Below are 576,716 nucleotides of genomic sequence, written 5' to 3'. Positions count from 1 at the left end.
AGATGCGATAATTGACCAAGTATATTTTCCTGTTTTAAATTCAAAGTCAGCTTATCCTATTTCTGGTAACATCCTAAAATATTTGCAGTTAGTTATTTGTGATTACATTCCCACTTTCAGGTAAGCTCTAAGTCTGAGAGCGTGGATTCGCAATAGTGAGATAACTCCTGAATTTAGAGAAAGAGTCTCAAAAGACAAAAGTTCGTTTAAGAAAAAAGAACATATTTTCTGCTAGTATATATTAACATTTAAAGTATGACAAATAACAAGTCAAAGCTGGTTCCCTGTTACAATTTGCAGTTCCAGGCTATGTCAGAGAAAACAGCTGAGGTCTTTGAAAGAAGCTGAGTCAAGGAAACAGAGAAGCACTTCTTGCTTTGGCATTCAAACAATGGAGCAAGGAAAAAGTATCAAGGAATGATGCTTTAGAACACAAGGAAAGCAGTTAAGGTTATAACACTACACAAGTAATGAAAATACGTTATCCAGATGAAAATAGTACCTTTTTATCAGTGCTAAAAAATAAGTTTAAAAGATGAAGTATTCAGTGCAAAAAAATTAGGCAATTTCTTCAATGGAGAAATTGTTTTATTGTCTTGTAACCTTAAAAATAATTATAAAAACCAAGCAGTACAAATGTCAGCACTGTCTGTAGCTCATTAGGTTACCTGAAACAATGGGACAGATTCTGATAGAATTCCTGTTGGATATAAACCTAAAATAAGTTCCATAATGCCATCACAGTTTTTTTTACTGCCATGGAGAACAACCAGCAAGCAGAAAGTCCTTTTGCTTTCTTTCCAACACTGTCCAGGGAAAATGCACATCCTTGTTTAAACCCTTTTGGTTACTTCATGAAGCCAGTGCCAGGGTTTGTATGAAATGAATAAATGGGTACAGCTCCCACCACAGAAACACAGAGAAACAGGGCTTCTCATCTCATCCTCTCTTGCATGCCTCTTGCCAAGTCTGACTTGGGATCCATCACATTAGAAAATTCTACCAGACTAGTGCCCCTCTGAGATTAATATATTTGAATAAAATATAAGGCAGTGAAAATTTTGTCTCTCTGCAGCAAATCAGTAAGTCTGTTTTTAAAGCTGATCTGCAGATTGGATGTCTTTCACAAAGGGCATTTGTTCCAGGGCATTATTTCTTAGCAGGGAAGAAAACAAAATCAAGATGATCAATAACCAGCTTTTACTATTTCCCTTTGTATCTCTTTTACTTACTATCTCTAGAAAGAAGCCTTGTTTGGGGGAATTCAGGTTAAAAGGCATATAGATTAAAAATCCCTGGAATATTCTACCATATTGCCTTAGATTTAGAGTTACTTTTCTTCAGTATTCAAGATACTGCTCATTTACTATCAGACTTATTTTTATTTCAAATCAATATGCTGCAATTTATCTTGGAGAGAATAATGGTAAAACTGGAAACTTTCTATCCCTAGTTTCACTTTTGCCCTAATTCTGTGGTCCGTGGTCTCCGCTGTCTCTGTGCTGTCCCATGGGAGACAGACATCTCCTCTTTTAAGTGGCACTAGCTGTCAGCTGGTCCACATGAGTGCACATAATCCCATTCTCCTCCTATTTGAGGGGCAAATAAATTTTTGAGATTAAGATGACACAAAGTTGCAATTCCACTCAGGTCTTCAGATGTGTGTTTTCCATGCCATTCACCTCCTATCACTGATTTTCAGCAATTCTTGCAAGGAGATTTAACTGTGCATATGATTAAATGAGTAAGATTTTGGAGTCTTCCTCTGTTCATTTATTTTTCCTTCTCAAGTCACAGGGAGAGCAGAGTTTAAATAGCAAATTGACATCTGCCACGCAGTCGCATGGGGCCTGTCTATATTTAGATTGACAGCTACACTCATCAGGACCATCCTTAGTCAGAAGGACTGTAATTACACCACCAGAGTCTTGCTTTCCTCCTGGACTGAATCTGGAGTCACATCACAGAACCTGCCTGATGGAATAAAAAGTAATCATTGCTTCCCACTGCTCCAGCAGAGCTTCCAGTCAAGTTTAAGCCAGGTTGGAAGAGTTCCTGGGTGAACATGGAGAAGATGGCTTCCATGTATAGCTAGTGTGTTGTCACATAGCAATGGAATATAAAGTTGATACAGCATCTTTGTTCAGAATGATTGAAAGAACAGGGTTTTGGTACATGAGTGTTTCCTGAAATTTTGAAAAGAAATGGCTAAGTGCAGAAGACATTAGGCCTTTTAAAGACTTTTCTTTGATAGACTTATGTCTTAGCTTGCTTAGAACTCAGGGAAGAAAGCTAAACTATAAAAAGAAATATCTGAAAGTGTGTCCCAAACTAAGACAATTTTGGTAGCAAAATTCTCAGTGTTCAAAAAGCCTGCAGGCTGAGATGGTCAGCAAGAGCTTCTGGCACCTGAAACACATTTAAAACTGGCCTAAACATGGCAACTTCTGGTTCAAAGGCATCATCTGGAAAATGTTTTGATTTGCTGATTTGTGCTGGTTTGAAAGTAAACCAGCAGGAGAAATGAACCCCACACAATTACCTTGAAAGGGATTACAGGTCGGAGTTACAATTTAATAGAAAGATTACATTAAATGCAATGATACATGGAAAAACTGGTTTAAACCCACAAATTCACAGTACAACCTGGCACCCTGTTGGTCAGAGTGGTTGCTGCAATCTGATCAAATGGTGGTTGCAGTCAAAAGCAGTGGTCTTTTGAAAGTTTTCATCCTCTTCTGGATCCATCCCATGGTGGTGGTGGTATCCCAAGGCCTCAGTTATATATGGTCAGGTTCAGGTGGGAACGCTCAGTACCTCTGCCAGGGTGGGGAGTTTCACAACGGAATGATGTAATATCGTGAGTCATAGGATATTTTTGGGAGTTCTTGATGGTCTTAAGTTGTTGCAGCTGCTCATAATGCTGGTGCTGTTGAGCAATTATGGCCCATTAGCAGAGATGACCCCCCTCAGCATGGGTAACTGGGCTGGTACTTCCTGGGAGGGAGTTACCATGTCTGAGTCGTTTGTGAAGACAAAGAAACTCACAGGGTTTGCCTCTTCTCCCTTATCTCATTTAACAGCCAGCCTGTAGCCTGAGGGGTAGGGTGTGCACTGGGCAGCTACTGTGAATGACCCATCATTAACAGTTTGTCAGAAATGGCATAGAGGGGAGTAGAATACACGGTTTGGTTACACCCACATTGGCACTATCCTTCTGTAACCCAGGACGTAATTGTATATGAATAAATTCACATTGACATCACACCACATTGCATGAGGTGGGGGGTGCTGCCAACCACAACCCTGACCAAACTCCCACTGTGATGCAGCTACTCTTTGGCTTGAGGGAACACAAGCAACATGGTTGTGCTGGCATGTGAAAACATGCTCTGCAGTGTGCACAAGGCTTTCAGGCATTGCTCCGATCCCACTTTGGTTGTATCTGCCTTTTTTGGGTCAGAGCCTGAAATGCCCTTCACATGCTCCTCGAAGGGACCAGTCCTCTCACAAAAAGAGGAAGATGTTTTGCCAGCTGAGAAGCACCTGACTTTCTGTGACACCACACAAATGTGGAGTGCAAATGGCAGGTACAGCTAATACATTTTGAAAAGGCTTGTGCTTTCACCTGGTTGTACTGCAGTACTCCAGGGCCAGTCCTGAGCCCCTCTTTGTCTGGTGCAGTGCCCAAAGGTGGAGAGAGCAGGTGCCTTCTGTCCCTGCCAGTCTAACCACAGCGGATAGTGTTGTCTCAAATGAACATACAGAAAAGCTTTTGTAATTCTCCTGCCTGTTCCAGTGATGCAGAAACAAAAGTAAAATGTCCTTGGTAGGGCATTATGATATTCCAAGGAGAGGATTTGAGAATTTCTCACTTGGTGGTGGTCAGTGATGCAGCATTCTCTAGGGCGTAATCAACTGACAGGAAATGCTCACTCACTCATTTCTGCAGAGAAAATGAATAAGAGAAATGGCTTGTATATTCTTAGTTTGGGTTTTTCTTTTTTTTCTATTTTTATTTTATTTTAATAAGATGGCCTGTACCAGAGAAAAGAAACTCTTTTTTTTTCACATTTCTAATCTCTCAATGTGATATAAATACCATCCCACAGTTTAGCATTGTTAATTAATATGTACTTTCCATTACCTTCCCTTTGGAGAGCTCATTATCTCAAGGAATGTAACTCTTCATTCAAACATTTCATTTTGTAGCAGGAGAAAGAGACAGAGGCATGGAAGAACTACTTTAACTGGATTGTGTAACAATGGCTGTGGTAATAATTGTCTGGGAGAATTATCTGGAGGTAACAAAAGGACTCACAAAATGAATACATTACAAAGACACTTTTATGACTGAAAAATACTGATGTCCTTAAAAGAGAGAGAGAGAGAAATAGGAGCTGAATGATTTTGTAAGAAAATGCAAAGATTATGCTGAAGTTCATCCTGGCACAGGGAAGGTGTTTTCTTAGGATTGCTGGAGGAAAGCCTACACTCTGTTCCGTTGTTTCCTCACCCCTATTTCCACAGCACAAGTTCCTTGTCCTGCCCTAGTAGCAGTGAGAGGCTAGGCTGGTCAGCCTAACCTGGGCTCCAACAATTCTGCTGCCACTGAGTACTCATCAAGCAGAGCAGCTCTGTGAGTGCCTTGGCTCCTGTGCCAGTCTGATTTATCTCTGCACAGAGAGCTCATGCCTAGTTAATTTTGGTAGTTGAGGCTCGCTGCCAGTCACCTTTTAGGATGCAGTTGTGCAAGCAGGGTAATCCAGAATGGGGTCAATAAGTGGGAGGTTAAGAGGAAGGCAGAGAGGATAACTAGTTATTCTGGGCACCCATCACCATGACAGCTATCTATTTCTAGATCTATCATATACACACTTATTTCCAGAGCATGCAGGGGACTGGTCTCCTAGGTAAAAGATGGGGGTTTGCCCCTTTAAAAATTATGAGAGACTCTTTATTGGACCAACTTGACAAGTGGATACATGCTTGTTAAGAGTTCTCTTAACTCTAAGTTATAATAATGAGAAGTCTGTTTTTCTTATCACTTATTTCAGCTAAAAGGTTGCACTTGCTGTCACCATTTGGAACACTGTAGATGTTTGTACTGAACACTGTGTTCAGAAATTTTTATTTTTGTCACGAAAGTACAGCTGTATCTTGAAGGTGGTACAGAATTAGAATACAGTATAATGAGGTACTGTACGTTGCCAATACACGTTACACTCAGCAGCACCTTGGCATGTGGAAATATGCAACTTTACTATCTGGTTAACAGGAAACAACAAAAAAAAGATCGAAATTCTTTTAATGTTAACAAGGGAAATGTCATCTTCAATGAAACAGGTTATTTCTTTCTGTAGTTGGTGACTCCCCAGATGACCACCTTTCCATGGCTAGTGTTCATGTTAAGCACTTCAAAGGCGTGGGAATGTGGGAGGGGAAAAAATCTGCTTTAAAAAGCAATTTCTTTTTCTGAAGGGGTAGTGGCTGGCTGGATCAGTTTCTGACTTGGCCAGACACATAACCATGAGTGCCACTGGTGCAGAGAAGGTGGTGGTGGGGAACTGGGGGTGTGAAGGGAAGCAGGAGAAAAAGCAGAGCATGGACATTCCAGCATCATCTCTGTGGTCAAGGGGGCTCTCTGAAGTGCAGCCATTCCTCATTTCTGCAGACCCAGTACAGAGTGGAATTTTCAGCCTTTTATGCACAATGCTGGGTTAACAAACTGTCATGGTTTGACGCTGGCCAAATGCCAGGCACCCATGACAGCTGCTCACTCACCCTCCCCTGCTACAGCTGGGCAGATGAGAAAAAAATTTAATGAAGGGTTCATGAGTTAAGGACTGAGAGAAAACACTCCAAGGACAAAACAGGCTCAGCTTAGAGATAGTAAGTGAATTTATTACTAACAAAATCAGAGGAGAATAATGACAAGTAAAATAAGCCCTTAAAACACCTTTTCTTCCCCTGACCCCTTCCTCCTTCCCATCAACAGCACAGGGAGACAGGGCATGGGGATTTTGGTCAGTTCATCACCTGAGGTTTTCTTCCGCTGCTCAGGGAGAGGAGTCCTTCCCCTGTGAGACTGTGGGGTCCCTTCCCATGGGACACAGTTCTCCGTGAACTTCTCCAGAGTGGTTCCAATCTCACAAGCAGCAGTTCTCCCAAAACTGCTACAATATTAATTCCTCCCACAGGCACACAGTCCTCTCACAACTGCTGTAATGTGAGTCCCTCCCACAGGCAAGCAGTCCTCCCAAAACTGCTGGGGCATGGGTCACTCTCCCACGGGGTGCAGTCCTCCAAGGACAGGCTGCTCCAGCCTGGGAGCAGGGCCCCGTCTCTCCACCAGGTCTCCCACTGCATCACAGCCTCCTCCAGGCATCCACCAGCTCTGGCATGGGCACCTCCCCCAAGGCCTGCAGGTGGATCTCTGAATCCCCCGTGGATCCCCGTGGGCTGCAGGGGCACAGCTGCTTCACCATGGTCATCACCACGGCCTGCAGAGGCATCTCGGCTCCGGTGCCTGGAGCACCTCCTCCCCCTCCTTCACTGACCTTGGTGTCTCCATGTTGTTTCCCTCACACGTTCTCACCTCCTCCTCTTCTCTAGCTGGAATTTTGATTTTCTTTTGTTTTGATTTTCTTAAATATTACCACAGAGGCGTTACCACCATCTCTAACTGGCCCAGCCCTGGCCAGCAGCATGTCCATCTTCAGAGTTATCAGGGACTGGCTCTGCTGGATATGGTGCAAGCTTCCAGCAGCTTCTCACAGAAGCCACCTCTGTGGCCCCTCCATTACCAAAAACCAGGCTGTGCAAAACCAACTCACAAAGGTTAAAGAACAGCCAGCAAGCCAAGCAGTCTGCTGAAGGTTAACAAGAAGCTCTGAGTAGAATCTGAGTTCAGGATGTCTCAGGCAGCATTAAGTATCCTTTAGACTTCAATTTGGAAGTGTCCCACTCAGGCAGACATCTAGAGTCTCTCTTTGATGCAACTGTGGATGATAGAACTACTGAAGTCCATTTCCCTATGGATTTTGTGGCCCGTCCTCTCCCACAATCCCACTCCAATGACCCTCAATTCCTGTTCTGTTTCCCTGCTGCAATATGGATTTCTCCCCATAGGGAAATGATTTCCCAGTTGTTGGAGCAGTGTGGTAACTGCCACGTCCCTATACTCCACAGGCAGGCCCTGTCTTTGGTGTGACTGATTGAAACTGAGTCACTGAAGTTGGCTGGGAAAGAGAAGAAAGATTAGGGATCATATGTATTATCATAGAATTACTTAGGTTGGAAAAGACCGCTAAGATTAGCAAGTCTAACCTGTGACCGATCACCACCTTGTCAACCAGACCAGAGCACTGAGTGCCACGTCCAGTCATTCCTTGGACACCTCCAGGGATGGGGACTCCACCACCTCACCTTCCAAAGCCTGACAACCCTTTCCATGAAGAAATTCCTCCTGATTCCCCCAACATGAACCTTCCCTGGCAGAACTTGAGGTGCCATTTCTTTTTGTTCTGGGAGCAGAGCCTGAGCCCCACCTGGCTGCACCCTCATGTCAGGGAGCTGTAGAGAGAGAAAAGGTCTCCCCTGAGCCTCCTTTTCTCCAGGTTGAGCCACCCCAGCTCCCTCAGCTGCTCCTCATATGCCTTAGTCTCTAGACTCTTCTCCAGCTTTGTTGCCCTGCAGGCAGGTGAACAACAGGAAGAGTGTCTAAGAATGCATTTCAAGCGCCAGTAGCGGTTTTTATAGTGTGTGTGAAACTGAGCAGTCCTAATCCTAATCTCACTTTGACTATAAGGTTTGCAATTCCTGTAAAATCCGGGCAGTCCTGGAACGGGGGCAGGTAGTGGTCCCACACACCCAGGGCAGCCTGCTGGGTACTCTTGGGAGCTCTGAGTGGGCCTGTGGGGCTCAAAGTCGGTGGGACTCCTCACGGCTCCTTCCGAGCAGGAGACTCCGAGCCTAGTGGTGGCCTGAGCAGTGCGGGCAGCCCGGCAGTGACCGAGGGGCTGAGCTGTAGAGGATGCTTGTTCAGCCCCCCTTCAGGGAGCACAGGGCACAGCCACTTTTCCAGGACTGCCTGTTCAGCTCGACAGATGCTCCTTCCTTAACCCTTCCCCTTTCTCCCTCCCCCCCCAAACAGATCCTTTCCCCAGTCAAAGCCGGTTTTCCCCAGCCAGTCACTAAATCAGCCGGATGTTGCTCCCTTCCCCCACCTAACACGGGGACGAGGAGTGCCTGCTGATCAGTCCTTTCACGTAGTCTCTGCCGATTGCTGCTTCGGCCACTAAAAAAAAAAAAAAAAAAAAAAAAATTTAAAAAAAAAAAAAAAGAGAGAGAAGGACAATGCCTCAAACCCATCAGTGGCTGTCCCCTCATTCCTTGACGTTCGTGGCCGGAGCGGAGCCCAAGCCGAGCCGCGACCGCGCAGGGTGTGCCGGCCCCGGGGGAGACGCGGAGATGGCGGGGCGAGTAGCGTACGAGATTCCTGCGGACCTGGGACGAGGTGGAGCTTGCTTTTCTCGGCTTTTTTTGAGCCGCATGAGTCCTGAGCGAACCCAGGGCTGAGGTGCCGATGCGTAAAGGGGGCTGAACTTAGGCCGGCCTCGGGTGTAGGACGAAGCCCCGTCCTACGCCCCCGTCCTGTGGCCGCGTCCTGCGGCACGGCAAGGAGAGAAGCTGAAGCATCCTTCCCCTTCCTCCAGCCGCTTGCCTGGCATCCCCCTCTGGCTGTACGCGCTGGCTGTCCTTCCTCTTCCTCTCATCCCGCGAAAATACGCACGCCCAGCGGCTTCAATGTGATAAAAAGGTCTTGAGGAAAGTCAAAAGCATGTGGGGAAGGAACATGTTGGACATGTAAAGAGAAAAAGAGCTCTAGAGTTTCACCAGTGAGCCATGAAATGAAAAGTAACAGCTGATGTACAGGAGGGAAGGAGAGAGAGTCGTCATCGGGAGCTATGGATCCAAGGTTAACGGTGGGGGGGAAGGGGAGCTGGAACTTAAAGTAATTACCCAGGCAAAGGAGAGAGCGAAAGAAGGAGATCTAGGCTATTGCCTTGTGCTGCAATAGCCTGGAAGGAATCACCAGGAAAACTGGCAAATATTAGCAAAAGCATGTCGAGACGTGGTGGAGAGCCACTTCCCCTCTCCTTCTAGCAGCATGAGACTGAGCACCTGATTTACTTTAAAACAAAACAACAACAACAAAACAAACCAAACCAAACCCCAAACAAACGAAAAAACCCAAACCAAACCGATCCCAGAGGACCTCCAAGAATTTGCATTTTCTATCCCCACATTTGCTTGCCCGGGAGGCTGAAAGGAAGAAACCATTTCACTTCTCTCCCCCCCCCAGTTAGAATATAAATACAGAAATAAAGAGCTAAGGAGTGGCAATAGAGGTTAGAGGTGTAGGGGATTATCGTGCATTGGGGTGTAGGTTAAAAATACCAACACCACTGGAGAAAGAACACCCCTTAATTTTTCATTTAGAAATATTACAATGAACGGGTTAGATGTTGAGAAGAACATTGTGTTGTCCTGGTGAGGTGTAATGTTGAACAGTATCAAATCGAAGGAATGATTTTTCCTGCTCCTGTTTCACGACCTTATATACAAACACAAAGCAGGGCATAAGTTTTCCAGCTTGGCAACCCAAAGCTGAGGAGCTGCAATTCCCATTGCCCGAGCCCTAATGCACCGAGAGGGGTGACATGTCCGCTCCCTGTCCCAGTTCATCCCACAGCACGTGCGGACAACGCTTTTACACGAAGTTGGCCAATGCCCAAGAACAGTGAAGCCAAGGGGATTTGCGGAAGTGAGCTCTACTGTGGGGTTCTCTTTTGCCCTCCAGCCACTCCCCTTACCACGGTGCCCTTGCAAGTTGCCCTTGGCCGGTTGCCCTGCACAAGTACCCCCGGGAGGGTCTCGCTGCTGTAGCCCCTTCCCGCAGCTGCCGCGTTCCTTTGTTCCACGGCAGTTGCGGCTTGACTACATCTCCCAGCAGGCTGCACTGGGGAAGGGGGGGAGAAAAGCTTTCCCACCCTTTTCCCTCCCCCATTACATTCCTCCTCAGTGAGACGAAAAAACCGTACTCACTTTGCTGACACATCATGTGTTTTGAGAAGAGAAGAGGTGCAAGGGCAGAAGAAGTCAGTTAAATCCTGAAGAAGGAGGGATGTAGCCCTGAGCTTTGAAATCTTAATAAATACATAGAGGAGAGATTTTTTCTTTTGTGTGCAGGGCCAACGGCTGCCAGTCTCTCTGGATACACAACTTATGCAACTGTTTCACAAACTAAAGCACACGCATGTCTTGCATAATGTTGTTTGCCCCCATAAAAATATTTCTTTTCTGGTCCCTGTGGAGCCTACAGATTGCTTTGCTGATCTTCTGCATCAGATGGCTTTATCCTTCTGGTACTGCCTATATGCATATCTGAGGTCTATGTAAATATATATAAACAAAATGCATATTTTGTAACAGATTTATTTTTAGTCCCTATATTTTTATGCTAGGGATAAAGAAGTTTGTTTAATTGGTATCATTGGTGTAAAAGTGGTAGTGCTAACAGTGGAAGCTGAAACCTTATCAGGGCTTTTAGAATTAGAATTGCTGGTTGTAAGTAGTCTCCCTACCCTATAAACACTGTTCTCTTAGTTATTCTTTTGATTTCAGCAAAGCAATGCTTGTTTAAATGAAGAGGTATCGGTCTCAGGTTTCTAAGGAATCCCAGCAAGAGAGTTTCTCTTTAAGAAGAGCTTGGAAGTGGTGATTATAATGAACTCCAGGAGTGGCGTGCCAAGCTTCTGCTCCTCGGAGAGATGGTTCCACTCTCCCACTGAGTGCTGCCCTGTATACATGTGTTTGGAAACCACATTTGAATAACTAAAGCAAGCTGAGGAGCAGACCTGGCACTCAAACGTGTGTTTGAGCATATATGTGAGTGTCTTCTGTATGCATGTAGACATAAATAGCTTTATAAATACTGCATATTCACTATGTAACAATTGTCTGTGTGATATCATGTCAATATACACAGCTGTCTGTGTGATAAGAGACAAATATAATGTCAATATATAGGATTAAATTTTATTTTGAATTGTAAATTGGACTAACTTCTCTGGCTGATATGGCAGAGCAAATTATTATTGTTCCACTGCAGATTTCATCACAATATTTGTCCTCGGCATCCTAGGATATTTTGCCATGATTATTTTATTCTAAAGATCTTGACATGTATGTATTAAAAAAATATTCACCTGTGCTGCTGATAGTATAACCATTCTGTACAGAGTAGTTTTAAATCTGTAAGTTTTACATTAATTGTTTTCTGTTCCTGTCTGAATTGTAACAAAGATAACAGTCCAAGCTGTTCCACTCCATTATACCATCACTTTCATCTCTGAAGTCTGTGCTTCAAACTTTCTGAGGATTGCTAAAATCTGTTAACAATCAGTGTTGTTTTCACTGAAATTAAAAATTATATCAAGGTGGTAGTTTTGTATCAACTAAGTAGGGCTTAGATGATTGTTATATTTTTTTTACACATTGTATAACAGTTTTGAGCCAGATTTGTGATTTCAAGCCCCAGCCATAAGAAAGAGGTGGTAAGGAGGCACCACCACCTCAGATGGGCCTCTTGGAGTCACATTTTCTTCACAGATCCATTTTGTTCCTAAGAACAAGTGCCCATTTGCTCCCAACAACATTTTGCTACCTCCTTCCTTTTCCAAACACCTTCTGGTACCTTCCATTAAGTGGTGGAGGGATGGTAGCAGGTTGTATCAATCCTCACCTTTCCACTTGTTTCAGTGAAGAAATATCTGGTCTTTCTGTTTTCTGTTTGAATTCCAAGTTCTGGTGTGTTTTCTGTCTGTGTGCCTTGAGTTTGCTCTGATTTCTGTGGCTGAGCTGTCGTATCGGTCCCAGTCTGGTCATCTAAACAAATCTCTGTCAGGACGTTTGCTGGGATAGTGGCCCTTTATATGCCATTTTTTAATCCATCTGGATGCTGGCATTAAATACACCCTTGCTCTTGGACAGTCTCAAGGGCTTCTTCAGCTCTGGGATAGGAACTATGGATTAGAGCCAGATAAAGGATATTTTTCCACATTTGGTAGATGTCAAAGATGTTCTTGCCCACAGCAAGAGGATTGGACTAGATGACCTTGAAAGTCCCTTCCAACCCAAACTATTCTATGATTCTATAGATAGACTGATATTTAGTTGCCTTCAGATTATATATAAGCAGGAAGGAGGACACATTTTCTAAACCATTTGTTGATCTGAATGGATTCAAATTTATAATACTTTGATCTCCCAAAGCTGAATCCATAACAAAGTAGAAGTTGAGTTTCTCCACTGCAAGCTTCTATATTGCAAGAATTAATGAACTTGGTTTAAACAGTTTCTTTTGTGACCTCCTGTAACACCTTTGCCACATATAATTTTTCTGCAGTTCTTCTATATATCTGCAGCCTGTCAAGACAACTGTTCTGTATTTGTGCTCACTGACTTCCTCCCAAGCTCAGTGAGAATATGATATTTCTAAGATATTGAAGGCTGGTCTCAAATATATTATTTTTCCTTAAAACATGTGGTTAGTGAAAACATTGATCTTCTTACCCTGTCCTTACTGAACATCTCTCTAGTTCTGCAAGCATTTTACTGGTATTTTTGTCATTATATAGAATCATCACAGAATCCTGGAATGGTTTGGGTTGGAAGGGGACTTAAAGCTCTTCACATCCTATCCCCTGCCATGGGCAGAGACACCTTCTACTAGACCAGGTTGCTCCAAGCCCCATCCAACCTGGCCTTGGACACTTCCAGGGATGGGGCAGCCACAGCTTCTCTGGGCAACCTCTGCCAGGGCCTCACCACCCTCACAGGAAATATGTAAACTAACCCTATTCTCTCCCAGTATTAAGCCATTTTTCCTTGTCCTGACACTCCAGGGCCTTGTACATAGTGTCTCTCTGTCTTTTTTGTTGGCTGCAGAATTCTGTTTCAAAACTGAAGGTATTTCATACTGTAAAACAGATGCCCATACCTGAAGCAAGATCTTTGGTTGCTATTCTGCTGATGATTACTGCTGGATTCCTGTTAGTGTTTTAGGTATAACATTTGCACCAATAACTGAAGGTGGTTTACATCAGGTAGATACAAAAATATTGTTAATGGCAAATACATTTTGTAATTTCCTATGGCATTTGAGCAAATGAGTGTGGAATGTTTTCAGCAAAGTCAGTTGTGTGTTTCAGAGCCTAACATTAAAAAGGAAAGAAAAAAAAGATTAACACAAAGCATTGTATCACTGACATCATAACAGATTGACAAAAATTAAGAAATAGAAGGAAAAGACCCATGGGCTCACTTCCAGTCCTGTGGAACCAAGGGAGGCAAAACTTGAACCCCAGTAAAACTTGTTAGCTTGTTTAACTTGGTTGTTGCAAAGTGATCCTAAAGGGACTCATCACTGATGGAAAGTGAGGACAGAAAGTTGCTGGACCAGCCCTTTTAATAAGATCACATTTATTTTTGTGATGTGTTTTTGCAATATATATTTGCAACTGGGAATTTGAAGGAAAACCTTTAGGAACAGAAGGCAGGCAGTACAGGAGACACCTTTCCAAGTCATGTTATTTAGGTCCAAGCTATTTTTCATTATTTTTCACCTTTAACTTTTGTAATCATGTATTTCCCCAGTAATGCAATTCAGCCAAGGGTGAGATGAAGAAGTGTGGGGACCAGAGGACACAGACGTTCCAACAACAAACCCAGAATTGCTGAGCCAGGGCACTCAAACTTCATGAGTCAGACTGTTCCTGGCTAGTCATGAGACTGAATAAAAAAATCATGAGCTGTTCTCAAAGCTTTTTGCTTGCTCTTGGATTCTGGTTTTGTCCTATGCCTGGGATATGTTTGCAAGTTTTTTCCCATAGATAAAAGGACTAGAAGGGGATTTAAGTCCCAATTAAGGGCATTTGAAAAGCAAGTCAAATGCTAGTCTTGCAAGAATGGGCCAATGTGTAAAGAAGGTTTCTGCAGAGACATAAAGAGAATAAAACAGGCATCACAGAACATAGTAGGATGAGTTGCTTGGCATCCTTACACAACTCACCTAGTATTTAACTGGGACAAGGACAGGGAGGCTGACATTTATCCCAGAAAAAGACATGGAAAGCATTTAGGCTGGGACTTTAGTGTGGAAAACAGGAAATATCATGACATCAGCGGCCTTTTTGGCTAACTTTCAAAAAGGCTTTGGTAGCTTGGAGATTCGCATTCATTTTGGGGCTCTGTGTCACTCAATCTGCTTGTTCTGACTAAGGCAGTGTGGCCATGGCTGGGGCACAGGATCTCTCATGGGAGACACCGCTACACCTGAGAGGTTTCTGTGTTCACCTGGGGAAGCAGCACGGACACGTTGTGTATACCCAGTGTCCATCTCCCTCCTTTATTTTGACAGCCCTGGCAACTTTTGGAAAGCACTCAGAAGCCTTTTGTTTTACCGTCTTTTGGGAGAGAGCTCATGAGCCAGGTGAGAATACTTTAATGCCTTACTAGAATGTTAGTGGTCAGGAGAGAAAGCCTAATGCAAGGGTTTAATCTATTTTTTCTGATGGCCTGTTGTGTTTTTTCTTTGTACATCATTCATTGCACTTATGCTTAGTGCAGACAGGACTATTTAAGGAACCTCACTATGTTTATTTAAAGAAGAGAAAAAAACCCTGAGAATGCAAAATGTACTTTTTAATATTCTTTGGAGCTGTTCCCCATGATTACATGTTAAGTAAGACACAACCAATAATTGCATTGAACATGGAGACTTTCTATCATAAGCATTTCATTTCATTTCATTTCATTTCATTTCATTTCATTTTTTTAACCTCAGCTTGTACAGCTCCTAGCACAGTTGTCATACTGGGGAGCCCATGTGTGTGCTGCTGCAATATTAGGAGATAATTAGTGTACCCTGCTCCAGAGAATGAGTGTATGGACTGCACGAACAATATTCTGTTGCTCGACACTTCTCATTTGACTTGCTCAGACCCCCTATTTTGAAGATGATATTCCCACAGCCTCACTCTGTGGTGCTCTGCAATGCTGCTTTCCAGTGATATTAACAGGAATGTTATTGATCTGAATATACTCCCAGAGTGATCCTTGGAGCAAAATTTGTTGAACAAGTATTATGTACAAATTCACCTCAATGTACAAAAGAAATTCAATTCTCTTCTTCAAAGCAGAATGGTAAAAGGATTCTGGGGACTGGATCAGCCTTGCAAGACAGTGAGGCTGGAAGTGAAGGACAACAGCAGCAACAACAAAATTGAAGAACAGGATGGGGATGAAGAGAGGAAAGACGTACAATATCTGAAAGGTTTCTGTAATTAAAACCATGTTAAATATCTGTGCTCTGCAAATGATACAAATTGATATAGTTTCAAAAAGCCATTACTGGGACTCCACTGTGGGAGTTCAATATATTTTCTGCCCTAGGGCTTTGTTCAGCAGAAATGTTAAGCAAGACTTCTGTGTGCAGGAGCCTGCTGAATACAGTGAAATGGGCCACTTCATCTTTTCATCCCATCCAGCAGAAATTTGACTGTCCTGTGAAAATATGTCTCAGTACTGCTGGGAACTTTTGCATCGAGCCAAAGAGAGTGAAGGCTTCATTGTAAATGTTCCTCTCACTCCCTGCTGGGTCACTGTCTGTTCATTGCACTACAAAGCCCTGTTGCTTTCTGCCACAGAAATTAATTTAATATTTTCCTTTGGAGTAAAAGTGCCTTTGGTTTAAATCCCATATGGGAGAACAAAACCTTGGGAAAAGCTGTGCATGCACTTTTTGTAAGAGAAAAATGTGACATCAGGCAGTTGAGTCAATGTGATGGAGCTAAGGTGACAGGTTCTTCTTCTACGCCTGACCATGAAGAGATGACAGATAACAGAAAGTTTATGGCCTCTGCCAGAGCCAGGCCTGATGTTTAGGGTAGTAGGACAAACACAGATTTCCCCAATGACAGATGACTTATTTGGTGGAGTGAAGATATTAGTGGCACAGGTACTTCTTCCATAAGTGTGGCTGAATTGTGAATCAGGCTTGGGCTGATAGCTGCTTATTCTCTCCTACCTTTCCCTACTGAAAAGCTTAAATAAAGGATTTTCTAATCTGCTAAAGAGATTTAAATTCATAACTCTTTTTTGAAAGAGGCTTCTAAATCTCCTTGGCAACTTGGGAAACCTTAGGCCTAGCATGAGACATTTTTTCTATTACTGTGCTTTTCAACCAGGTTTGTTGTATCAATCTTACCAAGTTTTCCCAGGTGCCACTGGGAGATGAAACTGTTCAGAAAGCATCCTGTAGAAACAGTTGGCTCATTACTTCCTTCCTGAAAAGGAGGTGAAGGCATGCTCTGGAAAGTGATGCTGGAAGGGATGGACTGCTCATTTCTGAGGAAGGAGTCAGAAAAGGAGAAAACTTGCTTTGAACTTCAATATCCTGTTAAATTCTTCATTAATGTGAAATGCCTGGGAATAAGTGATACTCAGATGAGATAGGATTCTTTTCTCAAAGGAGATGAGCAGCCCAGTTTCAAGGACTCGGTGGGGCTCAAGTATGAGTGTACACATTCTGGAAGGGTTGAAGCATTGCAAATCCAAGTGACTTGGATTGATACGCATTTCTTTTCTGAACCTTTTACACTTTGACACAATGTTATGCTGTATTACCTAGTTCTTACGCTTCTACCCTAAATTAAAAGAAGGGAGGGAGGGAGGAAGGCAGGAAGGCAGGAAGGCAGGAGAGTGAATTTGTCTGCTCCTTGTTTTTATGTGTCTAATTTGGTACATCTCAAATTGACTCGATTCTCCAGAAAAAAAAGTTAGCACCCTTTCCAATGTGAGAAGAGAAACATCCAGAAATTGCTGATCAAATTTAACAATATTCCTTTAGCATCAAGGTCATGGGAGGGATTTTCAGAAGTGTTCAGTGTTATTATATCTCATTTGAATTTTACTCCTCACTTCAAAGTTAGTTAACCCAGCATGAGAGCTTTAGGAAATCACACTGCATTGATTTAGATCTCACGGGCAGTGATTGCCCTGCACTGACATCACAGATGTGAATCAGGGCTGGGTTACACTCCCAGGACTTGCCTCAACCCAGGCACAGCTCCTACTCGGAGTAAGGTATTGGGAGTTCTTTCTGCACTGACTGTACAGAAGCAGTAGGAGCCTTTTCCAGACAGAACCATTTTCTTGAGCAGCTTTTCCCAAATGTCCAAGACTATGTGGAGTTTAGCTCCCTTTCCATACAGGCTGCACTATCATATGGGGAACATACTAGAATTTGAGTTTTCACAGGAGTACACTTTGTATGTAATTTACATGGATTTAAAAGTGTGTTTAGAGAGATTCAAAATGTTCTTTCAAAACAAAAATAATTTACTCAGAAGAAAACTCTTTTGTTTTAACTCTTCCCAGGGAAAATGATTACAAAAATTCCGTGTAGTGTAACATGCTTCCAAAAAGCAGCTCATTCCCTTTACCAGACACTGTGGAGTAGGTGATATGTGAGCAGCAGCACACAAAAACTGAGTTTGGTATTTAGAATAAAAATAAATTGGGTAGGGAATGGAAGTGACTTTACTTCTTTGCCCCCAAATAAGGTGTGTGCACCTAGCATTTGAGTATGGGGGATAAGTAAAAGAGCTTCAGTCAATCCTTCCTGTTTTCTCCTGACTAGAGAGGAATGTATTGTGTGTCCCTTTTACCGGAAGTTCTACGTTATACTTACTGATACAGCTGTTTTCAAAAACTCAGGATGGGGGCAGTGCTGCTGGGCTTGAAAATGTGCCAAGATGTTTGATTTGAACAGATTTTTTTCCTTGCGTTGGCATGTCTGCATTTTTCAGAAGTCCTTTTACCTGTGGGTATGACAACACAGGGAGGGATTTTTCAAGGTCTAAAACAAAAGCAAAAGCTCAGCTGACGGTTTACACTGGCACTTAACCCACTGAAAGTTTGTCAAATGCACAAAAATGCAGGTAGCATTTTGCATTTAAAGGGCCAGATCTTTTTGGCAGATGGAATCAGGCATTCTCCACTGAAGTCAGTAAGAGTTGTTAATACATAGAATAGAATTTTGTCCATCTTGAGAGTCAGAGTCTGCTTGGGAGGTCTGATTCTGTGATTCAGACAGAAGGCTAAAATGAGAGAGCTGGGAAAAATCAGGGGAAATAGAGAGATGAAAAGAGAGGATGAAAGGCAGAACAGGAAAGTGCTTATAACACAATGAGAGAATAAGGGAGATGGTTATAATTAGAGAAATTCTCAGAGCTGACAATGGGAAGGAAACAGTTTACTTGCAAACAATGGACTTGAGACCGCAAGAAGAAGAGCTCCTACCTCAAGAGAAAAGCCGGAATATAAGCTTAACACCTCCTGAAATCAAAGAAATTGATGCTTTGGAGGACAAGTCAGATCTCTAAAGTTGTTTGGGATCCAGTCAGAGGTATAAATATCTTTACAGATTTAGTCCTAAGGCTCTCAAACCTTCAGTGTTGAGGAAATCTGCATTTCAGAACTTGGCTGCAGCTGATGTAAGTGAATGTAGAATGACAGAAAAGTCCCATGAGTCAAATCCTGAATGCCTCACTAGAACACAGAGAAGGAAATTTGCCTTCAATAATGATAGGACAAAGACTGCAGAAAAGCCTCAAGATTTTCTGTTAAAAATGCCAGTTTTGCAACAGTAAGTTTTAGGGACAGGCTGAAGTGAGTCTTTTGGTTGCACTCTAAAATCTGTACCTGCTTTTACATTATGGCAATATCCTAGAACAGCATCCTGGCTCCTGTTAGATTGGTACTGCAACTTCTACAGTTTTCAGTGTAATCCTTTTCCTATAAAGAAAGTCAGGAGAGTGTGTTTATATCTCTCTAGAGTCTTCAAGTTAGGAAGGATCTCGTGCTTGTCCTGACTGTTACTAAGAGTATTTCTGAGAAGTCAGCATGTGTGAACCATTTTGGTGGATGTGGAAGAAGTAAAGCAAGAAGATAAACATGTTTAGAAAAATCTTGATACTTCTTTAAAGCCTAGCAGTATTGTAAACTTCTTTTAAGTTCTGTTTTACATTTGGAAGATAGTTGCACATAAGGAATAATAGTTTAAAGAATTCCAGTTAAGAGGGGATTGCCAAAATTCAGCAGAGGTTTTTTTCATGGTTGAAAGGGTAAGCTCTCTTTTCCCATGCTGAATGTCCAAAGGAATTGCAATGCAGTCTGGTCTTGTTCTTGCCTAGCAATGTGTCATTAATAGCTGGGGTCCTCTCAGCTTTCAAGTGCACGATGCTTCTATGACCCTGATTTTACTCCAGTAAAGGAGGGGAAAGGACACAATACCTCTTGAAACTGCACGCAAGACCTACCTTATAAACCTGTGAAGAATAACTGATTCACAATTCTGGTGAAGGAATTGTGGGAATATGGACACTCATGGTAATGAGACAGTGAAGATGTCAAAGACTTAGAAAAGAACCCAGAGGATCAGATCTTTAGACAAATGTTTTAGCCTCCTGCATATGTTGGACTTCAGCATTTCATTGTTCTTCATATCCCTTCCCTCTGATAATCACAGGGAATTAGTGAATTTCCTGACTGTTTTTGCCTCTCTCAAAGGTTTTTCCACCAGAGACAAGAGCTGGCTACATCTCTCAGTTTCACCGAGATGACTAACCATTGTCTCTAGTCTCCAGATAAATCTTTTAAGAGGAAAAAGTTACTTCTATAAAATAATTCCTGTTCTCTAAAGCAGCTTCTCAGTTAAGGTGGAGAGATGATCCTAAAAGGGGAAGAAATATAATGCAGGATGGAGGTATCCAGAAAATAGAGGGCAAACTACAAATCTTGTACAGATTGGACAGCCTTAAGCCCTTCAGTGGGGCTTCAAGCTCTGCTCTAGTTTTCTTTTTGCCTTGCTGGTTCTGAAGTTTTATTACCACTGGCTTCCACCTTGTTGGGGTTTTAGGAGTTCCCCTTCTGTTTTTTTCCCTCTTGAGGAATTTTCCCCGTATATGTTGCCAGGGCGACAAATTGCTGGGTACTTAGGGAGGACAAAGGACCTAGCCACTGAGGGTGTGGTCCAACAGGCTACTCTCTTTCAGCTGGGTGTGGGCAGTTTGTGTTCTCGGTGTTCAGATGGAGGGAGAGGCTGCTGCCATCTCGTTGGCACTGCAGGCTTTCTGCTTTTCGGCTGCCTTCTTTCTACCGGAGAAACCCCGGGATTCCCAAACCCGCATTTCCCTGCCCCTGCTGTTCCTTCGAGCCTTCGCTACTCTGCCTGCTGAGACCTCCCAGGGTTCCCACTGCAGCTCCGGAGTTTGATACATCTCAGCTGCCACCCGGGATTTGTGCTCGTCCCTGCCATTCCAGCCTGCTGTTCCAGCCTGCTGTTCCCGAGGGTCTGGCCGGACACCGGGATCGGCTGCCCAGGGGGTTTGTGAAGCCTTTGTTCCATCCCCTCCCCTGGACCCCAAGCTGCCATTGCCGCGTGCTCCCCGAGCTCACTCCGGAGCGCCCCCTGCAGCCGCGGGGGAACCATCGCACCCGCCCTGCTCACCGGGAGCTGCCACCGCCCCTGCCGGCTGCGAGCGGAACTGCACCCGAGGGGAAAGGGCCCGACAGCCGAGAAGGGATGGACTGGGTTTGTGGTTCTGTTTGCTGTTACTGCCATAGTTATTGCTGTTTGTTTGCCTTGTTATACACATATATACATACACATAATAGTAAAGAACTGTTATTCCTATTCCTCATACCTTTGCCTGAAAACCCCTTAATTTCAAAATTATAATAATTTGGAGGGAAGAGGGTTGCATTTTCTTTTTCATTTCAAGGGAGACTCCTGCCTTCCTTGGCAGACACCTGTCTTTCAAACCAAGACACACCTGTAGAAAGAGCCCCTGCTCTTGCAGAGAGGTCAACTGTGGCTTGTACCAAGACAAGGTTCTGTGGTACATTGCTAGTCACTTCAAGGACTTTCCCAGGGCAGCCTGTACTCAAGAAGCTACTCCCTTCTTTCTCAGCTCCTCATGATCTTACTGTTTTCAGACCCTTTTCCTTACCAGTTTGGGAAGAGGATTTGAAGTGCATGGAATTTGCAATGTCATTAATTCATTAGTTGCCTTTACATATAACTGCTCAGTACTTTATTCCTCCATATCTTTGTAGCACTTTCTGTAGGAAAGTGAGACTATTGCACAATGGTATGTGGGAACATGAATTTCCAAGTTAACTGTTATGAAAGACAGTATGACTAAAAAGAATTAAGTGCCTTGCTCTCCTCTGTAAATTTGCAAGTCTTGTTCTGTATCAGTTATAGTATCTGATAAGGGAAGAACATCATCAGCTCTTGTCAGGACCTGAAATGTGAGATTTGACTCCCAGGTGTTGGATTCCTGGCTACCTGTAATTAGATGCATTGGAAGAAAAAAGTTTTATGTGTCTTGTGTTCTTGATACAATTGGTCCTGAGTCTCTGTATGCAGGAAATACTGTTACAACAAGTGTTATTTATTGGTCTACTATTGATACCATACTGTGCCTTTTTAGGTAATCCCATCAGATAGGTCAATCTGTCAATACATTTTGTAGATACAAAAATGCTGCTAGCAAGGATTTTTCTTGCTATTTTCTAAGTCCGTGAGAGACTTTTCTCTCTCACAGAGGGGTAGCAGAGTATGTAAACAACCAAGCCACCTGCAACCTTGAAAAGTCTTGTTTATGGTATAGTAGAAAAATATTTTGACAATGGATGTTTTAGGATTTTAGCCAATCACCCCAAGGGGTGACTGATCCTTTGTCCAATTAGACTATGAAGAAAAAAGTCTCAAAAAGAGTTTGTAAAATAATTAATCAATATTGCTGCACAATTCCTGCCTGCTGGATCTTCTCTCCTCCTCCTCCCTATGGCTGCGGGACACAGTGATATACCCTAGGGCCCAGGCCAGCGGTAATAACATTTCTGCAATAACTTTTAGCAGATAAAGGTTCTGATTTAGAAATGTTTGTGCACATAAGTAACATTATTATCAAAGACTGTGAAAGTGATACACATCCATTAAACTTTTCATGAGTGGAAGTGCTTGTAAAATTGGCCTCTTGGTTCTCATCCAATGTCATACAGAAACAAAAATATCTTCTGGCAATTGAGAAGCTATGTTTATATTTTGCTGTAGAACACATACACCTTTTCTCCAGCAATGCAGAGTAGTTTTGTTTGTAAAAGTCCCTTTCCAGGCTCTGAATGGTATCTCCACCACTCCAGAAGAAAGGAGAGGTGCAGTTTCTTCTGGAGGAGTCCTGGAGTCCCACAACTTCTAAGAGCAAGGATAATCTTTTCAGGAGACAATGAAAAATGTGTTTAATCACATGACATATGACACTTCATTCAAAATTACCTTTTTGTGTTTAGCACCGACCATAAATTTCTATGCTTAAACAAACCCACCTGCAACACTGCCAGGCATACTACTCACCCCACAATTCACTTTGCATTTCCCAGCTAAACTGCAGCTGTTTCTTATGCAGAGGAATAGGTTGAAGGGAAGTCCACTGAGCTTTTGCAAGCAGGATGATTTTTGCGATCATAATCCTCAAGTAAATTGCATAAAGCTGTTAACATTTTCATAGGTGACTGCATGTATTTGTCAGATTAATGTATTTTACACAACTTCCCTAGAAAACAATAGTAGCAGCATCAATAAATGAAAAGCAATGCAACTAATTATGGGTTATAATTAATGATTTATATTTATATTAAAATGTGTGGCCCATCATAGTAGCATTGAAGATGTATACACCAATTTTTAATGGTGGGAAGGTTGAACAAGTTTCTAAACTTTTCCTGTTGACATCTCAGTGCTGTGGGGAGGATGACATGATAAACCTCACCCCTTGCAGTTAAAGTCAAATTGTCAACTTCATGAACCCGTACACATCTTTGCAGGAAGTCAGGCTCACAGGAATCACTAGTTTTTTTCTGGTCAGCAAGTGACTACTTAATAATGGAAAGAAAAAGGTTCTTTGCTCTACCAATGGAATATGCATTAAAACAAATCAACTAGCATAATGTCAATGAATTAACCACTAACACATAAAGAAATGATACTTCACTAGAATCATTTTTAGTTGATGGCTGAACTCACAGAAGCTTTGCTCTGCTATAACCAGAGGTTACAAAGGTAACCTTCACAATTGACAAAATTACTTGGCAAAGCCCTGCTTTTGTTGTGTCTAACACTACAAAATACCTTTGTACAGAACACGAGAAATAACATTGTTTTGACATTGAAAGATTTTCATACTTATCAGTATCTGCAGGATTGACTGATTTGTCTACAAATGTGAGTAGAGTTTAGATTTTAAAAGTCTCCCATCAGTTAAGCCATTTTATTGTTTGAGAATTAAAAATCCCTTTGATATTTTAAATCCAGACATCAAGTACACTATGGAAAACAAACTGGCCTAGATATTATCTTGAGAGAAAGAGTGAAACTTCCTGCTTTCACTTGTTCAAGCTGTGTGCCAGCACAAACAAATGCTATAAGTGTAGCCCATTACATTTAACAAATCTTACTAATGCAAATAAGGCTCTTCTAAAATAATTTATTTCATTGTAAGGTTAATAGAAAATTTCAGTTTAGATTTTACCCTTAATTTTGGCAGGCTATATCACCATGAATCTTCAAATTATCTTAGTGTAAGAAGTCCTATGCTTGAACAGAATATGTCTGAGAAGTTTAATGGAACTTGGATACATTGTTTTGGACTCACAACACATTATATCTCAAACCAGTTTTAATTAGAGCATAGTTGATTGTTGCAGTGGGGATCCTGCAACATACATATATCAAACCAGGAGTCCCGTGGAAAGCGAAGTATATATGGACAGGTTCGTGGTCGATGTTTCAGAGATGTTTATTTCTCCAGCCGCATGGCCGGGGCTCTGCCGAGGAACTGTTACAGTCACCAGACCAAAGGTCCTTCTGCCCGCACAGGGGAACACAAACCAACCAATGGGAACGAGGCTGAGCAGGGGCAGGGAAACCCCGTCCCCTCAGGGCCCCTCTCCCAGGGCTACACAGCCAACACCTCACCCATTTTTTTTTTAATAAAAGGAGAATGAAAACAACTGGATAAACATAACAAGAACAGTTTCAAAACAAAACAAGCCACCCTCCTGAGCCTTTAAATGTCCAAACAGATTCTGTGGAACATCTTAGGGCTGACAGAAGGGAGACAGGACTCTCTGAGCATGCTTTGTGGGGAAACTGAGGCAGGAGTGGGTTTAATTTCTTCCCTCCCGCTTTTCATCCCCCACTCAGCATTGGAAAGGGATTTTTGGGGAAACAATTGGCAAAAGCATGGTTTTGTGAGGGAAACCATGGATGAAGAAACGGATTAGGAATACACTGGGGGTAATAGGACATAGGGTAAAAGGGAAAGGTGGGATTAGGAAAGGGAGACTGTAGGGGGGGCTTACAATGGAGATATTGTCTAACATGACTACGATTTTTTGCATATATACTGCCTTTTACAGGAACACCATCAGGCCCAGTGACCTGCGATGCTTGTAACCCTTTTCTACCTCGTATAATTTTGAATTCCACCACCTCTCCATCTCCCAAGCTTGGGATGCATTTTTCAGGGTTATTCTTTTTAATAGCAGTTCTATGCACGAATATGTCTTGCTGGTTGTCACACCTTGTTATAAAACCATAATTTTGCTTAACATTGTACCATTTTACTATCCCTAAGATCTTAGTTACTATGATCTTTTCCTTTTTCCGAGTAGCTGCTGTTTTCTGTCTCGCTGCGTCTTTGCGCTCTCTTTCAGTCGCTCCCGTGTTGGAATTGTCAGAGCTGCTGGTGCCTGCGCGCTCTTCCCGGGGTCGCGTTCGAGGCTGCGCGGGCCGGGCCGGGCCGCGCCGCTCAGTTCTCCGTGCGTCGCCTCCTCTGGTCGCAGCTTCACTGCCAATGCCAGGCGCTGCACCCACGTCTCGGCTGGGCCCCCAAGCGACGACTCCCCCGCGCCCTGCTCCAGCGCGCGTCTTGGCTGGGCGCGGCTCCATTCTACCGCCGCCCGCCGCCGCCTGCGCGCCGCCCCTCTCAGTCGGGCATTCACGGAGCTCGCTCCACCACACGCTGTGCGGAGCCGGGCGGGCACCGCCGGGTCCCGCCGCTCCTCGCTCCGCTGCCGACACTGCGGCTCGCTTGGCTCCGCCTGCACGCGGGAACTGCCTTGCTGCTGCTCGCAGAGTACTCGGTGCACGTGGCCTGGGCCGCACAGTCCCTGCGCCAGGCTTCCCTTCGCCAGGACACAGCTGACATTGCTCAACAGTCTCGGTAACTAAATAATATTCACGAAAATATTCTTCCATCGGCATATATTTTGACTCCAATATTAACTGTGTCCAAACGGTTTTCCAAAAGCCCTTGGTAAGAATTAAATCCCAAGAAACATAGAAAAAGTTCTTAAACAACCATGCCAGGAAGTGTTTCAGTTCTTTTTGAGCTTGAATCAAGCTAAAATTTACAAATCGTTGTTCAAGAATCTTTTAAAGTTTAAGATAAATGTCCATATGCGGCTCTGAGAGCCAAGAGTCTTCCCACGGTTCCTCCATAGTTTAGATATGGAATAGCAAAGCAAAACCAAGAAGAGGAATCCAAAGTTTCCAGGGTTTACTCACACAAATCAGTCGCTTAGGGATCGGAGATCGTTCTGCTCACAATTCTCTACCATTATGTTGCAGTGGGGATCCTGCAACATACATATATCAAACCAGGAGTCCCGTGGAAAGCGAAGTATATATGGACAGATTCGTGGTCGATGTTTCAGAGATGTTTATTTCTCCAGCCGCATGGCCGGGGCTCTGCCGAGGAACTGTTACAGTCACCAGACCAAGGGTCCTTCTGCCCGCGCAGGGGAACACAAACCAACCAATGGGAACGAGGCTGAGCAGGGGCAGGGAAACCCCGTGTCTGTCCCCTCAGGGCCCCTCTCCCAGGGCTACACAGCGGGGGAGGAGACCCCAACAGTTGATGTAAGTTGGTTTTGGTATATATTGGTGTCTTTAAATAGTTTTGAGATGAACTTGGTTATTAAAATTGGCATCCAAGCACAACTGCAGCACAGCAGTATTTTAAATACTGTCTTGGTTTGAAAGACAGGTGTCTGCCAAGGAAGGCAGGAGTCTCCCTTGAAATGAAAAAGAAAATGCAACCCTCTTCCCTCCAAATTATTATAATTTTGAAATTAAGGGGTTTTCAGGCAAAGGTATGAGGAATAGGAATAACAGTTCTTTACTATTATGTGTATGTATATATGTGTATAACAAGGCAAACAAACAGCAATAACTATGGCAGTAACAGCAAACAGAACCACAAACCCAGTGCCAGCCTTCTCGGCTGTCGGGCCCTTTCCCCTCGGGTGCAGTTCTGGTCACAGCCGGCAGGGGCGGTGGCAGCTCCCGGTGAGCAGGACGGGTGCGATGGTTCCCCCGCGGCTGCAGGGGGCGCTCCGGAGTGAGCTCGGGGAGCACGCAGCAATGGCAGCTTGGGATCCTGGGAAGAGGTGGACCAAAGGCTTCACAAACCCCCTGGGCAGCCGATCCCGGTGTTCGGCCAGACCCTCGGGAACAGCAGGCTGGAACGGCAGGGACGAGCACAAATCCCGGGTGGCAGGCGAGATGTATCAAACCCCGGAGCTGCGGTGGGAAACCTGGGAGGACTCAGCAGGCAGGACATGGTGGGGCTACAGAGCAGCAAAGACTGGAAACAACAGCAGGGGGGTAGAGTGGCAGCAGCCCGGCTCCCAGCGGGGCAGGGAAAGGCGGGCTTGGGAATCCCGGGGTTTCTCCAGTAGAAGGAAGGCAGCCGAAAAGCAGAAGTCTCCAGTGCTGATGAGATGGCAGCAGCCTCTCTCTCCATCTGAACACCGAGCACTCACTGCCCACACATCAAGGTGAAAGAGAGTAGCCTGTTGGACCACACCCTCAATGGCTAGGTCCTTTGTCCTCCCTAAGTACCCAGCAATTTGTCGCCCTGGCAACATATATGGGGAAAATTCCTCAAGAGGGGGAAAAAAAACCAGGAGGGGAACTCCCAAAAAAGCCCAACATTATCCACCCCAAATTTTTCCCATACTAACGTGTTACATCAAACTTAACCTTTTTAACCATATACATATGTGCATCACCCGAATTATATACATATATACATGCAGATACTGATACGAGTACAGAGCCATGGGTAGTTCACCCTAAAACAAGGTCCCCTTGAGGTATGCATTGGGTCTCTCCATCCCTTTGCATTACCCACCAGGTGCAACCTGGTCCCTGAGCAAAGACAACCCCACGGATGGGTTTGTCTTTGCTCAAGGCAGACTTTACCCAAACAGTTTTTCCAAGCATACCTCTCATGTGCACCACTGGAAACTTATCCCCATCTGTTGTTTGTAGGGGTTCAGATTGGGCAGGGCCTGCTTGGTTGGTGGAGCCTCAGGTGTTAACTAACCAGGTGGCTTTTGCCAAATGCACCTCCCAGTTTTTGAAAGTCCCCCCACCCAGTGCCTTCAAGGTGGTTTTAAACAATCCATTACACCGCTCAACCTTCCCAGCTGCTGGTGCATAGTAAGGGATGTGTACACCCATACAATGTCATGTTCTCTCGCCCAGGTGTGTATAAGGCTGTTCTTGAAGTGAGTCCCATTGTCAGACTCAATTGTCTCGGGGGTACCATACCTCCAATGGATTTGCTTTTCAAGGCCCAGGATGGTGTTCCGGGCAGTAGCATGAGGCACAGGGTAGGTCTCCAACCAGCCAGTGGTGGCTTCTACCATTGTGAGCACGTAGCGCTTGCCTTGGTGTGTTTGAAGTAGCGTGATGTAATCAATCTGCCAGGCCTCCCCATACTTGTATTTGGACCATCGCCCACCATACCACAGGGGCTTCATTCGCTTGGCCTGCTTGATCACAGCGCATGTCTCACAATCATGGATAACCTGGGAGATACTGTCCATGGTTAGATCCACCCCTCGGTCTCGTGCCCACTTATAGGTGGCATGTCTGCCCTGATGGCCTGAGGCATCATGGGCCCATCGAGCTAAGAACAACTCTCCTTTATGTTGCCAATCCAAGTCTATCTGGGACACCTCTATTTTTGCAGCCTGATCTACCTGTTTGTTGTTACGATGTTCTTCATTAGCCCGACTCTTGGGAACATGAGCATCTACGTGATGGACTTTCACAGACAGCTTCCTTACCTCCGTGGCAATGCCTTTCCACTCCTCAGCAGCCCAGACTGGTTTTCCTCTATGCTGCCAGTTGGCCTTCTTCCACCTTTCCAGCCAACCCCACAGAGCATTGGCTACAATCCATGAATCAGTGTAGAGGTAGAGCTTTGGCCACTTCTCTCTTTCAGCAATGTCCAGGGCTAATTGGACGGCTTTAAGTTCAGCAAGTTGTTCGATCCACCCTCTCCCTCGGTAGCTTGTGCAACTTGACATGTGGGACTCCATACAGCAGCTTTCCATTTCCAGCTAGCGCCTACAATTCGGCAGGAACCGTCAGTGAAGAGGGCATATCGTCTTTCAGTATCTGGTAGCTCATTATATGGTGAGGCTTCCTTGGCACGTGTCACTTGCTCTTCTTCTTCTTCAGGTAATCCAAAGATCTTACCTTCTGGACAGTTCGTAATTATTTCCAAGATCCCAGGGCGATTTGGGTTTCCAATATGGCTGCTCTGTGTGATGAGGGCTATCCATTTGCTCCAAGTAGCGTCGGTGGCGTGATGCGTGGAGGGAACCTTTCCCTTAAACATCCAACCCAGCACCAGTAGTCGAGGTGCCAGGAGGAGTTGTGCCTCTGTGCCAATTACTTCTGAGGCAGCTTAGACTCCTTCATAAGCTGCCAAGATTTCTTTCTCTGTGGGAGTGTAGTTGGCTTCAGACCCTCTGTAGCTTCGGCTCCAGAATCCCAGTGGTTGGCCCCGAGTCTCCCCAGACACCTTCTGCCAAAGGCTCCAGGACAGACCCTTGTTCCCGGCTGCAGAGTAGAGCACATTCTTCACTTCTGGTCCTGTCCTGACTGGGCCAAGGGCTACAGCGTGAGCGATTTCCTGCTTGATCTGGGCGAAGGCTTGTTGTTGTTCAGGGCCCCAGTGGAAATCGTTCTTCTTGTGGGTAACCAGGTAGAGAGGGCTCACGATCTGGCTATACTCAGGAATATGCATCCTCCAAAAGCCTATGGCACCTAGAAAAGCCTGTGTTTCCTTTTTATTGGTCGGTGGAGACATTGCGGTAATCTTATTGATGACCTCAGTGGGAATCTGACATTGTCCATCTTGCCACTTTACCCTGAGGAACTGGATCTCCCGGGCAGGTCCCTTGACTTTGCTCTTCTTGATGGCAAAGCCGGCCTCCAGGAGAATCTGGATGATCTTTTCTCCTTTCCCAAATACCTCAGATGCTGTGTTCCCCCACACGATGATGTCATCAATGTACTCCAGATGTTCTGGAGCCTCACCCTTTTCCAGTGCAGTCTGGATCAGTCCATGCCAGATGGTGGGACTGTGCTTCCACCCCTGGGGCAGTCGGTTCCAGGTGTACTGCACACCCCTCCAGGTGAAGGCAAACTGAGGCCTGCATTCTGCTGCCAGGGGAATGGAGAAAAAAGCGTTAGCAATGTCAATAGCGGCGTACCACTTTGCTGCTTTGGACTCCAGCTCGTACTGGAGCTCCAACATGTCTGGCACAGCAGTGCTCAATGGTGGAGTCACTTCATTCAAGCCACAATAGCCCACAGTCAATCTCCATTCCCCGTCAGACTTGCGCACAGGCCAGATGGGGCTGTTGAAGGGTGAGTGGGTCTTGCTGACCACCCCTTGGCTCTCCAGCTCACGGATCATCTTGTGGATGGGGATCACAGCATCCCGATTTGTCCGATACTGCCAGCAGCGCACTATCGAGGTGGCAATTGGCACTTGTTGCTCTTCTACCTTAAGGAGTCCAACTGCAGAAGGATTCTCTGATAGTCCAGGCAGGGTGTTCAATTGCCTAATGCCCTCTGCCTCTACAGCAGCAATCCCAAATGCCCACCTGAGTCCTTTTGGGTCTTTGTAATAGCCGTTCCAGAGGAAGTCTATGCCCAAAATGCACGGGGCCTCTGGGCCAGTCACAATGAGATGTTTCTTCCACTCATTCCCAGTCAGGCTCACCTCAGCTTCCACCAGGGTCAACTGCTGTGATCCCCCTGTCACCCCAGCAATAGAAACAGTTTCCGCCCCCACATATCTCGATGGCATTAGAGTACACTGCGCACCAGTATCAACCAACACTTCATATTTCTGTGGCTCTGATGTGCCAGGCCATCGGATCCACACTGTCCAAAAAGTCCGGTTCTCCCGTGCCTCTTCCTGGCTAGAGGCAGGGCCCCTCTAGCCCTGGTTATTATTCCCTCCATGGGCATACATGGTAGAGGTGCCTTCAAGGGGATTTGACATATCATCTTCCCTTCTGTAATAACTGGCAGCTTGGTCACGGGAAGCTGAGGCTACTTTCGCTTTAGCAGAACTCCTGCAGTTAGTGTCTTCCCCTTTGAGTTCACGCACCCGTGCTGCCAGGACAGAGGTGGGTTTCCCATCCCACCTTCTCATGTCTTCACCGTGGTCACACAGAAAATACCACAGCTCAGCTCGTGGGGTGTACCCTCTCTCTCTAGCTGGGGGACGACGGGCTCTGACTTGGGGGCCTGTGACTCGCACTGGTGCCACAGTGATCTTCCTCATCTCCTCTCTCAACTCCTTCAACTCCTCTTTGAGGTCCTGGACCACAGCAGAGACAGGAGCTTTCAGCGGGCCATTGACCATACTGTCATAATTCCTGAGCCTGTTGGCGAAAGAGCCCACTGTTTCTCAGTTGATCTTGGCATCAATCGTTGCAATGAAGGTGCTAGGTTCCACATCATCTGTCCTATGCACTTGACCTTGTTGGGGTCATTATCATGCTGTCCATTGCTCCAAAAGAGTACCTCTAATACTGCCAGCTCTCTTAGCTGCTGGATCCCTTCCTTGAGTGTCTTCCACTGCATTCTATGACGGTACTCCTGCATTCTTTCTTTGTGAATGAACCTTTCTCTCACACTTGTTAAAAGCCACTCCCAGAAAGGGGCCCTGGCTCCCTGTCTTGGGGTGACTTTATGATGTGTATCCCGTATCGCTGCCCTATGCCCAGAAATTAACTTTGTGCCTTTCTATGCCTCTAAATCGAGCCTGAGAGGGGGAAGGAAAAACTGAGCAAAACTTTTTCAAAGCAGTTTGCAGCTTGTTCAAGGTCACACAGAGATAGCAACTTTTGCCCAGCTGTGTCAGGGGAGGGAGGAAGCACCCGGCTTGTTTCCCGAGTCAGTTTTTGGCCAGTTGCTCAGCTTCTTTTTCTCTGGAGAGAGACTGAGAGTTGAATTTTTTTCCTTCCCTGGAATTTCGAGTTTTCTCCCTTTTCCAGTGGACTGCTTCAATATTAGAACACATCGGGAGGACTTTCCACCGAGCGCAGACAGCCTGGCCCTGGGCCAAGCCCCAGCTCCGAGGAGACCAAAGGGAGGACTCTAGCACTTTCCCAGGTTTTTTCTCCACAGCAAGAGATTTTATTATTTAGCAGTATTATCCTTTCCCCGTGTGTTTGTTAAATAAATAGCTTTTATGTTTTTCACTTTCCTTTGAGGAAAATTTATTTTCCGCGAACCTGGTGGGGGGAGGGGTGGTGACCTGCCTTCTCTCAGAGGATATATTTCTAAATTTGGCCAAACCAGAACACTCCCTCACAAATATCTGGTCCACACCCAGGTCCTGGGTCAAGGAACCCAAATACCTTGCCTCACCACTATCCAGTTGCACACCTGTGCCCATAAGGTCCCAAAACTGAAGCAGCCAGGTTGTATAAGGCTCGCACCCCTGTCGCACAATGTCTTTTCACATGTTATGGAGACTGTTGTACAAAAGGGACTCAGTGATGATTTCCGGCTCTGGCTCTCCTGCTGGTTGTGAGGGCCCTGGTTCCCCATCATCATTAACTGGTCGTACTGATTTGGTCTTATACTTCCTCCTTTGCACAGGGGCGACTGCTGCTGGCTGTGGTTGCCCTTGTGGTTCAGCTGAAACCTGGACGGTTGTAACATCCATGGGTTCCACTGCTGCACCATCGGACTCACCCTCTTTGGGGCAGGGAGAGGGTTTTGCACTAGCTGGGGAGGTGTATTCCCTTAGCATATCTCCTGGTGCATCTCCTGCATCCCCTTCACCAGTACCCCCATCCAGTTTGGGTGGTCCATTTCTGAGGTGGACTGTTGGGTGGTATCAGGCTGTGGGACAGGATCTCTAGTCTCTGGGGCCGTATCACTAGTGTCTGGGGCCATGTCAGGTTCTGGGGCAGCATCCCTAGACTCTGGGGCAGGTGCCTGGGTACTTATACAAGTCAATTTCACCTTATCCCTGAGTGCTAAATAGAGTAGAACTATCGACAACACCAGATAGAGTATCAACAACACTTGGCTACTAGCTAGGGGAAATCTAAACCCTTTGAAAACTGGTGGGGTAGGCCCAAAGAACTACTTGAAGGGTTGGGAGAAAACTTCCCTTGGGGTTATTTCGTCACAGAAGGTACCATTGTTAATGTAACCCCAAAAACATATGCTTAGTGTGTGATAGCTTTTTATCCATGTGCCCACATTCAAGAGGAAATTAAAAACCCATGAATTCCTCACCTTATCAACCCATAGCACTAACTGGATAACAGCCACTGCAGCCTTAGTCAGAGGACACATGTTTAGATAAGGAGATGCAAAGGGGAGAAATACAGCCACGAACATGTGACACCTGAGCCAGGGTAAGCTAGCCCACATGGTGCCACCTAATGAGGTTGCTATATCCAGCACACAGAATTAAGTTACCCAGGAACTGTTATTCCTTTTTCTTAATGCCCTCGAGCCCCACATTGGGCACCAAGATCTGTCTTGGTTTGAAAGACAGGTGTCTGCCAAGGAAGGCAGGAGTCTCCCTTGAAATGAAAAAGAAAATGCAACCCTCTTCCCTCCAAATTATTATAATTTTGAAATTAAGGGGTTTTTAGGCAAAGGTATGAGGAATAGGAATAACAGTTCTTTACTATTATGTGTATGTATATATGTGTATAACAAGGCAAACAAACAGCAATAACTACGGCAGTAACAGCAAACAGAACCACAAACCCAGTGCCAGCCTTCTCGGCTGTCGGGCCCTTTCCCCTCGGGTACAGTTCTGGTCACAGCCTGCAGGGGCAGTGGCAGCTCCCGGTGAGCAGGACGGGTGCGATGGTTCCTCCGCGGCTGCAGGGGGCGCTCCGGAGCGAGCTCGGGGAGCACGCAGCAATGGCGGCTTGGGATCCTGGGAAGAGGTGGACCAAAGGCTTCACAAACCCCCTGGGCAGCCGATCCCGGTGTTCGGCCAGACCCTCGGGAACAGCAGGCTGGAACGGCAGGGACGAGCACAAATCCCGGGTGGCAGGCGAGATGTATCAAACCCCGGAGCTGCGGTGGGAAACCTGGGAGGACTCAGCAGGCAGGACATGGTGGGGCTACAGAGCAGCAAAGACTGGAAGCAACAGCAGGGGGGTAGAGTGGCAGCAGCCCGGCTCCCAGCGGGGCAGGGAAAGGCGGGCTTGGGAATCCCGGGGTTTCTCCAGTAGAAGGAAGGCAGCCGAAAAGCAGAAGTCTCCAGTGCTGATGAGATGGCAGCAGCCTCTCTCTCCATCTGAACACCGAGCACTCACTGCCCACACATCAAGGTGAAAGAGAGTAGCCTGTTGGACCACACCCTCAATGGCTAGGTCCTTTGTCCTCCCTAAGTACCCAGCAATTTGTCGCCCTGGCAACATATATGGGGAAAATTCCTCAAGGGGGGGAAAAAAATCCAGGAGGGGAACTCCCAAAAAAGCCCAACACTGACTAATGATTTAGGCTGAGTTTCAGCTTTGTGTTTTAGTGCAGATTAAATAAAATATCACTGTTCAATCAGTGCAGGAGTGGGAGTGTGTATACACTCAAGTTCTGGTCCCTAGCACTCCATCAGCTAACTGCTTGGTAAAACGTGCCCTAAATTTTGACTGTCATCCATAAAATTATTCTGAGGACTGTTTTTGGCTTCCAACCTTACTCCGGCCATGCATCAAGACAACAGTAAATCTAACTGCACAGCTCCCATTACTGCATGGAAAATACTGCATGGAAAATACTGCAGCTGCATGGTGAAACACTGATTTTGTATACACTCATGCTGCTGATTTGAATCTATTTTTAAAAAGTTGAGAGCTGGCTTGATGCTGCATCAGGTGCAGTCTGTCTGTAGGACCTGGAGCCTTGTCACACATTCATGGAAGAGAAGTGACATGAAGGTGATGTGTTTCTGTCCACACCTGATCTGGAGCACATTTGTGGTGCCAGGTGACCTAGTGGTACTTGGATTCCTTACTGACAGCTGCAACCATGACCTGACTTGGCTGAACTGGAGCATCCACTTGAGCCAACCCTTCTGGGCCAATTTAAAGTATCACTGCTATTATTTATTAACTAAACAAAGTCAGAAGGTCTGCACTGCCATCCCTCAGCAGCATGTTCATTTGAGCAGGTGCTGCGTCCAAATGTCCCACCCTCCCTTCCCTTTCCCTTTGAGCTGCTACAACCCCTTATGCTCTCCCGTAGCTGCAGACCTGAAAGTATCTCATCTGCCAGAAGACTTTATGTCCCCTAGTTACATTTTGCTTTTTTATGTGTCTCAGGTTTGACATCCCACTTTGGAGTGTGAGGACACCAGCAGTGGGGTACAGAAGCTTGTCCTGGTGAGGAGCAGGTAGATGGGGTGAGTGAGGGACCACGTAAACCGGATGCGCTGCCCTATGACTCTCCCATACCCTGTGACCCTCCACTACCTGGATCTCTGCCTAAAGCAGGTGACACTTCCCGGGATCCTCGGAATAGCCGAGCCCGGGTTGCTAGGGGGTTCCCTGGGGCGGGCAGGGCCCCTCACGGGATGGGGGAGGTACCGCCGGGACGGGGCAGGACAGGGCGAGGTGCGGCTGCCCCCGCCTGCTCCCTCCGTGTGGACAGGGACGGGGAAGGACAGAGGAGATCCAGCGGCTGGAGAAGGAGAACGTGGGTCGAATAGAGTGGGAGCGCGTGGAGCAGAGGGAGGGGGGGCTCCCTCACCCCAGGGCAGTCCCCAGCGAACATGCTTGGGGCGGGCAGGGAAGGGAAAGGAAAGAAAGCCGAATCCCTTGTCCCTGTTCCCGTCCTTTCCTCTGTCCTTTCCCCCTGTCCCTTTGCCTGTCACTACCCTTATCCCTGTAGCAGCTCCCCACTGGCCCAATCCCTATCCCCATCCCTATCCAAATCCCTGTATTTGTCCCTGTCCCTATCCCTGTCCTTATCCCCTATCCCTGTCCCTATCTCTACCCCTATACCCTATCCCTCTCTGTATCCCCTGTCCCTGCCCTATTCCTGTCCCTATTCCTATCTCTGGCCCTGTCTCCTATCCCTCTCCCTCTCAACTATCCCTATCCCTGTCTCTATCTTCTACCCCTCTCTCTCTCCTTCTCCCCATTTCTATCTCCTATCCCTATCCCTGTCTCGTAGCCCTACCCCTGGATGTCTCCCGAGCCCCGGCCCTGGCCCCGCCCCTCGTCCCCGCCCCTTCCCGCCCCTCTCTCGCCACTTTGTTGTGGCGGCGCTGGTGGCAGCAGGAGCCGCTCCGCGCACGCGCGGAGCCGCGAGCCCCCCTGCCCCCCGCTCCATCCGGGCACCCGCGCGCGCGCGCGCGCCAAAGCCGTGTCACAACTCTCTCCCCCCGGGCGGCGGATCCCGGCGCGCGCGCTCTACCAGGAAATATAGTCCCTGCCCGGCCCCGGCTCCCGGTCCGGCCCTGCTGGAGCGGCCCGCGGGGGCCGGCGAGGGGCGGCGGGGCGAGCGCGGGGCGGGGCGGGGGCGGTGGAGGGCACGCGGGGGGGCGCGCGGGCGGGGGCGCGCGGGGAGGGGCCCCCCCAGTTCGGCGGAAAGTGAGTGATGAGTCCGTGTCCCCAGCAAAGAGGCGAAGAACTTGCCGTGCACACCGAGTACTTGTGTCTGCCGGTTGTCCTGCCGCTTTTCCTTAGTATTGTTGTTCTTGGTGCCGCCACTCCTTTTTTTAAAAATTTTTTAAATTAATTTTTCCTGTTTGTTTTTTTTTTTTTTTTGGGTTACTTTTAAAAATTATTTTCTTCCATTTTTCTGCCGAGGGAGGGGTGGCTGCCTGGCTGGCTGGCGGGTCGGTTGCAAAAAGCGAGAGAGAAAAAACAAAACCAAAACAAAAAAGCCAAAAAAGAAAAAAAAAAGGAAAAAGAAAAAGAAAAGAAAGGCAGTGGAAAAAAAAAAAAAAAAGCCAAACCAAACCAAAAACCAAGCCAAACAAAAAAAAAAAAACTTCACTCGGATCTGAAAGTGGCAGGAAAGTGCCTGGCAAGTTGCAGGGATGGAACTACACAGCTTGCAGGAGGCGTTAAAAGTGGAAATCCAATGTCACCAGGTAAAAAGAATGAAATGCTGAGGCAACCAGCCGTGCTCTGCCTCTGATCGGGGCTCACAGGACCGGTGTTGCATGTTCGGCGAGAGCCTTCGTGCCGCAGCGACCAGGGGAGGGGGCGTGGGGGGGGGGCGCGGCGGGGACCCCCGGCTCCCCGCCGCAATGGCGAGCACTTCCCCAAAGTACTTTTGCGGATTGTTTGGCTGAGTTTTTTGTGTGTGTGTGTGTGTTGTGGAGATGCGGAGTCAACGCTGCAGTCGGTGCTCGTGTGAGTGTGCGTGAGCGTGAGAGAGAGAGAGCGAGTGTGTGTGTGTGTGTGTGCGTGCGTGTTGGAGAGATTAGGACGAGACTTGAATATTTATGAGCTTTGCTTGAAACTGACTCGCAGTGTTTACTTGCCTCTTTGTTCCTTACCCCCCTCCCTCCCCCGTCCACACACATACATACATTTAAAAAAATCCATTAAACTTGAAACAGTTTCTAATTCCTCCTTTTTTGGGGGTGATTTTTTTTTTTTATAGAAACTAGTTGCACAGATGAAGCAAGATCCACAGGTAAATGCAGATCCTTTTTTTTTTCTCTTCTTCAGTATTTTATCCCTGCCGTAATAAGCGCAGTTGTGCTGGGACAGCAGGATGAGAAACTTTATCAGTAAGAGATCTCATTTTGTAGTCTGCACTGAGCTTTCTTGCTAAGGAGGGTGTTTTGTGTGCATGCTTCCGTACGGCTTCGGTGGAATGGTTTTGCCTTTGAACAATTTTTAGCTCGCAAGTTTATTCATTACAGGGGTTACTTTGCACTTTGCCTTTAATATGCGTCTTGTTGCCGTTTTTGCAGAACGGGGATCTTAAGAAACAAATCCATGAAAGGCAATCAAGAATAACAGCTCTTAATGAGAAACAAGTAAGGAACAGATCGATTCAGTTGTGTTTGGTTTTTCTTCTTGTTTTTACGATGCACTAGCTAAACATCCGAAAAGTGTCTGCATTAGCTGAAAAATACGGCAGGGGATATAACATCCATTTTCTTTTGCATAGAGTCAGAAAATGCATGTTTTTATAATGAGGTCGGATTCTCTGATGTCTTGCTGGGGGGAAGAATTATTTCAGTGCTAGTAGTAAAAAAATAAGCAGTAGTTAAAACATAAAAAAAAAAAAAGAGGCGTCCATTTTGAGTTGGTCGACATGTTTTAGGAATATGGAAAATTCTGTCTTGGGCTACTTTGTGCACTTCTGTGTAATGTGCAGAGCAAGAGTTGGGACGGAGGAGGCTGGAGCCCCGTTCAGAGCCATTTCTGGGTTTAATTACAAAACTGATTTTTATTGATGACTTTATTTCTTTTCTTTTTGTTTTCTTCTTCTTCTTTTCCCTCCCCATTTGCCTTTCTCTTGCCTTGGTCTGATCTGACGTGTTGGCTTTTGATTCGAGTTCACTTAGGCACTTTCACTTTTTTCAACTCTTTCCAAAAATACGAATAAAATCAGATTAACCTGTTTCAGCTGCCGGGGGGAGGGGGAGAAAAAAACCACCAAAACGGAGGAGGGAAACAAAACAAACCAGGGACCTTCCCCCCTACCTCCTCCCCTCCACGCCCCCCCCCCCCCCCCCCCCGCCCGCCCTTCCCAAAGTTTCTCATCGCTGTTTTTGGGCCGGGTGACCCCCGGGCCGCTGCTCTGCCCGAGAGGAGCCCGGAAGGAAAGTTTTGGTGCGGGGGGCGGCGGGGGCGCGGGCGCTCAGCACCGCGGACAGCGCCGCTCGCATTCCTTCTCGCAATCCCACTCGCCCAACTCCCCGCGCCCCTCGGCCTCTCTCCAGGCACTTCGAGCGCGGGAAAGGCAGTTGGAAAAGCCAGCGGGAGATCTGCCGGCCCAGGCCCCACTCTGCGCCCCAGGGCTGAACTTTCCGGGTCTCCCCCGGGCCCTCCGCGGCGGTGACGGGCTGCACTACTCCCCGGCCTCGAGCGCGGCTCCTCCGTTCAGCACCGGGGCTGGGGACAGCGCCCGCCAGCTCAAAGCCGCCCCCTCCCTCCGTCCCTCCCTCCCTCCCTCCCTCCCTCCGGACGAGGGGACGGGGAAAGGGGCCACGTGTGCCGATCCCCCGCTTTTCCCTGTCCCTTTTTTAAAAAAAGAATTTTTTTTTTTTTTGGTGTGTGTTTTGTTTTGTTTTGCTGGAGTTGTGGTTAAAGTTGCAAAGTGCCTGTGTGATGCGTGCCTGCGGGCGATGGCTGCACGCCACCCTTTTCCTCCCAGTTTATTGTAATGAGAATTTGTCTGCACTCTCAGTTTGGTAGTGGAAGCTTCCATTTTGTGAGGAAGGGGTGTTGGTTTCTCCTAACATGGAGAAAAGTCTGCGGAGTTTGCCAGTGGGGGATGGGGCCCCATTCATGCTGAACATTACCATTTTGATTGCTTTGATGCCATTTTTGGAGGGGGGAGGGGAGAGAATACCCTACTCAGCAGAGCACAAAGATGTTTAATCATTGTATAGAGTCAAATCACATACTTTCTTTTTTAAAGCAAATCTGACACTACATCATATGTAAGGGCTGTTAGTCCTTGTTTTGCAGTGTAAAACAGCAAATTGTTGACTCTAATACTACTATACTGGGTAGAAGGTTTTTTTTTTTTTAAATAAGGTTAACAGCCTTTCCTGCAACAATGCATGTTTATGTATTGTTTCTTCGATGTCAAAATAGTTTTACTGTTCTAAGTGGGTATTTGGAACATAGATTTGATCTTTTCCCCCTATATGGTAGCAACTATTTCAAGGCTGTTTAAATTTTTATGATTATAGTAAATGAGAAGCTATTTATTATATGTCATGTTGGAATTTAGATAAGGCAGAGAAACACATTTGAAAATACAGTTTGAATATTCTGATTCAGCTTGGGGAAAAAGGTTTTTGCTAAGCTTGTACAGCATATTTATGTATAATCCAAACTAACTAGTAAGCAATCGTCATATATTTATGACTTGCCATCCTCATAATCTTGTAAATAAATCTATAGACAGTGAAGTAATTAAACATAAAATAACTAAATTCTGTAAACAGCAAGTTTGGCCTAGCAGGAAACCTCCTATTTTTAGGCAGAACCCTAGATTTGTTTTACTGTTTTCAACATCCTGTGCAATAAGAGCTCATAATTAAGAGCCTGGCTGGTGGTGTGGTGTCCTCGTGCTACAGGCTGCCACCTCCAGTGGTCTACATTGAAATCTTTCTCAGGTCACAAGTGAAATGAGTTTGGAGGTCTTAGCTTGTGACCAAGTCACAAACCCATCATGTAACTGTGCAGATTTGCTATAATTAGTAGTTGCTCCTTAGGTAATGGCTTATAAATCAACTCTGCATCCTTGAGGGTATAGAGAAGAAGCACTGAGGACTCCTGAGACAACAGATGGGATAATGGTGGAGCTATTTGATGGTTTCAAGCCCTCACTTTCATGGGAACACCAGTGTAAACTTAAATAGGCAGTTCAAGTAGGGAGGTTATTTTTACATATGTATTTACATTCCGTCCTCCTTTACCCCCCCTTCCCCCCCCCCCCCCCGATTTGTTTAGGCACAACTAATTCATAATTCAGTAATGTATACCTTTGATTGTGCATGCACTGAATAAAAAAGAGCCTAAAATTGCATTTCAATTCAACTGTACATGTTAACGATGAAACAGTAAAACAAACAAAAAAACCCCATCTACACCTGTTAGAAACATAGCTGGAGTGAGTGTTATCTCTCAGTGCCCATATTCATCACTTTTCCATTTTAGACATTGGCATTTGTGGCAATGTGTACTTTTCTTGAAAGTTACAAATGAAGACAAGAAAGAACTGAATGACAAACTCAGCTTTTGAGGGAATCTTATGAAGTAGACTTTTATGCACAGCTGGATTTAAAGTTGCATCCTAATTAAGGTTCCCTGGCTAGTCATCAATGTTTCTTTTATGTTGGTGGGTTAGAGAGCTAGAGAATTTAGCATAGTTTTAATATTTTTCAGTGTCTTCAAATAAGTAATGTAGATCCATTATTTTCATTACTGGAAGGCAACAGCTTTAATCAGTTCTTAATTTGGCATCCAACTCAGAAAGACAAGTTAGAATTCTGTCACAAGTACATCCTTCGGATGCTGTAGTTTTGATTAATTGTTATCACCTTTGAGAGTGGGTTACTTCTTCTTTAACAAGATATGATGTATGAAGACTCCATTAGTTAGTCCAGTGGTTTTACACCTTCAATCTACAGCACATGCAGAGCAGCAGTAACATTTTTTATCTAAATTGTCAAGCAACAAGCACTTCTATGTAAATAAAAGAGCCATCAGGAGAGCCAGCATTGGCCTTAATAGCACAGCAGAGGTGCTCTGCTGCATGTGTTTCTTGCTCTTTATGTCCTTAAAGAGTTGTTAAGGGTATTTTACTTCTAGAAAGTTAATTATTTATTAATTAATATTATTAATTAATAAATCAGGATAAACAAATAAACAAATCTTTAACCTCCATTGGAAGTTCCTTGTTACTTGTTCCTACTTGCTGATCTAAGAGTTAGGTGGCAAGCCAGGTCTTAAAAATTAACAATGAGCATGTGTGGGCCACAATATTTTTGATTGTGATGATCTCTGAATTCAGACAGCCTGTCTTGGAGCACAGTAATAAAATATGCCTTCCTGAAAGACATTATGCCATTCACTTGTGCACTGCCTCATTTCTTTACCATAATTTACTATCTATGCAGAAAATCAACATTAGTTTCAGGCAGACTCTCCCAGCCTGTGTTATTGCTGGTTCAGGGTTTTTTTGGGTAGTATATCTGAAATTAAATCTGACTGTATTTTGCCTGTGATGGTCACCAGCAAAACCTGTTTGTGGAAAGTGTTAGACTTCTTAAAATTCAAGTACAGTTCTTGTCCAAGTTGTTGGAGATGGTTTAACTCAAGACATCTCATTGTGCTGATGTTGTCTCTTTGTTTTGGGGAAGAGGAGGAAGTGGGTTTTGTGTTTGTTGAAGTTCGTATTGGGCTGTGCCTGGAAATGGCAGCATTGTTTACATGAGTTAAAGAGTAAATTATTGATATTGCCAGAATAGGGAAAAATAAGGGTTATAAGCTTCAGTGAAAACTCAGGTAAAATCTGAAAGGCATTTCCAGATTGAGGTCAAGCTGATGTCAAACTCTGACCCAAGGTATGCACAGCCCTCCCTATTGCTGTGACAAGAACTGCATCCATGTCTGGCTCTAGATTTCAGGGGAGGCAGTGTGATGGGCTCCCAGGTGGAGTATTAAACTTTTCTGTCACTGCACTGAGTCTATAAACACAAAGACAACAGGTATTAAATATCAGCTTGACTTTGCCATTCTTCTGCACATTGAAGTCCTGCTGACGTTGCTGGGAATCCTGAACAATTGCAAAATAAAATGAACTGGATCAGAGTAAAGATTAGTTCTGGATTGTAGTTCAGAAAGCTTCAGTTCCTTTTTTTTCTTTTTCTAATTGCAAAATCAGGTGGCAATGTATTGCTTGTTTTGCCATCTGCAGAAAGAGGGAAAAAACTAGAGAAGGATTTACCTTCAGGTCCTTGGAGGAGAAGCTTAGGAATGTAGTTTGCATAATGACAATCCTAGCATTCTGTTTGTGCTTTCAGTAACAGCATATTGAGATTCCCTGTTCATATTGAAGAAAAAGGGTAATAAAGGACATTTTCATGGAGGAATGGACATACGGCTTTCAGCCTGCCATTGGGTTGCCCTTATAAGATCCATGGAATTTGCACATCCATAACAAAAATGTGTCCTAGAACCCCATTTTGTTTGATAGCTGCTGGACTGGCATGGGAAATGCTATTTCATTCCAGCATTTTTCTTTGACTGTACACTTTTCTGTACTCGTACAGTATCACTTGGCAGGGCTAAGAGTTGAAAAGAGAATGTTACATTCATTCTAACTATTTTAAAGAGTTCACTTTGATATTTTAGCCACTTAAAACACCTGCTGTCAGAACAGTACAATTGATTTCAATTAACTTTGAATTTCTTCAATAAGATGACTCTTATAATAACTCTAGTAATCCCATGATGCCTCATTAGAGGAGCTGGCTATGATGATTATCCCTGTGATTTAGCAATTTTTTCCTTACTATGCCTTTGTCTCTTCAGAAAAAGAAATTACGCCAACAATACCTTTTAATTTCAGTTCTGGTTTTACACTAACAACACTTGCTACCTGTTACACACTGTAAAATACCTAATTTATACTTGCAGCAAACAGGTATTTGTTCAGATATACATAATCCTTTAGTAGGGGGACTCTTTTAAAGAAACTTTAGTTCTATGTAGGAACTCTGCGTCTTGGAGTTAGAATTTTTTTAAATTTTTCAGTAGATACTTGGGCAGTGGTTAAGTGGTGCTTCTGCAGGAGTCTTTGTCAGGAGCTCTGGTTTGATGGAATCAAATCTCCACTGGTTCATGCCATGTGTGTGGCTCATCCAGAACAGTATGTCATGGCAGATGTTTAAACCAGTTCATCTTGTTTCAGGATCCGGTGCACAGACTCCTTGTATCTGTGGAAGAAAGGGGAATGTCTCCTTTCCATAGAATGATGCTAGAGAAGGGTTTTGAATGGTGGTTTTAAATGACATTTCCGTGGGATACTGCATCAGACTTCTCCTATGTTCAAGCAGAGAAAATCCCTTTTCATCTCATTGTAGATTTGATTTTCAAGTTGAAAGCATGAAGGCATATAATGACATGTTCACACAAAGTTACTTTTAATTTTTCTCTCTATGCCTTTCTCTTTGTGATCAAAGATAAATTTTTGTACTTGATTGTAAAATGATACCTCTCTCTTCCCTCCACCCCAAAACAAAAATCTGAAGCACCAACAAAATTTTTAAGCAATAGAGTTAAAGGGTAGAAATTTGCAAATTGATAAGACAAGGCCGTGGTAAATGGTGTATGTGTGGCCATGATGTCAAGGAGGGCAACTGGTACAGGCAGAAGAGTTGGAGGTAAGGGAAGTATGAAAACAGGCTGCAAGTTTAAGATAAGAACAAAGAAGAACATAAAAACCCCAGAATTGGATTAACTAAAATGCAAATTTGTCATTCTGCTATTAGACAGTTATTTCAGTGTAACAGACTCATGTTTGGTCTATCCAATCCTCATCACACACTTCTCTTATATGTCTGTATATACATGTATTTTATATATTTTTACAAGTTTTTTATTTTTTTAAACTTTAGGTGGTACTACTATTTTATTTGTAATTGTTCTTCTTGAGTCAAAATGTACTTTGTGAAAAATGTTTTCTCCCCCACCCCTCTCTTTTTTGAATCAACTGCTTATTGTTATGCAGTAGCAATTTCCAGAGTGTCATATGAAATTGCTGATGCAGCTTAGTTCTCGCTCCAACCTGCAACTGCCAATAGTAAGCATCTATTGAAATCTAATATGTACCACAGGGCTTTATGCACATGTACAGGCAGACCCTTCTGATTAATAGACAGAGGACTAGGAAATAGGAGCATGTATTTTTCTTTTTTAACCCATGGAGAACTTAAATATATGTTCAAGTTTAAACTATGAAACAGTCCTTTGACTGAATTAAAGTAAATCAGAGGACTGACCGTAAGTGCAGCTGCAGTAAAATCAAAACAATAAGTACTTGAGAACTCTGTAGATATCATGGGTGGTGTTAATTTAGGCTTTTGAGAGGCAATCTTATTTTCAGAGTTGTAATTCAGATTTAGGAGCCTGGGCACTGAGGCTCTGGCCAGAACAGTGTGTTCACTTGAAGGTTGGTCTGATTGCTTGTGTTTAATTGAGAGAAGCATATAATTGGCCTTGAAACAGAAGTTAAATCTATATTGTGTATAAGTTATTTTCGTTTCCACGTTGATTTAGCTTGATCCTGTTTGTACTTTGTGATGTAGCTTACCTCTTATCCAGGAAGAAGGAGTGGAATTGCCTTTCTGCGCAAGTCAGCTATCAATGAGAAATCTTACAAGGTTGCAGAAAGTGAAATTGTGTATTACATTTCGAATAATTGAGTCAAGTGAGAATCATTGATACTTTTGACATGCAGCAGAGATTAACCTGCATTTTCTGTAATATTCTGTTTTTCTAAAGCACTTCAAATCAGCTAAGAGTGCCTAAAGATTTATTGGTGAGTCAAAGCTTTTCTAAGAATGAGGAGGAGAGAAGCTCCCATTCTCAGAAATTTACAGTGTCTCTGTGTATAAATGTGCTTCTCTGTGTGTGTGTGTGGTTGGGTGTGAGCATAAGGTCTTTCTCTTTGATATCATTCAGGCAGAAAGCCAATATGCGCATGTAAATGAGCCTGAAAATGTAATTAAAAATAAATACATACTGGAGACTGCAATACAGAATTTAGTATGAGATGCAGGTTACAAAGTGACAAGTAAGATTTCTTATATAATCACTGATACTAACTCTCATCTGTTATTTATGCATCTTGTGTGTTATTAAGTGCCAAACAGATAAATGCTGAAATTATTTCTTTAGATATCATTTCACCATGATGACTGAAAGCAAAGTACATCTTTCCCATTCTCTTCCCTTCAACCAAAACAAAAGCCAAAATACACCTACTATGCAAGTGTTACTAGGGAGAGTAAAAGTATTTTACATAAAGTCAGATAAAGACCTATTTGATAACATATCTTTCCTGGCAATAAAATGCGACAAAATAGATTACTTGTGAATATATTAGATCAAGGAAATTCTGCAAATCATTAACACGCATCTAGGAACTTGTATACAGATGGAAAAATAGAAGGATTGCCAGGGGAAAGACATAAACAATTTTGTCCTTTATTTCAGTGTAGATAACAAAGGTTCTTACATAAAAGCCTATATGAGAGGCACCTCAGAAACTCCAAACTTTAGTCAAGAAGCCAATTTTCTTTGCTTAAAAGTATTTTCTAAAAGTTAGGTCACAGTGCTGGGTGCAGAAGCTAATGTTTCTGCTCTCCAGCTTAGGGAAAAACTACTTGGAAAAGCATTTATTTTGCATTTAAAAATGCAAGTGGAGTCTAGATGCATTTCTGTCAACAGCTCCACAGCCCATAAATATATACAACCTAAGCCAGTGCCTTATTTACATTATTTTATTAACATTCTTTGCTGAGTGGGCTTGAATGGAACGTAATCTCTCATAGAGAGGATCTAATTATAAACACAAGGGACAGAACCAAATAAGCAGTCTTTAAAGGGAAAAGAGTCTGGCAGCTTTGTTTAAAGTGTCCTTTAATGAACTTCTTTAGCAGCTTGTATCTTAGCAACACGTTTTATTACATACCAGTGCGGGAGAAGCAGTTTGCAGATGGAGTTGCACACAGTAATTTATTTCCCCTTTTTTTCTCTTTCTTTTTTTTCTCCTCTGTGGTGACTCAACTGGAATGTGCAGTGTAGCTTTTCTAACACTGATAGCTCACTTGAAATCCCTGATTGGTTCATTTGTATCTGTTCTGTTTTGTTAGTTGATGAAAAAGGCATTTATTGTGGCAAATGCATAGTGCTTTTGCATGCTCTTAGAAATTCAGATATGACTGTTTTAAATAGGCATGGATTTAAATGGAAAACAACCCCAGCTTTTTTCACTGCACTTTTGTTCCATGGATGTGCTGCACTCAGCATCGTCCTCATTGCACACACCGATGAGTTTCCAGATTTGAAGGTTATTTACTCTTCATGTTACATGGAGTTGTTTTAATCTCTCATCTTTCACCCCTCCAAAACTAATTTGAATATAGGAGTGACAGAAGCATTTGCAATCTTCTTTTTTGTCTTCTTAGACAAAACTTGTCACTTAAACTGCAAATATATTTTATAAAAGCTGCTGTTTCAAAAACCAGTTGAAATTCTGCTCTACTGTCCCTCCTTCAAATGACCTACAGGGCTTATCTTTGTTGAAAGAAATACTTTTTGTTCTCTCCACTACTAATTGCAGACCAAGTTCTCCTCATATGTTTTGAGTGAAAGAGTGAGTAGCTTTTTTCAATAGGGTCTTTGGAGGAATATGCTATTATTGAAGATGAGTATGAGCAATACAATCTAGACTTCATTATTTTTTTCTTATAAATTAAAGGGGAAAAATGCCTTTAATGAGCAAACTAAATACTATTCAGCTCAATTTACATTTTCTGCTGGCTAGGCAGGTGTAAGTCCAGAAATATATTTCCCTGGAGTTCACTGGAGTTACCCAGAGTTTGCACTGGTGTGATAAAAATCAGAATATTACCAGAGGGAGAAAAGCAGGTGAGGAGGGGAGAGGGTAGATGAAGGCAGTCCAGAGTGTTAGGAGAACCCACAGAAGATGGAGATTGTTGGCTTAAAGATTCTGCTCTTGGGGATGGCTTCATTAAACTTCAGTTAAGAGCTAATATATTAGGGGTTGATATTAAAAAGAAAAAACCCATCCATTTCATAAAGCCCATTGATATTTGCAAGTAGACAGGAGAAGGTTTTTGAAAGAGATGGAATTGTTCCTTTACTTAACATTACTGAAATGTAAATGCATTTCCATTCACTGGCAAACTATTACATTTCTGGAGTCCTTAGTTCAAAAAAACTATTTCCTTTCACTCCAAAATATGGATGATCTCTCCAGTTTTCTGGTTTCAGTATGTCAGGTGACAGCCTGCCTGTTACCCGTTTTGGATCTGCAATACTCAGCCTTAGTAGCAGCATAAAGAAGTCCTTTGAACTTTAAAGCAGTAAAAGAGGTAAAGAATGGAGAGGTAAAGGATACAGTCCCACTCCACTTTAAACCATGGTGATACTGGTTTTAAAACAGAAGGATGTCCTCTGGAACCAAAAGTGATTCAGTTGTCGTGTGATTAACTTAATTTTTTCTTTAACAATTCAGCCCACTGTTTATTAACTCAATTTGGATTGAAAAAACTCTAAGATGGGGGAATGCACTGGGATCTTGCACAATCACCAGGGTTAATGATGACAGTCCAAACTGTCGAACAAGCTAAATCATGAAATTTGCAATATTGCTAGACAAAGGCTTATATGTTTTTCTGCAGCTGTATTGGCCCTAACAAAAGCGACCTGCCGTTACTGGAACAATTCATATCCTGTCATGAGAAATAGTATTTATGCCAGGCACAGCATTTGAACACCATGTCTTAGGTTAATTTTTTTTAATGGGACAGAGCTGGGAATATTTAAGTGAGGTATAAAAACAAGAGTCTTAACATACTAAGAAATTTCATTCAGAAATGTTGCAGTAAGAGAGAACAAAATGAAGAACTTAATTATTTTCTGAAACATTTAGGAAGGAATTAGGAACCTGTGTATCAGATTGACTAAAACAAATCAGCAAGATTCATTCAGTGGTTCATTTTTCCTTCCATAAAGGAAAAAAATACAGGTTTTTTTTCAGAAGCACAAACATTTCCAGAAACTTCTTTAACCCTCTGAGTGCTAGCACTGTACCTCATTACAGAAATACTTTTAGTAAAGGAAACTTAAAGGAACTTCCATCCCCAGATGAAGCAAAGACTCATTTATAAATAATGAGAGCAGGAACAATAGAAAGTTGAGTACATTCTGCATGAATAATATAAGTGAGGATTGTGAAAAGCCTATGATTTTTGTATGCCAAACTCAGTTTGGAAGTGCAGCATTCAGCTGATTTTTTTGATATTGGAGAGTCATCCCTTCTCCCCACCATTTGTATTTGCAAACAGACACACACAGAGGCCTAGCACTGATGATTAAAGAGGGGAGGCATCAGCAGCTCCTAGAGGTGATGTTGAGACTCAGGTGTAAATTCATAAAACTGGTGGAAGTTGAGTTGAGATCTAGGCCACCACTGAGCCTGAGGTAGGTGGAGGAAAGGTGGAAGACTTGTTTTAAGAATACAGTCTGAGCTTCAGTCTGTATCCTTGGCTGGGAGGCCGATTCTGTTTGCATTTCTGCATTTTTAAGTCAGAGAGTTTATGAGGCCTTCAATATGAACTCCTATTTCTGGCATCTTTAGATAGATTATTTTTATTTATGAGACTATATCTGGATTTAAGTTCTGGTTTTCAGGCCATTTGGTTGAAAAATTTTGGCTGTAGTTGGTTATTTTAACTTTTTTTCCTCTTGCACTTTCTTAATTAAAGTCATTCTCCTAAATAGCTGAAGCTCTTTGGGTCTGGGTCTGTCTTTGTCCTGTGTGTATTTAGGGTTTGGCTTAATGAGATTCTCCTCCAGGATTCACAGACCATAAGGTAATGCAAACAGTGAAGGCAGTAGTAGCTGACATTTTCCATACACAGTGGAAGAATAAACTTTGAAGAATCATCTTTGAGTGACTTCACCTGCTGTTACAAACACAGAGCAAGTAAGTTGGAATTTTCCTGACTTGGGCTGCCTGAGGTGGTCCATTTCACCCACTGTTATAAACTTGCTATCCTATTTTATAGGAAAATAGCATATAGTTATGAACAAGATGTTCTTTCCAACCTAAGCCGTTCTGTGTTTCTATGGTTCTCTCAAAGTTGTTTGGTTATTTTTGTTAGTTTAGTCTCTGGTTGCTCTTTGAAATTGCCACCTATTAAACTGAGTGCTGCCAAATGATAATGATATATTTTGTAAAATGATGCAATGTCCTGAAAGCTGGACGGAAATCCACTAATGTGTTTTCTAAAGATCTTTCTACTGTATGGTCCGTATTAGTTCTACTAGTGTTAGCTAGGCAAGGTGGCATGCATAAGCTCTATCCATAATTACAATTTCTGATATTCTTATATTTTGCTTCAGTGTTTGGGGGGGAAAAAAAAAAAAGAAAGAAAAGGTCTGACATCTGTCATGTTAAGATTTTGTAGTTTCGTTTGGTTCAGTTGAGGTGGGCCTGTTTATACTTCCCAAAAATCTGGGCCAGGTGGACTTAAGTTCCCTCACCATCCCCAAACTACAAAATTGGCCAATCACTGATATATTTGTCTTGATCTCCCAGGTTCTTCCTCTTTCATTAAGCTGGCTTCAGTTTAGCTTAGCATCAGCCACTGGTTTGCTGATGGTCTTTCTCTAAAAGCTGTGGCTAAATCTTTAGATTTTGGTATAAAAAAATAGCTTTAAAAATGTTATTCCAGAACGAAGTCTGAATAATAACTGGCTGAAAAATTGCCACATATTTACTTAATGGTTCACTGTTTCTTGAAAAAGATCTTTTGATCATCAGATAGTTATGTATTCGTCAGCTGGGCTGTTCCAACCTATCATGTAAATACAGAAAGTTTTCAAAATGCAGAGTTCTCAGCAGATTAGACACGTATGTGACCTGGTGTTTATTAAAGTGCAGTTTCTTGACATGACTGAACTCAGCACTCCTGTTATTATCCACTGAAGGAATTTTACCTTCTCTGGTTAAGGATCCACTAGGTAGGTGCAATTTCTTCCAAGTTCTTACACTATGTTCAACTTAGAAAATCTTGAAATTGGTGACTTTTATGGGAATTTGATTTGCTATGTTGAATGTGCAATGAATCAACCGTAAACAAAAATGATCTGGTTGCTTTACATGCCTGTCCAATGTTGTTCTGAGGGAACTGACTGTTGTCTGAGAGCATCCCAAATTTTTTTAGTGGAAATGGCTTAGAAGACAAAGTAGACACAGGGATTTATGTTTCAAGGGTCAGATTCTGTCAAACACAAGGGTGTTGGCACCCTTTCTTTTTAAAGAGAAAAATCCCCTCCGCCTGGTAGAAGAGGTGTACAGTGTATACAGAGATCAAAACACACAAAGAGCATGAGAAAAGAAATTTGAAAATTTTGAAAAGAAATCTAGGAACAAAGGCATTAAAGTTGAAACTTACAGGTTCTTTGTGAACACAGCAGGGAGGTCCCAGTATTTGCATGAGAAATAAGGAGGGATAGGTCAAAGTTTGAGATGGGAAGATGATTTTCTTTCCTGATTCCCAGCAAAGTGGAGGCTGTGGAGCTTCTGTGGAGGAACTGTTGGCAGGCACACTGTGACTTTATGGATGCCCACAACTGGCATAGGTCTGAGCAGTCTCCTTTTCCCACATTTCCTGATTTCCCAGGAGAAATAGAAGAGAACGTTTTAAGATTTATTAGCTAATGATGATAGGCAGGAATTCTCTTCTGCAAGTTTGATGCTAGAAGGGGTGTTAAGATGAGGATTGATATTCCTGTGCACACTTTTCACTCTTTCTTTGTTTATTTGCTTGAAGTTGATACAGTCTTTCATGGAACAAGCTTTTGCTGAATGTGTACCCAGGAAGTGTGCAGGAAGCTGAATTTTAATGTGATTCAAATCAGTAATGTCAAAATGCCAATCAGTAATATCAAATCAGTAGTTGTCAAAATGCTGTGCATTTTTATTTCTCTAGGCTAATAAACTACATCTATTTTTAATCACCAGCTATAACTGGAGGTGTGATTGGCTTTCCTCTACTGGAGTGTCATTACTAGCATTTCTGTATTCAGTTGTCCATGTTAAAATGTTTGAATAAACCTCTGTTTAGAGTGACGATGTCCCACCTCAGAGTGGTAATTTCAAGCTCAATAATTTAAATATTGAAATAACTTACTTTTAACTCCCAGAACGGATGCATCACTTTGCTTCCCTCACTTGTGTTCCAGGAGGTGTAACATAAAGCTGATCTAGCAAAATGCATGAGGGAACCTCTCTTTCTGTTTGTTTAGGTAGGTAAACCCACCTCAGCTGGGCAAGGAGGAAAATACAAATTGCTGAGAGATGGTGGCATCTAATGCAGTCACTTCCTTAGGACTAAGATGATCTGCTTTTAGTGTGGATGTTCATAATGCTCTCCAAGTAGGACAGGTAGTTGTACAGTGAGAACTGAGCTTCTGCCAGTCACTGGTAGCTGTACTGGCTTCTCTCTGGCTTCTGTCTTTTGCTGTGTGCCTTTGGCTCCTTCACCCTGAAGGATTTTTAGATTGAAACACAAAGAGACGCTTTCTTTGGTCTTTTGGAGTTCATAGGAGGGTAGTGGTTATGCCACTATGCAGTGCAGTGGAAGGTCTGGAGAGCAGAACAGTGGGTGCCGAGAACACTGTACCCATCCCAAAGGTTCAGGCTAACCATCCCATGTCTAATCCCAAGGACTGAATGGCTGTTATTGTGTGGAACGTTACATGTTCTCCAGAAGTGTGCTCTGCTGTTGAGTTTAATCCCAACATAATCCACTTGGTCCACTCCTGAATTACTTTGCACTGTGATACAAAGTATAGGATCTGCCTTCATCAAGTCACAGGGTGATCTGCTTCAGAAATAAGCTCTTGACTTGAAAGCAGTGATTAATGTGGATTTACCCAGTATGTGTTCCTTGCTGGTGGGTTCCTCTGATAAGCACTACTCAACTCTGGCCATTCTGTTTTAATAATGATATCCCAGGCCATGAACAGAGGAGAGGGAGGAAGGCAGTTTCCGTGCTTGTGGGCATGGGTATATCAACTGCATTCCTCCGTATTCTGCATAATGAGAATGAAGAACCCACCCCTAATATCTTTTCCCACATTATTCTAATCCTTAAGATCTGGGCCATTTCAGGTCTAATGGAATTCTGGAATCCTACTTAATGCTTTTATTTTTTTATTTCAGATATAAGACCTACCTCCCCCTATGGCTGGGAACAGGGTCCCTCAAGGTGAAAGTCTCTTCCATGGCATTATAGTATTTTGGGTTGCAGTCTGCACTTAATTTGCCTGTGTTAATAGAAGTTTGTGTCCATTGATTTTGATATCTTGCTTGGATAGAACATTAGAGGGGCACTTTTGGACTTCTTATATTTCTTAAGAAAATACTACTACTTCCCTTTTTCAGTAGGAATTATTGCCTCTCCTTTCAGATTCCTAATGTTTGTAGTATTATCCAGTACACAAGACCCAAAAAAATCAATGGTGTTCATAAACACAGTTGAAACTTACTTGTCTTAGTTTACTCTGAATGTTTTGCTCACGATAGAAAAGTCAGCAAGTATAATTGAAAGAGAGCATAGTAGTGCCGTTTTTAAATGTTAAATAATATTGGCTGTTATGAAACAAGGGAACAACTGAGTGGTCTTGCAAAATTCTCTTTAAAAAGCCAGTAGCGTTCTTTCATCCAGAACTTTACCACTGCTGACCTTCAGTACTACAAGGAGCTGTGTAGCAGCCAGGTAGGGGAGCAAAATGCCAATGGTGCTTCCTCTCACCAGGCTGGGTTCGGTTGTGACCTAATGGTTAGGTTGCACAGGTTGGGTTGTGACCTAATGGTACAGGGTTTGTGCTGTGAGCAGCAGGGGAGGGAGGATTCTGCCCTGCTGCGGAGCTGCCTCCAGCATGGGGGCCCAGCACAGGAAGGATATGGAGCTGTTGGAGCAAGTCCAGAGAAGGCACCAAGATGATCAGAGGGCTGGAGCAGCTCTGCTTTGAGGAAAGGCTGAGAAAACTGGGATTCCTCAGCCAGGAGAATAGAAGCTGTGGGGTTACTCAATTGTGGACTTCCACCTGAAGGGAACCTGCAAGAAAGATGCAAAGAGGCTACAAGGGCCTGGTGTGACAGGACAAGGGGGATTGGCTTCAAACTGACAGAGTAGGTTTAGATTAGATGTTAGGAAGAAATTCTTGGCTGTGAGGGTGGTGAGGCCCTGGCACAGGTTGCCCAGAGAACCTCTGGCTGCCCCATTCCTGGAAGTGCTACAGGCCAACTTGGACGGGGCTTGGAGCAGCCTGGGATAGTGGAAGGTGTCCCTGCCCATGGGAGAGGATGGGACAAGATGATCTTTAAGGTTCCTTCCAACTCAAACCATTCTGTGCTTCTATGATAATAAAGTGACTGGTTTTTACCCAGCAATTCCTCAGTTGCTGCAGGTATAGCTGATCTTATACAATTCTCACCTGGCACACAGCCATAATTTCCTGCTGTCAGCATGTTTTTCAATGGCATGACACTCTTTCTCCAGAGTGAAGAGTCTGCATAGAAACACATGGCTACATCACAGAATTAATGGAGAACTGTGGATGCCGACAGATTAGTGTGTAGTGGGGTTCTTGTGGAGTAACAAACATTTATTTAAAACTTAGGAGGTACAAGGTGTGTAAAGGTAAAGTGGTCCTCTTACTACAACTACAGTAGGAATGAAGGCTGGACATTGTGTTAGTCTCAAAGTGACAAGAAGAATGAGGTTCTGGAACAACTTTCCAATAGAGAAAGTGGAAGCAAATGACCAGATTATTCATTATCCAGGGGAATCTGTGACTTGCAAAGATGTTGAGGAGCCCTGGCTGTCTGCAGGAGAAGAAAACACATAGCAGCTACTTGCTACTTGAGCCATAATGTTTGGAACTATTTCTGCAGGATACAGAAAAAAAAAAGTTAAGGAATGAAAGGGTAGCTGAACATATTGGCCAATCTCTATTTATGTGGGGAGCCACTTCCAGCTGTCATAAAGTTCTTGATGTACAGATGTTTTTGTCATACTAAGAAATTGATTTCAAAATTATTTTCTGTTCTAGTTCTTACGGCATCAGTCATAGGAGTGTTTTTATAATAAGTTGAATACAGAGACTTTCAAAGCACAGATTGCTCAGTTTGTAGGACAGAGTTGTTATTTCACAGTAAAGCAGACTCCTTCTGGTACTTCATTTTTCCTTGGGATTGTGGTACCTGAAAGAGCCATGAGGAGCCATGAAACACCTGAAGAGCCATGAAAGATTTTTTTCGGAGCCTCAGATACAGGCTCATAAGGAGAGGACTCCCTACATGGAGATGGAGGTGACAGTGTGAGTTCTGACACTGGTATTTCTTTTTTAGCTGCCAGGAAGCACCAGAAGATGGCATGGTTTGTACAGATGCGTGCTGGAAAGTGAATGAGTGAGCTTGTGAAACTGCTATTAATAATCTTGGGTAGAGTGTTTAACACTGTCATAAAGAAAAGCAGCAACATGCAGTATTTTAATCCTTATTTCTTCTTTCTGCCAGTAAGGGACAGAAGTAAAGTCCAAGTTACCCGTCTGTGTATCTGTCTGTCTGTCTATCTATCTCTCTGTCTGTCTATCTATCCTTCTTTGAGTTCGGATGGCAAAGAAAATGGGAGGGAAAAAGTTAAAAGAAAGCAAGTGTGATGTAATCTTGGTGCAACATACACTGAAAGGTCAGCCTGACAAAAAGGAGTATTGATGGTAACTGAAAAAGATGACACCTTCCCTCAATAATTTTGATGAAAATTTTCTTTATCTTCTCTGTGTCTGTAGGTTCAAGCCTGAGAGTCTAGACTTATCCCTTTTACTTTCCTGTTCTCCCCTCTCAGTTCCCAGAAAAAATGTGATGAACACAGGGTATTAAGATACTGTTTTACCCTCTGAACTGGAGTGCCAGAGTCTGCTGGCTTTGGAGATTCAGGGTTTAAAGATATTTCATCTTAACATTCCTAATGTTGGAAGAAGTAGGAGTGTATTTTAAAAGCTGTGTTTGTGGGATTCTGCAGGACTCTGCCTAGCCTCCCATCATTTACTGGATCCAAAGTTTTCTTTCATGCAGGTGAAACTGGTGAAGGTTTTTATCAGTTTAATGAAAAGTGCCTCAGTGGAGTAGTGTGAGATTTTGGACTAACTGGTTAATATTTCTCTAGCCCTCCAAAAGTGTAAAGAACCACAAAAATATTAAAAAATATTTGTTAAAAATAGTACAGGGGAAGAACCTGCTGAAACTATCTCCCCTACCATAATTGTTTCAGCATGTGACATGCTTTGGCTGATAATCATAAAATCATAAAATCATATCATAGGTTGGAAAACAGCTCCAAGATTATTGAGTCCAACTTTTGACTTGTCAACACCACCATGGCATGAAGTGCCACATCCAGTCGTTTCTTGATCACTGACACTGTATTGTAAAATTCACCAAACTATGTGGTTAGGGTTTATAGTAGACAGTTGCTTTGATTTTTGGTTTGGGATTTTTTTTTCATTGGCTATCTAGGCACTGGTACTGCCTTTTTAAGGACATGTTGAATTTAACTCTGTGACTTGGTCTTTTATGAATTTTTGAGGCAAAGAGCTTAATATAGAGACTGATTCTGATGTATGGCAGGAATAACTCTACAGAAGTTGGCAGAGTGCTGTAATGTGGAACTGCTTGTAGACTGACCACAGTATTTACAGGGGTTGGGGGTACTTGAAATTTGCTCTTTGCCATCCTGTAATCTTGTTTTTACCAGTGGGACACCTGAATCCACGAGGACATCTCAGGGATGGGTCATATTTTCTGCAGGTTTAAAATGTTGTGAAATCTATACATTTATGCTCGTGGAGAACTTGGTCAGTATGAGTAAAAGGGGGATTTTAACAGAACTCAGTTCACTTCTTTCACAGTCTGAAAGAACTGAAAGTAGGTTTGCATCAGATTTTTTTTTCTTTGTTTTTCCATCTGATTTTATTAGACTAGTTAGTAGTTAGAAGTAAACATTCTGTTTCATCATTCTAGAATTTTGTATCTGTGCAGTATGATGTGAATCGCTTTGGAGGCAGGATACTTCCAAGTATAGATAGTCTATAGATGATGCAACAGAATGTAATTTTCAAGCTTAAACTCCACTAACTTCAGCAGGGGGTAGGAAATGCTGTGCTTGTATAAAGCTAACATTCCAGGATTACGGTCAGAAGCTTGTAAGGAATACAGGGAATCAGGGTTTCAGTGCAGTTCTACATCTGTAGATGCCTTGTCTCTCCAGTGTGCTCATTGCTGTGTTCTTTGTGGCATAAGGAGCAGTTCTATGAAGTGCAGTTCTGCTTAGAGAAGAGTCAGTGTATTCAGGCACACTTTTCTGGCTCAACACATCTGCATTTTGCTGTGGAACAAATGATGCAGAATTGGATTTTCAAAAGCTCTCGACAGTGTCCCAGTGTTCCTGAAAAAGCAGGCTAAGCTTCTGTTGAAACCTGTCTGTAACTACAATCCCATGTGTGTGTTGTCCCAGAAGGGACTGATCACAACAGCACCCCTGGTCCCTGTCCCCAGGTCCTTGATCAGGGAAGTTCCTGTCTTCAGGGTTGGCCTTAGTCCAGCAGCCTCTAGGGTTTTCTTGTTGGGAAGGGACAACAGATAGTAGGACAGGTGCTCATTAAAATTCAATACATTTGTAGAAACTGCCCAATGAACATATTCAGAAATGACTTTTTTGCCCAGTTACCTTCACCCTGTTCCTCTTTCCTTTTCAGATTTAGTCAGTGGTATTGTCACCAGTAAAGACAGGGCCAGATCCAAAGCCATTTCAAGTCAGTGGAAAGGTCTCTGGCATGCAGCCTGGATTTGGCTGGAGTTTGCTGGATTTCCTTACCAGTTAGACTAGTTCTCACTGCCTTCAGTGGGCTACAGATCAGTCCTTGGCAGCTGAGAGAGTATGGGTTTACAATGGGAAAATGTGTTTCCATCCGCTCTGGGAGATATTCAAATATACGAAAGAGTTTGAATTAGATTAAGAAAAGCCCCAGTGGTAAAGCCAAAGGTCAAGCAGTGACCTGGAAAGTTTCAGATGAGGGTAAAACATTGGTGCTGCAAAGCAAAGGAGAGCAATGAGGTGTTTCATCTGCTTGGGAACCTGGAGTCAGAATTAATTCTGCAAACAGGTGTTTCCAAGGCCAAGTTCTGCATGTGTGGAAATTGGATTATAATAGGTGTTGTTTTGCTTTTTTTAACAGAAATTGCAAAGTTTTTCTGTATTGTTGACCTTCAAAACATTTTAGAAACATGGCTTAGTTAAGTGAGACTACCAAAATGGTGTGGGTCTCAACTTGCAAATGCAGAGCAGGTGATATTTAGGCCTTATGTTCCTGTGGCAATTTTACTTTCTTACATACGTTGTTCTGTAAGCATAAATACTGTGAACACTAGAGTTTGATGGGTTTGTGCCTTATATTGGTGCTTAAGTAAGAGACACACTCTGGTTCAAGGTTTTGCAGAGACAGGGGCATACAAAGGTGTTCTCAAATATTAATTCTCTAGAGTCTGTTGAGAAGTCATCTGTGGTGCCTGACCTTCAGTTAGTCCAAATAGTGAACCTCACATTTTTGTGAAGCTTGCTGATAACTTAATATCCTCAGGATATTAGCTCTTCTTTCTGTCCAGTTTTTTTGAAATTGCACAGACGGTTCAAAGTAACACACAAAGGTATTGTAAAACTGTATTTTGCATTTTAAACTGGAATTAGCACAGAATGGTAAAATTTTGAAATGGAACAGGTTTTTAATTCCCCCCTGGGGTCTGAGTAACAGTGGCAATGGAAACCCCCCCATATTGACTGGGCCAAGCACCCCAATTTCCTCCCCTCCAAAGCTCCAGGCTGACTTTACTTCTTGGAGGAAGCCATTCTGAGAACCTCATGAATGAAACAAATGTTTTCTGGAACCTGCAGGACTTTGGTTTGGTTTTATTATTTACGTGTAGAGTGATTTGCCAGCCAAAGTTAAGGCCACAGGTGTAGTGTGCTGCAGATACAGGTCTAAAAGACTGTCTGTTGTTCATGAAGTTTACTATCTATGTTCTTCATCCAGCTACTAACTGAGTAAGAGCAGCAGAGCAACTGACCACTTGGTAGCTATGCAAAAGATTAATTTAACTGTGACAATGACAAAGAAAGGGAGGAACAAGGTATAGAAGGGGCCCAGTGTTGATGTGACTTGGAAAGAATATTCTGGTTGCTGGCTTGTTGGCTTGGGTCTGTAAGACCTCTTCATTATTTTGGTGGTTTTATGCCATGTGTACTTCAGCTGGTTGCCTGAGGCATCTCAGCCTCCTTTCCCATTTTTAAATGGATGAGCTGGCTTAGGGAGCTGAGTCACCCAAAGCTAACTTCACAAAAAGAAGTTATTTGTTCCCTCTGGCCATGGATTGGCAAATCAGACCTGTGCAGGATAAGGGCTTTCATTCATCCCAAACTATTCTTTAGGAAAGCAGAACTGGGCCCTATTTAATTTTGCAGCATATGGTGCACAGATCAGCAATGTCCCATGTAATGCAATGGCAGCTTTGTTACAACCAGCAAACACCTGACATCCTGGTATTTTACTGATAAGTTTGCAGCATGCTGCAGAATGAATAAATCCCACAGATATGTCAAGTAAAATCTTTCCATTTGGTTGCTTTCTTTCACACAGTGTTCTGTAGCAGTTAACTATTTATAACTGTGTTAGTAACTAATATTAAATTGCACTTCAATTTTTACATGAATAATCACCAAAAAAAAAAATCAAATTAGCCGTATTACCCATATTGTGTCTCCCAGAAATAGGGATTTTTATGTACAATTGGTACAATCAGTGTGGTAATTTACAGTTGCAAAGACCTTCAGCAAGTCATGCAAAATCCATGGGGTATCTATTGATGCTGGAGTTCTAGCTGAAGTCTGATAGAGCTGACAGATGTGGGAGCTCTTGTTCCTCCCCGCACAGTTTCTTCGTACCTACTGATCTGTGAACTCTCATCCACAGCATTGGTTCTTCCTCAAAGCCAGAGTAGCTCTAGTTGTTTCTCACATCTTAGGTTAATGTCATTCCTGATGGAATGCATGATTGTCCACTAGAGAAAGTTTGACTTTTGTTTTTTATTTGGCTCTGATTTACATAGTTGAAAGGGTTCCTTGATAAAATTCTTGAATCTCAACTCTACATAGTTAGGTGGTGTTAAGATATAAAATCTATGTAAAAAATACTCATTTTCTGGAAGTTACGTGATTTGCTCAAGTGTACTATTGCTGTTGTGGCTTGTTTCATAGACTTTGATTTTGGTGGGCTGGAAGCAATGAATTGATGCCCCAACGAAGTGCTGTGAAGTTTTGTCTTTACCTCGGTAGTTCTGGCACCAGTACTTGGGTGTGTGGCACTGACCACACACCCAAGTGCCTCTCTGTAACAACCAAGGCACTGACTCAGACGAGCAGGGAATCTGAGACATTTATTGAGAGAAACGAGCTGCTTTTATACACTTCTTCAAGACACTATTTCCTGATATGGTGTTTTCACTGAGTGACCTATCACACATTGCTCCATCAGCAGCACACTTTCTCAATGTCCTTATATGGGGGTGATCACGCGCTGTTCAGGCGTCTATCAGCTTCCAGCAGGCTCCTCTCCACAGGGCTTTGCGTGTGGCATTTCCTCCTGACAGGGTCAGGCAGAGACAAGCTTCTCTGTGCTGCCATGGCGTTCTGCAGGTGCGTCCCACAGCCAGTAGCTCAATTCTATCTTACCTCTCGCCACACCTCTCTGAGCTTCAGTTCCTTCCTAAGTGTGTTCTGGTAGCACAAGAAATTTTCTGCTTCCTAGCTGGAAACAGCAGGTAAGTACAGCTGGAGGGTTGAGCTGTACACTCAACTAATGTGACACTTTAGAAAGACTTTAAATACACGCTGCATCTACAAATGGATGCTCAGTCTGGCACTCCAAAGTGCAGGATAGATCTGTCCACAACCCCAGGTTTGGTCTTGTCCCTGTCAAGCATCAGGAAGATGATCACATTCTCATTCTTCTGTGGACTGCAGGAAGCTGGGTATGTGTAGCACCTCTTAGGAAGTGCCTACAGAAGACCTACAGAACTTATCTGCATTTTCTGCTCTGTGCAGTGCCAGTGCCTCTCGAGCACACTCAGGCTTCCTCAGAGATTTCAGATCCCGAAACAACTGTTTTAAGTTAATTTAGGGGAGAATATATCAGGCTGTGATTTCTGAGCATACTGAAGTCTTCTTAAGAAGGTCAGGAGGTTTTTTTTATTACTATATTGAGCTAATTTTGATCATCTTGTCACAGTTTTAAATCTTTGTGATTACTGTTTGCTTCAGTAGCCTCCAGGTGCTTCTTCTTCTATGTGGAAAACCTGGCAGTTATGAATGTTTACTGCTAATGAGTTGCCTTTTGTGAAAGTACATTGATTTCTCGATCAACACCACAATTTTAAATGGCCTTTGTAAACTCTGTTGCAAGTAGCTGTTTGCAAAGTTCAAAGTCAAAAAATTAATTAAAATCTGAGGCCTTCTTTGGTATAAAATATTTAGTTGTTTTCTTTCTTTTTTGTTAGGAGTGTCAAATGTTTGTGCTAAGCTGGCAACTAATGGTAGCTGCAAGTTAATTTGGTTATTGCTTTTTAGGCACCGCTGAATATTGAAATCCTGTTCCATTGTTACATTAACTGTGGTCTTTTCTGGATTTGAGTTTGCAAAAATAGTGGCTAAGGTTTTGGAGCAGGACTGGTTGACAGCATTTTGAGGATGTGTTTCTGTTGTGACACAAAACAAAATACTGGCTTTTGATCTTCCCTCAGAAAGCGATCGGCTTGTGTTTCATTCAGTGGCAGTGGAAGGAGTGGGTGTGGGAGGAGCTGGCGCAGCTGTTATGGTACCAAAAGTGTCCTTCACGTCTCCGGGTGCTGCATTTGCCATGAATGCCTTGTGCACAGTCCTCCATGGACGCAAAAGCTTTGCCAGCACATGGAAGTGGTTGGATTTAGGATGGGAGAAAGTCCCCAAAAACAAGGAAGGGTCTTAGAGTCTGATCTTTCAGGAATCTTAAAGATTTCCCAGAGCTATATTGGTAATTTGGAGAATAAGCTCCAACATTATGTCAGTGTTCAGTGTGTGCCTGTAGCAAATTTTCCTCTGTGTTGTGCAGGACTCTGGGTGGAATAGTTGAGTTCACTTCAGTCCAACAGCATCAGTACTCTGGAACTGCCTCTTCACCTGCCTGAAACTCCTTTCCAGAACATGCAGATCTCTGGCACACATGAAAGTCTCCAGTGGAATGGGAACCTATTAAAAATGTATAGGATGGTGCAGTTTTAAAAGGAAGAAGTTCCATTAGTTTCTCTTTTTTCTGTGTGAAGGAAAATCATGTAATTGCAAATGTAATTGCAGTTTTGGAAACCACATGTCAATTATTTTCTATTAAAGGAGCTTCCAGAAAACTTTTAAGAGTCTCTTGGTGTTAATCTAGGCACAGGAATGCAGGGGAGAACCTCTGTCTGAAGAGCTTTCAGTTTAGACAAAGACAGGTTACAGTTCCACTTCCACAGAGTGGCAGCTGAGGCTCAGAGGTATTTAGCAAGGCAACTGAGGTTGTGCTGGGAATTTTGCAGCAGAGCTGGAAACTGAATCCAGGGCTTCTGTGTCTAGTTTATCAGTTTATCCACACAGGCACCCTGTAAAGGTGCTGCTCACCTGCACTTCTTCTGGGAAGGATGTGGGCATGCTCTGGCTCCTAAATGAAAACATTCAGAGTGCCAAATAGTCTTCCTGATGGCATTTTCTAGTAGTTTTGTTGCAGTGTGAAAGAAATGAAAAAAAGGCCACCAGCTTCTCCAAACAGCCATAACAACAACAACAAAAAACCCCAAACAAACAAAACCCCCCACCAACCCCCCCAAAACAAACAAACAAAAAACCACTCCAAAACTAAACAAACAAACAAAAAAACCAACTTCATTTTTTATCCCTGCTGAAACGTTTATTTGGAAGGAGCACAGCAAGTTGGAATAGTTTGATATGATTAGCAAGTCTAAATGTATTAGCAGCAAGACAGAAACTATATTACAATTAGTAATAATTAGTTGCACTGATTACTTCAGACTGCAATGCTGTTTGACAGACATGTTTCTGCACTATGTGGAGCACTATTGAAATAGGAGCGTGCTTTACCCTTGTGGTGGTTCTTGGCTTTCCGTCTTGTGGTATCTTCATCCCGTCATTGAAATGGATGAAATCTCCACTGTGGTTACTGCAATTTGTGGCTTGGCAAATACAAATACTCTCTTAAAATTAAAGTTTAAACTGGGAAATAGTGATGCATGTGCTCGTATTGATGCTTGACAGTTCTAGAGAAGGCCTCTTGTTTTCCATGGAAACAGTCACAGCCCAGCCCATCCTTGCTACTGCCTGTCAGCCCTGTCCTTCCAGTCTGATCCAAGCCCCATGAAATACCACAAGAGCTGCTTCTTTGACTGGAGAAGACTTTGAATCAGATGCCTTCACTGAGAGAGGAACCTGGCTTCCCTGCCTGCTCAGCCCTCAGTCTCTGTAACACACAATAGGGACTACTAGTGTCAGGATTTGTAGCAAAGAGGCTCCTTGGGGTTAGATCAGGGAGAATAAAACCCTTTGGGTGGACCATTTCCCACAGGGAGGAAACAACGTCCTCTACTGGCTCACTCAGCCCTGCCTGTGGCAGGGAAACATGGAAACCTAACTGCTGTTGTCTGACTGAGGAGCAAGCAGGAAGGAGAATGAGCATTCCAGAACTACAGTTCATGGTCTATAACCCACGTCAGATTCACTGCTCTGTTAGTCACGGTCCTGAAACATCCCTGTGAATTGCAGGTGCTGCTTCAAAGAGAATCATTTCTCAGATTGGGTGTCCCTTTTATAGACAGTTGCTCTGTGGAACGCTGACTGTGGATCATGTGACACAATCATATTCTCCGGGAACTGTATCAAGTTAACCTCTCTGGCTCAGCCTCATGTTGATGAACGCATTAGGCTCTGACAATCATTCTCTTCCTTAGGAATAAACAGATACAATTTTGGATGTCTTGCTTTTGGTGTATGAGCAATAATCTCATTATCAGTCATCCAGAATAAAGTGCATGATGGTATGTATTAATATAGACCTATGTGCTGTCTATGAGCTGTTTGGGGACAGATAAGCTAGAAATAGGAATTTATGCAAGCCAAATGTTTTCCAGGTTTCTCTAAAACATACATCTTATGCTACTGTGCATGAGTTTTGCTTGTTGCTTCAAAATGCTGGTTCACAGACTCTACAAAGTGCTTCTATCACTAGGTAGACATGATAGGTCACAGAAAAAGGGATCATTTGAATGTGTGACACAGTTACTGGTTAGTATGGCAGAAAAAGCCAGAGGTTAAACATTTGGGATTGCTCATGGAAAACATTTGAAGATTGCTGGACAGCTAGCTCTGTAAGAAAGGTCTTGGTTGCTAATACTGCATGAGTGGACATGTCATGGCCATCAACTCTTCTAGAAATATGTATGTATTTCCAGCTGGATGAAGTTATGAGGCAAACTTTAAATAGGAAAGATAAAATGTAGAGTCTGTCTTATCATTCTAGAGATGAGATGTGTATGTCCTTTGCCACTAAGGCTGTATTTCTGGATGTTTCTTTTGGCAGATCACCTATCCTTAGTCACTGCTCTGATAACACTGAGCACTGAAGGATTTTCCTGTATTGTGATGTCCTGGACATCACTGTGTTACTTGTACCTTGTACGGTTCTTAGGGCTTGTAGTTAGCTTGAAGTGTAAAATCAGGGTAACTGTATGGCAAGTCAGGAAGGATCAGCTAACCTAACTTGTGAAGAAATGTTAATAGAGATTTGTTTGCTGAGTTTTTTTCTGTGATGGTGGGATTCTGCCCTTCTGCAAAACTCTGGGTTGGTGCTTGCTGGCTTCTCTGGCTGTGGAGCATTTCCCAGGGGAGCTCAGCATGTGTCAGGACTGAGCCCAGAGCTTGCAGTGAGCAGAATTCAAGAGAACAATCACAGAGGTTGGGGCAAGAATGGCACATGAAATAAATTTGAGGAGTACATAAGAGAGAGTGGGGGACTGTGCAGAAGGCAGGAATGGAGGAGGCTGAGTACTTACAAGCCTGATGGCAACTCCACCATGGCTTTGCTTCCCATGGGCACTGCCTCCCTCTGAACACCCTTTCCCAGATGGGAGCCCTCCTTCAGGATTACAGAAGGTGTCCCACTTCTTGTCTTCCAACTTCCTTTAATAAAAAGATTTTGCTTTTGCATTTCCCTCTCTTCCTCAGCTCTCCAAGCAATTAATAAGCACAAATTAATACCAAACTCCCCAAGCCCTTGTTGCAGATAAGGCTTGTCCCCCTTTCCTCTGTTCACACATGGGTGAAGAAAAGGATGGGGTTTAAGTGTTATGACAGAAGTCACAATAAGCATTTGTGGCAGGAGTGGGAAGAGATTTTCTTACTGGTGTGCAGACCCACAGAGCCTTTTTGCAGTTAATAGGCCCTTGAAATCAAAAGCTTATAGATATGTTTATGGATCTGGACCTTATTCTGAACAGCTGCACTGTCTTTGTGGTATCTACCTAGTCAGCAGAAGACATTTCACTGAAATAATTATGCCCATGTGGTTTTGCAGCTGTAGCAAAAAGGAACTACACAGTATCTCTTTAAATAGTATACGAGCTCTGCATGTTCCCAGTGCAAATGGAATACTTTTCTCTAGCTTGAGCCTTACAGGCTTATAACTGATCTGGTTGTCATAATGAGTGGAAAGCCATCTGTGAATGCATGGCTTCCTTGGAGCATTTGTATGTAAACTACAATGTCATGACAACAGTCCATAGGAAACTTCCTTTAGGGGAATTATAGAAGGTGGCAAATTTATTGGTCAACTGAAACAGGAAGTATAAGCGAAGGAGAAAAAGAGTAGGTGAAATTAATCATGCTATGAAGAGCTTTGAATATAGAAAAATTGGATTTTCAGAATTAAATGCAACTTAAATAAGGCTTTAGAAGAGACATAAGGTAACCTGGCTGTCACGCTCAATTTGCCTCGATTTTGGCAGGTCATCTGCATAGGCCATTAAACCGATTGTCTCAGAATATATGCTAGAGATGGAGTAAACTACCTGATATTAATTTAAGAAAAGGTGATAATGGTATCATGCTGACAGTGTACATTTATAGCGATCAACGCTGGCAACTGTTTTCTTTGAAAGCTATGAAAGCTAAGAGCATGAATTTTCATTATCGAAAAAAAAAAATTAAAGACATGCCTAAAAATGAAATTAGGACAGCTTTATACCAAGCTATTAAAAACTGTGTTTTTAGAAACCATTACTTGGTTTCTTGCACTGATCAGAATGTTGCATTAAGGGCCTGTCATGACCTGCTGTACTTGTTGCAGAAAGCTATCAGAAAGCCTGGAGAAATCAAATCAGCTCAGAGCCCAACTTCACAGCTATATCTTTTCTTAGTTACTTGGCCAAATGACAGTACCTTTAGTACTCAGGATGGTATCAACAACCAAAGTCTGAAGTTAGATTGCACTTTGTAGTTTGATTATTAACATCTGTGTATACACATATGTATATATAGGTATGTAATCTCTATGTATATATGTATGTAATTTCAGCATGAGCACAACAGAGCTTTAGCATCCCTGCAAATTTTTGTCTTTGAAACTGACTTACAGAACATCCTTAAAATAAAATAAAAATGGAGTTATTTTAAAATATGTAATTTTAAAATATAAAAGCTTTATTCTACATCCCCACTGATGCTTCTAAGAGTCTTTTGCCAAGAGGAAGTAAATGGATATGAGCGTAACAACCCCAGAGAGCTGCTGCCTGAGACAGCTAATCAAAACCAAAACTCTGAACCCATCTAGACACAAGCTGCTGTCAAAAGAACGTACAGCAAAGCTTACTTAAAAAAGGACAGTTTTCCATTTGCTGCTGTCGTTCGGTTGTAACAGTTAGTCGCCATTTGTACCCATAACAGATACAGTAATTTCACTGTTTTTTGAAGCTGGTAATGTTTCTTTAACTGCAGTATTGCAGGTCACACTGTCTCTTATACAGCTGGTCACCCTCAATAAATCTGTTTTGAAAAATCATGTGGTAGTTGTGGAATATATGACAAGTGTCTTATTAGACCTAATCTTTATACAAAACATACTTAGTGGTGTTCACTATATAATACTTGCCCGGTTGAATTTCAATTACTATCATAGTTAGGAAATTCTGATTTAAAGTGCCCTTCTAGAGTGGGATGGTGCCTGTATTTAAAAGAGTCATTTTTTTTTCTCTTGCACTTTCTAGTGTTGTTTGATACCCAGTGTCCTCTGCTAGGTCACCCTGGGTGATATCACAGACCAAATGACCACAGACATAAGGGGGTGCAGCCAGGTGCATTATGGTGCCTGTGTGCAGCTGTATTATGAAATTGAAAGGTGCTTGTAGACAGTGCAGCTTTGTCTATCCGTTTGGAAATGAAAAATTCCCTAGAAGTGCCTGACCTTACCTCTTGGAGTAGACATTTGCTGCTGTTCATGGATAGGGAATGTAGCAATGGTGATTGCTTTTTAGACTTGTTACCGCTGTGCTCAGAATTATGCTCCCAAAGTCATTGGAAGTAATGCAGTTGTGTTTTAGCACTGTGAATATCCAACTACATACCCCAAAGACTGGTCTATATAAAAATGTTAGCAAAATATAGCTGTGTTTTTATATGTTACACCTGAGCAGTTCCTTTCTGGATGCTGTGCACTGGAAACTTCTGGAAATTCCCTCTCCTTTTGTAGGAGAGTCGATCTGCTGGCTTGCTTTCTTAGCACAATGTAGCCGCATAAAGCATAACTGGCTTCAATTTCCTCCTGGACCTCTTTAACTTTAATCTTGCAATCTCCTGCCCTCTCTAGTACTACTTCCCAGTTATCAGGCAAGAGCAGGGGGTCACTAGGCTTTTCAGAATTTGATTAGCGCTGTTGTTATGAATAATTCAGATTGTTTGGTACCAGCACAAGTGATCCAAGCAGCAATTTGAAAAATCTGATTTAGGATTTAATATCACTGAAAAAAAAAAAAAATTAGTGCCACTGTTGAGGGCTCTTGACTTTGTCTATTCATATTGATGAATTTAGTGCCAGTGAAAAACAAGATTGAAACAATCCAGCAAAAACAAGTGTTTCTGTGGCAGAGCCCATATTCTGTTACACCCAGGGTGCACATGCTCCTTCCTCCTTGTTCCAGTCCAGCTCTTTCACTGTGTGCCCTTTTCCTTCTGGAGAGCAAGTTCCTGAAAATCCATGTAGCTGTAGTAACATGCTGCTGTCAGTAATGGAAGGTGTTCCTCAAGTGATCATGTGCATGATGTGATTATATAGTTTTTTGTGATCCTACTAAACAGTAATTAACAGAACATTCTTCTTCCTTTGTTCTGTAAGAAATTGGAACTGCAGCAATTAACATTTGTGAGCAGAGCCTAGTTAATGACAGTGGGCTTGTCTCTGATGTAAGTTGGTGCATTTAACTCTGCCATCAGTTTGACACAAGCCTTTGTAATACTTCACCATTTGAACAAGACCTCTGCATGTTTAGGACAGTTTTGCCCTGCTTTTGTTACAGAAATAGTTGGGGGCCACTGCAGTTACTGTACCTCTTCTCTTTTTCTACCTTGTCTGAACTTTGCAGTCTCCCAGGCAGTAAGATGTTACTGTTTTACACACTGAGGCATGAGAAATCAATGGAGAGATTTTCAGGAATGCCCAACACCCTGCTCTTATCAGTGGGAACCCTTGGCTACTCTGGAAGATGAAGCTTCATGTCAGAAGCAAGCACAGCACCCCTTGCCTTGAGTCCCAGAGTAACCTCTCAAGGATGAGCCAGTGTCAGTGTGCTGTAACTAAGTACAACTTGGAAGCTTTCATGCTACGAAAATGTACCAAAGTCCAATTGGTAGATCTTTCCAAGAAAATAAGAACCTGCTCTTCATGTTTGAGCATCTGGCTGCTGACTGTGTATTGTCTCAGATCTTCCCAGGCAGCGTTAGTTGTAGGTGCGATCTGGTACAGGCCCATCCTCAAAGGGTCCTTGCCTCCCACCTGAAAGAGCCCCAGACATGTTGGAGCCTCAACTTGGATTCTTTTGGGTGGGACAACCACAAGACAATTTCTAACTTTGTGGAGGCAGCAGTGTTTTGCACAATGCCTGTTTGCTGTGCCTCTCTTTGCTCTGTTGGGTGTCGCAGTGGCAGCTGCTGAGGAGCCCTCTGTCCTGGCTGGTGTTGGTCAAACATTCCCTTGGCAGTGCCTGCACTGTGCACACCCAGCAATGTGCCAGGCTCTATCCCTGTCAGCTGTATGCAAATCCTCGGCACTGATGTTAATGCCAGTTTGGTTTTTATAATATGGTGACAGCAACAGCCCTCAATATTAAACACAAGAACACATACACAGTTACAGCAATGATTACTCTAGATGTTCAGCTAGTCATAATATTTGCCCTTGGCATGATAAGGAGCTTTGAATGGTAATAGCACTATAGTAGAAGCTTGTTAAAGTGACAGTAACCCTGGTGTCAATATGGAGTGGTGCACTGGCACGTGCGTTCTACAGCTTTCTCACAGACTGCCCCTCTCCGTTTGCCATATGCAATGTGTAGAAAGAGAAAGTGCTTGAGGATCCTGTGTGTAACCCTCTAAACTTCTTTCAGAGTTTCATCTGCTCTAAGGCAGCACTGAGACATCAGAATGAGTATAGTCATGAGGGACCTTTTTCTAGGTGAGTCTTGTTTCATTAAAATAATCCAGTCCTGATGTAGCATAATCAAGTCTCCATAGATATTGCTTTTATTTACTGACAGCATTGAGGCTCTCAGCTCCCATTCCACTTCTTTCACTAGTACCAGCTGCAAAGGGGAGCAATTAAGAGCCATGCTGTCACGTCATGGCAGCATTTTGTGTTTCGTCTTTTTGTTTTGGCTAAAGTGAAAATTTATCAGAGGAGTAACAGCAACCATCCCAAACCCTGTGCCTTTTTCCAAAATGTAACCATGCAGACTGGCTTTTATTTTAGCAATTCAGTTGTGTCAGTAAGACCCAGGATACGTCTCCTGCTGTCAAGTGGGCAGAGGCCAACTCCTCGAATTTGCTGGAAAGGTCAGTGTCGTGGTTTGAAGCTGGCTAAGTGCCAGGCACCCACGAAAAAACCATCTACTTATTTTCCTCTGCTATAGCTGAGCATAGGAGGGGGAATTGAAAACTTCGTTTTCATGAGTTGAGATAAAGATTATTGAAAAAAAAACCACTTTAAGGCAAAACAGGTTCAAAACTTAAACAGTATAAAGAAGATTTATTATTAACAGAATTGAAAGTAAAAAGGGTAATGAGAACCAAAGCAAATCTTCAGAACACCTTTCTTTCCCAGTCCCTCCCTCTTTCCACCAACCGCAAGGAAAAAAAATGGGATTTTGGTCAGTATTTCACTTCTTAAAAATCTTTCTTCAGTATCCTTGAGGAAAAGAGTTTCTTCTGCTGTGCCATGGGATCTTTCCCACGGGAAATAGTTCTCTGCGAACTTTTCTAGCGTGCTTTTAACTTCCACAAGCAGCCGTTCCACCTGAACCTGCTGCAATGTGAATCCCTCCCACAGGCCAAGCAGTCTTCCCACAACTGCCTAGTGTGGGTCATTGAAGTTCATGGGGTTTAGTCTTTTAAGGATGAGCTGTTCTAGTTTGGAAGGGAAGGCTCTCTTCCTCTGTCTCTAAAAGTAAGGGTAATCTCTCTCTGAGTTCCTTGCTAGATTACAGCTTTTCAGCATCCACACACTCCAGCATGAGTACTGTTCTTCACGGGCTGCGCGTGGATCTGTGCACCCCTCCATGCACCTCACAAATTACAGGGAAACAGTTTGTTATATTATAGTCCTCACCACGGCTTGCAGGAGAATCTCAGCTCTGGTGCTTGGAGCACCTTCTCCCTCTCCTTCTTCTTCACTGACCTCGGTGCTGCCATGTTGGTTCTCCTCATGTGTCCTCATTTTTCCTCTGACTTGGAAGAAAGTTGGTGTTTGTAAGTTGCAGTTGAGAGGTTGATCTCATCTGGGCTCCGCACTGGGGAATTGCTTGCCATGTCTCTTGCTGCTGGCCACGTGGTCCCTGCCGGCACCGCACAGCCAGCCCTGGCCTCGTGGTTCTCACCGGTGCCGCACGGGTGGCTCCAGCCTCAGAAGGGCCCTGGCCACACAGTCCTGGCCTTGGGAGGGCCCCAGCTGTGAGGACCCGGCCTCGGGAGGGCCCTGGCCACGCGGTCCTAGCCTCGGGAGGGTCCCCGCTGGGATGGGCCCCGGTGGCTGCCTCACCACCCCTCAGGAAAAGAAAGAGAGCTTCCCGTGGTTTTTCCTTTCTTAAACATGTCCTCACAGAGGTGTTACCAACTTGTTTAATTGGGCTAGTAACCTGCCCATCGTCAGAGCCTTCAGCAATTGGCTCTGTGCCAGACATAGAAGTTTTGAGCAGCTTTTCTCCTGCACCCACCAAAAACCAGGCTGTTTTAAACCAACACAGTCAGTGCTTGGGTGCCATTGCACCCATGGGTGTCATTCAGTAAACCCAAGCCAACAATCCTCCACTTCCCAAAGCGTCATGGGCTAGTCAGAGTTCTCCTGGTGCTCTAGGTTCTTTGTCAGCTTCCAGAACTCTGATGCCTTGTTAATGCAGGGTTGTCTTTATACAGTCACTGTTACAGCCAAGTCTGTCAACACCTGAATGCCCCTCTTATCAGGGCTTTCTTTGCAAAAACTTGTGCTGTACTTGGGAAACATTCAGCCCATGATAGTGTCTACTGGCCCTTTGGATTTTGGAAAGAGATGAAACAAAATATGTTTCAGTGGCTGAAACATTGTAATAGCTGTGCTATTGCCTTCAGGTTCTGCCAGCATGGTGTGAGGATGATCTGCAGAAGCACTGGGTTTTAGTAGACCCAGATTTTGCAGTCATGCACTATTCCTGTCTGCTGGGCATAAGGGAGACTGACTGCAGTGCTGGGCAACAGAATGTGTAAAGAGAGCTCCTTAGAAAAAAAATTTAAATACATGCCTGAAAACATGTGAATAACTACAAAAATATCAAAAATATATTAATATATGGAAGACTGATAAGTAAATGCTCTTGAATTTTTTTAAGTGCCTTTTTGTATCGAAGAGACTTCTCTGGTAAGTAACAGGCACTTCTGAATTAGTCTTTAATTTGACCCATCTTCAGGAAAGCTCTTCCCATGCATTAATGGAGCCCCATGGATCATTCAAGCCATTTGTCAGGGATTGTAACACCCGTGTCTCCTCTTCCATGGCCACTTTTCTGATGCTATTAAGACAAGAGGGATGCAGGAATCACAGGACTTAGCCCAGAACAAACACTAATGAAACAAATCTAGTGATTTCAAATGGGTTTCTTGTTAAAGCTGATGTTCTACAAGTAATAATCACATTTGGAGCAGGCTGTATTGGCAGATAATGTGCCTTTAATGCCATCTTATGACTTTGTCTTCTTTTCATCATGAATAACTGAGATTAGAGCCCATTATTTGCCCAGGAAACCCACAAAAGTCCCTAACTAAATGTAGTCACCTGAGTATCTTCACCCAGGAGAAAAGAGTTGCTTCCTTGAAGCCATTTTGTTGAATATTTAGTGTGTATTTTTATTCCATTCTGTGTTTAATATGCAATATTTCAGTTTCTAAATATATTGATATGTGCTTCTTTTAAAGGTTTGGAACAGCTCTTTTTAAAATTGAGTTTCAATTTTGTTTTACTTTTGAAAAATTAATGGCCACTAGGCAATTCATTTATCTTAAAAAAGAATATGTGAGGGGTTTGAATAATTTGACAAAAGACAGAATTTTCTGATTTGAGACTATCATGTGCATAGTTTGTTGTGAAATTTGAAAAATATGCAGCAGTTAAACTCTGAGCCAGCAGATATTTCTTTTTCTAGACATAAATCAAATGAGACACTGACAAGATACTTGTTTTATAGTCCTTTACCATCTTGAGTGCATGTGTCCAGCTACTTAACTAATGCTAGAGGTTGTGAGTGTCTATTAAATGTCACAAAGTTCAGTGTGTTCATGCAGATTAGTTATGTTAGTATTTTGCAGTTCAAGTTCATACATGCTATAATCTTATGCTTATTTCAAAATCACTGAAGCATTACAGGGTGATTGTAATTATCCCAGAAATAGCTATTATGCATGCACAGAAATAGAGTTAAAATATTAAAGTTTGGAAGTGTATCAAGCATGTCTTAATATGGAATTGCAACATTTAGCCACATTTAACTCTGTATTCAAGTGATGTCTGGCCTTAGCCATCCAATTGTAATTTCCAGTTTCCTGTTCGTAGCACTAGTTTTGATTGATCTAGTTTGTTTCAAAACACAGGAGGGCTTTTGTCCTTTCTTATTTTCATATTTGTGTTTGTGCTATCAGTTCAGGCCAGAATAAGGGTGACCTGGTTTTCTTTCACACACCATACTAAAATGTACAAGAGAAGTTGTACCACCTGCAACAGCTGCGATAGCATCAGCTGTGGCATTTTAAGACGAATAATGGGAGCGCAAAATCACTGCTTCCTTGCTGTAACTTCATAAGAATTGTGATGGATGTCAATCACAACTCAAGATTCTTTCTCCTGCTTTTTACAGAAATGCAGATCAGAAAAGGATGTATCCAGTCCCAAGATATTACAGTCTAAGTTACCTTAATTTATAATAAAAATAAGCACACAGGGTTATTATGGTCTGGTATAATACAATGAGGTACTTTTAGAAGGAACTGACTTCTAGACAAGTGTGATAATATATTTTTATATGAATAATAAAATTAATTTTAAATTAAGAAAAGTGAACTTGGTTATTTGCAGTTGTGAAACACCAGTACTGAAACTCCAGTAAAGCCTTGGGTATTCTGGAGTCTTTTGTTAAGGAGTAGTAGCTTGTCATGAAAACCCTGACTGGTAATTGTGCTGTGTGACTTTTTATCATCCTGTCTCTCCACTGGGCAGTTTGCCATCAGTGTGTGCTACAGCAAGCTCTAGCTGGATAAGCTTAGTGGAAACAGCATGTTTTAAGCAAATTTGTCCTGAGCACAATGTTCTTTAATACCTTTCCTGTATAATTAGTAGTAGTTTAAAAGGGGTACTGCACTGGATGGGCAAGATTCAAAGCTCGGGGAAGCCAATCCTATTGATTGCAGAGGTTCACATCTGTCATGTCTGTTTCTTAGAAAAGGGTCTCAACAGATCTGTCTCTCATTTCCCTTCCTTCAGGGCAGAGTGAATGTCTCACTCCTGCGGCCTCACCTCGAGTACTCTGGGCAGTTTAAGGCACCAGAATATAAGAAAGATAGAGAGTGCTCGAAGGAGGGTACAAAGATGGGGAAAGGCCTGGAAGGGCCACACGCGGCTGAGGCACTGTGTCTGTTCAGCTGGAGAAGGGGAGACTGAAGTCAGACCTCACCAGGAGCTACAGCTCTTCCAAGGGGCAGTGGAGGGGCAGCTCTGATCTCTGTGACCAGGGACAGGACCCGAGGGAACAGCTGGAGTTGGGTCAGGGGAGGTTTAGGTTGGATATCAGGAAAAGGTTTTCCTTCCAGAGGGTAGCAGGGCACTGAACAGGCTCTCCAGGATTTGGTCACAGCCTCAAGGCTGCTAGAGCTCAAGGAATGTTTGGAGAACACTCTCAGGCATAGGATGAGATGGTTGGGGTGTTGTGGGCAGGGCCGAGAGCTGGACTCAATGATCCTAATGGGTCCCTTCCAGCTCAGGACATTCTATATTATATGATTCTAAGTGTCCCACTCCAGGATCATCTGTGCCAGAACCAGCACATTAGTCAGATCCATGCTTTGCTGCTCAGCTGGCTGGGGCAGAGGCTTGCAGAGCTGAGGCAGCTCAAGACAGCAGTGCTGCTCGAAAATGCACTGCCTGACAAGGGTGCTTCTCCTAAAGACTTCCTTCATCTGGCTTGTGATTCAGACTGGTGGTGAAATCCAAGGAGTGGATTTCACTCCAGCTAGGAGTTTTTGCTAGGTTTTGAAAATATTGCTCAGTATTGCTATGTTCCCGTTGGTGTCAGGACCTGAAATGGATACTAGGATGCTGACTGGAGAGGAAAGTGGTGGTGTCACTACAGATGCCAAGATCTGTAACTTTCCTTGGGAGGTCAAAAAAAGTTGGGATCAGCTAGGAAATTTTATGTAGAAACATTGCTGTTTTCCAGAGACACAACTCCCAACATTCCTTGAAGATTTATATCTCTTTGTTTACTGCTGCCTTTGTATCCAGCTTTTGGTAATTTCTGACATCTGTGTGTGGTCAGCCCAGTGACAGCAGTCTGTGATTATTATAGCACCCTTCTCAGCATGCAATATCCACAGGAGGTTTTCAGTGGTGTATTATTGTGTAAGTGCAAAAGGAAGTACAGCTTTTGAAGGGGAAAGCAGGGAGAGAAAGAGATGTAAATTGTACCAGCAGGTTAGGCTTAGAGCCATTGAATGGTGGGTGTTTGTGGACAGGTGATGAGGAATCAGTCAGTGGCTAAAATTCCTGTGGAAGGAAAAAAAAGTCATGATGCTGTCATTTCAGTGCCTCTCCAGTTACAGTGTGCCCTCAAGTCTGTTGTCCTGCCTGTGCATTGTCTCCCCTGAATAGCCTGGCTTTTCTTACTAAGGAGGGCCTTGGGGCAATGGACAGCCTGGTGCTGAGTTTGTGCAGTGTCTCTGATGTGGGGCTTGGTCTCAGTTGAGGTCTCATAGATGTAGTGTGTGGGGCCAGCTCCAGGCTCAGGCATAGCTCCCCAGCCCCTCCTTGGCCCAGCAGGACCAAGGTGGCACAGTGGTGGCACAGGGATGCTCATTAGGACAACGTCCCTCATAGCATGCTTTAAGTGTTGGTCAGCCCTGAAGTGGTCAGGTAGTTGAACTAGATGACTGTGAAAGGTTCCTTCAACCAAAATAATAATATTCTATTCTATTCTATTCTATTCTATAGGTGTTGTTGAATAACCCCTTATTCTGTGGAACACAGAGTGAGAGAAGATGCCCATTTCCCATACATCATTTCTAGAGGGGTCATGCTCAATTTTGTGAGCAAAACTCATGTTAATCTTTTGCTTAAGCATGAAGACAAATGTGTGTTGTATGTATGTGAAAGGTGGGGCTCTCCAGTGGCTCTTATAGTTCAAAGAATACCACAAGCAAAACACTGTACAGCCCAACACTGTGTCCAACTTCAATTTTCTCGTCAGTAGCTGTGGGCAAATCATTACATGTTTCTGGCCTCCATGTCCCCATCTGCTGCTGAGGATAGTGGAGCTCTACTTTAATGTGATAGTGTGCAAATGCTTTGAGATGCTTGTGTGGGAAAGGCTTCCACTCAAGTTATTGTAGCATGCTCTACTTTCCCTTTAAATATGGGAGTATGCCTAGTGTATCACAAGTTTTTGTGGGCACACCTTTTTCTGTAGGTAGTCAATTCCATCTCTTCTACAAAAGAACGTGTTATGGCTGGGAATCTATTGATTGAAAGGGGAGCTAGGTCAGAGCACTTATGCTTTTATTAATGATCCTGACAGCTCAATATGAATGGAGAATGGCTTGTAATTAGGTTTGCAACCGTTATTGATTGTTGTCATTTTCAGCGTCAATTATCTTACTACTTGGGAGAAAAATAGTCCAGAAGCTCCTCAGGAATGCCGAGCAGAGCCTCTGGCCTGCCTTTCTGCTTCTGCAGGGAAGATTGAGCTGATTCTCATGATCAAATGGAGGCCTGTCAGCTGTGTGGGTTGGACTTTTAGTTCAGTGATGCTGGCTGTGCTCTACCTCCTGCATGGCATCTGAGTTCATTGGCTGTCATTCCAGAAAGGATACACCCATTTCTTTTCTGAACTGCTTCCCAATATAAATTTCTGAAAGACATGGGGCTAAATCCCTATGTCTTAGATGGAGAGCCAAGATTAATGGTAGTTATTTGTCAGCTGATAACCACTGAAAAGAAAACATATTTGTCTCTCACCCCTACAATCAATGTTGTATAAAGCCATGCATATAATGACTTGGAACAAATGAGAATATCATGGTATGAGCTGACAGAACTGAGACACAAAATACACAAAACTCCTTTGAAAAGTCTCTGTGATTTCAACAGCCAGCAGTACTGATCACTCGACACATCTCTAAGATCAAGGTTGTTTACAAACAGATTGGGGAGCAAAGGAAAGGTGTGTTTTAAAAACAGCAGCAAAGTCCAAGTCGCTCTTCAGTTGTGGTGACATGGCTCGTAAAGGAATTTTGTGGGTGGTTGTTTCAGAGGAGAAGAAAATCCGTGTGGTTTGTGTTTGCTGGGGTCACTGCACCTCCATCAGCACCCTGGGAGAGCAAAGCTGCTGGAAGCAGTGGCTTTGGAGGTTTAGAGGGCATTCCAATGACTGGGAAATATTGTTCCTTTGTCTCCTGCATTCAAAACAAAACAATAAGAGTTCTGGAGAAAAAAAAATTCCTCAAATGCCTGGGATTTTTCAGAGCCTTTTGCAGCAAGGGCATTTTGCTGAAGTGGTGCTGAGTATAGAATTTTTTCCAAATGGAAGTTTCCTTGAATCCAAGAAGATAAAGTGTTTCCAGTAAATAGTAAGAGAAACAAAAGCAACTGATTTTTCCCTTTAGTCAACTTCTGCTAGATCTTAACGTTTTTGTTTTTCTACCATTTCTGTTTTGATTAGTATGGAGCATCTCATTCCACAGTTGTATTGGGTTGACCCTGAGTTGATGGACAGTCTTTAAGACCAATTACGCTTCTCACAATTTACATATTTAAACCGCACGGAAAGGCGGGACTTCCCCTTTTTTGTCGGAGCTCGCCTGCTGGAAGGTGGGGGGGGCTCCGAGCCTCCCGGCCCCACCGGGCCGGGGCCACTGCCCCTTTCCCCCTTTCCCAACGCTGCGGCACGGACCCTGGATCACTGCGGGGGGACTGTCCCAGAGCCGCAGGCAGCTAAAACCAGCCATGGACTGCTCACAGCTAAACCCATCCAGCGCGGCTTCTGGGGACAGGTGGGTCCCTCTCCTCTCCATGCGGAGCCGGCGGAGTCAACGGGAGCCGGCAGAGCCTCCTGTCTGCAGCCAGCACACTTCGTGCTGAACTGAAGAGGACACCATGCAGCCCGCAGCACAGAGGGAGCGAGACTTTCCCCACCATAAAGCCTGAACAAGAACACTCTTCAACATGGCGGCTTCAGAGTCAGAGAGAAAGAGAAGTGAGTCACGTGGGACGGAGCTGAGCATGGCGATGGGAGAAAAGAGGGCGGTGCCGCGATTCTGGCGCGCAGCTTAAAAGAAACCTTCTTGCATGCCGTGGTAAGAAACTGTAATACCACAAACTGTTTGTCTCTTTAATCCATTTGAAGAACATGGGGGGATGGAGTATCTTCGTGTGCCTGTGAAGATTGTGAAGAATGCCCATGCCAGGCTATACAGAAGTAGTAAGAGGCTGTTAGAGACTTGTGGCGAAGAAAAGCCTTTGTGTGCAGGCCAAAATAACTTATCCTTAAAAAGATGAATAACCCCATGTGATGGCCCATGTTTTGCAGTGTGAAGGAACTGTGAGATTTTTCATGGGAGACATGTTCTACACACAGCAGATTGATTGTTTCCGGGCGGATCTGCTGTTAGTGGCAGTTTGGGAACCACGTGCAACTGAAGGAAAACCCTTTTTTCCTTAAGCATAAGAGAGAGACATTTCAAGAACTGGAACACTGACTAACATCCCATGTTCTGTTATCCCTTGTGTGAGCTGGGTAAAAGGAGAGAAGTGCTGGAAAGAGGGGGGGGGGGGGGGGGGGGGGGGGGCGGGATTTGCTTTAATTTTGTTTTGTTTTTTTCTCTTTACTTTTAATTCTATTAGTAATAAAACTCTTTCATTGTACTGCAACTGTTTAAGTTTTGTGCCTGCTTTGCTTTTCTCCTAATTCTTATCTCACAGAAGGAAAATAAATAAGTAATGAATATTTTGAACCAAAACCACTACATTTAATTGGTGTTTCTGCCTGGTTTCGAACTCAACCCGCTACAACAGTGGATTTTTTTTTTAAGAGCAAAGACCCCCTCTGACCTGGATTTGGATGCATCTGTGACAGCTGACTTCACTGGCTGCCAGCTGAGCATAGTGCATTTAATTGATGAAATAATAATGATGTACCATGCCTGAACTTGCTGCGACGACCACTTGAAGCAGAAGCCACAGTAAATCAGGCCAGTGCTGCAGCATTCCAGTGGTCACAGTCCATCCGCTGACTTGGTGCATGGAAGATACCAACTTCCCAATCACATCCCCACAGGCTTGCTTCATTCTCGTGTAATATTCTCCTCTCCTTCCTTTAAATAATAGCCAAATTAAAATCTGTAACTCTTTTGTAAAGAGCAACATTTTTATGCATCCTCTTAACTGCCCAGTGCATTAGGGTGATTAAAACAGAGCTTTCCTTTTCTAAACTGTCTCAGTGGAGAGACAGGCTACAGTAGAACTGCTAAATAGATACATTGGCAGAGCAATCTCTGCCCTGGCAGTTCTTAAGTCTGATTACTGGGGCATGTTCCCTCCAGGAGCCCGAACCTGCATCTCCTTAACTTCCAAACTGCAATTTTCATTGATAACTAGGGCTTCAGCCCTGCAATTTTTAAATGGGGAAAATCTCAGCAAACTTCATATCAAGACTCAGCCTTTTTGTGTATATCATAAAGATTAGTGGAACATAGCAATGGTTTGTTGTTGTAGTGGTTTAATGAGGGGAATAGATTTGGAGGGGGTTTTGTATGGCTTAATTAATATTACATATTGGTTTAATGTTGCAAAAGGGGACTTTAGGAAGATAAATATTTTGCCTCTAAAGTCCCCCTAGGTGTCCTTTGCCTTGAAAATCGGGGTTTTGTTTTCAGGACCAGTGTGGAGTAAGTACAGGACATGGAAGAAGAAATGGCTTTCTTAGGCCTTTGTTAGAATTTCAGGCTGTTTGTCTTTTGGTTTTTATTCCTCCCCCCCACCCCCTCCTGCTCAGACATGACAAAATGTATCAGTTAACTGCAGCAAAGAGATCAAAGCAGTTCTTACTTTGCAAAAAGGAATATTTATGCTCAAATAGTGTCTTTTAGAGCTGATAGTTTCTTTCTAAAAGTATTACAATGTCCTTTTTTTTCTTTTAAGAAAATACTTAATCTCACCCACTGGTGATAATTAAATGAGCAAATGAAGTTCAAGAAAGAGTATTTTTTCCTCAACACAAGACACTTGGTAAATTGCATGGAGTAAGACAGCTATGTACATGTATCAGTAATAATTACCATGGTTGGGTGTGCAGTTTATTCCAAGCAGACTGGTAGTGGAAGGACTTGAGCAGATGTACTGAAGACCTTGATACTTTATCGTGATGGTCAACTGCTGCAGGAGTTTTTGTAAACTGTAAGGAATTTTGCAAGCATTGTGAGGTGTAGTATTCCAGGAGTTGAGGATCACTTAGAAGTTCATTTGATTTGCTTGAGACTGTTTTGGGATTGGTAACCTTGGCTTTACAAATTCTATTCCACAGAATATTATTTTCCCTTAGTCGTCCCATACAAACCTTTTAAATGTCAAGGAAATAAAACCACCAGGTTGAGAGATGAGGACTTTGCTGTGAGTTTCAATTGTGCAATGTTTTGCTGTTTACTGATTTTACCTTCCACTCTAACCAGGGTTTGTGCTTGTAGACCTGCAGCTGGAATGCTTTAAATCTTCTGTTCACAGTTGCTTATAGAAAATGCTGTTTGAGCAGTAGAGTATGGGGTGGGAACCAGGACTCTTGGATTCTTCCTGCAGCCATGTGGGTTTTTCACTGTGGTCATTATCTGATTCTTGGAGAAGGCATTCCCTTAATCTTCAGCAAGAAGTCACATATGGCTTTGACTGCATCATTCTGTTTATTGGCATTTTTAAAGAAGGATCCGAAGTGCTGAAAGCACTAATTTATGTTTCTGAGACATCAAAGATACGAGAAGGAAGGAGTTCCCTAGAACACTGTGTCACAGTAGTTACTGTTGTCTGCATTTTCTGCCTCTCAAAACTGAGGTGTGCTGCTCCACTCAGATGTTTTGGTTAAGGCGCTCATGTAGTCACATAAGCAACTTGGTAGTTGTGGCTTGTCTGTGTTACAAATGTGGTAAAGCTGTTGGTGTTTTGGCTGTGATGCTTGAGCAAATAAAAGTCCAGCTGCGCTCTTGTGAATAACTGTACTAACTGAGTAACTTCTGGACTTTCAAGACCTCAGAGTCACCTCTCAAAGCTCGGTGCAGATCTTCAGGAGCTCTTCAGTGGCATCAGCAATTATAAATACATACTGGCATGATTTCATGAACTTTAACAATTAGGAGTTGGCTTTGTCTTCTTTTCAGTTTGCCACACACCATATGTGACCTCTTCGCTGCTTAAGAACAGTTGTCTTAGGACCATAACAGAATGCATGGTTCTGGTGTCAGTTCTATTAAATTAGGAGTGGCCCTGTTGACAACAGTAATTTTACCCATGCAAACCAAATGCTAGGGGAGAAAAGTTGGGTCAGCAATCTTAGAATTCCTTTTTGAGCTGTGTAAGTCCTCAAAAATGGGCATGAGTGAGATGTTACATTGTAGGTAGATATTACTCAAATTATTTCAAAGTGATCAGATGTTTAGAGTCAAGGCTTTGTTTGCCCTTTTTCTTATATCATGATCTTTTGGAACGGAAATGTCACTTAACTGCCAGAATTGACATGTCTTCACATGGCTTTAGTGCTCTGTTCCAGTGTCCAGCAGCATTATGATAGCATGTCAGTAGCTGGAAATTGATCTGTCAGTGCTTGAACTGAGTGAAATAGAAGCAAACGGTAGGAAGAGTGAGTATTATTGACTTAAAATTTATTTCTTATTGGCCTTGGTATCTTAGACAGTGTATTAGGATGAATGAGGCATTCCCCATAACGACGCAGCTTTCAGTTAATGGTATTTGTTTTGCAAATGTAATCTTATATTACAAAGAAATACCCATGTTACTCCATTACTTTTAGTTCCATACACATCCTGTAAAAATGCCAAGAGCATCCTAATAGGGACTAAGTTCCATCTGGCATCAAGTCTTGCCCTTCACACAAACTCTCCAGCCTGGGCAATCTGCCTGCTAGGACATCCCTTAGCAGAGCATCTTGCTTATTTATTATTATTATCCACTCAGCACTGTGGTTCTCTGAGAGCACAGAATGAAGTCAGAGGATTTTGAGATGCTGCCTCAAGACTGGCTGATTTTCTGTCAAGCTAAGGAATTGTGACAGAAATGTAGGTTACTTTGACACTCCGCTTCTCCCCGGCTTTCAGGCTGTGGTACAAGTTCAAGCAGCCTTCAAGCCACTGTCCCAGCTGGAAATTGAAAAGGGTACAGACTCTGCCTTGCTGAGTGTATGTATGAGCTGGAACTGTGATGAATTGCATTTTTCAAAACACAAAATAAGTTAATATTTGGTGGAAATATCACAGGATTAATAATGCTTCTGTAGCGGGTTGGGTTTATAACCAGGCGGAAACACCAATTTAGTGTAGTGGTTTGGTCCAAAATACTCCTTACTGTTTACCCTCTGTGAGATAAGAATTAGGAGAAATGCAAAACAGGCACCAAACTTGAAAGAGTATAAAAAAATTTATTAACAGACCTAAAAGAAGAAAAAAAAAAATCATACCACACCTCTGAAGGTTCTCCTCCCCCCACCTTTCTCCCTTCTCCCAGTGACAATGTAAAAAGACAACCCTTGAGGTATTCAGTCTATTTGCCACTTCCATAATAACCTTGTTCAGTCCATTTAGGAAGAAGAGTCTCTCTTGTCCATGCTGTGAAAACATTATCACAACAAGACAGCCACCCAGGTTGGTTCTCTGCTCGCATGTGAGTCCCTTCCCACGACTTGCAGCTTTCGAGGGTCCACTCTTGAATTACTGGGGTAAAATTTTAAGGTTGAGCTGTTCAGAAAAAAAAGTTCTCTTCACCCATCTCTGGGAGCATTTCATCTCTAGGAACAGAGGCCCTCCTCCTTCCCTGGGAGCAAAGGGTCCTCCTCATCTTCATCTCTAGGACTACCTCTGGGAGCATCTCTAGGAACTGAGGTTTTCTCCTTTTCCATTTGGAGCAAAAGTCCTTATCGCTTTCATCTCTCCCTGTCCAAACTTCTCATGAAATTACAGCTGTTTCAGCATCGGCTTGTCTCAGCACAGGTGCTTTTGCTTACGAGTTGAACACTCCACCCCCCATATCTTCATGAAATTACAACAGGATACTCTGATATATCATAGCTTCACAACAGACTTTCAGCTTTAAGCATCTCCTGTTTCTCTTCCCTCAGGTTTTCAGCTCTTCACAACACTAAAAGGGTTAATCTCACCTCGGCCTTGCAGCTGGAATGTGGCTTATCGCTGTTGGTCACATGATCTTTTGCCGGATAACAGGGCAGCTTTAGCTGAATCTTGGCCGAACTGGAGAGGAGGAGCTGGGCTGTTCCAGCTGCCCACAGCAGGGCTGTGGGTAGGGTTCCGCGGGTGGAACAGAGCCCATCAGCTCCAGGATGGCCATGGCCTGGCCCGGGCCCGCTGGCCCCCGCACGGGGCCCGCAGCCAACTGTCCCAGCACCGGAAACGAGAGAGGGCTCTGCCCAGGGTTTGTCTATTCTTAAGCGTGGATCACAGAGGCGGTCACAATTTTAAGTGGCTCAAAGAATTGTCCATATTCAAACTGGCCAGCTGATAGGTTCTGTCAGGTCACAGAGGAAGCTGTAAGCACCCGTTTGCAAGAGCATCACTTCCGGGACTATGCTTGCTAACCCATGACAGCTTCCCCTGTTTTCAGCTCTGAGAAGTCTGTTTTTAAATCAGCTGAAATAGAAGTTTCAGTTTGGAAAAAGAGAGAGAGTTTGGAAGTGAAAGGCTGGCAGAGTTTTGACAATGGCCTTAGCATGGAGTTTAGCTTTAGCTATTACAAAAAAGGACCGTATTGATGAGTAGGTGATAGGGAGCAGAGGTAACAAGATGGTGCAGGAAACAGCAAGGTATAAACACCTCCTCACTGGAGAGGATACTCACAGAGGTTCATGTCTCACCTTCTGATGGTATGGAATTATCTGTCTGGAACTGAGGACCTTAGAAAGCCAGTTTTTGAAGTTTCTATTTAGTGTTCATGCTATATTGTTGAGTAATGGAGAATCAGGGAAAGCAACAAAATGTCTTTAAACCCCTTCCATGGTACCTGAAGCGATTCTTCCCTGCTTTCCTTCATATTAAGCAAGGATGTGCCTCTCCAGTGACTGAACAGGATTCTAAAAATGTACAACCTGTCTTAGAATGCCCAAGGGACGACAAAAATACAGAGAAGCAGATAGAAAAGCTCTAGTCAGATTGAGATAACACAGGAGAGAGACGGGGCTTGGGGGGGGGGATGCAGGGAGGGAGGGGGGAAGAAAAGGAAAGCACCTACTAAAATTGTACCTTAAATGTGAAGAAGTGGTGCTTATATGAAGTGTCAAGGGATCCATATCCACAAGTTACAATAATGCAGTTTTTAAATTGAGTTTCTGTGGCAGACCAGCTGAATAAAATTGCAAAGCTGTGCTTCAGTTGTGTAGTAAGTGGTGCATGTGGTGTGAAAGGCAAGCTGCAGCATAACAGACTCCTCTATGCACAAAGAGTTCTGTATTCTGATCAACTCAACAGCAGGTGATGGTAAATATTGGTCCAAGATACCTGATCATTAGAATTTAATGTGTTCGTTAATCATACTGAGTTTAGCCATTCTTTCTACTGAATTTATTGGTTTACTTTTGGAGACACTCCTATGGAATTATTATCCTGTGTCCTACTGGCATGAGTTGCAGAATTACTGGGGATTCTGATGAGATATAAGGGCATGAGCGAGAGATTGGCATTGGTGAGAATAGAATCAGCTTTTGCTTCCTTCTGGACTTTCAGGGTCAGTTCCAGAAGTGAGCACCTCTAATCTGAGTTTTTGGCAGGACTAGGAACGGAACAAATTCTGCCATGGTTCATTGGTCACCCCAAATTCATTTGGAGAACTTTTGGCTTGTGTTTGTCACAGGGGTGGCTCCCCCATGGCTCCCCTCACCCCTCCATTCTGTGGCAGAGCTGCCCAGCTATGAAGGAGCAGCATGACCTCAAGATCAGCTGCTGGAGTGACTTGGGCAGTGGTGCTGCTAGGGTTCTTGTTGTGCACACCTAAAGCATTGCCTGTCATTTTCAGGTATTTGCCCCATGGTTTTTCCTACTATAGTTTACAGACATCAACAAGACCTTCTGAGTTTTTTTATTTTGCTTTTAAATTTTGTTTTCACTGTAAAGTCGCTTGGTTGTTGAAGTGAAATAGTGGAAAAGTCACATTTACTTTGGACACAGCTGCATGTCCAGTAAGTGTTCTGGGCTGATGTGAGCTCAGACATCCTGTTATTGCAATTCCAAGAGTTGCTTGGGGAGATACTCCAAGTTGTCCCACCATGTTTTGGGTGATGTGGTTCAGTGATTTAGGGGTTACAGTGGCAGTGATCACTGGGGACTGGATACAGGAACTGGATGGTCTTAAAGGTCTCTTCCAACCTTGATGATTCTGTGAATGGTTTTATCACAGATCTTACAGTGGTGAATACTTTTCAGATTAAGGCTCATCTTTTGTCAGCAAACATTAAACTTTCATGCTAAACAAAGAAAAGTTTTTAGCTTGTCTGATGGTGGAGAGAAGCTCAAAAACTCAATTCATTTACAGGACCCCTCCTGTAAGTATTTTGCTCATATCTTACAGTTTTCAAGCTCGTTTCTGTTCCTCTGTGTGTGTGGGAAGGGGCTTGGTCTTGCATTTCTGAATGTTTGGAGCTGCCAGTGTTGCTTTTTATATACCAGTGCAAGACTGTAATCTGAGGTTTTTAGGCTTTTAACCCTCAATGAAATTGAAGAGAGGACAAGCACCTTTCAAAATCTGATCTCTATCTTCATACCAGCTTGTTCCTTCACAGCCCATGCAATGATTCCTTTGAAAGCAATGTAAGGGGTAAGATTCTTTTGAAGGGAAAGAAAAGTTTCTAAAATTCCTGAAAGAATTTAAGATCATCTATGTTGTCTATTCTGAAGGCTTCCCTGAAGTGGAAGTAAGTTAGTGAGAAGACATGAACTGAAGCTTTTTATTTTCAAATTGCAGTCACAGCCATAGCAATTTACTGCATCCAGCTTGCTATTTTTGCCTGTGATGTTTGGAGTAATAAACTCCTTTTAAGATGTAATTTCCAGAGTACTCTTTGTAGTATCCGCAGTGATTCTGGCTCTGGAAATGCTAGGAAAATTTGGAAAGTTAAGGTTCGGCATTCTTTCTGGTGCCAGTCAGATGGGAACTTACTGTCAGAGTTCATAATGTCCCTGCCAAGTTGGTGGTTTTTATTCTGGTGATGGTAACTTGAAACAGTATTGAGGATTAAATTTTTCCATCCTCACTTCTTACTTGTGCTGCCTTCTTAAAAGCAAAACTGTTCATAAGAATTTGGGAGTGGAGTGGCCCATAACAGGTCCGGGGAAGGGCATTAGAGCAGGGCAGGGAAACAGGGAAACTCCACTCAGCCTCCCACAATTTGTGGCTCAGGGACTTCCTGAGCGAGAGGTGGTCTTTCTGTAACGTCTCTGTACTAGTCCTTAGCAATGCCTTTATTTAAAATTCAAGTAATCATTTGCGTACTTGGACTGGAAATAATTTTGGAGGCATATTTATATTGAAGGCAGGGATAACTTAGAATATATTTCTATGTGTGAATCACCACAGGTAGCATATCTAGTTGTGCTCAGAAACACAAACCCATATCTGCTGCCTTCATTACAGTATTACACTTGAGGGGAGAAAGTGAGATGAAGAAATTAAACTCCACAGCCAATTAATGAAACAAATGGAATTATCTGTGGATTTACAGCCAGTTTTTCCAAAGCAGTCAGTACTCAAAGCTCTCACTGAAGAGGATAGTTGGATTTTCTAAGCAGCTCGGTGCCCGCTCTGTGAAGCCTTTTTAAAAATTTGCCTTAGACCCTTAGTGAGGGGTTTCTGAAGGCTTAGCCTGTAGGTTTGCAGGCTGAGGAGCCCTGGCAGATGCTCAGGAGTAATTTCTTGTGCTCTTTAGCCTCTTACGATGAGCCCCATGTTGTGATGATGCGGGTGGGTGGCAGAGTGGGGCAGAGCAGGGTGAGGGAGTTGAAGGCAGATGAAGTAAAGCCTTGTGTGGGATTGACCCACACAGGGCATGGGGCCTCTCACCGGCTGAGCAGGTTACTGCTGCGACTTTCCCAGCCCTCGTGCTTTTCCTAACCAAAGGCACACTGTTTCTGCTTGGAGACTTGTGGTCTCCTCACAGTGGGGATTTTCTTGTTATCCATGGCTAGAAGGTAGAAGAGCTGGCTGATAAGTTACAGCTCACTATCCTCAAAGCACTCTTCTGCCCAACTGTTTTCACATCTCCTACACTTCTGTGCAGCATTTGCTTGCCTCAGGACTTGCTGAGGGATTTTCCAACCATTTGCAAAGTATGGGTGCATGTTGGAGCAGTTTGAGGTGACAGAACTCAGCCAGTGGTACAGTGAATGTAAACATGCAGACAACCTGTGGGCCAGCACCAGGTCAGGTTGGAAATGCACACGTGATAAATGTAGAGCAAACCCTTGCTAAATCATCACTTGACCTACAAATCCATGGAGCAGTGCTTCTATCCAGCCATGCAGGTGTGGTGCATCTCCTCCGGTCTCTTCCCGTGGCTGTGATCAGATGGATGGAGGAGTGGGGCTTTCCTGGGTCACCCAATGTGCTCAGGCAGTGGGACTGGTGCATTGTGATTTACTGCTGCCCTAGATCAGCAGCAAATTACTAGCCGTGAAGGGGAGGCTGAGATTTGATTCTCTTCCAACACTGATGCTGAGGAGTATCCATGGCGCTTGGGGCAAAGATCCAATTTGGCTCTCCATTGTCAGAGCTGGGGTTTCCACATGGGATCATTAACACGCACATAAATGTAAACAACAAACCCAGGATTTATAGGGACTCACATGCGAAGTGCAGGTAAATAAAAATTGATCTCTAAGCAGAAAGAAAGTTCTTCAGCTATGGGCACAATCTTATTTTCAAATAGCTACAAATATGAAATTACTCATTAATTGACTGTGCAGCTTTATGAGGATGAGCATATGGCTACAAAATCTTTCTCCCTTATTCTGCAGTATGCCACACCCCCCCCCCCCCCCCGCCCCAGTGATAATCAGTCTGTGTTTAGACCTGGAAATTCAATGCACCATAAAAGCTATTAGAATCCTCTGGTGTTGTGAAGCATAAAATCTTTGCAATATCAAGCTTGTTATTCCACTATATCAATTTAATAAAGATTAGAACCAGTTCTGGTCTGGTTCAAAAATCTGAAGAGAGAAATTTCTAAATGAAGACCAGAAAAGTTTCTTGTTTGGCACAAATGCCTGTGACAGGACCAATGGATTGAAGGGATTGTGTTGGAAAATGGAAACAAAATTTCAGAGATATTTTTGTTAAGTGTGCCTGTTTTTCAACCAGATCTTTACACATTAACAGAAAGCAAAGTATGATAACTCTGTGCTCTGCAATGGCATACACAACACATGGATTTCCAAACAAGTATGTGCAAACACATGATTAACAAAGCAAATTGTTACTCAAATTAATCCAAAAGCAGATTTTTCACTAAACCTCTTACAGGAAACAAAAGTACATTTCATAAAACTTCCTGTATCAACTGTGTAATTGCACAGGTTGTACTGTTGTCTTGGGGCTGAGCTGTTTCTGGCTGTGCAAGCAGGTGGAGGGAACACTTTTTTGCGTGCTCGCATCTGTGTTTGGAAGCCGTGGCTGCAGTCAGTGGGGATCAAGGAGGGAGGGATGTGCAGATGGTTGGAGGAACCCTGAGCAGGGCAATGGAGGAACAACTCTGCTGCATTTTTCTGCGGGCAGAAATTCCCAGCAAACTAAGGAGTGGAAGAAGCCATCCAGAGGCATACGCCTACAAAGCTGCCCTGGTCCCAAACCACAGATGAGCTTCTGTAGCTTTTCATGGGGAGAAAGGCTGAAGTCTTTGTGCTCACCTGCTGATGCTCTGTTCCAACTTCCAGTGGGTGCTCACTTGCCTCCCCCTCTCCTGCAAATACTTCCTCACTCACCTCCTGCTTCAATGCAGGTCTTTATACAACTTTGAGTTGTGTGGCGATTAAGGCAGGCTTGGCCCCCAGTTCCCTCTCAGCATGAGAAGGAATGAGAGATAGTTGAATACTCAGCCTAGTTGTACCATTTCTTTCTAATTTCTGACCTTTAAGCGAAAGCTGAGCTGTCCATGGCAGGACAGTAATGAGGTTTCCTATATTTCAGTAATTGCTGATATATGGAGAAGCCCTGTTTTTCAGGGGGAATGGGTTTCAAAGTAAAGTCTGTCTCATCAGGGAGTTGAAGTGCATATTTTTGTTCACCTCAAACAGTGCTAACAAAAAGCAAAAGATTGTAGCATGACCATTAAAAGGGAGCTATAACATTGCTGCTTATTTTCTCCTCTAGAAATAGGGCAAAAAATACCTGTCTTCAGTTGATGAACTCTTGTGTGGTGAAAAAGGCAGAAATAAATGTCACCAAAATGTTTCTGGTTGGCCCCCCTCTATCTGTGTAATACCTTTTATGTAAGTAAGCAGCGAGGTCAAAGGAGTGGGAATTAACACTCATTGCCCTGGACTGTCACTGGTATATCCGGTTCTCCTGAATCCAAATGTTCTGCACCACTAGCTAGGCCGTGGGTGCTCCTAGAAAAATAGAAGTTTCACAATTACCTTACTGGGTCTCTGGAAACTCACACAGTCCCCTTGCAAGCACCCAGGAAAGCAGGGAAAAGGAACTGGTCCCTGGTGTTCAAAATCCACACTTTGAGAGTGACACATGACTTAAAGCTGCATGGACATTTTGCCTAATGAAGGAACCCCATATCTTCTGAAGAGTCATAAAAAGTGATAAATACCAATATTTCTGTCACTAAATGATATCATAACTGGAGCTAAATCGCCACATGCAATGAGTAAATTAAATATTGACTATTTCATTGACTGTTAGATTTAATTTGAAGCAGTCATACAGAAGGTATAATGGCACAGAAGGTGAGTGACTATTTAATCTTGTCATCCCTGTTAAGTGTTGAATAATGAGAAAAATACCTACTTGACAGAATAAGGGAGTTGACTTCATCTTGGGTTTCTGTGTCAGGACTTCCACTTCATACATTTATAACAAAGCTGTTGGGAACAGCTGTTGCTGCAGGCTTCCCCCTGGTAACATGGCAGGATTTGGGGTCCTCAGTAGTCTGTCTACATGACATGCAACCTGACTCCTTCCAACAGAAATATTTGTCTGAGCTAGCCAAGGCAATCGGTGCTTTTCTGAGAGCCTGTGCTCTGCCACAGGACAGCTGTGCCCAGGAGCCAGGTGTAGCTCCCATTAACTAAGTAGTCTTCTCAAGCTTAGCTTAGAAAGTAAAAGGCCCTGTTGGTTTTCCCTGGAATAGTATGATTGGCAGCTCAGATATACACACAGTGTCTTCTCTTTTTCCTTTTCGCTTCCTACTTTGCCAACCCCATTAAAACCCTCACCTCCTTAGCAGAAATCTGTTGTTTCTTGGGAAGCGGTCTCTCATTTAAAAAGGAAAAAGCCTAGTTCCCATGGAGTTCTGAGCCTTTAATCTTCCAGTGAAATCAGTGGCATTTTAGGTGCTCAGCACTATTTAGCATCCAAACAAGTCATGTTCACAACCATTTCCCAGTTTTTGCTCTTTCAGAATTGTTGGATTTCTAAGGGACAGCAAAGGACATTCTTTACAAAGAATAGGAACTTCATTTTATGCCATGCTTAAAGCCCAGAGATCAGATAGAATTTTTTTTTTAATTGAACTTATTTTTTTAAATCTTCTTGTCCTTCTATTTGAATGGATATTTCTGGAGCGTGGAACAGACAAAGGTTCTTGTTTGCACGATGCTGACATTTTTCTCCCTTGCATTCACATTTCTTCATGAAATAAATGGTCTCTCAGCACTGCATTCAAACTAGAAGCTCTCTGCAGGTGAATGCCATCATTACTTTGTATGATGAAGTCTGCTCTAAGATGGTTAAATTGAAAAAGTGGCTGTCATGTACAGGCAAGCACAGAAAGAGCTGTTTAAAGGCAAACAGAACCATTTTACACCTTCTGAGTTTTAAACTGGGCTGCAGTATTTAATTGTTTTCTCCTGCAAGTAAGATTTTCAGTTCTAGGTGGTCAATTCCTGACATCTCTTTGCATGCTTCCATAGGAGTCCAGTCTTCAGCTACACAGAAAAGATTGGGATGAATTTAATACAATTAGTGAGGTCTCTGTGCTAAACGACCTATGATTTGGTGTTGAATGTAATTACAGGCAGTCTGCATTGCTATACACCATCCAGAGGGTTTTAAGGCTAGGTCATTAGGTCTGTAGTATTTTTGCTATGTGCTCTCAATCCATGAGAAATTACAGTGAAAGTAAAAGGCAACTGGCTCTAGAGTGGACAGTGACACTGGTATTCCTTGGAGTCAGCATTGAGTTAAACTTGGTTGCCACTAGCCCCAGTTGCTACCTTTAGTTTTGGTTTGTATTTTGCAAAGGAATAGCTGCAGACTGATTTTCCATCTCTATTCATATATCCAACAAAGTGACCTGATATGGAAAGTTCTCTGCTTTGCTCTTTTGAGGGTGGGATCACCTGTGGGTGAGAGAGGTGGAAACAAATCCCACATTGGGGTTTGCAGTTTGACTGTAGCTGCTCCCACCTGCCATCCCAAGGTCTGTAAGACACAAGGAGGTTCCTCCAGCCCCACTGCTGCACAGGAGGCTGATTTGTACAGTTTGCTGGTGGCAGACAGCAAGTTGCCACTGGCACAAAACACAACCTCACGTGGCTGGACCTGCTGGACTGAGCACAAGTAGGTTGCTGCAATCAAAGCGGCTATCTTGATCTTGTGCTCATGGTGTCCTGCATGTGGTGTCTCCCAAACAGGGAGTTCTACTTTGTGGAGACCCAAAGCTGTTTCACACAAGGCTCAGGCCAGGCAGGTCTGATGCTGTGTTGGCACATTTCTCTGGAAGTCGTGTCTGCACCTGAGCTTCCAATTTTGCTCTTTCCAGTGGCAGAATTTGGCCTTTGGGATGGGTTTGGGAAGTGTTTTGTAACTGTAGCCCTATACTCTAGGGATAGTCCTTCATGTACCACCCTGGCAGCAAATTCAGCAGAATTGTGCCTGGTTTAGACAATGTTAAGGACCTCAAATTCAGGCCCTCCACATCCTCTTTAGACTGAAATTTACACTTTCAGTGGTGGAGGAAGTGGCAAGCAGTGATTGTTCACCTGTGCTGGGCACTGGTGAAGCCGCATTGCAAATCCTGTGTTCAGGAGCTGGAGAGTGTCCAAAGAAGGAAACGGAGCTGGGGAAGTGTCTGGAGCACCAGGAGCAGCTGAGGGAGCTGGGGGAGCTCAGCCTGGAGAAAAGAGGTTCAAGGGAGACCTTCTGGCTCTCCACAACTCCCTGACAGGAGGGTGCAGCCAGGTGGGTGTTAGGCTCTGCTCACGGGGAACAAGGGACAAGGAACAGGATGAGAGGAAATGGCCTCAAGCTGTGTCAGGGGAGGTTCAGGTTGGACATCAGGAGGAATTTCTTCATGAAAAGGCTTGTTGGGCATTGGCAGGGGCTGCCCAGAGAGGTGGTCCCCATCCCTAGAGGTGTCCAAGGAACGCCCGGACGTGGCACTCAGTGTTCTGGTCTGGTTGACAAGGTGGGGATCGGTCACAGGCTGGACTTGACAATCATAGAGGTCTCTTCCAACCCATAAAGTTCGGTGATTATATGATTCTGTGTCATGCTGCTAGTTAAAACTAGTGAAATATTTAACATTATCCCCTTGTGTCAATTAAACTAATATGTTTATCATGGAGGTACCATGCTGGAAAGTTTTGCATGTTCCATTGAGTGCACTGAAGTGTCCAGTGTGGGAACCTCATCCCAGTCTATGAGCAAAGGTGCCAAATGAACTCTGTACTTCTGTTTTCCCAGGTGGGTTATGAAATAAGGAATGTGAATCTGAGATCTTCAAATAACTGTCGTGTGCTTTCTGTAAAGCTGCTCCTGGCAAATGTTTAATAAGCCTAGAGAGAAAAAAAGTTTGAAAAGACCCAGTAGATAATTTGCTAACTAAATGAATTATGTTTGCAAAGGTAGGCATTTAAATGGAACTTAGTGACAACTGCAGGAATAAAATAGAAAGACAGAAAGCTCATGAGTGTAACAGGTAAATAATTCATGCATCTAACAAAAGATGGATCAGACTGTCCCCCTACCCCATATTTAGCAGTCTAACTGAATCTTCTGCAAGTTGGACTTTTGAGTTTGATCACAATGGCACAACTTGGATTTTTTTTCAAAATGATAATCCAGCTTCTGTAGAGAAAATGGTAGATTGAAAATTGAGTGGCTACAAAAATAATATGCTAATCATACCTGTGGTTTTCTAGAATATGCCTTCCTTGTCTAGAACAGGTTATACGTATGAAACAATGTGAGGCAATTTCAAAAGCAGCCATTCTGAGACTTAGTGATGCCTGGGAATGAAAAGATCTACTGTTAAACCAATTCAGCTACTGGCTGACAAGAAACAAAGTGTGACCCTGTCAAATATCTGTTTGCAGTGTAAGTAAAGACTGTGCAAGCCCTGATTTGGAGCAGCAAGTTGAAAAGCTGCAGATTTCTGCACGTTGGTATAAAAGGTTTATTTTTATAGGTTCATTTGTGATCTTGGATAAAAATGTCCTCATTTTAATGAAAGCAGGGTTGGGCTTTCTGGTTGCTGCAGTCTATGAGTGTGGTGGTAGCCACAGGTCAGCTAATTGCATCTGAAGCTCATTTACGACCTGGTGACTCATAATAGGGAAGCCAGAGACAGAACAAATGTACCTAGTGCATGACTAGTGCATCTTTATCTTTTATCTTACCTTCTTTCCCCTCTGTACTTCACATCTTAATCCTGATGTTTATTATTATACAACTGAGGCCCAAACCCTCTGTTTATGGCATTATCTGAACTCTCTTAGCAGATGTGATATTACAGTGTTTTGCTGTATTGATGAGTATCTCAAAAGTCCTTGGCTTTGTCTGGATAAATGCTCATGATCTTTTTAAAATTTCATTTGATCATGGTCCCTCAGTTAAGGGAACTTAATGATATTTGTTTCATATGCCTTTAATATAGGCCTCAAATCCACCACTCAGTTTCAATTTAAGATAGAATTTGAGGGCTGGAAGTGGACTGACATAGTGAATCAAGTTGAGCACTGGCCTCCTGCATGTGCTGAATTTCACTGTTTCCTTATTTATCTGAAATGCCTTTGAAATCCTAGAGAATTTGCTTGAGTGCAAATTGAGACGGAAACAACAGACTGAGGACTTTGGGGAACAAGTTCAGTGAAAGATTTACTCAATGACTGAGTAAAGATTTTAGAATTTTGTCTTGCCCAGAAAAGAGCTTCTGTATGGGAAAAGTATCGACAAACAAAATTACCCATCAGTAAGTCTGCTCTCCTCTGGATTACATTGCTCCAAATTGTTCAACAATTCCCAGAGGGAAGATCTACTCCATTTGAGAAACATTCCCTCCAGAAAACATTCAGGGATTTTAATTGCATTAAATGAAATGCAATGTGGCTGGATTATGTTTCAAGACAGTTGATAAATTAATAAATTAGACCAGCTAAAAGGAAATGAAAGTGAATATGAAAATAAAGCACTAAAAATATGAACTTACCATAGAATTAGAACACAATGAAATACATTTACTGTCTTAATTTGCATAAAGTGAGACTGCTGAGTTTTGTCATTAGTCTGAAATACATGGATTATGGTGAAATACATGGAAGGTGATGACAAACAGTTCAGTCATTGGCTGCAGCTAGTTTCAAATAGCCACAGCTGAGAAGCAGAAGCATTTCTGGCAGGATGAGAGAACCTCAGTTCAGAGTGCATCAATAGCCAAATAAGCCAAAACTCTGGGTCCCTCTCTTCTGTGAGCAAAGACTTCTCTCTCTTTCAACTCTGACTGCAGGATGAGGTGTTTACACCTCTGAACATTGCCTTAGAGACTGAACATCTTCCTAAAAATCACTTTGTTTGACAGTGCTCCCTATACCTTACTGTCCCACCTACTATGAGGAGCCCTAAGCATTTTGGGGCTTCAGCAGATAAAAAACTTATTGTTGTTTTCTAGCTGAAAACACATTTCAGACGTATGATTTCCAGAGCAGCTGTGGATTGCTAGTGCAACCAGGGAACCATGAATTTGGGCCAATTGCTTGGGACTTAGAGCCAGAGCCCAATCAGAAGTTATTTAGCAGATATAGGAATTCTTTAGTGGGACTGATGCTTGCTCAGATGGTAGAAGGTGAGAATAAACAATCCCTGCTGACCATGAAATCTTTGAACTTCAGACACTTTTCTGTCTTGTGACTTCTTAGAACTATGACTTTGTAGGAGACAAGAGATTTTTTGTTTCCAGTAGGATGGACAGCTGCATGTTTGAGAGGAACTCTGGAATGGTACAAGTATTGATCTGCTGGAGGGCAGGAAGGCTCTGCAGATATGGACAGGCTGGATGGATGGGCTGAGGCCAGTGGTCTGAGGTTCAACAAGGCCAAGTGTTGGGTCCTGCCTTTAGGTCAGACCAACCCCCTGCACCTCCAGGCTGGAGGATGAGCAGCTGGAAATCTGGGAAAGGCCCTGGGGTCAGCAGCTGGACATGTGTCCAGTTCTGGGCCTCTCACTACAAGAAGGACACTGAGGGGCTAGAGCATGTCCAGAGAAGGGAATAGTGCTGGGGAAGGGTCTAGAGAGTAAATCATGTGAGGAACAGCTGAGGGGGCTCAGCCTGGAGAAAAGGAGGCTCAAGGGGGGGACCTTCTCGCTCTCCACAACTCCTTGACAGGAGGGGCAGCTGGGGGGTCAGGCTCTGCTCCCAGGGAACAAAGGACAGGACAAGAAGAAACAGCCTCAAGCTGTGCCAGAGGAGGTTTAGATTGGATATTAGGAGAAATTTCTTCATGGAAAGGTTTGTCAAGCATTGAACAGGCTCCTCAGGACAGTGGTGCGGCCACCATCTCAGTAGGCACTTATAACTGTGGATGTGGCACTTGGGGACATGGTTTAGTGGTGAACATGGCAGTGTTCTGTAAACAGTTGGACTCAATGATCTTAGAGATCTTTTCCAACATAATCAATTCTATGATTCTGAGTGGCAGCCAAGACCAGACAGCATAGGACCAAATATACAAAACAATCTGTGAGAAGAGAAGCAAAACCTATAGCCAGCTTTTGAAAAAGCTGAGGATACACAGCCAACAAATGGAAGACTTCATATTGATAGTCTTCTTTTAAACAGCTTCTTTAAAAATCCTACCTTTATTGATGATAGAGAATGAAGAAAAACCACTATGTCTTTGGGGTAAAGGTAGAACTGGCTCTTGCTCCTTTCCAAACCTTTTAAAGCTGGGGTATAATGAGATACTCCTTAAAAATGATGCTATGTGTGAAATGCTGAAAATACCAAAGATCATCAAATACCACAGAAAGCATGCTATTGAGGAAAAACACTGATATATTCCCAGGGAACCTATTCAAGAAGATGAATATTCCAACTCCTTTCAGACATTCCTGGCAGGAAGTAATAACTTTAGACCTAAGCAGGTTTTAAGATTTTAACTGTAACAGTTGAAGCTATTTTAAGAAAACATGCTGATCTGTAAACAGAAAAAAATAAGGATAGAGTGGCTTTGCAATCTTGGAGCTCTGCAATAAGTTATTAAATAAACAAGGGTCCTAATTTAAAATGGCGAACCACATCCTGATCTGGTGTAAATTATGCAATTCTTTTTGAGTGAATGACATTACACTTATTAATATAATCTGAAGCCTTGTCTTCCTGTTTCTCAGAGGAAATAGATTTTTTAAAAATTCTGTAACAATTTTTTGCATTTTAATAGTTGGCCAGATATGAATCTCAGTCAACAAATGCGTGTTTCCTCAAAATAGTTAATAAAGCTGCTAGTGTCAAGAAAGAAAATATAAAACAGGTCCACCAGAGAGAGGAGGAAAAAGTAGATAATTACAATATTTCATTGGGGTTGTTGTTGTCAGTCTTCTTTTCTTGGTAGTAGATAACTAGATTCAGACATTCTGAAATGATGACTTTAGATTAATCTTTCTTTTATTATCTTCACACAGGGTATTTTGTTCAATGTGGATGACTGTTGCAAACCTTTTTGTGTTGTGTTTGTTGTTTGTTTGGGGTTTCTTTTTGGGTTTTTTTTGCCATGAAGTTGTGTTCTATCTGTGTAATAGTAGTGAGAATGAAATTACAGTTGGAGATCTCAAAACTGATGATTTTTGAAGGATAGAAGGTGTTTCTGTACATGTGAGCTAGGAGTGAACAGACAGCACAACTGAGTCTTGAGGCTCAGATCAAAATCTCAGTCATGGTTTGAGAGGTAGTTACTGGAATGGTGAAATGTCAGGAGCATAAAACTCTAAAATCCTGTGTACTGAATAGTTCTCATGATAAATGATGCCTAGGATAGAAATGCAAATAAAGAGATACTTGAAGTACAGTTGCTTGTGGATTAGATATTCAGGACTCTGTTACCCTGGAGTAAGATGATAGGACGCACAATTCAAATCAGTAGCATTGAGCAGGGATGGAGCTAGTGTGTTCACGGTGGGAGCCAGTGCCCTGTGCTCTTAGGAGGGCTGCCAGCTGCTAAGTTAAGTCCATGAGCTGTAAAACACTGATCATTTTCAATCTGGTACCCATAAAATGCCTCAATTGTTCCCACTGACTTCAATGGCGAATGAGTGCTCAGGATACAACAGCAAGAGGCTTGATCTGTGCCTCCACAGGCCTAGCTTATGCCTCTCTTATGCTTAAGGGTCTGATCCCACTCTCCCTGTCTTCATTCCCAGAGTCATTACTGCAACAGCTATTGTGTGAAAGGGGTGCAGGATGAGGCCCCATCTCCTTCATTCTCCAGTTGCTAATTTTTATAATATACTGAAGGAAAAATAATGTGACTAATTAATTATACTTCTTCCCTTGCAATTTTTTAAGTATAAGGTCAGATCTCTAATGAAAATTCCCATTGAGAATTACTCAAGGAAAACCCAGCCAAACAGTTTTCCTCCACTATAAGATTCCTCTTAGATGAAACATTAGAAACAATTAAAATGTTTAAAAAGTTAATAAAGACCACTCTGAAGTGGGAAAAGGAAAGCCATGCTTATTTATTGAAGTGTTCGGAAAGAATCATAGCATCTTCCAGTGTGTCCTTTAATATTAATGTACTTAAGAGTGGAATTTTGCACCAATTCATTCTTGGAAAGTTGTTCACTGAGATTTTGTGTCTTTTACTTCCCTTCATGCATTTTATTCTTCTTCAACCCAGAGGATGAATTCTCAAGCTGGACAGCTCTAGAAGGAATGAAGTGAAGAGGAAGGGGAAGCATAATGGAGAAAAGGCAGAGTGCTAGTTGTGTTGCTGCTGCAGCAGAGTCCCCGTGGCAGGTGGGATTTGCTGCCTGGGCATTTCTTCACCAGAACAAGGCCAGGCTGCTTTGTTAAAGGGATGCCTTCTTGATCACCTCATCTTCCTCATGGCTGCACATGCATACATATATGTGTATGTACAAGGATCTTCTCCTCCTTTCCACTCTCTCCTTAAGGATAACTGGAGGATGAGTCAGAGAAAGGAACAGCTGGCAGGTTCTACAAATGGTTTTAGGGAGGGGTCACCAAGGGGGCTGTGTTTGTCCTTGCTCACAAAATGTCAGCCTGCAAAGAGATTTACCAAACACATTCTGGCAGATGGACTTCTGTTCCCAATTACCAAGGACAGATGCAACTCTACACTACAAATCCACAAGCACTTGTGATTTAGGAACTTCACTGTGCTCATAATCAAACAGAAGAGTCCCCTAAATGCCTGCATCCTCCTTACCCTCATGCAGATAGAACTCTGAATTTCATCTGTATTGCCTGGAACTTCTTGAAAGACAAGTGCATTTAATGGTGCAAAATGTCAACCATCCTGCAGCAGGAGTTTTAACTGGGTTCTTTAAAGATACATTTGGAACATGGCTTTCCATCTGATTCAGAAGAGCTTATTGTGGAATACTACAGACTGAAACTCTTGCTGAACTTAAATTGTGAAACATCTTAGAGGTAGTCAAGGACTGTCTGTGTATATTTTCACAGCCCTGGGTCTAAGTATGGTGCCAGGGGAGTGATTTATGGCTCAAACAGGTAAGGCTTTGGGCTCTAAGGAAGCTGAGTGTGCATTGCATGTGCAGTAATACCAAACTTATTTGTGTTCTTCTTATAACTGAACTCAGCAAGACCTGCCCTGCCTGCTAATCACATCTTACGCTTACAGGAAAACTGTAGCAGGCAGTACCTTGAAATGTGAAAACATAGTTCATTCGCTTATTGCTAATGTTGGCACTTGTGTTGCAGTCTGCTGTGTATTTAGGATCCATTTGTTATTGTTTTGGGTTTTTTTTATTGAAAGTTGACATTTTCCCACTCATTCAGCAGCTATCAGGAAACTTGGCCAGACTACCTGGGAAGCTCAAAGCTGAGTTGGTTTAAGGAAATTCTCATTTATAGCCTCAAGGAAAGCATTCATTTTCCAAGGGGTAATATCTCTCTTTAATCCTATGTTTGGAAAGCCTTGGAGTAAGACTGAAATTTGGAGAAAGAGTATTTCTTAGATGAAGTAAATTACATATTCTTTGTACTAAATGCTGTGAAAAGAAATGTAAACTTAGTGTAATTCCCAGATAAGTAAAAGTCATCATGGCAATCATGGAGAAGTTCCTGTGCCTTTGGTGTTTCACATATGGATTGCAGGCTGGTGTGCTTAGGGAACAAGAACTAAGCAGCATAAATAAACTACATTGTCTTTTTCTGATGAGGACACTGCATTTTTTTAATCCCCTCAGCTGCCCTTCCTAGGACAAGGTGTTCATAGAGAAGTGAGAGTTTCTTTAAGTTCTTTTAAAAGTTCTTTCACACTGTTTTCTGTCTTCCTTGTTCTTGGTGATAGTAAAACTGTGTTGTACCTCGCTGACTCATCCTTAAGTCTTTCACATTGTTTCAGTTGCTTTGAAGGCTGTTTGGACCAAGGCTTGCTTTTGTGTGCTGGTGGGGACCTGCATGTCCTCTTCAACCAGTCCCTCAGGAGCATGGAATTAATTCTTGTCCTCAGTCAAGTGTGAAAACAATAGTTGTAAAACCAGCAGCAGCGTTTAGTTGTTAAATTCATGCCACTGAAATGTTGTGCCTATCTGGAAATAGTCTTGGCCACCACATGAGAATATGATGACAGAAACTAAATGTGAGCCTCCTCAGTGTGACAGTACACTGAGTGTGTGTGTCCCATGCTGCTGAATTCCACAGGCCAAATGCAACTTTTTGTTTATAGATCAAAATTCAGGTGGCCACCAATTTCCGTCTTATTAGGACAAAGAGAGGAAAGCCAGAGAAGTAAACAACCATGGTACTTACCATTGATATAAGAGTTCCTTTCATTCTCAACATGCTTTGTAAACTTTAAGTAATTAATCAGATCCTTGAAAAGCAGCAGGACAGCAGAATATATTGAGCATTCAAGACACATGGCAGCCACAAACACTGCAGATCCTGGGATAAGTGCCTGGGAGGTGCGGGGGATGAAGGAAACAGCCTTGGCACCTGACTTGCATTGAAAAGAATATTTGGAAAGATACAGTGCCTGAGAGGAGGAAGAAGAGAGGCCGGTGGAAAGGAGAGAGGGAATGTTGTGACTGATGGGAAGAGCTGTTCCTCTCTAAGACTGTCCTAGAGCTTGTCGAGAAAGCCTTGCATTTTCTAAATGTGGCAGTCAAAAAAGTTCCTGCAAGAGAGGTGAGAACCTTGAGCAAGGAGCAAGACCCACTTCTCTCTCTGAACCTAGAGACATTGCATGTGCTCACAACTCATGTCTACCTCCCTCCCCAGGACACAGAGCCATAGTCTAATCTCTCCATGAAAAGACCCATCTGTCCAGGCCATTCAAGTGACATTTACACTTCAGTGGCCTCTGATCATCACTGTTCAGTGACTTCCTGTATAGTATGGATAAAGAGGTACAAAATTAGTTTTTCTGCACTTGCTTCCAATTTCCTGGTAAGAAATGAGTTGAAGGCCTGGGGACGGTGGGGCAGTGTTTCACAGAAATGTCTTCTTTCTCATAGATGACATCATGATTTCCTCCCAGTGACCAAAAGAAAAGAAAAGGGCTTTCTAATCTGGCTATTTTCTGATATCCTCCAGATCAAACAGCATTTTCCCTCTCTTCAAACTAAGGTCACTCTTACTAAGGGGACTGCCTTCATGTCAGGAAACTTGAGTTCTGCCTTTTGCCTGGGAATTAGCACTGGAAACTTTTGAATGTCGTTCAGTTTACACACATTGTCAACCAATACTCAGATGCCTTTAGCTGGCTGTGGAGGATTAGGATGGAGGGGGAGCCATGTCAATCTTTTATCACCACAGAATTAACCAATCTGTAGGTTTTATCTTGAAAATAAAGGACTACTTTCTTAGCATGCCTATTGACATAAGTAAGCATTAAATTCTTCAGACACCTAAAATGAAAGGGGAAAAAAAGGTTGCAAATGGAAAGTGAAGGTTTTTGTTTCCATCCATGTTGCAATAGAAGTAAAAATTAGCAATAATCACAATATCCCCAAGATGTTTAAATGTATTTACATTTTAACATTTTCACACTATGACTGTAATACAACAATGACATTTCATCACTAATGGCGTAACAGCTGCCTGGGGAAAACTATCATGTAAACAAAACACTGTTGTTGCATGTGTGTTGTTCATTAACAAATGGAAACTTTATTCAAACTATTTCCTTCTTTACTTTCTGAGAGCATTAATACCAACAATTAGTGTTGCATTTTGCAGTTTGCCCTTGTCTCTGTAGCCTGGCCTACACACAAATAGTACTGGTTGAAATAAATTGGCTTCTAATCAATTTAATAAAATCATTGCGATCCTGTTGTGCAGACATTCTTTAAACTGAACGAAGCTAACATGATATTAGCTATTCTTAAACCAATTTATGTGTTCTCACTTGGAAGCTGCTCCAGTTTAACTAAATTGATTTAGAAACTGATTTAGTTAAATCAATGTGATTTCTGTGTGTGTAGACCAGACTTAAATTAATCATAAATTAGTGAAAGTATCTGTTGATTTAGTCAGCATGCATTATCAAATGTTCATGGTTGTGAGGATAAACCAGGATCAGAGGTAAGAATTATAGGTGAGAAGTTTCTGTGAGATAATTGATCAAAAGAGAGTAAACAGGGCACTGACAGGTGTAAATTGGTGTATCAGTGGAGTTGTATTGTTTTATTCAAGTTGAGGACAGTAGCAAGGTGCTGTGGAAAACACTAAGTATCCTTAAATGCTGATAATGTGATTCTGTTCTCTGATAGTATGTCTGACTTTATACAAATCAGATCTTATATCCTTACTTTGTCACGGCTACAGGTGTGTCTATCCCATGTGAGGATACAAAGAACAAGTACAGGAGATCTGTGTTTCTTGTGCTTGATTTTGAGGTGTTCATGCCAAAATATGCTGAAGGGGATGTGAGTCCTTAGGTCTTCAGGTATTCGGTGTTTAAATAAAATCCCATTATGCAAGCAGTCTGGCAGCAATGTTTTATCTCATCAACCAGCGAAGAGCAGGGTCAGATATCTGTTGTTGGGTGGCCATCACTCAAAAGTAGAAATTATACATCAGGATATGAAAGCCTCCTTTCCAAACCTTAATGTCATAGGAAGATTAATACCTTTCCAGACACTTCATAGCATTCTCTGGTTTTTTTTAGATTAAGACAGTTACTGACCCTTATTTTCTTTGATAAGAAGAAATGTGAATCTACATGTCAGTAGTCTGAAATAAGAAGCCAGTAATACTTTCCTCATGAAAGTGATGAAATTAATGCAATAGAAGTAGCCACTTATTTCTGTCACTTAGGTAAACAATTTACAAATAACTGTGATTTTTACTGATTTCATTAGGGAGCATGTATTTAGTTATAGCACAAGAAACTGGCTACAGTAGTATGATCAACATTTATGAGTCCAATCATTCAGACCAAGGCAAGTTCTCAATGGCACTCAGGAGTTTTTATTTTAAAAAAGAGTAGAGTGATTGGAAATAGTGCTTTCATTAGATCCATGTTTGCTAAAGCCCTTGTCTTTGAGATTGTGTACAGAATCCTGCCTACCAGTGACAGCACAGCTGAGATTTACCCAACTTCCTGCATGTTAGGCCCTTGGCTTATTGTGATACTTGAACAAGGCTTACTATGGACAAAAAAAATAGGTTTTATAGCACAGCCTTGAGTCCAGTGCAAATATGGACCTAATGGGCTTGCCCAGGATGTTAAGAGTTTGACTTCTAACTTCTTATGGCCTTGCTGACAGCACAACTGGTCCTTTTTTACATTAGAAACAAAACTCAGAAGCATTTAGACTTTCCTGCAACATTATGCTCTTTGGCAGGAAAACTTACAGATGCATAGATTCTGTTGTGAGTTTTTCCTCAAAAGCAGCTTGTCATCATATTAAAAAAGTAAAGTGTTCCTTTCGTGAAAAAGGTGGACAATTAATACATATATTCTCTTTCAGATCTTTTGTCTCTCATTGGAACAGGGTTTTTTTTTCTCTACCAAGAGGAAAGTCTTTTTAAGAAAGGACTAATTTAGCATTAGAAGTATTTAGTGTCAGGGCTTAATAGAATGAGTAAATCATTATCTAATACAATAATATCTTAGGCTAGTTAGAAAAACTGTCAGAATGTGAAGAAAGCATTGATATAGTGAAATCCCAGCAGAGAGCATCTAATATGAAAAGTTAAGTAATAAAATTCCTAGTTTGGCTAATAATTTTTCAAAGTATTAATACTACAGCTAGTGTGTGGAGTCTTTCACTGTTAGCACCATGAATTATTGGAACTCTGAAAACACATTGTAAATAAGTTATAAATGTGAGTGTGTTCACAAGGATCTTTGTGTTTCCTTTCATTACAATGAAAAATTTCATATAATTAAGAACCTGACTTCAACTGCTAAAGAGGAATAATGGTTAAAGGTGGATATGAAAAATGATGCTGAGTGTGTAAACATGGAAACATACTTTGAGATAAATCTTACTTCCAAATCTACCCTGTCAGCCACCATCTGAATTCATGTTGCATAAAGAGGATATATCAAATGCTGCATCCATTTTCCTGGAAAGCAGAGAATATAATGTACAAGCAAGCCCAAACCTCATTAGCTATTACAATTTCTTCTGAAGGCATGCAGTGTCTTAGGAAAGTGCATTATCTGTCAGGTTTTTTGAATGCCTCGTAATAAAAGTGCCAGCTGCCAACAAGCCTCTCCTCCCCCTCCTCAGCATGCAGGCTTTACAGCTGCTAGCACAGGTTTTATTAAATATTCCAGTTTAACTAGAAGAAATTAACATGGCTAAGTTTTGAAAATCTGACAGTGGGAAACAAAGAGGTCAGCATGTGCTGCTGCGTCTTTAGCTCCAAACACGAAGTGAATGTAGCCATGAAGCCTCTCAAAGACAGTCAGGGCAACGTAGCTACACTTTTTAGGCAGCAAGGAGCAAGTAGAAAAAACAGCTTTAAAATCATGTAAGATATTTTACTTTTTAAATGGCTGTGCAGGTATTATTTCAGTTGTAATTTTGAACATCTAAAGTAAAAGATCCTCCACTGGTGTTGCTTTGCTTATAGCTATTATAGGCAGTAGATTTACATGATCTTATTTTGGCTGAAGAAAACACTCCTTTTCCAAGCTCATTTGTCTTTCCAGTGACGTTAATAGAAGCTGTGTTGTTATGCATGTGATCGAGAATGGGACTGTTGTAATTCACACACTTGTATATCCAACTAGAGCCCAGAATCATCTCTGATTTTGCATAACAGTAGAAAAATCAGCTTTCACTCATTAGCCTTCTGACTTAAGGCAGGGAAAGCACAGATGTTTAAAGATCCTTTCAGGACAATATTTAAATAACTGAAAAGTGTCTAGAAAAGAAGTTGGAGTGAATTTCAGTTTATTTCTTCTGATCCTTTGCCTTAGTTAAGATACATTGGCAGCATTTATCCCACTTGAGATTTATTAAAATTATAGAATCACAGAATATCCTGAGCTGGAAGCGACCCGTCAAAATAATTGAGTCCAGTTCCTGGCCCTGCCCAGGACACCCCAACAACCCCACCCTATGCCTGAGAGCAATGTCTAAATGCTCCTGGAACTCTGGCAACCTTGGGGCCGTGACCATTCCCTGGGGAGTCTGTTCAGCACCTCACCACCCTCTGGGGGAAGAACCTTTTCCTGATATCCAGCCTAAACCTCCCCTGACACAGCTTCAGCCATTCACTTAACTTGAAGAGTTTTGTAATTCCCAAATCTGTCTATGAGTGAAACAGTGTTGCAAAAGTATCCTTAGTTCAATAATGTCTTCCACTGGATATTTTTATTTCCACTGTATATTTTATGTTTCCAGATCCATTTTCTATAGTGTATTTCATATAAATTAACTTCTCAGTAGTCTTGGCTCAGTTCCTGCCTCTGACACCAACTTTTTCTACTAGGCTGGAAAACACATGTATGGCTACACAGTGCCAAATCCTGCTTGATTCAGTAGCTATTCAGGACATGTTTTGTCAAAGACATACATCTTAGCCTATGCATTGTCTCTGTTGATATTCCCAAGCCTAGTTCTCTGTGTCATCTACAGAAATAATAATCATAGTAATAGCTGGGTACTTTATAAAGGAAGAGGTGTGATATAATTCATTAGTGGTTCAGAAATTCTTTGGGATTCCAGGAAGAAATGGGCATCATTAGGACTCTGTTTATTAGTGGTGCTTTATGGTGACTAGTGCTTCCACTTCTCCATGGAAAAGAATATAGCTAGATCAATGGCTTTCAGCATGACCTGAGGGGTCTGGGAGAGGTAGCAAGAGGCTCAGAAGGTCTGAGGAGGCTTGTCATATTATTGCTATGCTCGAATATATAGTCCTGATGTTCACAGTTGCATGGGAAAATTTGAGGACTGCACAAACAGGAAAAGCTCTGTTGCTTTGAATTAAGGTTTTAAGAGCATGTAGTGGTATTGCAGGCATTGTTAGTTAAAACTGGGCACTTAGAAAATATGTTTCTTTTATACAAAGGGCTGCTTTACCACCCTCTGTAAATGATCAAAAAGGTCTTCAAACCTTATTAAAAGACTGTTATATTGGAGTTCAAGCCTCTTTTCATTATCAAAGCAAATTCCTTCAAATTTCAGTCTGAAGTGGCAATGGGTGACTTTTGGGAGCTTCCTGAGAGCTAGGTGGCTTAGTCTTAAGTGAGATTTCTTTAGGATGAGAGAGGAATTCTCCGAGCCAATCCAAGTGGCACCTGGGTAAGCAATATACTTTGCAACAGACTTTACTACACAGAGCCCTGCTGTTTTACTGCCATCCTTATTGCCTCCAGGCATGTCCCACTGGGTTTTTGTGTGCCTGGGCCCTTGGCACAGGCAGAACAAAGAGTGATGTGAAGTGGGAAAAGAGAGAAGGAAGAGGAATATATCAGGGGAAGACAATGCAGTGTAAATGTTGAACAGCAGTGTCCATGTGACTCCCTAATAACAATTGGAGGACAAAAACCCAAAAATCCACCTGGCATAATAGGCAAACAAAGTGCCGGTGAAAATCAAGCTCATTTGGAAGATGATTTGCTAGTGTTATTTGTGAATAATGATTTAAAACTTCTGTGTACTTTTTCTTTGTGTTCTTTGTGCTCCTTTTGTTTGCGTGAGCTGGAATATGTTATACACCTGTGACAATGTTAGATCTTACAGGCAGAGGAAAGAAATGAGATAGGGGACAGGAGGGACACCAGTAGACATCATCATCATCATCATTATTATTATTATTATTATTATTATTATTATAAGAAAGATGGAATTTGGACGTATTCACTGTTTTTATCAAGAATTTTGAAATGTAAATTTTCTCCCTCTGTTATTCCTTTACAGATGAGAATAGTAAAGTGGTTTAAATCTTGAAAGCATGTGTAAGTAATCTTGAAGTCATGATATTGCTTTTAGAAAATAGGACCAATAAAACTGAGAACTCCAAGGTCAACTCAAAGAATACCTAAAGCTTTATTTAGTTACAGATGTGCCCAATTAAAACATGTCAAAACAGCCTTACCTTATCCCTCCCATTCAGTAATTGTATATTAACAGGGTGCATGAGTCAAATGAAATTACACAGATATACTTCCCCCCAGTTTTTCCTCCTTCTCTGACATCACGAGAGGTCAGTTTCCTCATCTTCTGGACTGAACTTCCTCTCTTGGGTTGTCAGCTGCGAGATGGGTGGTTCCTAAAGGCAGCACCCAGGGTTAGTCCAGGATGAGGCCCCAGGTATGACTTGTGTAAAGCTGCTTTAGTGACTGAATATGCGGTTCCAGTGTTTGAAATCACTTCAGTGAGGACTGAAGCAGGGTCAGGACAAGCAAGTAGGTATGTTTTTATCCAGTGTTGCCTGTCCCCAGAGGTGGCTGGGTCACCTTGAGTTCTACAGGTGGGGAGTAGAAGTGGAAGCATTGTTCCTAAGGTGTCTGCAACACAGAGGCACTGCAGAACCTCTCAGTTCCCTCCCAGTTCAAGTAGGTGTGTCATCAAAGGATCAGGCATTTCTCTCTTGTTGATAATGGAGGATTTGGCCAGTTCCTTTTCACAGGTTCTCTTCTTTCCTCTCTGAAGGACAATCTCATTGTTATGTGCCCTCTCAAGGATGCCTTTGATCAGTGCTGTGTACAGGGAGGTGCATGAGTGTACACTGCGTGGATGTTACACCTGCCACTCACTGCAGCATTCTGACCTTAATAATTTTGGCACTCCAAATCCACAACCCAGCATTGACATATTAAAACATTTTTCCTCTTGTCAGGCTGTATTTTACTCATGTGAAGTATTATTTTCTGCTGTTCCTCTTCCCCACTGTATAGGTTTTTTGCTTTATAGATTTAAAAATTAGTCATGGTGCATCTTTTTTCAGAGAGATATGGAGATGTAATGAAAGGAGCTTGCCAAGGTAAAAAAGGAGCAAAATTACCTGGCCTTTTTGTTTTAGAAAGAACTTTAACAGTTCACTAAGACAAATTCAGCCATGGATTAACTGTGTAATAACATTAATATTCTCCCTGCAGTTAGATTCTATTGATTTGTGCCAGAGTTAGATTGCATTTCCCTTACTGCATTTTCATACCATGAGGCTTTACTGTCACAAATTCAAAAGTACTTTATGCTTTCTGTTCCATATCACTTCATTGTCTGTTGGGTTTGGAAGTACCTAAAAGCTGGTGTGAGTGTCTCTTGAGTGGTATGCAGACCACTCCAAAGGCTGGCAAAGAGCAGGGAGCTCAATTATAGGGGGTATGTTTTATTTATTTTAGTGGCACTCTAGTCTCTATGTTTAATCCAAATTTGTTGGTGACCTTCCTTCCTTCCTTCCTTCCTTCCTTCCTTCCTTCCTTCCTTCCTTCCTTCCTTCCTTCCTTCTGAATTCCTTCCGAATTCCTTCCGAATTCCTTCCGAATTCCTTCCTTCCTTCCGAATTCCTTCCTTCCTTCCTTCCGAATTCCTTCCTTCCTTCCTTCCTTCCAAATTCCTTCCTTCCTTCCGAATTCCTTCCTTCCAAATTCCTTCCTTCCGAATTCCTTCCTTCCTTCCGAATTCCTTCCTTCCTTCCAAATTCCTTCCTTCCTTCCTTCCTTCCTTCCTTCCTTCCTTCCGAATTCCTTCCTTCCTTCCTTCCTTCCTTCCTTCCTTCCTTCCTTCCTTCCTTCCTTCCTTCCTTCCTTCCTTCCTTCCTTCCTTCCTTCCGAATTCCTTCCTTCCGAATTCCTTCCTTCCTTCCTTCCTTCCGAATTCCTTCCTTCCTTCCTTCCGAATTCCTTCCTTCCTTCCTTCCTTCCGAATTCCTTCCTTCCGAATTCCTTCCGAATTCCTTCCGAATTCCTTCCTTCCTTCCTTCCTTCCGAATTCCTTCCGTATTCCTTCCTTCCTTCCTTCCTTCCTTCCGAATTCCTTCCGAATTCCTTCCGAATTCCTTCCTTCCTTCCTTCCGAATTCCTTCCTTCCTTCCTTCCTTCCGAATTCCTTCCTTCCTTCCGAATTCCTTCCTTCCGAATTCCTTCCTTCCGAATTCCTTCCTTCCTTCCGAATTCCTTCCGAATTCCTTCCTTCCGAATTCCTTCCTTCCTTCCGAATTCCTTCCAAATTCCTTCCTTCCCGTTCCTTCCTTTCCTTCCCGCCCTCCCTGTTCCTTTTTCTTTCTTCCTTCCTTGCTTGCTTGCTTTCCTCCAGCTTCGGTTCTTTGTTGTCTGATCAGAAAATCTCAGTACTTTCAGATAGCTGCCTATGTTAAGCCCAAATTAGTTTTCAGGTGTCCCCCACTACTAAAAAGCCTTAAATTTAAATTGAAATTTATTATCACCCTACTCAGACCTACTGTTATCCTCCAGTTTTGTTATTCTAGTTTATAAATATTTGAACGCCTGAGAAGAATGCAGTGAGATAACAGCAGGCCTTTAATGTGATGACTCAGATGGAGGCAGAGGTTCAGGAGACTAGAAATGGTAATACTTGTAATTAGAAATTCTGCAGTCAAGTAATGTTAGTTAGGCACTTGCAAGCACAATTTAAGTACTCAGATTAATCTATATGTTGTGAAAATAATTATGCCAAGCCAAGTGTTTCCCCATCAGGCTATCTGGGATCAGTCCCTTGGATGGATCTTCGTTTTGAATTCTAGTGATGCGGACACAGAGTGTGAGGCATCAGTGAGCCAGGTGTAGATTTGACACTAAATCCAGTATGTAACTGCTCTCCTCCACAACTGTAAGGGACACAAAACTTACCAATTTTGGGTTTATGGGGTGCATTTCCACAATCAGCCCATCATTGTAATCCATGCTCAAAATGCTGCAGGATTGAAAAAGCACTGGGCTGGGCAGAGGAAAGTTTTACAAATGAATACCCATTTTTTCCCAGCAGACTGGTAAATTCCCTTATCATTACGTAACTATGTTTTAATTTTCTTCCGTGCTGAGTGCATATATTTCCTATCTGTGTTTCCAGGAGAGTTGGGGGCATTGAACACCTTGTTTACTATTTCTCTCTTAGGGGATTTGTCATTGTAAAAAGCAGTAAATGTCGATTTTGTAAGGATCATAAAAGCATTTATCTTTTAACTAGCTTTAGAAATATAAAGGTTTTGGCAAAATAATGAATTCATACAATTTTTTTTTCCCTTGGTTCAGTTCTCTTTCTGCTCTTGGATATTACTTAGCAAGTCAGGGATCCCTGTGCCTTGGTGTGGTTTGCTTTCTGATGGTATTTTTCTTCACCTGTATCTGCAGTTTCTCTGGTTTTGGCAGTATGACCTTGCTCCACAATATGCTCACGCTCATGTGCTTCTCAGGCTAATTTTCTGAACTCCAGCTTTTACACTGGGAAGACTATAGACAGCCCCATAACCAACCCCTTCAGTCAATCCTCTGTAGATACTGTGTGGTCAAGCTGATTTTCTCAGTCCTTGGCCATACATCACGTACAGTGAAACCACTTGAGGTGGAACCATCAAGACATATCATCCATTTCTTGCCTGCAGGGTGAAAGACGCATGAAAAAGTGCTGTCAGGCTCTATATACACCAAGGTGCTCCATGACACAGCAATCCCGTGATGGAGCCCAGAGTTCTCCATAGCTGTCTCCTGCATCATCACACACACAAGTGCTTCTGTACATTTTAGCATTTAGAAATCAGTGGCTTCTTAAGTTACAGCAATAAAAAAAGGCTGCTGCACAAGATCACTCAAAAAACAGCCTTTCTAGAACATGGGAAATTAGGGATATCAGTTCAGAAGCAGAGGTGAAAAAAGTGGTGGATTTACTTTAATGGGTATTAAAAAGCGTCAGTTATTTAAATGTGACTGTAGACTCAATCTTTCAGTGACTGGGTTGAACAAACACCCGTTGGGAAAGTCTGGATATACTGGGATGGATTTGAGCCTGCCTCCGAGCTGGAGTGAGATGACTGCCCAAGGTCCCTGGGACCCAACATTGTTGTGCTTCTATTTCTTTATTTGCATAAAGAATGTATTTTGAGCTGAAAACTGCACTGGAATAGATCCAGAATACTGGGTTATGTCATTGTTTCACTTCCACTTTAGATCATTATATTTTTAATACTGTAATTGACATAATTAGAAATATTGATTCCATTACAAATAAAGCAATTTAACTGTAAATGTGCCAAGAGGCCAAAAAGTAATCAATCTGTTGTTACCTTGCATGCATGAGTGAATTGTGATTCAGAGTCAGCAGGGGTTTTTTTTCATTTTTTGGTTTGGATCAGTTGCCACTAATTTAGCATTGTCCCCAAGTCATGTACTTTTTTGATTACTTGGGTCAAAGTGGTGCTAAAAGGCATAAAATGAGTGTGTTAAAATAGTCTCTGATAGTATCATTAGAAGAACACAGCACATTTAAATTGTGAAACAATTTCTAGTTCTAGTGTAGGTTTCTCCAGTGGGAGATCAGATGGTGAGATTTAAGTGTGAGTGTAATCTGGGACCTGGAGCACAGAGCAGAGTGACATTGTGCATGAGATGAGAAAATTAGAATTTACATTACTTTTTGTCTAAATAAGGCAGAAAAGTGAAGTCTTTATATTGCATCATTTGCAAAATGCACTGTCTCACTAGATGCATGTTTCTGAAACAATAAACGTAAATAATGCAGAAAGGAAGTCTTGTTGGTCTCCACAGTGGAAGGAACAGATTCAAGTCCAAAGTTTAAAAAAAAAATTCACAAGGCATCTTTTAATCAATATATCGATTACTGAATTCTCTGTTTATATCTCTAGCACAGTGGTGTGATTTTTTTTCTCATAAAGCTTTGGGAAAGTTCCTCGATGACATTTCTATGCAGTATTTGAAAAGAGTGGAAGAATCAGCCATTGCGGCTCTATGTCTCCCTGGAGAAAATGCCAAATGAATTCATTCTGGCAGAGGGAAAACCAAGGTGTTTGTTTCAGGAGAACTGTAAAAGTAATCTTTAACTATATTTCACATTGTAAGATCTTTTTTTCCTGGTTAGCTAAGAATCTGAAGCTGATTTTCGGCTTACTACAGATTTTCAGTAAAGCACATTGTTCTTTCTAAAAATACAGGTTTGGAGGAAAACAGAATGTTTGGTCCCACTTGACCAGGACCTGGCTTCATGTACAACTCCTGCTACTAATGTAACTTCTGTGGAGGCTGTTTGAAACTGGTTATATAGTTGGATTTACGGCTCTACAAAGGTTCAGTGTTAGACTCTTAAATGAGCTTGTGCCTTTTCATGGAGTAAGGCTTAAAATAATGGATGAATGCTGAAGGAGGAATGTTACAGTGCAGATAGGCAAAGGACTTGTGTGTGACTGCCCTGACACTGCAGCTGCTTTTGCAAAACTGTTGCATATGAACTTGGTATTTTTCTTGGTGTTATATCTGGAGGCTACTTTCCCCCCTTCCCTCCCCTTCCTCACTACATTTATATGAATTTATGGCCAAGGAGAGATTTAAAAGGGCAGAGGGACACTCCATCATTCTTTAAAATCAATCCCTTTAGTTAGATACACTAGCAGTAGTATCCAAAGGAGGACTGGGAAGTATAATGACGTACTGCATTTCCTATTTTTGTGCCAATTGTTTTCCTGCATTTGAATATTCTTATGATTCCAATGTGCAGTGCAGTTTCAAAACACTGTATAAGATCTGAGTCAGAAATAACACATACGTTGGGTCCTTTAGAAAGTGGTGGCTTGGCAAAGAGGAAAGTCAAGAGTTTGTTTATCCTCTATTTTTTTGTGATCTTCTAGTGGAGACATACATAGAAATATGAAACATTTCCTCCATGAGTCTCACTGGTTTATTCCACAGATCCAAACACTGTACTTCTAGCAAAATAAACTTGGAAAAAATATTTTTATTTGAAGACCAAGTTTTTGTTTGCTTTCAGTTTCCTTTCATATGAATGCTCTTTAAGGTGCTTGAGCAAGAAATTAGTATCAGAAAATCAGCCAAAGACAAACTGAAGAGACATTTGTTGAGGAACTGGTGCAGTTATTACCTAATTACTGAAATGATACTTAACACGTCAAGCTCCATTGTACAAATTGCTTGTAATACAGTAGAATAAGAAGTACTTAAAACAATAAATCCCTATCATAGTACACATCAGTCAAGTGGTTCATTTTAGCATTTACTTTTATGTATATACATACATACACATAAGTATATGAAAATTTGTATGTTCTCATATATATGTGTGTGTATGTATGTCCTTGATTTCATTACTGGTGTCTGTTACATCTTGTGTAAAGAAGGATGTAAATTTAAGTTGCCCCAGGTAACTGGAGTGGTTACAAGTGTAGACAAGTCTTTTGTTTCCAGGAGAGATATTATGAGAAACATCCTGCAAACTTTTTCATACTTTTCCATGAATTTCTCTTCTTTCACTTTCTGGAAGTCATTTTACCTCACAGGTATGTACTGATGTTTGATGTGACTACATCAGATGAGCACATCAGATGCTGCCAACTTGTCTCTTCTTGGCATGGCTGTTAATGATTATATTGCCTAAAAACACAGGATCTTGAGAGTATTTAACTACTAGCCAACACTCTAGGGATAATATCTGTTTGCTGTTTCATGTGGAACATTCAAATCTAATAAAAACTTATTTAAATAACTTTTTAATGGAGTAAAGACTGACCCTGAAGTGTTAGATTTTTAACCACCATGGTGCAGAATTAGACCATGTCTAATGACCATTGAATGATCACATGTATCACTGTATGGGAGAAAAAAAAAGCACGTAACTGGGGAAGGTGCCCATCTAATAGCAGTTATTGATTGAATTCTGACTTCAGCAGAAGCAGAGCAGAGTCCTACAGCAGGATATAAAATATACCCAGTGCTTTAAGTGATTACAACCTCCCAATTCAGCAAAAGTCAAACATTGCAGTCTTCCCTGAGCTTGATTTAATTTGTTTAAATGTTGTGTGCAGGAGTGGGGGGACTTTTCACTTCTTGACACTCTTGTTAACATTTGATCAAAGTAGAGTGTTGCTTGCATTCACCAGAAGAAAAAAAAAAGACGAAAAATGGATTATTCAAAGATAGATGTTGTGCAGGAAATGTTACCATTTCCTGTGTAGTTACAAAATTACCACATCCCACCTGCACTGTGTCATTTAACGCCAATTTAAATGAAGAAGATCTCTGATCCCCCAAATGCATAGTCCTGAAAGGACATTCAGTTTATTTGTGCTCAAGGACTATGTGGACAGCCTGCTATGTTTTTCACTTCAGCTTCTGCCAGTCACGTAGGAGAGAAAACAGTGACCCCAGGCAGGCTGCAGAAAACACAGAATGGCTTCAAAATTTTTGCCAGCTTACAGCCACTTTCACACCCTCAGTTCAGAAAGCACATGCTGGGAGAATGGTTCAGTCTCCTGCCAGACTCTTGCTTTTTAAAATTTTCTTCAGCTCTGCTCACTGAGGCTAGGCTGAAGCAGCACAGTAACCAATGAGATAAAATACAGATAACTCAGCATTTGCGTGAAAGGGAAAGATTTTTCAAAAGGAATTCAATTAGTTAGAAAACAAAGGTCTTCCTTAAAAAGAAAATTACTCATTGTTTTTTTTTTTTTTCTGATTGACCATAATCAGAAATAACCCCTTCTGAAAACTGCAGCTGTTGTTCCATTGACTCCTAAAATATTTTTGATCTTATTTTTTCATTGTGAGGAAGGACTGAACTCTTCTTCCTCCTCATAAGACTTTCAAATACCCACATTTTAATACTTGGAAAATGTTTCAGAGTAATTGGCACCAGGAACTCCCCTACTTACCTAGCTCTTACTGATTCAAAATCAGGTTTGCAGTTGAAAAAAATGGCGTTCTTAAACATTACAACCTCAAAGCCATTCTGCTTTCTGGAAACCAAGTCCTTCTCAATTACATATCGTTCATGAAAATCAAATTAAAAACCAAAAACCTGACTACTGTTACAAGAACATAATAATGGTTGCCCTGGGTCAGACTGGATGTCCATCAGCATTGTGTCTGTGTTAGCAGCCAGAGGCGGATGTGTAGGGACAAATCAAAGAGCAAGACAGTTATATGGGATATTTTATCAAAGACTCTTCTGACAATGATTTCATTTCAGGTTTCCTGATCCAAACATAGTCTCCATGTATTTAGACACCCTCGGTGGCATTCTTTTCCATGATGATCGCTAGTCCTCCCCTGATCCCATGAGAGCTTTCAGCACCCACAGTGTCCTTCTGAAAGACTTTTTTATTTTGAACTTGGCTTCCACAGGTTTAATTGGATTGCCTTTGCTCTTACTGGATGAGTCATAAACAATCAATCTTCACCTACTTTGTCTGAGCCACTTAATTTAGCAAACCTCTTTCACATTCTGTGTCAGTTCCATGCAAATCTGAAGCAACGTAATTCTAATAATTCCTTTTGTCTAAGGTTTTGCTTATCTTTGGTCATCATATGAAGCTATTTCAGTACCTTATGAACCTCTGGAGCTTTTCCTGGTCTAACAGTAACCTTTTGCAATGGTGGGGTCAGAACACTGTTCAGGGTGCAGAATGTCAGGACATGCTTCTCTAATCTATATTCCGCATCATTTGTGTTTGTCCATCAGAGAAGAATGATGCTGATTACACCAGAACCTTCAGTTTAGTTGTTTTTCTACTGAGAAGGATAAAAAACCCACCAGTTAGAAAATATGGTGAACTTTAGGATTAAAACTGTGGGACTTAAAAGAAGGAAGATGGATTCAAGAATCCCTAGGAAGAAGAGGGAGGAGAAAGGCATGGTAGAAGAGTTGAAAAAAGGACAAGCAGAGACTGCAGATGATTTACTGTTGTATTACTATTAGTGTATTACAATATATTGTTTCTCTTCTCTTTCTTCTTTGCAACACTTACATTTGGCATAGAAACAGTCTTTAGAAACAGTTTTTCTTGAGGTTCTTCTTTTAAATTTGTCTTTCACCTTAACCTTTTTCTTAACATGGAGGACCCTTTTTATCTAGATATTCAGAAACTGGGATCTGTAGTTTTTCTCCTAGTATGCATCTTTAAAAAGCAGATTAAAGTGCCCATTACGTAATATGAAATTTAGAAAGTTAGAATCTGAACGATTTGTTAAAAAAAAGGAAGAAAGATGAAAAAAACCCTCATCATGCTCAAATTGTTAATACATTCCAAGATGGACTCAGTGAAAGAAGAAGGCAAATGAAAAAGTGCTTCAGCTCTGCACAGGCATATGAAACCTAGGCATATCAGAATTCTCCAAGGAATCTGTTACAGCACAGCTCCCTGGAGCAAAGCTGTGGCTCTGTGCTGTGAAAGGGAACCATATAGCTAAATCTCCTGCTAAATGGATAAATCCTCAAAGATAAAGACACACTTCTAGTTCGGTTTGCTGAACTTACTATTTTTCAGTTCCACTCTCTGTCCTCATTTGATGTATTTAGTAATGTGAGATGTTCCTCCTGATGTCTGGCCTTCCCTACCAAGTTTTCAGAATTAGGGCCACAGTTGGAAGTTATAGAAAAAATCTTAGGAGATACACAGATCCAATCTAGAGCAGAGACGGAACTATCTAAATTATCTACTCTGCTTCAATTTATTTTGTACTTGTCCAGTTTTTTTCTGAAAAATGTTGAGAACCTGTCACCAGAACCAAAAGCTCCCTGTGCTATTTATTAACTGATTCAGCACTTCTCATAAAGCCTGGTCTTGTGCAGTGACTATTCAGCACTGAAGCTGTTCGCTTTCAAACAGTGCTTGGAGAGTTCCCAACAGAAGCAGTGCAGCCACTTCCCCTGATTTTATAGTTCAGGAGCTGATATTGTTTTTGATAAGTGCAAAGCTGAGAAGGAAAACCTAGAACCTAAAATATTATTAAACCGGATACAGTGAAGCATTCACTCCTCCACCCTGATTCCAGCATCCAAATAAATATCTTTTCAGATGTGATGTTGTGAGGTGTGATGTTGTGAGATGTGATGTTGTGATCTGATTCACTGTATTCCAGACCCCCAAATCTAAGATGTTCAGAATTTTACAGCTGGACTCAGTGACCCCAAAAGTCTTTTCCAACCTTACTGATTCTATGATTCTGTGGCATAGGGGCACTTTAGTCCCAGCAATTGTCTCTGGTGGCTGAAAGACACACGGAAAAAGATACCTGCAGTTCTGTCCTCTGAAAGGACAACACTGAGTGCTAAAATTCACCAGTATATTCATATAATTAAAGGATATTGATTAATTTAGTTTAGAGCCTTTGAAATGGATATAGTGAGGAGAAAAGGGAGAGCTTGAAAATCATTACCAGTCTGCTGTAAGCAGTCATCATTAACTACTATTATAAAAAACAAAACAAAATACATGAGACTGTACAGTGACCTGAAGCTGTCTGAAAGACAGTGCTCATATTTCTTATTGATTTGCATTTATGTGCGAAGTGTATTGCAAGGCAGCCCAGTGCTTTCAAATATTTCATTACAGACCAGTCACTAAGACAGAAAGACCTACATGGATGCCATCAAGGGCACTTATTAAACATGTGTTTGTGTGTACTTGTGTTAACAATGGGCTATAAATAAAATAAAATAAAATAAAATAAAACAAAATAACAGGAACAAACCAGATACTTTCCTACCTGGTGGCTCCAAGTTCCCTGTTGTGGATGTTATTGTTTTCTTGGAGAGGAATTTTAAAAACTGTTTGGTATTATTTCTGAGCTCTGCTGCAGTTAGCAAAATCCTGTAAAACATAAAATCGGGCAATATTATATCTCTGTAAACAAAAGGTCATTACTACCTATGTTTTCTTTTATTGTTGCAGTTTGGTTCAAACAAACAAGCAAAACCCCCTCAAGTAAATAACTCTACCTCTGTGTTACTCTGTGCTTCTGGTGCAGTGCTGTGTGGGTGTCTCATAGCAAAGAGGTGATTCAAACTGAGGGGTTTTTTTAATTACATAATATGAGTATTTTGTAACAGCACTAACACGTAAGTTCCTGGATTAAGCACTATAAGAAAACTTAGGCCCCGAGTCACAAAAGCACTTAGCGCTTTAGAATTCCAGATCCCATCAATGTGAATCCAGAACACAGTGTCCTTGTCATAAGCTGACAAACATTGCCAAAATAGTACCTAAAATCATGAGTAGTGTTTGAGTATTTATCCTTAGGAGGTGCAAAATTGGCTTCAGAGCACTTAATTGACTTAATATTCACAATTATACCCAATCCTTAACCCTTGTGCAGAGTCCTTCAAACATGGGTGTGGTAATGATGATTCAGAGGAACACTGATGCCTTGTCACTGCTTAGAGTAACTGAAGTTCTGGCCTAGTTTGATACACAAATGTTAGAAGCTTGAAAAGCTTTGACTCACCAAGAATTAGTAAGGACTGAAATGTGAGCTTTGAACAGCAGCATAAGGTAAAATGGTGCTGGAAAATTTCATTGCCCAGTTTGAGTTTATAGCATATAAATGGAGCACCACCAACCCTAGCAGGGATATTGTGTGTCATACAATGCTTGACTTTATTTTTAAAGCCCTAGCTGTTGGAATGATATGATTGCATAAATTCTCCACTTTAATTTGTACAAATAATTGAATTTCTAGTGATTATTTCTGAAAGTTTGACCACACTACTCCTACAAAATTATTAAAGGTGGCAAACCTCCATAATTTATTGCTTTTTTATAGTCCCATATTTTTTAAGTTGCTTCTGTGATTAGTTGGGGCTACAGCATTTGAATGCATTACTTTTGTCAATATTCTGAATGTAAATGGTAAAAAGTTTTTTGGGTTTGATTGGTTTTTAAATTTTGTTCATTTGCAGTCAGTGACCTGTTCAGAAATATTTGAACAATGACATTACTGGTGCTGTCCTACTGAAAATGATGTGTAGCCTTTACACTGTGGTGCGTAAAGGTATCCTAAAGTTAGCGACAAGGCCAACGTAAAGGTATCTTAAGGTTAGAGAAATGGGTGGAAGGCAGGCTATGAATTTCTTTCTCATCCCTCTCTGGTGAGGAATGATGCAGTTGTAGGTCTGTAGCAGGTTTAGTTCGGAAATCAGGCAGAAACACTAATTAAGTGTAGTGGTCTGGTTCAAAATATCCATTACTTACTTATTTTCCTTCTGTGAGATAAGAATTAGGGGAAAGCAAAGCAGGCACAAACCTTAAACAGTTGCAGTACAAAGAAAGAATTTTATTACTAATAGAATTAAAAGTAAAGAGAAATAACAAGAAATTAAAGCAAACCCCCTCCCCCTTTCCAGCACTTTCCTCATTTTACCCAACTCAAAAAAAGGGTAACAGAACATGGGGTGTTAGTCAGTGTTGCAGTTCTTGATAAATCTCTTTCATATGCTTAAGGGAAAAAGGGTTTTCTTCAGTTGCACATGGTTCCCAAACTGCCACCAACAGGAGACCCGCCTGGAAAGAAACAATCTGCTGTGGTGTAAAACATCTCTTCCGTGAAAATCTCACAGTTCCTTCACACTGCCAAACATAGGCTACCACATGGGGTTATTAATCTTTTTAAGGATGAGTTACTTTGGCCTGAACACAAAGCCTTTTTTTCTCCACAAGTATCTAAAAAGCCTCTCAATGCTTCGATACAGCCTGGCATAGGCACTCTTCACAATTTTCATGGGCCACATGTGAATTTTTCATCCCCCCATGTACTTCAAATGGATTAAAGAGACAAATAGTTTGTGATGTTCCAGTTTATTACCACGGCATGCAAGAAGTTTTTTAAGCTACGCGCGAGAATCGAGGCACCGCCCTCTTTTCTCCCGTCGCCATGCTCAGCTCCGTCTCACGTGACTCACTTCTCTTTCTCTCTGACTCTGAAGCTGCCATGTTGAAGAGTGTTCTTGTTCAGGCTTTACGGTGGGGAAAGCCTCGCTCCCTCTGTGCTGCTGGCTGCATGGTGTCTTCTTCAGCGCCGAGTGTGCTGGCTGCAGAAAGGAGGCTCTGCCGGCTCCCGTTGGCTCCACTGGCTCTGCGTGTGGAGAGGAAAGGGACCTGCCAGTCCCAGGAAGCCATGCTGGATGGGTTTAGCTGTGTGGCAGTCCATGGCTGGTTTTAGCTGCCTGCGGCTCTGTATTGGGTTGACCCTGAGTTGATGGACAGTCTTTAAGACCAATTACGCTTCTCACAATTTACATATTTAAACCGCACAGAAAGGCGGGACTTCCCCTTTTTTGTCGGAGCTCGCCTGCTGGGAGGTGGGGGGGGGCTCCGAGCCTCCCGGCCCCATCGGGCCGGGGCCACTGCCCCTTTCCCCCTTTCCCAACGCTGCGGCACGGACCCTGGATCACTGCGGGGGGACTGTCCCAGAGCCGCAGGCAGCTAAAACCAGCCATGGACTGCTCACAGCTAAACCCATCCAGTGCGGCTTCTGGGGACAGGCGGGTCCCTCTCCTCTCCATGCGGAGCCGGCGGAGTCAACGGGAGCCGGCGTAGCCTCCTTTCTGCAGCCAGCACACTTCGTGCTGAACTGAAGAGGACACTACACAGCCAGCAGCACAGAGGGAGCGAAGCTTTCCCCACCGTAAAGCCTGAACAAGAACACTCTTCAACATGGCGGCTTCAGAGTCAGAGAGAAAGAGAAGTGAGTCACGTGGGACGGAGCTGAGCATGGCGATGGGAGAAAAGAGGGCGGTGCCGCGATTCTGGCGCGCAGCTTAAAAGAAACCTTCTTGCATGCCGTGGTAAGAAACTGTAATACCACAAACTGTTTGTCTCTTTAATCCATTTGAAGAACATGGGGGGATGGAGTATCTTCGTGTGCCTGTGAAGATTGTGAAGAATGCCTATGCCAGGCTATATAGAAGTAGTAAGAGGCTGTTAGAGACTTGTGGCGAAGAAAGCCTTTGTGTGCAGGCCAAAATAACTTATCCTTAAAAAGATGAATAACCCCATGTGATGGCCCATGTTTTGCAGTGTGAAGGAACTGTGAGATTTTTCATGGGAGACATGTTCTACACACAGCAGATTGTTTGTTTCCGGGCGGGTCTGCTGTTAGTGGCAGTTTGGGAACCACGTGCAACTGAAGGAAAACCCTTTTTTTCCTTAAGCATAAGAGAGAGACATTTCAAGAACTGGAACACTGACTAGCACCCCATGTTCTGTTATCCCTTGTGTGAGCTGGGTAAAAGGAGAGAAGTGCTGGAAAGAGGGGGGGGGGGGGAATTTGCTTTAATTTTGTTTTGTTATTTTCTCTTTACTTTTAATTCTATTAGTAATAAAACTCTTTCATTGTACTGCAACTGTTTAAAGTTTGTGCCTGCTTTGCTTTTCTCCTAATTCTTATCTCACAGAAGGAAAATAAGTAAGTAATGAATATTTTGAACCAAAACCACTACATTTAATTGGTGTTTCCGCCCGGTTTCGAACCCAACCCGCTACAGGCTCTGAGATAGTTTCCCCCCCAGCGGCCCAGGGTCTGTGCTGCAGCGTTGGGAAAAGAGGAGTTGGGTAGGGGCCCTGGCCCGGCCCGGCCGGGTGGAGCCCGGAGGCTCCGAGGCCTCCTCCACCTTCCAGCAGGCGAGCTAGGACAAAAGGCAATTCCCGCCTTTCCATGTGGTTTAAATATGTAAATTTTGAGAACCGTCATTAGTCTAAAAGACTGTCCATCAACTCAGGTTCAACCCACTACAAGGTCCCACACTGTAGTTTCCACTACGGCTCCAGAGTTATGATACACAGCAGTGGGAAGGCATGTCACAGCAACAACAGATCCTCAAGCTGTTCTAGGAACAATTGAAATAACTCCATTTACTCATTGAAATGTCCTCATCAGATAATCTGATTGTGCAACTTAGTCTCCTCTGCCTTTAGGTTCTTGAAAGCCATCCTCTGTTTATCCAGGTTAGGGCAGAATTTTGATTATTTGTTGAATAACTTCCCTGGCTCATATTTTCACACATGCAAAACACGGGGACAGGAATGCGCAGTGTAGCTCATCTTTTCTGCAGAGGACCAGCTGGGTAATAATCCAGGATGCTGATCTCTCCGATTAAAAAAACTAGTTGTTCACAGTGAGGGTTGGATACTGGGCATGTTTTTTAAATCTTGTTATTTTTTGAAAAATAATTTTATTTGGGCATCATAACTGACACCAAAATTGACTGAAACATGTACAGTGAGAGAAAAAGAGGGGACAAATTCTGTGGACCTTGAAAGGACAAATAAATTTTTGGTTCCCATCCCTCTGGAGAGCCCCAGCTTATTTAAAGGCTGAAGTGAGCTGTGGGACTGCTTAGCTTGTTTTTAACTTCAGAGAGCTGGAAGAAGCATTGAAGGAGTAGGACTTCTCTGTGTAGCAATGAGCCATATGGGGAGTTTGTGTAATATCTCCTTGAAGGGAAAGGAATGAAACACAGTCATGATTCTCTGTTTCTTCTTTAGAAAGTTCCTCATTATAGGACTTCTGCTCCTGGAAAAGGCTCCACCCTCTGACATGCAGAACCAACCACATTCTTAATAGCATACTCCATTGTAACACATACACACACAATGCATGGCTCCGTGCCAGGCTGTAATTTGTTTTTGTCATCTATCTACTGACTAATGTGACAACCCACACAAGTATTTATTTCCAGAAGGAAGAATGCATAATGAGAGCTGTAGCTCTCCCAAGTTCTGAAAAGCTGTTTAATGAAAAGGAGGGGGAAAGAGCAGCCTCCCACCCTTCCTCCCAAATGACAGGTTTTCCAAAGCCCAAGCACCAAATTCAACAACTTTGAAGTTGGCCTTATGCAGTTTTTTAGCTATCATTTTCTCTCTGCTGTAGCTTCAGAGAAGCTGGTATTTGTTCTTTGTTGGGCTGGGGGTATTTGGGGACTTAAAGTGAGATGTTGCCAGAATGCGAATGGCTGGGAGCTGGGATGGCAAAAGGCTGGATTGCATGCTGCATTGCACATGAATGACACATACTCCTGCACACTCAGCCCACTTTGGCTCCCTAAATCTGATTAAAATACAAAAATCCTAGCACAGCAATGTGCCCATCAGAAATTCTGGCTATGTCAGAGGCCCTTGCAAGACAGCTGCAGGTAAAACTCCTGAGCAATTCAAATCACAAAATAGGCTGAAGGCTTTAAGGGGAGGAGATTTAACTCTTTCAAGGGCTGATGAAAGGAAGCAGAGGATTTGCTGTTTCATGGGAGCCTCATCCCAGAGCAGGATACCGTCTCTAGAAGGTCAAGCTTTACCTGAAAATAAGTTATTAGTCTCTAATTAGTTGAATGCCACAGTGGTGTTCTATGAGATGTCAAACTAGGTGAACTGCCCCATCCTTTGGAGCCTGAGGATGAATGGCAACGTGTAGGGTCTTCTTCCCTTCAACTGTACTAATGCTACTCCTAGGTCTTTGCTTGGATGGCAACTCATTTCATCTCTGCACAGGTCTGTTGGTGCACTGTTGAACCATCGCACCTGCACACTGTGATGTTACAGATACCTGGTTGAAATGCTCATGTTCTTTTCATTTACTTCTAGTTATTACTATCACCTTAGGAGGTTTGAAAGCAAAGCCAGTGATAAAAGAGTTTGCAAAGCTATTTTACCAAAGACCAGTGCATCTTAGTGGAAGTTTAACATAGCACCATAGGTGGCCTTTCCTCTGACTCAGCTCTTTATTAGGAATAACAGTTCTTTGAATATAGATTTAGTGTAACTGAAATGGGTTTTATTTACACACAATTAGTTAATATAACGGGTTAATTTTATGTGAGGCGATTGTCTTCTGGGAAAATCCCCTGACCTGAATCAAGAGAATTTGACTTCAGTGCACAAAATACTGAAGATAAAATATAAATTTCTGGTGGATTCTCTGGCCCTGTTCATTTTTGGCCTAGTACTGAGCTGGGTTCAGGGACCAATAGAGCAAGCAGTGAGTTTCCCAGGAACACGAGCAGCTGATTTGGCCCAAGACATAATTTGAGGCTGTCAAAAGTGCTCCCTTATATTCTACCCCAAGCTTGGTGCCTGCTGTGGGTATGGAGAAAACCAGAATCATTGTCCCTGTCTCTCAGGAAAGGAACATCTGAGGCAGGCAGCTATTCCTTGTAGCTGGGAAAAAGGTATAAGTGGCTGGAAGCTAAAGCGGGAAGTAAAATGAGGATTTTTCAATATTGAAAGCCATGAACCTAGTAAAATAGTAGGTGCTATTACTTGAGATACTTAAATTGAGGTTTCACTTTGGTTTCAGAATGGCTTCCAGGAAGAAATTGTAAACTTCATGCAAGAATTCCTGAATTAGGTTTTCTGAGCGGTGCAAAGTGATCCAGTAGCCACATAATCCTAAAGTTGCCTTAAAACATTTCGCTCTGCAGATAGTCATGTCCTGACCACTCTGTGATAGCCAGCAGGATGTGACAGCCCGTGAGATGGAAACCAGTGGTTCTCCAAAGGAATTTTGGTGTATCCAGACGCAGGTTTTCTGGTAGACCTGAATTACTGTGCATGCCTGGTTAAGCAGCTTTGGGCTGGAGCTTGATTCACACCCTGTGGCTTGAGGCACTTATGGAACTGCCCTACAGATCTGACAGGCTTCCTCTAGCAGTCATTGCAAATGCTTTTTCAGAGGAGCCTGTCCACAGAAAAATGGAACCAGGTTTGGAATGCTTGGGCCAGTCTCCAAGGTAAATGTAACTGCTTTTCAGGGACAGCAATTCCTCAAGGTGCTAGTGAAAATGTGCAGCCCTCATTTGTTCTTGCCCATGTATGAAGAAATATAGCAAAAGACCAAGGAAAATACAAATGTCTTGTAGCATTCTATTGTTGGAAGTCAGGCGTGGTGGCAGTCAGTGGTTAAATACATCCCTATTCCTGCTGATGCTGTGGAAAGTTTGTAATTGCCCTTGAAGGGCTTGTCTTTTTCATAAACAGTGTATTTTTCATGGTTGCTTCTGGCTCAGCTGACACATGCCTCTTGATATTTTAATATAACACAATGTAGAGTGATTGTCCTGAAACTCATGTATCATTTTTTCCCGGTACTATCCTATCAGTTAGTAATATTAACAGCTCCTGTCCTTGCAGTTATTGGCCAGTTGAAAGAAATCAGGCATTGTGAGAACTTTCTTTTACTTCAACATAAAAATAGGTTAAAAATCACTTTAAAAGTATTTCCGTATGAAATTGTAGGACGTTTCCACTCATTTTGCCAGCCCTTAAAAAGAATCACAAGTGATTTTAAAAAAATGGAGGTGTCTAATTATAGTTAAGTCACAATGATGCAAGGGCAGCTTTCTACTGCCATGAGTCAACTTTTGCTTGTTCTTGTGCTCTTTGCCAGGACACTGAGTTTGTCCAGGTCATTTAGCTTTGTCTCCTGCATAGTTGTAAAAATCCTTGTTGATAAGGTCATATCCAAGCTTCATTGCTCAGCATGATCAATCTTAGCAGTATCAGCCTCCTTCCTAGCCAAAACTGCTCTTACATTATATTGCAGTCTCTCAAGGAAAGCCAGAACTTTCCAAGGCAGGAGGACTTATATGCAAGGCTGTGCCCAGAAGACCGTGCATGTTGCCAATGTACCAAGAAGAGCATGTATTAGGAGCTGTTTTTAATTTAAAAGCAGGAGCAACTAACTGGCAGTCTTGGAAAGGCAGAAGAATGTGTCCCTACATTGGGGAATGCTGGCTAGTCAGCAGCCCATCTATGGGGGGAAGATGGTTGCTGCAGGTGCATGGTGACAGCACATCCTGTTTAGGGATGGCAGGATATTTTGTCAAGTGGCAAGTTATGACCATCCTGACTGTGTCTGTCTGGTTCGTGAACACCTGGAGGGAGATGTCTCTACAAAAATGGACTGTTCCTGACAATACACAAATTCTCCTGCTTGTGTCATTCAGACTTAACATTCTTAACATGTTTGAAGCCAAATTAAATGCTAACAGCAGCTATTCAGGAGCTCTCTCTGAACATCAGGAGATGTTCAAGGTCTAAGGCATAAAGGCCTGACTAAGGCCAGGTGGGTCCATTTTGTGGTTTAGGAACAGAATTCCTGCAGCTCACTCACCACTCTTATCCCACTATCCTAAAACTGGGATAACCCCCCACTGAGACATTGCAATTTTATACTACCACATCTTTCAAGATAAAGAACAGTGCACTTGCATGACTAAGCTGTTTAATTTTCTGGGCTCTAATTCTCCAAATTTCATCACCCAGTAGGGATATTTAATGTAGAAGCCAACATGCCCAGTGGCAGTGAAGAGAGACAGACCTCCTCAGAGGAGAGTTCACTGATCAAGTGGGATGATGTTTCCATCTGTCTCTTTCCATGTAAAGGCACTCGTAGGATGCTCCCAGGGAGACTGTAGGGTCCCCACAAGGTGAGTGAGGATCCTCATGCTTTGATCCATTTGAGCTAGTTCTGACAATTGACACTGGAGAAAGCACCATGGAGCTGGTCTGGCTTGTTTGTATTTACTCTCTATGAAAATCAGAGCAGAAAGTAGCAGAATCACTTAAATACGTTCCATTGGATTTCTTCCTACTCTTATACCAGTCAGAACCAAAACTAATTCTGCTGAAGCTGACAGGTGTTAGTCTGCTGTAGGAGGGAAGAATAAAGTTCAGTGAGTACATAAACTAAAGGAGAAGTGCTGGGGGTTAGGATTTTTCCTATTGTTTCTTTCTCTCCTGGAATTTTGTCCCATCTGTTGCTAAGAGATAATAACAACCGGTACTTAAGAGACAAAAGAAATCGCCAATGTGGGGGAAGGGTGCAGCTGGCTACTCTCTTACCTGAGGGCTTTTCTCTTTGGAAGGGCCAAGATACTGCGAGATTTTCAGATTTTCGTGGGCGCTGAAGGTCTGGGCTTGGCTCCTCTCGCTCTCTCTCACTCTTGACATTGGAGGGGGAGACAGGCTGCAATTGCTGTGACGGGAATTCACCACTGCTGTGGGGTTCCATCTCCGCTGTCTTCTTCTACCATGAATGCAGCTCCTAAGAGCAGCCATTGAACTGGGACCTTATTAACATCTTACCTCACTAGAAAGGACTCTCACCATCTACTCTGGTGCCTCAGGGGAAAACCCCGGGGCCCTGACCCCCTCCGAGGGAGCCTTTCCCGGCCGTGCTCAGGAGCCAGGCTGCTGCTGCCCAGCCCCACCGCTTCTCTGTTACTGCTCCAGGTTTTTCGCTACACGGTAACCCCACACCCCCTGCCTGCCGGGACACCCTGCAGCTCCTGCTACAGCTGTGGAGTTTCTGATACATTTCATTTGCTCATCCCTGCCATCCCAGCCACCGCTCCAAGGTTCCTGCTGCAGCCCATTGTCACCACCCAGCCCGCCCGCCATTACCACGTGAGGGAGACACAACTGAACTCGCTCCGGAGCGCCCCCTGCAGCCGCGGGGGAACCACCGCACCGGCCCTGCCCGGCCGGGAGCCACCAGCGCCCCTGCCGGCTGTGAGCGGAACTGCACCCGAGGGGAAAGGGCCTGCGGCCGAGAGAGGGCTGTCACTGGGTTTGTGGTTCTGTTTGTTTGCCTTGTTATACATATATACACTAGTAAAGAACTGTTATTCTTTGTCCCATATCTTCGCCTGAAAGCCCCGTAATTTCAAAGTTATAGTAATTCAGAGAGAAGGGGGTCATATTCTCCATTCCAAGGGAGGTTCTCGCCTTCCTTGGCAGACATGTGTCTTTCAACCAAGACAAGAAGTTGCTTCTGACTCTGTAGTCCAGAAGTGCCCTGACCTAAAGGTATGCCAGTTATAGATCTGCAGTTACTGAATTCACTGAATGGGGAACTAGAGAGGCATAAATCTTGGAAGATTTATCTCAAAATCTGAAGGCCTCTTTTCATCTCCTTTGTCCAACAGCCATCTTGCTCTACGAGTGGGCGCCTCTCCTCCCCTCACTGGTGAGCCAGCAGTGAGGCTCATCTGGACGTGTACATGAGCCAGTCTAAAACAGTTGGGTTGAATTTTGTTTTCCTCAGACCTAGAGTTGCTCTTGAAACAGCGTAAGGACTGCACTACCTGCTCTGAAGCCACAACTGTCAGCATCAAAAGCCTGTGTTTCCCCCCCTGCCCATATTCCAGTCCTTCCAGACTGGACTTGCCCTGTTTTCTGCAGGTTATGCATAGATGGCAGTTCAAGTCCTATTATACTCACAGACTATATGGTGACCGGCAAACTGTCTTAGGAAATTGATCACATGTCTTAGAGCGCATCAAAAAACAATAAACCAAATCTCTCAGCTGAGAACATTTGTGCCCTGTTTCAACATATGTACCATCTTCTGTTCATCCACACCATCCCCAGATAAACAATCGACTAATAAACGTCTATCATGTTGTAGAGTGGAAATCCTAATAAGCCCGAAAGTGCAATGATGTTAATGGATGATACTGATATAATGAGTAGCAGGAGATTCAGTCATGCTCACTGCTAAAATACTTAGGAACTTTACTTTCATTCCAGCTTGGAAAAGTTTCCATTTACAGATTGCTTAGCCTATTTATAGACTTAGCTACTGCCGAATTCAGCAGTCTTTGTCTCTCGCCATTTTGTCCACCTTCACATTAGGAAAGCATCTCTGATGCTGTAGTTACTTCTTCCTGAAACTTCTAGTCATGAAAACTGAATGCATCTGCCTTTACCACAGCACTGCAGCCCAGCTTGCTTTTGGTTTTTGGAAAGAATGCTGTCAGGAAATCTGAAGTTTTGAATGCCTTTCTCTCAACATCCTGTTTCTCCCTTGCCTCCTCTCTCCCTCTGCATTTGACTGATTTCTTTTTCAATAATTTCTGTTGGGTTGCTTTTTTGATGGCTCCTTTTCCTGTGATTTATTTCTTATTCATTATGTCAGCATAAGACTGGGAGTAATGTCTGGTAGGTGGATGTGCCTATGTGGGGATGTTAGTGTCTATTTAGCTGAGGTGTCAACTTGTAGTGCATAAGCTCTTTTGGTGAAGGTTGTTTGTCAGTAGAAATTGTTATCAGAATTATTAAGTATAAAAATATAATAATTTTTGTAATAAAGGGATTTATTTTCTTTGAAATGGCTATTGAATATACAGAACATATTCCCTGACAAACTATAAATGCTTTAAAGCAGGTCAGATTTTTGATCTAAATGACTTAATGGAGACCTATAAACTTCTGAGAGTTGAGAAGATAATTTATTCATTGTGTCCATGCAGCCTTTAGTCTCTCTACTGAGTCTACATATTATCATTGGTTGTGTTGTAGGCAGCACTCTGCTGGAAATGCACGTTTCCACGCAGGCTGCTTGACACATAACTGGAGAAAGTGAGCATTGATTACTACTGGAAGTAGTGTTACTAAACTTGTTGGCCTAGCAGTGAAACGTACAGTGGCTCTGTACTTGTTTCCTTTGGCCAAAGTGCATTGTCCTCATAGGCTCTTGCATGTGTTCTTTCTTTGATTCTTTAATCCCTTCTTTTCTTTTTCCCACTTTCCTTACAATTCATTGTGAAATTGCCAAGCTTGTGCCCATTGCTGCCCCAATACCATGCTAGCACTCTCCTGGAATGCTGTTTTTTCCTCCTCCTTCCCTCTTCCTCCCCAGTGCCTCCTTCTACCACTTAGGTTCAGTTGTTTTTGCACAAAGGGTGTGATCTGAGGTGGGAAATCCATCTGTATTAAAAGCTAGGTTTTTTTTCCTTTGCCAGATTAACTTTAATTGATAGAGCTACTGGTTTATTGCATGGCTATCTGAATGCTGGTGCAGTCACATTAGTCGGGGTGTCACAGGAGGAGGATTAAAGGGCCAGGAGATGGTTTCCCTTGGAAGAACTGGGAATTCACACTGGTGTACCACGTTTGGTAAAACATGGCCTGTTTCCCTCACCTCCTGGAGAAGGACATCACTACTAAGCTTCATTTTGCTTTTCCACAATTCCTTTTAAAGGCTTCGATCCCTTAGGAAAGAAGAAATAAAAGTGGGAAAAGCAGGAGTGAAATGATACGGGGCTGGCTGTAGTCACAGTATCTATAGACAGAATGTGTAAAGAGCTACTGTTTCCACACTGAGTGTTAACACCTCCTGAACAGTTGGAAGCCACTGGAATGAGCAAACTTGATATTGCTACTTATTTGTCCCATTCTTTTTCTACATCGTGTCTTTACAGTTCACACAATTGCAGCCCAATCTTATTCCAAGTTGGGAGTTACACCACAGATGATTTTGAAACTGGAACAAGGTCTTTCTTTTTCATTCCTACTTATTACTTGTCCTGTATTTGAACTCAGATTTTTGGGGGCTTCTGCACGAACCTGCCACCTAATCCTTGCTTTGTGCTCTGAAGGGTGTTCCACTCTTGCAGAAGAAAAGGTTAACTCAAGTGGGAATATAAAAAAAATTGGGTGCACTGCAGAACTGGAGAGATAGAGCATCAGTTCTTTCTGACCACCTTGTCGTTTTTTGTATTCAGCATCTTTGCAAAATTACTTTTATCAGAAGAAGAGCTATCAGCTGGGATAAATGTTCCAGGCAAAGGATTGGGTTGACTGATGGAGGTTGGTATTAAGTGCTTGTGATGTTTTGCACTCAATGGGAAATGTTTATTCTGATTCTGAAATGTAAAAAAGTAAGGGAAAAAGTTTGCTGAAGCTTCTCTCGATCTCTTCTCAACTTTCTTTTGTGTCCTTGAACCCTTTCTGAGTATGCACACAGATGAGTGTCACTCTGCAGCTCCCTGTAGAGTTCTCATGGCTAAAATATCCAAGTGCTTGCCACTACCATAGCAAAAAGCTCAACATACAAATGTCTTTCTTTCTCCTGTCACTGTGCATGGAAGTAGTTTAGAAATTAGTTCAGACACAACTGTGGACTAGGGACTAAATTTTGCAGATAATTTCCATTTTATCTGTGCATTATATAATCATCTCCATCTTGATGTGTGAAGGCAGTGGCAATATAGTGTGTCACTGCCTTCTCCTTAGCCATTGTGCTCCTCTCCTGTTGTTGTTTTGAAGTGGGCCCAGTCTGTTCTATCTCATTCTCTCTTCCACATTCCATTTTATTTACGGTCATTGGCACGATCTGTGCTATTTATTGCTTGTTACTCTCTCTTTGGCCTCTGGAATAATGGCTGTGTAGTGTCTTAGTTTCAAGGATCTACACAGTCCTTCATTAGCAGCTCTTTTTAATATTCTTTCCCAACCCTGCTGTATACCTTTCTTTCCCTTTAAGCATTGTCTTATGGTTTGCATTTCCATTAAGTTAGAATGAAAGCATATCATTCCCTTGTTTCTTAAATTTACACAGTGTTTTCTAAATCTGCTAATGTATTTGTACAGTTCAGTCATTCTAAATAGTTTTTTCATGCAGTCTCTGAAGTCTCATTAACAGAAAAATATTGCATGCTGTATCCACTTCTTATTATGACTGATCAATTATCTGTATCTAGTCAAGTGGTATTCCTTGGGATTCTCGAACTAAGTTGGCTTTTGATTTTTCACGTGTGTACTCACACAGCATTCTTTGTCATGCGGGGGAGGATTAGGGAGGGGAAGTTAATTTTTTTTTAATCTGTCTAAACCACCAATGTCCCTAGAGGAACTAGGCCATGATATACCCCCCCCCCAAAAAAAAAAAAAAAGTAATGCATTGAATAGTGGTCTGAGCAAAGACAGAGGGCTTGGAGTTCCCAATTTTCTGTTTCTCCCACTTCTGTAAGAGGTGATATTTGATCAGCTGGTACTTTATGTTTTTGGTAAGACATTATTTGACAACCTACCTCTTTGATCACTCCCTGCTTGAAAGGTAGAAAATCTCTGCAGTGCTGTTACTGCCTGTGTGCAGTGGCAGCCAGCCTGCCTGCACAGTCAGCCCTCAGGTTGGATAAAGAGGGCAATGTGATCATTCACATTGTCCACAGTTATGTTTTGGATACTCCATGAGGCAAATGAAGTGGTGCAACTGATGAAAAAATTAAATGAGGAGTGAAGGTGCTCTCTCAGTAACTAAAGTTTTGTGTTTGTGATGTTGAGGTTCAGTTTCCAGCTTTGACTTGATTCATCATGGGAGTGTGTGCTGGGGTTTTAAGAGGTCTAGTTTTTTTCTATTAAAGGAATTTTTCCCCCATACTGTTACTAAGACAACAAATCGCTGGATGCTTAAGAGAGACAAAAGACCTGGCTGCTCCTTTTGTTTCACCTGGGTGTGTGGTCAGTTCGGGCTCCGGCTTTCGGACAGAGAGTAGTCAGCTTGCTTCGGCTGCTTTTCCTTGTGCTGGAGAAGCCCCGGGATCCCAAGGCCGCATTTCCTGCCCCACTGGAGGCCGGGCTGTGGCCGCCCTGCCCTGCCTCTGCTTCTAGCCTTCGCTACGTTGTAGCCCTGCTTGCCCTGCCAGCCCAGACCTCCGGGGGGTTCCCTACTTGGATACATCGCGCCTGCCACCCGGGATTTGTGCTCGTCCCTGCCGCTCCAGCCTGCTGCTCCAGCCTGCCGTTCCAGCCTGCTGTTCCCGAGGCTCCGGCCGGACACCGGGGCCAGCTGCCCAGGGGTTTGTGAAGCCTTTGTTCCATCCTTCCCCGGGACCCCAGGGCACCGGTGCCGCGTGCTCCCCGAGCTCGCTCCAGAGCGCCCCCTGCAGCCGCGGGGGAACCATCGCACCTGCCCTGCTCACCGGGAGCCGCCAGCGCCCCTGCCGGCTGCGAGCGGAACTACACCCGAGGGGAAAGGGCCTGACAGCCGAGAAGGCTGGCACTGGGTTTGTGATTGTTTGCTGTTACTGCCATAGTTACTGCTGTTTGTTTGACTGGTTATATATATATATATATAATACTAAAGAACTGTTATTCCTATTTCCCACATCTTTGCCTAAAAGCCCTTGATTTCAAAATTATAATAACTCAGAGAGAAAGGGACTACATCTGCCATTCCCAAGGGAGGCTTCTGCCTTCCTTAGCAGACACCTGTCTTTCAAACCAGTGTGTTTCAGTGTGTTTCTGTGACTTCAGTTTTAGCTCCTGCAGCTTCCTTCCACACGTATACTCAGAGTTCCTGCCTCTGGAGGGGTTTTACTGGATCATAGGGATTTCTTTGAATGATGTACAGATGCTCAGAGATCCTGGGAAGGGACAGAGAAAATCATTGAGATTGTCATCCTCTATATATTGTGTATGAGAAAGTAGGAAGTCTTGAGATGGAAGTCCATTGTCAACTCATCCTTCTGTGTCCTTTACTTCTGCAAACACCTGCACAACTGTTTATAATTCTCATTCCGTAGTTTGTAATAAACAGTTTTATTTTATGATGCAGGAGGAGAATCTCTCTGAGGTTTACTACTTCAACTCTTTTCTGTCCATTGACAGCAGAACTGCAAGAGTGCTGTTGAGAGAAATTTGGTTCCGTATGTCTCTTCTGCCATTCCTTCCAGCTTCTTTGAACACCTTTCTTCTTCAGACCTGTAGCACCTGTTTTTCAAGGGGCAGTTACCAGTTGTGTGTTTCCCATCTCTGGCCATGGGCTTTACTACAATTTTTGGTCTGTAGATTGCTTTTTATGCAACCTGTGGAAAGAAAAGTATATGAAATTAAGTTTGTGCCATCAGCTTAGTTCTTTTCATGGCCAAGCCTGCATACACCCAGGAAAATGCTTGGACCTGTGAAGTCTCATCTTCATCTCCACAAGGTTTTCTTTGGAGGAGATGAGAAAATATTGGCAGGCAAGATTAGATAAACAGGGCGGTAGTTCACTACCTTTGATTTGACAGACATAATCCTGTGGCTTAAGATAAAATCATATGATTTGTCTTTAATAACAAATAAACAACATTTAATGGATGCTAACAAGCTCATTTTCATAATACCTCAGCGAGGAAAACATGTTACCAAGTTGAGAAACTAAGGAAAAGGGATTTCTGTAGATCTTGAAAGACAGCTCTGATTCCACCTCAGTCCTGGTATGCTTAGCCAGAAGCAGACTCAGAGGCTGGGGTGGAAGGACGCTCCTCTTTGTGCTGCCAAGCCACAGGGTTTTTCATGAGTAAAGTGTGCTAATGGCTGATGGCTTTTGCAAAAAAACTGTTCATAAAGTTGCCTTCATCTTTGTCCTCTGAACAAAGTGCACTCTTCAGGTTCCATGACAAAATCAGCTTCCTTCATGTACACTCTTTTTACCAGAAAGAGTGGGATCCCCCTGGGCTTGGGGGGCAGGAGCACTGGGTGACTGTTCCTCTGGCTGCTCCTGCCCTTGTGTTGGCAGTGACCCATGTGGACACAAGAGCCTGGATTTGGAATGAGGAGGTGTCTAGATGTAAGCACTCAGTTTGGGCTCTTTATTTCCCCTCCTGCTTTGTTTGCTTTCACCAAAACTGTACTTGGGAGTGATGGAAAATTGAAAGGTTGCTCTGAGCAGTTTCATGTGTACCATGCAAACATGCCTGCACTTGAAAAACACTAATCACTTCAGAGTCATCCTAAAAGATCATGCTGTTGGGATGAAATGTGCGTATGAAGAATTGCTGTGGAAATATCCACACCAGGTCTGGAGAGAAGGCAGGGATTTTTTTCTTTTCTTTTCAACTTATCCAAAATTTCTGATGGGAATACTTCACAACTGAAGCTCTGCCTTCCCTTGGGCGAAATGCAACCATTTAACTTCTATCTTCTTTCTGATAGAAAACTGATGGTTTGATCCCATAGGAAGTCTGTATCTGCTCACATTTACATTTGTTCATTTCAGGAGGATTCTGTGTTATCTAGGAAAAAGCAGGGGGGCAGGAGGGGAAAGGATTTGGCTTAGTTTATTGTACTGCTGGTTCTTCCTGCCACTCCAAAGAAGATGTGCATTTCCAAATTTGATTTTAAGCTGGGTTGAAGAAGGGAGAAATAGAAATGATTATCAGGTTGGAGTGGGGCTTGGGTTGGGACTGGTGGGAGGAATGTGAATCAGGAGGCAGCAGCTTCGGAACTGGATACAATAAATTACTCTAATTTATTGTTAGTTTTTCTGATTGCATGCAGTTGCATCTCCTTTTGCAGTGCTTGGTCATAGCAAACAGTGCCTTTTTAAGCAAAAATGAGAAGCCCCTGAGTTCTGGACACATAGAATGCAAAGTTTAATGACATTCACGCAGAGGAGAAGAAAAGAGTGAGGCAGAATACTGAAACAAAGGGGAGGCAGGTTATCAAGAAATGTGAGCTTGATGCCATTTAGAAAGGGTCTGGGTCCCATGATTTATCTAAAAATGACAAGATGCCACTCTAGAAATGCAAATGTCTGCCCTGCATCTTATAGCTATAATGAATGAGTTTCACACAATGGAAACATTCAGCTTGCTCTAGGGCACTTACTGGGGCTCCATATGCTAACTGCATGTTCCTGGCCTTTAATCACTCTGCCTTTGTTTTCTCAAAACTTAAATTAGAAGTACATTAGTGTTTATACCGGTGTGCACCCAGGGTGTTTTTGTGTGTTTGTTTGTAGAGAGTTGGTTTTGTTTTTCACCAACAAACAAGCCATATGGATGTAGTCCTCTTGAATGCATGGGATGAGGCAAATCATGAAAAACTGAAGCTGGCAACAGCAAAAGAGTGTGAATTTTGAGCTGTTAATGGAAAGTAGGACTCTGGCTTTGGGGCTGGGGGAGAACCCGTGTTAGACAGCAGGGAGCCAGTTAAACCCTCCCCTGACCTGCCAAGAGGATGCCTGTGTGCTTTCTGCTTTATTCATAGTGAGATCAAGCCGAAGTTTTCCTCTGTGGTAAGTTAGGGTTTAAAAAAAGCATATTTAAAAAAGCATATAAAAAAAGGCCTTGCAGACCTCCTCCAGAACACAGTGCACCCTATCTAAAGGCTGTTATTACTGGGGGCTTCAGCACAGGCTGTGTCTTCCTATTAGCAGTATTGTACATTTTAAACTTGGGATTAAGTGAAAGAATTAGAGATCCATCCATAAAATAAAATGGGAAACCAACTACTATTGCCTTGAAGATTTTTTGGGGAGGACTTTATCCCACACACATAATATTTAATTTTCTGGATGCATATATGCAGCATGTGTGTGAGTGGGCACACATGTAACTCCACTGCAAGTTTTAAAAGCTCTGTTTCTGACAGAAAACTGGTCTAATTAATAGGGGTAGGAGACAAAATGCCAGCTTGTAGATTTGTTTCCTCTGCAGAAATCGGCTCCTCCCTCCCTGTTACACTCCTTCTTGATCTGATGTAACAAGAAGAGAGAGTCAGCTGTGGATCAAGCGCCTTGTTCTCATTTCCTTGATCATTGGCATGGTTTGAGAGAGAGAAAGGAGGAGGGATTATTTGTGAGGTTCCCCTTCCTCCTCTCCTTCAAGATGCACAGGTACTTCCAGAATGTTCCATAATATCAATCTGATTTTTCTCATTAAATAACATCCTCTTCCTCCCTATTTTGTGTTAGTTTAAAAGTGCTGTTTACACTTCACTAAGCTACTAATTCCGAGCTTTGATGAGTGGATTGCCAGTTAACAATACCATTTAAAACGCATTGGTTTTTGCAGCAAGCTGTTCAATGGGTTCAGAAATTAAAGGCAAAATGCACTTGACTGAATATGTGCATTTCTAAGCCCACAGTTACCATTGCTGGAGTATTTACCAGTTTGGAAAAATCTCTCTTTACATAAATCTGTCAGTTCTTCATTGCTGCACACTGAGAGTTTGGCCACTCACGCTGACAAGCTGGGGTGGGGTTTTTTTGAAGCAACTTTAATCGTCATCTGGTGTCACATTTCTGCACTATGGTTTTGCTTGGAGGATTGTACAAATTTGTTCCCATAACATTCAGGTTGTATATGATCCCTTGTGAAAGAAAATGGCATGTTAGTATTCTCATTACGATATCAAGGAGACAAGGAACTAGATTGTCTTGGGAGAATAAGCGAGAAATACAAGGGTAGAATTGGAAGCGGAAAAAGTTTAGCTGTTGTGCGCTGCAGTATATAAAATTGTTGATGTGTGGAAGAGCTTGTGAATGCTTCTAAACCAGATTCTTAATAGTAATAACATTAATGGAAGCCTTTCCTGGAGAATGTGGCAGGTCAGAAAATCAAAAGCCATTTTGCTCCTTAGTAGAGAGACTGTTTCAATATTTCCTGGCATGTGCTTTCCTTCTAATTAATGTCATACACAGAAGGGGTAACCATTCAGCCATCTTTCCAGCTTTAAAAGAGTCAAAGATTAAAAAAAAAAAAAATTACACAATGTAATAATTGGAGAAGGGATTTTGGGGGGCATGTCTGGGGGTGGTGGTGTTGTGCCTTGTTCCTCTCTTCTGTTTCAGGCAGTGTTTGTAATTCTTTGGCAGGAGTGACTAATTTATTGTCTGACTATCCTATCTGGATTCATACAGGGTGGCTTTCAATCCCTTCCACTCCCCCTCCCCCCCCCCCGCCCCCCCGCCAAAATTCTTCTGATGTGCTGAGTATTTGTTTGGGAAGGGAAGGAGGAGGGGGAAAGGGAGAAGGTTATATGTTTCTGATCTGCTTTACTGCTTTTCAACTGCAAGTAAATTAATGCACACACTAGCTTCCCCTCTGCTGTGCTGATTGGATCCTTGTACCGATTAAATATTTCACACTGATAGAGGGTGCTGAAAGCACTCAGCTGGTAATGCAGCATGTACATCAGTGATACAATAACTGAGTCTCAGGTTAAAGTCAAACAAAACCCCCAGTTTGCTGCAGTTTTGATTGGAATGAGTTTCACTTTGAATTTAAATCCTTTAGCCTGCTGCAGCGATGGCTAATTAACTGAGATCTGATAGAGGCAAAGAAATACGTTCTTAGTTCTAATGACAGACAGGCAGGAAGTTGTCAATAAAAAAAAAAAAAAAGAGAGAAAAAGAAAAAGAGAAAAAGGAGAAGAAACCAACAGACAAAAGAAGTCGCAAAAACACCCCCAACCAACTAATGCTGAGACTGTACTTCAGCACATGTAAACCTTCCTGCCCGTGTTTCACACTCAGCTTCCTTTGGCTAAAAGTCTGGCCCTGGAAAGGCTCTTTCCATCGAGTCCCAGATTTTCTTCAGCTTTTTTTTTAATCCCTCTAACAAAAACTAACATTCGAGTTGTACCTAGTCGGGCAGTCGCTACCTCCTTGTTTATTAATCGTGCTTTCGGGGGCTTCCTTTAGGAAAGGGCAGGGAGACGGGAGCAGCCATACTGGGGGGGAGGAAGGCAGGAGGGGGAGGAAGAGGAGGAGGAAGGCTGCCTGCCCCCGGGTACCTTACGTCAGCCTGCGCCACGGTGACGTCTCCCTGGGGGTCATTAAAAATACTTCTGTCGAGCAATTTTCTTCTTCCTCCCCTCCTTTCTCCCCATCCCTGCCCCCGCCCAAGCTGGGGCGTCGCAGGGAGAGCGTTTGCATCAAACTGACAGGTCATTTACTGAGCGAATGGCAGGAGGAACCCGACCGTCTTTAAAACGCTTCTCCTCCTCTTCCTCCTCCCCCTCGGTTGCACGTCTTGAACACCTTTACATCGAAGTACAGCATTTTTGGAAACTGCATAAAACCTTCCCTTGTGACAATCTTCATCCTTGTTTGTATGAGAACCTTTTTAATGTCTTCTCTTTGGGCACAGGCAGCCTGGTGCCCAAGGCCTGTATGCAAGAGGAAGCTTTTTTTATGGGAGGCCAGGGATAAAATACAGACTATGAAGCCTTCTGCCTCCATAAGCATCCACCAAACTCCTCTGGGTGCCTGTGCGTACACATGTGCTTGGCTGAAGCCCTGCTCATTTCTGTTTCAGTGGGTAAAGTTATGAGGGTGGTTGGCTCATGACTTAAGGTGCAGATCAGGCAGGATCAGCCATGTATATAAATAGCAACTTGGAAATATATGAGAAATACATGGAAATGCATATGATTGAACCAAAATCCTAAGACGAGGTACTAAAGTGCTGTAGCTGGTGACTGTTTACCATGCACTTGTGTATTGTCACTCTCTGAATATTAAATATTCTGTTGTTCAAGAGAATTTTATTGTGACTATTGGGTAAACGAAGAGAGGCCATGGACCTCATTGCTGAAGAAGTCTGTTCAAATGGTTTGCATGCATGGCATTATATTAGTGTGGAATGTTAAATTATTAATTGACAAGACATCATTTTGGTTTTAAAGTGGATTGCCAGTGTTCTGCAAGCTAAATAAACTCTCAGGGTTATGCCAAATATTTTCTCGTAGCCATGGGGCCACTAAGGAAAAAACCTGATATTGCTCTGAAAACAGTTGCAGTTTTTCACAATCAAACTGCTTTGTCAGAGCATCATTCTAGAAAGATTAATTGACTGAGGTCTCTGTCTACAGTGTGTAGGCGTTAAAATACAAATGTGATGGACAGTGGATTTTAGGTCCTTTTTAAACGGATCTCATATTTTACTACGAAAACATGGAGGTTTGCTGAAAGACGTGTCTGTTTTAAATCACTGCTGTGGCAGACAGCAGCCAGGAGCTGAGAATTCCTCCCTTGTAGAGCATGACCATATTCTTATTTGAGATGCATGTAGGAAGTAATGTTGACATCAGATCAGTAAGGATTTGAAGACATGATGTAAACTGCAGCAGAGTGACGATGAAGGAGCCAAAGCCTTGCACCAGAAGCAGCGCCATGTATATGGAGCCTGGCTGGAGCCTGCGTGTGCACATATACATGCCCCATTGCTCAGTGTGTCGATCACAACAGAACAGCCAGCTGCAAACACTTTCTCGCTTTGCTCTTTCCGTTGCTTTATTCACTGAACAGAATGATTTGTGGTTTGTGATAGCAGAAGTAGCATTTGAGTAACCAAGTTTGAGGCTAGAACTGTTGGATGGCCGCCTTCTCACATGAAAACCTTTACAGCACAGACCTCGCTAGAAAGGAGGGGACAGGGAGAAGGCTTACATGCACTAATAAATAGAAAGGCCAGAGTTATTTTGATACATATGGAAAAAATATTAACTCTGCTCTAAATAGTTGAGACCATGCCATGTACAAGATGGGAAATCATAAACAAGTGGCAGATTTCCAGCACATTGTGGCGTGTTTGCATGTGACCAGCATACATATTTCAAACTCCAACTGCCTGTGGCATCCTGCAGTGAAAATGAAAGTTGTGTTGCTATTGAAAAGGCGCTGCTTCAAAATTGGTGCATTGTGTGGGCTATTATGCTGTGGATGAGAAGCAGAGACCTGCTTTCCAGCATTTAAAGCCAATATTTTTTTTCTTGTTTTCCTCTCTTTTGGCTCTTCCATTGTATCAGCATGTGTTTTCTGCTGCGGTGTCTAAAGCTTGCTTAGTTTCTTATTGTTCATTATTCCAAAAGTATCAGATAATATGTTATGCTGACTGATTCTCAAAATGCAGATTTTCTTTTTCTTTAAAAACTAAGATTATTCTTGTAAATAATCTGGCAGAAATAGAATACAGCAGATGTAGGTTTTGTTGAGGATTTTTTTTAATCTCTTGTATCATAATCTTTGTTTCTGTCAACACTCCTTTACCAACATCTTCTCAGGGTTATAATGTAAAAATGGCTGTTACAAAGGAAAAAACACAGAATAGTTCACCTCTTAACTAACACAGTTTGATTAAAGGGGCTATTTTTACAGTTTTGATTGGTACATTTTAGAAAATTAATAAAAGAGATACAGAAGAGATGATGTTGCTGCTTTTCCCTAAATAAACAGTTTTTCTGTAAGTCTACTTTGGAAGCTAATCTTGAGCACCTGATCCTTTGTATATACTTCCATATTTAGTTTCTAAAATTTTCAGTTATTTAAATAAACTTAGTATAACATTGTATCCTCAGGAGGTGACAGATGTGGGCCAATTAGTCTTTGCAAGCATACCGCAAAGACATAATATTTTCCCTATATTTACTTAGAAAAGCCACAAAACCTATATTCAAATGAAAGTTTTCCAGTTTTACAAGCATTTCATATTTATCACAACTTAGACTGAAACAAGCAGTAACCTTTATTTCTGTAGCTCTTTCGGTTGCATGCACATGAACAGACAGGATTGTGAGATTATTAGGAAAAATGTTAACATGCATCACATGCAAAGACCCGAAACTGACTCACTGATAATGCATGTAGGGAGAATAAGTAGGAATGGGATGGATGGTAGTTTGAGTAGCAAAATTTTTTTGTTGGTTTACAGAATTTCTGCTTTTGTACTTCTCAGCTAATTTGCTCCTTTGAAACAAGACAAAAAGCAATTAGTTGCTATTGAAGTTTGTCAAGAAAGTCATAATCTACTTCTACTTAATTTACTTGTTTCTTCCTCTGAGCTACCAAGGATTGTCTCTCTTTTGGTGTCAAGAAGTTTTATTTGCTTAGATGTTTTCTGTTGCTGACCCGCCTGAGAACAACATAAAGCTGTACTAATACCACTAGATTATTACTTATTAGAAATTTCAGTGAAAATATGAAATCAGAGTAATGCTGAGTGTTTCTGTAAGAAGTTTTTCATTCAGTAACCCACACGTTCATGTCTGAGGACAAACATTAAGACACTTCATCAGTACACTGGTCAATCAGGAATAGCAAGTGCTCCTAGGGCCACAAAAGAGAATTCCCAATGCTACTGATGTCAGCAGCAAACCTCTGGTTGCCTGCAATAGATCTAGGATTTCCCTCATGGACTAACTCCAGATAGGCAATGGATTTCTAGCACTGTAACCAAGGACAGCATTTTCAGACAGTCTTACGTAAGTGAACTTACATTTTACATAGGTCACAAAGCAAAAATACAACCACAGAGCTGAACTCTTAGTCTGAGAGCTTTATGTCACTGTAGGGGTTAATAAGGTGCTGAGCAGTGAAATATTCTGTAGAGCAGGAGAGGTGGTGGTCAGCTCTCCCACATGCTGTCCCAATTCTGTTTGGCATCTGCAGCAGCATACCATGGGGCATAGAAGCAGTGCAAGGAACACCAGTGGAAAACTGTGCTACAACAAACCAGAGAAATAGAGTTTTATAGAATTTTTTCATAAGCAACTTTTTCCCCCCTACATAAAACACATACCTGACCTTCTTGTCTTTCACTTGAGCACTCTTAAACTGTCAGACAGGTATATTTCTGTGTTGAAGGAAAAGCTCTTTTCTCTTCAAAACTTCTATGACACACAACAGCATAGAGAATAAGGAGAATATTGCCTATGCTTCCTTGGGATGATTGTCAGGATAATGGAGAATGAAAGGTAAAGACAAAAATGAAGAAAGCTCAAAACAATTTATACAAAGTCATGATTACTAGAGTAATACTGACATTAGAATCACAGAACCACAGATTCAATAAGGTTGGAAAAGACCTCAAAGATCATTGAATCCAGCCTTTGACCAAAAAGAAGTAATTTCTGTATATTAAAATCTGAAGCAAGTATCTCTGGTAAAGCATATGCTTGTGATTTCATATAAACACAAAAACTACAGTTCCTGGAGCAAACATATTTGTCCACTAAGCCTTTCCAGTCTTAAAATGTATGATGGGTTTAAAGGTAAGAAGGGATGTATTTTCCTAGAAGTCACTTAAGTTTTATGCTACAGGGCTTCTACTTTATGCCCAGTAGTAAGGTTTTCAGCCTTCATTCTGGCAAGAACTAAGCATGTTTGTGACTTCATACACACACTCACACATATATACACACACCATATTTTAAACAAAGTTGACAACAAAACTCTTACGGGCTTTAACAGTAGAGCAGCAGTTTCCCAAAGGCTGTACATTAGATGTAATTGCATTAGAGTCCAAAGTTATGGTCAGTGCATAAAGTTAAACACGGGCAGAACTGTTTCCAGGATTAACTGCCTTTGATGTCAACTCTAGTAAAAATGAGATGTTTAATAATTAAAGGTATCAAAAGAGGCTTGAACCAGCATACTTTTTCCACATATACCTAACTTGCCTAAATGGCACAAATAAGAAAAGCTTCCAAAATTACTCAAAGTGCAAAAAGTTTATAGAAGTTATTTTTCTTCCCAAAAGTGAGCATTTTATGCACACACTATTATTTACCGTATGCATCTTCACAGTACCTACAGAAATCTCAAATACAAGTCTTGTAAGAGATCCTATAACAAGGTCATAATCAAAATATTCCTATTACAGATGATGGAATAGCCACTCTGTAGCAATATAAAAGAACAACTATTAAGAAAAACAGAGAACCGTTAGTTAAAATGGTGCTATGGAGAAAAGTTAGCTTGGATGATGTTAATGATGATGATAATAATAATAATAATTGTAATTACCGCCACAGGAAAAATAGTGGAAGTTTGTGAGGAAAAGAAAACTTTAAAGGGAAAGCAGCAAACTGACTCCAAAGTCAGGCAGAGTGAAAGAACACAGGAAGTCGCTAAGCACAGGGGTGCGGTGGGCCCGCAGAATGGATATTCAGACCAATGGAAGAGAAAACTGAAAATACCCTTCTTTAACCTTTTATTATTAATTGAAGCTGCAGTATTGCCTAGACTTATATCGCGATCAGGATATTGGCTCGAGGCAAAACCCAAAGGGAAAAAAATCCAATCCAAAACCCCAACTTTGGTAGCCCAGAGTGCAACCCGCGAATTCCCGAGCAAGGAAAGGGAACCCAGCCCTTCCCCTGCCAGGAAGAAAACTGTAACCTCATCCAAACCCCAAATCCGTGCTGCCTGGGGGCCGGCGGGCCGTGTGCGTCTGCATCCCTGCGGTGATAATGCCGCTTCTCTCTCCCCCTCTCCCGGCAGAAGCTGGCGGTGCTGGTGGGCAGCGGCACCAGCGGCAGCGCCAAGCCCGGCGTTGTCCCGGCCCTCCTCAAGGCTCCAGGCGGCGGGAGCCCCGGAGGCAGCCCCGGGCACAACCTGCCCATATCCGCGCTGCCAGCCCGGGCGCCCATCGTGATGGTCACGGCGACCCTGCACGGCGGGATGGGCGCGGAGCCCCCGCAGAGCGCGCCCGTCAATCTGCAGACCACGGCCAAGGTGGTGGGTGCCCGCCGGCCGCTCGAGCTCGGCTCCAGCGCCCAGGTACGGCCGGGAGGGAGAGAGGGAGGGATGGGGGCCAGGAGGGCGGGGTGGGAGCCTGAAGGGAAGGAGGCAGGGAGGGATGGGAGCCGGGAGGAAGGGATGAGGGCCGGGCGGGAGCGGGGCAGCGCTGCGGGCTCTGCCGCGGACGAGTGGCCGCTGGGCGGGGGGTGTGAATGGGCTCCGGGCTGGGGGAGGTGCCGGCGGGGCAGGGGGATACCTGTCCTTCCATTCCAGTGCTCTCGGGGTGCAAGAGCAAGGGGAGATCTGTCCCTTCATCCCGGAGCCCTCGGAGTGCGGTTCTCGTCCCGGCGCCCTGCAAGGGGAGGGCTTCCTGCTCTGGTGCTGAGCGCTGGGCAGTTGGGCACCTCGTGTTGCTCGCCCCCAGTTTCCCCACCTTCTGTCGCCACGTCTCTGATTCAGAAACAGTTCTTAAATCTCACGAAGTTTACGTAGAGAAATGCTTGCGGGGTGGAGGGGCTCCTGGCTATGCTGGCGTTTCAAGCCCCCGCAGTACGGTGCTCTCGCTTAGGCACGGGGGAGCTGGCAGGCTGTTGCCTCCAGGGTCAGATGCGTATACATATTTAATGCTTATGTTCACGGTAATTAAAATACGAAATAAATGGACTTAGTGAAAGGAGGTCGGAAGGTGCAGGGGCGCTGTTTGTTTGCTGCTAACCATGTTTTGTGCAGTCTATTAACAGAGAAGATTTGACTCCAGTCATGCTGTGTCAGAGAGAGAGGGAGATGATGCTGATGAAGTAAAAATGTGAAGAAAGTGACAAAGCCTTTCCAAAACTTTGTAGCAGAGGGTGTAAAGTACTATTGGTCACATGGGAAATGTGGATTTCTATTCTGCTTTCTGCACATAGGGGCTGTGTTAGTCTGGGGTTTTTTTTATACTCTGATTCCCCTTCACAGGCTCAGGATATGAATCTCAAATAATCAGGAAAGGAGAACCTGGTATGGATAAAGGCAACAGGCAAACTATACCTGAAGATTTTTGTAAGTCAAGGTTATATTGGAATGCATGAGGCTTTTTAGTACCCAGGGAGCCCCTTCCTAAACACCCTATGGGGCGTGACTGTCATCTACTGCACCCACGATTTTGTATTTCATACTGGGTAATTTCCTTTTTAGAAAGTGTTGTTTATGCTTTATTGAAAAGATACTTGATGGCATACTAGTAGATATTTCTTAGAATCCTGGAAAATAACTATAGAAATGATAATAATATGAAAGATAAAAGTTAAAAGTCAATATTACAACCATCAATCATTTTGTGAAGGACTATCTTTTACTTTCACTGTCAGGAGCCATTGGAAGAAAAGAATCAAAGCAGTGAGGGAAGAAGCTTGAAATATAATTTAATATGTTTAGACCAAATAGTGAAGAAACAGTCCCAGGTGCTGGAGAGCAGTATGAGTTAGAGCATTTGGCTGCAAACTTTTCACTTCTTCAAGTGTTCTTGGAGAAAGACTTTCTAACCTGCTGTGGTGTTGAATAATCCATGCTCCTTCCCATTTATCCTTTTAAAAGGGCAAATGGGTTCCACTCCCACCTTTCACATCCCCAAGCATACTGGGCTCAGTGGTGTAGTGCAGCCTGCTGGAGCCAAGCACTAATGCTCCTGCAGGTTTCTATTTTATATGCTCTCAAACCTGAAACAGTATTTGTCCTGGCATTGCAACTTTTGCTTGCAAAGAGCAGCTTCATTTCAAGCAGAGGCTTTCTGTTGTTGGAATAGCATGGGAATGTTGACCAGCATTTGGGGTTTGCCTTGGTTTTGCTAGAGGAAAAGGTCTAGTGTTTTTATTTAGAAATGTCTTCACATTACAAATTTTCAACAACTGTAGTTGATCTAGTATCTCTGATTATGTTTGTAATTTATGAAGGAAGAAGCTGAGGAATGGCAAGTTTCTAAACCAGAGGACTATTACGGTTTTATTTTTTTGAGAATAGTCAACAAGCATGAATAGAAACAGAAATATTGAATTACAAAAATAAAATTGCAAGCTGACCATTGGTCCTAAATTGTCATCCAGCTTAGTGCTGGATTGAATGTTAATTATTACTCCTCTACCCAAATTAAATTTGTTTTGCAAGAATTATTTTTCTGGGAAAATTTTAAAAAAAGCTATTCTTGCTTCATGCTCAGTATTCTTTATTGCTCTTCGGAGTGTTAACCATTAATCAATAACAGTAACACCTTAGCTACAAGCTCTGTAATGTCAGAGGGAAATTTAATTGCTGACATTTATTAATAAGCATTTACTATGTCTTCTTTTTGGGTTCTTTTGTGGTGTTGGTACTGCTCAGTAAAGTGTTTGGGTTTTTCTTTCTACAGAAATGTATGAAGTTTGTAAGATGGAGGATAATAGCTCTCTGCAAACTGGGCTAAGGTGGCAAGCTGATGGTTGTAAGTGAGATACTGGTGTAGTGTAGCCTCTTCCTCTGCATCTGCAAAGGGAGAGAAAGGGCTAGGGCATAAAATGTAATGTTACAAGTTTCTGAACAGTGGTTTCTGCTTGAAAGCATTTAGAGGATCAGGATGTGTATATGGTCATCTCACATGGTACCCAGCAGGAAGAATGAAATGCTAAATGAAACTCAGCAGAAAAAAATAGGGCATCAAACATTGTAATCTAAATACAGAACTTTCAAATACAGATAGGATTAAATGTAAATTTGTTTAAAATTTTTCATTTGGGCAGCTGCAAGTCAGCACTTTCATTTTAGGCTGTTGTTTACCCAGCAGATTTTTAAAGTGATTTTGAAATGTTATTGACTTAATGGAAGTCATATCTGCATTGGAAAAAGTTTCTGAGTAAAGAAATGCATAATAGATGCTAAAGGATTGTTTAGATATATATCACATGGTTTATTGGAAGCAGAAGACATTGTAAGATTAAAAAGGGTTGAAATGTGTAAGCATCGGAAGTAGTGAGCTGCAGGAATGAGTTCTGGGTCTACACTATTCCCTGGCATCCTTTTAGTGTCAATCCCATGTGTGAAGACATGACTGTTGGAGCTACACTGATGCAAGTGTACAGACAGGGATATCACAAATGGAGCTCTTTGTCCCACTTAGAGAAATAAAGCTTAAAGCTTCATTTGGATGATCTGGAGCAAGTTATGTTGGCTAAAGCAGAATTTTGCTGCCATAAGCTGAATTTTGCTGGTATATGCTGTATATATGGTAGATGTGCTTTCACTTCAGAGAATTGCTAGTGCTGTTGTGTAGAGAGAATGCCCTAGAGCTAGTCAATGTATGCCTGCACCTACAACATACTTTGGTATAAAGAGATTTTGATATAAGCCTCTCAAATTTTGTTTTTATTGTAATGATATTTATGTGGTATTTGCCCTTTCCTATCCTCACCACCATTTCCTGACTGAAAGCAAGATCGGAGGTTGCTTTTCTGAAGGATGAAGTCCCATCTGCTGTGCTGGAGCAACATACCTTGTAAAGAAATGCCCCTCTGCTGCCTCTTCATTCTCTTGTAACTAGCAAAACTGTGGGCAAACATCCCAGGGTCTAGTTTGGGGAAATCAGAAAGCCTTTTGGCTGTTGGGAAGACAGTTGGATCAGGCAGTATTGGGAGTACAAGCAGAGAGGGGGAACACAGCTGTCAGACCTCTTGGCTGCCTGTCTTGGGGTGACTTTATGATGTGTATCCCGTATTGCTGCCCTATGCCCAGAAATTAACTTTGTGCCTTTCTATGCCTTTAAACTGAGCCTGAGAGGGGGAAGGAAAAACTGAGCAAAACTTTTTCAAAGCAGTTTGCAGCTTGTTCAAGGTCATACAGAGATAGCAAAATTTTTTTTCCCCAGCTGCGGCAGGGGAGAGAGGAAGCACCTGGCTTGCTGTTTCCCGAGTCAGTTTTTGGCCAGTTGTTCAGCTTCTTTTTCTCTGGAGAGAGACTGAGAGTTGAATTTTTTTCCCTTCCCTGGAATTTTGGATTTTCTCCCTTTTCCACTGGACTGCTTCAATATTAGAACATAGTGGGAGGACTTTCCACCGCGCGCAGACGGCCTGGCCCTGGGCCAAGCCCCAGCTCCGAGGAGACCAAAGGGAGGACTCTAACACTTTCCCAGGTTTTTTCTCCACAGCGAGAGACTTTATTATTTAGCATTATTATCCTTTTCTCGTGTGTTTGTTAAATAAATAGCTTTCATGTCTTTCATTTTCCTTTGAGGAAAATTTATTTTCCTCGAACCTGGTGGGGGAGGGGTGGTGACCTGCCTTCTCTCAGAGGATGTATTTCTAAATTTGGCCAAACCAGTACACTGCCTTTCAAGATCTGTTGTCAAAGACAAAAATGCTGGAAGGGCACATAAGGACTGGGCCACAGAGCACCAGGACACACACACACACAGAGTGTCTGGAACCCTCTGGGATCTCTGTCCCCTGTTACTCTGTGCAGCTCTTAGAAAACACCTTAGCAAGGCCCTGACTCCCTGTCCATCACAACTTCACAAACAGCATCAAACCTACCTCCCACTCCTCTCTGTACTTCCCTTCCCACACATGTATTCCCTGGGTCAGCTGGAGAAAAGTTTGACAGCTTCCCCATGCTCATGTACTCTTTCATCTTGGGGCTTGTCTATACAGGGGGATTCTTTCAAAGCAAAATACAGTATGAGGATTTATAGTGCTATAAATTCTTGGCAAGAAATAAACTGTTCTCCACAAACGCTTCATCAACTCCACAGCTCACAGAACTACTTGTGTCCCTGTTTAGATTGTGCAATCTACATGAGTATCCATTTCTTTTTTTCAAGAAATGTGGCTTTTATACATGTAGGAGGATGCTCATATATACCTGTTAGTTATCTGTATATTCAATTAACCAGAAAATAATGCATCCCAGAACTTTAGGAACATGTTCCTGACTACAATGGCCATTTTTCAGAATAGTTTATTTGTAGAACGATTTATTGCCTTTCTCTTCACCATCCTACATTATGTGCTTCACTATGCTCTTTGTAAAAGTACTTCCTCCATAATTGGAAATCCACCTGTGCGTATGACTAAGTCTTTTTGGTTTTTGTTTATTATTTGTATTGCATCAGTACTTACAGGTTTTATTTATAGATGTATTTACCTGTACTGGTTGTGTGGCAATATAGCTTTTTCTTTTTAGAATCCATGTTACCACAGTGCCTGAAAACACAGCAATAGTTAATTTATTCTCCCAATATGGAGTTATTATGACTAAGGTGTTATTATTCCGTGTTTTACTGTGGGAAAACTGAGAAAATAAAGGATCCACTTATCCTGATCTCTTTATCCTTCTCCGTAGGAAGCTTACAAGTGCTGCCTTAGGCAGGATCCCTGTATTGCCAGCCACACTACAGGCCTTTTTGGTAATTGTGAGAATGCCTCAGACATGTCCATGCTGCACACGGCATCCTTGGGAATGAGAACTGTCCCACAAGTCCTTGGATCATGCTACAGCCCCCTTTAGCATTTCCTGCAGCTCTTTGTGCATCTGCCTCATACTTCTTCCTCATCTATGTGGATCCATGTGCTGAAATGCAGGTGGAAATGATAAGTAGTGAGCACAAGTAAGGACAAAAGAAAGATCCAGAGGCTCCACTCAGATCTAGGGGAGAGGAAAAATAAAGACATTTTTCTACGGATTATAACAGCCTTGGTCGTGTTGGCCATCGCTGGAGCACCAGCATCTCACTGGCATCAGAGATATGCCAAGTTGTCTGTGATTGCCAAAAATTGGTTGCATTTCTGGAGTCCACGGCTCCTGCTCTTAGTGTAACATGAGTTGTATTTTTCTTCAGATCTGGATTGGTCAGTGATGGCTGATGAATTTCAAGATATTGAAGAGATTTTTTGAGGCCTTACTTGAGCTTTGTTTTATCAGTCACTGTATTGGTTTCTGGATGTCTGTCCTGGAGGAACAGAGCAATGGTTGTTCTGTGTGGCTAATGGTTCCTGTTGACTTTCCCTAAATTGTTCTGTTTTTTACAATTTCCTCAAATGTGAAACAGAAGCTGGGTTTCCTGCTGGGGCCAAACTAGGGCTCTGAGCTTTCTGCTTTTGCTGGTCTATGAGAGCAACGTGGCATGGAAACAGCGTTCTGCTAGAAATAACAACAGAGGAGAAAACTCCACAGAAAGCCTGTGGCATGGAGATTTTGAACAGACAATTTAAAATTTGTATTCTTGCTAAATAGCATAAAATTACATCCTTTCAGGTTAATTAAACCATTTCTCAATGCTGGTTGCTGTTGATGGGATATTTAAACATCAGATTCAGAATTAGCACTTATGTTTCCTGATGATAAATGGCTTCCTTTTAAATATCCCAGATATACGTATATGGTTGATGCATCTAAAGCATGTGGATTTCTGCTCTGTTCAATCTGCATTTCTATTTGATCTACATTAGGGTTCAAACACCCAAAGATTGAATAAAGACTCTCAGGATCTGAATAAAATCTCATTAGGCCCTATACCATATTCCTTACACAGCCAAAATTTTCCGATGAAGGCAGCAGAATATTCAGCAGGAAAGGATAAGCAGAAGTGGACTCACACTGACTGTCCGATGCTTTGTTGTAAGAATCTAAGAGCAACTTTTCCAAATTTGTTTCTGTGGGAACTGGCAAACAAACACCCTGCTGGAAGAAAATTAATGAGCAGGGAATAATTATGAGTCCCAGTTTTTGCACACCAGACCATGGTTGCTGTCTGCAGCGTTTGTGTCACTGAACATCCCATCTGCAGGTCCATGTGCAGTGGGATGTAGGAATGGATATGCTGCTTAAGTGTTTATGGAATGGATTTTCTTCATGTGAGTGTCTGGGAAGTGTCTCTACTGAGGAACACAAGCAGAAGGAGATTAAGTGAAAACTACTTTAGTTTTGTCAATGATTCCTGGTCCTGCAGAAGAATGATAGAGCTGTCAGTACATTTGTATGTCTAGTCCTTATAGCCAGAGGTACTTCATTGTCCTGTCTATAGAGAACCATACAAAAGAGACCAGGTTAAAGGAGGGAAATGCAATTGCTCCAATTTCATGCCTTTTCTTAGGCTCAATTTTAACTGCCTGAAAAAGAAAGTCTTAAAATTTAGGAATATAAAAATTTAGAAGTGTAGGCAGCAGGGGAGGAGGGTATTCTGCCCTTCTGCCCTGCTCAGGTGAGATCCCACCTACGAAGCCTCCTCCAGCCCTGGAGTCCCGGCACAGGAAGGACATGGAGCTGTTGGAGCAAGTCCAGAGATGGCACCAAGATGATCAGAGGGATGAAGCAGCTCGGCTGAGAGGAAACCCTGGGAGAATTCGGATTGCTCAGTCTGAAGAGAAGTTTTGGGGTGACCTAATTATCTGAAGGACTCAACAAGGAAGGTGAAGACAGAGTTTGGACAAGGGTCTGGAGTGACAGGACAAGGGAAAATGGCTTCAAACTGACAGAGGGCAGGGTTAGATGAGATATTGGGAAGAAACTTTTCCTGTAAGGGTGGGTGAGGCCCTGGCACAGGCTGCCCAGAGAAGCTGTGGCTGCCCCATCTCTGGAAGTATCCAAGGGCAGGTTGGATGGGGCTTGGAGCAACCTGGTCTAGTGGAAGGTGTTCTTGCCCATGGCAGGGGGTAGGATGGGATGAGCTTTAAGGTCCTTTCCAACCAAAGCTTTTCTGGGATTCTGTGACTATGAATATATAGACAGTCCCCTTATGGAAATTTCTGTGATATTTTAATATGTCCTTATCCATACAAACAAAGTTCTGGGTCCCTTGTTCTAATGCTGAGAGTTTTGACGCTAATCAGAGTAGCTCCCATGTAGAGATTTGATTCACTTCAGAAAAGCAAAGAATGCTCTAAAAATGATAATACACTGTAACTACTTCATTGTAATTGGAGGCTGTCTCTGCTTCACAGAAATTACCAGGCAAGCATTATTGAAAATGCCAGAATTTTCAAGTTAGTTCTATTTGAAATGGGAGAACAAGAATGTGAGGGGATGGATAGAAAATTTGAGGGCTGTGTGATTCAAACTTGAAGTGGAGTTTGTAATAGCAAAAGATGTCTTGGGGTGATTTTATGTTAATACTGTATTTCCCTATCATTTGCTTTATGCCCAGAAATGGGTCCCGCAGCTTTAAGCTGGGTCCGAGGAAGAGGGGGGAGAGAAGCCAGGCGAATTCTTCAGTGTGATTGGTGTTCAAGGACTCACACACTCCCCCACGTTCTCACCACTGCAGAGCTGAGGGAGCACCTTCCTGCTTTTTAGCTAGCCTGTTGGCTGAGGCCAGAAATTTTCCCATACTGGCATACTGAAATCCTCCAGTAATTTCTTCTTCTGGAACTATTCGGCCTAGCTGTGATCCAAGAACCAGATCATCGGACCCCGTGGACCAGCGCGGAGACTGCGGGGACATCGCATCCCAGCACCAGGCCTTGGGAGGGGCTGAGCCAGCTACAGAGGGAGCGCTAAATCCACCAGCTTCCTCTGCATCGAGGAGGTTTAATATTTTAACAGTTATTTATTTTTCTTGTGCCCTGCTGGCACTTTGTTAAATAAATAGTTTCTTTCACTTTCCTCCAAGAAATTCCTTTTGTATTGGTGGGGGAAGGACTACTGAAACCTGCCTTCTGTGGAGGAGATGTTCCTTCCAGAGCATTTCCCCCTAAACTTGTCTCAAACCGAGATAGAAGGTGATCAACTTTGAGGCTGGAGAAATCATCCTCTAAATCTTTTTCTAAATGATAGGATGCATAAACAGATCTACTTATTCTACATGTGCTGTTACTTTAATAAGAGGTACCGCTTTAAGAAATGAAAGGCTTTGGATTATTGCCAAATGTCTTAGTTTTATTTATTGTCTAAAGGTGGGATTTTTTCATTATCTACAGTTTGTTGAATAGTTGAATAATTTGCAGGAATCTGTTTCATACCAGACTGCAAACTCTGTATTTATCTTCTTTCAATGTTTGCATTGCAAATACAGGCATGATAAGATTTCCTGTTGGTGTTCTAACTGTATCAGGACTTGGCAATTGTTCTGCTACTAATCTCACAATGCGCATTTGTGTCTATATTGAAATTAATTGGAAAACTGTATCAGGAAGTATTGCTCTTCAACTATTTTATGTAGAAATGTGGAGGGGTTGGTCAGAGAGATGGAGAGAGAGTAGATGCTGTAAATACAGAGTGCTGATGAATACTCAAGTAGTAAATAGAAATATCTTAAAAGTCATTTCTGACAGTAATAAAGGCAGAAATTTGATTTCATCTGTGGATAGTAAACGTATTTCACATTACAATGTAAGTGGTACTTATATTAATATTTATTAGTACTTATTGATGTTAGGGTTTAGTTGTTCTCTTTTCCTCACATCACAGCCATTTCATAAAAATTCAAGTTAAATTGCTACACAACAAGCAATTAAAAGTGTTTGTGTGTGTGTGAGAGAGAGAGAGAAGAAAGTAATCTGTGTGTGGAGATATTCCTATAGAGAAGGACAGACCCTCCCTGATGAGGAATCTAGAGAGTTTTGCTCAAAGTGATGGAGTTCTGTTTGCACTTGTTAAAGATGTAGCTCTTTGAATGCATATTTCAACCCACAGGCACTGTTTTGCTGTTCATATCAGGGTGGTTTGCATGGGTTTCCTGCCTTTTAACAGGGTGTTTGTGTATCTCTTGTTTTGACTGTGGGCAGTGCCTCTTCAGGAACGAGATTGTGCACTATGTTCAATGGCCTTTTTATGTGACGTGAAGGATTGCCAACTTGGAGGATAATGTGAGTCATAAAGTGCCTGATCCACATTTAACCAAATTTGTTCATCTCTAAATTTAGAGCTGAATGGCAAGACGGATATATTTCAATTTCCATCAGTGACAAGGACAGTGTTGGCGGATGCCTGTTAACAGCTATAGTGTGTGTTTTTGATACTCATATATGTGTGTATGAGTGGGAAAAGACTAGTTGCTTTTACTTATCATGAGCCTGTTTCTTCTTTGACCACTTTTAAATCACTCTTGGGCTTGATGTTCCTTCCATGAAGATAATTCTTGTGCAGAAGGTGTGCTGTGGTCTTGAGTCACGTTTTTGCCCTCTTGAGTAGAAAGACTTGTATTGGACTTGGATTTTTGTCATTATGAAAACTGAAATAGAGACCCTTTTAAAATAAGACAGGTACCAGGCAAGGTAAGACAAACCAAAATTCTTTTTGTTAATCTTACAATCAGGCTTCAATATCAATAATTTCAGAAAATGGGTTCAAGTTCATCCTCTATTCGAGCATAATGCTGAGTTAACATATATATAATTCACATGTATTCAACAGGATTAATCATATCCATGTATCAGTTTGTATTTACCTGCTTAGCTGTGCTGGAGTCTTAATCTTTTTGACTGTTCTAATTCTTTGGCCAAATATTTTCCTTGGAGATTTGACCAGTGAAAGCAAGACCATGTCCCCACTGCTTTTGTGCAAGGCATTTTGTTCATGGGTATGACTGTTTGTTTGAGGGTTTTTCTCAGTGAGATCTTTATTAAGATAAGACCTCTGTTCAGTCTTTTTCTTGTTTTATTTTATTAGGACCCCAGTTCAGTGACTTGTGTCATCAAATTTGCACATGTAGTGATGGATTGTGATATTACAGACAATTTGATTGTTGCATCCCTCACTGAATCAAACAATGAGATTGGCTGGATTGGAGATATGTTCATTTTTATATATAGGATCACTGAAATAGCAGTGACTGAATAGGTAATACCAGAATGTGCATAACAGCTTTGATAAGATTTAAGCAACATTGTGCTTCCTGTAGCTTGCTGAACTGGTAATGATGATTTAAGGGTCTTACCTTAAATGTTTTCTATACTTCTGGATGTGAAATAAACCCACAAGTTAGCATTTTTTCATTTCATATAGTATGAATTTTTCTTTGAAACATCAGTACACTAAGGTATTTTTAAAAGACAGATATTGTAGCATAGTAGTAATAAGAATACTGTAGAAATTTGGCAGGGATACTACAAGGATACTATGATTTTAGAAGACTGTATATGGGAATTAGTTAGCGCTTGCTCTAATAAAACCCCACCACTCTATTTGCTGATTTCACTTTTTTTTAAGAGTGAAGCATTACTATATTCATTTTCCCTCACACTTTTCTTTTCAAAATACAAGCCAATCATCTATATTCTGTCAACTTGTGTCATTTTTTAACCTTTCTTGTAATATGGCAAATTAGATATTGCATATGTTATTATTGCTAGAAAAGGACAGCCCAACTTCCCTAATAAGTATGAGAAGACAAAAAAGCTTCAGGTTTCTGCTATATCTGTGTTCTTAAGTAGGTTTCAAAGCCAGAGTAACTGAGTTTGAAACATCACTATGATGGCTCAGAGTTGTCAAGTCTTGAGGAATATGAGCTCAAACTCTCATTCTTCTAGCTTGAGTCCAGAAATTGGTTTTGAATTTAGAAGTTATTACAAAGAACCACAATTAATTTATATCTTGGTGTATCATGGTGTGTTTACACTTAAGTAAGTTTAAAAGTGTTAATAACAAAGTATTTCTCAGCAAATCCTATGAGCATTGTCAAATGTGTGAGTTTGGAATATGTCCACTGAAGTCAGGTCTAAGGAAGCTTGATTTGTACTAGAAGACTTAATCTACATCACTAGCATATCTTTAACTATTTTCCTAATGACTGTACAATAGGCTTGGCAAGTGATTGTTGTTATTATTATTATTACATTTACTTTGAAAAGGGATGTTTGATGAGAAGAAAAATCCACCAGCTTTTTGACACGTTCATCCTAATTTTTACATTTTTTCAATTTGCAGTATGAGGGTGTGAGTGTACAGAACTTACGTATCTGCATGTGGAAGGTAACTGAGTAGCTTCCCTTACCAACATTCAGCTTTTGTGACCAATGGCATGGTATAAATAACCCTGTTTGAGTAAGAGCCACTCAGTCTAAAAAATTATTAGCCATTTCATACTGTAAGAGTTCTCTTTGTAGCTTCCTGGCAATTATTTTGGATTTAGGATATCTTTTTAAGAAAGATGGAGTGAAACTTTTTACAAGGTCATATAGCGACAGGACAAGGGAGAATGGCTTCAAACTGACAGAGGACAGAGTTGGATGGGATATTGGGAAGAAATTCTTCCATGTGAGGCTGGTGAGGCCCTGGCACAGGTTGTCCAGAGAAGCTGTGGATGCCCTATCCCCAGAATTGTCCAAGACCAGGTTGGATGGGGCTTGGAGCAATGTGGTCTAGTGGAAGGTGTTCCTGCCCATGGCAGGGGGTGGAATGGGATGATCCATAAGGTCCCTTCCAATCCAAACATTTCTGTGATTCCATGGTTGTCCAATTAAAAAAAAAAAAAAAGAAAGAAAAAAATTCCTCCATTTTATCTATGGGAATGATGGGGTTGAAGTCCTGTTCTCTTCAATGGTATCTCTATGGATACACACACAGCCTTTCATTGGGCTAAGACTCATAAATCTCCATGGCTCTGCCTTCATGAAGACTTTATTGTTGTACCATCTAATTTGCACAGTAGGCAAGCTCAAAACACATCATATTTTCTCTCTGTGTCTTTTATTTCTAGCAAAAGAGATTTAGACTAGATCGTTGGAAGAACTTCAGTGCTGAAGAGCATCTGGCTGCCTGAAGCTCAAAAATCCTCAATCTCTGTTCAGTAGTGTTCAGCTCTGGGCCCAGGTGAAATCCAGGGATGCCTCTATTTCTACCAGTCGTATTCCAAAAAAATGCTTGCACTGGGCCATTGTAGGAACTGCTGTTACGTTAACAAGGGTGAACAACAAGGTGGCCAGAGCATTGATCGGAATTGTTGGTTCTCTTTTTCCTCAAGTGTTCTCTAAACCACTGGGCCACGACACCATGTCTTTTCTTCTCTCACTGACTAATTTAGCAGAAAAGCTTGGAAGAAGAGTCCTTCTCCCAAGTATGTTCTGATAATTAAATGATTCACAGAGCCATGTGTGAGTGTAGGAGCTGAAATATTCCTTCTCTGGAGTAGGTGGTTGGACTCCCAAGAAACTAGTTGAAGAAAGAGATGGGAAGGAGAAGGAAAGGAAAGCACAGCTTTTATGGAATATGTTTTGAATGAAACTGGTTAACCACAGATTGGTTGTCAGAATGGGGCTCACGGAGGTGAAACTCAGTGGGAATGAAGCAGGTCTCCTCTTTCAGAGCAAAGTACAAACACCTGGAATCAGTAGTGCAGTAAAACACATCAATGCAGCATCTCAGGAAGGTAAAGAGATGTTCTACTTACAAGTTCTAAAATTGCTTGGCTCTATCATTGAAGGGAAGAACTGGTGCTCACTTTGGTATATTATAACTCTGGAAAAGTATTATTTGTAATATATTGTATTCTGAAATGTATGTTTATGTAGTCACATATATACATATATAGAAATATATCTGTATATATTTATGAATTTATTTATATAAGCATAAAGTTACCAAATCCTTTTACTATCTGAACATAAAAGAACAGCCGTTTTATTTGGATCATCAAAGAACCAATTGCATTTGTAAGCGAATACTATAGAGTTTATCATCCTCTGAAACTAAATATAGCTATTTTCTTTTACTAGAAGACAGCACCTGTTACAGCGGGGATTACTGTAACAAGCATATATCAAACCAGGAGTCCCGTGGAAAAGAAATATATACGGATTGATTCTTGGTAGATGTTTCAGAGATCTGTATTTCCCCAGCCGCATGGCCGGGCCTGTGCTCAGGAACTCTGCAGTCACAGGACCCGAGGGTCCTTGGCCACACCGGGGAACACAAACCAACCAATGGGGGATGAGGCTGACCAGGGGCAGGGAAACCCCGTGCCTCCCCCCCAGGGCCCCTCTCCCAGGGCTACATGGCAGGGGGGGAGATCCCAACAAGCACCTATCTGCTATACCTACCAGATAGCAGTATCTGCAATGACTTTTCACAGCTGCAGTCTTAGAGCTGTGGAATACCAAAGTTAGGAATTCAATAGCAATGGTAATTCCTCCATATTGTACTAAAGCAATATTTTCCACTGGGTTTTGTTGAGAGACAAGTAGCTCAATATTGCTGAGCAGTCTGCCTAAAAAGTATATAATGCACACTTATGGGATGTACTGCACATCCAAGTTAACATTTGATAAGAAAGTTGCTGCCTCCTTTTTTTTTTCCTAACAAACTATATTAACTGCATAATTTTAAAATCAGTCATATTTATACACAATTTATATGGAAGTCAGGCAAAATTTTATGGTACTTTCCCCAAGTTCTATTCTCAAGGAAATAACTTTTGGTACCAACATCTAGTTATTATGGCTGAACTGATATAATTGCTTCTTTTGTCAAAAAGGGTTGGAATTGTCATTCCATTTTCTTTGTGGGTTTTGTCTCCTCCCCCCTTCCTCTGCCACCTTAGCTAAGAAGCATTGTTTTTCCCCTTGTCTTTATTCTGTTGCTTGTTGGATACTTTCCTAAGCAAATTCAACTTTCTTTCTCCCACTCAGCAAGCTGGATTAGCTTAGCTCAGGCCTGACAAAAAGGACTGTCTGGCAGCAAGCAATTCAGTCACCTCAGGCTGTCACTTCCCTCATGTTTTCCAGGTCTTCCGAGTGACTGAAGAACACCTAACACTCAGAGGAAAGAGTACAAAAGCAGCTCTGAACCCTGTGGGTGCTAAGGTGGAACCATATGGAATTCTTATTTTTCAGCAGCTGCTAGTAGGCTGCATGGGCCATGCTGATAGGTGAGGATTCCTAAATCACTAAGGGATGATGGTATTTTCCTCCTTTATTTTTCATCCCCTTGCCTTCCCTTTTCATACATTAATCCTCATGTCCTGCAGCTGGGTAGGGTAGTGGCAGGAGTAGGGCTTTAGCAGCTGCTGGGTCTGTTGAAGATTTTCACTCCTGCCTGAGCTCACTTGAGGGAGAGGCTTGAAATGGCTTTGTGTGACACTGGTCATGCATTTTCCCTTTACTCAGGAATATTTCTGCAGACTGAACAGAGACTAAGTAATTTAAAAACATTAGTCATAAAAAACCGTATCAACCTGGAACAGTTGAATAGTTAAACAGCAAACCTTTTATGAATCATCTGAGCAAGAGACTATAGGTGTGATCACAGCTGCTGAGTTTTGCTGCAACTCATTGACATTATGCTCATTTGTGCAGGAGGTGGAGACTTAATTAGTTTAATATGGTTTCTGAATAAGGCTACAAATCACAGAACAGGTATGTGCATGCTAATGCAGTTCACACACCCAAACTTTCTTTTTCTTTTTTCTTTTCTTTCAATTCAGAAATTTAGAGTATGATCTAATGCCTGCGGAAAAAATCCTAATAAAAATAATTTTTACATATATATATAATTTATTTTTATAATATATGTAGAAATAATTTATAATTCTTTTGATAAAAATAATGGTGCATTGAAAAAACTACTGACCAGTAAATAATATGGTGGAAATTGTGTTTAGGAATAGGCATTTGGCACAGCTGTCTCCTTGTGTAAGTAATTAGTGGGATTTCTGAAATGGGGAAATATGTGGACTGTATTCATTGTGTTTTCCCTTAGTTAGAATACATACCTACAGTGTGTTCAGAGTTTGTATTTTTCAGTGCACCCTGATGGCAATGTGCAAGTGGCAAGGAGTAGAGATAGTGGTCTGAAAATCCTATGGTCAAAGGAGAGATAAATTGGGTGGTGCTCTGAAAAGCCTGAGAGCCACAGGAAAAGCAGAACATTGCTTGCTTCATCTCTGCATATTCTCTTCTGATACCTGCATGAGCTGTAATACCACCTTGGGCTTCCTTGCAAATGAGTGGTGATAAAAGAGATGAGTACAAAAACCTCAGCAACAACTACGAATTTGGTTTTCAAAGCAGGTGTGGAATTTAAGGTGGTACTTTGCCTCCTACTGCTTGTGGCTACCCCTATGCAGAGAGAGCTGTTCCAGGGCAAAAGTCCAAGTCATTGTTAATTGGCTATAAGGAGAGTTGTTTTAAATGGTATTTTTGATACACAAAGAAAGGATGGATTCAAAAATATTGGTATTTTGAAAAAGCAACAGGACATGTATTTCCAATTGTCTACTTTGTAACCATCATAAATTGCATATGAAAGCATGGATAATGAATTCTGAGTAAAGGGAGAGGAACTGGGGAGAACAAACGCTTTTAAAACCTGTAAAATAAATCTTTACATTTCTATGAAATTCCAGTTAAATTACTGTTTACACAAAATATGCATCTGAAATAACCGCCTCTTTAGGATACAATTAAATGTGAAGCTGATACCTTATTCCACCAGTTTATTGGAAATACCATGCACAGTGATTTTATCATATTTTTGAAAATGAAGAATGATTTCCACAGATTTTTATGCAAGTTGAGTCTAGAAGGAAAGAAAAAATATGTATCTGAATATGCATTACAGGAGCCTCAAAGTTATGTCCAAGGGCCCGGTGCTTTTTTTGGTGGACTCTATGGAAAAATGATAGTGTTCAGATGTTTAGGTGCGCTAGAGGACAGCAGTTATTTGGGATTTGTGAGGGAAGGGGCAGCAACTTTTAGATCAAATCAACTTGGAGGCTGCATATAGTACTTGGCATTTATATAAAGCAAGCTCAAGGTTGAATGAAGCATTCAAGTTGTAAAATGGATGTAGAAAGGGTAAAAAATCCCTGCAATTACTTCAGTGATGATCCATTCAGGTTAAGAATTTTCATCTTTGCTGTTGCCATAGCAATCTGTTCCCCTGTCACTAGCACATTAAAAATCCTTTCTGTAAAACTGTTGTTGCCAATATTGAACACATAACAAACAAAACCATTTTTTTAATAGCTTAGGTGCAACACGAAGAAGACCTAGATCTTAGAGAGATGCATATGTTCTTTAAAAAGATTAGTATTTCCATAATTCATTGCAGGAACACAATATTTGTGCTGCAGTATTGATGTCAGTATAAAATAGTTTTCAAATAATCCAGCAATGCAGTGTCAGCTGAGCTCAAATAATTGAACTGTTCAGCTGAGATACAACAGACCCATATGTTCCTGAGTTAAAATCTAATGCAGTTCTTGGTGCTCGAGGCATGAGCTCTGGCATGCCCCAGGTCAGAGACAGTCCAACTGCGTTCTTCTGTGCGTTGCTGAAGCGACTTGGGCATCATCATCAGGAAAAGAGCTGCTGGCTGAGCTAGCTAGCTGGCTTCTCTGCAGAGGGAAACACGGCAGGAGCTGATGGGATCGGCTCACGTTAGCTCAGAGACAAAGGAAGAGAGAGGCTGTTCTGGTCTGACTCCTAACAGGTTTATTGTTAGAAGTTTCACAACCTGAACAAGCTTGGAAGGGATGGAATGCGATGGGATCCTCCCCTGAGGCTTGTCCTCAGTTTTATAGGGAATTTGAAAACCGCGGGGAAAGGGTAAAACAACCAATGAGTTACAAGCCATGGGGAGGATACAATGTAACATGAACCACTGGGGGAAACCAAGAGGCGAGAGTTATAACAGAGAGCCAATGAACAACCGAGTAACCGAGAATTTTCCCGAACCAGGGAAGGCGGCTTGTACCCAGGCGCCGCCCGGGGGGGTGCGGCTTAGGCTTCTGAGCCGCCCTTCGACCCACCCTCTGAGTCTGCCTCTTCGGGAAACTTGATCCAGGGGATGGGCTGGGATTGATTGGCATCACGCTGCCCCAGCCCCACAGTGGGATGGGTCACACCAACAAAGCTCTTATTTTGGTAATGTGCTGTAGAACTATGGGTCTCTTTAACCTTCTGTTACTGGATGAGTCTGATTCTCTTCAGTGACTGATTGGAGTGATTTTACTTATCCTGGTGTAATTCTGGAATGGGAGGACAGTTATGTCCCCTAACAGCTTTACATCTGTGTTCTAATCTTAAACTGCTCATGGACACAAGCTCTGCAATGAGTTTGTACAGATACTGAATTGTAGCAATAAGTCCTTAAGCATTTTTTAGTACATCCAAAGGAGTGTGGAAAGCAATTTGTAATTCAAAGCAAGCATAGCAATCGTTTGACAAATGTATGTACCCAAACTGAGTAAAATGCAAATACTTCTCAGTAGAGATACACATCTCTAGATACATACGTATATATGTGTGTGTTTGTGTATGTGTTTGTGTGTGTGTGTGTATTCATTCAGGACTGAAAGGCAGAAGTTTGCTTAAATCGCAAATAGTCCCAGATTTGAAAACTCAGGGATTAACGATATAAGTCATAACATAATAGCTGGAAACCGAATATATGGCCCATAGTCTGATCACTGACAATGTAGGTCTCATGCTTGTTTCTGCCTCAGCATTCTTTTATCCTCTGACCATCTCTAGACTTCATCCTTTGAATACTTATTCTCTGTCCATGCCATACTTCTTTGTTTCACTTCTTATGTCTTCTACTTGCTGTTCTCCCCACACTTCTGTCCTTCAGTTGTCTTTGAGAGCCTTTGTCCTGGGATGGTGTTGATTTAATGCAGGACAATCATAGGAGGTTCACAGAATATACTGATTTGGAAGGGACCCACAAGGATCATTGAATCCAACTCCTGTTGGTTACTCCTGTAGTTACAGTGCAAGGTATTAATAGAAATGATGGTGATAAGTGATTTTTTTTTAACTGCACTTGGCAATATTGCCCAAACTTTTCATTTTCTTTTGGTTGAATGGGAGGAACTGCTTTTTTTTTTTTTTTTTGTCTTTTAATGCAACTGTGTCCTCTTGCTTGGGGGCTTGAGTTGGTGTTCCTGTTTTAAGTTATTACTATTTTCTTAGTGAGTAAACTGACCAGTGAGAAGGATTTAATTTAGATCCCTTCACCTGTTTTTGCAATTTGAAGTGTGACCCTTTGGAATGTGCTGCTGGATGATACTTATCCAATGGAGATTGCAGGTCCCCTCCACAGTGGGCCTGCTGCATTCCCCTCTGAGAGCATCTGTGGATTGCTCAACCAAAACTGTGTCCCTGACATGCCAGATCCCTGTCTGCCTGTGGAGGTCACTGAAGATGGGAGTTGGGAAGTGTCTCGTGTCCCAGGCCACGTGTTCATTATCCAATTGTAGAGGGATTCCTTATGGAACAAGGGCATATGATACCCCTGGAAAGATTGGACAGCCCAAGGTTGCTGAGGAAAAGCCCCTGAACAGGCCCCTGCCTGCAGGCAGGCCTGGAAAGCACCTGGCTGCAGGCAGCCCTGAGAGTCCTTGGCAAGGTATAAAACTGGCCGGCTTCCACGCTGATTAGAGGCCATCTAGAGGGACTGGGCGTGAATCTTTGCAAAAGTAGATATGAGTTGGCATAGTTGAACAATAAAGGGAGAACGATGCTTAATCGTATCGGTGTACGTGCCATTTATCTGGCCAGCTCTCCGGACTCAGTCCCTAACGCCTGGCGCCCGAGCAGGGACTCGAGTGATCTTACTTGCTTAAATACAGTTCATTTCGCTTAAATGCAGTTCGTTTCACTTAAATGCGGTTTGCCTAAACACAGTTTGTTTTGCTTAAATGCGGTTTGCCTAAATGCGGCAAGACTCCAAATCATCGCACCGGTGGTGAGGAGCCTGGAGAGCTTGAGCGGGAGTGTCCTGGCAAAAAGCTGAGTGGTGCCGGAGACTGGAGCTCGTGCGGCCGAGCGAGCCCCCGCAGGTAAGACAGCTATGGAGTACGAGGCTGCAACTCGTCTCCTAGCCGGTATCCTCTCTAAGAGAGGCGAGACTGTAAAAGATTGAGATCTCTATGCCCTAATAACATGGGCCCAGGAACGAGGGTTTTTGAAATGCACTTCGCTTTTGTTTTTGACTGAACAATGGTGGGAAGTTGGAAACAGACTATGAGAGTTCACAATTGAGGGTAGAAAGGAAGGTAAAGAAGCTAAAGCTCTTGGATTAACATGGAGAGCTTTGACTAATACCCTCTCAGAAATGAAAGCAGAGAGGAAGGTGGCCGCAGCAGCCATGGAGGCGCTGGGGGGTGGTGGCCTCAGAAAAGAAAGAGGAGAGGGGTTTCACAGAGCGGCGGCTGGAGGCCAGGGCAGAGTCCAGGGTTGCGCGATTCTTTGGGCTGACCGCGGGTCGACCGATGAAGGGACATCAGCGCCTGTACGCTTGCTGCGGGAGCTGCTGGACCCGGCGGGGAAGGAAGTTACCCCGCAGAAGCCTGAGGGAGAACTGCAAGCAAAGGCAGAAGCAGAGCCTCCCGACTCTGGGGGCAGGGTGCAGGCGAGCAGAGGAGAAGCAAGCGGTCCTAGCTGCTGGCTGAAAACGGCAGCACACTACCCCCCTCTGCTGGACAGCGGATCATCATCCGACTGTGAAGCAGCCTCTATGGCTTTGTCGCCTGCAGAGACAGAGCCAGCCAGGGCTGCCGGGGGTCAGCCCCAAGAGGAGGAGAAGCACCGAGAGATGATGCATGAAGTAATCAAGAAGCTTGCTGAATTGTCTACACGTCAGGACGCGCTGGAGCCTAGGGCTCGCGAAACCACACCATCAGTACTGTGGCATCCCGTGGACCCACCGGTCAAGACGGCCACCAGAATTCCTCCGTTCCCATTGGGAGAACCGGGCACAGGGCCTACAATCCTTCCCTCCCAGCAAGAGGACATGCAGCTATTGCCTCCGTCAGCCCCGACGGTGAGGACTGATCCATTGCAAAGGAGATGGAACGGAGTTGTCCGTAACGCAATCATTGAAGGAGATTGGCAAGCTGTAGATGCTCTAGCCTGCCCTGTACTGATACAGGGGCACACCGCAAGGTGGGAGCCCCATGACTGGAAGATCTTGCAGCAAGTGAAGCAAACGGTCACCATGCACGGCTTCCAGTCCGAAGCTACACGGAGCATCATGCAGTTTATCGTTACAGCAGATGTCCTGTGTCCTAATGATTGCATCATCATCGCACAGTTGTTATTAATCCCTTCACAGTTCCTGCTCTGGGAGCAAACATGAAAGCAGCTAGCACAAGAAGAAGCTAGCAAACACCAAGGTGATACTCAAGACCCACTGCATGCAATCCAAGCTGACATGCTAACTGAGAGTGGGGCTTATGGAGCGACGGTGACGCAGCTGACCCTGCCCACAATCATTCATCACTTGTCACAGACTCTTGCCCACAAAGCCTTGTTGTCAGTACCTGAAAAGAAGAAGTCTCCTCCATACGCGGCAGTCCGACAGGGGCTGTCGGAGCCATATGGTCAGTTCATTGACCATCTGTCAGCAGCCTTGAAGGACACAACTGAGCTCTCTGAAGAGCTCCAAGAGCAAATGTTCCAGACCCTTGCCTTTGAAAATGCTAATAAGCAAACTAAGACAATTCTTGCCATGCTGCCCCAGGGAGCAGGAGTAAACGAGATGCTTGTGCATGCTAGCTGTGCGGAGCAGTCATCTCAAACATCTGCATTTACCACAATGCTGCAGAATGTCCTGCAAAAGCAGGGACAAGTCATCGCCACAGCGCTGACAGGAGGGGCGCAAAGTAAAAGGGGGGCGAGGGCTGCTGGCCCATCTCCTGGTCCCCGGATGGGCAGAGTAGCCTGTTTCCAGTGTGGTGAAGAGGGACGAACTAAACATAACTTAGCAGATGCTTGACGAGCTAAGTGCAGATGTTACTGGTGTTAGGCATGCGGTATTACAAAATAGGGCAGCCATTGATTTTCTACATTAGCCCACGGCTATGGCTGTGAAGATTTCCAAGGTATGTGCTGTATGAATCTTTCTGACCACTCTGTCTCAATTCACAAGCACCTCTCTGACCTCCAGAGGGGCCTGCACAACCTTTGGGAGACAGACAACCCTATTAGAGATTGGCTTAAGGGTCTGGGTATCACCGGATGGCTGTGTACCTTGGTAATAGAAGGCTGACGATTGCTATTTGTAGTTATAATAGGCTTGATAGTATTTGGGTGCATTTTTTCCTGCGTCAAAGCAGGGCTGCAAAAGATTATCAACCAGGCCTGGGTTGCCCAAAAAGAAAACAGGGGATGTGTAGAGGGATTCCTTATGGAACAAGGGCGTATGATACCCCTGGAAAGATTGGACAACCCAAGGATACTGAGGAAAAGCCCCTGAACAGGCCCCTGCCTGCAGGCAGGCCTGGAAAGCACCTGGCTGCAGGCAGCCCTGAGAGTCCTTGGCAAGGTATACAGCTGGCCGGCTTCCGCACTGATTAGAGGCCATCTAGAGGGACTGGGCGTGAATCTTTGCAAAAGTAGATATGAGTTGGCATAGTTGAACAATAAAGGGAGAACGATGCTTAATCGTATCGGTGTACGTGTCGTTTATCCGGCCAGCTCTCCGGACTCAGTCCCTAACATCCAATAACTCCTGCACTGAGGGATGGAGGGGTTGAGCTGTCTGTTCCAGTCCAGGGCTGGAGCTTGAGGTAGGAGTTAGCAAAAGATCGTTAGCTCCCAAAATGCTTCTGGATGTAAAGTTCAGTGAATTAGACAGTAGGAAATACACCTGATGAATTTGTTCTTATTTGAAAAAAACCCCAACTGTATAAAGTTAGTAAGTCTGGCTTAATGCGTACAATCAAACTGAAGCCAACTGAAACTAAGCTCTTCACTTTCCCTCATCCCTTCACATTGTAGGTGTTTCTGGGTCTCGCCAGAAAACCCAAGTAGATTTTAGATAGAGGAGATTCAGAGCTATCTTTGAATTTTATTGACCTTTTTCATTAAAATGCTTAGAGTTGTAAATGTAGAAATAAGAAACTCATCTTTACAAAAGTGCTGCTATTCAGCACTCATAAAATAATCTTTTAAATTATTATTTCTGCTTGTATCGATTAATTCTTACAAAATGCTTAAAGATCAGACATTTCCAGAAAAATGTCTTTTCAACTTGTTAATTAGAGGTTTACAAGAATGTGCACCAGCTTGCTCTTTGGATAAACTGGAAAAAAAAAGGAGCAAAGAAAAAGGTCCTCATGGATAAAAGCGATAATGTGGAATTGGTGAGTAGCAAGACTTTGATCCACCAGGCTCACCATGGCCTGGACAGTCAGGGCATGAAAACAGGTTGCTCTGCTAACAGGACGAACAAAAGTTAATTTTTCTGTTTGTTGAGGAGGTATCTTGATTAGTCACCTCTTGAAGCCCACGGGCTTGAGCTGAGGGACCAGCTTGGGCTGATGTATGAAGGGGAGTGTGAGCAAGATTTGACCTGGTGTAGCTTGAGCCATGGGAAATTTGTCCAGTTCTCATTGCGTGGCCAAGGGCATCAGATAAGGATGCTTCCATTTTTATTTCCCAGGCAAGTGGTTTTATCTTCTTGTTTATGTACAGTTTGAACAAGAGCAAAGCAGTGTAAATTGTACCCAGAGACAAACTACCCAATCACCCATTCTGGCACCTGCGCCTCCTTCATTGCAGAGACCGCAACTGGGATTCCCTGTTTCATACTTCACTTCTTTCACCCATTGTCATGGAGACATCCTGGTCTGCCTAAAAATTAGGCCATTTGGATGGAGCTCTCCATGCACCGATGAGATGAGGTTAATCAGTCACATGGATAAGACACTGGAAGTCTGGCTTACATTTCCACCTGCCCAACAGTCTAGCCTTAACCATACCATTTTACCTCTAAATCTAGGGTTTTTTCATGAATAAAAGGGAGACAATAATACTGACCTAGGCGAAGTACCCTGACATAACAGATGAAATGTGTTACAGGGAAAGTACAGACGTTATTGAATTCTGCTGATAAAATAGCTTGAGCTATTTATGCCCAAGCTGGGAAACAATAACAAAACAATGTAAATAGTGAAAAATAAAATAGTTTCTTAGATGTCTCTCTATCTGAACATACTGTAGTGTTAATACTAATGTGAGATGGAAGTTCTGATTTTTTCCTTGGCCATATGATTTCTGTGATTTTCTAGTTGAGATTTTTTTCCTTGAATATTAAATAACAGATCCTTACTATGAAACCATTTGTCAACAGAAGGCTGCGTCTTTGTCACTGGAAATTTCATAACTTAAGAATGCCATTATTTGGATTTGTACTTTTAAGTTCTCTGCAGAACTCCTACTTTAGGAAAATAAATCTGATTAAATTTTTGAAAGTGCAGGTGACAGAACTAATGGTAGGTCATTTCTCAGCTACCCACAGACGGTTCATCCTGACTTTGCCGTCAAGTGAAGCTGAGAGAACAGTGCAGAGTAGTTTCATCGTGTTTCTTGTTTGTTTTCTCATTCCCATTTCTTTTGTCTCAATCATTCGCTGTTTTGAAACTTGAACCAGAATTGGCCTAGCAGTGCACCCAGGGGCTGACATGAGCTCCTTCCTCATAGGACAGAGTCATTTTGTTCTAGACACGGTTGCTTGGTTGGTTTTTATTCCCTGGAGATATTTGAAGAATTACAAGAGAAGAGCTTTGTTGCTTAGACATGGAGTTTTTTGTGCATCTTAACAACTGATAACTCTATCTTATTTAACAGCTCAGTAATTTGATTCTTATCTTTATAATCAGTTTCCAATTTCATTCAGTATCAGCACTTTGTATTTTAATGGAATCACAGAGTCATTAAGGTTGGAAAAGACCTCCAAGATCATCAAGTCCAACCTTGGACTGACCACCATGCCAATCGCTAAGTATTTTGTTGTCCAGTTTGAAAATCTTTGCAAATCCTTGTGTATCTATAGGAATAAGAATATTAGGATGTGTGTTTGCAAGGTTGGAGGCAGCAGTCTTTAAGGCTCAACTTTCCAGAAGGAAGAACTTCTTGTTTTAACTTTCTGTAGAGGGTATCTATACAGCCCAGGAGAAGTTGTGGTGCCCCTGATGTTTCCAGGTAAACCTTGGACTTCACTGCGTGGTGAAAGAAATCTCATTTGGGATAGTAGGAAAATGTAGATCCTACTTGTGATAAGCTTTCTGTAGCATGGGTTGGAAAGTTCACTTTAGTATTTACCCTAAAAATCTGAATCTGGGCTGAATTGATTACAGTTCATGCTAATATTAAGCAGGAAGTTGTGATAAGTCTAATAAATGCCCATAGCAGCAGGTGGCAGCTCAATTTCTCCTTCTCCCCAGACTACAGTGGTTCATCACATTATTCTTGCCAATGTGTGAGGGTGTGATAGGGTAGCCAAGGCAAAGAAGTTGTTCAGTCAGATCCTTCCCATTGTTTTTAGTCCATGTGTCACCCTATAAGGAAACTGTGGCAGAAATACCCCCTTCTGTTCCTCATCCTGCTGCCAGAACCTTTATTTCTAAAGGAAGGTATAACTTAACTTGTTCTATCATCCATGGATGGACATGCTGCTCTCTCTTCCCCCTTTCCCCCTTCTCTTGGCTTGAGATAGAATTTTAATGGAGTATATTTTCCCATGGAAAATCCAGGGTACTGGTAATCCATGAGTACTCAAGAAAAATTGTCTTGCATGTTCATTACTGTTCAGCTCTCCTTGTTGTTTCATTCAGGCAATTTTTCTTCAAATGTTAATCTTTGCTGAATATGCAACATCACACCCCCAAATGTCTCTGACAGGAGTAGCAGAGGTGAAAATATAAACGTTTTAGGAGGAGTTTGTTACGAATATTCTGCCTGAAAACACTTGTTATTTCTTATCAAACACTGGAGACAGAATGAAGAAACTGTTTTGCCACTCTGTGGCTGAGGTCTGAGGAGAACATATCAGCATGGATATGACAGTTTCACTTTCCTTGAGCTGATTATATTATAGTGTCTTTTCTACTGACAGATTTCATTACCAGATTGGGGTAATAATAGCATATTTTATCATGCTAACTGTGATCAAAAACCTTGGTTTAGAGCAGAGTTAAATTTAGAGAAATTCAGTTGAATCTGTATTTTTTACCTTATTAGGTATTTCTAACAGCCTGATAAGTTTTTGTGTTCGGTGACTACGTGTCTCTCGCTGTTATAATGACAATCATCTGCTTGCTTATATTGCCATGTTGTCCCAACAGCAATAAAGAAGTGCTAGATAAAAGTTACAAGTTTGCCTTAAGAATATTGGCCAGTTAACCAAAGTATGAAGTTTTGGTTAGAGGCTGTGGTTTCCCCATCCCTGGAAATGTCCAAGGCCATATTGGATGGGGCTTGGAGCAACCTGGTCTCGTGGAAAGTGTCCCTGCCCATGGTGGGGGTGAAATTGGGTGATCTTTAAGGTCCCTTCCAATCCAAGCCATTCCATGATTCTATTAATTGAAATCAGGGATGAAGGAATGAAAGAGGTTAAATAGGAAAAGTTAGCTATCTTCTTTACGCATATGGCCCAATCATAAATTTATAAGCCATCCATTTATTCCATCCTATCTTAAATAAGCTTTGAATAAATTTGGTATACAACTAAGAAAAGGGTAATGAAAATAAACATGGATAGTAATAGGTGCTGTGTTGGCCCAAATGGATGTCATCTTAGCTGAATGTTGTGTGGCAGTGTGCTGTAGTATATTTATAGGCAGCTTTCCATTTTAATAATTCAGTATTCACTACTTCCTGAGGCACAGCAAACATCTTTTTGTGACCCTGGCTACCATGAAATGCATCATCGTACCCATGCACGTCCCTGTGGTGCATTTCAGATCTCTTTCGAAAACAGTCTGGTGCCTACAGAGCCTGCAGTCATGGTAGCTGGGAAGAGAAAAAGAGCTGGAAGGGAACTTCTGGCTCGGAGAGATTGTGTCTGGGAAAGATTTGCAATTGTTTTAAGCTCTGTTCAAATGTTTTTCTTCCAACAGACTTTGGGAACTATCACTGCAGTGCCCATTAAAGTTCCTCAGGTCAGCTCCTTGCAGAGGTTGGCAGGACAAGGACCAGCAGTGCTACCTCAGGTACATAATACAGCTTCAAAGAGGGGGTTGTGTCATTTTGTACATATTCTCTGCTTCTGTCTAGTGCCTAGGCCTGGGTGTGTCAGCACATTGATTTTGCAGAGTTGAGTTTTCTTCAATCCAGGAAAAAAAATTCTTCTGGGAAGCTACTGATAGCACAGTGAAAAGCCATAAAAAATCAAATAGAGTCATTGTGGAAGAACAAAATACATATGGTGGAATGTAAATTTATGCTTTAAAGATGAATCACAAATCACAGAAGTGAAAATCTACAATTCTGTAAGTAAAAGAACTGGTGGAAGTGTTAACCTTCCTGCTCAAGATTTAAACCCACGTTCTGTTTCACTGACTTACTTGCCTTCAAATCCCAATACAAAGTTTTGGCCCAGCTAACCCAGGTACCAGACCGAGGAAAGACTCTCTGGGTAAGAGTGAAAGGGGAGTTGCACTCACTGGTTTTTAAAATGTTTTAAACTGTTTTCTTTTCTGAACACCCATCGCTGTTTCTACAACTATACACTTTATTCCCCATTTCAACCCTCTTTCTCAAAATTTTTGGATGTCATTTTCAACAAGTGGTTTGCTTTTCACATTCATGATTATTAAGTATAAATATATTTCTCCCACTGTGGCCCTTAGAGCTCTCTTTCTCATATATGAACACTAGAAAAGTGTTGATGACGTATATTCTTCCTATTGTTCCTTTCTTTTTTTCCCATTTTTTTTTAGTGGCAGAATCTAGTAGAAGATCTGTGAGCTAAATTTACTTGGAGGAAGAAGTATTTGCAATATAAAGTTCTTAAATTCTCTCTTTACATATTGTGGAAGGCAGAGTTGGGAACATAAAGTGAGGTTATAGTTTTCTTATCAAGTTCAAGACTTTGCTTTTCAGTTGTTCTTACCTTGTAATAACATTTTGATTTCTGCCATTTTGGGGTGTCAAAGATGAGCAGATTGCTCCTGAAAATAGATGAGGTCCAAGAGCTGTAACAGGGCCTAAATTATCACTTAGGTTGTGCTTCAGCAATGGTGATGGCATTGCAAATGCTGCACTTAGAGAAGTACCAATGCTCTATGCTTTTATTAAATAGAAAAAAATTTCATTCAGTGCTAGATCCAATTTTGAAGAATTGGAAAAAGTGGAGGAAACTGATTTCCTCAGCTTTTTGAAAAGAACACATCCTTTCTGTCTTGCTTTTTAGCTCATGGCAATATTTTTGTTTGTATCCCGCTTTGTTTCACTCCCTTCCTGGTACAGTTTCCATTTCAGACCTGTTTATGCAATCATACTTAATACTAATGAACTACTAGTGCTTTCTTGGCTGCCCTGAGCCATAGTTCACTAACTTTTCTGTTTAGTGAATATTTCATATGGATAGAATGGGCAATAACTACCTAGCAACCTCATTTCTGACAAAATTGAAAATGAAGTAGGCAGCTGTTATGTATTACCATGTTATTGGGGGTATGTCTTATGCCCTGAGCTTTTTCTGCCTTTTTCACAGGCCAGCAACAGGCCAGCTTTTTCAGCAACAGCCTGTCCCATTTACACACCAGTCCTCTTTTGCACATCTTCATGATCCATATGTTCCTCTCCCCCTCCAAGCTCACAGAGAAGTTTAAAATTTCCATATAGTTTCCTAGTGGGGAACTCCCTCCATCCATCAAAACTTTGTGCTTGATGTCTTCAGAGATACCAGGTTTTCATCTACAAGTGGAAAGTTTGGCTTCTAATTAAATAGTCAGATGTCTTGAAAATAGATTAAATATAGCCATTAACCAGAGTGGTGTCAAGCTGTCATTCCCCAGGTAGAGCTGGATGCAGGTGACCTGGGAGGCTACTGTAAGTCATCTGCAGCACTGTGTCACTGTGAAGGCTGTCCTTTGTAAGAACTGTAGCATGAATGCGTAGTCACCTCTGCTCCAGGAGAACTGGAAACTTCAGATGGAAATATAAAAATTCCAGGAAGCAAGGCCATGTGATACCATACAGGTGTTATGGTAAAAAACATCTCCTTCACTCTTCTTCCTTGTAGTTTTGTGAAGACAAGCACTTAATTAAAAATTATTTTGGAAATTAAGGGGTGTATATTATCTTCCAGTAGGAGCTGGAAATTGTTCAGAATTAAACCTCGTCACAGACCACGTCCTCAGCTTTTTTTCATCAGACTTGGTCTGATGCTAGATAAAAGTTACAGACCAGGCTGGCCACTAACCTCCTTTTGTCCCTGTGGATGACAGGCAAGGCCCCATACCGTGCTGTGAGTTACTGGCACAATCCTGCCATTCTAGGACTGACTTTCAGAGACGCAAATTCCTGTCTCTCAAGCATACCAACAAGCGGAGTCCAGCTGGGTTTGGCATCTGCTAAAACCTTTACTTTGGTTGCCCATGTATCAGCAAATTACTGGGATAGTAGAACCATATTCATCAGTTCTCTACCAAGAATTTGGAGTATTTCACAGGGAAAGAAAGCAGTGCCGTATCCAGACTCTGGGATGTTACCTATGGCTCAATCTTGTTCTGGAAAGGATGGAACCTTCCCCGATCTCCATCTCTGCCAAATCTAGTTGTGACAGTGAAGTGTGTAGAGCCCTACAGTGATGAAACCAGAGCAGCAAAGGCTTCTGTGCTCCAGCAGCTGTGTCCATTTACTCAAGCAGGTGAGTGCAGGTGTAGCTTGTGCAAGTGCAGTAGCAGGTACAGTCGCACTCACCTAATCTTTTGGGCTGCATGTGCTGCTTCTCTGCAGGTCTGTGGAGGGGTGGAAGGCCTGGGTGGAGCCCTTTTGGGATTCCTGCCATTTTAGGAGCCTACTTATCTCTGAATCATCCTCTATGAGTGGCTTTCCTCTAAAGTGGACAGATTGCACTTCTATCTCAGGTACATGTAGATAACTGGGTAAAATCCAGGTCAGTATCTGCATTCCTGGCAGCACACCAACTGCTCCCTGGCATTTCTCCTTTTGGCCAGTCTCATTATTTCTTTGGGATTTCAGATTCCCTTTAGATTTACAGGTAGGCATAAATTTTACCAGGCTGGCTGGACAGAAAGAGGGGACTCCTCCATTTTGAGCGTCCTCATCATGTCTAAAGGAGTTTGATATATTTGACACTTTCATGCTCCTCATCTTGACAGCCTCTTTTGATTTACCCTTATGCAGTCAAGCAAAAACATACCACACAAGTAAACCGAGGCATTTAACAAGACTTACATAAAACAATGCATACAGCGCCCTCATTTTCCAGATTTGTACAGATACTTGTCATTTGTTTTGTTCATTTGAATGGGTTTATGATATGACCCCCTGGGAGCTTTTCCATCTGGGGAACGAAGTTTCAAAATTTGCACATTCACAAATGGCAGCAAAATCCCATCACTTAGAACCGCTAATTAAGTGGTGAGCAAACAAACATTACTTACAAGTTCATTGTACAATACAAACAATATTGTTTAAGCATTCATTATTTGCCAAAACAAGCTTCTTTGGCGGACATTTGTTCTTTTTATTTTTCTTCCAGAATATGAAGTTATTTTTTGCTTTCATCAAATAAAGGAGCTGTGATGTTTGAGAAGCTAAGTCCAGATAGTCTTTCTCTTCTTACTTTGGTCTTTGAGGTTTCCAGCTGGGTGAGATGCTTTGAAACTGCAGACTCTCTACTGCACTTTAAGAAGAGAATCCTAGACGTCCTCTACTCAAACACTGTGATAATCCTGAGCTACTCCTCTTCTTTATGGCACCCATCTGCTCTACGGAGGGGATGGCATTCTGTCAGGTTGAGTTCCAATTTCCAGCTGCAGAGCAAAGATTCTGTCTATTTTGAACTGGTTTACAGACAAATATAAGTTGTACTGTAGCCACCTGGAGGTACATGTGAAATGTTATTTTCTGTTCTTCAACAGGAAGATTTTAAATGAAAAAGTAAAGATATTAAAATAAATTTTCTGTTTTGTTGTCAGTAATTTGGGCCCAGTCCAATCCTCATTCAAATTAATGGAGAGACTGTGACATTTTGAATGGCAGTTAAATCAGATTACAATGCTATTTCCGTGACCTATCTTTCCAGTGCTGGTTGAAGGCACAGTTTGGGATGGCTTTGCTCATGACACTGCTGCTTAGAGCAGAGCAGTGTCTGCATTGGAGAGATCACACAGGCTAGTGGTGAAAACAAACAGGTACTCACAGGGCCTTAGGTGAAACATGTATGTTTCAATCGACCCTACCCAGTTCTGCTGTCAGATACTGCTTAGTTTTTATCTTCTGTAGTGACTTTAATGTGTAATTCAGTAGGGTCTGAATGTGGTCACTGGGCTGGCTGCCTTGGGACAGGCTCTGTTATCTTAGAGTGCATTTATTCTTCACTGGGTACCATGTGAGCCCAGCCAGAGTCTCAAAAGTTAAACACACATTCCTATTTTAAAATTTCATGTCATAGTTCTCATGAGCACATTTCTACTGGTAGCTGCTGCTTCTCTTCACATGTGTAGCAAAGCCAGGCACTGCTCCTGACTTTCTCAGTGGTAGGGCTTCTGGAAGATTTCTTGATAGGAAAATAATTCCTTATAGACAGAACTCAAATTTTGGGATGCCACTGTGTACTGTAGAAGAAATAGGCTGGTCTGTGGCAAAGTCTCTCTCTGTTTGCATCATGAGTTTAAAAAAAAAAACCCTATTATTTTTAAGTGTAATGTGTTAAAACTACATAGCCATTGGAAAGTGGAAAAGTATTACTAAATGCAAGTCAGTCTTTCATGAAAATAGAAAAGAAGCTCACAGACATACATGTTTGTATAAAGTTATGGCAGAATCATGCAGTGGAGAGACAAGTCTACTGTTTGATTGAGAAAGGAATAATGGAATTGGGTAAAGTTGTTTTTACAATAGCAGGGGGAAGGGACTAAACCTAAGGGATGTTGTGAAACTTTCTGGTATATAACTCTCAGCACTTCCAGAGGAATTTGTTGGAATGCTACTGGAGGAGGAGCTAACCTGATTGAAGGTAACTTAATCAGTGTGGTAAGCAACCAAGCAACAGTATTTAATATTCATTGTATGCATGCAGAAAACAAGCAAAAAAGGTTTGCAGAGGCCTGGCTGAACCTGTAGCTCTTAATAAATATAGTTATTAATCTGTTTTATTGTATATAAGCTCTTATACCATGCTTGTCACTGTAATTGAAGCACCTTCTGGTAATGTGTTAAGCACCAAGATGAATATCTGTTGTAAGCTATTTCTTCTCTCGTCTTTTCCTTTGGGGAGAAGCACATACAGCTGAGCATTCTGCTTAGGTTTTCTTTTTATCAATTTGCTTATTTTCAATGGTCATGCTACTATTAATTGCATGCCACTATAGAAAACATTTAGTATAGAAATTGATGAGGTTTGTGCTCGTAATTCTTAGAGAAGAAGGTTGAGACAGCTGCCTCCCCATTGTTGTAGAGAATCCCTGCACCAGGGATGCATGGCTAGCTTGGCCTTTCATATTAAGTCTTTACAGGGAGAGCTTTGAAGGTTGGGATGGAAACACAGTATAGTATTGAAAAGTCTGTGGGAGTCTCGGTTCCACACTAGTGGATGTTTGGTAGGTTGCCTGTGCTTCTGAGAAAGGCAGTGGCTTGCTGTAGCACCTTCTAGGTATGTATTTTACACTGCTGCTGTGCAGCCAAGACAGGTGAAGGAGTGACTAAGGTGGTGCCGTGAGAACATTCCCTGTGGATGGTAGCATGCCAGAGCTTGGCAGTGGCAAGAAATCCAGTCTTCTGCAGTAAGGTCAAGGATGAATGTGTAGGGTGGATCAAGGGGGCCTACACTCAGATGCACCTTTTCCAAAGGACCTCTCTCTGTTTCCTCTGCCTTTCTATTGGTGTCAGTTTTCAGTTCTTAACAAGAGAACTGATTCAGAGTGGTGGGGAAGGAGAAGTAGAACTGGTTGTTCCTGATGCTTGAGACCTTCAGATCTGATCAGTGTTGTAAGCACTTTGAAAAGGACCTCCACAGAAGTCAACTCTCCATGATAGTCTTCACACAGAATCCTAAAGTATCCATGAAAACCTCAGGAAATATTCAAGCCATTTTTACACCTGGCATGGTGCCTTTTTCCCAATTGAAAACTCTCATGTTACTCCATGTCAAGTCCTGCTTTGCGGAGTAGCAGCAAATGAGAGGGTAAGAAATTTTCCCTCTCTCCACTGATGCCATTTGTATCCATGTGAAAGATGTGGCTTCTGATCCACATCTGGCCTGGATCTGGACTATGCTGTGTCTCTGAGCCTCAACGCCAGTTGTACGAGCTTGCATTAGAATTCTGGGTGAATAACAGGTAGACAGGAAGGCTTTCTTTCTTTGCACGACTTCAGCAAAGGCTTGGAGGAAGTAGCTATGCTGCTGTCTGACCCTTCATTTTCATCTCCTGGTGTCTCAACATTCTGTGTGTTTCCATGTTGCTTAGGCTGTCAGCAGACAGAAACTATTTTTGTCCTTACTTTTATTATTATTTTTGTTTTTCTTTTTTTATTTTGGCTAGTAAATTAATTGGGGCTGGTCGAATCATCATAATGTGATGTTATTGTTGTCTAGAAGCAGGACAAGCTCTTAAAGTGGTGGACAGTACAAAGCAGTGATATCCATGGTCTTTAATATGACACCAGATTTTGAATCCAGTGAATGCCAGCTGTGTGGGTTAGTCCAGAGCTTGCCTATGGAAGTATATGGACAGGAGGAAAGCAGACAGGTCTTCTCTCATTTGTGCCTAAGGGCTTCATGGACACTTTAAATTGAAGGAAGTTAATCATAGATGAGTATCTGTGAGAGAAGCAAGCTAACTTGTAATGCTGAGAAGAGTGGAAATGGAAGTAAGTTATTGACTGGTGTGTATAATCACAGTCTATCTTTTATATTCCCATTGTAATCCTAAACAATAAGGATTAAATTTTTTCCTCAGAGGCCCAAAGATAACTGAATGTTCAAGGACAGAATTGTTGTGCAGAAGGTAAAAAAAACCAGAAGTCCTTTTCAACTTCAACCTCTGGTTCTTATTTTTTTGAATAATATTGATTTTTATTTGCTGGTTTAATGGTAGTTTTCCCCCTTTGCAAATGGAAAAGAGCCACTTAATGAATCATCCATTCAATGGTGGCAGTGCCAAACCAGAAAATATAGGCAGAAAATACACAATTCATTAGCAAAAGTCAGTCAAGTTCCTGTGAAAATACAGCTTTGTGTTCAAAACATTGATAACATTTTTAATAAAAAACTCCCACCTGACTACCTTACGGCAACATCCACAAAAAGCAGAGCTGGCAGATTCCCACTCAAACATCCCTCTCAGCAAAACTTCCATTTCTGTAGTATTGGGCAAAGCTGAAGGAGAAGAAAAACTAAATTCAATTGTTTTGCCTTCTTAGAAACCGCACAGGAGTTCTATTAGCTACGTGTCATCTGTACACTAAAGTTAGCTGTCCATGACTAACAATTGAAATACCAAATCATGGCAGGTACACAGCACCTGGGAAATTCCTAATTGAGTGTGTGCAGTTTTAACACGTGTGAAAATACTGCTGATTGACTCCTGGCTTTTGTTGCGTGTAAACTGAGAGACCAGGGTTTGTTTTGAGGGGCTCGTTGCAGTTCTGGTCTTGCTGAAGTCTGCTCAATTTTGCTATAGGTTTTGATCAGATTAAGGTTTCTTCCCTGGTCTACTCCATCCAGAGTAGTATTGGAAATGTGGGCTGGAGGAGCTCCTTGGGTTTTGCCCTGTATTTCACACCATCCTTCTTTAGGTTCCCAGGCTAGTATTCCAGGGATATGCTAAAGAGAGAGTTACGTTGTATGTGAACATAGGATTCACTGATCTGGGTCATCTTGCCTGGGCTTTCCACAATGAAGAGTAACTTCTTTTTTGTGTAGCCCCATCAAAGGGAAGAAAGAAAAGAAAGAAATCTTCCCCCTGTGGGAAGAAAATAGTGTTTATTTTGATTTTGACTGTGGTCTTAGACCAGGCTGACAATAATAGGAGCTTATTGGGAAAGGAACTAAAAATGAACCAAGCTGCAAATACTTGTGTTTGAGTGAGCGGGGCAACCTGGATTTCAGGGAGTGTCATTGCTGTAAAGTTATGCTAAACCTTTTTTTTTGCATAATTTTTATTGATTAAAAAAGAAGAGGGAGAGAGTTGGTCCTCAGCTGGCATAAATAGACACAGCTTTACTGAAGTAAATGTGCATCTGTTCGCTCTGGTGAAGGATATAATTACCCCATATTGCATTCATTTTATCAGCCATTGCTAACATTTTCTGTGTGATCCTCTAAAGCTTTTCAAGAATGAAAGCTCTGTTTGCTGCTCCCAGCACTTTGTCTATGTGACATATGAATTGTGCCAAATCCATTTTGAGTTTTTGTTTTTAAGCTCTGAGTACAAGGGTGAAGTGAAAATAAAGTGTGAATAATGGTCTTTCTCTCAAAGGCAATGTGATATTGTGTTGAGCTGAAAAACTTATTTTCATACAGATCAGCCCTGCCAGTATGAAGGGCTGATGGATGCTGAGCATGATCCAGCTGATATCTGATACAGGGGAAGGGGAGGGCTCTTCAGTGTTGCTGACAGAGCTATAACAACATCCAGGGACTGGAAGCTGAAGTTAAGCAAATTCAGCCTTGCAATAAAATGCCAGTCATGAGCATAAAAAACCATTTTAACAATTTACTGGAGCTCATCATTAAGAAGTCTTTAGTATTTTCTTTTAAAATCAGTCTTCAGTTTCTGGGAGAAATTATATGGCCTGTGAACTGGAGGATCACAGTGATCCCTTTTGGGTTTGTAATTGAGGTATGCTTGTTAACTTCCCTTCTATCCTATAGGCTTGAAGGAGAACACATTTACCAGAAATGCCCTTAAAAATTCTCATAACACCTGCAGATCAGCACAGATGTAACTGTTCTAATTAAATCCTGTTCTTTAGGACTACATAGGATTGCCCACAGAGATTGGAGGAATTGTGTGATTTTCTTCCCTTCTCCTTTTCCCCCATACTTGTTTGGGTTGGATCTTGAGGACTTCTTTTGTAAGAGGTTTTCTTTCTTATCTTATTTTTCTTTACTACAACAGGTGAGTGGCTCACCTGGTGGGATGTACCTCAGGAAACAGATTGCCCATGATCACATTTGCCTTTGTCAGTGGTGACACACAGCAGGTTCTTCTACCTCCACCACTCAGCAATTCATTCACCTCTGCAGTATTCAGTGATTTGTGCTCTTGAGAGCTTGAATGACATTTTGGTGAATTAGAAGCCTTTGAGCTTCATATAGGGACATCTGGATGGAGCTTAATAATACGGGATATACAAGAAATCATGTTAGTCACAGGAGCTAATTCTTTCCTGATCTGAAAGTCTTTAAAATATATTAAATTAGAGGTTGTTGAACAAAAGAGCACTCTGTACATGTCACAGGATTGGGGTCTCTTATTTCCCTCTCTGAAAAGCAGACAGCCTCCACCTAGTGAATGCTCAGGTTTGAGAATATCTCCTTGAAAAGTGTGCTCACCTGCAGCTATCTGAGAAGTACCAGTCTGAACACTGCCACAGGAAATTAGATGTTTCTGTCATTGTGGGTATTGAGGAAACTCAAGAATAACACGGGCTTAGGAAATCATTATATTCAAGAAGCAGCTCTCTCTTGCATTTTGAGCCCTGGTAGTATCACATTCTGTTTTGACAGCTGTCAGAAGTTAAATGAAAGATACTTGGGGAAAGAAGGGTTGAGCTACAGAGAATTGTTTGTTACTTGCAGCATTCACCAACAGTTGAAGTGTTCTCTTGGTAACATACGGGCTGTCTCTTTTTCTTTCTTTTTTCTTCTTTGCTGAACTTTGGTGCCTTTTATTTCTGTGGCTCTTGTGACAGGGACTGGTGCCATCCAGCCTGTGCTACTTTCAGTAGAAAATTACTCTTTGATACTGTGCATGTGCAGTGCAGTCCCTGTCCTGCCCTAGTTTTATTCTACCTCTTCTTCAGTGATTGTCAGCTTCCAAACTTTTGCTAGTGCCACTGTCCTACTTTCATCTCCCAAATTTAAGCTACAGTTTTGCTGTGAGGAAAAGGAATTTATGCTACCTTTTTCCTTCTTATATTTTCTCTTACTAGCTGACACCATTTATCTTCACAAATTACTGTAGCAGTTTAGGGTTTTAGGTGACACTCTGTCAAAGGTCTTTCATGTAGCTGTTTATTAATGTTTGCGCTTAGTGTTTATATCCCGAGGGCAACATTCATAGGTGTTGGAGCACAAGGGGCTTTTACATTTCCTTTGTGTTTTGGATTCATCCTTGCAGGCCCTAGAAATAAATGTTATTTTCTCTTTAAATTATTTTAGCTCTAACTCAGGAGCACCTGAAACTTTTGTTTCTGTAATCAACCCTTTTTATTGTTCTGTAATTGGAGATAAATATGGTCTCCCAAGGTTGGGTGAACTTGGCAGGGAGTTTGCAGAAGCTTAGCCTGTGAAAACAGCTATTCCTCCTCTGTATCACACGGTGGCAGATAGTGCCCAGCATATGTTCTGTGCTGTACCAGTTTGGTAAGTCCTATCAGATAATTTCAGCATGCAGCACTTTATAAAGAATTTAGTGTTTTGGAAAATTAAGTTTGTTTAATTGTCTGTGCAGGAAGAGCTTATTTTATAGCAAAGTAATATGTGTTCATCCACAACTTGCAGGATGTGTATTATGGGTGTGTGTAGGATTCATTGAGGTATTACATCTGACAGTCTATATATATATATATATATATAAATGCTATAAATGCAGTAGAAAAGATAATTATATAGCTGGAATATATATAGGCACTTAATTTTAATTAGGTTTTTGATTAAATATAAAAGTGCAATTAAGAGTGACAGATACAGTAGATCCTGGTAGACTACATGACAGTTTTTGTCTAGAAAAACTCCTGAACTGATTGGTTTAAACCAGTGCTTTGTGCACTACTTTTGAAAAAAAGACCATTAACTAATCATGGATATGAAGCTAATTACAGAGTCCTCCCTTAAACTACTTGACCAAGGTATTTGTGTGGTATCTTAACTAAGTCAATCAGATAATCGTTACACAAAGTGATTCCATAAAGAAAATGAGCAAAGAACCGTTTAGTTACATTCAGAGTATTTTGACTATGGTTTGTTGGCGTTCTGTGTAGTTTTGCATCATTTCACAGCAGGTCTCTGAGGCTTTCCAGTGTCACCTCAAAGCTGTGAGCTGAACACAGTGGCTTCCTGGCTCTGGTGCAAGTCTGCAGGACCTTGGGCAAACCTCCTCTTTACCTTTCCATCTACCATAACTGCTGGAAATGTGAATGTCCCAAGCAGAACTGTTGTCTGATAACCGTTTGCACAGCTCATGGGTGTTGGGGTCCTGCCAACATTTGAGGGACAAGTTACCGAGACACAAAGAGCTCACAACATGTGTGTTGCTGCACTTAGTATTTGCTTTGGGGACAAGTGGTACGGTTCCTTCTTGACACGATACAGAATGATGGCCAGCCTTGAGAGATGGTTTTCTGCAGATCAGTAAATCACTGCATTTTCATTAACTTGCTTACTTAGGCTCAAGATTGAAGTTGGTGCCATTTGAAAGGCTCCTGTAGACTCCAGCGTGGTGACACAGACAGCTGTTTCCCATGTCTGTCTGTTAGAACTTGTCATTTTGTTTCACAATATGGAAGGTGTGAGAAGTGACAGGACTAAATAAGCACAGAGGGAACTGACTGTTTTATCTGGCTGTGTTAACAAGTAAGCTGGGAGTGAAATTAACTCCATGTGAAGCAGTTTAAATTATTTATTTTCAATCCTGGAACTGTACTTAAGATGTTGTTAAGGCAGAGCCATACTGACAGGGTGACGTTAATTACACCACTGGAAACACACCACATTAGCTGAAAACAATTGATTGCAGCTATCATTCATGGCTCTGGGTACAGTCACAGCTGTTGCAAAGCTGGGCAAAGTGTCCTCTTCCATTCATGGAAGTTCCTCCTGCATCCACCTGCAGCTGCAAATTAGCTCTTTAATTACTGCAACAAAATATGATGTTTGATGGTTTTGGGTTTCTTGTATCCCTCTCTTTATTTTATTTATTTTTTGTAAGCTAAGTGATTGTGTGACTGATCTCCTCTCCATTTGATGTCTTAAACATCTGAGGATGTTCATTGACCAATCCACCAGTATAAAGGCATATGCTTTACTGTCCCTGTAAATGCTTTCCCACACAACACCCTTAATGATTCAGCGCCCACTCCTTAATTCATAACAAGAGTGTTGTGTCCTTCAAAACAGGAAATTATTGCATGGATTTTCCATTCTTTGCAAAGGCTTTGGCTTACACATCCCTACTGAGAACTGGATGTGACTTGACTAGCATTTGTATGGATGTGTGCTAATCAAAATGAGGATTTAACTTTCTCTTCCCTTATTGTTTAGCACTGCAGTGATTTAAGAACTTCAAAATGACCTAAGTGAGAAGTGCTGGGAATATATGTAGAAGTAAATTAATGGTTGGCTACTTGCAGTTGCTACATTCGGTTTTTCTAGATGCTCCTGGTCCGTGGTTAATGCGATTAGAGATTCTACTGGACAAATGCATGTGTGCAGTGTTTGTTCATGTGCCTAATAACTCCTGACTCTCTGTTTGTAGGTTAGGCCAAAGACCCTGATTCCAGACAGCCTCCCAATCTCCCCATGCAGAGACCAACCTTCCAAGCAGCCTCCCACCTTCCAGAAGGCAACCATAGTAAGCATCAAAAACCCTAGCCCTGCCCTCCCAACTGCCAACAACACCGTCAACCATGTACAGACACCCAACAGCCAGTCACAAAGTGTCACCGACCCCGCAGCTCTTTCATCCCCTCTGAGTGGTGCTGGTGTGGCCTATGCCATCATTTCCACCTCCCCCAGCAATGCAGCTCCGATCAGCACCAGTGCCACAGTCTCAGTGGTCAACGACAGCATTAAAGTGCAACCGCTTCTCATCAGTGCCGACAGCAAGGTGAGTTCCTTGGGTAGTGTGCCAGTTTGGACAAATTTGGAGGAAAAATATCCTCTGATAGAAGGCAGGTCACAACCACCCCTCCCCCACCAGGTTCGGGAAAAGAGAAATTTTCCTCGGAGGAAAGTGAAAGAGATAAAAACTATTTATTTAACAAACACACAGGAAAAGGTTAATAATGCTAAATAATAAAACCTCTCACTGTGGAGAGAAACCTAGGAAAATTTCGGAGTCCTTCCGTAGTCTCTCTCCCCCTCCTTGGAGCTGGGTCCTGGTGGGCCCACCTCTGGAGCCTTGATGAATAATTCTCCCTATGTGTTCTGATGTTGAAACAGTCCAAAAAAGAAGAAGGGATAAAACCAAAGTCCTGGGAAAACAAAGTTCAACTCTCCATCTCCCCCAGGATAAAAAAAGAGCTGAAAAACTGGCTGAAAAGCAAGAAGGGTACTTCCCCTGCTCCTCTTGCCGGTGCACTGTGCTGTGTCCTTGAAACAATTGCTTGAAAAGCTTGCTCGGTTTTTTTTTCCTCTCCCCCCTCTCAGGCTCAGTTTAAAGGCGCAGAAAGGCACAAAATTAATTTCTGGGCATAGAGCAGCGATAGGGGACATGCATCATAAAGTCACTCCAAGACAGGTAGCAAATGCAGGAGCTGTGCTGCAAGTATGAGCAGAATATTCCCCTGGGAGTGCACAGCCCTGTGCAGTGATGTTAGTGGTTCTTCTCAGAGAAAATAGTCAGAAAGCAATGGGAAAAATTTTACAGGGACACATAGAGGCTAGTAGACTTTTATCTGTGTGCAAGCCTGTTTTTTAGAGGGAACAAAACACATTATTATGTAGACTGACATTAGCAGGACCATATGAACTCCTCTTTCCTTAAGCCAATCCTCACTAATAAAATCCCTGAATTCTGTACAGTCTCAAATTTCCTATGGACTCCTTCTTCAATGATACAGTGATACTAGTTCTATTGACTGACTCCATGGAGTACATAAAATAATCAGAGATTCCCTTCTGCTCTTCCAGGAGAAGACCAAATGAAATGAGAGCTCAGAGTTTCAGAAATGACCAGGAGATGAATCAGTAGAAAGAAAAAATTCAAGCTATGAATTACTTGTTTCATCTTTGTACTGCTTTTAGCATTGGAATGCAAGAACTTCACCACTCTTATACCAGAGACAGATTCCATACAGGCTGCCAATGTACCCAGCAGACATTCACTGTAATTTACTACTGGGATTCTGCTACTTTTGGTCTTGTTGGCAGCACAGCTTGTCATACAGTGCTAAAAAAATACAAGATGTGGGCTGGCTTTTGAGGTAAATAAAAGCAGACATCTCTTCCCCACTTCTTTGACATAAATTATTTTTCTCTTACTTAAAATGGCTGCTGGCTCAGAAAACCATCTCTTTTTATGCTCTTGAATCTTCTAGAATGACTGAGTTGAGAAATGTATCTAACACTTAAATGACATTGACTGAAAATGAACAATAAAATAGATGGAAAAGGCCCAGTGTTCAAATCTAATAGTCTTTATCTAGAAGGTGATAGTCCTTGGGAAGTCCTTTTGAAGCTTCCGCAGTCCTTTTGATTATAGGTATGAAGTCACATGTGTAGTTCTCTGGGCAGAAATTGTCATTCATTCCTTTTAATTTATTAGCTTCTAGAGAATGTGACCTACATTGTGTAAATCTTCATGTGGTAATTCAAATATGAGCAACTGGATATACTACCATAAATGTGTGTATGAGATCTGTGTCCTAATTCCTATAGGTTCTAAACAAGACCTAATTTTAATTTAAAACACATATAGTTTATTTAGTTTACAGAAAACTGGACATCCACTGCTTATAACATGTAAAGGCTGAGGACTGAAGTCTGATCTCAGTTGAATGAGGAGTACCTGTCACACAGTACCTTCTTTCCCATTCCCACGTACTTACTCTGAAATAACACTCATACAACTGAGATCAGACTGGGTTTGAATGTTTAGTAATCCCATCTCTTCTACTTGTATACAAAATAAAATCAAAGGAGAGACCTTAAAATCACTGACACCACAAGTGCTAAAGCATGGCTGCTCAGCCACCTTCACAAGTCCTCTAAACAGAAAGTGTCCTAATTTTCAGAGGCACTGATCAAGTGACCTAGGCTGCAGTAGGTTTATAATGCACCAATAAGAATTAATTTTTAGAAACTTAAATATGGATTTAGGACCCTAAACCTAGGTATCCTATTGTTTTATGCTTTTGACTTGTGACTTACATTTCTTATTTGTAGGGTATCAAGTAACCCTTCAAAGAGGACTCAAAGGTTTCAGGCAGAAAAATCCAGTTTCGTATAGTGAATTCTCTGATTTGTACATTGTCTTTTAGGTTATCATTATTCAACCTCAAATCCAAACCCAGACAGAAAGTAAAGTGGAGACAAAGAAACCTCCTGAAGAGTCAGCTCAGGGACTGCCTGCTACCAAAAAGAAAAAGGAGCAAAATCCAGAGGTGATTTTTTTTTATTTTTGATGTTTAATAAATGAGCTACAATATGGTTGTTATAGGGGCTAAATCTAAACATTCTTCTGTATGCATACACGATTACTTTATTCGTGCTTATCGTTCTGCCAGCTGTTCATCTCTCCTCCCAATCTCTGCAATCAGGGTGGTTTTCCTGCCAGTGAGTGCCCTGATAAGTTAGGTTTGCATCATTCAAATCTTCCACTGTCACAAAATATAAGACTTTAAGGTCTCGTAATACTTAGAGGTCTCATAATAATCTAGGCACCTTGTGGCTGTAGCTGGATTTCTTGTGAAAGGTGTGTACAAGCTTAAGCTATTTTCTTTCATGTTATCAAACATATAGCATCAGATTTAGAGGCTGCGTATGAGGTGGAATTAACATTTCTTTTTCAAACTGAGCTTTTAACATCTTCTTTGTAATGAATCTTGCAATTTTTATATTGTATTAATAGTTTCCTGCATTTGCTGTGTACATGTCTTCCCACATGTACACAGATTCTAGTCTGAAATACATTAAAATCCTTTAAATTGAGTAAGAATAGAAAGCAGGTAATAAGACTAAATCTCTTTCGGGAATTATCCTTTTGATTTAAACTAGAAATATAAAGTGCAAGTCCTTGTAGAAATGGGGTCTCTCTAATAGATATTTTGGGTTTTGGCTAGATATGTTCACATTAGATTGGTTGTAATTTTAGGGCAATTTGAGAAGTTATACAAACCAAATTGACTTCTTTTGTGGAAATGCTCAGCTCCTATGAAATCTTAACCTCACTAGTCTAATAAATGTGTGGCATGAAAGCATCCTTGGAGCCGTAGTTTTAAGAGGATTAATACAATATAAATGTATGTTACTTGAGGCACATGGGTGGTCATTTGTTTTACCATTTTAAGAGGTTCATATAGTTAAAACAGTGTTAAGGATAAATATTTTAGCCCAAAATATCACAGCTCTATGTAGAAGCTCTGCAGAACTACAGTTGGGAAACCTCCCAGGTTTTAAATCTGAAACACTTATATAAATCTTCATTACCACTGAAGGATGGGACTATAGAGTCCTGTTTTGTTTAGGCAGATTATTTCCAAAAATTTATTTTGTAGCGCCTCACAGGCACAAATGCCAGTAGGCCCTGCTTAGAAACAGAATGCTAGGAAAAAACAATAATTTTTCTTTGCCTGTAACTTATCCCCATGGAAAAAATATTGAATAAAAGTCTTCCAGAAAGATGCAGGAAGAGGCAATGGGACTGGCCACACTTTTGGTATTGGATTCATGAATGTAAGAGATTTTCATTACATTGCTAACTAGAGTATCTCTACAACCTTATTCTAACCACAGACACTGTTCCTACCCTGTTTACTGGAGGTCTCAAAAACCTTTATTTTCTGGGTAGGGTGCTGACACTGTGCCCTAAAGTATGACAGTTCTTTTATTTTCATAGATTTGTTGCACAGCCATAACTAGGTAGGTCTAGAGTTAATTTCTTTTGTTCTTTGAAAGTAAACGTTAGTTGATTATCATGTATTTATGCAATTAGTGTAATTAGAACTAACAGCATAATTAGTATAAATACATGTAATGACATAAATAGAACATGTAATTACAAAATGAAATGCTTTTGTGAAAATCTTTGTTTTGCTTCATGAAAAGACATACTGTGTATTTCTAAAAGCGCTCATGGCTTTTAAGCAGATGATTAAATTTGAAGGAAAGACAACATGGTATTTTTTAAAAGAAAATAGGCCCTCAATGCACTTCTCACTTTTATTTATCTTCAAAGCACAAAACTGAGGCAGGAACTCCAATAGGGCTCTGTACAGAACTTAGTTGGGAGAGACTGGGATTTAACAAATTACACTGACAATTTGAAACAAGTTAACCAGAAATAACCAGACTTATCAGTAGCCAGGAATCCAACATGCAGTTATGGAGTGTACCAGAACAGAGTGAGGATAATTACTGTCTTTAGTTCCTGGCTTGGTTATTCTGCTGGTAAGTCCTGAAGCTGGTCATGGACTGAGGAGGAGGAGGCCACCAACTCATTCCCATCAGCAGGGCTCAGCTGGGCATGGAGGACAATGATGATGGATCCAGTAATGGGCCTTCTCCCACCAGGGAGAAGAAATGGAGGAATGTCTGTACAGAAATAGAGGAATTACAAAAGGGAGCTGCTCCTCTGGGGAGAAAATCTCTGGATGTTGTTTTTTGGGTTGGTTTGTTCGGGGAGTTTTTGTTTGGGAGGGGGCAAGGGGTGTTAATCTTTTTTTCTTGAAGAGACCTGAGTTCAACACATAAAGAAACAGAATTCTGCCGAAAAACCTTTTACTCATTTAAAAATTCATATTAGCAAACTATCTGGCAACATTTTCATTCTAAAATTTTTTAATCTAAAAGTAAAATTACTGCCATAAGTACTGGTTATTTAGTTACTGATGTTCTAATCCCTCCTAAGAAGTACAAGAGAGACATACGGCAACTGTGAACTAAATGCTAATGTTAGGCCTGGATTGCAAATCTGGAGAAAATGAAGTCTTGGTTTTGCAGCTTCCTGCACAGAGGAGAAACTCTGTGACATTTGAAAGGAAGGTTTTGCAGTGGAAGTCAGAATTTGAGTTGAATCCAATGAGCTACTGGGGTGTGAAATAGCAAAACCCATAAAAACAAATAGCCTGTTAATATAATATGCTTGCTAAAAAGAATACAGGTTGAACTGGGATTTTTAAAAAGGAACCATCTTTCAAATCTGTATAGTAGCTAAAACTTCCTGTGTTTAATCATGAGATAATTATCAAGTCCACTTGTGATGGCTCTTCATATTTTAAGTATGTTGTCATTACATTTGGTTAGATACGTATTAAAACAATTTCAGCACGAAGAGAGGAAATTGTTTAGCAAACATTCCAGTACACAAATAGTTTCAGTTGAGGCATGAGAAAATGTGTGCTTTCCCTACAGTTCAATGTTGGGGTAATGCAGGAATTCTGCACTCCATTAGGAAAACACGCATTAACCATTCCAGATTTCTGGTTCTATCCCTAAATGTTGTTCTTACTTTTGCTCACAGTGCTGAGAAGTATCCTGCCACCATTACTTTTTGATGGGGCTGAGATGAAGCTTGTAATTCTAAGCAGTTGACTAATTTTCTTCTCAGATCTGCACAGTGGATCAAATAAAAAAGATTTTCCTTCAGGTGTGGGGCTACCACTGTCCCTGGCTGGTGTTTGAGGCATATAAGGAGTGAAAACTACTGAAATCAAGGTCTGACATGCTAATGAACACATGTGTAATTATCACAGATATGGAAGGCAGAAATACAGTGTGAATATATCGAAACTGCCAGTGAAGAAATTCTACACCACCATTTTTTAATCTACCCGGAGAGTGGGAGTCTCCCGAGGCTGTGGAAAGGAAATATTCCTGTCTTGTGTGGGTGTTAGTTCACCTGTTTGACAAAGGTATTTTCACAGACACAAGTGGTAGAGATGTCCAATCCTGACCCTCTGATTACCCAAGAGTTAGATCTTTTCATCTACAAAATGAGAATGTTTTTGCTTTCACAATTTCACTAAGTGAAAGTCAGAATTGCAAAGGAAATTGTAGTTCTGGTGACTTACTAGTTGATTTTATCCTGAACTGAAATGAAATGTTGACTCATCAGGCTTTTCACAAAACAAGAAAGTCAGACTAATTTTGACTTGAAAGTGTTGAAATGTTCTCCTGACACTCTTTGAATGAAACAGAACATTTTGACCTTCTGCTGCTTAAACACCGTGTTTTAGTTTGACCTAAATCTAAACATTTTATTTGGGGTACAATAATTGCATCTTCCTATGGTCTTTGTACACTTCCTCAGACTTGGATTGTGGGCTTTGCTTGCTTGGATTTCCCAAGAGCTTGAGTTTTGTAGTCAGATTTTCTCTCCTGTGGAAATGAACCTCATGAAAATACCCCTTGGGTAACCTGATCCAACAAGATTGTTCAGCAGAGCAGAAAGTGGAGGCCCCCAAAGCCCCACAAGTACCACAAATGTGACCGAAAACCAAAGAGTTCTGTTCAGTCTGGGCTTGGAACAACACAGTGTAATTTCAGTTTTCATCAAAAACATGCAAGAAAAACTTCAGCAAAACCTTTCTGCAAGGAAAAATTTTCCAGTGAGAAATCACTGACAGTAAATTTAAAATCTGCTCTAATACTTGTCCTATAACTGCATCAGCATGTTTTGGAGATTTTTTAGTATGAAGATATGTTTTGTGCATATATAGTTTAGATGAGTTGTGAGTAATATTTTAGATCGATTCCTCACTTAAAATGAATTCACCAGCATCCGTGGGAGATGTTTGTTCACTCCCTATTGAGGAAAAATGTTGGATCAGTATATATCTTCACAATCCATGCACATGATGTTATTTTTGTATCTTGGGAAGAGAAATTTCTAATTTTTTTTTTGAGGGGAGGGGACTTTCAATATGTTTCTGATGTCTTGTTTAGTGTTGTACAGTTCATACTTGTTGCCCTTCATACAGCTTGCTCATATCCTATAAAAGCAGTGCCATGTCCAGATCGTAATAACAATACACAATTACTTCATTAAAGAATGGAGTAACAATCCAGCTAGCAATGTGAAATTGAATAGATTAAATTGACTGAATAGTGGCCATGTGCTGTGTAAGATCAGTAGTCATTGAGCATTGGCTTCAAAAGTCTTTGAACTGCTAGAGTTTATATAGTCATACAAGGAGAACCAGGCGTATCTGAAGCAAATCTTCAGTTAAAGTTCTTCACATTACTTTGCAATCAAATAAGATACATTTCTAAGAGACTTTCACTGGGTTTATTCTGTCAATGCTAATTTTATTTATTTTCTTACCATGATTATTAGAGAAGAAAATCTAACCTGTTTATTTTTTCCTTAGAAAATTGCCTTCATGGTAGCACTAGGACTGGTTACAACAGAACATTTGGAAGGTAAGATGGCATATGTTGATTTACAGTTCAGTTTTTGAGTGAAATTTTTTCTGTTGGCTTCTATGCCAGAGCACGTTACTGAGGATTGTGGTCAGATGGCTTTTGAATCTCTCCAGAGAAGGAGATTCCACAGCCTCCCTGGGTAATCTGTTCAGTTCTGTTCTGTTACCTTTCTGGTAAAGAAGTTCTTCCTCATGTTCAGGTGGAACTTCCTGGGCATCAGTTTCTGCGAATGGCTTCTCGTCCTGTCACTGGGCACCATGGAGCACAGCCCGGTCTGTGCTCTGACCCCTGCCTGCAGATAATTATACACATCAACAAGATTTCTTCTCAGTTTTTCGTTATCCCATCCTCTGAAGGGCAATGAAAACTGAAAAAATGAAAATTAAAAAATCAGATGAAATGTTACCTTCGCACAATTGTGCCTTTCAGTCTCACAATAGTGGGTGACCTTACTTAGCTCTGCCTCCCACCCCATGGCATGGCTCAAGGGGCACAAGGACTGGCCCTGCAGCCAGCACCAGCATGCTTGGCACAGGCTGGTATTTGGACTCACTCAGTCATCATGGTCCTTTAAAAGACATTAATAACTGGAGGAAATAGGGAAACAAATACCCTGCAAAGGCTCTGACCACCACTGATCTGGTTGATGGATCTCTGAGGTTCAAAGATGTTTGCCCAGATACGCAGCAAGTGCCCCCTGCTCTCTCCCATGTGAGATGGACTTCCAGTTTCTGAGTTGATTGTCTGTCATCTCTAGAGGTGCACAGAATAATGTGTAAAGTATGGTGAAAATCTGGCATTTGTTTAATAAGATTTTACTTACTTAAGACTACTTCTCACAAGGAATTCCTTCCCTCCATTTCCCCCACTTAGCCAAAAACTTAACAATCTTCCCATCTAATCCTGTGTTTGCGTGAGAGCCTCTAGCATGCCTTCCCAGGCTCCTGAATTTGACTTCAAACAAATATTGCACGTAAGCTAAATGCAGTATTACATAGTTTTCAGTTTCCTTCTCCAACCTTCCAAAAATAGCTTGCAAAAGTTAGCAGATTTGTATCTTTCTTTGCCTCAGCTCTGTTGTTCTGAAGTCATAGATGAGAGGGGGAAAAGGAGTGTGTTTAGCAAATCTGCCAGTGATGTGAGACAAGCTGGGGTGGCAGAATAGTTCTCATGGACAGAGATGATGAAGATATTTTTAAGAAAAGGTCTGTACCCTGATGGTTTTAGTTACAAGCTCAGCCGCGACAAGTTGGTGTGATTCCACCAGTAAAAGGAGAGAAAGCTGGTATCTGTGTCAGGTGACAGTGAGTCTTGATCACAAAAAGTGTTAATGGCAACTGATATTAACCACCCATCCCATAGACCATAGCCAGTAAAATACTTAGGAATTTCCAGTGCATTAAGTTTTATGTGCTGTAGACTTAGGAACATGCTTAGCTACCTTGCTGTCTCAAAAGGTATCTACCATTTTTAGCTTGATTTCTTTTTACTAAGATTTCCAGTTCCTTGGTTTTAAGACAAGTTGTGAATTAGTGAGAAAATACATCTGAATTGTAATGTCTCCTCAGTATATGCAGCAGGTTTCCTGTGGGTCTTGTTGCCATTTTTCAGTGTTTTTCATCTTTAAATTTGCATTTTAGAAAATCATTTAATGTCCCAATGACTGAGAATTTGAAAGCAGTTTAAAGAAATTTTAAGCCTTCATCATTTTTAATCCCTTAATGGTAATGGGTTGAAATGGAAATAAAAAAGCTACAACAATCTGGGGAGAAGATTTCTAACCCAAAAAGTGCAAATGATGACTGGTTCTTGTTTTCTCTGTCTAAGGAAAATAGGACAACATTTGAAATTATCCTGAAGAACAAATTATGCTTACAACAGAGTGGACTTAATTTTGAATAATTCTATACCCTTTGGTTTTATTGGAACTAATAAATTGTTTGTATGGATTTATTGCTTATATTCAAAATGCCAAGCAGTGCTCCACTTTGTTCTACATCAGGTGTGGAAATGCACATTTTAAACCAAACTGCTACAACACTCATCACGCAGAATCAATTCTTGAAGACAATTTCACTTTCTATATTCCTACTAGCATTAAATAGATGGTTCCAACCAAGAGCTATTTACTATGGAAAGGGTATTTCTTTATCAGAATTGGTGATTACAACTGTCAAAAATGCCCTTATAACTTTCACATACTAAAGGTTATTATTTTACTGCTCTGTCATGTTTACAGTTATCAGTCACTGCTATTTATCAGGAAGCAGTGGTTGTTACACAGTTCAGTTTATTTTAATACTTCTAATGTATTTCTCAATTTGACATTTTTGGAATTTAACTTGGGTCATTAAAAGCTTATTCATTTGGTATCATTAATTTAAAGTGTTACTGTTTTTCTTCATTTTATTCATTAATTTTTTGGTGAAGGGCTGTGATCCACTTCTATATGGATTTCTCTATCTGCCTAGAAGCCTTCCCACCTAACCTCCACAGGAGCATTCCCTGCCTGGGAAAAGAACTCTTTTCTGCAGAGAGTGTGAGGCATCTTTACCAGTAAATGAACACAGGTGCTTCCACTGACTGACAGTCTACAAGGTACAGCTTTCCCTGAAGATAAATTGCTATCATGGGCCTCATAGAATGACCATGCAGAGTTTTTATTGGTGAAGGCAGCAGCTCATTGGAGTTTGGCCTCCAACATGAAACTATCTTCAAATTCATTCATCTTTGTCAAATGTATTACAGTTTAATTTTTCCTGTTTGGTTTCTATTTTTTTAATTAATTGTGCTAGTTTGAAAACAAACCAGTGGGAGATCACAAGTCAGAATTATAACTTATATAGGAAAATTAAAATAAATGCAATAGTATAAGAACACTGACAGAATCCGGATACAACCTGACACACAGGTTGTCAGGGTGTATCCTAGGTCCTAGTCAGGGTGGTGGTAGCAGTCCAGATGAAGTGGGCCTGTTGAAGCAGTGATCCTGTAGAATGGTCTGGTCTTCACCTGAAGGTCCAGTAGTGTAGCTCTTGTCCTCTGAAGGTCCCATAGGAAAGGGCTGCTTGTGCTGTTCCAAACCCCAGACTATATCCAGGTGGGAATGCTTGGCTCCTCCCCCTGAGTGGAGCATCTCACAATGGGCTGATGTAATTCTGTGGGTCATGTGGGTCCTTGATTGCCCATTAAACAGAGATAGCTCCCAGAGGGAGTTATCAGGGATGAGTCATGGTAGGAGATAACAAACACTGCCTCACCTGCTTTAACAGCTTGTGAAGATGATAATAGAATGCATGCTTTTGGTTACATCTTACATTGTAACCTAGGACATTAATAAATGAAGGAGTAAGATAGCTCAATTCTGTGATGCAGTGCATGGTTGTAACATATTGAATCTTTCTCTAGGCTGTTAGAACACCTTCTAGCATTACAATTGCGTTAAAAAAAGGTAGTTAGAAAGCAAAACTTTAAAAGAAGGACCTTTAGTTCAGGTCATTCTAAAAATGCATATCTTGGTCTATCTAGATTACTGGAATATTTATGATTTAATAAATTGAAACAAATTTAATTTAACTTTATTGCAACCTGTTCTGAAAGGTACACAATACTTTTTTAGGAGAAGTAACACGTAACAAAAAATAGCACACCAGTATATGCTTTTGCTCTGTCTAGGTGTAATTATTGACAGAACCACTCTAGATGTACATAGATGCATGGTATTTTTGTTTCCATAAAGAAAGTGCTCTCCCTCCCTGATGGCTGCATTGGGTGGTGTACATCTCAAGCTGTTTCAGTTCATTACTCTCTCTCTTCATTTCCGTCTATTCCCACTGCTGTTACTTTTCCTCACAGCCAGCCAGCCTGCCTTTATCTCTGTACCATATCAATGCCTCTTCCAAAGCTACATTCCAGGTATCTGCCATATGTGTGATTCAGACCCCATCAGATACTTTCTGTTGCCTTGATGACAGCATGTACCAAAGAAATTTTCTCTTTAACTTGGGACCAAGAAGGGCAGAGAGTAACAGATCCATCTCTGTCCTTTTATGAGATGCTTGGCCCAGTTGCATGCAAAGAAAACTCTGCTGTATTTAATTCTTTGTTTCTTTTTCTGGGCCATTGAAAGTCACAATCTTGTATCCCTGTGATCACTTCTGGAAGACCAAGCCTGCCCTAACTCCAGTTTTTTCTCTGCACTGCCATGGCTGTGCTGAGGTGCTGCAAGCGCTGAATTCACTGCCTGGGGTCATGAGCCTGGCTGCAAGAGCTGCAGCTCTAGCTCACACTGCTGAGACCAAAAGAAAGAGTCAGCCAAGAGCCACTTCCTCTCTTTTATGGCTGCACCAAGGTTCCTCAGTTGTGACGTCTCTGTTACCTTTGGGCCTTGAGAGCATTTCTGTTGTAAGAACTGACACTGACATCAAGAACAACCATCTCTCTTCTGTGGCTTTGACAGGCCACTGGATCTGTGTGTAGCACTCACCCTGCTGCTGCTGCTGAGGCATGATTCCCTTTAGATGCTCCCTGGGAGCTTTGGGATGGATATTTCAGCATAGACACATGAGCATTTAATAGGAAATACTTTCGCAGTAGGACAGAACTGTTTTCCAGACAAGATCCTGTGTTTTGGAATCTGCATAGCATGGAGGATGTTAACATGATGTTACAGTGGTTACAGCCGAGGCATTTATCTCACATTGCAGTGCAGCTTTGGATCACACTTTTCTTGGTGGTGAGATTCTCTGCAGCCCTTTGAGTCACATGGCAGCATGTGACAGGTTGTGTCACACTGTGAATACAGGTCTGCCTGTGCTATTTGAACTGCCCTAGGAGAAGACACCTTCTGAACATGAGAGGTGACATGTCCCTGTGCCATAGGAAAACCCAGATAGTAGTTGCTCTCCTGTTTTTCTTGTCCATCTAGTTTCCTTCTGATGCAACCATCACTCCAAGAACAGCGACTTAGCCAATAGTCTCTTGTGAAGGAAGTTTTAAATCCATATCTTAGAAGTTAGGCCAGTACAAAATCCATGCAAAGTGTTGGCCTCATCTCTACGGACACTGTGTCCAAGACACAACCAACAACACTGACGCCCTTGTATTGTAGCAATGCTTAAAATGGTATGTGGGAATGATCAACACTTGAAAAGCATGCTGGCAACCAGAACTAAGTGTTGGGAATCCAGTTCCTGAGTATCATAAACACCTTGAAAGCTCAGCTGTATCTTACTGTTGGATTACAGGCGGGAGATCTTGCTCAATACCCTGAAGACTGGTGCTGCAGGTGTTCTGAAATAGACCTCTTTAGTTCAGACATTGAGGAAAGACACCAGACCTCCTGCATAATCAGATGGTGCCCTTCGTTTCTCTTGGGTGTGTTCTGGGGCCTCTGGGCTGAGGAACATGCTCCTGCCAATTCCTCTCCTTCTGAGATAGAGCAAGACAGAACAGAGGTATCACCACCGTGGGGGCATTTAGACTAACAAGATCGCTCTGGTACCTCAGCGCAGAGTCTAAACTTTACCTTACAATATTCACAAAGGAAATATTTTGGAATAGAGCACACACTTGATGTCATGGGATGGATGCTGTGTGGCTCTCCTTTCTAAAGTGTGTCTGGGGTTTATAATCAAAATAATAGGTTCTATGCTTGTAATAATCTCAGCATTCTGAACTGGCATCAAGAGATGGAAAAAGAAATTCCATATGACGTAAACAAAATCCTAGCTCAGATCAAAGTAGCATTAAACCTACAGATTTCTGTGGCCAAGTAATCTGCTCCCTCTCTCTGTCTCTACAGACTTGTGCACATGGCTAGTGGTTGCTAAACACAGTCGTCAGCATGTGCCATCTTCAATAGGTGTCACCATTTAGTGGAAGGGAGTTGTAGAAGTTTAGTGGAAGGGAGAAATGGGCTGCAGTCCAAAGAGCCCATCTGTGTGCTGGTGTTTGCAGTGACACATATATACACATATGGCTCGTAATGACATTTTGCATGCTCAGGATTATGAAGTTGTATGCTTCTGGGTGGATAAATCATCACACTCTGGTTAGAACTGAATCAAGCTCTGCCATTTCAACTATGTTTTTTCTAGCCTCCATGGAGGAAAAGTAATGTAAATTGAATTTAGAAGGTTCTCTGTGCTTTCATATGATATGAACTAAAGGCTTAAGTGCTTTAAATGCTTCCTTTTTGTTAACAGCAGACATTGAGAGTACTTTGAAGGCTCTCTGATGATGCTTGCTGAATATGTCTGAAGGGATCATAATGAAAATCTTATAGGGCAACCGAAGTCTACCTTGAAGGAAGGAAAAAATAAAAAATGCCTGTGTTCTGAATATCACAAGGAAAAGCTTATTAATGTCAAACCTTGAACTGCAGCAAATATCAATGCTAATGCAACCCAATTACACTTTAGAAACTGAAACTGAACACAAAGCTCAAGGGGCTGAGGGTAAGATCATCTTGCTTAACAAGTTATATCTACATTTTTCCCTGATGAATGAGAAATATACAGTTCATGTTCCTTTCCATGGTTACAGAAATCCAGAGCAAGCGTCAGGAAAGAAAGAGAAGAAGCACAGCAAATCCAGCCTACAGTGGACTCTTGGAAACAGAGGTACTTTATCATTCACTTTGTTTACTATGGTTCTATTTCATGTCAATAAAAGGTCTAAGTGTTTCTTACTACAAAAATATATATGAATGCAGAACCATAGTTACTTGTAAAGAGATACTGATGTAGAAAAGAAAGAAAAGATCTCATCTCAGTAACTATGCAACAGGTTTTCACCCTACAACATCAATTGCTCCAAACTAGAATTCATCTTAGTTTTAATAAAGGCCAAAAGGACTAAATTAATATGGGACCTAATTACTCTTTTACCTACAAAGGCAGTCCCTTTAGATTATAACTGGAGAACAGAAGCATTATATTCAAATGTGCATTGCTAATTCTCTTTTCCTGTGTGCCAAATAATAAATGGAGAACTTTGCTTTTTTTCTAGTGACATTCATAAAAGGGGTGCGTTGGTTTAAGAATCAGTGTGCTCTGCAGGAGTATAGAAGTCAGCATAATAAATATAATAATGCATAACTAAAAATAAAATGCTCTGGATAATCTCTGTTTTCTGGTACACTTACACTGTTGCATTTATAGTGGTATCAGATTTTGGTCCTGCACAATACAGGATTGCAAACTTGGTGTAAAAGCAGGATATAAATAGGCTCAACTTTTTCTGAAATTTTTTTCTTTGTTTCTAAACAAACATATATGCATTTATTCAGCTAATTAAAATTTCACCTTTAAAATTTCAGCACAGTTTATGTTTACTGTCTGAACTTTCTACTGAAATGAAACTCAGTTGCAGCCAGCTCTCCATTTAAGCAATAACATTTCTCTGTGTTCTGAGTTCTTTAAGCCTAAAGAAAGGGATTGTTCTTTATTTAGGCCCAAGTGAATTTTTGGTATGCCAGCATTTCAGATTTCTGTCTTTGTTGGCAGATAGCAAACACGTGAGGCTAAGAAGAAGCTCACTGCTGCAGTCAAACTGCTGAGTCGCTTGATTGTTCTTTTTTTTGAAAGCATTGGAGATTTCTATACTCCAGAGCAGCTCTAGGCACTTGAGTTCTTCAGAATTCCTCAGCTATTTTCTTTAGTGCAAATACTGATGTCTATACACTCAGTATTTAACATAGTAGGAACTTTAGCCTTGCTAGCATCAAATATGTAGTGCCTTAGACCTTTTTGTCCTGATTATTAAAATACTTGCAGCAGAGTTTTGTGGCTGTAGCCAGACTGATGTTTGTGACAAACTCAGTTACTCTGGAGCAGAGGTGGAAGACAGGATGGCCTAGGTCTGCTGCACCCCTAGTTCATACTTCTCATCATATCTATTCTCAAAAGCATATGCTGAAATGAAGGATGGCATGGAGAAAGAAATGTCTGTGAAAGAGTCCTGTGGCTGATCAGCTGTGTCCTCATTAGGAGCTGTCATTAAGTACTGACCATGGGGAATGTCATTTAAGTAAAATGGAGGCAGATGGTTTTTCTCTGATCAATTAGCTGCTCAGACTGATTTGCTAATCAGTGAGTTGAGGTATTTGTGGCATTTCAGGCATTTTGGTGCACTTTAATTTAGTCTACTGAATGATCTTTAATTCATGATTGTTTAAATTGAAATTGCATATAAATTAGTCTTTTTATTTGCCAACACCCCTCAAAATGGCAGGAGCTCAGCATTTGTAGTGGTGATACTAACTTTGATTGCAAAAATGGGATCATGGTCTTATGTCTTCACTTGAATGGTGTGCTTTTTCTTTTCAAAGCTTTGTTCTTAAAAAAATGAGATACCGTTTTATTTTCCTACTCTCAGTAGCCTTTTTTTTTTTCGTAAGAAAGGGTTACATTTCGGGCTGGTTATTTTTTGAAGAAAGAAACATCTATTCAAAATTTATTAACAGCCTAGCAGGCACCCATCTATAAGAGAATAGTTTTCTCACCGCAGAATAAATTATTTATTAGCAAAACCCCTCTAATTTTCTTCCAAGCAGAATCTAACAACATCTAATGGAGGAAAATGGTGCTGTTTCCAATCCTGCTGAACAAGTATTGGATGGCTTACAGGAACAATTCAGGGTTGTCTAGACTATTAATGAAGCCTGGCTTGCTACTGACCGCAGCTTGTGCCATCAGACAAGGCTGGCCATGGGCTGTGTTAGATGAGTTAAATATCTCAGACAGATTTGTGGTGCTCTGTGTTTGTAAGTTTGGTTATCTCAGCAGATTGAAATCACTGCCAGCTCCTCAAGATCCTGCACATTCACTTCTGAAAGGCAAATATTTTGCTAAGGGCCTCACTCATTGCTTGCAAATGCAGTATGTTCCTCTGAACTGTAGGCAGGTGTCACAAAGGTAGCAACGTTTTTCCTGCAGGTGAGAAATCTATCACCATTTCTAGATATGTAAATAAAGATGTCATCTCACAGCAACAATTTTCCCTTATGGACACTTTTGGGCTTGGAGTTAGTTTTGCTGTAGCCTTGCTCTTACCAGCCCATGCAGCATATCCTGTAACCCCATCAATAAGATTTGCAATTTGTATTTCTCTCTTCTTAATAAAATCTAATGCACAATAAACCACTCTATGAAGAACTTGTTAGAAAGGTAAATCATGCAACTGTTTGTCTGTCTGTGTCAGTGGTCAGTCTAAGTAGCTTTTGGAGAGCTGGTTAAGTATGAGGGAAGCCCATGGAGATTGTTAATCTGAAATGTAAGAGACAACCAGAGCACTTTGCAATGACATGGGGGTTGGTTTCTTTTCCCTTGTAGCGGAAACGCCTTGCATCGAATTGTTTGAATAACCCCTTGTTCCTTTCAACGAGAGGTAAGTGTATTTTTAAATGGATATACTACTGTTCTAATGACATGTTAAAAATTTATTCGTAGGATTTCATATGAGTTACTGTTAGGATACCATAGGACATTACTTTGTGCAATGTCCCTGCATTTTTTAGTATGAAGTGAAAATAGATTGTTTTCCTGCAAGAACAATGGAAAGATAAGGCTAAAGGTCACAATTGTGTAGAAACGGATCCAAAGCCTCTGCAATCAGTGGAAAATCTGATCTCTGGCACTTTAAGCACCATGCAGTGAGAGAACTTATGGAAGAGTGTTGCCAACCCCAAGTGCTTAAAAATATATATGGAAAAATAATTACTATTTTAGGCTTATCATTTGCCTCTTTCCACCAGCTTTAAGAAACTGCTCTCCATCCTCAAGTCCTAGAAATTTCCCACACCTTTTGCTTCAATAACAAGTACTGAAAACCACAGTTTTTCTGATTCCAAGAGGTGGAGCCATAAATCTAGACCTGATGACCTTGAAGATGCCTTCCAGTCTTGTATTTATAAGAACTTCAAATCTAAAAAATTTAATGGTAAATGTCTTGAGAATTAACAAGTCAGAGGAGCTGTTTGGGGATGCTGATGATTAACTCATGGGAAGAAGTGCATTTCAGGAAAAAATGTGCAACACACAGAAGACAAAGAGTTGGGACATGTGAGATGAAACACAGAGAATGCTGAGTATAGTTTAATTCTCCAGACAAGGCCCAGGTAGTATTTTAGGGAAGAAAGTGAGAAGCTTGAGTTGTATTTCAGAAAAGAAAACAAAGCTAGTAAAGAAATTTGATTCTGTCCTTGTCCTTGTTTTGCCTTTATAACTTACTCTCTACTGAGGTTCATTAGAGGTAAGGGAAGACAGAACTTTTTCTAAGTTAAATATTATTTCAGTATTAGGAGCATTTACAGGGGTAATTATAATTGAGACATGGAGTTTTGACAGTTTTTCAGTATTTGCTTGATCTCGCTGTCAAGTGTCATATTTAGTGCTTGAGATTCACCATTCTGCCTCTGCCTTGACTTCCTGCACCACAGGAGCACTGACTGAAAAGCAGCAGTGCTTCTCTCTACCTTCAAAACTTCATGTGCCAGATGCAGACACTTGGCCTACTTACCATATGCCTCTAATGCGTTTGGTCTCAGAGGACAGGAGAGGTTATTACAGGAAACAGTTATGATAGCATGCCTCTTAGCAGGAGGCCAGGCTCATGTGAGCCCCAGTGGAAATAACATTATTCCTGGCTTAGTTTTATCTTCAAAATTAAATTTGTAATTTATTCTTTGTCTTATAATAGCACTTGTTTTTCCCATGTAAACACATGTGAGAAACCGGGACAGAATGGCATAACAATGCAGCAAGCTGTGCTGCCAGCCCCTTGGTGGGTTTAAGTTAGGGTCTGATATCCCAGACATTCCTTTTGTGACATGTTTCCCATTTTATTTGCAAGGAAGCAGGCAAGTGACAGAGTTCTACTGATTCAGCTGTCTCAGAGCTTCCTGGAAATCAGCAACCTCTCGCCTTAATCATTAATTCCTCTTTGAGTCCTCTATCTTTGCTTTTTCCAGGATCCAGAACATGTGCTGTAGTTCTGCATATTCTAAGAATGTTAAGATGGACTTCTTTATAGCAGAATTCCCCACCTCAGCAAGGGTTTTTTTGGCACCAGCACTGTTTTGCTGGATGTTGTGCAAGCTCTGAGCTGAAGGCAGGTGCTGTCCCAGATTGTTTGGCTCTGCAGTGATGTCGTTCTCCAGCTTCAGTGCAGAGATGGCTACCCCTTCTCTTATAAAGTGCTTCTTTAAAAATATTGTCTTCAGTTTAATTTTTCAGCAAGTAGAAGAGGGAAGGGGACATGTTTAAAGAAGTTTAAAACTCTGTAGCAAAAGTGAGCTGAAAAGACAAATAAACAAACTAGAAAAAAATCCCCATGATGTCCAGGAAACAACTGTCATTTCTGGAAATACAGAAGAGGACAATTCTTGTAAATTTTGTTCAAAATGTCAATTAATCAGGATTCATTTATATGAAAATGTCTTATCTGAAATGAGGTCACATCTTCTGACATATATCATTTGTACAAAAGACTCATCAATTATGAAGCCTCTGTTTATTTGAGTAACATTTATATCCCCTGAGTAATCGTGATGTCATATAGTGGTGGATATTTGGGTGTGTATTTTTGGATATGAAGTAACATCTACAGATTTTTTAAGTGTGATTATTTCTAGAACTCATTGCCAAAGTATACTACGATTCTTGGGAAAACTAGAGAAATTTATGGAAGAAAAAAATCTGTCAAAGACTGTTAAATATAAAAATGAGTGTGCAAGCTCAGGGTTGGGGAAGCACATAAAATGCCAGCATGAGAAGGATGGTTCAGGAATAGAAAGGTTTACTCAGTTCTTGCCCTGTTCTTGCACTCTGCAGGAATGGCAGCACTGTGCACTGTTAGCAAAGATCACAGAGATTTACAGCCTGTGGTCCAGGTTAGGGAAAGCTGTTTCTTTATTCTCAAGTTCCTCTTCCTACATGTGTGTGAGGCCTACTCATGTGTACATCTTCACATGTATGCACACATCAGTGTGTAAAACCAACGGCAGGGGACTTCCAGGTGGGTCTGATATGAGGGATCACAATGGGACAGCTATATTCCCATTCTGATGAGAGAGGGAAATGAAGGAGGACAACAGAGAAATATCAGTTTGGTTGTCTCCACTTTAACCCAAAGAAAGGCCTGTCCATTAAGCATTTTTCACTGGGACAGTGTGCTCCAGCCCCTTGCAAGGACCCAAGGGAACAGCTGGAGCTGTGTCAGGGGAGGTTTAGACTGGATATCAAGAAAAGGCTCTTCCCCCAGATGGTGGTGGCGCACTGGACAGGCTCCCCAGGGAATGGTCACAGCCCCAAGGCTGCCACAGCTCCAGGAGATTTTGGACAACGTTCTCAGGCACAGGGTGGTATTGTTGAGGTGTCTGTGCAGGGCCAGGAGCTGGACTCCATGATCCTGATCGGTCCCTTCCAGCTTAGGATATTCTGTGATTCTATGAAATCAGCAGCAAAAATTACAACCAACTGTGCAGTTCCCATAAAGCTCTTAATGTTTTCTGGCTTTTTATTTTTGGACCAAAGTGTGTTGAATTCCACAATTTTTTTTTTTTTATGGAAGGCTTGGCCTGCTTTCCAGCAAGCTCTGTTGGTTCTTGTTCATATCAGGTTGTGAATACAATCACTACAGATTCATTCATCCAAAGGTCACTGGTGTTCTGGGCGGCAGCTGTTTGATGAGAAGGAGTTGATGATACCATCAGGCTCACTCCCACAAAGAGCTGACCATTTTGTTCAGGAATCAGCTCAACATTTAAACCTGTGTTTAATGATTAGTCAGAGGCACCTATTTAATACTCCACATTATGTTCAGGGCCAGCCTTTTCAACACCCAGAACACTGAGGTCCTCTAGGAGGACTTTTTGACTACTGGCATGTGGAGAGGAGTTCTGCATGAAAATTTCTGAAAATTTCAAATACCATGACCTTTTAGCATCAGACCTTTGGACATGGGATTCTTGCAAATGTGCATTTTTAATTCTCAAATGCTAATGCTTGCTGTTACATTCTTTCCTGCCAGCATTAATTTTGGCAATGTCCTGATCTCCTATGCCACATCTTGACTAAAATTACTCCTATAGCTGAGAACTAGCAACCGCTGCAGCAATGTATTTTCCACTAATCTGTTTTCTGCCCTTCTTTTATATGCTAGCAAATGAGGATCCATTCTGGAAGGTATGTGTGGCAAAGTTTATGTATTAGCAAGTATCTTTCTCATCACTGTGTATTCAGTGCTTGCTTCTGATTATTGTAGTCACTTTCAAGGTACCTAATTGCAGTATTCTCTTTTCCCACTTAACTAAATCTTAGCGTCCCTAGGCTAGAATTTCAGAGATGAACTCTTGGGCTTTCACATGCAAGGCTTGAGTTTAGTCCCTTTGTTGATTCCACTGACTGAAAAATTACTAGTCCAGATTTGTGGGTTTAATGAAAATTTTATAAGAAAAATGAGTAACTATTCTAGTTTGTAAAGATTAAATCTCCTTACATTGAGGTTAAAATTAAGATCCTTTGAGCAGGTAGTCTAAAGAGTAACATTTTAGAGAGTGATTTTTTGACAGGACTGGTTCAGAATTCAAGATACAAGCCATGAAACTTTTTAATTACTACTCCTAAAGATGAAAATATTCTTTTGGAATTAAAAAACATATAAAATTACTATTCTCCTTCCTGGGAAACCAGCAGGAAATTTTTGATTTTTTATAATGATTCACAAGCCATGAGAGTTTCAAAATCATGTCTCCTTTATTAAAATGCACTTAATTATAAAAAGAGTAATTAATGTTGCCACCAGATTAGCATAGCAATCTACTACATGACATTGTAACTTTGTTGATGAGTCTTAGTTCATGTAATGAATTGCTTCAGACAAAGCACTAATCAGTCTTGTTGGAGAAAGGTTGTCAGCAAGCCTGAGCAGAGAACAATTAGTACCAGGGAGAAAGAGGCCAGAGGAGTTCGCAAAAGAGGGTACATAGCCTAAGGGTGTGCTCCAGCCTCCTGTTTCCCCAGCTACCCTTTGAGGCAATGGGCATGAAACATGGAACTGTGCTTTTTCCCCAGAACCCTTTTCTTGCTTGCTTCCTTCTGCTTAGGGCATGAAGGACAAGTGATCCCCACATTAACTCTGACTCAAGATAGAGCCATGCACGGGGATACATGTGTTGTAGTAACACACTGGGAAAGAAAAAAATGAAATAATTCCTGTGTCACAAACTGGCTATATTAGTTGACTCTCTCCTGTGTTTCATTAGTTGGGTTTTATGTTTCTGTTTCAATTTATGGAACTTGCTTCTGGCTTTTTTGTTGTTTGTTGCTATCATACATCTATTATTTCTATCTTCTATGTCTGTCAGGGTCCTTTTGACAATTAGATTTCATGTTTGAAGGACTCTGTCTGCTGCAGTAGAGGCTTTGAATGCTGTATAGAGAGATGTTCTCAATGGATTGACTTTACCCAGGGCATCCTTCTCTTGCAGAACGAGATTCACCACGATGAACACTGCGCTGCTTGCAAGCATGGAGTTAACTTGCAGCCCTGTGGCACATGTCCTAGAGCATATCACCTCAACTGCTTGGACCCACCCCTCAAAACTGCCCCCAAAGGGGTCTGGGTCTGCCCAAAGTGCCAACAGAAGGTAAGCTAGATGGAGCATGGAATACCAAGAAGGGAAAATGGGAGACACCTCAAATTTGTGTACCCCTAAACTAATCTAACCTATGGTCATAGCTCAGTGGACTACATTAGATAAAGAAATACTGAGAGGGTTTTAGTGGAGTTAGCAGTATTTATTTCTGGTATTTTCATCATCCTAGAGTTAGAATATACACAGAGTGCTGTAGCTTGCCTAAAATTGCTAAGAATTGTCCTCTTAAAATGTCTCTTCAGTTCTTTCGGCTCCTTTCTTTACAGTAACACCACTAGCATGTAGCCAGACAAAGAATGTAAATCTTAGAGATGACAGAGGCAGTGTCAGAAGGAGACACTGTTCACCAGTGGATCTGAAAGGTGTGAGGAGAAAACTTCCTTTTCTTTAAATCATGTTTGTTACACACAACTGTCCATCACAGTTATGCTAATCTGTTAGCATAATCTGTTAGTTATATGCTAATCTTTCTAGTTGCAGTGAATAATGCTGATTGCACAAGCAAGAAGAAAATTACTAAAACACTAAGGTGTCACTAAAGTGTAGATTCTGTGCCACAGAGTTCCTTGTGCTTAGCCTTGAGATCACTTTTATGTTCTGAGACAAGGACGCAAGTTCTGGTCCTGCCGCACTGTAAGGCTGGAGCAAACATTAATGTGTGTTTTTTGGAATCCTAACCATTTATTGTTTCCTGGGCTTATAGGTGTTAAAGAAAGATGACAATGTGCCATGGACTGGAACTCTGGCTATTGTTCACTCCTATGTTACTCATAAAACAGGTAGGGGTTAACTCAGCCACTGACAAGGGATTCCCTGCTCATGATGGGCAATGTCATTTGAGTCCTTCTTAGCAGAAATATCAAGGTGATGTTATAATGATGCCAGGTCTGATGGTATAGGTCATAGGGCCGTAAGTGACTGGGGAGAGCAGACTTTTTCTCTCCCATTCCCTTTGGTCTGCTCCTTTGCCATCTTCTTCCTGTAAGGAAGTTGGGAGTGATCTCTCAGGAACTTCATTCTCTGGAGGAAGCTGTCATCAAAGTGGTGCCTTCTCTGGAACAGGGCTGGAAACAAGATTTTGAGGCAGCATCATTGTTTGTGAGGCACAGTCAAGCTAAGCAGAGCCACGTAATCGGGTGTGTAGCACACTGCCAGACTAGTGTCTCAGACACCACAGCAATACCAGCTTCTAACTGTTTCAGTATTATTTTTATGGCAGCTACTAGGGTCATATGCTGTTTGACAGCTGTGCATTGAGCATTATTCTTTTTTGGTTCCCTGATGCACTCTTACAATAATGCTGTTTGGGGCATTAGATCATATTTGTAAGGAGCTTTACGGAGGTCTGGCACAGTTACAATTGTGCTTTTCTGCCAGAGTCACTATTGCCATTCACGCCCCAAGAGGGGCTGGCCTCTTCTAAATACCATTCACCTCTTTCTTGGAGACCTCCAGGATCACATGTGGTCTAAGGATGAATTTTAATTAATCCTAAAGGTGCACTGTAGCTTTTGGGTTGTCCTCCTGTGTGCTAACCGTTGACATAGACACATGCATAGAATCCCAGAAACATTTAGGTTGGAAAAGACCTCCAAGTTCATTGAGTCCAACCGGTAATTGATCCCACCTTGTCAACCAGCCCAGAGCACTGAGTACCATGTCCAGCCATTCCATGGACACCTCCAGGGATGAGGACTCCACCGCCTCCCTGGGCAGCCCCTTCCAATGCCCGACCACCCTTTTTGTGAAGAAATGCCTGCAAGCAGAAACTCCAGATTTCTGTGGCTGTACCTGCTGACAAAACTCACAATGCAAAATACCGGCTTCTGCTTTCTATCCTCAAGTGCACATTATGTCCTTTTCTTAACCTCTGCATCCTTAACCTTACTGTTCCACAGTCAAAGAAGAAGAGAAGCGAAAGTTGCTAAAGAGAAGCAGTGAGCTGAAGAGTGAGCATAGACAGTTAGAAGAAAAAGATCGACTTCTCAACAATGCAATGAAGGTAAGACACCTGACTGGGGACACAGTCTCCTGAAGAGATGTTTATAAAGAATTTAAGCCCCCCAAAAAATGGTATTTTATGGCTAGAAAATTATTCAAGCTCCCAAGCTATAGATTTTCAAGTATGAATGTGTTTCTCTCTGAGGAAGTACATGTGCATTTCCTTTATGCACAAAAGCAAGCCACTCTGGAGCGGCTTGAGGAGGAGAGATCACTTGAATTCCTGTGGCACACACACAAACAAAACTTCCCAAATAGCCATGGCTGTCTTCCTTGTAGTTGCATCCATAGCTCTGAGCTACCCAATGACTTCAAGGCACTTCCATCCTCTAGGTGAAAAGTTTAGTCACAAGTGTGTCCTCTGCTGGTAGCTGCTTGTCCATTAGTTCAAACCTCTTTATATTTATATAATATAATAAATATAATACTTTATATTAAGTAGAAATAACCATCTTTACTGAATGTTGTAACATCTTTCCATGACTGGAAATGGATTCACAAGTATTTTGTCTCTCCAAACTTACTTCAAAACTAGATGTTGTCTGTTGTCTGGAGGTGTCTCCCACACATATTGTGCCATTCTGGCTGAATGGGCTGAATTCAAAGCCATAATTCCTACCCTTCATGGCTGAAGGAACTGATTTGGGGCTACCTCCCTCCTAAGAGGTAGCTGTTAGTTTGCATGGCAGTCTCAATAAATATTTGACACTTCCTTACTGGAAAAATCAAAGTGGCAGCTGCAGGAGTAACTGGTCACTGCTTGTTTTACCACTCCAGTTATTCAGAGGAGGCATGTTAAAATATTTATCACATAAAACAGAGTGGAAGAAAAAGCAGTAACTTATTAAAAGACATCACTCTGGGGAATATTCCCTGTACATGTTTATAGCACTAATGGAACCACACGCATATGTAGTAGGTAGGAGAGTGCAATGGGCTGAGAAATTTGGAAAAAGAAAAGCTGTCAGCTATCAGGTGTGTGTCATGGCTATCAAAATCAGTAAAATTTCTACCTAAGCAGAATCAGGTTTGTTCAGTGGGCAACACTGTCTTATTTAAATGGTAATATCAACCAATGATTATATTTATTGGAAATGTATCCACTTGAAAGGAGAAAATAAATTAAAAGTGTCTCAGCACAGAGCAGTTTCATTCTGACATTTTAACAGAGATTTGTATGAAAAAGAACACTCTCATACACCTGACAGGTGCAATGGTAAAAATCTGAAATTTCATATCTCTAAGCCAATCTCTGAGCAGCTCCACACATTTGCTTTCCAAACAAGTTTATTTTCACGTGAGCATTTCCCAGTTCCCCAGGACTGGAGAATCCCCACCCCTGGGCAATCTGGACCATAGCCAAAGAGGAGCAATCTGCAGACAAGTAATTGGTTTGGTCAGAATCCTGGGCACACTGGGAGAAAGGAAACAGGTTTCAGATATTAGAGACCACTGTCCCCTTCCATCTCACAGACAGACTCAGGGTTTGGGTCTGTTCCTCACAGAAGAATGGGGCGCTGGATGCAGCAGTCTATGGTTGGGAAGGGAAAGGAGAATTACTGATTCTTCCTATCTCTTTTTGGAGAAATGGAAGATTTGGGATGCCTTTGTTTAGCTCCTGCTCTTGTGCCCATTTGCACAGAGGTTTGTACGGAACATTTCAAGTGATCACAGGGTGCAGTTTGGCTACCCCGAGGGACAAAAGCTTTCTTGTGACTGCTGTGGTGTAACAGTTGTGTCTTGGAGCAAAGTTATCTGCCGGAAAAATATTGGTATAATGTTCAGCGAGATTAATGGATCTTCACAGTTCCTATTCTCTGAAATGTGTGGCACATATGAAATGCATCCTGGTGAGGTTCACCCATCAAGCACTTATCAGGGTCCTTTGGTAAGAGTGAGAGACCTGAGGGGTGCCTTCTGTATTTTCAGTAATGCAGCTATTGCACTCCCATGCCAGGCATCTCTGTGGAGTGCAGAACGCGCTCCTGCCAGGCTGTCTACAGGATGGAGTCGGAAATGTCCTCCAAGTGTGTTTCACCAGGGAAGAATGTTATTCCCTCAGACAGCTGCTGCAATGTGTGCAGTACTGGTGGTTACTCCATTTGTTAAGCTATGGTTTTGCTTTCCCCAAAGGAGAATATTCTTCATTTGAGCAGAATATGCACTCAAGGCACCAAAGGATGTCTGGAGAGATGTTTGACACCACTCTGAATGTATTCTCAGTCTTTCCTTCTCTCTCCCCTTCTCTTTATTTGACAGAAGTGCTTAGAGCTAAAAACCAGCCTGTTGGCCCAGCAGAAAGGGACTCAGTCATCACTGGAACGTCTCAAAACCCTCATTAGACTGATACAAAATGAGCAGATGATTCAGGTTACCATGACGACGACCACCACCACCTCCCTGCTATCCATCCCTTGGATCAAACCCTCCCCTGCCTCCGCTGCCATGCACAAAGCCTTGCAGCCATCACAGGGTAACAACTGACAAAGAGTCGGCTGTGCGAGGTCTAAGGAAGGGGGGACGAGAAACTTTATGCACGTGAGCATAGGAGAGATGAAACTGGAACCAAGACAAGAAGAAGCAATCTCAGTTTTGATACACTTAGAGACTTGCAGACCAGTCAGGCCAATTTGTAGGTCACTGTGGCAGCGGGTTCCCACAGAGCAGGTTGTGCTGCGGTTTTGTATTTGCCAAGACCTTCGGTGCTTATGACATTTTGTTTTGTTTTGTTGGCCTTAATGTATTTATGACTGAGGATGAACAGGAAAAGCATGGCCAATAGGAAGCGGGATAGCCTTTTGTGGTGGCAGACAGGCTTTCTGTTCTAAGCAGAAAGGGGTTAGTAAGGTATTAGAGAAGTAGTTGGGCTGAAAGCTATTTGTGTGTGGGGTATTCAGTGAGATAACCAGAAACTGAGCTACTTAGGACTTGACATGGATTGTTTTCAGAGGAACAAGTTTGGTCCCATTGATTCAGGTGACCTGGAACAGCATCACGGACACTCACAGAGCCTTGGAAACAAAAGATCATTTTTTTCCGTATTATTAGACTTGGGAATTGAAGATATTTAAATAAAGAAACTGTATGAAGTTAGCATTTCCAGTAAAATATTGAAGTATTTTCATGCTGATGCTTCTGTATATGCGTTCTGAAGTATTTAAAAAATACAACTGTAAAACTCCTTTTGCAGGTCCTTTTTACTTATTTTGCTATCAGTGTATTTTTCTCATGGAATTTTTTGTGCAAGGTTTAGCATAAACCATAACAGTGGATATCTTTGAAAGTTTGGGTTTCATTATTTAAAGAGATTATTTTGTGGTTTTCTTTCTTTTTTTTCATTTTGGATTCTTTTTTAAAGAAAAAAGCAAATAAATATTCTGGGGTTTGTTTCTTGTCAGTACAGATAATATGCCAAAAAGATAACTTTACATTTTTTGTACTGCATTTTTATTGTTAAAGGTATGTAACATGATTTAAAATTCTTTTTCTTTTTTTTTTTTTTTCTTGTAGAAATATCTGCTGAAACGGTACAGGAAAAAAAACTGCCTCAAGGGGTTATTTCTCAAACTGGAGACTCGAACTTAAGACTTCTGGGGGAGGGACAGGGCATGGAAAATTAAAAGGGTTTGGGGGGATTTTGTTTCTGGAAATTTGCTTCCTTTTTAACATTTTGTTGGATTTTAGCATATTTGGGAAGTGTTTAGCATTAGCCTGAGAAAATCCCAGTTCACCTGCTTGTTTCACTAGCTGGTCTTCCTGATTCTGCAAGGTCCTGCCTGGCCCCCAGGGCCCCTGGAAAAGTGGTGATGGACACCTCAGTTTTCTCAACTGACACTCCCCAGTGCCATTTTTCTGTCTTTTTAAGTTCCCCATCAATTAGCACAACAGGTACTTATGGAAAGCAACCAGAGCAGGACACAAGGCTAGTCTCTCATATCAGCATATCACATGGTGCCGAATAGCTTTTTTTGTTTTTAATTTAAAAAATAAACACATGAGGGACTGGCTGTTTCTGTTGCCCATCACTAGGCAGCACATAGTCCCTTCAACCATTTTCACAACTCCGGGAGAAACTGTGCAGCACTATACAAATCTATTTTAATACACAACACTCGATTGAACAAGATTTTTATATTCTTTTATTGATGAACAAAGTGAACTAAGTAAAACACAGTTGTTATACATTGGTTAATGTATGCTAATTATGCATTCTGAGTGGCTTGCAATGTAAATGTTTTTAGGTTTAATGATTTTTTTTTTCCTTCTCAGACAAATTTAAAAAAAAGGAAAAGTGTGGAAGGTTGAATATGTGAAGAATTTCTGAAGAACTGTCTTCAACTGTTAAAAGTAGTTATTTTGAAAAGGGGACTGTCCAGTGGATAGTGTGCATAGAAAAAAAAAGTGTTTGTCTTAAATATGCCAATGTAGTTATACTTCTTTATGATGCATTAAACTTGACTGACAATTTCCTGGCATTGTCATGGTGGTCACTGCTACCGAGGGCCACAGCATGGCCTGCCCAGGGCCCGTTGAGGGACCCCCTCCCTGGCCAGACTCTCTCTGGGGCGGGGGGGGGGGGAGGGGGGGGGGAAGAGACTGCTGCAGATTTCTCCACCGTGTTCGATTTTCAAACTTAAGCTGCAAGAATGAATACAGTACTTTCTGCTTGCTTTCTACCAGGAAGGTGGCCTCTTCCTTGAGGCCACTGTATCTCCCAGGCAGAGGCACCCTGTCCAGTCCCTTGCTTAGCTTCCCACCTCTTGGAATAATTGCCAATCTGCCAGATCCCTGGGCTTTGCTTTCATACCTGCACTCTCAGGTGCTCTTCAAATGTGTGGTGACCCTATTTTGTAAAGTAATTTATAAATCACTTTATAACTAAAAAGAAAAAAGGAGAGACAGCCCGCACAGGCGTTGGCTGGTTTCTGGCTGGTGGAAGGGATGGAACTTCTTCCCAATAAAATTAATCAAATTAAAGCAAAACACTGTCACAGCTACATAAAGCCTGTCACAGTGGCTAGTGCTTATGCAGAGCAGAAACAGAGGTGGGGTTTTCTTGTCAGGGGTAGGGGAAAGGGTATTTTTTTGTCTGGGAGTGTGTTGCCTTGTCTTCACCTCCTGGCAGTATCACCATTTTAATTTCAGGCTGCAATGGGGAGAGGAACTCAGCACTGCACTCCTGCTTCCCCTACAGTTCAGCTGCTCCCTCCTCCCTGCCAGCCCCTGCTACATGAAAGGCAGGCTGATTTTTCCTAATATTGTTTCCAGTATTAGAAGACACCTCTCCTCCATGCCAGAAAACCCACCAAATCATATGTCATCATCATCATCATCATCATCATCATCATCATCTGTCTGCCACCACCCTAATCTTTAAACTCAGTGCTATGCTAACACACAGGAGCCATTTACAGAGCTCTGCATGTTGCCTTAATAATTAATGCAGTTGCAAGAGAGTGTAGCCTTTAATGTTTGCTAGTAATTTAAATTGCGGTTTTGGTGGAGATTTGCAGGAGCCATGGTAGCCTCCGTGTTCCTTACTGTGGCATGGGCATTGTTTTTGAAAAGAATCGGGAGCTGCAGGGTTCCCAGCCTCCCCTCCCAAGTGAAAGTTATCTTTGCAGCTATGCCAGACTTCACAACTTCAGGGCTCTTTATTTTACCGTGACAGACTGTTTTCTGTGCACAGGACCTTTTCACATGGCATCTTGCAGAGGATCTGCTCTGAAAATAGCCATTTAAATGGTGTGTTGTCTCCAAGCCTGTCAGTTTTGTATTTTGCACCTCTTCAAATGTAATTTCACCTATTCTTCCTCCTTACTGTCTCTTGTCCCTCAGAAATGAGAGGAAAAAGAACACTTCTGTCTGTTGGGAAGTAAGAGCAATGCCAGAATGAGCAATTTTTGTGTCAAGATCTCAGATGTTTCAAGGTTTCATACTCTAGAGGGAGAAGCCACTAGGACCTAAATGCTCAGAAGTCAAAGTCAAGACCTCTCAGTTTTTTTTTTTTAGTATTTTGTTTACAATCACAGCAGCAATTTTTGGAAGATGTTGCAAGATGATTTCACAATAACATCAGCCCAGCAAGTGGCTTCTCTCATGGCAGACCTCTGTGTAAGGATAGCAACAGAAACTACAGCAGCTATATCAGGAGTTTATTCCACATGCCAGCCAGCTTTCTAGTAGTTTGATGGCTTATTAGAATCACTTAAACTTTTAGAAGAATGCATTTTAAACTGATACATACCTTTTGTTCTGTGTTCTGCATGTCATCTGCAGTTGGAAAGAAAGCCATGCTGAAATGAGTGGCAACAGCCACATCAGATAAAACTACTTAATCAAGTTTTTCCAACTGCAGCTTATTTTGCTTAGAAAACGAAGCCTGGCTTCTGAGATCAATCACTAGTGACTGACTGGTGCAAAGAGAAAATGCCAGACTCCCCTGCTGTAAGCCACTTTTAAGTTCACCATGGAGAAGATCACTAAAGTAAGAGTTGGGATTTTTTTCCTCCCTTAAAAAAGCAAACAAAAATTAAATTTTCCTGATAGGAAAAACTACAAAGCATACACAAGCTTGCTATAACACATTCTAGCCAGGGAGAAAGAAAACAAAAGATGCTATTGCCCTTTGAAGTTCTTGTTTGCATTTGCACTGGCAAATTGCAGATGATTCTTTGCTGTTTAAATGCAGCAGAAATACTGCACTCCAACCTTTGATTGAGCAGTTACCACAGAAATTTTAGTTCACTTTTGCATTTCATCTTTGGGCTTACAATGCTGCAATAAATCACCTTTCTCCTCAATATTCATGCTAGAAACACAGCTGACTGGCAGTCCAGCTGCAGTTGACACTCTTCCAGTTGCTGAGGTGGAAACTTCAATGTTCCCAGCACTGGTGCTATGTTGGTTCCACATGGGAACAGTGCCATTTCACTGCTGGTGTGTGGCCCTGTCCCCACTGTGTGGTTACCCTGCTAAGCAGGAGTGCTGCTGTGATGGCAGATCAGTGAGGCTGCTCTGGCTCACTCCTTGAACTCTGGAACTCCGCATGCTTTGCTTACCTCCCTCTCAGGGAGACGAAGGGAAATCTGAGCAGAGCACAGGGTGTCAAGCTAGAACCATGGCCAAGGCCCTGAAAATCAGTGACACCAGGTTCATTATTTTCCATTGGAGGACGATTGAAATAATAATTTAATGAGTGAGTCCAATATTTCTTTAAATACTAAATTCCCTTTCTCCCTCTCATTTTCCAAATTGGGGTGCTTTGTTGCACAGCAGCACCAGGGAGAACAAGAGACACAGGCCCAGAAAGTGACTTTGTGTCCCTGCATACAGGTGAGCAAAAGCTCCAAGCCTGGAGCAACAAGTGCCTGCAACAAGCCTTCCTCCATCTGCAGCCAAACATGGAAACCTTTAAGGTATCAAAGGAGTTGGGAGACCCTTACAATATCTCCCCAACATGAGGGTCCTGCTGCCAATGTGCTCCATGTTGTTGAAAACCCAGGGTTGTGATTTAAACTGTAGCTGCTGAAAAAGAAATGATGCATCCTTCACCCTGATGGGCTTTTGCATCCCTTCACGTGAGACCTTCCCAATTGTCTTCATCTGCATCTTGGGGCCACTCCTGCTTTTCTTCGCCATGGAAATATTGTCTTAGTTAAAACTCCAAGGAGAATTAAGAAGGGGTAGCATTACAAATAAATTCACAAAACAGTGAATTGAGAAAAATTAAATTCTGGTGTAGATATTATGTTATGGTTTAAAGTGCACTTGCGTAACTAAGGAATTTTCTAGTGGTTTTAAACTGCATCATAAAAAAATATGTGCTGAGCCACTGGCTATGTGTTTCAGTCTTCTTACCTTCCTCCATTACAGCACAACTTCAAAAAATAAACAAACAGACAAACAAAAAATCCCAAATCCCATCCACATAGTTGCGTGTCACTTCATCTGGGGACTCATGCATCTGACCTTGCTCAGCTCTGGGAGGTTTCATGCTGATGAAAACGGCTGATTTCAAGGACTTTTCACACAGTATATTTCTACTTTTTTTTTTTTTTTTTAATTCTCCCATTTGTCCTCACGTCTCCTCTCAGCTGGAGACTGTGCTGGTTGCTGCTGCCCCAGCTTCCCCTCTCCCTCTGCTGAAGGGCTCCAGGAGCTTCATCCAGCCAGCGTTGTATGGAGGAGAGAGGCACAATCAGTCAAGTGGAGGCTGCACAAATTCTTCTGGGTTGAGATTTGATTTAACATCAGCCATCTGGTGGAACAGGCTTGGCACAGAGCTGGTTGGCAACAGCTGAACATAAGCCCAGGTGGGCCAGAAGCCAAGGACACCATGCCTGGATCAGGAATAATGTGTCCAGTAGGACCAGAGCAGTGAACAACCCCTGTGCTGAGCACTCTTGAGGCCTCACCTTGAGTGTAGTGTTCGATTCTGGGCCCCTCATGACAAGACAGATACTGAAGGGCTGCAGCATGTCCAGAGAAGGAATCAGTGCTAGGGAAGAGTCTGGAACACAGGAACACCTGAGGGGTCTGGGGGGGCTCATCCTGGAAAAAAAGAGGCTCAGAGGGAACCTTCTTGCTCTCTACAATTCCCAGACAGAGTGCATCTAGGTGGGGGTCAGGCTTTGCTCCCAGGAAACAAGTGACACCATCTCTGAATATATTTAAAAGACTTGTAGATGTGGCACTTGGGGACATGGTGTAGTGGTGGACTTAGCATTTTTAAGTTAGTCATTGGACTCAACTGTAAAGGTCTTTTCCAATCTAAATAATACTGGGATTCTATCATCACCTCTGCTGTGCACCCTGGGTGTTCGGGGCTGCCATGGTGCTGCCTCAAACAGGGCTACCCAGTGTGCTGGGGCCAGAGGGTCACTTTCTTTGAAGCAATGTTGCTCTGGGTGTATCTATGACCTGTTTCACTTAAGTGGGCTTAGGCTGGAGCCAGGGGGTGAGTCCTGGCAGTGCCAGTGACCTGCCAGGTGGCTGCCAGGTTCTGCCCTGTGCTAGAGTAGTAACTAAAAATTGCAGCCTAATGAAGAACTGAAAGACACATGTAAAGGACTCAAACATGAAATAATGATGAAACACAAAAACAGATCAAAGCTTTTAATTTCACACTAAGTACTTCACTCTCACGCTCAGAAATTCTTATCAAAGACAGGCAGATGTCACTGCCTCCAGGGGTCTCAACTCAGAGCTTCCCGATTTGCATTTACTCTACAAATTTGCCTTTAACACCAGAGACCAACGATGTAATAGTAGCAGCAGGTTTTGCTGTGGCAAAGCCACATGCTGAAATTTAATAGCACTGCAGAGCTGAGTAAGGCTTTCCAGTGCCCATTAGGTGCTGTACAACTGTAAATGCAAATAAATCCCTGCACAAATGCCACCAACCTTCTTCATACTGGTAAGATGAATTACTATCAGGTAACACAAACATTAATTTCCATAGCAAAATACTAGAACAAGCCTTCCATTTTGGGCTCTATATTAGGCAGGAGAGGGTTTACGAAGTTTATAAATAAATTGTACTCCCAGACACACCAAGCCATGGGCGGGGGACCCACTCTTGTGGGGCTCTGCCTGTGTGAGTCTCCCTTCTCTCCAGATGAAGGTGCGGATTGCTGGGCTTTCATGTGAGGGGCTTTGCCTGGTTTTCTTTACCTCTCTGGTCATCAAATTCCTTTCCACAGTCAAAAGCTCACTTAACCAGTGACACAAGTAATTAGTTCATTGGAAATAGCATTGCAAGGGCCAGCTGGGAGCAGGGCAGGGTCCACAGGGTGGTGGGACTCCCTACCATCAAAGCTGCAAGGAGCCAGGGATGCAGCACAGGCTATTGTGCTCCTGAATTTTGGAAAGTGAGGTTGCACAGGGCAGTGCTGGGTCATGGGGACAATTCCTCGGCTGCCAGCAGAGGTCCAGATGAGTCGTTTTCTGCAGCAATGCTGACACAGCCACCCGATGCCAGCTCAAAGGGGAAGGTTGGGAAGACTTTGTTGCTGAGCTCAGCTAACAGCCTAGAAAAATAAATTGTACTCTAAATCTTCTTGAAGAGAAGAAAGCAATATCCCATATGTTATGGCCTAATAATAATTCTAGTGATGCCACAGAAGTGCATCTTCAAAGAAAACTGCAGAAAATGAGTGCTGAACTAAAACCTGGGGTGCTTCCCCTGATTTGGTAGTGCTTAGAAGGGTCTCCCCAGGGCCCTGCTGCCTTAAGCTCATGATGAACATGAAGTTGACTCCCTTTGAACCATCCTGACCTGTTCACCAGCTGTTAGCACCCAACTGTGCATTGTAGGAGATCACGAGAGCTTTACATTTCTCCTTCAGGGGCTCAGGGCAAACACTTGGACTTCTGCTATGCTGGAAAGGGCATAGACTTGCTTTTCTCTGCCCAGACAGAGAAAAATCACTGCCCCCAAGTGATGGCTGTTCAGGGCAGGGGTAGAGTCCGCTTTGAGGTATTTCAAAGATGTGCAGATGTGGCACTTGGGGACATGGGTTAGTGGTGCCTTGGCAGTGCTGGTGGAGCAGCTGGAGGTCTTTTCCAAGCTAAACAATTGTGTGATTCTATGCTAATCGGACCTTCAGTTTCCTTAGCTGAATCATCCTTTCCTGCACTTCACTAGTGTTGTCCTTCACAACTCCTGCAGGGAGGAAGAACCACCTCTCCATCTCTGCACTATCCATCATCTTCAGTGCCATGGTACAACAGGGTTTCCTATAAGGAAATCACTTGATTTCTAATGCAGCCTCAAAAAAATTGTCTTACAAGATGGTGCTTCCACAGCCAAGTCTGCAATGATAACCATGGATGCAGGACATGCGGTGACTATAGAAAATACAGCCGTCATGATGGGAGTAGAGTCCTGTTAACTTTCAAGTGGTAATTATATGGAGAAGTTGTGGTATTGTGACATGGGGAGAATGGGGTGTTTATCCAGCTGGCTGTCAGGGCTTGTGAGAGAGCTCTACAAAGCCTCTCATCATTTTCATCCTCCCATTTATATTATTTCGTAAAAGCTCTTTTGGTGTGTAGGGCACTGATATTATCTTACTGAATTTTAAGTTATTTTGTAATGGAATAAGTTTGTTTTGTCCTTGCGCTGTAGCCACTTACCCATCAGGGCTGGCAGCATGCACTCTGCACCCCGGAAGGCTTTTGCTGCAGCACTGCCTGAGAGATCAGCCAAAAGCCAAAGACAGGAAAATAAAAATTTAATCAAGCGTCTGAATAGAATGTGAGAATAAGAATAGGATGTAGGCCTGCTAATCCTTCTTAAAGCATGGAAGCCATTTGTGATAGTTCAACATCTTGTTTGTTGTTCTGCAGCAGCATTAATTACTCCATGCAGATGAGACTGAGAGCATTTGGTGGCCCATGGCTGCTGTTGTTTGGTAGCTCAGTAAGAATGAAGGAGTTCCTGTACTGGGAGGGAAGGGGGGAAGGGAAGCAAGACCCCTCTACAGCCCCTAACGTAGAACAAGGCAGCCACAGACAGCAGCCTGTGCCTTGCTCAGCTCTGTGCATGTGCTCAGAGTAGAGAGCAATGCAGCCTGATGTGATACTGTGTCTATTCTCAGCAGAGCTATTAAATACAACATTAGCATTACTAGACATCAGCTGGAGCTGCACTGGGAGATGTGGAAAGAAAAAGATCATCCTAACTTCTTTTCCCCTTCATCACAACAAGTGTTGTGTTATAAAGATATAAACACTCAATCTAGTTATGAGAAGCATAATCATCTTTCTGCTTCAGAGGTGGGGGAAACCCAGTCTAGGGAATTCCACTCACTCAGATGCTTTAATTTGAAACTTACCTGCAACTCCAAACCTCCTGCAGTTTCAGGTCAGTTTATTCAGCTGCAGAACAGCCCTGAGAGCCTTGGATCATTCCTATACCCACAAAATCCCAGTGGGATTGTGTGCACAGGCTGCTGACAGGCTGCAGATGAAGAAGGATGCAACTGGCAATAGACAGAGGACACAGCTTTGAAGGGGTGGGAAATATGTGGGAAAAGAAATAAGATGACACTGGCAGGTGAAATGGGGAAGAACACGTTTCTTTGGATGCTTTTGAAATAGAAAAGCTAAATTCCTTACTATAGCCATTATTATTTTTAGATCTTTGGATCAAGAAAGTGGGTGAAGTATCAGATATCCACCCATCCAAAGACTCTTCCATGACTTGATGCAGGAATCTAGTTCAGACATTAAAGATGATGCAGTTTGGTGCATTTTACAGTTGCTTTTTTATTGTCCCACTAATTAAGGGGACAATTTTCATGACAGATGAGTAAGAGGCTATAAACTGCTTTTGTGGGCAATTAAAGGTTGAAGTGCAGAAATAACTTCAGAAATAACTTGAGAGTACAACTCAGTATTGGGGAATACAATCCATGTAATGAAGAAAAAAAAATATAAATCCTGATTTTATATCAGGCTTGAGGATCTTGGCATTAGTATCTGGCCTGGCAGTAGCTTAAATTAGTCTCGTTTTAAGGACTGAAGCAAAAGAAAAGAAAGCAGGCAGCAGAGCAAGCTGTGTTTCAGAGAAGCACATTTCCATGCTGCAGTTTTGCCTCACCAAATATTTGGGTCAGGGATCAGGTTCAGCCACTCCCAACAAGAGGCACAAGCTCTAACCTGTGAGTGATGAGCTGGTGCTCTGGGGACTAGAGAGACAAGGCAGGAGAGAAGTTACCACACCAAGAGTGCACCATGGAGAAACCAGGGCCACGCAAAAAAAAGTCAGTGTTAATGATCAGTCAGTTCCCCCGGTTCCAGTAGAATTCCCTCCTTATCCCTGGAAATAATTGCAACACCATGTGTGGAAAGGTTACGCCATCTCAGAGGTCCATGAATGGGAAGCAGCAATGCTTGTTTCCCTGGCTCTGGAGCACTGCAGAGGCTGCCAGAGCCAGAGCTGGACCCTTGATGAGTCTGGAATTCTGTGGCTCAGAGGGACACAGGCAGCTTTCTAGAAGAACATCACAATTTCTGGAAGAACTGCAACAAAACTAGACTTTTAAGAAGGCACTTGTATTTTTTTGTTATCATGTTCCAGCAGAAATAATTTTTTCGGTAAGCTAATTTTTTTTCATTTGGCAACCATTCTAGAGAGGAGCAGCCAGGCTAATAGGTCTATGGTCCTATTGTGTACAATTAGCACAGCTTTCCTAGCACCAAAGACACCACTTAGGAAGAAACATGAGAACTCATGTACCAAATCAAAACACTTTTCCCTCAGAGTGACATTTTTGGCGACAGCTCTCAGGTGCCAATCAACCCACTGGGGAAAAGGGCTTTTTTCCTGGTTGTCTCCAGCCCAGTTCACCGTACAAATCACCAACCCTCAAGGCAGTCTTTTCTCAAGCAAGACCAAAGAGAGCATTTGTAGCATCTCACTACAATCTTCCATCGCTCTCAGATGATGCTGGAGGACACTGGAATCCTTTGCAACATTCCACACACCGAAATGGCTTTCCAGGATGTGCATAGATAAAGACAAAAATTAAACTCTTCAGATTGTGCAAATGAGCATTGCTCCATCAGGAAAGGCAGAACACCTTTTACGCCCCAGCCATGCGTATTGAATATAGGATTTACCACTTCTCATAGTCATACCTTTGACTTCAATGGAGATGTTCCTGCTCAAAACAGGGCATGTTTGCTTCTGACTTGTCTTGGTAATTGAAAACCTGTTAAAATGAAGAGGGTATGAACAGGAACACTACAGGCCAGTAAAGCTTTGACTGAACATGAGTTCTCACTTCAAAAATTCTAGGTGCTGGCAGTAACTCTCCTTCACCTTCTTCCCCCACATCCCAACACCCCCATGGCCTCTCAAAAAGTGAGAGTGTTGCCAAACCTACATTTTCCACAACTGGGAATACAAACCAGTCAGAAAATGAAAGGGGGGATGTGTGATTGTACAATCAATCCCATTAAATGTTCAACTTGCTACCTAAGTACACATTGATCACGCAAATAAAATATCGGGAGCTTTTCTATTATTAGTTTCCTCATGGGTGGATGAATATATTAAAGTTTATATGGCTCTGAGAGATTCTGTGACGGATGCCATTCAAGGATTGCAGCACACCCAGATGATCATCTGCACACATGTAAGTGATATTCATTTATGGAAGTTTTTTTTGTAAGAACTGCAAATGCCCTCCTCGGTTCATGGCATTGTTCAATCTTCTTACGTTTCTTCATAGATTCAGGGTAGAAAAGTATTCCCTTTCCCCTTTGGTGCTTGTTGATAGAGGTGTCCTGATAATCAGACTAAGCTTGGGACCAATTTTCAACTCCTAACAGCTCAGTAAACTAAAATGCTTAGGCAATTTATTCTCTATATATTGTCAGCTAGGTAACACTTGATTTCTCCTTTCATTACTGCATTTTGTTGTTTTAAACTGGAATCCAGCATGTGTGTTTTCAACAGATTATCTCCATAATCACTTTCTTTTTGCTATGGAAATGATCTGAAAATTGTTCTTTGATACGAGAGAAGAGTTCACAAGGCCACGCTGTACAAAAACTTGAATTGGGCAATTATCATTTGTAAAGAGAAACTGTTATCAAAGTAACTGCAGGGGACACCTCCAGGACTCCTCTTAGAGTCAGGAAATTTGAAACATATATTTCTCTAACATGAACCCTTCTGAATAATTCATGTAAGCTGATTTAATGCTATAGTTAAGTCTGGCACTCGGGACAGAGATCGGGGGGTTTTGCCACAGATGGAGGATTTCATCAGATCCTCTAGGACTGGGGGACAGAGCTGGGGTCTCATCACTAGGGATTTGTACCCAGGTGCCTTTAGTTGGGTAGCGTCCATTCCCCGTGATTGGCAGCCTTGTAGGGAAAGGCTGGGGTGGAGGTGAGTCCCTTCCTGTTTTTGCCCAGACTGCCTGCTGGGGAGGCAGGAAGGCAAAGGGGAGCAGGAGCCCCGGTCCCCCATCACTCTGCCCCCAGCAGAGATAATGGCAATCAGAAGCAGAGCTTCTGGTTTTCTAAAGCAGCATCAAATGACCCACACTGGGATAACAGATGTTATCTGTTCTTTAAAGAAAGAAAGCACCCTGACATGAGAGAGCACCATTTTGTTCTTCATTCACTAGATGAGAGGAGCTATAAGTCGATGGGAAATGGTAGTTTACAAAGCTCTAAAAGGAAGACCTGGCATTTAGCACGTGACCAGTACTGAAAGAAGGAGTCTGGTTTTAACTATCATCTTGGGTGTCCACAGGCAGGCAAACCAGCTGAAGGGATGCTTGTGGCTTGTATTTTTTCTTTGTAAAAGTAAAGGGGTTGGAGACAGCTGTCTTCTGACAACTGCAGCTGGCAAATTCCTGTTGTCTCCTAACCTAGGAACTAAATCTATGTGGGAGCCCCCTATCTACCTCTGGGGACATTTTGAGCAAAGCTAATTTCAATGAACTCAGGATTTCAAACCACAGGATTCTGGTCTGTTACTTCCCAGGACTCTCATTCCCATTATGCAACACAGCCTGCAAACCAAAGGCCATATGGTGTTGCCAGATTTTTAAAAAAGGATATGAGGAAATGGAAAACAACCATTTTATAGGACTTACCAGTATTTAATCCCAAGGAACTTTTCTAATGCCAGGTGCCCCTTTATTTTTTTTACAGACAGTGAAACTAATGCATATGTATTTTGACCAAGGTCAGAGGGTGGCAAAATACTGTGGTTTTGTTAATTCCCAGAGGCCAAATTCCTCCCCTATCAAAACAGGGTGCTGATGTACAGAACCAAGTTGCTGAGTAGTACTGAACATAACTATGTTTGGGTTTCAACACAAGGCTAGGAGGCTCTTACTCAGATGTAAAACTGATGAGTTGCAATACAAACCTATGATAGTTTTGTCCTTGGCACTCTCATTTTGCTGAACTGCAACAGCCCTGAATTCTTGTTAATTATTCTCTTTGTATTCTGCCAGATTTTATATTTAAATCGGAGTCATCGGTGGTTATTACTTACAGATATTCAAAAGCCACACGTTGTCTTTAAGACATTTGAAGAACTGGAGAAAACACACAGCTGTGTCATCAGAAGTTGACCCTAACCTATCTTGTTCCAAAGCCTGTATTTTTCAAATTGTAATCACTGCCTAATGCTGTAGATGACACCTACCGGGCAAATGAAGGTTGCGCATTCAGCATTCCACAGCCTCCTGAATATTTGGTTTTCTGAGACAAGAACAAATCCTCTTCACCCTCTGTGATAAGATTTTGTTGCATTCTTCACACAGGCTGGCAATTTCCAACTGACAAGACGAAGGACAGAAGCCCAAGTCCTCAACTCACTAAAACCCATGGGATAAAAAGTGGCTGTGTTTGCAGAGGAGAAGGTCCTCCTGAGACTATTACTGAAATCTAAATATTCCGTCTGTTTCATTAGCTCTGTACAGAAGCAGGAAGACCAGAGCATTAGAGAAAACACCACTTACCTTTTTTAACACTGGTTAATTTTCTTTTGCTCTACAGGCAACTACGATCATAACTTGTTTAAAATATGCCATTGCCAATCAGTGTTAAGCAATGAAACAGTAGGGTGTTCATTAAACACAAGCAATATTAATGGTATAGTTAGAAAGAAAACACCGAAAATTCTCCCTTTATGTTGGCTAATTATTCACATTGGGACTAATAGCAGACTTTTAATGTGTAAAAATGATATTATCTATCTGGTATATTATCTAAGTTGTTCTTACTGCTTTCTAAAGAAACTAATTTGAAATTTCTATCAATTCAATCTGCAAAAGCAATTGGGGGTACTCAAAGTTAGTCTATATTCTGTATTATGCATTCACTAATAAAACTCCACTCATTAAAATTCCAAGAATTTAGAGGAAAACTCCAAGAATTTAGAGGATTGTTACTCCTCATTTGAACTTACAAGAAAAAACTTTGACACACTTTGCATGTGCAGCCACAGTGATTAACTGCATATATTAGATATTTGGAAGCATAACTAGTTACCCATCTGCACAATTCAAATTTCACAGGAAGCATTTTATTCTTTGTGGTACTTGTCAACCTGATGTGCCACAAGTGCCCACCCTCTTTGTGTAAAAGAATATGCTTAAGTATATGGAAAAATAGTTCAAAAATGTTAATATCTTAAAAATTGATTCCACCTTTATTAACTTAATAGGGTAATTCTGAATAAACTTGTATTCAAATAAAAAGTAGAAAAGAAAAAAAAAATAAAAGGAAGATGTACATTGAGAAGTGGTCCAGAAATTACCTCTGGCCATGCAGAAAATATTGTCACATAATAAGGTCTCCAGATCCCCAAAGAAATGACAGACTGGCATGCAGTGTCATGGGGTTTTATTACCACAGGCCTGGGCACTAGGGTATATCACCGTATCCCGCAGCCATAGGGAGGAGGAGGAGAGAAGATCCAGCAGGCAGGAATTGTGCAGCAAGATTGATTGATTTAATTATTTTACAAACTCTTTTATAGACTTTTTTCTTCATAGTCTAATTGGACAAAGGATCAGTCGCCCCTTGGGGGTGATTAGCTAAAATCCTAAAACATCCATTGTCAAAATATTTTTCTACTATACCATAAACAAGACTTTCCAAGGTTGCAGGTGGCTTGGTTGTTTACATACTCTGCTACCTCTTCTGCATGAGAGAAAAGTCTCACAGACTTAGAAAATAGCAAGAAAATCCTTGCTAGCAGCATTTTTGTACCTACAATTCCCCCTTTTTGTTTTATAAGATAACAACTATACTATTAATCCTAAATAGAAATCTACATCAGTTATTAATTCTAAATATGTCCTTAAGGCTTTAACTATCTGACTCCATAACAAGAAATTTAAAGTTCAGTCTCTGCTTGTGGAAGGACCATCCCAGTCTCTGCTTGTAGAAGGACCATCTGCCTGATGGTTGACATCCTGGTCATCATCAGAAGACTCATTAAGCTGATGATCTACATTCTGGTCGCCATTTGGATGGCTGGCGTTCTGGCCATCATTTGGAGGTTGCCTGTTCTGCCTCTGGTGCCGTAGGTCAGGGCGAACGCATTTTGAAGGTAGCCACCGTACCCCAGTATCTGTGGAAACGCAAGCATACTCACGACCCCAAACCCCCAAAATAAGCTCATGCGGGCCTTCCCACTGGTTAGTGAGTAAATTCCGTACCCAGACTTTTGCCCGGGGCAGTTGTGTCTCGCCTGCAGACTGCAATGAGAGAAAATGATTCAGAATAACAGGATTATTTGAATTTTGTGGTACTGTAAGGCTAGTCAGCTTCAGTAACCAAATTCAAAGGTTCCTGTGAGAATCATTGAAAAGCCATGATAACAGCCCTTAGTTCAACTAACTAAGCAGAGTCTGACTCGGATTGGTGTGTTAATCAACCACCACAAAGGCAGTGTAGGATACTGTGCACCCTTGCGTACAGTGACCCCTGCTATAAATTTGTCCCAATCCGTACGCCCCAAGCTGCCAACACATCCCGTCCCCAAAGGTTAAGGGAAGTGGTAGCAACATAAGGCCTAATTGTAGCTGTGTGCCCCTCTGAGTCCTTCACCACCACAGGCCGTTCACTTAAATAGCTCTGTGTGGTTCCTCCTAGTCCTGCGATGGCCGATCCCACCAGGGCTAAAGGCCATGAGGGAGGCCATGCAGAGAAGGAGATGATAGTTACATCAGCACCTGTATCAATCAAACCTCGAAGCTGAATCCCCATTCAGCCGAACGGGCATTCGGCAGGATCAGGGTACATGTCATCTGTGGCCTTTGGTCAGAGATGTCTGCAGTCCAGAAGGCCTGCGGAAGTCCCGTAGATCCACTGCCGTTATCTTTGTGAGTTTGTTGTTCTATCCTGGGGACACAAGACTTAAAAGGCACTATTTTAGCAAGGCAGGTCTTCTTAGGAATAGTTACAGGGGGTTTTTGCGTGGAGACCATAGCGCAAATCAAGTCAGCGTCAATAACTCCTGAGTGCACTAAGATTCCTTGATGGGCAACGTCAGGTTTTCCCACCAGCATCGCACTGGATCCCTGGGCTAAGGGTCCATATGCATCCAAGGGAACCTTATAAATACCTCTAGAGTCTAAGACGACTGCGGCTGCGGTGTGGACGTCAAACCCGTCTGATCCCTGGGTGCCGTCTGATCCCTGGGTGCCATCTCTAGGGTAGCTGGGTAGGCCTGTGCCTGTACCTGTGCCACTCTCTGGGGGAGAGACTGCATCGGAGAGCAATTCCCCCTCCTTTCACCCTGGCGGAAGTATCTCGACAACAGCTGACCATTGGCATGAGTCAGGGATCTACAATAGTCCGAGCAATGCCCTGGCCTGCCACACCTCTTGCACTGAGGGATCGGTGTGTTCTCTTTTTGGTTTGGCTTAGGCCGCTTCCCTTTTTTCGCCTGTTTTGGTTGCTTTGGTTCACGACCAGAAGATGTGTGAACCGGCTGCAGGAATGCAGCCAATGCAGACCTTTTCTGGTTCCCAGATCCCACCTTAGCGCAGGCTTCGACCATGTCTGTTACCTCAGGATCCCCTGGTAAGGCATCTATGATTTTTCTGCATTCCTCGTTTGCATTATCTCTCACTAACTGCCTTAACAACATCTGTCTTAACCCGTCATCCTCAACCTGCTTCTCGAGAGAAGCAGCGACTTTCTCTACAAAGGAGAGGAATGACTGATTTCCCTTGAACTATTTCAGTATATCACTTTCTGGGCGCAGACAACTCTATGGTTGTCAACAGGGCAGCCATGCCGACCTGTTGAGCTTGCTGCAGGACGCTAGAAGACAAGTTACCCTGTAGACTGGGATCAGAGAAGGGACCAGTCCCCATCAAAGCATCCATTCCTGCTGTCCGTCTAGGATCGGCAGCAGGGAGCTGCATATTCCCTAATGCAGCCTTGTCAGCCAGCTTTCTCCAGGTTTTCTCAAAAACTGTAAATTGTACAGGTTGAAATAGTATTTGACCTAAGTGTCTGATATCAAATGGAGAAAGCAAATCTGTATTTATCACCCTTATTATCTGCATAACCTCAGCAGAACCTAGCCCATATTGTGCCACCTTGGATTGCAGGCCCTGGGCAACTTACCAAGCAATTACCTCATGCTTGTCATGCTCTCCTGAATCTGGGAGAGCCTTATACACTGGGAAAGCTTGGGTCTCCCCTTTTGGGGAGTCACTACCATCCTGAACTTCTGGCACAGCCTGTGGATGAAGTTTAACAGCTTCCTGGTTACGCCCAGAATCCTCAAATCTATTTGGCATTCCAAGTGTTTCCAATAACCTCCAGTCACCTTCCTCCAACGCTCGCATCTTAACTGACTCTAAGAAGAGACTGTAGTGGGTCGGACGCACTGTTACCATGCAGTCCTGAAAGGTCCAGGGGCGAGACCAGCGCAGCCTTTTTCTTCGCCGCCCGGGTACAGTCGCCTGACGACTTGGGGCCAGAACCTCATCTGCCTCACTTCCCGATGACGAGTCATCAGGCAAAGGCAACTCAGAGACGCTGGGAGTGAACAGAGATGGACGGAGAGGGGCACTATGGCTAAGTTCGCTAGAGCCAGAACAGACAGCACAGACTACAGCTGGCTGCGCTGCAGTTTGAACAACAGCTTCTTCACGGGATGCTGTCTCGGCTGGTCCTGACCGAGCCTGTACTGGAGCCGCTGCCGCCGTCTCTAGGCTTTCAACCGCACCTGGCGCCGCGCTCGTCTCTTGCACCGCGGCCGCGCTCGGCGCCGCACTCGTCACTGCTCCTATTTCTCGCTCCCCGGCCGCGCTCGGCGCCACGCTCCCCGGCCGCCGCTCCGCAGCCGCCGCTGCTTCTGCGTTTTCCCGCGGCAGCGCTACTTCTGGGTTCGCTGCTGGCCGCCCTGCTTCCTGGTTTGGAGCCACGGCTCCTGCGGGCAGTGCGGGCGGTGCTGGCGGTGCGGGCCCGGCGCTCCCCGCACAGCAGGGTGGCTCTGGCATCCACAGCAGCCGCTCTAGCAAGCTGAACAGGTCCTCCACCCTTCGGGATATGTTCAGTAACTCTGTCAGAAAAGGCAGATGCTGTATTAAAAGGTCAATGGCTCGGTTCTGCGGCTGCGCAGAACAGTCCAGAGCCAAGGAGGGCAGCGGACCACACCCAGGAAGTCTCGGCACACTCACGCCCGGCGCTACACTGGCTAAGAAGTTAGATCCAGGTGCATACGCAACGGAGCTAGGAGCCGCTCTGGGGGTCCAGTTTGCTAAGCCGCTAATTTGCGGCCCTGGATAAGCCATGGCCGCCGCCAAGCTGAGCGGTAAGGCAGGCTGTGCACCCTCTCGCTGCCCTGACCCCCCCGCCTCTGGCGGCACGGGGTCTCTGGGGGCCACGGAGTCCTGCGATTGTGCAGGGTGAGGCAACACAGGCTCTGCCTGTGGAGCCAGGGGGGTTTTTCCGAATCCACCATCATTTTCCCCTGAAGCCCAGTCAGCGGGGTCCCCCCCGGACATTCCTCCGTCACTCATCACCGAAATAAGCGAGCCAGCCCTGCTGCCACAGTCAAGGTCTGTCAGCAGAATAAATAACGAACGCCAGGTTTTGTATAATTCTAACGCTGCTGGGTCCCCAGTCAGGAGCTCGTGTTGGACAGCACAGCCAAGTTCCTGCCATAAGGCAAAGTCCAGGGCGGTATCTCTGTCCATGGAAATCCCTTTTAAGGTAGCCCAGTCTAATAATCCCGAACTGAGTTTTCAGGAATGGAGGTGTGCATTATACTAAACACACCTTTCCAGACCAGTACCACAGCGTCAGTTTGTGAGCCGCTGTTTGCCATTTCTCAGTCCTGTCGCAATTCCCGGTCCCGGGTGGGAAGGGGAACAGCGTACCTCTAGAGAAATTCGGCTTGGCTCGCAGCGTGCAGGACACGTCAGAGAGTGCAGATCACGTCGGGCAGCACCAAATACTACCACAGGCCTGGGCACTAGGGTATATCACCGTGTCCCGCAGCCATAGGGAGGAGGAGGAAGAGAGATGATCCAACAGGCAGGAATTGTGCAGCAAGATTGATTGATTTAATTATTTTACAAACTCTTTTATAGACTTTTTTCTTCATAGCCTAATTGGACAAAGGATCAGCCACCCCTTGGGGGTGATTAGCTAAAATCCTAAAACATCCATTGTCAAAATATTTTTCTACTATACCATAAACAAGACTTTCCAAGGTTGCAGGTGGCTTGGTTGTTTACATTCCCTGCTACCTCTTCTGTGTGAGAGAAAAGTCTCTCACGAACTTAGAAAATAGCAAGAAAATCCTTGCTAGCAGCATTTTTGTATCTACAGGGTTTTTTAACATATCAATTTTTGTCAGCTGCTGAAGTTTAGCAAGTGGATTCACTTTGATCTATTTGTCTTTGAATGTTCACGTTGATATTCTCCCCATGTGATGGGAATATATGTAACACCGGTCTTCTCCCAATATCTTTGGTATTTGGAAAGATACAGAAACTTTACTCCATGTTGAAATTTTTTTTCACAGGAGAGCCCTAAATACAGAGGTCTCATCCAAGAGACCTTTCCCTCAGGCAGCCTTATTCCATTTTCCCTTCTGAGAGCATTAAGGCAAGATCTCACCAGGCACTGTTCGGGAATTGAATATATTCATGTAGAAACCTATCAGCAGTTCAGTGAAGAGATTCACGGGTACGAGAGCGCTCAGAGAGGTGGTTCCTTTCAATGGCCAGATCAAATTCAAACCAAAGACACAGGCCAGGCTGGATGCTGTCATTCTGTTATGGATGCTCTCCTGTGAAACCTGGCAAAACATAAACATGAATGAGTATATGCAGACAGGAGACAAGAGACAAAACATGATCCTATATGGAAGAGGAACCAATAAGAGGAGCAGACCCTGGCCATGCGTACATCATTGGTTTCTTACCCTCAGGGCTGACAAGGCAGCCCAGAGCAATGAGGGCACTGGAGGCTGTGTCCTTTGAGTATAACACAAGGTCAAGCAAAAAGGCTGAATTTTTTCCTTGTGCTAGAAAATTAATTGTTTTCAATCTTTCTATCATAGAATCTATTGTTATCTCTGCTGGGGTGGGGAAAAACAGCATAAAGGAATTTAATCTGCTTCAGATGACATCAGCTCAAACAAGAGGACTTCATACCATAGCAATGTAGCAAAAACTAAGCTAGTGCCAAAATAACTGATGAGGGAAAATGATAAGAACAAGGAGCACTCTGTTAACAAGGAGACACAGAACTAGGTATTACCCTGAAGGTAGCTGGACAATGAAATGGTGTTTGTTTACTAAGAAATATGACAAGGCTGGGGGCTGCTTTCTGGCCCTTGGTGGCTTATACAGGCTGCATTTACTCTGTAATATTGTACACTGGGGATCATGGACAAATTATGTTTTGGTGGTTCTTTCAGTGGAAAGTCTCTAAAATATCATGAGAGCTACAGCCCATCACACTGTATTTTCTATAGCACGAGGAAGAGCTGTACCCTAAGAAAGGTACCTGTGCCGGTTCGGGCAAATTTGGAGGAAAATATCCTCTGATAGAAAGCAGGTTACAACCACCCCACCCCCCACCAGGTTCAGGAAAAAAATAAATTTTCCTCAAAGGAAAGTGAAAGAGATAAAAACTATTTATTTAACAAACACACAGGAAAAGGATAATGATGCTAAATAATAAAATCTCTCTCTCTGCTGAGAGAAACCTGGGAAAATTTCAGAGTCCTTCTGTAGTCTCTCTCTCCCCCTCCTTGTCACTGGGACGGGGTGGTGGGCCCACCTCCAGGGCCAAGGCCTCGGTGGAAAGTCCTCCCAATGTATTCTGATGTTGAAACCATCCAGCAGAGAAGAAGGGAAAAATCGGAGCCCCAGGAAAACAAAGTTCAACTTTCTGGAGGAAAAGGAGCTGAAAACCTGGCCAAAAGCTGGCTGGAAAGAAAGCAAGCCAGGGTGCTTCCCCCCACTGCCTCCGCTGCTGTTAGCAGCAAGAGGAATCTGTATCTCTGTGTCCTTGGAACATGAAAACAAACTGCAAAACTGCTTTGAAAGTTTTGGTCGGGTTTTTTCTCTTCTCAGGCTCAGTTTAAAGGCATAGAAAGGCACAAAATTAATTTCTGGGCATAGAACAGCAGTATGGGATACACATCATAAAGTCATCCCAAGACAGTACCTTAAGTGTACATAGGGCAGGTAGTCTGGAATGGCACAAAGAGCATGTGGTATAGTACTGGAGGACAGTGGAGGCTGGAAGGAGCCAAACCTGCTGCAGTTGTATTCACCTAGTTTTTGGGGCTCCTGACACCTTCCACCCACAAGTTGTATACAGGAGCTTCTTCAAGCACTACTTGAAATACACACATCTTAATCCAGATGTTGCTTTGGAAGGCCAATATTTCAGCTCAAAGCAGTACCACTGTGACTTGCTATAGAGCTAGATTTAATTTTTTCTCTTCACGTTAACTATTTCAAAGAATTTTCCCAACTCCAAGATTATACCATGTCTCCCCACCTGCAACCACTCTATAAACATTTCAAGGAGACAGTCAACATTGAAATGATCAACAAAAATACCCACAACATGTCCTCTTAGAGAAAATCCTGAAGATAAAATGAAACAGTGATTTTATCAACTGAGGCAGAGCTTCACTAAGCCTTATCTGTGAGTCATTAATGGGGATGACATAGGAGCTCAAGAGAGACATGGCAATGTTGCTTCATTCCAAAATACATAGCAATCCCTTCCTTAGTAGACGCAAGAAAAAGTGTGCAACTGAACTCTACACAATAATCTTCACCGGCTCACCAAAAGCTGCAAGCAGGGAAACCTTGCCACACTACTGGTACTGACTTTACCCCTTTCCAAAGAAATCAGGCTTCCTACCGTTTCAACCCCCTCACTACTCTCAGTGCCAGATTTCTTTCTCAAAGGTTATGAACATATCGACTCCATCTACACCACCACAAGCAGCTGATGTGCTCTTCCAGCACTAGATCCTGTAAGGATAGCATGCAGCTAGCCAACCTCTTCATGGGCTACCCCTCTGAATAACTGCAACCCAAAGCTACATTCTACCTAAGAAATACAAAAGGCACATTCAGCATTTGGAATTAACTCCCTTGACTCCTTCTTTGATTCCATCACAAAGTTAGTAACCATCATCTCTGTTTCAATTGAAAATACATGCTCTGTCAATTTGATGAGCTGAATTTTCCAGAGACCTAGATCATATCCTTGAAGCAATCATCTGAACATCATAGGAAAGGATCACTACAAAGAATCACACAGCTTCACTTTGTTAGGTTTTTTCCCCCTTTCACTGAAACATATATAGAAAAACTATTAAGTAATGACAGCCTATATTGTAAGGAAGTAATTTATAGAGATAAAACTTGTATATTGCAAAAATCATCATTGGGAACAAACACTGAAGTTTTGGTTCCACATCACCAAATGCAAAACATGTATGTTCACTATCCCAGAATAATATCCAGCTCCTCCTAGAAAATTATGATGATTTTTGATACCACATACTTTCATCCTAGCACACTCATGGATTCATTTGGTGGCTGGACACAAGTGGTGTCCTCAGGGCTCAGTATTGAGGAAGGTCCTGTTTAATATCTTTACTGATGATCCGGATGAGGGGGTTAAATGCACACCCAGTCAGTTTACAGAAGACACTGAACTGGGCAGGAATGTTGATCTGCTGCAGGGCAGGAAAGCTCTGCAGAGGGATGGGCTGAGGACAGTGGTCTGAGGTTCAACAAGACCAAGTGCTGGGCCCTGCCCTTGCATCAGACCAACCCCCTGCAGCTCCAGGCTGGGGAAGAGGGGCTGGAAATCTGGGAAAAGGAGGTAGCTGGATATGAGTCCAGGTATGCCCAGGTGGGCAAGAGGCCAATGGCACCTGGGCTGTCCTAGCCATGGTGTGGCCACAGGACCAGGAAGTAACTGTCCCCCTGTGCTTGCATTGCTGAGGCCACACCTTGAGTCCCAAGGGCAGTTCTGGGCCCTCATGACAAGAAAGACATTGAGTGGCTGGAGGGTGTCCAGAGAAGAGAATGGTGCTGGGGAAGGCCCTGGAGTACCAGAAGCAGTTGAGGGAGCTGCAGGGGCTCAGTCTGGAGAAAAGGAGGCTCAAGGGGGCCCTTCTCACTCTCTACAACTCCCTGACAGGAAGGTGTAGCCAGCTGGGGGTTTGCTTCTTCTGCCATGTCTCAAGCAAAAGGACTAGAAGAAGTGGCCTCAATTTGTGCCAGTTAGAAAATAATTTTTCACTGAAAGAGTGACAGTGGTCAGACACTGGGATAAGTTACCCAGGGGGGTGGTGGAGTCACCATCTCTGAAAGCGTTCCAGAGGTGTCTGGATGTGGCACTTGGGACATGGTTTAGGGGTGATTATGGTGATGCTGTGTTGATGGTGGGACTCGATCCTGAAGGTCTCTTCCAACCTTGATGATCCCATGATTCATGGATACCACAGGAGTAAAGCAGTCATTACACTACCTAATGAACTTAAACTGTGAAATACAGAGGGTAGAAACAGCCCTATTAGGTTTTAAAAATATAACAACATCACCATCTCTTTGGTTGCTCAATTACAATGCTCAAAGGAACTCTGCAAAACACTTTCAACAGAAAATTACTAGATATTAAAACACCCCCACAAACTGACTGAAATTTAAGTTTCTACCACCCACTGTCAGCTACTTTGCAGATGTGCCAACTGCTTCTATCTGCTCCATGAGTCATCTAATCCTTCCCAACATGCCCCATCATCTCCAGCCACCCTCAAGCTTTATTGAAGGTAATTACACTTTTCAGTTGGACAAGTGGTTGAGACAAAACATTAATTCAGAGCAATTTTTTCCAGCTTGAACTTGGTTTTAAATTTGCTCCTTTGGTTGCAGATCTGAAGCACAGCTCATGGGTCCCAAACCTTGTCCATTTTCTAGTTGGTCCAGGTTTGACAATTTGAATTTGGCGAGTTTTTGCAATGGTTCTTTCAGGAAAGTCATCCACTCTTCCCCCACATGAGGCATGACTGCAGGGACAGAAGTCAGCAGCAGGTAGGAAAAATGTAAGCCTCTACAGACTCTCCTGCTTCTTTAGCCTTAGACTGTCATGGAAAAATACAATTACAGCATTCTTCTAAATGGTTTCTGGCTTCAGAACTGGGTATCTGTAGCCCTCAGAGCGCTTTGCCAAGAATTCTTCTTTGCAAGGAGACTTCTCTGAGCCCTTTAAGTTTGCATGTGCATTCATAAATCCACTCCACTGCCAGTGCAATGCAGGGCCTGTGCAACACAAGCACTAGTGCACACCCATCTCTCCTGCAATCAGCTGAGCAAGCACAGACATGTTTCACAGGCATTATTCAGGGACTAGCTTGTGAAAACTGGTCTGTCTTTGCCCTCTTGCTCCTGGTTGCCCATTTCTGCCAATGGACCTCAGTCCACTGCAGCTTCAAGAAGACCCTGCAAATCCTTCTCTAGCAGCCAGGTGGACTGCAAAGTAGAGATGGGATGGTTTATACCTTTCACCACTGGGCTCATTACTGGCAAAATCACTACTAATCTAAAGTTAAAGAACTTGGACCTATTTTTTAAATTCAAGTCTGTTACTTCTGTACAAGTTGTCCTGTCTTGCTGTAGCACTCTTGGATTACACTGTTTCATTAAGCAAGAGGGTTGAGACTGCAGAGAAAATAGGGATATTTTTTTCTTCTTTCACAAGCCTGTATCAAACTTGGAGTGTTCAAAACCTGTATCTAGTGATTATATTTCATCCCACTTTATGAAATTGCTACAAGTACCTTTTGCACCACCCAAGACTCAGCTCATGGAAGAATTAAATTGCCCCTTATATGTAAGGCAGAAGGTTGTGCTTGCAGATAAAAACTGGGATTATTGTTAAAGTATGAATTGTGGAAGCTTGTGGAGCACACCAGTCTGCAGTGAATAGAAATCTCTAGCTCTGAGAAAGTTTCATGTTCCCCTGACCCTTCCAAATGCAAATATACCCTGAGACATTAAGGAAGAAAACCCATAGATCAGCAAAAATTGCAGATCTGAGCACTAGTATCACTTGATGCTGTGCTTGACATAACAAGGCCTACTTAAAAATAATGCTATATTCTATTGCCCAATTACAGAAAATATTGTGTGGTACTTTTGCACACCTCCTTAACATATCAAGAGCTCAGCTCTGAAGAAGTGCATTAAGATGATGCATCTACTACTGGAACAAAGTAGTAGATTCATAACTTATGCGATTCATAACACTGAGGAGCTATATCAGTTGCTAAAATAATAGCAAATGACATGAGGACTTCCTTAATAGCTTTAGAGTTCAGCTAGAAAACAGTAAATGAAAACGTGAGTGTTACAGCAACTGCTGGTTATAGTGATGTGTTTATCCAATAATCTTGCTTTTTGCCAGTATTTTGATGGAAAAAGGGATTAAATACACTTGTTGCTGAAATACACTGTTGGCTAGAATAAGACAAACATGACTGTAGCTCAAGAAGAGCTACTGAGGGCCAATTACCTCACTGGTGAAAATCAGTATCATTCCCTAGACATGATTGCTGCGGTGGGCTCTTAGGGCTTTTGAAGGCCAGACCATTTGCTTTAGGTGTCACCTACACCACGACCCTTCATTTCAGGCACCTACGTTTGAAAACTGCAGTCTGAAAAAGGCGATGCATTGCATAAGGTAGAAGGAAGGGAAATGTGAAGCCCTGTGACTGTCTTTTTCTGCACAGCCAAACTATGCCACAAGGCTGAATGTAGAACTATTCAACAGCTGATGTTCCCCAAACCCTCAGACTCGTGGGTTTTCCAGAAATGGGTTAAAAGAGATCAGCAAATCAAAAAGTAGGACAGAAGACATGTGATTAAATTTATCCTGAAACATTAAAAAATCCTTGCAAAATCCTTGCATTCTAAGTTTTTCATTTAACACTAGTAATGAATGGCTATTTTAAACAGGAAAATGCTATTTTAAAGATTTAATACAAAATATTTTTCTGATGGTTGTTCTAAAGCTTATTAATATTTATATAATTTTCTAAAATAACACTAATTTATTTGGTGTTCTAGTTGCCCAAGATCTATACTTCAGGGAAAACAGGTGATTTCACCTATGTTTTCTCCAGCACCTAAAATTACACAACCACTATTTTCATGCTTTTTTCACACCAAAATAGGGAAAAAAACCCACAAAACTAAATAAAAAACAACATACATTGTGAATGTGGAGTGAAGGAACAGGACTTGTAAATATACCAGTGCCAACACAGTTCATTTAAATGTGCACAGTAGTTTTCATGACATCTAAAGAATTTCATGGTGAAGGGATGGCCAGACTATGGCTTATCACTGACTCGTATCAAAGCTGGAGGGTTCTGTACCCCAAGTTCAGTCTACTAACAAGTACTGTACAACCACCTCACCAGACAATTTAAACTATTCAGTTTTCCCTTCTATGGAGATGTTAAAGTTTGAATTTACAGGAGCAGATTTAGAAATAAAATTATTTTGAGAATTTTGCCCATACTCACCATATGGAGAAAGCATAGCAGATATTTCAGAACAACATTATTGTGTTCAGGAAGTCCTTGAATGATTTGTTTGCATCTGGTGGCTCATAAACAGCTCTCCACACCTGCAATGTCAAAGTCATTCTTAACTCTGAAGCACCACAATATTACCAAGAAATAACACCTTATTTATATCTGCTGGAATTACTTTATATCCATCTGAAAGACTGACCACAAAATTCAGCTCTACTAACCACAACCACAGTGACAGTGAGGGTTATTCCTTTGAATGCCTCTGTCACATTTTGTATTATTATGTATCTGGCTAAGACTAATGTCTAGAGTATTTTCTCAATGCAGCGAAACAGCCAAAATATTTTTTTTCACCAGAAGACTTTCAAAGGTCTTGATTTGAATCTCATTATCTCTCCATGCACTGAATTGAGACATCTACTTTTTATTGTCTGGTTTTATTCTTGCTGAGACATAGTCCTGCTCAAAGTGCTATTTTGGTAATCTACTAACTGAAAAAGAAACACTTTTGTCACTCTGCAGGAAATTCTTTTGTCATGGCAAAGAATTTATGAGATGGCCATCTGAGTGGCTGAGAATTTTCTAGAGATGAACCTAAGCAGGTTCATTTCTACAGATAGGCAAAACCAGATCTGGACCCCAAATTTCTTGCATCATCTAGACAGTCCAGGTGAGAATTACACTGACATTCATATTTCAAATACTATATCAAGTGACTCTTTTTTTTTTCCCCCCGGGATACTGTAATTATTTTAGTACTGTAAGTTTAACACCAAATTGGAGGAAGATCTGATGATGCTAATCATGCCAAACCTAAAGCAGCCCACTTTTTCTGCATCTGTTGCATTTCTCTCTCTCTCCCTGGGAGTTCTGCACATGGATGTGTGTGTATGTGCAAAATTTCAGCATGTTAACTGTTCTTAAAGCACTGAACTAAATGCATGAAGCTTTACTGCGATAAACTGTGGTGACATTTTTCCCACTGCAAAACTATCAGTTATAAAACACACTAGTCTGTGTCCCAAGAAGTTTTTTTGTCAGCCTTCTGCGGAATAAATAACGCAGGAAGTGTAGCAATCCTGGGTAAAAGAAATCTTGCTTGCAGTTTTCATGACCAAAGGTCATGAAACTTTTATAAATTTTTTATGTTTATAAGCTTTTAATGTAAGTTTATAAACATTTAATAAGTTTATTATATTTATCACATTTATAACGTTATTTTATTTATAAGTTTATAAGCTTATAATATTTTATGCTTATATATTTATACATACTCTATATATATATACTTAAATATTTCTATACTTAAACTTATAATCTTTTTATAAACTTCAAGGTTTTATTAATTTTTAAGTCTGTCACTCAGCTCATTTATTTCACAGCTCCCACCAATAACACTTAAAAAAATTCAAGTAAGACAGTAAATAGAAAAGTTTCACTATCATTTCAGACTGCTGTAAAGCAGAAGACGTACTGTATTTCTGGGTTTTCAGGTTAAGATATGTAATAGATGCATAACACACACACACACACACACACACACACACACACACTCTCTTCCAGAAGACAGAACGAGAATTTTCAAATCATCCCAAGACAGCTGTCTGTGATTACACCTCTTCAAATCTTCCTCCTGCACTTTATTCACAGAGAAGGTACCTTTGCTGTGGTCCAGCTTGGCTTTCAAGCTTAAGATCTTTGAAAATTGGAATATCACCACAGCATCAGTAAAAGACAGCAGACATCACACTGCATGCACACAAGAAAGCCCAAGGAGTAATCCTTTTAAACTCTACTTTCCAAAATATTTTGTCAAAATTGAAAACACAAGTAAACAACAGTAACATGGGATGAATGTGTCACAGGCACTTTGCCAAGCAAAACCTTCCACTGTTCCTAGACAATGCACTGCCCTCAGATTATTTTCAGACTTGTGCACATTTTTTACTCTCTCACAAAGTAAAAATATCACACTCAGAAAGTCAGGACAAGATTAATTCAGTAAAAATTAGCATTTATACATTCATTTTCCAAATTTCCCCTATTCTTTCTAGTTCTGAACGACTATTCTTAGTCCCTCAATTTCTACCACCTTCCTGTGAACAGACCTATTCTTCAGAATGCCCTAAGATATTGTGTGAACAGATGAATCCTTCATTTGGAAAATGCATGCTCGTGACTGGAGGCCCCCTGGGTTCCCTGCTAGCTTGGCTATAGCCTGGATGGCAAAATCTCATTCTCCGTATGTAGGTGCTAACTCCCAGATATTCTGGGATCTCAGGTGTTCCAGCCCCAGGCATTAAAGGGCATTATAAATTCCTACTCCCTGACAAAGGCTACATAATTAAAGTTTTATAATTCATAGATTTAGATCCTTTATTCCCCAGGATGTTTTCCTATGGAATAGTTGCAATGAAAAAATCAAACTAACCCAAACAAATAAAAAAAAAAAACAAACCAAAAAAAACCCCAAAACAAAAACAAAACAGAAATAACAACAACCAAAAAAAAAAAAAAAAAAAACAAAAAACAAAAAACAAAAAACCCACCACCCCAAGAAAACCCCCTAAAAACAAATCCCAAGAAACATATAAATATCTATAACCATATAAATATCATATAACCATCTAACTTTTGTTTCGACAATTCTTCTGCTGAAACTAAAGCTGCTTTGATGCAACTTGTATCACTGAGACTCACTCATTGGTGGGCCATATCATACAAATGGAGCCCTGACCATGAGAGGTCTGATCCAATTGTTAACAATACAGTAGAATATATAATAAACCAGTGAACTTTGTAAAAAGCAAAGAGGGCCTTGGCAACCCTGACTACAATGCTCTGGTACAGATGATAAGGATGAGGCTGTCCATCCATGGCTGCAGCAAAGTATTAATAATATTGTAAATCCACAACTGCCCCTTGCTTAGCAAACAAACAGCTATGATTTTGAATTAGCCAGGTCCGGTTCAACCTGCTGTATAAATTTTTCCAAACATATATATACTCACTAGTGATTCCAAGGACATGATCGTAACAGTCAAATGTTAGCAATGGCTGAGGCAGCTCCCTGAGGAAAGTCTTCAGGATAACTGCAGGAATATGGATATCATGATAATTATCAAAATTCACAGACTTGCCTAAAAGGAGAAGAAGAAGCAAAAAGGGTGTTCAATGATATGTTTTTCTTTAACCTACTCCCTGAAAACTGTTTCTCACAACATTTTGAACAGAAAATCACTTGGCTTTCTGCTGCTGGTAACTCCTGATATTTTATTTTTTCATTTATCATTTGCATAGAGCATTATGAATTTTGATAAAAGAGGTTCTCCCCATAAAGGCAGTTCAAAAATGACTTCACAGGGAAGTCAGTGACTTTCAAAATTACTTCACTACATTTCATAAATTATTAGGTAAAATTATATTTCTTTGCCATAACCAGAGGCAAGATGACATAGGGACTTTTTAACTACAGTAAAGTGCATAAACTCAATACAAATTTTTGTGAGGGATTGGTTACGTGAAAAGGGACATATAGATTCAGGATATACAGATTCTTTGCAGCTTACTGATCTGAGAGGCTGACTACGTGAGAACGGGCACATAGACCCTTGCAGCTAGCTGAGCAAGGTCTCATAAGACAATGCACCACACATCCTGTGTAACAACTGAAGTTACAGAATATTACATGTATCTTGCTCAGTAACTGAACCACCATTGAGTCTTACTGCTGAGCTATGGGTTTATTTGCAGAGCCAGCAAGGTTAGGTTTTGGTAGTATAGAAATAGACATCTGTGGTTAGAAGGCCAGGGAAAAAAGCAGAACTGCTGACCACAAAAGGGGAACTAAGGAGGGGTTTAGGATCAGCTTAGTCGACGTGAACCACTTAGAATGCGCCGTTATGAATATGCATAAAGCCTATTATTGTTAGTATATAAGGAGTTCTGGTACAATCAGTAAATCGGATTCCTGCTGATCACTCATATTGAGCGTCTGGGTTTCCCCTCTATTGCGACAAATTTTTACGAAAAAATATACAATTTTGGACTCAAACTTCATTAGCTGTTACAGATTTTTTACAGCTCTGGTGTGACATCAAGAGATGACTTGCTATTCAGTAAGCATTAAGTGCCTGTTGCTGTCTCTCAGGTTTCTGTACTAGTGCACTTATTATTTTATGTTACAAATGGCTTTGATTACTTAGTTGCAAGAAATTGCATTTCTGCTTCACTAACAAAACCAGGATGAACAAAGCCTTCACATTACTACTGGCAATGAAATTATGACAGCTTACCCAGATTGTAGAGTTTCTGCACATCTTTGATAGTCTGGATGCTGGCTGACCTCCTGAAGAGGTCTACTTGTAGTCCTGAAAAATAATTTTTAAATTAAACAACTATAAAACAAATTTAAAAACCCCAACTGTTTTAAGGCATTTTTGTGCAGACCATTACTCCTTCTACTTCTCTGGAAGTTATTGGGACTCAACACTCTTGCCTGTCAGTGGTATTTTGAAATACCTGATTCTAGTCTTGAGGCAGTTCTGAATTATTTATCATTAACCTCCTGAAAGATGTCTATCTAACATTGGGGACTAACTGAAATCTGACTTCATCTAGAGAAGAAAAGTGTTGACAAAGGATCTGACTTGGACTTCAGCTTTCAAGGTAAGTTAGTTATCTGAATTATTATGCAAAACAGGGTGGGGGCAAGAACTACTGCTTTTCTTGAGACTTGTGGTACTTCTTGCTTTTTGAGTTTGGTAAAACTCTCATTTCCCTCTCTCTTTCCTTCTTTCCAGTTTGTGCTGTTCCTCACACCCAGCACATAATGTAATTTCACTCACATGTTGTCTGCTTCCTGCTGGAAGCAGAGTAATTAAAATATTAGCCTGTGCTGGTGTGACAAAATATAAAATTGCAGTTTTGAGAGGTTGGCAGACTAACCATGGCCTTGGAGGCACTACTGTATGTTTCTATATGAGTGAGGAAGACTAGATTGACTTTCTTATTTTTTCATGCAGGTAAGTAGCCAGACTGAAACATTTGAGTATTTCAACTAAAGTACATGTGGGTTTGTTTCCATGATCAAGAATCTCTACTGTGTTCTAGAAAAATTGAGTCATACATTAAGGAAGGATACTCAATCATTCTTGCAAATTCACCCAGGTTGCAGATGTATTTCATACACAAAAAATCAGTAAATAGTAATGAATTCCTAATTGAACTCACCATCTAGTATTGTTCACATGAATTTAGGTCAGTATACTAAAAGAACTGATAACTACCACTGAAGTACATTTTCATAGACAAGTTTCAGGGACTTTTGGCAAGGACCTCAAGTTCTACTTGAAAGTGCTCCACTGACTAGATTTAGAGGTTTGGCTGGAGTTCAGCTGAATACAGCTCCTAGTTACTTCCCAGGAATATATGCCCTTGCCTGTTGAATTGAATAGTAAAATTTTAGCCCATGCACTCAGTTCTGGAAGGAGTATGACATCTTAAACTACCATATCTAAGCTTCTTAACATGCGTGGTTACTAAAGGAACTAAGTAACTATGATATATTTGACTCCTGGCTTTACTCTCCATCAGTTTATGTTTCACTTAAATAAAGTTACAGCAAATAACATCACTGTAGTAAAACTGTTCCATTTGATTTATATTACAACCTGTCTAAAGACATGGTTTTGGAAGTGGCAGCTGGGAACTGCTAGCTCATGAAGGCACTGTCCTCAGCAATCGTTTCCAGAGAATTTGTGAAATTTTACGCTGGCTGTCAGTGGACTAGAGGTGTTCTGTACAAACAACTCTTTCAGAAAACGGATATCCAGAAACACTTCCAATTTGGTTTGCTGGGTTAATAATTAATGTTTTGATCTGATGTGAATCTTGCTGTAAGGACTACAATGTAATAAATATCAATTATTAACAGGTTTATGCCTTTATTGGCTAAGCTTTCAAGAGTCTTATTAAAGACATTTATGTGTAGCACAGACAATAGCTGTACTTGTCTGGCCCTGCATCCCATTAATGTTACTATAATGGCATGTAACACTAAGCTCTTGCTGGTTATGTTTTTGGAGAGGAAAAAGCAACTTTTATCTTCATCTGCAAAAAGCTGGGATGCAGGCAATATCTGTGCTTCTTCCAGAACTCACTTACCAGGCCAGGTGAAACTGAATCAATACACTGCAATTTGTTTGATCACAGGTGGCGACAAGCCAACTACCAAAGTAAATATACCCAGTGCTTTTTACAACTGTAGGCAACCCAGCCAAATGACAGGACACATAGTTGAGTGCAGGTTAGTGCAATTCTTAGGGAAAAGAAAAAGTCATACTCTTCTATAGTAAATGAACCGCAACAGCAAGTCACATCTTTTTTTTTTATTTTTTGCATATAAGATGCTCAGACCAGAAAATAAGAAATTAGAGTAATTCTTAAATCAATCTAGGGTTCTAACTTCATTCTCTGTTAAATAGAAACATGAGTCAACAGCAATTATGCTCTTGATGGTGAAAACAATGAGCCTGGGTACATTGATGAACTGGGATATACATTAACTGAAAAGGACATTTTGCTTTAGAAGTTTGTAAATCTATTAATTGCTCTCAGGGCTTTCTGTATTTAAGCTGGTCAGGGGAAAGCCACCTAAATCCATGATTTGAGAGGTGGCATTTCCCATGTCACACAACCTGAACAGCATTAGCATATGCCCCCTACAAGGGTCTCATAGCAAGTGATGGGAAGGAAGAAACGGACCTGATGGCTCCCATTGGATATTCTACTGTGATGGGTAAGTACACAGGCTTATAAGCCTGGAAATACCTTCTCCAACCCTGACTCTTCCTTTTCAGACACTGGGCGAAAAACAACCCAGATCTTAGAACCATAATTAAGTCAACACAGGTTACACACACCAAAATAAAACTAATCTCTGGGTCTTCCTTTTTGCAGACAAAATGCATGCCAAAGCCACCTGAGTCATAGGATGAGAAAACAAAACTGACTGAAGGTAATCCTGATCATTACAGCTCAAAGCATTCATTTTTGTCCTACCAAGAAATAATTTTGAAGCAGTCTATTTAATTTTTGTTAGCAGTGTTCTTCGATCAAATCCTGTTTACAGCATGACCCCTTTCAGCTGTCTCTGTAAAAAGACTTCTTTTTCTGTGTGTACAAGTTGAGCTGTTTTGCCATGAATAGCATGAATAGCACAGTCCATACGGAATATCCACCCTGGAGTAGCAGTGCCAGAGAACTGCGAGGGGATGAGCAGAGCATGTGATGAGGTAATTCAGCATAAACTGCTCCCTACCCTTCACCAGAAAAATAGATATAGAGATCAATGGACTTTTCCTACCCTGCACTAAACTCCTCAGATCAAAAAGAGTGAAATTTTATTCTAAATATTAAGTGCTATACAGAAAAATGTAGTATATGACTAGCAAAGAAGCCATCTATATTAAATAAAAAGTGATACTGCAATTGAGAATGCAACTGAGTAATTATTGAAGTGTCAGTAATCATAAAAAACCAGGCAGGCACTTCATTCCACATTGAAATAAGATGGCTTTCACCAGAGTAGACAAAATTTCACAGTGCCATGACACAACTGTGTCACATTCCACATTTATTTACTGTTGCTAAAAATGCTTAGCTCCCCTCCTACTTGCCCCCATTAGTTGTCCCACAGGAAAGACACAGAAAATCAAAACTGATAAATTAAAGCAACACATGCTGTCACATTGCTGGAAACTTGTCAAAGAAAGATGAGAAAATTACATTCTTTTTCTTTCAATCATCCTGGATTTGAGGGTTGCTGGCATCAAAAACCTTTGTTAATTTATCTGCTTTCAGAAGAGAAATGGCAAAGAGTGAGCATCTGAATTCCTTCTGTCCCAAACTGAGTTTGGAAATGTTTCTTACAACTGGGATCCTGCCAAGTCTTACAAAATGTCCATCCTGATTTGGAAGTGGTTTTCATTCCCACTAATACATGTCTAAACCAAGAAATCTTCTTTCAGATTTCCTAATTCTAGTAAGATCTATTTTTTTTAAAATCAGAACTAATTTATTCTAATACAAGGACTGCTGAGTTTATAGCATATTTAATTGTCACTGTAATTTCTTAAATGCCCAAAGTGGCACTAACTTTCCTGTTTAAGACAGACTTGAGATTTTTTTTTTTAAGCTAGGATAACAGTGCAAGTTTGAGGAGGAGATTGCATATCCTTCCTTTTCCTTACATGTTGCAATTATTAAAGGATCAGGGGCATGGATCATTGATAGAATTATGGGATCTATAGAAAAATTGTACAAGCAATAGGCCTAGAAGCAAAAGGCCTGTGTGTGAGAAACTGCCTGCATGAGAAAGCACTGGTGTGAGTAACAAGCCTGGGAATAAAGAGGGAGTTTGAAACGATGCAGCTGTCCTGATAAGGTGCTAACCAGGGAACAGGAGGGGTAAACACCAAATTCTTTTAATCATAACATGACTATGGAGGCTTGCCAATGTAAGTCCAATTATATAGAAATAGAAATGTGCTGTGGTAAGCTTTAGGCCACTTAGGAGTTAACAAGCTGGTATACTATATAAGTGCCTTTGGATTGCCAATAAACCAGAGTTTGCACTTATCAACCACATTGGTTTTGGACTGCATTCCTCCCCCTGTCGGGATCCTCGGGCTCTCGTCCTTTTACAATTCCAACACTTACATTCTGCACAATGAATACAGAGCAAGTGAGTGGGATGTCTGCAGCCCGTAAAGGTGATTTGCACTGCAAGAAAGTGCACAGCAGAGCAAGAGCAGAGGGCAAGAGAAGAGACAGTCCCAGCCCTACTGAAAAGCTGAGCAGCAGCAGAATCCAAAGTGTGTTTGTGTCCTTGCAGTTTTGAATTGCAGTCTATAGCCTTCGCATGTGTGAATGAATATTCTCAGTTTACACTCGGCATATCTGAGAATAATTTACTTGTAATGCTTGAGCACCAAAAATACAAACTGCTTATTACAAAGTTCATTTTTACTTGATGGCACATGAACCAGTCTTGGAATTTATTTAATCTCCATGAACCCTATGTAAAAACATTCATATGAAAAGAGCCAAGAACTTGGAATATTCAAGTGGCCAATGAGAAGTTTTCCCGGTGTTGCATTTTTAAAAGGTATTCACAAGAAGTGGAGGCCAGGATGCAAAGCTGCAGCAATCCAAACATATTCAGAATGCATAACCATCCATCTCTACCCATTCTGACTACCACCACCATTAAAAAAATGGAACCAGACCTTTCTCCATCAGCAAGATTTGTTGTGATTCATGGAATGGAGGAGGAGGAAAGATTAATCATTGTTTGCCACTGCTTCTTCTACTGAACAGATAAAGGACAGCTTTCCTTGTCACTATAATCATACAATAGGACATGTATTACTTTATCATTAAACTTCTATTACATGGTTATTACCATTTCATTTAGCCATTTGAGCCATCGCCCAGGACTCTCCTGTGGTACCACAAGACAACAGAGAACAAAAACTTTATGCTGCAAAGCACTTCCAGTCAAAAATATAGGTGGGGTAAAAAAGACTCAGCCATGGGAGCTACAGTGAGATAATTTTCCTATAGGGACCAGTTTTCTTTTCTGCTTTACAATTCCCCAGTGCAATTCTTTCACTGTGAGTTCATTGTTCCATCATTTCTGAGCTGCTGTTGATCTCACATGAACTTGTTAGTAATCAGTTCTCTATGCAATTTACCTGTAGATGTTTCCTTATATGGCCACTCTATAGAACACAAATGTTATCAAATTTTGGAAATTTTAGCAATAATCACAGCAGGTTACTTTGGTTTTAAATCTTTTAAAGCATGAATAAGCATGTTGTTTATACCTTTGAGGATACTCTCTAAAACATAAAATACATTAATAATAATAATCCTACCTATATATTTCAAAGTTGTATTTTGCATAAAACAAGCACAAATGACAGTGTACTAATGTTTCAAATACGCTTGAGTGACATCCCTGCCCTTTGTAACCTATTTGACATCTTCAAGCAGGTCTGAACAGTGCAGTTTATAAATGTATTGAATCAAATAAAAATTCCCTCAAAAGCTGATGCCTGACCTCCAGATGTTGGGGGGTTTGCAAACAAAATATGGATTTTGTCATGCAGTTTTATCCTCCATAGCATGGCATTACTCATATCACTGGTTACCAAAACAGTCATAAAGGGCAGTCCTTTTACAGTCTCACTTTGGCACAGAAGAGATTGTGAGGACATGTGGAGACATATTAACCAGAGAATGAAAATGACCACCCTGTGGCTAAGTTTGGCTCCTTGGAGAAAAGGCCCTGTGAGTGAAGCATCAGGATCGCCCCAGAAACACTTAGAAACTGTTCTGACAAGAGAGTGGTTATTAAATTAAGCAATGTAATTTCTCAGGGCATAGGTAGTACACACACAAAAAAGCTTTATTTAGTGCAAGTCAAGCCTTGCATTTATAAACCAGAGAGCTTTGAGGCTGTGCATAGAAAAAAAAATGTCCTCTATTTGCTGGTGTTGGGGTTTTAGTTTAGTTTTAGTTGTTTCCTGTTAAAGGAATTTTCTCCCATATGCATGTTGCTAGGGGACAAATAGCTGTACTTAAGAAAGACAAAAAGGGGAGTGGGGCGGGCCTGGCTACTCCTTTGTCTACACCTGGGTGTGGGGTCAGTTCGCTCTCAGCGTCGGGAGAGAGAAGCTGCAAAGAAAGGAGCTGCTGCTTTTTTTTTTTTCCGGCCGTTCTTTCTTTCTGCTGGAAACAACGCCGGGACCCCAAAAGCCGCTTTCCCTGCCCTGCTGGAGGCCAGGCTGTGGCCGCCCTGCCCCGCTGCTGCTTCGAGCTTTCACTGCGTTGTAGGCTGTGCTCTCCCTGCCTGCGTGGACCTCCAGGGGATTCCCCTTTTGGATACATCTCGTCTGCCACCCGGGATTTGTGTTTGTGCCTGCCGCTCCAGCCTGCCGTCCCAGCCTGCTGTTCCCAAGAGCCCGGGATCGGCTGCCCAGGGGTTTGTGAAGCCTTTGTTCCATCCCTCCCCGGGATCCCAGGGCACCGGTGCCGCGTGCTCCCCGAGCTCGCTCCGGAGCGCCCCCTGCAGCTGCGGGGGAACCATCGCACCTGCCCTGCTCACCGGGAGCCGCCAGCGCCCCTGCCGGCTGCGAGCGGAACTGCACCCGAGGGGAAAGGGCCCGACAGCCGAGAAGGCTGGGACTGGGTTTGTGATTGCTGTTACTGCCATAGTTATTGTTGTTTTGTTTGACTGGTTATATATATATATACATATATATATATATATATATATAGTAATGAACTGTTATTCCTATTTCCCACATCTTTGCCTAAAGGCCCTTGATTTCAAAATATAATAACTCAGAGGGAAAAGGGGTTATATGTGCCACTTCAAGGGGGGCTTCTGCCTTCCTTAGCAGACACCTGTCTTTCAAAACCGAGACAGCTGGTTACTATGAAGATCAAGTTAGAAATGTGCTGTTAAGCGTGTTTGGCCTGACTAAATTATCACGTGGGTTCGGGATGATACCACACCCTTCTTTCTGAAATTAAGAGCGTGTCTCTGGTTTGGTCCAGAAGATGCTCTGAGGTTTAGTCTTAATGAGCTGATGATTCTTTCAGGTACTCCAAACTCATTTTAGGAAACCAATTCTTCTCTGTGAAGGTTACAAAAACCGAAATCAGGAATTTTAAAATTCAGTATTAAAAACGTTTTTCACTCTAAAGTGGAACTGGAATGAAAGTGGTGAAATGGCTACATTTTATTCCCTTCTTGAAAAAAACAACCTGATAATTACAGATATTAAGAAACTTCAGCTTATTGTGTTTATTGTAATACTGTCTGAGGCGTGAGCTATAATAGTTCTTGTTTCTAAAATACAAGTAGATGTAGATGAATCTCTGCAAACAGCAAATTCTTTAGTCTCTGTAAAAGTACTGAGGGACTTACTACCTGGATCCAGTGAGAGCCATCTTGCTCACAAAGAGCTATCTAACTATGCAGTCAGATGGATGTAAATGTCTGATAAATGTAAACTGGATCCAAGAAGGGAAATTTTGGCTCATTTGTACAGGTGACAGTGCCTCCACACTGGGAGGAGCTGCTGCAAATAGAGGTGTCTGGAACTGAGGCACAAAATTTAAACGTCAAGGAGGAAGACCATGACCCCATGAAATCTGTCAAAGGGACTGGAATCAGTAAGGTGAAAAAGGTCGGGTGAACTTTAGGGACTAAGAGCTTCCTTAGCCTGGACACACTGCTGCAGGTGCCTAGTCTGAATAGCAGCACAGCTCCTGCAGCAGAGCTGCTCAAGAAATAAGAATCTGAGCAGTGCAGAATGGACTTAAAGGATGCCACAGGATCACTGATATTTCAAGAAATCCTACTCTGTTGATGAAACAGGATTTTGCAGAAGCTTCTGTGATCCTACTCAAAATTGATTTCAAGTACATAGATGTGAAAATGTAGCAATGGAAGACAGAGTGGAACTACTGCACTTTGGGTGAAAACCAAACTCTGTTAACTCTGCAAGGCTGAAAACTATGCCAAAATCAAATGAAACAGGGCAGTGACAGTGAATTTTTGTCACTTCCAGAAGACAAAGCTTTTATTGTGCTTATGGCCATGTCTGGAGTGCAAAGAACACTAGCAGTCACCCTCCCAGGGCTGTCAGCAACCCACAGGGCCACCACTTGCTGGAGACGGCACAACTGAGATATTCCAGATTTATAGAGAGAGTTAAAATCACAGCAGACAGCAGGTACAACAGATACCTGCACACCTACAATCAAGTGTAAAAAAATGTATGTCTATCACCTACTACTTGCCTTGGCATGGCAGGTACTTGCTTTCAAGCATCAGTTGGCTGAGAATGTCAAAAAACACTCTACCTGATAAGGCATCTCTCTTTAGAAATCTGGTTTGTGGAAATCTCTTTATGATAGGGAATATGACATCTCTGAGCAAACCTGGGCTTGGCTGGAAAATAACAATGTTGACAGAGCCCTGGATCTTCCTTCCTGAGGACACAGGGGGATTGAGAGCTGGGGAAAAATTATATAGTTCAGCTAAGAAGTGCTTTGACGGGACTATGTATCAGTGGCCAGCACTACACCACCACTGACTTCTGAAGATGCATAAAGTAGGACAAGAAGTCTCATCATGTAGGAGTCCATCCCTTATGAGCTGTGCTGTTACTGCACTGAATAGATGAAATTTTAGGCAAAAGTGGACAAGGTTTGGAGAAAACTCAAGGATGATTACTGCTTTCAGAATGACAAACATTTCATCAAGGAGAAATTATGCAGTGATGAAGATGAGCCAACCCTAGGGTTTTTTTAACCATAACCATCATAACTTGCTTTTTTTTCCTCTACGGCACATTGGTGTTGGTGCTTCAGAAAACTGTGCATATCTGAGCTGACTCAGCAATTGTTGAGGGAGAATAGTACGAAACTGGTGCAGCAGTGATGAGACAAAACACCCAGAAAAAACAAAAGCAAGACATAGAGGGTTTGTGTCAGATCAATGCAAGAATAATTAGTTATTGGCCACTAACACAACATAATGATGGCCTTCTGTGCCTTTAAAATATTTAAATGGGCCCAAGAAAGTACCAGAATGCAAAGCCTTCCTCATATGCACAGGCAAAAGTTTAATTTAATTAGCATTTTAGTGGCTTTATTCTCACTCAATTTCTAAGTATTAACAGCTGTAACAGATAATAATGTTAGTGCCACAGTCACCCTCATTATAGCTCTCTTGACTTACGCGATTAGTGAGGAAGAGGTATTTGCCTATTAAGATAAGCTAAGTATATGGAAGGATGATTGTTTCATAACAATTTAGAGCACAAAAAAAATCTGGCTTTCATCTGCAGATGGGGCATGCACTGATATATGCCACAAGCTCTAATTATCCACTTACGATTATCACAGGAATGCCACTCACTTGCATTCAACATTCTTAGTAGTGAACTATTTACATTCCCTGTATTCAACCATAATATTTGGTACAAGCTACACCTGCAAAGTTTTCATAATCACCACCACTCTGGAAACAGCACATCCAAAGACCTTTACGGGTCTGAGTGGAAATCCTGAATTTGGACCGTGAGGTGTTCAAAAAGGTCTGTTAGGAACTCTTCACCTACTACAGCACTCTTCACCTTTAATAGCAGAACTGGCCCCACTGCAGCACTCGGCATTGGCTACTGCAGGTATTTTGAAGTTAAATCAGCAATTTTTAGGGGCAAGGAGCCAGCTGTTTTGCACACAAGCATCCCTACAGATGCTCCACTACTTGTACACTCTAAGGTGCAGTGGATATCTCTCTTATTCTCCCATACCCATCATTAATCAGGTACATTTAAGGTATGAAAAAATATGAAATATACAACAAAAATACGAAAAATACAACAAAAAATAGTGGTGAGTTTTTTAATGTTCTTATTTACCGTGAGATAAACTAAAATACAAAGGAGCATAGCCTAGCAATGAGGGCAAATATCAGTGTTGTCTGTCCTCAGTTAAATATGTACTGTTTTGCACTGACCTAATGGAAGTCAGGCTTTCTCTTGAAAATCAGCAATAGAGTTGAGAAGCAATGTTTTTCTTGCCTGCCTCCTTTTGTCTTGACAATTGAGAAGCCTACTCAGCACAAGTTTTAAAAAATGTTTGTAATTTATCATTTAGGGTTTAAATAAACTCAAACTCAGGCCAAACCTTGGTGGAAATAGTTAAAATGAACCCATACGAAGACACACATTGTTTGAATACTGAAAGCAAAAACTAGAATACATCGATTTTTATTGGACATTGTACTTAATTCAAACGCTATTATATGGGTTTACAATGCATATTTCAAGACACTGCTCAGATTTGCTGTTTCCTAACCAATCCTAAGAGAAAAAAATTGTGGTTTTTTTTTTTTTTTTTTTTAGTAAGACAGTATCAGACAATATTTTTATCAGACAGTAATCCAACAATAATTATTTTCCATCCTCTCATGGCAGCACCCAATTGCCACTCCAGTTCTCAGGATATAAACATATCCTGTGTAGTTGTAATCTTCGCTGTATCAGGCACTGAGTGTTAAATAGTTTCATACTATTGTTCTTGTTCAGAAAAACCCATCCTCTTTTGACACAGAACTCACCTTTACTTTTTAGATAGGATAAAATTTCCTTCATTACTGGGGAATTAGTTCGTCTTTGTTTTTGTCCTCGATACTGTCAGGGAGGGGGGAAAAAATTAACATCCTTATAATGACATTTATAGACAAAGACTCAAAAGTAAGACAGAACAGTCTGAGCAAAAACCTGAGAGAAATCTGAGAGCACAGATACATTAAACTTCACAAATGAAGGCACCTGTCCCTTTAGAACTCTAACAGGCACTGAATGAAAAATAGAAACAAATAACTTGGGTTTCTATTCAAAGAGCTATTCCTAAACACTTATTTCTTGCTAGGAAAGCTGTATAACTGCCCCAGTGCCCAGAAATAAATAAGTGCTATTTGCTGGGCTGAAAGGGAAGCAAAGACAGAACATCAGAATTATGTTCCAAGCTAACCTTCTCCCTACTTGAGACTAGTTTTCCTTTAGTTTAGTTCCCCTCCACTGGCATGTCCCAGCTGAGCTGTGTTTAACCACAACAGGCTGATGGTGGCAACTCCGATTGGTTTGTTTGGACACTGTTGGTGGAACAGGGTTTCCAGGCAGATTAAAAGCAGGCAAGGAAGGAGTTCACAGCAAATGCTTCACATTAAGTCTTGATCAAGGGATGCTGCAAGTTTAGGAGACTTTTATCATGCAGATTTCTCTTTGTCATTTGTTTCTTTTTAAGCCACAATGTGTGTATAATTAAAAGGATATTGTAGTATTTATTTTGAAGGCAAAGCAATGCAGTGAGATTATTAATGCTTTGAATTACTTCCATGAAATTAGATTTCTTTTTCTTTCATGAGTGAACAGTTGAGGCAAAAAAATCAAACATTTTTTTGATCTAGACAAAACAGAAAATTCTGTAATTATCTTCCTTATTTTAAAAAAAAAAAATATTTCGGCAGTTTGGCAAAAGAGATGGTCAGTATCTGCTGAGCATTCTGCTACTCTTTATAGTAATCCACAACAAAATAACAGACCAGCCTCAGATTTTAAAGTAGACTTAGTACTACCAGCTGAAATTGCACCTGCAGAAGAGAATGATTCTTAAGGCCTTTTTCTTTTCCAAGTACTGTGATTTCTTCTCTTTCTGTCTAGGTTTACTAATTACTTTATTAGTATAATCTAACTGATAATAACTGTAATTGTATTTGATACAACTGCTGTAACATCATTGCATGGAAAGAGCAGTCTAGTATTACATTTTGTGTTTAGACTACACATAAAAACTAGTTCAAAAGGAATGTTACAGCAATATAAGTCAGCATGGAAGGATGGGGAAATTGTCAAATCTCTCTCCCCCATATTTGTTTTCCCAATGCTTGTCAATGGAGTTAGAAGATGGTAAGTAGATTGGTTAACTTTGGGTCTCCATGCTCAGGAAGTTGGTCACTCTCAGCTTCGCATACAGAGGCAGTGGGGGCATCCTCCAACAGGAGACTCAGAGCAGGATCATGATTTAGATACTGAATCACCCTGTGGTTTTGCCTCTCTTACTCATAAACTGACATGGGAATTAACTTCATGCTATTTGGTTATTCAGCCATCAAACATTTTGACTCCATTCATCACTCCAGGGACACAATGCTGTCTGTCCTTGACCAGTACAGTCTCTCCCAGTTACAGTTGCATTGCCCACCCAGTCCTAGTCTACGTCTTTCCTGTTTTCACCATCCAACCTCTTCCCAGGCACTAAAGTCTGTGTCTCTATTATGTTATCCAGATTCTCCCATACTACAGTTTGTACATCACTTCCCCATGCACTATAGAAAACACTGCAAGTTGCTATGTCATTGTAATAAACACGTTGATATACCTCCCAGAGCTCTCTCTACTATTTTAAATACTAGACCAATCTGCTGTTTTAAAGGAAGCTGCAGAACTAATGAAGTTGTTCTTTGTTGCTATGAATTTCTATCCTTTGTCCTACCTCTTTCCACATCTTGGTAATCCAAGATTATTTCCTTATATCATCTACAACCTCACTTCACTTACAGAGTATTCTCATATCTTCCCCTCACCACTTTCCTCATAAGGTAAGGAGTAGCTCATAACTAATCACCATCTAAATGCTAACTGATGCACCAACATACCAAACGCAAGAGAAAACTGAATTCCTGCTACAGTTTCTATCCTTTCAAGAAATGATTTTCAGAAGTTTGCAGTATTTCAGAGAGCTCTACTCCTCTGTCAAATTTGGATGACATAAGCCCAAAGCTCTTCTGTAAGCCTTACTAAAAATCACTCCACTGACTGTTCTTTTTCAATAAAATACCCATACCAGAATCTAAAGTGTATAAAATTCAATGATGATCTATGTATGGGTTAATACCACTTTGTGGACACCGCTGTATGTAACATGAACTATTTAGGAAAGGGGAGTTTTCCTTGCTGTAAAAAACCACAGAAATTTTGCTTTAAAAATATAGCCAAATTTAACAAACCATGTTCACAATGCGACAATCTCAGACATTTGACCAAATAAATTCTACAATGTATGTAGCACACTCACAGGGAAGAGAAGACTAACAGCAAGGAATGAATTTAATTCAGATAATCCTAAAGTATGGTCTTTTATACATTAGAAATTCTCATTATTTGCTGCTGCTTGCAAGTATAATCTTTAGATGAAACTATCCAACTTCTTGTTCTTACACATTGGCAAGGCACCATGAATTTCAATACAAAACAGTACTGGATCTGTTGGAGCAATGATTCTCTGCAGCATCATAATGACATGATAATGGCCAGAAGAAATATCTATGACCTGACTTGCAAGACCAAGTCCCACCTAAATGTTCCCCATTATCACAGACCTCTGAGAGCTAACCCAGAGGCTATGAGTGCTCCACAAAAAAAACCTCACTAATGAGAGAAGCTCCTGCCACCAGGACCAAGTTCATGACATAGTCCTCAGAGCAGCAACATAAAACAAAACACACAGTGACTGTGCAGCCCCATTAATAAACTAGTCTTGCTAATAAACAAAACCAGGAAGGAAGTTCTAGGGGCACTTTGTACAGCAAGCAAAGTTGAAATCCTCAGTGAAATTGTATCTCCCAGTAAGGGACTGAAGAAAAAAAGGGGGTGGAAGATGAGGTCAGTACTGAGGCCAACGGTCCAGATGCCAGTGAGGAAAAGCCTGCAGCAAATCAAGGCAAGGGGAAAAAAACGCACATTAATTTTAGCTTTTCTAATAGTTCTAACATACTCCTTGTGTGTCAAAGGATTTTACTTCATGTATTTAAATCAGTAGCCTAAACACTTAGGGCAGCTTTTATTAAAATTTGTCAAAAGCCTAACTCACTTAAATGGGAACATCATCAAGACTTTAATGTGCTTGGAAGCTGTTACATCTTTATTATTGACAATTTAAGCTCATGGAACCCATTCTCAGCCTCTCTAAAGTTGCACTGATTGCATTTGCTTTTTTACAGCTGCTCACTCCAGAGGCACCAAATAGCAACCTAGTGGCTTTTTTCAAATGCTCTCTAATTATTGTTGTTACCCATAAATGTGTTTCCTATTTCAGTGTATAAATAGCAAACAGATTATTTACAGCACTTGCTCCTGTTGAGAACTAGTATATCTGTCAGAGAAGTGAAACAAATAACCAGGCTATAATTTGTAATAATAAACCCTACACATTACATTTCCTTTTTCTAGGGAAAAAAGGTACAGTTGCACAGTTTCTGCACTTCTAACATTTTCTACGGGATTCCAGTTTCCTTTGAAGGAAAGGTTCTGTTCTCAGTAAAATGAACAAGGTTCTCAAGAAAAATGGTATTTTAAAATAGAGTAGGATATTCCCCTACAGTCATGCAAAGGATTGCTCTGTGTCTGCAGCACTGGGGTGAGCTGGAATGTGTATTTTCAGAGCATTTCACATTGTGGGACACAGCTTTCACTTTACTGGACCTAAAGTGAGATAAAATGATCGGGACATTACCTCAGCTAATGTAAATCAGACCAGCTCAAAGGTCAATAAAATGACACCTCTGTCCTCTCTCTTTGGATCCTGCCAAGCAATCCATGTTTCTCCTGCCTGGTCCAGGATGGTGGTATGAGCTGCGATAGATAACGCAAACTATCACTCAGGCAGTGCTACAGGCTAACGCTGTCCCTGACTCATTTCCACAACCTCTGGAGTGTCCTCAGTCAGAGGAGATGCAGTGTTATTTCTGTGATGTCTTTCTGGACTGGCTTAGCAGAAAAGCGCTGGCTGGGCGTGTGTGCTGGCTCCTCCACAAAGGAGGCACTTCAGGGACCCGGCGTTCTTGAAACATAGATTTAGAAGAAACTTCATTTTCTCCCTGCTGAGGCACATTTTAGGTAGAGGCTAGCTGTATTGAAATAAGTTAGAGTAAGAAGGAATTCGGGCCCAGCTAGAGTTAATTAAAATAGTTAAGAGAGTTGGACCTGAAATGGGTTTTAAGATGTTAGTAACTGATTACCAAATAACTGATGATCTGTATGTTTGTTTAGCTATGCTTAAAACGAAGAATAGAAACATTGATAAGTTGGTGTAGGGAACAAGGACAATTACCAATTTCCTCCCTTTGTGGGAACCCATTCAAAAGTCACGCAAGAGGAAACTTAGAGGTCACTAAATTAGGATTGTTAAAGTTCAAAAAGGCAAAAAGGTCAAAATGAGGAAGATGAGTTACTTCATCTTTATTGGGACCACTGACCCAATTCAAGACCACCGACTCAATTCAGGGGACACACTGTGCATTCTTAATGACATTTAAGCTCATTTCTATACGAAGTGGAGAATGGGAGGTATTAATGTTATGAATATGCATTTGTATTTTGGCTATTCATAATATTTGGAAATAAAAAGTGTCGTGTTCGCTTGTATCGGGGCCCTGCGTCTTAGGGAGCTATCCCACGCAGTGCCTGGCGCCAAATAAAACATACGCTTTCTAATTCTAAACTGTTAGAGAGTTTTTGTCCGTCTCAGTTGGATATCGATATTAGATCGATATTCATATTTTGGTAAATCAGTCTGGGCTCACATTACTCTGGAGGCAAAGGAAAAGAGAGGAGCTTCTGGTCTGGCTTCCAACAAGTTTACTGTCAGAGATAACCAGGCTAATAATAATAATGGTGCCGAGAGGCTTTTCCCTCAGTTTTATAGGGGGTTTGAAAACCATGTGGGGAGGGAAGGCAACCAATGAGATACAAGCCAGGGGGAAGATACAATTCAACAAGAACCACTGCGGGAAACCAGGAGGCGGGAGTTACAACAAAGAACCAGTGAACAACCGAGTAACAGAGAATTTTCCCAAACAGAGGGAGGCGGTTTGGACCTGGGTGCCACCCAGAGGGACGTGGCTTAGGTCTCTGTGCTGTCCATCAACCCACCCTCATTGTCACTGTCCTGGGGGAGGAAATTCTACCCAAGGGAGTGCCCTGAATTGATTGACATTCTCCTGTCCCAGCCCAGCAGTGGGCTGGGTCACAGCAACAACAGGCAATTTGAAAGGAGATATTTTCTTACTCTCTCTGCTTAAGTGATGAGCAGGACAGAGCATTTCTACAGTGCTCAGTACAGCTTCTGAAAATGATTCACAGATCTCAGTCATATCGCAGCAATGTCAGATTCCAGAGAGATCTATTCTGGTAAACATAGTGCCAGGGAGAAGAACTTCTCACTGTAGGATACACGATCAGTTACTGCAACCCGTTACACACCCAGTGACTCATTTCTAGACAGCAGACAATTTCCCACGTAAGGCCTTCACACATTGTACTGAAATGTCATTAAGTATTCTTCGCTGATAATCTTTCTCTCTCTTTGCTTTTCCTCTCCCTTTCATTTTCTCCCTGCTGAGGCACATGGAGATTTGGTTTAGAACGCATTTCTCCTCCCTGGTCACGCATACACAGCACAGACAAGCAGAAAGACCAAAAGGAACGCACTCTAAAATGACTATGATAATTTAACAAGCAAAAGTTGTACAGTTGTAGCAATTCTGAACATTTTCTCTGTCCCCTTTCCCCATCTATGGCATTAGATAGAAAAAAGAAAACATTTCCTGTCTTCTCACAAAAGATATTTAATTTTAGATTTTAAAACCAATCAGATAGAACAATTGTCAATAGCTAGTCAAGGTCAACTCTGTGTGCTGTGTTGGAGCTCAAGCTGTGACCTTCCTTGATGATAGAGGCAATCAGGTGCAGCAACAGGGGTTTATCAGAGCTTGCTGAACATACAGCACAGGACAGTGGTGCTGCTTGGCCCATAGAGCCAATTATTAATTTCTTTATTGGAATTTAGGACTGTTAATGCATTTTAAGTGCACTTACCTGATCAACAAAAGCAGAGGGTCCCCTATACTTTTCCTTGCCTTTTTAAACATAAAATCTTTACTAATGTCTTTTAGAAGAAAAATCCTATTTTTCACCCTGACATGCAGAGCAAACTAAAGTAGATACATTCAGAATAGCTAATTCCTCCAGCTCTACAAAGTTTGTGTGAAGTCAACACTGTTGAAAGAACAGGAAACTAGCCTTGCTGTAGCAACACAATGCATGAACATTGAAATGTCTGGGTTTATGAAAGCAGTAGCTACTGGTGAGTAACAGAAAGTCATTTCCATAGTACTGTAGTACTCTGCTCTGGAAGTCTCTGATCACTACAAGCTGGAACTTACAGCCAAGGAGGAATCCCTCTGTGCCTGCCCTGTTTCAATGTTGTTCCCTGCTATTTCCCTCTGCTGAATACTTGAGGTGAGGCTTGATTAACCTTTCAGCTACCTCACTGTGGTTGCTGCTCTCCTCACTATCTGCACATAAGAAGCTTGAATTAGCCAGTTAGAGCAGGACACAATAAACAGCAAATGCGCAAAGCCATCCCACCCACTCTGTGCGACACATTCATCAGCGCATATCAAAGCTGAGCATGAATTCCTGTTACACTCTAACCGAAAAATTAAGTGTGGACAAAACCTCCTCAGGAGAATTGTTTTCTCAGATATTCCCATGAAGATGAACATAAATTTCAGTTGTCTTATTTTATATTTATATTTATATTTTCAAGGAAATTCCCCTGTTTTTAACATGCGAGCAAACCTTCAAAGGTAAAATTTGGCAACCAGGCAAGCCACTCAGAAATGCTATAGAAAGACTGTTATTCAGCAAATTGGGAAAATCTGGTCTATACCTGTAGGCACAAAGAATTAAAATAGGGTAACAGATAACCTGTTTTGGTTCCCCACACTTTATTTTGAGGATGTCCTATAAGGCAACTTTGGATGATTTAAATGCCTCTACTAAGCTCACTTATATTGTTGGAATTAGTGTAGCTTCAGTAGAAACTTCAGGACAACTTGTTACCACATTCAAGTTCAAGCTGCTGTGACCAAATTATTGAGTCCTCACAGGAGCTCACAATGAGGAAGGTTTTCCACTTCATGTCTGTGCCTAATATAAAGTACATGTTTAAGTCCTAGACAAGCAAATGTAAGTAAAGCTGGATAGACACATAATATGAAATCAACTTGTGTGTTTGTTTGTTTTGTCCTCTCCACAAAGAGCTTAGGGTGACACTGAGCATTTAAAGAGAGCAAATGCAGCCATTTTAAATTTAGATTTTGCATCCTGGGTGGATGCAGGTAACATAGGAAAGAAAAGTTTTGAATTGACCTGATAATAAGCCCTTCTGTTTACTCATAAATTAAACCAAACTCTGTATAGATTACACTTCCAAGAATTATACTCCCACTTTTCACAGACCCTCCTTGATTTTTAAATGCCCAGTTGCCTTACATCATTTTGAAAATCCAACTCTACAAGGTTAAAAATGTCACTGTGAGTTAAAAGATTCCTCTGAGGCAAGGTACTGATCTTGGAAACACATTGATTTATCACTGTCTAAATGGAAACGTCCTTCAGCTTCATTTTGCTGTCCTAACAAAACAGGTGTTACGGGTTAGCAAGCATAGTCCCAGAAGTGATTTTCTTGCAAAGAGGTGCTTACAGCTTCCTCTATGATCCGACAGAACCTATCAACTGGCTAGTTTGAATATTGACAAATTTCTAAGCCACTTAAAATTTTGACTGCCTCTGTGGTCCACATTTAAGAATGGACAAACCCTGGGAAGTGCTCTCTCTTGCTTCCGGCCGGGGGACAGGTAACTGGGCAGGGCCAGGACCTGCTCGGGCCGGGGCACAGCCATCCTGGAGCCGTGCGGCCCTGTTCCACCCGCGACCCCCCCCGCACGGCCCTGCTACGTGCAGATGGCGCAGCCCAGCTTCCCCCTCTCCAGTGTGGCCAAAGATTCAGCTGAAGCTGCCCCACTGTCTGGCACAGATCATGTGACCAACAGCAACAAGCAAAATTCCAGCTGCAAGGCCGGGGTGAGATTAACCCTTTTAGTGCTGTGAAAAGCTGAAAACCTGACGGAGGAGAAAGAAGAGACGCTTAAAGCTGAAATTCTATTGTAAAGCTATGGTGGTGATAGACTATGATATATCAGAGTACCTGTTGTAATTTCATGAAGCGTGGGGGGTTGGAGCGTTCAACTTGTACTTGTGAGCAAAACCACCTGTGCTGAAATAAGCATGCTGAAGCAGCTGTAATTTGATGAGAAGTTTGAACAGGAGAGATGGAAGTGATGAGGACTCTTGCTCCAATCGGAAGGAGAAGACCTATGTTCCTAGAGATGCTCCCAGAGATAGTCTTAGAGATGAAGATGATGGGGACCCTTTTGCCCTCAGGGAAGGGGGAGGGCCTCTATTCTTAGAGATGAAGATGCTCCCAGAGATGGGTGAAGAGAACCTTTGGTTTTGAACAGCTCAACTTTAAAATGGTACCCCAGTAGCTCAAGATTGGACCCTTGAAAGCAGTTGTGGGGAAGGCTGTAAGTCAAGGGAAGGGACTCTCACATGTGAGCAGAGAACCAACCCAGCTGGCACTCTCGTGATACTGAAGCCATGAGAGAATCTCTTGTGCAGATGTCTCCATAGCATGAGCAAGAGAGACTCCTCTCCCTAAGTGAACTGAAGAAGGTTATTATGGAAGTGGCAAACAGACTGAACATCTCAAGGGTTGTCTTTTTACAGTGGGAGAAGGGGGAAAGGTGGGGGGAGGAGAAGAGTTCTGAAGGTGTGGTATGATTTTATTTTTTTTTTCCTTTCCTTCTTTTAGGTCTGTTAATAAACTTCTTTATATTCTTTTAAGTTTTGTACCTGCTTTGCTTTTCTCCTAATTCTTATCTCACAGAAGGTAGATAGTAATGAGTATTTTGGACCAAACCACTACAACAGGATTTTTCCCTCCCATGTGTAGGACAAAAGTGAGATATTTTGAACCAATGTTTAGGCACTTTCTGCTCTTCTAGTTTTTAATTACAGGTCTTGAAGGCAAATGCATTAACCAATATAAACTGATAAAAAAGTTACAAGAGGGAGTATTGCCAGAGAGAGCATTGCCTGCTGCTTCTAGGGAGGCATGTTGTAAAGGGGATAGTTTTACCACCTTCCATAGCCAGACATCACTGTGATCCCATTATCAAACATCTCAGCAAAATTAGGCCACCGAGGAAGGCTTTGGATGAAGCTTTCACTGACAGATTAAAAATCATCCCAGAAGTACTGAATATGGTATCTCAGGCCTATGTGCCTTATAATTTCTATTCTTAAACTAAAGAAAGACTCCACAGAGAAACAGTCATTTAATGACAGTAGCTTTATTTGGGCACCTTCCCTGATAGTGCAATTTTTACTAACTGTAATGAAATACACAGTCCACATATTCCCATAAGCTAATATAAAAATAAAATCAGCCCTCCTGTAGATCTCCTCAGGGAAAGAGAAGAGCCTCTCAACCAGTAGAAGCTTTCAAACCTGCCCCTTTGCCAGACAGGTGGGAGATCACTGCTGTTTTGCCCTCATAGTCTAAAGAGATCATAAAAGGAAAGGGAATAAACAGAAGCAATTCATTCCTCAAGATGAAAGTTGATACCTATTTTTGCTTCAGATTTTAGAAGCTTCCAACACACATTATTCCCTCTCCTCCACTTTCACCTTTCTTCACAAACAGTCTAAATTAGTTAATTTATTTCTGATTTAGAGTTAAAGGGTATTTGTTTATTTGTAATTTTAAGTAGTGATGCCACACCATCTCTTCTGCAAAAGCGAATAAAATATGGCATAAAACATGGTCCTTCTTAATGGCCTAGTAGCGCCCCCTAAAAGATATTCTCTGAATTAGGGAAGTGATTTAGCCATGTTTCAAGTATTAGGCTGAACTCTAAAGAGCTCATAAACATAAAAGTTATTCTCATAGTAGCTCTTACACAATAGATATTGATTGTACTAATTTCATGCCTTCTAGAAAGGACTAATGCTTAACATTGAACCAGAGAAAAATTCTATTTTGTACCTCATTTTCAACTGAATCATTAGAACCAGAAAAGTAGACTGGGGATAGAAGGAGGTTTGACAGAAGTCCATGTACCAGACAGCCTAAATTGCCTTTGCTGAATGTGAACAATATTCTTTAGCTGTTTTTGAGAAGAATAGAAAGATGACAGAAATTACTGTGAGTAGGAAACTAGAAAGATTTGTGGTCTTTTTGTTGTTGTTGATGTTTACTAAAATTGAATCTTGCAAGTCCTAATGCCATCCCATTCCTCATGTAAAGAAAGCAATTTTTTATACTACATACAGTGCTGCAATCTATGCAAACAGCTGTCAGGGCATTTCTGGAAGGACATGATTTTATTCATTTCATAAAACATCAGAACAATGCGTGAGCAACAAAAGAGCAATGTATAAAGGCTCGAGCATCTATTGTAGCTTTATGCAGCCACTGTAGAGACTGAAGCTCTGTTTTGGCTTGGCTACCCATAATCTAAACATCTCCAAAACACTTTCAGACTGCCAGCATCCACCAGCAACCTATCAGCTCGGAGCTCTGGCACATACAGGCAAACTTTTGTCTACCAGGAAAAGTTGTGTAACCATGATAGCATTGGCTACCCTAAAGTTACTGTAACATGAAAACCAGGCAGGTCACTGGGACTGTGAGATATGTCCTGAATTCATAAAACCTATTGTCTGGCCTTATAGTTTAGTGACTTTCAAAGAAAGAAGAAACTAAACATATAACCAGAAAACTATTTCCAGCCAGTCTGTCTGGTGAATATGCACATTACAGAAAGCTGCTGGGTATAGAAATCTCATATTTTACAAATCTTATGGCTTACTATTGCAGGCTGACTCCAAATTGCTGGGTAGGCAGAGGTGGCCGTGGTGGAGGAATCTTAAACACAGGTGGGATTTTTCCCTTCTGTTTCCTCCAAAGATTTTCATCATGTCTGCAAAAAAATCAAGATTTCTGTGATATTCTGTGCACCACAGATGACAGACTGTATATGTGAACAGCTGCAAGTATTGCTCATGATGCTGATCTCCTGACAATAGTGTAAATGCTGCAGGTCTTACAGACTCTTCATTTCAGCATGAGGAAATCTTCAAGTAGTATTTGTGGTGGAATACTTAAGCAAGACATAGAAGAGACTTTTTGCTTCAGCCAGTGGAGCATAGTAATAAATGTGTCCAAGAAATAGAATCACACTATAATTTAACAGCAAAATTCAAACCTATTTGCTTCTCAAAATACAACTCCCTTTTCTTTGGCAACCATGCAATCCAATTTATAACCTCAGAGCTTTAAGGTATTTTCTGTTATCCCATATTTACACAAAAGGTGTGTAAAAAGCCAGCAGGCATCAGTAACAGTCATAATCAAAGCTTCCAGTTACTTCCATCCAGCAGTGACAAAATCTGTCAGTACATCAAAGCATTTCCATGTAAAGTACCATGTTAAAAAGACTGTTATTGATACTAATACTGGCACTTGACTATCCCCGTGCTGTGCAGTACTTTTCATCTCCCATCCACTCTCCAATGCTTCTCCCTAACACACAAACACAGGCCACATAAACATAATTGATCCACTAACAACAGATACATCCGTAAAGTTTAAAAGCAATCAACTCTTTGCTGATGGGGAATGCTCTTCATGAAAGGAAGTCAATCTATTGCAATACGTAAGGAAAGAGGTCAAGATTACAGTTTTGCCCAAGATAATTGCATGATACTCATAAGCAGCAATGACATATAGATTGGTTTTGCTAACACTCACACAGAAGTAGCAATCATATTAAGAAAACGGTCCATGACAGAGATGGAGTTTTTCCAAATCTATAGAAAACTAAACACCTGATGCACTTCAGCATGCCTCTGGTGGCAATGCAGCTTTCAGAATTAATCCAACCAAGCACAAACAGGTAAATCACACTTTTAATCACTGAAGAAATAGATTCTTCTTGGAATACAGTAATCAGGATGCAACTCTACCTGAGAAAAAAGTGAGACAACGTATTTTAAATTTGCCACATACCGGATGACTTCTTGAGGGATATTTAACTGGTCATATTTGAGATTTTCTCCGAAGTCACTTAAATAGTCCAAGTAGGTGATCTTTTTCCCAAACTTGTGGCTAAAAATTTTTTTTTAAAAATCACAAAGTAGTATAAAAATTAGCTCGGGAGGAATACTTATAAAGGGTTTAGTTTCTAATTCTACAAAAATATAAGTGCTGGTGCAACTCAAAATTAGACTGTAATTGAAGCAGCAGGAGACATCAGATGTATTTCATTTCATATGATCAAACATATACAGTCCATGCCTGACAGTCTGATTTGAATAAAAATAACTGACTTCCATCTGAATGTTTCGTGATTTGCATAGATATGAAAAACATTGCATTAAAAGGCATTGAAAACTAGGTTTCACACAGCTTTAGAAAGCTCACTAAAAGAACTGTTAACCTTGGAGAGAATGTTACCCAGCCAACAGAACAACATGTTTGTATTATGCAGGTATTTCACTCTGCAAAAAGACAAAATAATGGGGCTGTAGAAATAAACTACAGAGTAGTTAAGCAACAGGTGAAATTTTCAAAGCATTGATAGTGTATACTCTTGAAGTGCTGGGCCATCAGCTTTACCCCTTTTGAAAAGGGCTGGATAGCTTCTAAGAAACATCAGAAATAATATTTTTTTTTCTACAAGTTGTACAAAACAGACTTCTGAATTTGAAGCCCCAAGTATCATTCACTAGGTCTTGAGTTTTAGCCAGAATACACAACTATATGGGCCGAGATATTCAAACAAGGGTCAGGGACGTGTTTATACATATGATCTGAAATGATGTCTTATTTTTCCACAACACGAAATATCTGGACTGTAATGAAGTGGCAAGAAAAACAGTAGGTGCTGATGATGTAAAGTATACTTTGCTGCAACTTACCTGGATAGTACAATTGGGGAAAATCTCCGACATGGATGAGTTTATCCCTGGATTGTCCAATCCATATGCACATGCTCCCTCTAGCGGTACATGGAACAAACAGTCAGTTCCCTGAATTTTGCTAACAGGAATTTTGGGACACATGAGGAATATCATTCTGTGCATGCACAGTTTCAGAGCTCCCCGGAGTGTCTTTTATCCAAAAGAGCCAGAACTTCCAACATCTTCTCTAAGCCACAGGTGAGCACAAAGCTCTATAACTAATCAGCTCTGGTAATAGAGGACATGTCACAGAACCCACAATATGTAAAACAGTCATGGGCAATTAGGAATTAGTGCTGCTCCTTAAAAATGCTGCATCACCACTGCCATCTAAATGTATATTATGTTCATAACAGGTTCTGTTAGGTTAGACATAGAAATATGGCCTTCCTACAGTTATCTTTCACTTTGGAGTAAATACTCTTGACTTAACACATTGCCTTCTTGCTTGTTTCTTTTGGGACGGGAAAGAAGATCAATTAACTTCAGGAACTTGAAAAATTTCAAGTATTTACATTTTCTTAAATACTATCAAATAAAAGTATGCTAAAATAATTTTAATAATTTTGTCCTTCACTCTAATAACTCTATTTGTCCAGTTGTTAGCAAATACAATCACTATGTAAAAGTACATAGGCCATGTGCTAACAGGTACCAAATGTACTAACAGACATGCCTCTTAATAATGAAATCTATTTTACATCTGCTATTTTTATCAGCAACATTATCTACAAATGAGTCTGGGCTATAATTCAGCAAAGCTAGGAAACAGAAAGTCCAGAGGATTTTTCTCCCTTATTTTTGTGAACTGGATTAATATTGACACTTAAATGAACAGCATAATTTTCTGAGATTAGTCTAAACTGGAAGGAGAAGGTACTTTGAAAAATGTTTAAATTGTACTACTCTAGTAAATTAACAATATTAATAAGTTTTAGCCTTTGATGGAAGTATAATTTAGCCAAATTGTACATGGGCCCTTTCACACTTAGTAAGCCAAACGTTTTTGACAAACCCAAACTACAGTCAACCTGAAAAGCAAAAGGCATTGTCAGCTATTAAACCACTTTAAGAAATAAAGAGGGTTTTTCCCTAGCTTCAGCTGATTCCTGATTTCTGGCTTGTGAACCTTTTCAGAGTTTACTCATACTTTCAATTATTTTGTCAGTCCCAGTGTACACACAGCTTTGCTGTTCTTGGCCACAGATTTATAAAAGACAGCAGAGTCTTACTAAATTACACTCAAAACAAGTATCTAGACACACAGTGGTAAAAGCCAAGTACAAACAGAAACAACCAATTGTGATGAAAACAGGGTGATCAGAAGGTCAAGATGAGGATGCATCTAAGATGACAGTCATTGGTTTGAATTATTTATGAATTATGAATTATTTATGCTAGGTATGAATGCTTAAGTTTATCAGGATCACCCATTTTTCAATTGCCAGTGTGCCACACTTTCCCAGAAAAAAAATACTTAGACATAGTAAGATCCAGGGAAAATTATTATTTGCAATGGGTACCTGTAAACTCGTATTTTTTAAGAATTAGCAGGCAATTATTGCTCTAAGTCAAGTAGTACCGCTGTTGTCCACCTGTGGCTCCACTGAGGGCATTAACATGCACAGGCTGAAAATCACTGGTGTCCCAAAGCCATTTGCTTGGAGCAGTTCCCAAGGAGCTCTCAGCTAACTCTGAGAAAGAAGATGGTTTCAGCAGAGTATTGTAGTTCCATTAAGAATTTTTCTGGGTTTATTGTTGGGTTTTGTTTATTGTTTTGTTTGTTTGTTTGTGTTTTTTCTAGAAAGTTCCCATACCCATCCCAAAGCAAATGAGAAACAAACAAACCAACAACAGAAGTAAATCCAACTCCATTCCTGAGACACCATCAGGTACTGGACATCCTGCTTCTGTCACACTTTTCCCACCACTGCTCTGTGTCCTGGATCAGTGACATTTATTCTACTGCCAGTTAAAATAAAGATCTAGAGTTAGTCTTCTTGTTTCAAGAACAGCATATTCTAGAATGATTTTTAGCTATAATTACTTCTTAAAAAATTTTCACATGCACCTTAGTGGTCCTAATCTGTCTACAACTTAAATTTCCCTTTTCTAATTAATTAGCTTTCTAGCACTCAGAAACTGAATTGATTGCAAGTTACTGTAGTGGACATTTTTGGTTGGTTCATTATGGCTTCTCAAGATTAGCTGTTTCCATCCTGCAGCCCCAAGAATATTCATCATATGATCTGCAAAATGTCAGAATTTCTTTGAAAGTGACAGAAGTTCAGAAGCAGAAGCTCAGCAAGCTCTACCATTCTTGCACTTAGCAGTGTTTGCCCATTGCTGGTGGTTCCTTGGAGACAGCACAAATTTTTACCATGCAAAGGAAAAGAACACCCAGTAAAATACATCACCTTCACCATTATATCCTTCTATTCAAATTCCTGTGGGCACTTCAGAGATTATCCATTGACTTTGAGAACATAAGCAGTGTCATTCCTATTCATCCCAACACTTCAGATCAGCCCAAAGGTCAACCATTCATCGTCCACCTTACTGTACCACCCAGTAACTCCAGTCACACACCCAGTTCCATTTTCCTAAGTGCTGTCAAACACAACAAAAAAGTCATTCATCGTTATGAATGTTGTGCTGTCAAACACAACAAAAAAGTCATTCACAGAATAACCACATTTTAAAAGCAATATTTACTTTAACATACCAGTAAAACTACTAGGAACTGAGACTCCCTTTTCTTAGAAAAAAAAGAACTCTACCCTATTATTCATTCCCAAGCTTAAACTCACCTTACTCTTTAGTTCAAGACAGTTTAAATGGGTATTGTGCTGTTACTTGACATATTTTACCTCAAGCCTTTTAAAAAGCAACTTATTAGAGAACAAACCATCCTTGAACTAAATGGGAATAATGTGTTCAATGAACTGCCAAGTACCTTATAAGAGGTTTAAAGATATTCCACAAAATTTTTATGAAGTTGGTTGGATGGACAACATACAGTGCTTTAAGGTTTTTCTTATACCTAGGAAAAGAAAACGAAATCGTTAGAAAAATGTTAAATGCCAGAGATGGTAGAACTGAATAGATAAAACTGAATGGAAGGTTATTATTACAGGCATATTACACAGTATTCTTTTCAAATACATTAAAAAGACCCAATTCAGAAAAAATTGAATGCAAAATTAAGAAAAGAAAAAAAAAAAGCCAATTTTAAAAAGTAGTCAGTTTTGACAATAGCCCAAATTAACTATTATGTTCCTAACCAGTGTCTGGTGTCTCACAGATTTAATATTAGGGAGACAGAAGGGATATTAGGTAATTTGGAAAAAAATACTGATAGGAGAATGAAGGATCTCTAAAGAAATCTTTGATTTAAAAAATTACTTTTTTCATATCCCTTTATTTTCTGCTTGCAGGACTTCCATGTTGGAAAAAATTTTTACATTTTCAGATACAGAATTTATACCTAATTCTTTAATTTTACCACTAATTTTGTCCTGCTTTGCTAGTAATTACTAAAGGTGAAGCCAACTGCTAGTTGTTTGATATTTCATTGCCCCTTTTGTATGAAACAAAATCTTCCTTCATTATTGCTTTGCTTGATTCTACAGTGTCATTTCATGATATCTAAACAATAGATTCTAGTTGGCTGAAACTGAAATGGAAACTAGGCTGCACAAAAAGACTCTTATTCAATAGTATTGCAAAATTTAATTGAGACATGCATATTGGAATATCTTGCTTTTATATATATATTTTTGCTTATTACTTTGCCAAGTTTGCTTCCCAGTAGAGACAATGATCAGGGAAAAATATGATCATGAACTCCAAAGGAAAATCTTCTTATAACAGGTTATACTAAGAGGGGGAAAAGGGACCAACTCAAGAATTACATGAGTTTTTCCTTTTTGGGATTTTTGTCTAAGAGCCCAAAGTCCACAATAAAAACTAACTAGTAAAACACCCAAGTTGCTTTACTAATGTTTCTATTTTAACTTTGTTTTGCACCTTGAAGCAACAGCCATATGGTGGATGTTCTTCAGTTTCCTAGATTACAATGTCCAAAAGACTTTACTGAGCCTCTGCTGTGAACCTTCAAAGCAAGATCGGTTCTTTTGAAACTACTCCTGTTCAACATTTGTTTTCATGATGCTGGTTAATTACTCTTGTCCTTTGTACTCTCATCTGTCCCCCCTTCCCTTTGACCCCAGAAATCTGAAAAGGGCTATTTTTGTATCGGAGTTTTTTTTCCCTCTGGCTAGTACAGTACCCCATATGTGTTGGGCTGGGAATTTTGCTTTGAGTTGTCAATGACAGTATGCCAAGAAGTTCCAACTGTTAATAAAATGATGGGTTCTGCTTGGTGACCTAAGCCTCCACGTTCCCTTTGTTCTACTGTTTTCTGGATCAGGGTGGGGGAATAGAGACAGATTTTTGGAATAAATCAGTCTCATCATGCACTTGTAGGCAACAAAAAAGCCAATAAAAAGACACTGCCCATGTACTGCTTCTTCCCATAGCACAACTCTAAATTTAGCTTAAGAATTTCCCAAGAGGAGAGCAGTGCGATGTTTTGTTCTGGAATTGTCAGTGCATGTTAAAACCCAGTACTGCAGTCCAAACCTCTCATCAAAGACAAAATACAACAGACCTTTGCCTTTCCTCTCCTTTACCCAGTCCTAGAAAGAACAGATACATCATACAACCCGTATTCAGTCACGTTGCCTTCCTGAGGCCAACTTACAAACAAGTTACAATATGCAGACAAGTAAAAGACTGACTTCAATAGGGACTGGCTGCTCCATTGGTAACTTCACACTTTCAGGGAACAAACATCACTATTCTGGTCTCCACTATTAAAATGCAATTTATCCAAGAGCTTTGGCCTCAACTATACTATAACCAACTACTCCATGAAGTCCTGAACCACAGCCATCAGTACTCCAAAGTTCAGGTACATCCAACACAGATCTTGATTTTGTTCTGACGGCTTTTTATACCTTTGGATAACCACTGCAGCACCCAGGCCATTCCTCAGTACTGTACAGAAGACACTTAACAAAAGAACCAACAGCACTGACATCATTTAAGAATTTGCGATGGCAAAGTGAACTCAGTTAATTGTGGGTGGATCAGGACAGATCCACCTAACTTCCTTCATGGAAGTTATTTATAGACATTACACAGTCTGAAGAGTAAACTAAGTCTTTTAGAGACATACTTCTTGTCAAATTCCTTGTAGGCTGTTTGTAACCATTTCAGAGATGGTTTATTCAGACTCTTCAGGCCGTAGTGAAAGTAGACAACCATATAATCATTTTCTACATACTGGTCCAGAGTATACTTTAAGTACCTGAGGAGAAAGATAACACTTTGGTTTTAAGATAGTTTACTGGATGCGATTTTTGAAGCAGTAACTGGGAAAGAAAATGTGCTATTTTTGCACAGTATGGTTGTGACTGGAAATTCATGTTTGCTTCAAAGTATTTATCTAAGACGTTCATCTTGCTCTAGTAGCAAATAATTCCACATTGTTGCCACGCCTGAAATTTTAAAGAACATATTTAGTTACAAAAACTATGGTGCTCATGAATCACTTAAAAATGAAGACAATATAGGACTGTGTTTGTCAAGAAATTTTTTTAAGAGATGCATTTTAACTAAAAGCGACTTTTAGCTTGCTTTTTTCAGTCTTTGTAAAGTCCTTCCTTTTAGACAAGCAAACAGTGTCTTTTTGTATTTTCAAAACAATAAGATTACATTTTGGGCTTTCCTCTCAATTTAAAAGTTTCTAAATCCTTGAAAAATCCATTACCCCTAATTAAACTGCTCTTCTTGAATATATTTGTCTTTCCCTTGTTTGCATTGTGGGGACTGAGTTCTTACATCATTTCCCTTAAATTTAATTTAAATCCCTTAAAATTAATTTAAAGAACTACACTATGTATCCCATCTTGAAATAATACTGCCTGTCTTATAAGCAGATTGCTGTATGTTCATTCTTTTACAGTATAGTTTAAGATGATTCTCATTCCCTTTCTCCTACAATTGAGAACACAGGATGGCCTATTACACAGCTCAATGACTCAAATAAAGCAATGATGGAGCAGTGCACTCTAGCCTCATTCCTTGCTATGTCAGATTTCGAATTTCTCATGTTATTCTCAATGCTATCTTCTTATTCTGCAACAGGCCCAGCTACTGCTCTTAATTGCATGTAAGTGGTTTTCATTCAATAAAGCAGATAGTTCCATGTGCCATTTACTGGGCTGTGACTATCTGCAAATATGAAGAACACTTTGACTATCTCCCTTTGCATAGAAAAGCCCTTCACTTCTTACCCTGTACTCCCACAGCCTCATTTATCTTATTCCCTCAGCGTACTGTAAATCTTAGACTGCAAGTATATTGTGAAAAGGATTGCCGCTGCAATTATTATAATGCTGTTTTGATCCCTGACTTAAGTATTAATGGTATTTTAATGGTATTTTAATGGAAAAAGTAGTAGTGAGTCAATCAAGACTTTTTTTTTAAGAATGTGAAATTAAAATACACCTAAACAGATATTGTTACAGAGTGCCTTGTGTTTTATTTTACAGCATGTAAATTCCTTGTTACATTGCATCCAGAAAACATTTATTTTTAAAAATAACCAAGAGTATTTTGGGGGCATATAATAACCAGTATTTTTCTACAGTCTACCTGTTCCAAGACTGTAACAGAATTGCAGGGACATTACAAAAGCTTTACCAAATCAATTCTTTAAGTGACTTCATCACAAAATATCTAGCAATCAGGGCCTACTCCTTGCCTACAGCTTTTTTTCAGAATTCAACATCTGAGTCTAATTACCTAAAACCAGATCCCTTGATAGCTATATTACTACCTTCACATTCAACACTTGCCTTCAGTTCTCTCTTCGAACAGATTTTCCAAGTGAACTTGATGTGGGCTCAGATACAGGAAAATGTGCTATGAAGAGCATAAAAAATGAAGCAACATGCTCTCAAAATCATTTCTTAAGTAACCTGTGTTTTAATCCCTCTCCACTTCTGACAAGTTGAAACAACAGCATTTCTGTCCTTTCCAATGGTGGGGGTTAAAAGGTACTCAAAATTTTGGCAATGGAGGCTGCATAAGAGCTCCAAATAGGTTTAAAATGCTTAATAAGGACAGGACTCTCAGGACAAAACAAGTCTCCTTGCAGTGACAAACTACGAGGCAAAAACATGTCCTGGTACCTTGCTGCAGCAAGTTTATAAGGAAGAATGTTGTTAATTTACATATTCACAACCCCTTTTAACATAAAGAAACCAAAATTACATACATATAAAAATGTTAAGCATAATGTACTGAACATAATGCAGATAATTTTATAAAATAGAAAACCCACTAAGATGCAAATAACTAAACAATGCTCTTCCTGAGTGATTTAGGAGATAAAGTATAGCAAATTAAAGCAAACACAGCTATTCATGAGAATATATATATGCAGCACTAAATTGCTAGAATTTCTCTTTCATTGATGCACATTGTCATAGGTTAGCAAGCATAGTCCCGGAAGGGACGTCCTTGCTAAGGGGTGCTTACAGTTTCCTCTGGGAACTGATAGAACCTATCAGCTGGCCAGTTTGAATATGGACAATTCTCTAAGCCACTTAAAGTTGTGATCACCTCTGTGATCCACATTTAAGAATAGGCAAACTCCCCCTCCAAGCTCTCTCTCGTTTCCGGCGCTGGGACAGGTGGCTGCGGGCCCCGTGTGGGGGCCAGCGGGCCCGGCCAGGCCCTGCTTGGGCCAGGCCGGGCCGGGCCACGGCCATCCTGAAGCCATGGACCTGTTCCAGCCGTGGAACCCCCCCCCCACTGCCTTGCCGTGGGCAGCCGGAGCGGCTCGGCTCTCCCCCCTCTCCACTGCGATAAGAAAAATTCAACATTCCAGCTGCAAAGCTGCAAGGCCGAGGTGAGATTAACCCTTTTTATTGCTGTGAAGAGTTGAAAACCTGAGGGAAGAGAGAGAGGAGATGCTTAAAGCTGAAATTCTGTTGTGAAGCTATGATATATCAGAGTATCCCGTTGTAATTTCATGAAGATATGGGCGGTGGAGTGTTCAACTCGTAAGCAAAAGCACCTGCGCTGAGATAGGCAGATGCTGACGCAGCTGTAATTTCATGAGAAGTTTGGACAGGGAGAGATGAACCAGATGAGGACTTTTGCTCCAAACGGGAAAGGAGAAAACCTCAGTCCCTAGAGATGAACCAGATGAGGACTTTTGCTCCAAATGGGAAAGGAGAAAACCTCAGTTCCTAGAGATGCTCCCAGAGATAGTCGTAACAATGAAGATGATGAAGACCCTTTGCTCCCAGGGGAGGAGAAGGGCCTCTGTTTTTGTTTCTGAACGGCTCAACCTTAAAATTGTACCCCAAAAAACTTCAAGAGTGGACCCTCGAAAGCAGTTGCGGGAAAAGCTGCAAGTCGGGGGAAAGGACTCACACGCAGGCAGAGAGACTCCTCTTCCTAAATGGACTGAACAATATTTGGAAGTGGTAATATTGTGATAATGTTTTCATAGCATGAGCAAGAAGAGACTTCTCTTTCTAAATGGACTGAACAAGGTTATTATGGAAGTGGTAAACAGACTGAACATCTTAAGGGTTATCTTTGAACATTGTCAGTGGGAGAAGGGAGGAAGGTGGGGGGAGGAGGAGAGTTCTGAAGGTGGTATAATTTTTTTTCTTCTTTTAGGTCTGTTAATAAACTTCTTTATATTCTTTCAAGTTTGGTGCCTGTTTTGCATTTCTCCTAATTCTTATCTCACAGCAGATAAACAGTAATGAGTATTTTGGACCAAACCACTACACACATCATGATTTTTTTTTTTTTTAATACAATAAGAATTTGTCAATAAAATCAAGACAGCAATTATGAATTGGTTCTTCCAGTAGAGACTCCAGGTGAGTTAACTGGCAGTTTAATCTACATCTCATTCACTTAATATTAACACTAGTAGGTCTAACATCCTTTTGTTATTTCACTCCTTGCCTATTGCTTCTCCTCCCTGAAAGCTCATCCCCCTAGCAGCAAGCTAATAGAAGTTCTTGTGTAAAGTAGTCCATGCAGGAGATTAAAAGCAACTTACTCAAGCAACCTTGTGTGATTGAGTTGATGGGATGGGGAATGCGGCAGCAGCTGAAGGCTATCACCTTCCTTCCGGAACTGTCATCACCTGGCAAACAAAACAGTTAGTAAAGACAATACTCATTTACTTACGGGACCTTGGGTATCTGAAAGGATGGCATGGATCTTCTGATATTGGGGCTACCTCTAATCTGTTATTACCCAGAACAGCCCATGAAATTTCACTGCCCAGTCACATATTACATGCAGAAAGTTGGGCAAATAATAAGGCAAAGCTCAGGAAGTCATATGCAAATAGTGGTGGTGGTGCTCAGCTCCAGACAGGGAACACTTAGATCCTCCTGGAGCATTCAGCTGTGGAAGAAAACAGGCCTGCTTTCCTTAGTAGTCTTGGCAATAACACGTTTTCAAACTCCTCATTCATTATTTCTGAAATTCATTAGAACACAAGCACTTTTGGCATCTGCTTTGTCACACATGTTAAGTTGGATGTTTTTAACCAACTTAAGCTTTCTTAGATACTCTCTTTCAGAAGCACTGCTACACTAACCTCACATTAAAACACAACAGGCAAGGGGCAAGGCATACAAGAATGATTTGCCTAACCTGAAGATCTGTAGGTATACATCCCTTAGTCCCTCTGACAAAGCATGTATTGCTGCATTCAAGTTCATTTGCTCTTTGACTCATGACATCTTCACCCACACTGTCTGTACAGACAAGGCTGGTGTTCGTGCCATGCCCACCCCACACCCAAGTTAAACACCCCACACCGAAAGCCAAACAGAGGTTATGTCATGCTGTAGTTGTTTGGTCTAAAATACTCATTACTTACTTATTTACCTTCTGTGAGATAAGAATTAGGAGAAAAGCAAAGCAGGCACAAAACTTAAAAGAATATAAAGAAGTTTATTAACAGACCTAAAAGAAATAAAAAAAAATCAGACTAAACCTTCAGAACACTTCTCCTCTCCCCATCTTTCCCCCTTCTCCCACTGACAATGTAAAAAAACAACCCTTGAGATGTTCAGTCTGTTTGCCACTTCCATAATAACCTTCTTCAGTTCACTTAGGGAGAGGAGTCTCTCTTGCTCATGCTATGGAGACATCTGCACAAGAAGATTCTCTCATGGCTTCAGTATCACGAGACTGCCAGCTGGGTTGGTTCTCTGCTCACATGTGAGAGTCCCTTCCCCTGACTTGCAGCTTTCCCCACAACTGCTTTCAAGAGTCCAATCTTGAGCTACTGGGGTACCATTTTAAGGCTGATCTGTTCAAAAACAAAGGTTCTCTTCACCCATCTCTGGGAGCATCTTCATCTCTAAGAATAGAGGCCCTCCCCCTTCCCTGAGGGCAAAAGGGTCCCCATCATCTTCATCTCTAAGACTATCTCTGGGAGCATCTCTAGGAACATAGGTCTTCTCCTTCCGATTGGAGCAAGAGTCCTCATCACTTCCATCTCTCCTGTTCAAACTTCTCATCAAATTACAGCTGCTTCAGCATGCTTATTTCAGCACAGGTGGTTTTGCTCACAAGTACAAGTTGAACGCTCCAACCCCCCACGCTTCATGAAATTACAACAGGTACTCTGATATATCATAGTCTATCACCACCATAGCTTTACAACAGAATTTCAGCTTCTAAGCATCTCCTCTTTGTCCTCCCTCAGGGTTTCGGCTCTTCTTTCTTTACTTAATGTCTGCAGGCTTCATCTGTTCTGGAGGAAACTTACAGCACTAAAAGGGTTAATCTCACCTGGGCCTTACAGTTCGAGTTCGCTTATCGCTGTTGGTCGCATGATCTTTGCCGCGCAGCGGGGCAGCTTCAGTTGTATCTTCAGCCGCAGTGGGGAGGGGGGAGTGTGTAGAGCCGGTCTGCACTGTCTGCACGTAACAGGGATGGGAGAGGGCCGTGGATGGAACAGGGCCACACGGCTCCAGGATGTCTGTGTCCCAGTCTGGCCCGGGCAGAGCAAGGCCCGGCCTGGCCCTGCTGGGCCTCACAGGCCCTGCCCAGCTGCCTGTCCCAAGGCCGGAAGCAAGAGAGAGCTTTCCTGGGGTTTGTTCATTCTTAAATGTGGACCACAGAGGCGTGTCAAGCTTTTTAAGTGGCTTAAAAAATTGTCAGTATTCAAACTAGCCAGTTGAAAGGTTCTGTTAGGTAATCGAGGAAGCTGTAAGCACCTCTTTGCAAAAGAATCACTTCCGTAGCTATGCTAACCCATGACACATGCTCATACTAAAGGTCATTCGGCACTGAAGACTGTGAAGTGTTAAGATTTTAACTTGTATCTACATGAATGATACCATTCCTTTTAAAGGAATACAGAAACATTCCAGGAAACAGTTAGACTGAATTAATCACATTTAATACATTCTTGGTCTAATTCCCATGTTCCAGCTAAGGGATATTTAATATCCTTCTTCTATTTCCACTTCTATTTCCTATGCTTCTATTTCCACTAAAACACCAAAGTTTGGCTTTGATATTAGTAGGAGTACAAGAAAGTCAAGGGGTTATTATTTATAGTTCTGTTATTCCCCTTTCACCCCCAATTAAGTAGCTGTAATGAATAAACAAAAAAGAGTAAAATGGGGGAAATTAAATCTGCAACAGAATCAGAAAATTTTATGAATACATAAAATCATATGAGCATTATTATGACAACTGGGTAGAACAGCTTCAGACACCTTAAACCATGCTAATTTGTATTATTGATCAAACTACTTCATCTGCACAAACAAAACACTTTCCAGCATTGCAAACACACATTTTCCATGAAAACCCACCACTGATACCATATACTTCATTCAACTGAGGAAGACGTGGCTGTCCCCACCTGACATATGACATGACTAAGAAAAAAAATCTTGTATTTGCCTTGTCCAGTTTGACAGTCATAATAGGACAGCAACTATTTAAACCCATTCCATTTTGGGTGCCAAAGGAGAAAAGAGAGGGAAGCGATGAGATTAGCAATTACTTTTCACATAGGAGCATGGCCTGGGAGACATCTTCTGCATTATCAATTCCAATCCTGTGTCATCACAAGGAACTGTACCAGATAATCCTTCCATTGATTTGTCAAGCTTATCTTAAAATCCAGTTAGGTTTTTTCAGTTTCATGCTTCTCCTGCTCACTGATTTGACAACTAGCAACCCATTTTCTCAATTCCAGTCTGAAAGTCATTTTCAATTTGTACAAATTTGTTCTTGTGACAACATCGTTCAGCTGAAGCAGTGCTTCTCATTCAGCACTATTTATCATCCCAAAGGACTCCGGGCAATAACAACATTCCCTCCCAGCCCATGTTCTACTGCTTGTAAACAGGTCACACCTTCTATCTTTCCCCTGATATTGGTGTTCTCTACTCTGCTCCAACCTGAACATGTCTTTCCCAAGTGACAAGAGTTATATGGTAAATTTCAGATGAACATCACACAGAGGACTTAAAAAGCTTTCCTAATGATATTCACATTATTGTCTTTACTGAGAAAAAATGATGAAGTAATAATTTAGCTTCACAGCTACAGCTGGATTATCTCTGATAGCCACCCCACTCTTACTTCACAGAAGATTACTTCTTTCTTTTTTTAAATTTAAAAAACAAAGAACCTTTCCCTATTTGCTTTAACAACCTCTAAAGGTCTATTTCAGCTTGAATTTTGGTAATTATCACTTCAGTCCTATAGTTTTAGACAAAACTGGCTGACTCTTTTCTCCTGTTCTTTTTTTGGCTGGCTATTTATTTTTTTTTATCTTCCTCAAAGGGGTTTTTTTCATACCACAAGGTTTGATGTCCCTTCCTACACTAAAAATGAACTCTGACTCCTGGGTTAAATAAGGTGCTTGAGCACCACTAAAGACCATGCAACACCACAATTATATGTACTCAGGTATGTCAACATATTGCTCTCAAACAGACCATAATTTATTTCCTGAAGTTAAGTGTCTTGTTTTATATTCTCAGAGTACTTATAAAGGCATTATAATGTGACATGTATTAATAAGAATGATGTATTAAAATTAAAACATTAATATGATTTCTTTCTAAATCATGGCTTGTTTGTGAAAAAATTGCTGTTACAATGCACTCCAGGTATTTTATCTGTTAGAAATAATAATTTATATGAGCACAGTAAAGCTCCCTCAGGAAGGCAGTGACCTTGGAAAATGCCTATTGCATGTGCCAGAACATTTGCTTTCCAGTCCAATGCAGTCTGCATTCTATGCATAGAATTTTTACCCAAAGACATGAAAGTTTGAAAAGTAAAATGGGGAGTGGCAAACACAAAGAAGAGTGTAACTGGAAGTATGATGATTTCAAACCTGAACAGATTGTATTTTTCTACCAGAAACCCATACTTCCCAACAACTTAGAACTGAAAGACGCCTCATCTTCTACTGGGAACAAAGGAAAAAAGAACTGCAATTTCAGATTTGCTCCTTGATATTTCACTTTCAGGTCAAATGTGTAGTTTTGTGTTAACCTACTTTATTCCCCAGTTTAATGTCACCAGACATCTTCAGATCAAAACTTCTTTTACCCTCCATGGAAAATGTGTTCCTCCCTTGATCTCTCTGCACTGGTTTTGGGCTCCAAATACTCAGGGCACATTCCCAAAGGTTGAGGGCACTCACACTCCTCCTGCACCTTTCTAAACATCCCTCATGCAGAGGAAAGGTCTGATAGACTTTGCTCACACACGGGTAGAAGGCTCCTGCCTTTGGATCAGGCACTTGCTGTCTCACAGCCACATTCCTGGGTAGGCTCAGGATTATGAGCTGTGTGGTCATGGAGCCACTCCTAGAAACACAGTACAGAAACAGCCTCCTCCCTGTGCATGATGAACAAAAACAGGTGTGGAGAGTGGGCTGTCTACACAGAGATTTACATACATTATAACACAACCTATTTACTGCAGTTTTATTTGTCTGGATTTCACTGAAACAGACACGAATCATACATCACTTTTGATATCAAACTTGGCAGTAGGAAAAAAATGTTACAGTAAGACACAGGGCAGGGCAAGAGGTGAAGGAGATGGTACCTTTTTTTAATTAAGAATTTGGATGCACAGCATTTCCTAACTGCTTCTTGCAAATTAAAAGGATTTTTTTTCTAATGAAAGAGCTCATTCCAATTCACAAATGAGATATTTCAACTGCTGTAATTTTAACATTACTTTTTCAAGAGATTTTGTTCTGATGATGTTAAACATTATTATTTTACAAGTGAAAAGTGAAATATTTTAATTTACCGAAGCTTATTATGATCACTTTACAGCAAAACAAGATCCTCAAGTCAACAGAAGTTTTCTGATCGGTTTCAATGGAAAAAGAAGTAGGGTCAAAATCCAGGGGACTCGCCACACCAGTGAAAACACTTGCTCTCATATTTGTTTCTTTAATAGAATTTAAGCTAGGGAAATGAACTTAAACTTCAATTACACACTGGTAAATGGTGAGCCAAACTATGCTTTCAAGCTTCCTACTCTCTACAATTCATGGAAATACAAAGTCATTAAGAAGTCATTGTGAAACATCTGTGTTTTGCCTAGGCCGAGTAATGGACAGTAAATACACCCACAACTAATCCACTGTGGTTCTCTGTCCATCCACAATGGGAAACTTCTTAGCCAGTTAAGAAAAAACAGTCAAGATAACATAGCTGAGTCTCAATATTAACAGGAGAAGCTTCTAACTTTGGGTGTAGAGATGAGACCTCTTTCCCTGGCATTGGTCACCTCAGCTGATGATATGAAAATGTAATGCACCATATGTTATGCAGCTTAAGGATGAAGTATTAAAATAGCCACTGTAATGTTTTTATTCTTTGGGACAGAGACCAGAACCACCATGGAAATACAGAGAATTACACCAACTCTAAATTCCAAGAGTCAACTCATTTTGATTTCACAAAGTTTCTTCTTTGCATTCATTCCTCTGGATTCTACTCATGTCCATGTGTACTTAGAAACCAACTTCCTATGAGAGGATTGCACCTGTACTGCACCTGGCTAGTTCTGGAAAGTGCTAAAACTGCAATTAAAATCAAGTACATGCTCAGGTGTCTTCCTAAACAAGAATGACTATAAGCAAACTTTCAGGAGACTTCCCACATCAGGAACCTCCTTATTCCCCTCAGAAAGCCAAGATTCTTCATCAAAGATTTCTCCATGAGTAGTTTTTCTCTTAAAATTTGTATAAGGAAAATACTTTGCCATAAGACCTTTTTTTCGGATCAGATGAAAGCAAAGAGACAGCTTGGTTTCTGATGTACTTAATTATTTTCATTTCATCTGTGCTCCTCTTAAGGTCTGTAAAGTAAGTTGAAATGAGGATGAGTTAAAGTAATTCCTAAAGTCAGCCTCTCTAATGTCCATACAACTCTGGCTGACCCTCTGGACTAGTCTGAAAAAGGGCGCTGAACATCAAAACTACTTTCAGTGATGCAAACCCAACTATTTTGATAATTCAGAGAAAGCATAAAACAAAATTTAAGGAAAGCAAATAAACAACAGAATAGTCAAATAGAAACAGAATATAATTTAAATTGACTTAGCAAAGGGGAAGCAGCCTAGGCTTTTCTTTTACATGAGGTGTATTCAGGTGTAGAACGACCTGTGATATCCAAATCTAAAATGAGTTGACATTCTCATCTGAATTTGGCACTTTAAGTCATCATTTATTTTAGCAAGCCTGTTGCTCAAGAAATTATGGTTAAAGGAGATGCATTATATTTTTTCAAGTTCATCAAGAAAGTATGTCCATATATTTTGATATCATTAACTCAGTTTTGTCTTTAAAAAAGACACTATAACTTATAGTCGAATGTTCAAAGAGAGAAATGCAGTAAATAAGGATTTATTTCCTTTCACATTCTGAGAAAAACACATGCAGAACTTGGAAAATCCAAATTCAACTTCTTCCTGAAAGATTTGAACCAAAGTTTCAATCACTCAGACAAGTTTCCTCTTCACTAGAGCAGAAAATATTTTCCATAGATAGTAGCCTTTATTTTGGAGCTTCTCTAGCTGCTAAGAGGAAAACATGACGACACCCAAATGGTTTGGACATGCTTTGTAAAGTACAAAGCCCACATTAAAATCTGCTCTTGTGCTACAAATAGGTCAGGAACCAGAGCCCTCAGCTTCCTTTGTGAAATCTGCCCAGGTCTTGGGTATCTCCAATTGATTTGTTGCTTTCCCCGAAGGGATACTCCTGGAAGAAAGTCAGAGATACTGGTTTCAGGAATACACTTCGGAAATTCAAAAATTGAACAAAGTAAATCTTTTAAGAAAAGGGAAAAAAAATCTTTGAACACAGTTCTTTCCTGTGGCACTGCAATTTACATACCACAGACCTGCTCCTGAAGGTATTGCAAGAAGTAGCAAAGCTGTCTCTGATATGATTGAAAACTATTAGAACTTGTGCCTTAGGCTGTGGAAGCTGACAGCTGTTCAGAAAGTCTCACAGACATCGACTTGGACACAATCCCTATATACCCTTGAGAACTTGATTTTACCCGTGAGAAGCCTAGTATCAATAAGAAGCAAGAAACCATAAACAACTGATGAAGAATGCACAGATGCGCTAGGGAGGCTGTTATTCGCTTAGAATTGTTTTCTAATGGGTGTTAGCTGCAAGTAACCAGTAGTTTTATGTGGTGTTAACGTAGAAGCCAATAGAGACACAGCACGAGTGCCTAACCACTGCACAAAAGAGGCCTTATAGAAATAAAGGGTGCATTTGCCATTGCCTGGAGTTGTCAGTGTATATATTTGTCGTGACCCATCTCTACAGCTACATTAGGCTTATTAGATAATTCACTACAATTTTTCCTTACATGTTGAAAAAACTAAATTACAACTTTACCTTTGACAGTCTGATCCACATCCTATTCTAATCAGTTTCTAATGCACTGTTTCAAAATCAAGGGGCATGAAATCAATTAGATCTTGAAAAAAAATATGGACAGTCTCTACAAAGACCTGGATACCTGAAGTCTTTAAATAGAAAAGCAACAAAAGGCTCAGGAGGAAAATAAAGATTAAAACAATGGTGGACTTGGATTCCATTAAAATTTCTGTTTAATACATAGAAGAATGTAACTGGCAGTTTATAAAAGCACAAGCAGCAGAAACAGAGTCCAACAAAATAAGCACATATTCAAAACAAGGTACTGCAAAAAGTTGTCACCAATCATATTATAGCAGCCAACCACAGAAAATAAGGAAGTTTGATGAATCTGATATGCTTATATGTCCCCTCCTTTTTGCCATAAAGAAAAATAATCCTGAGTTTGCTTTCAGGCAAACAGATTGAAACTTCTCCTTCAAAACAGAAATAAAAAGAACCAGCACAACAGCATTGTTCCATTTACATATGCTTAGAATTGTCAGCTGCACATTGGGATTTGTGACATAACTAAGTCTGTAATTAATAAACAATTAACTAAGTTTACATGTTTTTAAAATGTTCTTTTTTTTCTTAAATTATATTTTTACACTGTATGAATACAACTCGAAAAATCTCCTTTGCATATAGTCAAAACTCTTGTTATGGAAATCAGGTATAAGTAATTTTAGTTTATGAAAAGCAAGAAGGAATTCTAGTGTGGGTTTGGTCATTTTTTAAATAACTGTTGGAAACTAGATGACTGTAATAGATGGATAAATTACTGCAAATATTTTCACCTAAAATATTTCTTTTTCTTCAGTCATTTCAAGCAATACATCTCATCTTTCAATCACCAAATAAAAAATTAACAGCTTTCTGAATTGCTTAAACACAGCAATGATTTCAAACACTGAACTCATACTTTGTCTTACTCAAAAATATGAAAGCTATTACAAACTAGGTACAAATTGTTTAAAAACTATTTGTTTCCAAAGGGACTGGCATCTTCCAAGAAGGGAAGGAATCTTTTCCTTGTTTGAATGTTAATCCTGAAAATATTCAGACCTGACTCCATACCATTAACATTGGGATAGGGAGGTCTTGTTTTGTGAAGGTGAAGCATGTCCTTGGGTATGATCTCACCTTTCCTGTGTTCTGCACTCATTGCACACCTCTGCCTTCTCCTCTTGCATCCTACCTTGGAGCTATTTTGGAGGCTGCAGGCATAGGAGTCTGAAGCACAGCACTGGCTTGTGCTTCGCATTTAAATTGTCCAGCAGACTTGCAAACCCCCACCAAGTATTTCTGGCTGAAATTGTAGGTAAGGTCACTCTTTTCTGGGCTTAAACATGGCCAGGGAATTTTTTCCCTCTACAAAAGATTGCAGTGCTAAGGACAAAACCATCAGAGGTAATCCAACATTTCAGGCAAAATTTGCACCAGTGAAATTAAACCAGGAGTACACCAAAGGTTTGGACTTTATTCCAAGTAAACACTGATACAAAGCAAGTTCTACAATGAAACTATGGAAGCTACAGGTAGGTCTCTTTAAAAAACACTTTCACCACACTATACTGGAGCATATTCCCATTCTTTAATAAGGCACATGCTTAGAATGAAGCCAGGCAGGGCTGCTCAGGAAAAGGCAGGGAATGTCTCCTTTGTCAGTCGAGGTTGGAAGACTGCCAAGTTCTCCCCTTTCCCCTGGTCTGGAGGGATGGAGAAAAGGAGCTTTGTCTAAGCAGAGGCTCAGGGAGTTCAGCTCATCACCAGTAGTCACAATGATTCCCACAAGGACCTTTTAGAATTAACACCAGCTAAACCAGACAGATACCCAGTGCTTACAACTTCCAGGCCAGCTTTACGCAAATGAAGGATGAGGAGCAACAACAAACATTTACTAAATAGCTGCGCATAATTGAAGTTGCAGCAGTAGCAGTAGCAGTAGCATAGCCCAACATAATTTGATGCTGAGTATATTACCAGGATAAAAAAAGGCTTGAAGATCTCTTTTGATATGTCACCATGTAGCACTGCCTAATAGAGCAGGAAGAGGTTCTTAGGTGGACAGTTACAGTGGCTCTGGTGCATCCAGCATGCGTTAATACACCTATCACACTTTCTCAGTTTGATTTCACTGATTTCATTAACAACTTAAATATCTTGGTATTTTCCCCATACTTGAGAGAGAAACATCCTCATGAGTTATCAAGATTTTGAATCACAAGAATGTAAATATGTTATTCCCCTGCTTATGGTTTTGAGTCTTACATTGGGGGCTTCGTTTCAAACAAGGTAAAAGGTGATTATTACCACGTGTATAACTAGCTTCAAGGAGAGAAGTTATTATGAGTAAATTCCTCTTCCCATTTTCAGTCAGAAGTCAAATTACCATAGATTTCACTGCCCTAGAGCACTGGTTTTGCTAAACTTGATGTTTACTTGTTTATGGCTCAAATTCAGGAAGGTATCTATGTATTATAATCTGAGTTCATCATTTTCCTAGGCTTATATACCTAAAGTATAAAATACAAAAAGTGTATACAATGTAACACAACCTTAGATGTCATTAGGATGAAGATTAAATATCACAATTAGTTTCTTATTATACTAATTTCTTTAGTTTAGGATTGTGATTATTAATGCTATTTTATCAAGTACATTTATACCAAAAATAAGCCAAAAGAAAAAAAATATAGGCAATGCACACTTTAAAGAGGTGCTTTTATATCATAAATATGGCTGCATGTCTTATATGTTGCCAGAATATTTTAAAAATAAGTAACTGCAAACATTAAAGGATCCGATATTGAAATATGCTATGTATCCATAATTTCTCTCTAAGCCACAAGAGAAATCTAGGTAATAAATGCAGTTAAAATTCATGTCAACTGTTTCCTTTCTGCCTTTTGTTAGTTTTTATATACTTAACTGATATCTCTTTGTTGCACAGCCTTTCCAGGGCAAACAAGAAAAATGACAACACTTCAGGTGATTTAGGAAACAAAGCCTATCACAAGTGAAGTACAGAGGTGTCACAGTCACAGTTAGGCCTTAGATCATAAGATATTGCTGTAGTTATATTTTAAAGCAAGATTAATTTCAAATATTTGGCTCATAATTCATCTACAGATGAGTGCACTTGAGGATGAAGGCTGAAAGCATCAACATGATTCCTATGTATGACCTTGAGTACAGTAAAGAAAATGTGATAATGTGTGTAGTAAGGTAAAACCATAGGATTTTCCAAACATACCTGCCAACTGGATGATGCCATGTCTTGCAACATCATAGTAGGGGTGATTGATATTTAGCTCAGGATTCTCAAGTGGTGAAGGCAGAAATGTTTCTTCCTGTTCTGAGTGTGTATCATCCATTTCATCTTTCTGCAGTTCTAAAGGAGCAAGCGAGAACACAGAAGTGTTCATGAACAGCGAAAAACTTCTGTCTCTGATACACCATTGAAGGGTTGAATTTTAGCTCAGTTTGACAAAACCACAGGTCTTTATCACTATCCATTGCAGTTACAAGTCAGCTTCTTGTTCTTTACACTTTCTCTTGTGTGGGAAAAGAAAGTCTTCAATACCCCAGATCTATCTTCACACACTCCTTAAGATTAATATCTCCTGTGATGCTCACAAAAATCTCTATGACTGGACAGCTGGCATGCTGAGACCTTGCTATTCATGACTGCTGTTGTTGTCTCGTAATTTTTTACACTCCCTTAATCTGCCTGGATCCATCTACAACTTCCTGCATTTTATTTCAAGGTTGCCCAAACAGAGAAGCCGAACTTGCAGCTGCTGCCATATCCATTGACAGCTACTCCACATTAACACCTCATGTGAACACTCTCCAGAGCAGATTCACAGCTTACATAAGGGTAGCAAATTGCAAACAAATCTCCATCTCACCTTCCCCAAAACCCACTGTCCCCTTGAAATGCTTTAACCTTCTGAACCTGGAATGGGCAAGGCAGCCAAGTGTCCATCCAGCATATACTCCAGCTAGAGGCCAAGTAAGGGTGTAAATTACTGCTCAAAAGCCCAGTAAAATCTCAGTAAAATGGGCAGCCTTCTCCCAACTTCAGTAGATTCTGGACTAGATACTAGAAGTAATATATACTCAATACTGAAAAGAGCAACACTGTGTTAATCTTGTTCCAGGACTTTCTGGGTTTGTTGGGGGTTTTGTTTCACACCCAAGTTTTTTCCAAACTGTTGTAAGATTAAAAAAAAAGCTCATACTAAGTACATATCCAAATGAACAGAATCTGGGGTAATTAGTAATAACTAATACACAAGTGTCTTGGTGGCTTAAGAGAAGACACAGATAAAGAGAAAAACTAACGGTTTATGGTGCACCACCTGCAGTACATCATCCACCTCTTTTTATCTTGCAGGTTTTAATAAGGTAGAACTAACATTTTTATCTATCAGTTTGGACACTTGGAAGAGTCTGCTGGACATGGTGCTGAGCCATTTTGTCTGAACTGTGCCTTTGCTAAGAGAAGTTGGACCACATTACTCCTAAGGTCCCCTTCCAACCTGGCATTCCATTATTGTATGATCTATAACATTACTAGTGTCACATTAAAAAGTACTAGAACATTTTGTCTTCTCATCATCTGCATAGTTCATGTTCCTTGACCAACATGCAGGGCACACTAGGGCAGAGAAAATAAATAATGATTTCAGACAGATTTATGTGCCAGCAGCTAGTAAGTTTTAGAGAAAAACTCAAATATTTTGGAATGTTTTCCACTCACAGTTTCTCAGTATCTTTCTATCCTGCAACCAGCCACATGAAGGCTTTATTGTCTCATTTTTAACATTATTTGTACCAAAAAAGCATTTCACAAGGATGAAACATGCCACTGGTGGCTGGGCTTCTCCAAAACACAAAGGATTCAGCAACGTGTACCACTTTTACATTTCTTTATGTCTGAATTCACATAAAAGCCTTCTCAGAAAATAAATCAGGAAAAAAAATCTGCCTTTAGACAGACAGCATTAGAGTCCTCTTCATATACACAAAAATGTTTAAACTCCTATTATTTCCAAAACGTGTATTTTTCTACCTTTTAAAAGCTTATCATACATAAAAAGCTACACTAACCTTAACTGAGAAAGTATTCTTCGACTTTACTGAATGGTTTTTCCCCAAAAGCTGGGAAGAATAATAATGCAAACATAATGCAGTAGGTAAATTCCACAATTTTTTCTTTGTAAAAATATTTAAGTCATGTTAAAGCTCAGAACAAGTAAAGCACTATTTTGTTTATTAGGGGTTTTGCTTTTTTTTTTTTCCGTTCATATCTGGGCACCGTAACCACCTAAGGCAAGAAAGTTCCAAAGGGAAAAGAGAAAAGGAAATAGTAGATGCTCATCTGTGAGTATGTGAAGTGGGAGCTGTGTTATTAAAAGTGGAGAGTATGCTCAAAAAATACAAAAGAAACAACCAATCTGACTTTGAGATGTTCCAAAGTGTTGGGGTTCATCCCCCCTGCCATGTAGCCCTACAAAAATAAACAAAGGAAGCTATCATCACAATGTGGCACATTTTATGTGCTACACAAATAGCAAAAGAAACAAAAAACCCACCCTAGAAATCCTACTGCCCAGTTGTTGTACAGGAAAAACCTTGTTGACATTTGGCTACCATTTTCTTACAAGAGTGTTATAAAAGTATTGTAAAACTGCAATCTAAAAAAAAGAAAAGCTATGAATTAATAACAAAGAGTTCGAACAAACAGACCTTTTTTTATTTCAGGGGGGTTGTTCCTCAAAGTACTTAAGTATTACACAACATTAATGACAAATATCAGAATTTCTGACTAATTCACTCCTGAAAAGAACTTAAAACTTATTTTTTTCTTGATGTAGATGTTGATATATACACTCCGTACCCTCACACCAGGTCACTTTTCTATAGCAATTCTAAGTTTTATATACCTCATACTTCACATGAAAGAGCGCATGAAAATTTCAAGAGAGCGCTAACATATAAAAAACCCCCACAGTTCCTGTGTGTAATCACTGCTTTTTGTCAAAGCTCTGTGCTTAGCAAACAGAATACTAAGGAACACACTCAAAATTATCATCAGGACCAAAAAACAGGATTTAGAGGATCTGTTTCCCCAAGCAGCTGCTCCAAAAAGCAAAATGAGTACTTCCAAATTAGTACTTCCCTTACATTAAAAACCCAGAGTCAGGTGTGGGGGTGAGAAAGAAATTGAGCTTTTAGGCCTCTCCTTTGAATTTCTTTTACCCCCTTGGTTTACATCAGTTTGGTATGATCTGAACATGTTAAATAAAAACAAAATGGGCAAATTCATGGCCTGGTGGTTGAAAAAAGGCATACACAAGCATGTCTGCCAAGACATTAGATTTTGTATTGCTCCTTCAAATCACTCAAACTGGGAAATTATTTTGGACCAAAAAAAGTCCAGACAGTTTGCCTGCTTGCTGCAGGTTCTACCACTTAGAATATTTTCATAAACTTACCAGGTATTTTGTAACAATCTTACTTGTTCCTTGTTGAAAATAATTAGGTCCACTTACAGGAAACTCAATTTAATTAAGTCCATACACACAGGGGAAAGTCCCATTAAGTTCAAAAAAGAACATTATCCCATTTCTCACTGAGCACTGATATTCTTTTAAAAAAGAGCACTTCTGGGTCAGATTTGTATTACTATTAAAAATGCATAGTGATTGATAGTCCAATTAGTACTTTATTATTGATAGATATTGATATTCAGATATTTCTAAGATTCACAGTTAGTAACTGATGTGATAATGTATTTTTTTTAGCAATTAATCTGTACCAGGTATGGTAGATTATTTAGTGAGATGGCTTGCTCATAAGTACTTGGTATATTATCTGCTTATCTGCACCTGTGATGGTCAGGAATAAACGATGCATAAATAACTACTGTGAATGAACAAAATTTAAATGTGTTTATGAAGCCAAGCTGCAAAAAAAGGAAATGAGGATAAAATAAGGAAAGCTGACTTTTTCTATCTTATCTGAACATTTTCTCACATTTGTTCCTAAACAAAAGGTTTACATTTTGTAGGAATGTAAGGACTTGAAGAAGTTTTCAAGGACCTGTGAATTCATACTTTCAGAGCAAACAAAGCCAATGTTCACTATATCTGAGCTTCATGGACTTCATCCCGACCAAGTATTTCCAAAATCTCTTAAAAGGAAATGGGGCTTTACCTTCCTTCTGAAGTACCTATTTACCTCAGGCCTTTCCAGTCTATTGAATTTAAACCATAAACCATGAATGAAATCATAAGTCATAAAAATTAGGCTATATCTTTGACACCAGAATGCTTTTTAGATGGCGTGAGTAATAAAGGTCTCAATAAATTTATAGAAGAAGGAAAAAAAGCCATCTTCTTCTGCCGCTGCTTGAAGGAAAAAAATAAATACAATCCTTCAATACATAGCATGGGACAAAATACAGCTTCTCCTTCATACTAATTACTAATGCTAGTTAGAAGTAGTGGCTCGGTCTAGAGAGGGCAGATTTAAATCTCCCCCAAAACTTGCTGAAAGACATCTGGCTTTTCAACCTCAAAATTACTGTACAAGTGAGGCTAACTATGATAGCGCTAAAACATTTACAAATGTTTAACACAAAAAGTTATTGGGAAGCTAGAAATTATTTACATGGAATCAAAGAATAAGGGAAGTGGGGAAGAAGCCATCTGCCTGGTTTTCAGCTTACTGTTCCCTTGGGGCTACAATTAGAAAGTTTCCAGTTAGGAGACAAACTTAGTGTAGCACCCTCAGAAATTGATTTCCTGTTGACCGCAGCATTCTCTGTTCCTGGGAGATAACATAATCTCCTTAACAGTGTTCCCGTGCCACATATCACTGTTTCTAGTAAAGTCTCAGATTTAGTGCCTTCCCCAAACTCACTCCATCAGAAAGGTTATTAAAACAAAAAGCCCTGAAAAGAGCCAAACTACAAGCCTTTTATTAATAATAGAAAATTTGAAGTATTTTGCAAAATATCGCAGACTGTGTTCCTCCAGAGGCAAGGTTATTACTTGCTGACATCTCTAAAGGAGTATTACTTCAGCGGAAATGAAGGCAGTCACAAAACGAACTGCCTGGTAATGAACTCTCATCTACAGAGTCCAAACAAAGGCAAGAGATTCCTCCAACATTTGTCAAGGCACAGGCGTCTTTGACACCTATTCTTTTTGTACACTCAGCTGTCAGATATGTTCTTATTCAAATGTAAATAGTGTGGTTTCTCTTCATTTTTTTCTCTGATGTTCTTGCCTTCCACTGATATTCTTTGTTATTTTTAAACGGTGTGACAAGCTTACCGTGTAACATCAGTCTGCAATTTACATTTTGATAGGATGAGAATTCTGTGCAAAGCCAGTATCTGCTAAGGGGTATCAGATACAAAACCAGGTAAATGGGTTTCAGGAGATTATTTTATTATTTATAATACTGCAGGAAATTTGCTACAGAGTCTATAAACACAGCAATACATGAGCTGAGCGCATAATGTACTCATGAAAAATGTTTTCAAAACATTCTCCTTTCCTTCCCCTAGGTTGTCTGCCCTAAATAGTATTTTTCCACAGTGTATTTCCTACACAATGTCTACCAAACTTCAAGTCTATATTTCTCATTATCAGCTGGTTTCAGCTGTTTGGTATAGTGTATTTTCATATTCTTTACTGACCTGCCACTCATTCTTTGTTGGCAATACATTGGTGAAAATCAACAAATAGACACTGAGACTGACAGCAAGAGCACAGACAGGGCTCTGGTTCTTTGGGCCTCTCTCTGCTGAAATAATTTGACAACTCGAAAAGAAACCCAAAGAATTTGAATGCTGATGCCACACAGGTTGGTAAGTTAATATTTAGAATTATAGAATTATTATTTTGAAAAGTTCAATGCAAGTTTACAAAAGTTTATACTACTATGTATGGTTATTTCAATCAAATTTAAAAGCGTAATCACTATTCCTCACTGGAACTATATAAATTGATGACCATATCACTGAGCACAGAAAAATGTCATGCTAATATTTAAAGCAAAATATTAGAAATATTCCTGCAACTGTTTAGCATTTATTGTGTGCATAAAATATAACACTATTTGGGTTCTTACATGTTACATTGACACCTCTGCTCTTTCAGAATTAATAAAATCAGTAAAAAATTCATAATCGTGAAAACTGCCAGTTCTCCATACAAAATAACACTGTGCTATGTAGTATCACTACTCTGTCCCAGAAATAACACAAAAACTTACCTGGTTTTAAAGCTAACATGAAAAAATATTACGTTAAAATGGAAGAGGAAAAGGTAAAACCTAAATTTATATGTCCTTAAAAACAAACCAAATACTTTATTCTTTCTATATCACACTATTTTAGGGGATTTTGAGTCTCTCTTCATAGAATGATCAGAGAAGGAGCACACACAAAAGTCAATTCCTCAATGGATTGAGGCACAGCCTTGAAAATTAGAAAGAAAGGAAGACTGTCTCCCTGTCAAGAGCATCTGTGCTCTATCCTACCAAGTTCTACACTGATCAAACAGTGCTGATTTCTCTGCCAGCAATTTTCTACTGGGCTAATCCATTCAATTTCAACTTGGAAAACAGGTGAGCAGTGTTTACTCAGTGATGGTATATATTGTCCTATGCTTAGAAGCCAAAGTTCATGCAGTTGGGTCTTTTCAGTGCTTATTCCAGGATCATAGAATCACAGTCTGGTGTGGGTTGGAAAAAACCTTAAAGAGCATCTCATCCCACCCCCTGCCATGGGCAGGGACACCTTCCACTAGACAAGGTTGCTCCAAGCCCCATCCTGGCCTTGGACACAGCTTCTCTTTGCGAAAGCCTCACCACCCTCACAGGGAAGAATTTCATGATGACACTCACTTGATGAAACATTTTTCTACAGTTACACTGTATGTCCAACCTCTAAGTATATTGCACCTTGCCTGCCTTTATAATGCTTGTGATCACTGTCGCAGGACTGGAGCAGGTAAGGAAATCTTAAACCTTGACTCCCCATCACCAGTTTTCCTCTACTGGAAAACCTGTGATACACTGTCATTTCACTGACCACAAAATATGTGAGCACAATCTCTTCCCCGTACACCCTGCCATACCTTTTTATGCTGAAGGAGTCAAAAATCTATTTATGGGAAATAATTAAGCATGTCAGAGTGAAATAAAAAGTGTTTATTTTCTGCATATAAATACCTGTATGTATCAGACATTCTCGGTTCAGACAGCACTAAAGTAAAGGGACTATTTCTAGCCATTACTAGCATAGAGATTTTGGAAATACTTTTTTGTTGTCTGAAACAGTGCAGATATTTTCTTATCACATCCACTTGTTCATCTAGCACAGTACAAGCACATGAGGTAAAAAAAAAAGTGACTAATGTATAACCAATTGAAAGAAAACCTTTTAAATTTGCTCCATCATTAGGACAAAATTATCTGAACATGGATAAGTGGCTGCAATGCAATACAATACACTACATGTTTTGGATTCAGCATAACTGGTTGTGCCTGTTTGGCCAAATTTAGAAATATATCCTCTGAGAGAAGGCAGGTTACAACCAGCCCTCCCCCACCAGGCTCGGGGGAAAAAAAAAAAAAATTCCTCAAAGGAAAGTGAAAGAGATAAAAACTATTTATTTAACAAACACACAGGAAAAGGATAATGATGCTAAATAATAAAACCTCTCGCTCTGCTGAGAGAAACCTGGGAAAATTTCAGAGTTCTTCCATAGATCTCTCTCTCCCCCTCCTTGTCACTGGGACAGGGTGGTGGGCCCACCTCCAGGGCCAAGGCCTCGGTGGAAATTCCTCCCAATGTATTCTGATGTTGAAACAGTCCAGCAGAGAAAAAAAAGAAAAAACAAAGTCCCAGGAAAACAAAAGTTCAACTCTCTGTCTCTCTCCAGAGAAAGAAAAAGGGGCTGAAAAACTGGCCGAAAGCAAGCAGGGTGCTTTCCCCACTCTCACTCTGCTGCTGCAGATGAAAAAAAAACTCTATCTCTGTGTGACCTTGAACAAGCTGCAAACTGCTTTGAAGAAGTTTTGCTCCCCCCCCTCAGGCTCAGTTTAAAGGCATAGAAAGGCACAAAATTAATTCCTGGGCATAGGGCAGCGATATGGGATACACATCATAAAGTCACCCCAAGACACTGGTTATTGACTAAACAAAAATTACTATAATGTAATCATAATAAATGCTAATGATCAGTCATCTATGGAACTTGCTTCCAAATTAATACACTGTAGTACACACTAATGTGGCAGAATTATGTTGGGTTGAACTCATGTTTAACTAGCTTCCATCCCAAGGGATTACATACTTTCAGTTGCAGACAAGTGTATTTTTAAGATTGTGGGGTTTAATTAAATTCCTCTGACAAGTTTTTGAACAAAATGTTGGTGTATTGTGTAAAAAGGGTTCTTTTAATTGCATAATTATTCACTGGGGATTCTTCTGGCTGGAATAAATTAGGGCTTTTAAAATAAATTCATATTCTTCTTATATTTATGCAACACAGGTCAAGGTTTCTAGTTCTTGCCAAAATACCCAGGCTTACCATCATCCCTTCCACTTCTGAGCTGCACGAAACAGAACAGTACTGTAAAGTACTGGAGTTCCAAAAGCCATTTGATATGGTGATCATATAGCCCATGTTTAGCTATAAACAATTCAAAATCAAGTTAAATGATGGTAACAACACCTGTCATCTCACTGTTTCTTTATTTGCACTGGACTGTTTCTTAACCAGTGCACTGAAGACCCAGCTAGCTGTTGGTTTGCCCAAACCAATTACTTCTCCATTAACTCACAAGTATTAAGATTAAATATTTGCAACATGGCTAATTTGTTACGTTATGATAACTTACTGTGCAGGAAATGTAATGCTGTAAAGCATGGAAGTGTTTTACTTCAAGAGTTCAATGCACAGTGTCCATGGAGCTGACAAGGCAGTCAGTGAGTGTTTCAGGTAACTCAGTTACTGCTCTGCTGGTGTCAAGGGGCTCAGGAAAGCCCAAACCAGTTCATGTCTTCAATACTAGCCATATAATCCAGCAGTAACAACAGCTGGTTTGTTGTCAGCTGTAACCCTGAACCCAAATCCTCCCATAATGCAGTCCACGTCAATTTTGCCTCTATTCACATCAGCACATCTCATCCTCAGAATCTTGATTTTTCAAATCACATCCCCCACTAGATTTTTATAAATGCTTTGAAATTACAACGGAAGAAAATTTCAAAAACAATTTTATATTTCATAGAATCACAGAATCCCAGAATGGTTTGGGTTGGAAAGGACATTAAAGCTCATCTCATCCCACTCCATGCCATGGGCAGGGACACCTTCCACTAGACCAGGTTGCTCCAAGCCCAGTCCAACACTTGAACACTTCCAGGGGTGGGGCAGACACAGCTTCTCTCAGCAACCTGTGCCAGGGCCTCACCACCCTCACAGGAAAGAACTTCTTCTTAACATCCCATCTAAACCTACTCTCTGTCAGGTTGAACACAATCTCCCCTTGACCTGTCACTCCAGGTTCTTCTAAATAGTCTCTCTCTATCTTCGTTGTTGCCTCCTTCAGGTACCGGAAGGCCACAATTAGGTCATCCTGAAACTTCTCTTCTCCAGGCTGAACAAACCTAATTCCCTCAGCCTTTCCTCGTGGGAGAGGTGCTCCATCCCTTGGATCAACTTGGTGCCTCCTCTGGACTCGCTCCAGCAGCTCCATGTCCTTCCTGAGCTGGGACCCCAGACCTGGAGGCTGCTCTGCAGGTGGGGTTTCACAAGCAAGTAGCTTCCACAGTTTGGGACAGCTTCCGAAAGTGGAAGCTCACCTGACATTACAGACTTTCATTAGTAACATTGACCAAAACACAGAGTAAGACTGAGATAAAGAATCCTATGAAACTCCTGACTTTTCTCATTGCTGCAATTATTCTATATATTTAATATGTGTAAACACATGAAAGATTATGTATATAGCAAACATAATAATTTTGTGGTTTTCTTCAGCCTCACGTGACAGATTTAGCTACTGAACAATAATAGTAAAGACAGACGTGTAGACTCTGTGAACAAAAACACTTTGGTCTTGCCTATTTCTTGTACGGCAGGTTATACATTCTTTCCTAATAATTCAATGCTTTCTTAAAATTAAGAACAGACTCATTAGATTTATATTCTGAATCTTCTCTAGTTCTTCTTAGCTATGTGATAAAAGATACCATGAAGTATTTCAGGATGGAGCATCCAATACCCTGGATTCTCAGCATGCACATTATCATGCATTTATAGACCTTACATTCACTGGTCTAACAAATCATATGTAATAGGTTTTCTTTAACCTTCATACAGAGGTGGTGTCAGAAACTGAAATATTATATTTTATGCCCTAAACATTTTCTTAAAGGACATGCAAAACTGTATTACAAAAGCTGCAAAAAAGACTACCGCACCCTGGATGGGTCCCTGACTGAGGCCTTACACTGCTCACTGATGAAGATAAGATAAAGTAACAACTCAGGGCTGGGAACATTCACAGAGCACAGGCTTAACACCTCCAAGGTGGAGACCACAGCCCCAGGGCGATCAGCTGCCAGGCTCGAACAGACCCCCTGCACCAAAGGGTGGGGGGAGGAGAGGCTTTGGGTACCTTGGAAAAGCCTGTGGTCAGAAGCTTATCCACAGCAGAAGGGGGTGACATGGCCCATCCCAGGGGTCCTCCTCAAAGGGGTCCCCAGACCCTGCACCAGAGCACCAGAGATGATGCAACAGACCCTCAGTGTTGCAAGGGACAGTATCAAGCTAGCCCCTGCAAGAGAGACACGTGAGTGTTCCCACCTGGCCCAAAGCGTATATTAATCCACAGGATTCTGTACTCTTTGGCATGTGGTGGCATGGCATGGCATGTGGCAGTGTAGCCACGGTGGCGACAGGGGACCCTCGCCACCAGAAGACCAGATGGAGGGGAGCAACAAGACGTCGTCGGGACCCTCGGATGGGTGATATGCTTCCACCTAACCCCTGTCACCTCTCCCTGTTCCCCCAGGCACACTTCTTTTTCTATTTATTTCTTTTTTTTCTCTTTCCTTCTCTTTGCCTCTCTACTATTAAATAAAATACATCAATTTCTTGGCAACTATATTTAATCTCATTTGGCTTTAATCTCCTTTCTGGAAATATTTAGAACCTTCTCAGTTCTTTCCGGTTTATGCTCAGAGACTTAGCTTGCTTTGCTTTTCTGAGTTTAAACCGTAACAGGTAGCTCCACAGCTTTTTAGCTGGTGAGCATTTCTGGAAAAATTTTAGTAGACATATGTATGAGAGGGCAACATCAAGAAAAACAGGAAAAAATACCTATTTCCTTGTAAATAACCTTTAAACTTTTTCCTGTGCATCCCTTTTCACACCTAGTCCAAGTCTCCATGCTCATCAGTGTGAGCCTGGGATGGCCAGTAAAATCCACATTGAGGGATTGCAAATGTCCGAGAACTCTGTAAGCAGCTTAAGGTTTAGTTTAATTTTTCGCGGGTGGTTTTAAAGTGTCTCTCTGCAGAGACTTGGAATATGATGTGAATTTTTACATGTTATCTTCAGTGGGCTATGCTGTCACCATGTCTCAGTATTGTCAGGGTATGTCACCCTATGTCAGAGAACAGCTAAGTCCTTCTTGAAGTCCTGACATTCAGCTTTATCACCATGATCCTGCAGCCTCATGCCAAGTACTCCCTGATGGTTGTGACCCATATGGAAGAGGAACCCCAAGGTCTTCTACAGGGTTAATTTCAAAGTTATAAAAAACTAGTGAAATACAATCACTACACAGCACAAAAGGTCAGCTATAGCCTTTGCTAAGAATTTATAGTTAAAAGAAACACTCCCAGAATATATTAATGTTAAAAAAGTATAAAAGATACCTTCAGAATGAACAAATTGTAGAAAAAGCCCTTAAGGCAGTCATTGCTGAAGGGCAACAAAGTTATGCTGCAGGGGATTTTCTCTACTATGGAAAGGACTGGTATCACAGCCTAGTTGGTATCACCTGAATTTCCAAGTCTGAGATTCTATTTTTAGTTATTCACAACTTTATTAGTGGGTTGAAATTTTCCCACGTCAAAAGTAGTGTGCAAGGAAGACAGGAGTTCAGGAAAGGTTACTCTTCTGTGTGATTCCAGCCTTGTGTATTGCTCAGGCACGTCATACACGGCTCCCAGTCTGTATCATTTGCCTGGCAATGGGTTATGCTGGTGTGGAAGCTGACAGGAATTCTGAAACCACAGCTGTGGACATGGTAAGCAGCAAGAGCTAATCCAACATACATTGGGGAGCCACCCTCAAGTGGCCTTGGCTGCTCGACCCATTCCTGAGCTCAGCCCACCTGGATTCCCGATTTCCATGTATCAGAGCTGCAATCCTACTTCCCCAGCCACAGAAGATCTTGTACCATGGTTTATATTGCTTGCAAGGTGATAATCCTTAACCCTACACTTAGAATGTTAAATCTCATTAAAAAAAAAACCAAAACAAAATAAAAACAACCATCCAAAACCAAGCACCCACCACAAGCAATTTTAATTTTAATTAAAAATCAATTTTAAATGGCATTTATAGTTTCAATAACACAATGCCTCTTAAAAAATTATTGTTCTGTTGTATCTGAATTACAAAACTAAACCAATTCAGTCAGCACAGCACAAACACAGCTATAATATGCACAAACCCTTTGCACCAAAGACTGGTTTGACTCTGGACAATTTATCTGAAAAAAATCTCTTAAATTTAAAACCTATAAAACCCAATGCTCATTCAGCTTAGTCACACAATGACTTCATGGCTCTGTGCATATTCTTTTTTGAAAAATGGTTTAAAGTTCATAGTGGAGTACAAATATGCTGTTTAGAAGTTTCCCCTGGCAGTACTACTATTAAACATTTATTCAGTCCAGGAGAACTTTAAAAATATAATTTATATCTCCCCATGCTTATTTACTTTTTGAATTCCTGATATAACAATGAAAAAAATCACATGGGGAACTCTGTTTCATTTCACTTATTAAAGTTCCACCTAGCATTACCCCATATTTTTGTCTGAAGGTACTGGATTAAATGATCTGTGTCAAAGCAACTTTAAAAAATTATTTATTTGGTTACAGAAACATCAGCGACCAACTCAGATCTACTCAGAGAACTCTTAGCAAACTCCTTGATTTGAGACTAAAATAGCATGCTCCTTTAGACAGCATCCTGAAGGTCTATAACACCTCAGTGGCAAATATCACATTTAGATGCCAAAACACCTCCCAAAATCAGGGGTCACACGTCCTTGGGGAGAGGCTTTGGTGTCTGAAATAAGATTCCTCCCTTGTTATATATGAAATCCACCAAATTGGCCTTTGCATGTCAAGTGCCCTGATTTTGCATGTTAAGATGTTAAATGTCCTAGTTTTGCATTTTGCATATTAAGTGTTTTAATTGCCAAATTAGCCTTTACATACTTAAAATGCCCATCAAACTAGTTAAAGATATAAAGTTAATTGTCAGAACCATTTAATCCCACAGTTCCTAGTTAAAAATCCCTGTTGATAAAATATTCCCAAATTTAATCGCTTCCTTAAGCCTTAAATTTCCAAATGTCGTTTCCTGCACATACCCAAGTTATCCGAGTTAATTAGTATGTTTTAAAAAGATTCTTAAAGTGTTAATGGCTCAGTTTTAAAAGTTCCTTAAAATGACTGTTGATTGTTCTGTTTTAAAAGTTCCTTGAAGTGTTTGTAGTGCAGTTTAATGCTTTTGTTAGTTGTCCTTAAGTTCTACAAGTTTCTAAGCCCAGCTCCAAGAAGCAAATTTTTAACTGTCAAGGGCTATTTTTAGCCGCCTGTCCGTTAACCTGCAACTCAGCTCCATGGCAACATGAATGTCAATGAGGACATTTTCCCGCCTTTCAAGCACCCTAGACAAGAAACTAGCCATTGGATCAAATGACCTCACTTCAAGACTCCACCAATCACACCAGACCATAGGGGCTGCATTGTGGGCGGACCTGGGCAGAGCATGGACATTATAAAATCCAGTGCACAGCTCTGGAGCTTGCATTTGCCTCGGATTAGCTGTGGGGGAGGCTGGATGCTGGTGACTCAGGCCTCTATTCCCCAGAGGGGCCATTTTAATTACCTGACTTTGGAGCCAAAGTTAACCAGCGTTGCAGGCTTCCTGCACTGGGGCCTTGTGCCAGTTAGGCCTAAAGGTCTCTAATTGCTGCGGACCCGGGTTTTAAGATTTTTACTTGAGTTTCTTTACTTGTGGATTTTCCCAGACTGGATTATTTTAACTTTAATTAATTTTTTAAAATTATTCTTTTAATAAAACAGATGTTAATTAAAAATTAACATCAAGAGTGGTCTCATTCTTGACATCCCTTCAATAACCCTGACTCCTACTCCATGAGGAGCTTTACTCCTGTGTCCAGCCACCCAGGCTGGACATACTCAAGTCCTGATGAGAAGTTGAGCCATCACTGAGCTCAGAGAGTGAGTAAGAGGCCAGCAGCTCACCAGTATTAAAAAGAAAAGCCAAATCCCCATCAATACAAAATATTGCAGCAAGGATGGGAATCCTACCTTTCCCATAGGCTGTCCTTGTGTGAAGGGAAAAGGCATCCAACTGGGAAGGGGCTGCTTCCCTGCTGTGAAAGGGTGGGAAGAGAGGCTTGATCTCTTTTGTCTGCCCTGAAAAGTTTCGGCCTGTTGGTGGACTTCTTCCAGGGTGTCTTGGGAAGCAGGGCTGGATGGCAGGAATTGCAGGAATGCTAACAGCAGCAAACAAGAGGAACCGGTTTTACTATGTACTTGAAGCCTACCACAGTCCACCCAGGAGTTAAATCAGCCTTAACTAAACTTTGTGGCACCTTCTGCCTGGAGAACTTGTGACAAAACAACAGCCATTGCTCAGACATCTGGAAAGGTTCCATATACAACATAAATTCAGCTCCTCATGCATGCGCACAACAATATGGATTTTAACCACATACCAAATATATGATGTGACACAGAGTGCTGGAAAGTGAACTAGCTACATATAAATTTCATAATGGAGGCTGAAGAGAAATCATTTTCAAGGCACTGATAACAAATAGGAGGAAATAGAACCTTGAAAGCACAGCACAACAATACACTCCTAGAGATACTCTTCAAGAGCTATTTTGTGGCTTAGAGTGTTCAATCTCAAGATGCACAACTTGTACCACATCCAGACAACCATGTAATGCTTACTTCAATCATCACCCCATCGTCTGTTTCTTGTGAGTGTAATAATACAAGCTCAAATTTTTCAAGAGGAGTAATATGCAGAAACTTTTTGTCCCATGGAGCTCTCATATGAAGTCAGTGGGGATATCCACAAGAGTGCAAATTGACCTACCCGCCATCAAATCCACCAAATGTTCTCAATGTACAGAATCCTGTTCAGCTGTCATATTCTTGAGAAAATAACCAGAACTCAAGCAGAGGTGTAAGCATAGGTGTAAAGTAACAGCCTCCTATAAAATCTACTACAGTATCAACTTTTCTTGTTACGACCTTTGAACCATTGTGGTGGGAAACAGTAATAATGAAGGTGTCCTGCAGAAGGAACCTACTGAAAGCCTGGCGTGCCACCACTGAGTGAGATCGGTGCATCCACTGCCCGATGGGCAAAATGTGGGTCAGATCCCAGACCATGCAAATGGTTGGTTCCCCTTTAGAGTGGACACTTCACATCCAAAAAAATGGTGCTTTAGGGTAAAAGGGTAGACCAGCAGGTTGCCAAAACGAGAAGCATAAAGTGCTTGCTTTGACGCATCCCTGTATAGATCCATGTATCTATACACATCTTCGAAGCGCTCTCTGGAGGAGCCCCCGCGCCCCTCCCGGCCCCTGTCCTTCTAGGAAGTCTGTCGGCTTTTGCCTTTTACCAGAGGTGCGGCTTGTGGAGCGACAGCCACCGGGTGCCGGAGCAGAGCCCAGCCCGGCCTTTCAGTTTCGCTTCCCGGGGCGGTGGCAGAAGGCGGCGGGGTTCGGCCGGGCCACGGGTCTGGGACGGGCGCGGGGCCCGCCCGCCGGGCGGCTCCAGTCGGGAAACCCGAGAGGAGGGTGTGGGGATTAATCTCCTCTTACTGCCTCTCGATTGTTCAGGGGGGAAATAAATCACTTGCCAAGTTTTGCAGCATCACCACCTGACTGCAGTGGGGAGAGGAGCACAGTGATACAGAGCCCCGGGGGACCCACCCTGGGTCACTCATCCCAGGAGGGCACTGGGTGATGCAGAGCTAGGTGGCATTGCCCCGTCAGCCCGAGGAGTGAGCAGGCACTGACTGCCCACTGCTAGTTGCCAGCCTGTGCAAAAAAAAGACTTTTACCCTTTTCCATGTTCCATTCTGCATAGGTGTGTGACACCAGGAGCTCGCCAGGTCTACTCATGTACCCACACAGTTAGAACAGGTCTAAAGCATCATCATCATCCTGACAAAAGACTCCAAGTTGATCTTCTGTCCCACAGTTTCACCAGTATGATGCTGTTTTCTTTATACTCCCTGGAACCCACACTCACACTCAGAAATTGCCAGTAAAAGAATGGGAAGTAAGCTGAAATAAATCAATAGTAGGGGGGAAAAAACCCAAACCCCACAATTAGAGGGACAAGGCCACTGCACCACCAAGTCAGAAATTGTCAGACTCTTCCACTGCTCCTGGAAAATCCTGCCAGACTCACCTCCCCTGGCTTCTGCTGGTGACAGCTGTCAGAAAAGGGGGCTGTGGCTGCAAAGTACAATTGCCTGGACAGTTCCATGTGCCCATCTGACAGAACTGGCACTGCAGGCTCACTCCTGCTTCTGAGCAATTAGTTTGTGCAATGCTTTTTCTTTCTTCTGTCCATCCTCCTCACCCCACTTTACTAAAAGGAATTTCTGCTAAGTGCACAACTTTGCATTTCTTCTGTTAAATTTCATGTCATTTCTCTTTCTGCTGTCAGCAGACTCATCCAATTCCGTGAGGTATTCCAATCATTTTCTGTTGTAACAGCAGGTCTTAGGTTTATGTTGTGAGCAAATTTCATTTTTTGCCAAGGTCACTAACAAAATTTTAACTGAGATCGGTTCCTATGGAACCACATTAGTAACCTCGTCCATCAGGATTCTCCCTTTCAGCACATTCTATTGTCCCCACTTTTCATTTCTTGCATTCAACCACATCTCTCCATCTTAATTAATATTTTCTCACATGGCAACCTCTCAAATGTTCTATTGACATCCGATAGATTTCATCTACTGTATTTTCATTGTCTGAGAGAATGATTTATCAGACTTTATCATACTGGTTTAGTGTGGTATGTTCTATCTTTGGTGAAGTCCTGCTGCATTTTAACTAGGTTTTCATATATTTCCTCATCTTTAATTAGTTTTCCTTCAGCGTTTGTTCTAAAGCTTTGTGTACTTATGAGATCAGATAAAGAGCCTGCTTGGATCAGTCCATTTTCTCATCACATGCAAGTCCCACACAAAAATCTCTAGACTTTTCAGTGTTTCTTGAGCCACTGTGGCCAATAGGTCTGACCTGAAATTAAGGCCCAGTGTGCCTGTGGTTTATTTTAGACTAACCCCTCAGACCCCAAAAAGACAAATTTTTTTTTTACTTCAAAGTCTGCCTCACAGGTTTCTTCTGCAAAACTACGCAAATTGCCTAGTTCCCAGAATCCCTTACAATCATGCCTTTGAGATTTTATGTATACAACCTGAATGTTCTAGCCTTGCTTTGCATAGACCTTTTCCATTTCAAATGCGTTTCTTTATGCTTTCATTTTTATTGTATTAACATTTTGCAACCTAAAAAGAGTAGTTGAAGAATGCTGCTTCTTCTTTCCTCTTCATGAACATGTCCAGTGAATGAACTTAGAATAAATCTTACTGATTTAAAACAAAACCGTTTTGCTCATCTCCAGTTGCAGCCAACTGCCACCTTAAAATGAAGTGTAGAAGAAGTGAAGTTCATGGCTGAATAAAGTGTTAAAGTTCATCCTAGAGAACCCAGAAAGAGATTTTTTTTCTAGCATTAGTTTGGTCTTTAAAGAGATTTCTTTCCATGGACTTTGCCACTCCCTTAATTAGCTCCCAAATGATACAAGACTCCAGGTTGCTTAATTTCAGATGGAGAAGAGCATGGTGAGATCCTTGCTGAGAGTGTCATTTAATTCTCAGAGCAGTAGCACAAATGGGAGGGGTGGGAAGGCAAGTCCAGATTTTTGCTGGACTAATGTACTTCTATAGTCTTCAGGCATCATGAAACTCCTCCCTTTGCACCTCATCCCCTCTGCCTCCATTTGTATGTCTGAGTGAACAGATTTAGAGGTGGCTTTACATGAACTGCAAACTGTGGCAGTGAGCTCAGCTTGTAAGAGGATATTATCTAGAAATTCGGAAGAGGAAGCTCCTGATCACATTCAAATCAGGGCAGCGATTAAGGACTGTAGGATTGTTGCTGGAAGACCTCGGTGCCAACTCAGCTGTTCATCTCCTTTTGGCACAATGTCTGCACAAGATGTGTACCACTTGTGTTATTTGACTGTGCTGATAGATGATCAGGATTCTGTAGGCAGGATCTAATGCTAAGCACAGACTAACTAGACTTTGGTCACTAAAAGCAAGTTTTACTGATAAAATAGTGGGATGGCATCAGGCTGCAGGTTTTTACTTGGTGAAAGATCATCTCTGCTTCCTCTCAAGGTGCAGTAGGTTTGCACAGTGCATCTCTGAGATAGCAGTGAGGCCAGCGGACCTTATGCAAACAGCAAGGTGTCAAGGTTTGACGCTGGCTAAGCACTAGGCACCCACAAAAAAAAAACCTATTCACTCATCTTCCTCTGCTATAGCTAAGCAGAGGAGGGGAAATTAAGACAAAAAAACTTCATGAGTTGAGATAAGGATTGGGAGAAAAACACTTTAAGGCAAAACAGGTTCAAAATTAAACAGTATAAAGAAAATTTATTATTAACAGAATTAAAAGTAAAAAAGGTAATGAGAACTAAAAGAAACCTTTAGAACACTTATTTTCTTCCCAGTCCCTCCCTCTTTCCCACTGACAGCACAAGGAGGCAAAACACGGGGTTTTGGTCAATCTTTCACTTTCTAAGAATCTTTCTCCAGTTAGTTCAGGGAAAGGAGTTCTTTCTTCTGTTGTGCCATGGGGTCCTTCCCACGGGAGACAGCTCTCTATGAATTTCTCTAGCATGGTTTTAATTTTCACGACCAGCAGCCCACGCTGCTGTAATGTGAGCCCCTCCCATGGGCCAAGCAGTCTTCCCACAGGTGCCTAGAGGGGGTCATTTTAGTTCATGGGGTTTAGTCTTTTAAGGATAAGCTATTCTAGTTTGGAAGCAAGGGTTCTCTATCTCTAGAAGCAAGGGTCTTTTCTCTCTCTGTTTGAGTTCCTCACTAGATTACTGCCTTTCAGCATCCATGCGCTCCAGCATTAGCACTCTTTCTCACAGGCTGCGAGTAGATCTCTGCATCTCCCCGTATACCTCATGAATTACAGGGAAACAGTTTGTTGTTATTACTCAGCTCCAACACCCGAAGCACTTCTTCCCCCTCCCTCCTTTTACCGAGCTCAGTGCTGGCATGTTGGCTCCCCACACATGTCTTCACTTTTCCTTTTCTATGGCTCAGGAGAAAATTGTTGTCCATAGGTATTATTGTTCTCAGGTTCTATCAACTGAAAAGTTCTTATAGAACTTCGCAGCACTGAAAATGTTGATCTTGTCTGTGCTCCGTGTTGAGGAATTGTTTGCTGTGTTTTCACCACTGGCCGCGTGGCCCCTGCTGGCACCGCGTGGGCAGCCCCGGACGTGTGATCTCAACCTCGGGAAGGCTCTGGCCATGCGGCCCCTGGCGGGATGGGCCCTGGCGGCCGCCTCACCACCCCTTGGGAGAAGAAAAGATAGCTTCCCATGGTTTTTCCTTTTTTAAATATGTCATCACAGAGGTGTTACCAACTTCTATAATTGGGCTAGTAACCTGCCCATTGTCAGAGCCTTCAGCAATTGGCTGTGTGCCAGACATAGTAGAAACTTTGAGCAGCTTGTTCCCACCCACCAAAAACTAGATTGTTTTTAAACTAGCATACAAAGTTATGTTTGTGAGTAAGGCTGGGACATCTCACCAGGTTAAGCTTACTAAGTCATGCGGCTTTTCTTCCTGTTCAGAATAAGAGAGTACTTACTATATAGGAGTACTACACCCCTTTTGACTCTACATTGTGCATATATTCTAGCTTTTCATTTCAAATGAACCAGAACCAAATGCATGCTATTTGGTATCTCTAAAGCTATAATTTATAAACAGGTATGCTTAAGGAACATAATTCACTACTGCTAAAAGTTACTTTCTCTAAAGTTGCAAATGAGAGCCCTCTAATGTAAAATGACTTAGTATGGATCACTGTATCTTTTTATTTACAATGATATATTTATCAGCAACATAAACACACAGATCCAGTGGAACCTCCAGTATTCTTTCAATGCATCTCAAATTTCTAAAATGGCAGTGCAGTACTACTGTATAGATAATGAAGTAAAAATATTAATTTAAAAGGAGAAAAAAAAATTCCTGTTTCACCACTTAGAGTAAAAAATAATACACATCAATAAAAAACAGCTGCTTCGTTTATGGGCTTATTTGTGTAATATTTCCCCCATTCAGGCAACTTGTCAGAACCTTTCATTGCTACAAAATAGAATTGAACACTGAAGAAAAGATGTAAATCAAAAGCAAGGTTTAAGGGACTGAAAGGTTGTTTGACTTTTGTTTTTCCTCTCCATTGCTTTGACACATTTATGAATTCACAGTTGGATTTCCTCAAACAGGAAATTCCACATTAATTATCCTTAGTGAGCCATGGTAATAGCAGTCCTGTGAAACCATAGGCTCTTTTCAAAGTCATTCCCTATTAAAGGAAATAAACGCTAACATGAGCCAAGTCCTCATTTGCTTGCTTAGCATCACCAAATTTAGCAGCAAACCAATTTACTCTGGCAAATCACTCATATTCTCATTTCAAACAAGCTAATTATGAGGCACAGAATAACTGCAAGAGTTATGTGGTATGACCCACAGGAAGCACTGCTGTACAAATACCTTTGCTGCTTTAGTAGGCCTGGCGGGTAATTCCTGGAGGGCCCAGATAAATAAGGATGTGTACTAGTTTGAAAACAAACCAGTGGGAGATCACAAGTCAGAATCATAATTTAATAGGAAAATTAAAATAAATGCAATAATACAAGAACACTGACAGAGTCAGGATTCAACCTGACACCCTGTTAGTCAGGGTGGTGATAGCAGTCCAGATGAAGTGGTCCTGTTGAAGCAGTGATCCTGTAGAAGGTCTTCACCTGAAGGTCCAGTAGTAGCTCTTGTCCTCTGGGAATCCAGGAAGTAAGGGCTGCTTGTACTGTTCCAAACCCCAGACTATATCCAGGTGGGAATACTTGGCTCCTCCCCCTTAGTGGAGCATCTCACAATTCTATGAGTCATACAGTGGGTCCTTGATTGCCCATTAAACAGAGATAGCTCCCAGGGGGAGTTATCAAGGATGAGTCATGGTAGGAGATGACAAACATTTAACAGCTTGTGAAGATGATAATAGAATACATACTTCTGGTTACATCTTACATTGTAACCTACGACAGGATCAATGGAGAAAGATTACAGATTTTTCTGAGAAATACTTTCCACAAGCACAGGCTTCAGAAAGAAGCATGCTGGTCCAAAGCAGCAGTATTCCCAGCCTCTCAATGCATACCAGATGTGTCCAAAAAGCCACAGGTTTCCTAGGAGGAAGACATTTCAAAAGCCGTTCCTCAGGAAGATCTTAATGGAATCCATAAAAGATCTGGTCCAATCAAAGTGCGTGTCTTGGGTTGACTTGCTGTTGTATTCTGTATCGCTGCGCTATGCCCAGAAATTAGTACATAGACCTTTCTATGCTTTTAAATTGAGCCTGAGCGAAGAGAGAACGAAAAAAACCCTCAAGGACGCAGACAGAGATAACACACTCTCACTCTCTGCATGTTTTTTTTGGCTTCTGCATTCTGCAGCTGGGAGAGCGGGAGTGGAGAAAGCAACCTGCTTGCTTGTTCAGCTGTTTTTTCGGGGTTTTTTCCCTCCAGAGAGTTGAACTTTGTTTTTCCAGGAATTTTGGATTTTTTCCCTTTTTCTGCTGGATTGCTTCAATAGCAGAACACATCGGGAGGACTTTCCACCAAGCACAGAGGGCCTGGCCCTGGGCCAAGTCCCAGCTCCGAGGAGGAGGGAGACCAAAGGGAGGACTCTTAACATTTTCCCAGGTTTTTCTCCACAGTGAGAGATTTTATTATTTAGCAGCACTATCCTTTTCCTGTGTGTTTGTTAAATAAATAGTTTTTATCTCTTTCACTTTCCTTCGAGGAAAAGGTTTCTTGTTTTCCCCGAATCTGGTGGGGGAGGGCTGGTTGTAACCTGCCTTCTCTCAGAGGATATATGTCTAAATTTGGCCAAACCGGCACAAAATTTAGTGGCTCCCAACTGCGTGGCTCGAAGGAAAGTGAAAAAACCTGTGCTAATTACATTTTGGTTTGAATTTACTTAGTCTGTGTTGGGGTAAAACAGTCACCATGTTGGTTGAGTTCATAACATCTCTCTGGCTTGACATATTAATGTATTTCTGGTCCGTAGGCTTGTTTGAGGTACTATTGCCTTTCTGGTCCCTAGGCCTATTTGCCTATCCACAGCCATCCTTGATAAGGAATTTTTGCAGAGCAGGGGCACGAATTCGGATTTCTATTTTGCTGTCCTTGGTGATAATGATATATAAGAAATTGACAGAGGTACAGGCAGCTGTTCAAAGTGTGTATGATATGTGGTTTCTCCGTCCTAACCCCAGTCCTAGTTTCAGTAGCCTGTTTTGGGAATTTATTAGTAATTGCACCCAGATTGTTAGAAGAGGAGATGATCAAATTTAAATTTGATACGTCACCTTTTGAGAATGTTCAGTTTCCCCTGGATGTTAAAGAGACCATTGTCCTGGTATTTAATTTGGTAATCTTCCTCCATGTGATTCACAACTTGTCTAGAATGAAAGCTCAGATTTCCAGGGTGACTGCCGAGACACCTGACCCAGAGGTGGAACATCCTGAGTGGTGTGGGGAATGGGAGGATATGGGCCAAATCCTGAAGAAATTCTCTGACCCAGTGGTTTGCAATTTCCCCCTTGAACAAGTTCAGAAACCAGCTGAGGTGGGGAAATATCTGAAAGAGAAATACAATGACAATTCTAATGAGAAAAAGCTTATTGCAGTATTTTGGGCTTTGGCATATGCCTATCGCACACTGCAGCAGGTAAAGGTAGAGGGGCAGGAAGATAAATCAGCAAAGCCTGCAGACACCCCTGCAGTCACTCAGACCGCAGCCAAACCAGACAGCAAGCCCAAACCAGATGGAGAGTCTAAGCCACTGACAGTGGCTCCTGTCACGAGGAAAAAACACACAACCAATACTGATCGCCCAGTGAAAGATAAGGATAATGCAGGGGAAGGAACCTCAAAAGATGCAGGGGAAGGAACCTCGAAACCACCAACTGACTTAGGCAGAGAAACCATTATGTCCATAAAGGACCTTCACAGCCTAAGAAAGGATTACACCCGACGGTCTGATGAATCCATAATAAGTTGGGTGGTCCCTATTTGGGATGCTGCAGGTGATGATGTGATGCTGGATGGTGCTGAAGCGAGGCACTTGGGATCCCGATCACGTGATCCAGCTATCGACCAAGCAGTGATAAGGGGGGCTGACTCTGCCAGTCTGTGGAGATGGGTTTTGACAGGCATGAATGAAAGATATATTTGCAGAGATGATCTCTACATGCCGCAAACCCAGTGGAAGACCATGGAACAAGGGATCCAATGCCTGAGAGAACTAGGGGTGGTAGAGATTATCTTCACAAATGACCCAGGATTGAGGAGTCCAGACCAGGTCAGAGTTAATCCATTCATGTGGCGAAAACTCATACGACTTGGGCCACAAGAATACGCTTCTGCTTTAGCAATAATGAAACGCAGATTACAGTATGAATGAGACTGTGCAGGATATGGCAAAGAAGCTCCGAGCATATGCAGATTCTGTGCATGGCCCAACACATGCAAGAGTCGCAGCTGTGGAAACACGTATGCAGAAAACGGAAGATAAGGTGGAGAAGAGTCTCCAGGAGATTAAAGAGTGCCTTCTCCAAATCTCGGCAGTACAGATCAGAGATTCTGACACCAAACGTGGATGTTCCCCAGAGAGAAGGAACATCCCACGAAGTGAGCTGTGGAAATTCCTGTGTGACAGTGGGGAAGACATGAAGAGGTGGGGTGGACAACCCACTTCTGCTCTCGCAGCACAAGTGCGTGAATTGAAGGAGTGCAAATCTCAGAAAGGAAGTTCCACCAAAAAGGAAGTAGCTCCAGTTGCCTGTAGCCAAACTGCCGGAAATGATGGAAAAGATGATGACATGTCCGATTCCCTTGAAGGAACCGCTAAGATGCATGCCCAGGGAAAGAAGGATAACCAGGCATAGAGGGGCCCTGCCTCTAGCCAGGTAGAGGCCAGGGAAAACCGTGTTTTTTGGACTATGTGGGTTTGTTGGCCTGCTACATCAGAACCACAAAAATATGATGCCTTGGTTGACACTGGTGCGCAGTGTACAATAATTCCATCGCAGCATGTGGGGTAGAATCTGTTTCTATTGCTGGTGTAACAGGTGGATCACAAAATTTGACCTTGGTGGAAGCCGAGGTGAGCCTGACTGGAAATGAGTGGAAGAAACATCTCATTGTGACTGGTCCAGAGGCCCCGTGCATTTTAGGCATAGACTTCATCCGAAGCGGGTATTTCAGAGACCCAAAGGGACTCAAGTGGGCTTTTGGAATAGCTGCTGTGGAGACAGGGGACATTAAGCAATTGAACACCCTGCCTGGACTATCAGAGAGCCCATCTGCAGTAGGCCTTTGAAGGTGGAAGAACAAAGAGTACCAATTGCTACCTTGACAGTGCATCGCCGACAGTACCGGACAACTCGAGATGCTGTGATCCCCATCCACAAGATGATCCATGAGCTAGAGAGCCAAGGGGTGGTCAGCAAGACCCACTCATCCTTCAATAGTCCCATTTGGCCTGTGCGCAAACCGGAAGGAGAATGGACATTGACTGTGGACTATCGTGCCATGAATGAAGTGACTCCACCATTGAGCGCTGCTGTGCTGGACATGTTGGAGCTCCAGTACGAGCTGGAGTCCAAAGCAACGAAGTGGTATGCCACTATTGACACTGCTAATGCATTTTTCTTCATTCCTCTGGCAGCAGAGTTCAGGCCTCAGTTTGCCTTCACCTGGAGGGGTGTGCAGTACACCTGGAACCGACTGCCCCAGGGGTGGAAGCACAGTCCCACCATCTGGCATGGACTGATCCAGACTGAACTAGAAAAGGGTGAGGCTCCAGAACATTTGCAGTACATTGATGACATCATTGTGTGTGGGAACACCGCAACAGAAGTGTTCGAGAAAGGAGAGAAAGTTGTCCGGATTCTCCTGGAAGCTGGTTTCGCCATCAAGAAGAGCAAAGTCAAGGGACCTGCTCAAGAGATCCAGTTGCTGGGAGTAAAATGGCAAGATGGACAGTGTCAGATTCCCACTGAGGTCATCGATAAGATCACAGCAATGTCTCCACCAACAAGAAGGAAATGCAAGCTTTCCTAGGTGCTATAGGCTTTTGGAGGATGCATATTCCTGAGTATAGCCACATTGTGAGTCCTCTTGACTGGTTACCTGCAAGAAGAACGATTTTCATTGGGGCCCTGAACAGCAACAAGCTTTTCCCCAAATCAAGCAGGAAATCGCTCACGCCGTAGCCGTTGGCCCCGTCAGGACAGGACCAGAAGTGAAGAATGTGCTCTACTCTGCAGCCGGGAGCCATGGTCTGTCCTGGAGCCTTTGGCAGAAGGTGCCTGGTGAGACTCTGGGTTGACCACTGGGATTCTGGAGCTGAAGCTACAGAGGGTCTGAAGCCAACTACACCCCAACAGAGAAGGAAATCTTGGCCGCTTATGAAGGAATCCAAGCCGCCTCAGAGGTAATCAGCACTGAAGCACAACTCTTCCTGGCACCCCAACTATCAGTGCTGGGGTGGATGTTCAAAGCAAAGGTTCCCTCTACCCACCATGCCACCAATGCCACATGGAGCAAATGGATTGCTCTCATCACACAGCATGCCCGTATTGGAAAACTGAATCACCCTGGGATTTTGGAAATAATCACAAACTGGCCTGAAGGTGAAAACTTTGGTCTCAGTGACAAGGAAGAATAAGAACAAGTGACACGTGCTGAAGAAGCTCCACCATACAACCATCATCAGAAGACACACGCTACGCTCTTTTCACCGATGGTTCTTGTTGCATCACAGGGATGAAACGAAAGTGGAAAGCAGCCGTATGGAGTCTCACACGACGGGTTGCAGAAGCTACTGAAGGAGAAGGTGGATCAAGCCAACTCGCTGAACTCAAAGCTGTTCAACTAGCCCTGGACGTTGCTGAAAGAGAGAAGTGGCCAAAGCTCTACCTCTACAGTGATTCATGGATGGTAGCCAATGCTCTGTGGGGATGGCTGGAAAAGTGGGAAAAAGCTAATTTACAGTGTAGAGGAAATCCAGTCTGGGCTGCTGAAGAGTGGAAAGACATTGCTGCCCGAGTAAGAAAGCTTGTTGTGAGAGTCCGCCATGTAGATGCCCATGTCCCCAAGAGTAGGACTAATGAGGAACACCAAAACAACAAGCAGGTAGATCAGGCTGCAAAGATAGAAGTGTCACAGGTAGACTTAGATTGGAAGCACAAGGGAGAGTTGTTCCTAGCTCTATGGGCCCACGATACCTCAGGTCATCAAGGCAGAGATGCCACCTATAGGTGGGCATGAGATCGAGGGGTGGATCTAACCATGGACAGTATCTCCCAGGTTATCCATGATTGTGAGACACGCGCTGCGATCAAGCAGGCCAAGCGGGTGAAGCCTCTGTGGTATGGTGGGCGGTGGTCCAAATACAAGTATGGGGAGGCCTGGCAGATTGATTACATCACACTGCCTCAAACCCACCAAGGCAAGCGCTATGTGCTCACAATGGTAGAAGCCACTACTGGATGGCTGGAGACCTACCCTGTGCCTCATGCTACTGCCTGGAACACCATCTTGGATCTGGAAAAGCAAGTCCTTTGGAGGCATGGTACCCCCGAGAGAATTGAATCTGACAATGGTACTTATTTCAAGAACAGCCTTATAAACACCTGGGCTAGGGAACATGGCATAGAGTGGGTGTACCACATCCCTTACCATGTACCAGCTGCAGGCAAAGTGGAACGGTGCAATGGATTGTTGAAAACCACCTTGAAGGCACTGGGTGGGGGAACTTTTAAGAACTGGGAACAGCATTTAGCCAAGAGACTATATAAATGGAAACTTTGTAGAATAAAATGTCTTTTCTGTCCTTTTACCTTCTGACTGAGTTGGCGTGCATTATTCGTGAGTGCCGCGTCCGTCTCAACAGCAACAGAAAGTGTCTCGGTTTGGAGACAAATTGAGGAGAAAATGCTCTGAAATGAGCGTTTCCTCTAAAGAGAAGGGCTCCAGTAATCCCTTTTGCCAATGAGAAATGAATACCAGTGGGTGAAAGTGAAAAAAACCAACCAAACTGTTTATTAACAAAGGAAAAAAAACCCCAAAAGTGTGGCCACAAGGCACAGAAAAGGATTGAATAAATGCTAGATACTGAAATTTCAAAACCTTAACCCTCACCCCACCTGACCACGTGGCTGGGAGGCAAAGAGGGCAGTGCGCAGCTGCTTGGGCAGAATAGGTGGGAACCTTTCTGGCGTTAGTGTCTTCCTCAAGCAGGCGAAACTGGGGGATTTTAGTGTCCTTTCTTGTGTTGATTCAGCTTCTCCGAGGTCTTGGGTTACGGGTGGCTCCCCGCCAGCTCCCCAGACCAAAAAAAACCAAAGCCGAAACAGTTCAAGGAACAAAAAAAAAAAAAAAAAAGAAAAAAAGAAAAAATTAAGCCTTCCAAGAGGATTCCCGGTACAGCTTCCAGGCTAGGGGAAGGGAAAGAAAAAGAAACTTCTTGCTTCAAGCTAGCAAAAACTAATCAAAAAAAAAAGGAACAATGTAGCGTCTCGGTCTACCGCAGTCCAAGCACCCAGAGAGAGAGTGTTTGAACCAAACGGGGCAGGAGCCCAAGGCTCCCTACCCCACCCCCCGGGTCCATCTTAAAGCTACAGCAGCCATTTCTGAGCTTAAAGCAGATGATTAGGGAATAACGTATCATCATAAAATCACCCCAAGACAGAAGGGACATTATTATTATCAGAACAGAACAGAGAACAAAAATTCCCAAACCACTTTCCAGTGCAAATACAACAGCAAACAGTAGAATCAGCACATATGGCAGTAGATTTTTATTAATTTGTTAACAGATCCAACAACATAGTTGCCTACACATCAGAGTAATGTAAATAGAGCTCAATCACCATATGGAACTTGAACAAGATGATAATGGGCAACAAAGCGAGACAATCCCATTAATTTTCCATATGGCTTCTGTTGACGTCTATCTGTTATGTTGAAACTTCTCTGTACACTATTGTGGAATAATGTGTTTTGCTTTTCAAAATGATGTATTTAATTAGGAATACAAGTTTACACCAATGTCCCAGAAGGTATATAAAGAGAACTCAAACTGGATTTTCTTAATGTGGTTTTTTATTTCTGTATCAGTGTCACACTTGCTTGACTTAATTTTTTCCAGTTTGATAAAGATGGTTAAGCTAAATCTTATTCCACTAACAGGAAAACCCTTCCATTCTAATGAAACAGGTCATTTTGTTACAGCACAATTATTGCAGTATTGCACCTTTTATTGCACAAAGGCTGATTGCAGCAAATACAAGCTTATCTATTTACGCATTCCTCTACCAGCACCATTCCAATTGTATATACAACACAGATTATTTTCCTTTCTAGCAAGACTATGTATGGTAATAGATTCTTATTCTACAGTGAAAGGAATAGAAAGACATAGATACTTTGAGGAATTCACTTGGAAAAAACAAATCATTATTGTGAAAAGCCTGATACTTTTCTTGCTTTCTACTTCAACAAATATATCATCTGGAGCTAATTAACAGTTTGGATTTTTCAGACAGATGTGCTAAGTACGCCTTTAAAAAATCAGACAGAGAAGATGGTCCTTGCAGAGTGAATTGTCTGTGGAATGTAAGTGCTTTTCCAAGTGACATGGGGGTGCAATCAAAGCACAGTGGCCTTCAGGTCCCAGACTCAGTGAGGTGGAGGAAGATATGAGGAGCAAACAGAACGAAGAGCCTTCCATCTAGTGGAAGTTGATTTTTTAACAGCTGATTCAGAACTGTCTGCAGTTTTAACAGCAAGCTCTGTCTCGTAAGCACCACTGGCAGAGCCCTTCTGTGAACCTCAGTGTAGAAATACAGACTGGGATGCTGCACTGAGACACACTCCAGCCTCAAACCACTTTCTCACCTTCCTTGTCATGCTCCAAACTCCTGTTAAGTAGTCAGTGTTCAAGTCTAAATTATTTCAGAAATGAGGTGTGGGGAGCATGGTATTGCCTTTATTTTTCATCCTAAATTAGGAAAGTGATTTGAACTGCAATGCCTGTTTGAATTGGGAGCTTCCCTTAAGAACATGAGAAGGGCCTAGGGGCTGGCTGTTGAACCACGTCTTCATACACTATCAGAGACCTCTCATGATTGGTTTAAATGCTGTTGCCCACCATTTTTCTCATTTTGACTGGAGTGTTACTGATTTTTCAGCTGGATCAAAGTCATTTTGATGTCAGGTGTGCCAAGTTTGGGAAAGCAATGGAAAATAAGGCAGCAGGATATTTTGGAATTCACTGACTATCTAGCAAATGAAAAATGAACCACTGAAAAATGAAGTGAGACAACAAAACTTCTTGTAGGAGGAATGGTTTGCAGTGGAGAATGAAGGAGGCATGACAGCTAGCACTGAATCCCATAACTAATTTCCATCTTGAACATTTAACATTAGTGCCCTGCACAGAATTCATTTTCACTCGAATTTGTTGCCTCTTTTACAATCATGTCAAAAGAAGGTAGGGGTGTGTACTAGTTTGAAAACAAACCAGTGGGAGACACCAAGTCAGAATAACAAATTTAATGAGGAAGCTAAAGAAAAGGAAAGAAAAAAAAAACGAAAAGAAAACACTGTTTCAAACTGACAGAGTCAAGATACAACCCGAGTCCCTGTTAGGCAGGGTGGTGGTAGCAGTCTGGTAGAATGGTGGCTGCAGTCCTCTGAAGCAGTGATCCTGTAGAAAAAAGGGTCTGCTCCTCCTCAGAAAGTCCAATGGTGGCTGTGTAGCTCCTGTCCTCTGGAAATCCAGTGGAAAGGGGTTGTCTCTAGTGTTCAGTCTCAGCTTATATCCACGATGGGATGCTTGGTTCCTCCCTCTGGGTGGAGCATCTCACAATGGGGTAATGAGTCATGAGGCAAAGTGTTGATTAGGCTCATTAACAGAAGATAGTCCGGAGGGAGTTATCTCTGAGTCATGCGGCAGGACAATGATGGGCCATTAACAGCAAGATAGTCTGGGGGAAGGAGGCAAGGAAACACTGCCCCACCTGATTTCAACAGCTCCTGAGGATGGTAATAGAATACACTGCAACCCAAGACAGGGTGCTTCTTTCCTCACTGATCTTGTACACCTGAAGTGTGTACCTGCCAAGGATCACCTCCACCTGGAGAGGCACAAAAAACAAGCCTGATCACACTAAATCACACACCACTGGGCCTTTTCCTCTCTGCCATCAATGACAGTCTTCTGAACAAAAGACAGCAGAGGACTTGAATACTTCCTCTCCCTAAACAGATTTGTAAACCACAGCAGCACCCCATCAGGTGCTGAGGTTTGAAGTCTCCCATTTGCCTTTTTTTTCCCTTGAGTAAAGGTAGTTGGTGAACTCCAGGGAAATTGCAAACTTTTACAGAAAGGGCTTATTCCACCATCTGAAATTCACAGAAGCATTAAGTCATTGTTCAAATGAAAAGCTGCTCTTAGCCATTAACATTTTTTGTCAACAACAAAAAAAGCAAGATGCTGATATGAGGGGAGATACCCACATTCTTATTTATATGGTAATTGAATGGTCAGGGAGCTTGCCTAAGATGTGGTCTGCGTCAATTAAAACTATGGTGTAACACTAGAAATCTTTTCCTCTTCCTAAGATGTTATGGGGAAATGTGGTGATGCGATACCTCTATTGTATTTTTATATAAGTTTTCTGTACCCCAATGGTTCATCCCTACCTTCCCCACTCCTATTCTCAGTTGGTTTGCCCCAGACCCAAGCCGCTCCCCCAGTGCTCCCTACATGGTTGTTCTCCTCCCCTTGTTCTAGCTCTTTCCCTATCAATCACCCAAACCCCTCCTGTTGTTCCCGAAGGTCCAGTGTCCATCTCCTGAACCCTCCCAATTTACCCTTATATGGTCCCCGTCAATCCCCCGAGACCCTACCCCTCTAGATACCTCCCCCTTTGGAAATCCCCTAAACCTCGATGCCCCATTGGGGCATGTGATCCCTTTCCCTCCTCCCCTTGAGGCTATTGGCCCAAGGAAATGTCTATCCTCGTCCCTATCCCTCCCTTAGAGATTTCTATTGGTCCCCAGTTAAGCCATCCCCATTGTAACACCTCCCTTTATAAGAGGTTCCGTGGAGCTGCTCGAGGCTTGTCTCCTGGGAGTTGCCTCCAATAAACTTGGATCATCCCGTGTGGGAAGCCTCCTTGCTACTTTTTATCCTCTCCCTCGTCGGGACTGCTGACAGCCACTGTACCTGGAGCTTCAGCTCCCCTGGGCAGAGCTGAACTCCTGAGGAGCAGCTTTGAAGCCGAGAGCCTCCAGCTGCTCCCCACTCCTGTCGCATACCACAGGAGCTAGCCTGGGCAGTGGTCAGTGGCGGTCATTGTGACAGGGAAAGAGGCATTGACACTCAACCAGTTTATGCAATCTACATTGTAACACTATTGCTGGCTTTTCCCTTTCTACAGACAAAGCTAAATTATTAGTTCTTGTAACAAGTGACGAGAGAATTATTTCTATCAAATCCATCCTAAACAGGAGTAATAATATTGCTTCCCCTTCTATAAATTTGCATATTTAGACTGTTCTTAGCAAAATGTAAAGTATTATAATTCAGTGGCTCATATTCTACGTCAACCAGGCTTTTTTCAAGAGTGAAAATATTTTTTAAAGCCAGTGTACAAATATAATAGTATTTCATCCAAGCAGCATGTGTTGATAAATCACAGTGCAAAAAACTCTGCCTTCATTGAGGTGGGAAGAGTTCAGCTGATCCTGGTGATGCTGGGGGTGGCCTGAGCTGGATCCAGTAAGTCCAGCAAGCTCCTCTGCAAACGCATCATTAACAAGGTAATTGTCAGTGCTGATGAAGCACCCTGAGAAAGCATCTCTTACTGTTGTATAACTATCATTTTAATACCTTTTGTTCATCACTCAAACAGGGGCTGCTGCTTAGTGTTCAAGCCAAGGGAGCTATTCATCAAGGTTTTATGCCTACCTGTCTCTGGATTTGTGCAAATTCCCCAGTGCCTCACTAAAGACAAGCCAAAAAGACAAATCATCATCCAGCAGTGTGGGATTATCAGCATTTTTTGCTGAATGTGCTTACAAATGTGGTATTAGTTTCTCTATTTATGCAGTCTCTTCCTGAAAAGGAACACTTTGAAGCACAGAAATGTAAATACTTTAGTGCTATAGTGAATTGCAGAGGTCAAAACCATCATTTAGAAAGGGCTTTGAGAGGTCGTTGTTGAGAAAACGTAAACAGGTTGCCAGAAATTTCTAAAAGGTCAATTGCCAAATCTCTAAGTAGCATGTCTGGGTAAGAGAGATCATACAAAAGGCCAAAGTTCAGACACATGGGCTTTCCAACGCATCTCTGCTCTAGATGAGTTTCTGGCATCCCACAAAGAGGACAGTCAGACCATGACTGTGGAAGACAAATTGCATAAACGAACACTTGGCATGCTAAGCACAAAACCAATCCCTAAACAGAGACTTTATAATCCTGAAGGGAATAGTAATCTATCTTCCCAAATAGATTTGTGCTACATGTATATTACACCTTTATCCTATCACATGTTTTGGCCATGGAACATCTTTCTACAAATGTAATTTGGAGAAGATTTTAGATGTGGGAATAATTGAGGTAGCGTAGCAATTCTGTTTTTCTGGTATGTGTGAAAAATAATGCAGTATTCACAAAACTAGTGATGCTGTCACACAGGTTCTCAAATATGTATCCCACCTATAATGCCCTAAAACATACTCACTTTTTATTTAAAAAAAAAAAAAAAGAAGAAGAAGAGGGAATTCAGAAGACAAGAAGCATTCCTAAACCAATGGAATATATGTGCTTAAAGCTAAATAACATTAGTTGGTTAAAGCAATGCAAGACAGTCTAGTGATCTTGTAACAGTGCAACAAGTTTGTGGGGATAATGGGGATACATTAGAGTGTGCCTGATAAGCAGCTAAACTAGTATGAACAATATCTGAAATCCATCAGGAAAGAAAAAAGTACCAAGAAAAAGCTATGCTGGATACTGTGGTTCTGTAGGATGAGGAGGTGCAGTGGAGGAAATCCAGGTATTTGCAGGTTGATTTAATGTGTTCAGAGTGGTTAAAGAACTCATGATGAATGGAGTTAGGACTTCTCATGGGGATGAGATAAGCAGCCAATTAACAAATGAATATAGAAGGTGGTGGCACCACTACTGCTTTTTATATTAACAGGAGCAAGTACACAGTACATGCCCAAGCTTCAAAGGCTTATGGGGTTTGATGCTTTTTATATATATAATTTATTCCAAGAAAATAACACGTAACATCTTCCTAACACTAAAAAATTGAACTGCTTTACCTGTATTGATATACTGATTGCATATTGATATACTGATATAAAAAAGGGATGCTGATAGAAATATGAATAAGGTGTTCTGTCCATGTACTGCCATTTTCATCAAAGACCAGGATTTCCATGAATGTACTTAGGGTTAAAAAAAACCCCACCATTAAAAAAAAAAAAAAAAGTGAATGAATTTAGATTAGCTATTAGGAAGAAATTCTTCCCTGTGAGGGTAGCGAGGCCCTGCTTATTGCCAGAGTTGCCCAGAGAAGCTGTGGCTGCCCCATCCCTGGAAGTGTCCAAGGACAAGCAGGGAGTGGAACTGGGTGATCTTTAAGGACCCTTCCAATTCAAACCATTTTGTGATTCTATGATTTGATGATTTATGTATTGTACATATTCAAGAACCCTACTGGGAGTCACATGTAGCAAAAGGATAATATGCAGATTTAAGCTGGGCAAGTAAAAAAAAAATTAAAAGAGAAAAAAAAAGGAAAAAAAAGGTGTTGCACAGATATGCACTGGTGTTGGAATTCCACAAAGTTACAGGACAGCAAAAGTTTGTAACATTTAAACTTTTCAATCATAATTCATTGAAAAGCAAACTATCATGTTATCCTTGAAAACATTAATTCTGAGTTGCACACTATTACAGGCATATCCTATTTTTCAATACGATCATTTTTAATGACCGTATTGAAAAATTAATTTGAAAAGCATTTCATTTCATCTCTTTAATCATGATCTGAAGATACTACTCCGGAAAAAAAAAGAATAAGCAAAACCCAATGCAAGAGAATAGGTTTGGGGGGCTTTTTTTTACTGAAATAATAATATTTTTATCAGGAAGATAAAAAATGCTATTCAGTTACTGAGAGAAATGTATTTTTTATGTACCTCCTCAAACAGGTAGAGGACATAGGCAAACAAAATGTTGGGGCTTAGAGCAGAGCTGAGGGTGTTGGAGCCGACGTTCTGGAAATAAGCCTGCTGATGGCAAGTGCTCATTGATGTCTGCAGGCGGGATACAGAGATGGCAGGAATATAGGGATAGAGATTCTATGACTGAAAATCATATTTGATAACCAAAGAGCTCATGGGGAAGAAGAAGCTTTTGGAGCAGCAAAAATGATTGCAGCTACAGAGCCTTGCAGAGAGGGGGGGTGTGAGTAATGGCATTGGTACATTTTATTCATAGGAAGGACAGAGGAATCAGTGGAAAATAACAGGGAGTCAGAGAAAATAAAATAATGTCATAAAATAATTGAACACTGGAAGTGAGGAGTTTATGCTTTTTCATGAACTTTTGCATTTTTCATGCACGTTTTCCCTCTAAGCCTTTGCAAGCAGTCCCAGACATCTGCCAAGACAGAAAAAATGAAACCAACCCCATTTTCCTACCTCAGCCACGTGAGAGAGATTTTTTTTTGCCCCTTCTGATTTTACCCCAGGCTTTCCTAATGACTTATTTTTCTCATTCATCATGTAGCCCTGCTGTCTGCCTCTTGTTCATTTCTGCGTCTCATTGCACTGCACACCTTCCACCACACAGAGGTTGCCAAAGTGATGATGCATATTTCAAGGGTGATAAAAGAAGTCATTCATTTAAATAACACACAAAGAATATTCCCAAACACTTCAGTTCTTGGCAGATAATCATTCTTCTCCACAGTCTCTTTGTAAGGATGTACCAAGTGAAAATTATTCCAAATAGGATGTAAATGCAAACTGAGTTGTGTTTGAAAACCAGCAAAGTCAAGGCAGATGGAAAATGTATAGTTTGGAGCTCCTGTAGTTATAAGACTTTGTGGATCAATTTTTGGAATCCCCGGTTCTATTATAAATTCCACAAACAACATTCTGCTTCTGGATGTTTACATGCTGAGTGCAGCAAGGAATCAGTTTACAGAAGTCCCTGTAGAGAGGGCAGTGATATTACAAGCATCTCTTTTATTTTCAGAAGCTTTATGCTGCCTTTTCTCTTCAGGGTTATTACTATGAGCAACCACTGCACATGAAAAAGCCAAAAGCCATTGGAAATAAAGCTGGAAGAATTAAAAGAAAGGTTCATAGTGCTTAGAAATTCTTTGAAAATCTCTATACTTATGCAGAAACTTTCTTCAGAAAGTCCCAAAACTACATGGGAAATTCTACATATTCTGTAGATGGTATTACTCAATCTCTGGGCTGACGATTGCTCACAGGTTGCTCAGTCGTTCAGCTCACTGTTGCACCTTAGAAAGCCCCGAGCTGCCTAGAGAGATGGCATGGGCCATCCAGTGACTCAGTGGCTCCAAAATGCAGCAAGTGATAGCTGTAAAGCCAATGTCAATAGCAGAAGCAAAGAGGTAGAAATACAGCTCAAGCTTGTGCTTCAATCCTGTTTGTTTTATTCCTCCTGTCCCGAGAAAGAGACAGGAGCAGTTGTTAACAGGAGAGCCAAGGCAAGAGGGGGCGGAGCCCGCTCAGCTCATCTTCTACTCGGGGGAAGGGAAAGGAGAGAACTAGGGGTGGATCCGGGATAACCAGCCAATCGGACTCTGTTTCAGTGGAGTCCGAGTTACTTTCAGTTTTACCCATGCTTAGAACAAAGGGGATTCAGAGCACATGGTTGAAACAAGTCTGGACTTGCCTGGCCAGTCCCGGGCCAGGCTGCACCTCAGGGACAGGCAGCAACAATTCCCCATTTTTTTCTTTAAAGCTGGGCTGTAACCCTGAGTAAGTGCACAAAACAGTAATAAAACAACAGTGCAAAACATAATTGAAATCCATCGTCCCTACAACCCGACACTACCTAAGATGTCTTTAAACTAGTCCCCCAGTTAGAAAACTCAGGAGGTTAGTCAGGACATCTATGGTATGGGGTATCAGGATGAGGATTTACAAAATAAAGTACAAAATGTGAGTGCAAAACAGCATAAATTAACTTAGGGGATTAACATCAAAATTCAGTGCAAGGAGCCCAACTGGAGGTGCAAAATCAGAATTTTCCTTACAGCATCTCCTCCAGGAGGCAGTTTTGACCTCTTTGACCTTTGTGGAAGTGACATAAAGTTTTACCCACTTGCTGGGTATCCACCTCAGTCCCTGAGGGGTGGAAACACTGGCGTATCCACATCCCCAAGTTATAAGTTTGTACAGACCTTGGATCTTTTGAGTCTCTGGGTCTCGGATCAGGACTTCTGGATTTTCCTTCAGTTTCTGTCTCCTGGTGTTCTGGAAATGACGATAGATCGGAGGAGGGTTCGGATCCTCAAAGGTGCTGTTCAGGAAATTTATGGTAAACAATGCTTTGCTGAGTCTGAGGACAGGTGAGTTGAGTTTAGTGGTTCCTGATTGTTATAGCAGCATTAGTTTAAGAGTTTGATGGGCACATTCAACAATGCTCTGATCAGCTGGGGAGTGAGGACCTGTAACATGTCGAAACCCCCACTGCTGATGAAAGTTTTTGAACTCCTGAGAGGTGTAGGCAGGCCCATTATCAGTTTTTATCTCTTTAGGTACACCAAGCACAGCAAAAGCTTGGACAAGATGTTTTTCGATGTCCTTAGCCTTTTCACCAGCATGTGTAGAGGCATATGGCACCAGAGAAGGTATCAAAAGAAACATTAACATATTTTAATCTCCCCAAATTCAGGGAAATGTGTGACATCCATCTGCCACACTTCACCGCTATTAATGCATCGGGGATTGACCCCCATGCCCAGTGATGGAAGCTGTAGCTTCTGGCAGTTGGGACATGTCGCCACTATTGCTTTTGCCTGTGTCCGCGATAGGTGGAACATGCGGATAAGAGCAGGAATATTTTGATGATACATGGCATGGCTCAATTTTGCCTGTTTAAAAACTTGGGGCAGCTTTGGTAAGTCGGCTGATAAAACTAAGTCTGCTGGCATAGCCAGGGCATCAGCTCTACGATTATCCTCTGCAATAAATCCTGGCAGGTTTGTATGTGACCTCACATGCACGACAAAATAGGGATGCTCTTGGTGGGAAACTAGATAAATTACCTTTGAGAGCAGATCATAAATTTTCTTGTTTGGGACTTCTTTTAGGAGAGCATGTTCTGCTCTCACAGTTACTCCAGCTACATATGCTGAATCAGTGACCAAATTAAAGGGTTCTTTGAATCTCTCAAATGCTCTGACAACGGCTGCCAGTTCAGCTACTTGTAGTGACCCCTGGATTACCTTTACGTCAGATTCCCACTTTTGAGTCTTTGGATTTTTCCACGTCAGTACTGATTTTTTAGATTTTCCCGAACCATCGGTAAAAATGGTTAGAGCATCAAGAGGTTTTCTACTTTGAATTTCTTGAGGGATAAAAGAGAATGCCAGGTTAAACAAGTGATATTTTGGGTAATGATTTGATAATTGGCCTGAGTAACTGTCTAATGTAAATTGTAAATTTATATAATTTTGAAGCAGATGATCTAATGAGTCTGTTGTTACAGGTAAGTAGATGCATGCAAAGTCACATCCTGCTAGGATGCGGAGCCTTGCTCTACCCTTGATGATTTTTGCCATCAATTCTTGTGGCTTGGTGATGGTCTTAGGTGGTTGGAGTGGGAGGAACACCCATTCAGTTATGATGAGGTGGTCCTTCTGCTCTTTGTCCCACTGAAAAATGAGGCCATGAAAGCGTGGTACCTCCCCTAGAACGACAAGCTTAAAGGGTAGGGAGGGCTGATACCTGTGTGCTTGCCTGGTGGAAATGACCTCTTGTATCTTTTTGAGAGACTGCCTTGCCTCTTCTGTCAGGGATCTAGGGGATGCTGGACCGCCTTCCCCTGACAGTAGGTTCATAATAGGAGCTATATCCTCTGTGGTGAGTCCCAACCAGGGTCTTATATAAGTCAGTGACCCACAGAGCTGTTGCAATTCTGCTAATGTTTTTGGGTTATTATTAATGGTGATGGGTGTTGGGGTGATAGAGGTCTCTGTGATTTTGAGTCCGAGGTATTTCCAAGGGCTTGCTCTCTGCAATTTTTCTGGTTGTAATTCAAAGCCCTTGGCCTCTAGGGCCTCGATCACCATGTTAAGGGTCTGCTCAAGCTATCGGTTATTGGGAGCACATACCAGCACATCATCCATGTAATGTAGGATGATGGCTTTCTCTGCTTTTCACGGATGGGAGATAGAATTCTAGCAATATACTCTTGACAGAGAGTTGGGGAATTTTTCATACCTTGGGGAAGCACGAGCCAATGGTAATGTTTCATGGGGGCTTTACGATTAATAGAGGGCATGGAAAATGCAAATCGAGAGGCATCTGCAGGGTGGAGTGGAATATGAAAGAAGCAATCTTTAATATCAAGGACAGCCAAATGCCAATGTTGTGGGAGCATTGAAAGTGATGGCATACCTGGTTGAAGGGGTCCCATGTCTTCAATAACTTCATTGATTTCCCTGAGATCTTGGAGAAGGTGCCACCTGTTCTTTCCCGGTTTTTGTATTACAAACACGGGTGAGTTCCAGGGGCTATTGGTTGGTGCGATGTTCCCTTTAGCTAATTATTCATTTACTAATGTTTTGAGTGCCTCTAAGTTTTCTTCTTTTAGCGATGTAGTGGGTTGAACCTGAGTTGATGGACAGTCTTTTAGACTAATGAGGCTTCTCACAATTTACATATTTAAACCACACGGAAAGGCGGGAATTGCCTTTTGTCCTAGCTCGCCTGCTGGAAGGTGGGGGGGCTCCGAGCCTCCAGGCCCCGCCAGGCCGGGCCGGGGCCACTTCTCCTTTCCCCCCTTTCCCAACACTGCGGCACAGACCCTGGGTCGCTGGGGGGGACTGTCCCAGAGCCACAGGCAGCTAAAACCAGCCATGGACTGCCACGCAGCTAAACCCATCCAGCGCGGCTTCTTGGGACAGGCGGGTCCTTCTCCTCTCCATGCAGAGCCAGCGGAGCCAACGGGAGCTGACGTAGCCTCCTTTCTGCAGCCAGCACACTTCGTGCTGAAGAAGACACCATGCAGCCACCAGCACAAAGGGACCGAGGCTTTCTCTACCGTAAAGCCTGAACAAGAACACTCTTCAACATGGCAGCTTTAGAGTCAGAGAGAAAGTGAGTCATGTGAGATGAAGCTGAAAATGACGACAGGAGAAAAGAGGGCGGTGCCGTGATTCTCGCGCGTAGCTTAAAAAAACTTCTTGCATGCCATGGTAAGAAACTGTAATATCATGGACTGTTTGTCTCTTTAATCCATTTGAAGTACATGGGGGGATGGAGAATCCACGTGTGGCCTGTGAAGATTGGGAAGAGTGCCTATGCCAAGCTATATAGAAGCAGTGAGAGGGTTTTAGAGACTTGTGGCGAAGAAAGCCTTTGTGTTCAGGCCAAAATAACTTATCCTTAAAAAGATGAATAACCCCATGTGATGGCCCATGTTTTGCAGTGTGAAGGAACTGTGAGATTTTTCATGGGAGAGATGTTTTACACCACAGCAGATTGATTGTTTCCGGGCGGGTCTGCTGTTGGTGGCAGTTTGGGAACCACGTGCAACTGAAGAAAACCCTTTTTTCCTTAAGCATAAGAGAGAGACTTTTCAAGAGCTGCAACACTGACTAACATCCCATGTTCTGTTATCCTTTGTGCGAGTTGGGTAAAAGGAGAGAAGTGCTGGGAAGGGGGGGGGGGAATTTGCTTTAATTTCTTGTTATTTCTCTTTACTTTTAATTCTATTAGTAATAAAACTCTTTCATTGTACTGCAACTGTTTAAGGTTTGTGCCTGCTTTGCTTTCTCCTAATTCTTATCTCACAGAAGGAAAATAAGTAAGTAATGAATATTTTGAACCAAAACCACTACACTTAATTGGTGTTTCTGCCCAGTTTACGAACTCAACCCGCTACAAGCGACCACTGGTTAACCGACACTGGTTCATCAGTTTTCCAAGTTAATTTTTGTGGATGGCACTCAGCTCCACTGGCCACAAGGGAAAATTTCGATGTCTAGGGGTGATACAAATGTTTGTTCCCCACTGAGACATGGCATCCCTTCCCCACAGGGTGAATTTGGTGTCCAGGACATACGGACAAAGTGTCTCTATTTGTCCTTCTGGACCTTGAATTTGAATGATGTTTTTGGATTGCTTCCCAATTTGGGTACTTCCAATCCTTTGTATGATACCCTGAGATTGCAATTCCCATTGTGCAGGCCACTTATCAAATGGAATGACAGACACATCAGCACCTGTGTCTATCATTCCCATGATACTGATTTTATGTGATCCATGACGGAGCTTACATTCCACTATACGTTTATCATTTCCCAGAACTTCAGTCCAACAGATGGCTGGGATATGACCATCTGTGGGCAGGTATTTGGTCAGTGGAGTGGCTTGTGCAATGACTTGACCCTTTGGCATAAAGTATGGTGGACATATACAGGGTACCATTAGGCTAGAACCCCCATTCTGATCCACTTTCATGAGCGTGGGTGTAACCTCTATCCCAGCAGGTGTTTCCCGAGTGTCCCCAATAACAAAGAGGTATGTAAAGTCTGGTATGTGGTCCACATTTTGGAATGTGATTGGTATCGCAGTCTGTTTGTTGTTGTTAAAATGGTGTATTTCATCACAGGTTACCTTAAACCTAAGTCCAGGAGTCCATGTTGCTTTGTCCGCAGCTCTGTTTTTGTCTGAACACGGAACTGTGACGTGTTGCGCCGTTAGTTTCCCTGCTGTTGACCTGGGGAAACAGTCTTTGAAGAGTTTTTATCAGCAGTTATAATTGCTCTGCAATTCTGAGCTACATGTCCCTTTTTCTGATAACAGTAGAATACAAGGTTACCTCGAGATTGAGTTTCCCCTGTACCCATCGCGTTCTCCACAACCTCCCCCACCATCCCTACTTTTTTTCAAAAAAGGAACAGTTGTGTTCAGCTGCACTTTCTCTGTACAAACTTTGAGGATGGTTTCAACAGTTGGGGGTGGACGCAAGGGAAGACTCAGGATCACTTGCTTGCAAGCATCATTCATATTTGCCTGGAGCAGTTCGAGTAGGAACGCTTGTTGCAGGTCAGGATTAGGGACCTGGGAAAAGATAGCTTCATGCAAACGGTTATAAAACTGTATAATATTTTCAGTTGGCAATTGTTTGATGTTGGTATAATGAGATTCAGGAGTTTGAGATGGTAGTAACGTTAAGGCCTTTTCAGCAGCACGTGTTATTTCAAGAAGAACTGGACGAGGAATAAGCATTGCTTGTTTTTGAGGATTTGCCATATTATTGTCACCAGATAAAAGGTCTAATGTGATATAATTGTTGTCAAAATCCAGACAATTATCTGGAGTATGCCACAGAATTTGCAATAAATTGGATAAAATTAGCTTCCACTGTTGTTTCCACAACACAAATTCACCAGGTGTGAGAAGAGTTTGCATTATTGTAATCAAATCATGAGGCACTAGCAGATGTGTAGAAAAGGTAGCACTTAAAAGGCTCTTAAAATAGTTACTATGCATCCCAAACTCCTTAATTGCCTTGCACAAATCTTTGATATTAGAATATGGGAAAAGGGTCCAGCCAGGGTTCACTCCTGTGCTAGCACGAGAGGGTGTAATAGCAGCAGGAGGTACTTCCTGGTAGCCAGGGGTTCCCGGATGTAAAGGGGTAGTCACATGAACATGGGAACCTGGGGAGGGCCAATGGGAAGCAGGGGTGGGGAGTAGAGGGGCAGGGGCGGGGAGTGGAGGGACAGAGGCACCAGGAGGAAGGGAGGGGTTGGGGGCGGGGTTGTGGGAGACAGGGGCAGTACTTGCATCATGGGCAGGAACAGAGGGGGGGTGAAACATGACACCGTGGGGGCGGGGCTGAGGGCGGGGGTAGGCTCTGACGCGGGCGTGGGAGGGGATGGGGACAAGAAGGGATTTATGGGATGGAGGTGAAAGGGATTATGGGAGGTGTAGTTCGGAGATGAGGACACATGGCGTCCGCCATTATTGGAGACAAATAGACTTGGGGAAAAGGGGTTGGGTGGAGGGGTTTTTTCCCAGGCTGCAAGCACATGGCTATTGCTGTCCCTGGGAAAAAAGAGATCAGGGGAGAAGGGTTTTTTTCGCACGCTTACAACATATGGACTTGAAGCCAGGGACAAAGGAGTGGAGAAAAGGGGTTGGAAAGGTCCTGGGATGGGCTCTGGACTCCTGTCCAAGGCAGGGTGCTGAGGAGACACAGGTGAGCCAGGAGGTCGATAGCTCTCCTGTGCTAAAAAGCAGTCTGTTCTAGCAGTGTTTTCCAGCGTAGGGGAAGAGGGGTCAGGGACACAGGGGTTGGAAGAGGGTATAAGGGAATTAACAGGGGGTTTTTGCAGTGGTTTTTCTTGTACTGCATTTTTCTCTGGTAAAGTGTAACTTAGGAGAGGAAAAAATTTTGAAACTGTTTCATCTCCTGATCGTCTGAGAGAGGAGAGTTTTCTCCCAACACTATCCCAAAATTCAGAAGATCTCATGTCCTCGGAGATTAGATTAGGAAAGTATTGAAAATCCAGCACACAAAAGAATGAACTAGATTTTTAGGGTACTTATGCCCAGTACAAGAAAGGTAGCTTTGAACTTGGTAATGTATTCCTCTGTGGTGTGCAGAAACTTCAGATGCCATTATGAAAGCAACACCACAATTCCTCAGCCCCAAATCGCAAAAAAGAGGAAAAAAAGAAAAAATTTGCACTGAAACCAGCTTAAGACACAAGCCCCCAAGCCAGCGGGGAAATACTCACCAGAATTCTGGATTCACCACAGGAAAGCAGGTCCGGAGAAAAGAAATCAGCAAGACGGGTCTCCTGCTTTTTCAGCGCTCCCCATGCCACGTGGCGTGGAGAGGGATTAGCTGAAGCTCTGAGCTAGATATTGCACAAAAAGCAACAGCAGGCTACAGGGCGCTGGCACTGCATGCACAGGGTTTATACCAGCTGACGCGTGGTTCACCGGGACACCCTAAAAATCTCTGTAGAACTGAGCTTCAGAGATAGCACATTGGGCGCCAAATGATGATTGCTTACAGCTTGCTCAGTCATTGAGCGTTAATGCGCCTTAGAAAGCCCCGAGCTGCCTAGAGAGATGGCACGGGCCATCCAGTGACTCAGTGGCTCCAAAATGCAGCAAGTGATAGCTGTAAAGCCAATGTCAATAGCAGAAGCAAAGAGGTAGAAATACAGCTCAAGCTTGTGCTTCAATCCTGTTTGTTTTATTCCTCCTGTTCCAAGAAAGAGACAAGAGCAGTTGTTAACAGGAGAGCCAAGGCAAGAGGGGGCGGAGCCCGCTCAGCTCATCTTCTACTCGGGGGAAGGGAAAGGAGAGAACTAGGGGTGGACCCAGGATAACCAGCCAATTGGACTCTGTTTCAGTGGAATCTGAGTTACTTTCAGTTTTACCGGTGCTTAGAACAAAGGGGAATCAGAGCACATGGTTGAAACAAGTCTGGACTTGCCTGGCCAGTCCCGGGCCAGGCTGCACCTCAGGGGCAGGCAGCAACACTGGGCTATAGCCTTTTATTTACATGCATTGGAGGAACTCAAGCCTTCAGCTTTTCTCTGCTGGGATCTTCACAAATGCAGAAGAGAAGGGAACCAGGAGCCCAAGAAAGCACAATCCAAGAAATATGCAGAAATAATGCAGCATAGCAGGGGCAGCAATGAGTTAGGTTACCTTACTAGAGGGTCTTCCAGAGAGTGCAGGTGAAGTACTATTTTCTAGCTCATCCTACCAAAAATCTCCAATTCAATACAATTATTATCAAATAACTTATACAAATCTTTTTGGCTTAAAGGAAGGCTCATCTCTGTGTCATTAATATTCCTTATCCCGTATGTATGCCTGCATGTTTCTGTATGATAGCAATTTTTTTTTCTAAATTTGATTCCAGCAATAAAGATACTTGGAGTTTCCAATAAAGATAGCTGGAATTGCCAGTGATAGCAGATAACAACAAATAGCTTTGTAGTTAGTATACTACAGAGTAGTTGAATAATACATATGATAAACATCTTTGCACAGAAGAGAAAGGATTTTGCAAATCTGCTTACTGCAATTATGGGTAGTTTTAGAACACCTTATACAGTGTCTTTAGAAACTAGATAAAATTATATGAATTTCTCAGCACCCAGGAATAAAGGCCAAAACAAAAATCAAATCTCCAGACTTGTGCAAATAAACCTTCCACTTGGCACTAGAATCCCGAAGCCTATACAGCTAATCAGTGGTGAATTTCAATTAGCTTTTCATTCAAGATTTGCTTTGTAGGCTTTGATATTTTTCTTTGTGTGACTTTACATTTGATCCATCCTTGCCAAGACCATCTCTTGGTATCTGTTGTGTCTGCTGCCAATTGGGTATTGCTGGTAAATAATAAATGCACATTGTTATAAATAAAGTATGTAATTCGTGCTATTATGTATAAAACTGGAATGTAATCAGACCATGTAGAGACAGAGTTTCAAAATCCCTCCACCAGCCTGGCTGAGAGAAAAATTTCACAACACTAAAAGATGTTGTCTCACAATAAGTGAGGATTCCACCTAGGTGGGGTTGGATCTTATCACCGGGACATTTGCACCATGACGACTTGATCACCACATTCTGATATCTGCATCTCATCTGATAAGGAATCAGACATTCCAGGAACTAAAAATAACTGTTCCAGGAACCAGAGATGGCCCATCCATCATCAGAGATGGCCCTTCCATCACCAGAAATGGCCCACTCATCACCCAGGATGGACAATTCATTGGACCCAGGAAAGGCTTTGGGCAGCCCAACTCTGGGACAGGAAAACTTCATGAATGTGCTAAAATTACGAGAAGAATAGAATTAATTCAGACTCTGCCCAAAAACTGTATAAGAAGGGACCAGCCAAAGCAGCAGTCGTGAACTTGGGAGGTCTGATGCTATAGAGATCAGATCTATATGTGTTCACCCAGCTCCAACCCCGGGCTCGGTGCTGCTTTTCTCGATCGTGGCTTTTGAGACCGATATTTCGGTCACATAATAAATGTTATTTCTTTATAAATTTTGATTGGGCAATTCTGTTTACCTCAACATTAAGTCCTCTACTTGGGAAAATCATTATATCTGAGATGTCTGAAAATCCCCACTTCTAGAAGTAGTGCTACAGCAGCTCCTGCCTGGGAGCTTTATCAAAAGGACAGCATTGATACATTGGCTATCTTGCCATCTCAAAGTGAAGAGCCAGTGCTACGTGTGCTTCACCCACAGCAGCTGAAACCTTCAGGGAAGTGATTGGCAATTCCCTACTTGAAAACTTAGGTCAAAATCAATGGTGCTTCCAGCTTTTGAGGAATTGCTGCTACCCCTGTAAATTACTGTCCGTCGCCTTGAGAACAGCACTGAAAGTTGAAGAACAGACCTAAAGCCTATTTAACTCATCATCAATTATATTTAGACAGAGCCTCCTGTATTGAATTCAACCATCATTCAAGTAATTTAAGTAACTATGAACAGAATAGGGTCTGTAATTATTAAAACCTGAAGCGTATCTATTCTTCCTAAGTCCTTGTGAAATACTGGGTTTGTCCCCTTCATTTATGCTAACACTTAGTCTCTCATTAATGTTCTAAAAGGACCAGCCTCTATGTCTCTGAATCTCTTTTTCCATGTTTAAGATGAAATGTGACTTGCTGAGGACTCCATAGCTTGTGGGAGAGGGCCTTCGAGGCTAGGAAAGAGCATTTAGCAAGTGAAGAGAGTGCTGTCATTTCCATATTATCAATTTCATTTAACTTTGATATTTTTTGGCAAGACAGGGGCAGACTTGAAATGACTTGTCCCACTATGTAAAACATTAATCTCTATTCACATATTGCTGTTCTAGGAATATTTGTTGTTGTAAAGTAATTTTTAAAAATAACGAGTACCATGAAAGGTAGCATTATTCTGAAATCTGTTTAAGAAAACCAAATTTCTTTGCTGGAACTCATAGTGCATCATTAGGGTGACCAAAGTTAGAGGTGGCTTTTTGATGACATTGCAAATGCCTCAGGCAGATGTGAGAGGCTGTACAAAGATGTTGCATAAAGTGTTGTTACAAATAAAGTGATTCTTAAACATTGGAGACTGTTGATCGCGTCAAGTGAAATGAGCCCAGTTACACCAATTAGTGCTAATAACTACATCCTCAGCTGGCATAAAGTTTTCAATGAACAGTAGGATAGCAATGCCTAACAAGCACTCAGGGACAGATCCTTGCAGTGCAAAGTACTTGGCAGAACACATTTATAACCTAAATAACCAGTAAGCTAAAGAGGCAAGGTGATGGCAAGTATCAACTATATGGTTTTTTTTTCTCTCTTATGGCTTTACTCTGGAGGTGAAGTGGCATATGAAACTCAGAGAAAAAAACATGGAATTCTGGAGAAGTAAGTCTGAAGGGACTAGGAGATAGGGTTTGAGCAACAGCCTGGCACCACAGAAAGAGAGAATACTGAGCAAGAGCTGTGGACTGCTGGATTTTGTCTGGAGAAGAGAAGGTTGTGTGGAGACACCACAGCACCTTCCCATATCTGAAGGCCTATAAGGAAGCTGGAGAAGGACTCTGCATCAGGAACTGGAGTGACAGGACAAGGGGGAATGGCTTCAAACTGACAGAGAGTAGTTTAGATTAGCTATTAGGAAGAATTTCTTCCCTGTGAGAGTCTTGAGGCCTTGACCCAGATTGCCCTAAGAAGCTGTGGGTACCCCACTCCTGGAAGTGTTCAAGGCCAGGTTGGATGGCGCTTGGAGCAACCTGCTCTAATGGAAGGTGTCTCTGCCCATGGCAGGGGGAGGGACAAGATGATCTTTAAGGTCTGTTCCAACACACACCAATCTGTGATTCTGATTCTGTGATTCTTTCCCTATTTCTGTTGAGTGCAGGCACTGCCTGACTCTCCCCTCTACTGTTTTGTCATCACCGCATGATGGTGGTGATCAGCAGACTGTTGCCTCCAAACTGCCACTAAGCACTGCAGGGGAATCCCCTTTCTCCACTGCCAGATGGGGAGAGCTGCCACCCCTTGTGCCAGGTTTACCCCTCTTCTTCTTTCAAAGCAGCTGCAGAACACAAAAATAGCGGGAGTGCTGTAATGCTGCTGAAGTCCTGTCCCAATATCGGTGTGACAAGCTCTGAAAATGGCTTCTGTCACATCACTGAGACTGCCCGTGTTTCTTTCAGCATGAAGCTGGTGGTCTCAGGGTTACACAAAACCTCAGCATCACACAAAATTAAACAGCCTTCACTGGCAGGGGATGGCCAAAATTGAATGGCTTTTACTGGCATCTCACTGCACTGAGCCCAATTTTGCTGTATACCAAACAAAGCCAGATGAAAGTAAAAAGTCAAGCAGATCTTGGCCTCCAGGGTAATCAAATAAAATAGACTATACACAACTCATGCTACAATGGGCCAGTGAAAACAAGTGTCAATCAGCTGTTAAGGTAATACATGAGGAAGCAATCTCCAAAACTGAATTAGGAAGCTAATGCATGCATTTCCAGGAATGGGAATAAAAGGTCCTGAACTTCTAGGTAAGCCCTAGAATTCAACCAGATCTCCATTTTCTAACTACATTCCCCATAAAACCTTACAGTGTCAATAAGAAATAAAGAAGTAATAACATTTGTACTGCACCTTACATTTCAAGATTTAAAAATCACCATCTAGAATCCTAAAATTATAATAGTATTTTATATCTCAAAACTGCAGTTTGTTTCCAGTCATTGCTATCTATTTCAGAATCAAAATCTGTACATTAATTGAAGATTCTTGTTGTCAATTCATATGTATCAAATTATATTTGGTCTGGGATGATTTCAATACACAAAATTTTACTATAGCATTTTGAGACATATTTTTTTTGTCTTCAGTAAAACTGCTTCTGTGCAAGATCCACTCGATGAATGTAAAGTGAGCTGCTAACAGCTCAATGTCACACAAAAAAGCTGGGAATGTCACAGAAAAATCCAAGATACAAATTTAAAAACACCACACAGTTCTGTCCATGTTAGATGTCAAAACAGCAATCTGGAAATCCAGAGCCTGACATACATTAAGGGCTTGTACTGGGTTTTTTAGTGTGCGTGGATGAACTGTAATCACAGCTACTTGCTTTGAGAAGAGCAAAAAATTATCTGCTGATAATTGAATTTCCTCTCACACACATGCATTCACATACCCCAACCTGACAAAGCAGAATTTACACTGTGTATTTATTAAACAAAAAGATAAGGACAATTGAACTGATCTCAGTATTTAAATATGCTGTAACATTTAAATGTCTGTAAACCTTGTAAAACAAAGCTGGAAAATAATTAAGAGCACTGAATTCAGCTATATACACTGAGGCTAAAAAAGGCTCAGCTGGTATTTCCTGAATGCAAGATCACTGGCACTATGGCTTTGGAGAAGAAAAAAACTTGCAGGAGTGGGAAGGAAGCATCATTTAGTTGCAAGACAAGAACATATAGGAAACTCTCTCAAGTGGTTAAAAACCATTTAAATTAAACTAATAATAACTATCTCGTTCATAAACATGTAACCCCCAATCCTTCTATCTTAATATTCTTCCCATTTTTTTTGCTGTTGCATTTTTAGCTTTCCTGTCTGTAGTCAGGTCCCAATGCTGCAGTGAAATATATTGCAAAATATGTATTTATCTTTGTGCTTCCCATAAGCTGAGCACAAATATTTTACCACATCTCTTTCAAATTCTCTTTCAAATTAGAGGGTTTACCCATTTCCTTTCATGACACAGAGAGATTACTAAGGGCACAGATCACCCAACAAAATTCTGAACACAGTTGGACACAATGGTAAACCAGTTTACTGTTTCCATAAGCAAGAGTCACTTGCCTCACCTCCAAAAGTCAAGTCAGCTGTAGCATCCAACAGCTTTGGCTAATAGGCTACATAAGGAAACAGTACGCAACTGGGTAATTAAAACAGATTTAATACAATCTGTTTTGCATCAATCCAGTTTTAGCAGGCTGTAATTTGTACAGAACAATGACAACCAACAGCTACTGGAGCCTCATCAGTTGGAAGCTGAAAGGCCAAAGGACATAGAGGACCCTCATACCATGTTAGACCAATTGTAATTTGGGTAATTGCTATTCTGCTCTTCTTCTCTGGATAGGAATTTTATTTGCTCATTCTTCCCAGTTCACACCTATAGGAGAAAGTTTCACAAAGGATGTCTGGACTTCAGGCAGCTCTCTTGAAAGCTGTTTATTGCATAGGCAAAGTTACAGCATTTCAGGGAGTGGGTATCCAGAGCCAGCCCTACAGCTGCCAGCTCCAGCTGTAGGCATACCTGAAGCCGCTTTCTGTTCAAGTTACAAAGCATTATATACTTTTCTTTGCAGAGTATCTTAATACATAACAACCAATAAGCACCATACACAATACCTTTACATTTGCCTATAGCCTATCATAGCTACTACCATCACCATGTTATAGTCATTATTATCCAATCACAAGAGTAAAGTAAGTTACAATTTAAGCTTACAGTGGAAAATTCTCAGACCTTTCTTCTTCTTGCTACATCAACATTTCTTGTTTGCCTGCCATATCTCTCTTTTTGGTAAAGACATGTTTTCTATTTACTTATGCTCTTCTTGAGACTTATTTACTTGGCGAAAAACATGTCTTTGTTTGTAGTTACATACCTTTGTCCTACTCCTAAAAATCTCCTTCCAGCTCATCTCCAACCTTTGCCTTCTCAGTTACTCATCGATCACTGTTTCAGCAAAACATCTTTTATTCTATATCAAAACTTGCTTTCATTTCTACCTCATCCTCAGTTTCTACATTCAGAGATCTTTCTGCCAAGCCTACATGCCTGTGAAACTTTCTTACCAAACTTTCATCCTCCCCAGCATCTCCCCCTTTCTGTTGAACTATTAAAACATTAGAAATTGTCTTATTCATTATTTTCTGCACACATTGAAGTACACAGTGTACTACTACTATAACCACAATTATCACTACTAAAATAATTAAGCTTATTTTATAAAGTTCCTTCAGCCAAGGTGCAAAGCTCCAACCGTCAAACAAACTGTCTAGACAGGATGGTTCATCTGTTGTAATTTGGTTAGCTAAATCTCTTAAGTTTTGCAACTGCTTATGAATAGAAGCAGAATGATCAGATAAGTTCATACAACGCAATCCTTCAAAATCTTCACAGCCATGCCCATGTACTAGTAAAAGACAGTCAAGGGCAGCTCTTTTTTGTAGAGTGGCATGTTTGACAGCCTCTTCATCTGTCAGCAAGTCACTGATCATAGAAGAAGTGGCATTTACTCTTTACTGTGCCTAAAATTTCTAATTTTTGAAGGTCAAATTTATCAACTTTAATATTATCAATATAAGTTATGTGTCTCAGGCTGGGAGTTGGAGAAATGTGATGATTATCATATGGCTAATATTTATCAAAAATAACATTACCAAAACCTTCTGGGAAAGGCACTCAACAGGTTGAGAAGGGTTTGTCAGGGCTTTTGTTGAATAAACAGATGGTGTTGGAGCCTGCGGACTTGGCTAAAAGCAACCCAAACATTTGTCTTTGGTTGATTTACAAGTAAAGCTTCACTGCAAAAACAAAAACAAAAGGTTAAAAGCAACACACATCTGCACAAATAATAATAAAACTCCATTCTTTTCTTGAGCCGTTTCTGGCAGACGATCTTCTCTCAGTGGTTCTGCCTAGTTCACATTTGGGTGCCTGCTTCTCGGCTTCCACTCGCGGGGTCACTGGCTGAAGTGGAACCGTCAATGGGCTTTGATGCGTGGTACGGCTTCACGTTCTTTGCTGCAATCCACTTGATTCCTTCACCTGTGGAGAGACATGCAAATCCCTTTCCCCATGTTATAAGATCATATGGTCTATTTTTCCGGATTCTAAATTAATTAAAACTGGGGGCTGTTCTTTCAATTTTGCTTTTTTGTTATTCAAGAAATATCTGTAAAGGGGGGGGGGGGGGGGGGGGGAGTGTCAGGCTCTTCTGCAGAGCTGTTCAAGAAATTATAAACATACAAGGCTTTATTCAACCTTCTCTGAGGTGTAGCCTGGGCTTCTCCCCCTTTCTGTTGATTTAAAATGCGTTTTAAAGTTTGATGTGTTCCTTTTAGGGTACTTTTTAGCAGTTGTTTAAAATACGGTGAGCAAATACCACTATTTCTTACAGCCCTTCTTAGCTCTTTAATGGGACCCCACGTTTTAGGACTATCAGGCTGTTGGCTAGCTATCACAGGCTTAGCTAATAGATTAAGACTTTCATCTTTACAGATTTGGCGTCTTATTTCATGCCGATCTGTTAATTGAGAATAATCTGAGGACTTTGGAGGATTTTTTTATTCAGAAAGTAGCGCTGACAAACTCTCAGAACTTGTTTTCTCTTTCTGGGTTGCAAGATCCCCGCCGCTCGCTGGCGAGACTCTGGGGCTCATTGCAAACAAATCTGGCTGCATTTCAGGGTTTCCTTTTGTTAGATTTAAAGGATCAGCTCCGGCAGAGCGGCTCTCCGTCTCCCCTGCCACTGGAGCTGCATCATTTCCCTCCGTTCCCCCCCGTTTGCGGCTTGTGAGGCGAGGCTGCGCTGCGCGGAGGGATGTTGCTGGGCGGCGGAGGGATACGGCTGCGCGGTGCCGGCGGACCCCGGCGGGGGCGGCTGCGGCGTGAGGATGGTGCCTGGTGGGGGCGGCGATGGCACAGCCGATCTCCGTGGTGGCGGGCGAGGAGGCGGTGGGACCGCAGGGGACTGGCTCCGTGACTCCGGCACAGCCGATCTCGGTGGTGGCAGGCGAGGAGGCGGCGGGTGAGGGGGCGGGGTGGAGCTGCGCGGCGGTGGGGGGTGCGCAGCAAGTATTTCCACTAACGCTGCACAAGCTGGGGTAAATTTTGTGGTTCTCTTGTCCCGGTGTGATATGGCATTAATTAATTTGATTCCCACTGAGTCCCAAAAGTCTCTGGTGTAGACTGCTGTAGAATCAGCGGTTGGGACATGGGCCACAGTCCATGCTATGAGATCTTTCAGTTCTTTTTGGCCAATTTAGTTGGACTGGACTTAATTAGCGGTTTTAGGTGCTGATAGACATCCTTCTGTTGGGCAGACGCATGCTGACCCATGACTGGATTACTCGGTGCTTACCTTTGCCGACCGGTCGCAGCAGGTGTCTCTCGTTGAGGTCCGGTCCAGGCGCTGACCCGTCGCAGTGTCTATCCGGCCTCCACATGCCTTTGTTTCAGGCGTCTCCTCTTAGCAGCTGCACACGCTTTTGTTTCAAGCGTCTCGTTTGCAGCTACTCAGGTTACTTTGTTTCAGTGACCGACTGACTACACGTTCACCGAGAAGTCTCCTATATGCGGAAAAATCCCTTTTTGCCCCTCTAAAACGCTGAGCGCCAATTTATAGGAGAAAGTTTCACGGAGGATGTCTGGACTTCAGGCAGCTCTCTTGAAAGCTGTTTATTGCATAGGCGAAGTTACAGCATTTCAGGGAGTGGGTATCCAGAGCCAGCCCTACAGCTGCCAGCTCCAGCTTTCATCCTCCCCAACACACACCAAGAAAAAACCCAACACAAATCCTCCAAGTGATGAGTTGTCAGCAAGTTCTTTGTGGTTCTTACTTGACATACACTCTAATACTGACAGAAAATAATTTCTCCTTCCCAGTCTTTGTCAAAAGGCACTGAGACATTTTTACCATGTCTTCTACCAATTCAAAAATGCCCGTACAGAAGAAATGGATTTACAGAATGATAATCCCAACACACAGTACTTTGCAGCCAAAGATTTAAAGGGCTGGAGGAAGAGCTGTGTAGCACATCACAGAAGAGAATCTAAAAAGGAATCAAACATTGATCTCTCCCCCTCTATGCAGTCTGTCTACAACACTGTCCCTTCTGGACAGTGCTGTTTTATCTCTACAGACTTACCTTTATTTTGCACAGGCAAATTGCTGGGGACAAGCACCAGGGAGGTCAGTGTGCTAGGCACAAGGCACCATCATCCAAGTTAGAAACACCGTGGCATTGCTCTGCAGCTGAAATCAGGGAGTCAGCACAGAGCTGTGGCAGTGAGCATCTGTGCAGCCAGAGCCCAGGAACAACGGGAAGCTCTCTCTCTAGTAAGCATGGTGTGCATGGATGCTTTGCATTGCTCATCACATAGAGCATGAGGCACAGCACTTGATAAATAACAGAGAGAACAGAAAATTTCAGTTCTCTTGAAGTTGCTGAATAGAACTTAAAGACTAAATGGCAATAAAAGATAAAAGGATGTAAAGGTATGAATACAGGATGATAAACATGGCTGGAACCAGTGGAGAAACTGATAAAAAGGACTATGGTGGTTTTTTGCAAGTCATGGGTTTTTTGCAGGTCTTGCAACACAGAAGCAACAGCACATGCCCAAAGAAAAAGTTTAAAGAAAAGGCCACCTTTAATATTGAAGCATTCAGTGAATATGACCACCTGAGAGCCATTTTATGACTCTCCAAGACCATAAAAGAACTTCCAGTAGGAGGGAGATGCACTCAATTTAGTTCTAGAAAAGTGATGTTTATGTGTTGGATAAGAAGCACATTTTAATGAGTATGTGTGATTATGGTGGATAAATACCTTCTTGTAAAGTCTCACCACACACACAGAATAAGGAGATATTCTCTGTGTGTCCTGTATAGATAAAGAATACCTGCTTTCTAATGCTTCAAATTGTGTTAGAAAGTTTATTCTAGCCAATCTAGACACCACATTTGAATGGAGAAAATGCCAAATGCTCTCTGTTCTGAGCATCAGGTGGTGTTTCTAGCACCTGGGCTTCTGGTGAAACTCTAATAATTTTAATAGTAAGGGGGGTGGGAGAAACACCAACACCCAAAAACTTAAAAAGGGAGTGAAGGGTAACTGCAGTCATCAGACTTGGGGATACTAAACATGTAATACTGACTGATTCATGTATGAGGGCACACAGAAGGCAGTCTGAAGCCTCTGTCTCTCACATCCTTTAGATGTGAAAGGCTGCATTCGAATTACTGAAGACATCCCATTCACTTAGAATCATGGAATCATTAAGGTGGGAAAAGACCTCCAAGGTTATTGAAACCAACATTTGACCAAACACCACCTTGTCAACTAGACCAGAGCACTGAGGGCCATGTCCAGTTGTTTCCTCAACACCTCAAGGGTCAATGAGTCCACCACTTCCCTGGGCAGCCCTTTCCCAATGCTTGATCTTCCTTCTTTCTCTTTCAGTCAAGAAGGAACTAAGTCCATCTGACTGTTGTGGCCAGCTGTTCTCTCCAATTAAATTATTTTGCTTATTTACTTCATTTCTCATATATAGCAAAATTGAGACTGTATACAGCTACTATTCTTTTAATTTTACGTCTCTTCGTTTACTTCATGTTATCTTAACAGTTTTGCTTTTTATGCCATGTAAGAAGGACTTAATGCAAAGTTTACAGTTAAGTTCATCCCTTGTCTGTCCCTGTCACTACTGTTGTGCATTTTCAACAAGGTCTTACACAAGATATAACTGGGCCCTAAGTGTAGGGCACTGGCAATCTTCTCCCTTTCCTCTCAGTCAGCATCCTGCTCTGTCAATAGCTGCACTTTCACAGGACAGGGATGTGGCCAAAAGTTTAAGCTATTGCAAGGTCATTCTCGCAAAACAAAATTTTTGCAATGAAGCAAGGGCAATAGGCACAACACAAGATTGTGGTGGGCTTGTGAGATTCCCTGTACAGTTAGAGATGAGATGCAGGATCCACCACCTAAGATAGGCCAGGGCTCTAAACTGCTCCTTTTCTTCCACTGAGTGTCCAAACCATCTGTGGGGAATAAGCATCCAACTTCCATGCTTTTGAGATATGGTACAAGCTCCTGCACCATCATGGGCTTGCTTTAAAAATAAAAAAGCCAAAACTAAAGTATAAGTAGGGTGCAACCAGTGAGTAAAAGACTAGATTCATACCTCAAATAAGCAGTACCTACGTACCATGGCCTATATGGCCGTGATCTTCATTTATGCTTTTGCTGTGCTGTTCACCATGCTTTTACCTCTTGTTTGCTTGCATACAACTAACCACACAACTAAAATGTACCTACTCCTTTCCCTCTCCCAACACTTTTACACCTTGAAATATGACTTACCTTGAAATTGGGGGGCAAGGAAGGAGAAGGGGGGGAGGTGTAAAGGAAAAAGAAAGTAGAATTAATCCAGTGACTTTGTTGAGCTGGGTTATGTAACGATTGAGATACGGACCCAGACCAGCAGGGAATCTGAATCGTTTATTCAAAGAAATGAGTTGGTTTTATACACTTTTCCAAGGCACAGTATTTCCTTACACAGTAATTCTCACTACATGACCTATCCCATGTTGCCACATCAGCAACACACTTTCTAAATGTCCTTCCATGGGGTGATCATGCGCTGTTCACCCGTCCGTCAGCTCCCGGCAGGCTCCTCTCTGTAGGGGTCTGCCGTGTGACACCTCCTTCCCCCAGGGTCCGGTGGAGACAAGCTTCTCTGTGCCGCCATGTGCTCCTTTGTACTGCCATGTGCCTATGCAGGCACATCCACAGCCTGCAACTGAATTCTATCTTATCTCTCCCCACAGTTCCCTCTATTTTGTTTTATACAAACAAGAATCATGAAACAAAACACTTCTAACATTAACATGTTTGGCCCACTGCCTGAACCAAATAAACTCCATTCCTCACAAAAGCAGTATCTTTCCTATGAACAGGGGAATAGATTAAAACACCCAGTAACTAGTCTTATGAATGAAGACAGTGATTAAACAGCTAGAACTTTGAGAAACAACGTAAAGTTGTCTAAAACCTTTACCATCACCCAGAGTCTGCAATTGCTGGGAGGTCCCATTTCATAGTGAAGACTTGGAGAGTCTTCCCTGGCCAAGACTTCCAAGTTTACCTTGAAAGAGGCTCCAGCTTTTATAAGATCAAATCAACAAGTCAAAGTGACTTGATTATGCCTTTAGGGCAGAAACACTTGGGTCTGATGGTATAATCCCCAGTCAGCCAGGGCGAGGGCTTGGCCAGAGCCTCAAGCCTTGACTGAGAGGGTTTCCCTAAAATACCTACAAAATTGCCTAAAAACTTTATCAACATCAGTTAGGAATATGACTTCAAAAGAGTTTATCTTCCCCTTGAACAGGAGAGCAGATTAAAACACCCAATAACTGGTAACAACACACATCTCATTCCCATGAATGGAGACAGTGATTAAACAGACAACCTTGGGAAACAAAAGTACAAGGGAATGTTTCTGCCTCCACACCATAACTGAAAATATGCAATATATAAAAGAGTTAATGTGTCATTTCATCTTGAAAAGATAGCTTACAAATTATTATCTATCACAAAACGCAATCAAAACAATGCAGGGGGTCACAAGGTGATATGGTAAAAAACCTAGTTTTAACAGTGAGAGTTCAGGACTGCAGCAACTTTCTGAGCAAGGAAAACAGGAAAGTTCCACGGACCAGCTGCAGGAATGACATGCCCAGCCCGCAGCCACCCTCACATAAGCTGGTGCAAATGCTGCAGGCCCCCACCCCCGAGGAAGGGGCCATGGGTCCACTCAGTCCTTTTCTCCAGCACAGTATCAGTTTCTGAGGGTCCGCAGGAGATGGGAGCGCTGGCTGTAGCGGCACAGGTCAGGTGGCCGTGTGGGTTGGGCGGCTCTCAGAGGTCCGCTGGCCCATCTCCTCACTTCCCACGTGCAGAGAGCTGCACTCACCCCACCAGATCCACTGTGTCTGGTGTTCACTGCCGCTTCCCAGCTCTGCCACGTGCTCGCTGGCACAGGGCAGCTCTGTCATGTGCTTGCCGCCCTGTGCTCACCAGCGCTGCACCCCCGTGGCCACACACAACCCCCCCGCTGTGTCTGCTGCCACCGCTGCACTCTCGCAGAGGGCAAATGGAGAGGGAACACACTACCAGGAAGGGCCCCCCCACCTCCAGCCACTCACCGAGACACCATCCAGCTGATGCCGCATGGTGCGGGGTGGTGCAAGCTCTTCTACGATACCGTCCGGTTCCCCTACAGGGTCAAACGGTTTGGAGGACGAGGGGCCATCTTCTGGTTCTCCTTCCACAGTCCCAACAGACTTACGGTCGTTCGCTGGCGGCGCAGGAGGGGTCGGCACAGCTGCCATGGTGGCACAAGCATCTTTCTTTGTCCGGTCTCTGGGTGCCATATGCGCCATGAGGGCCTTGCACACTGTCCTCCATGGACACAAAAGCTCTGTCAGTGCTGTGTCACCTTGTGTAACTCAGTCCCACAACACATCCCCTAAAGTGTCCCATGTCTGAGGATCAAAAGTATCGGGACTATCTAAAGTTGAACCACAGTCTTGCCCAGAACAAGAGTCTGTTCAAATCTGTAGACTCAACTTTCCTGCCATATTTCTTTAAAATCCGCTCCAACGTGTCTGCAACATTCTGTTCGTGGGATACACCATTCCCCATGGCTCTTGGCTGCTACCCTCCATCCTGTGGAAAGGTAAATTGGTGCCATGAGCTTCGTTTCAACTCCCAAGCTTTGTTTCAGCTCCCGGGCTTCTTTTCAGCCCCCAGGCTTCTTTCCAGCCCCTCTGTAAAGTTCAGCCGAGCACGGTTCTCAGCTGCTACCTTCCATCCTGCAGAAAGGTCAATTGGCGCCATGAGCTTCATTTCAGCTCCCGAGCTTCTTTTCAGCTCCCGGGCTTCTTTCCAGCCCCAGGCTTCTTTCCAGCCCCTCTATAAAGTTCAGCCGAGCATGGTTCTTGGCTGCTACCGTCCTGCAGACAGGTCAATTAGCGCCACAAAGTTCCTTTCAGCTCCTGAGCTTCCTTTCAGTTCTTGGGCTTCCTTTCAGTCCCCCTGTAAAGTTCAGCCAAGCTTCGTTACCAGTGCCTACTAGTTGCCTATCAAGTACCTGATGCAGGGTGCCATTTGCAACAACTGAGTCATGGACTCAGACCAGCAGGGAATCTGAATCGTTTATTCAAAGAAATGAGTTGGTTTTATACACTTTTCCAAGGCACAGTATTTCCTTACATGGTAATTCTCACTACATGACCTATCCCATGTTGCCACATCAGCAACGCGCTTTCTAAATGTCTTTCCATGGGGTGATCACACATGGTTCACCCGTCTGTCAGCTGCCAGCAGGCTCCTCTCTGTAGGGGTCTGCCGTGTGACACCTCCTTCCCCCAGGGTCCGGTGGAGACAAGCCTCTGTGTGCCACCATGTGCTCCTTTGTGCTGCCATGTGCCTTTGCAGGCACATCCCACAGCCCACAACCGAATTCTATCTTATCTCTCCTCATAGGGTTAGGAACATGCTCAGGCCATGTGGGTTCATTTGCTGTTACTAGTTAAAAAGGTACTGATGCCTTTTCTTATTGGCTCTCAAATTCATGGTATAAGATGGAACCTTTTTCTTTAAAGAAACAATTTCAAACCATGTGGAAGAATGTTTGCAGCCTGTAGCATTCATTTTTGTATCACTTCTTGCAGCTAGTCCCAGTGGCATGTTAGACAGCAAACTACTGAGTTCTCCAACTTCACTGTCTCTGGGTTCCTGTGCACATTCCCACACCTTGGTGCCACTTAACAAGTGCATTTTAGTGAAAGGATTTCCTGTGTTGAATCCAAGAGACCCCCAGCATCTGTGGAAAGAAAAACAGTGGCAAATACTAAGGGTTCTCTGCAGACAATCTTTGGTCACATTTTTGGCAGTAGATTTACAGGGGCCTGATAAGACTGACAGCTGGACTGACAGTCTCACAGAATCAGACCTGAAACGAGTCAGAATTTACCCGTGAGAATATTACAGTGAAATTTTGCAGCTTCAGTGAAACCCACAGAGAAGGCCAAGAAGATAATCAATGAGAGATGTTCTGGACACAAGGAGAGGATGTTCTTGTTATAGGACATTAACAGTGTTCAAGGAAGAACTTGCAGATAATATGTAACAACTATACTTTCGCTTGTATAGCTAATTATTTTACTGCTTGAATGGTCATTGTTTGTTAGACAGCCTTGTCATTGTTTGCTAAGCAGCCAATCTCAATAGGCTACAGCTATTGAGAAGAGGTATAAGAATAGCAGTAGAGAAAATAAAAACTTCTACGACTTTGGATTACAATAAGTGTGTGCTTTTATGTCTGCCTCAACAAAAGCCACAGGGGCCCACACTCCACCTATGAAATAGTAAGCTGGATGGTACTGAAGAAGAGTATTTTTTAGTCCAGAGGAAGCTTTCACTCAGTGTGTCTAGGATGAGAGGAGGATGCTTTGGGGAAATGTTAGAGACACTCTTCCCTGAATCTACATCTGTTGGCAGCTGGTGTTCCTGCCTTGAACAAAATGCACACAGAAGCACATGCTTCTCCTAATGAACAGCCAGCTTTGTTTTTACAAAGCCTTTTGGGGCACTACTAGCCCCTGCCAGATATGCCACATACTACAGAAACCAAGTGATGGGAAATATTGCCCAGGGAGTGTGGAGTCTCCCTCATTGGGGTATTCCAGAACCATGCAGACACAATTTCATGGCCATGTGCTCTGGGATGACCCTGCTTGGTCAGGAAGTTGGACCAGATGAGCAACTGTTGTCCCTTCCAACCTGACCCATTCTGTGTTCCCACATTTTTCTAGTCAGATTCCTAGAGAGGGAGGCAGATCCAAAGCTTCTTTTAAAGCACATGACATTTCAGAAGGATCTGAAGACAAAAGAAATGAGAAATCAAGTTTCATATCTTGTTCCTCCACATATTCAACCATCAGACACTGACCAGATCCTGCCTCAAAACAGTCTTTATGTATGTAAAATAAAAATAAAACATTCTGCTGGCTACACCCACGTCTCCTCATTATTAATGCAAGTAGAGATGAGTCCAAACCCCTGCAGATTAGAAACCTTAGCAAAATCCCACCTGAGAGTTACTTGCTCCCCTCCAGATGAAAAAAAAAAAGTAATACTGCCACTCTGTTCTCTTTTTCAGTCTCTTTGAAAATCTCAACATAAAGTCTGATCTTACATGCGTAGGTTTGAGTCCACAGTGTGCTCTTCTCCAAGGCTTTTGGGATGCCTTACTTGCTCTTTTGCCCTCTTTTGCATTTGTGATGTCTGACCACATAAAGCCTACTGAAGGGAGTGCAATTTGATGTCCCTGCTATGCCTTCCTTGTATAGTTGTGTATTAAACACCCTACCCATGTCTGTTATAAGCCGTTTTCTCTAGTTCCCAAGGTTAAAGAAATTCCACTGTTAATTAACCCAGCATACAGCAAGTGTTTGTAATAAGAAGCATTTTTTTCAAGTGCTTTCTAGAAATACCCTCTTGCAAATTCCCAATGAATGTAGAAAGCTAAGTGGCTTTTGTGGGACCATGTGATTTCATGCAGCCTAATGCCAGATTTTCATAGGACCAGATCATTTAACTGCAAAAGTACAGTCTGGGTCAAGCATTGATCCCATTGCTATCAAGTTCAGCAGTGCATGTGATGCATAGCTTATGCTGTGAAGAGATCAACAACCCCTGCTCTACCTTGTCCAATTGATTTATAATTACTTTTAAAACAAACATGACCAGTGGAATGAATTTATGTTAGTTCACACTTCGCACCCTGTGGCTGTGGCAGTTTCCATCCAGCCCTACGGATGTCACAGAGGGCTGGAAACTGATAAAAGTGCTGTGGTTTAACCCTAGATAGCAACAAAGAACCATACATCTTGTCTCTCACTTCCCCCCTTTCCTGGTGAGACTGGGAGGAGAATTTGAAAAAATGTAAAGCATGTGGATTGAATTAAGAATAGTTTAGTAATTGAAATAAAATAAAATATAGTAATGAATGTAATGAAAAGGAAGACAACAAAAAAGAGAAATATACCCCAAGAAAGACAAAGTTCTCTCTAGTTGTCCCCATGTGGCACAGGCCAGAACAGAACCAAAAAAATTCTTCCTCTACAGTGAATGGGCCACTTCAGCTTTGGACCATTTCATTTGGCATTGAGAGCAGGAACTCTGCAAGCAACACTAAATGGAGGCTCTGTCCACCAAGGTACCTGGGCAATGCAAACATGTGGAGCTGGAAAAGCATCTTCTGGCACTGTCTGATGCAGCTCCTTGTGCTGCCTTGATGTGAGCCTCCACCATAGCTAGAAAACAGGGCTTCTAAAAGATTAGAGGATCAGGATCATTTTTTCTAGGAATTAGGCTCTCTCCACTGATGAGAGCTCCTTAAAAGTGTCCTCTGGTTTTCACTTCTCACTTGTGTCTCCCAGGTCTCTGCTTCACACCTGCGCCTGGAGGACTGGACTATGTAATGACCTGGTCAGTCGCAAATTTAGGTAAGTTCTTTTTATAGCCTTGGACAAATCCTTCAACTTCTGAATCATTTTTGCAGGACGCTTGAGAGGAGTAATAGAAAGCAAAGGACATGGTTAATATTATAGTGTGCCTGGGCTGCAAGAATGCTGTCCCAGGTTACCTCTAGATACCGTAAAATGGGAGCAGGGACCTACACCTGCCCTCGCCTTTACCTATATCTACCTTCTCCTCATGCCTAAAGACTTTTTTAAAAAAGAGTACAATGTTCACCTCCACAGCATATAAAATATCTTCATCCAACAACATCAGCAAGTTAACTGTAGCTTTGTTTTTTAAGCTAGGTGAGCAAAAGAAAACAGCTACTATGCACTTTAATATATTACCACAACAATGCCATATAGATAAAACCACAAACCCCATTATCTCATGCTCTAAGATAGATATTAAATTCAGTCGTTCATGAGACAAATATTGTAGGCTTTGCTTGGTATCATAGCCAGGAATAGCAGCATGGAATTTCTATCAACAACGAACTGTTAAACCTTCCTGCAAGTCTATTTGAATCATCCAAAACTCTGAAAACACAGTTATATTAGATAATCTCAAACAATCACAGATATGTGGCAACTTGCAAAGCTAGGTTACTTCTTGACTATGTTGAGGGTGTATTTTTAAGATACAGATTGTTTTTGAACTCAGCATTTCCCAAGGGCACCTTAAACTACAATTCAACAATGACTGCAAAGCTTTACTTTCATGTTTGCACAATATATCTGGTTTTCTGTGAAATAAATACACATTCTACCATTATTTCTTAAAATAACATTGCTGGAGGATACTGTACAGACCCTTGGAGTCTCTCTCTATGTACAAGTAATCCACTTACTTCCACTTCAGTGAAATTTTTTTAATTTAGCAAAAGTCACAGGGCACAGTGATAAAGCAATGAATACGTCTTGCTACACATGAGTTAAGCCCCTTAGTCTGAACTTGTTTTGAAGTCTGCCATGACTTAAGACCAGCTCTACATGAGATAAATAACCAGATGTAATGCCAGTCACTTCCCTCTGCATGCACTGGGAATGGTGTCCCTTGGCTGTGCTGGACCATTGCACTACATGAAGCAAAGCAAAACTCTTCTCATGTTTTCAGCGCCACTTCTTTTCCCACTCCCACAGCTGTACTGATCCTGCACAAGTAACCTTGTATCCTTCTTATCTCTCAGAAAAGCCAACAAGGTGGCTCATCAATCACGGTGTTGTTACGGTTGGAAAAGACCTTTAAGATCATCCAACCATTGACCCAGCACTGCCAAGTCCACCACTAAAACCATGTCCCCAAGTGCCACTTCTACACATCCCTTAAATACTTCCAGGGATGGTGACCTAACCACTTCCCTGGGCAGCCTATTCCAGTGCTTGACTACCTTTTCTGTGAAGAAATTTTTCCTACAATGCTAAGGTTTTCCTCATCATTAAGGTTTTGCTCAGTGTAACAAGAATCTTTGATGGTCATTTAATTGTCAAAAAGGTCCACAAAGTTAATACCATAGCTTTTAGACATCAGCAATCAACCTAATACCCATGACAGGAGCAGTATCACCAGATAAAAATAGGTAATATTCTGTGCTGAGCTCTGGGGTATAAACAGAGCAGAGGTGAGATGGGAAGATGCAAAAATCCCAGCTCCAGCATCCAGAAGCACAGAAGTCACATTGCTGGCACAGGCACAAAAAAGGAAGAGGAGGACTAAGCCATTGGCTGAAATGCTGTACCAGACAGAAAGCACAAAACCACTGGTCTCACACAAACAATTAGCAGATATAGAACTGTGCGTTTCGAGTCAAGATGCTGCTGGAATGGAGAACTCAACCACCTCATGGCTGAAGGACAAACTTAAAATTTTCCTTCACCACTTAGAGGACGAGCATACCATCTGAACCTGGAGAGACCAGGCGAGGCTTCCTCTCAGTGAGGAGGTGCCTGTCATCTTATTAAAAGTATTTTGCATTAAAATCTCACACATGAGAAAGAGCAAGAGACTGCCTTACTGGAAACACCCTGGCCCCAGCTCTTGGCCCCATGCCAGCCCCTCCATGTTTCACTAACATGCCTCTTTTCTCTGCTTGGGCCCTGTGAAGGAGCCTGCAGGGCCTTTCCTGGCCACCTCTGTATGCCAGAAATACCTGAACTGTGTCTCTAAGGTGATGGGTTAGATAGGAACTATACCTGCCAGGCATAATCAAAAGTCACAACAGAGTGTCAGGGCCACTGGAGATGTATGACAACCAAATAGCACCAAGGCAACACAAAGAAGAATCAGACTGAATAAGCAGAGACCTCCAATACAAGCACAAGCTGTGGCAGGTCAGGTTTGGGGAAGTTCCCCCAAAGACCCCAGAGGAGACCCACTGGTGGATCTAAACACTGATTGTAGAGGTCCATGCCTTGCACATGGCCTGAGGCAGAGGGGCTACGTGTGGAAAACCTTGTCCAAATCTTCAGGAGAGTCATCTGATCTCTCAGTAGAAATGGATCTCTCAGTTACTGAGCTTCAGCAGTCTACAGCCGTGCCTGTGCCTCAGCTGCTGGCTCCTGGGCTGGGGGACACAGAAGGCATCAGCAACTCCAGGCACACCTGGGGTTAGAGAGGTGATGTGTGGGGTGGGAGCATGACAACTATTGCAAGAACTATTTGCTCCAGTTCATTCCACATCCCCACTCTCAACATCTCAGGAGACGGCCCTGCTGTGATAGGTATGTTGGGCAGCCAGGACTCTGCCTTTCAGTACTGCCCCTCTGCTGTTTCTTCCTCTCACCAGGGTCTTTCAAAAGAGCAACTAATGCCACAGGAACCAGGGCCCGAGGAAATCAAAGGGTGCTAAGGTGGTTGTGTTTCTTGTCCCCATCAGCCCACAAATGAAGACACAAGCTTGATCAGGGACTGATTTTCTTGTGGCAGGCTCAGCATGTTGCTGCAGTTCATCAGAGGGACTTTGGAAAGCAAGAACACAAAAGGTATTTTACATACAGAGCTGGCTCCTCTGCTCTTAGGTGCTGCATTGCTTCCAGATGGAATATTTGGAGCAATGGTGCAATCCAGTGGCTGGTTTGGATAGTAACACAGTGATACTGTACAAACTAATCCACTGCTAGACCAGGAAGCACCTAAAAGGAGCTGCAATACCACAGAGCTTGCAGAGAAGCAATGACATCTATTGATGAGTAATCTTAAAGAGATGCATAGAAGATCCATGTTTTTTTGATTAGAGACACTCAGGACTGGGTTGTTGGAATCAATCAATTCTTTAGGTGCAATAGCTTTTCAGAGAACTGTACAACCCTCACCAATATTTTTCTGAGTCTGATTTCTCTGTGGTGCTGAGCACATTGGCACCAAGACCAGCATCACATTGCTCTGGAGCAGAAAACATGTCCCAGAAGAAAACCACCCAAGACCAGGGAGCACATTACTTCCACAGCAGCCCTCCAGCTAGGAAGGGACCCACCACCTAAAAGGCATTAGCACTGCCACTGTCAGTAATAAATCAATATCTTAAATATGTTGATTTTCTGAGGGTTAGCTTCTGGAGGCTGGAATGTGGATGTATTAGATCTGCTACTATTAATTTTCTTGGTTTTGAATTTTGAGTTTTTTACTCAGAGTTTGGATTACAATGCAGGAGACATTGTAAAGGCTTTTCTTCTTTACTGATGTTTATTATTTCTTACCTTTAGTACAGCTGCACAGGGTGTGCGTTCTAGTTGTCAGGGTGGAAAATGGCTCTGAATTCTAATGTCCAAGGCCATTTAAAGTCCAAATCAACCAATTATGAAATACCAAGTAATATGCTTTTACTTATAATCCAATAACTAACCTTTCATGATCTGCACTGCGGGTTTTTTGACCCAATACCAGAACACTCGGATTTGTGAAGAAGAAGGAGAGAAGATGAAGAACAAATCCACACCCAAAATCCTCCATATTGTTACACTTCTATATATAATTATATCCCAGAAACCTAAATTCTCTAAACCCAGGGTTCCAACATCTCCCCCTCCTGTTTGAACCATGAACACTGCTTAACTGCTTTGTTAAACCATTGTCGGATACACTGAAGTAGACAAGGTTACAAGTACCATGATGACTATAATGACAATCAAAACATACATGCCCAATTTCAAAAGCTCTCTCCATAATGGAGCAAGGCTTAACCAATCAAACAGATCATCCAACCATGATGCTCTTTCAACTATGAGTTTGGTGAGACCTTCTAATTGTTTTTCAACCAGAAATGCAGCGTTGGTGGTCCTCTGCAGGGCCCTTTGCAGAAAGGAGAACAAATATGGCACAAGGAGGAAAATGAGAAAGATGAAGAGATAATTAGACCTTCCATTTTTATGAGATCTTTGATCCATTTACTAATTTGCTAGTTACCAAACAGATCATTAAACTTAACTGGACTCATTTTCTTTTCTTAATTTTGAAAGACCTATTTGCAGTTCTTTGATATTAGCAAAGACTGACTCTAAGTGGTCAGAAAGATTCATGCAACGCATTCAAAAAAAAAGGAGAATGTGTGAGAATCGAACTCACAACCTTCAGATTATGAGACCGGGGTGAAATTGTACCAAGATGTTGCATTTTCATACAATGCATGATTTGGAGTGACATCTGTGATTTTGTTTTACTTTGTTTTGACTCAGGAGAATAAAATATTATGCAGAAATCCATTTTTATTGAGCCAAGGATTTCCAATTCTTGAGGTTCATAGGGTGTCTTAGGGAGAAATTTAGTCCAGACACCCCATTCCTCTGTAGGATTCATGAGGAATTGTGAAAGATCGGAAGAGACATTTTTTGGTATTGGCTAACTGTCTACCAGCAAATCAACTAAGCAGATAGAAAATGGCTTTTTTGGACTTGAATAAGTCAAACAAATGGTATCCAAGCCTGAGGCATTGGCTAATGTTACCCAAACATTGGTTTTAGGTTGACTAACTGGCAAAGCTACACCACTAAAAGCAGACAAAACAAACAAAGCAAAAAACAAACTTAACATCTGATTAAACGTCATGTTTCTTTAAAGCTATCCTTTGGCAAAAGATTCTTTTCTTAAATTTTAATTTTTTAAATGATTTCTACAAATATTCTTTTATATTTTCTCAATCTTGTTTGAACATCACCTAATGATAAGGCACAAAGGTACTTCGTGCCTTCTTTAAAATAAGAATGTGAGGATTATTTGCCAAAAGAGCTTTATGATAGTCTCTTTTTTCATACTCTTTAAAGTGACAAAACCTAAAGTTCACAGTTTTAGCAATGAAAACAAGAGATTGCAGGTATGAGTTATAATCTCTGCATAGTTCACGTCTGTGTACTTTCTTCTTTACTTGTGGGGTTGTCAACTTTTTTCTGCGTGTGGTATGGCTTCACGTTCTTCACAGGACGCCACCTGGGTCTTGTACCTGTAGAAACACGTGCAAACCCGTTGCCCCAGGTTATTAGAGGAAATGGATCTTCAATTTGTCCTGTCTCTGGATTTGTAATTAGAACTAAAGGATTTTTCTTTTAATTTTGCATGTGTGCTGTTGGAAAAATGTCTGATTATTAGCGAATTTGGTTCTGAAAAAGAGCTGTTTAAAAAATTTAAATTGTATAGTGCTTTATTCAAGCTCTGCCTCCCTGCTTTGTTGTTTATCCAAAAGGGATTTTGAAGTGTGGTGTGTTCTTTCAATGATTACTTGCCCTGTAGAAGAATGAGAAATATTGAAGGAGTGACGCACACCCCAATTCATTAAGAATTTATGTGGCTCTTTTGCTATGTAAGCTGGACCATTGTCTGTTTTTATTTCTTGAGGCACACCTAATGATGCAAATGCTTGCAGAAAATGCTGAAGTGCATGTTTCGCTGTTTCTCCTGTGTGCAAAGAGGCAAAAATCACATTGGAAAATGTATCCACTGGCAGACGGATATTTTTATATTTTCCAAAAAATGGCTATTTGGTGATATGTTTGCCACTCTGTCAAGAGCCTTTTGAGCCTCAGGAGTAAGAGTTCTGGGAGACATGATGTCACAGTCTCCTCTTAGTAAGTCCAAAACTGGGGCAAGTTCATCACTGGTGATCTCCAAAATTGCCCTGATTCAATTAATTTCTCCCAAGAGCTCTTGTAGATACTGTAGATTGTTGACGCAGGTTCTAAGTTGTATCTTCTGTGGCTTGATGTTGTTGTATCTCCTTGATGTTTTTGTATCTTCTTGGGCTTGTCTGCTCAGTTGGTAAAGTTAGGCATATCTTCTGAAGAATTGGTTGGATTATTGCTTGAAAATACTCCTAAATTAGGAGAAAATGCAGCTGATTCTCTACTTGCATTCTATAGGTTGTTTGTATTATGTAGATTTATGCCCTGTAAAGATGTTTTTCCCTCTGGCTTCAAAGCTGCATTCATGCTTTCTTCCCCTGAGCAGAAATCTTGTTGTCTCTGTTATTTGTCTATTATATATATTTGAAGGTGCAATAACAGAAGTGACCACAGGTGGCGCTTTAGGTGGAGGACGAGCAACTTGTTGATCACAAGATGGCGCAGGCGAAAATACGTAGGCATTGTTTACGGAAGTGACCTCGGGCGCCGCCATTTTGCTGTATGGCAAAATGAAGCACATGTCCCGTGCGCAGTTTTGTAGCTGTATTAAAAAGTTTCGGAGCAAGTCTCCAGGGCTGGACTAACTCTGCAGAATTTTGCGTAAAAGCAGGCAGCTGAAGGGGGACCACGTGCTGCAGCGATGGGCAAAGTATCACATTCTGCTTCTCTCTTGCTTGTTTGGGGCGGTCCCGTTGTTTTAACTACTTCAGCCCCAGGTCGGCCTGCGCCGAATTGACCAGGGACGAACCCGGGCTTCCCTGCACCCCCTCCATTATCTGCTTCACTTCTGCCGTATCTGCTGTGCTGGCAATTGTGTTTGGCATTTCAGGCAGCTTGCGATCTGTTACAAATGCCTTCCGTTCCGGAGTTTTAGCTCCCGCCGGCTGAGGAGGAGGTGGGGCCCCCTCCCCCCCCCCCCCCCCCCCCCCCCCCCCCCCCCCCCCATGCAGGCTGCATAGGCTGCGTGCAAGCCGCATCGGTGTGAAAAGCTGCAGGCCTCTTGCTGCGCTGCTCTATCTGATTTTTGCTTACTATTACTGTATATAGAGCTCTGCAACTGGGAAGAAGCTGTGCAGCTGGACCATTTCCACGGAGGCTTCTTATTAACTTACTAAAAGCGTCTCTCTGCGATTTTGACATAACTTTTCCCATTATGACTAGGATTAACCCTGAAGCATAAAGTCCATACCTGACTGTGACATCAGAAGTTTTCCTCAGTTCCCTCTGTTCCGTTAACTGTTCAGAAGTACGGTTCTGGTTCCTTGTACCAGCACTCTAGAGTCCGAGATCCTTTTTCTTTTTCCCTGGGGAATATTTTTCTTCCTTTTCCTTTTCCAGCTCAAAGCTGCTTTTTCTTCTTTTCTCTCGTTTTCTTCAGGGAGTCCAAACTCTAAGTCCTGACACAGAGGCACCAGACATTCATTTTCTCTGTTTTTGAATTTTGAGGTTTTTTACTCAGAGTTTGGATTACAACGCAGGAGATGCCAGGCTTTTCTTCTTTACTGATGTTTATTATTTCTTACCTTTAGCACAGCTGCATAGGGTGTGCTTTCTAGTTGTCAGGGTGGAAAATGGCTCTGAGTCCTAATGTCCAAGGCCATTTAAAGTCCAAATCAACCAATTATGAAATACCAAGTAATATGCTTTTACTTATAATCCAATAACTAACCTTTCATGATCTGCACTGCGGGTTTTTTGACCCAATACCAGAACACTCAGATTTGTGAAGAAGAAGGAGAGAAGATGAAGAACAAATCCACACCCAAAATCCTCCATATTGTTACACTTCTATATATAATTATATCCCAGAAACCTAAATTCTCTAACCCCAGGGTTCCAACATGCTACTATAGGCATTTTGGCCTGGAGAGCACATGGAAAGATAGAAAGTGGACCTGCAGGATTCTCATCCCAATAGGAAATGGTGGATGCTTGCTACCACTGCTCATACAAGGAATCACAGAGGTGAGGCCATAGAAATCCCACAGAAACAGAATGTTGAAAATCTTATTTTGAAGCCTGACTGTTACCCAGTGAAGGATGAAGAAGGATCTCATAACTCTGAGAAATACCTTTGCCTCCTGCTCTGGGAAAGCATCGTCTTGTGGCAGTGACTTGAGCACACCTTACATGGTGCTCCTGAAAAACATCTGCTGGGAGGGGAAGCATTTAGGAGTCTACCTTACTCAGTGTAGTTTTTACATGTGATTCAGTCTGGAGAAAAGGCAGACGAGGTGTTGCTAAAGGAAGCTGATCACCACTTTTGACTGTATGAGATGGGAAATTGTCTTCTGCAAGCCAGACTGCAATACGAGTATATCCAAGGAAATGCTCAACTCTGGGATCATCTCCTTCCCATATTCACCTCCCATAATTCTTCGCCATGCAAAAAGGAGCCCAAGAAACAGATCCCAAATACCAACAAGATTATGGTGGGGGTCTTTCTTTGTAGCTTGTAGAGTCAACAAGCTTGGTCAAAAAGACAACAGCAGCTAGATTAGTGAGGGAAAAAAGAAATTCCAGTGGAAAGACCAAACAGCATAGCCCTTTTGAGTCAGCTCTGTGTCTCACTTCTTAAAAATGCAGCCTGGCCACTGACACACTGCTAAGGGAGCATCTCCTTACGTGAAGCCAGCCTGTGTCATAGAGTGTCCCAATGAGCTGACTAGCAGGGTTACTGTGCAGCAGAAGAAATAAAAACGGTATAGTCATCTGTATTAGAAAAGACAGAGGAAAAATCCTGGTGCATGCCAAGAGAAGACAAGACTAAAGGTTTGATTTAAAACATCCTCTCTGAAAAAAACAGGTATAAAAAACCCACCCACCACACAAATTCCTGAACTCCACTTAACAAGTAGGAAGAAAATACATGACAGTTTCAATGAAAAGGAAAAACCCAACCTTATCTTCCTGTATATGCAACTGTTTAGCAGTGACTTTGGGCTATATCTGAATGCTCCTACAACCCAAACTAAGACTGACACATCCACTGCATTTGAAACAATACACTAAAATTGCAGCATTACCACCCAAAAACCCCTGCCCACACACAAAAGTTAAGAAATGACTTTTGGAAGATGCAAAAGGTGGACTATCGAATTTGTTCTTCAGTGCAAGCAAGCCATTAAGTGATTCTTGCTGACAAAAAGTCAGGTTTGCCCAAGTCTGCGCAGTAACCATGTGCAAGGCCTTTTGAAACTGCACATGTGAAAAAGAGGCATCAACATGCAGTTTCTTCTCCTGATAAGTGTGGCACCAGTTTTACTCTGTTTCAGCATCATTTTCCAATCCCAGGCTGACAGGGCCAGATCCTGAGCTGGGCCAGATGCTGCAGTCTCTGACTGCAGAAGGGTCTCTGATGCTCCATGCATGAGCTGAATGGAATGATCTGGTGTCTTGGTTTAAAAGACAGGTGTCTGCCAAGGAAGGCTGGAGCCTCCGTTGAAATGGAAAATGCAACCCTCTTCCCTCCGAATTATTATAATTTTGAAATTAAGGGGCTTTCAGACAAAGATATGAGGAATAGGAATAACAGTTCTTTACTTGTATATATATATATTTGTATGTATGACAAGGCAAACAAACAGCAATAACTATGGCAGTAACAGCAAACAGAACCACAAACTCGGCTGTCGGGCCCTTTCCCCTTCAGTGCAGTTCCGCTCGCAGCCGGCAGGGGCGTTGGCGGCTCCTGGTGAGCAGGGCAGGTGCGATGGTTCCCCCGCGGCTGCAGGGGGCGCTCCAGAGCGAGCTCGGGGAGCACACGGCAATGGCTGCCTGGGATCCCGGGAGGGGATGGAACAAAGGCTTCACAAACCCCCTGGGCAGCCGATCCCAGTGTCCGGCCAGACCCTCAGGAACAGCAGGCTGGAACAGCAGGGACGAGCACAAATCCTGAGTGGCAGATGAGATGTATCAAACTCGGTAGATGTGGTGGGCTGGACGCAGGCAGGACGTGCAGGGCTACAGAGTGGCGAAGGCTCGAAGCAATGGCAGGGGCAGGGTGGCCGTGGCCCGGCTCCCAGCAGGGCAGGGAAAGGTGGGCTTGGGATCCCGGGGTTCTACCCGAGGCGCCCAAGCAGATGGTGGAAGGGTCCCTCTTTTAGTAAGGTGGGGTGTTAGGGTCCCAGTGCAACAGCCACTCCAACAAGCAAGCTCCACTCATGGTAGAAGGAAGGCAGCCGAAAGCAGAAGCCTGCAGCAGCAACAAACTCCCTCCACAATGATGGCCGCCCTCCTCTCCCTCCAAATGCTGAGAACACCAGCCAGCCGGGGGCTGTACCCAACCCCTTTCTTCCGAGTTCAAATCTCGTGGTATCCCCCACCCTACACAAGAAAACCCCAGGAGAAAGAGAGTAGCCAGTTGGACCCCTCCCCCTGTGGCCTTTTGTTTTTCTTAAGGACTCAGTAATTTGTCCCCCTGGCAACATATATGGGAAAAATTCTTTAAGATAAAAAGAAAATAGCAGGAGAACTCCTAAAACACCAACATCTGGATGGATCCATACATTGTCGATGTGTCTACAGTACCTTCCAGGGCTTGACCCATGCAAGACCAATTTCAAAATAATAGAGCTTTCTGTCAATAATCAGCAATTACTTGTTTATGGGAAGTCAAAGAAGGACTAATGTCATCACAGATATGTTTGGCTGCATCCAGATCTGACAGAGTAAAACTTGGCACCCAAATGCCGTTTTGTGCAGAACAGAGCCTTTGGTGTTTGACCCAAGTGAGGGAGAAATGAATCTGGAAAATAACCAACACCCCAACGTTGTTTTTCTCAGCAATGTTCATCATATCCCAGAGAGTGCAGATGATTTTCTTTCCCCTTGCTGTGCACAGCAGAGGCTGGGGAGCTGCAGGAATGTCTGTGCCTTTCTTCGTCCCCTCAGTCAACATGCCCCGGAGATCAGGAGTTTTCTTCAGAAAGCTTTTATCCACTTGAGCACTACCTGGTTTGTTAGCTGTAATGTGTACTCGGCTGCCAACACTCCTCACTTCTGGAGTGGATGACACAAAAAGCTGTTAAAAATAATTTTAAAAGCCAATTTTGACAAAGATTGAGAGCATTTGCTTGATAAATCAGGTTTTAAATTGAACCAGTGAAACTGAAAATGTTTTCCTCCCTTACCTTGACATAATTCCTCCACTCAAAAGTTTTATAAAATTCTCCACTCAAGAGCTGTATACAATTTTTGCTTCAGAGTAATTTCTGTTCACCCTCTTTCCCCAAGGAGGTTTGAACAAGATTTAAGAATAGGGTCAATTACGAAGCTGCTGGTACAAATGTGAGGTGAGACCTTAGAATCACAGAACAGCCTGGGTTGGAAGGGACATTAAAGACCATCCAGTTCCAACCCTCTGCCATGGTCAGGGACACCTTCCACCATCCCAGGTCGCTCCAAGCCCCACCCAAACAGGCCTTGAACACTTCCAGGAGTGAAGCAGCCACAGCTTCTCTGGGCAACCTGTGCCAGGGCCTCACCACCTTCACAAGGAAGACGTTTTTCTAATACCTAATCTAAAGTGCATTCGAATCAGTTAAGTTTTGCCTTTAAATGGTTGGCATCTTTTGTCTGCTCTAACATCCACATGCCATCCTGCTTCCAATTTTGAGGTGCAGCATTTCCATTTCTACTTTTTCTACTCTATTTTACCATGTAAAATGATTGCCTGTGGATACCCCAAGAGTTACCAAGTTCTCCAGCTTCCTATAGTGTGTTACCTCCCAGATGACTGTGTACCCATAAGGATTAAGAATGCAGTGGCTTAATAATTCACAGCCAGTGCAGTATTTCTGACAGACAGACATTGCTGTAGAGAACTGGAGAGCACAAATACCATATCTGTATTTTAACATATGACTAAGGGTAAGATCCAAAAGCTCACAAACTAGCAACCTTTACATCTGTATCTGGAAAAAATGCAGATGATCATGAAAAACAGAACATTATAATCTCAAATTTCCACAGAACTACTGAAAGTGGGAAGATAGATTTTCTTCTTAGGAAATCAAGCCTGATGTCTTCCAGTTTTTTGATTGGAAGAGATGAATGAAGCATGAAGCAGAGGTACTTGCTCTTGGGGGTTTACTGAGCATATTCAGGCCTGACTGAACATGAGGAGTTTCAGAGGGATCTAAACTATCCACAGTAATGGGCAATAAAAAGCTCAAAGCTGGTAAGAAGAGGACATGGACTGAAGGAAAACAAAGTCATGAAGTGCTCAGAGCTCATAGAGTATTAAGGAAAAAGCTAAAGAAAGCGAGCCAAGTGACACTGTAAATGCGTCAGTGAGGATTGCTCTTGAGAAGGAAAGACAAGACGTAGATAGGGAATGGATGATACATAAGAATCAATTAGCATGTATAGACCTAAATCAGTGGTGCAGCTACATTAAATGAAAGTGATGACCCTACAATTAAATAAACAAGTGTTAGAGATGCATGGCTAATTTACATTCAGTCAATCATACTCCAACACACTGCCTCCTCTCCTCTTGCTGTGCACATCAAACCTTCAAGCAACAGACAATCCACTCAATAATTTGAAATGCAAGAAATACAGCTAAGAACGTTATCCCTGTGTTCTGAAGATGTATAGAGCTATTAAGTGACTTAAATCTATGCAAAAAGCCCACAGAGGTCATGAAATTAAGTCACCTCAGTCTCTGAGTTCCAGCCCAGCAATCTGATCCTGACTGATCTTCATTGTAACGACAACAGTGCCCTAAGAATTCTCTTCAAATCCTCATTTCCAAATCCGGAGTTCAGAGGGTTAGGATTTTTAAAGGAATGCATTTTGAAATATAGCTAAAACTCTGCCTAAGACTATTTACTTTTGCAAGTGAAAAAATAGATCATCCTGAAATAATTAGGAAATAAATATATTCTGGAAGAGTTCACAACCTTAAGCTGAAAATGCTGTCAGAGACCCTGTCAGTAAGAGAAATAAGAGGCTTAACCTCCAATGCCTCAGCTTACAAAGGCGAGCAAGTAACAATAAACTTCTGGCAGGTTTATTATCCCAGCAGTTCCACAGCTGTTCAAACATCCAGTTTTCCCTTCCCCCTCTCCTGTGGCTTTGGCAGAGCATCCTGGCAGCTCCTCTCTCAAGTAGGCAATCCTGGTATGGGCAGGCAAGCAGCCAACTTGCTACTCCAATGATGCAACACAACACCACAAGGGGCATCATTTGGGAAAGAATGGGGTGTTCTCATTATTTAATTACTAGTCAACTTATCTGCTTGGAGAATATTAAAATGTCAGTGTAATTATGACATTGAGACACTACATCAAAGTCAGCTCCTTTCTGCTGATCACCCCAAGAGGTGCCTTCTGAGGGTGATACAGAGGAGTAAGCAGGACCTTTTAAGCAAGGCATGGGAGTACAGAGAGATGACTCATTAGTTTGATTGATGAAGCCAGTTTTAACCATTTGCTTTTATGGAGCAACTAGGCCAACAGCACAGCACCTGGGGGAGTTTGAATCCGCTTGTTTGTGGTATCCTGGGATCACACAAAACATCTGAACCTCTTTCTGGGACTTCATTCAATAGCTAGGGGAGTTCAACCTCATGGTATAATCTCAATCCCCCAGAGGTCCCTATTCCATCAGTAACATCAGAGAACAGACAGAGCCTGTAGTCCTTCAGGCCATACGGAGCAACTGGGATCCACCTTGGATACCTCCAGTGCTCTTCAACACAAAATATATTTATTCTCCTTTTAAAAGTGTAATTTTGACTTTGTGGAAAGGTGCAAACAAGACTACAACTGCAAACCAAGCATTTTGTTCTCCTGGAGAGCATGATGGCAAGGATTTATGTATTATTAAAATGGCTACATATGTTCTTTGCAGCACTGCTGGCTCAATTGATATCTGAGTTTCTGCTCCCTGCCTCCAAATTTTGGTACTTTTCTCAAAGGTCTGGAATGACAGTTACACCTCTGCAAACCAGAGCTCAAAAATAACACTTAAGACTTTCTGACATCTTCATTTTCAAGATACTCTTACAGCATATTATCCTAGTAAAGGAGCAATCCATACATCTCTAACCAGAACTGTAGAGAGATCAGTTACTTTCACAAACTCAAGTCTGTAAAATGGCCTTAAGAGAAGGTGGCCCACAGCTCTTCTGTTACCACATCTTGGAGGTTCAGATTTAGTCAAAAGCACTGTCAAAACCAGTGTGCCAGGAGCTAACTGAATAATGGAAGTAATTTTCTCCATTTCTATGACAGAAAAGCCCTCTATTTGGACAGCATTATTTGCAGCCAATTATTCTGCTATTTCCAGCAGTGCTCCAGGGAGCTGTGTTACTTCTCCACAGAGCACAGGAGCTGTTCATTAGGTTAGTCTCTTTTAGTCTCCCAGTTCCTTTTGCTTGCATAATTTTCACCCTGCAGTGCCAGATGACAGGAGATTTAAGTGCTATCTGTTGCTCTGTATTACCCCTCATAGGACTTTGGAATGTGTCCCAACCAGGGAAAGAACAGCTTTTGATTCTTGGATTAGGGCATAAAGTGCCACAGTTTATCGTAACAGTGGAAGCGTGGAGAGGAGTAACTGGCATATTCAGAATGCCCCTTTAGGGAAAAGCTCAAGTGACACTGCCCTGTAGCGGCATTTGAAAGTTCAAAGTCCATGACTTTATAAATATATTTTGGCAAGAACTTGCACTGTTCTTTCTCCTTTGTAATGACTCCATGGTTTGTCTCTAAGACTACCATATCCCTGACCTGCTTGCACTGGGATTACTAGTAGGAGGATCACAAATTTAGTTAGTCTCATATCTGTGCAGCATTTAAAGTCAAGGAACACTGGGTTTGGCCAGTAAGACCACCACACCCAGTTTTACAATTTTCAATCATATCTGACCACACCTTTTAAAATATACTTGAAGGAGAGACAAAGTTCCACCCTATCACTGTTGCAATAGGGAACTGAACTCTGACTTCAGGTATTTTCACCCTGCTTGAGCAGGGAGGTTGTACCAGATGACCCCACTAGTGGGTCCCTTTCAACCTTAATCATTCTGTGATTTTCAGGGTCTTCACAGCAAGCCTGCTGAGTTTATAATATTTTATTTAATTTAAAAAAGAGCCCTGGAAGTGCAGCTGAAACCCTGAAAGTCAAAATATGTTTATTCCTTATTTACTCATTACCCCAGAAGTAGATCTGCAGTACAGCAGACAAAGCACTTTTGTGAACACCACATGTGTTACCTGTGACCAATTTAATTCATCAAGCTCTAAACCACAGGTCAGTTGGTTCCATTACAACATCCTCAGGGCAACTTATGTTAACTGAAGCTAACTGAGAGCCTCTTCATCCTAAAGAGGACAAATATAAGCCTTTTACTTCAGCTCAGCAGAACTCACAGGTCATCCTAACAAGAGATAATGAATCCCAGTAGGTGTGAGTGAACCCTACCTCTTTAAATACTCATTTAACCCCACCACAGCTGGTAATTACAGTTTTGGGGGTGAGGTTGGGCTGTTCTCTTTTCTGTCCTTCTCCAAGGTAGTCCTAGTGAAGTGGCCTTGGACTCTATCTTCTGGAGAGCCTAAGTGCTCCTAATGAAAGCCTCTAGGAGATCTCCCTCATGCTGCTCCTCGAGCTGTGACTCTGAAGACCTCACTCTAAGAGCTGGAAATGTAAAAGCTAATTGGATGTGCTGGGCTGCAATGCCCGAGTACCCCAGAACAGCCAGTTCCCCTAACAGAGAAGGTGAAGTGAACCCATGCCAGGCTGCCTGTCTTGGACAAGTGGAAACATTGACAACAAGGCTATTTCCTTTTTGAGGCTTTCTGAGGTGGCTATTAGGAGAGCTTCTCTTATGCAGTCACTCTCTTGAACCCAGTCTCTAAATAACCTTTGAAAACAGAGGAGGATTTTCATTCACTATCTCCATGTGTGAAAGGTGGGAGAAGTTAGTTAATTGCCAGCATACCAGAGGATTCAAGGTCTTCCATCAGAGCAGAAGGCACTAACCATGCAAAAGCTCCAGTGGGAAGGGTTCTAGCAGTCCTCTTCTTTCCTCCATTGAAGCTGTGCTTAAACATTCCCCAATAATTAAGTATGCTTATGACTCTTAAAACATTTAAAGTTCCTTAAGGGAAGAAGGTGTGCAGAGGCCTTGATCCACTGTATTTTTTATGTTTGGGGTTATATTTTTTATGTAGAGGTTTGAATCTTATCTTCTCCTCCCCCTCGCTGTCTCCTCAGAACAAGCCTGTGAATACTCTTTTTCTCCAAATAAAATAGTAATTTAGGAAACAGAACAGTGTTTGTCAGAAAGAACAAGGGTGGAGACTAAGGGTGCCAGCATGGTGGATTGTACCACTTTAGGACACTTTTGGAAATCATCACTCTTGTCATATACTGGATCCAATTTCAGCAAGAGTTCCAGTCTCTCCTGTGGTTCCCACAGGGCCAAACAGGCAAGTGTTCCTTGAGACTGAGGTCTCAAGGAAGGAGAGGGTGGGCAAAGACACGTTGTTAGGAAACTGGTAAACCTCAGACTGAGCAAGTTGCCAACATACTCTTGAATATGCCGTGGAGCACCACTGTGGGATTGTGCAGGTGTTTCCATGGCCAGGGAGAGACCAAATGGATGATACAATAATCTGCAACTTAAATTTAGCTGCAATTCCAGAGGGATAGTCCGATAGCCTGCTTCCTAAGCCATTTCACTTACTGGACCTCAGAGATCCCCCCTGCTGGAGCTGCTTTCTCTGAGGGTATATTGTGCCACACATGCATTTCAGGCAGTTGGTGTTTAGTCCCTCTTCACTGATTCTGCCTCACATCCTGTGTTCCCTGGCTGAGGTGGGAGACTTTTGAGTGTAGAAGCAATTATTTATCTCCGCCTAAGAGAAACTTCTGAGTATGATCTAACTTAAGTGCCTACCTGTAGGCTGCACAGCTGCACAGCTGAACTTGCCAAACACAGAGAAGCAAATCAGGCACCAAACCCCTGCCTCATTTCTGGGTCTCCTTCCTCAGATGGCTTCTGAGCTTCTCAAATCTCTGCATTAGAGGGAGCCTGCACATCTCTCCAGCAGCTGAAATCTCAAACAGGGAAGCAGAGTGGTAGCAAAAGACTAAGCTAACATATAACGAGGCCAAAGGAAATTGAGTGTCAGAAGCACAGCTTTGAGTCTAGAAACACAATCAAAGCCTGAGGGAAGAGTGTGGCAAATGCTGGGGTCAGCAGTGCAAGTGCAGAGCAAAGCTGGACAGTCCCTGAGCAAAGCACAAGGCACTGCCCAGACCAAACCAAAGACCAGTGTCTGCTGAGCAGCTCAGGAGGTATCAACTGACTCCTTCAACTAAAGCACAGACACAAAATGGAGTGGCCTTCACTGCAAAACCCCCTGATCAAAACCGTATCATGCAGCAGGATTTCTACTTCACCTTAGTATCACATGCATCGATCCTCTGCAAAACTACTGACCCAGCTCTTAGACCACCATGTTACTGCAAGGGAGAATCAAAGAGCTGGGAGTGCTCAGGATAAGAGCTGCAAGGTTCACACTGCCCAAATACATAACTGCCAGCAGATGCATTATGGAATTTCTTTAAGAATATAAATATACAATGAGGATTTTCCCTGAGAGGCCATATTTTCATTTATTTAGGAAACAAGTAAGTTGAATTATGATGGAATCTCTCCATACAAGAGATGCTTCAGGAGCTGACAGTACAGATTTCTCAGAAGTGCCACATTCAGAGCAAATTAATACAGCCTTGAAAGCCAATTTCAAGACAACTCTCGCAGACACAGGGTATTGGCTGAGGAAACAGTGAAACAGAAAATGAGACATCATGTGACATCAGGACGCATATTTCTGTTTATTCACCTTTCTTCAAGAACTCTAACTCACTGTTAGGCAAAGGAGTGCATACAGGATGTACAAGAAAAAGATTAAAAGAGACTTCTTTATTATTGTATTCTGTGGCATGAAAGCCCACAGCCTTTTGTATTTGTTTGTTTGTTTGTTTAAGGATATGTTTCTACTCCAGCTGAGGTGTTACAGTTCAGAGAACAACCTGTCATCTGCAAGAAATCTCTTTAGAAAATTAGAAGAGAGCACAGGTATTTGCTGGGCTGTTTCACTGAACAAACACCACAAGCTGCACTAGTAGCATTTTACCAGACACTTGTCAGTTTATGAACTCCTAAGTTTATAAAGAAATAGGAAATCCATCTGCAGGGTGACAGGGATGGGGAAAAGTGGTTGGAGTTGCTTCCCCCTCAGCAGATTCCCACCTGCTGTAGGCTTGTGTTTGTTCAGTACAACTATGCCAGTTCAGTACTGGCAGAGGTTCTGCCCAGGCATACACAGCTTGCCCACAGTCCAACTCACTACCTTCATAACTTTCATATATAATATTAAAACCCACGGTTTGTCTCCTAATATGCTTCACACGATGCTCCGTCTGTTCACATCCACACTGTACACTGATGAATTGGAACAGCCTCGGCCAAAATCAATGAAAATGCCTTCAGAATCAATCGACTCCAAAATCTGATCCACTATGTTCTCAGGGCTGGAAGAGGGAACTGGAATCAAAGAATTGTCTCTGTCTAGGTCAAAAGACCTGTGTGGGTCGCCCATTGAGTGGAAGAGTCCTTTCTGTTGCTCAGCTGTGCTGAGTTTGCTGGAGCACTGCACAGACCCGGTGCTGGGCCTCTCCTGGTCTCCTGGCAGTGAGCTTTTCATGGTTGTCATGGAGCTCTTGGAACCGTTGTCCATGATGGTGGTGAGGTTGGAGTACCCCTGGAGCTCCAGGCAGGAGGTCATTTCTGAGACAGAGTGCCTTCGGATGCCGGTTCCATTGGCAGCCATGCCCTCAGTTTCATACTCAGCCACTGGCGTCAGCAGTGGATTGTTGTAGCTCTTCGAACGCACCACAGGGTTCTTGGCAAGGATGTCACCCGACTTCGAACGCCTGAAGAACCGCTTCTCTGCAAACAAAGATCCAGAGTAATATCTGCAAAGTCTCCTATTACGGTACTAATAATTATGAGTGTTCAAAAGAAATGTGAAGTTCTGCATATTCATAATCTTTTCTTGAATGACACTTTTCTAGAAGAAGACATTTTGCTGTATTGTAGATTCACAGGCTTCAGACTTCCTAGATTTCTTTAGCATACTGAAGACCCAAATCTATCTTTACAAATAATAGCTGAGATTCCCTTATATTCACACAACTTCAGCAGCTGGAGTAAGACAGTAAATACTGCAGGAGTAGTGATATACAGTTGTAAATACTTCCTTTAGACAAGCACAGAAAGTGCAATTTGTTTCTTTTTCAGGCTATAAAAGTAGTGACTCATTTCTAGTAGTTGAAATTTAACTTTTCCACTCATCCTGGGAAAATAAAGTCTCTTCAAATTTGGAGCATGAGGATTAAGACAGGCAGTTTTTTCTACTAATTCTGGAAAAACTTTCAAAGCATTGTTCAGAGACCACACGGGAGAGAGCACCAAGAGTGTTTGAAAATGTTAACTAGAGGGCAGTGCTCACAGAAACCTCTTTTTGGGGGAGCAAACCTGCATTCAATCCAGCAGTGATTGCCTGAATGCTGTTAACCAAGTGGGATTTTCCCAGAAAATAAGCAGCAGATGGCAGCAAGTAAGCATGGAGTTCCCTCTCTGGCAATGGTTTAGTGCTGGAGTGTCCTGGCAGTGTGAATAGAATTACCATCATGAGCAAAACGACTACCATTCAAACTCCGTGCAGGTCTCAATGCTCAGATTCACTTGTGCTATAAGAAAAAAAAGTGGTGTGAATAATAGGTCTCACTTTTGAAGCTTTCTTTCTGCTACTCTCACTTTGCCATCCCATGAAAGGGACACAACTGGAGCAGGAGATCAAATTACCCTCTGGAAGTCAACCACAGCCACTGCAAATAAACTGCTTTAAATCAGGATGCTGGTATATGTTCCCTGCAAACTGTGCAATTTCCTTTACATATGCCAATCTCTTATAATTACATTGTTGTGTAATTATGTGCTTACCTGGACACAATCATATGCTGTACTACTAAAAAAGCCAGTTTCTGTATTTAAGATTGTATTTTGCAGTTGTGTCTGCCTCAACAATGAAATCATCTGATCCAAGTTCATTTTTGGACTTTTTGTTAGGAGTTTGAGTTGGCAAACAGAAAAGGTTCCTGGGGCTATGAACTCTGGTTTCTCGTCACAACATGCCACATGCTAGCAAAATAGTTGGAAGAGAATTAGATGCATCAGTTTAAAAGAAGCAGCTGCTTACACACTCAGCTCCCTTGGATCCAGGTGCAGTTATTACAGTAAGACCCATTTCAGGGATATTGCTACATCTACAGCCCAGGCCACAGCAAAAGGAAGTGCCCGGTCCACCAAAACCTTCCCATCTTCTGCAGGCACATAGTAAGACATTTATTTACTAAAAATTCATTTCACTGGTGCTTTATTCTCTTTGGGTGCATTTTTCCTATCTTGACATACTAAAGCTCATATTTAGAAAATGCCAATTTGGGGCTCCATTTAAATGCTTGTGGCCTTTTAATGACAAGCAATGAATACAAAGTAGTAATCATGAACCATTTTCCATAAATAACTGGCCTGTATTTATTCACTTGAAACTCATTGTTTCTTAAACACTTGCTGTAACATGTTTTGCCATTTAGCTTCAAGGGAAAATCAACTACTTTATTGGCCATTTCTGACAAGCAAACATATTGAATTGACTGCACAGAAAATGTGCAGTTGAGCTTATTTTCCCTTCTGTCTGCTCTATTCAATCAGGCCATCACTGTATTTACAATAAAAGACTCAGGTACTACGACATTTCCTTTTTCATTATGCTGGTAGTATCCCCCTTGTATTTTCAACAGATTTAATTGCTATATAGGCTATTCCACCTTCATTCTGGCTAAATCTTGCCATCACAAAAGTCACCGAAGGCTTCAGAGCTCCAACAATCAGAAAATAAGCTGAAGGGGACTCAAACTGACACCAGGCCAGCCCACGTTTCCCCCTTGCTCCTTAAGGATGCTGATGTACAAAGTGCCTCAGCAGTAAAGATTCAATAACCTTCAGAGGCAATTCATGTGAAATTAGAGATTTTTCCTTCCATATAATTTGAATTTCCCCTGCTATGTGAGATCCACTCTGTATTTCTTACCTCCATTGGGATGGAGAACAGCTTATTACATTCTACTCTGCAGAAAGCTTTTACATGCTTGAAGGCTTATGTGTTAGTCTTCTCTAAGACAAATTCCTACTTTCTTCCCTAATTTTAACAGCCTTGTACGATCTTTGTGTACTAATGAACACGATTGAAAATTACCTACTGAGTACTTTAGAAGTGGTTTCTTGCTTCTTCCTCTCACTGTCCATAAAGCATCCTGTGTTAAAGCTCTCTCATTAAAAGGTAGAATGGAAATTCTAAACACACTCTAGATTCATTTTACTGATTTTTATTACTGAGCACTCTTACGGTGATCAGCTTTCATCTTTTGCCACTGCAAGTTTCACTGCGATTCTGCACCTTGCAAAGAGCATAGTCTTAGAAAAAAAGCCTGATGTACTCATGTGAGCACTGGCAGTCACCTCTTGTGTGTGCCCTGACCCTGCATGGAGCAAGGTTTTGGGAAGTCCTCTGTGCTGTGCCAAATGGAGTCTGTGTTATTCTTACCCAAGATGCAGGCAGAGTGCGTGAAGGGTCCATCACTGGAATACAGACCGTATGTGCCCAAGTAAGGAGAAACAACTTTCTGGATCAGGGATTCCAGTTTCAAATAATCTTCAGTCACACCTTTCGACTCATGAACCCCCTGAAAAAGAGGAAATACCCAATATGAGCACTGCCCCCTCCAATCACAACCTCCCCTTGCTCACCAGGGCAACCAGAGAAGAACAAGCATTTTCACTGAGTGAAAGCAAAGGTGCCCTGCAATGTGATCCTGGTTTGCTAGTACAGCTGATTCCTCTTCTGTAAAGCCAAGAGATGTGAACCAGACCAGAGCTACCACGACATTTAAATCCAGGAAGGTACATCCTACTTTGTGCACAGCACTCACGGAAGGATAGAGGACATGATCTGTGAAGAGGAATTAAAACCATCCCTGGACTTTTTGCTATTGCAATTTTACAGTGACTTCCTGAATGATAGCATCTGATACCACAGGGTGTCACTGCCATCTCAGCAATACCAACACCGTTAAGAAAAAGGTGAAACTGAGACCCTCAGAAATATTTCTTCCAGGATATTTTCAACAACCAATGTTTACAGTAAAGAAGTTTGTTCTCTTTCCTCATCCCTCCCCTGGCACTTACCATTTTCCAGGCAAAAATCACATTATAATTAGCATGGTAAGAGTCACCCACAGGCAAAATGTTTAGCCTTTAACTGTTAACTCTGCACTTCCACCCACAAGCAGGCTTTGTTAGTGTGAGAAATGAGACAACTCTTAAAAAGATTAATTTATTGAAAACAGAAAAATTGAAAAATTACAGAAATTAGAAAAATATAAAAATTTGGGATCCTATGGCTCAGTAGATGGTATGCCCCAGGAGCGCAGGGATTTGAGATCTTCTGGCTGAGACAGCACTAGACCTCAGGTAGAGAAAAAGAACTCGCAGTGCTGGGCTGACTTTTAGCTGGTCCAAAGTCAGTAAAAAAATTATTAAAGGCTCCTTAATAGGAGTATGCTTTTAACACCCAGCACTGGCATCCACCACAGCTAGCCTGCAGAGAGCGAGAGAGGAAAGAGGCGCTGTCTCTCTGCCTCGTTGTTTTTATAGTGTCTTTGCTCTGCCCACAGCTCACCCACAGCCCGCCCCTTCAGTCTAAAGCGATTGGTGCTTTCCCTTTGATGGATCATCTCCGTCCACCAATGGCTCATTGCTGCCAGAGGGGTGGTACTAGTTGAGACAAGGGAGCTAAAATGCCCCCACCAAAACCCAGGTTGCCATGGAGCTTGCCCCCCGGGCAACGGCTATGGGCTAAAAATAGCTGCTGGCTGTTAGAACTGGGGGTTTTGGCCTTGGAACCAAATGCAAGTAAAAACACCTAAAAAAAGTATTAAAATACATCCAACACATCTCAAAACACTTGTAAAAGTATACAGTAAACACAGGAAAGGTAACTCTTATGGTGTACCGGTGGTTTGAAGTTTGAAAAGGGGCAAGTTGGTGATTTTTAACTGGGGAATTTTTAACTGGGAAGGGTGCAACTCTCTTAATAAACTACTTTGAACAATTGAAAACACTGATAATGGAACTGGATTTTTGTACCTGGGCTGATGGGTTAATTTTAAGATTCAATCTAAAAATATTTAACTCAAAATTAATTAATTAAAGCACTTAATATGCAAAGACCAAGCACAAATGGGGATTTCATGTATGACAGGCTGCAGAGGTGACAGAAAAACCCTGCAGAATTGTATTCTCCCTTTAGCTGCAGAGTGCGTGCTCCTGTGTTGTCTGAGCAGAGCCCTGTACACTGTGTGTAGGATGCCTCTTGCCATATGGAGCAAATTCACATTTGCCATGGGCTTGACATATCATGTCACAGAATTAATATCCTAAATGCCATACTCAGCAAGAACTCTGCTTGAATTTAGCCATTTCATTATGTGTTCCTGAGTTATTGTAAAAAGAAACACACTGCTCCAGAGAGCAATATAAAGATCAGATGAGTAAAATTGCAACACTTCCTTCAGCATGTGAAAGGATCCTGACGTTCAAGATGTGTTCACAGCTTAGTATTACTCACCAACCAGAGTCTAGAGTGACTCTCAGATGTGTTTCTGAATGGCTGACTCCACCACCCCCCCCACACCCGCTGCTGCACTGCCTCAATGCTGCCTCATCACTTAGTGATAAAAAGTTTATGAATGGAAAATTCATAATGGCCAACAGAGAATTCAAATTAGGACAAAATTTGATTTTGGACAGAATTTGAATTCCAGTTCTGTTGGGGTTCCTCCCCCCTGCCGTGGGGTCCGGGGGAGGGGACCCTGGGGTAGAGGCACGGGGTTTCCCTACTCCCTGGTGAATCCTGTTCCCCATTGGTTGTTTTGTGTTCTCCTGCCCAGGAATGGCCATGCCGGTCCTGTGATTAAGAGTTCTTCAGCAGTTGTCCGGCCATGCAGCTGGAGAATAAAGATGTTTGAAAAACATCTACTAAGAATCAGTCCCTATTTCTTTTCCACGGGCCTTGCTGTCTATACATGTTGCAGAAATCCCCACTGCAACACAGTTCAGCAGTCTTTAAATAAAAAATAACAATCTTTGGTGCTATGCCCTGAAGAACTCTGAGACAGCCACAAATACAAATTTGAACACAAAGGCATATCCAGTGGATCCAAAAGCTTGCAAACATCGAAGGAACAGCAGAATGAGCCCACAGCTATACAGCCAGGCAAAAATAATACTGGAATAATTCAGAAGACTTAATGAAGGAGCAAGTGTTATTTCCAAGTCATTACTGGCCTACTGAGATCCGTTCCAGTGTTCCTTGCTGGGATTTAGTCAAGCCCTCAGAAAGGCAACATGCCTGCTATCTTACTACATATTCACTATCCCATCATGCAAAGGCCAGGGTTTAAGACATCCTGCTCCAGGCTCCCACACTAAATACCTCTGGAACTGGTCTCCTAAACATGACATATATGAGTGGCAGAACCCAGTGGTATTTAGCATTGCTCATGTCCAGACTTTGCTGTAGAGCTTTATTTACTTTTCTACCATTTTGGTATTTATACTTGTGAAAGACAGTAGCTAAATATCAGCTGTGGAGAAAGAACCCTGTTGCGTTCCACTGTGGGGAACTGTGAGGAGTTCTTTTAAAAACAGATGGTCTTGAACGAAATTAAGTCAACAGAGACAACCTTCTATCTGAGAACCGTTTATTGGTAACAAAAAAAACCCAAAAAAACCAAAACAAAAAAAGAAGTTGCCCGACTAAAGAAGGCTAGAAAAGACAGAGAAGAAGGAAGAAAAATGGAAAAGGAATGGGGGGAGAGAGCAAGAGGGAGAGGGGAGACACAGAGGGGTAAAGCGGGCATTACCACCAGCACGATGGGGAGTGCCGTTGACATCCACGTGGCAGGGGGTGTATGCACGCTGCCTGCTGGGGAGCCTGTGCGGCTCTTGGAAAGGCATGGCTCCACAGGCATGGTTCCCGCAGCGACAGGCAGCCAGACATGCGGTGAGTTAGCGAGCGCTCGGGCAGGAGGTGCAGGACCCAGGATGCGGGGTCGCGGCGGGGATCACGGCAGCGGGCTGGATCGGAGGCAGGTGGCTCAGGCAGGGATGCAGGGGCGAATCGCCAGGGTGGCAGTCAGGGACACAGGGAGACAGGACAGGCGGCAGCCGGGACGGGCGAAGGGGTAGGGCAGGACACAGGCTACAAACAAGACTCAGAGGTCAGCTGGTGTCCCACCAAGTGCCCAGATAGAGGGAAGGCAAGTATGCGAGGGTGAGCAAGCACCAGCAGGGGCAGGAGAGCCAAAAGGTAGGCTGGACCCAGGGCAAAAAGGACAAAAGACAGGCAGGGCAAAGGAGCAGACGTCAGCAGGCTGGAGCCAAAGCAAAAACACAAGACTCAAAAGGTCCCCAGACTCAAAAAGCCCCAACTCAAAAAGCGCCAGAATCACCAAGCCCAAATGAAAACTAAGTCTTAAAAAGCCCCCAGAACTTTTGATGCAGTTACTTTTTATGCCCTCTGGCTCCTCCCAAAGTCTGCCTGCTGGAAGGACACCATTGGCCCAGTCCAACCTTCCACTGCAGTCCATTGGTGCTTTTGCCATCTGACCGGAGTTGTTGTTTCTCCTTAAATTGGGCATGTATGGTCTGTACAGTGTCTTTGGTGTTCACCTGTTGACTGCCTGTCCCATGTGAGACATGAAATGGTTGCCAAGGAAAGTACCCCTGGAGACAAGGCTTTCTCCCATCTTCTTCTGGTTGCCTCCTGCACATGGCATATGTGTAACCCCTCTTCCACATGCCTCTGACAATGTGAGACAAAGTGGTGAGACAAAACTAAATTGGCTCTTCACAAACCCCAGTAACTCACTAGTGCCATGCTGCCCACGAAACAACTCCTACCACCAGCAGAACAGTATAACAGAAGCATCCTTGCCCAGTGGCACCTTAACACTGTCTGATTTCCTATCAGCCTTCAGAATTGAGGAGTTCTTTTGGTTTTTAATTATATGTTCTGCTCTACACTCCTCTTCCCCTGATGAACTCCTCAAAAGCCAGAGCTATATTCTGTAGGGACTGCTGCTCTTGCAGGTATACAAGGAGGCTTGCAGCAGCTCTGCTGGGCTGGGATAGGCTCCTGTGGTAAGTTGAGAGACTCAACCCCCAAGCTACAGCCACTGGGACAACCCTCCATGATGGGGCCAGGGAGCTGTGCAGGGCACAGACTTGCCTCATCCCCACCACTGCTGTCCTGCAGCTGCTGTACCTGGAGAGCCCACTAGCTCTCTGCTCCTGAGAAACACTCTTCTCTCAAAATCCCAACTCCCTCACCACCTGCATCATCTTCAGTCTTGCCCTCAACCTTCACTCCTGCTCTCTCAAAGCAGTGCTAATCTCCACCTCTTTTTCATTTCAGCATCTTTTAGTTACCACCTTCGCATTTGGAAAGGATTATAATGTAATATTATGACAAGAGTCTGCCCTACTCTAAAGGCATGGGAACAATGGGGATTTGAGTCCTGAATATGTGAATACTGTTGCAAATGGAAGACATCTATCAAGAACAGACACATGTATTACTGCATGAAATACAGTACCCAAGTCCCAAACTTCATTAACCTTAATTAAATGGTTTTGAAACCAAAAATTTTTCTATAATAGTTCAAATGCATTAGAAGGGCCCTACGCATGGCTGGTTTTGATATGTAAACAAGCAAACATTCCCAGAAGGGCTACATCCTGAAAGACTACAGGTTATTGATGTATCTACTTTATGAAGACACTGCCCCACCTGCTGAACTGCAGCACCAGCCACACGCGTGGGCTCCACTGCTACACTCAAGTGTGGCACTGGAATAAAACTTTTCTTGTGTTTGGAAACAAAACCCCATAATCATCAAATCCACAATCATTCCAGCAAGTATGGATGCACCAAAATGCTCAGGTTTCCATCCCTGTTAATTCTGTAAATTAACTATGAACTCCTACTGAGCTTTTGAAGGGCACAAGGGCTTCTTGTGAAAGCACAAAGGAAAGAATAAATGAGTAAACAGATATGTTCAGAAGAATAGCTGGGGGATTTGTACCTAACTACAAAAGGCCACAGCCTCCTTTTTCAGTATGTACAATCATAGAATCAGAGAATGGTTTGGGTTGGAAGGGACCTTAAAGCTTATCTCATCCCATCCCCTGCAAGGACACCTTCCACTAGATCAGATTGTTCAAACCCCATCCAACCTCGCCTTGGACACTTCCAGAGGTGGGGTAGCCACAGCTTCTCTCGGCAACCTGTGCCAGGGCCTCAAGACCCTCACAGGGAAGAATTTCTTCCATATATAGGATTTCTTTAAGCTTTTAAAGTCCTGGAGGCCACCTCAGGCATTTAAGGATCTGAAGAGTCCTTCTCAAAGATAACCTTAAAACATGTTCAACGTTCATTACTTTAACCTTTTATATGCTGTTCACCAAATATGGAGTGCTTTGAAGATTTTTTTTAATGAACTTGAGTTTTAACAAAAAGTACTTCTAAGCTATTATGAACATTGTATCTAGGCACAAGCTACCTGACTTGTAAAGCTGCCAGAAACATAAATTCTATTTTGAAAACATTTGCCACAATTTTTCTTTAAATAAATAAATTTTTGAAAGTCATTAAATGTCCTTGTTTTTTTTACCATGGCAATAAAATAACCACAATCACAGATCTGTACTTCTGTTTCCTATTACATTAATTTTTCCCACCCTGTTCTTCCCTCAAAGCAGTGAACATGCAGGCAAGTAATCCTGCCATTGCTCCTGCTCGGTGTAGGATACAAACATGCCTGCAGCCTCTGTCCCTCTGCAACCAGATGGTCATTGCTGCAAAATCCCCTGGGTTCTTTATTTACCATTATAACAGAAATACTTTGATTTTTGTTTTTAAAAAGACACCTAACATTTCAACAGATAGTATCAGCCCTTCCAAGTGACTGTAAACAAGGCTGCCCAAGCCCAGCCCATTGGGGAGGTGCTCTGGCTGTGTGTCGAAAAGGAATCCAGAAATTAATCACCTGCCTTACACCACTTCTCACTTGGTGTTGGCTACTTCCTTTCCTCAGGCTCTGGTAAGAAACCCAGACATGAAGCAATCCCCAAAGACAATGACAGCCATGAAAAACTATTTAGGCTGCTGATAGTTCGGTATATGTCATTAGACAGCCTGATTAAACTGGATGCAGAGTTTTAGGCTTCCCAAGCTCTTGTGAGCAGAGGTAGGATGTGTTATGTTCCTGTCTCGTGGAAAGCTGGCACATGGCAGAATGTGAGTTGGGTTTGTGCATCCTTTGCTGCTTATTCCTCTCACTTCTTACTCCAAAAACTGGATGTGAAGCTGCAGATCTCCTTTTTACCTGTATTAGGGAATAAATAGGTGGCAAATCCCTACCATTAACAGCCTGCACAGACAGACCAATAATGAAATAAAACTGTATTGGGTTTGCATGGAAAAACTTTGGTAGCAGCGTGGGGGGTACAGGGGTGGCTTCTGCAAGAAGCTGCTGGAAGCTTCCTCCATGTCTGGCAGAGCCAGTCCCAGGCAGCTCCAAAGACAGATGTGCTGCAGGACAAGGCTGGGCCTATTAGAAATGGTGGTAATGCCTCTGTGATAACATATTTCAGGAAAAAGGAAAAAACGTTTTTGCACAGTTGTAATTGCAGCCAGAGAAGAGCAGAGTGAGAATATGTGAGAGGAACAACTCTGCAGACACCAAGGTCAGTGAAGAAGAAGGTGGAGAGATGTTCCAGGCACCAAAGCTGGGATTCCTCTGCAGCCCATGGTGCAGACCATGGTGAGGCAGCTCTGCTCCTGCAGCCATGGAGATCCATGGGGGATGCAGAGATCCACCTGCAACCCATGGAGGTGACCCATGCCAGAGTGGGGGAATGCCTGAGAGGAGGCTGTGACCCCATGGGAGGCCTATGGAAAGAGGAGCCCATGCTGGAGCAGCCTGTCCTTGAAAGACATGGTAGGGTGACCCACGCTGCAGCAGTTTGATGGGGGAGTGTTGCCTATGGGATGGACTCATGGTGCAGCACTTTGCAGAGATCTGTTGCTTGTGAGATGGACTCACATTGGAGAAGTTCATGGAGAACTCTCTCCTGTGGGAGGGATCCCACGGTGCAGCAGGGGATGACTCCTTTCCCTGAGTAGCAAGAGAAACAGTGGGTGATGAACTGACCGTAACTCCCATTCCCTGTCTCCTTGTGCTGCTGGGGTAGGAGGTAAAGCTGGGAAGGAGGAGTGTGGGAAGAAGGTGATTTTAAGGTTTTATTTTATTTCTCATTATCCTGCTCTGATTTTGTTAGCCATAAATTCAATTAATGTCTCTAATTAGACTCTGTTTTACCTGTGATGGTATTTGATGACTGATCTCTCCTGGTCCTTATCTCAACCCTTTTTCACATTTTCCCTTCCCTGTCTAGCTGTGGAGGGGAGTGATAAGAAAGGCTTTGGTGGGTGCCTGGCATCCAATCCACTACATGGGAGCCTGCTCCTGGATCACAGAGCAGCTTCTGCCTCACTACTCTGGGGAATTACAGCCTATTCACAAGTGCTTGCTAGGACAGCACTATGTAGAACAAAGATGAAATTTTCTTCTCAAGTATTTTTGGTGGCCACCAGCAGAAGAATGGTATATTCACCACCCCATCCAACTGCCTTGAAATCTTGGTAATTGGTGGGTTACACTGATGAAAAAATGATTTACCCTAAAAATCCTGTAATGCACCAGACCAGAGAACTAAGCACAGAACTCACAACAGCTGGAGAAAAAAGAGCTACAGCTAAAGCTATCACATCCTCTGGCCATCAGGCACACCTCAAAGGGATGTCTCATATATGGCAAGAAACAAGCCTGGCTGCTGGCTGTTCTTGCTACCCAGCTGCTTTTCATTAATGTTTGACTTATGTAATTCCACTTCGGGGCCTTAGCTGGATCTCCATCTGGCCATCACTCTCTCATGCCTGATTCCTTCCATTTCAACCTTTTGCTTCGTCCCTTTGACATCAGCTGTTTCATAACGCCCCACATCCATCCCGAGCTCCTCTTTCAGCAGGCAAGCCAGCCCCCTGTCATCTGCTGAGCTCCTCTGCCACATGAGCCTCTCTGCATTCACCTTTACCAGAGGCTGCTTCACTTCTGGCTGGACAACTGCACACATGTTGCCTCAAGTAACTCGTCATTCATCTGTGTATGAAAATCATCATAAACAACTATTAAACACCCAAACTGATTTTAATTGACCAGAAGTAACTCAGTGTTTTGCTGAATACTTCTAAAAGGTGACAGATTCTGTGTTTTCCAGTTCTGACTAATAGTACCCACCACCTGTAACACCTAGAAATGGTGGTATTGCTCAGTTGCTTTTCATTTCCCTCTTTAGCATAGACTATTAAAAGACCATTTACTTAATAATTTATACACTGAATAGTATCTCTAGTGGCTAAAGGTACCCTGAAAACTGGACACAATGGAGGAACTACTTCATGACCACCTGAAAATTGTGGATATGCTAAATCAATGACTGGTCATTGATTAAAGGCTGGAGCACTCACCTTGAGCTTTTACACTTCAGCTGATCAGCACGTGTACATGAGTAAGTATTGGTGCAAAGGATTGTCTTCTGCTTCAACTGACAAACTGCTGCATAGCTTTTAAATAAAAAAGAATAAAATGAAACAAAATCTGTGTTCCTCCAGACCTCGGGGAACAAACAAAGCAGACCTTCTGGACCCAAGCCCCAGGCCCTGCCAGGAGCAGACACAGCACCAAGGGACACACAGCATGTCTTGGTGCTTAGGTTACCAACTTCTGGACTCAGGAAAGAAAGGAGGAAAAGGCAGACTTCTGAATTATTTAGCAAAGTCATTTCAGCAATGATCATTATTGGTGACTTAATGGAACAGAAGAGCAAAGTTCTCTGCCCATGGACAAGAAGTGACTGTGTATGGCTCAGCTCATGGCCACACAACACACTCTGAACCTCAGTCTGCTGGGGCATCCTCCATATGAGGACACAGGGGCACCCTTGATGCCTGGACTCACCCTTGTCTACCAACAAAATGCTGAAACAGTCCTGATCTGGTGCTATGTGAAAGGAAACACTACCAGAAGCATTTACAGGGTCAGTTCTGAGAGCAAAGTGAGGTCCTGGCCTCATGTACTGCCCTGTCTTAACCACACAGGCAAACAGCTAAGAAATGTAACTATTTTCTGCTTAAAAGCAGCAGATTCCTTGGAGAAAAGAAAAACCCAAACAATCACATTTCTTTCCTTAACCGACAACAGGTGAGATCAGTATGACAGAAAGAAACACTCAGGCAATGGTGATAATCTGATACATATCGGATAAAAACTGTTGCCCAACCACTCCCAGAGAAAACTGAAATTAAAAGTCACAAGGCAGACACAGAGTAGTATCTGTAGTGAAAACACATTATTCAGCTAACACTGCTGGTGGAGAATTGATAAGGGCGTGCAGACTGCAGTGCACACCCTCGTGACCACATAAACAGCAAGATCTGCTGCTTGGCATAGTCAAAGAGAGAGCAACAGCCTTGCTTGTGAGGCATTGTCCTGGGTTGCAGTGTATTCTATTACCATCCTCAGGAGCTGTTGAAACCAGGTGGGGCAGTGTTTCCTTGCCTCCTCCCCCAGACTATCTTTCTGTTAATTGCCCATCATTGTCCTGCCGCCTGACTCAGAGATAACTCCCTCCGGACTATCTTCTGTTAATGAGCCTAATCAACACTTTGCCTCATGACTCATTACCCCATTGTGAGATGCTCCACCCAGAGGGAGGAACCAAGCATCCCATCGTGGATATAATCTGGGACTCTGACCACCAGAGACAACCCTTCCCACTGGATTTCCAGAGGACAGGAGCTACACAGCCACCATTGGACTTTCTGAGGAAGAGCAGACTCTTTTACTACAGGATCACTGCTTCAGAGGACTGCAGCCACCATTCTACCAGACTGCTACCACCACCCTGCCTAACAGGGTGTCAGGTTGTACCTTGACTCTGTCAGTTTGAACCAGTGTTTTCTTTTACTTTTTTTCCTTTTCTTTAATTTCCATTAAATTGTTATTCTGACTTGGTGCCTCCCACTGGTTTGTTTTCAAACTAGTACAGGCATTTGGAAAACAGTGCCCTTACAGGCCAGGACTACTCGTTATCTCACTTTGACTGCATGACAACCTTCTGGAACTTGAGTAACACAGACCAGCCCTGCCTCAGGGCAGGCAAGAAATTACCATGGGTAGGAACTGGAGACAAATGGGTCACTAGTTCTTGCCACATGCATCACCAGTGGCACAGCTATGCTCCCAGTTACACTGTCCTTGCCACATGCATCATCAATGGTACAGCATATGCTCCTAGTTACGTTCTGGATGGAGATCTGCAGTCTTCCATCTTCCTTAGAAGAGACTGATGCACACACTTTACAGCCAATCATCCAATTTGTACTGATCTTCCAGACAAAGTCACAGACTGCTCACAGACAAACCTATGGCAGCAAAGTTACATTATGGTTTAGTTGGTTGAGATGTACAACTTTCGTTTGCTCAACAGCACTGTTTCATTGTCTAAACCCACCCAGCATATGCTCTGGAGGAGACCACAGTGGTTCTTGGAGCAGCAAGTGTTGCCCAAAAGCTGAAGCCTTCCTCTAGTGCACAGCTGTTCAGAGCTGCTGCTCTTACTGCACCACAGAGCATCATCCTGGAAGTCTCCTGTTCACATGCCCTCCATCTTCAGTGACCGTGCACAGCACTCTAAGGAAACCTCGAAGACTCCCTCTTATAGCCACTGCAGGAACTCACTCACAAGTAGGAGGAGATACTGGGCTCTCTCACCTCCAATGCCCACCTTGTTCCCTGGATGTCAGTCCTGCAAAGCAAATCCCACAGTAATATACAAATTTGTACAGCAGTATTATAATACATTTGTGTAGCAACATCTGGCCTCCATTTACACATGCAGTCAATGCAAACTGATGAGTAAACTCCTGGAAGTATGAGATGTGATAATGGATTCTTCTCATCCTTTGCAATCTTGACCAAGGCATAGAATCAGCCATGCAGTGTCAGACTAAAAGTTAATTAAATTCAGCGTTTTCTTGCTAACAGTGATAGCAGGAGAAATGTCATAGGTAAAGAAAGGACATAGGGCATGCACAGTGCAGGCTTTCTTAGAGAATATGCTGGTGCTTCTAGCAAACAGGGATGTAAAAAACTTACTGCATGGGACTTCGCAGTAGCCCTTAAGCATAAACAATCTGTGCTAAAAATTATTTAACCATCAAGATGAAGATGGTCAATAACTGATAGAATAACTAGTTTCCAGAAATAAAGAGCCAGCTTAACTACTGAGTCCTCTGAACAGAGGAGAGGATGGATCTCTTCGGTACTTTCTCAAAGTGCTTTTCTTGTGTGGTTGCAGCTTCCGTATTTAGGAGGTGGGTGAACACAATGCTGAATCCTTCTGCTCAGTCACCCTCAATGTTTCCTGATGTTCAGGGGACCTTCCTGTGCTTCAGTTTGTGCTCACTGACACTGAGCACCACCAAGAAGAGCTGGTTTCATCTTCTTTGCATTCTCTCTTCAGGTATTTGTAACAATTGATAGGATGCCCCCAAGACATCCCTTCTCCAGGCTGAACAGCCCAGCTCTCTCAGTCCTTTCCTCCTGTCCCTTTACCATCTTCATGGTGCTTTGTTGGACTCCTCTCAAGGACGTCCATGTCTCTCCTGTTCCTGAGGAGCCCAGAGCTGCACAGAGCACTCCAGGTGTGGCCTCACAAGTGCAGAGCAGAGGGGCAGAATCACCTCCCTGACCTGCTGACAGTACTTTGTCTAACACAGCCCAGGATACCACTGGCATTCCTTGCAGCCAGGGCACAATGCTGGCATATGTTCTTCTACTAGTTTCAACAGGGCTCAGCATTTCTGGAGGACTCTACATCTGAGAGCTTTAAGTCCCATAAAAGTGCTGAGTAAACTCGCTGTGAGGGATTACAAGCTCAACTGATCCATTTTGGAGAGACATCTGGGTAATGAAATGCCCTGCATCCAAGTAACTGGGAGCAAGGGACAAGGACTAGAGTTTAATGTACCTGCTCCTGCTTCTAGCCCACTTGTCCATGTTTGCCAGGCTAGAAAATTTTGGGTACTTCCTCCTGGGTTTCCCTGATGACTCATGGTACTTTCATCCCAAGCAAACAATTCTGACATTTTTTACCCTTTAGGAAACAGATTCAAAACAGAATCAAAACTGCTTCTGCTTTGTTGAAGCCTGTGTTGACTAAGCTGACCTGATCTGCTGGAAGTATGTGTGCCCCGTGGGGGTTCCTCTGCCACAGTCCAAAGGCAAAACAAGAAAATGTGCCTGGGCTGTGAGGGAACAGAAGTCACACCTTTGCAGACTGGAACAAGCTGGAAGAATGTAGTTTGCCCTCTGAGAGGGCTCTTTGAGCCCAGTGGAGGAGGCTGAGAATTCACAATTGGACTCACTTTCAATAAACCTCTCAGACTATATTATATGTGTTTGCGAACAGGTATTACCTCATGGCAGAATGAAGTGGGAAAGCAGGACTTGTACATCACATTCTTATATGCTCTAAGTCAGAATAACCCCTGTTAGGTTAATAATTTTATACCAGTTTACAACCATGGGAAGCTGTGCCCTATGCATTACATGTTCATTCCTAGGCATTGGTATCCTTTTTGCATATGTTGGACAGATGCAACTGCATAATTCATGGTTGTATTGTTATGAGCTCTAGATAGCATTGCCTCACATTATTTTTTCCTCTCTTCATTTTATCCTAAAGTACTGGCATATTGGTAAAGCCTTACCTCTTGCTTTTCTCATAGCAACAGCAGTCACAGGAGGGAGAGGCAGAGGAGTTTGCCATTGGCGTATTGACAGAAGTCAGCACTTCAGATCCCTGTTACTGCCTCAGAAAGAAAGATCTTGTCATATTCACTTTAATCTCCAGCAAGTGCCAAATTATGTCAACGTCAGTGTGAGAAGCTGCTTTGTCTCTTCCTTCCTTTCACTGGTGGCACTGACAAAAGACAAGGAAGACAAAACACCCAGCCATGGTTTGTGTTCAGCTGGTGAGTTTTTCAAATGGCTTGGCTGCACAAGGGTAGCTAGCAATAGGATTTTTCTTTCCAGAAAGAACCAAACACTAAAAGCAGGCTATTCTTCATCTGACCTACAGATATCCAATGTCTTATGTTTCTTTAAACTGTCATTAAACATTTTATATAGGACTGCAAAAGAAAAAGCAGAAGATAAGGACCAGTAAAAGATAGTAATGATTGAACGTGAGGAAATTACTTTGAGGCTTTAAATACAGTGCTTAGGATTCTGCAGAAGCTGAGCAACCAGTTTGTTAATAAAGATCCAATGAAAATAATGGTATGCATTTCTTCCTTTTAGAGGTTTAGGGCTAGGGGTTGTCCGATTCCCACCTAAGTGACTCCTCTGGTAACAGACCAGAGCAGTCAATAAGCTCCTGTGACTTTCCAGCAACTGAACAAATGAATCAATACAAAGATGAGTGTATCTGAAGAGCTGTTTATGGAATACATTTGAGCTGGAGTTAGTTTATCTGCATTCACAAATGCTTCAGGACTGTCACATTACACTCACAGGCAAATACACATGTGCACGGAAGTGCCTGTGCAGTCCCATACAGAGATAATCTGTGAGTCGCCACATAATAAGATGTGATGTTTAATGTCCAAGAGGATAAATCTTCTCATTTTTTTTGGCTCCCTCCTGAGGTTGTTGCTTTAAGCTCATCTAACCTTGCTGGGGAATTGATGACTTTTAAGTCTGAGCATTCAAGACTTTTACCCAGCCTTGTGTGTTTTCTCATTTATTTTAAGAAAATCCTTCTTACATTTATTTTCAGGCAGCTACTCAAAGAGAAAAAAGGATGGCAGAGCTCTCCCTCAGTGCATCCAGACTGTTGTGAAGAGACATCCAAGTAAAGGTTTTGAAGAGGCACAAACATTAGCTTGACTGCTGTTACCCACTTGTGAGGATTTCTGACATTGCCTTTAAGTCACACTCCCCTTTTAAATCATTAATGAGCATCCTCCAAGCTGCTTCACCCTTCAAAGGTGACTACTACTCCAGGAATTTTCTTCTTTTCTGAAATACACTTGAATAGACTGAGCAGACATGTCAGCTGTGCCTTCTGGATTTTTTTAAATTTTTCCTGTTTCTGGTATCAACACCATTTTCATCACCAGTACTCATCCCTGTGACCCAGAAAGCAGCAGATCACCTGTCTATCCTGACACTTTGCAGTTACTCTTGAGGAGGCTGAGCTTCCATCAGTCCCAGAACACATAAGTTTAGGAGTCCAGGAGCCTGGAAGCCTGGGCCTGAGGCAGCCCTCCTGGCTTGTAGCAAAAGCCTCACTGAAAACAACACATTCCTACATAACAGTTTAATTCAATAAAAAAGTATTTGCCAATTCAAAATACTTGGAAAGTAACTGATTGGATCTAAAGCCAATACCCTCTCTCAGCAGCCCAATGTGTAGAGAAAGCAAAGAAATACGAACATACAAAATCTGAGTTCAGAGCCGTTGCACTCCCCGAACACAGTCTGTGGATCAGCAATGTGGTCACAGGAGTGGCTCTGAAGGGCTGACCTTCCCTCGTCCATCACCTGCCAAGGACGTGGCAACTCCACATTTCTGGCAAAATTCAGCAGTATTCAGAATTCTTACAACAACCATAGAGAGCTACATGCAATGGAAACCAAGAGATGCCCTGACCTACCTCTTGGCAATATGACTACTACTGAAACAAAATTTGTTTTTTTCCCCTCAGTGCTGGCTAGTGCTTTAATTTAACCCACATAATATCACATAGCCACGTCCAAGGAGCAAGTCTTCTCCTTGCTTCTGTTTTAAATGTTATCAACACGGCTATACGTACAACCATATTCTAGAGCTTTTCAGGCAACTATTGCATAATTCCACCTCTACTACACAAGGGCTTTAGCCGAGCTGCATTAACTTCATACTGCCTAGATATCTGTTCTCATGTGGTTCAGAGGAGAAACAATAGAAATATCCCACTGCTTGCTCCAATGTTTTGTTCTCTTCAACTAAACAAGGCTCATGAGTAATACAGGAGGAATGAGGGATGTATTTTTTTCTTGGAGCCCAACAATCAACCTACAACAAGAGGACAAGGAGGCCTCTAGGGGACCTCTTACCACTGAGGTCAGTGTTGTATTATTATTTTAACAGTCATAAAATCACTTTTATGATATTTCTTTCCTTGTTTCTTTCCATTCCCCGTTTGTCCATCCATATACATCAACTCTCTCATGTATCAGGCTGCACAATCTGTAGTGCAGAGACCATGTTTTCCTTGTGTTTATACAGTGCCCAGTGCTTGAAGACTCTTCTCTAGCAATAAAGGACACTTGGACATACCTGGTGTCCAGTAACAGAAGCAGCTGACAGCTCTTAGCTTCCTCAGAAGAAATGTAATTGGTTTTATGCAACAGCCACTCCAAGTACAACTGCATTTTGCAAAGTACTTTTCTGACAGATTTCAACCAGGCTAAATGATGGTTCTTCCTCTTGCCAGAGGAAGTATTCTTGGTTTTTGCTTTGCATTTGGATCAGAAAGCACTAAAGCACAAGGCCCTGCCTAATGCCTAATGAGAGGCCTCTGGATCCACTCTCAAGAGCATGTTCCCTCTCTGTGTACCTGCCTTGTCCCACCACAACTTCCACCCTCTTCCTCATGGATGGTCATTCTCAGCCAAACCATAGCCATGTCTGGCCATTTTGTGCATGCCAAAGCCATAACTGGGGGCACTCGGCACAGCTGTCCACACACCTGGCACAACCTGTCACATCACTGTAACCTTGTGCTACAGAAGTTTTGCTGCCACTGCCATGTAGCTCACTGGAAACAGAAGAAGATTCGCAACTGATAACAGTGTAGATCAAATAATGTAACCTGAATCCTGCTCTATTATATGATTATCCATTTACCTTTTAATTGCTTGTAATAATTGGGTAGTGCCAAGTTAATGAATTTCACAGTATGTGTCACATATCACCCTGTCACATAATTGTTTCTTTTGCAGCTGTAACAAAACTAAGGGTAAGACTGTGAAATTACTGATAGAAGGCAGTTAACAGTGTCTACTCACCATGGGAGAAAAGATGCCTTCAAGAGACTCACTCCATCATTCCCTAATCTTTAGCAAATTACAACAAATTAGCCTTTTTATTTTTGGGAGAAATACACCACAAAGCAGTTGCCCTTTGCAGAAGTCCCTGTGCTACCAGTGTGGTGTCACCATGCTGTATGCATGGGCTGCTGATTCTGGCACTGGCAACCACAGACCGGGAGAGGAAAAGCTTGGGAATGGGGCTTGGTGGTATGCCAGAGAAGGTAGTTCCATACCTTTCACAACTCTTTCCTTTCTCAGTGCACCTTCTGCGGAGAAGGAAGAAGCTAAGACATTTTATATAATTTGTTTTAATCACTCTGTTAGCTTAAATAGAAACATGTCTTCCCATAATAATAAAATTCTATAACATACAGAGAGAAACAGGCAAGCACCAAAACCCCAAAGTCACTCTCGTGGGAAAATAAGATTGAGTTAGAGAGGAAAAGAGTCAGAAGTCAACATACGGGAAGGTAAAAGGTGACAATGCAGACAGCAAGATGATGGGAGAGGAAGCTGTATTATCAAAAAGTACCAGTATTCAAAACGCAGTGAGCACTGTGCAGCCCCTTCTCTGCCACAGGAAAGGTTCACAAAGCAAAATAATGAGCACACGGGCTGCCTCAATCTCCTGGCAGGAAGCTTCTCACCTTGTGCCCAGACAGAAAGCTTTGGGCAGTGAGAAGGTAGAGGCATGGTGGCACCTGTTCAGGAACTAGCCAAGCTACTGCACACCCTGTCCCAGTTCAGTGCACATTTGACTGCGAACCGATGGTGACCTGGCTCTGAAAACCACAGGAAAGACCCATGTTTGCAACACTAGAAAATGACCCCATGCAGCTTTTCTGTTAGAAATCACTTCTGACATTCTTCTTGTGAACAGTGCCCAGTGAATCCCAGCAGCACAGAATGGGAGGTGCTGCAGCAGCGACCCCGACCACAGTCTTGGCTACCCCTGCCACCTGCATTGACACAGCTCAGTCACAGAGAGCAAACCTTTTATGGCAGGTACTGGTAAACACCACCCAGGGTGCTGGTGGCACCTGAGATGGCTCAAAGCTCTGTGGTCCATGCTAACAGTCAAAAAGTGTGTGCCACCTCCTGAGGACTCTACCTGTAGTGCCCTGGGCAATTCAAAAGCCACTATTCCCTCCTGCCTTCGTCTACCTAGGGGCAGTCAGGGAAATTAAATTATACTAACTGAATTAAGAACAGGAATCTGTTAAGATAAATCATGCTTAGGCCTCTGATGAAGAATTGAAGCGTCATTAGTTGCCTCCCTTACTACTCTAATTCTCAGAATGAGTGTCCATACAGAGTTCTAATGGGGTTTAATTAATTTTCCTTGAAAGGTAGCTTAGATTAACTTTCTGCTATTCCTCCTGTAGACAACTCATGAATTACAGTATTAAAGGACCCTTACTCAAAGGATTCTTGCACCATGGGAACTCTTCCTGCTCAGTTTTTCAACAGTCAGAATTTCTATGCTATCTTTTGTGCCAGATTTGGTCTACTAGCCCAAATGGGTCCACAAAAGACATCTGTACAGATGAATGCAAGTAGTTAAAACCTTCTCCCTCTCTTACTCAACAAAGTTATAGGGTCTGCAACTACATACTAATTCAAGTTAAGAATTATTTTACTGATTTCACTCTATTTTGATAAGGATTAAGGATTTGCCTACCAATGTACTTGTACTGATTGTAATAGACAAAAAATTTTTTCCTATAACAGATGAATGTTATGCCTTGTTAAAAATCCCAGCAATACAAATTTATTCCAGGATAATAAACCTGTGTCAATTTAACTACTGCAAACTGTACTTGCTGATAGAGACAAAAAATAAACTAGAATAAGAGAGAATATTGCACAGAAACAAAGGTATCTACAAGATACTCTGAAGTGTGAATCTTGAGGGCCAGATTCTCAGTTTTGCATGTGTGAACACAAAACAACAGAGGGCTCTTCCCTTTGTGTCCTGGCTGCAAGATTTCTTACCTGATGCAAACAACACAGACAAACCACCCTTTCACCAGGAAGGAAGAAAAAAACCAAGTTTATGCAAAACCCAGAGAAAGCACAGATTTTTGATACGGTGATTTATATTTAAATAAGGCCTACAATACATTTATTTATTGTTTTCCTCTTTTTGTGTCTTCTAAACCAGGAACTCAGACAAAGGTAAAGAGACATTAAAAGCATGTGGAAACCTCACACCACTTTGTTCAACCTATGCTTCAGGTCTAAGAGACTTAGTAAGAAAACCTCCCAAAAGCAACCACCACTTGTGAAAACCTATGGCCACAAAGAATTGACTGCAGCTGGCATCACAGTGTTACAGCACATCTATAGCTGCAGTTTTCTGATAGCAAAGGGTATTTTGTTTTTAACCACTATGCTGTCCTTGGTTTGATGTGTGGCTGCTGAGATGGAAAAATAGCACTCTCTGCATTTCGCTTTCAAATCTTGCAATGTACTTTTCCACTCCTTTAAAATGGAAATTTAAAATGCAGAAATAACAAAAAGGTCATACTAGGCAGCTTTATGTATTTATTTTGTCTTCCTTTACAGAGAGATACAACAGACAAGGGAGTTCAAATGAGGCACAGGGAGCCAAAGAGGAAACCACAGGTTTTATTCTTCTCTTCAGAGCTTATATTTAGTGAGGCCTCATCCCCAGCATGAGAGATACTGTGTTATGTTTCATGAGGCCTGCTCCCTCAGCACAAGAGATACCGTGTTGTGCTCTTCTAGGTTTTTCAAATACGTCAGGTCACCCTGAGAGATTCTGTGAATTCAAATAATCCTGACGTTAACTGAAAGATGCAGATGAGCACTTTTTAATTCTTCTCTTCCAGCTTTCTCAGACCTCAGGAGAGATACCTGGAGATAAGATGTTCCAGTTTTAGCAGCCAGGGTAATCTTTAACAACATACTTTGGGAAGCAAGTCAGACTGTGGTAGTTTTGCTCTCTTTAGTTCAGAAAGTTATTTTCTAAACTCTTCCTCTGTTTACCCCACTCCCTCCAGTACCTTCATTTCACCCAAACTGAGCTCCTGTGCATCATTCTTTACTGAAAAGCAGTTTTAGTTCTTTTACTTCCTTCAGCCATGACTCTGCTCTTGAACTCTCTGCAATTTAAACAGGAGCATCCTGGAGGCACTTCAGCTTATGCTGCCTGTAAGCAGCCACAAAGGATTAACGTTTCAGTTTGTGCTTTGTAACTGAGTCAGGCTATGCTGGCAACTCACAGTTTGAGTGATACAAAGCCCTTCTTCAAATCTGTGATAGAACTACCACTGACTGGCAGAACAGGAATATCATGCCTCTCAGAGTTCTCTCTTTCCTGAAAGATTGCTGGTTTGTAATTACACCAGGTTATAGCATTGGTGAGAAGTAGCTCTACTGAACTGAGGAACCCAAGTCTGATAATTAACCTGAGGACTGATTTCTGCTCCTTTAAATGGAGCAGTTCCATTTCCTCTTTAAAAAATTTTCCTTTCCGTCCAGTAAGGAAAGTGTCTTCTCCTTACAAAGTAACAGAGCTTTTCCCCTACACCATGACAAGCTGAAACATAATACCACATGCACCCTGCATTAGTTCCCAAAGCTCTGCCACTTTAATCCCAGTCCTAACAGAACAGTGGTGCATTTCAACCTCTGACATTACACTACAACTAGCCGTCTTAAAGAACGTGAGCTATTCCTTAACTACATCACACAGCTGCGTGAGGCTGGTCAAGAACAGAAACAGGGAATCTTAGCACTAAGTTCAACACTTGGTCCAGAGCCAACATCACTGGCATCATCTTCTATCATGAGAGTCCAGTGTCAAGTTTCTTATGGAAGAGATATTCACAGTGGACACAAATAGGGATTAGACAACATCCCCATGAACACACCATCTCTCAGTCGAGGAAATCAAAGCCCACATGACCACCATGTGCTCGTTGGACAGCTGAATTGCTCTCTTGCCCTATTAACACATGGAGTTAAACTAAATTGAAAAAATTCCATTATGTGACTGATGTATAAAATTTGCTTTTGTTTAACATGACATTTGAGTTCAGAAAAAAGTCTTAGCAGTGTTAGTTAGTGGTTGGAATTCAGAGCATAAATGGTTAATTCCCATAACTTCTTCTGACCTTTTCCCACAATTTCCATTAGATTTTAAACCACAAGTTTAGCACAGCTATTGCCAAGAAAAGACTTTCACCATCCCCACCACACAACCATAGGCAAAGTATGCAGAAATAAACACCCAGGGGCAAATTCCCTCTCACTGGGTTATTGATTTCCATAAACAGCTTTGCAACAAGAATGGATTTGACCCTTTGCCCTAAACAGGCATCCACGGTGTTAACACTTCAGGTTGCTGAAGAAAGCAGATTTGCAAAGAAAAAATCAGGATGTTACTCAGTTCCCAGCTCACCACTGAATACATTCAAAGCCAGATCCTGCCCACAGCCAACATAGACTCCCTAAGTAACCAACAAAAAAGCTTGCAGACCTGTTAGCAAACAATGCTGCTGAAGCCTGATTTAGAATGGGCAGTTTACCTCACACCTCGGAAGGGCTGAGGCCTAAAGAAGGAACATTCCTGTGAAGAAGGTTTTTGCAATGGTACTGTCACATGTGGAGTCTCTGGTGTTTGCTAACATGGTTCCGTCACTGTGAATTCCTTGATGCCTCATTACACAGTTAAGTCCATGCTCCAGCTTTTCCCTGAGGCTCCTCTCCTCTCTCCAGACACTAGTTTCCATGAAACTCCCATACTGCTGTTATTGTGTCACATTCAGCCAGCAGTTCCAAGAAGCTTTTGGAAGGTGGGAGCTATGAGAAGGGAGACAAGACAGGGCAGACATTCCTGTAGGATAAGGGTCTTTTTCTGAGACAACCAGGTTAAACACACCATTAAACATTCCAACAAATGGATGCTGAGAATAGCTGAGATATCCTGATTTCACTGAGGGGTGAAATCCATTATTGATCCTGGAGACAGAATCTTACTCCTTTCCTCCATTTTCAAAACTGGCCTCATTAGATTATCCTGGTCTTCAAAACAATTTCAGATACAGAACTAATTCATACTGTGATGAAGAGCAAAGAAACATGTTTATAAAAAAATCAGAAGCAATGAGAATCTCAATTTCATCACCTGTTCCAGTTTGGCCAAATTTAGAAATATATCCTCTGAGAGAAGCCACAACCACCCCTCCCCCACCAGGTTTGGGAAAAATAAATTTTCCTCAAAGGAAAGGAAAGAGATGAAAGCTACTTATTTAACAAACACACGGGAAAAGGATAATAATGCTAAATAATAAATCTCTTGCTGTGGAGAAAAACCTGGGAAAGTGTTAGAGTCCTCCCTTTGGTCTCCTCGGAGCTGGGCTTGGCCCAGGGCCAGGCCCTCTGCGCTTGGTGGAAAGTCCTCCCGATGTGCTCTGATGTTAAAGCAATCAAGCAGTCCAGTAGAAAAGGGAGAAAAATCCGAAATTCCAAGGGAAAGAAAAATTCAACTCTCAGTCTCTCTCCGGAGAAAAAAGCAGCTGAACCACTGGCCAAGAAAAACTGTCCTCGGGAAAACAGCAAAGCTCCTCCCTCCCCTGCCACAGCTGGGAAACCAATTGCTATCTGTGTGTGACCTTGAACAAGCTGCAAACTGCTTTGAAGAAGTTTTGCTCAGTTTTTCCTTCCCCTCTCAGGCTTCAGTTTAGAGGTATAGAAAGGTACAGAAATTAATTTCTGGGCAATAGGCAGACGATATGGGATACACAGCATAAGGTCACCCCAAGAACATCACCCTTTAAGAATCCACCCCTGGGTCTCTCCTTCCCTTCTGCCTCATTCCCTTTCTCCTCATCATACTTGTGCTTTTCTTTAATTAAGCAAATAAAAGTATCTTAAATTGCCTTTTGCCGGAATTCCTCAATTTTGTTTCTCCTACTACTACACACACAGAAAAATATCTAACACTCAAGGCAAATATCAGTATCTGGTCCTAATGTTTTTGTATCACCAGTTTTGATAGAATTGGTTCCAGTGACCAATATGACCATGATTCAACCATAAATTGTATATTTACTTTGATGCCTATTCCAGATGTGAAGCTTCATATCCTGAACTGCTAATGCAGCAACGCACAGCATCTAATGGAAATCATGTTATCACCACGCACTTGTCAGCTTGCAAAACTTCATGTTTCAAGGCCTAGTTTCAGAACAAGTCTGTACTGTCCACACCCTCTGGCTCTATGGCATCTCTACAGTCCTTACTTTAGATATTAGGATATGTTTAGATATTAAATAATTAGATCATTTTAATTATTACATTGCAATTATTATATTATTTTATTATACCATTATATGTCACATTATTTATTATTATATTATTAGATATTATATACTATATTGCATATTACTATAGAATGTATTATTATTATTATTATTATTATTATACTGGATAATTTAGATATTAGGTAATTATATTTTTTAGACACTAGACATTAGGATATTTAGATACTAGAATATTAGGATTTAGATATTATGACCACAGGAACACAGAAGCTCTGGCATTCTGGATAAGAAGTTTTCAATGAATGAGCAAAATCAGAGACTGTTTAAGAAGACTTCAGCAACGCAGTACAGAAAGACAGGCTGAGAAAAGTAACCAATTTACCTGAAGTATTAACAGCATCTGAATAATAGATGGTGGAACTCTGGCTCTGGAACGGGATAATGCATCTTCCAATTTTATATTGAGGGTAATTATATTCCTAAAATGCAGAAGAGCCAATTGCCGAACCGAGGGCTCCTTTCCCTTGGAAACAGAAAGAAATCAAGATGGATTATGAGCAGTATGAAAATGAGTTTCAAAATCCTCTGTTCAAAATCCTCCCCTCCTGAGGGATTACAAGAATGGTAAACCTAAATGAAACATGAAGGAAACATAACAAAGGACAGAGAGCAGCCCCCAAGTCTGCACAGTAAATTTGATTTGGCAGTAATGAACAGACGGTGACTGAGTCTGACTGCATGTGGAGAGGATGAAGGGTTGAGATGGGATGAGACCTGGATGATATATGAATATTTTGTATTTTAACAGTACATCACAAATTAAATGTATCATAAGTTAAAAAAAAAAAAAGCAGGGCTGCAAATTGGTTGAATTTCCATTATTTTGTAAGATTTTGAGTACTCGCTGTTTACTGTCTTCAAATATGGCAAGAATCCTGACTCAGCTCACTTGTGGATCCTCTTTTCTATACGATTTGAGAGACTTCACTATAAGACAGGAGCAGAGCTGAAGTTTCATATTGCATTTTCAAAGCCATCTGTTTTCAGTTCAACAATACCTTCTCACTGAGGAAAACTCCCAGTTGAAGAATACAACTCCAGCTCTGTCTGCAGAGGTTAACAGCACCTGCCTTATGTAGAACTGTGAAACTGTTTCTCTTTCTGGCATTAGGGGTTTTCCCTTGGGTATATATGGCTGTACACATGGAAGGTTTGGTATTCAACTGGTGTTGACTTATGTCTGGAATAAAGAAGCCTAACCTGACCCTACCCATTCCTTTTCACTTTCTAAATTATTTAAACTGAAGTAAAGAAGGCCCCAAATCTGCTTCAGCTGATAATTAATAGAATTTACAAGAGCACATAAGCACCAATTGGGCTTTTGGAAGAAACCTCAGAACATGAGCAGCTAGATCTATTTGAATTTACATGGGACTTAGGGCTCTTAAACCCTCAAGGTTCCTTTGGAAATTCAAGTAATTATTTCCATCTGATAGGGGAGAAGACTTGTGTTACTAAAATATTTTCGAAGGCCTCAGAAACACAACAGAGAATAGGGATGTTTGGTGCAATTCTCAAAAACAACTGAGTGAGTTCTAATTTAGTCAAGTGCTGTATAAAAAAAGGCTTAGAGCCTACCTATATCTCTAAGTGTACAAATATCTTGGATTTAAATTACAGGACACTTGGAAAAATCTCCCATTGTGTTCTAGTATGTTTTAATAATATCTTATTTCTATTGTTTTAGAGTTTCTACTGGTAAGACACAAGTCTATGGGTGAAGTAGCCCTGCATGTTTTTGGAGCTCTTCCCTTTCAGAATAAAATTCAGTGTGAAATAGCAGCTTTTCCTTTAAATTCAGACTTCATACCTGTAAATGTCTGAAGATGCAAATAGTAATATCATAAACATTTGGGCAATCATTTTAGGGATAAAGTCCACTTGAAAAATTGGGAGAAGGTTTCTGAAGTTTCCCCAAATATATTCAGGCACCAAGTTCCCACTAAAATCTGTAGGCATCTATGAGCAGTTGCAAAGATCACTCACACCTATCTGGTACAGATTTCCATGAGACTTCAGTGATAAACAATACTCTCTGGCCATCATTACATTCGAAGATCAAGTATCTATTGTGTATTTAAAATTACTGGAGTCAAAATCTGTGCTCATCTAAACTGGTCAAACTCCACTGACTGTTGCTGTCCACTTACCATAGCATAGAATTTGATCTCAGAAATACAATTGCTTTTCAAAAGCAGAGATACTTCAAAGACAAAAGTCACATTGCAGAGAAGGAAATGCATATATTTAAATCAACACAGCTCCACTTATTTCACTGTGCAACATTTCAGTTTATCATTCATAACATTTTTTGACTTTTAGTATGATTGGCAGAAGGACTAACCAGCCTCCCTGCATTCCACTTTTGTTTTCCAAGTTCCCCTTCATCTTTTCCACCCAAGCACTTCAAACCATTTGCATAAGTAATTCATTTGCATGACGTGACTATACAGAACAGCTGCACTGGGAGGTTGGCCCAAGGAGAGAGAATTAAGGATTGCATCAGTCTGCTGATGAACCTGTAAAGTTGCTTTTCCCAGTTTTTCAAGATTCCATGGTAATAGAGTAACTTTTTCACCTGCACAGGATAGAAAATAGCCTGCAGCATGGGAAGGACATCACTGAAGAAAAAATCCCACGTTTCAGCTAAGGTATCCAGTAGTTTCTGCCCTGCAAAAACACAAAACAAACTAGTGAACAGTTTTGGTTGTAACCACCTAACTGCAAAAAGTAAAACATGCAGGAAACAATGTGAATCTGCTACTATATGCTAAGATGAATTATGCAGGAGCTACTATCAGCAGTATGGAATTAGTATTCCTTTTGGTGTATCAGATCCTTCCATATTTGTGTCTTTTCAGGTGACTCATCTAATGTTCTTAATAAACTCAGAGACTCTGAAGTTACTCAGGAAAACCCTGTGAAGAACAAAGACTAATAGCCCAGGTTACATCCCCCTCTTGCAGTAATACTTGCTGGACAGGACTGTGGAGGAGAGCAGGTTGAATGTGGAAGCAGAGGAACTTACCCCACCATTCTCCCGCCTGCCTTTCAAGCTGCAGGGCAGCAGAGCAAACCAAACTCTGTGGAGATGCTCCATAAAGCATCCCCTCAAACTGATCTACAAAAGCTACAAGAGTAGCTTTTCCACTGTTCCCTTTTCCACTTACACAGAAAAACTCACCCAAGATCTATGGAAAGGAACAATGGTGTTAGGACTCTAATTTTTACTGTAACTTTCAAGCGATGCAGTTAGAATTTGCTATGGGGTGAGTTCCCTGTGGTCCTCACAGCAAGGCCACCTCCATTCCTTCCCCAAGTGCAGCTACCTGGAATCCTCCCCAGTGGAATCTGGATAAGCTCTGGCCAGGTTGTGCAACCAAGTTGGACATTGAGCTCCTCACAGAACATTTTACACAACAGAGAGGCAAATACAGGAGCGGAGATCCATAGAGGAAACCTGGTTCAATAGGTGGGTTCTGGCTTCAGATCCCTGTTCCCCAAAATGGCCCTTGTGACCTTGGACAAGCTCTTTACCATCCCTATGCCCCCAACCCAACTTTGAGAGGAGAGCAATGCCCCTGCACCTCCACCAACAAGTGTTATGGAGATAAACACATCAGAGATTCTGAGGAATTCATAGAAGACAATATGACTTACCAGGATGCAAATCGGTAGCAATCAATCAGTATTACTAATGGTGTCAGAATCTGATACTATTCTTAATTTTTGTATTAGAGCATTACTTTGAGCCTCAGCCAGGGAATATTTTGCCCAGAATTACACACAAATCACAAAGCAATTATGCATGAAAGCATCGACACTGCCAACCACACTCAAAGTTAGCCAAGTGCCAATGTTTACTATGGGATACTTGATCCCCCTGCCTTTTAAGCACATAATGAATAGCTCTGGTGAATCTGCAACTCCTGAATTATTTCCAGGTTGATAACTTTAAGTGTGGATCACCTTGCTATACTGCAGCTGCTGGCTTATGGAACACACCAATGTCTTATTCTCAGCACCACCAGGCAGGAGTTCTCTCTATCCTGCATAGTCATGCACAAGACTGAAAAGGGTGTTCTCTGTTTCCATTTTTAAAACTTTTTAAAGAAATCTGTTTTGCATAGTTCTAATGAAATACAGCAGGGAACCAAGTCCAAAAATTTCTAGCAGCTGTAGCAGTAGTATTAGTAATAATAACAATTATAGTAGTAATATTAATTATTAATAGCAATAATATTATTAATAATAATAGTAATAAACATGTGCTGGTTTTTGCTGGGATAAGTTTCATTTTCTTCCCAGTATCCGGTAGTGGCTGGAACACTGTGATAACGCAGGGATGTTTTAGTTAGTGCTGAGCAGGGTGTGCACAGAGCCAAGGCCTTTTCTGCTCCTTTCCCACCCCACCAGTGAGGGCTTGGGGGGAAACAAGGAGTTGGGAGGGGACATGGCTGGGACTGCTTTTCGCAACTGGCCACGGGGACATCCTAGACCATATGGTGTCATGGTCAGCATACAGAGCTGGGGGAAGACAGAGGAAAGCAGGACATTTGGAGTGATTGTGTTTGTCTTCCCAAGTCACCGTTGCGCGTCACTGAGCCCGACTTTCCTGGGACGGCTGAACACCTGCCTGCCCGTGAAAAGTGGGGAATGAATGCTATTTTGCTTTGCTTGCATGCATAATTTTTGCTTTACCTATGAACTTGTCATTATTTCAACACACCAGTTTTTTCACTTTACCCCTCCAACCCTCCCCCCCATACCACAGAGGGAAGTGAATGAGTGGCTCCATGGGGCAGAGCTGCTGGCTGGGGTTAAATCATGAAAATAACCTTGCATATATGACCAAATAACCAAATCCAATACTAGTGTCTGAAATACCAAAGTGCTTCCAAGATATAAATCCAATCATGAAGGAAAAGCCCAACCACTACACCCTGAAGGCAGAGTTTTAAGGAGTTAAATGTGTTAGTTCCCACAAGGTGAGGTTAAAAGCCCTTATCAATCTTGCTGCTAGAATAGTATGAAGTTAAATTACTCTGTTGAGGTAAACATGCCTTTACCATCAAGTACTTATTCAATCTTGTGGACAGCTTGTTTTGAGACTTAATTTCTGTACAGCAGCTCAGAAAGGCTGCAGAGTTAAATGACACAGGTAGGCAGGCCTTTTACTGAGGGCTGTGGAATAATTCCTATGATTTGTTGATAATGACCATCTTCCACATGAAGGAATGTGACTTACATGTGTTATCAAGGACATATCCTTTTTTTACTGTCAGGCAAAAATCGCTACATTTAGCATAAACATTTGCTGGATTCCAGGAAACTGGGTTACTCTAAATGCTTATTTTAATGAAGCACAATATAGTCAATTTTGTATGGCATAAAAATGCATTTGGTACTTTTCACAGGGATTCTAAAAGTTAATTGAAACTCATTAAATAAATATAAGAATAAATAATTAGGTATTAGGAAGAAATTCTTCTCTTTGAGGGTGGTGAGGCCCTGAAACAGGGTGCTCAGAGAAGCTGTGGCTGCCCCACCCCTGGAAGTGTCCGAGGCTGGGCTGGACGGGTCTTGGAGCGACCTGGTCTAGTGGAAGGTGTCCCTGCCCATGGCAGGTGAGTGAATCAGGATGATCTTTAAGGTTCCTTCCAACCCAAACCATTCTGTGATTCTGTGATTTTCAAAACCTTCTGCAAGACAAAAGCCCTCCAAAGTGTGGGGTTTTTTCTCTTACGAAAACTTGAACACCAAGTGGAGAGGGCAACTCAAACCATGGGATGGAGGCAACCTGAGATTTGAGGGCAGGACTGCTGCTGCTGCAGACCCAGGAAGCAAACCCTGCTCAGAATGGGAGCTCCAAGACTTCCATGCTTCCAGCTCTGTCTTGGGTGTTTTGAGAGCCATGCGGTCACTGACTACAGGATGGATTCTGGGGCAGGGCTGCATTTGCTGCCAAGAAACACAAATTCCAGCCTTGGAAACTCAAGTCCACCAGCAACTCCCCAGGAAAGCTGTGTGTCAGAAATACCTCTGCCTCTGAATGAGATGCCTGAATTACTGCCACCCTCCTGTAACTTGCCAGTTTTAGAGAGATAACATTTCTGAGCATAGACTTGGAAAAAACATGACCAGTTTAATTGTCACCAGAATTTCTGACTATATCTTAAGCGGCAACCATAAAATGACACACTAAATCAAAAACCAAAATAAGATTTAAATCAACAGCTTGCTGAAATTAGGTATTTCCTAAACATGGTCCTATATTTGAAAGCCCTTTAGTGGTCTCACATTTTAGGTTTTCATCTAAGCTTTGGTCTCAAACATCAGATGCATTATTTTTGATTTTCAAGCTGGTAATACCAGGAAAAAAAAAAGATTGGACTTTGCTAGGTCTGTATCTCATCTGCTGATTTGATACTTATAAAACAACTTCCTTTGTGATTTACAAAGCAGCTATGAAGGCCTTGAGCTCCCTCTGTGCTCTCCAAGCTGTTGTTTTATATAACTGTGGAATTTGATGTTCAGCTTAAGGAGTTTCAGTACTTTTTTGTGGACTTTGGGGTTTTTAATGTGAAATTGGTTCTCTTTTTGCGGTGTTCAGGGCTACTGTCTTTTCATCAGAAAAGCTTGATTCTATAGCACCACCCTAATCTGATCAACTGTACTGTCAGTAATGAAAGGTCACATCCAGGATTTATAGATAGCTGAGACTAATGGAAACAGTTGTCTCCAAGCTCCTGCTTAAGCAGTACATTTAGACTAAGTGACCTTGTGACTACAGCTTTGGAAAAGGAAAGATGCATTTCTTTAAAACTGCCTTCACTCCCCAAAGATCTTTAGAATGTTTACATGGGCAATAATTCTTGAAGCTATTACAAAACCATTTCACCATTTGATGTATAGAATCACAGATCATTTAGGTTGGAAAACACCTCCAAGATCATCAAGTCCAACCATTAACCCAGCATTGCCAAGGCCACCTCTAAGCCATGTCCCCAAGTGCTGCATCTACATGACTTTTAAATACCTCCAGGGTTGGTGACTCCACCACTGCCCTGGGCAGCCTGTTCCAATGCCTGAACAACTCTTTTGGTGAAGAAATTTTTTTCTAACATGCAATCTAAACCTCCCCTGGCACAACTTGAATGCCAAATCTATGACAAGACAGCATATTTAACAATACATCTAAATGCCATGTAATAGCATAAGACAAAATATGGGTGACTATAAAGCAACACACCAGGTGGAGATTTATCCTTGATGTTACTTCCATAAGGTGGTACCTCCAGAAGGTGTAGACAGTTACATGGGGCCTTGACTTTAAAACCAGAGAGACAGTGCCTGACCTCATTTATGTCAGCATGACTCCAGAATAACTCTTAAAATAAGCTACAGCATTATTTTGGACTTAGATACTTAAACTAACTGGGATCTTTGTGCTTAGTTTTTTGTTTATTACATATCTCAGTCTATTTTCACTTTTCCTGAGCAGGATATAACTGAAGGAGAAGGAAGTGTCCTTGCTGGAGGTAATCCTTCCCTGACTCCCTCAATGCTGCTCTAGGCAGTCACCTCCCTTTTATGAAGGTTAGTGAGAACACCAAGGCGGGACCCAACAACATACTGTAGGAATGGATTGAGACATGCTAATCCATAGTCCCAGGAAGATAGTGGAAAGCATGCCAGTGCCTCTAGAGTGCATTTGCTAAAACTCCTGTGACATACATAGCCATGCTAAAATCCAAGTTACCTTCATAAAACCGGATCTTGTCCCTTAGGATCACCATGCCTTTTGTGAGCAGCTGATTCTGTAAATAAAATACAGACTACCTTTACTCAATTCTGTGCTTCCCTACAGCCATCATGTTTCACATTTTGTTCATTCTTTAGACAGTGAAGGGGGTTTTTTATTTTAAAAATTAATCATCAGAGAACTCTTGCTGTGTCCATCTTATTTAAATCACTTGGAACACTTGTGAAATGCTATAATCGGCTGCTGGTTTTAGGATAAAGGATGTATTTTGTGCAGTACAAAGTGCTTCTCAAACTTCAAATGACCGACCTACAAAACATGTACTTAGAGAAGCAGAAAGAATATTGCTTCAACAGACAGTGGTACTTACTTCTAAAAGTCTTTCCTAGTAACTCTACTGCAATTATCTTCACTGGTTTACTCAGGGACTTCAATTTTAAGCTAAAAAAGAATGTCTGAAACCTCATGAAAGACAGAAATTACCTACAGAAACAAAGTCACAGGTTGGGCTTTCACAATCTAACTATATGTATGTGTATAAAATCCGAATCCCATTAATCCCTTAATTTCAAAATCACAGAGAAGTCAGTGGACATCTCTGAATGGTTTCAAGGGTCTCCAGGTCATCATTTAGAGTGGGCAAAATTATTTTTCTCAGTAGCATATAACAGAATTGGATTTAAATAAAGAAAACACAGGCCTACCTGCAGATACTCAGTGAAAAAGGATCCCAGTTCTGTTTTCAGTAATTGCCTGTATTAAAAAGAGCAAGAAAGGAATCTGTGTAATCAGCAAATCACATTAGCTGTGCACTGCATGAAAGAGGGGAGTCACGAATAGCAAATTACTTTAGTATGAGCACAGAGACTGTCATTAATGACTAACTACAAAGAGAGCAAACAGAGTCAACAATACCAAGACTCAAACCAGCACTTTTGTGTGTTGAAGAATATCTGCTGTCATTTCAGATGGCTCAACTGCACATATGAAAGGAAAATAAGATTTGATGAAAAGAGGATGCTTTCCATCCTACATCCACTCAGGAGACTCAAGACAGCTGAAGTTGCATATGGTTTCAACGAAAAGGCAGGTAGGAATTTAACAGTTTAGCTCTGCCTTTCATGATTCCTCTACACTAAAACCTATAAAGCAATCTCAGAGAGCAATTGAAGCTCCCATGCAAAACAAAATCCCACAAACAACTCTCAGATTCAGAAACTGGATTCAACCCAGTCCATAAGCCTTTTTGTATCCAGGTAAAATTCACTACATGGCTAAAAAGCTGTGTTATTTACATCTCACACGCTGGATGCTAGATAATACTTCTCATCAGTCAGGTCACTATTTAAATGCATAAACGACAGCTCGGACCTTATAGAAACATAGATAGCCCCAGCTGGGTTTTCTGAACACATGCAAATCTGGCCTATATCTCTTTTGAAAACTTGTCTGTGTGACCATGTCAGGTCCCATGAAGATGTGAGGTCAAACATGACTTAAAATCTAAACACCACCTTTGATTACAGTAATTACACGAATTATATATTCAATAGCACATCATCTATCTCTTTTTGTTATATCTTTAACTGACAACTGATTAATCAAATCATTTAACAAGTAAACAGGGATATCAAACCAAATCCAGAATAGCCCCATATTCCATGAAAGTCTACAGGACTTGATTCTGATGTTTTTACAATGCATGCTTCAGCACAGCCTCTTGAGATCTCCTAAAAGTTCAGGGAAGAGAGGAGCATTTCAGTCTTGAGGAGGCTGAAATACGGTATCTTGGTTTATTTATCCTTAAGCACATGTCCACACTGACCTCATAGCTCTGGAAGGTCTAGGCAGAAATTAAATAAAAAATAAACAGAAGGAAGAGCATTTTCAGATGCTCCTAAGCATCAAAGTCCTTTTCAGCTAAAACTTGATTAATTTGGACAAACTATTTATGAACAAAGGTTCTGAAAGCCAGCTGAGGCATTATCCATAGGTCTCCCCTTGTCATGAAGAGCTGTTGGATCACCAGCTCCCTCAGCATGTGGCTGCAACATGTGGGAGAAGACAGCCCTGGCAGCACCCTGAAACTCTGCCCTCAACAGTAATACTGACAAGCCCTTGGCAGGGTTTAAAAGCCACCTCTCTCAAAGGCTGCTCAAGTTCCAGTGCCTTAACAGAAGTCAAGGGGAAAAAGGTTGTGACAGCCAAATTGCAGCGTGTTCACTCCAAGTGGAAATTTACTGTCCAGTGAGGTGACTTTTTTCTAGATCACAAGTGATGACACTAAAGGTTCATCTTACTTTGAACATGGATAGACAGACCATTTTTAGGTTGAACTAACAAGAAAGTTGCAGGTTTGAATTTTCCTATGAGAGTGACAATTAATTCTCATGTATCTCTTTGTGCCACTGTTTCAAAAAAATACTAGTACTTTATGCTGACAGATTCTGCTTAATTTTCTACTCTCTCCTCAAGCTAGCAGCTCCAGATGGATTCCTCACGGTCTTGAAAAGGTGATGTGCAACTACCTTCTCTTTGAATATTTTAGGTTCTACTGATAAATTCTGGTATTTAGGGCCAGAAATAAGAATGTATGTTCTGTTTATCCAATAGCCAGCTCTCTGATAAAACAAGATGCCACCACATTTCCATTTCTTCAGCTGAAATCAAACAGCCAGCGTGTAGGTAGTTATATGCACTGGACTGCACCACACCAGGCAGCACTATGCCTACATTAACATCTCTTTTTACAGGACAGAAGAATTGACAACACAATTCAAGCATCTTGCTTTTTGAATCCCTAATAATACAGATACTTCAAGCTACTTAATGCATTTCTAGTGAAACAGTGAGGCCCTCAGGCCAGATCAGAACACTGGTGTTTGATATTCTTTTTATATGTTCATTTAAAAGAGACCCACAACAAAAGTGGATCCAAGACATTGCTTGCAATTTTTTTTCACCCTTGCTTAATTTCCTTTAACAAAAAACAGTTAGGCTTTCAGATCCTGGATAATTTCAATTACTGACCAACCTTATCTAGACATGTGGACATCAGGGTGGAATCTGGGAAAAATCTGATTAGCCTTAAAAGAGATCCCTGACCAGACAGCAGATCTTATTTGAAGTACATCTGATTTTTAAGCCAGGCACTTTGCACTCATAAAGCTTCTCTATCATTGATATGAGGCCTTCATTGCCCGTTTAATGACTTAATAAATTAAGATGGTAATATAAATTCCCTTTAAGTGTGCTAAAATAGCTCCTGACTTTTTTTTCCCCTGCTGCTGCTTCATTGGTTCATTTTAAAATTAACTCTTGCAACATTACTCAGAATGGAAAGTGTAATACTGCATAATAGATGTTAAATAAAGTTAAATGAAGCAAACAAATGATTTTACTGGGTTTGAACTCTGTCTGCAAAAGAGGAAATGCCACTAAAATGTGCTTTGTTTGAATCACATCAGAATCCTGAAATTCAGGAAAGGGGCAGCTATAAATATGTATTAGTTTTAATACAGGACATCCTGCTTCCACTGTGTTTCCGTTTCCTTCTTTTTCTTCCTTGTTTTAAAAGTGGTCAAAATAAACACTTTGAAATGACATATGGTACATGAAATGAAAAAGGAGAAAACGCTATTTGATTATTAATATTGCAGACATGGACCAAGAGAAAACTAAACGGTACGTATACGCATGGAGATTTTTATTACCAGATTTTGACTCAATCTCCTACTAAATTACTCAGTAAGGGCCCAGAAGAAGGAAGGCACAGGCCACATACTGGTGATGCTCCCAGTTGTTGGGACTTTACTGTGCTTCGTCAGCTTTAGCAGAGGAATTCAGGAGTTCCAGCAGTGTGAGAGACAACTGGTTTTATTGCAATAGGGGTTCTGAGGGCTGTGTATGTAATTCTGTATTTAAGGCCACTTTTTAATGCCACAGGAACACAAGAACGGTGTCAAAAGGCATTGGTATAAATAAGTGGCAGCTCTTATGAGCCAAACCTAGAAGAAAAGTAAATGGTACTGCACAGATTTGTATCCACTGATGTTTTCTTAAATAATCAGGGTTCAAAGCCTCCAGATGTGTGTTCACAAGTTTTATGTATTTGTTTGCATGTATGTGACACATGGTAGTTGAATATACGTGACATTCCTGAGTCAAAACAATGGTGTGCAAATATTGTTCAAATATTTACACTTGATCTATGAGTCAACTTGGATATTCAGGGGTTTATTATGAAAAATATTCCAGAATCTGCTCTAATTAAAGCGGTAAAGTAAAATAACTTCTTTTACCGTCCTGTAACTATTCAAAAAAGTAACTAACTAATATTAACCATTTACCTGAATGTTTCCACATTTGAATTCTGCCCAGTGGAAATAATCTGCCCAGTGGAAATAATGTATTTCTTTCTCATTTTGTACTCATGGGAAAATGCATCTAAAACAATCGTAAGGAAAATATACACTTGTTCCACTTCTGAGGTCATGTTTATGAATCAGGTATTTTTGCACTCAACATTAACCCAAAGAAGTTATTTTGAAATAAATAGCAAAAGCAGTAAGGTATTTTTGGCACATGTCAAATCAGTAATTTCATCATCAGCTCAGGTATGAGGCACCAGGCATTCTCCCTGAAGTGAGCTATCAGCTGAGATACCAACAAAGCAGCATTAAACCTACCCAAACAAAAAGAAATGGGCCTATCAGGTGGCAGCAAAGCCCTTCATAAAATGGAAAAAAAAAATCAGTGTATTTCTAGTCAGTTTGTCCGTTCAGCCACAATGAGATGCTGCAATAAATTCAACTCAACTGCATTACCAAGCATCATTGTGGTGCAGGGTTTATAGCAAGGTAAATTAAAGCAAAATTTGGGCACATTTCTATCTGTTTGTTGGTTCATACAAGATTATATTTGTATGACACATCAGCAGAAAATTTTTCCTCTCCTGTCCCCCACCAGTAGATGAGCCTATTAAGGGAAATGCATGGAGTGAAGAAATCTCAGCCCAGAAGTATAATAACAATAATTAACCATTATTCCAGTAAGTAACTCAACATGATTGATGGATCATGCTAACTGACAGACATCCTAGAAAAGCTATTCTTTGTATGTAATTTTCTCCCCAGAGAAGTAAGAAATAACTGGAGAGTAAGTTTATTTTAATTTCAAAAAGAGCAAATACAGGCCCAGTATCATCTGGCTGGACTTTTCTGAAGGTATTTTCACAATTAAAGGAACCAGACTGGGCCAACTATCCCAGACTGGGAACCAGACAGGAACAGATAAACCCAGAATTTCTGGGTATTCTGGGGATTTTGTCAGACTCCAGTGTCCAGACAGAGTAAGTGGTAAGGGAAAGGGAATAACTAAGGATCATATCTGAAGACACCCAGGGAATGTAATAAGCTGTCTGTCTTTTGTAAGTGCAGATTCTTTTCCACCATTTATTTTGTAAAGCAGTGGACAAACTTCTAAAAGGAAATCTACTACCTTGCCCTTACCACTGAGAGGAGGGCTTGGTAAGTAATAATAAGTGCTGAAAAAGTAGTAAAATATGAAGTGCTGTAAATCCAGATATCAGCTTATATCTTGGTTAATTTTCTTTTCAATTGTAACTTAAGTAACTCAAATAGTAGGATTTTCACTTTTTTTTAAAGGGAAGAAAGTTCCCATTATACATCTCACTGGCCTATAGTTAGTCTGTTGCTCAGCGTTACTCAGGCTATGGTGTTAACAGGACAGCTTTGTAACTTCACATACACTCATGCTGCGTGGAAGGAGCAGTAGATCTAAGGGATCACCAGGCAGGACATCTCTCCTTGCCATGTCTCACTGAGGCTTTACCTCCTCCACAGATGCAAGGGAAGCACCTGAGAGTGGCACCTCTGGAAATGGCAAGTATCACTACCGAGAAATAGGGCTGAATCACTAGAGGGGTGCAGGTTTTCCCTTCCTTAGTTTTAAACCAGGACATCAAGACGGACTCTAAATAAACCCTACTGCTCAGGGCTGAATTCCTCCTGCAGAAGGAGGGATCAGCTCTTGCCCACAGTGAGGTGCTGATACACATCAGCAGCAGCAATTACTGAGGGAAAATGGACTGTGCTGGTCGAAACTGCCACTGGGAGAAAAACCTTACCACTCTGCAGAAGCTCTGAAGTGCGAGGGCTGGCAAACAGTACTGAGCATCTGGCTGAGAACACCTTGCATGGCAGAGTCTCTTACCTGACTCCTTCATTGAGGTTGTAAAGTTCATGGTCTGGGAGACCCTTACGCTGGAATACTGCTATCACTCCATTGTGGATACTGAAAGAGGACATGAGGAGTCATTAGCACCCAGTAAGATTCAAGAAGGGTATCACCTCCACAATTAGCCCAGCATTTCTCTCTAGACACTTCAGGACCTTTTAAAAGTCATAGATGACTTCCGGTAGTCCATCCATCCCAGATGCCTTAAAGGAACTGCCTAGAAAATAGATAACATCTTTGAAAATCAGTTCTTTTTGATTTGTTCCAACTCAGTAAATTCAACAGCTGCACATTTGAAATCAGTAATTTCAAAAACTTAGGCCTATATTTTTAAGTACTTTAAGTATGTCAACTATAACTTTTAATACATTCACATATTAAGTATATTTGAAGTATTTAGAAGTATAGTTTTTTATCTCTGTGACTCACTGCAGAGACAATTAACAGCATCCACTGCACTAGAGTCTGTGCAAGGGAGCAGCAATCAGCTTTACAGCTCTGGAAAGCAGGACCAGGACCAGATTTGCCCCTCCTGGAGGTACAAGGATGTGGGGCTGTGTCTTGTAAAGAAGAGCTAAAGGTGGTTGGTATCTGTTCATAAGGTGTCCAGGGGGAGGAAGCTTGATTCCTACTGGTGGAAGAGCTTATCATAGAATCCCAGGATGTCCTGGGTTGGAAAGGACCTAAAGATCATCCTGTCTCACCCCCCTCATTGGCAGGGACACCTTCCATTAAAGCAGATTGCTCCAAGGCCCATCCAACCCGGCCTTGAATGCTTCCAGGGATGGAGCAGCCACAGCTTCTCTGGGCACCCTGTGCCAGGGCCTCACCACCCTCACAGGGAGGAATTTCTTCCTAACATCCAGTCTAAACCTACTCTCTGTCAATTTGAAGCCATTCCCCCTTGTCCTGTCACCACATGTCCTTGTAGAAAGTCTCTCTCCTTCTTTCTTGTAGGCTCCCTTCAGGTGCCGGAAGACTTGGTCAGCTCTGGCCTGATCCAGGGCCAGATCCAGCTGCATGGGGCTGCTCCCATTGCAAGGGGATGTCATTGCAGGAGCTATGCCAGGCAGCAGCAAAGAGTGCCTCAGGAATGCCAGTGCCCACACTAAACTTTCCCAGGCCCATAAGACAGCTCCTTTCAATACCTGCTGGGAGCAGAGGACTGACTGGAAGGTAAACTCAACACTGTTCACTGAGAGATTCAAAATGCAGGCATACAATAGCAAAGAGATGCACTATCAGAAAAGCTCGGCCATCTTCATCTAATGAAAAAGGAAACTAAAAGTGGCAGGTGAAGGGTCTGACCTGCTGTGGAGAAATACAGATGCAGACAGAAATAAGAACCATTATCCTCTTCTCTCTTTTGTTCCTTTGAAGATGTTTCTGAGGCCTTACACACTACTACTGCCACAGCAATCCCTCCTTCCCCCCTACACCCACAAGCACAGGCATACATTCATGATCTAACCCAGAATATTTTGGCTGGCTCATACAGACACACTCAATTAATGATTCCTTGAAAATTGGCAGATAAATGTCTCTGGTATACAGTGAAATGACTTGGGTATTTTAATATTATGAGTAATATGGGAAATAAGATTAATGTAGTGAATAACTTATGGCAACATCCAGTCTAAACCTACTCTCTGTCAATTTGAAGCCATTCCCCCTTGTCCTGTCACCACATGTCCTTGTAGAAAGTCTCTCTCCTTCTTTCTTGTAGGCTCCCTTCAGGTGCTGGAAGACTTGGTCAGCTCTGGCCTGATCCAGGGCCAGATCCAGCTGCATGGGGCTGCTCCCATTGCAAGGGGATGTCATTGCAGGAGCTATGCCCGGCAGCAGCAAAGAGTGCCTCGGGAATGCCAGTGCCCACACTTATGCTCTGATTCTGAAATGAACTTTGCAATGTTCCCTGCCAGTCTTCTGCAAAGAATGACTATCTCTCCTAAAAGGCAACGGGCTCTCTCTCTTTCTCTCTGGCACCCCTTTCTAAATGAGGGAGAGGTCTTCTCTCTCCAGCTCTTATTCCTCAAAGAAATAAGAGAGAGCAAGCTTTTTTAACCAGAACTAAGGGGGACAGGTTGTGAGGATTTAAGTTATTGTCTATACAGGAGAACGGCATCTACATAAAACATGCTAGCAGTGAGCTTTTAATCTGCCTGGGATCTCCCTTGTAGTGAGGGACAATGTCGTAGTCTGGAAAACAAGTCTTGGCCTCATTAAGTTGACCACTTGCCTTTTCTTCCCATCACAGATAGCAGTGCTTGTATGGAAGGTGCAGGATACAGCCCCTGCCTGCAGGTTATGTGAGGATGGCACTGGAACTGGCTGTCCACACTTCCTTAAGAGCAAACACAGAGGAGTCAGAATAACCGGGATGCTGTTGGTGGCCTCAGTTGGTGTCAGGATGATGAAAAGTTGGCTTAAATCTTCTCAGTTACCTTAAGCTAATGAAAAAACACACCCAGACCTTGCTTAAATCAATGGGTTTCTATAACAAGTGATTGTTTAAAAAGATGTGGTCAGAATGGTTAAACCTTTTGGCGTAAAGAAAATCTAGGCTGCTGCTTACACACAGAAGTCCTGCAAGATGCTTGAGGTGGGTAGATCACTTTACCCGTGCCTGCAACCAGCTTTCATTGAGGCTTAAGTCAGTAATGTACATAATTAAACTTATATTGCATTAGTTAACCTGAACTGAAAATGCCTTGTAAACTCCCTTCTGTAACTCTTTTACAACATGAAAGTTAATAATGGATGCACTCATGCACTAATATTCTAGTAAACACCTTCCCTGTAGTTGCTTTGTGTGTAAGCGTGTGCACAGAAAACGGTACTGCAGGAAACAGCCCAATAGAGCCCAAAAAACTCAACAGAGCAGGCTTGCTGGAGGAGGGGAAATCAGGATGAGAAAACTGAAGAGACCAGATTTTTTGGGGTGTTGCCTTTAGAATGACAACAAAATGTCAGATTGTTCCAGCAATGTATTGTATTTATCTATCCCATGGTAGCTACAGATTGCCAAAGGCAAACTACATAAAACCAAGGAAGGACTCACAGCCACAAAAATCAACTCAGCAGCCTAAGAAACTTTACCTCTTTCAAACAACAACTCATTCCACATTTCACTGAACCACCTGAGGAGGAGGTGGCTCCAGCTGTCCAAAACGTGGGGAATGACAGCTCCAGCACACACAGCACAGACTTTCTCCACCATTAGCTTCAGCATGAAGGGATCTGGGAGGTGTAAATCCCTGGAGCACAGAGCTGGATGCTTGCTGACAGCACTCCCAAACAGCCCAACAGTGCCAGGGTCAAGGTGGGCAGGAATTGGTGGATAATTCTGATTTTTGTATAGTATCAATCTATTATAGGCTACTACCCATAGAGCCTGATACCACCATAACATACATTTCTCCTGAGTTGCTATTTGTCCACCCAGACAGCACTGGGGTGGGAGCCTGGCTCCCTCCAGTAACACCCTGTTCTTTTACTGACATCTGGAAGCCAGGAAGGAAAAACTATTGCAATTAAAACATTCTGCCAGATCAGAATCAGTTTGGCCACGGAGATGATGAACAACTCCAAAGCTGGGCTTGCAAGTCTTTTAAGTCCTGACCTTCTGTGTGTTTCAACCATGGCCATGGCCCTTCCAGCTCAGCATTTCCTGGCAAAGCAGCAGGACTAGCCAACGTCGACATTCCATAAACGTCACACAGATAATTTTAGTTCTCTAAAGCAGTCACTGCCTTTGCGTGCAAACAGCATAGGTGAAAAAACTACAATGATTTTTATGTAGTGCTTGCAAATTCTCCTCTTCCCAGAGCTCCAGGTGAAGTCCATAAGAAAAAAACAATGCTGTGTGAATAATCGCACCCTGTGACTACCCGGCAGTTAAAGACAACATTTACACTTCCAAAAGGGACTAAATTAGTTAGGGCAAATTTCCTCTGCACAGTTACATGAACAGCTAATTAACAATAATTAACCTGATATACTTACATCAAAACCTTCTTGAAGACACCCTTGCTCCAGAGTAAAACATCATTTTTCTGAATTATCTTAATCCAATTGGGAAGAGCCCATTTTCAGCACAGGTTCAGTCCAGCTGCAACTCCACCACCTTTCCATGAGGCCTTGACACTTCCAAAATAAACTTGAAGATGCTAGTTCACTTATGTTCCTGGAATTTCTACCCAAGGTAAGGTAACCAACAAAGAGGAATAGGCTGCAATTAAGCACTTGGTCATATAAGTGAAAATAAGCTGGTCTGGAAAACTCCCTCTTCAAAGAGTTTGGGAAGCATTAGTTTACTCACTTCACCAACTATAATCACTGCTCACACCAAGAAATTGAGACAGACAGGTGAGGGGACTTGCCAGAGGTGTTACTGAGAGTTAATATCTCTATGGACTGTAGGACGAAGAAGACTGGTTTCCTGCATTCAAGGAAGTGTAAGTTATTCTGGAGGGCTACAGGGAGCAGCAATTCCCCACCACCACCACCACCTTCTGTACTGTAGTCACAGCTGAAAATGCTCCATGGAGCATTGTGGCTGGGTCAGTGGGAAGTCCCCTTCATCAGCTCTGTTCTCCCTCCCCACCCCACACATGAGACTCTCTCTGCCCCCCTGTGCACATAGAGTGCCAGCACTCCACAGAGGGCTTCAACTAAAGGGTCAGGAACAAAAGGGTGATTCTAGACAGGCAGAAATATTTCAAAATATTTCTAAATAAACACTGAATAACAGAAGAAATAAATTTCCAAGTAGAAGTCATAGAAAATAATGCTGGTTCTGGAGTATTTTCTCCACTGGAAAAGCCTTCCTGTGGTCTGAAAAAACATTCATCTTAATTAGAAGATGAAATATGGTTTTCATGGCTGTAAAAGTTATTTTACAGCAAGTAGTTGTGCTTATTACAACCCTGTAAAAAATTAGCCCAGGCCATAAAATCCTTTCTGATTCAGTATGTCTCCTTGGATTTACTACTGATCTCACTAATGTCACAAGAAACTTACCAGTTTTCTTCACCCATTCTTTGCTATCTCCTACTCCTTCATAACTCTGTGAATTTTCCCTATGTTCTTACATCAAAGAGGATCTAAGAGCCTTCGACTAGAGGCTTTCCCAGAGCACAACTCAGACAGTATCAGCTCCTGATTAAGCAGTCTGTGCTAGCTTAGTCAGAATGAAAACCTCACCATTGATTTTATTTGGCATGAGTGGCCCCCCCTGGCTTGTGAGCTCAAGATTAAAACCCCTGGGTTTCTCAGTACAATTGGTTTAGTCAGCATTCAGCCCTCATTTTTTTGCCTGAAGCAGAAATGGGGGTAGTGGGGAGAGAAAAAAAATTGAAGACAGTGCTAGTGAAAAAATCTAAACTATTTTAATCCAGTGCAAATACTGTGAGCCGTAATGAAGTGTATTGTTCCGCTATGTTGCTGTTGGTTGCAAGTTAACTGCACTTACAGTACTTTGCTGCACAGATCTGGGGTTCATGGGAAAGCAAGCTCTGAAAAAGCCATGATATAAAGTCTCATTTGCCTAGTAGCAGACAGCAGCTTGGCACCAATTTCCCTTTGATGTAACAGTGCTGAGAAGTTTCACTGCATTTTAGTTCAGAGCTGAAGGGAAGTCATCAGGGAGGAAGTGACCTTCCTTGCTACCAGAGTGCTGTGTTCCCCCAGTATGCTGAATTAGGCTCCTTCAGGTTGTCCTCCCCTGGTGTCATAATGCAGAAAGAATTCTCAGGCTTGAACAGTCTGAGCTGAGACTGGTGTGAAGGGGGGCAGAGGTGGCAGAGGGGACATCCCTGGGCCACGGTGGCCACACACAAGACATGCAGAGGGGCAGCCATGCACCCTCCCCCTCCTCAAAAACGCCTGTAGTGACAGAGCTGCTGTCCTGCAAAAGACCCCACTAGCAGCACTTCAGCTTTTCAGTCCCTAGCATGTCCAGAGCAGCATCCTTGCTCTGCCTCAAAGATCTGCCTTTCAGCACGGGATTGGCCAGTTTGTGTGGGGCCAAACCTGCTGTGGGTTGTGCTTCAACTCTCCCCACTTCACTTCTCATGAACTTGATTCAAAGCTTTTTGTAAAGCAAATACACACATGCCACACCCAGGCACAGCTGCTAACTTCAGGCAAGAAAACAGCAGACATTTAAATATAGAACAGCCAGGCTTGGTGAGAGGGGAGTGCTCTGCTGGTGTATCTTGACTTCCTTGATCAGCAAGCTCTTATGCTTACATAGAATGAAACAACACAAGCAATCCTTTTGTTTGGAACGAAAAATATTCCTGTAAACCAAAGTATGCAAAGTGTCCTATGTTGGGTTGTTTCAATTTTGCAGCAGAAAAATAAAAGAAATTCCACAGCCCAACATTTTAAAAACCCAGACAAGGTTTCTGGTGAGTCAAACTTTAGATGTCCAGCAACATTACAGTCTCCCCAGGAGAGATGAATACAGATTCCCTCTAGACCAGACCCTGCTGTATATGTCAAGATGGGCATGCACTGGTGATAGGCAGAAGCTACAGTGGATAATTTCTTAATCCATCTAATTCAATACAATTTAAGACCTTTCCTTCCTCAGGATAAAGACCCAGTTTTACAGCCTGTAGAATATCTGACTTTCTTAAAAGCAACAGATGATACAAGTCCTTCTGAGCCTGAAAAAAGAATTACCCTCACTCTCTCTTTCACTCAGAAGAAAGCCAAAAGCCTTGCACTGTTAAAAAAGAAATAAAGGACCTTCCCTTAGCTCATGCAGTGCAACCAGCTCATATCTGCAATACTTGCCATAGCTCTAGGCAGCTGTTAATGTAGGCACATGACGCCCACTTGACTTGCACCCACATGACAGCTCCACCAGTGCTCCCAGGCATTTCAGGGGAACACGCCACCAAAAAGGACAGCCTGGCAATCCACACACTGGGAAAAGGCAGCCCAGGGGGGGAAAGCACAGTTAGGTCTGAGTTCATAGAAAGCAGTGACAGGACGAATCACGGACACCTATTCAAGGAACAGGCAATGGGACAGTTGTGTAATTGTTTGAATGAAACGTGCAGATGTCCAGCTCATTGATTGGCAAGCACTTCTGGCCAGAGCTGTACCTGTCCTGTCCAAGTTAAAAGGAACAAACTCTTGCTTCATCTCAACTAGGAAAATCCTCTAGTTTGAGTATCAGCAGCCCCAAGCCTGGAACTCTCTGCCTCCCAGCAAGCCAGGTGCCTGACCTGCTCTCCATTCGCATCTGCTTCCACAGCTCCCTCCCCACATGCAAGACCTGGAAAAGCTAACCCCTGCCAACAAAAGCTGTCACCACACCATCACAAAAAGGCTCTGGGGACTGTATTCTGTCACCTTGATCCACACCCAGGAGTTTCTCACTCCCTGCTGCTTCCCTTAGAGCTACTGGCCAAATAAAGTCCCAACTGGCACAACTCAAGGTGGTCTGATCTATCCTTGAACTACCATCACCATCTATCCACGCATCACGTACAACTCAGGGTCATACAAACAGCATGATATTTGAGCAGAAACTCAAGTCTCTTTTGTGATCAGCACAGTTTCAGTTTAGTGCACTGTTGGCATTCAACAACTAATTCTTAATAGAGACATGAAACCACAAATTGAGTGGTGAGAAGGACAGAAGATATATTTTATACATTTTAGTTTTCTCAGAACTTTAGCAAATGTGTCTGTAGTTCACTGGTACTTTTCTTCCTACAGTTGTACCGCCATTCAATTATAAAATACTACAAATGACACTTTCCAAGCTGTGAACCAGAAGGGGACATTTCATTTCAAAAATTACCTAAGAATTTAATTCCTGAAAATTTAAGAGACTTAGATTAATCTTTTAAGATTGTCACCAAAATGGACATTAAGATGCTTTCTGAATAGCTGAGCTAATTGACACATTCACAACAAAATGTTTGCATAGGATTTCTTGTAAAACAGCTGCAGAATTCAAATGTATAAACACAATAAAGAAAACAACCAGGGTTTATTTTCCCTGTCCAAAGTGCAGGTGCTTGCATGTGCACATACACACACGCACATATCTATTGGTACTTACATGAGTAAATTTAATAGACTTTATCATAACTATATCAACTACCAGCAACAACCATAGATATGCAGATTAAAAGTATGTATTTTAATAGTTGTGCATATGTAATTTTTTAAAAAAATAACCTAAGCCAAATAAACTCTGAATGAGAATATCTAGATAGACACAAAGATATATTAGTAGCTGGACCCTGTGAAACAAGTTGTTGTCTGTCACAAAGAAGGCTGAAGGGAAGGCAGGGAAGGCTCTGTTATCAGCCTTCAGAGAAAGATCAAGAGCAAGGGGAAAAAAGCCACTCCTGTGTTTATCTGAGCAGGAGCTCCAGTGCCTGTGAGCCTGCCGAGGTGGGAGCCAGGTAGCCCAGCCTGCAGCCTGCGGAACAGCCACTCACATGTCAATCCCATTGCAGGAGCATGGGGAGACTGCCAGGAGCCAACACACTGTGTGATCTTACCTGTTCCAGGTAGCGTTGGAGCAGGCCCGGCGCTGCTGGGTCCCCCGTTCATCCAAGGCTGCCTGCTCTCTCTTGCCCAGATCACTGAGGCTGGGCGAACTCATGAACTTCAACCTGCGAAGAGTCCTCATGGTCAAATGTGTGTTTGCGTGTGGCAGCTACAGATACACCATCCTGTTTACACACATACACACGCAGCTGGAGCAGCGGCAGCAGCAGCAGTGCAAGCAGTTCCCTCCGTTTGCTGTTCAAAAAAGAAACTTAAAAAAAAAGAAGAGAGAACCAGTCTCTACAGAGCACACCTCTGCCAGCAAGAAAACAAACCTTTAATCAGATCAACTCTGACGTCATCAACTGAGGTTAATATTTTCTCCACTCCTTTCAAAAAGTAAGTCAAACTTCTGGCTGCTGTTACAGCACATTGAAGGGGCCCCTCAAAACCACAGCTGCCCCAAGTGTGAGGGCTTCCCCTCCCCATGTCCCTGGGCACCATGTCCCGGGAATCTCGCTCAGCACTGCGGTGCTCCACCAGTCATAGGAACTGCTTGGCTCCTCCAGCAGCTTGGGGGGGAGGGGGTCTTGCAGCATTTCCCAACCTCTCTCCCCTCTTACTGCACTCAGAAATAAAACTGGAGGGCAACGGACAGGAAAAAAACCAAACAACAAACCCAAGTAACCAATACTGACACACTGAGACTTTACTGGAAAGTTTCATAAGTGCCTGTGCCCTGCCACATTACAACACTGAACACACGCACTCTCACTCATACATCCATATCCACACCCTCAGAGGCTGCTCCAGCTCAAAGCCTCACACAAAGGATTCACGAGCAACATAACTGCAGAATGAAAAGTGCTAGTCTGGGGTTTAGCATTTTAAGGAATTTTTGGTGGTGCGCAGAAGAGCCAGATGCTTTGCCTTTCTCTACCTTGTATGGGTTTTATTTTTAAATTGAGATAACAGCTGCACAACTCAAAGCATACTTAGTTTCTACAAAAGCCCCAGGTGTCTTATCTTCAAAGGAAAAATCTTCTTTCTCTCTCTGACTGCAGCAGTGGAGCTGAAGGATATGCTGCTCCGAGACTCCACCCCATGCTTAGTTTTGCTGTCATTCATTTGCAGTTCTGTTTTAAATTGAGGAGTGCCTGGCTAATCTTCTGGGATAGCTTGCAATAGACTGAGCCAGAACATAAGAACTGCTCTTCTGTTGCTACGGCATTGGTCTGCAAATAGTCTGGTAAAAGCCATAAACGCTCCTTGCAGAGTAACCTCCCACTCACTGCAAAGGGGCTGCAATAGAACTTATCCTTCCTTTTTTTTTTTTTTCTTCCTGTTTTCTACTTACTCTTTTCATCTGTGATAGCCTGTTGTCTACAGTCAGGCTGTAACTGGATTTGTGGGTGTCCAAATAACATGGCAAAGCTTACATTATAGGAAAGCTCAATTTCTCACAGAGAGCTCTGCCCTATGCGCATCATGTACTGATATAATTTTAGTAAAAAACAATTCCTCTCACTATTCAACTGAAATCAGATAAGATTATTGCATACAAATATTTACTTCCAAAATTTGTGTTTGGTGTTACCTCCATGGGAACCAATTGCAGAACTACTTAGAGAAATAAATATATTTTTACCTTCTGCCAGTTTTAGCCATAGTGGTTTTATCCAGCTGTTAGCATTGTATTAATTAGCATTGTATTAACTGCCCTTCCCACACCGAAATTCTCAAGTATACAAATGAGCATCACAGTAGACGGCATATAATATTTCACTTTGGAAGGGACCTGCAGCTCCCCATCTAACCTATGGACAAAGACACTGCTATCCCCAGTTCTTCCAGATGTTTAAATCCTTCAAACAAACAACAATCCACAAATATATATGGCAGCAAAAGGAAAACAAACACAACTACATACACATATATATATATATATATATATGTAGCCGTATTTTAAGGGATGAGATGTCTTCTACAGCATACAAATGAGGGAGCAAGCACAACTCCAGCAGAACACTGCTTTGTCCAAACAGGATGAAGGGCACTCCATTTCTGTGGACAATACAGCTGGGGAGATCAGGGGTACACAAATGTTTGTCTGCCCTGTTAAGTGAAAAAACTAGTTAGATAAACAAGTGGCAATATAATTCCTTCTAATTTCATTTTCCACCTAGCTCAGTTGCTTTTCTGCTTCTCACTTTCTTTGAATTTGATAGGTTTTGCAAAATGTTATTATACTGGATTAAACCCTTTTAACTTTTTGGCTCCCTCTGTACGGTGAAATACTACACCTGTAGACGCCATTCTATTTATATGCCACCCCATCAATCTCAGTAACCAGTTGACTCAGAGTCAATGCATGCACCAAAAACATGGGTGAGACAGCATTCCAATCTCCTGAAAAATTTGTAATGGAGACAGGCTTTCTCTACACTCCTTTCTCCTTCCTATGATTACACCCAATCAAATGTTGATTTATGATAAAATAAATACTTTTCAACAAGGGCTACCTCTACCCACAATTGCAGAGTAATAGCTCATATTTATATCGTGCTGTGAGTCCACAGACATGCTTGACTTCATGTCATTCATTAACTTGGCCTAGGCAGCTCTTGGGTATGAAGGCAGAAGACAAATCTGCACTTCAGCATTAAGAGTGAAGAAGAGAGAGGTGGTGTGACTTGCCCAGGCCACCCCATGAGCAGGTGGCAGAGACATCAGGAGATCCTGGACCTCTGTTTCTCATTCCAGCAAAGGAATGAGTGGATGCTGCAGGGAAGAGGCAGCTGGGCATTCCTGGGGCCTGAGTGGGCAGAGGGCAATGCAGAAGAGAGAGCTCCTCAGAAGGGCTTGTGCTGCAGCTGTGCTTCTGCAACCCCTGGTAAAGAGTTGTCACAATACAGCACTGCTCCCAGAGTGGCTCAGCAGCAGAGACTGCTCGCCACTGGCCATGGAGAGGGATGACAGCACTGCCGGACTAACCGGGAGGGAGGGGAGGACTGGGAATTGGGAGGAGCCCTCCTGTAGGCTCAATAAGGAGCACTACAAGCTTCTTTAATAGAACAACTGCACTCAGCACAATCACAGAGCTGAGACTGTAAAGTACTGGTAGGTTAATTCGTTTAAACCCAGCATGCCATACAGGGTGCTAATACCACTATTTAGCTCACACAAAACCTGCAGCTCAAAGGTTAAGTAGTTTAATCAGAGCCACACAACCACCTCAGTGAGGAAGGCACTACCAGCCCTAGCTCCTTCTCTTCCCCTCCAGTACTTCCCCTTGTAAAAACAGGCCTGTCTCTACTAGAAAGAATTCTTTGATCTGTGGGGCCCACATCCTGCGGGTGACTGCACAGCAAGTCCCAGACCTGCCACAGTGCCAGAGTCATAGGGGAATTTCTGCTCACCTGGACTTACTTCTATCTCAAGGCCTAAAACAATATATAAGTAGATAAATACAGGCTGGAAGTTGAAGAGGATTTATGCTTTTACTAGAAAACCATGTTAACATACAGATCCAAGACCTTGTATCAAACACTACTTTTAAAACCACAAGGGTAACTCCATAGTTACCTCCTGATATGCCAGTGATGTCTGCAACATTCTTGCTGGGAGCTGTGGTTTAAAGACTGTATTGCTGTCCCTAGAAAACATTAGAAAAAAAATCCAGGCAGTCCTCCCCAAGCATACACTTGGTTTCAAAAGAATGAGATTTGCTGAAAAAAAAAAGAAAAAGAAAGAACCTTACATTTTATTTACCTAATGTTATGTTAATTTTTACAGTATAAATGTATTGTTCACTTACAAGTTTCTTTCTGACCATGATGAGAGGGAAAAAGAATAAAAAAGTAATGTTCACAGTGGGGAACATTAAGAAATTCACAACATATAAAATTCATAATAAAGCTGTGACTGCTATGGGTCAACATGGACTACACCACTCTGCTACTGCAATGACAGGTGAGCACTGCAGTGGTATTGGTACCAGTGGAGGACATAAACAGTAAGAGAATTTGCTATCTCAGCTTTATTCACCATTCAGAGCTTTGCCATGAAACAAAACAACTCAATAAATAAAAATTTTAATTGAAAAAAAAAAAGGCTAGCCCACTACTTTACTTTATCTCCCTATTTCTTTTGGAGAAGAGAGCAGACCTTCCTATAGTGATGCTGAGTGGTATACACTCTGCAACCAAAGAAGAGAATGGTAAAGTGTCTCTGTGGCAGAAAGGAGTTAAAAACCTCCCTACACAAATGCATTTTAGTTTTTCATAAACTATACCACAAAACTTAAGGCATGCCTTGACACATGCCAGAGCTCAGGAACTAGTCTTCTGACAGAACACTTCTTAAAGGTACAGCACATCTTGCCACACCAGCAGACAAGGGGCGAAGTGAAAGGAAGGAGACACAACCATCAGGAAAAAATAAAAAGTGCCAGGGGGAAATGAAGTCATAAACCTTACAACTCATCAATTCCTTTGCTACGGTATCTACATAAAGCTCCTTTATCATCAGAAAACAAAGAATAAAGAGTAAAGAAAGTATGAAACCAAACAGGGTCTACTTATACCCTTACTCCTCCATCCCACTGACTTGCTGCCAACCTCTGGAGATAAAGGCATTCTCAAGGATGCCTTTTGGTTTATTGAGGTTAGTCCTAGGACAGCCTTGGTTTTGCTAGTCCTTTATCTTATTTCTGCCCTCACCACAGCCAAGCACTGATTTGTAAGAGAGGACTTGGCCTCTACTTAGACATCTTCCCAACCTTTGGAACACCTCCTGTAGTTCTGCATCCTGTGACCAACCATGCCCGCATGACCACAGCTGCCTCCCTTTAGACAGAGCTGGGCTTTCTGCCTCTTCACCTCCACGTGGGATTGACACATGGCATTTGTCTTTTAGGTTGTGACAAAGAAATGCTCGTGACAGTATCTCCTTCCTAAGCAATCACAAGGTGACACCCAAGAAGACTAGGGCTAGAAAGGGATGCTCTGCCCCTGTCGCCACCTCTGCAGTTAATAATCCATCCAGCGAAGTTTCAGACTTGACCTTCAGGCAACCCAAAGCTGCTGCAGCTCCACTGCCTGCCTCAGAGATACACTGGGTTCCACCAAACATGGCCATCCATGTCATGGCAACCTGCAGACAACCAGGGCCCATTTCCTGGAAGTTTTTCAGTGTGAGGCAGAGCAGTATGAGTGTGCCTACAAGATTTTCTCAGCAGAGAGACCTGCATCTGAGCAAAGAATCATTCAGACTGCAGCCACCATCCAACTCCAGTTTCTTTTCACAGTCTGCTGATGGATGATATTTATTACCTTTATACTGAGCTCCTCAGCCTCCCCACCTTGCTCCCTTCCTGCTCCTCCTTCACCCTTTGCTTTTGTACTCCCTCTTCGTTTTTTGTCTTTCTTGGCTAGCTAATTCTTCCTCAGGCAGTTTTTAACTATAAAGGGAAAGGAAAATAGTTAGTTGGTATTACCACAATATTTTCAAACCACTTTTCAGCTGGCTCTCAGGGAATTAAGGCTTCAATTTGCCTGTTTGGACTGTGAGCTCTTCCTTATCCTTTCCACTTCGGCAGTTCACTTCATTCTTCAGCCAGCAAAACAGGGCTCCAAGGTCAGATATAGAACCCCAGTCCCCAGCATAATCTAACACAGGTCGTGAACTGAGCAGTACCTGCTGAAAGCATCCATGAAATCCCAACCCCTTTGTCAGCAGTAGTTTTTGGTTTTACAGAGCATAGCAATATAAGCAGTTCTTAATATACAGTAGACAGCCAAATCTTTTTTTCTTGTTCTTCAGGAGAAAGGCGTTAGGAGAGAATTAGGACAGGAATAGGCCTGTTACACCCCCATCCAAAATATCAAGCTTTCCATGATACATCAATTCTCCTGGCTTGTAGTGTTGCTCCTAGTTATCTCTGTAAAAGTTCTGGGAATTAAAGACAGTGCAGCAGTCCAAAAAACCACAATGGTTCTACTGGAAGAAGTGAGGACCAATGCTCTTGATTATAGGACCTGTGGCATTACCACCTTCCACTCACATGCTCCTAGGAAAGGAGATGGGGTTCTGAGTGCCAAATGTACCTGTTTCAGGTATTACTGTTGCCCACTCAGTGAATTAAACAATCCACTGTAACCAGTGTATACTCCAAGACAAGCTCAGAACTTTGCTCTTAAATGGAAGCCAAATCTTTAATTTTGATTTAGAAAGTAAGGTCTCAAGAGTTCTGATCAATAAGTAAATCAAACATTTAAAATACTTTGTGCTCTTATTACAAGATCACAAGATAGTGGAAAATTAATCTTACAAAGTAACTGAGCTTATAATACACATGACTTTTTTCCCTTCCTGAGCTCTATGTGAATTCTTTCCTAAACTGCATCTTGCATAATTTTAATTGGATCCCAGAACACCATGACCTTGATGCAGCAGCTACAGTATCTCAGTGCTGTCTTCTACAGTTATATATGGTACAGCACCTTCCAAATCTGTGAACCCTGAGAGATCAGAAGTGTGTGCTGCACAGTGCTATTTTCTTATATCCAAACATTTCTGATTCAAGGTCTTCCAAGAAGGCTCTGATTGCCCTGGAAGGTCACCAAGATAGAGAATCCACTTCAGTAACTCACTGAGTTTCTAATGAACTGCACTGGTGGCCAGCTGTTAGTTACAAGTAATATCCTGTCTTTCTCTCAAAGTCATGATATCGCTTGTCTAATGTTCTCTCTGAGCATGGCTACAAACATGAATTGTGCCTTGAGATCACTTTCCCCTCCTGTGCCTAAGTCAGGGAGTTCACTTCAGACCTGAGGAATGCTCTGCAAACTTGGGGAATCTTTGACTATGGTAGTATTACACTGCTGTTACTTGCTTGGTACTATAGCTCTTTGGAACAAATCCTGTAACCGTGCAAGAATCAATCACAAAACCCTGGTGTTCAATACAAATGGATTCTGTCAGAAAATTCATCATTCTTCCTTTGCCTCACAAGGATATCTTTCTGAATGGAAAAATTGCCAGACATATTTAAAAGACAGTCCAAAATTGCAACATCTATCTGTGCACTTGGACTCTGCAGCACTCAGTGTGGTGGAACTTTCATAGGAACTTAAAAATGGGGACTTCTTGACATCCTTCACACACTTATGCTGAGACAGTCCCTGCAGACTGAGATATTGGGCAGTGGAAACAGCAAGAGTATAAAAAGCCTTAATTGCACAAATTATTTTACACTTGTACCTTTAAATCTTCATTTCACCAGGTCAGCAGGTCCAGTACTATGACCTCTTGGTATGTATCACATTCTAAGTGTTTTCTCAGGATGCTCTGGGAAATAACTTATCTCAAAGGGCAGAGTGATGGAACTTTTTAGACTCCACAGAAAACTTTGGAAAAACTCTTCACTGTCACTGCAGCTCATTAACCAGTCTCAGTCTTCAATTGGACACAATATGACATCAACACTTGAGTTATTACCTAGGAGGAATGCCTCATTATGAAGGAGGTAAAGCACATTCCATTACATTTCCTTACAGAAAACATTTTTTTCCCCACAAGGTAGCAGCAACTAGATACTTCATCGAGGTACTCCTTCTCTAAAGTCAGCATGGACACCAGCCTCCTCCAGCTACTGGAGGATGCAGCGGAAGAACAGAGGAGTCATTCAGAAGATCTGTGTGTCTTCATCAGTGTTACAGTATCTCCCTTGTCTCTCTCTCCTGATGAGTCCTGCTTTTATGTTCATCAGGCTCCATTTAATCACTTCAAATGACCTATTCTCCAAACTTGGGGTATAGTAAATTTACATTGCAAAACAGTTAAAACAGTTTCTTTCTTCCTTTTTTTTTTTTTGGGGGGGGGGGGGGGGAGTGCTCCCCTCACAAAACTGCTGGAACCATAAACGTTTTAGGCTTCTGGGAGCTCTGAGCCATCCAGGGTCTTCCAGGCTGGCTACTCTAGGGCCAGCAGTTCTAAAGACCACTCAGACTGAGCTCCCACACTCTGAAATAGAAAAGAGAAAAGCTGAGGGACTTAACTTGAGCAACACTCCCAGATATTCTGCTGGGATCCTGGTGCAAAAAGCAATGTTTCTAGAATGCACAACTCCTTCATACAGACAGCTATAGGCCAGGTAGTCCCAGGCTTGCAGCCAGCACTTGTGTGAACTGCTTCCTGGGGAGCATGCTCTGTTTTGGGAATATCATTGCAAAAGAAAATAAACTGAAAACCTCTGAAGAGTGGAGAAGCCTGGAGTGTTGTAAACTCCACATTCAAATCTCTGTCCCAAGTCCCTTTGAGATACTTTGGTCTTTATAAAGACGTTTACACCAAACTTCACCAACTTGACATCTTCACAGTGAGGTAAGGATCATGGGACAATGGACAAAGCTTGGTTCTGTGGAAAAACTACAGCCTTTGCTCACCCTGACTCTTAAAATCTGGCAAAACCATTTGTGTCAACCTAATTTTTCTAAAATTTTATTTCAGGCCCATCTGTGCAAGGTATGAACACAATGACACCTGAGGTGGTGAGGCCATGTGGAAGGGCAGCTGGGCTGGGGCTGTGTCCCCTCAGGTGAGTGGGGAGGGAGCCCTGAAAACAGCCATGTACAACACAAAAAAAATCCAATATAACATGCACCTGTCTGTGAACACATGCTCTCTAGGATATTGCTTCTAACTACATTTTAACTCTTTGGCCGAGCCCTTCAGATGGCAAAACACAAAGGTTTATAAATCAACGGCTGGTTCATCATATGCAGATTTTTTAATAAAAGATGCCCCTCTTTGGGTTTTACAGCTGGCATGGAAGGGGCAGTGGCTGCAGGGCAAACACAACAGGAATCCCTGGTACCCTCCTCCCCTAGGCAGCTTGAGGGAGCAGCCCAGTGTCATCCCCTCTTTAGAGAGGAGAAAAACCTGGAGCCAGCACCCCTCCTTGGTGTGAGATGCTTCCCACGGGACACTCTGTGACCCTGGCAAACAAACAGAACCTCCTTGCCTTGTACTTTTGCTCTGTCCTCCAAATATGGAACACAGGGTTTCTTCACCACACTCCTTGTATGTACCTGAACAGTGGTTGCACCACTGTAAGTCTTCCAGTGTTGCCGCATCTTTAAAGCTCTAGTCCCTGCTGTGATATTTTGCTGCTTTCAAATTGTAGGGGCATCAGTCAAAAGATAGAAAACAGGGGGAGAAAAAGTTTCTTTTTTTCCCCTCAGTCTCAGAATGGTCAGAATTAGAATTAATTTTATCCTGCGTAATGTTTTGGCTTGGTTCATATTTATTCCAAGTGAGTTCACGCATTTCTACCCGCAGAAATAAAAGGTCATGCAACCAGTCAATTCACTCTCTCCTAAAAGGTGTGAATTCCTTCTAGGGAGTGAATCACCAGTGTATGGAAAGAAAAGAAAATGCGAAAGTACCTTCTGTGGGACTGTAATCATAGCTGCATGCAATTACAAAATGCACAAGGGGACTTCGGATGCCATTTGTTTGCATCAATTTTTAGGTCATCTGTTTAATTTGGTTGATGAACACGGGGAAAAAATTAACAAAAACTTTTATCTTCTTGCTAAAAATAAAAAAAAATAAATAAAGCAGTCGTGCTTTCTGCAGTGTCTGTCTATGCAGCACAAACATTTGAGCAGACTGGAGGAATCAGGGAGGATGACAGGGAAAGGACTTGAATCACTTTTTTGTAAAATAAATGTAAAATGATCCTGGCCCTCATCTAATACTCCAAGTTAAAAAGGAGATATGTGCATGTATATATGTCCATGTCATTATGATGGTTTTATTAGTCATCTATTACAGAGATTGGTTCCAAAAGAAAGTTTCAGAACCAGATCTGAACTCCCGAGGAAGGAGAGTATTCAGAATTGAACTTTTGATTACAACTGGCATAAAGATAATTTGAATCCAGGTTTTTGGTTCATTGACTGAATTTGGATTTCCTTGATTTGTTTCATACAAGAATTTAGCATGTCAGTTGAAACATATACACATCTAAACTTATTCTGCTGGAATAAAACAGAAAGTTTCAGTGTTTTTTTACGGTAGTGTATTGCTTCCTATCTAATGCTTTCAACAAAACATCTTCTTGGTTCAAATGTTTTGAAACATGCCTTATAAAAAGGCAAAAGGCTTTCCAACTTATTGCTGGTACCCAGTAGTTTTAAAAAAACCCCAAAATAACAAACCAATAAAAACAGTATAGAAGCCTTTATTTTAAAGGCTGAATTCTTACCAGTGTGTAACTGTCCTTCCCTATGAGAGGGACTAAACTTTTGTAGTCAAAACCAAAGGCATCCAAAACTATTACATACTTAAGACCTAGCTGAAAGTTTTAATGAAAATATAACCAGGACCCACTTGCATTTCACACTTTTCTTAGACCTTTATCAAGAAATGCTATCTAGTTATGAATGTCAGGCATTGAAACAGCTAAAAGTCCCATTTCAGTTCAAATGCAGAGCACAAGTTCTAAAGACATTATAAAAAACCCAATCAATTTTCAAGCCCATATCACGATTTTTTTTTTTTTTTTTTTTTTTTTTTTTTTTTTTTGAAGCCTTATTTTGGTAATCCTCATCATTTAACTTCTGGAGGATTATTCAGACCTCAGTGATGTGACTTGTCCTCCTGGAGGAAATGGAAGAGGAATGAAAGGTACTACATTTATCTTTCTTTAATTACCGCAAAATTAAATGTAATAAATATAAGACTTAAGCTGTTATATGGTAGAATTACTTCACATAGTATTAACAGGTAGATATATAGATAGAATATTTATGCTTGTATCTACACTTTACTACTGCCTGTATTCATGAGATGGCAAATAAGTAAAGGAACGAAAACTGGAAATAGCATTTGAATTACTTTCTTCCTTTTAATTACATTCTCCCTAAGAGCTGTGAAGAGAGACAAGACACTCATGACCACAGCAACAGCAGTATAGTGGCCTCGGAGGCCAAAACTGGAAGGTGCATTTAAGACACTCTTGAAATAAAGTTCTGTCATTCCAGTTTGGTCTTTCATTCTTTTTAAGATCACTCAGCTCTAGCTACTAGAAAATGTACAGGAAAATCCAGATCTCGTTCTGTAACTGCTGGAGAAAACTGGGCACATTCAGGGTGCAAAGCATTGCATCCTTTAAAGGATATTTCAGCCTGGTCAGGAACGTCATGCTGGGGATGTGCCTGTTCTCTCCACCAGCTATAAGGAGACTATAATGTGAGGAGTTCAGATATGGATATGGTATTCCAAGCTGTAAATACCTAAAATTAGATGACATGAATGTCATCCCCAGTCTCTTTTTGCCTGATTGATCACAACACAAGTGTAAATAGTCTGGCCTCCAATTAAAGAATGTTTAATTTCCTCAAATATATACTCTGACCTGGGATGAAGAAATCTTCAAGAGCTATCACTGGTTTACAAGGTCAGCTGGTATTTCAAGTTGGGAGATACTAAATTAGTATTTCTAGGAGAATCTGCTGCTGACCAAAGGCATCGAGAGATTGAGAGAAAAAGGACAAAGACTTTCATGAGACAGCCACAACAGAAAGACTGGCTAAGAATATCTTCTGGCTAGGGGATTTTAAGGAGACTTCAGCTCAGAGTAACACCCTCCAGCAGTGAACAAGAATTGAACAATAAATGAAAATACTGTCAGGTTCTCCTCTTTATATGGGAGGAGGAGAAAAAGGGAGCAAACAAAGAGTTACAATTTTGCCAGTAATTCCCATAATACTAATTACTATAAAAATGAGCGCTCCTCTGCTGTGACACAGTAAACCCTGCTAACCTCCTTTATCATCTCAACACTCTCCTACTGACTTTTCTGTCTCCTCATGAGGACAGCAAATATGTCACTTTGCCATTTCTGATTGGCCCTGACATGCCAAGGCTTCTGCATGTGCTAGATTTGAAACCTGTGACATTTCCATGGAATAACACAGGACACATCCAGAAAGTAAAACCTATGTACAAACATTTACAAAGGCTGTGGCCTGCAGATGTAAACTAATGGGGGCCTGAAGCCTTCAATACCTGTTTCCTATGGCCCCTGTTACAGTACAGCCAGACTCCTAAGATCTTTAAATTATAGCATAACACAGTGAAGGGCAAGCAATACTTCTAACTATAAAAATATGTTGGAATATAAAACTTGAATACAATCAAACTGTAAGCATTGCTTAAAGTTTACTATATTGCCAGCCAAGTAATGCATTTTTGCAAAGGAAAAAAACCCAAGTGGTTATAAAATACTGGGTTTATAGTGGGAAGGCAGTGATTTTTCATAAGACTTTGATACTTCCAGTCAGCAAACACTCTGTCAGGGTGGTGGTAAGTTGCTCCAGGCATAATGTTTAATAATGTCTCCTCGCATGGTGGGAACTCTGATCTGACTGTCCATCACAGTAACATTACAGATTACACGGCAATCTATAAACAGTTTATAATAGGATAATTTGCAAATGCTCCACTAAAAACAAAGTGGAGCTTACACATGTGTCTCTTTTAACTCTGAATTATTTAGAATACCAAGAATAAAAAGTTTAATGATGAACAAACCAAAGATGGATTGTACACAATGAACTTTTAAAATATTTCAGTGAAGCATTAAAGCAGCTTTTAGTTCTGCTGGCAGTGGCTGAATCCTCCTAGGAGCTGTATTTGGAGTTGCAGCTGAGAGAACTCATGTTTGATAGCAAATTAGTTGTTAGACTGTTAATTTAGCTAAGAACAGATGTGGGTATTTGTTTTAGGGAGAGTTGTAAAGTTCAAGAGCAGAAATTTTCTGGGTGTGCTTGAAATAATGCAGGCAGAGGTAGCAGGGATTTCCTGCCTGAGTAATTCTTCCCTCACCTCTTCCAGATGAATCACTTGTGAAGAGAAAAGCAATGCCCATACTCCTCATGACTTGGGACTATCAAGTTCCCATTGTACTACACTACAACAATTCCCCTCTCTGCTACTGACATCCTTAATTCACGTCAGAGAATCCAGAGTGGCAGTACCTAAACAGCACCCTAGAAATCCTAAAGGAAAAAAGGTACAGGACAAGTAAAAATGAGTGGTCTCATTTTTCTCTGTTTGAAACATCTGTGCCCAGTTTACAGAACAAGATAAATTCTACTGTAGGTTTCAGCCTTGCATATGTCCCTGGAAGTGTTTAAGGCCGGGTTGGACAGGGCTTGGAGCAACCTGCTCTAGTGGAAGGTGTCCCAGCCCATGGCAGGGGAACTGGAACAAGATGGTCCTCAAGGTCCCTTCCAACCCAACACTGCGACTATGATTAGAGCCATGCAAGGTTCTGGCAAACTGTAGTTTATAGGGGACCATTTACTCCTGCAGCCTGGGATGAGACCAAGTAACACTGTAGGAAAATCCAGCTACCACTGCAATGAAGTAGCATAGAACAGGAATTCCCACCATTGCCACTCCATACAGTTTGGGAAGAAAGCATGCATTACTACCAAGTCAATCGAAATAGACGTTTTCAAGAGCCAACCCGTTAGAAAAGACACCGAAGCCACAGCAGAGGTTAGACTGCAGTTTAGTGACAAAGTAAATAAATATCTATACGTTCAGAAAGAAAATTCTTTTGTAGGACGAAACTGACAATTGTTTTCTGAGAAAATTTTTAAGTTGTTTTGAAAAAAACAAGAGTTACTACATGTGATGATAATGTTAAAAAGAAAACAACAACATCAAAGACAGAGTAAGCACATTTACTCTTTCCTTTCACATAAATGCACTTGCACACCACCATACACACTCTCCTTTGATGACTAGCATTTAACAAAGTGATTTCAAGTAAACATTAAAAATGTTCTTCTTCCTAAAAATCTTGAATCTCAAACACAAATCCAATTCTAACAATGAATATTATGGGTTTGGCCAGGCCCCCTGCAGAAAAGCTGCAGCTGTGTAAGACATTCCTACAGCTCAGCTGTTCAGTGTCCCTTCTTGCCACACCCATATATACATCAATCACATATGGGTCATTTGAGAATCCCTCATTGCTTTAGTGCACAGCCAGCCAGGGCAGCTAAATCTGTTTCTGCAACACGACTGTGATCTTGGTGAACAGCAGCTGAATGCTCTCATTCAGCTTGAGGGTGCTGTGGTGGGTGACACCCCAGCTTTTCCATCACTCACTCTGGCTCTCCTCCTTAGGGCTTTTTTCCTCAAGGACATAAAGTTATTTAGAGGCTCCTCTCAGACAGCAACAATTCAAGCAATTTTCTATATTGCTCACTCACAATCCTGATTCAGCTGTAAATAGATTTCCAGCTGAAAGTTCATGAATAGCACTTTTTAAGCTGCATTAAAGCTAGATAGATGCAGACTGGCATGCACTGATGCTATAGACTCCAAAGTACTGCACTATTATTCAGGTATTTTCCTGTGGCAGAAAACATGGAAATTTTGGAGGAGGGATGCTAACCCTGCTGACTCCAACGAAACAAACTCTCCAGGTCTCTGAATTTGGAAACATTTTCCAGTTGCAATTAGTATTGCAGAAACATGTGCTTACCTGCTAAAGGAAGAAGAAAACAGGACTGAATAGTAAACAGGGGAGACTCTGCATCAAGTGTCCAAGAGCCAACATGAAAATTCTTGACAGGTGATATAAACTGGTTGAAAAAAGTCAGGCCCTTATAAAAAAGTCAGCTCTGCAATGAAAGATGAACAAAAGAGTAGTGTTGTAAATATTGCTATTCTACAATATGTTTCAAGAGTGCACTAATAAACCCATAATGACATACACAGAAGTAAAATAAGCCCAATAATCAGTGCTGTTCTGCCTCACTGGTGACTCAAATATTTCTTCTTGCACTTTTCCCTTTTCTGTTTTTTTTTCTTCATGGGGAGCAATTCATTGGCACCAACATTAAGCTACACTTATCTCTAAAGAAGGCAAGAGAGTTTCCAGGGGCACAGACAGTGCAAGCAGTTCTGTGTCCCAGCATTAACGAGGTGACAGAAAAAGGTTTGAAACATGCTGCATGATCTACTGTGATCAGCTTTGAAAAGCAGATGTCCTGGATGCCCAGGAAAGTCTTAAATGCATCATTTAGAAATACTGGGAATTCTTCCTTTAGGGCTTCAAATGATGGGTGTAATATCACTGCCTGCCCTGGTCTGGTCTTGAAGTGCCCCTCTGAGGTGACTATTAACATAGTTAACAACTCCAGAGTGGATAGACTGGTGCAACACAGAATTAAGAATTATGTGAATTCTAACCCCAATATAAACACTTTCATAATTTAAAGATTATTTTTGCAAATAACTGGTCAATAAATATAGAATACTATTAGGAAAATCATATATGTGTGTGTCTGTGTGTGTGTGTGTATATGTACACACACACATACATATATACCATACACACAGATACACAGTGGTATTCACATGCATACACATTCTGAGTACAGTTCTTCATGCCTTGCACTTTGCACAGTCATTAGTACCAGCTCTAACACACTGCTAAATTTAACTAAACATACATAGATGTCCTTTATGGCTTAGTTCATCCTGGGTATAAACCACTCTTGTTTTGTGACATTCATACCCACTTTGCAAGGATGTGGCTGCACATGTTTAAAAATATGTATTTTAAAGTTAACCTTTCCTGCACTTGAGAGAGCTAAACAATCCCCTTATACTCCTACCTTTGTCTGCTCCATGGGTATCAGCTTCATTCTGTTACCACTTATTTTAGGCGAACTTAGAGATGTTAGCTTAAGTCCGAGCATTGGGCAAAGCTGGGCATTTTGCCTGCAATGCATTCAGGACCACAAACACAAGCAGCTCAGCAGAGAGCTGCAGAACTGGAGAAATCACTCTCGGTTGGAGGCTACAGAGCCTTGAACTGGTGTCCTGAGCACCTGGGCCAAGGTAGGGAAAGCAACCTCTCAGCAGCATGCGGGAGATAACACATAAACAAAATCGACATGAGGTGGTGCAAAAACACAAGGTACAAACACAGTCACACCAGAGCAACAACTCCTGTGGACACAGCTGGACACTGCATGAGTATATGAAAAACTGCTCTAATTGTATGAGAAATCCCACTGATGTGTTTAGGCCTGAGCAGCAGGCCTCAACCCAAGTTGACTTACAAGATGACCCTGGGCAATATGTGACTAACACCATCAGTATCATTTAGCTAAAAATAGATGACTAAGACGCTTATGCTAGCTGGCTCCTTTAGAAACTTTCACATAGTAGTTAGTTATCTCCAAGAAATGAATCATTTTAAGAAATTTCAAAACCGACATGAATAGAGACTTGTTTCTACAATATTTTACAGGAAACCCTCCCAGCCGAGGCCTGGGCTCTGTCTGGCCAAGTCTTGGCCCCTGCTGGTCAGGAAGCGTGCCCTCAGATCCAGGAGTCTCTGTGCTAAAAATATAATCAAGTCACTTCGACTTACTGATTTGGGCCTATAAAAGCTGGGCCCACTTTCGGGGTGAATTTGGAGACTTCACCTATGGGTGGACACACTGTGTAGGATTTTCCCAATTGCTGAGAAGGGTTCTGCAGGTCCTTGCTGTGAAACTGCCTCCAGCAGCGACTGCTGACTCTGGATGATGGTAAAGTATTTAGGCAAGTGGTGATATATCTTTCTCAATCACTATCCTTTCTCTTGTATAGTAATGATTTGGTGCATTACCTTGCTTATTTTTGCTTGTTGCTAAAGCCAAGTGCATAGTTTTACTGGATGTATCATTTTACTTTTGTGTTGCCTTAATATTCATAGTAAAATAAGACCATTCTTTCTACTGGTGTCTGTGTCCTTTAAATTGCCCCACTGTCCTGGGTTGCAGTGTATTCTATTACCATCCTCAGGAGCTGTTGAAACCAGGTGGGGCAGTGCTTCCTTGCCTCCTCCCCCCAGACTATCTTTCTGTTAATTGCCCATCATTGTCCTGCCACCTGACTCAGAGATAACTCCCTCCGGACTATCTTCTGTTAATGAGCCTAATCAACACTTTGCCTCATGACTCATTACCCCATTGTGAGATGCTCCACCCAGAGGGAGGAACCAAGCATCCCATTGTGGATATAATCTGGGACTCTGACCACCAGAGACAACCCTTCCCACTGGATTTCCAGAGGACAGGAGCTACACAGCCACCATTGGACTTTCTGAGGAAGAGCAGACTCTTTTACTACAGGATCACTGCTTCAGAGGACTGCAGCCACCATTCTACCAGACTGCTACCACCACCCTGCCTAACAGGGTGTCAGGTTGTACCTTGACTCTGTCAGTTTGAACCAGTGTTTTCTTTTACTTTTTTTCCTTTTCTTTAATTTCCATTAAATTGTTATTCTGACTTGGTGCCTCCCACTGGTTTGTTTTCAAACTAGTACACCCACCAACTGGCAGAACACCCACTGATTTCAGACAGATATTATTGACAAAGAGCACAATAATAGCTATTTGGTTCTCAAAAAATGAAGTGCTTATGCATATGAAAATAGTGTTTTGCTTGGAGAACCTGCTTTGACATTTCTATGCTAGCAGATTTTTAAAAATCCTCCATTTTGCCTATAACCAGTGATAATTTGATCAGTCAGGATAATAAACCTACATCATAGTGCTATTCTTTAGGATTTGAGGAGGTCATTTCAGAATAAAACTCCACTGCCTTTTTCACTTAAACTGACCTAAATTTGACAATTAAAGCTCAGCTATTCCATCAATGCAAGAATGAAGTATAAATTTTCAGGGTTTTTTAATTTGTGAAATACATTTATCTTGCTTTCATCTAATATTCAGTATATCCAAAACAATGTATAGGTTCAGCAGAAAAAGAGAATGCCTAAAAAAAACCCAACCCATGATGCTGTTGTACAGAAGTTCCAGGAGATTGTAATTAAATATTCCTTTCTCCAGCTGAGCAATCGGTGCAGCCTTTGGCAGATAAAGCAAATGAAGAATTCATTTGTCATCAAGTATTGATACCATCCCTTAAACCAGCATTTCCCAGAAGCAGAATTTCCGAATTGCATGACCGTTTTCTTGGGCACACAATGTTGGCCCAACCCTCTACTCCAGGGAAAGCAGCAACACAAGGCTCTCAGAAGGATCCCTGTTAATGACCCAAAATTACCATCAGGCTGTAGCTTTGGAGACCTCCTGACTACCACATAAAAAAACATGACTCCCGGGGTTTTTGGACCCTAAAGCTGCCACAAAATCTAGAGTCATCTCAAATTGTTCTGAGCCACATGGCAGTACAGTTTCCAGGTAAATTCTACATGTGAGGCAGAGGAAAAGATGTAGTGTGGTTACTGATGCTGTTTGGGAATTTGTTCAAAACCAAAATTTTACTCCTGGTAGAGGTGATAGTAGTCCAAATGTTATTGGACATACAATTTTATATGTATCCAAAAATAAAGGGCAAACCACAGGACCACTCCTCGCAAGTGCAGTACAAGTAATACAACTGCCCTCCTTTTCTAAGTGACTGTATTTTGAAATTAATTTATTTCAGTGGGTGCAATTGATTTCTCATACAACATGAACTTGCTCAGTGAAGGGAGTATCAGTTCTTCCTCAGTACTGACAACAAGAGCTGCTGTAAATCAGTATTTCAGTGTAGCTGACAAGAGCTGCCCCACTTATCATCTATTTCTCAGCCAGCTACAGCCTGAGAAATCGGTCACACAGACTCTAATTTTGGCTGTTACTGCGGATGTCTTTCAATTCAGCATGAGTGGCCAGCAAATAAGCCCTATCATTTCAGTGACTGCATTCCACAAAGGTGCAAGCCAAGTATCAAAGCTCTGGCTGCAAAAGGTGATTGCAATTAAACTCTAATCAGTCTGGCAGGCTGATGTGATCAGGGTCTGTTGTGTTAAAACCCACTGTGGCTCTATTATGAACCTTTTCCTACTGCAAAATTTTAATCTGGGGCTGCAATGACAGGGCAGTGTATTGATGGCTGGAGACTGAAAAGGCCTTGGTCACTACTTACAAAATTTTGCCAGGTCAGCTCAATCAACCACAAATGTGGAAAAAAAGTGCATGAAGAGTGAAATGAAAAGACATCAATATAAAATGCACCATCCATACTCTTAGCTTTATTCTTCAAGTTACATGCATGTAGTTTTTCCTTCGGGCTATCTCAGCTTTATTTCAATGGCCTCTTGTACTTCTGGCATTCCCCTCCCCTTCCATTTAACTAGTCAGCCTACAACTGGTATCAACACAAAGAACCACATGGTTCAGCCTATGATTGACTTCCCAAGCACCATGGTTCACTCTTCTTTCAAGCCTGTGAAAGACTTTTTCGTCTCTGTTTTTACCAGAGATAAAAAGATGACAGTATGTCTTCCGGGTTTTACATCCCTGATCTTTCTGTATTTCACTCTAATGGAATAAAGTTCTTACTATAAAATCAAATTATAACTAAAGGATGAATTGTGATGAGTTCTGGCCAGAGAATAAGATAGAAAAGCCCCTGTTGACTTTCCCTGGGGCAACACTGTACCTCAGACAAATAATTAGATTGTTTTTAAGGCTGACATTTCATAGCGGATTTTTTTTTTTTTTGCTGACAGCCTGTTTCTGTTGCATGTATTGCTGACTTTCTTTTCTGCTGCATTAGTGACACTTAATCTGCTTTTATATCTCTGAGGACATAAACTAATGAAGATTGCAACCTAAAGGAAATAATTCTCCTGAAAATCCTTCAAGCTACTCTTAAAAGAAGCCAGATGAAAAAGTTATAGAAAGCTCTGCAATAAAAAGTGTCAAATTTAACTCTGGAGACAAAGGGAAAGCAAGAATGTACTAAAAACAAAAACTAAAATTTAAGGGGCTGATTACAGGATTAACATGGTCTAAAAGCATCAAAATATCTCCCATCTTATCTCAGATTATGACTTTTTCAATACTCAAAGCTCCTACTTAAAACCTCTCTTCACACTCACAGCTCCAGGAATTCATATTTAGAATCTCTTTCATTCTTCACTTCTCATAAACTGACTCTTAAACATAAGGACTAACTGATCACAGGGAAAATCATGCACAGATCTCTGCCAGCTGCTTACATGGGTGAGAGTGGTGACACTTTGCAGAGAGCACCTAGTGAACTGCATTTCACAGCACCCCAAGTTTAATTCATATTCAGCTAAGTGAAAACATCTCGCAAGCAAAGCTTCCAAATTCAACTGCATCACTGACAGAATTTTCACACACTGCAACCAGGCTGTGAATTTAATCCTGGAGGTAGAAGAGCAACACATTTTTCAAGGGGTGAACTACAATTTAACAAAACAGATAGAAAATGTTGATGATGGCTATGTTCCTCAAATTCATAAATTCATGTTTTTATAGACATTTTTAAATCCTTCTGCACTGCCTTAGCTCTGCCTTAAGGAAAATCATAGAAAAATATTGAACCATTTCAGCAGGAAATGACTAGAAAATCCTATTTATAGTGTGCATAATTTGAAGTTAAATTCACCTTTGATGTATTAGTGCCTTGGTTTACAGGTTGTCCATTTACAAGTCTCATATGAAAGTCCATATCCCACAGTGATTTCAATAAAACATTAAAGCTTCAGGTTAACTCAAGAAGAGTTCTTGGATGGGTGGGCACAGCATAACTGGACACTGAAAGTTCCCTTTGAACTCTCCATGGGCTCTTTCAGGACAAAACAGAAAGGTCTCTTCTTATCTTCCATTAAAGCACTTGAACTCATGAATTTTTGAAGTAGCATTTGAAGGGTTTTACTGCTAGAGGATCCAGTGAGTGTAAACGAGGTCCTTTTGTAAGAATTTCACTTGAGAACCTGCTGGGTCTCCTTTGCTGGCTAGTTGCTTTAGGCATCTCGCAGACAAGAACTGTCGACTGCTTTACCCCTGAATTTGAAAACTGAACAAATCCAGGGAGGACATTTTGTGCAGCAGCCTAGCACTAGCTCTGCAGCAACACTTCTCTGCCCACCACAAAACAGAAGAAAAAAAAAAAAAAAAAGAAGGCAGCATTCTACTTCATCTTCCTTTGCTTTTGACTGAAATGCCAACATTTCTTATTGGTTTCCTTCCTCATTCCCAAGAACTGTGGGAGGTGGGAAAACAAAAAGGGAACATGTTAATTTGTCCTCCTATTCCTTCACAGTGGGGAGGTCCTGCCCAGAGTCATCCTCACTCAGTGAGCCCAGTGCTCAGCTTGTCTGCCAAGGTGTCACACCACATGTGGAAAACATCTTCAGGAATAGCAGTTTCCTATTAAGAACAATAGCCACCCTCTAAGGAGATTAAGACAGTGATGGATCCTGGGCAACTTGGACTCAAAGCCAGCTAAGAGAAACAAATCTCACCCTTTTCATCCAAGCCACCGCTCCTGGCCAGCAGCAAGCAAGCTTTGGAAGGAGCATGAGAAGAGGGGGAGAGAGGCATCTGACAGCAGAGCAGAGCCAAGAGTGACTTCCCGTGCAGCAGGAATTTATAGTCTGCATGGCAAAAAGTAACTACAAAGCCACAACCCACAAACCCCCTTGACAACTTTATCTGTCTCTTTTCACAGTTCTGTAGACTTTGCTGAACATGCTCTAAGGATCACCAAGGTTATCATGAACATCCCTACTCAAACCACCAGGCTTCTGGCACAGCACCTTTCAGGAATACACCTCTCACGTCTCTATTTTCAGAGCAGAGCTGGGCTTACTTATTCCCTCGGTGGGGATCACAAGCCTGACAATGCCAGAAATGGCACCAGATAGAGGCATACGCAGAGTACGTAGTGGAGTTTTACAAGAGATGCTCACAAGGCCCCAGTGGCAAACAAAAACTGTGAGTGGGTTACATGGATAGTACTCCACCGTCATGAATCCTGAAAACAGAAGTAATAGTCACTTGCATTTATTAGTATGACGGAAACAGGAAAAAAAATGAACATTAAGTAGGCAGTTCCAGTTCATCCTAAGCTCATCAGAGATGGCTTTTCAAGCAAAGAGAAATAAAATAAATGATGCCACTATTATCCCTTCTGCCCCTTCTCCTGCCCTACCAAAGCAAGGATGGCCGACGGGCTGTGTTTTATTGTTGCTGTGTAAATCCAGTGGTGTCAGCTCTGCTGCCAAGAGAGGTGAAGCTTGGCTGAAGCTGCCAGATGCATTACTACGATACTTTCTGCTTCAGCAGCCTTGCAGATTTTGAAGAAATGCAGCAAATAGCTGGAAGCAGCAACTTCTTGTATTTCCTCTGACATTTCTACCACATTCTCAGACTCAGATTCTGACTCTGCATGAGATGGCATCCACTTAGACAAAAGCTTCCCCAGGAAACCCAGAAATATGAGAACACAGCCTGCATCTGCTGCCATTCTCAGAGCACACACTGCTGCCGGAACCCCTTGAGAATAACAGGAGAAAAGGCTATAAAAGAAGTTTCTGCCTCCTCTCCAGTGAGGATGATATGCCTGCATATATTACTATGGGAGGAGACAGAGCAGGTCTCTCATCTCTTAGTTCACAAAGTCTGGGGAGATGTGAGTACAGGGCGTGGATTTCCACCAAGGTTGGCAAGTTCATGGCTCCATTGATCCTCCATAACTGAAACCAACCAGAGGCTGGATAAGCCATGCACCAAAGTTGGGACTTGGTGTGCTGGAGGCAGTATGTAGGGAATGCTTTTGTGGGAAATAAACTAACAAAAAAAGAAGAGCTAAAGAGAAGTAGCAGCAATTACAGGGCTATCACAAAAAGCACTTGGATTCAACTCAGCTATCTTTTTGAGCTTGTGCCATCACTAATTTATACTCCTACATTGCAAATATATGGGATGTAAAGACTGCCATCTCATCATGACCTCTCTGAACAGTTATGAGACACCCCTTGAGCCCCTAAACTATATTCAGATTCTCAGTAATGACTCAGTTGCAGAGCTATTCTCAGGGATTAACAACTGCCTGAATGGTCCTTCAGCCTCAGGAAGGGACACTTGCCAGTGACTCATCTCTGGAAAATCTCTATCATCATTAGTAACACTGGGAGAGGAGTATCCAAAATTGTGTTATGCTGGATTTTTTTTTAAAATTGAGTACATAAGGTATTCTTCTACTGATGTCAACAGTACTGGATCAGGACACAGGTTATCATGAGACCACCTAAAAGAGCCTGTGGCTCTGGGAGAGGAGAAGTAAATTCCACATTCCTTGCACTGGGTGAACCCCTCATATACCTCGAGTGCCCAGTTGAGATTTCAACAAAGGTATTTACAACCATTCACAAAAGCACACTACACCTTTGGAATTTTTGTTTAGTTTTGTGTCTGTTACCTTGCAGTTCATGCTTGCCTGTTTTCCATGTTACTTGATGCAAAGAACATTTTCTTTACAATTGAAAGGAGGGCATCTTCCACATATTCCTGGATCTGGGACTGTCAGAAACTCTGCACCCCTGGGTAGCAGACAGACCCTGAGCTAATGAAGCATTGAAACACATTCTTAACTAATTTTAAACGCAGTAGCTGTACCACTGTAACCCAAACTGGCCATTCTCCTTTGTTTCCAGATAACCTATCAATGTTCCAAAACTGACTGTGCTGCAAAGATACAGGATTTGATCCTGAAAAAGCATGTGTGCTGAAATGTTTGGCAACCAAGTTCTAAGAAAGTCTCTGAAGAGAAGTGTGAAACGAGAGGGAGAGGATTCTTAAGGTTTTCAAGCAGTTAGAGGCTTTGCTTAGGGGTCGATTTTGTGACCAGGCTATTTAGTAGTATTAATCTTCAGCAATTTGTGTTCACAATACAAGTCATTTGGCTGTCTGCACTGAGTGGAGAGACAGCAACCTGTCAATGGCAGAGAAGCTGCACCACTCCAAGCAGAAAGATGGCAAGGATGCAGCTCAATTCTTTCCTCCCTTTATTTCCCTCCTAGTATCTTCTTTTCTCCAACCCTCCTCTCCCCCACCAGTTCTTCTGGAGGGGGGAAGGAGATCTACGTGCACTTCAGTGTGCTTAAAGAGCAAATTATATTTTTGATCTAATTACTTCCTGAGTCTCTGTAGTAGCAATCTGTCCTCACCCCAGACAGAAGGCAACGGCTGTTGCACAGCTGCTCTGGCATCAGCAGTGCTGGCAGATGAACAGCAGGCAGGTGTGATGTCAGTTTGGCTCACCAGCTGCAAAGAAATCAAGGAAGAAATCCCTGCCTATTGCAGAGGGGAGTGTGATTTGGAAGCTGTTCCTGCAGAGTGGGTGGTGGTTTAATCAGAGAAAAGCCTAATGGACAAGTCCACTAATTCTTGGATTGTGCCAGTTGGCACCAGGCATTTATCAGAGGACTGAAGGAGGCTCTCAGATCCTCATTGGCATCTAGCTGCCATGGTTGTGGGCATACAAACACGAATGCCTCAGGATCATCTTGAGGGCGAGACTGATATTAGATGAATTAAAGATAAATAACCTTACCACAAAAAGAAGGTAATAAAAGGAATTCATCAATATAAAGAACAACCTAAGACTTCTTCCTCATTCTCCTTCTGCTTCACTTGATAAAGCAACAAGTTATCTTGGACCACCCAACAGGTTGCCAACTTGTTCCACAAAAATTCCAGCTTTTTAAAATAAAACCCTTTTCAGTCTGGGTGGTGGTGTCTTTTGCTTACCCATTTTCATTTGCCAGGTTGGCCTCAGAGACTTTCACTGTCATGTTGTCATTCCTACCAAAATTTCCAAGACCATTGAAATTTTCACACACAAATGGATGGATGAGTTTGTTTCCAGCAAAGGAAGAGTTATGACCTCCTGAGAGTACACAGGCCTCCTGCTACTAACACGGCACTCTGTGAGCTTTGGAAGCCTGTATGAAGGCACGTGGCAAAAAAGACACTCAGCCTCAAGCATCAGCCTCTCACCAGGCAAAATAGAGGAAAAGAGCTGATAGAAAAACAACACTGAGCAATTTAAAGGTGAACATTTTGCAGACTAACACATTATCCAAGCTCACAGGAACCCTCCAGCTCTGCCAAAACAGTTAAATCCATTTAACTAAACCAGCCTAAGCTTCTGCTTGGACACTGTCAACCTATGCAAACAGATCCCTTAGTGGCTGCAAGCAGGAGGGTTAAAGCAGTCACCAGCCTGGGGATCCCTCCTGCCTGGGCAGAAGTGTTACAGCGGGGATACTGTAACACGCCTATATCAAACCAGGAGTCCTGTGGAAAAGAAATATATATGGACAGATTCTTGGTAGATGTTTCAGAGATGTTTATTTCTCCAGCTGCATGGCCGGGGCTCTGCTGAGGAACTGTTCCAGTCATGGGACCCGAGGGTCCTTGCCCACGCAGGGGAACACAAAACAACCAATGGGAACGAGGCTGACCAGGGGCAGGGAAACCCCGTGCGTCCCCTCAGGGCCCCTCTCCCAGGGCTACATGGCCCTGAGGGGGGGGAGACCCTGACACAGAAGAGCAGCAGCCACAGCAGAACTAAGACAGCCACCCTCACTGAAGCATCTCCCATCCATGGTTTAACCTGAGTTTTCTGATTTTACCTCAACTGGTTCTGTTCTGCTAAGCAGACACATGCAAGACTAACTGCTGGCAAAGGGGCACTACCAAACAGCCAAGGCAAAAGGGACTCTTCATATTTTAACTGGAAGCAGTAGTTTGAAAAGTCAGTGGCAGTGCAGCACCTTTGCTGTGCTTTATCTCAGTCATACATCAAAAGCCTCAATGCAATTTTCTGATGGGGCAAGAAGAACACAAACCTACGAGCTTTTTAAACACTAGCTCCACAGCCCTGTTGCAAGCAGGTGACAACCCTGTGCAAGTAGTAGGAGTCATTTTAAACCTGAACAAAACCTGCTTCTTCAACAAAAGATGATACAGTTAAAGAGTGTTCCAGCTTCCAGTGGAGATCCGATATGACAAGTAACTGAAGAGCAACACAATTTAGATTTTAGATCCAGTGGCACAACCCAACCAGATCTTGCTATGTATGAAACCAAACTCTGGAAAATCTTACAAAATTACAATAGCAAAAATTAGATGATAACTGAAGAAGAGGAAGAATCTGGGTATCAGGGCATACTATGCAGCTTGTTGAATCTGCGATGGTGGACAATATCAACCAGTAAGAGCTCTAACCTTCACCAAATGCTATCGCCTAACCTCTGCTGAATTAGAGAGCACTGTTCCTCCACTCCTTCCCAGCAGGTCAGAAAACAATGCTAGGAAGCTGCCAAGTGTCTAGGCAAAGCAAACTAAGAGGGGAAAACCCCAAAAAACTAACCCCAAACCTGAAAGATGCTCAAAAGCCTGCACAAACCTAAGCATCATTTCTTAGACTTTTAACTCAGGGAAAACTCTCTCTGACCTTCAAGGGCAATCATACTTCAATAAAAATTAACTGCAAGTCAGGCAATTTTTCCCCCAGGCTTGATTGAACAGGCTCCTAAGCATTTACAAGATAGCTTAAAAGTAGCTGTATTGAAAGACTTAGAATCCTTATTTCTTGGGGTTTTTTGCATTATTCAAACTGTGGAACCTCAGTCACAGACTCACAGACCAAAATCTGACAGCGGTAGGTGCTGTAGAAGGCAGCTGTGGGAAGGCAGCACAAAAAAAGATAATTAAGCATTAAGCAAAAAGAGAAGCACATGTTCTCCCAGGATACATTCTAGACACAATCATATATGGGTAACTAAAGAACAGTGAAAGCGTTTCCACAAAATTTCACAGCAGCAAGCCAGATGACTCAAACCTCAAAACTCCTATATCCCTTCATTTTCAAACAATGAGGGAGAAAAAGGCATTACAAGATGTCACAAAAGGCTGGTAGACTCCATTTATACCATGCTGAGTCAGCATCTCACTGAATACCAAAGATGTCACTGAGACGATGATAAGGCAGTGGTTCCCAAGGAAATAAGGGCCAGATCCTTGGTGCTACATTCCCCACACAGGGTCAACGCAGCTTTTTTTACTCCTCAGCAGCACTTTACTTAAAGGTAATGTCTTGGGGTGATTTAATGATAATACTGTATTCCTCTATCATCTGCTTATCACCCAGAAATGGGTCCCACAGCTTTAACTGGGTCCAAGAGAGGGGGGAGGAGAACCCAGGCAAATTCTTCAGTGCAGTTTGTGTTCAAGGACTCACACACTCCCCCGCGTTCTCACTGCTGCAGAGCCAAGGAAGCACCTTCCTGCTTTTTAGCTAGCCTGTTAGCTGAGGCAAGAAATTCTTCCTGGGACTGTGGCTTCTTCTTCTTCTTCTTCTTCTTCTTCTTCTTCTTCTTCTTCTTCTTCTTCTTCTGGAACTGTTCAGCTTTGCTCTGGTCCAAAACACCAGAACATCGCAAGGAGCCCCGCACCACAGGGGAGGCCCTGGGATGCCACACCCCAACTCCAGAGGACCTCAGGAGAAGCTGAGCAGGACTCTAAAAACATCCACCATCTTTCTTCACAATGAGAAGGTTTATTACCTAACATTATTCTTTTTTTCTTCCTCATGCCTGCATGCACCCTGATCATTAAATAAACAGGGATTTTTTTTTACTTTCCTCCAAGAAACTCCTTTCCAACCTGTGGGGGAGGGGCTGCCAAAACCTGCCTTCCATTAGAGGACACATTCATCTCAGGACATATCTTCCTATTTTGTCTCAAACTGAGACAGGTAATTAAAAAAATTAGTTCCCTGCCTCGAAGTTAATTCTGAAGCCTCAGAAGAAGCTGAAAGACTACTATGAATACTGTACGACTACTATAAAATCCTGGGGTTTCCTTCCACTTGTTTCCTCTATATACACACCAGAAATACCCTGATTTTGCAGAAATATTCATGGGATGATATTTGGTAGTTCTCACTTCCTAATTAAAGGGCAGGAGAAGAGAGGCAGTCTTTCTAAAAGGTTTCATTTCTGTCACAACAGTGATGCTCAAGGAAATGAAAAAAAAAACCCAGACAAACAAAAGGAGCCCTCACAAGTGAAAGACAAAATCAAAGCCAAGGGAACACTCCCTCCCTCCCAGCTCTCCAAGTCCATTTTCTTCAGGCATGGAGCAGTCTGTAGGCAGGCCTTCAAGAACTGATTTAATATGCTGCCTTTCTAACGTGGTGGGATTTGACCAGACATTTTCAAGTTTTGCCAAAGAAAAAAATGCAAGAGCCCCTCTTGCCCTGTCTGTCCTACTACAGTCACAGAAACAAGCTGGGCTGAATCTGGCTTGATATTAAAAAAGAAGGGTGTAAGTGCACTTTATTTCCCTTCATAGTCATCTTCAAGCCTTGAAAACTTGGGTCAATTCCTCTTAGTACATATTTGTTTCTAATCTTTACCAAATTTGACTTCCACCTTGGGACAAAGCTGAGAAAAAGGAGACAGATAAAGGCTGGAAGAGAATGTGAAATCACCTGTAAAATGAGAGATTAACACAGATGCCTTTGTGTTCATGGAAAACATATAAAGAAATGCGACAGGGGAGAAACTGCTAGGGAACCGTGAAAGCACAGCTAACAGCAGACTGCAGGAGGCAGTAGGCAAACGCACCGGAGGGAGCCAAGGGTTTTTGATTCAGTAAAAAGCTCTGCTTGTTTCTATTGGAGCACAAATATTCTGTGTGGAACCAGAGGACCTTCAGACCTGGTATTCCCATAAGAGGAAGGTTCTTCCCCCAAGATGGCATTAAGCCAGACTGGCTTCAGGCCCAAACACAAAGGCATTTTGGTGGCTGAATCAGAAATAACTGAAACAAAGGCCAGATTTCTGTTCTCCAGCAAAGGTGGTGGGTTGAATCAGTGACTTTTTAAACTGCTTAAGCTTCAGGGTGACTTCAGAAGACTCAGGTTTTCCTGGGAATCCTTTCTGTCCTTGTTTCCTGCTGCCACTGTCCCCCACTGCACAACCTTGCTGGGACAAGTCACAAGGTCATTGCTGCACCCAGCCGTGCTGTGCTGGTATCTATCTTCCACTAAGGCACCAGAGAGCTGCACTGCACATCACTTAGGTGAGATACAGCAGGGCTAGCCAATCTGCATCCCTCCCTAAATTATTCTATGCATAAAAAAACATAGTAAATATTTCCCTTGTATTTTTTCAGGCTTACAATATTTGCTCTTATATCTAGCAGAAAGTAAAAGCCTAGGAACATGACCTAGTACTCTAATTCACATGATTTTATCTTTTGGACTGTTGCACAGTTCTATTCATTAAAATGGGCAACAGACAAGCGTAATCCCAGAGAGTAATAGGTTTACTGTAGAAATTTACAGTTCTTACGTAGAAGACACCAAAACGTAATCAGAGAGAGTGGGGAAAAAGGAGGGATGGGAAGCAGGACAGCGCCAAGATGTGGTTGTCAGTGCTGCAGGATTCAGCTAAAGCACAAGATAGCACTGCCGGCATGGAAAAGCTCCAAGGAAGAGGGCACATGGTACTGCTGTACCTAAAAACTCAGTGCTGAATAATCGACACCTTTGGCTATTCTAAATGCACAGGCATCGCTCAACTTCTCCGCACTCACTGACTTCTTACCCAAGCACTCTTCTAGAATTCACCCAAGTCTGCAAAATGATAGTGCAAGCCCCAGTCCATCACACTCCCTCAGCAGCTACAAAGCAAGACAAGAGCACTGAGATCTGTTTGCATAGGGGCTGGAGTCCCTGTTCCCAGACATCTTCTCTCACCACCCAGAGCCACAATCCATTTAACTTCCTCACAGTAAGCCAAAACCATCATAAATTAAGTGTACAGGTGTAATGCTCCCATGTAACCACTAGACGGCAATAGCCTATGAAGAGTCTTACATCACCCTAACATCCTGGGACATGATTGGTGGACTGAAAGAACCAATGGGAAGGAGAATGGGGGAAATGATTGGACAAGAACGCTTCCCAAAATGAGCCAATGAGAAGATCCTAAAAGGACCAATAGGAAAGCAGATTGAAAAATGAACCAATCATGGTGAACCAGAGACTATAAGAAATCTTGTGGGGTTTCACCCCCACGTCCTCCTACCGTTACCTTAGCATAGGGGGAGCACCCAGCCTTTTTAGAGTGCTGATCTTTTCCGCTTTGTCGTTGGGGTCTTGGGCCTATCCTGGGTCTCCGCTTCCAGTTGGAGTTTGTGTTTCAATAAATCAGTTAAACCTGTTCAGGTGACTGACTGTTAATTTCAACTTGGTGCTGAAACCCGGGAAGCCACGCCCAGAGGCAGTCCCAAAGAAGGATGAGGACAGGGAGACGGCCTCCAGCTGATTTCAACTGCCCGGCTTTGGACTTCTCTGAGACCATGGAAGGTTCGCTGGCTAATACCCAGGAGACAGCTGGAAGCCCAGCAAACCAGAACCCTGCAGGGGGGTATATCCCCGTTGATGGACAAACTTCCGAGAGAGAGCGGGGCTCGTGGTAGGCGGTGAGTATCGTGAGTAGGGTATGGTAAAGAGAGTGCGAGCGAGACTGTGATGTGAATGAGATGCGGGCTGTACCGTACAGACCCCCAAAGTGAGTGCAGACCCCTGAGTACCACGGTTACGGTTCTCTGCGAGGAGCCTGGCCAGAAAAGGGGGAAGCAAGTGGAAGCGAGCGTGGCACTCCGAAGGGGGGGCATGAGTGAGTGGATACTCCAAAAGGACCTGTGGAGCGGGAGACGGAGGAGCACTCTCTTTTAAACTGGCCCTTACCTGAGTAGGCTCTCGTTCTCCCAGGTGGAAGCTCCTAGGGGCATCTTACCTAAGGCCACACAACACTGGGTATAAGAGAAAGGTTCACGAAGGATGTCTGGACTTCAGGAGGCTCTCTTGAAAGCTGTTTATTGCATAGGCAAAGTTACACCATTTCAGGGAGTGGGTATCCAGAGCCAGCCCTACAGCTGTCAGCTACAGCTTGCAGACATACCTGAAGCCCTTTTCTGTTCAAGTTACAAAGCAGAGTATCTTAATACATAACAACCAATAAGCACCATACACAATACCTTTACATTTGCCTATAGCCTATCATAGCTACTACCATTACCATGTTATAGTCATTATTATCCAATCACAAGAGTAAGTATGTTACAATTTAAGCTTACAATGGAAAATTCTCAGACCTCTCTTCTTCTTGCTACATCGACATTTCTTGTTTGCCTGCGATAGCTCTTTTTGGTAAAAACATGTTTTCTATTTACTTACGCTCTTCTTGAGAGTTATTTACTTGGTGAAAAACATGTCTTTGTTTGTAGTCACATACCTTTGTCCTAATCATAAAAATCTCCTTCCAACTCATCTCCAACCTTTGCCTTCTCAGTTATTCAGTGCTCAATGTTTCAGCAAAACATTTTTTATTCTATATCAAAACTTGCTTTCATTTCTATCTCATCCTTAGTTTCTACGTTCAGAGATCTTTCTGCCAAGCCTACATATCTGTGAAACTTTCTTACCAAACTTTCATCCTCTCCAACAATTGGGGGTCCGTGATCACCACCTATCCTCCTACTGGAGGCCTGTGCATGGGGCAAAGGAGGAGAGGTTGAAGTGTGGTCACAGGGTGTAGACACCTGGAAGGTTAGAGGGTTCCTCGGTGAGGGTCTGGGCAGCTGACCGACCCAAGTCATGGAAAGACAACCGAGGAATTAGGACCCTCAGGGCGGAGGTATAAAAACTTTCAACTGGAGGCCCACTTGAAGTGTGGCCACCGGATGGGAGAGCTCCTCACTAGGCAGGGTGGGGAAAACAAGATAGGGCCAGACCAAGGGGGACTTAGGACCTCAGTTACTGGCTCTGTGTGCAAGAGCCAAAGGGAAGGCTGACTGGGGGAAAGATTGCCTCACAGCACGGTGATGAGGGCCAGAGGGTGTTCCCAGGACTCCAGGTTAGGAGTTCCTGGGGTGTGCCACTGGGGCATGGGGCCACCAGCTGAGAGAAGACCCCTCACTCATTAGGAGTGGGAGGGAAATTAGAACCCTGCCAGCTAGGAACTACATCTTTTTCTTTTATAAAGTGATATTAAGTTCTTAGTTGGTGTAATTAGTTTGTGTTTGGGGTGGAGTGCGTTCCAACGTGAGGCCGGAGCAAGCCAAAAGTCCTTGGACCACTCGCTGAGTGAGGCGGTTGAGCAAGAGTTCAGAAGACTGCCACCATTATGATTCAATTATGTTCAGGCAGCCATTTAATTTCTGAGATTAGAGCACCATTTTGTGTTGAACGCATTTCCTTTGGCCTTCCTTTGGTTAGCTAGGTGTCATTTTGTGGTGATTTGGTTCTGCTGATGTCAATCACTTTGGGTGAGGGGTGGTCCTCACCCAGAGTGAGTGTTGATGTAAGGGAGAGGTCGTTGTAGGAGTGATCAGATTTGGGTTGGTGGCTGAAGCCATTTTGTGAATAAGTTTGAGTCCTGTTCTGACAGGGCGTTATCTTTTCTGTATCTGTGTGGGTAGTTTATTAAAATCTTGAGTGGACATCTATACTGGGGCGCCAGTTTGCATATTGATTGTGTTTCAGGCGCACTGTGTGATAATTTCCTTCTAAGTGACATCTGGGAAGAGGCCTTGTGTGAGAAATAACTAAAGTGAGTAATTCATTACCTATGTTGTAGGTAAGTATTTCTTTTCTGTTTATAATTTTGGTTATTTCTCTTGATTATTGTATTTGCCGGAGGCTGTCATTTCATTTTCCGTCAATCCATTCTCAGTTTCATTCTTTATTATTGATTAGTAATAGATTTTGTTTTCCCACAACCTTATTAGTTTTCCCATGGTACCATACAACAGTTACTTGCTTCCAATTTTTATTTCTGTTTCCTCCACCCTCTCTTTTTGTATTGTAAGTTTGTATAAATATCACCCCCGGGAGTTAAAAGTTACAAGTTATAGTTAAAGTGGTTGTTACTGTTGTGGATATAAACATGGGACAATGTGCAGGCAAGGCCCCACATAAGGGCAAGCAGGGCAAATCAAGAGGAAAGGATATTCCACCTAACAGTCCTTTGGGAGGAATGTTGGAAAATGGGGAGAAAGAGGGAAAAACAAAAAAATTGGATAAAGTAAAAATGGTACGATTCTGTGTGGAGGAATGGCCTAGAGAGGTGATTCAGGAGGGATCTGTGCATTGCCCATGGTAGGGTTCTAAAGTGGCTGTGTAAAGCTTTAAATAAGTATGTTAACACCCGTCAAAGTCCCAGTGATGAGGAAATCAAGATATGCGGCCTGTTGGCTGAATTAAGGGTCTTGGCTGAATGAAGGGTCTAGGGGTGAAGGGGCAACGGTGTATAAAGTTGTAAATAAAGAGGCTAAAGAAGAGAATACCTAGAAGAGAATGGGACCCCCTTGACTATCTCCCACCTTCTCCACCCCCTGCAACTCTCGTAATCCCTCCCACCTGCACCCCCAGCAGCCCCCTCCGTAGTCTCTTCTCCCCATCTGGGGGCTGCAACATCCCCTTCTTCCTCTTCCCTACCAGCAACTCCCACTTCTCCTGAACTCTTGTCATCATCCATAACCACTGTCCCTCCTAAACTCCCACCCACACCTGAAGATAAAGTTCTAGAAGGAAGTGCCTCTTCTAGGGCCCTGAAGGAGGCCAGTAGACGGGCCTGTAATTGTAAGAAATTGGATAATTCACAGGGAAACTCAAGTGAGGTAGAAGGGCATCAATATAATATGAGACTTAAGGCAGCAAAATGTGAGGCGAGTGAAAAGAAAGAAGAAAGGTTATTCCCCTTGAGGGAAGTCCCTATGGGAGAGATGAGGGGGGGACTTGGCTTCATCAATGCACCATTGACTGTCTCCAAAGTCAGAATTTTTAAAAAGGAAATTAAAAGCTTGCTGGAGGATCCGGTTGGTATTAACCACCAGGTAGACCAGTTTTTGGGGCCAAACATTTATACATGGGAAGAGTTGAACTCAATTATGGGTATTCTGTTTGCCCCCGAGGAGATACAATTAATAAGGACAGCTGGTATACAGATTTGGGAGAGGGAGAATCAGCCAGGATCCCCAGGTGAGGAAAAAATGCCGCTAAACACACCTAATTGGGACCCAAATAATGAGATTGGATGAAGAAATATGAAGGATTTTAGGGCCCTGATAGTTAAAGGAATACAAGAGGCGGTTCTGAGGACCAGTAACGCTAAGCTGGCATTTGACTGTCAACAGGAAAAAGAGGAAACACCTAGCATTCGGCTAGCTAGACTAAAGCGTAATTTTCAATTATATTCAAGTGTGGACCCTGAAAGTCCTGAGGGTCAAGTAATCCTAGAGGTACAATTTGTAACCAGATCATGGCAAGATATACGGAGGAAGTTAGAACAGGTAGAGGATTGGCAGGAAAAAATGTTGAATGAGTTGTTAAGGGAGGCTCAGAAAGTATATTTAAGGCAGGAGGAGGAGAAAGCAAAATCAAAGGCAAAGATCATGGTAACAGTGCCTAAAGAAAGCAGAGAGGAAGGAAGAAAAAATTTGAAAGGAAAGGAAGGTAGAGAGGAGTTGAAATCATGGGAAGTGCAGAGAGGCCCGTATGGAGGGGAAGATTATTATTGTTATTACTGTGGCAAAAAGGGACGTATCAAAAGGCAATGTGAAAAATGGAAGAGGAATCAAAAGGTTTTTAAAGAATCACAAGGAGAAACAATTGAAGATTAGGGGTGTCAGGGGCTCTACCCCCTCGGGAAATCCTTTGAACATCCTGTAGAGCCCTTGATAAAATTACAAGTTGGTCCCCAGGGGGAAGAATTTGAACTTTTAGTGGATACCGGGGCAGCTAGAACTTGTGTTTTAAAAGTAGCAATAGGTTGTAAATCAAGTGAAAAAAATTGTAAAGTAAAAGGGGCGAAGGCAGAACTTTTTGAAGTGAAGATAATAGAAGAGGTGGTCATAAAAGGGAATTAGAGAGAAGGCTACTGCAATTTATTGTATAGGCCAAGGTTAGGTTGCAATTTGTTGGGGAGGGACCTTGGTCCAACTGGGAGTAGGGGGTGATACTCCATGAAGGAAGAATGGTGGCTAACTAACACCGATAATAAGAAACTTAATACAGGAAGGGATACTGGAACCCTGCATATCACCCTATAACACTGCAGTAATATCAATAAAAAAGCCAAATGGAACTTACCATTTAGTACAAGACCTGAAAGAAATAAATAAACACACTTTATCCAGGTATCCAGTCTATTAAGTAAATTACCATCTGATCGTAACTGGTTCTCAGTAATTTATTTAAAAGACACTTTTTGGGCCTGTCCATTGGCAGAGGACAGCCAAAATTGGTTTGTCTTCGAATGGGAAGATTCAGATTCAGGGAGAAAACAACAGCTTTGGTAAACCCGTCTGCTGCGAGGGTTCACTGAATCCCCAAATCTATTTGGACAGGCCATAGAAAAGCTATTACAACAATTTCGACCATCAGACAATGTGCAGATCCTACAGTATGTAATGATTTGTTAATATCTGGAGAGAGGGAAGAACCAGTTAGGAGAATGACTACTGGATTGTTGAACATTTTGGAGAGTGTCGAAGGATAATTACAATTTGTAGAGAAAGAGGTTACCCATCTAGGACACATAATTGGGAGTGGATATAAAAGATTAAGCCCGGACCGCATTCAGGGAATAATATCCTCGCCAGCACCAAAACAAAAAAGGGATATAAGAAAATTATTGGGATTAACTGGATATTGTAGATTGTGGATACGGGAATACACTGAATTGGTTAAATTCTTCTACAATAAGTTAGGGGAATCAGAGCCTTTTAATTGGAGTGATGAATATAAAAACAGCTAACAAATATGAAAGATGAATTAATTAGAGCCCCGGTTTTAAGTTTACCAAATTTGGAAAAACTTTTTGATATGTTCACCGATGTTGAAGAGGGAGTGGCTTGCAGGGTTCTCACCCAGGATTGGGGTGGGATCAGGAAGCCCATAGCATACCTATCAAAACTACCAGACCCGGTGGTCAGAGGCTGGCCAACTTGTCTGCAGCCTGTAGCTGCCGCAGTGGCACTAATAGAAGAAGGCTTTAAGTTGACTTTTGGGGCAAAAATAAGAGTACACACCCCGCATGACATGAAAACAATATTAAGCCAAAAAGCCGGCCAGTGGCTCTCTGACAGCCGAATATTAAAATATGAACTGGTCTTGATGGGAACTGAGAACCTTGAACTAAATACTGCAAAGATCCAGAACCCTGCCCAATTTTTATATGGTGAACCGGCAGCAGATCTAGAGCATCATTGTCTAGAAATAATTGATTTACAGACAAAGGTGAGAGAAGACCTCCAGGAGCAACCTTTGCCTGATGGAGAGAGAATTTTTGTGGATGGCTCCTCCAGGGTAATAGCTGGAAAATAAGCTTCAGGCTATGCCGTAGTGGATGGCAAACATATGCAGGTCCTGGAAAAGGAAAACTACCCGCAAAATGGTCTGCCCAGTGCTGCGAGGGCTATGCATTGAAAAGAGGACTTGAGTTACTAGAAGGAAAAAAGGGGACCATGTATACAGATTCAAGGTATGCATATGGCATAGTATATACATTTGGTAAGATTTGGAGTGAAAGAGGCTACCTAAATTCAAAGGGAAAAACCTGAGCGCATGAGAAGTTGGTAAGAGAAGTTCTGGAGGCACTGATGAGAGCAGAAGGTATCGCAGTAGTGCATATAAAAGGACATCAAAAAGGGATCTTAGTTGAAATAGAAGGTAATAATCTGGCCGACAGACAAGCAAAGCAAGTAGATTTGGAAAAGGAGGAGGCAAGGATGAGAAACAGGAAGATATCCCGATCTTCAATGAAAAAGAACAGGAGGAACTCAAAAAATGGTGGGGGAAAGAAAATGAAAAAGGCCAATAGATACTACTGGATGGGAAACAGGTCTTAAATAAGGTACTGACAAAACGGATTCTGGAAAACCTCCATCAGTCTACACATTGGGAGATGCAGGCTATATGCAATCATTTCCTGAGTAGCTACGGGTGTGTGGGGGCCTTTGAAATTGCCCTAAATAACTAAAAACTGTATGATCTGCCAGAAAATAAATAAAAAGGGAATGAGGAAAACTACACAAGGGGGGAGAGAATTGGTGAGAAGACCATTTCAAAACATTCAAATTAATTTTACAGAGCTTCCCCCAGTAAAAAGATTTAAATATTTGTTGGTCATCATAGACCCTTTGACCCAGTGGGTGGAGGCATTTCCAACTGTCAGTGCTACAGGCAATGTAGTCAGTAAAACACTGTTGGAGCAGATCATACCCAGTATGGCATTGTCAACACCATAGATTCAGATCGAGGCTCCCACTTTACAGCAAAGGTACTACAACAGACAATGAAAGCACTGGATATAAGGTGGAGGTTCCACACGCCATGGCGACCACAAAGTTCAGGTAAGGTCGAACAAATGAACCAAACCCTGAAATCAGTACTCTCTAAATTAGTGCTTGAAACCAAGTTGAACTGGATAAAATGTCTCCCTTTAGCCTTGCTAAGAATCAGAACAAAACCAAGATCAGATATGGGAGTGTCACCCTACGAGACTATGTTTGGCCTACCATTTTTAACCACCATGAACCACTCAGGATCCTATGAAGAAGGAGAGCGAGGTATCAGAACTTATATGCAAACCATAGCCAAAATCTTGGAAGACCTCAGAAAGAAGGGGTACCTCCCTCAGAGCACACCCACAGACTTTAAAATCCATCCTTTCCAACTGAGAGACTGGGTGTTGATCAGGGTATGGAAGGAAACCCCATTAACCTCAAAATGGGAGGGCCCCTTCCAGGTCCTCCTCACCACCAAGACTGCAGTAAGAACTCAGGAAAAAGGGTGGACCCATTTCACCAGAGTCAAAGGACCTGTACCGGAGCCAACAGAATGGACAGTAGTAGACTGAGCTGACACAAAAATAACCCTCAGAAAGAGATCTCATCATCACAATTAATCTACCTCACAGTGGCCCAGGCTCAATTTAAGATAAAGTTTGATATCTATGAGTTATTGTTTAAATGTTATTATATTTAATTGTTATTAATTAATAATCTTAACCTTTGGTATATTTTCTATCCTATTACAGATACGTTTAAAAGTCCACATCTTGGGAAAGGTAGAACATTCCTCATCTGTTTAGTAATCTGGCTCCAAAAGAAACATCCAAGGTCAATACGCAAGGGATTAGAAAGATGAGTCGCCGCGGCAGACTGGAGGAAGGGGCATCACAGGGGGCAAGACCGGGCCAGGTTCTACTTTTACCATGTGTAATACCTATGCAGCTGTAAGAGCTGGGAGAGTATATGGTACCAGACCCCTGTGGATACTGTGGTGGATACTGTGGATATTCTGTATCCAGGGGAACCAGGCTGGCCCCTGCAATAGGTACTATTACCCCGTTATGTGGGAGACTCTAGAATTCAAGCTAATCTGAATAGTAAGTGTATCAACCCGGTAAAGTTCAAACTTGCACTGAAGATGGGAAAACTTACTGGCTAGTACAAAATATAGGAAATTTTAAGCAAAAATTAGAAGGGGAATGCCCTATTAAGGCGGCATGGATACGCGCCGAGCAAGATCCCGGTGACAAAGTTATAAAAGGAAAGATCTCAGAACTAGACATAATCAAAGAAAAGGAGATAACAGGGTTGGTAAGAGTTGGGATGGAGAAGAAGAATGTATCACCCAAAATCCCAACCCATTCTTAGGTATCCCTGGAATCTCTAAGTTTTGGCGACAAATTGGACAGAGGGGACCAAATTTTTGGGACGCTCCCGAGGGTTTATTTTGGTTAGGCGGGGAAACAGCTTATGTTACTCTACCTGGGGAATGGGCTGGGAATTGTACCCTGGGGATTATTCGCCCCTCTTTCTTTTTACTTCCCCAGAACTTGGGTCGAGAACTAGGGGTGCCCCTATATGATGAATTGGTATGAAAAAAAATGGAATTTGATTGGGGGAATCCAGAAATGGCAGGACAATGAGTGGCCCCCTGAGAGGATCATCGAGACTTATGGCCCTGCCACCTGGGCCCAGGACGTCTCATGGGGGTACAGAACTCCAATTTATATGTTAAACAGAGTTATTAGATTACAAGCTGTCCTGGAGATAATAACAAATCAGACAGCCCTCGCCTTTAACTTGATTTCTTCTCAACAGAGGCACTTGAGCGCGGCAATTTATCAAAACAGACTGGCCCTTGATTATCTTCTCGCGGAGGAGGGAGGTGTTTGCAGGAAGTTCAACTCATCACAATATTGTGTGGGAATTGATGATCATGGCAAGGCCATAAAAAACATCACTAACAACACCAGAAAATTAGCCCATGTACCTGCCCAGAGGTGGACCCCTCCTTTTAAGGCCAATTGGTGGGACAATTTATTTGGAGGGAATTGGTGGAGTAAGATTTTATTTTTTGGTTTGTACGCATTAACAGGCATCATTTTTCTCCCCTGTGTTTTACCTTGTTTAATTCAATTGATTACGAGAATTGTGCAAAGTTCCCTGGAAAAATTAACAGAAGAAAAGATAATGATGCTGAAAACTGACAAACAGAAGGAGACTCCTGATACGGACAAGGAAACATACAAAAAGTACCAAAGGTTAAGAAAGTTGTATAGGATTATGAAGAGTACGATGGTTGATGATGGTTAAAACAACCCAGTCAAAGGATTAGAGGGAGGAATAGTTATAAACACATTCGCGGTTGTTAAATGTTATATTGTTAATTGGTTATGTTGGGGCTGGATTTTCTGACCAGTTAATTATAAGAGTTAATTAATGTCAGCATTCAAAGTGTACGGGTGTAACACTCCCATGTAACCACTAGATGGCAATAGCTTATGAAGTGTCTTACATCACCCTAACATCCTGGGACATGATTGGTGGACTCAAAGAACCAATGGGAAGGAGAATGAAGGAAATGATTAGACAAGAACACTTCCCAAAATGAGCCAATGAGAAGACTCTGAAAGGACCAATGGGAAAGCGGATTGAAAAATGAACCAATCATGCTGAACCAGAGACTGTAAGAACTCTTGTGGGCTTTCACCCCACATCCTCCTTCCATTACCTTTGCATACAGGGAGCACCCAGCTCCTCGAGAGTGCTGATCCTTTCTGCTTTGTCATTGGGGTCCTGGGTCTATCCTGGGTCCCCGCTTCCAGTTGTTGTTTGTGTTTTGTTTAATAAATCAGTTAAACCTGTTCAAGTGACTGACCGTTCACTTCAACTCTGCATTGAAGTTCGTACGGCCCATGTTTTAAAAACTAACTGATATTATAAACCCAAGTCATACCGATGCAGACAACAATGGGTATTCCTTTTAAAGGGAAATTTGGAAGCAAAATTTATTTACAGTGTTGGAATCACTGATAATCGCCAAATCCAATCAGTTTTCTGATATTTCTCTACATCGGGATAGAGTAGTTAAACAAAGGAAAAGAAGCGGCCCTCCGCTCTTCCTGAAGAAAGCCTAAGCAGAGTATTTTACAGAAGGAAAAGTTAATATAGTGATGACAGGAAAACCAGCAGTACTGGCTTTCAGAGAGGCTGGATGAGCACATCCAAGCTGAGTTAATGCACTTTCTGGAAGTTGCTTAACTTCTCTCACCTTTCTGATTTCTTTTGCAACCAAAACAATTACATTTCAGAGTTTCTTTTCTTCTAAATCTTCACTACAAATGGATGATGCAGGAAGTGACTTACACCAGGTCACTGGGTGAGGAACTTTTGTGACTCAAGTTGCACTTAATTAAAAGAAGCACATTCTCAAACCAGCGTTGTAAATGCTTGTCTGTATATTTCCTGCATGCCCTCCAATAAACCATTCATGCTGAAGACAGACAAATTGTCTCCAATTTTTAAAGCAGGCACTATGAATCAGAATAAACATACTCATCCCTATCTAGCAACAACATACCATCTTGGAGCCCCTATAACTCTACCTGTTCTGCAGGAAAAGTATGTTCATTGTGGGATACAAAAAATTTAGTGGAGGAAAGATTGCCTGTTACAATATCAAACCACCCAGGAGACATAAGTTATCATACATTGTACTTCTCAGTGGTCTGATCAGGCTTTTCATGAACCGATCCACCTCCTATCTGAAGAGAGAAACAAAACAGTATCACTACTACACTACAGTATGATATTACAGTATGATAAAACCCAGAGCTGCACAACCCTCTGAAATGGCTCTTCACATTTTTGCAAGAATAGAGTTGTGCCTATTATTGGGCTTAGCAAAGAAAGAGGCAACTGCTGTCCAAGACTATCTGTTACAGCGGGGATTACTGTAACACGCCTATATCAAACCAGGAGTTCTGTGGAAAAGAAATATATATGGACGGATTCTTGGTAGATGTTTCAGAGATGTTTATTTCTCCAGCCGCATGGCCAGAGCTCTGCCGAGGAACCCTCACCGTCCCGGGCCCAAGGGTCCTTGCCCGTGCAGGGAAACACAAACCAACCAATAGGGAACGAGGCTGACCAGGGGCTACATGGCGGGGGGGAGGAGACCCTGACATTTCACCCGTTTATTTTTAACAAAAAGAGATGTAAAACTTAACATTGAAAACAACAAGGACAGTTTCAAAACAAAACAAGCCACTCTCCTGAGTCTTTGAATGTCCAAACAGATTCTGTGGAACATCTTAAGGCTGACAGAAGGGAGACAGAACTCTCTCAGCATGTTTTGTGGGGAAACTGAGGCAGGAGAGGGTTTAATTTCTTCCCTCCCCCTTTTCATCCCCCACTCGGCATTGGAAAGGGATTTTGGGGGAAACAATTGCCAAAGGTATGGTTTTGTGAGGAAACCATGGATGAAAAAACAGATTGGGAATACACTAGGGGAAATAGGACATAGGGTAAAAGGGAAAGGTGGGATTAGGAAAAGGAGACTGTAGGGGGGGCTTATAATGGAGATATTGTCTAACATGACTACGATTTTTTGCATATATACTGCCTTATATATAACACCATCAGGCCCAGTGACCTGCGATGCTTGTAACCCTTTTCTACCTTGTAAAATTTTGAATTCCACCACCTTTCCATCTCCCAAGCTTGGGATGCATTTTTCAGGGTTATTCTTTTTAATAGCAGTTCTATGCACGAATATGTCTTGCTGGTTGTCACATCTCATTATAAAACCATAATTTTGTTTAACATTATACCATTTTACTATTCCTAAAATCTTAGCTACAATGGTATTTTCCTTTTTTCAAGTGGCTGCTGTTTTCTGTCTCACTGTGTCTTTGCTCTCTCTTTCGGTCACTCCCGTGTTGGAATTGTCGGGGCTGCTTGTGCCTGCGCGCTCTTCCCGGGGTCGCATTTGGGGCCACGCAGGCCGGGCCGGGCTGCGCCGCTCAGTTCTCCGTGTGTCGCCTCCTCTGGTCGCAGCTTCGCTGCTGATGCCAGGCACTGCAGCCACATCTCGGCCAGGCCCCCGAGCAATGACTCCCCCGGACCCTGCTCCAGCACACGTTTCGGCTGGGCGCAGCTCCGCTTCACCGCAACCGCCGCCAGCTGCCGCCCGCGTGCCACCCCTCTTGGTCGGGCATTCACGGGAGTTGCTCCACCACGTGCTGCGCGGGGCCGGGCGGGCACTGCTGGGTCGGGCCGCTCCTGCCACGCCTGGCTCTGCCACCGACACTGCGGTTCACGTGGCTCCTCCCATGCGCAGGAACTGCCTCGCTGCTGCTCGCAGAGCGCTCGGTGCACGTGGCCGAGGCCACACAGTCTCTGAGCCAGGCTTCCCTTCGCCAGGACACAGCTGACATTGCTCAACAGTCTCAGTAATTAAATAATATCCACGAAAATATTCTTCCATCGGCATATTTTTTGACTCAAAATTTAACTGTGTCCAAACGGTGTTCCAAAAGTCTTTGGTAAGAATTAAGTCCCAAGAAACATAGAAAAAGTTCTTAAATGACCATGCCAGGAAGTGTTTCAGTTCTTTTTGAGCTAAAATTTACAAATCGTTGTTCAAGAATCATTTTAAGTTTAAGATAGATGTCCATATGCGGCTCTGAGAGCCAAGAGTCTTCCCACGGTTCCTCCATAGTTCAGATATGGAATAGCAAAACAAAACCAAGAGGAGGAATCCAAAGTTTCTAGGGTTTACTCACACACATCAGTCGCTTAGGGATCGGGGATCATTCTGCTCACAATTCTCCACCAGTTGTTACAGCAGGGATTACTGTAACACACATATATCAAACCAGGAGTCCCGTGGAAAAGAAATATATTTATGGATGGATTCTTGGTAGATGTTTCAGAGATGTTTATTTCTCCAGCCGCATGGCCGGAGCTCTGCCGAGGAACCCTCACTGTCCCAGGCCCGAGGGTCCTTGCCCGCACAGGGAAACACAAACCAACCAATGGGAACGAGGCTGACCAGGGGCAGGGAAACCCCGTGTCTGTCCCCTCAGGGCCCCTCTCCCAGGGCTACATGGCGGGGGGGAGGAGACCCCGACAACTATCCATTAGGTTTTTTTGCCAGTAATGGCTGAAACTTAAAACAGGAAAACACCCCAAGCCTGTTGGTTTTCAGCTTTTATTTAAGAGGAGAATTCAGCATGGGTCCAAGAACACAAATTAACAAAGTCAATGCAAACCCAGTAGGATTTCTAGCCCAGCCTGCTGTGCTCAGCACTGGAGCACCTTTCATCACTTTCCTCCTTCCATATTCCCTCACCGCATGATCAGAACAGCACTCAAGATGCTCTAGTGTTTGTTTTACAGAATAACAGCAGACATGTCAGCTGCCAGCAAATGTTTATGTATTTCCTGGATCAGAGGCTAAAGATAGAATGAAACCTATTAATTCATCCATACAAATCCAAGCCACCACAGAATGACTGCCCTTCCAGCAGACTACACAGCAGGGCTTAGCATCTGACTCCCAGCAGAGGAGCTGACCTGGCAGACTAAAGAGCCGTGTTTCCAATATCTTCCCCCTTAACCCCAAAGACAGCTCAGACAGGGAGGATGTGACTCCGAGTCACCAGCCCTGCAGAACATTTTCCCCAGCTCTACGTGAGCATTACACAACACCAAACAACAATGCTACCGCCACTTTTCATGGAAGATTATTTAGCTTCATTGCAAGCAGCTTTTCTTGATGTTCAAGTCACCTTTTCTTTTGCAGCCCATTATGTCTAATCACACCCTCTTGCAAACACTAAGAGATTATGTCTCTTGAGTAATCATACCTTAAATCAATGAAGTCTTTGCTTCTCAGATAATCTATATTAAGCATTTTTAATCATTCCTCAGAAATCAGTCCCTTTGCTCTCCTGATCAGCTCTTTCTCTTTCCTCAGAAACTTTCTAAGGCAAGTACCTTACATTTATGTCAGAGAGCCAAATGCATCCACACTGCATGTGTAAAGCCTGTTATTCTTCCATTCATAACTGGGATATCACAGACCACTGTGCTGTCTCCTACTACTGCTGCAGTGCAGCAGCCACAGCCAAGCATGGGCCCTTGATTTGTTCCTGCCCTGTGACTGCAGGTGCATTTTCACACCCAATACACACATTAACCTATCACTCATTTTCTTCTCCCTTTCCAACCCTCAGTCTCCTCAGATTGTTCTGCATCATTGGTCTGTCTGCACAGGTACAGTTTATTGCCAATAACTGCAGGCACCCAAGTTTGACACATGAAAAGGTAAAACCTACCAATCTCTTCTGATGCATTTCACGGTGCCTTTCATGTTCTTTCCCCAGTTGCCATCATCCTGGCTTCTACATCACACTACTCCTGAGCAGAAACATGTTTTACTCTTGTACAGGAAATGCATTACCACATTCCCTGAAAGAACTACTACTTTGCCTGCTCCAACAAGCAACATAAAGGTACATCTGTGGTGATAACCCAGTATCTTTGGGATCACAACTGTGCCCCAAACCACTCATCAGCCCCCCAAGGAGATTGAATTTCAGCCTGAGCAACACAAAGGAGTATATTGTGGCCATCTGATGGACAGAAAGGGATTTGGGCTTTACAGTTTCTTTGAGTTTTCAAGCAATCCTGGGGTAACGTGACAGAAAGTAAACATCTTTCAAGTGAAAATATCTCATAATAAAATTGACATCCCATTTTTTTTCAGAACCAGTCTTCATTTCAGATCCATAATCATTAAAAGAAACCATCTTCAACTCAGTTGTCTGAGCAGAGGAATGCCGAGCACCACTGTGTGGCATTTTCAGTTAGCTGTCAGGTTTCATTTAGCATTCTGCAGTAGTCCTACAGCTTGGTTCACCTGGAAATTTTAAATGCAAATGTATTTCCAGGATGGCATAAGAAAACAATACCAGAATTTTACCTCACATGACAGCTCCTTGCTCAGTTCCATTCAACTCCCTTTTCCTCATTCCCATATACACAGATTTGCTGCTACTGAAAAAAAAGGCTTAAACAAGAAAATTTTTACCTACTATTTTTTCCTATTGAAAGGCTTTCCCTCACCCTTGTATTTAAATAAACCTAAACCACAGCTTAAATAAAGCTTTAAAATTGCCTACAGCTCCAACTTGAGACACAGAGAAGGCACGAAACTTCTTTAATGGCAGGGAATAACAGCACTTAATTCAAATCATCCCCATACGTTATTTTCCATCTTCCAAGGGCTAAATATGCACTAGCTAATTGATCTCTTTTAGCCACACCTCAAACTCACCAGTCTTATCCTAAGAAACCAGGGGAAAGCAAACACTTCCAAGAGGATGTGCTGCTGGACAAGCATTTGTCATCTTTTTTCTCTTCTTTGTGCTCAGTGTCAATGATTCCCGGGCCACAGACGTAGGCAGATAATCACCAGCTCTCATAATTAAACAGTTCCTTCAGAGGCTGTGACAGGGCTATTAGAGAGGCAAATTTTTATCTGACCTTTTTATGAAGGCATTTATTGAGCAGTGACATTGAACCACTTCAAACAGTGTTAAATGATCAGAACCAGACCTAATAGTTCTCCCCTAGTGCAAAGATGTTGTTGCCCACGTGTGAGAACAGCCACTTGTGTAAACAGAGGCACAACCTCAACACAGCTCAGTAGTTTGTGCTAAGCTACAAGGGATCAGAACACATTCTAGAAATTACAGTGCCTTTATGGTGCAGCAAAACAAGCTCCAATTTTTGCTTTAAAGAACAGCTTTTTGATTTGCATTTGGGATTTATTATCAAACACACACACAAAAGTGATACTTTAAAGGAAAACAAAGAAGTAGGACAGGTCAGCAAGCATGAATGATCTGAGTCTCCAGCTCTGGACCACTCTACCATGCTGCAGTTAATATCCATATTTAACTCTACTGTTGAAAGAGAAAATACTATTTTTAACTGTTACCTATTATTTTCTTCAGAGATTAAGTGCCACATACAGTTTATTACTGTATTTACAGAGCTTTTCATCAACCCCGATGGTTTCTACATTACAAAAAAACCAAAGTATTTTACTGGCATGCCTTATCGTTGCTAGATTTTACAACTGTAATTCTATCTGTTGTAAAAACTAAATGGAAGTGCCTTCAGAATGGAAGCAGTAGGAGTTATGACTGCAACCCAAGGATCAGATTTTTTTAAGTGCTCAGAGTGTAATTTTCTTATGCATTGAAGATTGATTCGGCTTACACAGACACATCTCCCTCACTGCTCCCCAAAGCACTCTGGATATAAAAGTTTGAATACTGAAAAGAAAGACCTGAACATCTAGCAATTAACTCTGGAGCCTAAAGACAAGCTAGAAGTGTTCAAAATCTGTCTCTGTCTTGGGTGATGAGTAAGTACTTCTGGAAATTCCTCTTATGCTCCATCTCTTCTGCAATGTCATTTTTACTGAGTTCCACTGGGACTGTGTCTTAATTCCATATTCCTTCTAGAGATTTCCCCTAATTAGATTATTAATAAGAAACAGAGAAATGAAGCATTTAGTCACTCAATCAACAATGTACATTACAGATATGAAATCCCTGTCAATACATGTTTCATAGTAAGCCACTTATCAGTAGTCTACCACAGAAAAACTAGATTTACACACTGTATTCACCTGACTCCCAGAATGAAGTTTTAGTTCTGCTTTGGCTATGGGAGAAGTTACAGGCAAAGAACAGTTTTGCCAGGCAGTACCACAGCTCTACATTAAACTATGTACTAGATGACAAGTGGGTCCATTATTCTATAGCTGGCCAATAGTAAACTATTCCTTTAAATAAAGTTGTAAGAAAGCTACCTAATAATCACGTAATAGTTGTCTTTTCCTAAAAGCTAACAGGTGCAAGAGATGGAAGAAATTACAAGAATTTTTTTTGAATGAAGCATCAAAATTCAGCTTTAGACCTATCTTTCCATTATTCATCAACATGCTAGTAAACACAAAACCTGATTGTTTCCTGCAATTTACCGTGACTTGCTTACAAGTATGCTAGCTGGAAATGATAAGCTTTACGAAATATAAACAATTTCCTTTAACCTTTTTTTAAGGCTGCTCTCTCTTGTTGCTTCTGCAGTATCAAAACACAGGCACACATCCAGCCTAATGCATTCCTGAAGAACATGAAGACACCCGACCTTTACCAATGATCACTTACGAGCTGCCAAAACTAACAGCAACCGCACACACACACACACACACAGAAAGGGACAAGCTCATCTCCTGCAGGAGCCATCGGAGACTGTGTACTTGAGGGTGGAAACATGCAAAATCATTCTGCAAAAAGTATTTTACCCATGCATGGAGGTCTTACTTGCGTGAATAAAGCTTACAGCAGTCAGCCCACAGGAATCACATTTACAGCCAACTCCAGTTACCTGAGATCCCTATTCCAGACTGGAAGAGAAGGAGAGCAGTGTCTGCACAAACACTGAATATTCACGCAGGGAGTAAAATCTGCGAGCCCGAGCTCCAACAGTCCCAGGGACCATCCGAACGACTACCAGGGCTATGTCTCACTGCAGCTCATAGCCATAAACAAAGCCAGGAGCCTCCCGAGCCTACTGCTCTCTACAAGAGCCCCCGACCTTCCGCCGCCGCCCGGCCCGGGGGGTGCTCGGAGCCGCTCCCCGAGCCCCCGGCACCGCACCCCACGTCCGCCGCAGTAGGGGCCGGGCACAGACCTACTCTCCCTTCGCCCAGCTCTCTGGGGAGAGCCCCGGGCTGATAAGACTCGGCGGCGGCATCACCCCGTTACCCCGGACCGCACGACCCCCACTCACCGTCAGCCTCAGACGGTGCACCCGACAGAAGAGCCAGAGACGAGGCCCAGCCCCAGAGGGTCAGGGGTGCTGAGCTGCCGCAGCCACTCCCCGAGCTCCGCCTGGGGCAGCGGCTGGCGTACAATGCGCGGCCGCGGCAGCCACGCCGGCGGGGCGGGGACAGGAGGGCTGGGAGACGGCCCCGCGCCGCCGGGAGGGGCGGCAGGGAGAAACCCGGCTATAAACCAGGACCTCAGAACCACCAGACCCGCCCAACCTCAGCCCGGCAGGGCCGTCTGGAACACCACCCCCCACTCCGGGGGGTCACGGCGGGTCCTGTGCTTCGGCCGGCCAGGCACCGCTGGGCTTGTCGTGCAGCCCCCGGGTTGTCCTGCGGAACAAGCCCGGCCAATGGGCCCCTTCCCTGCTCCAGCCACAGAGAAAAAAGGGAGTAGCGGCCAGGCAGCGACACCGACACTTCGTGCCTACGAGAAAGGTGCACGTGGAGGCAGCAGCACATTCACACGTGTCAAGGAGAAATTATGCTGCTCACGGTGCTCCAGTGTTGGAGGAGCTGGAAAGACACTTGGAAAGCATCACACCTTTTTCCACTGACACGCAGACCAGGGTGTGCAGCGGTCCTTGCTGGAGTTTTGCTGGAGCATGTGGTGCAGCGTGGGACTGGCCAGAGTGTGCTTCGCAGCCCCTGATCAGCCAAAACTGGTGGTTTCGCCAGGGCTGGAAGGGGTAGTTTTGATCTGAGTTATGGGATTTTAGGTAAACCTTGCAGGGGTTTGAACCAAAGGAGGTTTTCTAAAATCAATTCCAGCTTGACTTTCACCCACACCAAATCATGGCTTGGTTGGGGTATCTGGCAGGCACTCATACCCGCTTCAACTGTCCTGTTTGAGGGAATGACAGTGCCAAAAAGCAAGTTCAAATGACAGCTGTGTTTGCTTATTAGTGCCATGTCACAGTACCATAGGTTTCAACCTACATGGTCTTAGGGACTGCTAATGCTTCACAGTTTTCCACTTCCAGTGGAAGCTGGACATCACCACTTACTGTAACAATTTAATCCAGTTTGCATTTGAACTAGAACGACTTTAAACAGTGACAGTATATGAAGGAATCTAATAGAGGAGAAGTAAGGATCATACAAAGAAGTCCTCCTTGGCAATGTTCTGGGCAAATTATTACACTTTAAAAGCAATTTTTGTCTATTTCCTGACTGCAAAGAAAACAGCAGCAGTGTATGAGTTGTTATTGGGTCATTGTCATATATACCAGCCAAATTCATTATGTCTTTCATGATTAAATCATGAAACAACCAAGTTCATGACTAAGTAGTCCAAGAGTCATGTAAGCCATAAAGCTACAATCCAGCATAAAAGTAAGCTATGATTTTTCATCATCTTAAGTGACCCAAAAATCTGAGAAAGACAGCTTTGCCCTTCTAAATCTTCAGTGGAGGAATGAGAGGAATTTCCCCAGTTGCCCTTGTCCCTGAATGCAAGGAAGAGTTAATCTTAGAATTGGGGAGCAGTTTCTTCTCCAAATCTGGCATTTTTTTCAAACAGTAGGTCCCTAGGACAAACTGAAGCCCGTGGAAGAGACATTTTCATCACTGTCTGTTTTAAGTTATCTCTGTTTAATAAAATCTAAACCAAATGATTAAAACACAATTATGTATCATGCAAAGGAACCTGAGTTGGGTCTTTGATCCAAGTGTTACAGAATCACTATTGGTTCATCCTTTTTTGGTAGGAAAGGGTATCTGAATTTGTCATCAGAAGCCCCATATACACTCATTTGTTTATTCAACAAATCAAAAATGCACAGGTTACCTTCTTTCTGGAAGTTTTCCAAAAGCTTTGCTTTAAAAACTACAAGTAAAGAAAAACCCAAGAGAAATTGGTACTTTCAATGAACTTTAGTGATGACTAGAGGATCATAGCTAGAGCTGAATGAGTTCTGTACTTTTCCGCAGCTCAGCTGGCTTCCATCAAAACTAGCATGGGCACTAAACTTCTGTTAGGAACCTCTTATGGGATCAGAGCCTCACTTTGCTGGATTAATTTGTGATTATGCTAGGTGGGTGAAATACCACCCCAATATGCTATCTTGGTGTGAGAAATACTTAGTTTTCACTGCAGGAAAAAACACTAAAGAATTCAAATAAATCTTGTTGCCAGATGGAGTCACATCTGTCAGAGTACTTTGCTAACAGTCAAATGAATCCAGCTGCATTAGAAAAAACACATCACTAGCAACATCTTCATACTTGGGTCTAATCTGCATGTTTACACTTCTTGGTAGTGTAAGTGCAGGAGATGATGGGCAGAGTTTAGTACAGCAGAGCTACACCAGAAACAGTTCTAACACGGAGAACATGGTTCAGAGAAACCATCAACTGATTTTGTTGCTCCCTGTCAGTTCCACACAGGTATAAGTGCATCAGGAAGCAGACTAGGAGTGCTATAACTGCAGTCAGACCCAGTTCCCAGTACAGAAAAACTGCCTGGTGGAGAGTTATCTGTACATAGGAACCAAATATTAATTCTTCCCCTGCCAACCATGTTAATCACCAGGGCAGCCTGAGTGGCAGCAGTAAAGTCCAAGGTGAGCAGTGAGAACATCTGTAGAAGTCACGCTGGGTTGGACTGCCAAGCTCAAGGCCGCTCTTAAAGAAACCTGGTCATCAATGCACTGCTGGAGACCTTGGCGCTCATATTCTCAGGCTGCCAAAGAGACAGGAGATTGGTAAAGTTAATTTTAAGCAAATGTTTCCTGATGCCTCATATGCTGAGGTGCACATTTTTCAGATGTCTCAGTTATGGCAGCAGAAAGAGTTTTTAGGGCTTTGGGAAATGAAGGGTGATAGCTGGTAGCGGATTTTTGTGTCCTCAGCAGTTCCCAATTATGAAAACAAAGTCAAACGTCTTGCCTCCTGAAGTAAAAGCTGCCTAACAAAGTTGTGGATGGAAGGAAATTCACACCAGAACAAGCACAGGAAACCACAGACCTGCAGAAAGGATGAATTAATGGAAAAAGTTTGATGTCCTGATACTGGGGAAAGGCTGTGGAAAAGTGCCATCTCACACTGTGGAAGAATATGACTGCCAGAGTGGCCTCAGTTAAGCCATTGCATGCCCACTCCAGGCAACTTCATTCCACAGGTATTACTGGAGACATATTTCCCTCCATCTGCAAGAACAATAACTCACAACCAGTCATTTTTTTAAACTCCTGAAGTAAGAGCAGAGACAGCTCATTTTCCACCAGCTGGTTAAAATTAATATGAGGCCAAATTTATTTTATTGGACACAGTTACAATGTTGGTGTGCACACTTGTTCTACATGTCCCTACTGTTGCATCTCCTCAAATGACACAAGGGATTGTTGTCAGGGAAGTTGAAGATGGGAAGCTCAAGGGATGTCATGACGAACTATAATCACAACTTTTTAAATAGGGCTTGTAGTTCAAAGGTACAGTGACAATGAGTTGGAAAAGGGAACTCACCGAGGCAACCAAGGCCCAAATAAGTGGTTAAATAACTTTCTCAGCTGTAGGACAACTGAGATAAAAACCTCTAACTTCTAGTTCTTAATGGAGCTGTAGGCCTTTGGTTTCTTCCATAGCCTGAATATCTTAGAAGTTGGATGCTTGTCTCAGGCTTCTTCCCTTCTCTAGCCACAAAGTAATTACCACCTTAGCATGGAACCCTCTCTATTGCTTCTTGGCTAGTGAAACTGTTCACTTCAGAAGTCTGTTTTTTTCATCGGAAAAGGAAAAAATCTCTGATTAGGGATGCCTTCAGGCAACTCTGTCTTAATTTTTTTTCTTTATGAGCTTGTCGGTTTTTGCTATCAGCTGAAGATAATAGAAGTATTTAGGAATAGAGTGGGATTTTGATTTGCAAAGGGATAATAACTTGGTTTTTTGTAGTGTCTTTTATCCAAGAATATCAAATGCTTCACTAATGTTAATTAATTGGTTCTGTCATAGCATCCAGCTGAGATGCTGATAACTATTTTGTAAAATAGCTGCAATATGCAAAATGCATGTACGGTTACTTACAACAAAAGAGATGGCATGAGTTGCTGAAGGGTATGTAGCAAATCAGTGATGTACCACTGATGTGTCTGAGACATCCTATATTGCATCTCATATTGCTTCTCAGAGGTCCGAGAACTTTCCAGTTGCCTCTGCGCCCCCTTGGAGCGGATCCCACTCAGCCCGGTCAGCTCAGGATGCAGTCGGCTGTGGGGGCCAGCCTCCGGACTCCGGGAGACCAGAGGTCTGGCTCGTGGGTCCTTCCACAGGACCACTGCAATGGAGGCAGGTGGTGGAGGGAGGAGGCAGACTCAGATCTGGGTGAAAGCTGGGAAGTTTACTGAGCCCTCTAACACAACATTCCACCTCCCAGGGGTGCCCGGCTCTGAGTGAGCTCAGAAGGCACTTGCAGAAGGTTTTATGGGAGGGTGGTAACAAGGGAGGGATCATAGGAACAACCAATCAGAGGAGGGGAGGGTATGGTGAACAGGATGAAAGGCGCATAAGGAAACCAATCATGAGAGAAGAAGGGAGGGACCTTTTTCCCTTGGCCAATCACACGATGCCCTAGCCAGAGCTTTCTAGAAGCCTGGGAGGGGTACCAGCACGATTGGCAAGGGCCAGGGAGGAGACAAAGGAGGGAAGTAGGGTAATTGATAGAGAACTGGGAGGGTACAAACTGGGTAAATACAAGAGTACAAAACCTGAGGGGAGACCCGGACTAAACCAAACCAAAACACACACCCACATCCAGTGTCAAAGTATCTCCAGGTGTGCTGGCAAGTTATGCATAAGTACAGCAGTAGATGGCTGCCACCAAGGGTTCAGCACAAACAGGTTTGAACATTAGAAACACTTTTTATTTTGGAGTTGTTTTGGCCAGCATTGGAGGCTATATGAAATAACCCAGAAGTTTCAACTTGAGAGTCAGCAGAAAAGGAAAAGAAACTGCGGTTCAGCTAACATTTCAAAACCCAGCACTGTAGACGATGGAATTCAGTGCGGTGTCAGCCTGAGCAAAACTCCTTGTAACAGCACTGTAGTGCTCTGCAGAGATGCTGGCTGGGATCTCTGCTATTTTTGCATTTAGTGTTGTTTAAACACCCCCTTGGTGAAGTCTGGCAGGGGCCCATAGCCACAAGCCCACCATCCCAGAGAGGAGTTGACTATGAACCACAGTGGGGAGAGAGATCCTCCTTGTGTTCAATCTTGTCTTGTCATTATTGGGTAATTTTTGAGTGAAGCATTCATTAGGAAAATCTGAAATTTTTGATCCCAGTCAGTGAGGCCGCCTTGAGAATACACAGTGCCTGAAAATGCCTGTCGAGAATGCCAGGGAACCAAGGTCCTGCTTTGATTCAACTGCTGAGTTTGCCGCCAGGTCTCACACAGTGTGTGTAGGAATGTTGGGGTTTTAGGAATTCTCCTGGGGTTTTTTTCTGTTAAAGGAAATTTCTCCATAAATGTTGCCCGGGGGACAAATTACTGGGTGCTTAAGAAAAACAAAAGACCTGGCCACAGAGGTGGGGTGCTGTAGAGGAATTCCTTGTGGAACAGGGGCATAGGATACCCCAGAAAAGCTTGGGCATCCCAGGGCTGTTGCAGAAGTACCCCTGACGGGGCCTCAGGCTGAAGATAGGCTTGCAAGGCACTTGCTAGCTGGCAGCGTTGAACAGCCTTGGGAAAAGGTATACACTGGTCAGCTCCCCTGCTGCTTAGAGGCTTTCTTGTGGGAAAGGGGCATGAACTTTGAAAAAGTATAACTTGGTGAAGGTAAACAATAAAACTGGAGCACGATGCTCAAATTGTATCAGTGTTCATGTCGTGACTCCGGCTGGCTCTTCTGCACCTGGGACACCCCCCCCCCCCCCCCAAAGGGTGCATCTTGCTACTTATTACCGCGGGCCTGGTTCCTACGGCATATCACCGTGTCCTGCAGCCATAGGGAGGAGGAGGAGGAGAAGATCCAGCAGGCAGGAATTGTGCAGCAAGATTGATTTATTTAATTATTTTACAAACCTTTTATAGACTTTTTTCTTCATAGTCTAATTGGACAAAGGACCAGCCACCCCTTGGGGGTGATTGGCCAAAATCCTAAAACATCCATTATCAAAATATTTTCTACTATACCATAAACAAGACTTTTCAAGGTTGCAGGTGGCTTGGTTGTTTACATTCCCTGCTACCTTTTCTGCGAGAGAGAAAAGTCTCTCACAGACTTAGAAAAATAACAAGAAAATCCTCGCTAACAGCATTTTTGTATCTACAGCTACTCTTTTTTTTTCACTTGGGTGTGTGGGCGGTCAGTTCCCGGCGTTTGGATGGAGAGAGAGGCTGCTCTTCGGCTGCCTTCCTTCTACTGGAGAAACCCCGGGATCCCAAGCCCACCTTTCCCTGCCCCGCTGGGAGCTGGGCCGTGGCCACCCTGCCCCCGCCGTTGCTTCTAGCCTTTGCTGTGTTGTACCCCTGCTCACCCTGCCTGCCCAGACCTCTGGGGGGGTTCCCACCACAGCTCTGCAGTTTTGATACATCTCATCTGCCACCCGGGATTTGTGCTCATCCCTGCTGTTCCAGCCTGCTGTTCCAGCCTGCTGTTCCTGAGGGTCCGGCCGGACACCAGGATCAGCTGCCCAGGGGGTTTGTGAAACCTTTGTTCCATCTCTTCCCAGGATCCCAGGCCACCAGTGCCGCGTGCTCCCCAAGCTCGCTCCGGAGCGCCCCCTGCAGCCGCGGGGGAACCATCGCACCTGCCCTGCTCACCGGGAGCCACCAGCGCCCCTGCCGGCTGCGAGCGGAACTGCACCCGAGGGGAAAGGGCCCGACAGCCGAGAAGGCTGGCACTGGGTTTGTGATTGTTTGCTGTTACTTCCATAGTTATTGCTGCTTGTTTACCTTGTTATACACATATAAAATAATAAAGAACTGTTATTCCTATTTCCCATATCTTTGCCTGAGAGCCTCTTGATTTCAAAATTATAATAACTCAGAGGGAAGGGGGGTTACATCTGCCATTCCAAGGGGGGCTCCTGTCTTCCTTAGCAGACACCTGTCTTTTCAAACCAAGACTAGGAACAGAACTACAACTGCGACTGGCTGCTTGAGGGAGGATCCGTCTCTGTCTTTTCTTTGTAACTATTAATTTTGGTGTGAATTGTTCACTATGAACTGGGCAAAGAAACAGGCTCTTGCCCTGTGACCTTCCTGTTGGACATGAGTGTTGCGGTGACCCAGCCCACTGCGGGGCTGGGTCAGCGTGATGCCAATCAATCCCAGCCCATCCCCTGGATCGAGCTTCTGGAAGAGACAGACTCAGAGGGTGGGTCGAAGGGCGGCTCAGAAGCCTAAGCCGCACCCCCCCTGGGCGGCGCCCGGGTACAAGCTGCCTCCCCCCGTTCGGGAAAATTCTCGGTTACTTGGTTGTTCACTGGTTCTTTGTTATAACTCCTGCCTCTCAGTTTCCCCCAGTGGTTCTTGTTAAATTGTATCCTCCCCCTGGCTTGTAACTCATTGGTTGTTTTCCCCTTTCACCGCGGTTTTCAAACGCTCTATAAAACTGAGGACAAGCTTCAGGGGAGGATCCCATCGCATTCCATCCCTTCTGAGCTTGTTTGGGTTGCGAAACTTCTAACAGTAAACTTGTTAGGAGGCAGACCAGAACAGCCTCTCTCTTCCTTTGTCTCCGAGCTAACGTGAGCCTGTACTAACGGCTCCTGCCGTGTTCCCTCTGCAAAGAAGCCAGCTAGATAGCTCAGCCAGCAGCACCTTTTCCTGATACCAAAGTCGCTCCAGCAACGCACAGAAATAACGCAGCTGGACTCTCTCTGACCTGGGGCACGCCAGAGCTCGTGCCTCGAACACAAGTACTGCGTTAGGCTGGCGCACCAAGCGTGGGGCTCACACGAGTGGATCCCTGCAACATCGTGGCTGTTGGTGGACAGCGATAAGAAGTGTCTTTGGACCTGCCAACGCCTCTCAGTGCAGTCTGCTCTGTTTTAGGAGCAGTGTCCTGAGAGAAGACTGCTAAGTCCCACTGATTGTGCACTGAACTGACTTTGGAGAGCAGCCGTGCCTTGGAGAACACCACCTGCGCTTTTTAATTTGGGACTGGACACCTTTTAACTGATTTCTGAAACTTGTGTGAGTATCCCCGGTCCCTGATACTTTGTTTCTTTTTTCATTTTGCGGGTGGCAGGTAGAAGAAGTGCTGAGAGAGAGGTGGGATCAAAACTCCCATAGCCCCAAAGAGAGGTTTTTCTCCAAGTTGTGAAATTCCTTGAAGTTAGTGGTTTTAAATTTTCAAAGGGTCTGTTAAAACAGTTTCTTCGCTGGCTTTTCTTTTACCTTCCTCAAGTGTCTCCCACAAATTTAAAATCTCCTGCCTTCTGGCAGGCTGTGGGGGATAAGATTACTGATTTAAAGCGAAAAGGAGACTCCTCTGGAGAAAAATTCTTTCCTCTAGTTCTAGTCCTTCGGGACTTGCATAAAATGGATCAGAAAGTAAAAGAAAAGCACAAATCCCCTCACAGTTCTTCCCGTATCCATCCTTCCTCCCCTCCTGTTCCTCGTCCCACTTCCCCTTCATTGGAAAAACCGAATGGGGTGATATGTCCAGAGGCATAGAATTGCTCCCTTCTCTCTGGCCCCTCTCGGTCTTTTCAGCCACCCTGTCAAGTTAGCCCTGGCCGAGCTGCCTCAACCTCTTCCCAAACCCTGTATCCCTCGCCCTCTTCCCCAGCTGTAAGCCCAGAAAACTGTTCTAAACGCTGTTTGCCATTGTCCCCCCCCCACTCCACGTGTCTGAACAATGGCACTGACCATATGGCACAGTTCACCCTTCCCCCCCTTCTTCTTCCCACAGTCCCTTTCACCCTCCTACCCCCAACCCTTTCCTATTCCCACCCCCAGACTTGACGTCACCAGGTTCCTCCCACACATCAGGTACGGCCCCCTGTGTCAGGAATCCCCGCCCATCCTGTGACCACACCTCCTGATCCTCCAACCCCGCCCCCTGTGGAGGACTTCCTGGTTCCCACGCCCCCTCTTCCGGTTCCCGCAGGGTAGAAACCGGAACCGACGCCATCTTGAAATCGCGTCCGGGAGTCCCCTCAGCCCCCTCCTACCCTTTTGCTGCTCCTGTAACATATGATCGAACTGGCAATAATCCTACATGGAAACCTTTTGATTCTGCAGGGCTGAAAGGGCTTTGCAAAGCCCAGAAAGAATTTGGGAGGGAGAGTCAGTATTTAAAGAACCTTCTTAAGATAACTCTCACCAGTACAGTGATTGTGCCACATGACCTCAAAAGCATTTTCTGCTGCTTGCTTTCCCCATCCAAGTTGCAAATGTAGGAAGAAGGTTGGAGAAAGCAACTGGGAGAGGTCCTCGCTATTTTACTGCAGGATCCAAACAACGCCGGGGTTTCTATGGATCACCTTACTGGTAAGGGTTATTAGCCAAGCCCCAGAACCAGGCTCAAAATACACCAGAGCCAGTCCTGAATGTTATAAAGCAAGCAGCTCAGCAAGCGTTCTTAATGATGCCCTCTAAATTAGCACCTCCATTGAATTATATTATGATTCGGCAACTACAAAATGAGCCATTTATTGATTTTGTAGATAAACTGAGGCTCGTAGTGGAAAGACAAGTGGAAGATCCGAAAACAAGAGAGCATATTATAACACAAATTGCAAAGACTAATGCCAATGATGCCTGTAAAAGAGTGATTTGGGGTCTTCCATTCGAACCTCCACCAACCTTAAGTCAAATGATTCATGCTCCAATTCATCATCCAACATTGGCTCCAATTCATCAGCCAAATTTAAAAACGGGGAAAAACTTAATAGGAACTGCAGCCGCTGCTGATGCAACAGCATCTCAGGGCAATAGAAATGCTAATTGGGTCTGTCACAGGTGTGGCAAACCAGGGCACTTGGCTGGAAACTGCAGAGCTCCGGCTCCAACTGATCAGGGTTCCCGAGCTGTCTCCCCAGGGCAAATGACATCGCCTGCCACCAATGGGATGCTGCCAAAAAACTGACAGGACCGAATGGAGTGGCAGGGCCATGTGGGGGAATGAATCAAGAAACTGCCACCAGGAAAATGTTACCACGACCACTGCAACTCAAATGGACTCGGTGACACCCCAGAAAGTCGTTGTGAGTTGCGAGAATCTGAGAGACTGTATATTGTTTGTGTTAAAAGATGTTGTACATTCACCAGCTGACATTTGTGTTACCCCAGAAATTGTTCAAGTGTGGCCACAAGGGTTCTTTCAATATCCAATGTGTTAATCCTCCCTATTTTCTTGCTGCTAACCAAGTTGTAGCCCAAGCTATTCTCATGCCCAGTAGTCCACCACAGGACTACAACCCCACTGTCTTCTGGGCTGAGGTAGTTGGGAACAACAAACCCATTCTTAACTGCAAACTGTCTTGCCAAGGCTCGGACATCAGCCTGGCAGGAATGATGGACATGGGAGCAGACATGACAGTCATTTCTTCCCACAATTGGCCGTCACACTGGGAGCTGCAGCTGGCAGAAGGTATCGTGACGAGTGTGGGGGGATCTATATCTGCCCAGAGAAGCAAGGCAGTTGTCCAAATTGAGGGTCCAGAGGGACAGATAGCATCAGTCCGTCCTTTTGTAATTGACTCTGGATTTACATTGTGGGGCAGGGATCTCATGTCCCAGTGCGGGGCTCTAGTCGAAATTCCATCTCAACCCCAAAATTTTTAGTAAAGGCCACTGTGGAGCGCCCCTTCCAGAAATTAAATTGGATCTCTGACTAACACGTCTGGATGGATCAGTGGCCTTTGAAAAAAGACAAATTGAAGGCGCTCACCGCACTCATTGAGGAGCAATTGAAAAAAGGAAATATTGAACCATCTAATAGTGCTTGGAATTCCCCCGTATTTGTAATCAAAAAGCCTGGGAAAGACAAGTGGCGCCTCCTACAGGACTTGCGGAAAATAAATGCAGTCATTGAGGACATGGGACCCCTGCAGCCTGGAATGCCTTCACCCTCCATGCTCCCCAAGCAGTGGAAGGTAGCAGTCATTGATATTAAGGACTGTTTCTTCCAGATCCCTCTCCACCCAGATGATATACCCTGGTTTGCCTTCTCGGTCCCTTCCATCAACCGAAAGGCTCCCATGCAGTGCTACCAGTGGTGAGTTCTGCCGCAAGGCATGAAAAACTCACCCACCATCTGCCAGTGGTATGTAGCTCGCATTCTGTCCCCCATCCGCAAGTTAGCAGCAAAGGCAATAGTGCTCCACTATATGGACGATGTTTTGGTGTGTGCTCCTAACCAATCCTATTTAGACTGGACATTAGGGAAGGTAATCGAGGCCTTAGAGGCAAATGGATTTGAGATCCAGGCTGAAAAGGTCCAGAAAACCTCTCCATTTAAATACCTTGGACTAAAAATCCATGAACAGACTGTAGTTCCCCAACAAGTCAAAATTAATGATAACCCTAAGACCTTGCAGGAACTCCATCAACTCTGCAGGTCCATAAATTGGGCGAGGCCACTCCTGGGGCTGACAACAGAAGATCTCACTCCTCTGTTCAACCACCTGCGAGGGAAAGATGACCTCACGTCACCTAGGCATCTAACAGAGGAGGCGAGACAGTCCATCTGTAAGGTACAGGAAGCGCTGTTGTCCCGGCAGGCACACCGCTGCGCCCCAGGTCTGCCTTTTCAATTTATTGTATTAGGGGAAATGCCATACCTCCACGGAGTGATATTTCAATGGGACGAGGTGCAGAGTGATCCCCTGTTAATCATCAAGTGGGTTTTCCTCTTGCACCAGCTGTCAAAAAGTATCACAATGCCACAGGAGCTCATGGCTCAGTTGGTGATGCAAGCTAGATCCCTCTCCACATCCTTGCAGGGTCTTTTACATGCATCCACTTACCATTGGCAACCGATTCACTTGATAACCTCCTTCAAAACAATGAGCACCTCCAATATGCCCTAGACAGCTACACAGGCCAAATTTCTATACACCATCCAAAACACAGACTGTTTACTTCAGTCTTCAAGCTGATTCCAAAAGAAATTCAAAGCAGAAAACCATTAAATGCCTTGACAATCTTTTCAGATGGCTCCGGACGTTCCCGCAAGTCTGTCATCACTTGGAAGGATCCCCACACTCAGAAGTGGGAGTCTGTTGTGCAGGTAGTTGAAGGATCCCCACAAGTGGCAGAACTTGCAGCCGTGGTCAGAGCATTTGAGCGGTTCAGTGAACCATTTAATTTGATAACTGATTTGGCCTGTGTAGCAGGTGAGTTTCCAGGGCAGAGAGAGCCTTACTAAAGGAGGATGCAAACCCAAAAATTCATAACTTGCTTTCGAAATTGATTCAACTGATCTCCCACCGAAAGCAACCATTTTATGTCATGCATGTGAGATCACACAGTGACCTGCCAGGATTTATTGCAGAAGGGAACAGGAGAGCAGATGCCCTAGCAATGCCCATCGAGTTAGTGAATCTGCCTAGCAGATTCCAGCAAGCCCAGCTGAGCCATGCAATGTTCCATCAAAATGCTCCAGCTCTCATCCAAATGTTCCACCTCACTAGAGACCAGGGGAAAGCCATTGTGGCGACATGCCCCAACTGCCAAAAACACCAGCTTCCATCATTAGGCCAAGGGGTTAACCCCCGAAGCCTAGACAGTTGCAAGGTATGGCAAATAGATGTCACCCCCCAATTTGGCCGCCAGAAATATATTCATGTTTCTGTGGATACCTTTTCTGGTGCAACCTTTGCCTCAGCCCACTGTGGGGAGAGGGCCAAAGATGTCATCAACCATCTAGTACAGGCCTTCGCTGTGTTGGGGACACCAAATAAAATAAAAACTGACAATGGCCCAGCATACACCTCTGCAGAGTTAAAAACATTCATGAGTTAGTGGGGTGTAGATCACATCACTGGCATCCCTCACTCGCCCACAGGCCAAGCCATCATAGAAAGAAAACATCAAACACTAAAAAGACTGCTAGAACAACAAAAAGGTGGGAATGAGATCGCTGCCCCCATCATAAGACTTTCCAAAGCGTTGTTCACTTTGAACTTTTTAAACTGTTCCTATGATTTTAGGTGATTAATAAATTGGGACTGCTGTTTGCCTTGCTACTAAGGGGCTGCCACATTCCATGCCAGTGTTGGCTGCATTTCCCTGATTACAAAAAGGGATTCTTACATCTCGTATCATTAGAAGTTTAAGTGCTAGTGGTCTCTTTAGCTAAAGAGCCCACATGTATCATTTGCAGGGATTTCAAGTTTCTACAAAAATACTTTAATTTTAATGTTTTTCATTTTATATTTTCTGATTTGTTTTTTGAACAATTTGTTTATTGCTGCTGAGGTTCTTCCTTAAGGGAGTCTGTTTTGGTTTTTTTAAGTATTGTTTCTAATGCCCTGAAGAACAAACTCACAGTAGCCCTATATAATAGATTTTAAATATTAGTAGCAGCATGCTAGTAATGGTGTAGGGAATAATAATATCTTCTTTAAAATCCATTCACCAAAATGACCTTAATAACATTATGGCTCTAATGCTAAACTAAAAGCAATGAAATCATAAATCCCTACATATTTGCTGTTTGTTGAAACAATTCTTTCAAAAAATTAGCATAAAAGATCTGAAATTTCTTTAAGACTTCAACAGCATATCCTGTTTGTCTTTGAACATCCACCACTTTTTCCAAATTAAAAAAATATATAGTGTTTGATCTCTCAGTGTATCCAGATATATTGCTCCTATAATGACTGGCTGCCCAGGACTGTTAAGATCTGTTCCACCTCATTTATCCTTTGGCTGACACTTGTTTGCAGCAGCACCTGTAGCTGACCTTTCTCCAACAGCAAATACAAATCTTACGTATTTGTAGGTTAGAAGTTTTTTGAGTTTAAGCTGCTGGCCACTACTGGCTCCATAAAGCAGTGAGGCATCAGCACAGACACCTTTGAACAACTCACTGTGAGGGAGAGGAGCAATAATGGAAGATGGAGAAAATTCCAGCTGTTCATGAGCATTACTTCCTTCTGGAAACAGCTGAATACTTTGGAAGTTGTACAAAACAGAATGTCAGTAAGTAGCTTAATACTCCATCAAGATCCAAAGTGTATAGGTTTTATATTTTCAAAAGGCCAAGTCATATCCATGCAGATAAGTACATACAGAGATAGGAATGTAGCATTCCTGCCTAAAGGACAACTTCGCCATCATGAGCAACTCAGCTCCCTGGTCAAAACATCAGGACATTTGCAAAGAACATCATTGTGTGAGAGAAACATCCTTCATCATGAAGCAAGGTACAGTCCTTAAGGCATTTTTTCATGCTGATATCCTGAGGACAGATAGTTCAAAGAAATTTAAGAGAGAAAAGTGCTTATCAGTACCGAAAAATGAACAACCTATGCAAATAACTGAAGAAAAGGCCTGTGTGTCATCAGAAATGCTGCCTGTGTAATTCTGTTTCTTTGGAGGAGGCCTTTGCTCCAATATGACCATTTTCTGGCAGCCAAAACAGGCAAGATTATGAGTGTAACCTTCCTGCTCTTATCTAAACTGGGTGTTTTGACCTCCTTTTAGCTTTCCAATTGAAACATATTCCAAGTGACTCTACAGCCTCCTACAGCTGAACATAAACCTACCTGCCAGGAGGATGGCTTTTGTGTTTGTACCTTTGGGTGGACCCCTGAAAATCAGAGACACTCAGGAGCCCTCAAGAAAAGAAGTGAAAGGCACTGATTTAAAAATCTGTCCTCGAGGAGCAGCTGGAAGCTTGCTGCAGAGAGCATCCAAGAAAAATGAGGTAGAAAAGCATCCCAAGAACAACAGCCAGAAATTAATGAGGTGGGTGGGAGCAGATGTAGGGCATTTGCTGGCTCCTACCTGCTCCCATGGTGGGAATTCTGTATCTGCTCCTCAGGCGTATGTTGTACCTGCCATTCACACAAAAGCTAGGTGTGTTCTAAAGACTCTTTAGTTAGAGCTTTTTTCCTCTACACTAGAGATGTTATCTGTGCCACATGCTGCTCTAATTAAGACCTTTGTTAATGAACAATATGTAAGGGAAGATTCCATTATTTAGAAGACTGATTGGAACAGCTACATATCCACTGAAGTGTTTCAAAGTGATTTGTATAATATTTTTCAAGTTCAGCTGTGTACTATTAATGTTGGGTTTTTTTCCTCTGGGAAGTACCTATTTTCCCTTTGCTGTGGTTCTTTCTCACAGTGCAAGACAGTTTGTGCCCCAAGAAGTGCCAGTGGAACAGAGATAGAGAGGAGAAAAGCCATACAAGGAAAGGTTCACACACTTAATGTGACCACTTCTCCAGGCACTTGCCAGTGCCCTCTACCCCCAGGAGAGAGGAAAGCATAACCCTCCCCCAAAATATTGCAAAATGAGACAAAACATTTTGGGGAGGCAGGTTCTCACGGTTTGAGGTGTACAATACTGTGATGGAGGAGATAATTAGATGTCAGCTGCTGTGCAAAGATCAAGCAGATCTTCAGAGCCCAGGCACAGAGGATGGAAAAGCACCTTATCTTTGTGATCAGCTGATGATTCAGCCCCAGGATTTTCCAACAAGTTTGGTAACATGAGAACAAAGTGTCATTTACTACTAAAAATGATTGTCAATTTGGTCAGATTGCTAATTCATTTTATGAAAACCACCGGGTTGTGTGATGGAATTCCAGACAAGACCTAGCTTTTATACAAATCCGTTGACCTTTTTTTTCGTAGGGAGATCCTCAAAGACAAGCTAGAAGGTGTTCAAATTTAGCCTTCAGTACACCAAAAGCCTGAGTTGTTGACTTTTTAGATCAGAAAAAATGCCAAGTGTCTAGGAGTCACTTGGACAGAGGAATAATTTAAGAGGTTTATAAACAAATCTCTCGCTGTCCATTGTGTCCTAGAAACACAGACGATTTTCTCAAACTGTCTTTTAGGGTCTTTTGGTGGGTTGCAGCTATGCACACTCAGCTCTTTAAGACATTTTCTCTTACATAAGCAGAGCTTGGAGTGTACTCACAGCTACACTCAGCAGCCTTTCATTTCCCCAATGTGCTGCAAATTGCTGCTTTGCTGCTGCTTCCTCTGATCTATCCCAGAATCCAAATATCTCTCTCCCTTGGCCAGATTCAATTTCTCCCCAAGGGAAGGAGCATCCTTTCTTTTTTCAAAGACCTCTTTACCCACCTACTCTCCTCTTACAGCAAGATAGTCTACAAAGCAAAGACAATCAAAGTAGATACTGTCTACAGAACTGTCACTCTTAGTCAGCAGATGGCAATAATATTTGTTACTCTCTGATCACCATGTGATCTGGTGACTGTAGATACAAAAATGCTGCTAGCAAGGATTTTCTTGCTATTTTCTAAGTCCGTGAGAGACTTTTCTCTCTCGCAGATAAGGTATCAGGGAATGTAAACAACCAAGCCATCTGCAACCTTGAAAAGTCTTGTTTGTGGTATAGTAGAAAAATATTTTGACAATGAATGGTTTAGGATTTTAGCCAATCACCCCAAGGGGTGGCTGATCCTTTGTCCAATTAGACTATGAAGAAAAAAGTCTATAAAAGAGTTTGTAAAATAATTAAATCAATCAATCTTGCTGCACAATTCCTGCCTGCTGGATCTTCTCTTCTCCTTCTCCCTATGGCTGCAGGACATGGTGATATACCCTAGGGCCCAGGCCTGCGGTAATAGGTGACATGACTTGACTTTCCAGCCTTTGCTTGCGGCAGCTTCCAGGACCAGCTCCAACACCAAGAAACTCACTTTCCAGCCTCATTAATACCCATAGGCAGGCCAGAGGGATATGTGCAGAGGGGGATCAGCCATCAAGACTACGCAGCAGGAACAATTGATATGCTACAGATGAAGATAAAAAGAGAGGACAGCATCAGATCCTCCCACAAGCTAGACTTTATGTATCTGAAGAGGATTTTGCAGCATCACAAACTTGGAAAAAGCGCATTTCTAAAGAAAGCTGCTTGCTTTGACAGTATTTTAGGGGTGGTGGGTGTTAGATTCAGAGTGTCGAGACATTGAATTTGTCAAGATTGGAAGATGCTTCAGCCAAGAAGCCCCAACAAATATCTGTTGGGAACAGACTTCTTTTTCAGATCTGATGGAAGATATCAAAGGAGTCAACTTCAAAATGGTACCACCATATCTGCTGCCAGTAAATGTTCTGGGAGAGTGCTATAAAACAAAAACCACTTATTCTATTAGATCTTATTTTCTGTCACAGTGGGCATCAGATAAGGCTGCAGAACCACACACCAGCACCAATCCTCATCTTTTCAGGAGGTTGCATAAATGTATGGTCAGTCAGTGTGTGTGTGTGTGTGTCTCTGTGTGTGTGTGTGTGTTATGCATGACAAAATAATTGTCAGCAAAAGCCTGATGACTGAAGGAGTAAAGAACAGGCTCTTCCTTGTTCTGCTAGCAGGTCAGGATTTCAGTACTTCAGAGCACATTTTTTTCCAGAAAGCACCTTTATTTAACCTATGCCGTAGTTGTGCATGACAAAATAATTCCCATGCAGGCATCCATACCTCAACCACACTATGGAGGTCTCTGGAGCACCACCATGATAAGTGCAAAGTGGGTAGAAACTGTTCCACTTGCACAAGCACTGTGTTGTCTCATGAGCAGAGTGGTCAGGAATTCTCTCATCTGGTGTCCCCAGAAAAGCAATATTGTCCATAAAAAGATCTTTCTGCCCAGGCGAAAATGTTCTTGCTCAACCCCAGCAGTGCTACTTCTGCAAGGTGCCCTTGAAGGAGCAGGAAGACACCAGAACCCGTCAATGCTCCCCCAACAGTCAAGAGTCTTTCCACACTGAGGAGGCTCCTTCTGCAGTCCATGGGGAGAGCATGTTACAACCATGTGTAAACCAGGCAAGGTCAGCAAAATCTGAAGAGAAGCACCTGAAGCAGCCAGGCAAAAGCTGTCAACAGGACATGCTGTTTGACAACAGGGATGCTGTTTGATGACAAACAGCCACTGAATGATAAAGCCTATGAATTCTTGCAGGAAAAGACTTCACACCATAGTACCACCCCCACAAGCCATCACTTCTCAAAATTTATTTCTCCTGCACAGGCACATTATTAATGCAGGCAATAAACTCCTCTGACTGCCAAAGTGCTGCCACCTTCTGCCTCTGTGCTCATTTAATGCACTGTGCCTCCTGTGGGTGTGCAGCTTTCCAGTAGAAGGGCTTGTGGTTGTATTTTTAAAGATGCAGTTAACTGTCTACAGGCCCAGAGCAAGAAACCCTATAACTTAATGAAGACCATTCATGCCAGGAACTGGACACCCCCAAAATTGGCTGAAACCAGGGTCTTCTGTGAGTTCCACCCATCTTGCTAGCATTTTCACCCAACACCACTAAATTACTTAAGAAAGTATCTGAAAAAAGCCTCAGCAGCACACAATCTCACTGCAGAAAATTATTCCTCACTCAGCAGAAAAAAAGTAAAGTGAGTAAAACAGTACAAGTTATTTATATCATTCCACTTGAACAGCTTTTCAAAGGGCGGTGTGTGGGCATGCCACAATTATTCATTTTTTAACTATCTCACTACTGTTATGGATTTTGTGAACTGTCTGGCTGAGGCACCGCTGGCCCCTGATATCCTCCCCAGCCCTGCAGAGACCCTTCACAAAATCTTATTACAATGTGTATAATTTTCATAATAAAAGTGATTGCTTATCCACAATGGCATCACAGCTGGAACAATGAGTTCAGGGAATCCTGTGTGCAGAAGCGCTGACTCAGCTCTCACGACATCCAAATTCAGCATTTTGTGGCAGGTGGCCACAAAACATGGAGACACAAGGTGAAGTTTGTATTTTCAGAACTTCCTCAACCTATCACACTGTGAGCATCAAGGTATCAGTATTAGCCTCTACAACAGGGAAAACACTAGTGAAGAACAAAAAACTTGAACAAAGAAGAAAAACCTTTTTCTTAATCTTGCTATATATTTGTTAAGTCACGCAGGTACAATTAAGCACACACATGGGCAAGCACATGGATGCAGACGGTTTGATTCTCAGTGAAATCAACAATGGAGAACATACACACCCTTTTGAGCCCATTTTCACTTCTGAAACAGTGTTTAATAGCCCCATTGTAAAGAGAAGTTCTCTTTTCCTGAGCTACTTAAGCAGTAGATCACAACCTGTGTTATGTGAAGGGTGGCAAATATTTAATTGTCCTCCACACAGCAGTCTTGCATATCACTCATGGGTGTTTCTGCTCCTTCATCTGGACTTTGGGTAAGCACCATCTAATGAGCCTCTCGGCTAATGCTGTGCAGTTCTCAGGCATACATGAAAGAACTGATCAAAATCTTAGATTTCTGCTTGAGTTTTAACTGATATTTTCCTTAATTAGAGCATTCTTTTGTTTTTGAATTTTTTTTTCCAAACGTCAAACCTGGTTGCTTCAAAGGATCATTTCAATCACCCCTGCAAGAAGAGAGAAAATTGCTTAGAAATATTAAAGGGAACATGAGAGAGGGAGGTGCAGACAGACAGAGCACCGAACAAAATATCTAATGAATGCCTGATCCTACTCCCACCACAGTGACTCTGCAGAGAAAATGGAGAGAACAAATAGGATTTTTGCATCTAAGACACAATCATGACAATATACCAGAATAGTAAATACAACTTTTGCGAAATTCATGAGATTTTTTTGTGAAGTTCCTCTACTCCAATTAGGCAGATCCTGGCAATTCTCTACTCCAGGTATCATATTGCTGACACACATTCCAGCTCAGAAGTGCTTCAGAAAAGCCAATTTTAATTCTTCATTCTCAGTTCTTTTTTTTTTCTTTCTCACAGCAATTTAACTTAAGGAGGATAGGCCTTAAATCACAATACCTCACTTTCCAAATACACAGTGAGGTAAAGAAATTCAGCCAAATTAAATTTAATAAAGAAATAGATTTTATTCCACGACCGAAAGATCGGTCATACAGAAAGCCACAATCAAGAAAAGCAGCTCTGAGCCCAGGGTCGGAGCTGGGTGAACATGCATAGATCTGATCTTTATCGCACTAGACCTCCCAAGTTCACAACTGCTGCTTCGGCTGGTCCCTTCTTATACAGTTTTTGGGCAGAGTCCGAATTAATTCTATTCTTCTCGTAATTTTAGCAGATTCATGAAGTTTTCTTGTCCCAGAGTTGGGCTGCACAAAGCCTTTCCTAGGTCCAATGAATTGTCCATCCTGGGTGATGAGTGGGCCATCTCTGGTGATGGAAGGGCCATTTCTGATGATGAATGGGCCATCTCTGGTTCCTGGAACAGTTATTTTTAGTTCCCGGAATGTCCGATTCCTTATCAGATGAGATGTAGATATCAGAAGGTGGTAATCAAGTCGTCATGGTGCAAATATCCTGGTGAGGTGGAATCCTCACTTATTGTGAGACAACTTCTTTTAGTGTTGTGAAATTTTTCTCTCAGCCAGGCTGGTGGAGGGATTTTGAAACTGTCTCTACATGGTCTGATTGCATTCTAGTTTTATACATAAAAGCACGAATTACATACTTTATTTATAACACACAGCACATCATATATGAAAGCTTTAGGATAGAAATGTATCGTTTGACATATTTCTAATATTTTCATGCTCTGCAGCTGCTCCAGTGGGTTTCTGTTGTAGTTTATATTGACAGAGAAATGCATACATGTAGAAGAACTCAGAAGAATAAAGTCCAGCTGCATTATTGTGCACATATAAAAAATATTAATAAATGCTTCAGCCTAGGCTATAATGAATATCCATGCTTTTAACAGCCAAAGCTGGGGACCTGATGTTTCAAACAGTCTGTAACTACAAACCCACTGACTACAGTGGGACTCTGCATTGAAATAAGAATATCTTTACACAGCACTGCATCATTCCATATCCAGAAAGGAAAATTCACACCAGCTTCCTCAAGCATTCAGCTTAAGCTGCTTCCCTATTTAGAGTAATCCTTATGCTGCCTATGCAGCTAGTGAGTAACAGAGGCTGCTGCATTTCCTGGTGGGGAAGGGATGACTCAAAGCACTGACTTTTCATGCCAAAAGCAGCCAATTTGATTAAACTTTCCTAGAAACATTCATCTAAAGGGCTGTGAAAGACCAGGAACTTTTAAGGCACTAAATACACCTAGAAAGTTCCTATTTTTTGTAGAAAAAAACCTTCTTAGAAAAACATACCTGCATTGTATGTATGTGGTTCTTAGACACAAGTCTAAGAACCGTGGATATTTCTAGTCTAAGTCTGATATTTTCCAAATACCCAGACTCCAGGAAAAGACAAATTCAATAGCAAAACTGAAAAGGCTCAAAGATCAAGGTCTCTCAACTTTCTCCTTTCCCATTTACAAGGCAGCAGTTTATCTCCCAGTGACCATGTTTCAAAGAAGCCAAAATAAGGTGTAACAATGAAATTTATGGCCTGAGGACTGGAAAGCCTGTCCTCATTCCATCACAAAAGATAAACACTTGAGCAGACCTGATAGAGCTCTAAAAATCTCCAACAGAGGAGATCTGTGATACTAAATGGATAATTAAGCTAGCTGCAAATAGTTCTACAAAACACATTGATTGGAAGTTGAAAAAGTTCATAGCTAGATGAAAGACATCTCTTTTTTTGAGATATCACACCATTAAAATGGTGACCAGTAAGGGAGCTACTACACTAGCATCACTTCCCAGGTCCAGCTCTGCAGTGACCTAAACACACTGCAAGCCCAGACACACAACTGGTTTTCTTGGCTTAGTTACCTTTTGGATGCATTGTAGGCGTAAACATATAAGTGCAGTCACATAGGTACATACCCAGAACTGCCACATGAACCTTGCAAGACTCCTGGTCTAGCTCTAGCCAAGAAATAGATGGTCTAGACGAAGTAAAAAACCCCATAACTACCCTTGCCTCATTTCCTTGCTCTCTCTTGTTCTTTAGTTGGGACCCAGGATCTCCTATTCAAATGTTTTCTTTTGACCCTTTGTTCTTCTCTTTCATCTGAGTATTCCAGGTCCTCTGGCAAAATCAGTGGCAAAAGCCAGGGAATTCAACCCAGGGAATTTTTATTTTATTCAATGTATTGTCTGTTGACACAACTTTCTGATCATTGAGGTCATTAATTTGACGGGAAAGAGTACAAACACTGGAGACCTTTTCATCTTTCTAAGGGTGGGCATTGTAGCAATCTGAACATAAATCTATTACACATTCCACACCTTGCTCCCATCAGCTGATTCACTGCTATGAATGGATGATGTGGATTTAAATAAGTCACTGCCTTTTGCCCAGGCCTCTGGCAGCAGGCAGTAGCTTTATTGAGGCAGCCAGCACCCCAAGACCCACTCGCATTCATAAGTTCTTTAATAATGGCTGATTCAGTCTATTATAGAATGAATTATTTATTTAATAGACACAAAACTGACAGATATAAGACTTAAAACAAACTATTACTACACAGGAATAAGACAAAAGGGAATACTAGTATTATACACACGGGGTTAAAGGTACCTATTAATTTTACAGCTAGCAAAGAAATAATATAACTTAGGACCAGTGTTTCTTAACATCCAATTCCTGATGGAGCACACATAGAAATCCTTTCCCTCAATTCCCAGGAAAGTAACCATGGAACCTGCATCCAGACTCCAGGTTGAAGTCTTGCACACTTTCAGGGTGTGTGGGTAGAAGGCTTCTGTCTCTGTGATAATCTGTAGTGATAATCTGTAGTGATAATCTGTGATAATCTTTTATAGTGTAAAACAGGCCCTTTGGTCACCTATGCTTTTTTATCTCTTCACACATCTGTTAAGCTGGCAGACCTTTTGGCGCCAGGAGATGATACCTACTGGGCCTTGCCCGCCTGGGTTATCTCTCCTATCTGCACTGGCCACCTGTGGTAGGGGGAGGGGTGATATGACCTGCCACATTCACTGGTCCTAATGTTATCATAATACCTGCTGCAGACTTTGCACCTTGGCCCTGTAAAATGCACAAGCAAAAACATCATACCAATATAAACTACTCATTAAACCTTAGCATAAAAAATACAAGTTTCCTTCAAAGATTAGTATAACTACAAGAGATACATCTGTAAACCAAACAGGGCTTTGTCCAGGGCCTAAGGGGATGGTGAACATCGTGCACTTGATAAACATGAACCTTTCCCCTTTGGGGGAGTAAAATGATGCACAGAGGGATCCAGCTCTCCTGGAGCTTCCTCCATGTACTGTAGCATTAACTGAGATCTCACCTTGTCCCATCACTTGCGATTCCTTAACTCTCGCCTCTTAAATTCTGCAGGGCTTTTTCTCTTCCTTCATCATACCCTCTCCCTCTTCAAGAATCTTCACAATTCCGTACAAAAATACTAGAAATGCAAAATATTTGCTTGCATTTACAATTCCAAGCAAACAAGAAGTTGAAGAGAGAACCTATGGTGTTCCATTTAATTTCTCTTCAGGCAATTTTGGGCACAAGATGAAGACAGATTCCTGCTGGCATTCCTAATACATGTCTAATCTTTACATCTCTTTGGCCTCAGAAAGAGTTGCATTGAACATACAGGATAGTTTGCTAGTTTTTTTCCTTCTGCTAGTCTGAGGATATGATGCTCATCACAAACTGAAAAAAAATTACATGGGAGAAGCTGCTTAGATTATTGAAGTATTAGCTGTGGATGTGAAAGAAGAGGCCTTTTGATCCATTCTCTTGCTGCCAAAAATCAGGCTACAAGACCTTAAGCCATCTGCAGCCAGGGTGGAAATTCTAATGATATCTCAGTGAAATAATCATTTGCTCCATATTTACCTGCATTTCTCTCTCTTAAAGAAGGAGACAAGTAAATAGTGAGGGCAGTGGGGCTTCAGAAATAATTTTCTAACACAAATAAATCAATAAATAAATGAATCTTCATGCTTGAAAACTCAAATGCAACAGAAGAAAAACCAATTAAGGTATTTGTCCTAAGCCTCCCCCACAGCAAAGAAGGCAGAAACACTTTGCTGCATTTCTTTACTTGGCATGCCCATATGGCAAGTGACAATCCTAAATCTTTGCCACACTTACCAGTTCTTTACATGCGCCAGGTTTTGCTTTTTGCTCTATTCACAGACATTCTCTGAGGCAGCCCTCTTTCAGACAGATTTGCAGATGAAAGAAACAGGATATATATTTTTAAGAGACCTACATCACTTCATGCAGGGCTCCTCCAAGCTCTCAAGTCAATGCATTCTTCATCTAAGCTGTTTGGCATTAGATTAGGCAAAAAAAACAAACTGAGAAAAGCAAAGAAGAAATACGATCATGAACAGGAATACTGACATTGATCTGCTTGCAGAATTGTACTGTTCATGCCTTGGGATGCAGACATGACCTGAGGACATGCCTCCTTACCTGAAGAGAGGCAAGTTTGAGATAAATGAAATCTAGATAGCAATAAAATACTGGCTGATACAAAACTTCCAAAAATTCCACAAGAAAGTATTGCTTTTTACAAAATGAAGAACGTATTACGTTCCCTTTTTGAAATTAAAATTATAAAATATACATTTTTCATACAATGAGCTCTCCAAAAGAAATGGCATACACTTTACACAATCTTTCCTTTTATTGCCTACTTGTGTCTTTGACTTGAACTTGCATTCTGGAAAACTTGTAAGTAAATAGTTACATTAGTCACTTGTAATTAATTCTTTTTCCATATTCTCGTCTCCTATTCAAGGATTTAGGAGCAACTCCTCAGAACAACTGCCTTTAAGCCTACCAATGATGTTAATGATTTCTCTGGGACTCAGTGGTGTAGTTTAATACTATTCCTCACCTTGTTTTTCCTCTCTTGGCTGTATCCTTGCACTATTTTAATTGGATCTAATACAGATTTTGTGTCCATGAGCTGAATCAGATCAGTTTGCAGAAACAAGAAAAGACCTCATTGTCTTTGGGATAAGTGATTTCCTGCCAGTGAGGCTGCTGACCAGCACATGGGATGTAGAGAGGCCAATGAGGACAAGGCTGCCCTTCTCCTCAGCACATCAAATTAGAGGGTGGACATCCAGGGAGGGAATGGAAATTATGTGGCCTGGTTGCCACATTTTTTTATCCCCATGAAAGTAGCAACGTAAAACCCAGGTACAAACCTTTCATCAACACCCAGTAAAGGCAAGGCGGCAAAAGCTGCAGAAGGGATTTGGTGAGCAGCTATGAACCACAGAGCCAGCGCTCTAAACTGAATTCAGTTTGTGAAATATTTGGAAGCCAGAAGAGAAAAAAAAAAACAAAGCCAGGGAGGATTACTTTGGCATGCAACACAGTGACGATGATTGTCAACCTATTTTCAATTATAAATTCCTTAAGATATCTCATATGTCTTGTCCTATTTACAAGGGAGTGGTGATCATGCTATTAGCTTTCAATAATACCTAAATGATGAGCATGACATTAAAGCTATGAGTAAACTAGACTGGAATAACAACTGTAATTGCAAAGAAATAAAAAATGAAATAACTGCAGGTAGGTTGTCAGGGACAACTCAAAGACAGGCATGTCTCCCATGTAAAATGCCAACATGTTTTAAAACACTATGAAATTGAAACAATTAATGAGATTGAATAAATAGCCTATTTTATTCACAGTAATATGTAACTGCTGAGGAATAGCAAATCTGATAGGCCTTAATTTGGCAGGGTTAATAGGGATGCCTTTATGCATATATTTACCAACACACATATTCTGAAGGTTTTTGAACTGCAATCTGTGATCCAAACCTGTATTCATCTGGCTGCCACTCTGAGCTACAACACACTAATAGAGACTGTGACTTATAATAAAAGTATTAAATACCCTGGTTTGGGTCACAGAAATAATGGTTATAATAAATCCATAATATTGATGATGAATTCCAATGTCATTCATTTATAAATTGAAATATAATTATGGGTCCAGTGCATTTCAGAAGAGTTGCATTAAAAGTGAATTGCTACATTGGTTTTATGAGTGACCTGAATGCAATATATGCAGTTTTTCTTTTATTAAAAAAAAACAAAAAACAAAAAACAAAAAATAAAAAACAAAACAAACAAAAAAAACCACACCAAAAAAACTTTCTAGAAATGCCTTTTTCTTTTCAGACTGATTTTTCTGTTCAATATTGCTGACCAAGGACATTCTGAAAACTCCCATATAAAGCACAAAGACATCCTGACAATAGACACCCATATGTACCTGATAAATTCCACATGATTGTCTAGTCTGTGACTTGCATTAATTATTGCTGATTTGCACTGGAGATTTCCAGCTGTTCAAAGTTAGAGTGCTGAAGAAAGCAAAGAGATTTCATCCACTTTTCTTAAAAAAAAAAAAAAAAAAGCAAGCCTGGTAACTTGCATTCATCAATAATTCAAGTTTACTGCCTTGGCTGAAATTCAGATGATTTCTGAATGGGTGGCCTGGCTGCATCCCACAGAATGATGATACTTCGTCATAAGAAAAGTATTCCCAGGACATGGAAAGGTATGAATGGCATGCTAGTATGGCTGTGATTGCATCAACTACATCAGATTTTGTTCCTGTATTTTCCTGTATCTGTACCCATGAGAAGGAATGAACACTAGCACTGTGAGAACCACTGGGCCAATATGCAAAGCCTGTAGATTATCTACAAAATATATGCTCCAAGGGTAAATCTATTTCATTGCATTTTTGATTGGTGATAAGTATCTGGGAGACCTCAAATTCTCATTTTTCCCTCAAACATTTTCCAGTTTCTGTGAGGGTGCTCACACATTTTCCAGCTTCCTGTGCTCTGTGAGGGTGATCAGGCTATGGATGAAAGTTTTGGAGTTGGCTGGTGGGACATAGCTCTCTGTTGAATTTGTGAATGTTACTTTATACTGTGTAGAGGAACAGTGGACTAGAAATCATTTAGTCCATCTCTTCAGTGGCAAAAAACAAGGATGTCAGGACAGGAAGTCTGGCCATAAGCTCAGTAAACTCCCCAAGACAAAAGCCAAATAAAATGCAACACTTGGATGATGAAGGGACTGTAAGTGATGACCACACTGCTTGACTCAACTCAGTGGAGAAAGTGAGGAACAGAGAAGTTCAGGAGGTAAAAACTATTTCAGTTACAGCCCTACTGAGTGAAAGTAGACCTCAGTCTACATAAGGGAGAAGAAAACCTGGATTTTGTTGGTGTGAAATTTAGAATCCTGCAAGCTAACACAAGTGTGGCTCTGCCTCACCCTTTTGCTCATTTCAGTACATCATCACACTTCCCTTCTCTAACACTCCCTTTATTCCTATATTTACAGCAAGTAATGAAGTATTCCCAGCATTCATTTGAATGGAGCATTCTGCCTTTCTGACAATGTCTCCAACAGTCATTGTCAGTTCCTCCAAAAAAATGTCTGGAAAAGCATTTGGCTATACATCAAATTTAGTGTCTGCCATCACTGAGACAGCACAGTGGCTGCTGCTTTCACTGCTCATCTTGACTCCCATGGTTTCACATCATGCCTACGGCTGACCTCCACCACACACATGGGCCTGTTACTTGCAACACACAAATGGATTCATTCCATCTTCTAAAGGTGTAAACAGTTACTTGGAAGACAAAAATGAACAGCAGTGGCATGAGAAACACTGTGGTTGTGTGACTTGGTACAGAAATGTCATTTGTAGCAATAACATTTGTTCTAACTGAACATGGAGAATGGAGAGAGTATTTTTGCATTGCATCAACATTAATAACAACATTGGTATCCTTAAATATTGAACCAGGATGAGTTCTTCTGAGTCACCTTTGTAAGAGTTAGTCAGCAATACTCAGCAGAGATGGCTTGAGTAGAAATAAGTGTGGGAAGGGAGCTATCACAGTGAAAACAGCTGACAAGTCCATCACTCAGGTATTAATTTTTTTCTAACATGATAGTAAATGTAAGATGCTTTGAAGCTTCATCATGCCACAAGTTAATGTTTACAGAAGCTGCTGGTATTCACAGCCAAGCTCACCATGACATACCATCTTCAAATAAAAATTAGGAGTATTACATGGACTGATTCTCCAGAGCCTCTCTGTAAGTAGGAATTGGTTGCAGAGGGAATGCAGGCTGGTTAAGCCACAGTACTAAACATGACTGAAAACAGAGTAAACAGTACTAAACATGACTGAAGCTGGCGAGTTTATAGGAGAAAAGTGGGAGCTAATAATGATCAACATAACCAGTTTGCACATGCTTCATTGTTCATGAGCTGCTTGGCTCCTAATCACCCTTAACACCTGTGAGCATTCTTTTCTCGATAAATTGTTTAAAAACTTGCCACAGTCACTGTTGAAAGCCTTCCCCTGAAGGAAAGGCATTTGTAAAATAAGCTTTGTAAGCTGTACTCTTAGCACACTTAACACAAGTTTTTGCCAGGACTTCATTAGAGACAACAGCTGTAGATCAAGTTTTAAAGCATCACTAATATAACAGTGGTTCAAGTCTCACCGAGAGATCTGGAAAAGTTCAGCTGAGCATTCTAGTTCTAATGCTTTCATGTTTTACTTGAGAGCCAGTCCCAGCCTCCATGCCCCCAAGGAGACCAAACAGCCTGATACAGAACACCTAATTCCTCGGGTACAGCTGTAAGCATCCCACACGTCTCTCCTCTGGAGAGACAGCTGTTGGGATCAGGCTGTTTCCTTTTCCCAACCTCACCTGTGGGAACTAAGTGCTCTATTGTTTGGGGCTGTCAACGGGCACTTGGTATTGAGACCTGATCCAAGATACCACTGGCCTGGTGGCGTGAGCTATTTCTCCTGTGCTACTCACTCCTTATTCTGCTAGCCCATCTCTCCCAGGAGCACCACCAGCTGCACATCCACAGAGAAAAAGCAGGTCCCAGATCAGGCCAGGAATTCAGTTCATGAGTTGAGATCCAGACTGGGGGTGGCTGTAGCAGTAACTGTGGATCAACACTTCTCCAGTATAGTTCAGATGGGGACAAAGGCCTCAGAGCTGAGTTTAAATAGCACCCAAGGGGGTGGGTGGAGGCTCTAGGGGAGACTGATCGGGGTAATTAAGGCCTATTTCTGTCTCCAGTGCCCTTACAGAAATCTTCTCCAGTACAGTAAAATTTCAGATTTTCCTATCTTCCTCCAACTGGAAACCTGTTCAATTTTGGGCGCATGAAGAGGACATCACTTCTAGTTTAGGCGTCTGCTGAGGAATATTCACATTTTTGTCCATCCTACCACCCATAGATCTGTGTTCATATGTTTTAGAAATTATTGGTAGTGCTTAGCAATGGACTTGTAATTCTCATTGAGAGAAGGTGAAATTGAAAATGTTCCCCATATGCTGACATGTAATTCCAAAGCAACCAGCTCTAAGGTACATTTCTTTCTCCTCTGAAGTGCTGCAAACAGAGTGCTGCTGGACATGGAATACAGGAGCAGATGGACTGTACTCCTAGTGCCCAGTTCTAACTGGATGAGAAGCATTAGTCCTTTTCCTATGGGCTGCTGCTCTGTTTCATATTTAGACCTACCTCTGTCACCAGGACTAGTCAGAGTACAGCACTATCCAAAACATGACTGAAGCATTTGCATTTAGAGCATGAATCCCTCTGTCCCTTCCTAATGCAGCAGGACAACCCATGTCCTTGGTAGATCCCTGTGGGATCCCCTTGATGATCCCCTTCATCTCCTCCAGACATAGCCTGTCCCTGGATGCAGTAGTAGTCCAGTAGTAGTAGTAGTCCCTCTGCTGTGACTGCCTTTGTACCTAAAAAGCTGACATTTGGGCAGGAGTCCCTCTGGCCACAGAACTGCTGGTATTGTCACTGGTGGGAAAACAGGGCAGCAGGTGAAGGATGTCCCTCAGCTGAAAGTGCTACCAACCCCTAATCTGCCTTCCTGACCACTGTGAATGGGGAAGAAGAGCTTAACTCTAATGCTGAAGTGAAAGATAGTGTGCCTGTAAGACAGCGGTGGTGCTGGGAGGAACGAATTACCATTATTGTGCAAATTATTGGTTAAAGACCTTTTATAAAGAAGTGTTTTATCTCTTTTCCATCTCAATTTTCTGCCTTTTCTGTAGCAGGAGAGGAGAAAAATGTGCAGTTTTTGTCATCATTCCTTTCCTTTAAAACCCTGTTTTCTGTACCTTTTAAGTTTTTCTACACCTCTTAAGTTTTTCTCCCCTTATTTTTTCCCTTTGTTTAGCAGTGTGCTAAGATAGGGAAAAGATATATGGAGAGATACAAAGCATATGAGAGAGGGAATACTAGACAAAAGACAAAAGACTGTTTCACATGAAAACTTTTGCAAACTGTGATGGACACACAAAATTACTTCCTTTCAAAATCTGTAGACTGAAAAGGACTTTAAAAATACCTCACTTTAAAAATATTTATTATTTTCTACCAATTTTGTTACCAGTGTTTCCAGGGATGCATTTGTGTAATAATGACTTTTCAAGTGATAAAATCCTGTGAGAAGCACCCTCATCTTATCAGAACTTCTGAGAAAGGTAGATAATGTCTTCATTGTGCTCCAGTTCTTATGTTCCCAGCTGTCACTTTTAATAAACATGTCTCAGATCAAGTCTTACAGGGTGTGAAATACAAGAATAGTAAAGGAGGTGAAATAATCACTTGGTTACTTTTGAATATAACCAATTCATGTGAAATACTGCATTGCAACAAGTAAAGAAGGGGTAACATGAAGGCAGTTATGTTTTTTTTAATAAACCAGCATTAAGGTACATGAAAGCAATATGAGTTATATTACCATGGAAAGCAATATTATCATGCAGAATTACATCATGAATACCAAGTATATATTTCTTCTCTTTGCATCAAGGCATGTTCAAAGAATCTTTGACACATGAAGCTTGTTTAAAAGGCCTAGAGCCTCAAGCAGCATAAATAGAGCTGCATCTTTGCAATAAATGGAGCTGTGTCAGATCTTATCACAGACTGTGTGACCTGTGTTTTTATGAAGAATGAATAAGCTGAAATTTTCTGTCTGCAGTTCTAGCATGTTGTCATATTTCTGCACAAAGAGCTACGCTGTGATTCAGGACTTCCAAATCTTCTGAAGACACATGAAATAAAGTTCCTGTGGCTTGTGCTCCTTAAACATTCCTCAGGACATTTATTAAGAAGTCAGGTGTGAACCAAAGCACTGTGACCCCTGTCACCTTACTCTGAGTCTCCTCCTGTATTTAACTCTGTTGTTAAAAATGTATCTTATGGCAATAATTAAAGTCACATTTTGCTGCACACGTCACAGTCCTGCTGGTGTCAGGTGAAGGTAAGGAAATGTGCACAGGGCTCTGCACAGAGGCACTTTCGCCCTTATTTGTAGCCCTACTGACTTATCCCAGTTGACACAGGATTATCCACAGGTCTGAGCTCTATGGTCAGTTGTGACAGTCCTGCCTTCTGTGTGCTTCAGGACCTTTCAACACAAAAGATATTAAATGGTATAAGAAATAGCATAAATTGGTCCCTAAATTATTATGGGCTTCTGAGAAGGGAGGCTTCCAGGGATAAAGGAATGAAAACTGGACTCTCCTGAGCTTGTAAATGAAAAAGAAGCCACCTGAACAGTAGGCAAGTCCAAGCTAATCTGCTGAGAAACTGCAGAGCAGGTTTGCCTGACACTGCCATTGCTACTGGAACAGCAACGGAACATCTGAAATTTAATGTGCGTGGCTGAGACCTTTTAACATGGATTACTGCCATTCATACAGAATTGCATAAAAGGCTTTGGAATGAAAGCTAATTGAAGCTAAACAGAGCAGCAGAGTAAACAAATGTATTCTTTTCCTTACTAAAAGGATTGCTCTGGTTTTTCAGTCTCATTTGAGTTCTAATTCAAAGTTTTGTTTAACTACAATTGCTATTTTTAAACCAAATTTGAGACAACATTTTAACAGGCATTGAAATGCTGAGTGTATTTTTTGTGTAGGCACAAGCCATGAGAAGCACCAAATGAATTCCTACAGGTGGGGAAAACAGCTTACATGCAAAATAGCCAAGGACACTTGGCTGTGACAAAAATGGATGCATATCATTAGACAACTCAGAATTGGATATTTTTCCCAGCTGGAGGTATGCAATTCCCTCTCCCTTTTCCCACAGCAGCTCCATGTTGATTCGACAGATTTGACTTGTGTGGAGTGGCATTTGCCAAGTTTGTGTGCACGTTTTTAACTACTGCCCTGGGTCCCAAAGATTAAGGAGGGTCTTTCATTCAAGATCTAGGTCTGCTCATCTTCAGCCATCAGATGTGATTCTGGTGCATTCAATTGATATACTCCAGTATTTTCTTCTGTGATACTGGCTTCATGGTTCTGTCCTAAACAACTTATTTTTCCTATCTTGATAAGCTATGATCTACCTCCCCTTAGTTGCTGAGATCTAGGTTTCTCAGCTGGTTCTCCTTCTGGAGACAGTGAAACAGTGGATGCACAAGTGGATGCCTGTCCTTTCAGGACAAGTGAAAGGATTACTGAAAGTGAGAAAAGGGAAGGAGAAAGACATCATAGTTGCTAAGTTATTTTTCCAGATTTTGTACAGTCTCTGTTTGACCAAAAGAGGCACAGCCACACTTGAACACAAAAATAGGGCATAAAAGTAAGAAAGTCAGTCTTTAGTCCAAACGGAAGTGTTTCAGCAAACAGGGACAAAGCAAATATATGAGAAAGATGTTGAAGAGAAGGTATGGTTTTAGCCCTAGGAACATTGACCATGCTTGAAAAAGGATGCCAGAAAGATAAAGTCATAGAGCTCAAGCCATGTACTAAACAAACAGCAACACATGACTGAAGGTACCACTCTGCTGAAATGGAGATAAAGATGATTTCCAGGGAAAGATGGGTAATCTAGCCATGGGCACAGAAATGCTTTTCATTTAGAAGTGAAAATATTAAAACAAGTATTTAGGAAGCAGGAGTCATTATAGGCTTTGAAAGACACAAAGGAATGTTAAATTCTTTCTGTATTTTCCTTAAATCCCAAACAAGTGTCCAAATCATGTGTATGCTTTTAAATGTGGTCAGTCTTGTTTATCATGTTCTCACACAATACCAAATTGAAATGACCAGAAAGTTGAGCATAAATGTGGAGCAGTTTTGCTTTTGCCATGGCTCCTTTCATCACTTTATATGATGGCTCAGAGGGTTCAGAAGTAATTGTGATCACAAAAAATCATCTTTCCATTGCCTCACTGCTGTAGGACAAGTATTTGATATTGGTCTGTGTATCTTCCTGGATTCTCCTATTCTGGAAGCATTGCTGAATAAACTCAGGATTGTCTTAGCTGTATTTGCCTTGGGATAACTCACCTGCACAAGCTATTACAACATATACAGAAGAAAAGCAAGTGTTACTACTGAGAACAAAAATATGAGCTATTGTCATTGTGAGTTTACAGAGGTACATTTTGCAGTAGTCTAAACTCCTTCTTGATCCCATAATGTGTAAGGTTCAAGCTCATGCCAGTCTATCCAGCTGAGAAAACCCTGCCTCTGTCAACAGGGGTGTCATAATTGTCTTTAGGATGAAATACTGGAACAATAGGGCCAGTAGGGAAAAGCTTTACAGCTTTCTGGCAGGAGGCCTTGGACATTTTGAAATCCTTTCCAGTGTCAGAATAAACCCACAGCCACTGAACAAAAAAACCCAGGAACTGCAGGGTAGTAGCAGGGAGCTAGAAGACACACTGCTTGCTGCAGAGGAAGAAAAAGAGGCGTGAAAGCCACAGGCTGCCATAGCTAGCAAATGAGAGCCTATCCAAGAGCAGCCAAAGGGAACTGGTCACTACCAGACACCAACAAAAAGAGCAAAATAACACATTCCTATCCCATTTTCTCCAGGGATTGGAAGTATAATAAATCCTATTCTCTGCACTACTGCCAAGCTTCAAATCAAAATTGGTTATCAAATTGATGAATTTTTTACAAAAAACTGGTGTCACCGAGTTTCTTCATCTGTGCCAAGTTCTTTTTCTAAGCCCATGGTCAGGCCTCTTTGTTATCTCCAAAGCATGCCAGCATCCTACCCAGTTTTGATTTTTCCCCTCTAAGGGAATATGAGGCACAAGCTGCCGTACTGTGAGGCAGTCGCTGGGCTCTGAAAAAAACCAAGGCAGCATCTCATATCAGTTGCTACCCCAAGGTGAATGCCATCATGGACACTTATGTTGGGGGTTCTCCAGGCTCTCCCAAGTAACTCTTGTTGTTACTGCCTTGCCCTCCTCAGCCCTTGCCTTTGGTTGGGGATCACCTTCCCTTGGCCCAACATGCACTGCTGGCACTGCCTGTGGGACCTGTGGCACTGCCAAGCTCTGTGGCTTGAAATATTTGCCAGCCATGGCCACAACAAGCCCATCTATCCTCATGTAGCCACCTGGCCTTATGGCCATACCAACACTGAGACCTAAGGTTTGAGCCCTGATGTTTACATAGGGAGGTGGATGCATCTCCTTAGCACACGACATGAGCCCAACACACTGGCTGGGTTACTGGCCCCTCCTGGGCCATGTCCACCCACAACTCCAACAAAGAACAGGTAGCTTCGTCCTGCAAAGCAAAAACACTGTGAGTCTGTCAGGTACAAGCCTCAGCACAGATGCCTCACTTGCTGCATCTGCATCCAGGAGCAGTGCAAATGTTTGGAGGAAAAGAGGCGAGTGTGAAATTATATGAGAACCAGACAAGGAAATTCTCTGAATGCCAAACACTTGTCTCAGGGTAGACAAAATGGTAAGCATTGCACACATAGCCTGATGGAGGTATTGATGCTCTTTGCTTTACCAGACCCACATAAAGACCCAGGAGCTCCAGTCCCTCTTTCTGAGTCTCACTGAGGTGGTACAGGAAGGTCTTTTTTCAGATGAGTCCTTGGGCCATGTCGCTTGGTTGAGAACACTGCTGTGTCCTCGCTCCTGTACACCACAGCAGCAAATGCTGAGTGGAATGTTTCTTCCCTCCCCTGATGCCCAGTTCCAGTGTAAAGCACCATGTTACTCCAGGCCATTTAATTTTGTCATTTACAGCTGTGCTTTTGAATCTTCCTCCTTCTCCCTCCTACTGCCCCAGGTTTATTTTTCAGGATAGGCTGAGACAAAGGCAGCCTGTCTTTTGCATTTGGGCTGCCTTTGGCAGGGACACACACACACAGCTGTTTTTCTAACAGTCAGAGAGACGCAAAGGAAATGCACGTTAGCAGGACCCCCTTGCTTTCCAATCCCTTTGACTGCTGGAGCAAGAGACAGAAACTGGAACAGCTCGGCTTTGGATGGCTGCCAGTCTGGGTCACCATTCTCACCGGGGTGTGACTATCTTTTTCCAGTAAAGGTAAAAATTAACTCATTGCTCAAGTCCTTTTCCCAATTTCCCTCATTCTGAAATGATTCAATGAGGTGACCTCCCATGACTGACTGTGTCTGGGGAAGCCCTCTCATTCCTGCAGCCTTGCTTTCACATGGTGTTAATTCAGACCAGGTGACACATTATGAAGGCACTTAACTTCAAATTGTCCCAGTGACATTCATTGCATTTTTATTTACTGAACACTGGAAGTAAATGCACATTTGTGTTATTCAGACTGGAATCATATTAATGAGTTGGGAAAAAAAAGGATCATAACTCTAATGGAAATAAATTGAGTCTCTGTCACTATTAATACAAAGACAAGATATTCTTTCTCACTTATTCACTTTTAGTAACAGCAATCCACAATAAAACCTATTCTTGTGTTTGCAAATGTCTGAACAACTCCTCTGAAAACACAAAATTGCTTACAGTTCATGAAGTCCCACTCTTTTCTCTCCATTCTTACATGTGCCTTGTGATCTGGATAAACAATTTCACACCACTGTTCAGTCATTCTGATTCCAAAAAGAATCAAACTATACTTGCAGCCTTAGTTGTTCCATAAATTTTCTGTTCATTTTCCTTTAACTCTAATGCTCTCAACTCTTCCACAGGGGGAGATCTGTCCTTGCATAGCATTAAAGTCAGATGCATATTGTGCATAGCCAATTCCAGGACACAGTCTGGCTTGCCAGTACTGGAGCAAGCAGGCTCTCAGAACACATTAAGTAACTATAAGTTAAGAATAATGGACACTGGTAGCCCTCTCTCACTACAGGCACTGGTAAAAGCTCTGGAAAAGCAGTGACACAGGGAGGCCGTGGGTGTGTCATACCTGGCTTGGTCCCCCAGCTCCAGGGAGATCCTCCTGAACTCTGCCCCATGGGGACATGCTCAAGGCCAATGAGTGCCTGTCACTGGGAGTGGGGGCTGACAGCTGTTCTCCTGGGGACCTTTCTCCTAGGCCATGGCACCTTCCAGAAAGGCTGCTCCTGCAGAAAAGTGCTCTCAGACTCCTTGAGGGGGTCAGAGACTCTTGCTTAGGGTCATCCCCTACCATCTTGAAGTTCAGGACCAAAGACACTAACGGTCCCTGGTCCAAGGATGGACCCTGAGAGTTCAGGAAGCAGCCTGGTGTGGGGCTGAGTCCAGCATAGGCTGTGCCATGCCCTCACCCCTGCAGTGTGCTTTTGGAAAGCCCAAAATCAATTTTTTCTTAGTTAAATCAGATACCTCAAGAAACCAGGACCTTTTACTTTTTGGTTTCCCTAAATTTAAAAGTATTTTTTATGGGCAATAAAAGCCACATTTAATTCATACAAAATATTGACTTCACCACTCCTACTTCAATTGATGATAACATTTTTTCAAAGGCATTTACCTAATCATAGCTGTTTAAGTAAATCCACAATGCAGTTGGATAATTACAGTACAGCAGATCTAGTTAAGTCAGAGCATCTAAAAACAGTGCTGCTGAAATCAGGAAACAGCTAGTTTGGAGATACCGTTTATTTCCTAGTCAAAAAATAAGTGCGAAACCCACTATTGTGGGCCCAGTAAACAGCCTTTAAACACAGTCCTGAAGAAATGATTGTTGATGACTCTACCAGGAAATGAATGGAATAAGGACAAAATTCAGCAACTCAGAAGCACATGCACATTTACCAAGTAAAATCATTAGCTGATGTTATTCTAGAAATTAGTTTCTATAAACACACAAAAAGTAGATTTTTCTGCATCAAGAGGCTGTAAATGCTGGCACAAGCAGGTATTTTCCATTTCATTCTCTTTACCATTGCTTTGGTGCTCAAAAGCCCCACCAGTGATCAGAGAAAGGAAATCCACAATAAAAAAAAAGTCTGTGCTTTGAAAGGCTGGAAAACATCTCTGAGATCAAGTCCAACCTTTGACTGATGAACACCTTGTCGCCTGGACTGATGCCACGAAGATTTTTTGCCTTTTCTTTTATACCCCGTTATACCTTTTTTACAACTTCTGTATTCTTAGTGCTTTTTGCCTACATTCTTGGACTTGTTTTTTCAACTAGGAGACTAAACATTTTAGAAGCTTCGTAGCTAGGGATCAGTGTGCCCCAGACCCCAAGGTCCTCTCCAGAACACATTCTGTAAACTAAGATAGAACCATCCAGGGGAAGGCTCCTTGGAGAGGGGGGCTCACTCGAGCCTCTCGTTGGGGAATCTTTGATAGATATGCTAATTAGTAAGACCTAGAATGTTATACCCGATCTTTTGGGGTGGGCATTTTGGAGGGGTGCATTTCGATGCATATGACCTGGACGTGTGCACCTAAGGATCCTTAAAATAAATACCAAGGTAAAATCCCTTTTCCCCTTCTAACCGTGTATGACTCTTGATTTTAAGACCAGGAAAAGGCATCAGGACCATGGCACTTAGGGCCACATTCTTTCCTCAGTTTTGAATAATTCCCCAGGAGCTTTTGTGGGAGAAGTACTACTGTGATTGTGAATCTTCTGTAGCTTCTGCTCCTCTTTTCCCCCATGCTTTTATACTGGAATGTGATAAACAGTGATGTTGATCCCTCTGAGACTTAGTAGCATATCTTCCTGGCAACCCTGCTAGTCTTCTGCTGGCAACTGATCACTAAACGCTCTCAACCACCTGTCTCCTGAGCAGTGTCCAAATCTCATGATACAACGGTATTTTTTCTACAGGAACACTTTGGCATGTTCTCCTGTCAATATATCTAGGTTAGGCCAAGTTACACAATACTCCTCTGACTTTTCAGAAGGAGAAACGGTCTTTTCCATTGAAAACTGTCCAAGTGTTTTCATTATTTTACTTTTCTTCTCAGATGTCTGTGAACCATGAGTTTGAGTGTCAATGATTATCAATGATTATCAATGATTATCAGTGATCAGTCGTTGTGAACAAAGCAATGGCACCCTGGATGATGTCACCACCAACCAGAACAGTTCTACAGGACAGACAGAGAGACAGCTTCTTGGTAGTAATTTTTAGGAAGTAGGAGCTAAGTCAGATTTTCACTTTTGCATGTTCTCAGCCTCCATAACAGCTGTGCCAGTTTCCATGACATCTCAAAGATGTCAGCCAAATAATTTCCTCAAGTATTTCTGATATATATCTATTCCTTAAGCCATTTGAGGTATAGACAGTTGTAGTCTGTTACGCAAATGTAGGGCAAAAGGGCTGATGGGCAGTTAAGGAAACATGTGAAACCACTTTACCCAGCTTTCCTCTTGCTATGGGCTTATTGTGCACCTAAAGATTGAGATTTTGTTCTGCCAGTATAGGCTTTATTCAATAAAAAGGGTAAAATTAGGTCAAAATACATATCCAGGTTTATATGCATACAGAACAATAAAAATGCTGCTGCTGGTGATGATGGTAAAACCTATTTTCACAGTCCTAACTATAGCACCTCAATTGACTTCTTCCTGCTCATTCTTTTAAATGCCATGGCATAATACAGCTTTTTCTATTTGTTCATAAAATCAAAATGTTTGCAGAGCTCTTTGGGCTCCCTGTACAAACAGTGCTATTTCTAATCCCTTCCCGCAAATGGCATAAAAACTCAAAGAAAATGACATCAAAGTACTGACTTCATAGGACTTCCCTGATTTCTGTTAAAATCACATCATTTTTACCAACAAAGAAAGGAACTTCATTACAGCTGGTCCCACAGATGCTCGACTTTCCATCTATGGACAAATACATGCATTTTTATATATCACATCTGCAGTACAGAGACGTGAGAGATCTCCTGCAAGGCTTTAGATGACCTATTTGAGCTCAGTGAGCTGTGGGTGAAAACAACTATATCAACCATTGTTTTGTAGATGTATGTAGCGGGTTGAGTTCGAAACCGGGCAGAAACACCAATTAAAGTAGTGGTTTTGGTTCAAAATATTCATTACTTACTTATTTTCCTTCTGTGAGATAAGAATTAGGAGAAAAGCAAAGCAGGCACAAACCTTAAACAGTTGCAGTACAATGAAAGAGTTTTATTACTAATAGAATTTAAAGTAAAGAGAAAATAACAAAAAAAAATTAAAGCAAATCCCCCTCCCCCTTCCCAGCACTTCTCTCCTTTTACCCAGCTCACACAAGGATAACAGAACATGGGATGTTAGTCAGTGTTCCAGTTCTTGAAAAGTCTCTCTCTTAATGCTTAAGGAAAAAAGGGTTTTCCTTCAGTTGCACGTGGTTCCCAAACTGCTACTAACAGCAGACCCGCCCAGAAACAATCAATCTGCTGTGTGTAGAACATCTCTCCCATGAAAAATCTCACAGTTCCTTCACACTGCAAAACATGGGCCATCACATGGGGTTATTAATCTTTTTAAGGATAAGTCATTTTGGCCTGCACACAAAGGTTTTTCTTCGCCACAAGTCTCTAACAGCCTCTTACTACTTCTATATAGCCTGGCATAGGCATTCTTCACAATCTTGGATTCTCCATCCCCCCATGTTCTTCAAATGGATTAAAGAGACAAACAGTTTGTGATATTACAGTTTCTTACCATGGCATGCAAGAAGGTTTTTAAGCTGCGCGCCAGAATCGCGGCACCACCCTCTTTTCTCCCGTCACCATGCTCAGCTCCGTCCCACGTGACTCACTTCTCTTTCTCTCTGACTCTGAAGCCGCCATGTTGAAGAGTGTTATTGTTCAGGCTTTATGGTGGGGAAAGCCTCGCTCCCTCTGTGCTGCTGGCTGCATGGTGTCTCCTTCAGTTCAGCACGAACTGTGCTGGCTGCAGACAGGAGGCTTTGCCGGCTCCCAATGACTCCGCCGGCTCCGCATGGAGAGGAGAAGGACCCGCCTGTCCCCAGAAGCCGCGCTGGATGGGTCCAGCTGTGAGCAGTCCATGGCTGGTTTTAGCTGCCTGCGGCTCTGGGACAGTCCCCCCCCAAGCGACCCAGGGTCCATGCCGCAGTGTTGGGAAAGGGGGGAAGGGGCAGTGGCCCCGGCCCGGCCCCGCCCCCACCTTCCAGCAGGCGAGGTCGGACAAAAGGGGCAAGTCCCACCTTTCCGTGCGGTTTAAATATGTAAATTGTGAGACGCGTCATTGGTCTCAAAGACTGTCCATCAACTCAGGGTCAACCCAATACAATGTATAACCCAAATTTCATTATACATATAAATTAAGCCATATAATTTGGGAACTGCACTCGGTATTAGCCATATTGGTCCAAAAGAATTGAACAAAACCAATGCAAAAGTCAAATGATAATCAGAAGAAAGAATGGAGGTGGAAGACACCAGTTTTGTAACTTCTTATAATAACACTTGTAATGCTAGAAGCAGCAAGGAGTCCCCAGGCAGGTGCGAAGGAGGAACTTTGTTTATAAAAACCCAGCCTTTTTATGCCATTAGTCGGTTGTTAGTTTACACAGTTTTAAGGCACAACAAACCAAATTTAACCAACCACCATACACCACGGTGCCAGCACAAAGCATTCATGCAGCATGCCTCATTTCCTCTATTCTAGCTGAGTCATTCTCCTACAGTCCATTTCTACTTAGGCCAAGTAACAAGCCGGAGCCATGATTTTACCAGGCCTTCCCTTTACAAAGCTCTACCTATCGGTCACACTTCCCCCATCTTTGTTTTTTAAGTGTTGCACAGCTAAAACTGTCTGCGCCGGTATGGCCATTATCTTATTAAGACTATTATTGATCATTTGTTGCACACAAGATAAAATACATGGGATACATATCATAATCATTAAGAACACACCAAGGATAACTATTCCATACATTGCTAAGCATTTAAACCATGCCCCAAAGCCAAAGCCAAGGTTGTCGAGCCATGAAGACACCCCCCACCAATCACCCTCATTATGTTGCTGTAACTGTTTAATGAGCTGCTTCAGATTACTGATAGTCTTATGGATAGACTCTGAATGATCACTTAAGTTCATGCAGCACATGCCATTAAAATTGTTGCATCCATGGCCTTGAGCCAACAGCAAGAAGTCAACAGCTGCCCTGTTTTGCAGTGTTGCATGTCACACCAATTTAACGTCCATTAGCATAGCTGAAAGAGCAGCACTAGGGGCGTTAGCTTCCTTTGCAAGCCAGCAGCCAAGCTTGTTTAAAGAAGCCAAAGTGTGAGCAGTACCAATTGCTGGTACTAAACTGGCAGAGATGCGCTCTGTAGTGCTCCAGAAAGTTACCATCGAATCGCACTTCTCGTTAAGAACCTGCGCGCTGCGCCTAACACGATGCTGTGCTGCAACAATTAGAGCAGTCTGATTTGGATGAAACAAGGTTAGTTGGCCAATGGTGCAAGGTCCACCAACAGCTTTGCCTGGTATACCTACCTTTCCGGACGCGCTCCCCGCATGTTAAGAACAAGTCCAAGGGGAGAGCAATAGCGCTGATGGCCAGATGTCAGTTGACTTTCCAAAGTCCGATTACACCCCAAGGAAGCATTGCTGAAAATACCTTTAGGAGAGACATCAAAGTTAACACTGTTTATATAAACATCAAACGTACCATCAATGTAAAAGCGTAGCGAAGCACGCAAAGTCCCTAGCATGTCTAGTTCTTGTGGCTGCAAGGGCAAAGCTGGAAAGTCATGAATCCTTCTCAGATCTTTATACCATGTCTCATCCTGTCCTGCGGTCTTCCACCAGGGGTCCTGGCACCACCACATAGGCTGCAATATACCTGCAGCCGTGCAGTTTTGCTGCACACTTTCATTATACAGCTTACCAAAGCGTTTCTTGTCAATGGGTACCCCTACCAAGCATGTGCGAGAAGGAGCATTAGGAGTTGTCATAGAGATGCACATAGTATCAGCGTGCATAGCATTTGCAAGGGTGATCCATACGTTTGTGCCGTCCAGTGTAGGGGGTACGACACTTGCAGTGCCTTCACTGATCAGGATGATGCAACAAATGGTCACACACACACCGCGAAGGAACCCATTTCTCGTGGTGACCTGTGGAGACACAAGCATAACCTCTTCCCCACGTTAACAAGTCTAAAGGTCCTGCCCACTGCTGTGTTGCTGGTCCTTTACCTCACCGGAGGCCTGGGATGAGCATTTGTATGTAAAGAATATTGCCTTTCACATGCTGTTTGGCCAGCTTCATCTCAATTCAGGAAATTGAGAACATATAGGGCTTTTGCTAATCTATCATGTGGGCACTCCAACTCCCCCTTCTTTTGTTTCTGAAGCATAGTTTTCAGTGTTCTGTGGGTACGTTCAACAATAGCCTGACCAGTGGGAGAGTGAGGGATACCTGTGCTGTGAGAGATACCCCATTGCTGTAAGAACTGGCGAGTCTGCTCAGAAGCATAAGCAGGGCCATTGTCAGTCTTTATAGTGTCTGGGAGGCCCAAAGTAGCAAAGCATGTGAGCCAGTGTTGAGTAACATCACGAGCCTTTTCTCCTGTGTGGGCAGTCTCCATCAAAAAACGTGAGAAAGTGTCAACAGTTACATGAACATAATTTAAACGACCAAATTCTGGAACATAACATCAGTTTGCCAGACAGAAGTAGCAGTTAGGCCTCAAGGATTGACACCTTCAGCTAAAGGAGCAGGAGCGATTCCATGGCAAGAGGGGCAGGAAAGCAGAATGTCTCAAGCTTCTGAGGCAGTCAATTGGAATTGCTTTCGTAAAAAGCATGCATTCTGATGAAAGAAGTCATGAGACAGCTTAGCCTGAGCAAACTTATTAGGCACAACATTTGGCATGACAGTAAGATCAGCACAAGTATTACCTTCCATGATAGGTCCAGGTAAACCTGTATGAGAACAGACATGAAGCATATAAAAGTCATGCTGCTGGTTGTTAATCAAAAGCCACAGTGTACGCAGCTCTGCAAATAAAATTAGGTTATCAACATAGTGCAAGTATGAAGATTCCAAACGAACAACTACATTAGCAGCATATGCAGAATCAGTTACAGTATTGAGCGGATCCCGTGAAAACAACTGAAAAGCATAGTGGATAGCGGTTAACTCTAGGATTTGCACTGAAGCATTGTGCACTGTCAGAACCCTTTTATGCCATCGGGCAGAGTCACCTTCACGCCATACTACTGCAGCTTTGCTGGTTCTGCTGGATGCATCCATAAAAACTGTCATTCTGTCAACGGGAGTCATGCTGCAGCGGCATTCTGCATATAAGGAGAGGCTACCCACCTCCATCCACTGGCAATGTGAAGGGTAAGTGGATAGACAATTGTCCTGAAAAGTCTGCAAGTGCAATCTGAAAGTTAGTGTCCTCTGACAACAATCATGACAAGTTTTCTTTGTTTGCAGGTACACAGATTACATGTGGATCATGGCCATTGAGCTTCTGAAGCCGCTCATGGCCTTTCATGGTTAGCTGCACAAGCATGTCATGGATAGTCCGTACAGTTTTTGTTGCCATGTGAGGTAAAAATAGCCACTCCAGCACATGCAACGGATCACTGTCATCAGGATCCACTGAAACAGGACAGCAAAGGGTTGAAACTTGCTAGCCACTATAGCAAGAGAAACAGGTTCATCAGGGTCCCATCGCCCGCCCTGATGACTTTCCAGAGCCTGAGCACAATGATCTACGGCTTTTTTAGCCTCAGGAGTCAGCTGTCAGGGAGAATTGAGATTAGGATCACCCCTAAGTAAAGCAAACAGGGGGTGCAAAAGCTCTGTGGATAAACCTAGAATGGGACATAAACAGTTCAAGGAACCTAACAATTTCTGCAAATCATTCAAGGTCAGGTTGTCCTTAACAGAAAGCTTTACAGGCTGAGGGCAGATAGTCTGCTGAGTAATTTTCCACCCTAGGTAATGTCATAGGGCATGCTGCTGCACTTTCTCAGGTGCAATGACCAAGCCAGCTGCTTGAACTTCCTGAACAACAGCCACCTGTATGGAACACAAAAAAGAATGATCTTTAGCTGCAAGTAAAATATCATCCACGTAGTAGTACATGGTTGCTTCAGGAAATTGGCGGCGGACAGGTTGCAGAGTAAGGTCCACCACCCTCTGGCATACAGTTAGGCTGTTGCACATGCCTTGTGGCAAAACTGTCCAGTGATACCTTTTCATTGGCTCTGCATGGTTCAGGGTGGGCACTGAAAAAGCAAAATGAGGTGCATCATGAGGGTGCAAGGGAATGAGGATACTAAAAAGTTAGAAACAGAGGAATTTTCCAGCTTCTGCAGCATCCTGTGAAGTTTTCCTTTCTCATGCAAGCTAGCTGAGAAACAGTTTGAGGTTTTTGTAAACCAAGACTTTATCTCACAGCTGCAAACTTGTTTTTCCAAGTTTTATTATGGTACATTGAAGAAAATACTTTGAATGGGTGTTGTAGAGCCTCCACCAATCACTCTAAGAGGTGGTTGATCAAGGGACCAATAGTATCAGGCCACTCTTGCAAACCAAGTTATATAAATGGATTTATAATGAATTAAATTGCACCATTTTATTCCTGGACTTAGGCTCATGTAGTTTTCTTGCCGTTCTCGGTACAACAGTGACAAGGGAATGGTAAAAAAGCAGTCCTTTAAGTCTATGACAACGAGGGGCCAATCGAGAGGTATCATCGCAGGAGAGGGAAGTCCAGGTTGCAAGGCACCCATGGGTTCAATGACTGCATTTCCTCCACGCAAGTCATGCATCAGTCGCCATTTACCACTTTTCTTGGGAATGCAGAATACAGGAGTGTTCCAAGGGTTAGAGGATGGCTGTATGTGTCCTTCTGCTGTAGACACCCTGCCTGAGACAGGCAAGATGAATGGTAGTCTGAAAATCAGACAAGATACCGGGTCATCGTCAGGACCATTCTCGTATTTTTCCAGTCAGCAGGAGTGAGAATATAGGCAGAACTTAATGTCTGCAGATATGTAACGAATTGCTCAGAAGTCGCACCTGCATCTTATGCCAGCCTGCGCAACTCCTTCAGGACAGAGTACTCTACATCTTTATAGGATGGAGGCCTGGCCTGTTCATAGACAAATGGGTATGCAGTTAGATATGGGGGGACCCTGTCCCAGTCAGGTGTAGGGTACAGTTGCTGAACCACCTGGGCATCACAAGATGCCGTGTCTGAACAGCTATTCAAAGTAACAGTCTCCGGAGGGACAGCAGAGCTGGCCAGCAGATCCTGGTGTGGCCTAGGTGGGGGGGAGGGGGGGGGGCTGCCTGGCCCGAGGGCCCACATGGGGGCGGGGTAGCTGCAGCATTCCAGAGGCCCTGCGAGGGTGGGGGACTAGTTGGAGAGGCCTTGATATTCACCATGGCTGTAGGGATACCCGCATCCAAGGCCAGGAGGCCACAGTCGGCCGCAGAGGTTGGCAGAAGTGAAGCAGCTGTGGAGGAGGCTGGTGGAACAGCCATAGGGGGGACTGGTGCCAAGAGGGCGGGCGGTGAAAGAGGAGGTACCATGGGAGAAGCCGTGGGTGGCGTGGAGGCTGTAGGAGCGGTGGGTAGTGCTGAGGCTGTAGGAGAGGTGCACGGCGCAGAGGCAGGGCCTGGAGGGCCAGGCAGCACAGAGGCCGTGGGAGGAGTAGGCAGCACAGAGGCCGGGTTGGGCGGGGCGCAGGTGGGGAGGGCGGGCGGTGAGGGAGCTCTAGGACCCGGGAGAGACTGGAGTTCGGGGGACCTGTTATGTAGGAATGCGTCTCCCTGGGAGACAGCTGCCAAAGAGGGCAGCTGTATGGGGGGGAGACAGGTTCCCAGGAGAGCAGGGCAGCCAAACCTGCGTTAGATTCTGTAAGAGCTTGTAGTGGGTTGAACCTGAGTTGATGGACAGTCTTTTAGACTAATGATGCTTCTCACAATTTACATATTTAAACCGCACAGAAAGGCGGGAATTGCCTTTCCTTAGAGCCCGCCTGCCAGAAGGTGGGGGGGGACCTCCGAGCCTCCAGGCCCTGCCGGGCTGGGCCAGGGCCCCTGCCCCCCTCTTTTTTTTCCCAGTGCCGCGGCACAGACCCTGGGTCGCTGGGGGGCTGGGGGCGGGTACTGTCCCAGAGCCGCAGGCAGCTAAAACCAGCCATGGACTGCCACACAGCTAAATCCGTCCGGTGCAGTTTCCTGGGACCGGCAGGTCCTTCTCCTTTCCTATTGTGAGAAACGAGGTTCACTCTCCTGTTAGAATTTAAAGAGTTTAATATAAAGACAATAAGAGACACATAAAATAAAGCAAAGGGATAACAGCCGAGTGCCTTGGCGCTCTGCCAAGAGCACGCCTGATGCCCGAGGTGAGTCCTTTTTATACCATTTTTACAGTCTGTTCTCTATTCATATTAAAACTTTTCTAGGAATTGATCTGCATGGCCACTCTTTGGGTCCGCCTTTTTAGAGCATGCGTAGTCTTCGGCCTTGTGGTTTTATTTCTTTTGATTCTTGGGGTTGGGCCCGCTAGGTAAGAGTCGATGGTAGGGTGGATCTCTTAATTCCTCAGACAGTCAGGGCTGATTGCAGCTTTGGGCCTCTTTGCCCCCCGGGCAGAGCGGTGATAAGGGCTCTCGGACCCTCCTGGCTGCCCGTTCTCCGGGCGGAGTAGCCTTTGGGCCCTTTTGTTCTCTGGACAAAGTGTTGATTAGCAGCTCCTTGGGCCTCATCCTCTGCTCGCTTGGAGGTTCTCTTACTTGCTCACACTTGCTAACATTCTTGCTAAAACGAGAGAAAACTACATCCACACAGCAAAAAGCATTTCTAACATTATATAATATCTACTTTAATACTTTGCGAGAAGCCAATACTATAATACATGTTTATAACAATCTCCATGCGGAGCCGGCAGAGCCAACGGGAGCCAGCATAGCCTCCTGTCTGCAGCCAGCACACTTCACGCTGAACTGAAGAAGACGCCACGGCAGCCAGCAGCACAAAGGGAGCAAGGCTTTCCCCACCATAAAGCCTGAACAAGGACACTCTTCAACATGGCGGCTTCAGAGTCAGAGAGAAAGAGAAAGTGAGTCACGTGAGACGGAGCTGGAAATGGCGACGGGAGAAAAGAGGGCGGTGCCGCGATTCTCGCGCGTAGCTTAAAAAAAAATTCTTGCATGCCGTGGTAAGAAACTGTAATATCACAAACTGTTTGTCTCTTTAATCCATTTGAAGTACGTGGGGGGGATGAAAAGTTCACGTGTGGCCCGTGAAAATTGTGGAGTGCCTATGCCAGGCACTATAGAATAGTGCTCTATAGCCAGGCTATATAGAAGCATTGAGAGGCTTTTTAGGTACTTGTGGCGAAAAAAAGCCTTTGTGTTCAGGCCAAAGTAACTCATCCTTAAAAACATTAATAACCCCATGTGATAGCCTATGTTTGGCCGTGTGAAGGAACTGTGAGATTTTTTCATGGAAGAGATGCTTTACACCACAGCAGATTCTTTCTTTCCAGGCGGGTCTGCTGTTGGTGGCAGTTTGGGAACCATGTGCAGCTGAAGAAAACCCTTTTATCCTTAAACATATGAAAGAGACTTACGAAGAACTGCAACACTGACTAACACCCCATGTTCTGTTACCCTTTGTGTGAGTTGGGTAAAATGAGGAAAGTGCTGGAAAGGGGAGGGGGTTTGCTTTAATTTCTTGTTACTTCTCTTTACTTTTAATACTATTAGTAATAAAACTCTTTCTTTGTACTGCAACTGTTTAAGTTTTCTGCCTGCTTTGCTTTCTCCTAATTCTTATCTCACAGAAGGAAAAAAAGGAAGTCATGGATATTTTGAGCCAAACCACTACACTAAGTTGGTGTTTCCACCCGGTTTACGAACGGAACCCACTACAGAGCTGATATTATAATTCCCCAAGTCGCAAGATGCCTGGACGCACAGACATCACCCGCACTCACAAGATAGAAAAGTTTTTGCCCAACTGTTTGCCAAGCATCTAGGTGATAAATGCTAGTTAGCAGGAGGTCTTTGATATGCATAGAAAGCCAGTCTAGGAAAGAAAGTAATTTAGCATAGGAAACGTCTCCATTCTGCCTTCATAAAAACTGCCGCATGGTCTCTAGGGTCTGTTTCTGCTCAAGAGACAGCTTATCAGTTGCAGCTCACCTCAAAGTGTCAAATGTGTGCACTGAAGTTTGATAAGGTGAAGCTGAGGGTTCACTCAGGTTGTCTAAGCGTGCTGCCTGGGTTTGCCGCTGCAGCTCGCCACCAGAGTTCACCATAGGGATGCGCTGCCTGGAGCCACTCCCAGAGTCCTTTGCATGGGCTTGGGCACTGCCTGGGCCCACTGGGGGGGGTCCATGAGAACTGGTGCAGGTCACGGGCCAGGGCCGCTCCTGGGGCATAGGGGCTTCAGTCCTGGGCAAGGTTCGCTCTTCATCGTAGGATTGTTTTCCACGTTCGGGCGCCAGATGTAACACTAGGGAGCAGCAAGGAGTCCCCAGGCAGGTGCAAAAGAGGAACTTTATTTACAAAACCCCAGCCTTTTTATGCCATTAGTCGGTTGTTAGTTTACACAGTTTTAAGGCACAACAAATCAAATTTAACCAACCACCATACACCACGGTGCCAGCACAAAGCATTCATGCAGCATGCCTCACTTCCTCTATTCTATGAGTCATCCTCCCACAGTCCATTTCTACTTAGGCCAAGTAACAAGCCGGAGCCATGATTTTACCAGGCCTTCCCTTTACAAAGATTTACCTATCAGTCACAAACACTGTGCTTCCAGGCTGAATAATTTATCTCTGCAGTCCCAGTAGGAAAATCTTGATTTTGAATTATAGGAAGATGAAAATACTATTCATAGACTGCCTAATACAAAAGGCATTGGGATGTCATACAGCAAAAGAGGAGAATTTGAAATGTGTTTAGTAAGAGGAAAATCAATTAAGCCGACGTTCTTTCTAAGCATTTGTCTGTTTTTCTAAAAGATTAAACCTTTCTTTGTTTTGAATTCATACTTGTGTCTGGACATTATTAATAGAGCTGAATAAAGAAGAAGAAACCCACAAATTACAGTAATTTTGCATCAAATATCAGAACCTATAGTTTTAATTCAACATGTTAGAGAATTTCAACTTCTCCAGAAAGTCGGCTCCACTGAGTTTTGGGGTCTGAAGTACTTCTCAAAGCTATTTCCTTTTGGCATGCTAGTTGGTGGCTGGTACTTAGGCTCCATATTATTTTTTCAAGTTGGTTAAAGTTTTAAAATACAAATTCATTTTCCTCTCAAAACCTCAAATGTTCATGAAAAATATTTTCAATGGGAAATTTAAAATTTAGCTTGGTTGATTTTAAATCTGACTATTATTAGGCCATCTCATCTTCTCTGGGAATCCATTCAAACAGACTTTCATTCTGCTTCAGAGCAAGAATGTACAGAGACACTTCAGATCCTAAAAATCTCATTGCAAACAGCTTGTTACCAAAATTTTCACTCGTCAGGCAGCAACAGAAGTGTGTGCTATTGGTTTATTTTTCTCATTTTTGGGAGCATGCAAGTCCAGCTGTTTTGGAAAATGGATCAGCCTCTCAGGGGCTGTAGAACCATCAGCCTGAGGTGGTGGTGTCCCAAAATCCAGCACACCCTCAGCTTTCCAGCAAGTTTCCCAAAGCCTCAAGGTCCTTCAGACTCCCACCTGGACCTTATACCATGTGCTGGCAGGGGGACACCCTCTCAGCCCTAGGCTCCTCAGAAAAGAGTTCCCTTGTCCTTTGGCACATGTGCTGTGGAGAAAGCTTAGCCACCTCTTGGTTAAAGACTTTTTTAATGTTTTGCTGCTTTCAGGATTTAATTTGGGATTAGAGGGTTTGAAGGAAGAAAGAATGTTACTACCATCACTAAACAGTAATTCATTTTTTATAACCTTAAAAATGCATGAGGAAATATTTTACCATTGCTCTTTTTCTGAGGTAGAAATATGGTAACAAGGTTGTTGTACTCCACCATCCACTCCAGAGAACTAATGCAATTCTACCCATTGTTTTCCCTCTTAATTTTGCCTTTTCCCTTAAAGCAAAGTACAAATTAAAGTATTCAAAGGTTGAATATAATGAAGGTCTTATTCTCTTCTACATGCAGGACATAATCACCACTTCTTGAAAAGTCTTTCACTGATGAAGGTTTTGTTACTATGGTGACTTCTGCCACCATTTGCTTTGATGTTTGAACTATGACATTGTGTCAAAAGATTTAAAAAACAAAACCAAAACAAAACAAATCCACATATTCTCTCACCTTCCTAAAAAAGATTTTCATTCTCCTATGCCCTGTTTTAAGGGCAGCTTATAAAGGGGGAAATAGTGTTCTTAGTTTCATAATAATCCATTTGTAGCAGAAAAAAGATATTTCATGTTGACAAATCCTGAGCATCTTTATCCCACTCCAGCTATTTCTCTCAGGTATTTTCTTTGGCAGACACAACCTTTTCCAGGGCACACGGTGGTATGTGGGACTCTGCAAACCCTGAGGGGCTGGTGCAGCAAAGACAGGACAGGCATTTGTACTCTTAAAAAAGGAAAACAGAAGAACAGAAAGATCTTCATTAGAAAGAGGCTGTTTGAGTAGTACAGACACAGATGCAGTGAATCCATCTGTGTTGCAACAGGGAGACTTGGGTCTGATGGCAGATTTGACAGAAGTATTGTGACAGGTCACGTCAGTTCTTTGGTTATCCTGGCACACAGCTGTGACACCTCAGTGCAGGTTTTCCCTGAAGAAATGTGATGCACAGGGTAGAAGCAGTTTTACTGGTATACTATACATATGTACTAGAAAATACTTTTATTTTCTGATCTATGTAACTGATGATTATTATAAGATGTAGGAATAGTAGTATGTATTTTATGGCAGAAAATAATCAGAAGGAAGGACGTACTACTGAGCGGTCAGGACATTTTCTTATATGTGCCTCAGCCCTGCACAAGGCCATGCTAAAGGTTCCCATTTCAGCATGTCCCTGGAGATCCTGTCCAGGCTGTCCCAGCTGCAGGGTGACACAGCCACACTGTGACCCCTGCTGTCCCCAACTACGCCATCAGCCTTGAGCTGGGGGTCAATCTCTTGTCATTCTTACGTGGACTTGGGCTCTGCTGGTCCCAACACAACCTGCTGGCCCACAGGATCATGGAGTCACAGAGTCATCAAGGGTGGAAGAGACTTTCAAGATCATGCAGTCCAACTGTCCACCCAGTACTGCCACTGTAACCCCTAAATCACTAAACCATGTCACCCCTTGCCAGGTCCAGACAGCTTGAACACCTCCAGGGATGGTGACTCCAGCACATCTCTGGGCAGCCCCTTACTGTGCCTGAATCCCTGAACAGTGAAAAAAAAATTCTAGTATCTAATCTGAATCTTCCCTGTCTCAGCTGAAGGCTATTTCCTCTGGTCCTCTCGCTGCAGGCATGGTAGAGAACGGCTCCACCTCACTCCACCCTCCTGTCAGAGAGTTGTGGAGAGAAATGAGATTCCTCCTGAGCCTCCTTTTCTCCAGACTAAAAACCCCCAGCTCCTTCAGCCACCCCTCACCAGACATGTTTTCTAGACTCTTCACAAGGCTTGTTTCCCTTTACTGGACAAGCTCCACCTCAATGTCCTTTCTGAAGTGAGGAGCCCAGAAATGTACACAGGACTCAAGGTGTCACCTCAGCAGTGCCCAGTACAGGGGACAGTCACTGCTGCCACCCCATGGCTGGGACAGCCCAGGTATGATTGGCCTTTTGCCCAGCTGGGCACACCTGGCCTCGTGTTCAGCCATGGCCCAGCCCAGCTTCAGCCTGCCCCCAAGGAGGTCCCTCTACCTCAGTCACTGCTTTTTGCTCCCCCCTAAGATCACTTCTGCTGTGGCAGAATACAATATGATGCTGTGAAAAACCCATTCCCACTCCAAATTGCTCTGACCAGCTGCCCTCCAAGCAGCTCTTCAGCTCAACAGGACTTTCTGATTTTTTTTCCAGGTTGCCTTTCAAAAATCAGTAGCCACCTTGGAGAAGGGGTAAGAGAAAAAAGCTAGTACAAAGCCCAAATATTCCTAGAAAAAATTCAGACATACTGCAGATATTTTGCTCTATCGCCTCTGGCTTGTGAAAGGGGCTCATGGCCACTTGAGAGTGCCGGGGCGCAGAAACTGCTATCACAAACCCACCTTGATTTTTGGTCATAACACCCAGCACACCTTGTGGAGGCTGGGGATTTCTCTTCTTTAGAGACCCGGATTGTATTACTGGGAAGCTGGGAATTTTTTGGATGATCTGGTACCAAACCAGTGAGTACGTCTGAGAGCAGATCTTCTTAGCTACTCATGCCACAGACAGGAAATCACCTATGTGGTGCCTGCTTGCACAGGCTAAACGAGAGAATGTCCAAACTGATCTTTACACTCTTAGTAAGTAAAACCCCTCCATTTCTGTTCTGGAAAATCTGATGGAAGGTTATTCGATGCTTTCATAGATTTAAAAGTGACTGATGAAGTAAGAGGAAACAAAAGGTTAGAAAACAGATTATTGTTAGAGTGGGGAGAGGTTAATGGAGAGTTCAGACATCAGGGCACTTAGTATTAGATTATTTATTAATAACTTGATGGAAAAAAAAGGGGAGCAAGATGGCAGACAGCAGGGCAAGCAGAAGCAAGTTTGTTTCATTTGAAAGGCCACAGAGGAGAGACAAAATACTTGCAATGACTACAGTTAAGAATTTAGTATTGTTGAGAAGTATGTTAAACCATAATAGATATGAATATATTTAATATATTGGGGAATATTCATCAATGGAAATCAAGGAATTCCACCCTTTGAAATACAAAATGACATGTCGTTTTGAGGTTTTGTCATTTTGGAAAGTATTTCTGCTTAATTACATTACCAAAGCACTCTATAGACACCATTTGTGGGATCAAACAAATGCAGGAGAGAAAAAGACTCCTTATGTGTCAGACATTAGTATATGCTACAGACCTACATAATAATACATGTCCCAAATATTCATCTGAAAGGCTGGAGGCTCAAATGAAGGACTGAATGTTGGTTTCAACTCCCAATTTACCTGGATTCTCATAGCAATGAGATCTGATAGAGAAGAAAACCAAACTATAAATAAACAAAAAACCACAAAGCAACATCTCCCAGAAACTGTGCTCCCCATCCGGCCTTTTCAAGAAATAGAAGCTCTGAATTGGTACAGTCTTATGTTTCATGAAGAAGTCACTGAAATGGCATTTGGACTGTTTATATAGTATATTTATTTTTTTATTATGAATATTCATGTAAAGCTTCTAAAACCCCTTTATTTACATAAAGTTTGTCGGGGGAATACACCTAAAAGTTGAAATTTATGAATGCATGGTTTGAGTATTAGGGCTTTAGAGAGCAATCCAAGGTATTTTGTGGATAATTTGTTATAAATAATTACACAACTCAGCTCAGCTGTTTAAATGAAGATCAAATGCTTACAGGATTTCAACCAAGATCTTGGCTCCTAAAGTTAATATTCCATAAGACCACACACACACAAAAGAGGGCAAGAATCTGTCTTGAGAAGAAAGCATTGTGTTTTAAACCCTTGCTTTTGAAAGGGGCTGGATTCTTTGCCATTGTGACTTTCAAATCAGGATCCACAGATCCATCTGGGAATACACAGAGATTTTAAAGGGACCTGCAAAGCACAACTGTAAAAGTGGTTTGTTCTTCACAGTACATTTGCCCTACTGAACCCACTATGGCACTTTTTAGGATTTCACAGATCAAAAGAAGATTTAAAATCAATGGTCTAACACAAAAGAAAGTTAAAAACAGAGAGAGAGCTCCATGTCTTCTCCAAAACATGCATTCTCATGAGGGATTTCATCTGCATTCAGCCAAAAGTATTATTTAGGAACATGTTTTGTAAATAAAATCACTACTTCAACAATAATTTGACTATAATTTTTCTGTAGGCAAATGCCACTGGAGAAAGGCTATTAATGCTGAGGCAAAACCACACTCCTTAAAAAGCAGGATACAGTTTCCAGACCAGTTCCTTCTGTATATTTGCACTTCCAGCTGCCTCAGCTCTGCTTGTTCCTCCTCATTGTTTTTCCCAAAAAGATTTTAGTTACAGTTCAAGAAACATGTGAGAAAAGTCTGAGGGGAAAAATAAATTTACCCTCTCAAGTGAAAATTATTAAACTACACACTGTAGTAACAATAATTTTGAGAATTATTCAAGCATGGGGCAAATGCAGCATAATCATTTATGCTTCTAATTAATATTAACCTATTTCTTTTGCATTTTCAATTCACAGGCTGCTCATAGTCAGCCCCCTTCTTTGTCAGGTAAAACCAGGTTTACTAGCACTTGTCATGGCTCAGTGCCCAAATCACAATTTCATAAGTTACAAGGAAACAAGGGAGAAGCCCCAGGGCCATGCAGCACCTTAGTGGCCAAGGGAGGAACAGAAACAATGTCCTACTAATAGAATATGTAGAGCAACTCTTACCCCGTTATCTTATCCCATCTCTCGCTATCTTTGTACTGCAAAAGAAAGGATGAGAAAAGACCCAGCTTTAACACTGCATATATTTCATCGTGGCATGTACTTCTGATCTGCTAAGCCAGTGGGATGAAGGGGTTATTCCCTTCCAAAATAAAGTCCTGTACAACAGCTATTGCTTAGCACATTCTCTCTGAAAGCCAAGTGACATCCTGACAATATGTTCAGTGTGAGTTGCTTTTTTAACTAAACCCCCAAAAGCAAACCTTCCAGTACAATAAGGAAATACCATTCCAAGATGAATAAAATAATGCTTTAAAATACCCATGTCCTGCAAAGGGTCATAAATCATAGAACCATTTAGGTTGGAAAAGCCTCATCCTGCTTAGTTCTGTGAAAACATCCCCCCTGGGCTTGTTCTCACTGATTATTTGTGCATTCATGAGAGTGCTGGCCTGAGGATCTTAAATAAAGATGGTTATTACTAAGTACAACAAGTAGCATATACATTCTCAAATGAATATTTTTAATGTTGTAGAAGGACAGCGTATCACATTTTCTCTATTTGAGGATTTCTGATTTTCAGGAAACTGCTGTTATTGTATAGCCTAAACAAGCCTGATCTTCCACAGCAGTATCACTGAGCAGATGGCATGAAACCCTGTTTGACATACTAATCTGACTCAAAGCCGTAAAATCATGCACCCATAATAACTTTTTGTGTCAAAACTGTACTGAAAAGTCCTGCTTTTCCCTCAAAGCATTCACAGCCATAGGCCAGCCATGCATATTCCATCAAGGCAATGATATTTCTAAAAGCACTACTGGGGTCTTAGAAGTCTACAAAATGTGGTTTTTTAAATTTAAAGCAAGTATGAGAATTTGGTCTTGCAACATTTTCTTACTCCTGTAGAAACTAGGGTAAGTCAGTCAGTACTCAGGTTGGGAGCCAGATTCAGAGGAGGGGATGTTAGTTTTTAAGCACTAAAATCTGAGTCATTTGGAAGCTTTATTAGTATCTTTTTAGATTCTGTATTTTGTCTAGAATATACTGCATATACTGCATTAACTGCATATAACTATACATAAAATATAATAATATAATTTCATGATATGCAGAGTGATATAAAATCCACATGCTAAATTAAAAATTAAAATAACCAGACAGCAGATAATTAAGAGATACTAAATAACACTTCGTGGTCCAGTGAATAGTTTGTGGTACTGGATTCTGACACAGTATTTTGACAGTGGTATTTTAAAAAATGTTAAATACTCCTATTAATAATACTATCTAACAACACACGGATGGTAACAGAAGTCCAGAGATGACTAGTTCTCAAATGAATTCCAGTTTCAGAATCACATTCCAGCTTTCTCCTCTCTTGCAATTTCCCTGCTGTGAACAGCAGTAGTTGAATTACTGAAACCTACTCTGTTAAAAGGGAAGCAGCTTTCTTCACCAGACCTGGCCTTGCCTTATGGACCCCTTCATGTCCTTCCCTCGCCCTTCCTACCACTCCATTGCTTTGCATTGATTTGTTCACCCATCCCCCACCTTGACTTCTCTACCTCTTTTTTACTGGCTTTTGCCTTGCCTTGCTTGCTTCTCCTATGATTCTCATTGCCTTGCCTATTCCTCCTTCACCTTGCCTTGCCATTCCTACCCAACCTCACATATAATTGCCATTCATGACCATCCCTCACTTTACCTTACTCTCCCACACTTTCCCTTGCCCTACAGTCCCTTCCATGTTCTTCCCTCACCCTTCCTACCACTCCATTGCTTTGCATTGCCTTGGTCACCCATTCCTCACTTTGGCCTCCCTACTACTTTTTTCCTGGCCTTGCCTTGCCTTGCCTGCTCATTCTATGACTCTCATTGCCTTGCCGACCTTGCAGTTGCCTTGCCTTGCAAACCCAATCCTTGCCTTGCATTGCTCTGCAACCCCTCTCTTCCCTTCCATTGCCTTGCATGCCCATCCTGCACCTGGACCTGCCTACTGCTTACTTCCCTTGCCTTGCTTTGCCTTTCTCCTCTCTTCCCTTGCCTTGCCTTTCCTACCCAAGCCTGTATATCTGTGCCATTCCTGAGCATCCCTTGCTTTGTCTTGTTCTCTAGCCCCGGTGTTTATAAGTCTGTTTTTGAAATGAGTTCCATTGTCCAACTCAATTCTTTCAGCTTTGCCATGTCTTCACAGGACTTGTTTTCAAGGCCCAAAATGGTGTTCCAGGCAGTGGCATGAGGTACAGGGTAGGTCTCCAGCCATCCAGTGGTGCCTTCTACCATTGTGAGCATTTAACACTTGCCATTTGTGGCAATGTGATGCAATTGATCTGCCAGGCCTCCCCATACTTATGTTTGGACCACTGCCCCCCATACCACAGGCACTTTACCCACTTGGACTTCTTGATCGCAGCACACGTTTCACAATCATGGATTACCTAGGATATAGTATCCATGGTTAAGTCCACCCCTTAGTCATGAGCCCATCAGTATGTCACATCTCTTCCCTGATGACCTCAGGCATCATGGACCCAGCAAGCCAGAAATAACTCTCCCTTGTGTTGCCAATCCAGATCTACCTGTGACACTTTAATATTGCCAGCCCAATCCACCTGTTTGTTGGTGCAATGCTCCTCATTAGCCCAACTATTAGGCACTAAATCCACTATGATGGACTTTCACAGTCAGCTTCTCTACCTGGACAGAGATGTCTTGCCATGCTTCGGCAGACCAGATGAGTTTCTCTCTGCCTTGCCAACTGGCCTTTTTCCATCATGCCAACCATCCCCCCAGAGTGTTTGCTATCATCCATGAGACAGTGTAGAGGTAGAGTGCTGGCCACTTCTCTTACTTAGCGATATCCATAGCCAGCTGGATGGCTTTCAGCTCTGCAACCTGACTTGATCCACCTTGTCCCTCAGTAGCTTCAGCTACTCACTGAAGAGCAGAGACCCTGGTCTGCACTGGCAAGCCATGCAAAATGTCCTCGCTAAGCGCCTTTCTGAGTTTCTGATGGCTCTCTCCAATCCTCTCTTCCAATTCCTGCATACACTCAGTGAGGTCTGTTTCCATGGCTGAGACTTGGGCTCCTGTCAGGGCATGGACAGCATCTTCATATGTCCGGAGCCTTCTTGTCCCGGCACCCACTGTCTCATTTTCCTCATCCCATTGCAGCATTGCTAGGAAGTGGGAGTATGCTTGTGGCCTGAGTCATGCAAGTTTCAATCACAGCAGTGATTAAACATGTTTAAAAATCTGGACTTTAAGTGCCTTGGTTGTTATTTGAGAAAATTATCTCTAGCACAGCCAGTTCTCCCACGCACTGGATTCCTTGTTCCATGGTTTTCCAAGGGCCTTGCTGCAGCTGGCAAGACCAACATTCAGATTGCACATTTGAAATTCAATACAGCCTAGGATTACTCCCAGATGAAAGCAGCCAGGACAGACTGGTCTGCTTGGGTCTCACATGGGCCTTGGTCTCACATGGGCCACCTTTAATCTGCACTAAACCACTGGGGCTACGTGCTTTCCTTCTTCTGGAAAAGAACTGTCTTTCTAGTCCCAGAGCCCAGGGGGAAATGTGGATTGCCTGTGCAAAATTCAAGCCCTGTAGGGACTGGTGCCAGACAAAAGCTGCCTGGACAGATGGATCTGGCTGGACATGACCTGCCCTGGGCTGCCTCTCATCTGCTCTTGACACACTCGGGGTATGGGAAGGCCTTGAGAGTCCTAGGAGGAGCAGGCAGGGCAAGGCAAGGCAAGGCCAGACCAGGAAATGCCAGGAGGAAAGGGGTCTTGAAGTCAAGTTGTGGGAGGGGTGAACAAGGTAATGCAAGGCAAGAGAGGGGTTGAAAGGCAAGGCAAATAAAGTGGTGGCTTTGTGAGGCAAGGCAGGGCAGGGCAAGTGAGAGGCAGACAAAGCAATTAGAGTCCTAGAAGAAGGAAACGCAAGTCTGCACCTGAAAATATGGGTAGGGAAGTCAAGCTGGTGGATGGATGAGCAAGTCAATGCAAGGCAGTGGAGGGAAGGAAGGGGAAGGGAAGGCAGAGAGGCGATGCTAATTGTGGGAAAGCAAGGCAAAGCAAAGAAATGATCAGGAATGACAAGGAAATGCAAGGTTTGGTAGGAAAGGCAAGGCAAGGCAAGGGAGGGATAGGCAAGATAATAAGTGTCCTAAGTGGAACAGGCAATGCACGGCAAGGCCAAGAAAAAAACAATAGTGTAGTCAAGGTGGGGGTTGTGTGAGCAAGTCAGTGCAAGGCAATAGAGTTGTACAAAGGGCAAGGGATAGACACAGATGAGTCAGGAAGGCAAAGGATGGGATAGTCAGGAATGGCAAAGAAATGCAAAGTTGGGTAGGAGTGGCAAGGAAATTAAAAGGAGGTGTAGGCCTGGCAAGTCAAGGCCAAGGAGGAAAGCAGTAGGCAGGCCAAGGGTGAGGGATGGGCATGCAAGGTAACACAAGGCAAGGGAGGGTTAGTAGGGCAAGGCAAGGAAATTGTTGGTCTAACAAGGCAAGGTGAGTGTGTTACATCATAGTATTTCTGCCAGAGAAAACCTGTCAGGGCAGACAGGTCTGGCTGGCCTTGACTTTGCACAGGTCGCCTCTAATCTGCTCCTGAAGGCAAAGTGAGGAGCAGGAAACAAGGCAAGAACTGGAAAAATGGGCTAGGGAAGTCTAGGTGGTAGAGGGGTGAGCAAGGCAATGCCAGGCAATGCCATGGTAGGAAGTGCAAGGGAATTATTTGGAAGCCTGGGGAAGGCGATCAAAGGTTGAAGGCAAGGGATTGTCAGGAATGACAAGGAAATGCAAGGCTGAGCAGGAAAGGCAAAGGGGAGGTAAGGGAGGGTTAAGAAAGGCAATGAGAAGCACAGGCAAAAAGCATTAGGGAGGTCGAGGTGGGGGGCAGGTTAGCCAGGCAATGCAAGGCAATGGACGGGAAGGAAGGGCAAGGGAAGGATACAGAGGGGTCAATAATGCAATGCAAGGTGTGGGTAGGCAAGGCAAAGGAAATCAAAAGAAGGGCAGGCAAGGCAAGGCAATGCCAGGCCAGGGAAGAAATCCTTAGGCATTGTCACAGTGGGGTGTGAGCGTGCAGGGCAACGCAAGCCAGGGGAGTGTTAAGCAGCACAGTGCAAGGTAAGGCAAGGGGTAGGTGTGCAAGGCAAGGGATGTGCTAGATAGGTAAGGCAATGAGTGTCATAAGAGGAACACGTAATACACAGCAATGCCAGGAAAAAAGCAGTAGGGAAGTCAAGGTAGGGGATGAGTGAGCAAGTAAATGCAAGGTACTGAAAAGTAAGGAAGGGCAAGGGATCAGTAAGGCAATGCAAATTTTGAGAAGCAAAGGAAAGGCAAGGAAAGACAAGGGAGGGGATGGGCATAGAAGGCAAAGTCAAGCCAGGAAAGTATAAAAAGGGCAGGCCAAGGAAAGGCAAATATCTTGTATTACCCTGCATGCCCACTCCCCACTTTGCCTTGCCTAGCCCTTTCTTCCCTGTCCTTGCCTTTCTTTCTTCTTCTTTCTGCTCTTGACTTGTCTTGCCTACCCATCACTGCACTTGCCTTCCTCTGCCCTGGCTTGCCTACAACTTCTGGGCCTTCTCTTGCCTACTCTATTGCCTTTACTTGCCATTTCTTTCCATCCTTTGCCTTGTTGTGCCTTGCCTACCCATGTCATGCTTTGCATTGCCATTCATACCCATCCCCTGCCTTTAACTACCAGGGCTCTCTTCCCACATCTTGCCTCCCCTTCTTTTCCTCTCCTTCGACTAGCCTTGCCTTTCCAATCCTTCTCTTGCCTTGTCTTACCACTCCTCCTGCTCTGCCATTGTTTTGCCTTGCCTTTACCTTAATTTCCTTCATTTGCCTTGCCTACCCATACCTTGCCTTGCATACCCCAACCTAGCACTGCCTTACTGGCTGCTTCCCCACCTTGCCTTTCCCTTCCTACTCCTCACTTTCTTTGGATGGTGTTTCATACCCATCCCTTGCCTTGACTTCCCTTCCCCTTTCTTTTCTGTCCATGCCTTGCCTGTCCTGTTCTTCCTTTGACCTACCTTCCTTGTGTACCACTCATTTTCTTTCCTACCCTTTCTTTGCCTTGCCTTGAATTGGCTACAACTCCATTGCTGTGCCCTGCCATTCATTGCCTAGCACTCCATTACCTTCCCTTGCTCTGCCCTGCTTAGCTGTGTCATGCTTTGCATGACCTTGCATAGCCATCCCCTCCCTTGCCTTGCTTCACCTGACTCCAACCTTAATTGCCTTACTGACTCCTCTGTGTTCTTTCCTTGCCCTTCCTACTACTTCAATTGCCTTGCATTCCCTTGTTCACCCAACCCCCACCTTGCTGTCCCTTTTCCCCTGGCCTTGCTTTGCCTTGCCTTGCCTGCCACTCCTATGACTCTCATTGTCTTGCCTACTTCTCATTTGCCTTGCCTTGCAAGCCCACCCCTTGACTTGCCTAGCCCTACCTAGTCCTTCCTTCCCTTGCATTGCCTTTCATACACATCCCTTGCCTTGACATGCCTCCTCCTTTCTTCCCTGGCTTTGCCATGCTTTGCCTTCCTTCCCTTTGACTTGCGTTGTCTTTCCTTTCCTATCCCTCTCTTGCCTTGCATTGCCTTGTATACCCATTCCCTGCCTTGACTTGCCTGCTCCTTTCTTGCCATGCCTTGCCTTGCCTAGCCCTCCCTGTCCCTGCCTGGCCTACCTATCACTGGATTTACCTTCCTATGCCCTGCCTTGCCTACAACTTCTGAGCTTTGTCTTGCCTACCACTGCATTGCCTTGCTTTGCTGTCCCCTCAGTGGTCTTACTTGCCTTCCCTACCACTGCCTTGACATCCCTTGAATTGCTTACCCAACCTTGTATTTCCTTGCCATACTGGATCATCCCTCAACTTGCATTGCCTTGCAGAGCCCAGCCTTGCATTGCATTACTGACATATCCATGTATTTCCCTTACCCTTCCTACATCTCCATCGCCTTGCCTTGCCTTGCTCACCCATGCCCTACTTTGACTTCCTTACCTCTTTCTTCCTGGCCTTGTCTTGCCTTTTCCTCCTAGGACTCTCTTTGCTTTGCCTAATTCTCACTTGTCTTGCCTTGCAAAGTAAACAATTGCCTTGCCCTGCTACCTCTCCTGTCCCCCTGCATGCCCACGTCCCCCACCTCAACCTGCCTATACTTTTCTTTCCTGGCCTAGCCTAGCCACACACACCCACATCCAACTTTCCTCCCCCTCCCTTGCCTTGCATTGCCTTGTATACCCATTCCCTGCCTTGACTTGCCTGCCCCTTTCTTGCCTGGCCACGCCTTGCCTAGCCTGTCCTGTCCCTGCCTGGCCTACCCATCACTGGACTTACCTTCCTATGCCCAGCCTTGCCTACAATTTCTGGGCCTTCTCTCACCTATCACCCAACTTACTTTCCCCTCACCAGTCGTTCCTTCCCTACCTCTCCCTTGACTTGCCTGGAATTGCCTACACTTCTATTGCATTGCTTTGCCTGCATGTAAGACAAGACAAGGCAAGGCAAGGGGCAGCAGGCAAGGCAAGGGGAGGTAGGTAAGGCAAAGCAAAGCAAAGAAGTTGTAGAGAGGGCAGGGCAAGGGAGACGTAGGTAAGGATGATGTAGGCAAGGGAAGGCAAAGCAAGGGTATCTACAAAAAACTAGGCAATTTTACTGAAGATGAGGCAATGCCAAATGACTCAGAGGACCTTTCCTTGGGAAGAAGATGATAAGGTACCATGGGGAGGCAAGACATTTCTTATAGTTTTACTCTCTTTGTCAAAACCACAAAGTTTAGTTGCGCACATTATGTAGTCTTAGTGGGTTTCATGGTTTTTCCTAAGAGGTAGTTCTGTGGGCTAGAGCTGTTGAACTGTTGCAGTGGGAATGCAAAAGCCAAGCTGCTGAGCTTTTTGTCCTCCGACCTTTAGAGTCTGAGCAGTCTCTAGTGCCATTCAGTTTGGATCCTGACTCTGTGAGACTAAAAGATTATGATGAGATACATAGAGCTGAGAAAGAAAATGCAGATGCCAGGGGGTATGCTGCTAGCTCTTTGGGTGCAGCTGAAGTTGTAAGCAGCAAGAGCTTTCTCAGCTGGCACTTCTGTGAGCTCTGTTTTTGCTAGGTGTTTAGAAGTTTGTAGCCAGACTGTGCAAGAGTGAAAAGATTTCCTAGGACAAAGGAGTTCGTGTTGCCGTTTGAGTGTGGTACAAATAGGAAAGGGGAAGATCAGCAAAATCTTTTTGTCCTGACACAGTGGACTTGAGAGCAGTGACGTTTTCAGCTTGGCTCTGCACTTGGGATAGTGGAGAGTAAGGCAAGGTGCATTTCCTTCTTTTGCAAGTCGACAGCGCCATCGTGTGGTTGTTTTGATGACTGTTTCCTTCTCATTCCTACCTACCATCACATTCTCTCTCTCTCTCTTGCAGGCTTACTCTAAACGGAAAGGTTTTCAGCTACATCTCACACAGACAAATGCGCCAAGACAAGGAGCTTAATCAAACCATGCACCATAGGCATGGAAACATATATTCATCCCACAAGCGGAATGCTCTTTCCTACTGCGTTGTATAAACTGCAGTCTCACTCTGTGGCTCTGCAATTTTCCTCAGGTAAGGTCACACACATTCAGATTTGCAGAGACCATCGTGTCCATGTCTTTTCATACACAACTGTGCTCTGCACAAGAAGTAGGTGGACACTTGGCACTCTGGGAGAATGAAAAGGTATTATGCTTCATAAGTCTGAGAATGAACCCGCAGAGCACTGCGCTTGTGTGTGCAGCTTACAGGCTGCAAGACGAGCATTATTGCCACTTGCTTGCCTGTCGAATTCACATTATCAGTTGTAAGGCCAAAGGTCCATGACAGCTATCTGTGCTCATACATATGCCTGCCTGAGCCATAAGCAGAAACAATTCTGTTTAGCTTGAGACGCTGAGATTCAAAACCTCTGAGAGCAGAAGGTGCTGCAAAGGTAAGTGCGTAGTGCAGACGTGTGCTTGGTGTGGCTGACATGAGGCAAGGGGAAAGTACAACCCAGCACTGGCTTTCTCTTCTCAAGCCTATTTGATGGGAACACCTGCTGGATGTTTGCAACAGAGCTGCAACAATGAAAAATGTGACGGCACATCTATCTGGGAAGGAAGGTAGAGAGCGGCAGCATGCTGTGCACGTTTCAAGGCTGCTAAGAGAAGCGAGTAACTTAGGGAAGCCTTCTGTTTTGATGCTTACTTCTCTGTAGCGATATTACTGCTTAGACCCTGTAAGGTGTATGAAAGTGTCTATGGTGGTGTGATGGACTTCAACGTGGGAGAGTTACATGTTGAAGCAGCAAGACCATTCTCAGCTGACATTGTGAACGAGCTTTTGGGCTGCACTTTTGCAACTCGGTACACTGTGTACAGAAGCACTGTGCTTTGCAGCTGCTTTCTTTGCCTTATGTGTGCTGGACAGCTTCTGTGGCAGCTGAACAGTGTGTTCTGGGCTAGAAGTAGACATCTCACACTCTGGGAGAAGGAAATTGCACGAAGTTTCTTTCACTGACTATACAATTGCTAACTTGCACTTGGATAGTGTTCAAGTGGCTTTCACAGCTTTTTGCTGTCTGTAAACTGCCTATGGTGTGCTGCTGCACGTTCGTGCTCGGTTTGGTACCATCCTGTACTTTCAGCCTCTCCAAGTGCCCATCACTTCACCCAGAGAAAAAGATGTCAGGTTATGGGACTGACAGCTGGACTGACAGCCTCACAGAGTCAAACCTAAAGACAGCCAGAATTTACCTGTGAGATTTTTTACCATGAAATTTTGCAGCTTCAGTGAAACCTACAAAGAAAGCCAAGAAGATAATCAATGAAAGAAGATGTTCTGGACACAAGGAGAGGATATTCTTGTTATGGGACATTAAGTGTGTACAAGAAAGAACTTGCAGATAATATATAACTATACTTTTGCTTGTATAGCTAATTGTTTTACTGCTTGAATGGTCATTGTTTGTTAGACAGCCTTGTCATTGTTTGCTAAGCAGCCAATCTCAATAAGCCACAGCAATTGTAAAGAGGCATAAGAGTAGCAGCAGAGAAAATAAAAAAACTTTTTCAGCTTTAGATTACAAATGTCGTGCTATTACGTCCGTCTCGACAAAGCTACAGTCAGGACCGAAGCACTTGCTGCATCACCCCTTCTCATGGCAGCCCTTCAAGTACACAGCACACTCTGGGGGCTGTGCTCCTTCCTTCTAAGCTAGCTAGAACGTGTAGTTTTTTTAATCTCCCAGATGCCCGATTCTAACCTTGAAACAGCCCGCAGTTCTTCCTATACAACAACTCGAGGAAGCGAAGCCTGCCTATGACATTCAGCTTTGCCTGTTTTCAGTGTGTACGCTGTATGCATCCCCAGGGTGCTGTGCACAGTTTTTCAGTTTCGCAGAGTCCAAAGTGTCTATCTAGTTCTAGCTCAGCTATATGCACCAGAAGAGAAGCACTTGCTGGATTAGTGTTTCTATGTTGAAGACTTTCAAGAAACCACCACAATCTGGGCGACAAAAAGGGGTAATGAACAACATGTTTATGTCTTGGCACCTTGGCACGTACAAGAGGTCTGTCTGCACCTTTGGTCCTTGCAAGGCCGTACTGTGCCCAGTGATACTTCCAATTGAGAAGCAACATGCAGAGAGCACCGCGATCTAGCAGCGGTTTACAGGCTGTAAAGGAAAGAGGACTGCCACTTGATTGTGCTGCAAATGCAAGTTTCCATGTGTCAGGGGCAAGCACCGGGCAAACTCCTTGTGGTGGCACAGTTCTCTGCACAAGACATAGCTGAAAAGCTTTCTGTTTAGAGTCAGACTGCAAGAGAGACAGGATGTGGTGGTACACAGTGCTGAGAGGGAAAGTGCATGGCACAGGTGCGTTTTGGCAGAAGCAGTGAGCTGGAGCTCTTCACTGCCAGCACAGGGTTCCATGTGAGAAGTAGACGACTAGTCACAGTGAGGGAGAATGAAAGTGCGTGATGTTTCATAAAGCAAAGAATGAAGCTGGCAGAGCACCATGCTTGTGTGTGCAGCCTACAGGCTGCAAGAGGAACATTATTGCCACTCGCCTGCCTCCCAAATTCACCTTAGCAGTTGTAGGGGGGAAGTTCAACAAAAGCTACCTGGTCTAGCACACACTCCTATTTGAGCTCTAATGAAAAAAATCCTGGTAAGCTTTAGACTCCAAGATCCAGAGAACTTGGTGGCGGATGTAACAGAGAAGGAAAGTACAGCGTACACCAATGAGTTTCTTGTGGCTGACATGCAGCAAGGGAAAGGTGAAGCCCAGCACTGGCTTTTTCTTCTACAGCCTTTTTCTACAGGAGCATCTGCTGGACATTGGAAAAAGACCTGCAGGAGTGGAAAAGTGCAATGGCACATATATTTGAGAAGGAAGGTGAGTAGTCCCAGCACACTGTGGGCAGTTTCGGGGTTGCTAGAAGAAGGGGGTAATTTAGGAACGTCTTCTGTCCTGACACTTCCGTCTCTGTAAGATACAGCTGCTGGGACTCGGCGACACTGAAGGTGTGTTAAAGTGATTGCAGTGACTATCAGTTTTCACAGGCAAGAGGGAAGATCAGCAAATACTTTCTGTCCTGGCACATCTCTCAGTCCGAACTGCAGCTGGAAACACTTTGTTTAAGCGATGGACTCTGCCAAATTGAGAGAATAGGATGCTAGCTGTATAGTTGAGAAAGAAAGTGCAAATCACTAAGTGTGTTTGGCATCTTTTACAGCCCGCAAGGGGAGGATGAAGGCAAGCACTAGCTTTTTGACCTAGGCCTTTTTCTTTGCGAGCAACTGCTGGATGTTTTGAAGGGATTCCTGATCAGCCGGGCCAGAAAAGCGCTTGGCTTTTCCCTGGGTACTGTCAGCGCTCATCAAAACAACCACATGATGGCGCTGTCGACTTGCAAAAGGAGGATACGCACCTCTCCTTGCTCTCAACTATCCCAAGTGCAGAGCCAAGCTGAAAACGTCACTGCTCTCAAGTCCACTGTGTCAGGACAAAAAGATTTTGCTGATCTTCCCCTTCCATGAACTAACTCCTATTTGTACCACACTCAAACGGCAACACGAACTCCTTTGTCCTAGGAAATCTTTTCACTCTTGCACAGTCTGGCTACAAACTTCTAAACACCTAGCAAAAACAGAGCTCACAGAAGTGCCAGCTGAGAAAGCTCTTGCTGCTTACAACTTCAGCTGCACCCAAAGAGCTAGCAGCATACCCCCTCATCATAATCCTTTAGTCTCACAGAGTCAGGATCCAGACTGAACGGCACTAGGGACTGCTCAGACTCTAAAGGTCGGAGGACAAAAAGCTCAACAGCTTGGCTTTTGCATTCCCTCCGCAACAGTTCAACAGCTCTAGCCCACAGAACTACCTCTTAGGAAAAGCCTTTAAATACGCTATGACCACCCAATGTGTGGATCCAAACTTGCTTTCCTTGCCAAAGAGAGGAACTATAAGCCCATCTCAAAAGAAATTACATCCTCCCCCCTTCCAAAATACAAAACCCCCAGGGACTGATCTCATACGAAGGTGCCGGAACACTGTTAATGGGCATTACTTGCCCGGGGCACTAGGTCAGCTGCACAACAAGACTGAGTTTTGCTGCTTACCTTGTTCAAAAGAAGCCAGGATTTCAGAGGGCCACCTCTGAGAAGTGGAAACCACATGCCAAATTGAATCTTTCAGGAGACCACCATCCCAAGACAGATACCAACTCCCTAACTGTCCAAATTGAGGAAGTGCTTCCACACCAAATGGGCAGAAAGTTGTTGTTGCCCTTGACCTTCACTAGGCAGCTTCTTATCTGCACCTCCAACACTGGTGCTGTGTGCTTTCTTTCCTATGCAAAAGAACTGTCATTCTGGTCCTGGAGCGTAAAGGCGAAGTGCGGATTGCTTGTCCAAAATCCAAGAATGCCAACAAGACATTGGTGCTAGGTAAAAGCCGCCTGGACTGACGGGTCTGGCTGGATGGAAGCTCTCCTGGCTTGCCTCTCATGAGCTCTGGAAGCACTGTGGGTATGTGAAGAGTCTCAGTGTCTTAGGAGGAACAGGCAGGTCAGGGCTAGGGGAGGAAATGCCAGGAGAAATAGAGTATTGTATTCCAGGTGGGTGAGGGGTGAGCAAGGTAATGCAACTCAAGGGAGGGGTTCAAAGGTAAGGCTCAGGACAGAAGCGGTTGCTGCACTCGTACTTCTGTCTCTCAGCTTTCTAGCAGACCAAAGTCAACCTATGCTAGACTAAAAGTGTGTTAAAGAGCAAATTGTCACAGTACGTGTGTGGTTTCCAACTTGTTAAGAGGATAGTGAGTGGTGCCTGCCTGTGGTGCAAAGGGAAGTTTTCAAATGTCAGGAAGAGTAATGTCAGCAAAAGCTCTCTCTCTCCTGGCACATTTCTTCGTTTGATTCTGTTCCAGTCCAGTTAAGGAGAAGAAAGACATGTTTGCCTCGATCAAAAACTGCAGAAAGAACTAAGTTCTAAACATATGCAAAAGCAAGATTAAGACACAAATGAAGTTAAAGGTTGGGAAACAAAGAGATAATACAACTTTATTTTTTTATAGAAAAGAGGCAAGAAAGAGAGAAACTTGACAAGTAGGAAAAACGTCCAGAAAAACTATGAGAAACACAGGAAAGGGGTTACCACCACCACAGGTCCAGCTCTGGCTTATAGACTGTGATGGGGGACATCTACTCCGAGTGCGATGGGTCTTTCCCTGGTCTCTCCGAGAGCAGTCAAGTGAGCCAGTGAGGGAGAGGGGCCGCAGTAGCAGCACCTGTGGCAGGGCAAGGGGTGGTAGTGTGTGGGGGAGCATGAGCAGCTTGGCAGGAGCAGCCAGGACAGTGAAGGACAGCACAGCAAAGATTCCAGCACTATCTAGATTGTGGTTGTGCAGCCCTATGCGTGACCAGATGGGCACTTGCTTATGTAGGGTTTGAGAGGAGCCATCGTCATTTCCATTTCACAAAGTTCATTGGCTGGCTTGCCTAATGTGTGGAAAAGTTTACTGCTTGCTTGCTTGGGGTATCAAAAGCTCACCTCATATACCAAAAGTCTGCAGCTAGTTCGTGTAATGTGTCAAGAGTTACTGTTCTCTTGCCTGCTTTATCCCCAGTCTGATACTAGCTCGCTCGTATTGACTACAAGTTCTGGTAATAACACTCAGCCGGGTGCCTCTTTTTCTGGATTAAAGCAGTTTCTAAATTTTTTGTTAGCAACAAATTAAAACTTTAATTTTCAAACGTTTACCTACCAAGAGGCAATAGGGAAATATTCTTTACTTTTTCTCATTCGCTAATAGGGCCATAGCTGGAAACCCTTTGTTGGGGTCCCTTCCCCCCTGCCATGGAGCCCTGGGAGATGGGCCCTGGGGGGGAGACACGGGGTTTTCCTGCCTCTGCTCAGCTTCATTCCCCATTGGTTGGTTTGGGTTCCCTGATAACGCCAAGGACCCTCGGGTCCCGTGACTGCGGAGTTCCTGAGCAGAGCCCCGGCCATGCGGCTGGAGAAATAAACATCTCTGAAACATCTACCACTAATCTGTCCATATATACTTCATTTCCACGGGACTCCTGGTTTGAAATATACTTGTTGCAGTAATCCCCGCTGCGACAACCCTTCAGTTTAGATTCAGGCTGCCAGAGTGCCCGAAGGCCATAGTATGTAGATCTGCAAAGAAAAGTGCATAGCACCAATCTCTACTAGGACTGGCAGTGGTGTTGATGCCATGAAGATTTTTTGCCTTTTCTTTTATACCCTCGTTATACCTTTTTTACAACTTCTGTATTCTTAGTGCTTTTTGCCTACATTCTTGGACTTGTTTGTCAAGCTGAGAGACGAAACCTTTTAGAAGCTTCGTAGGTAGAGGATAGTGTGCCCCAGACCCCAAGGTCCTCTCCAGAACACATTCTGTAAACTAAGATAGAACCATCCAGGAGAAGGCTCCTTGGAGAGGGGGGCTCACTCGAGCCTCTCATTGGGGACTCTTTGATAGATATGCTAATTAGTAAGACCTATAATGTTATACCAGATCTTGTGGGGGGGCATTGCAGTGTACATTTTGGTGCATTTGACCTGGATGTGTGCACCTAAGGATGCTTAAAATAAATACCAAGGTAAAATCCCTTTTCCTCTTCTAACCGTGTTTGACTCTTGATTTTAAGACCAGGAAAAGGCATCAGTTGCTGGCGACCACGAAGGGACCCTAAAGACCTTGAAACTCACAGTCTTGGGTTGGAACACATCTTGCTTTGCCCCTCTCTCTGCCAGCAAATTACAGAGGGGCTGGAGAAACAATCCAGGACTGTGACCAGGACTTTAGGACCCAGCACAGAAAGGCAGAAACACGGAAAGGAAGGTGAGGTAAAAGAGGACCGGTATTACAGAGATTGTGCTAGCACTAGGGAAGGAGATCTCCGAGGGGGTTGAAAAGGTTGGGGGCAGAGAAGCCCAGGAAAGGGGAAAGCTTAAACCTTTCCTCTGCAAACTGTGGAAAGGAGGGGACGCCCTCCGTGAAGTCCACAGGAGCCCAGAGGCTGCACTCCACATAGCCGCAGGAGTGGCTCAGATATTTGAGAGTTTGGTTGGTTGGTTGGTTAGGACGTCGGGAGGCTGTGGGCTCGCATCCTGTTGAGACCAGATTTTTGTGTGTGCGCATTTACTGTTTGCTAAAACTAGTTGCTTTTTAGTATTTTAAAGTGCTGTTTTAAAGTGTTGTGTAGTAAGCTAGATAAACTGCCTGGGAAGTCGGAATTCCGAGGCCAGATTCCAGGCTGAATTCCGGAGTTAAAAGCTTCCCTCTGGTAGAGTTTTTCTGTCTATGAGCAAACATGGGTGGTGTTTTTTCAGATGAAAATGAAAAAGTCCCTCCTAACAGCTTGTTAAAGTTGATAATAAAACACTGGAAATGTCTGACAGGGTGAAAAACTACTTTGGACACCTGAGAATTGATCAGACTATCCACACGAGTTTGGCCAACTTTAAAATTAAGTCAAGGAAATTTGCCTCGCTATGGGAGTTTGGAAAATAACATCATTACTGACCTGATAGCAGAACTGAGATCATTACATAGGTTTGATGAACTAAGATATGCAGAACTTTTTACTATGTATCTGAACAGGGAAGAAGCATATGTAGTAGACAGAAGTAATATGGAAATGACTTTGAGGAGGAAAAAGGGAAAGAAAAAGTCGCAGCAAGCTAGCTCACATACTAATACGGACAGAGAAATCAATATGACAGATCTAGATATGGTGGCCCTAGCTTTGCGTGATGGGGGGGGGGGGGGGGTCACTCCCCCATTCAACCACCCGGGCAGCCCGCACAGGTGGAGGTGGGGGCAGGAAGTGGAGGGGCGGTGGCTCTGCACAAGTGTGGGATGGAGGAGTAGTGGCACTGCCGGTGGCACCGCCGTCCCCACCACCTCCGCCGCTGTCCGAGCGGGGGTGGGGCAGGGAGCGAGTGGCCAGCTCAAAGCCAGAGGAGCGGCGTGGGGCCTCCCTCCCCCCAGCCTCATCAGGGGTGGAGGGTGGGCATGGAGGCGGGAGAGATGCGGCTATGCCACCACCCCCTTACCGCCCCAGAAGCAGAGAAGGGGCGGACTGGCCACCACCTCCTGACTTTTCCAGAGGCAGAGACGGGGAAGGGGGAGGGGAAGGGGTGGGCTGGCCACCTTTCCCCAAGTTCCCCGAACACGGAAGTGAAGGCAGAAATGGGGAAGGGCAGTTCTGAGTACCTTCGCCAGTGCAGCGAATTCCAAGTTTCTGAGCCAGAGACAGGAGGAGCCGGTCACTTTCCCCACCCTGCGGCGTGGCCAGTGTTAAAGTTGAGGGCAGACAGGATGGCCCCGACCCAGGCGCCTCTTGCTGAGCTAGGGACGGGAGAAGCTGCTTGCAGCCCCTGCCTCCCTACCCCTCCAGTGCCACAAGAAGCAAGACAGTTCCTGATCAACATTCGGCTGGAACAATCTTTAAAACCCATGAAGCAATTTCAATTAAAAGCGAATGGGATAATTCCAATACAGATGGTTCCCATGGAGAGGGCGGTAGAAGAAGGGGCAAGATAGCCCTAGAAGCTATGAAAGCAGTCAGTCCCATCGCTAAACACACAAGGTCCAAAGCAGATAAAGAGAGGGAGGAAGAACTTGCATTAGAAGCACCTCTCAGACAGGATGTGGGAAATCAGGGAATGATTTATATAAAGACATCATTTTCCCTCGGAGAATTACAGCAGTGGAAAAACTCAAATGGGAAGTACAGGGACAACCCAGAGAGAGTAGCTATGAGTGTAGAAATGGCCATAAAATCCCAAAACCCAGATTGGGGTGATCTAAATATTATGCTAGATGAATTATTGGATAAAACAGAGAGAGAAATGGTCAACAAAGCTGCTATATCTGCTATAGAAACTCAAATTGCAACTGGGAGTCTCCAAGGGTCAGTTAATGACATCTATTCTCTAGCAAACTCTGGCTGGGATCCCAGTGTCCCAGAAGAGATGCAAAAGCTGAAGCGATACCAGAAATGGGTGGTTGTTGGGTTAAAATGTGCTGTTCCTAAAGCAGTGAATTGGGCTAGGCTATATGAGATCAAACAAAATCCAAATGAGACCCCCGCCCCCCCAAGTTTCTAAATAGGCTTAAGGAGGCTGCACAAAAATACACTGCCCTAGACCCTGATTCACCTGAGCAGCAGATCCACCTGGCCTACCTGTTTATAGGTCAATCTGCTAATGACATAAAGAAAAAGCTGCAAAAGATAGATGGGCCACTGGACATGAGCAAATTGTTGAATGTAGTCTGGAAGGTATACCAGAACAGAGACTTAGCAGACAAAGATAAACATAATAAACCCCACCACAAGAAGAAGTATGATAAGGGAGAGTCATCTGACACATCAAAAAGGGGCCCCCCTTTTCCCCTACCTGAGGACCAATGCTCAATTTGCAAAAAGCGGGGGCATTGGAAAATGAGTGTCCATCATGAGCAGAAAAGAAGCCCCCAGTTCTGGAACTAACTGTAAATATGGACTGGCAGGGACCGAAGGTAACTACCCCAGCAGAGCCTTCGGTTGTAGCTAAGCTGGGGAATCATGATGTTGAATTTCTGGTTGATACAGGGGCAACATGTTCTGTATTAAATACTTTAAAAGGTAAATTGAGTCAAGACACCGTGAATGTGATCGGAGCTACAGGGGTAAGTGAAAAAAGGCCTTTTCTCCAACCTTTGAAATTTAAATTGGGAAAACACTGGGTCACTCACCAGTTCCTGTATATGCCAAATTCCCCAATGCCATTATTGGACAGAGATTTATTGGAAAATTTGGAAGCAGAAATTAGGTTTTCCAAGGAGTGGCGAGTGAAAGTAATAATCCCAGAATCTAAAATTATCGAAGCAGCTGCTATACTTGTACAGGAATGCCATGGAAAAATTCCCAAAGAAGTTGAAGAGGCTGTCATTCAAATAATGTGGGCCAATGATTCTCCTGGGAGATCCAAAAAAGCTGAACCTGTATCACACTCAAAGCAGGGGCTACACCAGTAAGGCAAAGACAATATCCTCTGAAATTAGAAGCTCACAAGGGATTAGTACCTGTGATTTAAAAGTTTCTCAAATTTGGGTTGTTAGTGGAATATGAATCCAGGTGCAACACACCAATCTTGCCAGTAAAGAAAGCTGATGGTAAAAGCTACAGGTTGGTACAAGGATTTGGGGGAAATTAGTAAGATAACAGAGGACATACACCTAGTGGTAGCTAATCCTTACACACTTTTGACAACACTAACCAATGAATTAGGGTGGTTCACTGTTTTAGATCTCAAGGACGCCTTTTTCTGCATTCCTGTGCATAAGAATAGCCAAGAACTCTTTGCTTTTGAGTGGGAGAATCCTGAAACAGGGAGAAAGATCCAGCTCACCATGACAGTTTTACCACAAGGATTCAAAAACAGCCTGACCGTATTCGGAAACCAGCTGTCAAAGGAGCTTGAGGACTGGAGGAAACAAGAACCAGGGGGAGCGGTTCTCCAGTATGTTGATGACATCTTGATAGCAGCCAAGATGAGAGATGACTGCATCCAGCTCACTGTAAGTCTGTTGAACTTTTTAGGCCAAAGTGGGTATTGGGTCTTGAAAGAGAAGGCACAGGTTGCCAGGGAAACAGTAGTATACCTGGGCCTGGAAATTTTCCGTGGACATCAACAACTCAGCAGAGAATGGAAGGAAGCCATCTGTTGACTTCCAGAGCCCCATACCGTAAGGGAGATGCAGGCCTTCCTGGGGATGGTAGGTTGGTGTTGTCTGTGGGTATCAAACTATGGTCTACTGGTAAGACCTTTATATGAGGTCTCTAAAGCAGCCGAAAAGGGGACAATCCTGTGGACAGAGAATGCCAGGGCTGCATTTAAACAGCTGAAACATTCCTTGATGTCAGCCCCAGCTCTGGGACTGCCAGACTTGACTAAACCTTTTGAACTCTTTATACATGAGCGACTGAATGTTGCTCTGGGGGTACTGGCACAGCACCTTGGAGACCAGCGAAGAGCTGTGGCCTGTTTCTCAAAACAACTAGACAATGTAGCCCAGGGTTGGCCAGGATGCTTGAAAGCTGTGGCAGCAACAGTCCTTCTGATACAGGAGGCCCTTAAATTCACCCTTGGGCAGCACATTGTCATGTCTGTACCCCATGCAGTGATAAATGTGCTGGAGCAAAAGGGGGGACACTGGCTCTCCCCTAGCAGGATGCTCAAATACCAATCTGTGTTGTTAGAACAGGATGATGTTACTCTAAAGACAACTTCTGTGGTAAACCCTGTGACGTTTTTATCATCCATGTTACTTGACAGTGTGCCTGAGCATGATTGTTTGCAGACAATAGAGGAAACTTATTCCAGCAGACCAGACTCAAGGATGTTCCTTTGAAGGATCCAGACTGGGAATTGTACACTGATGGGAGCTGATGCAGAAAGTATGAAAGGAGGAATGTGCAGAGCTCCTCTGCCCGCTGTTTTCAAGGCTGCAAGGCGGAGGGCAACTGGAGCGACTCTCTGTGCGCATGTGGCCTCCCTGTCTGCCTGCGTGTCCTGGGACATTGTTCTGTGCGAGAAGCGCATCAGACTCTTTCCAGCTCTCAGTGGATAGCTTCAGTACTTTCTCCGAATGTGAAAGGCTGAGAGGAAACCGCCAGGGGGCAGCTTAGCAAAAGCTTTCCTTCCTGGTGCATTTAGCTCTTCCAAGTGGAAAGGCCGTGTGGTTTCTCTGTGGACTCTGCGACATCGAGAGGACATGTGGTGCAGAAGGAAAGGGAGAATCACCTGTACGCCTCGCAGAGTCCATCGGCCTTGTTGCTTGGAAGCAGCTGCTAGATGTTTTAAGCTTTTGGGGATCTGCGAGAGTGAGAGACTCCGCTGGTACCTGGAGCTTGAGGGAAGGAGCATGTTTCCAGGCTGTGTGAGGCAGTTCATTGGATGCCAGGTAGGGCTTGAGCAAGGAAGATCATTCTCAGCTGACACTGATTCCTTTTCCTGGTCTTGAAATCAAGAGTCAAACACGGTTAGAAGAGGAAAAGGGATTTTACCTTGGTATTTATTTTAAGCATCCTTAGGTGCACACGTCCAGGTCAAATGCACCAAAATGTACACTGCAATGCCCCCCCACAAGATCTGGTATAACATTATAGGTCTTACTAATTAGCATATCTATCAAAGATTCCCCAATGAAAGGCTCGAGTGAGCCCCCCTCTCCAAGGAGCCTTCCCCTGGATGGTTCTATCTTAGTTTACAGAATGTGTTCTGGAGAGGACCTTGGAGTCTGGGGCACACTATCCTCTACCTATGAAGCTTCTAAAAGGTTTCGTCTCTCAGCTTGACAAACAAGTCCAAGAATGTAGGCAAAAAGCACTAAAAATACAGAAGATGTAAAAAAGGTATAACGAGGGTATAAAAGAAAAGGCAAAAAATCTGCATGGCATCATTTCCCCCCTTTTAGAAACTAACAAAACTCTACCTTGTCTAGTGTCTACTCTACTCTACTCTTTACCCACAGAACTGGTTTACACAACCGGCTGCTCTACAGGCAATTACACAGATAATAACTACAATTACAGCTATTATGAATATTTCTTTTACCCAGGCCCAGTTTGGTAGCCATGAGGTGAGGGTATCAAAAATATGATCAAAATTTAAGGTGTTATTTCTAGAAGCTACTTCATGTAGAATTTGAGTTCCCTTCTGAATTTCATCTAAATCTTTCTTAATTCTCCCATCTTGGTCCACATAAGAACAACAGGTGGTATTGACAATAGCATATACACCTCCTTGTGCGGCAAGTATGAAATTGGGAGTTATCCTGTTTTGGCATCCTTCACGGGACAGACTGTCAACTTCCTCCTGTAAGGCTGAAATTGCATCTGCAGTATGCTGCTCAGTACGTTCAATGATGGCAGAGATGTTTACAATGCTCTCTCCAGTTCAACCACTCCGTAAGCGGGTACGAGGGCTCTGATTATGCTATGGAAAAGTGTGGGATGTTCGATGAGGGGATTAAGAGGTCTTTTTCTCCTCTCATTTGGTTTTTCAAGATGGTCAAATAAATATTGTTATATTTGGGACCACAGCTTCAATGGCACAAGCCTGGTCTTTGTTCACTGGCATAACTTTCCAGGCCTTATCACCACATATCCAATACAACCCCGTCCCAAATAGCTGAGCCAGTCTCCACCCTGTCAATTTAATCTTTGGTGCAATTCTTGGGTCTATTATTTCCCTGAAATGGGTCTTATGACAATATGAAGGAAGAACGGCTTTTCCTCTGGTGTTTACAATTGCACAAGGAACCTTATAGTTTGCACGCTCTACCAGGCCACTCAGGGGTATGGGGGACAGAAGGGTGCTATTCATTGGTTCCCACGTTTCAGTGCGGTTCTCTTCCATTAAAATGCCAATCAATGGCTAGTGACCCTGTGAAGGATTGGTTACGTGAGAAGGGACATATAGATTCTTTGCAGCTTACTGATCTGAGAAGCTGGCTATGTGAGAACGGGCACATAGACCCTTGCAGTTAGCTGAGCAAGGTCTCACAGAACACTGCACCACACATTATGTGTAACAACTGAAGTTTCAGAATATTACATGTATCGTGCTCAATAACTGAACCACCATTGAGTCTTATTGCTGAGCTACGGGTTTATCTGCAGAGTTAGCAAGGATAGGTTTTGGCAGCAAAACAATAGACATCTGTGGTTAGAAGGCCAGAGAAAAAGGAGAACTGCTGACCACAGAAGGGGGACTAAAGGAGGGGTTAGAGATCGGCTTAGAAGACATGAACCACTTAGAATGCGCCTTTTACGAATATGCATGAGCCTATTATTGATAGTATATAAGAATCTTTGGTACAATCAATAAATCGGATTCCTGTTGATCACTCATATTGAGCGTCTGGGTTTCCCCTCTATCGCGACATGACCCCTCCCATCCAGGGGGCGGTAACTGAGTACACAGATGCAGCAATCGCTCTTACTAAGAATTTTGGACACATTTTGGACCACAGTCTTATGCAAATCATGGGGTGAACCCTGAACCATGGTTACCAGTTGGGCAAACAGCAAACATGTAAAAAACCCTTTAAACTGCATCCTTCTGATTTGTACCAGTCTCTGTCTTCTTGGTAGTTTTGGGAGCAGAAGCTTTCTTCACACTGAAGTGTATCAAAAGTGTTTCAGAAGCACATGAGAAGATGCCCAGGGGAGGTCCCATGCAGCCAAACCTGTCTTTCTTGGCAGCTTTTGTCTGGGACCAGTGTTTGCATGTGTTAAATTTTGGACATGCAATCCACATTTCACCCTTGGGCTCTGCAACCAGAATGAGAGTTCTTTTGCATACAGGTAGACCCCGTGTTTTAGATGCAGATTAGAGACTGCCCATGTGGGATCAAGGCCACACAGATCAGTTGGGCCTGGCCAATTTTGTGTACTAGAAGTCCTTGAATGTACTTCTCACCTGCCTTGCCTTGCCTTGCCAATGCAACAGTTTCCTTGCCTTGCCCTGCTAGCCCTCCGTAGCCTTGCATTCCTTTGCATGGCCATGTCGCACCCTTGACCTGCCTACTGCTTTCCTCCAGGGCCTTGGCTTGCCGAGCCCTTCCTGTTTCTGCCTGGCCTACCCATCAGTGGACTTTCCTTCCTATACCCAGCCTTGCCTCTAACTTCTGGGCCTTCTCTCGCCTACCACTCCATTTGCTTGCCCCTCACTGCTCTGGCCTTGCCTACTTCTCCCTTGACTTGCCCACAATTGCCTGCACTTGGTTTGCAGCGCCTTGCCTGCATGGAAGGCAAGGGCAAGAGTGGTAGGCAGGGCAAAGTAAAGCAAGGAAGTGGTAGGTAAGGCGAGGCAAAGCAGACGTAGGCAAGGGAAGCAAAGCAAGGGTAGCTTAGGAAAAACCAGGCACAGTACTGAAGGCAAGACAAGGCCAAGTGACTCAGACTACCTTTCCTTGGGAAGCAAAGCACATAGTGCCAGTGTTGGTGGAGCAGATGTTAAGGTACCATGCGGAGCAATAGCCCAGCGAGATATTTCTCTCCTAGCACCTTCTGTGTAGGAGCAATTGTTGGACATATGCAAAACGGGAGCTAGTATGCAACTTTGGCTGTGTAAGTTCCTGAACGAGAATGGCAAGGCTTTTTCATGGAAAGGAAAAAAAAATCCTCCCAGATTTGGAGGTGCTGGTAAGAAGCGGAGGTCAAGGGCAGCAGCAACTTTCTGTCCTGGGATATTTGGTATGGAAGTACTGCATGGCATCAACATCCATCTTCGTAAGGTTATCTCCTGAAAGATTCAATTTGGCATGTGGTTTCCACTTCTCAGAGGTGGCCTTCTGAAATTCTAGCAGCATACATCTTTTGGACAAGGTAAGCAGCTACACTGAATCTTGGTGTGCAGCTTATCTAGTACCCTGGGCAGATAATTCCCAGTAACAGTGTTCTGGCACCTTTGTATGGGATCAGGTGCTGGATGTTTTGTATTTTGGAGGAGGGGATGCCATGTCTTTTGAGATGGGCTTATAGTTCCTCTCTTTGGCAAAGAAAGCAAGTTGGATGTGCACACTGGTTGCTCTTACTGAATTTAAAGGCTTTTCACAATTGCCAGTTCACTGGGTTAGAGCTGTTGAACTGCCAGTGGGAAGGCAAATGCCAAATTACTGAGCTTTTTGTCCCTTTAGTGTGTAAGCAGTCCTTGGTGGCATTCCATTTGGATCCTGACTCCATGAGACTGAAGGCTTAGGATGGTATCTAGATCTGAGAAGGAAATTGCCAATAGCAGGGTGTCTGCGGGTAAATCGATGGGTGCAGCTGAAGTTGTAGGCAGCAAGAGCTTCCTCAGCAGGCGCTTTTGTGAGCTGTTTTTGCCAGATGGTTTCGAATTTGTGGCTGGACAGGGCAAGAGTGAAAGGATTTGTTAGGGCAAAGAAGTTCGTGTTGCCCTTTGAGTGTGGTGCAAAGAAGAGTTTGCACTTAGAAGAGGAAGAATAGCGAAATCTTTTTGTCCTGACACAGTTGATTTGAGAACAGGGATGTTTCCGACTTGTCTCTGCCCTTGGCATGGTTTTGAGCTGCGTGAGGCACGTGTCCTTCTTTTGCAGGTCGACAGCGCCATCGTGTGGTTGTTTCGATGAGCGCTGACAGTACCCAGGAAAAAGCCAAGCCCTTCTCTGGCCCGGCCCCATTGATGTGGGAGCAGTTGGTGGAAGGGCTCCACTGTGCATCCTTGATCTTGGAGACTTGAAAGAAGGTGATCCTGCATCTAGCGGCAAAGGAAGAGCAATCTTTTCATTTTCGGCTGTGCAGTTTAAAACCTGCAAAAGAAAAGGCAATTCCAGCACGGCCTCTTTCTTTTGAAACCTTTTCTGTGTGATCAGCTCTCAACATGTAACTCGCACCAACTTATCTGCATCAAACTCCCTGGACACATGCACTTTCTCTCAAGTGCTATGTACCATCTTACCCCCTCACTAACGGAGACCCAAATCCCTTCAAAACATCCAGGAGCTGTTCCCAAAGAAAAAGTCCTAGAACAAAAAGCCAGGGCTGGCCTTCGAAGTCCCTTTGCAGTCTGTAAACTAGACGAAGCACACTACTGACTCGCACTTTCCTTCTCAACTGTATATCTTTCATCAACACATTCGCTCAAGGTGTCACAGTCAGTCGTTACAGCAAAGGGTTTCCAGCTGCAGTTTGGACTGAGAGATGTACCAGAACAGAAAGCATTTGCTGACCTTCCCCCTTCTCCGTGAAACCTGATCTGCAGGGCAATCACTTTCACACACCTTCAGTGTCGCTGAGTCCAAGTCCCTAGAGCTCGCAGAGAAGGAAGTGTCAGGACATAACACATTCCTAAAGTAGCCATTTCACCTAGCAGCATTTAAATTGCGCAGAGCGTACTAGGACTACGGGCCTTCTTTCTGACATCTATGGACTCTCATGTATTTTTCATTCTTGCAGTTCAGCTGCCAACCTCCAGCAGCTCTGTAAATACACTGTAGAAGTAAAAGCCACTGCTGGGCTGCATGTTCCTCTTGCCGCACATAAGTCACAACAAAATCATCAGTGCACTCTGTACTCCTCTGCTACATCTACCATCGTGTAGTCTAGGTCTTGGAGCTTAAAGGTCTGCGAAATTGTTTACACATAGGGCTGGAAAAGGACTAGGAAGAGGCACAACCAGCTGTCGTTAAACATATCCCTTGCTACTTCTAACGTGAATTCAGCAGGCAGGAGAGTGGCAGCCACCCTATTGTAAGCTTCTACGATGCATACGCAAGTCCGGTGCTCTGCGGCTTCATTCTTCGCCTTTTCTAACCTTCATCTTTATTCTCTTGGAGGCGAATAGCCGTCTACTTCATGCATGAAACACCATGCCGGCAGGGAAGTATTCCAGCCCACTGCTACTGCCGACACATGTTTGAGCCATACACATTTCCTTCTAAGCACTATGGTACCACCACAGTCTGCCTCTCTTGTCATCTGAATCGAAAGGGAAAGCTTTTCGGCTGCACCTCGCACAGAGAACCGTGCCAGGACAACAAGCTTGCCCGGAGTTTACCCCAGACATCTGCGGCAACATCTTTACACCCACACCTTTCAGGGACAGTCCTCTTTCCTTTCCAAAGCTGCGAAGCACCATCCAGCTGATGGGACTGTCTGCCCGGTCCTTCTCAGCTCCAAGTACCACGGTGCACACTGCAGTCTCGCAAGGAGCAAAAGATCCCCGTGGACGTCTTGCACAGAGCAAGGTACCAGGACAAAAGCACGTTCTTCCCCACCCCTTCGCGTGGCCCAGATTGAGGTGCTGCCTTAAAGGTCTTGCACTTTGAAAGACTCCTCCAGCAAGCACTTCTCCCTGGGCAAAGCTGGCTGAGCAAAAGCTACACGGACTGCATGGACACTGCAAAACCGAAAGGCTATCCTTGGACCTCGAGCCGAGGAGAAACTGCACAGCACACGGTGGCTCTGTGTGCGGTATGCACGCTGAAAAGCTGCAAAGTTGAATGCCATCACTGGGCTTCTCTTCCGTGCACACAACGTAAGGCAGGTGAAAAATGAAGCTGCAGAGCACCGGGCTTGTGGGTGCAGCGCACTGACTTGCAGAAGCCAGTAGATGTGCCTTCACAATCCGAGTCAGCTGAGAATGTTCTTGCTGCTGCGAAAAGTAACGTGCAGCCGCTCGTGCTCCATCCCAAAGCGTGGAGATAAGCGCTTTCTTCATCCCTCAGTGCTGCAGGGTCCATGCAGCTAGAGCTCAGCCAGAAGCACAGCGCCAGAGCAGAAGGCGTTCCTGCAAGTACCCCTTCTCCAAGCAGCCTTCAAAAGCGCACGTCGCACTGTGTCTCTGTACCTTTCTTCTGGAGACAGGCGTTCGCCTTCTTTGTGGCTCTTGCAGCTCCGTTGCCAACCTCCAACAACAGCTCTCAGGGAGAACGGCTGTACTAGTACAAGCCAGTACTGGGCTGCACCTTCGCCTTCCGCTCGAAAGGAACATCAAGCTCAGCGGTGCACCCTGGTATGTACTTCTCTTCTCCACTGTATCCTGCCATCGTGTTCTCCAAAAGTCGGAGACTGAAGGGAAGTGCACTTGCTTCCACGTCCAGCTGGGAGAGGACTAGGCAGCAGCACAAGTAACAGTCCCTGAACTGCCTCCTTCCCAAGGCTAAAAAAAGAATTCAGAAAGCGGGGGAGTGGCAGCCACACTCGTCTTGCAAGCCTGGCGATGCGCAGGCGAGCACGGTGCTCTGCGGCTTCGTTCTTCTCCTTACCTGCACTGGACAGAACTGAAGCATTCAGCTTTGGCTCTCTTCAGTGTGTGTACTGCATGCATCCAGAGCGCACTGTGCACAGATTTTCCTCAGCGCTATGTGCAAGCATAGCCTTTCTGCTTCGCAGAGTCCAAACTGTCAGCGTAGCTCTTGCTCAGAGAAATGTGTCAGGAGAGAAGCACTTGCTGGATTAGCCTTTCCCTGGTGTAGCGGGTTGAGTTCGAAACCGGGCGGAAACACCAATTAAATGTAGTGGTTTTGATTCAAAATATCCATTATTTACTTATTTTTCTTCTGTGAGATAAGAATTAGGAGAAAAGCAAAGCAGGCACAAACCTTAAACAGTTGCAGTACAATGAAAGAGCTTTATTACTAACAGAATTAAAAGTAAAGAGAAAACAACAAAACAAAATTAAAGTAAATTCCCCCCCCCCCCCTTTTCCAGCACTTCTCTCCTTTTATCCAGCTCACACAAGGGATAACAGAACATGGGATGTTAGTCAGTGTTGCAGTTCTTGAAAAGTCTTTTCTCTTATGCTTAAGGAAGAAAAGGTTTTCCTTCAGTTGCACGTGGTTCCCAAACTGCCACCAACAGCACACCCGCCCGGAAACAAACAGTCTGCTGTGTGTAGAACATCTCTCCCATGAAGAATTTCACAGTTCTTTCATACTACAAAACATGGGCCATCACATGGGGTTATTCATCTTTTTAAGGATAAGTTATTTTGGCCTGCACACAGAGGCTTTTCTTCGCCACAAGTCTCTAACAGCCTCTCACTACTTCTATATAGCCTGACATAGGCACTCTTCACAAACTTCATAGGCACACGAGGATACTCCATCCCCCCATGTTCTTCAAATGGATTAAAGAGACAAACAGTTTGTGGTATTACGGTTTCTTACCACGGCATGCAAGAAGGTTTCTTTTAAGCTGCGCGCCAGAATCGCGGCACCGCCCTCTTCTCTCCTGTCGCCATTTCCAGCTCCGTCCCACGTGACTCACTTCTCTTTCTCTCTGACTCTGAAGCCTCCACGTTGAAGGGTGTTCTTGTTCGGGCTTTACGGTGGGGAAAGCCTCGCTCCCTCTGTGCTGCTGGCTGCACGGTGTCCTCTTCAGTTCAGCACGGAGTGTGCTGGCTGCAGACAGGAGGCTCTGCCGGCTCCCGCTGGCTCCGCCGGCTCCGCATGGAGAGGAGAGGGACCCGCCTGTCCCCAGAAGCCGCGCTGGATGGGTTTAGCTGTGGCAGTCCATGGCTGGTTTTAGCTGCCTGCGGCTCTGGGACAGTCCCCCCCAGCGACCCAGGGTCCGTGCCGTGGTGCTGAGAAAGGGGGAAAGGGGCAGTGGCCCCGGCCCGGCGGGGCCGGGAGGCTCGGAGCCCCCCCACCTTCCAGCAGGCGAGCTCCGACCAAAAGGGGAAGTCCCGCCTTTCTGTGCGGTTTAAATATGTAAATTGTGAGAAGCGTAATTGGTCTTAAAGACTGTCCATCAACTCAGGGTCAACCCAACACACCTGGCCAACAGTTTCAACGCAGCACCAGAGTCTTGGTACAAGAAGTGGTAATAAAACACATGTATTGTCCCGGAACAGTTCCATGCCCGAGACGTAGCCGAGAACATTTTCGTTAAGATTCAGGCTACAACGTAGACAGAAGGTGGTGGTACATAGCGCTGAGAGAGAAAGTGCATAGCCCAGGCGTGTTTCGGCAGAAGCAGCAGCATGGAGGGTTTCGCTGCCGGCACCGTGCTCTCTGTGCGAGAAGTAGACAACGGTTTGACTCCGGCAGAATGCAAGTGCTACATGGGTACTTAAGAGGATGAAGGATGGCGAAGAGCACCGGGCTGGTGTGCGCATCGCCCAGGCTGCAAGAGGAAGCGCGCCTGCCACTCGCTTGTTTGCAGATTCACTTTAGCAGTCGGAAACAGAAAGTTCAACTTGCAGCTACTTGTGCTGCTACCTATTTCTATTCCAGCTTTCCCGGGAAACAATTGCGCTAGGTCTATGCTTCAAGATGCAGAGATGACAGTGGTAGATGCGGCAGAGAAGGGAAGTACAAAGTGCAGCAGACAGTTTCTGTTGCTTTACATGAGGCAAGGGGAAGGTTCAGCCCAGCAGTGGCTTTGACTTCTGGAGCCTTTTTCTTTGGTAGCAGCTGCTGCAAGTGGGCAACGGAACTGCGAGAGTGCATCATGTGAGGGCACATCTCTCTGAGAAAGAAGCTCCTGAGCTGCAGTGTGTTGTGTTCAGATTCAAGAACACCTTCTTTCTGGACGCGTCCTTCTGGGCGCGCTAGAGCTGCATGGACTCTGCAACACTGCAGGTGTAAGAAACTGTTTCTGGCCAGCTTGTGTGATGGAGTGCAAGGGCTGCGCCTTACTCTCTGAAGCAGCCAGACCATTCTCAGCTGAATCTGTTTGTGGAGCAGCTCTTGGCTGGACTTTTGAAATTAGGTATACTCAGCACACTAGCACAGTGTCCAGCTCTTTTATTCTTCACCTTCTGTGCTCTGGAAAGAACGGAAGCCCAGCGATGGCTTTGAGCTGTCCCACTCTTCAGCGTGGATGCTGCATGCATCCACAGTGTTCTGTGCACGGATTTTCCCCAGTTAAGGGTAAAATATTTTTCTTTCTCTTTCACAGATTCCAAACTATCCATGTAGCTCTCGCTCAGCAAAATGCGTCAGGAGAGAAGCCCTTGCTGGATTAGGCTTTTGCTGGCCAAAACTTTCAACACAGCACCACAATCTGGGAGACGACGAGGAGAAAGGAAGAACATCTTTTGGTCCTGGCACGTTCTTCTGTGTGAGACGTCTATCCGCGCCTTTGCTCCCTGCAAGGCTGTAAGATGCGCTGTGGTACTTGGAAGCAAGAAGGAAGCGGCAGAGGACACCACGATCAGACGACGTTGTGAGGCTGTAAAGGAAAGAGGAGTACCACTGGAATGTGGTGCAAATACAAGTTTGTAGGTGACAGGGGCAAGCTCTGGGCAAGCTCGTTGACCTAAAACTGTTCTCTGAGCCAGACATAGCTGAGAATCTTTTTGTTAAGATTCAGAGCACAACGCAGACAGAATGTAGTACTACCTAGCGCTGAGAGAGAAAGTGCATAGCCCAGGCGTGTTTCGGCAGAAGCAGCAGCCTGGAGGGTTTTGCTGCCAGCACCGTGCTCTTTGTGGGAGAAGCAGACAACTGTTCATCTCCAGCAAAACGGAAGTGTGCCATGCTATGAAGAGCGTAAGAATGAAGGCGCAGAGCACCGAGCTGGTGTGCGCATCGCCCAGGCTGCAAGAGGAAGCGTGGCTGTCACTCGCTTGTTTGCAGATTCACTTTAGCAGTCAGAACCAGAAAGTTCAACTTGCGGCTACTTGTGCTGCTACCTATTTCTCTTCCAGCTTTCCCTGGAAAGAATTGCGCTAGGTCTATGCTTCGAGATGCAGAGATGACAGGGTAGATGCGGCGGAGAAGGGAAGTACAGCAGCAGACAATTGCAGCAGACAATTTCTGGTGCTTGACATGAGGCAAGGGGAAAGTGCAGCCCAGCAGAGGCTTTGACTTCTGGAGCCTTTTTCTTTGGCAGCAGCTGCTGCAAGTGGGCAACGGAACTGCGAGAGTGCATCATGTGAGGGCACATCTCTCTGAGAAAGAAGCTGCCTAGGCGCAGTGTGTTGTGCTCAGTTTCAAGGCTGCTTAGAGAAGGGGGACTTGAAGAACGCCTTCTTTCTGGACGCCTCCTTCTGCGTGCGCTCAAGCTGCATGGACTCTGCAACATGGCAGGTGTAAGAAACTGTTTCTGGCCAGCTTGTGTGATGGAGTGCAAGGGCTGCGCCTTACTTTCTGAAGCAGCCAGAGCATTCTCCGCTGCAGCTGCTTGTGAAGCAGCTCTTGGCTGGACATTTGAAATTGGCTCCCCTGAGTACATGAGCCCGGTGCCCAGCTGCTTGGTTCTTCGCCTTCTGTGCTCTGGACAGAACTGAAGCCCAGCCATGGCTTGGAGCTGTCCCACTCTTCAGCGTGGATGCTGCATGCATCCACAGTGTTCTGTGCACGGATTTTCCCCAGTTCGAGTTACAGTCGTTTACTTGCTGTTTCACAGTTTCCAAACTATCTGTGTAGCTCTCGCTCAGCCAAATGCTTCAGGATAGTAGCCCTTGCTGGATTAGCCTTTCTCTGGCCAAGACTTTCAACACAGCACCACAATCCGGGCGACAACGAGGAGAAAGGAGGAACATCTTTTCATCCTGGCATGTTCTTCGGTGTGAGACATCTATCCGCGCCTTTGCTCCCTGCAAGGCTGCAAGGTGCGCCGTGGTACTTGGAAGTGAGAAGGAAGGTGCAGAGAGCACCGTGATCTGCCGGCGCTGTGCAGGCTGTAAAGAAAAGAGGAGTACCACTGGAATGTGGTGCAAATATAAGTTTCAAGGCGACGGGGGCAAGCTCTGGGTAAGCTTGTTGACCTAAAACTGTTCTGTGTGTGAGACGTAGCCGAGAATCTTTTCATTAAGATTCAGAGCACAACGCAAACAGAATGTGGTGGTACATAGTGCTGAGAGAGAGAAAGTGCATAGCCCAGGCGTGTTTCGGCAGAAGCAGCAGCATGGAGGGTTTCTCTGCCAGCACTGTGCTCTCTGTGCAAGAAGTAGATGACGGTTTGACTCCAGCAGAATGAAAGCGCGACATGGGTACTCAAGAGGATGAACTATGGCGCAGAGCACCAGGCTCATGCACACAGCGTACAAGCTAAGAGAGGAGCGTGGCTACCACTCGCCTGCCTACCGAATTCACGTTAGCATTGGGAAGGAGGAAGCTCAGCAACAGCTACTTTTAGCTGTGTTGTTACCTATTCCTTTTCCAGCCCTCCCTGGAAACAGTTACGCTTAACTTTAGGCTTCGAGATGCAGAAAACACAGTGGTCGATGCAGAGGAGAAAGAAGTGCAGAGTGCAGCAGGGAGTGGCTTTACGTGAGGCAAGAGGAAGGTGCAGCTCAGCATTGACTTTTTCTTCTAGTTCTTTTCTTCAGAAGAGCAGCTTGCAACTGAGCTGTGAGAGCCAACAATGGGATGGCACATCTGTCAGAGAAGTAGACTACAGTGCTGCAGACTGCTGTGCACAGTCTTAATGCTGCTGTAACTACACGGTACTTTCAGAATGTCTTCTGTCCTGACTCTCCCATCTCTGTGAACTCTAGCTGCTTGAACTTGGCCACACTGAAGGTGTGTGGATGTGATTGCGCTGCAAGTATCAAGTCTTCCAGAGAAGAAGGAAAGTCAACAAATGCTTTCTTACCTGGCACATCTCTTAGTCCGAACTGCGGCTGGAAACGCTGCGCTGCAAGGGTGGACTTACCCACTTGGAGAGAATGTGATGATGCTCTATATATAGTTGCGAAGGAAAGTGCTGATCACCGGTTTTGCCTAGTTTACAGACTTTAGAGGGACTATGAAGGCCAACACCTTATTCTAGGACTTGTTCTCTGCGTGCAGCTGCTGGATGTTTGGAAGGGGTTTGGGATCTGCGAGAGGTGGAGGGTAGGATGCTACATAGAGCTTGAAGGAAAGTGCGTATCTCCAGGACCTTTGATGCAGTTCAGTGGGTGCGAGTCACATGTTGTGCATGTTCATGATGGCACAGAAAAGGTTCTGAAAGAAAGAGGCCGTGCTGGAACTGCCTTTACTTTTGCCACTTAGAAACTGCACAGCCAACAATGAAAAGATTCCTCTTGCTTCCCCGCTACGCACAGGATCACATTCTTTTATGTCTCCAAGAGGCAGGATGCACAGCGGAGCTCTTCCACCAACTGCTCCCACACGACTGGGGCCACGCCAGCAAAGCGCTTGGCTTTTTCCCCAGCACTGTGAGCGCTCATCGAAACAACCACACGATGGCGCTCTGGACTTGCCAAAGAAGGCCAAGCACCTGGCACTGCTCGAAACCACCCCAAGGGCAGAGGCAAGTTGCAAACGTCCCTGCACGCAAATCAACGGTGTCAGGGCAAAAAGAGTTCCCTCATCTTCCCCTTCCAAGAGCAGACTCTTCTTTACACCACACTCCAAAAGCCAGACAAACCTCTTTGGCCCAAACAAATCTTTTCCCTCTGGCAGAGTCCGCCCTCCAACTTGAAACCATCTGGCAAAAACAGAGCTCAAAACAGTGCCAGCTGAGGAAGCTCTTGCTGCCTACAACTTCAACTGCACCCCTCAAACTAGCAGCACACACGCTGCTCTCAGCACTTTCCTTCTCAGCTCTAGGTACCATCCTAAGCCTTCCCTCTCCCAGAGTCAGGATCCAAAGACAACGGCACCAAGGACTGCTCACACACTAAAGGCACCAGGGAAAAAGGCTCACGAGCTTGGCCTTTGCATTCCCACTGACAGCTGAACAGCTCTAACCCAGAGAACTGCCTGTTGGGAAAAGCCTTTAAAATCCCTAAGAGCACCTCACGTGCACATCCAAACCTGCTTTCCTTGCCAAAGAGAGCAACTACAAGCCCATCTCCAAAGGAACGGCATCCCCTCCTCCAAAATACAACACATCCAGCCACTGATCCACCTCCAGTATTGAATATGTCCAACAATTGCCCCTACACGGACAGGGACCAGGAGAGAAATGTCCCTTGGCCTTGCCTTGCCTTCAGTACCTTGCCTAGTTTTTCCTAAGCTACCCTTGCTCTGCTTCCTTTGCCTACGTCTGCCTTGCCTCACACTAACTACAACTTGCTGGCTTTGCTTTGCCATGCCTACCACTCTTGCCCTTGCCTTCCATGCAGGCAAGGCGCTGCAAACCAAGTGCAGGCAATTGTGGGCAAGTCAAGGGAGAGGTAGGCAAGGCCAGAGCAGTGAGGGGCAAGCAAATGGAGTGGTAGGCGAGAGAAGGCCCAGAAGTTAGAGGCAAGGCTTGCCTCTAGGAGGAAGGAAAGTCCGCTGATGGGTAGGCCAGGCAGAAACAGGAAGGGCTAGGCAAGGCAAGGCCCTGGAGGAAAGCAGTATGCAGGTCAAGGGTACGGCATGGCCATGCAAAGGAATGCAAGGCTACGGAGGGCTAGCAGGGCAAGGCAAGGAAACTGTTGCGTTGCCGCAAGGCAAGGCAAGGCAGGTGAGAAGTACATTGAAGGACTGCTGGTACACAAAAGTGGCCAGGCCCAACTGATCTGTGTGGCCTTGATCCCGTGTGAGTCATCGCTAATCTGCACCTAAAAGATTTGAGCTACCTGCTTTCCTTTGTATGCAAAAGAACTCTCATTCTGGTCCCCGAGCTCAAGGGCAAAATGTGAATTGCCCTTCCAAGATTCAAGACATGCAAGGATTGCTCCCAGACAAAGGCTGCCGTACAGATGAGTGTGGCAAAAAGCGTCCTCCCCTGGTCTTCCTCTCATGTGATCCTGAAACACTGGAGATACTTGAGAGCCTTGAGGTTCCTAGTAGGAGCAGAAAGGGCAGGGCAAGGCCATGAAATGTTATTGAAAAGGTGGGGGAGGGGTGAGCAAGGTCATGCAAGGCAAGGGAGGGGTTCAAGGGCAAGGCAAAGCAAGTGGTGGCTTTGCGAGGCGAGGCAAGGCAATGAGGGTCCTAGAAGGAAAAGGCCAGACCTAGACGAATGTGAAAGGAAGTCAGGTGGGGGATGGGTGAGCAAGTCAATGCAAGGCAGTGGAGAAAAGGCAGGTAGGGAAGGCTACAGAGGGGGCAGCAGGGAAATGCAAGGCAAGGGGAAGCATGTGAGGAGTGGGTGCTGCCAGCCATCCGGGACGGCAGGAGCCGGGCGGCTGCGAGCGGCATGGTACGGATATGGAGGGGGGATGTTAGTGTGCAGGGGGTGTGTGTGTGTGTGTGCAGCAGAGTGCAGGGTAAGTGCAGCTCTGTGTGTGCGCATAGGCGGGTTTTGTGCCAGGTGCTGTGCCGGGGGGAGCCGTCCCACCGCCAAGAAGGTGTGGGAGTGAACGCAGTAACAGAGATGTATCTTTATAAACAGACCATGTGAATCTGCCCGTAGACAAGGCTAGGAATTTACAGATAAGGAAGTAACAGAAGAAAGTATTAGTTCTAGAAACTGTTACTAACCAACAGAGACTGTTGCCCAGCCAAGGCCGTGTTAAATTCCTGAATCTAGAGCAAGGTAACAAAGGCTTAATAGAATTAGGAATAGTTTCTTCTTCTTCCTTTTCCATACCAAAAGGGGGGTGCATATTAGAGGGGGGCATTGAGTAGGCACTTCAGGAAGTCTGTACCTCCTGAGTACCTCAGCCAAAGGGGAAAAGCAAGAGGGTGCTATGGCCAGGAACTTAGCACAAAATGGGAGCTGTGTCCCACAATCATTTGAGAGACTGCATGGGAAAAGCCCCATGGCCTCTCCCTGTAGCTGTGTCCCACAATCATTTGAGAGACTGCATGGGAAAAGCCCCATGGCCTCTCCCTGTAGTTGAAGAATGTTACAGGACGCCTCTGTCTCCTTTTTGGTGGATGAAGAAACTCAGAAAGCAACACTTTTGCCAGAACTCTCCAAGATCCCCCTTTGCTCCCAGTGACTCAATCACTGCCCGGGAAGCTGTCTTTTCTACCAGAGAAGTTCGAGATATAGTTCAAAGTAGTGTGGTAGAGAAAAAAGTCGATAATTGGTTTCCAAGGGATGGCATACAATAGATACCAGAAGCTTTGGCCCTACCAATATTAAAACAACTCCATGAGGACAGTCCTTGCACTTCCTAAGGATTGGCAGAAGCCTTCCTCATGATATATGCTGCTGTGGGTCTTCTTAGACTGGCAAAACAAGCTGTTGAAGGTTGCTTGATCTGTGCTAAAGCAAACAGCCAAGTTACAAAGTAACTTGTCAGGGGAGGGAAGCCTTGGGCTGCATGTCCCTTCCAAAGATGCCAGGTGGATTTTCCTGAGATGCCCCAAGTGGGAAGGCTTCATATCTTCTGGTAATCGTATGTCAGCTAGCAAGGTGGCCAGAAGCATTTCCAACTGCTTCAGCAACAACAGGATCAGTTATTAAGGCATTTTTGGAACAAATCATTCCAAGAGACAGCATTGTAGAAGCAATAGACTCAGATAGGGGTACTCATTTTACAGGAAAGATCCTTCAAGGGGCTTATGGCTTCTTTAGGAATACAATGGAACCTCCATAGGCCCTGGAACCCCCAGAGCTCGGCTATGGTAGAAAAAAGTGAATCAAGAAACAAACACCTTTTGAAGCTGGTAATCGAAACCAAGATGCCATGGATAGGCCTTTGGACATTGGCTTTGGTGAGAATGAGGGCCCGACCCAGAAGAGAGATTCAGTTATTCCCCTTTCAATCATTGTTTGGAATTACCCTGGTAATTCTCAACCTAATGGGGGGGTAGAGGCAAGTGATGTATATTTAAAGCCATCTGTGGCCAGGATACTGCTTCTTGTGAAACCCCTTCAACAGGAAGCTCAGCTGGCACAGACCCCACCTTTGGACTTTGCTGCTTGTAACATCCAACCAGGAGATTGAGTCCTAGTTAAGGAGTAGAAAGAAGCGCCAGTGGTGGTGAAATGGCGTGGCCCATTCCAAATGTCACTGATGACAGAAACAGCCATCAAGACAGCTTGAACACAGGTGGACCCGTCACATTCAGGTCAAGGTCTCTGAAGCCTCGGAGATTTGGACATCTCAGCTGGAGGAGAAGGCTGGGAGGCCGTGACTGACACTCTGCAGGAGTGGGCGGGAGCAGTAGCCAGTGCTTCGACATCAGAGGAAGCCCCTTAGTCCTACCTTCAGACCATCTGCTGAAATAGTCGGTATGGGCATCCCTCCTCTAGAATCTCCACTCACTGGGGGGCTAATACTTGCGGCCATTGTTTTACGTTAAGTGGTTTCTGTGTCTTCAATTGCCACAGGTGGTGCAGAAGACAACGGGAAAATTAGACTAGCTAATTAGATCACACAATTAAAATATTTTCCTTAATAATTCTACTTTTATATGGTCAGCTAAGTTTAGGCCAGGAGTGGGAGAATCAATTTGCAGCCTTAGGAGAAGAAGTAGCAAAAGTTTTTAACCTTAGCAATTGCTGGCTCTGTGGAGGGCCAGGAGGATCTGAAGAGTGGCCATGGTTGGCTAGCCCAGCTGAACCTAAATGGCGGGTCAACACCCGATGTGAGGTCCACAATAGGATGGGATTTTGGGCCAAAAAGGAAGTCCATGGCCTCTTCATTCTTCTCAAAAAGGCACCTCTTGCCTAAATAGGACAGGGCATGTCTATGTAGGAAAAGGCGTTTGTGAATTGACTTTCCCTCTGGGTTTAAACAATTGGGTTTGGACCCCCAATTGCCCTCCTTACAATTGTTCCAAATATCAAGGCAAATGCAATCAAATACCTGTTCAGCCCACTAATGGTAGCTGCGTAAGGTGTTCTTACCACACTTACCACAAATATTTGGAAGCCTGTAAAGCAATGGGGAGGGACAAGGGGTTTTTTTGACCACCTATTTTTAAGCTGTCCCCACAAAAATTCCACAAGTAGAAGACATGTTGTTTGTGATTATCAGTGGGAATGGCAACACTGGACTGGAACTCAAACCCTTTTAGTGAGTTCTGCTCCAAATCCAACCAAACAGCTTGCAGATGTAAATGTAGACGGGAACCCTGTGTGGGAGCTTTGAAATGCAAATGCTGTGACCCTTATGGTGAGGCAACTATTGTTGGAGGACCGTTAGGCCTGGGAAACCCACTGCTGTATTTTGACCTACCAGTTGATGACAATGGGTAGGAAGGCCCCTTTGCTAATGGAACACGGGCTTTGAAAGGCCATTATTGGATTTGTGGCCAACATGCTTAGCTCAGGTTACCTCCAAACTGGTCAGGGATATGGTATATGGGGTACATTAGACCATTGCTCTTTTTGCTGCCCCAAGTTCAGGGAAATCGCTTAGGAATCAAAATCTGTGATGATTTAATTAGAGAAAAGCAGTCAACTGATGCAGCCCTGGCTGGAGGGAGCACCCCAAAACGGGGAAAAGATGAATGGCCCCCAGAACGAGTTATACAACACGATGGACCAGCCACTTGGAATCCTAAGGAATTAATCCCAGATGCCTGGGAACCCATTTATCATTTGAATGGGATAATTAGGTTACAAGCTGTCTCGGAAGCAATAACCAACCAGCCAGCCACAGCTCTTGACTTTCTTGCTGACCAACTCACTTAAATGAGGAAAGCGGTATTTCAACATTGGATGGTACTAGATTATCTGTTAGCAGAAGAAGGAGGAGTTTGTGGGAAGTCAAATGACTCGAGCTGCTGTTTGCAAACAGATGACAGCGGAAAAGTGGTCAACCAAGTAACAAAGGAAATAAAGTCAGCTCATGGACCTGTCCAAACGGTTAAAGGATGGGAATGGGACATATTTTCATGTTTAACTGGCCAGCTATGGGCTAAATGAATATGATTTCTCCTCTTATATGCTATAGCAACTCTAATCTTTTGACCATGCGTGACACCTTGCTGAGTGCAGCTCTTTCAGCAGGTGGTGAAGGGGATGCCACTAGCAGCCATGCCTACCTGATCCAGAAATGACTACAAAAGGACAGAAAAGGATGTCACTGCAAATAATAGCAAAAGCCAAGAAGACTCAAGAAGAAAAAATTAAATCAATGGTAATTAAGGTTTGTAAAGAAAAATACAGACCAAATAAAAAGAGGAGGGATTAAAAGGAATGAGATGAATGAGTCTTTACAAACAGACCGTGTGAATCTGCCTGTAGACGAGGCTAGGAACTTATAGATAGTGAAGTAACAGAAGAAACGATTAGTTCTCTAGAACTGTTATTAATTAACAGAGACTGTTGATTAATCAAGACCGTGTTAAATTCCTGAACCTAGAGCAAGGCAACAAAGACTTAACAGAATTAGGAATAGTTTCTTTTTCTTTCTTTTCAATACCAAAAAGGGGGTGCATATTAGAGGGGGGCATTGAGTAGGCACTTCAGGAAGTCTGTACCTCCCGAGTGCCTCAGCTAATGGGGAAAGGGAAGAGGGTGCTGTGGCTGGGAACTTAGCATAAAAAGGGGGCTGCATCCCGCAACCGTTTGAGAGACCCCATGGGAAAAGCCCCATGGACTCTCCCTGTAGTCGAAGAATGTTGCAGGACTCCTCTGTCTCCTTTTCGGACATAAACCTCTGGCATCGTGGATTAGTTTTGCCGAACGTCAGAGACTTGCCGCGTGGTCCCCATGCGCCTCCCCAGCACTCTGGGGGGTGTAAAATAATTCCCGGCGGCTCCCACCGCAGTTTACAGACGGCTGCGCGGCCCCGGGGCTGCCGGCAGCGCTCCCCTGCCCCGCCAGGGCTGCCCGCAAGCTGCAGAGCCACCTTGCCACCGGCGCGGCCAGGGCCGGGGCCCCTCTCGAGAGCAGTCGAGGGGCTGCGGAGCGGGCAGCTGCGGCACGATCAGCTATTTTATGCAGCGCGGTGCTGCCCCCTCCATCTATCTCTCCATGGCACCGCCAGTCGCTCCCCGCCTGGCGCGCTCACGCTCGGCCGCGCTCGCCGCCCGCTCAGCCTCGCCGGAAGCTCTCCCGCCCGGGCCGTGCCCCGGCTCCGCCTGCAGCTCGGCAGGGCCCGGCCGCACGCGTGCTGCATGGCTCGGAGCACCCGCGTTGCGCCGCAGGCGACGGGAAAGGCGGGGTGGGTCGGAGCCATCGTGGTAGCACGAGGAGAGGAGTCCCTGGGCGGGGTGGCGAGCAGCGCGGCGGTGAGCGCTTCTGCTTCCTGTCGCTCGGTGGCCGCCCACGGCAGGTGCCGTGTGACCCCGCGGAGCGGCGGGGCCGGCCGGGCGGTGCGTGGCCAGGCTTTCGGCCAGCGGCGGCCGCAGCGAGAGTCTGCTGGCACTGCCCGTGCCGGTGGAGAGAGCGGGGAGCCGAGGCCAGCCTTCCCAGGGCAACGAGGGGCGGCCGCCTTTGCCGCGCTGCCCTCCGTGCAGCACGTGGCCGATTCCGGCGAACCCGGGGTCTCCGCAGCGCCGCGGGCGGGAGGGAGTGGGGAGCGCCCTCGGTGCCGTGCCGGGCGCTCCCGCCCGGCGCCGCGCTCTGCTGAGGCGTTCGTCCGCCCGTCCTGGGCAAGATGTAAGGGACACTGAAGTTGGAGCTTAGCTGTCCGCATGAGCAACTCCTCTCCATGGGTGACCTCGTTTTCCCGCCCTCCGATTCAGCTACCTTTTGGTAGGTGCGGTGGTTCTGAAGAGGGCCGGCGGCTTGGCACAGGTGCTGGCATAGGTGGTGCGAGAGCTCCACGCAAGGAGCTTTGAGTGGCATGTGTGAGGGTAGGAGGGTACGGCATCCATAGCTGAAGGCAGAAAAGGTCGGGGCATGTCATCAGCCACAATCATGCTAAGTTGTTCATCTTTGCAAACTGCTTGCCGAGTTGTTCCTTTCTTAGGTAATGGGGGTTTGTATCAACCAGAACTGCATAGGGTCAGTATTTGCAGAGAAGGTTACTTGGACTGTTGGAGAAGTGAGTGTAGCAGTTTCTATGGCATTCTGCAAAAAAAGTGACAGGTCTCTCTGTGTTCCCCAATTCTTAATAAAAGGTAACAAAGCCCTGAAAAGAGGTTTTGCAAAACTTCGGGGGTTTTTTCCTACGAGTACTGTAGAGACAACCATAGTCACCTTGTCTTTCCAAAAGTGAAGGTTACGTATTTTTGTCCAAGAGCATCAAATGCTTTTGATCAGCCTTTGTGTGCATGTATGAGCCTTGTTCTTGTTCTTCCTTGGAGAACTTTTACAATACTCAGATGATCTGTGTAGGCTGTAGACTGCAGTGGTGGACTTCAAGGCTTCCAGCAGAAGGGAGATGCTGTCCACATTTTGGATTTTCCTTAGTCTGAACCTTCAGTGTCCAAGGCTTCACTTTTCAAGCAGTTGGAAGAGCTCCAAATTAAGATATGAACAGGTCTCAATTGACCTTGTCACCACCTCAGTTAGTCAAGTTATCATGTGAATTGGATTTAATTGACTAGTGCAACATGTGCTAAAAATATGTAGAGTATCTCCTCGATTACCCTGCCAGAAGGGTTTGAATGGAGAACAAGGAGTTCCCAAGACAAATATTTGGTGTACGAGAAGTAGAATTTAGGAGTTGATTTCAGAGCACTGCATGCACAAATGTCTAAGGAGGATCCATCTTTTTATGTCCCATCTATGCTTGCTCTCATTTGAAATCCTGAAGATTCTGCAGGTTGGTTTTGTTAGGGTTGTGGCTGGGGAAGGAGTGGTGGTGGAGGAGGGGTGGATGTTGTTTTTTGGGGGTTTTTTATTTCCAGAATAGTGTACAAAGAACTTGTGCCCAAAACCAGCAGTATGAAACAATGCAGGTATAAAAGAAGGTCACAGAAATGTCGGATAATGCGAATCTGAGAGCGCTTCAGTATTTCACCCAGGAGTTTCACTCCAACAAGGTGATTTTCCTTCACAGAAATGTAGTGGCAGGCTTATGCCATGCTAGAAGTGATGACCTTTCTCTGCCCCAAGTTGACCAGCAAAATATTTTGGCTCTTGATTTAAACCCCTGAGCCAGCTGTGTTTCAGGCTGCAGAAGCTGCAGGTGTTGGGGCAGATGCAGGGTGCAGCCCTGCCTGCCGGTCCCGACCTGGCCTGCGCCGGTGACAGCCGTCAGCACCCGGGGTCCCCTGTACCGCCCACGCCAGGGCTCGGCCTACCTGCCTCGCACCCCTGGTAGCCTCAGGGAAACAGCGCACTATTCCATCTGCTTTAAAAACAAACAAGCAAACAAAAAGCCCACTGTAAAAATATGTAAAAGTCTTGAAACTAATTATCAGCGCTTGCTCAGAGTTTGTTGATGGAGCAAATGCATTTTGGATAAACTGGTATTGCTAGTACTACTTTTAAATTAGGTTCCTAAACTTCAGAAAGGAGGAGTTGGTGGTCACGTTCCCCTGAGAAATGTTTGAAAAAGTAAGACAGCTCAGTCATTTAAAGGTGGCCAGAAAATGGGTGTGACAGTGGAGTGGACACTATGCGAGTAGGTAGCCTTAAGTCATATAGCGACTGACACTCAGTGGGAATTTTTGCATCAACACCAAGAGATCATGTCATGACGTGTTGCATAACAGCAGATTGGGCCAAAATTCTACTGACTTTGATCAAGGTGAACATGCCACCTTCACTTAAACCGGCAAAGGGATATAAGTCAATGATGTTTGAAAAGCAGCCATAAAACATAGCTCCTTTAGTTTGTTGGACTGTTGCAAGTCTGCAAAGCTCTGTTGACAGGTCATTGGAAGTAGCTGTTGGAATCTAACTGCAGTTGGACGCTTTGTCAGTCAGCGTCACCAGGAGGCTCAACGGTTTAGGTTGAGAGGTGGTGCACTTTTTTTCAGAGGAATGGTCCAGTGAAGAGCAGTGTTCACTGCCATGACTGCCATTGTAGCCTTCAAGAAAAATGGGCTAGGCTTAGCATTGTGTGGGAATTCTTGGTTCATTCAGAGAGAACTTCCTTGGTTCTGTTGGCTTGCTTTCACAGCTGGAGCAAAGGTACAGCACTGGAAGCAATTCCTAGGGCAGAAGCGGGAGATGTCCAAAGCTCTGGACTTCGTTGTCCTCAGCACAGTCTAAGTGAGCGTAGTCTAATTTAAGGAGTGGTGAGCATCAGTGATATCAGATTTTTTAAAAGTTCCTAATTCTGTCAAAACAAGAAAGAAGGAGAGTGATGAAGATGAAATCCTTTCCTCTTAAACCTGCCTACGCAACAACTTCAGGGGTAGTTGTAATGTGTATTCACCTATTTTGAATAGCCCAAAACCAGGCCTAGAGATACTTTAGAGACAGAGTCAGAGAAGCAGGTATTTGCTTTATTCAGCGCTAGGTGTGTGGGGGATCGCTCCTCCTAACACAGAGACACAGAGCAGTCCATACAGTCCAGCATTATGTGTAAAATTTATGAATATTCATCACATTCCTTGGGATAGGAGTGGTTATACAAATTACTTCTCGGAAGTCATTAATATCATTAGCAGACGTGCCACGCATGCGCTGTGGACCCTGGTGGTCACACTGAGGAAGGATCCTCTTCTTCCTCGGGGGTCTTTCTGATGAAGATCAGTAGTCTTCGTCACAATGCACTTTTTACCTTTCTTTCTGGAGCATGCGCAGTTCTTCGCTGGATGATTCAACGGTCTCTGTGCTGGTTTTCAAAAGATCCTGTTCCCCTTATCTTGACAAGATTAAGGCGAATCCTGCTGCTTAGGTTTTGTGATTAACATTTGCTGTCCCTTAGTGGTTCACTCGTGCTTACATGAGTTAACTATGGATCAACCCCCTTCTCAATTTTAGCACTGAAAGGATATCGGAGTCATTTAAAGAGATGTCTCCTACGGAGTACTATAAAACTGCCATAATGGTAACACGTTTTCATACAGTAGTTTTAGCACAGAAGTAATATATGTACAATCTTGCATGTTTCATCCTGCCAGCTCAAGAGCCAGTGTTGAGCTTTTCTCTTTTAAATCCAGTCTTAGAGCTCTGCAGGCATCACTGCAGCATGACGTTGTGACAAGGGGATGCTGATTCATGCATAAACCTTTGATGCTTTCCTTATATCTTCAACCAGCTTTGAAAACCAATGATTATCTGGCATGTTGCGACTTGAGTGTCATGGCAAAGGTTTCACCAAACACTTTGTAATATCATGCTACAGCTTTCATTCCTAAGGAAATAGCATTGAGCATATCGCTGGCAAAATGCTGAAAGAATGAGCCAAAACCAATACCCTTTAACGGGAAAGATGGAAAAAATTTAGATTAGTTTCTTTGAACTAAAATTACTGTGGACCAAGCCTAAATGTATTTCACACTAAATTCTTAGAACTGATTTTAAGGGAAGAAGTGAGAAAGATGAATTCACAAGAGGAATTTTCAGCAGCATAATATTGAACATTTATTAGTAGAACAAAGGCATATCACAGCGCGGGAGCACTTAGCAATATTGCTAGAGGCGTGGCTCCATTCATTTTACTGTGAACTTAAGTACTTCTTTAAACATATTCATTAAGCCCAGAAAGTAATTTACACTTCACTTAACTTTCCCCCCCTCCTGTCTCTGCCCCCTTCTGCCAGGGTGCCGCCGCCTCAGTCCTCTGGATAGCTTCAGAATTGAAGGCAGGCATGCACCCCCCTCCGGCGCCTCCTCAGTCTCCAGCCTAATTTGTAGTTGACAGTTTCTTTGGGAGATGTGAGTTTTGATGAGATAACAGACTTCCTAGGATGCATGCAGTTCATCTTCTTTGTTTCTTTAAGATGTCTTGGTTTCTACCTCTGTAATTTCTCAACTTAAAGGGCATTTATTACCGTGTGTTTATTACTTCGTTTCCCAACATATTACAACTATTTCAAAGTTACAATTTACTCTAGTCTTGTTTTTACTTAACTATATTTTACCTTAACACTGTTTCTACATAGTACATTATCACTTCTAAATGTTAAAATCATATATGCGAAAGACAATATTTATCATTCACTCATTTATCACAGGAGGAATGTGTTAGCTGCTTGTGTTTCAGTTCGCTTGTAATCCTGGTCCTTCTCATTTCCTTTTCACTAGAAAACATTTCTCAGGCTCAGTGAGCAGATGTGCATGCAAGAGGTTCAGTGTGTCCTTGTAATTCAAATAGTCAGGATCAGATGGGTTTCTGCAGTAAAAGGATACAATGAAACTGGGATATAGCCTACAGTGGGAACTCCTGTGATTTTGCTCCTCTCCAAACATTTCTCCTCTCAAAATGGATCTCTGTAGGAAACCTGACACATTCTTCTACTCGTGAGAGTCATTAATAAAGAAACCTGGGGTGTTTATTAGGTGACAGTGCTGTTCCTGCTGTGCACCTTTGCACCTGGCTCACAGACCATTTTCACACAGCCACGGTCCAGAATGCGGGCAGATACAAACCCAGCCTACTTGACTTTCCAAATTCTTATTATGTGATTATCGCATCATTTTGTCCATAATATCTGAAATAATTTGCCATGCAGTTTTGAATACAGTGCAAATACGTATTTTACTCTTAGAAATTGGAAAGTGAATTACATTTAATAGTAGTTTGTGAGTAGTATGGCAATCAAGCCTTAAATATGCCAATCAGGCTTGTAAATAAACCCATATTATCAGTCAATCTCTTCAGTAAATTGATGTGTTTATATGTGATTTTATTCCTATAGAATAGTAAACTCAGAGCAGTGGCAAAGAAGGGGTGGGGGCAGGGCAGCGGCGGCCCAGCTCCAAGCAGGGCAAGGAAAGGCAGGCTCGGGATCCTGGGGTTTCTCACCTGAGGCACCCGAGCAGATGGTGAAGAGTCCCTCTTTTTGTGAAGGTAGACTGTTAATAAGGTGCCAATGCAACGGCCACTCTTACGAGCAGAGCTGCACTCACGGTAGAAGAAAGGCAGCAGGAGACGGAATCCCGCCGTGGTGACAAGTTCTCCCCACAGCCACCGCAGCCTCTCTCCCCTCCGAATGCCAAGAGCACAAGAGCTGGGGGCTGCACGCAACCCCGTTTTCCCAGTCCAAAGCTCGCTGTATGTCTGCCCTCCACGAGAAACCTCAGGTAAAGAGAGAGTAGCCAGCTGCACCCCTCCCCTGAGCAGTGACAACTTCTTTTGTCCCTCTTAACTAGCCAGTCGTTATTGTCTCCTAGCAACACGTATGGGGGAAAGCTCCTTAAGAGAAAAAAAAAAACAAAAAAACAAGAGCTGAACTCCTAAAACCCCAACATACGGGTGATTCTCCCTTTCCTTCTCTGTCGCGTGATGGTCGGCGATGGAAGAGACGGGGCAGATTGCTCGGATGCAAGAAGCCGATTTTATTGATACAGAGCTGAGTATTTATACCTTTTCAGCAGTAACTAAAAATAGAATCTTATATAAGTAGCAATCACTATAACAACCATATCTATGTTTCTTAATAACATTGCAAAACTACAAGCTAGCAGCGTTAGCGCATCCACTTCTGACATGAGTTTAGCAGTGCTCTCACTTCTGCTTTCTAGCTGTATCTCCACATTTCTCAGCTACATGTAAAAGCACATGCTCTCAGTGTCGCAGAGACCTTAGGGAAAGCAAACAGCAGTTCTGCTTCACACTGCTAAATGTGCCAGGACAGAAAGCTTTCACTGACCTTTCCTTGCCTTTTCCTTGCAGCCTTTCCTCTTCAGAGCACGCACTGAAGCTATGCACTTTGCTTCTCAGCTGAGTGTATTGTCACATTGCCAGAGTCCCATTCGTCCATCTCCTTCTCGCCCAGACAAACTGCTTCTGTCGAAACATGCCGATGCTACATGCTTTCCTTCTCAGCTATTCACACCGTCACATTCTGTGTCCCTTTTGCAGTCTGAATCTAAACCCAGAAGTTTCTGGCTACATCTCGCACGCACAGATGTGTGAGGAGGAAAAAGTTCCTCGGACCTTGCTGCTTACGCTTGAAAATGTCCATTGACTCCGCAATGAAATGACGGCTTTCTTTTCTTTACATCCTGCAAACTTTACTCACACACACACACATGCGCATGCACACACACACTGGAGCTATGTGCTTCCTTTCTTTCTCAGCTGAACTCACCCATCCCCCACCTTGATTTTCTCTACTGCTTTTCTCTTGGCCTTGCCACGCATGGACAACGGATGTCTTTCCTCTTAAGACACCCATGGTGTTGCCTACCCCTCCCTTACATTGCCTTGCCTTTTCTGCCCAACACTGCATTTCCTTGTCATTCCTTTCCTTTGCGTTCCTGACCTAACCATACCCTTCCCTTGCCCTTCCCAGCAATCCAGTTCCTTTCATTGACTTGCTCAGCCACCCTGCACCTGACTTCCCATTTGTCCAGGTCCAACCTTTCATTTCCTTCTAGGACTCTCATTGCCTGTCTCTCCTCTGTCTTGCCTTGCAAAGCTACCGCTTGCCTTGCCTTGCCCTTGAAGGCATTCCTTGCCTTGCATTACATTGCTCACCGCTCCTCCACCTGCAATTCAAGACCCCTCTTTTTGTGGAATTTCTTCAGCTTGCCTTGCCCTGCCTGCTCCTCCTAGGACTCTCAAGGCTTTCACATACCTCCAGTGTTTCAGGAGCATGTGAGGGGAAGCCCAGAGGAGGTCACGTACAAGCACACCTGTCTATCCTGGCAGCTTTTTTCTGGCACCTGTCCTTGCATGTCTTGAAGTTTGGACAGGCATCCACTTTTTGCCCTTGGGCTCCAGGAGTAGAATGACAGTTCTTTTGCATATGAAGGAAAGCAGGGAGTCCAAGTCTTTTAGGTGCAGATTGGAGACAGCCCATACGCAATCAAGACCAGACAGAGCAGTTGGTCCTGGCCACTTTTTTGTATCAGCAGTCCTTGAACATACCTGTCACTTGCCTTGCCTTGGCAACCCACCTGTTTCTTTGCCTTGCCCTGCCAACTCTCCCTGGCCATGCCCTGCCCTTGACCTGCCTACTTCGTTTCTCCAGGGCCTTGCCTTGCCAGACCTACATCTTGTTGGCATTTCCTTGCCTTTCCTGCCCCTTCCTTTACTTTGCCTTGTTTCCCCACACCTTGCATTGCCTTGCTGTCTGGTCTGTAGTCTCCCCTGGGCCTTCCTTCCCTCCACTGCCTTACATGGACTTGCTCACGCATCCCCCCCCGACTTCCCTTCGCATTTTTCCAGGTCCAGCTTTTCATTTCCTTCTCCTTCTAGAACTCTCATTGCCTTGCCTACCTCTCCCTTGTCTTTTCTTGCAGAGCCACCGCTTGCCTTGCCTTGCCCCTAAACCCTTCCCTTGCCTTACATTACCTTGCTCACCCCTCCCCCACCTGGAATTCAAGATCCCTTTTCTCCTGGCATTTCCCAGCCTTGCCTTGCCCTGCCTGCTTCCCCGAGGACTCTCAGGGCTCTCATATATTCCCAGTGTTTCAGGAGCACATGAGAGGAAGACCAGGGGAGGTCACATTCATCTTTCTGGGCAGATTTTGTCTGGGACTAATCTTTGCATGTCTTGAATTTTGAAAGGGCAATTCACATTTCACCCTTGGGCTCCAGGACCAGTTTTTTTCCATACAAAGGAAAGCAGGTAACTCAAGTCTTTTAGGTGCAGATTAGAGATGACTCACACGGGATCAAGGCCACACAGAGCAGTTGGGCCTGGCCACTTTTGTGTACCAGCAGTCCTTCAATGTACTTCTCACCTGCCTTGCCTTGCCTTGCCTTGGCAATGAAGCAGTTTCCTTGCCTTGCCCTGCTAGCCCACCATAGCCTTGCATTCCTTTGCATGGCCATGCCCCGCCCTTGGCCTGCCTACTGCTTTCCTCCAGGGCCTTGCCTTGCCTAGCCCTTCCTGTGTCTGCCTGGCCTATCCATTGTTGGACTTTCCTTCCTACGGCAAGCCTTGCCTCTAACTTCTGGGCCTTCTCTCGCCTACCACTCCATTTGCTTTCCCCTCACTGCTCTGGCCTTGCCTACCTCTCCCTTGACTTGCCCACAATTGCCTGCACTTGGTTTGCAGTGCCTTGCCTGCATGGAAGGCAAGGGAAAGAGTGGTAGGCAAGGCAAAGCAAAGCTAGAAAGTTGTAGGTAGTGTGAGGCAAGGCAGACGTAGGCAAAGGAAGCAGAGCAAGGGTAGCTTAAGAAGAACTAGGCAAGGCACTGAAGGCAAGGCAAGGTGACACCATCCCTTAACTGTGAAATGCTATGGCAGACAAAACTAGTAAAGTTCAAGTTCAAGCCCTAGCTTTAATCCCTTCTAGCATCCTTAGGAATAAAGAATCCCCACCATACGACACTGATGATTTAAATTGGATACAGGAAGAAAAGGGACAAGAAAGAACAGACGGGTGGGCTAAAATAAAAGATCTCATAGTCATACCCAAAAAACTGTGGATGCTAGGAAGGGCTGGCAGAGGAATTTTCCTGTGAAACTTTTCTTTCTCATGAGAGGGCAGTTAGAGAAATCCAGCTTCTCACAGCTTCTCTGTGAACGTTTTCATTCTCATGCAAACTGCATGGACAACAGTTTGAGAGAATGTAAATCATTTTTATACCTGCAGGTTTTTATGAGAACTGTGAAAATTATTTTCCTTCTTTAAAAATAATATTTGGAAATGGGTTTCTTACTGCTCAACCTATCATCTTGAGAGGTGGTGGGTGAAGAAGCCAGTCATGTAATTTCTCTTTTGCAAACCAAGCTATAAAAGGTACGGGTGATTAAACGAGGTCACTTCAGTCATACGCATCTGGCCTGGACTTATGTCGTGATTTTCGCCATCTCTCTGGGAAAAACAAGGACAGAAAACTGTTAAAATTATTTATCCAAAGCAAACGTTCTAAAACACATTAGGGAGTTGACACCTTACATAACCACTTAGAAGACAAAGTAATAGCACTGAAATTAAAGGAGACAAAGGAAAAACAACCCTAATACCACTGTTAGGCTAAGCACAGAGACTATCCCTAAAAGAGTTTAACCAAGAGATGTGTGGCAAACTGACTTCTCTGAATTCCCTAGAAAAGGGACATACAAGTATCTCTTAGTCCTCACAAAAACTTTTTCAGGTTGGCCAGAAGCTTTCCCTTGTAGAACAAACAAGGCTAGAGAAATTGTTAAAGCTTTAGTACAAGAAATTCTTCCATGATTTGGGGTACCGAGGGAAATGAATTCTGATAGGAGATCCCACTTTGTAGCCCAGGTAGTGCAAGGAGTGAGTCATCTACTAAGTATACAGTGGCAACTACATACACCATACAGGCCACAAGCAAGTAGACAAGCAAAAAGGATGAATCACTTAATAAAGCAACAATGAGCCAAAATTTGTCAAAAAACTAATTTCTATTGGTATCAGGCTCTGCCCATGGCTTTGTTAAGCATTTAGGTCCAGAATTACAATCACTACACACTACGGTTGTTCATTGTCAACCACCACCACCTGATAAACCTGTTCATAATATGAATCCAAAAGACTGGGTTTATATTAAGTCTCTTTCTGGAAATCCACTCCAGGAAAAATGGGAAGGACCTTACAATTTGGGACAAAACGTGAACCTAGCATCAGATTACCTTAGATAACACTTCTTGCAAGTTTAAAGAGATAGAAGAGAAACTTACAGCAATGTTACCCAACTTATCCTGGCTTAAACAATTGTTTGTAATAGTTATTTCTGTTGTTACGTTCTTATTTACTGATTGTATTAGTAGTTTTTGTTATATGATATTAGGTGCTTAGTATCGCAATGCTTATGCTCAATGGCAAAAGCACAAACTTAGAAACAAGATAGAGAAGGGTACTTAATTTCAAGACATGCAAGGTTTGTAAAGAATTACAAGCAATCAAGGAAAAGGGGGGATTGAGAAGGGGGATGATCCATAGTTAACTCATGTAAGCACGAGTGAACTATTAAGAGACAGCAAATGTTAATCACAAAACCTAAGCAGCAGGATTCGCCTTAATCTTGTCAAGATAAGGGGAACAGGATCTTTTGAAAACCAGCACAGAGACCGTTGAATCATCCAGCGAAGAACTGCGCATGCTCCAGAAAGAAAGGTAAAAAGTGCATTGTGACGAAGACTACTGATCTTCATCAGAAAGACCCCCGAGGAAGAAGAGGAGCCTTCCTCAGTGCGACCACCAGGGTCCACAGCGCATGTGTGGCACGTCTGCTAATGATATTAATGACTTCCGAGAAGTAATTTGTATAACCACTCCTATCCCAAGGAATGTGATGAATATTCATAAATTTTACACATAATGCTGGACTGTATGGACTGCTCTGTGTCTCTGTGTTAGGAGGAGCGATCCCCCACGCACCTAGCGCCGAATAAAGCAAATACCTGCTTCTCTGACTCTGTCTCTGAAGTGTCTCTTGGCCCAGTTTGGGGCAATTTGACTGGCACCCCAGATGGCATCCTAATTCTGCCTGGCTGCCGGATCCAGGGGGAAGCAGACTTCCCAGTCGCAGCCCTGAATTTTCAGGGGGAGCTCAGCTGTCCTTTGTCTCATGGCAGGGCTAGACAAGGATCATCTGCAGCAAAATAAGGTATTTTTGATTTTTTCTATGAAAGCAGAAATACCCGCGGGTCCGGGATTCAAGTCCCTGAAGGTGGGTTGAAAGTCCCAAGGAGACTGCGTCTCCCAGAATTAGTCCCAGGCAAAAGGAAAGATACCTTTAAGGGTTGGGGTTAGAGGCCCCCAGGGGAAAGAATCCTTGCTGTTGTATTAGGGGTTAGAGGCCCAAGGAGTTGGACCCCACTGTCGTGCTGTGTTGCTATTTTTTTTTACTGTGTTATTATGGGTTTTTATTGTGGAATGAGTGGGAGAATGAGAAGGAGTGAATGAGTATAAATCATACAAACTGTTGGTTTGGAATTCAGCCTTGTTATCCGGAGGGAGGTGAATTTTAGGTATTGGACTGAAACCATCCAGACCCAGAATGCCTTTCTAATATAGCTCCATCTGATTTCCCTTTTTAAAATCCCGTGTTTAGTGTGTGAAAACAGTTGTGAAGCTTGGACTTTGTGGGCACGTATTAATTGTGAGAGAAAGTTGTATTGTACTTCTCTTAGAAGGAGTGGGTGGTGTCCAAGCTGCCGGAGGAGAGAGCTTGGTATCAGAGTAGAAAGAGCATGAATAAAGAACTTGGCAGAAAATAAAAGTGTAGATAATGTTAAAGTAAGGGGAGAGTGGCAGAGAATAGTGAGAGATTTGCGAAAAACTGGAGCAATTGGTTTACTAAGACACGATTGGTTACTAAAAAGGTGCGGGAAGAGATGGAATAAAGTTGAGTTACAAGCCATAAAACCTGCCCGCAGAGGCATATGGCAGCACAAAGGAGCACATGGCGCACAGAGAAGCTTGTCTCCACCGGACCCTGGAGGGAGGAGGTGTCACACGGCAGACCCCTATGGAGAGGAGCCTGCCGGGAGCTGGCAGATGGGTGAACAGCTAGTGATCATCCCATAGAAGGAAGTGTGCTGCTGATGTGGCAACACAGGATAGGTCACGGGGTAGTGAGGATTAGCATATAAGGAAATACTGTGCCTTAGAAAAGTGTATAAAACCAGATCATTTCTTTGAATAAATGATTCCAATTCCCTGCCGGTCTGGGTCTGTGCCTCAGTCGCTGACAAATGGTGTCCCTGTATGAGGAATTTATTATATGCCCAACTGTGCGTCCATTGGTGAACCCCGTGGGACTTGAAGTGCTGCTGAAAGAAGCGGGAAAGCTGGCCAGTGATTAATCCTGCAAGTTGTAGGTGGGCCACAGGGAACGATGGGGGATGGTGTATCCCACAAACAGAACGTCGCAGAGACGTTGGAACGGATTTTAAAGTAACACTCCAGGAACGTTGAGTCTACAGATTTGGACAGACTCTTGTTCTGGGAAAAAGACTGGGGTTCAACTTTAGATAGTACCAATATTTTTGATCATTGCTCGTAGGACGCTTTAGAGGATGCATTGTGGGAGCGAGTTGTGCAAGGTGACACAGCGCTGACTAAGTTTTTTGTCCATGGAGGACAGTGTGTAAGGCGCCCACAGCGCATCCAATACCCAGAGATCAGACCAAGGAAGACACTTGTGCCACCACGGCAGATGTGCCGAGCCATTCTGCTCCACCAGCAAACCGTAAGTCTGTCGGGGCTGTGGGAGAAGAACCAGAAGATGGCCCCTCATCCCCTGACCCATTTGACCCTGGAGGAGAACCGGATGGTATCGTGGAAGAGCTCGTGCCGCCCCACACCATGCGGCATCAGCTGGAGCCAGGTCGCGGCAAGTGGCTGGGGCTGGGGGGGCCTTTCCTGGTAGCGTGTTCCCTCTCTGCCCGCTGCAAGAGTGCAGTGGCGGCGGCAGACGCAGTGGGGGGAGAGCGTGCGGGGCCACGGAAGCGCGATGCTGGCAAGCGTGCAGCGCCAGTGAGTACGTGGCGGTTAGCACACTGCAGAGCCATGCCGCAGATGTGCCCAGCGGCCGCCCCTATGCCACGGATGAGCAGGATCCCCTGTGCTGGGAGCTGGCAGGGCCGCGGCTCCTCTCAGCGCATGACGGGGGCTGCAAGGGGCTCTCTGCATGTGAGAAGTGAGGAGACAGGCTGGCAGACCTCTGCCAGCTGCCAGACCCTCACAGCTGCTCAACCCATGCGGCTGCCTGACCTGCGCCACTGCAGCCAGGGTGCCGTTCCCTGCGGACCCTCGGGAGCTGATACCGTGCTGGAGAAAAAGACTGAGGTAGCCCCTTCCTCAGGGGTGAGGGGGCTACAGCATTTGCTTGTGCGAGAGCAGCTGCAGGCTAGGCATGTTGTTCCTGCAGCTGGTCCATTGAGCTCTTCTGTTTTCGTTATTCAAAATGTTGCCACAATCCTGGACCCTAGCTCAAAGACTGCTTTTTCACCACACCACCTTGTGATTCCCCGCATTGTTCTAATTGGTTTTTGTTAAGGATGCTCCTGTAATAATCATAATTTGCAAGCTCTCTTTTTAAGCAGGAATGAGACTTGTTACCTTTTGAAACCACTTAGAGAGTTAATGTTATTATAATTGTAATGTTCCAAGCCGTGGATTTATATACATTTTGTGAAATTGTACAGTATTTAAGCAATTGAGGATAACTACCTTGCTTATTTTTACTCAGTGCACACTTGTTGTTCTAATAGATGGACTGTTTTACCATTCATAGTAAGAAAACTGCATGTTATGTTGCACATTTTCTTGAATTTAGTAAGTTGAAAGATATTCGTGTTACATATTGTTAGAACTGAAAAGGGGGGGTGCAGGGATGGGATATGCCCCCCGCGAAAGACTGCAAAGAGGTTTGTATGTTCTTAATTTTTCAATCGCATTCAGAATGATCAGAGGCTCACTTAGAAAAAGCTGAGGTACTCATTAAGAATCTTGAAAGTAGAAAATGGGAAAGCCCCTTTCCATTGATAACCTGGGGGCAAGGATATACTTATGTTTCCACAGATTCCAGTCCAAGATGGGTACCTGCAAGAGAGGTCCAACCAGCCTTGAATACTCCAGCTTGATAATCAGCTTGTGGAGAAGATAAACTCTTCTGAAGTCATGTTCCTAACCTATATTAATAAAGTTTTTAAGCAATTGTATAAGTATTTTAGGGAAACCCTCTCAGTCACGGCTTAAGGCTCTGGCCAAGCCCTAGCCCTGGCTGACTGGAGATGATACTGTCAGAGCGAGGTGTCTCTGCCCTACAAGTGTAATCAAGTCACTTTGACTTGTTGATTTGATCTTATAAAAGCTGGAGCCTCTTTCGAGGTAAACTTGGAAGTCCTGCCTAGGAAAGACTCTCCAAGTCTTATCTATGAAACAGGACCTCCCAGCAGTTGCAGACTCTGAGTGGTGGTAAAGGTTTTAGACAACCTTACGTTGTTTCTCAAAGTTCAATCTGTTTAATCACTGTCTTCATGCATAGGAATAGTTATTGGGTGTTTTCATCTATCCCCCTGTTCATGAGAAAGATACTGCTTTTGTGAAGAACAGAGCTTATTTGGTTCAAACAGTGGGCCAAACATATTCTAATATTAGAAGCATTTTGTTTCATAATTCTTATTTGTATAGAACAAAAAAGGAGGAATTGTGGGAAGAGAGGGAATAAAGCTGAGTTACAAGCTGTAAAACCTGCCCACAGAGGCACATGGCAGCACAAAGGAGCACATGGCGCACAGAGAAGCTTGTCTCCACCGGACCCTGGGGGGAGGAGGTGTCACACGGCAGACCCCTATGGAGAGGAGCCTGCCGGGAGCTGGCAGACGGGTGAACAGCGAGTGATCATCCCATAGAAGGAAGTGTGCTGCTGATGTGGCAACACAGGATAGGTCACGGGGTAGTGAGGATTAGCATATAAGGAAATACTGTGCCTTAGAAAAGTGTATAAAACCAGATCATTTCTTTGAATAAATGATTCCAATTCCCTGCCAGTCTGGGTCTGTGCCTCAATTGCCAACAAAGATGTGATTGGTTATTAAAAAAATAAAAAAGGCTTTAGTCTGATGCCTTTTCCTGGTCTTAAAATCAAGAGTCATACACGGTTAGAAGAGGAAAAGGGATTTTACCTTGGTATTTATTTTAAGCATCCTTAGGGTCACATGTCCAGTCATGTGCACCGAAATGCACCCCGCAAAATGCCCACCCCAAAAGATCGGGTGTAATATTATAGGTCTTACTAATTAGCATATCTATCAAAGATTCCCCAATGAGAGGCTTGAGTGAGCTCCCCTCCCCAAGGAGCCTTCTCCTGGATGGTTCTATCTTAGTTTACAGAATGTGTTCTGGAGAGGACCTTGGGGTCTGGGGCGCACTGATCCCTAGCTATGAAGCTTCTAAAATGTTTGGTCTCTCAGCTTGACAAACAAGTCCAAGAATGTAGGCAAAAAGCACTAAATATACAGAAGTTGCAAAAAAGGTATAACAGGAGTATAAAAGAAAAGGCAAAAAATCTGCATGGCATCATTTCCCCCCTTTTAGAAACTAACAAAACTCTACCTTGTCTAGTCTCTACTCTGTTTTTTACCCGCAGAACTGGTTTACACAACCGGCTCCTCCACAGGCAATTACACAGATAATAACTACAATTACAGCTATTATGAATACTTCTTTTACCCAGGCCCTGTTTGGTAACCATGAGGTGAAGGTATCAAAAATATGATCAAAATTTTGGATGTTATTTCTAGAAGCTACTTCATGTAGAATTTGAGTTCTTTTTCGAATTTCATCTAAATCTTTCTTAATTCTCCCACTTTGGTCCACATACGAACCTTGGACACATTTTAGATCACAGTCTTCTGCAAATCATGGGGTGAACCCTTGCCTCTGCGTCCTTTTTGGAGCAGTTCCCACTTTGCCCGGTCAGCTCTGGACGCAGGAGGCTGCAGGGGCCAGCCTCCGGAATCCGGGAGACCAGAGGTCTGGCTCGTGGGTCCTTCCACAGGACCGCGGCAATAGAGGCAGGTGGTGGAAGAAGGAGGCAGGCTCAATTGTGGATGAAATCCGGAAGGTTTATTGTGTCTCCGAACAGGGGACCTCGCCCCCCGGGGGTGTCCAGCAATGAGCAACCCTGAGCATGCCTGCCAGGGGTTTTATGGGGGGGTGGCGACAGGGGAGGGATGACAACGGCATCGAATCAGGGAAGGAGAAGGATGGGTCTGTGGGATGAGGGACACACAAGGGAACCTATCTTGGGAAAGAAGGGAGGGATCCTCCACCCAAGACCAATCACTTGACGCCCCTGCCAGAACCTTCTAGAAGATTGGGAGGGGTGCCGGAGCGATTGGCAGGGGTCTGGGAGGAGACAAATAGAGAAAGCAGGGTTATGAACCTGAAACCAGGAGGGTATAAACTGGGATGGTACAGTAATACGAAACCCAAAGGGGAGACCCGGACTGAACCAAACAAGACACACTCCCACAAACCCTGAACCATGGTTACCAGTTGGGCAAACAGCAAACATGTAAAAAACCATTTAAACTGCATCTTTCTGATTTGAATCAGTCTCTGTCTTCTTGGTGATTTCGGGAGCAGAAGCTTTCTTTGCCCTGGAGTAATGAATCCACGGTCCCTTGCCTGCAACCTTGACCGCAGTAAAAGTGGTCAGCAAAACTTGGAATGGTCCCTTCCACTTGGCTTGCAAGGGGTCGCTGTCCCACCACTTGATGTAGACCCAGTCTCCAGGCTGGAATGGATGAGCAGGTGTGTCCAATCCTATTGGTTTGGAGCTTCTGCAAAGTGGAACTCAGAGCCATTAAATACTTTTGCAAATCATTTTTACCTCTCATATGAATTTCCCCCGGGATATGTGGAACCTGGTATGGCCTGCCACATAATATTTCATAAGGGCTTATGTTGTCCCTTTGCCTTGGCTGTATGCGGACTCTCAGCAAGGCTATAGGCAGGGCTTGAACCCATGTCATGGATGTCTCTTGACAAATCTTGCAAATCTGGGTTTTGAGGGTCCCGTTCATGCATTCAACTTTGCCGCTTGCCTGGGGCCTGTATGGTGTATGCAGGTCCCAGGTAAGTCTCAAAATCCTGCTAACTTCCCCAACCACTGTTGCAACAAAATGTGGTCCCCTATCTGATGACATTCCCAAAGGAACCCCCAATCTTGGTATTACATGATTGAGCAAAGCTCTCACTACTTCTTTTGCTGTGTTGGTGCGACAGGGGAACGCCTCAGGCCATCCACTGAAGGTGTCAACCAGTACCATATACCTGCATCCCTCTTTGCGTGACATCTCAGCAAAATCTATTTGCCAATAATCTCCCAGGAGATCTCCTGTTTTTGTCACTCCTAACACAACTCTCTTGCTTGTGTCAGGGTTGTTTTTACAGCAGGTTTCACACTTGCTTGTTACAGATTGTACAATATCAGGCATCCCTCTCCCTATTACTACTTTCCTCAAATGTTTTAAAAGATTTTCTGTTCCCCAATGGGTACTTTCATGCTCTCATTGGGCTATTTCCCAAAGGATTGGGGTGGAACTACAACTTGTCC

The 576,716-nt window shown here is 42.8% G+C and overlaps 4 protein-coding genes and 3 long non-coding RNA genes across 23 annotated transcripts; 2 read left to right on the top strand and 5 right to left on the bottom strand.

Moving 5' to 3' along the window:
* The first annotated feature begins 36,495 nt into the window (after positions 1 to 36,495).
* On the top strand, positions 36,496 to 212,105 carry PHF21B (PHD finger protein 21B). Of its 7 annotated transcripts, none has more exons than XM_032106827.1 (14): positions 36,496 to 36,659; positions 37,178 to 37,210; positions 37,494 to 37,559; positions 170,371 to 170,463; positions 183,148 to 183,243; positions 185,873 to 185,995; positions 190,922 to 190,973; positions 197,523 to 197,599; positions 200,312 to 200,366; positions 204,141 to 204,163; positions 205,468 to 205,626; positions 206,339 to 206,414; positions 207,534 to 207,637; positions 209,896 to 212,105. In XM_032106827.1, the coding sequence occupies exons 1-14, from the start codon at positions 36,606 to 36,608 to the stop codon at positions 210,118 to 210,120; spliced, it is 1,236 nt and encodes a 411-aa protein (XP_031962718.1). In that variant the 5' UTR covers positions 36,496 to 36,605; the 3' UTR covers positions 210,121 to 212,105. The 7 variants fall into 7 exon arrangements, with proteins under 7 accessions (XP_031962718.1, XP_031962713.1, XP_031962715.1 ...); XM_032106822.1 differs by having other exon boundaries at positions 36,497 to 36,659; positions 183,148 to 183,498; XM_032106824.1 differs by lacking the exon at positions 170,371 to 170,463 and having other exon boundaries at positions 36,497 to 36,659; positions 183,148 to 183,498.
* On the bottom strand, positions 132,886 to 144,014 carry LOC116443042. Its single transcript, XR_004239740.1, has 2 exons — positions 143,848 to 144,014; positions 132,886 to 133,167 (listed from the first exon to the last, which is right to left on the bottom strand). It is a non-coding gene; the product is annotated as an uncharacterized LOC116443042 (long non-coding RNA).
* A 17,837-nt stretch (positions 212,106 to 229,942) lies between the features above and the next one.
* Positions 229,943 to 327,856, bottom strand: ARHGAP8 (Rho GTPase activating protein 8). The gene is given in 14 exon segments (XM_032105690.1): positions 229,943 to 230,452; positions 237,227 to 237,330; positions 240,250 to 240,378; positions 241,534 to 241,608; positions 252,447 to 252,488; positions 252,491 to 252,519; positions 263,670 to 263,780; positions 264,869 to 264,967; positions 268,778 to 268,864; positions 271,064 to 271,195; positions 274,982 to 275,018; positions 275,021 to 275,068; positions 286,140 to 286,277; positions 327,802 to 327,856. Coding segments are annotated over 14 exon segments (1,284 nt in total). The 3' UTR covers positions 229,943 to 230,254.
* A 9,226-nt stretch (positions 327,857 to 337,082) lies between these two features.
* Positions 337,083 to 339,482, bottom strand: LOC116443041. Its single transcript, XR_004239739.1, has 2 exons — positions 339,150 to 339,482; positions 337,083 to 337,834 (listed from the first exon to the last, which is right to left on the bottom strand). It is a non-coding gene; the product is annotated as an uncharacterized LOC116443041 (long non-coding RNA).
* LOC116443037 lies at positions 338,641 to 389,467 on the top strand. Of its 4 annotated transcripts, XM_032106847.1 has the most exons (4): positions 338,641 to 338,816; positions 348,300 to 348,365; positions 383,615 to 383,860; positions 384,667 to 389,467. In XM_032106847.1, exons 1-4 carry the CDS (start codon positions 338,705 to 338,707, stop codon positions 384,774 to 384,776), a joined length of 534 nt encoding a protein of 177 aa, XP_031962738.1. In that variant the 5' UTR covers positions 338,641 to 338,704; the 3' UTR covers positions 384,777 to 389,467. The 4 variants fall into 4 exon arrangements, 3 of the variants coding, with proteins under 3 accessions (XP_031962738.1, XP_031962737.1, XP_031962735.1); XR_004239730.1 differs by lacking the exon at positions 383,615 to 383,860; XM_032106846.1 differs by lacking the exon at positions 384,667 to 389,467 and having other exon boundaries at positions 338,641 to 338,791; positions 383,615 to 384,165.
* LOC116443039 lies at positions 352,741 to 355,977 on the bottom strand. 2 transcript variants are annotated; one of them, XR_004239734.1, is made up of 2 exons: positions 355,678 to 355,977; positions 352,741 to 354,679 (listed from the first exon to the last, which is right to left on the bottom strand). It is a non-coding gene; the product is annotated as an uncharacterized LOC116443039 (long non-coding RNA). The 2 variants fall into 2 exon arrangements; XR_004239733.1 differs by having other exon boundaries at positions 352,741 to 353,812.
* Positions 366,107 to 464,203, bottom strand: PRR5 (proline rich 5). 7 transcript variants are annotated; one of them, XM_032106838.1, is made up of 10 exons: positions 464,035 to 464,203; positions 430,438 to 430,576; positions 415,877 to 415,990; positions 407,319 to 407,399; positions 401,789 to 401,837; positions 401,082 to 401,139; positions 395,898 to 395,989; positions 393,642 to 393,782; positions 370,184 to 370,322; positions 366,107 to 367,464 (listed from the first exon to the last, which is right to left on the bottom strand). In XM_032106838.1, the coding sequence occupies exons 3-10, from the start codon at positions 415,978 to 415,980 to the stop codon at positions 366,920 to 366,922; spliced, it is 1,209 nt and encodes a 402-aa protein (XP_031962729.1). In that variant the 5' UTR covers positions 415,981 to 415,990; positions 430,438 to 430,576; positions 464,035 to 464,203; the 3' UTR covers positions 366,107 to 366,919. The 7 variants fall into 7 exon arrangements, with proteins under 7 accessions (XP_031962729.1, XP_031962730.1, XP_031962733.1 ...); XM_032106839.1 differs by lacking the exon at positions 430,438 to 430,576 and having other exon boundaries at positions 464,035 to 464,186; XM_032106842.1 differs by lacking the exons at positions 430,438 to 430,576; positions 464,035 to 464,203 and adding an exon at positions 416,067 to 416,083.
* Between the last annotated feature and the right edge of the window lie 112,513 nt (positions 464,204 to 576,716).

This window comes from Corvus moneduloides, chromosome 4 (assembly GCF_009650955.1).
Source record: "Corvus moneduloides isolate bCorMon1 chromosome 4, bCorMon1.pri, whole genome shotgun sequence".
Lineage (NCBI taxonomy): Eukaryota > Metazoa > Chordata > Aves > Passeriformes > Corvidae > Corvus > Corvus moneduloides.
This window is presented reverse-complemented; position numbering and strand designations above follow the sequence as displayed.

Bases quoted from the DNA above. Each gene is read 5' to 3' on its own strand.
- PHF21B (XM_032106822.1), top strand. From the start codon at position 36,606: ATGGAACTACACAGCTTGCAGGAGGCGTTAAAAGTGGAAATCCAATGT. The intron at 185,996-190,921 runs GTGATTTTTTTT...TTTTTTCCTTAG, and splicing joins AAAAGGAGCAAAATCCAGAG to AAAATTGCCTTCATGGTAGC. The intron at 190,974-197,522 runs GTAAGATGGCAT...CCATGGTTACAG, and splicing joins TACAACAGAACATTTGGAAG to AAATCCAGAGCAAGCGTCAG.
- LOC116443037 (XM_032106844.1), top strand. From the start codon at position 338,705: ATGGCACAGCCGATCTCCGTGGTGGCGGGCGAGGAGGCGGTGGGACCG. The intron at 338,817-348,299 runs GTGAGGGGGCGG...TGTGTCTCCCAG, and splicing joins GGCAGGCGAGGAGGCGGCGG to GTCTCTGCTTCACACCTGCG. The intron at 348,366-383,614 runs GTAAGTTCTTTT...CTTTTCTCATAG, and splicing joins CTGGTCAGTCGCAAATTTAG to CAACAGCAGTCACAGGAGGG.
- PRR5 (XM_032106837.1), bottom strand. From the start codon at position 416,007: ATGAGGACTCTTCGCAGGTTGAAGTTCATGAGTTCGCCCAGCCTCAGT. The intron at 407,400-415,876 runs GTAAGATCACAC...GTCCTCTTTCAG, and splicing joins TCCAACGCTACCTGGAACAG to TATCCACAATGGAGTGATAG. The intron at 393,783-395,897 runs GTGAAAAAGTTA...TCTGTTTCCAAG, and splicing joins CTATTTTCTATCCTGTGCAG to GGAAAGGAGCCCTCGGTTCG.